Consider the following 534,250-nt stretch of genomic DNA (forward strand, 5'->3'; position numbering starts at 1 on the left):
CGGTGTCTCTGTATGACTATTTAAAAAAAATCTCTCTTCAACGTTGAGTATAAAACTAAGTGCACACAAAAACGATATTTCTGTGGAACATCGTGACGTATTGACAGTGCAAAATTGTAAAATCGTCGGCCGGATGCGAACGGGAGCACCGGGGCCGGAAATCAATTTTTCATCGAAACGTTTCGTTTGGCGGACCGGTTGCGCGTGAAGCAAGAAACGTTACATCGACGAGACACGGGAAACAATTGGAATAACAGCAGAAACGTGGCTCCTGGCCTGTTTGCATCGCGGCCATCGTCACCCGGATATGAATCGGCCGTGTGCTCATGTGATTTTGGCAAAGAACAATATTTATTCGCCGCTGTTCCCCGTGTTTGATCGCCTCGTGCCTTTGAAAATGCCGATCCTCGGCTATCCTACGCTTCGCTTGCGCATAATACCAGTTCGTGCCGTCGTTCGCAGATCGACAACTCTTTTCAACGATGTGCCATCATGAATTCGTGCAAATTTCAAACACAGCTTAATATTTATACGCTCAGCTCTTGCAGGGTACTGTCCTGCGAAAACCTATAAGTGCAGTTAAACTTGAGAAATTCTGAAAGTTCACGCATCGAGCTTAAAGTATAATCAGATATTCTCGGAAATTCAATTTGCAACCATGAAAGTTTACTGTCGCAGCGTCGTCGTATTATTACCCTTAATCATTGTCAAAGTGAATTTGCAGAAATTTGCAGAAAATTGAAAATACTTGGATAAAATTTCATAGTAAGCGTTAATGGTTACCAATAATAGCCTCTATCTACATAAAATGACACGCAACTGTCCTCATATGTCCAAGTGAAAGGGGTTGTTAATCCACTCTGTCTTTCACTGAGTAACGCGCAACTATTTCGTCCCGTATTTCCTGTTAACAAGTGTATATATTCAGATGGCTGCTGTGCGTATCATATTTTATTCAAAATCGTATCGCGGATGCCGATCTGAAATAGATGAAAGGGCCTCGAAGCAAAGAGATGCCTGACTTCTGCCGGACCGATCTCCTCGCAGTTTCCCATGGGTGTAGGTGAGCACGTGATGCACCCGCGCCACGTGACCTCTGTCAATACGATACATTCAGAGCCCACCCCATGACCCCCGTTGAATAGGAAGAACGATCGCCGTGAAATCGTCGTGGCCTGGCCTCGCGAGCGAAACGAGAGCAACTATTTGCAAAGTGACCAGCTTTCCGAAATTGCTCGAGCGTCGCGTTCAGAAAACAGGGGTCGGATCAGTTCTCAGACATGGGAACCGTTCTTCTGGCAAATAACCGGAGATCTTGCCAGATTCGGAAACGAGGAACGTGTGATCGCGCGAGCCACGTTGCTGGCATTCTATTGTTCCACTGCTTAAAACAGCAGATACTGGTCGATGTGGTTGGTTCTTGGATATTTTTATAGTCAGACGATTGCGTTAGAAGTATCTTATATATCTAAACAGGAACTTGGAAGACATCTATCTCTTCATCGTGACACACGTTCTTCTATCTATCGCATAGTACTAGTCTAGTGTTTAAAATCTTCGTCTACATCTCTTTATCACGACACACGTTCTTCTATCTATCGCACAGTACTTTTGTAGATTCGAAACCGTGTCGTTGGCTTCTAAGGGTGTACCAGAAAAGGCCAAAGTAGCCTTGTGCGCTGACCAGAGGACAAGAACGATTGGAAACGGTTCAACGAGTAATGTAAAATAGGAGATCACAGAAGAAAGACGTAGCATCGATTGTGGAACAGGAAATCAAAAGGATTTGAAGATACATAGCTCAGTTTATCTCACTCATAATTCATATAACAAATAACTCCAATCCCACCTACAGTTTGCCACTATTTCGCAAGACTCGCGATCCCAATGCAACATTTCTCTCGGTTCATCTGTTCAAATTAAAAAATACGAAGATCGCCTGCCACTCGAAAATTCTCATCCGCGTCCGTCGAACCTGACACGCTGGGACCACCCCAAAAGGCTACCCTCGAATCATTCGCACGATGCTTCACAGATGATCACGAACGATTAACTGGAAACAGCCCCAGCGCGATCTCGTCCACCTTATCCGTATCAGCGATCGGGGAATAAAACATGGTACGGGTCCACGGGTGTCCCGCGGACGGTGGGACAAGTTGTTCCTCCGCTCGCGGAGATCGTGTAAGCTCGCACGAGGACCGCACGCGCCGGCACGTGTCGTCTCGGGTCAAGCGCGCGGAAAATCGCCCTTTGAAGCTCTCCAACCGGGCCTGCCTTCCTGCGTTTTAATCGCGATCTCACCTTCCAACGTTTCTCACCGGAAGTCGCCGTGAATCCCAAACGCAACGCGGGATATCAAAAATCTCCTCTCCCGGGCGGCGATGCTCGCGAATCGGGACGCGGAAGAGGTGGAGGGAACGCAGGCAGGGGTTCGAGAGGGGTTGGAGCGAGGGTGGACGAGAGGGTGGTTGTTTGCAGAGTGGCTATATCGCAAACCCGTCTGCCGTCGACTCGATGTCCCTCGATTTTTGTTTACTTTTTTTTTTACCCTGTCTTTGTACGTGGCCGCGAGGACAGAGAGAGGTAATAGATCGTTGGGGAATTAGTTGTTTGGCGTATTAGATGAGAGGCGTGAACCGTTCAGTGTGGTATCGGTGGTTAATGCGAAGTTTAGAAGACGGTACGTGTGAATTATCCTGTTGACAATTCGTTTTTTAACTGGCGGTCTTCTGGTTCTGTTCTGCTGATTTTAATCGCAGGTTCAGTGGAGAGTATAAGTTCTATTAATGGTTAAAATGGTGAACGAATAGTTGCAGTTTTTTATAAGACGAAGACTGACGTAGAAAATGTTCATTTACAGCTGAGATATTACTTGCAACCTGGAGGAAGGGGAAGAAAGAAAAGATTTGATGAACAGTTGCATTTGAATGGCAAAGAGAGACGGAAATGTATTCATAAGGGAATATGAATATTTAAATAGTAGTTTTTTTTTCATTATTCAAGAGACGAAGGTGTCTTCCTTTCTCCTTTAGGCGTTGCATAAATTTGGTTGATTGTACCAAGCAAACTTCAATTACTTCTCATATTTCTATCGCTCAAACTGTTAATGCCTTTTACTCAAGCCTCTAATGTTCTTATTTCTACTGTTCAAATTAGCAAAATTCAAAGTTAAATCATCAAAGCCGTCAAACTACTCTCATCTCTATCGCTAAAAATATGATCACCCTACATAAAAGTCTCTACACTTCGGCCATACCGCAAGCACATCGACACTTCAAAATTCCCAAATTCGACTCGCTCGTATTCCAACCTTCGATACACAAACCACCTCGAAATATTCGAAATCTTATTCAACCCTTGAGCAATGTCCTCGCGCTTCCTCCAATAAAAAATGTCTTCGCGTCCCCTCAGCCACCTTTTCGACGCGCCTCGAGCTTCGAAAAGCATTCCGAGTGCGCGTCGAGTTTCCGCATGGGCGACGTTACCTAGCCGCGCGCGTTCCTCAAAAGAATCGCCCTGCCGGAGAACACTCGAAAGGGAAGAAGAGAGTATCGAGTGAGATTCAGTTGAATCGCCTCCAGCGTTTCCACGGCGTGTGTCCTTTTTATCGAGCGGCGAATCGGAAGGATGGCACCACGGGTAGCCCCTGGGACGCCTGCCATCGACGCAGGGTGATCTGTCCGACATAAAAATTGTGAAAAAGGCAAAACAGAACAGGGAACGCTGCTCGAAAAGTTCCCGAAAGCGTTCGTCAGAGCTCAAAGGGTCGAAGATTAATTGGACCTGGCTCGCGAGCACGGAAAATTACGAATCCACCGGAGTTTTGCATATCCTGGTTGTAATCAAAGTGGGATTTATCATTTTTACGCGACGCGATGCTTCGTGGTGGATTGTTCGAGGTGCTCTCTAGTATTCCTGTCTTTTAATTTCGACTGGGTTTTATTGAGATTCTATTCCGCGATTTTTCACTCCACCAACTATGAGATTGCAACATTTCTAGAGAATTAGCTTTCTAATTTATTTCTCGACTTCTCTTCTTTTTTAGTATCGCTGATCTATCCCTCGAAGGGTATTATTTTATAATCGTCAAACATCGTATAAAATTGTTTTCGAACACAATTATTACTATTTACAAGAACAGAAGAGATCTTCGATAACATCAGCGACAAGACACAAAAATTACTCAGACATCCATTTAAACCCTTCCCATGCTCAAGCTAATTCTTTCATCTTCACCTTTAAACAGATACATTGTCCACTGAGGCGATAAAAAGTCCAATAGAAATCAATCGTCGAGCAAGTCTCGAGGCTCAAAGGTGTCAATGGAATCACGAAACAATTGCCGAATAATTCACGTCGCCGGATGCGATCCGTTCCCGTTCGCCACCCTAAAAGAGCGGGATGAAAAAAAGGAGAAGCGGCGAAGGAAAGAGAAAGGGAGGATCGACGTCGATTCTTGGCCCTGGATCGTGGTTGTAGCGAGCACAGCTGCTCCCGTATTCGCGTGTGGGCGCCACGGCGCATTCCTGACAAAGTAGTCATCACGCATTCCTGGGACGCAATCGTGAGCCTCCACCCTCGTTAACGAAAGATGGATTCGTGCGCGCCAGCCTGAAGAGGACGCGTTATTACATTTTATCCGGCGGCCGACCAGCGTGGAATGCCGGGCTAAGACCGTGCAAGGGTGGAACAAGCCTGAGGACACGTGCCAGGTTGGAATAGGTCGTCTTCGACGATTAGACGGTGCCCCACTTGCCGCCAAATGGAATACTCTTGCGTATGGAATCTTCATTTCCGTTTTTCCAGTCGAAACTGTCGAGAGAGTTGGACTCGAAGGGTTGTTTCTCAAGGGCCAGCTAATTTAATTATCAACTTTCCACGATCGAACGCTGTCCTGCTTGTTTGCTACCCCCAACGCGTATCATCTTTGTATTTGGAATTTTCAATTAGCAAAAAGTGTTGGGGTAAAAGCTGTAAGGGTTGTTGCATAGCGATCGACAAGTGTAATTGCGAGTTTTCCATGGTCAGAAAAGATTCCATCCCTCTTCCTAGACAATTTTCATGATAATAAGATGAATTGAAGGAGGTAAAAGGTGCAGAGGGTGGGAGATTTTTAACGACCCCATATCGATGTTCCACTGATCGAGTTGTACAGCTCGCGCCGCCTAATTTATAATCAATGACGGTAATTTAAAATTCGTGCCACCCTTCCGTGAATCTCCATGCCGCAACTGGGCCCGGGAATCTTCGACGCGTATTATGATGCAGAGACACCCCTTTGTGCGTGGCCAAAGGGTGCACGGAGAGCCACGTGCGGAGAACTTGTAAAAAGTTCATCGGATGCGGTCCTCGACTGTCTCCTCCTTCGCCCCTCGCGCTCCTTTTCTGGTCTACTTTTTTAATTTTTCAATGTATATTCCAGCGGAATTTATCGTTCGGGTTATACCTTTGTATTATTAAAACGGAATGATAAGCGGCTGGGAAATATGCAGATAGAAATTTCCATTTTATTGAATTAATAAAGTCTACCTTCTTTCGTTCTTGGCTCATTAGCGTAGAATTGCTTCGAAAATTAACGTCATTCTATATAATAGTCGTGAATTTTGGGTGAGAACGATTTGCGGGTTTGACAGCAATCAAAATGAAACTTAATTAACGATTCTCTTTCTGATTTTGTCGATATTCTAATTCATGAAGCCACAGATTAATCTTCGGTGAAGTTAAAACCTCGAACCTTTTTTCACTTTTGCATCGAACATCGATGAGATCTCAATTTTCAATTTCATCGCCAGCAAACGTTTCTTTGTTTACAGTAATGGTCGGAAAAAAATCCGTGGCGCGTATCAGGATGCAAAAGCACCCCCAGGATGCGTGACCAAAGGGTGTTCAGGGGATGCCTTGCCACCCCCTGTCACGAAACTACGCTGGAACCGTATCGACATAATTACACGGATGGCGTTAGTGTCACATATCCCGCACAATGGCCCCATGGAACGGTGTGGAGAACGGGAGAACGGCAGAATTGGGGTGGATGCACCTGCAAGGAACCATATTTCATCCGGGCGCGGAGCAGCGACTTTTGTGCCTTTATGCGCCGTGAAATCGCGAGGGTCACTGGGTTTCCCTAATTTCTATTATGCCAGAGATAAGACCGTGCTAAATATCGACTGCCACGGTTGCGGGGGATGCTCGTGTTTCTGTATCGTTTCATCCCCCTTTCCTCCGCCAGGTGACACAGCTTTCATTTTTTTACTTCTCCTCGCTTTTGTGAAACTGTCTCTCATACATCGCGACGATTTCTTCCCTGTTTCACGCTGGTGACGCGTCTCTCGTTTGACGTCCTTTCTGTCTTTCACGTTTTCAGATTTTTCTGTACTGTTTCGTGCGTGTCACGCTCTTCTGTTTTATTTCTGTCACTTTACTTGTATTATATCTTTCATTGAGATTTGTATATTCTTCTGTTTCTATCTATGTATGCATTTCCAAGATTTGTTTTTTATTATTTCCTGCAGGTGGTTAAAACTGTGATATAACAAGAATATGGTTTCCTGTCTCGAGTGAAGTTTGCGTACGTCATAACCGGTTGCACGAAGCTAATCGAGCTCGAGAGAGTAGCTGGAAGACAGACGGACGCGGATCTCGAAGAATTGGCATATGGAGTGTTGAGTTGGAGTTTACCCGTTCATTGTCCGCATAGAAATCATATTTAGCAAATAAAAAGCCAAGGGTCTCCTTTGTCTCCGTTTGTGAATAACGGCTAATCCGTTATACGAAGCTCGTCGATGTCCGTAAAAAATCTGGCGCACGATTCACAAATTTCAGTCACACCTTATCACATCCGTCAATTCAACCAACATCTAACGACACGTCAATCTACAAATTAACGAAGAGCAGGAACGTAAGCAACGCATGGCATCAAATACATCTTTCATCCATCGAAAAAGAAGACGTCGCGACGACCCCCAATGAAGAAGAGAGGAACGCATCTCGTCTCGAACCGAAGAACCACCAGCAAAGGCTGTTCCCCAGGCAATATCGCTAGACGCGGCGGATGCCACGTCTATTTTGAAAGTACGACTCGGAGGCGCATCGAGTATTTGGCCGTTTGTCAGCCCGCGTAAATACGCGACAATGCCCGTCCTTTGTACGGGCCGTCTATCGGCGATGTTTGCCAAATAAAAGCCTATGTACGGGGCCCTCTTTGTCTCTGTTCGCATCGTGGCGCGCCCTGTGCGCCTCTACACCCCATCGTCACGAATGATACGCCTAGTTGGCTATGAAACTGCGCCACGGCCCCTTGCGTTGGCTCGCTGTTACGGCACAAAGGGGCGGCAAGTCGGAGAGACGGTAATGGTGATGCAAAGTATGGAACACGTGCGGACACATCGAGACACATCGACGGGGTGAACCGGGGGTAGAGACAGCCAGCATACGCTTATTTACGAGTGGGACGCTGGTTTGCGTTTGCGGGACGAATTTGTTGGACACATTCGCCTGTCTTGACCGGAAAGAGCAGCGACGCGGGAAGCTGGAGGAAAGCGAGTCCGGTGCTTCCTTGGGTTTCTCTTTTTCGCCTCTTTTGGTTGTTCATTCCTCTAAGAAGCTACCATTTGGATACACGATCGATTCAGCTTGGATCGTTTAAAATCTTCTGTTTATCCCCATCTCAAATGCTTTCGATGACTGTGGGATTATCGAGCTGTATCCTGAGAACTCTTAATTGTCGAATGTTCAACTTTGTCTATTTCGAGATAGTTGTCGAATCTCTAAATCCCATCCTGCAGATCAACAACCCCTTTACCAATTATTGTTACAGCTTCTCACTAGTGCAATTCTAAATTCATGAAGGGTTGACTCTTTAACATCTATCTGAATACTCCTTATCGCTATCGAACAATTGAATCGTTACCACAATAACTTTGTAACTCCAATTCAACGAGAATCATCGTCTTCGAAGAAATCCAGAACAGTTGAAAATTCAAGGTGGCGGCCCAAGTCCACCTTGGACAGCGTACGTCACTGTCGGCGAGATATTGATCTCCGGAAGAGTCGTGCAACCAGTTGAGCACCACAAACACCCTTCGCCCCCACCAGAGCGAGGCAGTTTAGAGGCGTACCCGTGACAGACCAATCGTCTACCTTCTCCAGTCCCCCTTAGCAAGCCTCGAACGTCCCGCCCTCGGCTCTCACCCTCTCTAGTCGATGGTGGTCCGCGCCAGGGACGGGGGAAAGGGGATGATTTTCACTGTCGATGCAGTGGCTGGCGTCAAAAAAGCCTGAGAGTCCGGGCCGCTGACACGTACGAGCGCTGTGTCACGGGTAGACGCGGCGCGCAGTCGAGACGGACAGGTCCCAGCGTAGAACGAGAGGCCACCACCACCGACGTGGCCCCCTCCTTCTCTCTACCACCTCGTCGCTCGAAGCACAAAGGAAAAGAAAAGTGGTCCAGGATGGTATCAGCCGGAAAATCGAGCCCGCGTCAGTGTTGGAAGTCCGTCAGGATGACCAGTAACGCTCACAGGATCTTTTCTTGAGACCTGTTACCACATCGAAGAACGGGGCAGGGTTGAAAGCGCGGACGGCAGGGGTAGTTCGCTCGCGAGGACGCTTCGCGCGGTTTTTCTGGACTCGACGGATCGTGACTCGACGGAGAGCAGACTTCGATCGTACTTGTTGGTTCTTCGAGTGACCGTTTAAGAGAGGGACAGCCCCTTATCGGTTGAATTCTGTGTTAGCTGGGATTCGCGGAGGATTTAGCCGTTGAACCGGGCGAGGAAGTGTTGTGGGCTCTTCGTCGAGGAGTAGATTGTAGTACAAGGAAAGTGATATTGCCAGTGCGGGGAATTGGTGGGGAAGTTGGAGGAATTAAGAAGCTGAGGGCACGGGGAACCATGTTGGAATTCTATCCTCCGCTACCTGGTAGCTTGAGCCGGCAGGGCGAGTCGGGACCGCCGACCATGGGATCCGCAGCACCGCCGATCCCATTTCGCCCTACGAACGACAATAACAATGCAGGTGAAACGAACGGAATGCATTCGTTTTTAAACTGTTCGCATCTACGTTGTCCTACACTGTTTCCGTGTAAATGCATCCTAATTAGAAAAGGAGAGTTTCATCGCTTTGGAAACTGAATATCAATTTATGATACAAACATTGGTTACGATCAGGATTCTCTTTTAATTTGGATTCTTTTTTTTTTGAATACATGATGATTTGAACTTGCAATATCATTTTGTATACACTTGAGTAATCGAAGTAGTAGAGTAAAAAAATATTGGGGAATTAACGATGGAAGATAAACAAATGCGCTGTAAAAGTAATCGTAATGCTTTCCAAAGGTAGAGTAGCTTTATCACTATCGACAATCGATAAGCGACGGAATAAATTTCATGGGACTCGCAATATCGCTGTGCTCTAGAACGCTATCACATTTCTCAGTCTGACAGCCATATCATTCCGAATAACTCCGCGCGCATTTATTTCCTTTGCGATGGAATGCTCCACCGGAAAAATTTCGCAATTCAATCTCGTCCCAAAGTACATCCGATCGGACACAAACACCTCTTCTATTCGAATTGCAAATTTAGGTATAAACATTTCAAACAGTATTTAAAAATATTAGGTAGCCAATGTAACTTTTATATCTCGCACACCTTGTCCTAATCAAACAGAAACGGCAATCTACAAAAGTTGGACCAACGTAAAGCGACTTTACAACTCCTCCTCCCTCAAAAGACTTCCTCTTGTATTGAAAACAAAAATGGAAGAAAGAATCACTCGAAATTGAAGAGGAGAGCAAGAGACACGGTTAAGATAATCGCTGTTGCTGGTTTCAGAGCCTCCTGGAGACGATCTAAATTTAAATATAAACATTTGAAACAGTATTTAAAAATATTAGGTAGCCAATGTAACTTTTCTATCTCGCACAGCTTGTCCTAATCAAAGAAAAACGGCAATCTACAAAAATTGGACCAACGCAAAGCGATTTTACAACTTCTCCTCCCTCAAAAGAGTCCCTCTTGTATCGAAAACAAAAATGGAAGGAACTATCATTCGAAATTGAAGAGGAGAGCAAGAGACACGGTGAAAATAATCGGTGTTGCTGGTTTCAGAGCCGTCGGTCTCGGTGAAGACCGAGTCAGGCCTCCTGGAGACGATCTGCGCCGGCTGTGGCCGCACCATAGCCGACAAGTACGTGATGCAGGTCGCTGGCCGGAACTACCACGAGGAATGCCTCTCCTGCGCGGCTTGTGCGGCGCCCCTCACCCATTCCTGCTTCATCCGCGAGCTCAAGTTCTACTGTCGGACCGACTACGAGCGGATCTTCGGCGTGAAGTGCGCTAGGTGCATGGAGAAGATCAGCTGCTCGGATTTCGTGTTGAGAGCGCCGGGGCTGGTGTTCCACGTCGAGTGTTTCGCGTGTTGCATGTGCGGCCAATCGTTGCCGCCAGGCGCGCAGTACTTCCTGCGCCAGGGGCAACCGATCTGCAGAAGGGATTACGAGCACGAGTTGTACCTGAACAGTCCTCAAGGTTGGTGCTCGCCACCTTCTTCCCTATTCCTCGATGTACCTTTTACGTCAATTTTCGAATATCTTCTCTTTCGTTTTGTTTACTAGCTATTATTGTTAAGTTTGTTAAGATTATGAGCACGAGGTGTACCTGGACAGTCCTCAAGGTTGGTGCTCGTCACCTTCTTCCTACTTCCTCGATGCCTTTTACGTCAATTTTCGAATTTCTTCTTTCAAGTTTCGTTTACAAGCTTTGAATTTGAGAATGTAACTTTTGCTGTTATTGTCATGTTAAGTTTGTTATAACTTGGAGATATTATATGCCTGTGGAACATTAATGTAATTGAGCTGGCATTGGAATTGGGTTTTTGCTTTGTTTCCTGAGATATATGATTTTCGACAAATACAATAGGTGTTACTTAAATGCTTATAATTGGTGAGGACTGAATAGAATGATCTTTTTATATTACACAAGAATTAATGACCAAACATGCTTTCAAGACAACACGTGACACCTTTTAATTTACTGCACGTTATCTTATTTACATTTGTTACACGTTTCCCCCTTTCTCGCATGTTACTGTCTACGCACCATCCTCTTTCTGTAACTAACCACGACAATATCTTTAGCTACCATTTCTCGATAAAAGAGAAAGAAAAAAAAAACCGAGGAATTTCCGAGTCCGTAGTTTCCCGCCGCAAATGACACGCGAATCTGCAGGCGTGAAAAACGATAGAATTCCCGTGAAATCGGAACGTTTGACAAGCAAACTGCTCGACTATCACGACTTCCGTTTATCGTCGATTTCGACGGGGGCCGATTTTGGCGGTCCGTTTAGGGCGACGTGTTGCGAGTGACGTTTTTCTTCTTTTCTCTTTTTTTCTTCTTTTCCAATCGAAACGAAAAATTGTCAAACCGACGATGGAAATGATGGTTTCACAAACTTTCGTTCGCACGATTTCTCGTTCGCTCGTGGCCACGCTCGTATCGATCGGATGTCGCTCGTCTTCGCACGGCCAGAGGCTGACCATTTGAGAAAGTAGAAAAAGAAAATAGACGAGAGGAGGATCGAGGGGAAATGAGAGAATCGGATCAGGCAGAGAAATTGAATGAAACTTTGACGAATGATTAAAATAATCGACGAAACGTGCGAGAACGTATTGTACATACCTTGTTGCATTGTTCGCAGGTTGTACTACTACAATCTAAAGACATCCAAAGTAAAAACCTGCAGGAATTTCGAATCGAGGCTGTCTCGCTTTTCAAGGTAAATACCAACTTAAACCAAGCGTAATTAGAAACGATTCTTCCATGAATTGAACGGGGCGGGCGGGGAGAGAGGGAGAAGGAAAGGGAAACGAGTCGATGATTCTGATAGATGATTCGAAAAGTTCGTTCGTAAATAGGCGGCATTTGTTTCATTCGCGGATGATAGACTTGATTGTTCGATGGAAACTTCTGGTGAAATCGATGGAAGAGCAGTTTGTTAGTCACGACTTCTTCAAATCATTCTTCTCTGAATGGTCCTTTCATTCGTGGAAAATTCTCAAGCTCCTCTAGTCTATATTTTATCGATCGTAGAGGATAATATATCACGCGCGATTTTCGTGACCAATTAGACAAGATTGAATAATTATTTTTCCCCTTCACACATTCGCATCTACATTTAATCCAAAAACTATAACCACACATCCTTATCTACAACTGTTATCCTTAATTTCCAATTAAATATTTATTTCAAATATACTTCTCTCTGTTCTTCTCTTTTCTTGTTCACGTTCGCACATCTTGTCACAATTCCTTCTTCTAAATTGCAAAATCACACACTCGCATCTGCGTTCAATCCAAAAGCTATAACGACACATCCTTCTCTACAACTATTATCCTTAATTCCCAATGAAATTTTTATTTCAAATATACATCGTTCTGTTCTTCTTTTTTCTTGTTCAAATTCGCACACCTTGTCACACATTCTTCTTTTAAATTGCAAAATCACGCATTCACATCAACATTTAATGCAAATCACACATTCCCATGAACATCTAATCCAAAAGCTACAACGACACATCCTTCTCTACAACTATTATCCTTAATTCCCAACTAAATTTTTATTTCAAATATTCTTCTTTTTTCCTGTCCAAATTCGCACACTCTGTCACGCATTCTTATCTAAAAAAATGGCAAAACAAAATTCGGTTTGCTCGCGTGGCACAAGTAAAGAGAAGCTTGAAGTTCGAAGTAGCCGTTCGCATTGAACGAAAGGTGAATTAATTTCGCAGACGATGATTTGCTGGACGAGAACCGACCCCGCGACGGTCGCCGGGGTCCCAAACGACCGAGGACGATCCTCACATCGGCGCAGAGACGTCAGTTCAAAGCGTCGTTCGAGGTGTCGCCGAAGCCCTGCCGGAAGGTTCGCGAGGCCCTCGCGAAGGACACAGGGCTGAGCGTGCGGGTGGTGCAGGTGTGGTTTCAAAATCAGCGGGCGAAGATGAAAAAGCTGCAGAGGAAAGCGAAAACGGAGCCTGGCTCGGACAAGGAGCCGAAAGAAGAACGTCGAGCGGAGAGTCCTCACAGCGATCACAGTAAGAGTCTCGACGATGCTTTTTCCAAAATATTGCTCTTTCAGCCAGTGTTATTCGCGTATCGATCATTTCTAGACCTTTTAGACCTTTCTGCTAATTTAGAATAACCACTCGATTATGTTAAATCTGATAGAAACGCAAGTAGAATGATTCTGGTTCCACTTTGGTTTTATTCCACTTGGCTGTATCTACTTACGCTAAGTTAAGTTCTCTATTGGTAGACAAGAAGCTACAGAATCATTGGTTAACAGCATTACTATAGTATAACGATCTTCTTGAATGGACCAAACTGCATTTGTTGCTTTCTCGATAATAATAAGGAATATTTGGAACTTCAGATGTTCTCCATTTTTGGGCAAAGTTACAATTTACCTCAGAGCATCGTTCTCTTTGTATTTTATACAAGAATGCGATATAACATAAGTACGTTACTATAGTATACTGATCTTCTTGAGTGGACCAAGTTTCATTTGTTGCTTTCTCAATAATAAAAAAAATATTTGAAACTTCAGATGTTCTCCATTTTTGAACAAAATTACAATTTACCTCAGAACATCGTTCTTCTTGTATTTTATACAAGAACGCGATATAACATAATTATGCAGTAAATCAGCTAATATGCATGCTTAATAAGAGTAACACTGGCTGAAATGACTTTCACGTCTTCCTTCCCCCGTTTCAAGAGAAATATTTGAAACAACGCGTGGAGAACTCGAAATAGCGGCTCTAGTTGGATAGTATCTCACGACGTCCCTTATCATTTGCTCTGAACTTAGACAAGTAGATTATCTGGCATCGAAACTTCCGTGCTACCCGAAATTTCTTCTGGTTCCTTAGAAGGGTTGTTGCGTGAATGCTCGCGAAGACTGGTTAATGGGGCCTCGATAAATGTCTGTTGGTACAATGCCAATCGTTTGATCTCGTTCGCAGGTCATTACTTGAACGCCATGAACATGCGCGACGGGGAATCTTCTAGCTTCCCCTCAGCCACCCAACCGCTCAACCCCAATAACCCGTACTCGCCCGACGGTAAGTCTCTTCTAGCCGTAGAAATTCACTAAACGATTTAGCGGGGGTGTAATTGCAGAGACACGAAACAATATCGAAATTTCACGATCTTTTAATCGAAAGTATCGTTCTCTTCCTCTGATCCTCGACTTACACGAAAACCATGAAACTCCCTCCAAACAGCTAACACTGCTACCTTTGAAACGTACCTTTAGGGTCGCTCGAAAAATTGCTGAAAACTTTCGAAAGAAGACATCAGGAACTCTTACAATTTTCTAAATAGTCTCGCACCTTTTTCAATTGAAACATGCTTGGATGATTCTCGAGAATTTCTTTAAGAAGACAAGAGATACGATAGAGAAGTACCCTAGAATGTATCAGAGACGATCCCTCGTTGAAATCACCAGAAAGAAATGACTCGAGGATATCTATAATTCTCTCTTAATTATAAACTCTACCTTGATCATTTGGAGGCGAACGATTTTCTCTAACGAACGCGATCCACGGCTTAATTTCAGACGCGTATCCAGGCCACTCGGGCGAGAGCTTTTGCAGCAGCGACCTGTCGTTGGACGGGACGGAGGCAGGCTTCGACATAGGCGAGAACGAGGGTGGCGGTGGCCAGGAGGGTGGCCACCAGGCTGGCGGCCACTCCCATCACGGGCCGTCGTCCCACGAGGCGCCCTCGTTGTCGCAGAGTTTGCACGCGGCGATTCACAACCCCATCGACAAACTGTTCATGATGCAGAGTAGTTACTTCAGTGGTGACCACGCGTAATCCGCGAGGAATGAGAAGAAGAGAGGCGAGAGGACGAGAATGTGGAGAAAGAGGACGGGTGGGTAGGAAGAGAGGCGGTGTTCCTTCTGTTTCTCTCGCAACGAGCGGTTCTCTCGAGTTACGACGGCGTAGCTGGCCCCTGCGCGCGGTCGATGTGCCATCATCGACGAACACTTCCTGTCTTCTGGCTCTCGCGGCTAGAACCACGCGGAGAACGCCGTACAGCGTCCTCTTCTCATCTCTTTTATTTTCTTTTATCTCTTTCAGTGCCAAAGAGCGCGCGTTGGCCTACGACTTTTGCAAGTTTCGACTTTTCTCTTCCTTGCTGAAGGAATTCATTTGTTTATCTATTTATTTTATATTACGCATGTTATTATTTATTAACAGAAATTTATTTTTATGGCGATGGAAGGTTTTGGTGTTTAGTAGAATTGTTTTAAATCGATTTCGTTTCTTTGCAATAGTTTTGCAATATTAAGACTAAGAAGTTTATCACAGATTCCGGTAGCGGAGATATTTATTTTTGTTATTAATTTCTATCTCTCATATTTTATTCTCGAAGGAAGAAACTTAGTATTAGATCTCCAAAGAATATTTCGAAGTTAACCAATACTGTTTCGTGTGTGTAAAATAACTTTATTGTTTCAATTACTTCTCTTCTTTTCGCATTTCGTTTGGCGATCGATACAAAATGCTGTACGGCAAATTCCCCATGACCAGTATTGCTGCACGATTATCGTTCTCAGTGCTCTACTCATTAATTAAGATGGTTTTCGTGGTACCAAAACAAGTGGCGAGGACACTGGAACGTGTGGAGTATCGCGGTTCGATTTAATATTAAACGATGATGTACCCCCTCGGTTTCCACGTATAAAAGCATATATTTAAACCGATCGACGTACCTTATTTCTGTCCCGACAGATTGTTGTTAAAGACGAACGTGTCGTTCGTGAATTACGAGTCGAGGCTCCTCTGTGTCGACGTCTTCTGCAATGTCCCCAAACAATCACGTTGACCCTCTCTGAATAAAGTCGAAGGAAAGGAAATGTGAATCTACCAAGCGAATTCGACGCGTCGAAGGCTTAAGTTCGTTTAAAAGTACGAGAACGTACGCTACAAAATACGAAAACGAGATGAAAATATATATTAGGGTAATGTAACAAATAATCAAGTCGAGAAATCTTCTGTAGATAATGATATTAGCGTTGTGTATAAAATTGTTTAAAAATAATTTCATATTTCACATTAAGCGTAATTTCGTACCTTCTGCGGACAATGAAATTAATTTAATTAAGAATCTAATTTTAATTATCCGGAAGACTCGTGTGACAAATTTCTACAGCCGATACTGCACCTCAAATGCGACAAAAAAGTTCGTATAAACCAATATCCGATTTGCAAAAATGCCAGAGAAAATTGGGATTTTTGTTTCTCTCAGAGGAGAAACAGTTTCACTGATATCATCGATCGCATCATCCAAATCGTAAGTCCCACAAGAAAATGACAAACAATATTGAAAAGAGCAATAAATTTGCTATTATAATAGTCCCTATTTTACCCAGAAATTCGAAAACAGCCGGAGTAATAAAAGTTTAAACCTATCTCAGCAGGCAAAATTTAAAATTACAAAAACTTTGATCTCCTATTTAATTAATTATTTCTGCAAGTGAAGGGCAGCAAATTTGACAAAAACTTCTTCATTCGTTTCTTTTTCCTTCTCTCTGTTGCTCTCTCTCAGCTTAATTACCGAATTTTAGAGTATTACTGATTAAATAAAGAAACTCCTTAATTTTCATTTAAAGGAAAGAGTCAGACAAATATCTCCCGCTTTAAAGGTAAGAGAGAGAAAGGTATACACGAAAGCTACAAGAAAGAGTGAGACAGATGCTACTGACTCTACTTTAGAACCCGTGGCGCCATCTCTGTGAAAAGTGCTCAAACTGGTCGCTCAGCATTATCAACAGCGAAGTGAACTACTCAAGAACTACTGGCGCCATCTCTGTGGAAAGTAGTGAAACTAATTATCGACTAGTTTCAGCGTTTGTCGAAGAGATGGCGCCAGTGTTTCAGTAGTTCACTTCGCTGTCGATAACGCTGAGCGACCAGTTTGAGCACTTTTCACAGAGATGGCGCCACGGGTTCTACAATAAGGTCTATTGTCTGTCTCACTCCTTCTTATAGCTTTCTTATATACCTTTCTCTCTCTTACCTCTAAAGCGGGAAATGTACAAGAAATTGCAATGAAACTGGTGAGATACAGAAGAAAACGCAATAAAATGATCAAACTACACGATAAATTATAATAAAACTACTGAAATACATACAAGATCTTACAATCTGTAAAAATTTGTCATACGAGTAATGAATCGCCTTGTATAAATTAAAATAACCATTGTAAATGTTTTTAAATGAACCTGATGGAAGTATTACTTAGAAACGAGTGTTATCAGGTAAATTATTCGTGTTTCGAAATTTGCAGAGAAAAGTTATCGAGTGAATGAATAAAGAACGATTCAGAAAGGGTCGACCCGCAAGATCGTAGCGTTGCAGTCTGAGTCGCAGGAAAAGTAATAGCGGAGCTACCAGGTTCGACAAGAAGCATTTATTAGGAACCGTACGAATTAGTGAAAATTACAGTACATTGTATAAAAAAGAAACCGCCCTAACAATCGTTCCTTTGCACCCTGTAATCATCTTTTATTTCATTCTTCGTATTCACACCCTAACAGTCTCTCTCTATCGACGAAATCCAGCTCCAATTGTCAGGTAACGAATTTATTTGTCCTTTGATTATCGAATCGACGGAGTCGTTAATTATGGTCGTTAAAATTAAGCAGAGCAATCGAAGAGCAGGAGAAATATAAAAAATAACGGTTTAACTATATTTTATATAACAAGCTATGCCACTGAATGTTCATGTTTAAATCTCGACGAATTCTTCGATTAATTATGAACTCGAAAATTACCAAAGGTTACTAATTTTTCATATTTTCTTTTTTATTCAGGTTGAGAAAGGATATTTTATGATACACGAGACTAGATGAAGAGTGCGATAATAGAAGAATCGTTATCGTTAAAGTGTAGATATACACGCGTAATGAAAAGTGGCAGGGAAAATGGTCGATATAAGTCAGACAAACGGGCTAAGAATAGAGAGTTTATTACATCAGAAATATAACGACCAAAAACGAAAAAAAAAAAATCTCGGATTTAAAACATACACGTAAAATGCAGATCTTTTTAAGAGGATCTTTAGAAACGTACAAAACTTGACGATCGTCTACTAAAATCGGCGCAGTCGGAAATTAAACGATGAACGCTCCGTGGACGCGAACCTACAGGATTACACCAATCGCTTCGTAATCGTAAACTCATAAGTACCACCTTCGATTTCCTTACCCTTGAAATTTTCTCAACCAGAACCACTAACGACAACGAACAATATCTCATCAACGATCCTTCTCGATAATTACCAATCTTCTTCCAACAGCAACCACAAAAATCGGCACGCCTTTCGATACTCGTCTAACACTCGTTCGCTACTCTCAAAATCCAATCGAAAATAACTACCACAAACAAATGGAATCCTTTTAAATGCGTACTGAACATTTTCAACAACAATCATAATTTCTATAATAATTTTAGGCTGAACTGTCCGCTAAAATCTGGCTGCTCGAGTGCTATCGTAACGTCGTTTAGAAAAGCTTCTCACGGTAACAACAACGATGGCCAATTAGTCGCTAATTAGAGATTTGCGGTGCGCAATATCCTCTGGATCGACTGTACGAGCTAACAGTTTCCTGGTCGACGATATTGCCCAGGAAAATCGAGGAGAAACCGGTAGAAAAACTGAGGAGAACGTTTTAGTTCGGCAAGCGTCCCGGAATGTGGCGAACGGAAGTTGTGCGATCGTCGTAGCCCCGTCGATAACGCGAACGCAGACGACTCGGAGGGATCCGTTTCCGCTTTGGGGCGAAATTCAGTCGTCTCGACGCGGAGATCGGGACCAATCCTAATAAAAAGGCGTATTTGCTTTGTACATGCTCTTGCGATTAATTCGCGCGACCTGTTCTTCGAAATGAAACCGTTTCAACCCTTCTTGCGAAATGGAACTGCTTCTGGAACTCTTCTGACGGAAATTATAGCTGGCGATTATTTCTCTTCGATAAAGAGACAGAGAAAAGTGTTCCATAGAAGAAGTATGCCTAATTTATAGACAAATAGGATCCCAAATTCAAAGATGAAATTCAAAGTTAAATTTCTTCTATCGAACGCGTTCTCCTTCGACTCTTCTGACGGATATTATAGCTGGCGATTATTTCTCTTCGATAAAGAGATAGAGAAAAGTGTTTCATAGAAGAAGTATGCCTAATTTATAGATAAATTTCTTCTATTGAACGCATTCTCCTCGTCGAAGGGAAATAATCGCAAAAAATGGAACTCCAAAGTGTATCGACATTAGTAGAGCTACTTGGCACCAACCAAGTGCCAAAGGGTTAAACAGCGCGTCACTTCCTTCCATTCGAAGAGACGCAGCGGAAAAACGTAGTTAAATAATTAAAGAATTTCGCGTAGAACCGATGGTCGCGTTGCATCAGTCGATAATGATCGTGACCTCGATCCTCCGCGTCGTGACCGCGCGCGATGACTCGAGCCAGTTCCAGGCAGTGACAGTAGAGAATAGTAGCGATCTGTGTCTCGTTTTCACGTGTCCCATGGTGAACTATGATCTCGTTCGCAGCTGCGAGCATCCGCGTCGTTACACAAGCTCCTCGAACGAATAGGAAATAAGACGTTTCTAGCGATGATTCGCGATTCTTATTGCTGTCCTCGATCGCGACGTGGCTTAGACCTTGTTCCTTGTTATTATTAATTCTCTTTTCCCTTCCGCTTTAGCTTCGTCTCGTTGCTTTCCTCCATCGTGGCGTACGAGTGATTCAGGCGCTGAGAGGGTTTACTTTAGATGCGACGATAGCTGGACGATAGTTACTCGTGCTCGTCTATTCCTGTGGCTAATTGATATTCGCTAGCAGTTCTTATTCGGAAGTATAGCTTCAGATAATCGAAGTTGGCTGTATCAATGGCTCGGATTCTATAGCAGCTGACTCTAAGTCTCATCTGCGGTTCGTAGTCACGACTAGTCGGCGAGCATACCTCTGAAGTAAATTGTAGCGCACAATCGTGATTGAACTCGTGACTAATTGATGTTTCTTCTATTTTAGAATCGCGAGTATGTGTACGTAGTACTTTCTTTGATGATGATAGTTCCTTTGTTTCGTCTAACATCGCTCGCGACTGTTCGATGCCTCTTCACAACGATCGTTACTCTTCTTCGACAATAATCGTTTCGTTGGGTCACGTAATAGAATTAATTACTGTGAAAAATCTCGTTTACTTTATAATTTATAATTATATATCTGACTCGTTTAACGTAATTAGCGACTGCAGTCTTTCTTTTTTTACCTCGTAGACACAGATATATTACAGTACTACTCACTTTAGCGCCATTCTGTTGGCTTCCGTGCGTTTAGTCGATAACCGTGCCCCATCTTTTTAGGCTTTTTTATAGTCACAAGTATTTTCCTCAACGATAATTGCTTGAATTTTTTTAAAGATAACCCGTTTTCTTTCGTTTTTCTCGACTCGATGTCCTTTTCTCTTTGGTTCTCAATTGCTCTCGACGAACGAATTCCTTGTCAACATCTGAACCACACCGGATGTCGTAGCGTCCGGACAGTGAACGTAAGTACTCGTATCACCTAGACGAAAGAAAGGCCCTCGAACGTACTATGAACATCTTAATAGTTGAAGAACAATTAACGTTCGTATATGCGTCTGTAAACGGTGCAACGACAATAATCAACAATTCGATAGAAATGCAACATTCGTTCCTGTATAAAATCATCGATCACAGGTTTCGTTTGCCGCGAGATAATTCGTCGACGGTTCTTTCTCGTTTTTCTTTTTCTGTTTTTTTCTTCTTTTTTTATATCGTTTTCTAGTTTTCTTTCGAAGAGTGCAGTGCGTAGATAAATCCAGTGTTGGGCATGAAAAAAAAATGACTTCGAACTATCTACTCGACGCCCTCGGTTCAACGATATTCTAGTTTCGAACTGCTTCTATCATTTGGTGAAATTAGGATTAAAGTTACAGTTAAAAAATTAGGATTCGCCATGGGAGAAATAGAAATTGAAAATGGTGTCGTTGACGGTCGAACAATTTGGTAATTTCGAAGGTAGTCCTTGGAATTTCTCAACGTCCACTCCCTTTCGAGTTAGTTGCTATTTTTTTTTTTCTTAATCTCGCGTTTTAATTTAACTAACTACGATGCTAATCTTACAGTTCGTCTACTTGACCCTTTACAAGTAATTAGTTAAGATACTTTCGGGTAAACAGTAATTTTTTTTTTTTTTTAGAAGTGCTTCCAGGCAGTGCGACTAAACTTAGCTAGATATTAATCTCTTGCGTAGGTAACAGTACTCGAGGACCACCCTCTTGCAGAGAAACGCGTGTGTTCCTAGATGGACGATATTTATTTAATCTATATTAACTCCTCCAACTCGGAAGGAAAGTATTATATCTTCGTGTCGTTTTCATCTCTTTTCAAGACCTTCGAGAAGCTTTTCAAGACCTCTCCAAGTCGATTTTTCCAGTCGTATCCTTTCATTTCAACCACAAAATGTTAAATTCGAAAATTCATGCATCTCGTGATTTCAATTTGAAACACAGTAATATAAAAATATGTTTCTCAGAGAGCTTCGAATATCAACGATCATTTATGTTTTCAACTTATATAAATACTTCTAGTTGAAGCAATCAGGATTAATCAAGTTTGGAAAATTTACATATACATAAAGGATACGACTGTACCTAAAGTACGATTCATTGGAATATTCCAAGAACTGTTATCGATGACCTCACCGAAGGAACAAATTCATCGAACAACAATTACCTAACAGTCTTCTGATGAATGAAATTTAACCCTGAATCGCGAGTTAGATCCTCAGGCTTCCCTCAGCGAGCACCCGTTCAAGTGAAACAAGAGCCCAAACGATTCAACGACCATCGACATCCGCGATTAATATCTCTGCCCAACACCGCACGATCGTCCATCCTAACAGAAAAACAATCTAAACTCGATCTAAATGCTCTAACAAATGGCGGCATCCACGCGGGACAAGAAGCATTTCCGGAATGCCTTCTGACTGCTGGCGACCGTCCCTAGGAGAGTCGCAGCAGTTGGTTTCTCATATTTTTTGTTTCTTTTTTTTTTAGGAGGTACCTGTCTACCTAAATTGGCGTCGCTCGTTAAGCTATTAAAACTGCGACGAAGCCGCGAGTCGCCTCCACTCTAAGCGCGAACAAGCGTGTTCGAGAACTGTTCGTCCCACTCTTCTTCGCCACCCTCTCTTCGCTTTCTTCGCCTCCTCTGCCTGCCTTCCTTCGATCGTTCCTGCCCAGAATCGCTCGCTCGCCTCACTTGAAGGACCGAATTATGTCGACGATGCTCACGTACGTGCCGATTACCAGGCCCAACAGGCCAAATATGATCAGACAGATGTTTTTCAGCAGCATGTACATGCATGGGCCGAAGTCTCTGTCAGGCCAGAGCACGCAGATCTCGATGATCGCTGGGAACGCGATGCCAAGGGCAGAGAGGCAGAGGGCGCCGAACAGGGATATGAAGAGGCCCAGTCTGGGCACGGTTATGGCCAGTGTAACTGAAAGAAAACCGTGTTCTTTTTCAAAAAGTGTAGAGACACGATCGCAAGTGTGATTTTTCAGAAGACTACTTAAAAATGGACGCGTATGTATTGATAAAGAAAAAGTCTGTCGACGAGCTTACAAGTGGCCAATGTGATGATAGTTCGACAAACGTATTCCCAGAAGATTTTTCTCTTGTGTATCTTCTGGTCCAGATACGTGTTCCAGATGATATCGACAGGAACGTATCCTTGGAGGGCGTGTGTGATGAAAATGGCGATCGCGAACATTATCTTGATGCTTTGAGCCATACTGTAAAGTGATCATCGTACGGTTTGTTAGGATTACACTTTTGATAGGTGAGATTTAATTAGGAAACGGTTGCTCACACTTCTTCCTTGGGTAAATTGAACGTGACGCTACCGCCAGCTTTGTCTCCGTATTTTATGTACCCGAAGAAGCCCATCAGAATGTACAGAGCGACTATCACCGTCATTCCTATGTTCAGGACACCGCAGTATCCCCCGAAATATTGTGGAGTCTTCATATTGTTCTCCAACGCGATAATCTGCGAAGAAAAATTACTTTTCTTACAACAAATTCTTGGAGAAATATTATTACATTTATACGTCTCCTTTAAAATTATCTAAAATTTAATTATTTAAAGTTCAAACAAATTTGAAGAGAATTTAAACTAAAATGTAAGTAATGTCCGCTAATAATTAAATCTTGGAGTGATCCAAAAAACGATAACTCTGCAAGCATAATCGATATTATGGAAATGAAAAAAAAAAAGAATAAAACTAAATTCGATAAAGAAGGGATATCAATGTTGGTCCGTGCAATTAAAAAGGATGCTGCGTTGCGAATTGATCGTTTGAGGAGCACTGGAATCTTCCGCGCGAGCTGAGAACAGTCATGTAGAAAGTAATAACAGGGATTGCATTGACGCACTGGCGACCTGATCACGGCAATCTCAAAGCTGCCCTGTAAGTGGCCAGTTATTTGTTTATTAACGATGCATCGGCGCCGTTGATCTATTCTAAGCGCAGGCTACTCGTTTCAGCCTAACAGCCATGGGGAATGATCGTCGAGGGCAAATGATAGATCGATCGAGGGTACGCAGGAGAGAGAGATTGGAAAACCAATCCAGTCGCCGCGATATTGTTCTAAATTGCGCCTCTCCATCTTTGCCGGAAATATTCCGCTCGCGTTCCTCTCGATCCTACGCACAATTCTATAGCTACAGCAACGAATTTCTCTACACATTTCCTACCTATTTAATTAATTTCAATTACACAAATTTGTCGATCTCTTTCAGAACGCAGATGAAGGGTTGGAAATTAATTTCAATAGTAGAGTAAAATTTCTAAGGCATATATAAAATGTAACGACTCAAGAGAAGAACATATAATTAATTACTCAATTACATAAAATCAATCTCTTTCAGAACGCAGATGAAGGATTGGAAATTAATTTCAATAGTAGAGTAAAATTTCTAAGGCATATATAAAATGTAACGACTCCAGAGAAGAACATATAATTAATTACTCAATTACATAAAATCAATCTCTTTCGAAACACAGATGAAGGGTTGGAAATTAATTTCAGTAGTAGAGTAAAATTTCTAAGGCGTACATAAAATGTAACGACTCGAGAGAAGAACACATAATTAATTACTCAATTACACAAAATCAATCCATTTCGAAACGCAGATGAAGGGTTGGCAATTAATTTCAGTGGAAGAGCAAAATTTCTAAGGCATAAAAAGCGTAATAAATCCAGAGAAGAACACGAATAAGGGAAGCTGAAGACCTAAATGACACTAAGACGAGTGGCACGAAGCGAAATGGAAAGTAACTAATTAAAAAAAAAGCAAAGGAACTCACCACACCGACAGCTTCCAGCGCGAATAGCGTCGTGCCAAAGTAGAGGGAGAAATTTCTCGCGGAACCAAACATCTCCCTCTCGCTGGGCGACGGTAGATCTTTAAACATGTACACCAGGATCATCGCTAGCCCGACGAACGTGATCAAGTTCGCCAGGGTGGAGAACGGCGCCAGTAACTTCAGGTTCCTAATGTAATTGATCAATATCAGCGGTAGCAACAAAATCAGCATGTGGATCTTAACATCCAACGGGTCCCAGTACTGATCCGCCACCTGCGTTTATCAACAGAAGAGCAGAGAACAAGAAACAACGATATCAATGGAACGTGTGTCTGTACTTTTATTATAAACGCATAAATTTCTTTTTTTTTTTTTATCATTTTCTCGACTTTGTAGGTTTTGTAGATTCGTTTCATTCGTTGATCGACTTGTTGGTCTTTTTTTCTTTCTTTCTTGTACGGTTTTCTTTTTTTTAATATTCGTGACAATGGTTTTTATTCGTTTGGAAGGGAAGATTCAAATTGGTTCCGTTTGTTAATTTTTTTGTTTTCGCGCTACGGAATGATCTATGGCGCCTGCTATTTACCTGCTTGATATTCGACGCTACAAATACGATATAAACGCAGCATATTCCCAATTGATACACAATCATGAACCCGTCTACGAGTCCTCTGCAAATATAATAGCAACTTTCATGTTACAGTTGAATTAGGTTGTCGAGCCGCTTGGTGACGTGATTTTTGTGCGTGCTTTGTGTGCTTGTGAGTTTGTCGAATCTTGCGAACGAGAGAAACAAACAGATTCATTTTTTTTTTAAATCAGAGACAGTGAATGATAATCGTTGTGGAATTGTTCAAAATTGTGTTTGGAATTTTTGTAAACAGTGATCGCGTTATATGGCAGATGAGATGAAGAGTTAGTTTCGCGTGCGAAGTGGAATCAATATCGAAAAATAATAGTCTTACAATTTTTTAAATTCCATTCGTCTCGAATTATCATCGCGATATTGCTTCTCAGAAAATTAACGAATGCAGAAACACGCTAAAATCATCATCGACACGTTTCGATTCCTCAATAATCGACATCAAACCTCAACCAATTTAAGTAGAATCAGTCAGCCATAGTCAGACAACAGTTGCTCCTATATATACCTGCCTTCTGCCAATTAGTTCAATTACCCAATTATTACTTTTCACACTCGAGTCGCTACTCTGAACACCGTCAAACCGCGTGCATTTGTTTATACTCATCGTTATTCATTTGTAAAACGAACGAACGAACACGTGGGCGAAACATCTCCCGGTTCTGAGTCTCGACAAAGTTTTTTTTAATGAAAACGCGAGAGTATTTCGAAGGTGAAGATATTCGTGCAGGTTCATGGAGTGTATGGATGGAGTGTATGTCTGTGCAGACGCGTGCAACGATTGGCGTACTTACGGTGCGTAGGGTGCGAACCATCGAACACAATCGGGCCCTTCCTCGAGAGCGTATTTCATGCTCAGCGGATAACTCAATATAGGAACTCTTAACCGTTTACACAGTCTGTACTGAGCCCTCACTAATACGTGCAAACAGTACGTGCACAACACCCCTATGATCACTGTGGCTATCACGCCAGTCACCAAACCGCTGTTGCAAAACGCGTTTGGCATCGCGAGGATCCCCGTCCCCAGACTTCCTTTCAGCAAGTGTATCAACGTTTCCGCGTTTCTGCAAAATTCAAATTCCCACAAATCGCAAGCATCTTCCTTGCATCGAACTTATTTTAATCGCGTTCACGCTATTTCATTGGATTTTTGTTCAATCAACGTGATATAATATATATTTTATTCTACTTTAGGATGAAATATCGTCTCGATCGTTAGTGTAATCTGTGGTAGGAATTTTTAGGAACACTTGCAAAGTAGGGTTCCTAATCTTCCTTGCATCGAACTTATTTTAATCGCGTTCACGCTATTTCATTGGATTTTTGTTCAATCAACGTGATATAATATATATTTTATTCTATTTTAGGATGAAATATCGTCCTAATCGTTAGTGTAATCGGTGGTAGGAATTTTTAGGAACACTTGCGAAGTAGGGTTCCTAATCTTCCTTGCATCGAACTTATTTTCATCACGTTTACGCTATTTCATTAGATTTTTCTTTAATCAACGTGATATAATATATATTTTATTCTACTTTAGGATGAAATATCGTCTCGATCGTTAGTGTAATCGGTGGTAGGAATTTTTAGGAACACTTGCGAAGTAAGATTCCTAATCTTCCTTGCATCGAACTTATTTTCATCACGTTTACGCTATTTCATTAGATTTTTCTTTAATCAACGTGATACAATATATATTTTCTTCTACTTTAGAATAAAATGTCGTTTCGATTTTTTGTGTGATCGGTGGTATGAATTTTGAGGAACACTTACGAAGTAGGGTTTGGCCTGTTTCGATGTTTGTGGGGGTCGTAGTCTTCTACATCTGCGGTCGGCGATATTGGGACATCCGATACGTTCAGACCACTTCCGGCGATTTCGTTATTAACTCTGCAACCGCATCAATTCGCAAATGTGATTCCCCTCCTCGATTTATCGATTTCCAACACGCTACCTCGGTTCTATCGTTATTGGATACGAACTCGAATGATCGTAAATAAGAAACTGTATCTACCCTTTGTACACCCAAATAATTTCTATGGATAGAGAATAGCAATAATCCAGAACCAGGAGGAAGCAATTAGAAACGAAATGAAAGCTCTTAACGATATGAAAAAAATGATAAATTCACGTAAAACCCTCTGATTTTTGATTGAACAAGTTCTCTTAAAGCAGAGAAACTGTTAAGTAGAATCAGACGTACTTGAACGGGCTGTCCGAACCGATCAGCTGCATGTTTATCGTCTCCTCCTTCGCGTTCTCCATTTTGTGCTTCTTGATTAGTCTTTGGTACCACTCTTCTGTATCCTCGACAAAAAGAACATTTATCAGATTGAATATATTCAGCGCCACGTTCAACTTCATCTACAGACATTCACGTACACGCTAATTACAAATTACAAATTTCCTCTGGTTAACACTTACTTTCATCCATCCAATCACGCTTCTCAATATCGACCAATACATTCGCACGCTTCTCAACATCGTGCGATACCCCGATCATTCTACATCCATCTCAACATCGTCTGATACATGCACAATTATTATTACAGCATTTACGCTAGCTTCTCGACCGCTGCGGTCGTCTGCCAGCGACCGCATATTTTTTTCTCCCATTTCGCAACGTGTCCTCCCCGCGTCAGCTGCTTGTCCACGATTCATCGGACGCGCAGAGTCGAGGAGGCATAGGAAAATCCCCAAGTAAACCGGTTCTCCACGCGAGACAACAACAGCGATGGAAACGGTGGAAACGCCGTGGAAACGTGCCGGTCCTTTGAACGGGGCGAGCACACACAATGGAAACGTATCAGGATCAAAGTCCTGACCCGGTGTCTGGCCCCTTTAAACCCACCGATCAATTGGCGGATGTGGAGCGAGCGAAGACGCGCGCGCGGATAAAAATGGCAATTCATCATCGCGAATCTGTTCGGTCCGCGGCGGCGCGCGTAGCTTTGCCACATTCTTTCGCGAACTGATTGCTCTTAATTATTGCATTGAGGTCAAACGTGCAGTTAACTTACTGAAGGTTAGATCGCGAACGCGTGTACCCGCTTGTACGTCTCCGCGCGACCGATTCATCCGCGTCGCAGCGTTTCGAAGGCGACGGAGGGCGAGCTTAAGGTAGCATGAGCGTCGAGGGGTGCACAGTCTTTTAGAGAGGTCTTACGAGAACTTTCAATGGTGAGCGAGGATGTTATATGGATTTCTTTTAAAAATTTGTTTTTTTTTTATTGCAATATTATGTTGAAATTTTTTTTTTATAATGAAAAGAGTTGTTTCGTGTAAGGTTTAGGAAGGTTTTTATATTGAAAGAGACCCGTTTTTGGGTTAATCAGAGGATGATTTTGTGGTTCTTCTGTCGTTGGTTATTAATTGTAGAGGTAGTAGGGTTTGGGTGAGAAATACGTGACCTACTTTACCTTCCGAGTAATTAATTTGTGATACGACACGTTTAACTACTTTCTTGAATTTTGTTCTAGGTTTGAGTGTGGTAATTTAAGAGAACTGTTAAACACGTGTCGACTGAATGCAATGAATGAGGCAAACTTGTGACTTAAATTGCAACTATTAGGCTCCTACTCTAGTGCGTTTCCTCTTTTATTTTTGTAATTCAGCACTGTGCTTTTTCAATGATAATAGTCTTTTTTATAAACTCTATTAGTATTTAGCGGAAAAGAAGCAAAGAGACAGAAAATGGAGCGAACCAGTTCGTCTGAGACATCAAAACTTGAATCGATTCTTCGAAACGCGAAAACATTCAGAAATAAGGAAATCATTATCTAATTAGAGCACAGAATGGAGGCTAAAATGCTTGGACTGATGCAGGACTTCCCTTTGATTGAATAATGATCATTCGTAGACAGATAATGGCACCGTTGAAAGCCATCACGAACGAGCGTCTGGACATCTCTCTAAGAAACAACGAAACACGTTTCCCAAATTTCTACCAACCACAGAGAAGCTACAAAAATCGTGCACCTCTAAACAAATTTATCACGCGTAACAACTTGAATAACTCGAATGTTTCATAGAAAATGTCGACAAAATTCTGCTCAATATTTTCATCTAGGAATAGTACAAAAATAAGAAAAAGAAATGCAACTAATTCTTTCGCAAAATTGCTAACGCACGACGATAGATTATTGCTTTGGTATACAGCAGAGGGTAATAATTAATTAGGTGGAAAAAAGTCGACGACGATAAGATGAATGGGAAGAGAAGCTCGTCAGACGATGGACAAGCCTCGTCTCTTCCACTGAACCTTGACACAGCCACCTCTAGCGTGGTAACTATAAATTTGGCACTGGTTAATATGTGTCAATGGTACTTATTATCGCGTACGATAGCCACGACCGGCTGGTTAACAATTTCATTTGGTCATTGCGTTGACATTATGCTCTGGTTGTTAACGTCCAGCCTGCGAACGTTCGCATCGAAAAAATTCGTATCTCGTATATATCATCTACTTTTAAATCTGCTATTAAATTCGAAGAATAAAAAAAAGCTAAGAGGAATAAACAGAGAGTTATTAATAAAAAGTATAAGATACTTTTGAAAAGTATAAGATAAAAGTGTCTTACGCTTTTGATTAAGGAAAGGAGAGGAGAGCAGAATGGAACCACGGTTATCGCATTCGAAGAGCAACTTTCCAGAGAAGCGTATCAATTTTCAATCCGCTGATTAGCGTCGATCGACGCTAATTGATTCCGTCCGCGTCCGGCCTCGACTCAGCTCGTTTTTATGCCTATGAAAGACTGTCGCGAGCGACGCGATCCCAGGATCCGAAAGCAGAGCCACACGAGAAAACAATTAGATTGAAATCGTGCCGGGCAATTAAGTTACGCAATCAGAAACGGGACGATTTAGCGTCGACTCGTGGAACGTCGCGACAAGTTCAAGCTTATCGACGTTACGATCGCACGCGTATACCCTCGATTTTCCCTCTCATCGATTCGAATCGATGGAACGATGGTAAACAAAAGAATATGCATCTACAATTAAACATATGTACATATATATAACGCTTTATATACTTTTATAACACGGTTTTCTTTATATAACGTAGAGCTAAACTCGCAACACCTATTTCTCTGAGGATATATCGTTGTAAAAACTTAGATTTAATTTCGAAAAAAAATGGCATTCTTCTCAATTTGAGTATAACAATGATTAATATCGAATATATAGATTGATTATGCTCACCTTCCGAGTTGCAAACAAGTTTGCTTCTTTCTTAAGAATCGTCGACGTTTACTGACTTCCGTTAGTGGTGGCTGATTTCTCCTGTAAAAAACGAAAATGATAATCAGTAGAGAGAAATAGCGTTTCGCATTCATCATCGATGCAATATTTTAACAATTCTCCTCTGTAACGTGGTATTCGTTCACGAGCTAAATTTAACGTTACTTTAATCGAATCGCGCGCATCTGCAGCTGACACTATCAGTTTATACTTAAATCCGCGCAGCCTCAAACGTACCAATCCCCAACTTTCCCTGGACACACGCAAATAAACAAATCATATCTCTAATCCAAATATTCTAGTTCATCCTCTAGAATCTTGGCCCACTGACTATTTCAAGCAGTGTAGTTTGGCCCGGATGACAACTTTAACTCGATAAACATCTCAAGCATTCCTCCACCATTCTAAAAACATGGCGTTCAACGAAATATCGGTAGTTATCGATCGATTATCGAGTAAAAGGAGTAAAAAAAAAATACCATACTTTGTATTCCTCCCTTTTTCAATGGAAACTTATAATCCTTTCTCTGTTTTAGATCGCAACTGAGGGGTTGAAGGGGGGAATTCGTGAAAAGAAAATGGCATCACCCTTTGGCTACTTGAGCTACGCCCTAAGCGTGGAACGCAGTGTGCAAAGCAGCTTAAGTATAGTAATCGATCTCCTAATTCTTAACTTCCTCAGAGCGCATTAGGGGAACGCGACGACCGGCTGGTGAACGTGCACAGCCCCGAAACAATGTCACTGAGGATATATATTTACGCATCTGCTAATTTTAGACAATTGTTCCGCCACCTGATGGGACCACCTGTCGTCCGAGCTTTTCCAAAAATTCATCGAACCTCCAAGGTTCCAAACTTCCTATCTTTATCGATTTTCAATAAAATGAAGAAAAGACGATTTGATTGCTAAATACCACATCATAGGAATCTTCTGGTTCTTTCAGTCTATTTACTGGCTTTTTCTGGATGCAAAGTAGCTACGAAAAATATTTGCCAATTATTGTTGGACTGTAGAAATTCGATTCGGTGAGAATGAAGTGCAGGAACTGGTTGACACGAGACTCGATGGACTATGCGAGTACGCGTCATCGTGGATACTTGTTAATGTCAAGTTCGAAATGTGTTCGCGAGCTTTCGAAAATTTGTGAATGGCTGTTCGAATCCAATATCAATTTTTATATATTGATGTATATAGAATAATTGAAAGAAGAGTTAGCAAACGTTTTCGCCAATAATAAGAACTGAATTTACAATTAATTTTTCAATATCTTCTAAAACATAAACTTGTATAAAAAAAAAAATTATGAAACACACGTGGTGGAACTTTTCGAATGCACACTATCTTGCAAACTCAGTAAAGTAAATAAGTGTTTATTAAGATCGATAAGGGTGCGCTTATGTAATAGTTGAACCGTTTGCCCATTCCAATTAACGAGACAGCGTATCATTTTAAAAATAATCGTATCCCAGCTAAATTAGTAACGTGATTAACAGAAGGATCTCTGTAAACCGTGGTTCGTCGATTATTTACAGAAAAATTTGATCACCAGTATCTATGGGGAGTTGAAACGAAAAGGGTACGAGGCATTCCACTTTACGTTCATCTGCGACGAATTGGCATAAATCTTAGAAGTTGTAATAGGCTGTACGAAACACAATTGCAACTTGAACTCGATGCAAATTCGTGCATTACCAATCAATTACGGTTTATAACGTTTTTATTGGGCAGCTAAGCCTGTGCTCCACCAGCTCCCTGTCATCGCGCGATGCTACTGGTACTCCATTCTATTTAAGATTCCATTTAATAACGACGAATCATCCGTCTGATTCTCTGCGCACTATTTTTATTTCTCTGCTCTCACTCGTTCCCGTTCGCATTCACGTACGATTCGTCGATTTCGCTCTCGCGCAAATCTTGCGAATCGCTATTTGGACCCGCGGGTAGAAGCGTCTTGGCTGTTGTCAGACAGCGTCGATCTCAGAAGTGCGAGATGGGCTACGAGGAAATCGATTCGAACGATTTCATCTATTCTTCAAAACAGAATAAATCTTCGACTGACTACCAAATTTTCAATTCTACACTAAAGAATCTCTCTGTGTTTCTTGAAAAGAAATTTCTTCTGCCTTGACTTATCGACCAAGAATTTCTCTTTCTGGAGAATCCGAAATCGAGAAATGTCTCGAAATAGAAAGAGGAATTACATGAAGCGTAACAAGATCGAATCCCTCGAGGGACAGCAGCAGATGTTCGCGATCTTCAATTCCCATCGACGTGAAACGTGTCGCAAATACCTCGAGGGACGACGATTGCTGTGGTCAACGCGACGAACCGTCTCGCACTTTGACACGGCAAAGAAAACGCAGCCACGAAATGGAAGAAAGCCGCGTGAAATTGAGGAACAGGGTCATTAGAGATTCCGTCGCGCGGAAGGGTGGACAATGACGGAGTCGTTCGTCTAGACTTACCAGATTAAACACATCCGCAAGGCCGAGGGAAACCGAAATTCGCTCGAACAAGCCAGACGCGGCGCGGTTCCTTCGACAGTGGGACCCTCGTAACGTAAATGCGGCCGACCCGGAGGATGTCTAGCGACTGGGCCTTGTTAAACCGCGGAACAATTTCAATTTCCAACGGGCAACCCGATCCGTGGACTCTGCGTCACGTGACGAACGTTAGAATCTACGCCTCCGACGCGGCCAACAGCGTCACGAGGGATCCAGAAAGCGGTCCGTGCGTGGATCATCGTGGTGGCAGTCCGTCGATCGTCACGGGACAGAGAGCTTTCGCATGGATCGCAAGGTGCTTCTCGAAATCTCTCGTTTCAGATGAGATGAAATCACAAACTTTCAGATGGTTGGAGTTTTGCGTGAGGTCAATCGCTTATGGTTTCAGCTTTGGATTTTAAAGTTTGCAATTTCAGCGATTTTGCTGTTTGAGCTTTGCTGCTTAAAGTTTGGAATTCGAGCAATTTTGGACCTTTGATATTTATATTGAGCTTTGCAGTTTAATTGCAAGGGCGACGCGGTGCTTTACGAAATGTTTCGTTTCAGATGAAATCACAAGCTTTCAGATGGTTGGGGTTTTGCGTGAGTTGTTAGAGCTTAGCCCTTTCGATCTCTTGTGGTTTGAGCTTTGGATTTTAAAGTTTGGAATCTTAGATTCTAAAGCTTCGAGAATTTGATGAATTGTGAATCCTTTGTAGGAGCTTGATCAGCTTTATCGTAAACTACAATCCTTTAAATGACCACGTATCCAACGTTTTTTGGCATCGTTTCCTCAAATTTTCAAGGATGCACAGAAAAGGAGAGCAGCTTATATGAATTTGGCGACGCAAGTAGTATAAATACCCATTAAAGTCAAGTTTGGGAAGGAACACATCGATTGACCCACAATGAGAACCGTGATCGTGCCATCAATAACCCAGAAATGCAAACGGTTGCCATTAACCAAGTATAACAAGCGCAGAGAACAAGCGTGCAGCCAATGCGTGCAGAATGTACATGAAATAGAAAAAGAGAGGACACTAAAAACATACAAACTAAATTGTGAAACGAATCTCTGTTCAAAGTCAGTCTTCCTTAATCGTTCCTCTAGGAGTATTCATATAGATTCGCATAAACGACCACGGTTCGATCGCAAACAGATAATCGAGGAACATTTTATGCATTGTATTATGAGACACGGTACGCGTAATCTCAGTTTGGCATAAACGTTATCGCTGAACTGATTGACAAATGAAGAAAACAGCGCGTTTTCACGGTTGATGATTATCTCTGAATGATAACGACGACGATAGGACGCGAGTCTGCTGTCGTTGCTTTTATTCGTGTACACGCGTGGATAGCTGATAAAGAAATCGAGCAGAACGTGGGGTGCACGAATCAGCACGCGGGTTTAAAAGGGAATATATCGATCGTTGAAGGTACCATGCACGTATACGTGTATGCTACGCGATACCAGGTATTACTCGGTTACTCGATAGGCTTATAGCGACCTTCTTTGGATTATTAATCCTCCTCTCGATTATGATTTTTGGCAATTAATTTATTGTAAACATTTTTCATTCGAATCTTCTACTTTTGAAATGACGACAAAAATACGAAGGAGTTATTGAACATTTTTTTAGAACTTGGACAGTATATCATTTTTGTAAATGTGTTTCTAATGGCATAGATGAAGGGTGGAAAGTGAAAGGGAGTATGGAATATTATATAAGATACGAGGTGAATACGACTTAACGCGATGTACCTTCAGACGAAGCTAATGAAACGCGAAGCTCTCATTCTTAATGGATCATCGCTCCAATTCGACACTTTATCCCTTTCATTGTTCCAAACTATTAGAGAACCACGCTTTCAGAAGTCTTTCAGAAGACACAATTACGTAAGTAGAACACAATGAATGCACAGTGTACACATTCGTAGAATTCAAGAACAACCAGAGTGCTCCAATTCGGAGTATCGACAACCCTCCTATAGCTCCGCGTTACATAACGAATTAACCGCCCCTGAAGATTACACTGACACCAAGAAACCAGCTTAAGGATTAAACGAAATCAGTGTGCGTCCATCAGAATATCCACTTCAAAAGAAATCACACCTGAACCACGTTGAACATCCACGATATCTTTCCAGTATCCTCATCCATCAGCCTCCCCCATCATTCCATATTATTTATCCTCATCATCCACCATTCGCAATGAGTTTAAAATTTTAAAATGACTCTGTCACGTTCCAATCCAGAGCTCGTGTCAAATTCCCCTCCTTCTCTCACGTTTTCGCGCACAACCCTTGTCACACTGCACCCCAAGCACATTGGGTGCAGTGTGACGCAACGCAGCCTACACTCACCAGCATAAAAACCCACAATTATACTTCTATTTCACTTGCCTCTTAACTTTCGACTTCGACATTCGAGTCTCTACCCTTAAATCGGTTCTCCAACTCTTCTTTACCTCGACGCAATGCACAACTGCTCCAACAAGGGGTTCACACTCGAGGATCCTCTGGTACAGACCATTGCATACGGTTCAGAGTGCTCACAGGCACAAGCAGAGATCACTTAAACGGTCAACCGCTTAGCTACCCCTCTGAACAGTACAAACACCAACGCTCACTCCAGGCAAACTGTCTCGAACAAGTTCCAAGGGGGTTGAGCTACTCACTTTGCTTCCGTTTTCGTGAAAGGGGTTGGCCTCGTGCTAAGCCTTCGAGCAGGAACACGAGGACACGTGCGCGGTCTGCACACGCACGGTTGAACCCCGTATCGACATGGGGTCCCCTGGACACGTGCGACGACGGACTGTCCTCGTCGGGGTTGCCTCGAGGTGTGCGAGGCCAGCCACCTCGCTGGCGATCCATACGTGGTGAGCACCGGGTCCAATGGCGTCTGCGTCGAAACCCACCACCGTGAACTTTCACCTACGCTCCCTGTGCTATAAGCTGCGAACGATTTTCGCTGTTCAAGGTCTGCTATAGCAACGATTCGCGAATTTCTTTCGTCGTGGGTGAAAAACAGTTTCTTTGAGAAATTGATATAGATTTAGAAGTGGGAATTTTGTTAAAAATTGCGATGAGATATTGAAACTTGCGATGGTCTTGGATCATGTAAATGATGGACTGTTAATTATGAGTTTTCTATCCGTTTCGTTAAATTCACTTAAAATTTTGTACTATTAATATGTTATACTCTCTGGTAGGAAAATTATTTTCTTTTTGTGAATACTGGTTTTGAAATAAGAGTTCTGTGTAGTTAGAGATGCAAAGGAGATTGAATTGAAGTTAAAGAATTATTTTAGAATAGTACAATGGGAATTGGTAGAATGATTAAATGAGGAAGAAGCTTTGAATGAAACTTACGCTTAACTGAGATTTAGGATTGAGAGTTTTCAAAGTGCAAAGACTTAAGAATTCCTTTTATCATAACAAATTTATCCGTAACTACAACTGATAATATCCCTCGTAATAAAGTAACGATAGATAACGAAAGGGATTTCCTGGTAATTTCCAGCAATACTCATTCTCCGCCATCATCAATTTATCCAAGCAAGGCGTACCAAGTACGCCCTACGTTATTATCACGTAAAAAAAGAAAAAAAACACGTGTTAGTTTTAGATTCATCTTACGCAAATAAATAATTTAGTAACGTAGTACTTAAAAAACCGAAGGATTTTGCTCTTCCTCGATTACTACATACAAAATTGCCTCACTACATACTACATCGTGTGTATGAAATTTTTCGCGGAAATATCATTCCATGCGTCCCCGAGGTGAACAATTTCCGTATCGCATGGTCTCTTTGCCGCAAACAAAGAGCCATGCCAGGATGATATTCCCCTAAAATGCATTTGCGAATCGCCATCGACAAAATGAGAGTCTTGAATAAAAAATGAAATGATGTTTCGGATTGGTCGCGCGCTCGCCGTGGAACACATTTCATTTTTCAGTCATCAATCTTAAGTATAAACGAGAGTTGCGACGGTTAGAACACATCGACTCGATCACAATCGCGTTAATCATTATAGATCAAGAACAATATCTCAGTCTGCGTACGCAAATAAACGGTTTACCCGCGATTTCTACACTCTAACCGATCTTAATCAATATATCACTCGCGTCTATCAGTGAAATTCCGTCCGCCATGCCTTCTGGGGCCGTGGCAACGGCAAACGATTAAAAAATAGTTCCTCGTCAGACGAGACAGTTCGATCATACATTAAAATGAAAAAAAAAAAAAAAAGAAAAAAGAAGGAAACACATCTTCAACATTGGTCCTTCTTCACCCCTTCGCCTCGAACGACTCGATCATTCAATCCTATTCACGCGATCAACGCATTATTTCGATATAAATAAAGGAGGGAAAAAGAAAAAACAAAAAAAATATGTCTGCAACAAAATGGAAGATCTCCTCGTCTGGACAGTCCCAATAGTCCCAGCCGCCTGTGTATCGATCGTTTGGTTTGCACGAAAGGCTTGAAACTTCGTTAACGTATCACATCTCAGGGCTTTTCCCCGCTGCTGAGAACAGATCTTCCTCCCCTTTCGCCCGTCACCTTCCTGCAGGGCGATTCGTGTTCTCCCCAGTTTAACGTCCCAGGTCGGACAGTTCACGAGAAGGTCTTGATGATGTCGCGAAGGCTCGTGTAGGTGCCAACTATCAGGCCAAGGAGGCCGAACAGGATCAAGGACATGTTCTTCGCCAACATGATGGACTTCTCCGTGGACCCGCACACGTTCCAGTACGTGCAGGTGTGAATGATGGCGGGGAAAGCCAGCCCCAACCCGGAGAGACACAGAGCACCGAACAGCGATATGAACAAGTCCAATTCGGGTATCGCCACTGCCAACAGAACTGAAAAATGGGAAAACAATAACAGTTAGAGCGTTTATAGACGTAAACTCCTTTATTATAGGACTTATTAAACATAAGGATTTAAACGAATTAAGAAGAAATATAGTAAAAGTATTGTAGCTATAAATTGTTAGTGGATTCGATTACTTTAAATGAAAAGAAGAAGAAACAGTGAACTATTAAATGCTAACTATTTTTGTTCAGAAATTTGTTAGAAGTATTTAATGACTGATAAATTTGAACAATTGCTTGAACTTCGATCAGAAAATATCGAGCGAAACAGAAGTACCAATTGCACTTGGAACTAGTCGCGATCGGATACGATGAAATTAAAGTGTTGACAGATTTACATCGATTCTGCCTTTCTCAAGCTTCGACAAAATATAAACAGCGAAACAAGCCTTCCAGCGCGTGCACTTAGATTCGATTAAGCCTCTATGATAATTAATTAGAGTCAGAGGAGATCGGGTTGCAGGTCAGGGAGAATCGAAAGCGGTTATACTCGTACTTTAGTCGGCTTTAACCAGTTCGAGACAGAGGCATATAGGTTTCTAACGACAATTTCAAGCGAACAACTATGCGACTCTTATCGATTTAATTATCCACTCCGATTATCTGCAAATAGAATTAATTGAACTGTAAAAACGACTGAAACCGTAAATAAGAATAAAACTTCCTGCGACTCGCTACTATTCTTCCTGAAGAATCGTATTAACTTTGAGGAAACAATGTGCCTATTTTTAAAACACAATCATGGACCATTTCACAATGTCAGATCGAGGAAACGATGTACCCAAAGTATCCATATTAACAAGGAAATCTTTTCCATTGCGTTACGAGGAAACTTTCCCAGCAAACCGCGTGAGTGTACAAAAAGTGGCTAAAGTATGGTATAAGGAAAAGTTATTTAAAAACTTTATCGATAAACTTTATAATAAATATAAGGAAATATTTCTACTGTGGTGGTGCTTCACGGAAGTGGAGTTACATCAACTGCTCGAAGCATAAAGTGACATACTTTCTTGAATCCTTTGAAATTTATCAAAAGATGTTAATGAACGAATCTAGCGAATTAACGAGAGATTTTTTATATGTCCACTTACATGTGAGAATTACAAGAGATGTCCTTACAACGTACTCCCACATCAGCTTGTGCGAGTTCTTCTCCAGATTCGGAGCGATGTACTCGTTCCAGGCAATGTCGATCGCCACGTAGAATTGGATCGCGTGAGTAAAGAAGATGCCTATAGCTAATAAGACCTGGACGCTCTTAGCCAGAATGGCAGGTTCGCCCAAATTGAACGTGATACTGCCCTCGATGTCTTTGCCATATCGGATGTAGCCGAAGAAACCTAGGGCCGTGTACAGGAAGACGATTATGCCCATCCCTACGTTCAGCACACCAAGGGGCCTCATGAACATCTTGGGTCTCTTCATTTCGTTCTCCAGCGGCAGTATCTGTAATTACAAATCGAGGGTGCGATGGTTAGCGAAACGTAAAAATTTGGAAACCTTCGTATTTTCAAATATGGAACTATCAACATTCGGATGTTCGATCTTATGAAATTTCAAAGTTACGAACGTTAAATATTCCTAAACTTTGAAATGTTAAACAATAAATTCCTAAGCTTTTGGGAATCTCTTCATTTCGTTCTCCAGCGGCATTAATCAAAGGTAGAAATTTTCCACCCTTCGTGTTTTCAAATATAGAATTCCTAACATTCGAATGTTCAATCTTACGAAATTCCAAAATTACGAACGTTAAATATTCCTGAACTTTGAAATTTTCAACAATAAATTCCCAAACTTTTGGGAATCTCTTCATTTCGTTCTCCAGCGGCGTTATTTGCAATTACAAATCGAGGATGCGGTGGTCAATCGAACGTAGAAATTTTCAAATATAGAATTCCCAACATTCGAATGTTCGATCTTACGAAATTTCAAAATTACGACCGTCAAATTTCCAACGAATTCTTAAACTTTGAAATTTCAGGCTCTCAAGAATTTCGAAACTTCTCGATATTAGAATACGCAAAATCTTTACTTCACTTTTAGTTTAAAGTAACGGTGTTCGCATGAAACGAATACTCACCACGCCTATTGCTTCGAGAGCGAAGAGCACAGTGCCGAAGTAAAGAGGGAAGTTCTCAACGTTTCCGATTGCTTCGCGACTACCCAGTGACATAGGCTCTCTGAAGACGTAGTACAATATTATACCGAAACTGATGAACGTGATACAGTTGGCGGCCGTTGAAAACGGTGCCAAGAACTTCAGATTCCTAATCCAGTTAACCAGGATCAAGGGCAGCAAGATTGCCAGCATGTACAACCTTAGATCGATATCTGGAAGAAACGACGCGAACGCCTGAAAACAGAAAAGAAAATACTCATTTTAAATAATTGCTTCCCTTAATTGTATTATACGAACATATTTTTGAATAAATGAACAATGATCATATAGTGGTGAATAGCCGATAGTTTCTCTTTAATAATCTGTTATTTCACCAAAATTGTCTGCTTTTCCAGAGTCGAAGAAGCAAAAATCGCCACCCCTTTCTGTTCCACCTCTGGAATGACTCGCTTTCGGATATCTTTGATTTCAACCACGTGTACTTACATCGAAGCAAAGATATGCAATGGCTGTAAATATTACTTACACACCATCATATTTATTATAAAATATATATATTGATTACTTAGGTTCAGGTATATCACACGTGACACCTCTTAGTCCCACAAGTGATTGCCACCCCTTTCTGTTCCACTTCTGGACAGACTCGCTTTCGGATATCTTTGATTTCAACCATGTGTACTTACATCGAAGCAAATTTAATATTTATTGTAAAATATATTATTAATAAATATTTATTATAAAATATACATATTGATTACTTAGGTTCAAGTATATCACACGTGACACCCCTTAGTCCCACAAGTGACCATAAAAATTAGCTACAATAGTAATGAAACAAAACTCGATTAAAAACTATCATCCACCGATATAAATTATAGATACGTGCTAATATGTTTTGATACTTATATCGTTCTGATTCAGATCCTGCTAGAATTCGAGGAGTACCTTATCTCAGAATTCCCATCAACAACAACCATCCTTCGCGCGCAATTATGTCTATCTAGTCGTTTTCTACCAACTGACACGTAAAATCCTAATTACAGTGATCAACAGAACATAAATCAGTCTGTCTGGTGTAGCTGAAACGGAACGCAACGAAAATGTAGTTCGCGCGAGGACGACAAATCGTTGTTAATGCCAAACCCGTTGTCAATATCGGGCGTTGTTGCGCTTCGAATTCAAGGGCGACCGGAAATGAGTCTCTTGACACGTATCGTTTACTATCGACTCAGCCTTCGCCTTACATAATGAAGGTGTTACGCAATCGCGCATTTTTTTTGCCGCGAATCAACGAGTTCCCAATTGACGAGCACGATTTCCACGATGGAAAGAGTTCCCTTCGAACGGTGCGTGGCGTTACGCAAACGCCATTAAACCGACGCTCGTTTTATGTAATTACTAAACCACACAGAGATAGCGCCGCGAACATTCCGATAATTTGAATATTTCGTACGGAATGCGAGGCATGAGTTCTTGTTTGTGTAATGTAACTGTAAGTACGGCAGAATCTTGGTTATTCCAATTAATCGTGAGATATCTCGAGTGATCGATTAATTTTCTTGTCACGTGTTCCATATTAAAGGTTATTCGTCTTTTTGAACACGACGAGCAACGACTCCGCAGTTGTTGCTTCTTCAACAAGTGCCCTTGCAATCTTCTGCTCTCTCGAACGTGTTCTTGTTTGTGTAATGTAACTGTAAGTACAGTAGAATCTTGGTTATTCCAATGAATCGCGAAATATCTCGAGTGATCGATTAATTTTTTTGTCACGTGTTTCATATTAAAGGTTATTCATCTTTTTGAACACGACGAGCAACGACTCCGCAGTTGTTGCTTCTTCAACGAGTGCCCTTGCAATCTTCTGCTCTCTCGAACGTGGCGAGAATTTGAATTTGAACCACGATGATCGCGGGTCATCGCACGTGAAATAGAAATACACGAAAAATAGAAAAACCCAAGGCAATCTGCACAATAAAAACGATACTTATAACGCGATAGATCTCCTTTCAGAGTGTCCTTAATTAGAAATCAAATGCGATGTTCAATTGATATATAAAAAATAATCTTTTGTCAATATCATTACATGCTATTTTATGGTACGATCAACCCTTTGACTCCACAACTCTCTTACAACAAGATTCTCCATCTAGAGAAACCAACTTCCGTTTCGATACAAGCGCAGAGCAAATAAACCGTACGAAGAGAGATTGCGATTCTTCCACATCTTACGCAGCTTCGTGTTGCACGTGCATCATTTACGTATTTTATGCTACCGTAGTTTATAATCAGATCTACATAGATCGCTAGGCGATACGTGAAACGTATAAACACATTCTTGAACAAGGTGCGACAGCCACGTATCTACTTCCGCCGTCTGTAACGCGACGTGTAATTATCGCGGTCTCAATGAAATCACGATCGCAAAAAGCGTTACGTGATTTCAGTTTTATAGTTCATCAACAGGAACGTAGTATTTACACCCGTGACAAGCCTCGTTCACCAGAACTCGTTTGCCTCCTGTGTGTATCTATGCAGATATTCAACGGACCGATGATAACAGCGATAACTGGTTCGAGCGCGGAACAATGCTCGATGGTCTGCCATTTGTTAGGTAAATTAGGTGAACAAATCATTCGTCGACAAGGCACGATCAGTGGCGTAATCGTTGTAGGCCAAGTCGATACCAGTCGTGCGGTTTTCCAAGCAAAACTGCATCTCGACGGCGACCCGTTTGGAAACTGGACGGGAGGAGACAGTGGCGTGTCGGTTTGGCCAAGTAATGGAACGCTTGTCGGTTGCGTACTACGCAGTGTAATGGATAGGTTGCGTTACGACACGTGTTATTACAGCAAGTGGCTAGAATGTGGATGCAACGAGCCTCGAGTTCGCGAAAAACCTGAATCCTGCGCGCGGCCGAGCGTGAAAGAACGGATCGATCCTCGTGGAGAACGCGGCTACCGTTCGATGGGAGGACCATGACCTATGCGCACCTCGAACAATGCTGTACATCTGTATTTGTACCCGTGGGATAGATGGAACTGATAGAGAATGTATTCCAATTGGTGGTAGCTATTTGGAACCCTACCAATCGGGCTGAGAGATTAGCTTAGACCTGAGACAGCGAGAATGGTAACGTAAAAACGATTGATTGCTACGTGATCGCTTTTCGCGTGGCGATAGTAAAAGTAGCAATATTCTCAGGTGAAAACGAACCTTAACGTAAATGTCTGTCTAAAGAGAAGTGATCGCTGTAAGTAGATACCACTTCCAGCTAGTCGACTGCGTGAGGCGTTTGATCAGCGAAACCAGTAGAGCCGTGAACATTGCTCGCGTTTGTAGTGTTCGCACAAACTCAAACGGTGATCACAGCTTCGAGAGGCTCGTTCGAATTAAGTTGTTCGAATCCACGTCGAACGTTGGACACGTATCATTCGAAACGGCAAAATGTAAACCTGTTATTCGCTAGACTTGAGGTATCGTTTCGAGCTCCTACGTGACCCGAATTCGAGACACTTAAAACCATTTTACCCGTGTGAGTCCGCTGCTTCGTTTAATTTAATACATTCTTTTCGAACTTTAAAAGGTAAGATTCATGAAACTTTTTCTACGTCCTGAAGTACACAATCGAACAGTGGGAACCTCTATGAGAACCAGTGCAGGCTGCACACTGTGCTATCCAACCATATAACGATGCCTGCTGTTTGCGAAAAGTAATCACGGTAATTATACAAACTGAACGATTTAATTATCGTCTCGCGTAAACACAACAAACTTGAAGTGAAATTGCTCAACTTGTGCAACCGGAATTCGTACAACGTGACTAATCTGTACGTGGCATTAGTGGCCTAACAGATACGAACGCGTGGCACGACTATTTACTCGGAAACGGTGGCAATAGATTCAGCCAGGTCTAGTTGGACAGTCGCACCACGCGCTTATATCGCAGAGATACTACTTACATAGAGTATAATGCGGAAGACAATTCGTAATGGCTCGCGAAAGTATTCAAACGTGCCCATTCGCGGTTTTTTTCATAACTAAAATATGTGTCTTGTACGCATGCGTGGAATTTCGAAATTATTTCAGAATAATTGGAAAATAATTCAATGGCACATACCTGTGTGCGTATAGCAATAACGGTATATTATAGAAGTATTGACATACCGATAACTAATTAGCAACGGTGAAGTAATTGTACGGGAGGAACGATGTTGAAACAGTGAAAGTAATGATACTCGAATACTCGTACTGGAATAGCAATGGTTAAGTAGCAAGATCGAAAGAATACTGTTTAACTAGTTCTAACCAGTGATACTTAAATATTGAATTAATTCTACATACCCATTTAAACAATAATAGTACACAAACATTGAAATAACAGATGATTATTTTAAAACCACACAGTGAAAGAAGATACTACAAGATATTGCAAGTCCATCTTTCACTTCAATCAATTTCGACTGAATAATTAAAATTAAAAATGACCAACATTGGTTGCCCTAACAAAAAAAAAAAATAAAAAAAAAAAACAGGAAACTGTAACAAACAATTATTTACATATGTACACGTAATACACTCGTGTCTCCATGACAATCAATTACATTATCCAGATCCTTCAACGGCTACTTAAAACCCAAAGCCTGCTCTAGCCCAGTCTACAATTGGCCAAGATAAAAGGAAACGCAAAATACGTCTAAGCAGGAACAACCTTCGCGGAAACGGCGTCACATACCAAACGAAAGCTGAAACAAACGGAACTCCTTGTTGAACGCCTTCTAAGTAGCTTCACGGTCATTATTAGCGTTCGTCATCGCGTCGAATAGAAGAAGCCTCGAGGCTTCTTCCTGATGTCCACGGCAACGACCGAAAGGGGTCTGTTGTCCTCGCGGACAAAAAGCCCGACCTCATCCTGTCCGTCCAGCGTAATGTCAACGAACCTGAATCGCGGTGTATTATCACCTTGGCTCGAGGCTCATTACGGACGTCTGTCCCGTCTAATCGTTTATTCCTCGCGGCGTGTTTCCCTGACCTACATGCTTCTTTTTCTCTGCCCACACGCGTTAACTGGCCAGCTCGAGAGCGGGATTCCTCGCGGTAAAAGCTGGATCAGCGCGAGTAACAAGAGTAGCGAAAATCTGTACGTGTGGTGGTAGTAAGTCACAGATCTGTGCACGCTGGAGAGGCGGAGGTGGAGAACAGTGGCGAACGGTGGAGAACGGTGGTAGCGGGACAGGTGATGTCACGGACTTCTCCGTTTCTAACAGTGGGATCAGATTGGCGGATTTTTGCGCGACGATCAGAACCACGAATCTCGCACGAAATTTGATCGCATCTAATTTGAAAATAACCATTAGTCATTTAGATATTTCCTCAGCATTGTTATTTAAGTAGCGGTGTAAAATCAGCATTTCGATGAAACTCGATAGAAGTTGTTTGCTCGTCTTTTTCTTTAGCGGTTCATACAGGATGGCCTCGAGAAAGTGGTTTTTATACATACGTACGTAGGAGGTGACTAACTATCTATTTAATTTCTTGTAATTATGTCAACTATCGCATGTGTGGTCTAAACTGCTGCACGTGTACTGTTAGGTGACAGGGGAACTGAACGGATATACTTGAACTCTGAGTAATGAATACGTAGGTGTTCAAATAAATGCGACGATGTGCCAATATAATTTTGGTAGCCTGCCACTGTGCGCATGTAGAGTACGTACGTGGGTTATTATTTTTTTGTCGTGATCCTCGAGTCATGCCTGTGTGTACGTATCGCAAATTATTGTATCTCTATGAAATTGATTGTTTATATAGTGACGATTTTACGATCAAATTATCGTTCATTAAACGATGATTCCGTTATTGTTTTAACTCGACGGATATTTACGAAATATTTTATAACGCTGCAACGCTATTATTGTAATATTGTTTTGCAAATTTCGATAATTATCACTGCTAACCTTAGTAACACGACCGCTAATATTTTGTATCAATTTGGACGTGTTTGCTGACCGATTATCACGGAAGACACTATAGAATTTCTACAGCACGTGTCATTCGTTTGAAACAAAAAATGTTGAGCTTGCATTGTCAATTTTCAGAAATATTCATTTAAGCGCAAAATAGATATTTAAAAATGTGGCCAGTACGCATGATGAATTATAACGAGTGATCTTAATATTATGACACAAACGGTGGACTGACAATTGTACTAACCAGCTTCAAATTCGTGGCGATGAACACGGTGTAAACGCAACAGCTCCCCAGTTGATATATCAGAAGGAATCCATTTATGATATGGCTGCAAACAAAGCATTTTTCACGGTTACAATTCCTGCAGAGTCAGCATTATGGTAATTTCGTAATTTTACTACACCTTGATGCAGTAAACAGATTGCAATTCGCGTGTCTTTGCTTTTCATTAGAATACGACTCCAGATAGAATTTTCAATTACACGATTATCTCGAGAATTGTAAAAATTAGAAGATAAAAGTTCGGTTAATTCGGATGCTCAATTGAAGTACTTACACTGACGATTTCGCAAGTGGCCTAAGCGACGCTGGGCCTACGGACAGTGCCGCTTCCGCTGTCGCTGGGTAAGTTAACGATGGCACTCGTTTCCTCTTGCAAAGCTCGTACTCTGAACTGACCAGTATCCGCATACAATAAGTACAGAACAAGCCTATGATCACAGTCGCGACTAAACCGATACCGTAACCCGAATGGTGGAAGGCCTTTGGCATCGCTAGAATCCCGGTCCCTAAACTGCCCTTCAGTAGATGCAGCAACGTTTCGAGACTCCTACAATATTTAACATTATTTCTGATTAACGTCAGAAAATTGATTACAACAATTATTGGGACAACAATAATTTTCAAGGGGCTTAGAATAAAGAGATTTGAAAAGTTATAGAATTTACAAATGAAGCTATTAATAATTTCATGAATGAATAGTTTTCATTCACGAAACGAGCCGAAAACAGCAGAGAATCCTAAAAAAAAAGACATTTGTCCAACTTCCAACGACTTGTTCAAGTCGAACAAACTCCTTCCTCCGCGTCTGAAACGGTTTCCTCGAGGGCAGCCGTGTTCTTCCGCTTCGCGACTAATCGGCGCAACAAATTGCTGTGTAATTCCTGTCTAGAGAAACGCGATCGGAATAAACGAAACATCACGGTTGTTCCGCATGCGTGCTGCGTTCGACAATATGCAGATCGTTCGCGATTGCGTTAACCGACCGAACCTATCGATTTACATTCCGCCTTCTACGTGTACGTCACGATGAACGATCATCAGTCGTTCCTCCGCGAGCGTGGCGCACGAGCTTCGGGGTATCAGCTGACCGTTGTAAACAAACGGATGAAAACGAGGTACGTTTTAATTGAAACTCACGTGGTCGGATGGGCGACCGTCCTGTGATCATACGGATTATAGTCTTCCTCGTACTCCTGCACGCCCCTCTTCTTGTCCTCCAACTCCAGCACGAAGACGTTTGACTTGCCTGCATCGTAACTGGAACAAGAATGATCTCGATTATTTAAGGATTAATTCAGGAGAATTTGTTAGAACGATGTTAGATCGCTAGTAATGAAGTGAACGTACCTATTTTTGCTGGCCTGCGAAGACGACCACCTTTTAGGGTCCAGATCATCCTGAAAAAAGACAAGGTTTCTATTAGCTATGAATTTTAGTGGAATTGAACGAAAGGGGAACCAAACTTGCGTGCAACTTAATTTTCTTTCTCACAAATAAATTCTAAACGAACCAAAAAATGTAACTCTCTATTCGTTGAGAATACAGAAGTATCTACTTGTTATTCGACAAGTTTGATTAACGCATTCCACGCGTAATAAGTTCGAATATCTCGTCGATTAAATCACTAATCTTCTACATAAATCCTGCAAATCACTTGTTTGTATGATCACATATGAATTATCCGGCCATAAAATTTGCCGTTGAGAAATGATCGCGCTGTCAGGAAGGATTACGTGTTTCGTCGATAACGATCTGCGATCGACGCTTTTTCCGGTGCCGGATTCGCGATCCGAACACGAGTCACGGTGGATTTCTGCCGGAATCCCCGGCGATTTGCAATCCATCGCGGTGAATAATGATCGTGCGAAACAACGATAACCACGAACCTGACATTTATACGTGACGAAACGAGCAATCTTAATATTCGAGGATCGCAACCGTGTCCGCATTACTTCGCCTCCAGTCTATTTCCTTACATTCTGCGAATCCTTTAACAATGTATTCCTCGAAAAAATATGGAATTTCAAGCATACGCGTCGAGTAAGCGCCGTTTCTGTTTAGAGACTGTAATTGATTTCTCGAAACGGTGTTGGAACAATGAATTATCGTCGAGACTCCTGCAAGAAAAGCGTTGCTCCTTGCCCTCGAGTCAACGGAATATTTTCAAAGTGATCAATACGATTATTCATACCGCAGATAAGCAATTTATATACATTTTAAATATATTCTATGTGGATGCATGTATTAAGCAAAAAGTAAAAAGTGCCATGATACGTAAGGACATGTAAAACAAAGTGTGAAAGAATACAAATTGAGCTAATATATTTGCATAAACAAGTATACTTAGATAATTAACATCTAGACATAACGTCAACTATGTCGTCGATTGTATTGTAAAATGCATGCTCAATTGATTCATTCTCGCGAACGTTCTCTTATCTGATCCGTCACGATTTATATCGCAAAAAGATCTGAACGATTTTTTCCGTGGAATCTTTTTACAACGTGCATGTATATACATACATACATACGTTAGGTCTACAGGAAAATTCTTCGATGTGTTTCGAAATTCTATTTACAAATTCGGAGGTATCGATTATCAAAATTATCGAAGAACAGATCAACCGTTCAAGATCCACGGGATCCAAAGTCTACCTTGTTGTCTAAGCGATTTTTAATTTGTCTGGATAATTAAATATTTCCATCCACTCTGTGACGAGTTATCCTTTGCGAGGAGGCAAACTTTTCAGACGATATTTCATGCCTCCATAACGCGATTCTATGCAAATTTCTAACGAATGGTTCAAGGTTATCACACACGGACGCGTTGTGAATTATGTTCCAAGTGTTCGCTGACGTATTTGAAAAAATGCGAGACATTACGAAAGAATGTTGCGTTTTACGTGAAACGTGGCGCTGCCACGCGGATGGCTGAGATCCATCATCCTTGGCGGATCGAGAGGATCGTAAAGTACGAGGCGGCGGATGACATTGCCGACCAATCAAGATTTTACTATCCGCCAACGATAGCGTTGCGACACACACGCTCGGATGCATAAATATATTGTGCAGTATAAACACGATCGTGGAGATAGAGAGACAGAAAGAGAGAGAGAGAGAGAGAGAGAGAGAGAGAGAGAGAGAGAGAGAGAGATGAAGGAAGAAACCGATTCGTCTTAACGACCAACACTTTCAATTGCGTACGCTGCAGATGGTCGTCTTTCGTGAACTTCCTAATGGGATTTTCCGTTTACGACGATCGATCGATAGAGACATCGTGTAAAGATCGAGATTTCGTGGCTCGTTATCGCTCGTCTGATAAAGAGAATCACGACGGGGCATCCCTGAGAAAAACACATGTCGTTCCTAATCTTTCATCCTGTTTTCTATTTTTTTTTACCATTCGAACGATAGACGCCGCGATCGCTATCCTCCTGTTCGATGCTTCAAAGTGCCAACTTGCTCGATGAGAATTGCCAAATTGACTGCGCGATGAACACTCTAAAGAATGGCACAGCAACCATAACGCAAGATCCTCTATTGATAAGTAGGAAAACAGCACAATCGCGGTGATTGGGACTTTGGGATCTACAAATTGAGAATTTCTTAATTAAATGGTCGCTTTTAAAGGGCTCGATGGCACTTTTAAACGTAGAAATTCAGAAGCGCCACTTTTCAACTAGATTTCTCCAAAAGTGGAGAAATGGCACTTAAACGGTTACCACCTTCGTCCACACCTTCTTTAGCATTTTTAATATTCATTTGGTCCGTTTCTGTGCAACGAAGAAATTACCTTCCATAATGCTACTTAATAAATATTGAGTGCTTTTATGGATTTTTTAGTTACGTACACAGCTGCAAAATTCCTTAACTCTTTTTCGAGTGGAAGATTTACAAAATAGATATACCTCTACAGACTATCTAGGTGTAACGTAGAACGAATTGGCCATGTTGTGGGAGGTTTGCCAATATTTTCTTCTTTATACTTATTAGATTTTTATACAGCTTCCCTTCTTTTATTCGTTGTGTTTTCTCCTTCACACTTCTTGTGTCTCGATATTTTCTGTTTCTTATTTCCCTTCCTAGTCATTTTTTGTATTTTCTTCGCTATCTTTTATTGCTATGCTTTTTTTCTGACTATTCTAAAATGTCTGCTCGCAGACCTTCGAGCAATTTGGTACGATGACTTTCTCTTCCTCTCTCTCCCTCTGTCTCTCTTGACAGAACAGATACTAACTGTTCTTTATCGATCTGTTAATTCGTAACGTTATGCACTAATTAATATAAGAAGCATTGACAACTCGTCATAATTAATGTTTTTCAATAAACAATCGATGATAAGTGAGTGATAATTGGTTGGAGTATTTTTAAGATAAACGCTCGATATAGTATGACAAGAAATTTCGTGCTCTCAGACCTTGGGATGAAAAAAGAACTTCTTGGCAACAATCCGTGAAGGTTATTGTTCAAAGTGCAAACTTAATTTTCCCGCTAATCTCACTGGATTAAAGTACGATGAATAATGTAGAATACTTATATCATACTGTGTGTGGAACTTTAACCGTTGATTCCGTCGACGATTAATTTTTTAGACGAAAAAAAACTCCTTTTATTAACATCAGCAAGACTTTTTGCTTTCTTGCAACCGTTATTTTTATAACCAGCTATACGTACGCGTATACGTATATAATTGGTTATGTTGCAATATTCGTAACGATTGCAATAAAATACGTAACACACACACACACACCACTGGCAATTTCTGATAAGAATTGTTATAATTTTACGATAAAGGGATTAGCGTATCTGAGAATTATTGTCTGTGAGAACGATAAGTATTATTACAATTTTACAATAAAAGAATTACCGTCTCATCAGTTCGACCCGATTTTTACTTCGATGACAACTGTATCTCAGAGGCAAAGTAACATTTAAACTCGTTAACAGTTTAGAGACTTCTCCACTTTACGGATACTCTTCAGTTGGCAGATAGAAGGTACTGTTGCATCACTGGTAACGCGTGTCTGGCCATGAATATCCGTATCTACTGATCTGCCAGGAAAACGCGTCAAACAGTGAATAAGACTTTTAAATATTTCTCGCTGTTTTTCTAGTTTTTCTCACCACTACTTTGTACTTCTTATCAATCTCTCTGGTGTTTTGTTAAAGAAAAAAAAAGTGGAATGTAAAAATTCGAAATGCTAAAAACACGATAAGATTGAATAACATTATGCATTGTAATATATACAGTGTGATAATGAAATACAAAGTAACCAAAAGGAATAATTTTTAAACAAGCCTTTCAATTTGATAATCGATCACGTGTGATGAATTTCGATGGTACCGAATTATCATATTAGGAATGGAACAAATATTTATGAATGATCGATCCTTCCACGTCGATTGAATTCTTCGAGTCAAATGGAACAAAGTGGCTCCACGGAAGTGTTATTCTGCAACAAATCCGGGACTGGATTCGATTAGCATAAATCTGCCGATTCCATCATCCACAATGGCGATACGAATGGCAGCAACATCGCCAAGGAATTCGAGACGGACGTTGGTTCTTCGCGCTGTTCCTCGTCCCGTCGAGTTAAAATTAACTGGGCAAAATCGAAGAACGAGCACGCATTGATCTTCAATCGTAACGAGAATGAACGAACCTAACAATAAACTTCGCATAATTGACCGATGCCACCACGTAACGCGTAATATAATTCACGTTACGCGTGGTCAATTAACGATTCATTGGGAACAATGACATTTCACTGTCATTGAGAGCTGTTAACCACGAGCCTGGCATGAATTAAGTTACCATTATTCGCGTGTTAACAATAAACGGCCTGGGTATTAATTGGTACCATTTCATCGCGCTGACCTGGTTCCAATCAAACGAGTAATTTGTAAAATAGTCCAAAAAATCTCGTTTCATTTCTCTTTCAGAGGATCATCGAGTGCATAATCGCCCGGATAAAATTTCCACTCGACTTGTTTTCGATAATAACGTTCGACTCTTGAGATTTTCACTCGACCACGGAAATTTGGAACCGCTCAATCGTCGATCGTAAATATCATATTTGTTTAAAGTGAACGCGAATTGCCTGGCAATTCGCACTTGCGCTTCCGAGGAATTTCGATATTATTGCTTGATCAAACATGGACCAAGCGTGGACCACATCGTCCAAACAAATTATCTCAGAGTTTCGCGATGAAATCGCTAATTTCGAGATCGTTCCGTGGACACGTTCTCGATCTTCAAGAGTATCTTACCGCGCGATCAATTTGCACATCTCCCTGTTTGCGTCGATAACATATCGTTACTTGATCGACCGTTACATTTTATTATCCGTGTAGTGGAAATTTTAATACCCGACGACAAATTCGAATGCGATCGATTTATCCCAGAAAAAAAGCTTGACGAACTTTATCGAATGTAAATGGCGCTACGAATATTAACATTACAGAATAAAATTTCTTATACGATAAAACAACATTTCTCTCCTTCCTCGCCGTCCGATAAATATAAAACTGACATTAAAAACGAAGTTCTGAATGGCAACAAAAATAAATGAAGACGACGAAGGAAGAAAAAGAGGATGAATTTCTAAATATACCCAAAACATCCTAGCATCTTCGATCGTTGATGCCTGATTAATTCTTTTTCTAGATAAAATAAAGTGGCGAACGAGATACAACAGTCAACGCGTATACACGCATAATCCTTGTGTATCGTAAGAAAAATTGAGTGGAAAACAAAGAAAAAAGCGACTGAAACTGGATCGTACAGTCACGTTATCACCATTATAATACCGTGCGTTAAACGCGAACATCATTAAAATCCGATCGATCTTTAGTCACGTTTCAGATGCAACAATTACGACTTAAAGTAAATGAACAAGTGGCTTAAGTTTTTCAACTCCTTTGTCTCATGCATAATCCCTTAATTATCATCGACTATTGATCACCTTCGTTCCTTCAATGTTCAATTCCTCTTCTTCCTCTCCAAAGTTCTCTAAATTTATTCGCACGAAAGTAAAAGTAAATTGTTGGAATAATTTTTCGCGAACAATTCGAAACAAAATCGTATCGGAAATCTTGTTATTCGTTTAAGGAAAAATTAAAGTATTGGTGATTTTAGAAGTTAATCCCTTAATTATCATCGACTATTGATCACCTTCGTTCCTTCAATGTTCAATTCCTCTTCTTCCTCTCCAAAGTTCTCTAAATTTATTCGCACGAAAGTAAAAGTAAATTGTTGGAATAATTTTTCGCGAACAATTCGAAACAAAATCGTATCGGAAATCTTGTTATTTGTTTAAGGAAAAATTCGAGTATTGGCGATTTTAGAAGTTAATCGTAACGCAGGAGCGAACTCGACCTCTTTCGTCGACCCCTTTCTTAAACGATCAATCTCTCGACCAGAAAAAGACAGACAGACTTGCGGCATGTCGTCGAGGCACGTAAAACGCCACGTTAAGACCGTGGACGCGTGCAATTATGCCAGCTTTAAGGGGATTAGTGAGAAACGCGAGAGGATGACATCCAGCAATTTAGAGACGGCTAAATAATCGGTGTGACACGAGTCCGCCGGAAGTCTCACAACATCAACCGCGATCCTCCGTATAATTCTAGGTTGAGGCGTCGAAAAACTTGCCTGTCTGAGAAAAAAACGACCAACTACTTTCGATCCTCGATAGAAAAATCGTGGAGGAATTTTAAACCCAAGGATTTATCAAATTTGTGTGGCTTTTCGTAATTAATTACAAATTTACCGCGTCGCCTTTCAAAAAATGAAACGAATGAAACGATTGCAATTAATTCTTTGAAATTGCTAGAAGGAAATCCAAGAATCATACGATTGAAATTATTTCTATATCTTCTATGATCTATGAAGCTTTTCCTCTGTTCTTGATTGACCTCGATATTGAGCTCCAAGTCCAATTTCGAGCACCAAGTCCATCGTCGGACGGTTTGCAACATGTTATTGCGAAGTGAATCACATTTTTCGGATTTTTACGTAACTTCAGCGACCTGTCGATGAATTTTCAAGATTGAAGTTCGTCGATGGTGTGTCGTACACGTGAAATTTATCATCGATCGTTCGTAAATCATGCCTGATACGACCATTGACCAGGTGACGTTTACGTTATCACGGAATTGATTACGTCCCAGTAATGACGAGAGAGAAGTGAAAAAAGTTTTCCACCGGGCAGAGGGATTTAGATGTGCTTGTTAGAGCATGATCGAGCGATAATAGCGCGATTGACGAGGGCATGTGAACCAACGCGTGCTTCACGGATACTTGGTTCGTTGTTCTAGGACGTTAAAGGAATTACATTGAACATTTCAAGTGTTATTACAATTTTTTAAAATTTTCTACTTAGATATTGGAGAATTTCGAAACTTTGTAAAATGCAAAATGAAAAGGAGGAAGTGACGTTAAAATTGTCTCATTATTCATACCACCAGAATCGAAGTCATACAATTTATATGAATACATTGAAGTTTTGCAAATTTCCTAGATTTATCACTAGCGTATACCATTAGCGATTAATTACGATATGTTGAAATGAAATGAATTATTAATTTTCACGGAGCCTCGCACACAAATGTATCTATTACAAACAACAAAGTGTACACGCATCGAGAGAACTGACGAACTTATTGGTTAACCAAATGGAAAGTTATTTCACAGTCGTTGAATTGTATTTTTCCCTTGTTATTTATTTCAGAAATGAAAACGATAGAGGTAGCTGGTTCTTATTAAATTTTTCCGACGATTTACATGTTATGAGGTAACATGAATATTTCATGGTGCTTCGAAATTAAAAGCGAGATTCTAATCGGCGTTAAGAAACACTATTATCATTCGTTGACTATCGTGTTGCGCGCGTTGTGCAATTGTTACTTTGCAATAAAAGAAAGTGATGTTAAATTATTCTGGCATATTGTACCTCGTTCACTGTTTACATGCTCTTTTATCGCGTGTTTTGTAGTATGGAGAATAATCAGAGCTCGGAACAATGTGTTTGAAAATTTTTAGTGATAGCGGTGTTTGTAGTATTCTGACGTACTCTATTCGATGTTTATACTAAGTTGTTTCAACGCGTTATCAGATTCTCAAACTCTCTAATTCTAAATTTCGAAAGTTTTCTCAAATTCTCAAATGTTTAACTGTTCAAAATCTCAAACTCTCTTTTAATGTTCTAATTCTCTAGTGTTCTAATCTTCTAATGTTTATAGTAAATTGTTTCGAAAGTCCTCGAGTTCTCTAATGTTCGATTTTTCAAACTTTCAAATCACTAACCTCTCAAATGTTTGAATTGTTCAAAATCTCAAATTCTCTTCTAATGTTCTAATCTTCTAACGTTCAAATTCTCGAACACACAATTGTAGGTGTTCCTCAGTTTTGAAATAAGGTTTAACAGAAGGTTAACATTTAACACAGTCTCTTAAATTTTTCAGGGACCTTTCTAATTCTCAAACTAGTGGTTTAATAATAATCTGTCAGTTATATATGCTACCACATTAAACACCCCACCTACAGATGCCATTGAATCTCCTACTTAGCACGCTATTTGATACGAGATTTAACACGCTAACACCCTCTTAGCATTCACTCGCCCTAATATATATGTACTGCCCACGCTAATAACTACGCATTTGCCTAATCACAGAACCAACAATTGCCATTGAAACAATTCTTCCTCTCCTCCGCCATCCCCTTCCTCGACTCTCAAATCTGTATTACCAGCTTTTATCAAAACAGCGTCGCTTCGCGAAAACTACGAGACACAAGTAGTTCGTATCGAAACTAATAAATCAAAGTTTTACGATGTACCAAAAGTAATTAACACGTTATTCTAATAAGATCGAAATCGCACGGTGGATAAACACACGTGCACAGATAAATCGATATCATAAATTTCATCGTTGTTATCAGAGACAGATAGTGATATTTTTTTTATTGACATAAAGTTGTCGAGGAATGTAAGGACACTTTTAATCGCGAAAGAGACAACACACCTCCTGATTACGCATTCCATTGTTAATGTATTATATAATTCAACGATCTCCCTATTTTCTCTTTTCATTTTCTCGATATCGTTTTATATCCGATAGATATCTTCAATGTTTTCTATAAAGCGAATCATTAAGAATCGCGTGCACATGACTTATCGGATGACAAGATGTTATATCGGCAGGAACATCGATTAGATGTCTGACGGTTTCCAAAAGTAATCCCTTAGATTTTTTTTTATTGTCACGGAAAACAATTCGCTCAGATAACATTGTCACGTTCTCTCTTCCACGAGGAGCATCACGTCTGGCACTCGCTCGATAACATCGATGATTAACACTTAATAAACGGCCCTCTAACTTATCTCGATTTGTAGCGCACGGCAAACACTTGTCTCCTTACGGCGCCAAAATTTTTCAAATTTTTCTACCGATTATCGAGCCGCTACTAAAAAATGTCCCACGCGAACGATGATCACGGCGCACAGATGATTATCAGGGAGCATGATCTACGAAAACAAGACGAAGCTGTAATGGGTACAGTAAACATTTGATAGGTATCACGGCTAACGATTGCTATTGAGGGCAATAATTTCTTTTTCCTTCTACGATCTGACATTAAATCGAAGGACAGGGTTTGTTCTTAACTTTCTATCGCAAAAAACAACATTATCGAGAAGAGAAATTGTTTTTAAGTCGCCAATTGCGAATTAAATATTATGTGAAATAGAATTTTGCGATACTAACAATGTATTTGCAATCGTAACAACTTTGCGATAGTAATGACTTTGGCACACGGAGTTCCAAGTATTTTATGGTAATAAATTGCATACTTAGCTATTCGAGTTTTGAAACATTTAAGCATCGATCGTTTTCATATTTTTCCGCAAGTGTTTACGGAGACATTCTTGAATTGAAACTTCGATCTCTCGATTCCTCCAGTTATCGAAACGCTCGACGAATCGATCTATCGCAGATGCGCGCGCATCTCTCTCTGTTTCTCTGCGTCAAACCATATTCTTGATATTCTTGAGCATGCAAACTCATATTCCAGAATTATGTACAATCGTCAACGACGTGATTATTTACATTTACGTTTACCAGACTGCTAAGCAACCCGACAAGAGCCCAACAAAGGAAATTTAAATACAGACGCGTCACCGTGTAATGATTTAATTACTTCGATTTATATTCACGTCTCGTATTCTCCTAATCTTATCTAAATCCATAACATCAACACAGGTATGTCGATTCTTAATACGAATCCCTGCTATTGATTCTGTGCAAGCATCAATTCAATGACCTCTGTTCAGATAACATTCCCTGATCTATTTACCGGATTGTCGAAATTTTCGCTTATCGTCGCCACTGTAAATCGATCAGCTACGATAACGTAAATTCTTCGACCACGAAAATTGGGTCTAGTCGAATAACTTTAAATGACAAGATAATATTACAGTTTATCCGCGTCCACATCGAGCAAAAGTCATCGAGTCCCGTCTAGCCGGAACACAAAGGAGGTGAAAGTAACTTAAACAAGAGTAACCTAAACAATGTGGTGCCCACTGTCGAAACCACGACGAAAAAGGTAGAAATTGCTTAATTTCTCTTGCGCTGGCGAACTTTAAATCTAACGAATCCGTCAGGAGGAGAAAAAAAGTAGAACCGACAAAAAAGGAACGAAACGAGAGCCGCGCGGTGGTAATCGCGAAGGACACGCGGTTTCACTGACCCGTTCAACAAAAGCGGTGTAGTACTTTTTCTATCAAATTTCACGTCCGTATGACGCAAATCTCGGCAGAAAAAGGAGGAAGATTGCGGGGGAATCGAACGCGATCTCGAATTGGAAAAAAGTTCACCCCGATTTAAATTACGAACACGGTCTTTGCGCCGCGAGCATTAACGTCACAAAGCCCACAGTTCCGGCTGATATTGTCCTTCGACGCGTAGAATTTTTCATTTCGATAGGGACTTTCCCTTCTCTGCTTTGTACGAAACGGGTTTACCCGCGATAAGTCACCACCCCAACAAAAATTGTGCGCTCTCGCGTCATGTATTACTTGAAAACATGAATACTACTTGAAATCACCAATTAACCGGCATTTTCGATCGAAATAGTGGCGTATCGATCGAGTAGGACATTGATGATCGACAGGTTATCCCTTTTCAAATTCAATTCTTTCGAGATATAGATTAAAGAACATTTGATTAATCCAGCTGACTTACAGACTGATACGGGACAAAGTCGTTCGTTCTGTTATTTTTATAAGTAAGCAAAAAACGTGAACATTTGTTCTTGAAGGAGACAGTCCTCTGTGATCTTGAAATTCGCTTATATTTAAATTTCTAATGAACGCATACAATAATAAAGATATCTTTGAACACAGGTTCATCGTCGAAAGGCAAAAAAACAGGCAAAGAACGATAAATAGACAGAAGGTGAAGTAAGCTACTTGTGGTAACAATAACATATCTCTCCGGCTCTCAAGGAGTTCAATCGATGGTACAAGAATCAAGTATGGAATTTTTATTTTATAACAAATCGAAGTAAATAAAATAGATTGAATATCTAGAATAAAATTCTTTAAATAAATAGAAATTACTTTCACTATCATCCAATGAATATATTCATCAGCTCTCGTTAGATTAAGCATTAACCGACGTATTATTAGAAACACGCAGAAGCGGAAAAGGATCGAATAGAAGTTAGCGTTAACTCGCCACATCGACCTTTAACGATTTCCTATCGATTCTACGGGCTCGAACGTACTCCACTGTATCAGGGGAAAAGAAGAATACAAAAATGAAAACATCGTGCGCAAGAAAGGTGAAGAAACGGAAAGAGGATAAATACGTGCATACTGTACAACGTCACTCACCGTGCTCGAGGTAAATCCCAAATTGTCGTGCGACATTCTGTCGGGTCACTTCTGTGTACACCGTCAAGCAAAAAGGTAAAAGAGGAAGGCAAAGGGAAAAGACCCGAAGAATTCGCCTGGAAGCGGCCTGTCGGATAAGTAAAATAATAAAAGTGTCGCGCGACGGAAGCACGGAACAAGGTTAACGTAAATGAGAACGGCGTAGCAGCGAAAGATGCGAAAAAGGACAACCGGTTTCAGTTTGTTATATGGTATGATACATTATTTTCTGTTGCGACAGGTACGGCTGCCGCAACTCGACTGATCGGGGTTCGCGCTAAGTATTATTTATATAGCATCCATGCCGCCACACACGGCACAACGTACCCATTGCCATTTCGTTCGCTGGTCACTCACGGCATGATTTGGACGAGCATCGGTGCACCTCGGCTACCTTACGCGAAGCCTTACGCGCGAACAAAGAGAATCGTATGTGAATGAGACTAGCCGGTTTACCTTAAAACCGTTTTACCCTCCGCAATTCCCGCGGCTGCACGGATCAGACGTTTTGGAACATCGATGTGGTCGCCGCCAATCCTCCGATCGGTAAGAAACGGTACGAACAGCAATCTGAAACGGAAAAGTTTGTTAGAAAAATATGCAAACTATGTGTAACGTTTACTTGAAGCGTGCAAGCATATAGTTCCGCAACGAATGTTGAACTTTTGAAAAGACCGGTCTTTGTTTGTGGTCATTGTTTTGGATTTAATTTGTGAATGAAATTTATTGCCATGAACATCAATCGCATTAGATATTCATATTTACAGTAATTAATTAAACTGATCATATGTTAACACGGGAATAAGAGTAATAGAAAACTGGTTTATGTTTGTTTCAATTTGTTCATACTAATGAAAAGTACGTAGCAAGCATAGTGAACATTAATATTAATTAGTTATACCTAAATTTTGCGGAAGTTTATACTTAACGACAAATTGGATAGAATATTTCCATCTAATTGAATTGATAAATAGATGATAGTGAATGGCAAGTAATCACGTTCTATGTAAATATGCTTACATATTAACGTATAGTTAATCGAGTTATCATATGCCTCGTGATATTAATTTATAAATCGGTAAAAAATGTTTAAATATAAATTTCGTATATTGGTAGGTCATCTAGATAAATGATATTGGTATCACATGATAAAATAGATATCGAGATTGTTATTCTGAGACATCCAAGATCATCGAAGTTTTAAAGAAAAAACACTCGATAAAAGTGCTAACAAGTGTTGAACTTGAAAAGCAACAAGTCCTTTATAATCGTGTTTACCGCCACTGAATCAATCTTTCTCTTTTCATTTTTATTTGTACGCAATCGTGCGATCAATAGATAAAATGCAATATACAAGAGAAAAAGCAGAGAAATTGATACAGCTGAATAACCATACCCTTTAATCTTGTTCTATTAACAATTTCTATAGATAGTACACGTGGTATACTCTTCTTTTCAAGTTAGTAAAATTTTGAATCTAAGTGGAATTTGAATCGTTTGCAATCATAAACAAGAAGATTATCGAGGTGATGTCATAGAAAATTTTAGAACTTATTAAACATTCTGAGTGCGTCACATTACTGCGTTCTGCAAATATTGGAACAGATATTGATGTTCTTTAATATCAGTATTAATATCGATATCATTATAACAATGAGTAACTATATCACCGACGAAATATGGGTATTTTATGGGACTTTGTGTCCCATATTCTGAATTACCGATCGAGCAAAAAAACCACTGGTTTTCTTCTATACTGAAAGCGGAAAGTTTAGAAATAACATTCAAATTCAACCATCCAACGATATAATGAAATTGCACCTACACTCCACTTTGTTGCCATGCCCAATGTTGCCGACGCAGCGTAATAAGAATAAGAAGCACAAACCTATTGATAAGAATTACCAACCAGCTTAAAAAATTTGAATTGAACTCATGTAATGCAACATGTAATATTGGAGCATATTAAGTATTATATGTCTAACATGTAAAAGATCCATAATCTTTTCCACTAATGTTTCCTAAAACATTCTTAGAAAATCTTAATGGATGCTCAATTTTCGCAGTCTATTTTATCTAATATTGCAATCTTATCCTATGCTATCGATAACGCAGAGGGTGACATTACAGTAGTTAAATGTTTCTCGTAAAATTTTAGGCCTTAAATTTTGTCATGTGATAAAATGAAATTATTTGCAGAATTTCAATTGAATCAATAGTAATCAATTATTTATGCAATTTAACACTTAACTACAAAATACATATTGAAAATTTGCAGTGTATTTCGAAATACATTACTTCCCATTATCGTTACTGATATTTGATTACAAATTTTTGCTTTGTTTAATTGTACAAATTAATCGAGTTAAATTTTTACATTAAATTTAATCAAGTATGAACGAACGTATTTCAAGATAATAAATAACTTCGATAAGAGGTATATAATATCTTTAATGGTTTTGTACAATGACCAAAGTATTCGTTCAGGAATGTGTGTACAATAACACCGAACAATCTTTTTTCAACACAAATTTCTATTTTGTCCATTTACCTTCCGAGTTGCTCAAGACTTTTAATCGATCAGTAAATATTGTGCAGTCTCAATAGTTTCCTTCAAATTTATGCAAAAAATATATCATTAAATATCATAACGTAGATACAAAACAAAAATCACAAATGAATCTAGATATACATCTATACAAATAGCAGAACGATACAATAAGCGATATACAAAATATAATAAAATAATCACAAATAAATGTGTGCACATATACGCCCATAAAGTTTTTCCACTTAAATGAGAATTAAATTAAATTTAAAATAGATAAAAATTAAAAAATAAAGGAGAAACATATACAAAATCTGATTTTCAAAACCACATCATTTCCCTCCTTTTCTTTGTGCAATCGCAACATTGTACTTTATCACAAAGTTGAAGAATATATATATATATAAAAATGAGATGTATAAAGTAAATAACTTTAGAATTCTATGTTACAGTTTCCGTCACTGCTTATTAATCCATTACTCGTTCTCGCATTCTTCGCTGGAGATAATGATAACGATCTGTTATGATCCAGTCCCAATGTTACTTTAAGTAACTTCAATACGCTTTTCTTGTCCGTGCTTTCATTCTCTGCGAATAAATTTCATCTATGATATTAAAACTAAAATTCTGAATCTGTACTTGACCACACACAAATTTTCTCTACGAATGACTGTACTTTTAGTATCATATTACAATATAAAGGAAATTGATATTCCTTACCCTCGTCGCCAGTAATCTGTTGTTCGAGATGTAATTTGTCCTGAGCTATTTCGTACATACCTTCTTCTATGGTACTTTCGCTTAACAATCTCATTATATTAACAGGTCTAAAAGTTTGTTAATATTTTTTATTCTTTTCATCTCAAGAGCAATTAAAAGCTTTCATACCACACCTTTTCTGGCCTACTCTATGACAACGATCCTCCGCTTGCTTATCATTATACGGATTGAAATCAATATCGTGAATAATAACGGTATCGGCAGTGGTTAAATTGATCCCCAGACCTCCAGCTTTTGTAGATAGTAAAAATATAAATATACTTTCGTCCTCTGTGTATTGATTTATCAAATCCTGCCTGTCCGTTACTGGCGTACTTCCATCTAATCTGTTTTCATATTTACGTAAAAAATTAATTGAACTTAATTAGGCTAAGTTGATAAGGTACACAAAACAAACCTTAAATACGTTTGCCCTCTGATTGCTAAATACTCTTCTAAAATATCTAATATCATCGTGAATTGACTAAAAATTAATACTCGATGCCCTTCCTCTTTTAACTTTGGCAATAATTCGTCCAGTATCTTTAACTTCCCAGCTTTAGGAATTAATTCTTGTGGCAAGCCCAGTCCAGCTAAGCTCTTATATGTTCTTGTTAATTGATTTATCTGATAGTCAGACATCCACTGCAAATCTTCAAATATGTAATCCGCATTCTTTTGCTTATATGAATGTTCTTTTGCTAGTCTATTTGATATTATCTGACACGAAATTAAAAACAATTAAAATACTATACTTTTAAGGGAGAAATGTTAGGAAATAGCTAACTTTGAACTTTGCTAGAAATTCTGAAAAGTGTATTCATACAACGTTCGGATATAAATGAGCATAAATGAAACGACACGTAGTCGCATAGGATTTCGTTACACATTACCACTAACTTACAGATTTTAACCATTAATAAACGCGTATTTGATGAATCTTCTTAAAAATGTCAAAAATAGGCCATTTCCCTTCATTCTCCTTACTTTATGAGAAACATAAAACGTTAAACTATGAATATACTTTTAATTTGGATTCACTGTAATAATCTCGAACTAGAAGAGGATGATTGGCCAACTTCCTCAACTGCATCATCATTCCAATACCATTAACCACGGCACTTTGATCCGCCTCGGCTGAAAACTCGGCAACCAAGTTAGTATACATTTCTTGCTGTTTCTCTATCATCGGACACTTAATAACACGATCGGTTTTCTGCGGTAGATCTCGAAGAACTTCTGATTTCAATCGTCGAAGTACAAACGGCCTCATAATTTGCTTCGCATTTTTTACTTGCTCTTGCTCAAACAGTGGCTGTTCGTTATTTTTTTTAACTGCCGGTAATTTCTAAAGTATAACGTAAAAAATAGTAATATACGTACATGATTTCCTCTATAATCATTATCACAATTTATATTACTTACAGGATTTTTTGAAAATAAGCTCTTCAGATCGGCTTGTTTGCCAGCAAACAGTGAAGGCATTACAAATATTAAAAGTGACATTAATTCCAACAAATTATTTTGTAAGGGAGTACCCGTTAACAGAATTCGATGTTTCGCCTAAGAGATAATAAAAATAGTTATATATAAGATTCATGTTTGCAGCAAGATAAATACATACATTGATTCTAACGAGATTTTCGTATCTGATAGTGCCCATATTTTTCAACATATGAGCTTCATCAAAAACAACGTAGTTGATAGGCATAACACGAAATAGTCTTCGTTCCTCTGGTGTACTACTGACTAGGTTATAGGTAGTCAGCAAGACATCAACATCGTCTAAATCACCGTTCCGCCAGCCTAGTCTCATTTCTTTTCGTTCTTCCTGAGAACCATAATATTGTACTACTTTCAAGCTGGGTGACCACCTCTCCAACTCATTGTCCCAATTTTCTATGGCAATAAAAAAGAAATAAAAGATTACATATAGTAAAGATAGAAGTTAGAAATTTGCAGTGCTTAATATGTTTGACAGTAATGGTTAAACCATGCTTTTGAGATTTATATTTACCCATCGTCGAACTGGGAACAACGATTAAATGTGGTCCATCTTTCTCATCTGTGAGGCCAGCTTCTTTCAAGTATGTGAGAAAAGCTATCACTTGAACCGTTTTCCCCAAACCCATCTCATCTGCGAGAATACCGTTAACATTTTGCGCGTGCATAACAGCTAACCAGTTTAATCCAACCATTTGGTATGGAGCTAACTTTAAATTTGGTGATAGTGCCTTTGGTTGACTCGTAATAGTTGATGCTCCTGCTGCTACCGCCTTTTCAATATTCGTAGACAGGCGGAGGCATTTCTTCATGAGAGCTCCGACTGCCTGTCTGGTAGCTAATAATTCCTATTTTAATGCAACAAAATATTAAAACCCATAAGAAGTACTGAACCAAATTTAAATTATGTATTCCTTATAACCACATACTGAATACCTCTTATGGTTTTTGAGAAAAAGATACACAGATTTGGAAAATTTAACATTAGTAAAATTAACTATTCCAATCCTCTTTAAATTATAATTAAACATCTTACAAGTCTTCTAGTTACTTACTTGAGCTGAATTTAAAAGTTCTGTATCCAAGTATTTATTGTTTTGAAATTTTTGAACCAAATCCCTCCAATCTTCAAAAGGTCTTGCCGCTGTGATAGCATTTGCTTTTTTTTGAGAACATTGAGACATTAATAATAACTCTGATGTAAGTGCATTTTGCATGAATTCTAAAACTGCTTTTTTATCAGCCGTGAGTTCATTAGATATTTCTATATCTGAATCTTCATCACTGTGCACATTAAATAAGAAGTATTAAATGTTGATCGAACATATTAAGTCCTTAAAAACATACCTATCAAACACTTTGCTCTCCTTATAATTTCCTTCATCCGAATCAATATCTACATCTTCCTCTCTGTTAAGTTTTCTTTTCTTTTTCTTATTAGCTTTAGAGGTATCCTTTAAGGTCCTCTTTCTATTATTCCTTGCATCTTCATCACCCTCATCACTGTTCGAATTTATATTATTTTGTACTTCCTGTATAACATTAAATGAATGTATGTAGATTAAAAAATCAATAATTATCATATAAAATTAAAAATACTGTACACATTAAGTTCTACTACCTAATCAGATAATCAGGTTATTATTCAATAAACGATCACAATCGAAATCAACGAATACCAATTGCCTGAGCCACGTCAAAGTCTGTTTCTGTATTGTCATCATTTTGATTGTAAATGTACCTTACCGATAAGTCTTAGCAGCGTAAGTTTACCTTGTCTTTATGATCCTCGGTGATGATTTTTTTAATAGAACTACTCGCATCACTGTCGCTGTCTTCAATTACATTCACTGGCTTACGTCGAAATTGTATCTCTGAACTCGTCAAATTACTGTCATCATCAGCTAGATGAAAATGAAACGATTTATTTCTACACTACATGCCAAAACAATGACAAAACGGTATCGTTATTAAAAATTATGTATAAAAAGAAAGGAGAACGTTCACTCCCAATTTCATTGATCTCATATTTAAGTGCGTACAAATGTGATTAATTAGAGATAATCGCGTTAACAAAGACGTAACTATCGTGTAACGTAAGAAGCTACCGTTGGATAATACAACAACAAAAGATGGACACCGGTTACATTGGTCGAGAAGTTGGTACGCGAAAATAAAGAGACTCTTACACATATTCGACGGTTTCAGTTGTTTCTTCTGGAATCGGAACTGCCGTAAATTCCCCGACAGACTTGGGCTGCTCGCATCTGTTTTCGGCGAATTCGAATTCGACATCTCGTTAAACGAATGAGAGACGCTGGCAAAAGCACATTTTTGTAAAGGCAGCTTTTAAACTTGTTTGACAGGTGCATTCGTAAAAGCTCCGAGTTAACAAGAGATAGATGTCCAACAGGTTAATATAGTTACCTAAATATTTACCTGCAATTCCGTGTATCCAGTTCCAAAATATTTAGTGATTTTACGTAACTCCCGTTTATCCTCGTTATCGCCTCTTATATCCTCATGAATTGGACGAAACGAAGCTGTTCGATTTCATCCCACTTGCGAGAATTCACGTTCGACTTCTAATTGCTTCATTAATTAATCCGATGAATGCAAAACATTTCAGTTAAAAATGAAACCATAAAAATTACGACAGATGAAAACGACGCTCTCGCTTAAAATATACAATCTGTTCTCGAAATAAACAATTGCACGAATACATTATCATCAAAATCGCATGGAAAAATTCTATTTTGCAGTTTTTAAAAGAACCGCGCAACCGAAATTGCACATTTTACATTACGCTTTTTCCAGGTTTCTTGAATGATAAAGTACCCAGACAACACACGGCAAGATGGTATCGACATCACAATACCGGCACTGAATTGCCACTTGCGACGAATTTCAGCAAATCCGTAGCCATCTGTTACCAGATTGGTTAGTTAAAATGCCGGCAAGCGTTACCAGCATATGAATCGCGCAATGCCAATACCAGCGTGTCGTATATATACATGAGGACGGGTGTATATAAGCAGTGCGAGGCTGTTCTTAGTTTTTTGGCCATTTGGACGCCGTAGCGAGAAGGTTAGGATGACGATCAGGTTAGTTGCTGCTGGTGGCTAGCTGTGGAATAGCCAAGGACAGTGGACACTGGTGGACGACTGTGGACGATTGTTGACGGCGATGGAATAGCCAAGGACAGTGGACACTGGTGGACGACTGTGGACGATTGTTGACGGCGGTGGAGTAGCCAAGGACAATGAACACTGATGGACGATTGTGGACGATGGTGGAGTAGCCAAAGGTAGTGGACACTGGTGGATGATTGTGGACCGTAGTGGATGACTGTGGACGATGGTGGACGGCGGTGGAGTGGCCAAGAACGTACTGGTGGATACTGGTGAAACTACTCGAAAACTACTGGCGCCATCTCTGTGGGAAGTAGCGAAACTAATTACCGACTAGTTTCAGCGCTTCTCCGAAAGATGGCGCTAGTGCTTCAGTAGTTCACTTCGCTGTCGATAACGCTGAGCGACCAGTTTGAGCACTTTTCACAGAGATGGCGCCACGGGTTCTAAAGTAGAGTCGGTAGCATCTGTCTCACTCTTTCTTGTAGCTTTCGTATATATCTTTCTCTCTCTCTCTTAACTCTAAAGCGGGAAATATACAAGAAATTACAATAAAACTAATAAAATGTACAGTAAATTACAAGAAAATTATGTAATAAAATGTACGAGAAATTACATTAAAACTAGTAAAATGTTTTATAAATTAAAATAAATCTTAAGTTTTATATAATACGAATAGTTATGACATAATATTTCTTCTATCTATCGATACAAATAAATAGTCTAAGGTATATTTATATAAAAAATATAACAATTCCCCTAAAAATAATGAATACAATCGTTGCAGAATTAATATACAGGGTGATTCCACTACTAGTGTGACAAATTTTGATAATATTTCGTAAAATGAAATGAGCTTCATGACAGGGGATGCAGTCGCGAAGATGGTCCGACGAGAAAGAAGATGTCGACGGAAATCTATCCGCGCATCGGAAATCAGCGTTCGTGATTGGTTAATTCTAGTTGCAACTATGCGGAGGGAAATTCAACAATCATATTTCTACTAATTATAATAAAATAATAATTACTCTGTCAAGAAATATTTATAAAATCTGAACAAGGAAGCCAGCATAGAATCTCAAATTGTCTGGGTATATCTTAAATTTTGCGAAACTACATACTAAGAAATTGTTGCTCTGTGTCAATTACTTGCACAGTTATAAATACGCAATAAAATATCCGAATTATATTTACTGTATTACGACCAGATTAAAAGTTGAAGCTAGTACAATATAATTAATTAAGAAATATCCTAGAAAAAGAACTATTATTATTAGTACATTTACCATTCAAACAATCTTCAATTATGAAATAGATATTAAGTTTCATTTATTATTAGGATCGATATGTATAATCAGAAAGCATCTTGCAAAATCTAATTAGAATTAGTGTTTTCGTTAAACATCGACGTTCCCCTTTAAGTTCTATGAAGAGTAAGATGACAAAGAAATTCGTAAACAATGCAGAGTAACGCGCGTAAAGCCTCACATTCATGGAACTATTTCATTTATTTCTACTCGAAGGTAGAATGAAGTTGAAGGAAATATCTGGTTACGGGCCTCGGGTGTCGCTATTACATACCTGGGAACGTTAATGCGACCTCTGTGCGCGATTGTCTGACATTTTGCGACGGCAACTGTACGACTGAGTGCATACTCCATCGTGTTTTGTATTTTCGACTATACTGTACCATCATTGTGGTGATACGACTTAATGATCAATGTGATTTAGAAGGGCTCGACAAAATGTAGACCCACGCCGTGCCCACTGCTGTTGAAGGCGTCGTCGGAGAGAAGCAACGATTTGGAACGGAAAATACGGACCGCAACATTTCTTAGAACGCGTATCGATCTTTCCGCAGGCAATGCATCTTCCTTGCCTGTCGTGCTATGTTTGTAAACTGTTGACCTTGCCTGTAGAAGATCGGTGAAAAATCGCCGGTTAATCACGATCAAGAATGGAAATCGTTGGTGACTACGAATACAACACAAAAGATCTGATAGGCCACGGCGCATTCGCTGTAGTCTTCAGAGGTAGACATCGTAAAGTGAGTTTTGTTTTTTTTTTTACCCCTTGATTATCGAAAGGTGATCATCGATGATATTGCAGAAAATGATTCGATTAGTCGTCGCCAGTGAGAATAACCGTCTGTTCTTCGTTCCTTTTTCTTTAGAAACCAAATTTCGTAGTGGCAATCAAAAGTATCACGAAAAAAAGTTTGGCCAAGTCACAGAATCTACTCGGGAAGGAAATCAAGATTCTGAAGGTGCGTTGCTGCCCTCTTCTCTTCTGCCTGTATTCGTATTTTAACAGAAAAACTGTCTGCGCTGCGTTCGATGTTTTCATTTGGTTCACATTACCAGACGATTGGCTTTGTTTGATTTGTATAGTAGTATGATCTTCCGGAGGTGTGATTCAACTAAAATAATGGATTGTACAAGTATAATACTTCACTTTATGTTTCATAAATTAATAATTTAGAGAGCATCGACATTTGCTATAAAGAAATGTGAATACTCGGAAGTAATACTTTTTTTTTTTTTTTAATAATAAAATCATTCATGTTTGATTTACACGGTTCAGAGTGTATTCATGCTCTTTAGTTTAATAACAACTGCATAATGAGTTTGATTGTTGACTAAAACATTATGTTTTAGGAATTAACAGAATTACATCATGAAAATGTTGTCGCGTTACTGGACTGTAAGGTTAGTATAAAAGTAGTATAAATATGAATGTTTAATGCTTATAGATACAAGCATTAAACACTTTTAACTTTCTTTATTAATATTACCTAGTAATTATGCTGAACAACAAATTTCTTTCATAGGAATCTAATCACAACGTCTTCCTGGTTATGGAGTATTGTAATGGTGGAGATTTAGCTGATTATTTAAGTGGTATGTATTTTAATAGAAGTATGTTTTATCAGAATATATTTATATATTTATAACAGTAAAAAGTAACTGTACTGATTCGAATGCTTTATTTTTTATTGTTTATATTAGCGAAAGGCACACTTTCCGAAGATACTATCAGAGTGTTTCTAAAGCAATTAGCAGGTGCAATGAAAGCATTACATGCCAAAGGAGTAGTCCATAGAGATCTTAAACCACAAAACATTTTACTCAGTCATAATTGTGGTAAAGCTTGCCCACAGCCACACCAAATAACTTTAAAAATTGGTAAGTATCTGTTAATAATACTTTACTTTCAATTTAGATATACCTATAACTTTGCCTGAATTGAAACTATAAGAAAAAATTGATGTTTTTAAATTGTACTTCTTTTATGTTTCAGCGGATTTTGGTTTCGCAAGGTTTTTACAGGACGGTGTAATGGCTGCAACATTGTGTGGTTCACCAATGTATATGGCACCTGAAGTTATAATGTCACTTCAATACGATGCAAAAGCTGATCTCTGGTCTTTAGGAACAATAGTCTTTCAGTGTCTTACTGGGAAAGCTCCATTTCAGGCTCACACACCTCAAGCTTTAAAATTATTTTATGAAAAAAATGCCAATCTTGGACCTAAGTATGTCATAATACGGATATATATTCTTTTAACAGAACCAAGAATTCATATTAATCCTTTTGATTCATTTCAGAATTCCACCCGGGACGTCACCTGAACTGTCAGATCTTCTGATGGGTCTGTTGAGACGCAACGCTAGAGATCGTATGCCTTTCGACGAATTCTTTGGGCACCCTTTTCTTCAAGGTTCAAGAGAAAGTCCAAGTCCGGTTCCCGCTGAACTTCCTGCTTCTCCAGGGACGTTGGTAATTCAAGAAGGAGCTACGACGGTTACAAGATCCGAACCAGAAACAACCAGCCCGTGCTCCAGTCCTGAAGATGACTTTGTTCTTGTGCCAAGTGATCTCAGCAGTGACACCGACAATAACCCCAACACACAACAAGTAAAGTGAGTAATTTAGTAATATTCTACGGAAATCTTTCTTTTTTTGTATTCACTTATCACAAGATATTATCGTTAACTGATTAGGTATATCAAACAAACGAGTAGAGAAGCAGTAAGTCCACCGCGACCATGTTTCCTTCCCATTTCTGAACCAATCCCTGTTCCAACACAAAGAAGTATTGCACAACCTTCATCCCCCTTTACCAATATAAGATCAGGAAGTAGCGTCGTTCCTCGCTCACAACCTATCAGTATGAAACGCAGCGTGGATACTCATAGAAGTCACGCTCCTGATATCGGCTCTCTTAGCCCGCCTAGCGTTCAGTTTGTTATTGGCACACCACCTAATAGAAGGTATGCAAATGTTATGTGTCACAAATTGTTATATTCGCTGTAGAGATAAATTATTGTAACGCATATACATATAATTTTCTTTAATTTAACTCAGACTGAGTGAAACACCACCGCCGCCAAATACATGGCAAGTTAGTCCTGTTGCGAGGCATTCGCATACTTCCAGTGGCACATCACCGTTACGACGTTCAACTGGAAACAATAGTGCCTCCTCGCCGTTACTAACAGGACCACTGGCAGTGTTAGGCTCTCCTACATCGAGAGCGTTTCAAGATAACAATAACACATTGAGGCACTCGCCTGTTATTCCTTTCGGCACTAGGGCTGTTACTCTTCCTGAGATATCTGGTGAGTAGAGCGTATTATTTTCAAAAAGTATATATATGTATGTATAATTTACAGCAACGTGTTATGTGGAACATTGTTAAGTGATTATTAGTTTACTTTACATTTGCAGAAGCGGGTAGTTTTCAGAATCTTCTACCAGAAGTAAATCCTATAATAACAGACGATCGACCGTTAACGTTCATTGCGCCCGAACTACCAGAGGAAACACTTTTGGAACGAGAACACAACGAAATATTAGCGAAGTTAAACTTTGTTGTTGCATTATGCGAATGCGTATGCGAAGTAGCGAGAACGAGAGCAGGACCTTTGGGCGCACCTTTGGGCGGTATCGAGCAAGCAAGCACTGCTGCGACCAGAAGAAGAGCGGAACAAGTAATCCTACTCGTTAGGGCACTTCAGTGGTTGAGTTCTGGATTAAGCCTTGCAACTCAACAACTCAGAGCTGGTCGTTTACAGCCAACTGCTAGCGTTAAAGAAGGTAATATTAAAATTGTAATTAATCATGAATTGAAACTTGATGTTACAAAAGTGTAATTATATTTCAGTTGTGAATACAATGAACGAAAAATTCAGAATGTGCCTCACCGAATGTAAACAGCTCAATAGTGCTGGACTCCTTCATCAAACAGGAGCTACTGCGGATAAAATTCTTTACAACCATGCCATTCAAATGGCAAGTATATATTTAATGTATTTTAATTTATATTTTTTCCACATGTTAAGTAAACGAACATGAAAGTGTTTATGTAAAGTTCTTTTTATTTTAATAGTGTCAGTCAGCAGCACTCGATGAATTGTTTGGCAATTCTGCAGAATGTTTTCAACGGTATCACACAGCACAGATATTATTGCATTCGCTATCACAACATGTCAGTCACAGTCAAGATAGAGCCCTTCTTATCAAATGTAATTAATTTTTGTATTTATTAGATTTTCTTATTCTGTTATTTAAATGAATCTATTAAAATATATTTCACTGTTTCAGACAAAGACGCTGTTGAAAAACGTTTGTATGTACTTCAGCAACAAGGTTACATTTATGCAACTGATCCTACATAGCGCTTGTGAAAATTGGCAGCAGAGTGCAGCGACCCGCCCAAACCCGTACCATGCTCGATACCTCTCTTCTGTAAAATATTCTGCCCTATTCTGTATAAAAGCTGTTAATTCATTGATCATTATGATCATTACGCTACAAAGATGACATTGTAGAAATAAATTAAAGATATCGTACATATATATACATATATATATAGTAAAGTTTGTTAGATCTTACGCAGAATAGGGTAGACTATTCCGTGAAAGAGTACGAAAGTGATTCTATATAAGTTTCTTTGTATGATTTATTAACAATACGAATAATGAATCATAATTATATATATAATATACGTATTATATATTATATATATAATATATGTATATTATAATGTACGTATGTGGTTGATTAACTAACCTTTATTTCATATCAAACAATAAACAATGTGTATACTAATATAACATTGTGCGTTTAATGCAAGGCACATTTCTTATTAAATAATGGTGATAACAGTAATTGTAAAAAGAAAAAAAAGTAAAGCATTGTTTTCATTAGGTGAGCCTCTATGTTAATCATCTGTAAGTCATCTGTAATAGAAGGATCATCAAGCATATCATTCCTTTTTTCTATCCGCAGTTGCCTCAATGCTTGATTTGTTATCCCGGTAAATAGTATAATTCAAGGCTGTAGCAAGAGTAGTCCAAGCTAAATATGGTACAACCAAACAGCCAGCAACTGTATTCACATTGTAAAAGGCCACACCCATTAATGCAGTACTTCCCCATAATAAAGCAATTTCATACAAAGCCTGGAAACCATAAAAGAGAATGATTAGAAAGATAATTGAAAAGAGGGTAGTATGTTTATTATTCTGTTGAAATACCCAATCTATTTTCCGTAATCCAAAGAACAATGGTGTCCAAGACCAATTTAGAATTAAATTAGTTCCATAAATAGAAAGTGGTACTATTGCTTCTTTGAAACCACCACCGTCTCTCCATACTAAATATGAAGAGTATCCCATTGTACAATAAATAGTTGTCCATATCGGAGCAAATGCCCAGTTTGGTGGTGTCCAAACAGGCCTTTTTAAAGACTGTCAAATACCATTCAAATATTTATTATCCTTTTAAAATTAACTTGTTAATTGATTAAGAATAATGTCAATACAATAAATTGATGACCAAAAGCAAGATCTATATTACAACTTTTTTCCATAGTATTGAACGATACTTTTTTTCTTCTGTATCAGTTATGATAACTGATATAAAGATACTAAGTTTCCATTAGTGTCTAGTTATTTTTCTAATTTAATATAACAAAAATGAAATGCCCAAAAATCTAGTTTACTTAAAAATAACATTTTATTCATTGATAACGACAATAATCTAAAATTCAATTAACAAATGCAGTTATACAGTTACAGGTAATATATTGTGTAAAATCGTTGTACCTAATAATATATACAAATTGTACGCTTTTTTCTACATTGTATCAACTTAACGTGTAAACAGAAAATTGACTGGCCAGAAAATTTTATGTTACTGTATTTACATAGTTCCAACGATTAATCGATTTAATTACCTCGTACCAAGGTTTAATACTTTTTTTAGTAAAGTAACTTCCAGCCCATCCTCCGATATTCGGATGAACAATACCTATCATGAGTGGCCAAGATATTTTTACAGGCATTCTTTTACTCACAAAGAAGTACTATTTAATTATCCGTAAAAATGAATGGTCGAATGTTTCTAACGGCGAGTAAACACGGGGATATACCACGCTACATAATGCGACTGACGTTCCTCCAGTAGTGTAACTACTTTGAAGGAGAAACACAGACACACTTATACATTTTCACATGACGTTTTCATTACCTACAGTGGTAATAACAATTAACAATTTGCAACATCATCAAGACTTATGTATACAACTTAACTTAAATTTCACTCATTTATTAGAAATAATACACTAACTAGACTGAATAAATGCATCAAATAATTGTACGAGAAATAAAAATATACTTTCTAACGATCGATCGCTTCTATTTTAAATAAAATTTAAAGTTTAAAAGATAATAATGAAATTGCCATGTAATTGTTTACCAATATAATCTTATACGTTAAACTAGTTTCCCATATGTATCTTTACACGCGCTAACGGAGGAACGAACATAAATGTGTGTATATATATTTATGTAATTACAAAATCTGTTATTTTATTTCATATTAGGCAAATGATGCTTTTATTTACACACACATAATTTAATAAATACATTTAAGAACAAATACGATTTATAATACACACATTTTAAGATGTCATGCACAACGAGTATAAGTGACTAATATCAGCAATGTGAATATGACGTGTGCGTGAATATATGTTATTATAATTAACTTATTATAACGGTACATGTATACATACACACACATGTATGTACGAAAATGCAAATAGAATTTTACGTATGAGAGTATCCCTCACTTTCTTGTCAATAGCTCTATTCGGAATATAATTAGAATTTAAAACAGCAAACCGCTAATATTTTGGAAGTACAAATTTGAATGTCAGCGGAAATTTTGTACGTCAGTAAACGTAAAATATAACGTTTTAAAGATCGCTTATTTGAAATGTTAAAAATGGATAAATTGTTTAATAGCTCTCAATACGAATGACTGATATTTCTAACTACATTAATAATTATTTTTATTTTACCTCTACTTTCAAAACAAAATTAACAATAAATACGTGGTACTTTTGTTACAGATTACAAGAATAAGCATTGAGTGACATAGATGAACAATGGAAAATGCTCGTCAAGTTATGAAAGGGCGTGAAAGAATTACTTTAGAAGAATTCAACCAAGGCAAGTTAATTAGTACACGTTAGATAGTCTTGTGCTCGATGATAGTGGTACACTAAGAAAAATGTTAATACATGGCAAATACACAAAGATATTAATGACATTTCATCTATACCACGCATAGACAAACGTGGCTCGTTTGCAAGTCTTCCTACCATACAGAAAAACTACATGTCTTGTAGAAATAGTAACACCGTTTATAAATAGGTGCAATGGGGTTCATACATAGAAATATCTTAACGGTAAATGCTTGGGGCCACAGATGTTCTCAATTAGGACCTCCTTAAGTGTTTAGATTCGTATCACGATATATGAGACATGCGATGTATCAAAATTAATTTCACCGTGAATGAAATGTTTTAGTAATAATATTAATATCTGTAAATGGATTAGACTCTTTAAACGGTTAAACTGTCAGAAAGAAGTAATCAAAGGAAAATTAAAATTTCTCTCGATACATGCCTCAAGTCTCATCTACTGCGAGGCAAATCACGTGTATAGGTTTTACTTTGTAGTTGAATGTAGTATACGAGCTTGCAATGCATGCTATTACAAACATGTTTACTAACATCCTGATTAAAAACTTTTGCCCGGATCTACATTATTTATTTATTTATTTTTTTTTTTGGTTTTATTTCTGGACCTAAAATTACTCGGCACACGTCTGTAACTGATAATTCGTTATCATTTTAATTCCCATCCCCTCCCCACTGAAGTCTTTCATTACCCTACTTGTTAAACGATTACTTTGTATCTTGTTCATTTTTGTTTTTTATTATACTTGCATCATTAAACAACTTTCACGAAATTTGATTTCATTCGTATTTTTGAGCTTTTACATTTTTTTCCCCATTCACCTCTTTTTTACGTTCATGTTTAGACGCAAATACTCCAGGAAAATGAGATCTTACACGCTCCCTCAATTTCTGACGAATTACCATGATAGTTGTTATTGTATTACCCAGAAATAGTACCAAGAACATGCAGCTAAGGACTAAAACGTGCCACGTAGCTTCTGGATGGCTCGTTAACGTGTACAATATGTATGCGTTATATAACTGAAATATGTATCCACCGAAAAGAAATGGCAATAAAAATGATAATCCGCGCCACATCCACGAATGGAAACCTTCAATGGTAATGTCCATATTATGTCTTTCACCTAACGCTTTCAGACGATACAAAACACCTCGCTGATAACAGAATTGCAGAGATTGTACTACACCTGCAAACAAAATATATGTTATTTCTTATGTTTGAAGGAAAAGAGTACTATGAATTAGTTTAAATAAATAACTTACTTATATAAACATTGAACCACATAAATTGTTGCCTAAATGCATACCAAGGTCCTGTATTTGGCCACACTAATAAAACACCAGACACTACAGTTGAAAGGAAATGATGAAATCTCCACCAACCTTTGATTCTTGAACCATTTACCTTTAATATACTTTCTCTTATTGTTAATGTGCAATAATACCAAACTAAAAGAAACATAAAGCTAAGTTCCAAGGTCCTGAAACATATATCGCCATGAAAGATTACTGCAAATAGTGTTACTTTTCCATGTTTTAATACGATATAAGCAATACACTACCTGATGTTAGTTACTATGTTTAATACAGATAAAATGAAACCAATTACAGAAAGAATTAGTTTAAACTTTTCATATTCATCTTTATACTTGAACCTAAAACATAAACAGATTGTTCATGAATGAAATTTATGATATAAATTTCTTTTGGACAAAGCTCTAGTTACATTTATACTTACTTATCACTTTTGTTTAATATGGATACATTAACATTGCCTAAAATAATCTGAAGGTATGTGCCATTTGATTTTGGTAAAGTTTGCTCTATTTCATGGATCTGTTGTGACCTTTTTGCCATCTGCTCGCTTAAACCTTTTTGTGCCTCGCTTGCGTGTAGCCTTAACAAATATTAACCAAAACATACTTAATTGTTTGGATGAAATTGAAGTAGAATTTGTGCGATAGACTTAATTACTTACTGTTTGAGTGATTTTGATATTACACCCATTCTGTACTTTTGATGAGAAATTCCTTTCAAACATTTTGCTTGGAGTTCGGACACTTGTTCTAATTTTGCAAGATATTCTTTGTTCAGTGCCTGTGCAAAACAATTGAAATATCACCGTCGTTAAAACATTACAATATGGCAAGATTATTTGTACAACATAAATTGATTAACCAATAAACAGTAACAAAAAAAAAAAAAAAATGAAGAATGTTCCATGATAAAACATTTAATACGTTCGTAAAGGTGTACGACGGAGAAAAGAACATTTGAATTTTGTAATGTATTTTACAGAAAAGTTTTCATTCATCGGTTTCGGGTATGGATAAATAAAAAATGCACTTAACCTCACAGAAAATGGTCCAACGTGTTAATCACCAACATCAGTACCCAGGATTAACAAAAAATTATCTTACTTCTAATTCCTTGTACTCTTCTGCTAGGTCGTTCCAGTCTTTTAAACAGGACTCAACATCGATGTCCATCGTAGCCAAAAAAAAAGAAACGAACGGAAACCAACAACTCACTGTGGCCTGTCGTATTTCTAACAGCCAAGTGCTTACTCGTGCATTTGGCTATAGAGTGCTCTAGAAGTCGATCATCGGTTATCGCGATCTTTAGGCTCGACGTATGATAAAAATATCTTCTGAATATTCAAAGAAGATTTACAATTCACGCTATCATTGAATTTAAACAATAGAATATTTCAGTTCGAATGCATTGTTTGTCCTACTTGCTTGTTCTTTTGTGTTATTCCTTTCGTTCCCAATTATTCCGGATTCGCTTAAAGCTCGGCGACTACTTTTTTAGTTCAATACGTCAGAATGTCTAATATATGTCTAAATATAATAAGGAAATTATCTTTTACGTATGACAATAATCTTAAATAGAATGATTAAATGTGATGAAATGTATTTGAATAGTTTCTCAATGGCGCTAGATTGAATAGAAATATTCAAATTACATAATTCAAAAGATAACTTCTTGCACTATTTCCATAACTTGCGTCATATTTGAATTTCTCATTTGGACATTCTCAATAAATCATTTTCATTTTTAACTTACTTCAATACATTCGCAAATTGCTAATTTTGTAATACCTTGCTTATTTACACTACTATCCAACGTTGGAAATATCGTAACTTGTAGTTAATAGAAATTTGTTTTCAATTTATCGATTATTAGGCTAATATATAGTCTGCTTCAGAATCGTTACATTGGAAAATATTTAAAATACATGTGAATACTTTTTATGGCTACGGTAAACCATCGGTAAGATTGTTTTCGGACTGAAGAATACAAACGGCCAATTTGACCCGTGTCCTGTCGTATCGTTGAACACGCGAATTTTTTCTCGGTCGTTGACCAGACAGCACCACCGATCTGCGAAGACAAAAGTGCTTTGCATTCTCTGGTAAACATGTTGCTTTATATTCAAACGTCGCACTCAATTTCGCGATCCATTGGGCATCGATTTTTCGTCTCAGTGCGTGGAAAACGTGTCATCTGCCACGGTCAAGTTTTCATCTTCACCATGTTCAGTACAGAACTCTCGATCATTTCTTCAGAAATATTAATCAGTTTCGAAAATGTATAGAAACCCAAGTTTTCGTACCATGATGCGATAAGATTATTATTACACTCCTTATCTGTTGTGTACAGAAAGCATTCAGTTTTTTATGTCTTTAATAATCTGATAATGATTATTGGACTGTAAATGTTTATACGCTTGCAGGAAATTTACGTACACTCAAAAGTATAGAACGTTTTAAAAATACAATACATATATGTAGTTGTAATATGTACAGAATGAAACTTTCTATTCAGATTTCACTTCTTTAGTAATGATTATAAAATAATAAATTGGCACAGACATCCGCTGTTTAGTGACTGTAATAAACATTTAGTAGGGAAGTACTACTGTGTTAATAATACTAAGGGGACACGTACCGAGTTCTCATCCTAGGGCATTAATGGATGCTCTACAATAAACGTAGTCCAATTTTATTCGTACTTCAGCTGTAAATGCTTTCCTCTTCACGTGTAGTTATTTTAATCGATGAAACTTTACATGCAATACCATTTGCGAGTGAAGACAACTTTCGATTTATATCTAACATATCAAATGCACAAGTATCGTTTCTTTCCTTCCGGAATACCAAGTAAGATAGGCTGGTAGTAGCGAGTGTGCATCACTTAAAATAAGATTAAGGTATTCGTGATTTCTATCAATGGTATTTTTTTTTTTTCACAGCGTGACGATCTCACTGTGTTATTCAAAAGTAGATATTCCGTTCAAATGGGAGGTATCGGCTGCATTATTTATAAACGCTATCGTCTTGTTCAAAGTCTTCTGACTTCATTCAACTTTGCAACCAGAATATCTTCCCTTCTTATCTCTGCAACTTAAATTTGTCTATGCCTTTGGCTACAACGTAGCTTAGTACCACTGATATAGGGAAGACTTTTAAAAATATTAAATGCTGGAAAGACACTGCGAAAGATATTGTTAAGAGAAAAATTTTCAAGCGTTCGAAACGATTAAGTTCCTAAAAGAACATCGAATTTTAGGAATCGGAGTTACATGGAAATGCTAATGCAATATCTTATCGAATGAATTAATAATTAACAGTAGGATTACGATACACGTAGAATGTGCTTAAATTAATATTTCATAAACAGTATTTAGTTTGCATTCGATGCAACACAATTTTTTACATGTTCTGTTCTATTGTATTTAGATTTGTGATCATCTTTCGACTGTTGTCGTACTTGTTTAAAAAAAATAGAAGAAACACACGTAACATGTATCGTAATAGTACCAAAGTTATTTCTCCGCTTGAACGAAATTTTATACAGCTCATAATCCTTTATTCCTGGAATCTCGCACGTGGTCCCCACTCCATGTAAGAAGTTTCAGCAGGAGATTTAAATATCTTCGAAACTGTTAAACAGTGTGCAGTAGTAGGGCGTCATGGACTCGGGATAACCACGATCAGACCGTGAGAAAGTATCAGTGCTTGACGACAATCAAGAAGCTGAGCAATGCTCAGTTTGGAGCTATTCGAAAGGCTCTTGTAACCAAACAAATTTTCTCGAATAATTCCATCAAGTCAATTCCTGCGAAAAAGAATCAAGAGATAATCAGTATAACAGTCGCAGAAACGATTTTATGATAATCACAAGACAGATTACACAACAGCTCGATCACAATTGAAAATTAGTTTTGGTGAATGTAAAATTAGTGGATTTGCAAACAGTGAAACGGATATCCAGTGTTGCACATTGAAAAATGATCGTATAATAAGCACAAGGCTACTTTTATCCATTTATCCTTGCAATGCAATACATCATCATATAATAAAACATCCGCTTTTCTTAATTGCCTGTCACCACAATTATTGCTTCAATTATTGGAGTGATTGATCTGTACAAGACTTGCAAGTACTCTTTAAGGGAGACACGTCGACCTAGAATGAGAATATATCGAAGAAATATTATATCGGAAAATCGTGAGACTGAAATCGGTTTCACGCATAGGCAACGTGTATCGCACGAGATAATGGAGTATTAATTGTTGGAATAATAAAAAGGCAGTTGGCGAAATATTATTGACGGTGATTTACGTTAATCACTCGTAATTATGTTAATCTCGGCGCCACTGGTAATCGGTTGAAAATAAGAACGCAGTGAATCAACGAAGCTAAGGAATTCTCGTGGAAGAAAGTGGAAACCTGTAGCGGAGGGGTAAACGGCTTCTAGATAACGGCATAGTAAACGGTATTCGATCTTCTTCTTCACGTGTATATACCAGTGTTCTGCAATCGGTGCGCAACTCGAACATTTTTCGTGAATTCCAGTCATTTTACAATCCAATACTTCCTGCTACCGTGCCTACTTCCGGTTTAGACCGGAAGCCACATAATTACCGAGGTATATACAAATGCTTCCAAGCATTTCTCGGAGTTTTCCGTCCGGCTAGCGTTTGAGAGAACCGCACCGATGATTGCTATGAGAAATTACGATCGGGTCTCGTTATCATGAAAAACACGTTAACTGCTATTAATACAACGATAATCGGGGGAGAATAAATTCAGCTACCACTTTGAATTGTCATCGCCGGCAGCGTAGTCGTAGAGTCGGGCACGAGTTTATCAAGCATGACACCAGAGAAATAAAACAGGATCCTCTTCTAGAACCGTCAGACGGCTTCATTTTCAATGAAGTCACGTTCGTCAATTTGAAGAGAACGATCCCGGCTGCAAAAAAAAAAATAAACGTTTCGAATTGGACACCCGCTCTGTGACGTGTATTCGATGTAAAATAACACCGAATCGTGTCACGGGGTGCTCACGTTAGTACTCACGTAGAACTCCGCAGATAAGTCGAAAACCGAACTAGTCTGCCAAACGATGAAGCTGAACGTCGCGCGTAATACGCTGAGAGGCGGCAAATCGTTAAGCGTTTGCAACGGTGTCATCGTGTTACAGTACCATGTACCCGGTTGCAATTACGCAGGCGCGTCACGAGCCTCGAGAATCGATGATCCGACCGATATCTCGAAACCGGCGGACGGTGCGTGTCGTTCGAAGATAGAGATCGCGGAGAAATCGCGCGACAGAAATTACGGGACCGCTGCGGCGACAGTCGCGGCTGAAGCTATTTCGCAGGAAGCGCCAGAACCGCGTGGTCTTCCTATATTCGGGACGCTCTTCTCGTTCATTCTCGCGGGAGGGCCGAAAAGGCAGCACGAGTACGTCGACAGGAGGCACAAGGAGCTGGGCCCCGTTTACAGGGAACGTTTGGGCCCGGTCACCGCCGTTTTTGTAAACTCACCGCACGAATTCCGCAGAATCTTCCGGCTAGAAGGATCGGCGCCTAAACACTTCCTACCGGAAGCTTGGACGCTTTACAACGAGATACGGAAATGCCGTCGTGGTCTGCTGTTCATGTACAGTAGCTTTAAGCTCTTGCTTTCATTCACATTGTTAAACGAAGGAATCTCGCGTTTTCCGACATTTCAATTTCTGTACATGTCCCTTTATGTTCTGGTAGGAATGGAGAGGAATGGATACATTTCCGTAAGATTTTGAACAAAGTGATGTTAATACCGGATCCGACGAGCTTAATGGCCGGTCCGTGTCAGGAGGTGGCCGAGGGACTTAGTGCGAAATGGAGGGAGCAAATAAAGAACAACGCTGTCATAGAGAACTTGCAGATTCAACTGTATCAATGGTCTATCGAGGGTAAAGAGTAGTTATTTCGTTTTTTCCAGAACAGGAGGATAGTAAATGTGCATAAATGTTCGCTTTTGATATTGTAGCGATGGTGGCTACGTTAATGGGATCTTGGCATTTTTGTAACGGACAGCTGACCCGAGATTTCGAAATATTGGCAAAAATGTTGCACAAAATATTCGAGCACTCAGCTACGTTGTCCATAATACCAGCTAAATTGGCGATGAATTTACGCTTACCCGTGTGGAGGAAATTTGTTACGTCTGTTGACACAGCGTTCGAAATTGTCCGAGTTTTGGTACCGGAAATGATTAAATTGGGCGGAGACGGTTTATTGAAAAGAATGAAACAGGAAGGGATTCGGGACGAAGATGTTATCTGCATTGTTACCGATTTTATTTTAGCAGCTGGCGACACGGTGCGATTTAAAATTAAACAATTTAGATGAAAGCTCACATTCAGAATAAAGTTTGGAAAATTAGATTGTACAGTTGTTTATGTTCTATATCTGTTAATACTTAGAAAGTAACTCTATACTTTATGCTCAGACAGCGACCACCTTGCAATGGATATTGTTACTCTTGTGTAATCATCCTGAAAGGCAACAGGAATTGTTCGAACACGTAAAAGTTCTTAGTCAAAAAGAATTGCTACGTTCGTCATTATTAAGGGGCATAATTAAAGAATCGCTTCGATTGTATCCTATAGCTCCGTTTATATCTCGTTATTTACCAGAAGACAGCGTAATTGGTAATTACTTTGTGCCAAAAGGGGTAAATTAATTTACTATTATGTCATTTGAAAGAAAATGCATTGGTGAATGATAAAAAATATATTTAAAAACCATGTGATACTTGTTACAGGAATTGCTTGTGTTGTCACTTTATTCAAGCGGTCGCAACACGGCAAACTTTTCGCAGCCAAATGAATTCCTTCCGGAAAGATGGATTAGGACGGAAAAGGGCACTTATCAAGGTGTGGTGCACCCACACGCTAGTTTACCATTCGCTTTAGGCGCGAGAAGCTGCATTGGTCGAAAACTTGCTGAAATCCAAGTATCGCTTGCGTTAGCAGAAGTACGTAAGCAATTAAATTAACGATAATAATCCAGCAATTAATTTATCTTGTGTTGAAAATTGCAGCTCGTTAAGTCATTCAAAATAGAATGTATAAATAAGGATCAGGTGAAATTAATATTGCACCTGATTTCTGTTCCATCGGATTCGATGAAGTTAAAGTTGACAAGAAGAAACTAGTAATTAATGTGTAATCCTGCCTTCCCCCTTCAATTTTGCTCGCAAGAAAACGGATTCTTACCCAGGAACAAGAAAATACATTTTTTATTGTTCGCGTTTTCTATTTGTCTCTTCGAAGCAATAATACTTTATCCGTATACATTTATATCGAATAAACTAAATCCAAATACTATCGGCGTTATACATATATATACATTTATATATACATACACAATTATTAGCACTTAAATGTATATCGTTAATCAAGTGACACTTACAGATTATATAATTATTAATATACATCAATTCCATGTCTTAAGCTATATTCACAACAAACATGACCGGGATACGCAATGAATAAAATATTTTATCATATAAAAGATTCATTAAGTGCTGCCTTCTTAGGAGCTGCCTCTTAAACGATCGAATGGTCGTTATTACTTTGAGCTGTTCCTATTAGATACCATGTTCATATAAAATTGTTTAATTGTTAACGTTGGCACAAAACATTGTTTATGATTTCCCTCACTTCATCCAAAAATTGGTGAAGATATCCGCTGATACAAAAATCTCGAAACGCTTGCATTCTTTCGGACTTGGTCATCGAGGTTGTAAGGAAAGTCTTCACACAATAGGATTTCAATTCGTGGCACGAATTTACTCTCGCCCAATTCCAAGCTTTACCGAAATTTTTATAATTCAACTTGGAAATAAAACTCTCCGTCAGGGTATCCGAAATATCAGCCATAAGAAATTTGTCAGCTAACAGGACAGCATCCAACAAAGATTCGATTGTTCCATTCTTTAAAGTTGCTCCATTTGCAGCCAGTAATAACGTAATGAGACCTTCTTTTGACGTATTTCGTAATTTTACCAATTTCTTTCCCGATTCAGAAAAATTTCCTTCAAGCATCGCGGAGAAGGCATCCGATTTTTGACATAACGTTTGCCTGCAGGCATCGACAGTCGTACCATCATCCAATTCGAACGTAACTGTCGCAGGTTTCGGATGATTGTCGTATACTCTTGGAAAATCAGTTGCAGCGACGTCTGCAACTTGACATTTTTCCATTACCTCGGGCTGAATTTCCAACGTATTTGCTAGTTGGCAAATAGCCCAAATGGCGTTTTCGTGAAGACTATGTTGTTGATCAGACAAGACATCAAATATTAATCGAAGACCACCGTAATTGTTTAGCAGCAATTTCAGAGTATCTCGAGACTTGATTAAGAATGGTATTGAGACTGCAGTAATTGACTTATCAGCTTCCTCGCCACGAACCAGTATAGATGTAAGTTCGCCTATTGTTGCGCCGATTTCTGCTAAGGCGCACAATTGTCTCGTATATTGTTCGGAACCATACAATGTTTGGGCTTCAAAAACAAAGCCTTGTTTTAGCAATGGTATCAAATACGCTCTGTTTCTGTGTATGTACAGAAAATATTTCTGTTCAATATTATAAGTTTTTGCTACAAGTAACATTTTTACATAATAAAGTAGTTGATTTACCTTGTGATTCTAATTAAAATTCTAGACGCCCTTGGACTCCTACTTTCTCTAATGTAGGCTGATAAAGCTTTAATAGTCGCGGGGTCGGCCAATCGATCAATCGGATCATCTGAACAACTTAATCGGCTTAAAAATATGAAAGTCCATATATCTGCAACTTCCCAGGAGAAGACTTGGTACTCTTTTACGTCTATAGATACCGATTTGCAGCTTTTCAATGATTCTACTTCTGCTTGAGGCTCTAAGATAGTACAAGTAAAGCATTCATTAATCTCTAAAAGTTTTCTTCGCTACATAATATTTTTTATAAAATATGTAAAAATTAATGTACCATCCTCAATGTCCATCATTTCTGTATCACTACAAACTGGACTGTAATTATCCTCGGTATTTTCGTCGCATTCAACAGGATCATAGAAAGGTAATGGTGGTGTACTAGGAGGTGAAGAGGAAACGCTAGCCGCACTGCCCGGGCTCCAATCGTCTCGATAATAATCTGAACTAAATCTATAAATGAAAGATTCATGAATTTGGATTTCTCGCAACAATGAATAGAAAATGAAATTACAAACATACCGTCCTAAGTTCATTCGATTGTACTTTAACCCTGTTTGTTTATTAGGAGGAGAATCATTTCCTCTTTTTTTTGAAACTTTAGTCTCTTCATGAAATATCATTTCTGTCACTATTTTCTGTAACCTTGTAATTATCAAATCTAGCAATCCATTTTTTACCATTACCATAATGCTTGGATCATCATAAATGAATTGTGCTAGAGCATCCCATAACATCGGATGATATTTTTCATTCTCTAGATCTTTTAATAAGGATAACATTAATTCTAAACCAGATCCCATTCTAACTCTTGCACGATTTACAGCTTCTCTACAAAATAGAGATAAACAGACTAATGTCTCCTTGGACAATTCCAAACGGTCCTTGATTAAAGCAATAAGAGTTTCAACAGCACCAGCATTGCCCAATATAGGGCGATGTTCAGCAATATAGCAAAGATTATATAAACATTTAATCGCCATTTTATTATTCATATCACAGCATTGCACAATACACTTATAGCCTTGTATGTCCTTTTCTCCTTGCATTTGCTCACCTACATTGGGATCTAGTGCAGCTGAAAATGCACACATGGCTTTTAAACAGGTTTCTACTAGTTCTAAATATTTTGTGTTCGTCTCTGATTGTTTTTTTGCTGTCACTAATAAACCTGTAATTCTAATTATTATTTTAGTTCCTAAGATTTCTTCTCTGTTACCTTCCTGCATACTCCAAATATTTCTATGGCAAAGGAATATGTAAATTAATAAGCAATACTTATTAATACAAGGATGTTAATTATCTTTTTAAATACCTTATAGCTCTGATACCCATTAAATAAGTTTGTATATTCGTTTCTAATTGTAAAAGATCAACTAGAGCTTGAATTGCTCCAGCTTCACATAATGATTTTGCATGCCATTCACACTCGGACAGATTTCCAATCAATCTGCAAGCACGGCAGTGTATAGTATTTCCTAAATTGATATGCTTTATTATAGAAACTACTCGACTCGCTATTTTGGATCCTTTAACCTGCAATATAACATATTTGATACAACTGTCATCGCATTATTATGAACAAACAGACTATACAGAAAGTGTATCCTGTTTGACAGATGACATCTACATTGATGGATCTTGCAAAAATGTACAAAAATTAATATACTTGTACCTTTTCCCTTGCATCGGAACTTATGCAAGCATTCGCTAAAATACTCAAAGTTATGTTTAATATTTTCGCATTATCATAACGAAGTAAATTTACTAAAATGCTTAATCCTCCATCTTTGGTGAATTGCTTATAGCATTTCGTATCGTTTTTAAGTCGTATTAAACACGACAAAATTCCATTTTTTGATTCCGATTTTATATATGTTAATAAGTCTCGAAGTACTGGGCCTTCTTGTTTTTCGTCCACGGCCGACATTCTTTCCGAGAAACGGTCAAATTAACGATAATTCGTTAATTTTGTTAAAGAAACATAACCTCTAAATTATGCTGCCAACCATGAACATAGGAATATCGGGTACGGAGCATAAACCTTTACCATGGACGAGGGGATGAGTCAATTTCCGCGGAGCGGGGAGTACAGTCACGTGGTATTTTGATGCCCCATTGATGGTTGGTTCCAGCATAAATATGCGATATTTCAAAGTGCGAAAAAAGAAAGGTGTTTTATTAACAAGTCAACATACTGAAATGCTGATACTATTATGCAAATGCGTAATATCGACACGTCAGATTTAAATGGTTCTAATTTTTTAACCAATTGTACAACTATCAGTATCCATCGCATAAAAAAGGTTAGAATGTGCTATCAAAAATTTTCATAACAAAAATTGTTACGTTAATCTTACCATCTCTGTCAGGTATACGTACATTTATGTTCAGCTTTAAATAAAATCAACTCATTAAAGCGTCAACTCATTAAAGTATCGTGCTAGTGACACGAGACGCCAGCATTTCCGTTTACGAGTGTAGCGACAGATTACTATGAACTTGTTACCGACGAGTTCACGAGACTGTAACAGCACGTCGCCGACACCATGCTACCTCCGTGTTGTTCGAGATCTCACTTTCAAATCAGTCTGCACTTTGCATTTTCTAATACGATCGTATAAAAAAATGTAACTACTTCTATACATTATAAACATCTCAATCTATTTTACTAACAATTATTTTCAACTGAATTGCAATTTAATTCATTATGTACGCATTATTTTTCAGCAGTATTATTTCTGTAGAGGCCTTATAGAATAGAATCATCGTGACAACAGCTCTAAACAATTGTGGTAAACTTTCATCGTATTCTTCTGAAAAATGTGTTTCATATTAAAATTTACGATCGTCTAATGCTCGAACCGGACACAACTTCTATATATAACTTCTACTTCCCCAGGGTTAAACAAAAACGCTGTATTTTAGCCGCGTTTCGTAAGAAACACGAATTTCTATTTTGCGTAAGCGCACCGTGAAAAGTATCATCGTCCGTGACGCGCACCTGCTGGGTGTAGGGGCAGTGTCCGCGAATCGAGTATAGCGCGAGGCGTCAAAATACTAGGAGTGGGCATGGGGATCGGATCGTGAGCTACGCAGGAGATGTCGACAAGATGACAGCGCCTGTATGACGCTCAGTTTTCTCGATTCTTGGATAGAGGCTTGAACGTGCATCCAAGAAGTGGAATCGTTCTCGCGCACGAAACAAACGACTTATGCCTCGTTACGGTTACACGTCCGTCTTAGTGGATTCTCTGCCTCGAAACGAGATTATAATCAGGCGAATTCGGGTGAGAGCAGCGACTGCCGCGCCCGTGCAATGTACACAGCGGCCTGAATCCTGCACGAGACCGTCGTCGTCCCCGAGGAGTCTTCTCTTTAAACAGCCTGGAGTGAAGTGATGAGCGTTTTCGGGGATTTCCAGCGTGTCTGGGTACAAAGATTCCCGGACAGCGCCTTGCCGGCGGCCTGGGAAGAGGACGTCAGGGCCAACCTAGTCAAGCATAAACAGAAGGTGAGAGCCCAATCAGAAATCGTATTCTTATCTTCTAATTACCATGACAAAGGATGTGTTTTGACGAAGCTCCCGAGGATTCGCGTGAATTTCATCTTTTTCTCATCCAGATTTAAATTCTGATATAACATCGCACGTGGTTTTCTGTGGTTTTTCCGGTCCTTTTATAATTAAGTAATATTTTACACAACAAGAAAAAAGAGAGGGAATTTTCACTTTGCAAATGGTAGTATTTTATTTATAATCGTAGAGGCGGACCTGTATTATTTTTAATAGCAATGGCAATAAGGTGATCAAGGGAAGTTGTTATATAATTTATAATATTTTTATCAGAAAGATTTTCATTTTCTAATAGCTAATTATGTCATTATCAGTTTATTTGAAATGTTTCATTTTGCTGAGGCATTGAGAACTATTCTATGAGTCATCATATTAATTCTTTACTTAGCCAGAAAATTGACTCAAGTTATACTTGCTTAATGATTATAATTTTTATACAGTTTATATTATTTTATGCTATTTATGCTGTTGTATTATTTTGATACTAAATTGTTCTAATTTCACAAAAAATGTCAAGAATTATTTGATATCCATACATTTTATACTTGCAAAGGAAATTAAGTCACCAAATATGTTTAGCTAACTCTGCTTTAGTAAGAGTATCAGTTCATATTACTAAACTTCCTCGTTTGGTCTACTGACACTGAATCATCTTGCTTATCTAAGTTTTGTTATCATTATGCTCTAAAAAGATGTATTTATATTATTTATTAATACAGCCTGTACAAGAAATAATAAATAAATTATTTTTATAGGTAACTGCTTTGAAGGAAGAACTTGAAAAAGAAGAATTTTATGTGGAATATTTAGAAAGACTATTGGCTGATGTTGAGCGCCATAAGCAACTGGCTAATAGTAGCACTGCTACTACTCCTGAGAAACAACAGGCAACTGAATCTCAAAATCAACACATCTGTCAAGCGGCAGAGAATAATTTATCAGATTCTACAAGCTCGACTCGTGTTCAACGCGTGGAATCATCAGCTCCACCTCTTCCCGCAAGAGAAGACATAAGTAAATTTCAGGACAAATGTGTTTCCGAATTGAGTTCTACATTAAGTACAAGTAAAAGACCCAAAAGTGAAATACCGAAAAGTCCTGATAAAGTGCCTGAACTTAGAAGAAACAGTGACCCAGATGTGCCAAGTAATTATGTCACTGTGATCGAAGTGACTGGAAGCTCAAAGAAAGACAAAAATGAAGAATCTCTTAAAGAGGAAGATGAGAAAGGTGTTTCACTTGTTTTACATTTTCCTTTTTGTAATTATATTCGTTTATTTAGTTTATTTATACTTGGGAAATAGATTTGGAAAATGCAGTTAATGAAGATGGAGAGGATGGCGATGCAGAGGTATCCGAGGAAGAGCCTTACTATGATTCTGTAGCATTAGATCAAACAGGAGAATATGTATATATCGATGCTCGTGTTGCACCTGTGGGAAACAATAATGGAAGTAGAGCCCCACCAAGAAGACCACCTTCCTTACCAGACTCACCAGGAAATCAAAGCAACTATGTCAATATTGATTACTTTATACAGTAAGTAGTTATATCCTCCCTAGTTTAACTGTTTTAATGACTACCTTTACAGATTTGGGAAACATGACATTAGTTTGTAATGAGAACAAGTATTGAATTTTTTCATTTTTTATAAACATTTCTAGACACAGGGCAGCAATGGATAGCGAAGATGAAGAAGGTGCAAGTCCCGCACCACCCATTTTATTACGTGCCCTTAGTACTGACAATGAAACTGGTAGTAGTGACGCGGAGCCTTTAAGTCTAAGCGAGGGTAGCTTAGAATCACCGACGCCAACAACGCCTCGTCGACAAGATAAAAGTAAAGATCGCGAAGATGACAGGACGTGTATAATGAAATGTATCGTAAACTCGGTAGTAGAGAGTGAAACTACTTATGTCGAGTGTCTAAATGTAATGCTACAAGTACGTAATTTATCTAGTAGTTTACATAACACATATCAATTTTATTATTGTCGCTAACAATGTATGTTTTTAGTATATGAAAGCTATTAGGGCTACACTGACAACATCTCAGCCTGTTATCTCGGAAGATGAATTTGGCACGATGTTTTATAAGATTCCCGAATTACACGCACTGCATCAAACATTCTTGGACGGTCTTAGAAATAAACTAGAGAAATGGGATAGCAAAACTACTATAGGCGAACAATTTAAAGTAAGAATTAAATGAGTAGCTTTATAGAATAAATTCAAATGTCGTTAATAGTGATTAGAATGTAATATTTATTTATCCTATTGTTTTATTAATATTCTATCGTGATACATGAATATTAAGGTAATGGCCAGCAATATAGGATTATATGGAGCTTTTTTACATAATTATGCTCGTGCTACTGATACCGTGCGAAGGTGTTCTGCGCATTCTACTCAATTTGGCGAAATCACAAGGGATATAAGACTCAGAGGATTCCCGAAAGGACCAGGTCTATCTCTTGAAGATCTTTTGCATAAGCCAGTAGCTCGAGTACAAAAGAATGCCCTCGTATTGCACGTAAGTATCACATCGTTCGTGTGTGCATTGTGTTAAACCAACTGCATATAGATACAGAAATATATCGTTGATAAAGCGTTTATTGGCTAGGTTAATCAAATTGTGTGGAAATATACTTCGTACATTTTATCTTATCGCGATTCACATTTGATAATTTTACTTCAATTGATTGTAGGATCTCCTTAAGCACACACCAATGAATCATGCAGATCATACGCCACTTTCAGAAGCTCTTGCTATGACTAGAAATTTTCTGGACGAATTTAACATTATTCAGACAAAATCGATGTTTCCGGTAAAGAAAGTGCAGTGATAGTTAATTATTATTGCTAATTTCTTTAAAGATGTTATAAATTTATCTATATTAATTGCAGAGTCATGATAGGGCACAACGAAGATTAGTGAAAAATTCATTTGTAGTAGAACTGTCTGACGGCCACAGAAAATTGAGACATCTCTTCCTTTTTAATGACGTAATCGCCTGTGCGAAGTATAAAGCTTCGGGAAGAGACAAATTTACATTCGAGTTAAAGTGGTATGTACCAGTGGCAGAAGCAGTAGTGACGGAAGATGGTGTTGAACCACGCGAGACTAGTCCAGCTAATGTTGTAGCCTTAAGGTAAAAATGAAATTTGCTGTTTATTGTTAATAAAATCTTTAGCGTAAGAATTATACCTTGATCATTTATATATTTAGGTCACAAGCATGTACAGTACGTGACCAGATTTTATGGGAAGAACGAAACGATGAAAAAAGAATTCGACTTGGTGGTAGAGGTTCGGAAAAAAATCGGAAGAAGCTTGCTGAGCTCGAGGCTCAATTAGTATTAGCATCCCCGAACTTAGTATTACGCGTTGCACATAAAAGTCAACAACGAGTACAAAATTCATACACGTTCTTTCTGTCCAGTGAATTTGAACGTTCTCAATGGGTTGAAGCGGTGGAGGCATTGCAACAGGTAATGCGTTCCCATATGTACCTAGATAAGCCAAAGGTGCGTAATTTACAGATCTCGAATAAATAAATAACATAAAAATATTTTAACAATATATTTTATTTAAATTCAACACGAGGATGCAAGTAATGATATTTTAAAGAGAATTATTAAAATATCTTCAATTTTTAATTTTATTATTTTTTCTAATTTCAGTGAATCGCAAAAAAATATTAAACTATAATTTTTCAGGGTGGACAACCTCCAGGACCGTTACCTTTATCAATGTACGAATTACAGGCTTGGGTTACAGCTTGTCGCACGTATCTGCAAACAGATATGGGCAGCTATTTACTGAGATCAGGACGAGATGAAAGTTTATTATTGGGCGACCTTCATTTGACATTACTTGGCCTGACACCGCCAGGTTTAGATAGAGTAGGAGATCTTTACATTATAGTAGAGGTTGATAGTTATGGTCACTACTTTAAACGTGCTAGGAGTCGAGTTGCAAGAGGTCAAGCTCCCACTTGGGGTAAAGTTCTATTTTAACGAAAAACAATTAAAAAATTCCTTTAAGTAAATTATTTTTAATTTTACTGTATTATTCGTCAAAGGTGAAACATTCGTTGTGGAGTTGGAGGGGAGTCAAAATGTTAGAATCTTATTGTATGAAGAATGTGGAACACGGTCTGTGTTGCGAGGCAAATGTATACAAAGATTGAGTAGGTCTTGGCTTCAGTCGGATCAAGTAGAGAGATCATTAAATTTAGGCCCAGCTACGTTAGACGTAGCTCTACGTTTCGTTCCAAGCGAAGTAACATTAAGACGGGTACCGTCAGCTAAACCTCAAGGTCTATTTGGAGCTAAAATTCAACAAGTGTGCAAGTATGTTTTATGATTTATTTTAATTCTTTTATTTAAGGTTTTCTTTAATATATAATGTATATATTTATGTTTACAATTATATTTCCTTTCTAGACGTGAGAAACGCGATGTTCCTTTTATTATAACAGCATGCGTCAGAGAAGTGGAAAGGAGAGGAGTCGGTGAAGTGGGATTGTATCGCGTTTCTGGCTCAGCTTCTGACTTAACGAAATTACGTAAATCATTTGAAAGTAATTCGTACGAAGCAGAACAATTGCTTAAAGAGGTATTTATTATATTGTACAGTACGATGGCATTCGTTGTGAAGTGTCATTACTGCATTCGCATGGACTGAGGTGAAGGTTTGCCACACATATCGTGTTGTAACGAACGTGTTAATTATTCTAAACATTGTCTGGCTGAGAACACGTGATATAATGCAAATGAAATACAAATGAAAATTCAATATTGTCAATGATACGTATATGGCAACAAAAGCTTTGTTAACTCACCATTTATAGAATCTCATCGATTACCTTTACATTTTTAGGTTGATGTCCACTCTGTGACGGGTGTGCTAAAATTATATCTACGCGAAATGCCGGAAGCCCTCTTTACCGATGCCCTTTATCCAGCATTTTTAGAAGCTTTCCAAACGGGCGAATTATCGAAAGGTGCTGCTCTCAGAAGAGTATACGAACGCCTGCCGATCGTAAATAAGGCGGTCATTGATTTTCTGCTTGCTCACTTGATACGAGTTAATAAACATGAGGCTCAAAATAAAATGTCCTTGCACAATTTAGCGACAGTGTTCGGACCGACACTTTTGCGTCCCGGTACGAACTCACGATCCGATGCGAAGAGTCGAGATCCGTTAGCCGCCGGCACCGTAGATGTGATGGCGCAGGCTGGTATACTTTACTGTTTCTTGCAAATGCACATGCAACAGAACAATCAGTCACTCTAGTCGAGAGGTTCTTGTTGATATACATCGTAGCGTTAGCTGCCCGATCGCGAGTCTCGCTACAAAGTTTAGGCTCGCAGCAACTCACGCTGTAATGTAAAAAAATTAATGACTTTTTAATAATATATATATATATATATACATATATATATTTTATTAATTTTGTGACGTATCGTTTATACAACTCTGAATTAGACACGATAAATAGACAGGCTTTGACGAGAACCTTGATCGATGAAATTTCCTTGTGTATTGGTACGCATAATGAATAATGTAGCAAAAGTGGAGTTAAGGTACACGTACACTGTACTTCGAACCCCTTAATATATATTTTATACTTATATATTCGCGAAGTTCAAGCTTCTGATCTCTTGTTACATGATGATCATACGTAAAACATTTCCAGCAAAAGAAAGGAGAAGCTATGTTAAAGGAAAAATTTCCCATGAGAAAAAGAGAGGGACATAATTACAGAAGTCTGGTCGTTAACACATCCATGCTTTAGAAAATAAGTACTTTTTCCAATGGGGCGTGTTCCTAGCAGAGAATCTAAATTTTTTTACGCATGTGTCCACAAAAATGTCCACGTATTCGAAAGAATCACGTTCCTAAGAATTTCAGGAAGCACGTTCCTCAGATGTGCGAATCAAAGCTTTTAATAGTATACACAAAATATACTGGCTCTATTCCACTTTTGCCATTCTATATTTATGTTTCTTATTGAAATCACGTTTTCCTGCTAATTCTGTGTTCAATTCTGCTCTTCATTTGCTTTGAACAAATTCTGCGCTCTTGAATTTTTATAAAGAATATCACTGGATAACTCAAGATCAAATTTTCGATATTTAAGCTGTGATTAGACTCGTGTTGGTTTTTTCTTCGAGTTGCTTAGCACAATTAATTTATGACAGAAACTTCAATATATTAGAAAAAAGAACTATTTTGAAAGAAAACATGATCTTCCAAGTCTTCAATAAGCTAAGCATAAATATTTTATATGCGCAAAGCATTATATTTTATTACACACGTACCTACTACATTCCTCTACCAAGTTGTGAGTAAGATACAGAAACCACTTTATATATATGTAACCAAATTTTTTCAGCAGCTATTTTTTAAATTTCTTCTTTTATTAATCAATATTTTTCGTGTCTAAGTACAGCTTAATTAAGCACCAAAGAGAAAAATTCTCTCTCCTATCTTCAATAGAGAATCACGATTAACCCTTTGAAGTATTGCAAATTAAACAAGTAATCACTTGACAAATTTAACAGAAACAACACTTAATGGTATCGTTTCATGATTATATTTAATTAATTATTAACTATATCCTAGCTTTATAATATGTTTACACAAATTGCTCTTTAAGAACAAAAAGATAAAACCAAATGATGCTTCTTTTCTCTATGCGTATACTTCAGAGGATTACAATAACCATTTGGCAGTACAAATTTAATACTCGGTAGAATCCCGTAATTACATGCTAGGACGTTTGTGAAGCACTTTGTAATCAAGGTCAAAAGCCAAGTCTGATAAGTGTTCGTTAAAAAGTGGAGTCGTGCATAAACATTTAAATGAGGAAAACGAAAGAAAAGGAAAGAAAAAACCATATTAAGCTACATTTTCGGAAGTGTTCTTTACGCTTGATGAGCGAACAAGGCATCTATCGTGTACGTGATTTCAGCGTATGCGTGCGTGCATGTGTCTGTGTACGTATGTACTTGTATGAATGTATGTATGCGTGTATGTATGTATGTATGTATGTATGTATGTATAACCCGCCCATGTGTATTATATCGTAAATAATTGGATATCTTTAATTTTTATATCGCATTTAGCGTTAAGACGCGTCCTTCTTTTGTACATTCGTAAAACGTGTAAAAACAAAGTTTCCGCTATTGCGATTTATTATTAATATTATTATGAATTTATTATTATTATTATTATTATTATTATTATTATTATTATTAATTATTATTATTATTATAACTTTCATTACTTTTATTATTTTACAGTATACAGGTACCAATTTTTTCCATAGAACAAATATTTGTAAACGAACATTCGAGTAAGCGTAGTTTATCCGCAGCAAAACAATGTACTGCCAAAAAGAAACCCTTAAAGTGCATAAATATAATGGAGGTTTGTAAACTTTTACATCGATAATGTATTATCGTTACTCACGTAAGGTATGTTTTCTCTATCTCTGATTCCCTTGCAGTAGAATATTTTTCACTTTCAAACACATTGTATTGTAACATGAACTGTTATTTTATTTTGGAGACTTAGGATGTAAGTAAATGAAATGGATCTTAAAAGGATGTAGTCAGATAAATCCAACTAGTATTGTTATATAATATGTTACGAATTATGTCATGCAAACCATTGGAAATCTACGTACATGAATTATACTTCGTTTGTTTCATTAATTTTTAGATTCACGTGTAATCCACAAACCTAAATTTCAATTTCGTCATGTTTTCGAAAATAGATAGCACTATGTAACAGAATATTATCTTTACATGGAATTTATTATTTCTTGTTTCACTGACGAATCTCTGGACAACTTCGAGCTGGCGGAGGTAAGGGTAGTTTCACTGGTGTGGGGGCTATGTTGTCCCATAATCCAGGAAGTCGAGATCCATCCGAACCGTTGCATTGCATTCCTAACAAAATATAATTTAAAATAGTTTATAATTAAGATTCATAGTCAACGTTCACAGTTGAAATGTTAATTTCATCAAGGTAAGAGTTCATGAATTTTTAAATATACAACCTAGCGGGGCAGCTTCATATAAATCGTGGAGGGCTTGTACGCGAACTTTAGTCCACTCAATGCTTTGATAGTTTGAAGAAATGCCCTTATCGATGCTAGTTGGTTGATTTTCCCATTCCCTCATGTACCGGAAGTAAGTTCTAAGAGCATCATCGCTGATAGCGCTTTTGCAAACCTGAAAAATGATAATTATTTGGTTGATTACAATCTTTTATAATAAATTTTTAGTATTACGTACCTCTAAACGAGCATTAGGATAATAATGGATATAATTCACACACATCTCATCGGAAATTGCGAATCCGCCAAGAGTAATATTCTCCCTATCCATTGTATGGTATGTGCAAGTTGTTATCAACGAATCCCCCTGTAATTAATTTTTTGACAGCGATTACTATTTCATAATATAATAGAGTACGTATCAAATTAAATTTCTTACAGGTAAAATGGTAACAGGTTTTGGTAGAAGTCGAATTTCTTGAAAGTGAGTAGAATAATGGTTGTCGTAATTTAACGGAGGTAATTCTTCGCCGTCTCTAATGTGACGAGTGATGACTTTTATGCCTGTTAAATGCGTGTGAAGTTGGGAACCGAAAATATGAATACCGTGCTGTGGTAGACCAACACCTGTACACTCTTGTATACAATGACCTGATAAAGTAAAGGCTTCCTGCAAACGGTTTCAATCGTATTATAATAATTGGTTTTCTTATAATAACTAGTATCTAATCTTTTAGTTATGTATTTCAAAGATTCGCTACCTGTTGTGGTGGAATCGCCATTTTATCAGTGTATTCTAAGCCCAATTCAATTACACCGGCGTCGTACCTCCGAAGATTGTTGGTAATGATGAAACGAATTCCTGAGGAATCGATGTTACCATCCAGAAGTTCAGGATTGTTGTAGTGAACTTCCAACATGACGTAGGAATTAAAGTTTGGACCACCGATAGAGAGACCAGCTTCCTCTGGATAAACAAAAGCGTCCGCTCCCATTGCCCATGCAGCCAACACTTTTTTACATATCTAACAATTAGAATACATTTTAAATAAGTTTCGTTAACAATGTATAAATGGTTTTGATGACTAAAAAATTATTTAAAATATTTGTTTAATGTTAAACAAATTCTCTGTTTATATTAAGTTACATTAAGTTATCGATTTTACTATCTGCACCTGGAATGTGACTTCTACTTATAAGACAAGGACTTAATAAACTACTAGGTATTAAGTACAAACGTACTTGAGTTTTCTCTGGCCTATTATCTCCGTCGCAAGGACCATCGTACAAGGGAATTTCAAGCCCTACTGGCCCAGCACAATGGAAAACTTCCATATGATGAACCAAATGTTCGTTACCCGTTTGTATAACCGGACCAAACTGAAGGATATGATGTCTGGAAACAATAATTCGATAAAGAAATGGCAAGTTATAACAAATTTTATTGAAATCGAAATGACTTACTTCTGAGATAAAACAGGTGGTAATTTTTGTACACGACACCAGTAAGTTGTTTCCTTATTTGGCACTTTTACATGGTTAGCCAATATTTCCAACTCCCAAGCAGTTGAGGGGAACACTGGTTTCTTATGAAGCACTCGGATCAATTCCGTTCGGAACATACCGGAAGCTTCCGCGTCCGAAACTTGTAAACCAGCTAAGGATGACAGTGGTCCCAAACCTTTGAGCCACACTAAATGCGTGGTACCTCTCTACAAATTTTTACATATCTTTTTAATCGTTAAAAATGATGGTCGAACGGTTGATCGAAAAAATGAATTCAACAGACCTCCATGATGTAGTCGTTTTCGTCGCAAGTATCAAACTTCCTGGAGAACGTGAACTTCGTTACGTTTCCTTTTCTTCTCCATGCAAAATGTTCGCAATCCTGTTGTAGGTCTAGATTCACCTTGCCTTCTTCATCCGCCCATGCATCCTGATATTTGTAATTAAATACCATTATTATTGCTATACTAATTTGTATGTTAAAAATATATACTGGAAATACTTGTAATTGAATTTGACGGTGCCAATCAGTCCATAAAACGCAATAATCGGCGGGTTTCAGATCCCCGTAATTCGAAAAACCGATGGCGAACCAACTATTCTCGACACCTGTGTAATGAACTTCCGCAATTATCATTTCGCTCATGAAGTCGACCCTGGAGATGATTAACATTTTAGCTCAAATCTTGTACAATTTGTCGAACAGATTACACATTAACACCATTTCAAAAATGCCTACCTCCAATGAAAAGTGGCTTCCGAACCAAGTGGAACTGTATGGACATCTCTTCTCGCTGTATTATCGTCTCTATTTTGATGATGATTATGCCAAGATAAGCACAATCCATTTTTTAAAATTAAAAGCAAGATAAACAAATGAATCTTGTAAAGCATTTTAGATCCAAAAACTGCTGTCTTTAAGGTTACTTATTTTGGATCTACAAGTTTAGTAAACGTTACAGAAGTTATCCTCGGTCTCGAATTAATTTCACAGGGATTCTCCTGATCCTTCGCTGCCTAGTAGTTGTTTTCTACTGACAGGATCAAGATGATCCAAATAGACGAGAACTTCGTATGCTGTTCCTTTGCCGCCGATTCTGTGCGGTGCGCATGCGCACAAGTGTCACGGTAAAGAATTATTTTTCACATTAAAAAAACATAAATATTTAGCGATGTAATAGCTTTTAACTAATGATCAGATGTAGTAATAACAAAAAATAAAACTCCAAATATCATTCTTCTATCTCAGTGTTATACATTTCACGCAATAGATGCGCATGCGCAGGAACAAATAGTGCTTGAAAATTATATCCGTTAAATCAGGTAAGACGAAAGGTGTGTACGAAGATACTTGTAGTTATTTGTTGATCATAATTTTGCAAATTATATAAATTTAAAGTTTAAAATATGAGTTATAAATAATAAGAATACTTGATTCCTGCTTTGACAATGATTGAACACGTTTTTAGGTGACAGAACATTTAAATTTAAGTGACAGAACTATAGCTTGGTCCATACGTAAGTATCTATTATACCTCTCCAATCTATGTCGTTATATTAATTTTCTCATAACTTCGTTTCTTCCGAAATAGATTATCGACGTTATCGATTTCTAGTAAACGAGAAATTACGCCAATCCAAATCAAAAACAGTTTAAAAGCTCGAATTATTGCTTTATCGTTTATTATAGACGATTCTGAGTGTGCGTACACTTTTCACTTAAAATGAACAGGTAGGTTAATATTGGACTATATTTTTATTTTCATATGTAATTATAGTTATTCCCTGCGTGTGGCCTTGAAAAATGCATGCATTCGAAATGCATTGTTAAACGAATTCCATTGATAGGAGAAAAAAATGCCAAAACTCCGTAGAAATATCTTGATAATCGAATGCCTAGAAGCGAATATTGCATTCCAGTCGCGGAGCGTGCTTCTCCTCCCAACGCAATCAAGAAATTCCGCGGTTCTTATTATGAGGACAATTTTTACGAAAGGCTTTATTTAATGCGAACGAATGGCATGGATCACGTGACACGAAAGTAGAAATTAATTTTTGATATTATTACTTTTTTAAAATACTACTTTGCGTTCTCCTGTTTTTTCCCTTTATGGAATTTGAATAGTATTATTTTGTATTATTCTTAGATTCTGTATAATTCTACTTTTATATCGAATCGTAGTTTCATATAACATGAGTTTAAATAACATGGTAATTTTTAGGTACCTACCAACCGTTTTATCCTTATACTTTTTCTTGGAACCAAGAATTCTTGCCACCTGCCGAGGAGCTAGCAAGTCATTGTGCAGCATTTCTTTCTGTAAAGAAAAAGAAGAGTTAGACAACTTTCATCCCTTTAAACCAATGAATGGATTGATCCCTACCTTAGCCGGCCGGCCGATCGTGTGAAACTCGACGGTCCAGTTGCTCTCACGGATTTACGAAAGTACATACAGATACGACAAACCTTGTCTTTCGGATAGTTTCTGCGCCAGTACAGACTGTACTTTGTGAACTACAGAATGAGTTGCAATTCTTCGTGATGTTTGGCAATTGCTGACTTTTTTACAGTTACATTTATAGCCATATTAATCAAATTATATTTAATTATATATAAATGTATTATTTTTGTAGCATTTTGTAATTTAACTGCAATGAAAAAAAGCTTCCGCTTTATATTTTCAGATACGGAAGCAGTATCCATGATTGAAAAAGAGCTAGTAACTTCTGGAAGATAATTAGACGGGATTGAACTTAATTGAAAATTTTAATCGCTTTGGTCAGCTAGAGGCGTCTAGATATTCCCATTAAGCAATTACTTCGTTAAATTGAGAATGAACATTTTCTCAAAAGTTACGAACCTCTATAATCTAGATGTCGTCGAATATTGTGTATCTTATCTTATCATTAGACACAAAATCTTGTATCTTTCAGGGAACAGCAATTTTGGACTTAGAAATTTTAATTACGAAGAACGAGCAGAAAAAGAGTCACCTGATAGGATGATGTTGAGAAATTGAGTTTACAGTAAATTAGTACGATAACACAGATGAAAAGCTAATTATAAGTAAATTTACAATGACGATAAAAGTTCGAATGAAAGAGTTTTTTTTAAGTCGAAGGTCGATTACGATGGTTAACCAATGAAAGGTTGACGACTTTTCGTGGATGTTGTAACAGGCGTATCTAAGTTAGGGTACATCTATCTCTTCGTGACCAAAACGTTATTCGCTTATGAGAAGAAAAGGTTTAAATAATTATAGCTTTTATCTTTAATCTGAAATATAGGTATTAACAATTTCTACGAATAAATCGTTTAACACCAGGATAATTTACAAGAATAATAAGATAGGAGAGCACAGTTTTAACAAAGTAACGAAACATAGTTGAATGAATGTATAATATCTAAATTAGTCTTAATATTTTAAAAATATTCTTGGTAATATTTCTCGATAATATTTTATTGAGATTTTTTATTATACCACATGTCGTTCCGTAATATGAAGGAAAGAATCTACGAGAAACTACGTTTAACATATAAAGGACGAACCGATATGAATAAAAGCAGAGAAATTGGTAAACAACGACTTGGAAATAACAAATGCATAACAATGGAGATACAGGAGTCTTACGTCACCGGAATACGTCAATCTTGATTCATACATGTAAGTATGTAGAATTCATTGTATGAACGTTTGTTGTCCACTATTGTTTCCATAAATAATTTCTGATATACTTTTTTACATTTAACAATATATACATATTCACCTAGTAACAACAAACATGTTCTGTTCTGGATTTTATTCTTGCAAAGGATTAACATCATACTTTGCGTAATTTGATTAGAAAGAATGCATCGATGCTTTTATTCAGTCAGTCAGAGTTGCTGAGTGACTAAAATTTTCAATTAGATCCGATTAAAACTCATTAAGTTTCAACGACGAAGATTCTCTTTCTAAAGAACTGTAACTATCCGTTCTCAGTACAGTACAAAATCAATTTACTTTATATCTATTCATACAAATATCCTTGAGAATTTAACTTCATTTACATACAAATAAAAACAATTTTCATTTTTCAGATCAAATAGTTTTGTAATGATATAAGAATTCAAATATACACGTTAGGAATGATTGGAAACTTTATTCAAAGTAATTGTAAGTGATCGTTCATATTGGTGAATTATCCAGTAAATTAACGTTTCTTACTTTCTTTAAAACAGATACTATATTACACATTTGACGAAAGTCTAATCATTTTATTTGGATTATTTCAGTTGTAAGCGACGCCTACGTTCGCAAACACGGAAGAAACTTGAAATGTCAAAGTAAAGTACCGTGTGCGAAAAGAAGACAAGACTAATTGATAACGTGACACATCAGAGCGTGTACAGGGCGCCGCGGCAACATGACCCAGCAGTGGTGACGACACACGAGAGGCCGTCGACGCCGCCTGTCGGCGTGCGGAAGGTGGAAAGGGGAATCATGCAACTACTCGAACCCGTCGGTCCGCTGTCGCGGCAGTCGAGAAGCAGCGAGTGTTCGCGCCTGGACTTCAGTGTCGGAGCAACTGGTCCACGTCGTAAAGTCGCGGCAAAACAGCACGCCAAAGGAATGTAATCTCCGTACGAATGACCGATTTTCTACCCGTCTACGACGCGCTTCAATTCAGACTCTTATCTATTGCCCACGGTGAGTGACGACTGATCGAATAAAGGCTTGAAGCCGTCGAGAAAATGAGACACACGCGGCGAAAAGCGAATCGTGCACGGCCTACACGCGTATGCCGGACAAAAGTATTCAGGAGATCGTTCGCAACTCATTGGAAAAGCCTGTGGTTCGATTATTACCTTTTCTCACGCGTTGTGTCTAAAATAATTCTATTGGTTTTTATTTTTGTCCTCAGTCTTTTATTTAGCTTTAGCCTTTTTTAGAGCGAGACACTTACGTATGTACTTAATAGATGTTGCCACGCGTTTGTTCACGTGGTTGTTAATCGTTTGCCGCGTTTTTGTTCCATGCAGAATTGACTATCAACTTTCTACTTTCCAAATTTTTTAGAAAGAAAATTAGATTTCATTTTTAGTTCGATAGGGTGTATAATTTAAATCGTTATACATTTACTGACAATGATTCCCTTAGCTTTGTTAGTGAAAGTACGATTCATTTATTGATATAATACATGATATTTCGTAAAAATTAATATATGAGAAAGTTTGCCAATTGTCCGTATAGGTGTCTTTTGTACAGTTATTTGATAACATAACTTTTATTGACCCTGGATTTTTAATTGTTTTTGTTGCGTTGCTTCCTGTTTGTGGTTTTCGTGACCAGGTGCACAATAAAATTTTGTCATAAACCTCTGCATACCATTGCAACACGCATGCCGCGGTTTCTTGTTGTAGGTTTTATACTTGCTGTTGCAAATCCAGATTAAAGTTTGTATTATATAATTTCTTTTTGCAAACTAGTACTTTTTACTTTATTGTGGAACTATATATTGCAGTATAATTCTGTAAATATACCGCAATATATTTAATGTATGGCGTGCTTATTCAGGTCGGTTAATAACTGCAAGTTAGTATCCATGTTTGATGTACATCATGATGACTCATATTGTTAATTGACGAATGATAAGGAGGTCGAAGAAATCGTAACACTGTATTGATTTGATTCGAAGCGACTGCGACCACGTGGTGCATTTCTTGCTGTTGTACCTAAAGTTACAAACTGATACAAAAGTCACAAAAATTTGTAAACCATTGAAAACGTCACAATTTCACGTAATTATGAGATAAAGAGAGCTTATAACACAACTTGTGCGCAAACAGTGTTATTGAAGCGATTAAAAATAAAAACTTGCAAACATGTTATAACACATGTGCTAATAGGGTTTGTTAAGTATGATATATCACGTGATCTACCTCATAATTCGAATCTTCAATAGACAGAAAAAAAAATAGATTATTATAGATTATACATTCTGCTCGATATCGTACGCATTTGAAATAGCAGACTTTTTTCCCGCGAGGCACACCTATATTCGCAGAAAAATAACTCGTTTTCAGTTTTATAAATGCATGTATTCTAGATTCGATCACAATATAAGGTTTATGACTCATGCAGGAGACATTTGCATAATATCATGAAGCAACCGCCCATGTCGGAAGTATATGTGTAAAGTTTATTGTTATTTTTATGTTACTACTATGTAGTCACATCTTGCAGTGTCATTCACTACACATATCGGGATACTATTAATCATACATTAAATCGGGATTGGCAGGTGTAGATTTACATATTTAGTCATGACAAAGTGTCTTTCGATAATGCGAGTAGATAAGGAATTAGCTTCGTGTAATTCTCCATTAGATAGTTGCTAGAAATATGTATAATTATTCTTTTCCATTTCTAAGGTCAGATTCTGTGCACTATATTTTTCTTTTCGTCATCTAATCTTCTAATCATCTTTTAGACATTGTAAGCAGGAAGCAATGAAGTCAAAGCGATAAATTGATATATTTACATTTGAGGCGTCTTATAGATGCTGATTGAAGTATATACGTTTTAGTGTAAACGCGTTACAAGCGTCAGTAGCAAATATAATGTTCTCTGCAAAATGAGAGAAACTTGTCGACATATAGTTATCGAACTGCAAGTGAATTCTAGCGGCAATGAAAAAGCTTAAATTGGCTCAGTTTCTGCGGTCTGTTCTCGAACGATGAAGTCATTGTCGATCAGTACAACTTATCAAAAGAACAAAAGAGAAATCGATCGCAGTGAAACTGTTGTTAGTTTTTAGAATGAAAAAGTGTAACTCCATTCGAGCAACAGTTGTGAAGTTTTATAATTGAATAACTACAAGAACGATTTTCCCCGTTATGCACGCCAACATTTCCGGCAACATTATTGAATCATGCTACAAATTTATTCGAATTACAAATTACTTCCTTAGAAATAATCGTAAATTTAGCTGCATGAATTTCTTTAACTTTATGTCTTTGTGAAATGTTCAAGATGAAAGAATTTTTTCACATAATGTAGTAAATATTAATAACTCTTACGTATTTGTGGAGGTTTTTTATCTTAGAATAACTTACTCCAATTTTAATATTAATTTACAATATCTTTTTCTTATCTTGTATATGAAGAGATACGATAAAAGATACGTTTTTAAAAATTCCATCTATGGAAATTAAGTAACGAGCATTATAATTTCATTTGCAACTGTAAAACGAATTATAGATTTTGTTAGAGTATCATGATGCAATGCCTAGAAATTCTAACGTTATATTTAATGGCAACTTTGCTCATTAACACTTAGAAATAAATGTTTCACAGTTGCGCAACGAGTCGTTATCGATAAGTATAGTTCGCCGAAAGAACGATAATTAAAAGAACTAAGTGCAACTAATAGCAAATATCAATGCGAGAGCCACGAGTAAGCTTTGGCCTTAGTCTTCGTCCATGATTCGCATGTTCTTAATATCATTCGCTATAGACTTCCTCAATGAAAAAAAATAGACATTCTGTTTTATTCCAAAGGTATCGTATAATGCTAATAAGTTATCTAAATTGATAGCTACATTTTTAAATTGAAATAAAACATAAATTGTTTTAGATATTTCAAATGAGTCTTTTTTTATATTAATAATCAATTCATATTTCTTCCAAAATTCAGATTTTTCAAATATGTAGATTCACGAGTTACAGTACTTTGGATATTAATAGCAATGCTTTGTTTTTCATAGGTTTTCTGATTTGATCACAAGTAATCACGAGTGCCAAATACTGCACTCGAAGAGAATTCGGCCTTGACCCTCGTGTTGCTCTTCGTTTGTACCAGTAGACGATAGAAAAGGATGATTAAAAGCAAGTTGTGCTAAGAAATGCACGAATAATGAAACATGGAATAACTAAATACTTGTATAAAACGAACAATATCCAGTTCTTGCATGAACGAATTCGATTTTTCATCGATATAATTTATTCTGTCCTTGGTTTCTTTGACAATTCACCGCAAATAAATCGCAACTCTTTTGTAATAATATACGAACAACGAAGGTTGCAAAGTAGCTGACCTAGAACCTTCGAATACCAGTAAAAAAGTATGCTTTGTGATAAAATTGAAGCATATTATTTCAGAGGAATACAACGAATAATATTATATATAAAAATTCTCCTAATTGTTGCGTTTTGCTTGAAATATTGAAACGTATGATTTACTATAATAACGTATTATAAAAGTGTCTGTTGTACATTTTAAATTACTGTACAATGATTAATTTGTTGATTGATAATTTTGATGAAATTATTTGTTTCAGTGATCACGGGACAAGCGCGTATCGGCAGCTATTAAGTGCCTGGACAGACCGAAGAACAGGCTTTCTGTAATCGATGGGTTGAGAACGCGAAATTCGTGCTTTTCAGCTTCTTCTTTTTCTCGTAACCAAGGTGTATAGCTTACCGATGAGCCATGCTGAAGGTAGTAGGAGCTTCCTGGCTGCAGACACGCATCTCCACTTACATCCTAATCGCCGTAGCTTTGCTGGGAATTGGTGCTATAATTCTCGGTGAATTCGGACAGTAAGTTTACTACTAATCGGCACATTGGTTTAAAATTAATAAATGTTATCCTAATAAAAAAGGAGATATAAATAATCTAAAATAGAAACATATACATGTATATTCAAGGTACAAAAAGTACAACAAAACTACCAAAAAATAAAATTATATTGTATTACATTTAATACCGCTATCATATATGTATGTATATTAATACGAAATGCGAACATCATGCTGCATTTCCGAGGTGCGATTTCTTCTGCGTACGACACGTGATTTATCTTGTTTAATGTATGTACAGAACACAGCTAGACAGGGCTTCATGGAATAGATAATGAAATTTGTTTCGCTTCGAAACGTGCCCACCGTCATTGTTTGTACTGGCATTATTAAATCGTACGTTATCCACGAAAATAGTTGATCCAGATTGGAACTTTTTTTCAACTTTGCGATACATGATTTATATACGAATTAAATTTTTTTAATTACTATTACGATGTATTTACAGTATCGAACAAGATGGAACCTATTCAGCTACCGTATCGTGGAACCGTAAAGGAGGATATCGCATTGACTTTTGGGGCCAAGGGAATGATCTAACTGTCGTGCCATTGCACGCAGCTCGAGCGTATTATAAAACTGGAATTTTCGAGTATGGGTAGGTCATTGTTTTTGTATCTATTACGTTAAGTTCCGTGCATGAAGTTAACAGATTAAGTTCATATTACTCGTATATCAAACAAAATATGTAGTAAAAAAAATAATGAACGATTCATTTTATAGGTGGTCCTTTATTGAAATAGAAACATCTTCAAAATATCCAGATACTGTACAAGCTTATGCTGCCGGATTGTTGGAAGGCAGCCTCACTTGGCAATTAATTCACCATCATTGGTACAATACTATAAGACCAGAATGCGAAGCGAAACCCACAGAATGCCAAAAGTTGACGCGATATCTTCGTGACAACACTGCCATTATTCGTGAACGCGCTGAATTAAAGGCACCCAATGACTCTTTTTGGCATATGGTATCTAATTTGTATTGATTAATCATTTTTATTAACTGCAAAGTAATATAATAGTTAAATAATGACAATAATTCATTAATTACATCGATTACTTTTATTTAAATCATAGCTGAATACAAATAGGATGTTGTCTTTTGTTTATTTAGGTACGATTATTTTACATGCAACTGGACGGTTTGGAAGCTGGTTGGAAATTTGCTGTACGTCGGAGTCGCGTGTCGGTGTCATTGGAATCGGAAGATTTCCTTTGGCTCGCTCTTGCTTCTGATATACCTGGTTTCCAACAATTATTCAACATTTCTGAACCTCTAATGAGCTCCATGATTTATCTCAAATCGCTACCAAGAGATAAATTAGAACCGTTAGTCACAATCGGCCATAACACCGTAGCACCGTAAGTGAATAGTTATTCAATCTTAATATTATTCGTATTATAAAAAATGTTCAATACAAATTGACGTAACTTTTTAATTTCTAAGCAGCAAGGATAACTATACTAAACGTGGGTATAAGTGTATAATTAAATTACCCTGCACTACAAATATAATAAACGCATTTTGTTGACTAATAAAAATTAATATAAAAAGGTGATTAATATTTATTTTATTTTGCAGATATACCCAAATGCTAAGACTCGTAAAGAAGTACACTTTCGGCTATCATGTGTTACCTATAATAAAAACTGCCGCATTAACTCCCAGTCGATCGATCGTGATGTCGTCCTATCCCGGTGCATTGTCATCTCGAGATGAGCTCTACTTAATGCGTGGAGAAGATCGTGAACTAGTTGTTACCGGGACACCTTTACTAACGACGAATCAGAGTGAATGGAGTTTCTTAAATCCAAAAGATCATGTATGTATTGATTATTGTCTTAATACGTACGTACTTAATATCAACTACTACCAATACCCTACACACATATTCCTATTTTAAATACAAAAAGTAATTAAACGATAATAACATTGTAGGTGATGCTGACTGTAAGATTAATGGCGGCAAATCGATTAGCAACGAACAGTCAATCTTGGTTCGACATTATATCCCGTCAAAATGGCGGTGCTTCTGCTTTACAATGGATCAGCTTTGAGCCACGTTCCGCATCTGTTTTATTAGTGGAACAATTACCAAGCATCACCTTCGCTAGAAATTATAGTGAAGAGTTCAAGAAAACCGGTTTGGTATCCTACGTTGGTATATCAAACTTTCAAAATATCAACGACATTATACGACCTGCCAAGAAGAACCTTTGGAGAACCCATTTAGCGTCTTTACAAGAGAACACCACCACGTTCGAGCAATTTCGAGACACGATGCGTGGCTGCAGCCAGGAAGATTGCACTGCCGAAAATCAAAATTCAAAAACAGATCTGTTGCAGGAATTGGCCTATCGCGGAGATCTGGCGAATGTGCCTATACCATATGGTGTCATAGACACGAAGATATTGGTGATCGATATGGATGGTTTCGAATGTTTCGATATCACTTCCGGTCCGCCAACATCACAATTGCGAGAACCATTCAAATGGTCGAAAAGTTTTCCCAATACTTCGCATATAGGGCACCCAGACACTTTCGATTTCGAAAGCGTTACTCCAAGATGGGTATGGATCTAATTAATCTCGTTAATCTTGTATTTAAAACTAATATCCTTCCAAACTTTTTAAAGCTTTTTTTATAAACGTAAAAACGATTCCCTATCAATTCCTCACAGTTACATTTTACACTTTTTAGACAGATTTTTTAATAATAATATTTATATATTTTGTAGCTGGCTCATATGTTAGCCACCTATGGTGACATTTTATGAAATGAAATAAAGAAAACGTAATAAGGATTTGTTTTATTTCACTTGCATTATTTCAAAAGCTAGGATTGGTTTAACATTACTACAGAAGGTACATCTATACCTACAGACACAAAGGACTTCAAGCTTGTGGAGGTCTGAATTTGATGCTACAAAATCCGCATAATGTTGACATTAAATCTTAGCATTAAAAATTGTTATGATTAAAGTACATATCAAATTTTTTTAAGTTTTTATTTATTAACTGTATAAATGATACCAGAAAATGTTGGAATTTGCATGTTCATTATTTTTTATATCTATATACTTTAATAATTTAAATGAACTTTAGTTTTTACTTAAAGAACAATTAATTCCAATACAGAATTAGGGATTATTTTATATTCCTTTTTAATGTACATGGTAATATTACAATTTAAATAAAAACCAAGTTTTAGTGCTACCATCTGACAATAGCTTAGTGAAATAAGATTTAACATGCCGTCGAAGCTAAATGTAAGCGCGACAAAGGATCCATGCGTTTTAATTGTGTCATATTTTGCAATTTGAATGACAACGTTTGACTGTTACATATTAACTAATATCAAACATCGTACAAACAAAATTATTCATTTAAATTATGTAATTTCAAAGTTTATGCATCTTCCTACTTATTCAACTTTACCGGTAATCGTTCATCAATAAATATTATTGTTACGCGTGAAGATACATATACATAATTATCGTAATCATGGAAAATGATGGACAAGGACAAGATTCTGATGATGAAAAATTAAATAACACTCATATGGATGACATTATCGATGAAAATTTAACGGAGAAGGTTAGATTGCAAAATCTTATTCAATATTTGTCTGTTTTTATATTTTTATTAGCAAAGATAGTGTTTTTAAGGTTCTTTCTCCCCTTTTCTTTCCAATCTGTGATACACTTTATATCGAACATAATAATGAAATAGAAAAAGAAATATTTTTTCCGTATAATAATTTAATGTGACTCTTGATACCATTATTAATAAGAAACATTGTTAGATTGTGTCCATTAGAAATGAGGAAAGCATCATTTCTCAAGCATCAAAAGAAATTGAGGATCTTGTGAATACAAGCGTAGAAAAAACCAGGAACTCAAATAAATTGAATACTGGTATTGAAAATGATTCCACAGATTATTCAAAACAAAAGGAAATAGAAAAGCAAGTTTCAACTGGAGAGATTACACCATTTCAGGCAATTGAAAAACAGTCTGATCCGTTGAAAACTAAAGGGTATATAGTATTAATGAAATTACATAGTATTATAAAAAATTGTAAAATTAAATTTATGATTTCTTTGTTTTGTAGAACATTCAATAAATCTTCTCATTTACTTGATCTTGAGAAGTATTTACAACAGCAAGCTGAACTTGCTAAACAAAGGAAGCAGTTGAAAGAAAATTCAAAGGCACTTAAACAGAATGACAGTCAAACAGTCCCAGTTAAAAAATCAAAATTTTCCAATATTAAAGAGTTCAAAACAGTGGAAAAGGCAAAAGTTAAAAGTAATAAAAGAAAGTTAATCTCAGGGCAAGAATCGGTCAAACATTTAAGTAAAAGCAATGATATTTATTGTGAGACTGAAGATACAGCATCTAGTCAAATTGATAACTCAGGAAAAATAAATCATTCTGATAATGCTTTAACTTTTTCTAATGCTTCTAAAGATAATACTAAAGATGTGTCAATTGAAGATGCAACACATGCTAAGTCTATAGATATTGTAAGCGACTCTGGAAGTGAATACATACCAAGTGATGAGCAAATCGATTCAGGTAAATATTATAGCTAAACTATAAGTATATTATAATTAAACCATAAACTATTAATTTTATAGAGGAAGAAGGACCATCACCTAAAAAAAAGAAATCTCTTATAAAATCTGCTTGCACAAAAAGAGGTAGTTCCTCTAATTTCTTAAAATTAATTATACAACAGAATATGTCAATTAATAAGAAATTATTAATTATAGTTTTGGATGATGGAGATGAATTGATGTATAGACAGAGAGTAGAAGAAAGTGGTTTTCCAAAGAATGAACCATTGCATAAAGTAGATAATTTATTTAAAGTTCCACAGTCTATATGGAAAAAATTATATAAGTATGAATAAAATAAAGCTAAGGAAAACTCTAAGAGAAAATAATACTAAAAAAATTTCACTATTATTCATGGAGTTATTTACTTTTTCATTTTTTTTAGATATCAGAGAGTCTCTGTTCAATGGCTGTGGGAATTACATTGTCGTGGATTAGGGGGACTATTAGGTGATGAAATGGGATTGGGAAAAACTGTTCAAGTAATTGCATTCCTTGCCGGTTTAGATTCTAGTGAATTATTATCTGATGGTGGAAGGTAAATATTTTTCTTAAAGAAACTCGTATCATGTTTAATGAGCAACAAGATTTTTTGAATAGATTTAGGGGATTAGGACCAACTATAGTCGTTTGTCCAGCTACATTGATGGAACAATGGGTGAAACATTTTCACGAATGGTGGCCCATCCTAAGGGTGGTTATTTTACACCAATCTGGAACTTACAACGGTACAAATAAAAATCATACATTTTGAAAAATGATCATGCTATTTTGATAATATTACTATTAAAAAATTATCTTACAGGTGATTTGGAATATTTAATGCATTCTTTAAAGCCAGGTGGTATATTAATTACTTCTTATTCGGGTATGCTTAGACATAAAGATTTACTTGTAGCCAGTCAATGGCACTATGTAATACTCGACGAGGGTCATAAAATAAGAAATCCACAGGCAAAGGTATTTTATTGTTTTTAGTTTATGACGCTTTTATATGTTATGTACGAAAATAATACTAATCGCACCTTGCAGATTAGTAAAGCCGCGAAGGAATTCTCGACACCGCATCGACTTCTGCTAACTGGTAGCCCGATGCAAAATTCATTAAAAGAACTGTGGTCCCTCTTTGATTTCATTCTGCCTGGAAAACTAGGTACTTTACCCGCATTTTTAGAGCATTGTGCGACTCCTATAACGCGTGGAGGATATGCGAATGCTACTCCTCTACAGGAAGCTACCGCACTTCAGGTTGCCACGATGCTCAGAGATGCTATCACACCATACATGCTTAGAAGAACAAAAAATGATGTCCAACATCACCTTAGTTTACCAAAAAAGAACGAACAGGTTTGTTATACTTTACATTAATTTTGTATATTAATTTATAATTTTAAAATACTTAAATTTTAAATCTCCTAGGTACTGTTTTGCAGTTTAACGGAAGAACAGAAAAAGCTGTATAAAAAATACTTACGTTCCTCAGATGTTAGTTTCGTATTGCATGAAAAAAACAATACAGAGAGCGGAAGATATAGAGCTCGCCTCTTAATAGCATTAACAGCGCTTAGAAAAATATGTAATCATCCTGACTTGTTTCTTTATACGAGCCCAATAGTAAGATTTTTTATTTATATTTTTACAATATCATGTAACATTCGTTGTATCTGATTAGATCTGTACTTAGGATTCTGACGAAGACATTGATGTATCGGAAGAAGCACTGGAAAAATTCGGCTACTGGAAACGTTCAGGGAAGATGACAGTGGTTCGATCTCTTCTTAAAATTTGGAAGAAACAGGGACATAAAGTATTACTTTTCACTCAAGGAAGACAAGTAAATAAGTAACATATGATTATTTCTAAAAATGTTATATAAAATGTAACGAAGTTCGATTTACAGATGATGCACGTTTTGGAATCTCTTGTGCAAAGCGAAGAATATACTTATTTAAGAATGGATGGAACTACTCCGATGTCAAAGCGACAAGAAACAATCCAGTTGTTTAATAAAGTATGCATATCGATGAAAAGAAAATGTTACTGAATTCATAAATTATTTGAAGTGTTTTTATAATATCATTCTTATCTACGCAGGATCCATCATATTTCATTTTTCTATTAACTACACGTGTCGGCGGATTAGGAGTAAATTTAACCGGAGCGAACCGTGTAGTTATTTATGATCCAGATTGGAATCCAGCAACTGATGCTCAAGCAAGGGAACGCGCGTGGAGAATTGGACAAAATAAGAGGGTAACGATTTACAGGCTTATTACTGCGGGCACTATTGAAGAAAAGGTATAATTTTTAAATATTTCTATAAATAATAACAACTTTAATTTGTATGAAATAAATTTTTTTGTTTAGATGTATCACAGACAAATATTCAAACTACTTCTTTCGAATAAAGTGTTGGAAGATCCGCGTCAACGTAGATTATTCAAAACTTCCGATTTAGTTGAACTTTTTAATTTAAATGAGTCCATCGATGGACACTCTAGTGAATCTGATCAACTGTTCCGAGAGTCTAAATTAATCCCATTAACTGCAAAATTTTCATCCAATAAAATTGAAAAAATGCGAAAATTGGCAGCAACGCTTAGTAAACACATAAGTCAAAATACCTCGAACTCCATCCCCGCAAAAGAAACAGACGTTTCAAAGAATAGTAGCACCACAAGTTGCCATCAAGATAATATCAATGAAGATATTTTGGAAAACAATAATCAAATACCCGTTAACAACTTAACGAAACAAAATATTGCTAATGAAAATGATTTTCACGAGAAAGATGACACTATACTTCCCTCTGAAAATCAAGAGAGTACCAGCAAAGGAAACACGAAAAATATCGAACTTACTACTGAACATAATGTAAACATAAATAATGAAATAGAAAATCATACATTAGTAGACAATTCAAATTATGATATTAAAACAGACGAAATGTCAAATGAAATCTGTATACAAAATTTAGCTAATGATTCTGATGCAATAAAATCGTTGGATGCAAATGTTGCAATAATTTCAAGTAACGCAAATAGCGATACTGTATTAAAGTCAGATAGAACACATCATAAACATAGACGAAATAGGAAAACTTCACGATCAGAAAAGCATACTGCTTCAGCCCTGTTCGAAGGGCAACGTATTTCTCATTTAATTGGACGGCGACTTGGGAGTTCTCAAACAGAAGAATCCAAGTCGATCGAAGACGATCAATATGTATTGGAGAAGTTATTCGCTAAAGCAAGTAATTATTCTTTTTATGACATAAAAGTTCTTTCATACTAAGACAAGTGTTGCTATTAAATAACAATAAAATGTGTAAAATATTCTTATTTAAAATATTTTATTTTAGACGTAACTTCGGCCTTCCAACATGAAACAGTATTATCAAATTTAGGATATAATTCGGATGATAAAAATCCGATGCAGAGATTAGCGCGGGAAACAGCGCAAGAGAATATGGATAATATACGCAAGTCTCGTAAATGGTGTTGGAAACCTACGTGGGATTCTACATCTTTGAAAAACGACTAATTTCTTGATGCATAATATACTGTAAGTAATTAAAATTAAAATTTAGTACGTTCAGTTATTTTATTTAGCGCTTTTCAACTTTCCAGTTAAACAAATCAGCCTCCAAAGAATCATATTGATCTAGTTTTATATATACATTCAAGTGAAAAGATGTAATTTACTATTGTACATCATTACAACCAGTAAACATTTAGAAATGTAATATTTTTCCAAGAAATAGTATTACAACAAATTTTTTTGTATTCTGTTTACTGTTATATATATTAGTGATTTTGTTAATTTTTATTTCTTTTTTTAGTTTTATAAAAAATATAGAGTAACATATAATTATTTATTATTTAAATGTTACACTATTTTGTATATTAAATATAAACGTTTCAATTACTTAGAAACAAAGCATTTTTATTTCACTTCATTGTACGCACAAAAATGCGATAATATAACCCGTCGTATTACCAGTATGAGAAATTTTCAGGCACTTATGTATAAAAGGAAAAGTAGAAAGTACTTTAAAGACTTAATAAACACATATTTTTATAAATAAAAAATGCTATTTTCGTCCCTTATTTAAGTGAATCAAATATTTTATATATATTACCAAACTACAACACTTTGGTAAAAAATAAATACAAAAACTGTTGTACTATAATATTGACAAAATAATCGCTGTATAATTAATGATTATATGAAATTTGTGTAAAAAACACTTTGTCAGAAATGTTTTATATACTCATGTAAATAATAAACATATAGCGAAATACATGTTTGTGTATTTAACATAATTATAAAATAAATTATAGAAACCTACCTATGCAAGTTAAATTAATATTTACATTCTTTGTTTGTTACACTTTTTTTACATTTAATAACGCAGAAATTGTTGTAGTTTCGGACCGTTTCTGCCCAACGGATCTTCAGGAAACATAACGTAATTTCCTACGAACGTTGGAGCTAATATTCGATTTTTTATTGTATCGCGCCACTCCGGTTTTTCTTCGTACAAGTCTCTGTAATTATCTAAAGAAACAACAATACCTCCACACATCGTTGCATATTCTAATATAAACCTGAAAATAATAAAGGTGTTATCTTAAAAAAAAAAACGATCAGGTAATTTATAGAACAATTAGACTGCATAAAACGGCTTATAATTGTTAGTTGTACAACAGCTTAATTTCTTGATTGACCAACAACAGAAACTTAATAGTCATTCAGATAGATAAACTGTTGCTCCATTTAAAATTTTATGTCAGGTGCGCCCAATTTAAGAAGAAAAGAATAATTTACCGATCATCATACGGAGTTATCCGTTTGCCACCAACAATACGACTTGGCGTGAAAACTACTGTTCCCTCTCTGTACAATCTTTCAAGCATTGGGTGACATGTTGCTCTCCTGTACTGAGGTACAAATGCTTTCACAGAGTGACCCCTATGTTTAAAGTAATCTATAACTAATTTCAATCCTTCTTCCGAGAACATTTTACCGTTAGTGTGCCTGAAAAGTGTTAAATTCATACTATAGATATGTAAATACAAGATGCACAACTTAAATATGCAATCACTGAAAAACGAAAATCATCGTACGCCATAGCCACATTGTTGCCGTCGATAACTATCTCCCTTAATTTGTTTGGCGTTTGAGGTATAGACGATCCAGCTGCAAACAAATCAGGATTAAATGATTGAACACCAGATAATCCAGTGTTGAATGGGTTGCATGATTCAGATTCTTCAGGTAAGTCTTCAGAATCTGAATCTGAATCACTCGATTCTTCTTCTGGCGATGTAGGTGTGGGTGATTCAGGCCTATATGGCTTAGATCCAGTTTCAAATCTGCATATGGCTGGGAATTTAGTGCATACAGCAAATTTAGTAGGGACAGTAGGCATACGAGATGTACTAGGTTTAGGAGGCACAGCAGATGTGTTGGATAATGAAAACTGCGATAGTAATCGCTTAATTCTAAGATATCTTGGCCTATTAACCCGTGTGCTTGGTTTTTTCATGGTAATATATTTACTTATATTATGAGGCCTAGGAAGTTTCAACCCACATTTACTAAGAGGCAGACCAGAATCAGCCATTTCTTTTTCCTCTTCTCTTTCTGCATCATTTTTTCCAGTTTTTTTCTTAGATTGTTCATTTGTGTCTTCTTCGTTACATTCCAAGACACTAAGGTTATTCAGGTTTGGATTACAATCTATCATAAAAATTTTATCGTTTTTTTCTTTCTCTGTTACTTCTTTCGATTCATTTTGGGTTGAAGGAAGAGATTTTGTGGATGACCATACCACAACAATATCATCTGATTTCTGGTTTACAGAACTTGATGCAGGGGCTAAAGAAATTTGATTGGCAATAAAGTGCAAGATCAATGATCAAACTATTTGGTACCAAACTCATTCTTTTACCTTTCTTTTCACCATCCAAATTAATAGTTGCAACTTCTATATCGTCCTCTGTATCGGATATCAAGAGGCAAGATGAATTATTTTCTGATAATGCTGCAATGCCCTTAAATCTTTTCCTTGGAGGTGATTCAGTTTCATCTTTTGATCCATTTAAGGTTTTCCTTGAAGTTAACAAGTATTGAATGCTTTTTTTCTCATCTAGTGTTATCTCCGTAGGCTTCTTCCTTGGTGTTTCTTCTTCTTTGGGTTTATTTTCATCCTTTTCATTTGATTCATCTTCATTATCACTTAAAACAATTACACTATCTTGGATCAAATCATTTTTTTCAAGGGAGAAAAGGTTATTTCTCTTATTCTTAGACACATTTCTAGCACTACGAACTAGTCTTTCTTGTGCTCGTGCTTGTTCCCATCTTTTGCTACTATAATTTCAAAGGAAATAATTCTTTACACATTTTGCTCGTAAATGAGACTCAAAATTTTTAACATTTCTATTACCTTTGTTGAATATATTTCAATGGACATTCATAGTATGTCGTTTTTGTTTGTCTTTGCTTTGGTTTTAGAGGCGGTTTCTTTTTCTTCTTTGGAGTTGGTCCACATATTATGACAGAATCATTTAAGCTACTCATTTTTCAATTATTTTCTTAACGTGTCACTGTGATATACATGAACATTTGTAATATTTAAACATCTTTTTAAATATACGTAAAATACGCATTTTGTTGCTTTTCAAATAGATTTAATATTGTAAAAGTATTGTTGAAAAAACAAATCCGTTGATTAAAATTGATATATTGTACACTGATTACAAAATAAATTAACACTTCTAAACAAGTATCTCAAAAACAAATGTACTCCAACAATTCTGTACATTTTTAATAATTTTTCGCTAGATTTCTTACTTATATATTTGTAAGAAAACAATGGTACCTTTCAGTCATTAAATATTATTTAATGTCTATTACAACATAACCAACAAATATTAAACACAATAGTGAAATCTAAACAGTTTGAAATTAACTTGCAAAGTAGACAACTCGTAATCGCACTTATACAATAAAAATCATTTTATCTCTCTCATTACTTTAGTAATTAAAACAGACATGTTTCATCGCAGCATGTTATTATGTTAATATTATTACCATGTCCGAAGTGAACACTCTCGTAGAACATAAATGCATTCCTTGGCACGTATTATGATTTTGTCCAAGTTTCTCTGGAAAGAGTCACTGTGCTTTTGTTAAATATTATTATATATTTTCCCATGAAGTGATACATTAAACAGGAAAGAAATCAGCGAATGGAAACAAAATTATTGCGCATTGTTCGTGGCAAAACGCGGACGATATAATTTCACGTGTTGCCGATCGATCGTCAATCGCAAAGTATTGTGACATATCAATTTATTAATAACACATTTTTCCATGACGAAATCAAAATGAATTTTAGTTGTCGCATCGAAACAGTCGTAAAAATAAGAAAGAACGCGTGGATCGGTGAAACCTGCAGAAAAATCGAAAATTTCCAATCAATTTGTCAATCTAGAGATGATCTGTATACAATGCTCGAGTGGAAGCGTGTCAGCGGCGACCAATCGCGGGCACGGTGCGGCTGTAATACGAAAAAGAAGTCATCGATTGGTCGAAATTCGTATACCGGCGAGGGGGAAGTGAATGTGTGCTGGTCTGGCCCGAACGCGACTGCATCCCCGTGCCAGACCAGCGAGCAAGTAGTAACGCTAACGTTAGAATTTTGTCTTTTGTTTAATTCCTTTATGTTTATTTCGTCGGGAAGGGGCCGAGTCCGAGGAACGTGGTATCGTCGAAACGGCCGGCTGGTGTTCGGGGATCGGCCAGGAAGTACATCAGCACCGGTTCCATGCTAGATTTTCGGTGTGATCAAGTAGTCGAAAGCGTATTCAGGCAGCCTTCAACGTAAACAAAAATGGAGATAGGGGAGGGAGAGGCGCAGATTTGTCGACTATGCGGCCAGTACGAGAGTATATACATCGATGTGTTCGGCGAGGAGGGTACCAAACGATTTTTGGGCTTAAAGATCCACACGAAAATCAACATTTTGGTGAGTACAACGTGCGAAGTGTGCCATGGGCCCCGGGCCCTAATTGTATCCTAGAGGAGGGGGTTAGAAAAATGGCCGGTGGGGAGAAGAACGTGAAAAGAAATTTTCTCTGTCCTTTTTTTTTCTTCTTCTTTTTCTTCTTTTCTTTCATCACGTTTATCGTATTTTGCATTTGTTTTCTTGCATTTATTCACGGTCTTATATCGTGTAACCTATATCGTAATAGGTTAATCTCGAAGAAAATGATCTGTTTTGTAGTTAGAATTTTAGCGCGTTGATAGCGTACCTTAGACAGCCAATAAATGCGTTTATTTGTATGCAAGTTAATTAAATATGATTTAACAACACGTGTAATTGTAAGTAGTTTGTAAGTTGTATCGCATACTTGATTGGAATGATTCTTTTCGCACTTTTAAACAGAAATACACACAGCGATAGTTTCATGTGAAATGCCGTGCGAAGCGCAAGTTCTTTTCGCAGTTAGTATCAAAATTGCATCTTGCACATTACGCGGCTGTTCATATAGGACTATCGCCACGCGCTAATGTGTTTGTAAGAAACGCATAATTGCGAACTAGTGCACACAAATGGTTATTACAAGGTATTTAATTTATATCTGAACATTTTTTATCAAATATTTATATTTATTATGTAACTATACTTTATCCTTAATCTTCTTTTAAAAATCTAATATTAAAGTATTTTTCTACAAATTTTTATAATTTAATTAATAGTATAGAATTTCTATTTCTGTAGTGTACATTTAAAAATCTATATATATATATTATGTATAAGAGAATAATGGTTAATTCTGTATCAAATATTTATACAAAAGTGATGTATTTTTACATAATTATAGTTTACTGTAAACATTATTATAGTTACCCAATTATAAGAATTAAGTATTAAAGTTAACAGTGTATAATATTAGAGCGGGTACCAGATAATATGAATTTTCTAAGAATGGTGTATCTACAGAGCGGTAGGGTTTAAATTAAATTGTTTGCATTTTTATTTGTAATTGTGCTTCGATGAGAACCTATATGAATTTTCGGTTCAATTACAAAGTTGTACACAGAATCAGACTTTCAATTAAGATCCATAAAATTACATACATTTAGTATTTAGGTATTTTGTTTGAATCGCAGATAGATGAGAGGGATCCTCTGCCCAAGGCGATCTGTGTTCAATGTCTGGGCAAGCTCGAATTCGTTTGCGACTTCCAAGAGGAGTGTCTTCGCACCCAACAAGTGTTACGCGATCGATACAATCTACCACCCTTAACAGAGATTGTAAGTCCGTATTTCAAATTTAATGCACAGCTCTACCGCTCATCTATGATGCTACCAGAGCATGCAGCTCACATTTTTCTTTGTTATATTTAAAATACAAATTACATAAGAAGGTATCACATCTGGTATTTTGGTTCGTAAAAAATTTCAATAAAAATGCAACAACTGATATTACAACTGCTATAGAAAATGAATTATATTTTTAGTATACTTGTATTTACCATGAATAATACACAAGTACCACCAATACCAGATTAAATTACTTTAATAACGTTAGTAAATTTCTGGTACCCACTTCTACTTTTATTTCAATCTATCCCTAGGCTGAAGTAAAGACTGAAGACACGACACCAAGTACATCCACAACAAACAATAACAACAATGACATCAACAAAAATCTTAATTCTCCTAGTGATGAGAGAACGAAGAATGCTTTAAGAACAGCTACAAAGACTCAAAGAAACTTAAGGAGTCAACATCAAGGGAAGGGAAATGAAGAATCTGCAAAAGATCAGAGTAATATTCAGAGTACGAGCGAAGACAATACAAACACTGTAGATACTATTCAAAATTCTGAAACGACTCCCACAAGATGGCTTAGAAGTAGACAAAGTACAGAAGCAACTGCTACAAATGAAACAACAAGTGATCCACCAATTGCAAATAGACTTAGAAGTCATGACAATACTGCCACAGAGATAATAGTTAGTCCTCGTAATAACCCTAGTGAAAATGGTGAAAAACCATCTGGAAAACAGCAAGATCCGCACACTATTCAAATTCCAACGTCTGCATTGAACAAACTTCTTAGTATTGTGTCTAACTCTCCAAATATCGAAGTTTCTGTGAAAGAATCACGAAATCAAAGTGACATTGAGGACATCAGTTTCACTGTAGAATTATGTAAAAAGGAAAGCGATGATGTCGCCACTGCTCGAGCGCGGGTATTTCCTGATCAGGGCTCCTGTTTAGTGGATAAGGCTATCGTTGGCCTTTTACAAAATCAAAGTTGCGTAGAAGTGAACAGTATAATAAACACCATTATTAACAGTAGTCTTAAGAATGGTAATTCAACCAAGTTAAAGGATTCCGCCGAGTTCGAGCAAAAATGGCAGGCATCTCAAAATCCGGAAGAACTGTTCAAGATTGACGGAGAAGAGATTCGTGTTGACGACAACGTTGAGCACGTCGTCACGGATAATCAAAATGGTTACTCTTGTAAGCTATGCTGCAAATTCTACGAACGCAAGGACAAGTGTATGGTTCACGTGAAAACACATTTAGGCATCAAACAGTACACTTGCATTCTATGTAATGCCAAATTTGTGTGTAAGTCTGACGTGATGAAGCATATTCGATGCTCCCATACCAACCCTAGGCCAATACAATGCCCGAAATGTCCAAAGCGGTTCAAGTCAAAGTTTTACTTAATGGAACACGACAATGTGCACAAAGGTGTGAGACCTTACTCTTGTACAGATTGTGGTCAGAGTTATCATCACAAAGTATCGTTGCAAATCCATATGAAATCGCATTTGCCACCGCAGAACTTGGCTTGCGAATATTGTGGAAAGGTATTTCCATATCGTACGAGATTGTTGAGTCACATAGCTAGCGTGCATTTGAAAAATCGTCGCAACTTCAGGTGCCGATTCTGCTATAATCTCTACTCGAGCCTGTCGGTCTTGAACGAGCATATCAAAACTCGTCACGCGACTACCTACACATGCGAGGTTTGCACCAAAACTTTCAAAGTCGCGTCTAAATATAAGGCCCATGTGCTACAGCACTCGAATCCCAAGCCATTTGTGTGCAACGTGTGTAACAATAGATACGCATCCAAAGCATTCCTGAACGAGCATCTGTTGAAGCACGAAGGGCTAAGAAAACATATTTGCCAAAAGTGTGGTGCAAGGTTCGCTCAAGCTAGTCATCTGGCTGCACACCGGCACGTACATGGCGAAAAAAAGCATGCCTGTCCGGAGTGTGGACGGAAGTTCAATAGGCGCGATAATATGAAGGTACATAGAAAAAGACACTTTGAAGACAAAAAGACTGGTAATAGTAAACAAGAACGCTTTTAGCGGCGACGTGGCTTCCACTGCGTCCAACGAAAAGTAATGATACTAGATGCGTAGCTCTGATATTTTTCTAAAACTAAACTTAACTCCTCTGTGAGCTAAAACTTTCCGAATGAGACGCTTCTTAATTCTTAACAACAGCTGTTAGGACATTAATTATTCATATAAATCAATGCGTTTGTTAAGTGATTGTAAAATATCGTTGCCAGAATTAAGGGTAAAATTTATCGAAAATAATTCAGCGATATTAATCATTAACTGTTGATAACTTTTACTTTTAATTCCTTATGCAATGTATATTATCAAGTAAACCGTATATAGTAACAGCGATCAATTTACTTCCTTTTTTTGTTCGTATTTTTTTCTTGATACGTTAGCCTCCTCCTTGTAAATAATGTAGTAGGTGTGCATTTAAGAATTTCTTTCCATTTACATATACTACATTAGACGATATTTTTGCACGTGAAACGTTATCGGTTAGGATTTACCAAAGCTGTAATAAAGACAAGCCACGAAACATGACAGAAGATACTGGGGTAAGACTCGATAGAAAAAAGTAACAAAAATCACAATCGAAATCTGCGATTGCAAGGAAGCCAAAGAATGATATTGAATTTTTGCGGAAATTTACATGTTTATTGCACAGTTAGCTTCCTTAGAATGTTTAATTTACGAAAAGATGTGAATACAGTACAGTCAGAGCTTCCAAAGTCAAAAACCCCGACTAAAAAGGGTACAGAAGGAAACGAATATTTTCTACATATTTTTACATGGCTGTTTTTAAAAGAACTGCAACACTCTTTTAAACGATAAACGTGTGCAAGATGTATTTTACTCTATTTTCGATTCTATTTTATATACGAAACTGTATATGTATATACATGAAGGTTCAGCGTAAACAATGCTTCATATAAAAAGAAAATTGAAAACTTTTGGACTCAACTGAGCCTGTTGTTTGTATTATTAAAAAACAATTGAGATTTATCTACGAAATGCGTAGCAAACATATTACGTGACTTATAGAAAATAACACGTAGAATTATATCCTAAGTGCCTTGATCGACTCATTATACAATTTTTTTTTACGTGAAAGCGTAATTTTTACGTTGACGAATGAAAAAATGTTAATGATACATTAAGTACGTATCATATGCGACAATCTTCCTTGAGAAGGAAGTCAGCTGCAACTCTTTGTGCTCAAATGGATATGTTATAGTTTGATTGTAAATATTTTATGAAACAATATTTAAATAACCAAAAATAGAAATTTATTCACGACTTTTACTTGAAATATAATTTTTTTTACTTTAATTACTTTCATAGTTGAAGAACTCTTCGATTAGGGTACGCAATATATATGTGTATGATAATTTAAACATTCTTTCTTACGAACTTAAATCGTCTATACTTACTACGTCCAGGACTAGAGCACAAAGAATTATGCATAAACTACGATTATTGCTTTTCGTCAAAACAAATCGTTCACACAAGAATTGTTAATAAAATTGTGCGAAGGATATTACGTCTAACATTTACACTTTTTCCTCAGATAGTATAAGTGATAAGCAATAATTCTTATTTTATACGAGGCGTTTGTTAAATCGATCTATTTTTCCATTTAGGAGATAAAATAAGTACTTGTCGAAAAGAGTATATAGAGAATGTTGCCAAAACGATAATACAAGAGGGTGGAATGTGATTCTTTACATGAAGATAAATCGAAAGTGCAGAATTAAATTGTTCCTAGATCATCAAATGATTTTGTGATAACTTTTCATAGAAAATCATATTCTGTTGAACGGACACTCTCGGCTACATAAATTATTGGACTGAGTTCTCATTACTGCCTTAAACGAGAGATAAATCTTCAAAAACTTAAAGCATGACGAGTTTATCTTGTAATTGTAACATATAAAGTTTTTTTTTAATTCTAAACTTAATAACTAATCGGTGAATTATAGAATTATATATGAATTATAATTATTTTTGCATAAAGAATCACTTTCTGTTCGTTTTTATCATAACTTCGGTTGCACCCTACATAGGTGATATACGTGTACACTTCTTGATAAGAATAGACATTAATATGTCATTAATGTGCAGTATCAATTAGCGCATATATCGATTTCTCGACAATAAATGAAAAAAAAACATACATTTGTTTAACGATTCCACAACTTTTCTCAATAAAGGTACGATATTTTTGGGACCCCGATTAGTATCTGTCATTCTTCTCCATATGGCTTTTTATTCATCTTGCATGTAATTATGTTGTACCTCGCACGTAGTATATGAACAGTACACGATTTTTTAACAATTTTTACTCTAACAACTAATAATACCTCTACAGAATTCGCAAATAATATAATTATAGATATTTCATTGGCGGTGATTTTAAATCATTTTAATTTTTTGTAAAATAGATTATTCGCAACTAATATCATTGTTATACACAATTTGGATATCCTGGTATCTTCAGCGTTCATTTTGTAGTTTTTATACTGTCTGTAGCCCGTATAGCAGAATAACACGATTCGTCTTTTGAACATGGAAGTTTCCTCTTATTGTTTCAGATAAAAGAGAACGATGGATTGTCGCAGGTCATTTGCATGCGATGCTTAGGCACGCTGGAATTCTTGTGTGACTTTTACGACCGCTGTCATCTTACTCAAAAGGAACTCTTGGAAACTGTAAGCAACAATAACGTTGTCTGATTAAAAACGCGATCGTGCTGTTTCTACTTGGAGGAAAAACGCAGCGTGACTATAACTTATGTTTTAAAAAATTGAAAAAAGCCTAAAGCTTGTTGAAATATTCTCTAAGATATTCTTATATGCTCATGTATATTACAAAAGGTTGTGTGTAGTGTCACTAAATTAATAATTACATGAAATTATATCAAAGAAAAAATTTTAAATGATTTGGGAGAATCATTTTAATTTGTGTAAAGAGAATCTAATGATTATGCGATTGTGATAATGTTGAAAATCACATTTTGAAATACTTGTTTTTTGTTCGATAGAGTCAAAATGGTGTGGGGGGGAATAGCCAGGAGGAAAATGAAGCGGAATTTGATAAGGAGAACGCTGCTCCACCGGTGAACGAGGCGAAACGGAAGGCGAGACGTTCATCACCTGGCGGTGCAAAATGTATAAAAAAGTATTTAGTACAAAGTAAGTCACGTTATGAAAACGAGGAGAAAGAAGAAATGGATTGCATCGATAAGAATGAATACGCTAAGGATATTCGACCAAGCGTGCAAACTGCAGTACAATTAAACAATGATATTAGCTGCTTAAATTTTAGAAGAAATTTGATGACAGTAAAGGAAGATATTGTGGCAACTACTATAGTTCGCGTGGCAAAGCCAATGAATGACTTGGACTCGTCACAAAATAGCGAAAGGAATGTCGATATCAATTCAGAACTGACTATACGTCGCAAGAGAGGTCGGAAGAGCAAATCGAATAAAACAAGACAAACCGCACTTGCGGCAAGCTTGAAGAAGAATAGTGATTTAGATGATAGTATGGGTAATAATTTAAAAAGTGAATTTAAGTCGCATTACCAGCGTACAATTTATAGAAACAGCGAACCTAATTGCGTGATAAATAATGCTGTGATCTCATCTAAACCGAAAATCGAGCAAGTGATAGCGACAGAGCAGGTGGCAGTTGTAGACACAACGTCGAATGGGGTTTATGCCAAAGGCAACGAAATTGATATTATGTACAATAACTTTGCAGTAGTTGATAAATCGACAGAGATAGCATCGGATTACAAAGACGCGGAAGACCGTGGCAACCGTTTGAGAGACACGGAAGACAGGTCTGCAAAAAGCAAAGCGATATCGGTTATTGTAAAGCAAGAGAGAGGAGAGACGGAGAATGCTCCTCTTAAGCAAAATGATGAATCCAATCAGCCGGATTTGATTCCTAGTGGGATGCTGGCGCAGACGGTTGAGAATTTCGCAAACAGTCAAAATCAATTGGGCCAAGAAAATGTAGCTTTAACGCGGTTCACTCCTCTATTGCTGGAGGGAACCGGGAACAGTGAGAGTAATGAGACTGATTTGATAGTAGGACAAACAATGTTTAAGGATTCTGATAGAGAAATGCTCTCTACAAAACTACTTACGGGACAAAATCGCGTAACTGTTATAAAATCGTCCCAACTTGTCAATGAAAATCCAAAGATAACGCAGGAGGGTTCTGAAGAGTCATGTGTTGCCCTAAATGCAGCAGGCCAAAGTAGTAAGAGCGAGATAGAGCGCAACATTAGTGAGCCTTCGTTACCTCGACAATTTACTCGAGATAGTTTTAATCAAAATAAAAGTAAAGACAGAACTTTTGGTAAAATCTCCGAATTAATAAGCGACGAACAGAAACAAACTATTGAAACTTATTACACGGTGAACATGTCGATGGTAAACTCGGAGGAAGTGCAGAAAAACATAACGATAGTTGATAAGAAAAATATACGTTGCAACATTTGTGGTACGCTTTATCTAAGAATGGATAAATGTCAGGCAAGTTTAAGAAATGTATACTTATGAAAATTGTTGAAGACTTTCTTATAAAACGCATAACCGTCATACTGTTGCAGGTACATATTTGGGGACATTTACAGATGAAACCGTATCAATGCAAAGCTTGTGATTTTTCCACGGTTACCATTAGTAATGTCCGTTGCCATATTCGGAAGAGTCATTTAAAGATCAAACCGTTCGCGTGCCATCTTTGTGAAAAGCGATACGTAACTGCTATTCTATTAGAAGAGCATATTAATACTCATACAGGTGCTCGTCCATACAAGTGCAAACTTTGTGACTTTGCAAGCTCCAGTAGACAAATATTAAGTTATCACAATGCAATCCATAAACCACTGAAGGTATCATCATAAATATATTATATTGTTCAATCTTTTGAATAACAGATATTTCTGAAACTTTTTTTTACTTTTTAAAATCTTTTTAGGATATTAATTGCAAATTTTGCGGTAAAGAATTTTACTCGAAAAGCAGATTGCGTGCGCATATGATCGTACACAACAAAGATAAAGCTATTATGTGTAAATTGTGCTCTGCTTATCTATCTAACGAAGAAGCACTAGAAACTCACCATAGAAACATTCATATGCAAGATTATGTATGTAACATATGTGGCAAACACGTAAAATCAAGGAAAGCTCTGCACAATCATCAGAATGTAAAATATACTTATACTACGATTTATTTAGAATGTATGCAAATTACATAGGTCGAGAAAATGAATGATTAAAAGAGAATTCCCTTCGCAGGTTCACGCTGTTGCAAAATACAAATGTAATTTATGTCCAAACGTATATAAAAGTAGCCAAATACTAAAAGAGCATCTTTTAAAGCATGAGGGTATTAGAAAATACAAGTGCAATGTCTGTGAAAAAGCATTTGCTCAACAATCTCATTTGGCTGCTCACATGGCAGTACATAGCAAAATTAGGTAAATTTCAATACCTATTCAATACATTCAACAATTTTATTATTTATTTTGCATTGTTTAATCGCATCTCTGTTTCTCCTCTGTAGATTTCATTGTCCTGGATGCGACAAAGGTTTCAATCGACACGACAATATGAAAATACATACAAAACGATGCAAGCCGTTTTTGGCAAATCCGGATTTAAAAAATCTTTTAACTAAGAAGGAAAGAACTATATCATTCAATAATATAACAGAATTAACTGCTGAATTGAAGCATGAAAATGTATCAAATTCCATCTCACCAGTTTCTTTTAACAATGAAAATAATGACATATTAGTAAAAACTATAGAAGATACACAAGAGACTGCAATAAATCTTTGTAAATTAGGGTTGAATATTTCTTGTATAGATTCATCTGATAAAATATGGAATCACGATAATATGTATGATGAGAAAGAAGAAACGAGATCAACTGAAATTAAGATTACAAATTTTAATGACAGATTGCTACCAAAAAATGAAAATCTATCAGTTCTTGAAAACATTTTAAGGCCTGAAAGCTATTGACTGAAATTGAAGTTGGAACAATTTTAGCTACTAAGTGTTTTATAATGAGGCATTCCACGAACCAATGATAGAAGAATTCACGAGTCAATGTCTTCTTAAATTATTATGATATCAGTGAGATTCAATTATATGCAAGTACTTAGAGTTCAGCGAACTCAAGGATATTTTTACACTTGATGATTAAGAAACCATTCCTATATTTTATTAGATTACGATTAGAGTTTAAGACCTAACAATAGGCGTTGTATTAACGTTACTTTTACAACAGAAAATGTTATTTTTTCTAATTATAAATTGGATAAGCTGTCGTATAAAAATCAATTTGCACAAACGATAATTTACTTGTGACGACTTATACTAAAAAAAATATTTAATTTTATTGTTTGTGCACCCAGATTTTTACTCTATAAGAATTAATTATCTCGTCCTTGATGAAAATCAGTTTCGCGACCAAAGAGAGAACCTTATTATACAAAACAAATTACTTTTTTTAGCTAACGAAATGATTTTTCATCAAGATAGACGAGGTGCTTCTATGTTAACTTCACTCGTAAGAAAAAAGGTAAGACTGATAATAGATATGTAAATTCTAAACAACAAGTTCCTACATAATGTATGGGTGATTTCCTATGATATTATTGAATTTCAAGCAAGAAGATTCGAACAAAACGTTACAACTAAGGTAATTTTTAGTAAAAGTAACGACGCGGTAAAACTGTCCACAACTTTTAGTACAGTTGTATTTCAAAATATAAAAGAACTTTTTTTTACTTTTTTCATGTACCTTCTTTATGCAAAGTTGTTAAGTCCAATTTCTACAGTCTCAGCGTTTAGTGAAGTAATTATGCAGTAAATATATACAAATTAAGTATGTACCTGCGGCAACACGATTAATCAAATATTTGTTAAGCTGTGTTGCATATAAATACTAAGGTTGTGGAGGACGATCTCAATAGCTTTGCAGAAGGCAGACACAAAAATAAAAGGGTTTCTTTATATTTCGAAATATAAAAAATAAAAATACTTAGTAATACATAATGATACATACTACTTATATTACTCGTTCCATTTGGAAACAAACTTCGATTTGAGAGCAGCATTGTTCATTTTCACTGTGATTTTTTACAGTGACAATTTTTCATTACATTAAATTGAAATTAAAAAAAAAAATAAATAAATTGAATTTAAAACGAAAAAGTGAAATGAAATGCTTGTCACTTAAACCAAATAAAATGTTGGGAAGAGAAGATATAAAGTTTTCTACTTCATTCGGACATTTGATTTCAGTATCCATATCCCGAATATAAGAATTATTTCAACAATATTACAATAGTTGATCATAGCTAATAAGATATTTAAAAATTAAGTAGAATTAATTACAAAATGAACGGTTAGTAGGAAGAAATTAGTCCATTGGAGTAAAGTCCATCAGCCCCTCCTCAGTTAGATTTTACCATTCGTTCTAGGAGTTTACTGTAGAGTGCCGTGTGGTCTCATACAAGCATTACTGTTCGTTCTAAAAACTTTTCCACTTTTCCGTAAGTACTTCCTATCGATTAAAAATAAACGTTATTTTCTTAAATAAGCTACTTTGCGCAATTTTGATCACTGTGATCGCGATTTTCAGTCTTAATTAAATCGTTTTGTATGAAAAAATATCTTATATAAAGATAGTCTCATATAGAGCATCTGTATAAAAATTATGCAAAATAATTTAAGTATACTTAAGATTACGTTGTTTCTGCATGTAACATAAATTTACTTTATTTTTCTCAAATTAAAAATGTTAGTTTCGAGTTATTAATAGTAGTCCGAAATCGAAGGCAAAAAAAAACTCGATATAATGCATAGCCAGTGTTTAGACGGACTAGAATACTATACTACTGGTTGACGGTTTGATGGTAGTGGTAGTAATAGTAGCCAGTTCGGTATCTATAGGTGTCCTTCGTAAAATTAGTTACATATTATCATTTATTAAAGCACAACGCTTTCAATGTACAAGTTGATTTCTTAAGCGATTTTAAATAAGAGTTACTGCATGCTTTACAGCGATCGAAAATACATATATACCCAGTATTGATAATATTTGTACACAAATGGTATCAATATATTGATAGTAGAAACTATATCATTGCTGAGTCATTCGACATCAACAAATGATTTAGATAACTATATAAAACGTTCTACGGTAAACTGTCGTACAATACCGAGAGACTGGTTAATAGCTCGGAAACTGTTAAAAACCCGAAGCCAACATTCTTTCCGTTCGCTCTTCCCTTAGTCTGAGTCTCGTTCGAGAGGAAGTGTTGGATAGCCTACTTTCTCCTTTAGACGTTCTTTAACGTTAATCTGACATTAATATTTAGAGATTTTCCACTTTCTCTTTTAACCAAAATTTGTTTAAGGGCCTGCCTTCCCCGAAGCCACTGAACCACCTCTCCAGTAGAGATTGGAACAGAATTGGAGCTAAAGAGTCATTCCGGTTCTGTACCTCGTAGGGAACGCACCTCAGAATTCGAATACCGGTATTCAAATATCAATTATTTCATGATCACAAGAAAAAATATTCCGTAGAATTATACCTCTTAATTTTTTATTTAATCTTGTATCTTCTTCACTCGTAAAGATATCATGTAAAAAAAAGTGTGTGCGCGTAACTGTGTTTGAAACAAAAAAGTTGTAACAATATTTTGTTTCGAATTTTAATCATTAAGTTGTGGCCATAGTAATTGCCCAGCGAACGGAAGATCCATATATTGAATCCCGGTCGAGGCAATTCTGAAGACCCCGATTCTTTTTCTCCTAGAAAACTTAAAATAATAAATTAATTATTTATATAGGATACACGCAATAATGGCACGACAACCACCGAAATATGAATTATTGAATGAAGAGGAAACGAAAAAGATGTTGAAGCTGTTTAGGGGTGAGAGAACAGGATGGGTGCTCGTAGGTCCAAAAAAGTGGTTGTTCCCGTATAAATATGTAAAAGAGGGTGAAGGATTTTATAATTTCAAGGCAAAACCCGATGATACGTGGGTGATTAGCTATCCCAGATCAGGCAAGAAATGTTTGAATTAATAATAATTAAATACACTTTCGTTTTCAGCAAATATGTAGATAAAAACTTACGTCCTATTTTGAAAAATCTGTCGAACTAGATAATTCCAACTATTGAAATTTGTGCATAAGAATACTAAAATTATTAGGAAATAAAATTAATTGTATCTTGTCGTAATAATTTAAACCGTTTCTTCGTTTCCTCTTTTTTAGGTACAACCTGCACTCAAGAGTTAGTGTGGTTATTGTCTAATAATTTAGACTTCGAAAGAGCGAAGACGGAATTCTTGATGAAACGATTCTCGTTTCTTGAGTTAGTAAATACTTATATTTATTTATATTCAATTATGTTAAAGACGGAATTCTCATATTGGCAGGTTTAACGATTTTTTTTAACCCGCTCGAAGTAGTACAAAAATCTACATTTCTTATAACGTGTATACTTCGAGGCTAAAAAAGGAATTGTGAAGTAATAGATAATGTCGCTGGTTCGACAATGATACGCGGAATTTTACGCACAAATTCTTGACTATGAGTCAGACTCGTGGATTTCGCTTATGGCATAAATTGTTTACCACGAGTTAGACTCGTGGTTATAAGCTAAGGGGTTAAATAAACACTTACTATATAACTTTAACAATCTGCAATTACGTAAATACAAATATTAATAAATGATATATCGATACTCAATACTATATAATTAGCGGTACATGCAATTGAACGTTACGACTGCATCGAAATGACATATAATTAAACCATTAAATGAAGAAACAGAACGTAAAAAGGTCGCTTTCCCTGTCTCTTACGTTTTTCGATAAAATTATCTGAATAAGAAAGAAAATTATGAAACCTATGGAATGTATGGGAACAGCTCGTATTCCTATAATAAAAAGATTAAATTACGCAAATATTATAAAATAACAGTATCACAAAGAAGAACTTATTAATGTCGCGAAATCTATTTTCAGATTCAGTATGTTTTATCATCCAGAGGTAATGGAAGAATTTTTAAAAGTAAATGAAGGTGACAAAAAGAAAGAGGAATTTTGTAAACGTATTGCCGAGCCAGGATACGAAGTTGTAGCAAATATTACTGGTAAAAGATTCATTAAGTCGCATTTTCCATTTAGTTTGCTACCTAATGTTCTGGAGAGTGGTTGCAAGGTAAATGTATATAAATAAGGTATTTAATGCACTATTTCTGTTCCTATAATTACATACAATAATCGTTTCATAAAAGGTTATTTATATCGCGAGAAATCCAAAAGATGTTGCTGTTTCTTGGTATTATTTAAACAAGGCAATTAAAACTCAAGGATATATAGGTGACTTTGCAACGTTTTGGCACTATTTTAAAAATGATCTTAGTAAGTACTATGTAAATTACAAAGTACATCTGTGTTAAACATGGATAATAAATTGAATTGTAGAATACAATGATAACTTTTTAGCCCCTTGGAGTCCATATTGGGAACACCTGAAAGAAGCATGGGCACAGAGAAACAATCCAAATTTTTTATTTATATTTTATGAAGACATGCTACGTGTAAGTTAAAATTAAGCTGTTTTCAAAATAATTCTTATTCGCGAATAATATGTTTTACAGGATTTGCCGAAAACAATTAAAAATGTTGCTAAATTTCTCGGTAAAACTTACACGGAAGAACAAATAAAAGAAGTAGCAGATTATTTAGATATAAAAAACTTTAAAAATAATCCAATGGTAAATGCATCTGAATTGGTAGAATGTAATATAATAGCACCAAATATATTTGTGAGAAAAGGTAAATCCGATAAATCGGACAGTATGTTCACTCCAGAACTTGATGCCGAAGCCAATGAATGGATAGAAGAAAATCTAAAAGGAACTGATCTTAGATTTCCCAGTTAAAGACATTGATATATATTGCAGATAGACTGCATATATTTTATATTTTAAGATAGTATTTTCAGTTGTAGCAACAACTTAGTTAGTTAAATTTGTTGCATGTAAAATAAAATAAATATCACTTGTAAAATTATGGTTTTATTTGGATTGATTTTTTTTTGTACACTGTACATTTATGCGAACAATAACAGCTGTTCTAAATGCGTGTCTTAATTCCTTCTCTACATGAAATGCTAAGCATTTAATTTTAAAAGCTTTATGTTTTAATAAAATTGTTACATATCTTACTGCAGGGCAATCTAACAATACAGTAGAACTAATGGTACCATCATGTCCAAAATTAATATCTTCTAATTGTACTTTCACTTTATAGGGCATTTCAGATGGGAGTATATCCAATAATCTAGCTCTAACTGTTTGCACTATTAATTGTTCACTTGATTGATCAGTATAACATTCATCTTCATACTTCCAATCTTTGGCTTTAGCCGAGTCAACCAAATAATTCTATAACATATATTTGAATGTAAATATGTATGTACATAACCATTGTAATTATTATTGTTATAATATTAATCTTGCGTTACCCTCAAATCGTCTACACCATCTCCACTTAGGGCAGACACCATGAAAATATCATCAAACTTTGGATACTTTTCGTTCTCTGTTAATATCCTTACGATCTCTAACAAAGCTGCTTTTTTCTTCAATTTATCAACTTTATTCAAAATCAACAATAACTGTGCATCTTTCCTTTTACTATTTAAGTAATCAAGAAAGTAATTATCAAACTTATGCCTAAAATGTACATTAGTTACATCCTGCAGTATTCCAATAACATCTGCTTCATTAACTGATATCTCTGGGTCTGTTTTAAATGTTTCTAACAGATTATAAGTTTTTATTTCTTTAGAAGTTGTTATTCCAGGGGTATCCATGAATACAATTTGCGTATCCCCTTCAGTATATATTGCCTCTGCTTTATGCTGTGTCGTGTGAACCTTTGAAGATGCAGGGCATACCTGTTTTTTAAAATGATTTCAATTAAGAAATTCTCTTATCTCATACTGTGAATGTATGATAAACCGAGGAGATGTACATATATTTCAAAGCTCAGAAAAAACCTCTTAAGTATACATTCAAACAAGTATTTGTAATCCAATAATAGAAATAGATTATATCAAAGTAAATAAGAATACATACCGTTCTACGTGCAAGCTTATTCACCAATGTGCTCTTTCCAGCATTTGGTAAACCTAATATAGCAAATTTCAGTAATTTTCTATTTCCTTGTTGTAATTTTGAATTGTTACTGTATTCTGATTCAACCTCTTCCTGATTATCATTAATATTCCGTGTAGCAGAATAAAAGAAAGACCTTCTCAAAAGACTTAACTCAAGCCGATATACGCACTTTTCAATTGTGAATAACATCGTTCTAAATGCTGTTATTGTTCACCATATTTACAATCAATACATTATTTATTTACTTGTTGCTTAAAATATTTAAACTATTAAAATAAATTTTACGATTGTAAAGATATATTCGTTCTCGACTGTGGCGCTATCTCTGTGGAAAACGCCCAAACTACTCGCACATTGTTATCGACAGCATATTAAACTACCGAAAGACTGGTGGCGCCATCTCTGTGGAAAGAGCTCAAACCAGTCGCACATCATTATCGACAGTGAAGTAAACTACCGAAAGACTGGTGGCGCCATCTCTGTACAAAGTGTCGAACTATCAAGGCAATATAGTTCAGCACTTTTTACACAGATGGCGCCACAGTATGCCTGATCTTAAATTGGCAATGCATGCGTGTGGGCAAAATTCAATCTGCAGTTCAGTGTCGTGTATTGACGTGCATCGAGTGGACGCAGTTAGTCGCTTGCACGTAATGTTTAAGTTCACAGTAACGTTCGTCGAACACGATTAAAGTTAGTTTTATTCGTCGAATGAAACGGAAACGTATCTTCTCTATCGTTGTTTAAAAATGTTTCGCTTTTAAGGTATGAGTACGAGAAATGCGCTGATGCGATGCATCGATTCAAAGTGCAATGGAACTTAAACTAGCGGATGCGTAAACTCGCCGAGAATACATTCTATGAAAAGTGGCCAAGGGACCGTTGAATTGATCGTGATCGTTTAATTCACAAGGAATTCCGTAGATATGGGTATTTGAAACGGTCGGGACGGAGCATGCATTTCTGGATTAACAAACCGGCGGGCAGGTATTACGGTTTCACTGGCCGCCGATACCCTGCCGCACCTTTACCAAAGACACGTTTCAGTAAGACACTTCTTTCCTGTACAAGTTTCACTGAAATTTCTTCGCAATAGTTTTCGTAAAATAAATCATAGAATAGTTCTACCTAACTGAATGGCACGATGGAATTTGAAGCGATGTTGTATTTAAATGTATTGGCTTCACAGATCGGTGCAGGTACAATGCAGATTTAAGACAAATGGTCACTCCGCTTCATCAATTCCAAAATCTAAACGGTATGAGAAACACAGCTGGTCCTAGTAATGTGAATAATTGCAGAGTGATAAGAACAATGATAAGAGCGAGCGATCAAAGTGAGAACGATTACCCAGTTGGCTCTACTCAACGTTCCCAGCTGAACAACATCTCCAAGTAATTAAAGAAAAAGGTCTACTAAGAGGATTCTGAGGAACATGTTCTTCTTATACACAGGGTGACTCACTTATACATGTCTACCATCGGAAAGTACTTATAAATGATTCGCCCTCGATGATAAATTATTGCAAACTAGAATATAAACGTTTAAATTGTTTTGGCGAAAGGGAACATTCGGTATATAAGAGATTTGTATGTTCACAGTAATGTGACAACTGCTGGAAATAATCAATTAATATTGTCGAATGGTACACCAAACGGAACAAATAGGAATCTTTTAGACTTTTCGGAATTCAATGACGCAGAACTTACAGCGAACTACAGATTTCGATGTGGTCTTTGGATAATATTTGTACTCGCAACAGTATTTGTTGCTGCTACAAAATTTTACCTTAGCGACAGAGTAAGATAAGACTTAAATGTTTCATATAAAATAAGTCTTTTGTCAATTAGTCTATACTAATATTATTTAACTTCTTTTCTGGACAGGGTCAAGTAGAGATATTTATATTTTGGGGTTTATTAACATCATCGTTATTTGCGTGTTTGTATTTTATATTATATTGCCGGAATCAACATAATAGTCATCAAGAACATCAGATTCAAGAGGAGCACATTGCATCTGTAACTGGTACAACTACAATGCCCAATGAAAATGTTAGACCTATTTCTATAGTAAGACAAAATCCACCACCACCTTATCATATTGCTATTTTAATTCCACCGCATAATTCGTCGGATGAAGCTCCACCACCGTCTTATGACAAAGTCATGCGATAAATTAATATATAAAATGGTATAGAGTCCTATCACTATTTTTTCATATACTACATTTTCTAATAAAATGAAACTAATACGATATCGTGAACTAAATATAAGTACTTCATTATCGAGCTTTTAATTTGTGCTGAGAGATACGGAAAAAAATATTAGCAAAAGCATCAACAATATTTCTAGGGTAGATAAACTTTACATCTGTGATACAATATAGTGATGCATCATCAGTATCGTTCTCAATAACATCCGCAACATAAAGAAAACATAGGAACCCTATTATGGGCATTATGCAATGTTTAAGCCAAAAACTAAATGCGATGTCTACAATACTTTACATTCAATGTATCATAAATATGTACTTTCCTTTTTTATAATCAAATAAATGCTTACAGTTTATTTAAATCAATGATAAACGTACAAAGTTTGCTAAGGATAAAAAGGGAATGATGCCAAACACAAAAGTTATATTGTCCCCTTTGTACTAGAACCATTATTATGCAAATTCATTTTTTCAATGAGAAAAAGCGATGGATGCCCCTTTCTGTCCCTAATTTTATGTTACAGCACTTTATAATATTTTATAAAAACTTTTTATAGTTAAACTGAATTTCAGTCCATGCAAGATTAATATATTTACTTATTTACAAAATGAGAATGGCTACTAGTGCGATAAAATAAAATTAAACTTAAATGAAATTACAAATTGTAGGGCTCTGCAAAAAGATCATATTTAATAAGGAGAAAGTTACTCTTTCCATAATCTATAAAATAAATCAGAATCATTTAACGTGGATCAAAATATATCAATTCTTTGATATAAGTATTGTACGTATTTTATAATATTTAATTATACACTTGTACATAATATAGGTAAGTGTGTACACACATTTGTGTACATACACAAACACACGAAATTTTCCATCATCCAGATTTCTGGCTAAAACATAAATTTAACTAATAAATACAACTTTATATAATTTTTGTCTCCTCGACAATATCGATACCGTTTACACGTGTAAATAATAGTTTACAGTTTAGATGGTAACTTTGCTTTGCATTCGAAATAAATTTATATAATTATCACCATATAGAATATTATTATTTAATACGTATAAATTTCGTATTATTCGATTTTTCGTCCTTCCTTCCCAATTTGATGTATCAAACTGTTTCGACATTCCTAAACTATATTACATTTGTAATATTTCTATCGTGTAATGTTTAAGTGCAGGTGTTACTTTGTATGCATAACAAATATGATTAAATATCATTTTTTTATTATGAAACTTATATCACACATTAAAGGAAACACATTTTCATCTCAACACAATTCGAGATTCTGTAATTGCACCCTTATGTAGGTGATGTATAGAAAAGTGCAAGCATGAAAAAGCATAAAAATCTCTAAACTCTAAATGACATATTTTTCTTTACACTTATTTCTTTATTTATTTTGTTTATATTCAGATTAAAATATTTTCTTTTATCAACTTGTTAAATATTGCATACAAGTAAAAATAAAATTATACATATACTTAATAAAAGGAAGCTGTTAATATTCTCTAAGCATAAATGCAACGAAATGCATAATTATTAGAATTTAGATACTACAAAAATTTTAAAAATTCATATTACATTAAGATATTAGAGAAATTCAATAATTAAATATCAAATATAAATTATTTAAAGATATGAATAAATAGAAGAAAAACAATTAAAAATATCATTTATAAGTGTGAAATAAAATTTCTTTGTTCTTATTACCAAATATATATATATATATAAAATTATATGATATATTTGACAAATAATTGATAAGTTTATTATCAAATTTGCAAAAGATAATTTTATGTGTAGTTTTGTAGCAGTATGAAGTAAAAATTGTATTTAGAATAGATGTTTTTGTAAGTTTGAATGACCTAATATGCTTTCAGAAAGAAGTATGAATAAACAAGTTGTCTTTCAGAAATCTGACTACTACTACACAGATATACAAAACCAATATTTACAAGTTCATTCATTCTTTTAGTGAATATATTAATTTAGTATTATATTCGACAGTGAATAATATTTCTTTATTAAAAGTGTTGAAATTAATAACGAAAAAAATAATTCAAGAAAAATAAGTGACTAATACTAATTATTCGTTTTCGATTCGGTTTAATGATTTGTCATTATATCTGTGAAGGCACTTGCACAATCGCAAATATTTACACATTTATCAATGAAAGTTAAGAATTATAATTCTGCATTACGATAGTTACTCGTAAAGAATATCTGTAAAATCAGTTCTGTAATTCTGTGTAATAGATTGTAAGAAAGACTACACTTGTAAAAATGTCACTTGCTACTTGAGAAAGTAACGAAGTTCTTTATCACTTAGTGCAACTTATTATAAATATAGATTTCACTGAAATTTCTTTCTTGATATTAAGGGTATGATATTTCGTCACGATAGTATAGAAATTTCAGTGCTAAAGCTAATAATAAATCATTCAATAATTTGCACAGCATTTAAACTCTTTGGATCTCAAATAACTTTACATCAGTATCATACCAAATCGGTGGTTCAACATTCCTTAAGTATATAACTCCCCACATATACGTTCTGAACCAAGCAGTTGTACCTGCATTTGCTTGATATCTTCTGATAAGAATAGGATGTGGTACTGGTAACAGGCCAACTAATGTACCGTGTTGTAAAAATTTTAATATTTCACTCTCATCTGTGAGACCCCTGATATATTAAAAATAATGAATATATATTTCTTGTTTTAATAAATTGTAAGGAAAATGAGATGATAAATTGCACTTACTTATCGATGCATATTTTTTCAACTTGTGGTACAAGAACTTGTAATAATCGCATAATAGTTTGCAGTGGAAGTTTACTCTTCCATTGATATACCCATTCACTAGAAGGGACCCACTGATTTATATTATTAGAAGAATTTGTATGCTCTGCTACTCTGATACCACCTTTCTATTTAATCAATAAGACAATATATAAAACAATTGATTTATGATTGGTGAAGATATTCATTGGTTATTTATATTGCATTCATCTTACTGGTATAACAGAATTTTTGGTAGAATTCATTAAATCCTCTGTACCACCCACATTGTTTTGATGATTAGGCTTTCCTACGTCAACATTTACTGAAGGACTTAATGGATGCGCAGATTCTTTTTCAGTCATTTTTTCAATTCCTATAAAAAAATGAATTAAGAAGTAGTTTCGTAACATCAATTTCTATATGACATATAATAAGGCAATTACCCGGGGTTTCTAATAAAGTTGCTTTCAAAGTTCCAGGCTCTGCAGGTTGTGCAGGGTGTGAACCTTCCATTGCTGCTTCATTTACATTTTCATTCGACGTACTAGCAGGCACATGCCGACGTTGTCTCTTACTGAGAGATTTTGCGATTGTATTGCAATCACTTGGTAAATTTGCTAACGCATGAAATACTTGCCGTTTACGTATTATAGTATAGACCAGGTTACTGTTTCCATCAAATTGATACTGAGAAGACACATGAACTTCATGAATTTCATTAAAATAAAATTTTTCCTTTAATTTTCATTTGTCACAAAAAATTAAGAAACAAATTAATATTAATACAAGCATGAGAACGGTATGACTCGAGATATTAAAACGGTTAATAAAAATTATTTCAAATATGTTATATACAATACATATAAATGATACAAAAATATACATTATGTACAAAATTACCTGAATGATATTGTTAAAGATTTCCAACAGAAAGAATACTAAATGATGATTTGTAGGAGCCGAGAATAGGAACCACGGAGTGCTAAATGCTTCGAGTAAATGTAGCAGTTTAGTACTAGCTACCATTGATAAGGTTTTAAGGTATGGAGATACATTGACTAGAATTGTTAACAGACAGTCAAATAATGGCTGCAGTCTTTGGTGTCCGGTTGTGATTATTTTATGAAAGACAGTGACTAATAAATCGGCGTGCGTACCTACAAGTATTTATAAATCAAACATTTCCTTTAAAATAGAGTTAATTAATATTACAGTACCTGTGAAAACAGGAATATCCATAGGTACTGTGGCCGTATATGGTTTATTCAATCTAACGCCAAAATTGCGTTCTCCGCTCAATAAAAGTAAAATAAATACACCAATATGCATTAATCCTACACGAGCTGTAAAATAATGTATTATCATAGATAATAAAAAGGAAAGTCAGGGGCAAACGATGATAATCTATTCGTTGTTATTTTGCAAAAAATGAGGGACAGGATTATATGTTTTCTTGTATCTCTTAGACTTAACTTTAGGAAACTAATCTTATCTAATATTTTTCTTCTTTCAATTAATGATAATAGATTCTAAGAGCCATAAAAAGATACCATTAATAAAATCTATCAGAAATAGACTCTTATCGCTTTTTCCCCTGGTTCTTTAAATATTTTCTTCAATGTACTAAACTTTGAAATGCTGAAAACTTACATTGATCTGCGCGCGAATCATTCAAGTGATACAATATTGGTACTAATACTTCGAGTACATCCGAACTTTTGAGTACGTAGTATAAAAATTTTTTATTATAATCGCACATTTTCCAAAAAAATACCAGTAATTCTTGGTGAAAGTGTACCTTTTTAGTCGAGTTTGGTAAATACGTTTGCATTAATGGATTATTCAATAAGCGTGTGATACCTTTCAGCACAAACTGGAAATCTAAAAATGCGTTTTTGAAGTATTATGTTTTTAGTTTAGAGTTTGCATTGAAACATAATGATAAATTTTACCTTCGTCCCGATGAATACGACTTAGATAATTAATGAATAAATTATCTCCTACACTCCCTTCTTCCAACTGTGTACCACCACTAGTATCGTGATCTAAAGTTACTATAAGGATTTGTAATGCGACATCAACTAGTGGTTCTAATGAATCAGTAAATAATAAGTGGTTATATGGCACTCCAAGTCCAACAGGATCATATGCGCATACAGTATTTAACAGTGATGTGAACATAGGCAAAGCATGTCTGTGTGTAAAACCATATAAGTATTTTTAAATTATTTAATTCTATCTAATGGTATATGCAACAAATTTAGATTAAAATCAATTCTAATTCACCTATTTTCAGAACTGGTTAAATGTTGGATCCATCTGTTTGGGGTAATTGAAAGATCCATAGGTGGATTGTACATGGTCTCACTGAAGCATGTAAGTAACAACTTCAGTAGTTCTGTCCTATTAGAATCTAAAATTGGATACCTAGGAGGTGAATGTGCAAATCCTACACCAGCTTCCCAGATATATTCACAACTATCTATGGATTGCAATTCTTCTGCTTTATCCTAAATAATTGCATTTTATTAATGCTCCTCCTTGCTTTCAAATCTTTCAAAATGCAGAGATACTTACAGGGCCAGATTTTCTGTTTGCAGCTACAGTAAAGTCAGGACAAAACAGCAGATCCTATAATACAAGTAGGAATCGTGAGGATATAATATTCTTTTTTACTTATTATTAAAAATTCATAAACTTACACAAAGTGCATTGAGTAGAGAATGAGCCAATGGTACACTTTCTTCTTCTTCGTTACCAGGCAAACCAGACCAAAAGAATCCTTTCCAATCAGGATCCTCAAAAATGTAAGGTAACAATCTTGTTAACAAGCGGCAGCAATTTAAAACAGTTTGCTGTTCTCTTTGTGTTCTACAACTATTGTCAACTGCTTTTACTAATTTTTCCACTGCTTTGTAACATAGTGTGGCTAAGTTGGAAGGTGCTTCTTCCCTTAATATACGAATTTCGGGTGCAGGGATTAAGGTAAATATATCTTGTACATTAGTTACATTTTCGGACCAAAATTGATCCCAGAAATTATCGTCTGAAGCATCGATCACCTATAGGTAAAAAAAAAAATAGAAAAACCAAATAAATTATAATTTGATAATAGGTTTTCATAAAACTCGTTCTATACAAAAAAATATACATCTACTAATTTACACAAAAAATTAATATAAACTGTAAAAAAATTGTATACGTTTCGCTGTATTGAAATGTCAAATATATCATATGCTGCCGAAGGAAATAATAAACAAGAATTATTACCTGTGTCTTCGATGTCAATTGAATGACCGCTTTTCGAAAGTTTAATTTTGTGTCAGCATTTCCCATGTTGTTTTATTTTTTCGATGATCCTCGTCGAAAAGTTTAATGGTAAAGTACAAAAATCACCTGCTTCTCTTTAAATCAGAATGATGATGGTCACCACCATGTTTACGTGCTAATAATATAGCAGTGCTGCCAATAGGATCTTTTTGTTTTAACGATAATTTCATTGTTGCGATTATTTAACATTAATAGTGCAAGTGTATTATAAATATAAATGATTACAAAAAACTAGAACATTTTTTTCAGTAGAAATCCTATTTTTTTTTATAGTTGCAAATTACAGTGTTAATTTAAATAATTTTAATCAGTAACCCTACAGAATTTCGATATTTTATTATTCAGATAAAAAAATATTTATTTGAACATTAAATCTTTGTGTTTATTTATTTTTTAAAGTAGTTGAAATGTTTTTTTAACTCATTAAGAATTGTCATAAATATACAATGTATGGTATAATGAAAAATATGGTATAGTTATGATATAAATTTTTATTTATTTTCTGTATTTTCCTTGAATCCATACTCTGTACATTTTAAGTTGCTTCCCTCTATTAACTTGTAATCTCCTATCTACAAGATTTTGTTCTTCTGTAAAACCACAGGTTTTAAACAATGTCCTAACTTCTTCTACAAAAATAAACATTTCGTACTATTACTTTTGGCAAAGTAAATTCAATAATATAATTATAAATACATAAGTTATTAAACGAAATACCTTGTGTAAAAAAATATACTCTGGTACCATCTCCACGAGCATAAAAATTTTCTGCTAGACAACTACCCTTTTTAAATCTTAATTGGGCTAAATCATATCTTCCATAGTCGCGAAATAATACTAATCCACCTTTTTTTAGATATTTATAAACTTGTTGCATAACATGCTGCATTCTACAAAAATAAATTGTAGTTTTCAGTTATTTTCACCTTCAGTTGTAATTATGTATATGTAATGAGACAGAGTAATAGAAATATTTACTTGTCAGGATGAACAGCTGAAAGAACAAATATTAACACTATAATATCCAAACTCCCAGGTTCAAATGGTGTTTCCCATCTTTCTTGGGTTACATCGAGAATAAATGCTTTACACCTTTACAATGAATATAAATTATGTTTTGTCTAATATCGTTGTGATAAATTATCTCAATATGTAATTTGTACCTGGATGTATCATAAGCAGAGTTTTGTTTCAATATGTCTATTGCTTTAGCAGAAAAGTCGCAACAATATACAAACAAATTTGGATCTGTATTATATAAAAGTATTGGAAACACTGTATTCCCTACTCCACAACCGATTTCAAGAATTTTACTCCCATTGTTACTGGGTAAATCAAGGATTTTTATGTGAGCTCTCTGGTCATCCTGGTCTGTGCTTTCAGATACAGTTCTTAGCGGCTGTGTAATATTTTGTTTTACTGTAACAGCTGCTAACTCTGGGAATTCTGTAAATAACCAATGTCTATCTTTGAAAAATCTGCAACATTAAAAGCAAAACTTTTTTATACATATTACTTGAAATAATTACAATATTGATTGTTCATTTATCTATGTACTTATTTTCGTGTATTCCATAAAATTTGTCCCAATATTTATCAGCTTCGCATTCATATTCCTGAATTTTCTGTTCTGATAAGATTATAGTTGAATTTTCATTTACTTTTTGCTGTGCTAAGTTTTGTTGCTCTTCATTCCATGTGACATTGTCCCTTAAAAGAGAAAAAGGAAGAAAAAATAAAATAAAATATATCTAACTTCATTGCGAAAAATTGATCTTTCCCAAAATTAAATATTGTTTCCGGTGCACAGTATAAATTCATTCGAAACTTGTACTTTATAGGTTAAAATTTTATATATATAACCTTGCGTTATCACAGTTTTTCTTATTAAATATTAAAAAAATAATATGAAACTACCATGCGTTATGCTGAAATACATTGTCACTGTTGGAAAGAGTTCTGTTACCAAATTGTGGTCTTCTGTCATTTGATTCAATTTGCTGTAGATTCGATGTATTTCCTTCCATCTTTTTGTACTTCTTTACTTGCGCGCGCGTGGGTAAGATACGCAAGGTTGTTGAAAAGGCAGCGAAAGAAATAACATGTCAAACATATATGCAAGAAGTAAAATGTTAGGCATAAAAGATAATTTGATGAGAATATGTAATCCTTTCTTCTATATGGTGTTCAAAACTTGCATAAGACCATACATATACATATATACATTGCAAAATATTCGAATTCAGAGTGAGCGATATTACATAATATAAATACCAATTTTATAATTCTAACTTTATTTAAATGTATTTTTATCAAATTAAGATTTTGTACTTGGCATTGAAATACTCTAAGAGAGGACTAAATTTATTGTAGATCGTTGCATGCACAATAGGACTCCTGCAGATCAACGACCTAGGAGACAGATATAGGTTGAGGGCACGTGGTATGCGGAAACAGGATGGGTGTGACGCAGAGGGTGCAGGTTGAGGGTGGTATCTTGCGTCATTGGATGATTGGTATCACAGGGACGAATTGTATAATTACGCGTTTGTCTTTTCCTATTTTAAAATTAATATCATTTAAAAAAAGTATAAAAACTATGTGCATCATTTCAGATTTTGCTTGAACATGAAAATGTCACATTTACAGGACACTTGAGGCAATTCTTAAAATGTACCAAACTTAATCTATCAAGTATATTTTTAACTTTGTATAAAAAACTAAAATCAGTAGTTCTAAGTATACCTCATGTAAGTACATCTATTTTCTACTGAAGTATTAATAATTGCAATAATACATGCTACAAATAATCTCGTTGCGTGTTAAAAAGAATATGAATTGAAATATTTGAAGTTACTCGCAGATATCTCAATGTAGATACTTTAATTCTAAGAGATAATAAGGTGCGAGTAGGTTTTCTACGCAACACGTTGCTAAGGGCTATACGCTTCTTCCTCCGTTACTGCATGGTGCTTCATGGCTCGTCGTGGGTGGCTACCGTGATGTCCTAATCCCACCAAGTCCCTAGGGGTGAGATCGATACATCCATTTCTCTTTCCCTTATGTTTTCACGGGGGTTAGTATTTATCGATTTCAGCCGACTTGAAAAAAACTTCCTGAGCAGGATGAAATCAAAATCTTTTGCCACATTTTTTTATAACACGCATTAAAAAAGGAAAAGAACCAAAAAAAAAATGCAGAACAGTTCTGGACATATATAAATTAGTATATGTAGCCAGTGTTCTATGAATTAAACAAAAATGAAAATTAATTAAAGATAATGTGTATACATAACACAACATAGATTATGAGTTCGAATATTGTACAATTTTTGGCGTAAAATTTGTAGAAAGCGAAAGGATTTACATGGACAAAGCAAGATTGAAAAACACACATAGAAAAATGAGAAATACATTGAAATGATATTTTATATATGTGCGATTTAAAAAATTGATATCTATAAAAAGAAGTAAAACTGTTACTATATACATTATCAAAAGAGCAAATATTAACTTTCTGTCTTGCATATTTTAATTTAGACTCCAGTTTTATGTCACTGCTATGCTATATATATTCATGATGATCAAAAGAAACACGGAAAGGAAAGAAAGTAACAGAGAGGACGTGGATTTCGCGGCTTTTTCCTAGCCTCTTCCTTGGTAGAACCGCGAGCATCGCGTTCGATAAATTTAACGCGCGCGCTAAACTCGAAAGCACCTATTGGCGTTGAGAAATTTGCAGGAACAGAGGGTTTCTGCGTTGACAGGACAAGAATGAGGAAAATATATGTATATATCTACGTACGCGTAGTGTATGTACGTACATACACATCTACCGAAGTGGAAAGGAATACAAGCAAAGGATGAGAGGAAGCTACGAGAAAGAGGGAAGCAGAAAAAGAGGGCGACAGAAGAAGACAAAAATGGGGGATGTGAACAGGGAGTTGCAGAGATCTGACAGAGATCGAGTGATCAGTGAAACAAGGGTGAAACAGGGAGAGAAAAGAAGGATAGAGAACGTGAGAGGAAGGGAAGGAAGAGTGAGTGGAGAACTCTGCGCGCCGTAGCGCTACGGGGTGGTTGCCCTCGTCTGCGCTTTGTGGGAAATGCTCGCTCAATAACGCGTAGGTCCTCGTCTACCCCTTCTCACCCTCGGAGGTATCGCAGCAAGGGCCACTGCCCCAAAAGGCACTACCACCCGTCGAACAACCCTTATCCTATCCCTTCTTCTTGCCTATAAGACACTCCTTGAATCTTCCTCCTCCTACTGTTCCTTTTCATCATTTTCCTTTGACCGTCTCATATGTCGAATCTTTGTCCTTATATGTAGTTGTCTCACCGTAGTCGAAGGAACATAAGAAACTGATTTTAATTGAAAATCAAGTTACTATGATATGCTTGTTGGTTTTAATTTTAGCAGTTTTTAGTATTACATTTAAATACAAGCAAGCAAGCAACCTAAAATAAATAAGATAATAAAATTTTAATTAAACTTTAATGTACAGAGATTTAGATATTAATTATAACGTAACCAGAGATTCATTTAATTGTATTAAGGGGCAATTTTTTATTAATCAATCAATCAAGTATCGTGTATTTTCTAAGCAACCTGTATACGAGGATGTTTAATTGCATCCTTGCATTTTAGCTTTTGGGGGAAAGTGGTCGATATCTGCCCAGTATTCCGAATTACCTCACCCTTCCAGGCATGGTGGAACCCCCAAAGATCGTTCGGGCAATGACCTCGAGATTATATATTCTCCCGGTATAGGGTGGCACAGGGTTATTCCCCTTGAATTTGTTCGCGGAGCTGTACCTTTTATCAAATCGTATTTATGCTGTAACGTAACATACAAAATTTACGTAGTTATTAATAAAAACTTTTAAAAACTCAAAGCAGACGGTTTATAAAGTGTAAAAGAATTCACAAAGCTCACATGGAAGAAGAAGGCTGGAAAATCAATAACTATCTAACAATAAGATATTTTATTAATTAAATTTTATTCTATATTTAAGAGTTTTAAATGTAAGAATATATATTCAGTTTTAATAACTCGTCGCGGTATTGATTTTTATATTTTTCGCCACTAAAGAATATAAAATGCTTTATGCACTTAATGGATTTGTTTCATCGGACCACAGTCGATAACCCTCTTTGCAAGGAGTCGACCTGCATAGGCTTTGCATAATAAATCCATGTCAAAGAGAGAAAATTGGCATTGGTTATAATTTTCGTGGCGGATAGCATTTACAAGCCCGGCTCGCTACATCCACCACCTATCGGATCAATAAGTACTCTTCTTGTTTCATAGGAATCGTGTCTTTCTGTACGATTTTTTCGTACTGTTATAGTACTGTTATAGTACTTATACAATATGTGGATGTTTAACAATGTGTAGTTTTATATTGATACGTTCTGATGGAATTAAACGCGTCTGTCTAAACATTGGAAAATCAGCATTTAGTGACCCTTTCCTGAAACAGTACTGTTGACAAATCAGGGAGTTAATTATGCGATGAGTTTCTTGCAAACATAGAATTAGGGTGAAAACATCAGAGATGTAAATCAGAAAAGCATTAAATGGACAAATTGACTAAATTACTGTGTAAGAAATGCGATAAACTTCCAATATTTTCACAAAATTTGTAGTACTTTTGCATCTCTCTTCCTCGCTCCCCCTCTTTTTCTCTGATTGAAGATTGATATCTTGGGCAGATATCCACCACTTCCCCCATAAGCTAAATTGCTGGACTCATTAGTTTATAAGAAAAGGTACTGAATTTACAATTTTTTTTTATATCTTCTATTCAGAATAGCGTGACTGTCTTCGCAGAAGAATATTTGAAAGAAATTCACTCCTTTCATGAAAAAGGTATTAATGGGAATAAATAGTTAGGGGATTCAAACGATCGATACCTTCATTACGTGGCACTTTATCAATGAGATGATTCTCGAGCTCGTTGAAAAAAGGTTTGTGGAAAGCAAGAACCGTCTATACTCCGGTCGAAATAACTGCGATTCGGATTTTACAGCATGCGTGCAAATAGATGCGTAGATACCGACCACTCGTATCTATTTATAACGGCGACGGATCGCGGGGCAATTGACCGCGTGGCCTTGACTTCCTGTTGACCCGAGTGCCCCTAGGGAATTTTGGCGTACCTCGTGGAATTTCTTGTCATGATATTCGAGCATCTTTCCTCTAACAATTTTATTCCACAACGTTTCATACGTTATCTCCGAAAAGGGCATGAGTAGATTTAGCTGGCGAAGAAATGTACATTAACCAGCTGTACAATTATCACTTACATATGAATAATTATAAGTAATAACTTATATGTGAATAGATTTTTAAATAATTTACATAATTTAAAACAGTACCAATAATGCTCGATTCATCATACCTGCTTGATCGTAATCTCCGTGAATTGATACACTGGACGAGCACGCCATATCCTCGAAATCAAGGATATTTTAACAATGTCGATACGTCGTTTAAGAAATGTAACTTTCGACCTTTCCATATCATACGATCGACTAGTTCGTGGGTGGTGCGGCGCGTTTACAGCGGCCATTTATAACAGGAAACAAAAAAAATTAATATTGCGATTCGAAAGCACGTCAGTTTCTCAGAGGACGAATCTATGTCCGACATTTCCTCTAAAAATAGCATAGACACTTTTATCTAGAAAGCTAATAGTTATCAATTTATTAAAAAAAAATGTAAAAGAACGCAAATTTGTGTCCTTTCATATCGAAATCAACGGTATCAATTTTTTCTTCGTGAATAACTTTGTTTAGCTTACTCGGGTCTAAGTGCTTTTTTTCTGCGATCGGTAGGAAACCTGTTCGTACAAGCAACGGAATGTCTGAGTGGCTGCCGTCCTCTCATCTCCGTGCAATTCCGCGCGTAGTAGAACGACTCGACCAGGTGAGATCGTTCATTCTGCAAGGGACATTTTTGCTTCAGTCACCACCTCCTTCGCTGTAGGAGGCGCGCCATAGCACGTTCAGTGAAATCGAATAGGGAAAACGTCCGGACGGAATAGCATAGATGAAAGCATAGTTGTACTGAAAATTCAAAAATCAACTGAACATGAATATAACACTACTCTGAAAATGGGTTAAACCAAGAAATGTATGAGAAGAGTCATATCAGATGCACTGATGTAATTATTTCAACGTGGAAACGATGGTACCACTAAATATTCATTAGATGTTACGTATCAATGTAAAATGTATAAGATTAGAAAGAACATAGGAGAGAATGCAAGAGAAAGACAGATGAAGATAGAGAAAGAAAGAGAGACAACTCGTAGGAGGTTGTAGAGGATGTCGAGAAATGAAGGCCAACGGCCTTGACCTTGTCCGTGACTTCGTCGTGAATGAGAGAGAATGAGAGGGAGAGATACAAGAAAAGACATCGGTCAAAACAAAGTGGCCTGCTTTCTTGTTCGTCGAAGAAACGGTGCGTGGTTCGCAGGCAAGCAAATTCAGGTAAACGGCCAGTCGATATTAATGGCTAAGCCGTCGCATCCCCCTGGCCTCTTCCAAATGCTCTATAGAACAACGGGACGATATAATCGTCGATTTATCAGTTCTGAATTTATTTACACAATGACGAAAGTTATTAACTAGGATGCTTATCATTGGATCAATAAATTATCCAAGTCATCTGTAAAAATGGTGAAAATAATATAGATATGATGATATTCTTATCTAGAGATTATCATACAAAATTGTATTTGTAAAATTTATTGATTGATAAAGGATAGTTCGATGTAAATAATTTATGTAAATATGTATTGTTTATTTATTGTAAATAATGTTTTCTGCTATGGTTTCTACTTGTTAGGCAGAACACAAGGTTTAGTTAAGGGCTCTGGTTAAAAACAAGCTTTGGTTGAAAACTACTGACAAGAAGTAAGAACGAGTAGTAATTATATTTATTTTTACGGTTCCTTTCAAAGCATTCATGAAGTAAAAGCATGTGTCCGGACATCTGTCTGACGTACAGTCAATATTGTCGTTACCGAAAGTACTGTTTTGATAATACGTACCTATGTGTGATTGTAGATGTGCTCAATAAGCTCAGCAAGTGTATAATTGTAATGTAGATTGAGTTTTCTTATGCGTGTGTGTATCTTCTCCCTTGCACCCGATTGTACAACCTTTTATTTAAATTATGATACATTTAGTAAAATTTATCCAGTGAAATTATAGATAGTAGAAATTGTTTATATGATTGCGATGTTGACGAACTACAATTAAATACATAGAATACGTAGGAACAAATGAATCAAATTTTTTAATCCCTACGCCATTGGTCAAGAATCTCTACGATTGCACATGTAGGAAGGCCATTTTTTTTGTAGGCAGTATGCAGTTAATACCAATATAGACAAGAATCAGAAAGAAAATTTGGCTTGCAGAATCTGATAGAAGTTGATACGCGAATAGCGTGAGTCAAAGATCGATTGAAAATTGTATACAGTACAACATAAATATATATCTTACTAGTGCAAATACGATCGATTTAAATTGAAGATTATGCATTCGTCTAGCAAGATCCCTGTGAATGGTAAATGTCGATGACCGCAAAAGAAATTACCGAAATTGACTATCGAGAAGAAAAGAAAAAAGCGACGAGAAAATCTCGTCTCCTGATCTCAAGGGAGTAGGAGCAGTGAGTGAGGTTGTTCCACGATCGATAACGCGAGTCTCTCGCGAGAAGGTGCGAAAGAAGCTGGTCAGGCACCAACGAAAGGGCCGAAAGAATCGATCTGGTCCTATGAAAAGAAAGACGGAGATCTTAATACCTACCGATATATTTTGTTTAAATAAATGCTCGGCGAAGAAGAAGGGAAGAGCCGGGTGTACTATCTCAGGTAGATTTCTGCATAAGAGGGCAAATGGCACACACGTTTATTGCCGTATCACGAAGGGTCGCGTTTACGGGGGTGAGTGTACCACCCGCCACTGTCTGTCGTCCGTTTTCTCTCTCGTCTTTTTTCATTCTCTTCCCTCGTATCGTCCTTCATTTTTGGTCTTCGTCTTTCGCGGGGCGCTGTTGCTAGCGGTCTCCGTTGTGCACGCCGCTCGTTCATTCGCATGGCTGCCAACTGCGCGACGGCAAAACTCGCCGAGAAAACCGCGGTGATCATAGCCCTCCTCTCCTCTACGTCATTCGTTCAGGCAGTAGGTTCCATCTTTGTTAAACGAGTTATGGGAACGTTAGTTATCTCTTTGTCGTGCTCGACGAACTCGTAAGATATCGCTCGTGTACCCGTGATATGTGAGTGTGTGTTGAGTGGCGGTCGTGCAGACAGGTGCGGCCGCCGGAGCCCCACCGTTGGTGGTGGCGCGCGCAGCGCCTCCAAGCGGCGACTCTCCTTAGTTTCGGGCAAGATGGGCGAACCTCGCCGGGCAGTAGCTTAGACTCTACCTACAAGACAACACATACACTAAATGTTTCCTAACAACAAGTAACAATTAATTGTACATTTATTTTATTTAAGGGAACACAAACTCTATTTTTGTAACATGCTGTATTAGTAGTGCTCCGTGGAATTTGTACAATAGTAAAAGGTGCGAGGCCACGCGCGATATAACGGACGAGAAGACGACGACGGAAAGTACGAAAAAGATAGGAAAGGTTTCGCGATAGCTGAGAGACCTAAGTGCGGAAGGAGATAAACGAAGAAGAAGGATAAGTAAACGGTGATAGAAAGGACGAGCAGGACGAAGACAAGGACTAGGAAGACAGCGACCGAAACGACGAGGACAACGACAAAGGGGACAATCCCGACGAAGACGGCAACGAGGTGGATAAGGACGATCGTACCGCAACAGTGGCCGCCACTGAGGCTAAAAACGACAGCGAAGTAGGTGATAATCTCGCGTAGTCTCTCCGCTCGTTGACTCAGCTCGGTGTAGCTAGCTGATTCTTACTCGATGTGGTGCGTGTTTTAATAACGAGTTAGAACGTGGAAAAAAGTGTTCGACTGATAGTAGTAGTGAAGTGTATAGCCGACACACCCTCTTGACACTCGACATCCGTCTCATATCGCCATCGGTTCAGCTCTCTACCCCCTTCTTTTCCTCATCTTTCTCGCTCTTTCTCACTCCCTCCTTTGCTACATTTACGTAGTACCGCGTGTACATTCGGTCACTGCACAGAAAGCCGCACACACCACGTCCCTCTTCCTCTCTCTTTTTCTCTTCTGCTCTTCCTCCCGTCTCAACCCCTCATCTCGTTTTCTCTTTCTCCTTCCCTCGCTCTTGCCCTCTCGGTCTATCCAGATTGTCCTGCCGTCTTCTTCTCTTTCTTTCGTGCAAAGTGATTTATCGTTGCGCTTGTCGCATCGGGTTTCGTCGGTGTTAAAACCATACTGACCGACCGGCTATCGTGTCCCTTTGCGTCCATAACCATACATACTGTACTTCATCCTAGCTCTATCCCCTCCCGTCATCCTCCCTCGTTTTACCAAGCGTTTCACCCATACCTATTTATCCTCTCTTTTTTCTACCTCCGCTCCACCCCGGTTTATCGGCCGATCGGAGTGCAAATTCGTTCGTGATCGTGTTGTGTGGGTTCTACGTCTACCAGTGTTGAGAGGTACAAAAACGCGGGTGACGCCGCTCTGTTGGCAACACCAGGTCAAAAACCAGCAACGACATACAAGTACGAATAAGAGAAGAGAGAGAGACGCATTACTGTAGTAATAGGACCGGCGGCACGGTATCGTTTCGAGCAGGCGCCACGAGCGATAATACCGCTAACATGTCCGTGAGAATGGAAAACGTAGCCGCGCCGAGGAAGCTTAACTATAAAATGATGGTGAGTAAAGAAACTATTATCTTATTTCTCGTTTCTTTCATATTTCATTCTCTGATTAATCTCTGCCGGCCGTTTCTCGCATTGAACCCTCTATTGCTCGTTCACGAGGATGCGTATGTACTTGTATATACACGCTCTTGGAAAACGTAGCATTACCATGGGGACGGCCGATGGCCACGAACCTTGCGGAACCGGCGTAGTTTGACAGTTTGCCGCGGGGCGTCTGCTGCCCCACCCAGTCTCCTCTTTCTCTCCCCCTCCTTAACCTCTCTCGACCGTCTTCACGTATGTATTCTTTCCTTCATTCTTTTCTTTCTTTTTTTTCTCTCTTTCTGGTATCTATCGTGTGTATCCAGGGTAGATTTATCTGGAATCGTTCATAATACGTGCTTTTATTTTCTCGGCCTCCATTGTTTTTAGTTATCAGTCATGATTTTGTCAATAGATTTAAACATTCAAATCAATGATGAACTTGATAGGTCACAGTTCATTAAGAGGCATGTACTACTTGTCGGTAACATGTTAATAGCGTTTATTGAATTAAGATGTATTCCGATTAAGTATTCGGTGCTGTAATTTTCATGCCCATATTATTCTTAAATTCTATGTGTGTTTCCTACTTTTAATAATGTACAAAATGTTTGAATTGGTTGATAAATGGGATAGGAAAAGTATCGAGAACCACATAATTGGTGGTCTGCTTAGATTATTACGTACATGGTGTTATTGTTGACTATTTGAAAATTGTGGAAAAATCATAGAGAATTTAATTAAATAAATATGTATGTGTAAAATAAAGTACTACTTTTTGTCAATTGAAAATAGGTGAAAGTATGTAGATTTTCACATTTTAAATGGAATGACATATTTGTTATTTCCATGATGTTTTTCCTCAAATATTTCGAAACGCATTCATATTTCAATTATACTTTGTGGCAGGCTCTTATTTTTATGTATACGGTCCTGACATTCTGCGCAGACTCCTGCTGTCTCTTCCTGTTCTTTACCTACTTTCAAGCGCTACGCTTTTCGCGGAATAATTTTATATTTTTCATTACGTTCAATTGATCTTATTTTTTCTCTTTGAAAATTAAATAATTTTCATGTAACAAATAAGGACGATACTAAATTCTAATTGAGCCAAAAAGTGATACATATCAATCTTTCTCAATCAATTAGTTGATTGTAGAAAGTTGTATAAATGAATACAAATAAATTATCCTTACATACTGAAAGAAATTTTCACTGCTTAATTTCTTCTCGGCTGCTTTGTTCTTTTTTCGTATCGAAACTTCTTATATTCACTAAATGAAAGTAATTTGGTTCGAACATTTATTCTTCATATATAATTTTTTGTTAATCTTGTTACTTATTAGTACGATACATAGTTGCTTGTGAAAGCGATGTGGAGCCACTATCTGGAAGCATTCTTTAATCTGCACATTGAAATTCGACCTAATGCTTATCAGTGTAGCCAACTTTGCTGCACAGTTTTAGTGACATTTATGATATTTTTGTACAACTTTTTGGCGTTGCGTAAGTTTTTCCGAAACCATTTTTCTGTTTTCTTCATAATATGAAACAAATTATGTATAAGAAATATAAAATCGTTCTTAACATTTGTAGCTTCATTATTTACAATTTGTAATAACCAAAGTGTTGAGTATACTGGCTGGATATTATCTTATCATCAATAATATTGATAATTCAATGATTCGTGCTCTTCTGAAATCTGCTCATAACAAACGTAGTCATTAGAAAGGTTATCGCACGGTAAATGTGTTCAACTGATTGACGTGCAAACAGCTGTTCTTTTCAGTGTTGCCAACGGCAAGTTGATACTTGAATATCACACTTACAAATCAATTGTCGTATATTATACTTTATAGTTTCGTTGTCGAGTTTTTACTGGAAAATCTTAGTAAGATCTTAAAACCTACAAAAATATAAAAATATGGATGTATTTATATCAAATTCTATAAATACTGAATTAACATTATATATGTAGCTAAAACCGAGAAATACTAATGTTAATTGAAAGGAAACATTTTTTAATTATTTGCGCACTTTGAATTTCGCAATTCGAAGTGTATAATTATCAAATCAAATATTTAGTTAAGATTGTATATATGTTCGCTAATTCCTGCATCGTTTAATGCATCTTTATGTTCGTTTTCTTATCTATGCTTATCTTGATTAATATCATTCAACATTTTGGCGATAACAAAAATTTCATGTGTATTTATAAAATAATGTTAGATTAAAGATGGCAATCAGATATCGGCTAAATTAAATTTCTGAAAATCAATACTTTGTATCAAATTGAATTTCTAAAAATATTTATATCTAAAAGTAAGCCACTGGTAAATTATTAATTAGTTAATAACGTCTGCATTTTCAAATTCCTATCAAAGAATAATATGTGTGCTCGGTTAGATTTGCAAATACCATTCGACACTACACAAAGTGCATTCGGTCGATTGATGTTAAGAATTCATAACAATAATTGGACCGATTTGTTTCAATCGCGATTGCATATGCAAGTCGTTCTACTGTTGAACCACGACCACTTCAAATGATCACGATGATTGTTTACATCGATTCGCATGACTTTAGCGATTTCCAAAATTTCTTTTAAAAGTTATTTTTTATCGAGCGATAAGTATTTGAAAAATTGTATAAAATATATTTTCTATTCGCCCAATATAGAGAGCATATGAAGAAGAGAGATCCAAATCATAATATGTACATTAACAGTTTGAAATAAAAAGGAAAAGAAGGTAAAACGATCAAGATATTGCAGCTTTTAAAATGTTGTGCTACATTTATCACAAACGAACCGCGTGTCCACCTACATTTCTCCAACAAAAATAAAGACGTTATTCCAGTAGCGTTAAAAAAAAAGTCCGGAAGCTTTTCAGACGATAGACAAGGTGAACAAGTGATGACAGAAATTCGTGTGTCGGTTTCATCTAACGCTTGAAAAGGAAATGCACGACAAAACGAAACTTTTCACTGTTGGAAAAGTCTCGCACGAAAGCAGCGCCCGCAGCTCTTGTGGGTGGATAAAACGGTGGGCGCGGACGCGCGACAAGGATAGAAAAACGAGCCAGCGAGGGAGAGGGAATATGGATAAAGGGAGAAAGAGGAATGAGGGTGGGGGAAGGGCGAGGTGGTGAAAGGTGGAAGGGCCAGATAGGGTGAACAGAATAGACGCAAGGATATCGATTATTTGCGGTTGCAGCGGCTGCAGGACTCTCTCTATCTCGCCCTTCGTTCGCGAGGAGGAACACCCGGAAATCTCGATGATACACCGTTTAGGATAACGCCATTAATCTTATTTTTGCCTTCCGGTTTTGAAATACTTCTCAATCGAGTTACGTGAACGAGGGTCTCATTGGCCGGAGATGAGAGGAAGACAGCTAGGGAGATGGTATCAGTCAACTGTCGTTGGAAGTATCTTTTTGTTTAAAGATCTATCATTTATCTATCAAATATGGAAACCGGCTACTTTATTTAATCTATGTCCCAATTAGTTGTCAGTAATCAAATTTCTTAGCTGTTAACGGAGAAAGGGCTGGAAAGAATTCGCATGAAAGTAGAGGCGTATCTTCTAGATCGGTATCTTCTTTGGCGGCGTTGCGGCCATGATTCTTTTGCCATTTGTCTCAATTTGCCTTGTGTTCCTTAGTGGCAAACTAATTTTGTGATTACGTAATTACGGTGATTCCTGCGGCGGTCATAACTGACCAAGCAATAACGGATTTAATCGTCTCGGGAAAACGTGTTACACAACAAGAAGCACGCGGAATAGAGATACGAAGAAGTGGCGCGAGCGTAAAATCGAACAAGAGCCTTGATTCCGCGATAGTGAAAGAGAAGACCGTTCTTTTTCCTTGGTCGAATCGTAGAAGAATTCTTCTCGTCACAGCGCGGCGTAGAGATTGTATCTTCATTGAAAGACGCCCCCTCAGGCAAATTGAACGATTGGGAAACTCGCAGCCGGCCGTTTTTATGCTAAATAATTTGATTGGCTTTATTGCTCGTGCCTCTTAATGCCACTGATACCGCGCGTACATCTGACATTTTCTCGAGGATCTAAGGAATATACGATTCAACGGGAATGTTTTTCCATCCTTCGTCAAGATTTTAAACTTACTAAGAAGAATTTATTTGAGATCTGAGGCAAGCGAGTTCTAATTAAAATTAAAATATTTTTCAACAAGTTTTGGACAAACAAATGTCTAAAAGCATTTCAGATTTATTCTCATATATTCTTCAGCGACTATCCTTTTCATCTAAAAATCTACCAGTTATTATTTTTCACGGATTAAAAATGTACTTGCCAGTCGGATCAGAGACAATGAATCGCTATCCGACAAAATCTCGTAACTTTAGTAACATACACATTTATTTTGCCAAGTCAGCATTCTTTGGTCTCGTAAATTTAATGAAACAATAATAATTGCCAAGAAATTTGGCGGTATTCCAATAAAAAAATCCTCTACCTACTCTCAATATTAGTTCCTTCACGATATTCCTCTGTTTTACACAAAAATCATTTTACTTCTCTTTAGAAATGTAAAGCAGAAGGTACATCGTATACATAATTGAAAGATAATTCTGAGAAGCTATTCTATGGAAAAACGTACAAAGGAAGAAGAAAAGCGAGCATAGACACGCTCGTATTGTTGGAAATGAGTCACTTTAAAATGATCTGTGCGCTGTTTACAGTAATGATGTGTCATTCCTATCTACTCCTATGCTTCACTTTGCTCCCAACCAAGTAACTTATCACGCTGCCCGTTTATTGTTAGCTTACATTCATGCAAATACCCGCGGTCTTGGGATTTACAAAACGTCAGAAAGTTCCCTCCTAGTCGCGTCCACTAATTCTAAAGCAACAGAATGATATATACTGTACCTTAGCAGTGGAGTAAAGACATACATTTAGTCCAACTAAATATGCGAGCGTGCGTATGCTGGTCGTAACTTAGGTAGTTAGTACTCTGAAAATCCATCTGTAATATAACTTCCCGTGAAACCATCGAAATCTTCATGCAGAAAATACACAAATTTTCGGGACTGAGGAAAGATGGAAATTTAAACGTGGAAGATAGTAAAAATTCATAATAGAAGTCGTTTGTATCAGAATAGATACGGCAATCAATGTGGAAACGAAGAGGACAAAGTTAGACGATAAAAATGGTTGGGCTTGGGAAATATTTTTGTCGTTTCCTTTTGTCGATAAGGAGGGTCGTGATAACGAAAGGGAAAGTCAGAAACGATATGCTTAGCTATCAAGGAATAAATCACCGAGACAGGACAGCGGATGCGTGCAAAAGTTCATTTGTTGACATACCATACGCATTTAATGGCTATGCAGACCGTTAGACAAAAGTGGCCGTCACTGAACGGAAGGTACACCCACACGTACACGGTTTGTGCGTGTAATAATCTTTGTCATTGTCTACTTACGCGCGGCTTTCTCGTCGTCGTCAGCGCGCGGCCACCGGGAAAAAATTTACTAGACAGACAACGGTACTCGATGTCTGAGCGGAGTCAAGGTCGTACGATGTCCAGTGCTTCTTGCAAAATTCTTCAGCGAACGACCCTCGGTTCATTTTACGCGATCATCGTAGAAGAAAATATTTCCTTTTATGTGGTGGAATTTGCTAAAAATAAAGAAACACACGTAAAATGTAAAAAAACAGTGGAGTCGTTAAGATGAGTAATTTCAAGAAAAGTATTGTGCAGTGAGAGATTTCATAGAAAGTAGTAGTTCGTGATCATTAATCAATCAAATTCTAAGTTTCATGTGACTTAGCTTGAAGTTCAAGGTCATTGGCCTAGATTTAATGCCAAGGCTCTTCGTGTACTGAATACATTTATCAACTATCATATTGAATTCTCCGTATAAGAGAAGTGAATATTTTTTCCATCTTGCTTACATCGTACTTACGTGCGCATTACTACTATTATCCTTTATTGTAATTTATAACTCGATGTATTTATTCGACAAGTAGACGTATTTTTCTTTTACGAGTGACATAAAGTAGTTGTCTAGTTGATAACGTAGTAGCTTGCTTTGATGATTTTAAGTGTAGTTTATAATAAATACTCGAGTAACTAGTTGAAATCTATTCACATTGAACTCGTCAATTCGTCAATTGCTTTGTTTAACAATTTTGTAACGCGTCGAAAATTTTAGCTAAATCTCAGGTTACGAAATCATTCACAGGCATTATAGAGTATCACCGCATCAATATATCTCCAGAGATAGAAATTACCAAACGTAACTTAACCTATCCTAATCCTTATAATCCACAGTCCAGTTTGTTCAGATCTTAACGCCCCTAAAATTGTCTTCTGACCGGTCCTCAAGAGCTCGACTAAGCTCTGCTCTCGTTTAACATAGAGATAATACATCAGCCAGCCGGAGAACAAGTTCAAGGAGATTCGTAACGGGTTAGCCTAGCTCTGGACAAAGATAGAAGACAAAAGGAATGAAAAAGAAATGGAGGGAAAAAAAATATTCAGATGATTGGATTTCAGAGGGAGAAGAGAGAGTCTCGCGTGAGCATGATATATCGCGAGCACAGTATGGTTTAGCGCATATCTTTCTCGGACGATCTCATTGTTTCATGAGGTAAGGACACGGAAGCACGCAAACCCCGGCTAATAATACTTACCGCCGGCCTAAACTCGGCTAAAGGGTGTCAGAGACTCGAAGCAACCAGGCAGTCGGCCAGCCAGCCATCTCTCTATTTTCTTCTCCCTCTCTTTGATCTTTTTAAGAGAGAAAGAAAGATCACCCTCTCTCTCTCCCTCTGATAGGTAGGCAGTGATCGCTTTTCTGTTGTTTTTATTGTTAAGCTTCTTTATTCTGTTTTACTTTAAGTTAGATTAGGTTGCAAGAAAGAGTATTTACTTACTTAATGAATCTTTTACTTATAGCAACTATTGTAAACCAGCCACATAGTGAGAAATATATCAAGTATTACCTCGAAAATTATCTTCATAAATGAAGTGCTCGCAAAATTTGGCAATCTATAGTCATTGTCAAACTCTGTCGCTATATAGTAAATCCATCATGATGATATAATGACACTGTCCGACACCAAACCATGAAATTGCGATCGCGATGCCTGTCACTCAAGTGCTTCAGGTATCATGCCTCTCACGTCTATTATACATGTCGTACGTGCGCTAGATAGAGATGGGAATAGAAGCTTCGCAAAATGTCTTCTCTCTGATGCGTGCACCTGCGAGATCAGTTGATAGCTAGACTCGAGCCATAGATTGTATGTACAAAAAGCGATGCGAGAATCGTTCTTCCTTTTGAAGTCCTGAAAGAACAGGTTCGCCAGATAGAATTATCGATCGGTTTGTCTTACAGAAAGATAGGTTCTTACAGACTTCAATATAGATCTTTCTGGGCTTCACGTGACATCAACTGGGTTTGGTTGTCGATAAGACTGTCTTGTTTTAAAAACTTTTCTGTACTTTCTTGATGAAATATTCTTCTTAGCGGCTGAAAAGGAAAACCAGAGTCAGTGTAAATCTGTTGTTTGTGTTGCTGAAATATTAATACATAATAATAATGTAATACTTTCCATTTGAAGGCATTGCTGAATATTCCTCGCTCTATACAACAGTATTCTTAAGACTATTCAATATTTTATGCTCAAAATTATCGTATAAAACACAAGAATAGAACATGTTTCATGCTCGAAAGTGCGAAAGGTCACCAATTACTCACGCCCGGAGGTAAATCGTGGAAATTGACGGCCGGTGAATGTCAAAGTAAGAAATTCCAGCGAAAGGTGAATCCCAAAGCGAGAAATTTGCGAGCTTTAGGCAAATAACGCGGTTGCATGTTTCTCAGCGAGATTCGCCAATCAAACGCAAGGAGAGATCCATGTCCTGCAATCGTGTATGTAGGTCAGCTTGACGATATTGATGAGGAGTCATTAACTGGCCATCTGCTTCGAAAGATGTTGAATGAAACCGGATTTTGTCGCGGTTTCTACGTTGATAAATCATTTCCCGCAATCTATGCGCTCCTGGAACTGAAAAATTACATCGTTCAATTTCCAGAAGTTACTTACTTCACTCTTTATTTACACTACTAATCTGCGATGTTTTATTTTCGTAAAATCACAAATGGAAACGAAGAAATGATAACAGAAAAATTTAGCAGACTAAAATTTTGTTAACCCTGGAATCCTGACACTAGTGAAATTTCACCCATGACATTTAAGGCGGTGATATTTATTAGAAGCAAACTTTCCATCAAACAAATGCGCGCAACGTACAGTTTCTTACGGCATAAGAGATCCCCACGTTATTCTGCAATTACACCAAAGGAATATACGAAAATTCAGCATTATATTATACCAAGACTGTGCTAAGACGACTGCGCAATCGATAATGAATCAACCATGGATGTCTGAAACGTAGATGGAAATTCCCTGCTAATTTCATCCAGAGTTCCGTGTTGTACCAGAATTTCTAGGAATCTTTCAGAATTGATTGATCGCCCGTAATTTTCAAAACTCGCAAATGGTTATTAACGCGAAATCGATCTTTTGAAGAAGAAGTAAATCAACTTGAAGAATCACATACGACACGAGAAGGGTTGATTTACAGAACGATAATACGTTGTACTATACATTCCACTTAATTGTCATCAGTGCGTGCAGAAAACACCGGCAGCGTGTCTGTGTTACGTATTTGTGGTATGCGAGCAATCATTCTATTCTGACTGGGCCGAGTTCTGCGTCGGGTCTTGAATTATTACGTTAATGCGAGCGTAGTCGGGGGCTAAATGTCGGTAATAACTAATGACACGTGCATGAATCGGAACGTTTCTGTCTTGGAATTTCAGCTTCGACCGTTGTAATTAGATTTTAGAGTAATAGTGGTTGGGTGGAACGGGGCTGGCTGCCAATGTATTCGAAAAGCCCGCCGTTACGACGTTCTCGAGATATACGGTTCGAAGTGAATGAACTGCTAACATATACGTTATTGGGAGATAAAACGATTCTCTCTCTTTCTCTCCTTAATTTTAGTCTGTTTTCCGTTTTGTCGTTTAATTATATATTATTTACTTGACAAACGTTTCAGTATTCATTGGAGGGCTTTTCCTCCATCTTGGAATGTGCAGATAAATCGAGTAGCACACTAAAAACTAAGTGTTTCGTTTCTCTTCCTTGATTTTTAAATAATTATGATGGAACACACGATAAAGTAACATTATAAGGATTGAAAATCTTTATAAACTGCGATTGAGACTTTTCTATTGCTTAACGTTGCATTTGACTTTAAAATGCTACCAGTGTAACTGGTGAGCGATTGTAATATTAATGTCATGTTTAAGACTTGGACGCTCGACTGTAATTTAGATAGCGATAATTAAAATCAACTATTATATTCCTTTGGTATAATTGCAGAATCGTTTACTCGAATAACTGTACCTGGTACACCGTAAAATTTCCAACAGCTATGCGAAGATATGAAGCTCCAATTATACATTCTCAATTATTTAGAACCTGCCACATTTAACTATTTGAAGTGATAGATGAATATTCATTTAACTAACTTTATTATTGGAACAAAATATTCTTAATTCAAATAATTGAGAATGTTCTTAATTAAAAATTATTTTGTTATACAAGAAAACTTATTCTACACAAGAAATTGTTTTTTTAGCATATTCAGAAATACTATGCATAATCTTAATAATGTGTCTTGCAAACACTTGCGAGGTATTGAAATGAAAACGCTATGCGTTAAAAATATCAGAGTAAAATGAATACAAACAGTCGAGGTTATTCAATTTATACTTTTCAATAATATTACTGCATATTTTGATCATGCAAAATCAACACTAGTTTCTGACACAGATCTGTTATTTTCATAATAGAGATTAACGAGTAATAAATAACCTTGTTGCGTTTCCATCGCATACACGAGTCGATTTTAATGCAAGAAAGAGCTACGCCGTAGCCGAATTTCGTGCCACGAAACCTGTTGCTCTGGGAATTCATCCAAAAAGTCGAAGGACGTGGGGTGATGACATGCATCTACCAGTTTTTTCTCTTGGTTCAGAATTTGCAGCGAAAAAACTTTAGAGAGGCCTTTGTCTAGAAATACCTCTCTCGATAGTAACAGAAATTAATTGCCCATCTTTGCATGAAAGTGCTGTAAGTCATACATATATAATTAGTGCATTTCGATCAACCTACAAATGTATCATAGTAATTACAGAATAAGTATAGTATGATAAAAATTTGTTATCAATTATGAGCCCACATTCTTTTTGCTTTCTCAAAATCTGTTTCTCATTTGATGATGCTAACTTTGATAAAGAAATATTTTTATATCCCTCTTTCAGCATCTGATTCGTTTCAAAGAGGAATACGTTATTTTTTATACAAAATTGCGGTTTTCTGTTCCATGTTGTGTCACATCGTGCCCACAAATTTTATCACACAAAAAACACGAATAACTGGCCAATTATTCCATTTAAGATGATGAAACTTATTTGTCAGGAATAGAAGTCGATTATATTTTACTGTTTAATCAACTTTTAATTACGAATTAATATAACGCAGAGTCAGAAAGGAAGTGAGTACGTATTTCTAAATTTTTTCTGCTAAATTTAGATTTACCTCTATAGTTTTTGAAAGACATATATAACGTGATTTTTCCACGAAGAATAACGATATACGATCGACGGCCGTAGAAACGAACGGTAGTTATCAATTTCCACGATTTGCCGGTTCTACCCTGGTAAATTTCGCATAGTTTCCACGTAGCAGGAACGCCATTAATGCGTCTGCAAGGAAACGTTAACGGTCGAGTAATTAATTTCGTATTAGTCATCGTGCAAAGTCAGTGAACTTGGTATCTTGCTGGCCGACAACGACTGCTTTTTCGTTTCGAACAAACGGTTGCCTCCGCTTTGGACATTTTCTTCTCTATATCTTAATAAATTGCCAACCTCGAACAAGTTCTATTGTAGATTTTTACAGTACATATCTCTAAACTGATCTATAACAAAGATAGCGAAAATTATGCAAACTAAAATTATGCATTGGAAGCATTCATTAGTGTGCGCTTGCAACCTCTCAGTACATTACAAATCTCTTATATTATTGTTTTCTGCCTATTAATTCTGTCCTCAAAAATAAACCGCGATAAGAAATGAAAAATTTTCTTTTCTATCCAATTCGTTCGTTATTTCGTGGAAAATCGAAAGTTGATTTACATAAGACTGACTACTTATAGATTCCATCAATTCGATTAGCCAAGAGTTTTAATTATGATGTTAATATTTTTTTAATTAAAGGCGATAAAAATCGATCGGCATAAATCGTGCGTGAGTGATTTCTTGGTAGACAGAAAAATAACCAAACGGGGACCACGATCGGTGTTTACCAGCTTTTGCCAGTTACCGGCTGTGCAATTTCAAATAAACCACCACGTCTTTTGTAACTTTCACTACGTATACCTGTGGTTCATAACACTCTTATCAGATTGACTTTCTGTTCCACGGATCGGCGAAACGATAAGAAAAATGTAGAGGAAAATATTCGTAAATAACCAATCGTTAGATTGTCTGTAATTATTCGATGTATTTTATTTTTAGTATATATTTTTGTGTGTGTATATTTTTTTTAATTGAAAAAACCCTTTATATTACTATACTTTTTGTATTGAAATATAAGAGCAAGTGATAGATCTTTATATATATATATATTTTAAAACTAATTAATTTATCATATTTAATCAGTTTATTTGTGTCTAAGAAGCAATAAGACAAAATTATACCTAAATCGTGATTATACTTATATTTTGTACAACTTGTAAATTACTCAATAGTAATTGTTTAGTATGTACATTGCTTGATGAAAAATAGTTTCTTGAAATATATTATGAGTAACTAGAATAAATGTAATAGTGCATTTAACGTATTAATATTTATGGTGAGTGTTGAACTTATACAATATGTTCAAACTCCACTCTCATTTTTTAATATTTTAGTAGATGGTACTTTTTATTTAAAGGTATTAACAATTTATACTTAATCTTGATAATACTTACCAATTACTCTTATTAATCTACTTTTCTTCTTTCTGTTTCAGGTAAGTTTTTGACCCTATTCGACGAAGGCAGCAAGTAGTTAATAATCCGTCCTGATTAAACTAGGTACGCCCGTATACTGTAAAACATTTAGTGTATTAACACCTCTGAACCAAGTTTCAAATTTGAAGAATGTTACAAGAAAACAAGTGGCTTAAAAATTTCTAAAAAGTTTATACAGAGAATTCCACATAATAATGTTGTTCTCGAGTATCAAAATATTCATATAATGTTGACCAGTTCAGGATATATAACTTCATTAGTGAATGTCGAGAAAATATCTTCAATGGAGAGTCTTATTAAAAGTACGTTCTCTTTATGCATGCAAACCATCAGCATAGCACGCATACCTTTTCTTTGATGCGCAAAATGCGAACAACTTATCTCTCAGTATCCACCGCATCTGCAATATAATTATTTTTACATATTTCTTTCAAGACAGAGGTTCACAATTTGCGAAATCGATCAAGCAGCCATATCGAATTCTAATCACGATTTCATTACACGTCAGATCTTTACGACCTTACCATAAATTACCCCCGTGCATTTGTACTTGAAACACAGAGAGAATGGTCAATCGGAAGGTAAACGTGTCGGCATTGTGCACTCGCTTGCCTCGAGGTCGACCTTGCTGGTACAACGATCTGAAAGTAATTAATTGTTCTTCTTGGTGTGAAGTTCTACTTTATATTCCATGACTCGCTTGGTATCGTCGAAATTGTCCTCGATTAGCTGCGTTTCGAAAAACATATGGTCACCTGAATATGCCCGCACCTGATTGATCCGCTCTCTATTCCCTCCTAAGATCAATAGCGATTCAATTCATTGTCAGTTTTTCCTTTGTTTGATCGATTTACAAATATTCAATCATCGATAATCGATAGTCGATAATCGGTTAGTACGAGTAGCGCGTTACTCGAGTGTGAACTAACCTAAAGTATAGACTCGCGTGTGCGCGAGCAACGGTTGTCTCTGTGAAATACGAAAGGAACAGCAGAGCGTGTCACAGTGCGTTGCGTGAGTGCGTAGCGTACGTATCTTCTCAAGGTGAAGAAACGGAATGTCCGGTATGCGCTGGCAAAGAGGAACTCTTTTGCGGAGGGATGAGCAAGTCTGACGACGACTGGTTCCCTACCTGACCCCTCCTTCCTCCGCCACTTTTCTTTTCCGTCCCCTCCGCCATTAGCGGTGCATGCGCATGCGTATCCGCGCGCATTCGTCGATGCTTAGCGATGGGATTGATTTGGTTTGCTTTTCTTGGAAATCGTAAATAACGGAAGTTCGATTCAATATTTTATGTAATACTTCTGTGATCTCTGCATTTCGATTATCCAAATGTGGACTAAAATAGGTTGCAGAAAGTTATATTCTTCGTTACAATATCGTACTACGTGTGTTGTTATTAGAAATTTCTATACGTCAAATAGTAGTAGTGCCGTTCACAAAATAACGCAAAGTGACAAGTTCGTTTGTAAACATGCTTGAAGTAATGTATCGTGTGGCATTCGCGTGAAAAAAGTCACGACTTTCCTCTGGCAACGCACATGAGGGTATTGGTCCCATCACTAGGCACATGCACGCCAGCGCCGCGTGAAGCAGCCAATGGCGTATCAGACGAGACAACAGTTCCAGATATCGAGCAGTATTCGAAGTTTTGTTCCATCCTGTCTTAAATGGTAACAATACGTTTAATCTCTTCAGTAAATTATGTACAATTATTTCTTTTTACGTGATATCTACTAATAATATGCACCGGAAAAAAGTATGTAGAATATATTTCAAATATTGCAGTGTAACAAGCTTTGGAATTTCCATCTTAAAGTGTGGAGTATCAATTTGAAACTGTCACTTGTAAACGAGTTGATAGTGCAAAGTTGATAGTGGAAAAATGAATTTCTAAATGAAATTAACCAGCACGTCTAACTGAGAAGCGAAAACTGCGCCACTGCGTGAGAGTAGTTCGAGTACCTGTACGGTCTATATCTGTTACCATGTTCACTGACTGCATGTATCTTGGCCGTGAAGCAGTAAACGGGATTAAAGCGAGTCGCAGTCCTAACGCACGGTAAACTTTATCGGCTCGCTTCATCTACTCGCATATCTCTCCATAGTAGTACTCTTTTATGACAAATTTGTCGCTATACGCCACGCGATCCAATTAAACAGCTGCGGTTGTTACATATTATTTCAGTATACTTAAAAATGTTTCACGAAAACTGCCGTTGCGAACTAACAACTTTGTGATAATGTTCAGTTAGAAACTTCAATTTTTTCACGCTACAATTTTACGCTAGAAAGTCGGTGTTTTCTCTAAGAAAATTGGAAGAAATCTCCAAGAATTTACTTTATCTTATTTATAATGGTACATAAGTTTTTTTCGGGATCTTTTGTCTAGAGAAATTGAGGAGAACACGAGTCATGGAAAGTGACGAAAGTATGTACTAATTGATCTTTACAGTCACGAACATGTTGCAGGAAAAAGTTAAACGATAATGATAGAACGATTATTTTTGCTGTACATGGATACTTCCCAGACAAAATATTACAATGTATGTACTGTCCACGATCTACGGCAATGAATCTTTGGTAGCCCCACTGGGGTCAGCAAGAAAAAGAAACTTTATCGCATTACATTTGTAACACAAGTCCGCTTGCTAATAGAGCGTAACATACAACAGGCGCTATTTGCTCTGGCATGGTATGTGGGACATCCTGATTCTTCGCAGGACCTGCTTTGGGGATATATTAACATAAAGGAAAGTTTACTCCATGCTGTATCCTACGAGGTCGTTCGGTCTTTAATTTGCCTTGTGCTGTGGCGTCTTAACGAAAGTGCAGTCTAGTCGGTTCATTTCGTAAATTTGAAAGTAAACTTTGGTGGAGTTAAACAACTAATGGTGGACGAGTCAATATTACAAGTTAAGAACTCTATGTTCAAAAATTTAAATATTAAATAACTATATCTGTTTTAACTATATTCTTATTTGAAACAAACAGAGAAGTCCGTTTGAAAACCTTGACAAAATTGGCATTAAAACAAAAAAAATTGGAATATGCGATATTGCAACTTCTAATCTTGTGTTGGGCATACATGCTGAGTGAAACAACAAATGAAATGATGAAAAATTAGTGTGAAACTTTCTACTAGAATAAATATAGTCTAAATCGATTTATTGTCGTCAAATAGTCCAATTAGTTATCAGTTCATTGACTTGGAAGTTACTCCATAAATCCTCGGATGTTAATTAGCTCCAACTGTTCTAATAGGAAGTAGATACTCGAACTTTTTAAGAACGACTAGCTCTTACGCGGTTGTACACTCTTACTGGTTTTCAAACGTGATGGATACATGTTCATTGTATGTAATATGAAAATCTATGTTCTTTCATGAATTCATTATTCGATTACGCTAACTTAGGTTGTATTTCAAAACACGGTTGACAATTTGATGAAAAGATGAGAAACGTGCTACAAAAAAGATTTCCAAAGATACAAAAAGTTAAATATCTTAAGTTTGGTCAATCCACGCAAATTATTTCCAACTTTCCAATCCCTATCTAAAATTCTATTTTTGTTTTAGAAATTTCAGTAAATAGTATAAAGCAGTAATAGTAGAGCAGTAAATTGGATTTTAGAATTATGCCAGTATAGTTTACGATAACTGTTAGTCTCTATTGCAGATATTTTTATTGATTATATATTGTTTTTGTTTAACGTTCTTATAATTTAAATAATTAGAATCTTTGGAAATAAATCATGTAATAAGCTGAATAAGAAAGTCAAACTTATTAGAAAGTAATTATGACTGTTTCACTATAACTAGTATTCTGAATAATTCGATAAGGAAACCCCACCATTATCATTTATCAGTGACCTCGTGCAGTCACGCCTCTCTGATAAGAAAAAAGGAATCACCAGTCCCTGTATTCCTTAACCCTTTATTTCTATTCTAGTCATCAACTGTTGCGTATACTAATAATAATTTTACAAATATCTCATTTTCTGTCAAATGAAACTTTTCATTTTACTTTCCAGTTAGTAGCGAATGTAGCTTTACATAAGTGTTTTCGAATGATGATGAGTGTGTAGAGTGAGGAACAACGAAAAGTAGTTGGCTGGAAAACCATTAATTTCAAGAAGTCGAAGAAAGTCCAAGCGTTTGAAGTGTTCTCAAAGCACGCAAAGTTTACAATAATGTCCTCGTAACCGGTCATTTCTCTTGACTAATTCAAATCACCATCTCTGTAAATAAAAATTGTGTTAACTAAAGTGATGGTAAGTTTTCAATAAATTAGATAAAAGTTATGGAAAGAAGACTATTCAGATTTTGAATGTAATTATCCGAATGAGTACCCAGTGAATTCGTTCAGGTTTGCGGTAAATGAAACATTTTTCTTGATGCTGCTAATCACGGAGCGTTTACGAACTTACGTCAATAATAATGCCATTGAGAACCATCGAGGAAGAAAATGTAGTCACCTCGTAATGCGTTGAACCCTTACCTCGCTCCTCGTTAACTGGCTAGAATCCTTAACAGGTTTTAGTAACTATAGGCTAGAGTAAATTATACGAAGAAGCACCAATGGGGCTGACTCTAAATAACATTATGTTTCTAAGAACTTATTAATATAACGACAAATCTTGAGCAACGTTTGCTTCCAAACTCCTCATAGAATATGTATAATCTATTTTTCTTAACTGTTCGTGTTAGCTATTAGTATCAATAAAGATCCGTAACGATGAATGGAAAATAGGCAGCTGGATGCGTGCGATGTTCCAAAGATGGGGGCGCCGTGGTCATGACGATGGAGAATCGGCGCTATGCTGCTTTAACGGAACGATAACGAGGCGGACGATTTGTTCGTAGATGCCGCCGGTTCAATTGAACGGCATGCAGACAACGTGGCCGTTGGTCACTGCGAAATAGAGAACGACGTGTGAAATGGGTATCGTGATGTACCGACCGGATGCCACTTCCTGCTTACCACGTCTGCGCATCATTGTAACGTGCATCGCACCTAGCGATGGGAATAAGACGATTCAAAGCTTCTCGGAGTTCACCCTTCGAGCCTTCAAATGGTTTGCGACAAGACCTCGATTTTCACAATACTAAGCTGAACATTCCCTAGATATACCTGAGTGTAACGTTGAAATAAGTTCGATTACTCTTAAGATGGTAGGTGGGAAGAGCTATTTATTGAATGATAGCATTTGATGAATATATGAAATACGATTAAAAACTTCTCTTTTGGAAGCAATGAATGTTTATTGTTTAAAGTATCCATTGGAGTAGAACTTGAAGAATCTTACAAGATTAATGTGAAGAAAGGAATTTAACTTTAACATACCATAGAATATGCAACTGTTTGTCATTGCAACTAGTCTTCCGTTTTATTCCATATCCCGTGAATAAAAGGACATGCAAGCAGTAGTTGATGCAGGAAGTAAAACAGAGTCGACACGCCAACATATCTATAAGTATATAGTTCCTGGTAGATTTTTGGTCCATTAGCGCTTTTTTTTCTGTCGGATTGCGTTGTGTACATGTATCCTAGGAAATATGTAAATAAAATGATGTTTTAAAAACAAAACGCCCACACAGAGCCACGAAACGGGATTTACCCGTGTTCACTTAATAAGGTGGAAAGGAAGAAAGAGGGGAAAGAGGCTGGTAAGTAGTACAGGAAGCGACAAGGCTTGAGTTTCGTGATAAGTGATTTACAACCGTGACTTTCAGTGGTGCCTGTTCCTAAACGTGTGTTACTCTCTTTCTCTTTTTTCACCCTTGTCGGTCGACTTTCGTCTCGCTCTCCAACAAACGGTAAACTGTGTTATCACAACTATGCCAAAAATGCAAATCAACGAGAGGGGCCTTTCTAAAGAGGCTGGAATGCAATACGCTCGAAAGTCCTAGAAAGGCCTGTCCTGCGATTGCGACAGATGCAATGGCGGCCGCCCCACGAGGAGAGTCCTTCGTAATTGCAACAGCAACTGTACTCTTTGATGCAAGAACAGTCAAAATTCACTCAAACGTTGTTTCATCTAAAACATGTAATAAATTTTATGAATTTGTATTAGCTGCTCTGTGTAATGATATCATTGGAATAAATTTGTAATAATTACCATTAGAAAAAAATCATGTCGCTACAAAGGAAGTATTTTTCTATGCAATCTAATGATATTTTCTGTACTTTGTTTACAATTATATTACTAGCTAACATCACGATAAAGGATCATAAAGTTTTCATTAACTGCGATCGAGACATGTTATGTACAAGCAAAATATAGCTATCTTATCATTACATAAGTAATAACCTAATACCATTTCGGATTTACGTCAATAAGAAATGAAAAGTATCGAGAGTATACGAGAAACGTGTTTATGATCATTTATAGTGAGATTACTGTACTATTAATATTTGAGAGTACCATTATGTGGAGGTCAAGCATGACAGATAAAGATTATACATATGAACGTATTTTTTTGTATCTGCCTGATGTAATTTTTTTCTCTGTGTGAATGTACTTTAAAGATAAATGTTAATAAAACAGAAAAATAATTTGACAAGCGTCAAATATCCAGCAATATTGCTTGGAGAAATATTTTAACATATGTACGTACGTAAACTAATCTATAGCTGAGTATCAAATATTTAAAAGATATGGACTACTTAATTAAAAGATGTGCACTGTTTGTCACACGCTCGCCATTACAATATCAAGAGAGCAATAAAGATTTTTTAAAGACAGGTCGGTAGAGGCAGATTTTAAGTAGATTCGAGAACAACCTTCAAGTTTCTGTCGCTCTCTGTATTATACGTTTTGAACCCGTACGTTGCAATTAAGGCCTATTTGTGAACAAATTTATCTGGCAACAGACCAACCGATTGTGCTTACTGCTGGTACGCGGACTTACAAGAGTCGCTGTGATGTGTTTGCTAAAGGCATTAACTGACACGAATTTGCTGTGCAAATGACTCTAATTAGGATGGCGTAGTAGAGCAGCCGAGTTTGTTGTCCGTTACCACTGAGTCTTCTGTTTGTCTGTACGTACGTATGTTGGCCATGCAGAATCATTTACGAGCATAATGCAATGATCTCCACTCTGAAACAGTCATGGAAATCAACATAAAAATGATGATAAAAAAATGTTACCAGAAACTCTAATGTCTGACACATGAATTTTAAATGGAAGCACTTTGAAGCAGTTTTCTTCATTTCCCTTTCTCTTTATAACGAACAGCTGATTATTCCCATCCTGTCTACTAGAGATATCCAAAATGATCCTTTTGCCGCCAATCGTTTTTTTAACGTTCCTCTCATATCAGGACATAAACTCGTTGCAAAAGTGTTGTATCGCACAAGAGACTTCCTCGCTTGTCTGTTGCCATGTTGAAAACAGAACGTGTGTTACACGGGCGTTAATTTTGAATCGCTGAACAGAATCTTTCTGCAAACACAAAAACAAATCAAATGAATCTTCTTTTGTGTTTTAGGGTACGAATGGTCCGAGACCGGCGTACGTGGGTGCTAACAATGGTAACGCCGGTGGCGCTGGCGGCGGCGGCGGCGGTGGTGGAGGCGGTGGCGGTGGCGGCGCTACGGGTGGTGGCGTCGGTGTTGGCCCGACGAGCGGCGGCGGCGGCGGCGGAGGTGGTGGTGGAGGCGGCGGCGGTGGTGGAGGCGGGCATGGATTGAAGGGGAACACCGGCGGCGGACCACGAGGCGGGAACCCGGTGCAGTATCGTGCGAGCAGTGCCGCGGCTTGGGGCGCAGCGCCGCCCTCTCATGCGGTTGCGGCTGCGGCTGCGGCGGCGGCTGGCTATCAGCCGTACACGCGGTATCCAAGCGCAGCGGCTGCAGCTGCGGCCGGCCAGATGCCCGTTGGAGCACAGCAACTACCGCCTACGGCGAATCCTTACGCCACCGCCACCTACGCACAGCACGCGTCGGTAAGTTCTTTTCTCATCCCGTGCCCGATTAACTCCTACTTTTATCCACGTTTGCGGGCTTATATACCGTTTCCTTGTCTCTCAATTACATGCGAATCGTTCCCCTTTTCAACGTGCTACGATTGCCGGAATGTTTCGTAGACACACGAGCTAATAATAGTTTTTATCTCAAGTATTCTATGTTGTTTACGTGAGTTCACATTGCATAGAAAATTTTACATGCACAGCAGATATCAGCTTTTTTATACAATAGACAATGTTTGATATAACACTTGGAACTATATTTTGATCAGTAAATGGATATTTGTGTTATCTGTTGGTAAAGGATGGTTAACAGAAGGGGTGGCATTTCTTGTCAGTTTACGTATAGATTGATAAAGGTTGATCCAGTAGTGCAAATGCCTTATACGTTTTGTGTCAACAAGGTAACCTATAAAGTGTAATTGAAACGTAACGGTGTTTCCTTTAATATAGGTTTAATCATGTTTCTATTCTTGTACGTACTGAATTCAGTCTAGATATTTATGATTCTGTCAGAAAAGCACGCGCACGGACGGCAAAAAAGTAGTTAGGCTTTGCGCATCAAAAGGGTTAGCCCTTTCTTAAACCGGGTGGGGCCATGACAACGCGGCATACAGTTCTCACAGAAACGATGTGCGATTCCTTCCACCGTTCGTTTCCTTGTTCTTTCTTGGAGGATCCTCTCTTTTCTTGACTCGTAGTGAGTCTCCTCGATTGATTCTCTAAAATATGTATGTACTTCGCACGAAATGACGTATAAATGTCTTATTTCTTTTTTACTACGCAATTGGTGTTTTACCGGTACAATTATGTAATGTAAATTGAAAAAGGAAGGCTTTTCTCTGACAATATAAAATAATAAATTAGTGCATGTTGTGTTGCGATTTTTGTAATCCGTTCTCATACCGGGTGGGGCTACGATACGTTTATCATTTTTTATTATTACGTTCAATGTATGTTTTTATACAATTAAGTCTTACAAGTGCTATCTTTAATTGTTAAAAATTTAACGCTCGATCTAATTGTACTTGAATATTTTTGTTATATTTATAAAATTTAATTTCGTATATTGAAATCGGATTTTATTACACTCCGATACGCGAAAAATGGTAATTTAATATATTAAAATTTTTTAGTTATCAAATAGTCGTAACAAATTTTTGTATAAGGTTTCTTTTATTACATCACAATTATAGTTGTCAAATTATAATGCAGTATGAAAAAATAAATATATTTATATGTAATTATAGTAATAATAAATGTTTTTAAATATATTACAGTATGGTGGACAACGGGTGCCTACAGCCTCCTCTCCAGATAACACTAATAGTAGTTCTAGTAGTGCTACCGGCAGTCGAAGCGGGACAATGAGCACAAGTCTTAGCAATAATGCTATACAAGGACAACAAACAGAACAACTCTCGAAAACAAATTTGTATATCCGTGGCCTCACCCAAAATACAACAGACAAGGACCTCGTTAACATGTGTTCTCAGTAAGTTATTCGTGTTATCGTACAAAGTCTCCTGTGTTATAAAACTGTTACTTAAAATAATTATTAGTGTAATTTTAATCTCCGATGTAACTTAGTAAGCAATGAAATTTTCTTTACCGAGGGGGAGTGTATCATTTCTAATACACTGTGTTTTTGCAGATATGGAACTATTACTTCTACAAAGGCAATTTTGGATAAAAATACGAATAAGTGTAAAGGTAGTTAAATTTAATATAATCCTTTCATTATTTGTAAATCATGTTTTTTAACAGAGTTTCATGTTGTTTCTAATTGCTTTTATTCATCTGTACCGTGATTATTCTGTTGCAGGTTATGGATTTGTAGACTTTGAGTCACCAGTGGCGGCAGAGGGTGCTGTGAAAGCACTGGTCGCCAAGGGCATCCAAGCGCAGATGGCGAAAGTGGGTATCTGGTTGCTCCCTAGACTGCCCAGTGTACGTTGGTTGTGCATGCAAGTACAGTAATACCAGAGTAACAGTAAACCCCTCTACTTTCTTTTCATTCTTTATCTTTTTCCCTACTGTTCCTCTTTTTTTCCATTTTCTCTCGTTTCTTATATTCTGTTCTCTGTCTTATTTTCAATCTATCGTTATCTTTTAAATTCATCTATAGTCTCCTTGCGTTTGATTATTATTACTATCCTTTCACCCTCCCATTGATATATAACTATTAAATGCCATTATTTTGAAGAAAATTCTTTATACCTGTACTACTGTGATAAATACATATATAGTACGGTACTTTCATGCATTATTTATCTTATAATGTTCGTTAAGAAAGTACTGAAGTTTTAATCACAGTAATTACCATGGTTGTCTTTCAGTGACCACTCGTAGGTGGATTTGGTGAAAATTATTTTCAAAATTAATTACCAAAATAATTTATTCGAGATAACAGTGGTATTTAACTATAGTTATATGTTTTAAGTTATTAAAAAGTTATTTTTATATAAATATTTAAATATATATATATAGTTGGCAAAATCGTTAATAAATAATACATTTTGATCTGTTTCACATATGCTGTATATATATATATAACCTTTTTTTTTTTACTGTATCTTTTTATTTCAGAGAACTAGCTTCTAATAAACAGTACTCAATGAGTTCACTAATTTATCTAATTTTGCTACAATAACTGAAAGACAAGCATGGCATCGTCGTCTCGGCATCATTGCTCTGCTCTCAGCCCCTCTAGAAATGCATAGAATTTGTATCTTAACAAGACTGTTTAGTATTTTATAATGGTTATGTAGAAAAAGTATGTTTAGAGTATAGTAATATGTCAGATTAAAAGAAAATTACAGGTTTTATATGAAGAATATTTGAAACAAAAAGATTAAAAATATTTTCTTAAATCTACTGACAAGTGAGAAGGAATTCTGGAAATAAATTTACTAATTTACACGTGTAGTTTCTTTCATTTTTTACGGTCGAAAAAGTATTGCTACTAGAGGGGTGGTATTATGTATAAATTATATCTTCATTGATAAGAGAAATTTATGAAAATAAAATAATTAAGGCTTAAAATAAATTTGACATAAATGTTTGTAATAATGATGTGCCTTTCATATTGCAAACATTTGTAATGTTGTATTATCAGTGAAAATATAATAGCAGGCAATCATGCATAGTTTGAGGTAAAAGGAAACAATAGAAATGCTGTTCCTATTAGAACCTATCTCACTTGTCTGAAAAAACTCTAGTTTTCACCAGTTCTATCTTTCATTCTATCTTACGTACCTACCAAACTATCGATGCTTGTCGCTGTACCTCGGCCACAAATCGCTGATATCGCTATGTAAACACAATTATAATTCGTGTTTGAAAAATTGCATTCATTTCAGCACTAATTCAAGCCTTTAGCAAATTATTCTAATGTATACAATTGTTTGTGTCTATGTCCTATGTAAAAGAATCGTTAGCACATTGTTTTACAAAAAATTAAAACTATAATTCTTTAGAATACTCAATTAAAGTTGCTTTAAAGTGTGGCAGTATATACCATACTACACAAATAAAATATAATATATTTTATTCTGTTCTCTGTGCAATTTGTCAAATGTTATGTGTTCGTCTTCTATTCTAACGATGTATGTAAATATCAAGGAAAATCGCTTATGTTCATTTGATTTAAAAATTTGTTCATTTTTAAATTTTCTATTTTTTTTTTTGTCTTTTTTTTCTAACATACGTGTGCATATTGTCAGAAAAAGTATTGGATCCTGTGTATATTTATTGCTAAAGAATAACTAACTTGGAATGATTCTTCTAATCTGGCCGCGGTAAAAGCACGGGGTGCAATCAGCAGCTGTGATGATGTCAGTCGCATGTGATATGATATAACTAAACAAAGTACCTATTTATTAACAGTAATCAGGGTACATGGTACTTACTTATCAGTTAGTGGTGCTATGCGAAGATCAGGTGTTATCTTATTCCCGGGGTGTTGGTTGCCTCTGATTGACACACTTAGCTTGATTAAATAAAGTTTAACCAGCACACCAAAACAAGTTTAGGATGTGTATTTAGGAATTTTTGAAGTATTTTAGTTTCTTCAGTGTTTAGTACAGTCTAGGTATAGAAAGATTCGTCATGATTATTTCATAATTTTCGGACGATTTACCGGTATACACATAATATTCAGAACATTATCGATCAGAATCCTTTATACACATTCGCACTTGATCAAATGAATCACTTTATTGAGATACAAATTCATTAAAGTATGTTATGGTTTTATCATAAATATATGTACATGTAATTATTACGTGTACATATATATATGTGTGTATATGTATATTATATTTTTGGAAAATAAAAATATGTATACATGTAATAATGCCATAAGCTTAGCTTATATCATAATGTTTTCATTATTTATTTTTTTGTTTTAATGCATTCGCAAGATTGAAGTAAATTGTCGTAAAGTATAAGTATATTCAAGTAACTGTAGAGTTGATTGATTTTTGAGAAAAATGGTGGATCTCAAAATATGCTTGAGGGTGCATAAATATCAAATTCGAATTCGAGTTAAGTTTAGTGTACATATATCTTTTTCCTTTTTACTCTCTACATATGAGAATCGTAAGCAAGAAAAACTTGAGCATGAACACATGTATATGTATGCGCATAAACATTTTTTCTATGAAACATATTTTATTCATAATATTATGAGAATAATTTGGCTCATTTTCATTTTTATCTCATGATATATAACTGTATATATGTGAACATGCCTGTGCTTTTTTGTCATGCTTGTCTCCAATAATGTGTCATATGTGATTGAAATTCTATTACTGCTTTGAATGGTTATCCTCAGTATTGTTTATTACAAAACAGTTAGTTTAGCTTGCATTACTTGCAGTATTGATTATTTATAATGTAAGCATATATGATTGCTAAAACAAACCAATTTTATATAAGCCAGTAGAAGGACAGGATACTTTACAAAAGAATTCTATATGGTATAAAGAAATAGTTAAGTCATATTAAAAATATATTTAATAATACACTTTTAGTATAAGAAGAAATTTTTTTAACAAAGACCATACTCAAAATATTATTTATACAAAATTTTATTGAAAAAATAAATTAACGATAAATATGTTTCAGATAATAAAAGATTTATTAGTTGTATTAAGTAAACAATGGTTGCACAGGCGATATTCACTACTTTGATTTTTGTATCAATTCATTACTTGATTTATAATTCTTAGGTCATTAACATGCATTAACGAAGTTTGAATGCTAGACACAAATGTATAGATCTTAATTTTATATAATCGTATATAGTGGGCAAAGGAAAACGTTTTGTTATGAAAAACTGAATGCGTGTGAGCATGCTTTACATATAAATACAAAATATATTTAATGTCAGATGTTAGTTGTAAGCATCCATAAAGCAAATTTGGAGAGCCACCACAATGTGGTAATATAATGTCATGAAGCATGATGATCTTTCGATATTAAAGACGATTATTTTAATTCGTAATAAACCGTTTCAAGTATTCGTTCATTCATACATTTATATTAGATTAAAATAATTGTTATAGTTTAATAGTCTCTTTTTAGTAGTATCTCGTTGTAGATTTATGTAATTTTTTTATTATTGTTAAAAGAATATTGTTAGGAGTTATGGAATTTGAGTTTATCATATAAATTTTAATTTTTCGAGTTTCTTGCATCATTGCATTGATATGTTTAATTTTGAATTATCATTTTAACATTCCATGCGAATGTGTATATACATAATGGAAATGTGTTGTTCTTATATATATTAACATTTTAAATTGACATCTATATTAAACAATTATAAAAAGTGTGCAAAACATAAAAACTTTGCAATATGTTGATTGGACAAAGTTTACAAAGTTGATATCTATTATGATTCTTCATTTATCATTGTAGTGACCTCGTCTGTGCATTCATTTACAAACAATTACACTGAAATATACAAATACATATTTATTGGTCGTGAATGTTAAAATGATAGACATGAAGCTTTTTTGAAATTTATATACATATACATATATACATGTCCAGGAGTGTATTACAATAAGTTGCATAGTATTTTTACTCTCTTCTCAGCAACAGGAGCAAGACCCCACCAATTTGTATATTGCAAACCTGCCACTAAGCTTCAAAGAAAATGATGTTGAGGGGTTACTCGCTCAGTATGGGCAAGTTATTTCAACGCGTATATTACGTGATACTGCTGGACAGAGCAAAGGCGTTGGATTTGCAAGGTATGTGTTTCTTCATTATTTGCTGCTATTTAAAAAATTATTCATCAATTATTATTAGTTTTCGTGATATTTGAAAGCTGTTTATATGTTGTAAAACCTGTGTTTTAGAATGGAGTCCAAAGAAAAATGCGAACAGATAATTCAGATGTTTAATGGAAAAGCACTACAAGGGGCTAAAGATCCCTTATTAGTGAAGTTTGCTGATGGCGGTAATAAGAAAAAATCATTATATAAAAGTACAATATGGAGAGAAACTGGAGAGGTAATTATTTGTTGACTTAAAAGATGATGAAAATGATAATTAATGTATAATCGTATCGATTGCGATGTGTTCTTTTACAGAACATGACTTTGAATTACGATGCAAGCGGCGTTGGTCAAAATGGGGTAGCAACCACTCATATGCTACCTGCAGCTACTTTAACACAATATAGTCGTCACTATGGCCAAGCTCTACCTGGTTACAGTGTGCCAGGAACGCCTTGGATGACTCCTTACTTGGTGCAGACTGCCCCTCCACACATGCAACAGGTCGACGTGAGTTTTTGTACAGATTTTTTGTTGGTTTTGCTTTAATATGTGTTGTATCATTTACATCTTGTTTTAAGTAATGTTATCTTTAATAATGTGATGTTACTGAATATTTATACATAGTATGAATATTTCTATACATGCAAAATAATTTTTAATTATATCTTCATATTTAAATTATAACTACAGTTTCATCTTAATGTTAATGAAAGAATAAAAGTAAGCTTAAAAATTCATAGTGAACTTCATATTATAGATGATGCCATCAGCTGATCCTAGTAACCCACAGTATAGTATGATTCCTCAGCTTACTACACAAATGTCCACACTACATCTTGGCACTGGTTCCGTAAGTATTTCGTATTTATGCATATTCTGTTATTTTATTTTAATTACTTTTATTTTTAATTGAAACATTCTTCCCTTTTTAGTACATTGCAAGTCCGCATCCCTATCCTTATACTACTTACCCTCCTAGCATTATTCATACTATGCCATTGGGTGATTCTGAACAAACAAGTAACGCGGCATCTCCTGATGACTCCTATCAACAATATCAAGCTCAGCAGCCCAAGTAGGCTACGATTTTTAGGTAAGTTTGCAGTACCTTTTACAGTAATTTTGTTACTTAATCAAAACAACCTTTTGCATTTTAATATTTCAGATACGAACACCGAAGGTTATGTAAGTTAGGAGAGCCACCTGTTGATACGAAGGATTATATTAATGAAGAATAGATGAGACTAAATACATTACATAAAGTCAGATAAGATTCTTCCTCATGATAATTGACTTGCCAGCCATCTTTTATACATTTTATCCATCAGATAAATAGGTGAAAGTAGTTAATATTTTCCAACGATTAGAGAATGAATGTTGTCATAAGAACGGGGGTACGAGTGCTCGTGTCATCTAAATTGTTCGGCACCAGCACGGCTCCATACGCTGTAAACGCCAACACATCATTTACGACAGTGACAAAACTGATATTCTGCGACGGACAGTTTAGTGTCAAGCTGATAGGCTTCCAGGATTAACTTTAGGTATTACATTTACTAAGGAAGACGATAAGTCGAAGCTGAACGCTTGAGAGTGTGAATAAAATATTTTAACAAAAAAAAAAAAAAAAACTGTAAACTATAAAAGAAACGCTGCTCAGAAATATACAAAGAAGAATTCTTCCCAAGAAATAATAATAATAATAATATACAGAGAAAAAAAGCACTTCCAAATGCTAGAGTTGATAAAAAGATAAAAAAAATAACATTCAGATTCAGTTGTGTGTAATCGGTACCTACCGGACTTTTTGTGCCAGCTGGCTGGCCGGTGGCTGGGCTGCAAAGAGAAGAGGCCGTGGATCAATATTTCTTTATTCACGAAGATGGTGAAAACAGAGAAAAAAACTCTTCCTTAACAGCGCACACCACCCCATCCGCTAATTGCACTCTCACCACATTATTTTCTTTTTGTTTTCTTCTGTTTCGTTCAGACATTCCAAGCCAGGCACACACATATATTGTATGTATGTATTGCCACGCGGAGATTTTTATCTACTTTTTACAAGTACAGTTCGCGTTCTCTTTTTAATCACGGACGAATATATTTTATGGACGAAAAAGAAGTGGAGATTTTAAGATAGGGAGAGAGAGAGAGTGAGAAAGAGAGAAAGAGAGAGAGAGAGAGAGAAAAGATGAAGCTTTATTTCTAAAAGAAAAAAAATCTTCAGGATATATGTAATTATTGTAACAAGATGGAAAGGAACATAGTACTTTTTAGAGGATTTATATTTATGAGTACAGTTACTACGAATCGATATCAGTTTTAATTGTACAGTGAATACAGATATTTTTTTTAGAATTGTGCCTTTTCAGACAAATCCGCTTAGACAGGGATATGCTGAAAAATATTATAATATATTTTTACGTCGGTATGTAAATGCGAAACTTGAGCCAAATTTTGATCTTCTAGTTAAGAGAATATAATTGTTTTTGCGTTGTAGCCAGTTAAATATCACTGCGTTTGTTTTTTGGTTACGAATTTGAATAGATTTTGTATGTGTATAGTTGCCACTAACGGGATTGACCGGCCGGAAAACAAACATCTGTACGGTCCGTGCGGAGTCTAGGAACAAAAATAATAATAAAAAAGAAATCAAACGGCGGATCCATTGTAAACCGAGAGTAATTCACACCGCCCGAAAAAAAGAGAAAGAGAGACAGAGGTAGGCTTGTTACAACGGGATACGATAGATAGAGTGTAAATTAATTTATTATATCGAACAAACGAATAAAATCGCGTTGCAAATGAAAACGGAAAAAATAATAATGGGACTGGAGGAGAACGTCAAGCGAGAGGATCGAACGCGAGGAAACAAAAAGAAATGTAATAAACTTATAAACCAAGGATTTTCTACCTACGCGCGATATCTCGAGTAAACAAAAAAGGGAAAAGAAGAGAAACGAAAGATTTAAAACTAGAACAAATAAAACAAAATTAACACCCTCCTCTCCTGCGTTCCTCTAAGCCCGTTTGTTTACATCCGGTACAGTTTTCACGTTGTCTGACTTAGATGGAGTCGAGGAACGATTAGCAGAAAGCTTTCTACCAAATATTGCGAGCTCCGGGCTCGAAGTGGCGGGCAGGTAGTTAGATAGAGTTAGAGGCGATCGTAGCTATTATTATAATATTACAATAATATGCTGTATTATTATAATTAACGATTACTATTATTGACATCATCTAAAGTATGAAAGATTTTTACACTGTTGAGACTTGAAGTAAATAATATATTTAGTTTATTTTGGTACATCACGATTTGATGACAAGAGATAAAAGATGAAAAAAAAAGAAGTGGTATGAGCTATTTTTTAAGAGACCGATTATTACTCGATTTGAGTCCATGCATATTAAGGGAGAGAAAAAAAAAGAGTAAGAAAGCGAGAGAACGAAAGAAAGAGGCAAACGGGAGAACTTATTTGCGAGTGTGTAAATTGTTTGCACAAGCGATTGTCACCACGACTGACAACAAAAATCACATGTGATTAAATAGTGAATTTTGAAGAATTTTACTAATAGACTTGTACTAAATAACTAATTATTATTGTGACGACCAAAACAAAAAAATGAGAGCAGCATTTTTATAGTGCTGACCAAGCGGAAGAACGATGGTTCGGCCGATATAAACGCCAGCTCCCACAGATACGGAGCCGCACTGGAGAGCGGGCAGAGAGGAGAGAAAGAGAGTGAGGAAGAACAGAATGTAATGGACAACGAGCGTAGGAAACGTGAAAAACCAAGAAGGCGAATGAACGTGTGAGAGCAAAACAAAGAAGAGAACGTGTGTGAAGAAAGTGAAATAAAGTAAAACCGAAAAAAATTAAATGATGGAAGTAAGGTAGAATATAGAACGGCAGGGAAAGAGAGAAAGAGAAGAGAATGAAAGTGAGAGAAACTAAGTGCGAATGCGTCATAACCTACTGTATAGAACATACGAAGAAAATGGATACTGCGCGAGATGTTGTGTAGTTAGTGTTGACTATGAATATATAGGCTAGGCACCATTTTGGATAGGAAGTAATCGGTTAAGTGATTAATTAAGTTTAGGTAGATAGTTAGCTGATAGTTAGGATATATACATATATATATATACAACTGCCTCTCCTTGTAAAAAAAAGAAAAAAAAGAAAATGCATCAGGCGAGGCACCGTTCAGCCTATGCACCTCGCACCCGTCAAGACTGACTGGCTATTCATATTAATAATAAATATATATTATTCTACAACATATTATCTACTGTAATATAAATAGTAAGGACTGCTTGCTGCGCACCGCGGGTCGGGTGCTTGGGCTGGCCGGGCGTGGTTTACGAAAAAAAAGGAAACCAATCTCTTTTTTGGAACGTACATGTTTCCAAGCAATGCTGCTTTCCGTAAAAGCTTTCTCTAGAATTTCTAGCGTAGCCTCTTTTTAGATTAGATCACAACTAGTAGTCGTAGGCTGATGATGTAGAAAGATGAAGAATAAAAAGGAAAAAAACGTAGGGTGTTTTTAAGTAACGAAACAAAAAAAAAAAAAGTAACGTAATGTTAGTCGAACGTCGGCTTAAGCGAAAAAAAAAAAATTAATAAGAAAAGCGAGTCAGAGTTGACATTTGATGATGCCCCGATAAATGACGCGCATCATCGTACTTCGACTTGTACAGTCCTTAGGTTCACCGAGGTGTTTTAAGTCATTGTTTTACATTTGTTAAGCGAGATAGGTTTTTAGCTATAATGAGAGAGAGAGAGAGAGCGAAAGAGAGAGAGAGAGAGAGAGAGAGAGACGAACATGTTTTTTTTTCTATTTGCCCCGTGCTCCTTTTTCTATCTTCAACTCTCCTCGTTTCTGTTCCAATCTATTCTTCCCCGAACCTTCTTCTCCTACTCCAGCTTCTGGTTTTCATTTTTACACCTGTCATCGGACTCTTCATCGCGTTCGTATCCACTTTGTGTCATAAAGACATAAAACGAAGGAACAAAACACGTGTAATTCTCTTCTGAACAATTACTACTACCGTCTGCTTATAATTTTGTTTGTTTCTTCTCTCCACGATATGATTAATTAATTGTTACGCAGTGTTTGAGTATTGAGAACACATGAAAATCAGAGTTTCATACATCTGAAAGGAAGAAGTAGTGTGAAAGAAAGAAAGAGAAGATATAGAGAAAAAAAAGAAGAAAACGAAATGACGTTGAGGCATTAAGTTAGGCAGTGTTCATAACCGTAAACGAGGATTTAGATTGGTGGGAGATAAAAAAAGAAGAAATGAAAATGAATACATTAGGTTCTCCGGATAATTTTAAGATGGCGAGGCATAGCACGTAATGAAGTTTTTAGATTAAGGCAAGTGTGTCATAGCTAGTTAAGAATAGGGACTCATAGAAGTCGATAGGTGCTGTAATAAAAATGATGAAAAAAAGTAACAACAACAACAAAGTTTAACAACGGTCAGAATTAGATTTTTCATGAAACTCGAATAAGAACACAGGGCATACGCCACTAAAAGTGCCCTTAGTTTATTTTGGATCGTTTAAAAACGCTAGTCTTTGTGTGAGATAATGTGGGGGTTATAGATAGGGTCTTCTAAAAAAGAAAAAATACGAAAAAAAGGAGAGAAAAACGAAAAAACGCAAACAGAAAACAAAAAGAGAGAAAGCACGGACGCGCGAGAGAGAGAGAGAGAGAGAAAGAGAGAGAACGTGAGATATAGTAGTAAATACAAGAAAAAAAGCAAACATGTGAGATGAGCGAAAGAGAGAAAGTGCGAGACCAGCATGTGGTGTGTAGGTTGTATGCATATAATTTATAATATGCGTACTTTAAAAAACCATCTGCCTATTACACGACACAGACTGCAGAGACACTGTTACTGTAAACTGCACACTACGTGTGCACGCTCTGAACGTCACACACTTCTTACACTTTGTATGGGGAGCGTGCACCGAACAGTTTTTAGAGTTACTTACAAGTATGGTTTGGTATATTCAAAGTGAAAGAATCAAATTCTTAACTATTATCATCCCTTATTTTTGATCAATAAACGATCTGTTTTGGGGATTTATTCGAATCATTTTTTTCCTTTCCTAAGTTTTCAATTTTTTGCGGTAGGCCAGTTGTGAGAAGTCTTCTATAAAGAAAGAGAGAGAGAGAATCCCCAAGTTGTAATTATTTCTGATTCTTAGATAAGGCTTTTAATTCTACTTGCCTTTCATCATAGTGGATTTTGTTGGATTTCGTAAAGTTATAGACATTCGTTTACTCTCTTTTGTTTCTTTTTCTTTGTTGGGTCGAACAGAGTGTGAACGAACATCTTTGCGAGGAACGAACATACGAAATGTAAAGTCTGTAAAATAAACTTACTCTCGTACAAAATCAATGACTGTATTTACACGTTTTCCAACACTAAAAGAAGATATGCCTTCTGTCGAATCGGATAGTAACTATTTATACATATACGTCTTTTTTAAAATTTGAAATAATGAAACATTAAGACTATCTTTTGGTATTATCTAGAACTAAAAGAGAGAGCTTAACAGATTAAAGCAAAAAGGAAAGATACCAGAGAAATTGAAAGAGAATCAAGAAATATCATTCTTCTCTATTAAACATCAGTCAACGAAATTACACTACATAGTAACGTGTAAGAAACTGAACAACATTTGTCCTTTGTAAGTAGCATTAAAGCGATATGCCCCCCACATTATCCTAACTAATTGTGTAATAACACATCCAGCGTCTGTTTCTATATTAATCGACGGTAGAATTGTTTTTGCGAGGTAATACAAAACTAAAAAGAATTAACATACGACACACATTCGACTTTTAGCAGTGTGGTAAAATGTAACCAGTCTCTTTTCTAGTACTTTTAATACCTTACACGCTCATGTGATTTGTACTATTTTGAGTAAAAAATGCTTTTGATTTATGCGCAATAAAAATGATTAGAAATTCTTGTAAAAAAGAAAACGCGGAAGAAAAGTCTTGAATCAAGGTGCTAGCAATGTATAAACACAATTATTAGATCTCCTCTTTTGTCAATTAAGTGGTTTTATAATGATGTAAAATACGAGGATAAGATTAAAATGAGAAAAAAGAAAAGCAACACGTTGCAAAAAGTTTCATTGAAATAAAGAGAGAGTGCGAATTTTGATTTGATGCTGAGAACTTTTTTGGAAATAATGTATTACTTTTTCGTTAAGATCATATATTGTTTACTTTGATTTCATAAATACGTTTATTCTTGTGCCAAAATATTTACGCAATTGATTTAAGTATATCTCAATTTCCAGTAACTGGAAATTAATTGTTCATTTTGGCTTTTTCATTGCGTTGTAAGTAAGAATTCGTTTCCTTCAATTATTTTCCAATGAAGAAATGATTTCGTGATTTAGTGTTTCACAATAGTAATACATTGAATTCTCTCTATTTCATTTAGATAATTACATTTTTTGATTTAAAATATATAATAAATATTAAAATGATAAAAATCTTATTAATTTGCACCATACATGAGCTTTTGTTTTTCTGTTATTACTAAAACTTGTTAAATATTGGATCAATTATTAACAAGTAACATGTTTGGATTTAAATATTCTTACGGTGTTATCTGCGCCTCCTGACACCATGAATTTCGGATTCGACCAGTTGCAACATAATACTTTATCTTCATGTCCAGAAAGGTCAAACAATGGTGCTTTAGGACTGTGAAAAAAAAAGAAACAAATTTTATTTTAAATAACGTACAGATCACTACACAATTTTGTAAAGGAACATTTGGTAATCAGAAATAATCGAACCTTCTGGTATCCCAAAGCTTTACGTCATTGTCATATGCTCCTGAGATAAATAGATTTTCGTCTACAGGTGACCATCTTACAGATTGTACCCATTGTGTATGAGAAGTGAATATTGCTTTCACTAATGCCCCCTCTATAAAAAAGAATATAATTTTAGTGCATCTTTTTCAATGATTAGAAACTCTTGATACAAAAATCTAATCAAAACCTGTAGATCTTGGATCGTATAGCCTAATGTGTTTATCAGCTGAGGCTGTTAAAACAGTACGGCTTAATGGGGAATAATCGAGGTCGAAGAAACTTTTATTTCCAGCCAGTTCGTGTTTAACTCCGCCTAATTCTGAATCCCACACTTTGATCGTGTGGTCCCAAGAGGACGTTATGATCTCTGTTTTATCTGACCATACCACACCACTAATCGCTTCTTTGTGACCCTTCATCGTTCTCTTAGGTACCTTTGCAACACGATCATACATATTATGACAAGTTATCTTGAAATGAAAAAATATTTAATAATTTTATTTACCCTTGTTTTACCATGTTCCGATTTTAACCTTTTGGAAGTGGTTTCACCATCTTCGTTTTCATCTTGATTAGCTAGAGATACAAATGAAAATGAAACATTTTTCCTTAACAAATCTTTTCTTACATAATATAAATTATTTACCAGTTGACCAAATTTTTAGCATTGTATCCCATGCCCCAGTTGCCATCATTGTCTTGTCGTAATTAATACTAATAGCTTCTAGTCCACGTTCGTGACCTCTGCATACATGAATACAATCTACAGAATTTTCTATGATATTCCAGTCCCATATTATTGCTGTTTGGTCCTGAGATGCACTGTAAATTGTACAACATTATGAAGATCAATTAAATATTAGTATTTTTATATTTGTAATTCTGGTTTTAAATCATACCTAACAAAACTAGCTGTATCGCTAGTCAAGGATATCCATGCTACTGCTTTAATTGGTGAAGTATGCCCAGGAATTACTAGATGATGTTTCCCTTTACATGTCCATATATGTAATGTATTATCGTAACAGCCAGTTAATATCCTATCAAAATATCTTTTAATACAAAATAATAATTTTCAAGTATTTTAATACTTGAAGAAAAATACCATTTCTCGCAAACAGCAACAGCAGACACCCAATCGTCATGTATAAGACAGTCTTGAGGCTCTGGCGGTGGATACTTTTCAACATATTCTACGATTATCACCTCTTCCGTAGAGACATGTTTCTCCGCTATGTGCTCGGCTAACGAAGTACGTAAAAATTCCGAACACACTAAGAAATCAAATTCTATATCGTTGATTATATCAGTTGACTCTGAAATTAAAAGATGAAGATTATATTTTAACTGAACATAATCTCCCAAAATTCATTTACTTGCAAGTGAATTATACAATACCCTTTAGAAGTTCATTTAGTAGAGTATTCAATTCATTTGGTACAATGGATGTATGTACCGATAATGGAAAGTCTGGAACAGCATATCTAAAATTTGAAAAATTTATTTACCCTATCTACATTACAGTTATTTGTATGATAATATTGTTACTCGATATACACAAAACATACATAATGTTACATGCATAGAGTAAAGTGGGATAACCTCCTCTTTGAAACAGCTCACACAAAATATACTAAACAATTACTTACTGTTCCTGCTTGGTAAGAAATTTAATTTGTACTTGAGGAGAACTATTGTTCACGCTTGTACCAGCCATCGTAATTGTTGTACTATTTGTGCACAAGATTTATGTGTTTACAAAAATTGTATAAGTAAATTACACGTGCTACATTTTAAATTAGCTTCTTTATCGACATTGCGTATAATCGACTAAGCTAAACATTTGTGAATCGATTTATCGTGCAATCGATATTCTCTTATCGATTATCGTTTCACACGGTTTAAGGAAAAATTCGTGATCATAACAATAGTTTCAATTACTGCTGTGCCTCCCCGTGGATTCATTAGTTGTTCAATTTTTGATGCCTGTAAATTATTATTAAAGAATATATCAACGTTTAAATGTAAACATTATTACAATGGTGTTTTGGTAATTTTTCTGTATTTTCTTGTATATCTCACTAGTTTCGTTGCAATTTTTGGTATATTTCTCGCTTCAGAGGTAAGAGAGAGAAAGATATATACGAGAGCTATAAGAAAGAGTGAGACAGATGACGGGGACCTTACTGAAGAACCCGTGGCGCCATCTCTGTGAAAAGTGTTCAAACTGGTCGCTCAGCATTATCGACAGCGAAGTGAACTACTGAAGCACTAGCGCCATCTCTTGGACAAACGCTGAAACTAGTCGGTAATTAGTTTCACTACTTTCCCCAGAGATGGCGCTAGTAGTTCTTGAGTAGTTCACTTCGCTGTCGATAATGCTGAGCGACCAGTTTGAGCACTTTTCACAGAGATGGCGCCAGGGGTTCCTCAGCAGGGTAGGTATCAACTGTCTCACTCTTTCTTATAGTTTTCTTATATATCCTTCTCTCTCTTACCTCTAAAGCGGGTAATGTATAAGAAATTACAATGCAACAACTAAAATAAAAAGCTGGTGCTTTTTGCAGTGTTATGTGATTTGCTGTGTTGTCTGTGATCATCATGTAATCCTCAATGGTGGACGAAATAGAAAAATTAACAATAGCATTAGACGATCGATAATTATTTTACACTCTTACTATAAAATTTAAAGGTATATTTAATATTTCGTATTTTCTTTTAATTAATTTTCCTCAATCTTGTTTCAGTACAGAGTTAGCTATATTCGTGGAAGAAACCAAATGTCCAGACAATTCAGGGAAGAAACGTAATTCATGAACAACAGGTGCTCTACGTTTGAAAGAAATGGAGCAAATTTGCGCAGGCGTTCACTTCGAAGAATACTCCACGTACATCGACTTTATAGGCAGAGAAAAATCTCTTTAAATCGGAATCGTGGTGGAAGTTCTTGAGTCATTTAAGATAGATTATGCAGTAATATCAGCCTGTTGATGCCAGGGAGCTCGGAAGGCTTAAACTATCCCTTCATTATTGTAGGTGGTATTTTTTCCCACTCAGTTTCATTTGTTCGGTCTCTTCTAGCGACGGGAATGATCTTATGTTCGCCAATTTCGCAAAAACGAATTTTATTTTCCTAAATCTGATATGACTCTGCAAACACATACTTAAGCCATTTAATTAGTAGATAAATAGACACACGATCAATTTATAATAAATTTTCGAAAGTATAAGTTCGTAATCGAGTTATTTTTAAAACTCGTTACACCGGTAGGCACGATTGTCATGTAAATAACGTAATATTTCAAGAAGACTACTATCTTTGGATAAATCTTACTTGACCTTTATCTTTTATTAAAAGAGATATTTCGAATTATTGTTATATTCTATCGAATGACATTTTATTAGATTTCAATACAGTTTGTTCCATTAATCGCAGTCAAGTGTAAATTTATTTTCAGTTAAATTGCAAACAGAATATCGATACGATTGCTTGTGCCATGTATTAACCACAATCTTTATCGATCGTACGTTGGTTTTTGGATATCATGTAGAATTTTTATATGCATCTTTGGTTGCATAAACTGTCGTATTTTCAGGGGCAGAGTATCACGAGGGTATTGGTCCCATCACTATTCGCATCCTTGGTCGCCTGGCAGCCGGCATGTGCGCGGTATAATCGATTCTGTTTGCCAACGCATGCCCTGCTGCCTCGTTCTTCGTGGAAGAGTACTCAGTCGTTGGCACTGCTGTGGCACAACAGGACGTCTACAAGAGGAAATGGTCTAAGGGACGACGTAATCTCCATCCATCAGGCGGCTAATCGTATCACGTTTTCTTCTTCTACATACGCGCGGTACACAAAACCACGAAGGGTCCACGGACCGTGGCAACGATGCATTAAAATCGACAAGAAGAAGCAATTAGGTGTCACGCCCAGGTAAGCTAACGATGAGACACGTTTCTTGCCGTTGTGTAGCGCCACGCAGGTTCTCAGGGGTGAAAGAGGAAGAGGGTGAGAGGGAAAAAGAGGGAGAGAGAGAGTGAGAGAAGAGGTGACGTGACTACAACCTGATGCTTCGACTATATATTTGGACGTGCGCTCGATGGTTTACAGGGTCTTACGATTTGTATGGGAGATTAAAGGCGCAATGATAATTATAATTCTTCATACACGGTAGTCTTCTCTCGCTAAGCTTGATGATCAAATAGATACGGGATTACGTATTGCGTTAACTGACCTTTTTTTAACTTAATAAACTTTTAGGTGATCGAAGAAATTACCGGGGTAGTAAAGGAGGGATCATTAAAGGGGAACTGCGAACAGTTGTTTTTATTTTTGTAAAATTGCCGAGCACGGCGATTGTGATGTAGAGTAATTACCAAGAGTTACGATACGTTAAAACAATAGAATATCGATTGGGATTTAATCCCGAATCATTGCGCCTTGGTAAGCCGTTTTCTAAAAAGCGATTTGTTTTGCTGTCTCGGTCACTTGCGTTGTTCAATTATTGGAATAATACAGTGATTACGTAAACGTGGGGACTCGTGTCATTACGCAAAGGTGTACCGCGCCCTTTGTGAACCGTGTCGTACCTGTCGCGATATCCGAACGCGTTCATTAAGATCGACGCAGTGATCATTCATTAGGGAAATTTCAATGAACAGATTAACTGGCTTACTTCGATACAAGTTCACCACTATACGAAAATATTTGCCGGTAAAAAAGCGATTTAATTGTTGCACGAAATTGTCCGGTGTGTGGAATTATATTTCAAACAGCTTGTACACTTTTTTAGCAAGTAATATGCATTGTAAATTGTTTTCAATTGGAAGGTCGAGATCGTGGAAGTGAACAGTCCGTAATTGTGTTTCAGAACTATTTAAAACCGTAATAATTTTCCATCGATAACGTTGTTTATAATTATTGTTCAAGGAACGAAGGTTTTGCTAGAAAGAATAGAAGAAATATGTTATAAAGCTCTTTCAGAACCTTTCATATTTTAAAATTTCATTTTAATTGCAAATTCTTTAACACAATTAAGGAGGCTTTAATTCCATATGTCTGCAAAACGAATTCAATATAAGGAACAAAAGAATAGTAAACAATTATAAAAATCGTGTCTACTACTCGACAGATAATTAGAAAAAGAACGTAATTATATTTTATTTCTCTATGCAATCTTTCAGGTGCACTCTATCTCCCCTAGCCCTGCTTTCGTTTAATCATTCACTAGAAATGAAGTTCCACGCTATCTCACTAACCGAGTGAAGCACCGGCATTTAATAAAAACAACTAGAGAATCGGATACGGGCTTTGAATTGCGAAGAAACGGTTCTTCACGATTGTAGCTTGTACTACGTTAAACTAATTTATCTCTGTCCGCCTCGAAGCCACCCTCGCCTATTTCTTTCCATTAAAAGGTGTTGTATTATTAAGTTGATGGCACTGAAGGAAAAAATAGATGTATTATGTAATAATATGTTACATATCTTATGCATTATTATATGTCGATCAATTGGCAAATGTCTGTGAAGTGTACAATCAACAAAAAGGCAAAAATAGTAATACGTGCTAAGTTCTGCGTACGTGATGTTTAAAAAAGCCAACGAAATTTCCAGAGATATATTTATATAGAATATTTAACTGCTTGTGAAGGAGATGAAAGTGTTGAACAAATTTTGTAGAATAAAATAAGACTAAAATCAAGGACAACAAAATTGCGTTTGGGGTTTTGGTTCTCTTTACATGTGTACAAGTGGTACAAGTCTCCAAACCAGTGCAGCGTAGATGTCTGCGCGTTGCCAAATAAGATTTCATGTGTCGCACTGCCTTATGGACTTTGCCATCAGTACACGCGTACGTGACAGACATTCAAAGACGTGTCTCTTGAAAACAAAGGTTCAAATACAACTTTGTTTCTCCTGATTTCGGTTTTATTTTGGCATAGAATCGCTCCTTGATACAGCCACAAACATCCTGCATAATATATATATTTAATCAAAGTAATAACTAATAAGAAATAATGATGTATATGCTATAAAGACTTGTATGTTTCTATTGTTTCAAATGTAAAAATTAAATTATGTATATAATTATAGGAACATCTATGGGCCGTAAACGGTGGTGGCGAGGAAGCGAGGAGCTGCTGGTGCTCTTCATCCTCTATCACGTTATCCTAGGTGATGGTGATGTTGGTGAGTATTATAAATTCATAATTACTTTGTTAATCGAGATAGGATTACTTTAAAGATATTGTTACAGCTATGATAAATGTTTGTTTAATATTTTCTAACAATAAGCTTTTTTCTTTATTTGAAGGAGAGAATGCATTTCTTTTTTGTTAAATTAAAAAGGACTTATCTCGTTTGTACAGATCGTAATAGACAACAGATGATGTATGGTAACTCATTGTGAAGTAATATTGTACGTCAGTTATTTCTCTTCCATCATACTACAAAATTAATAAGAGCATTAACAGAGCGCGAACGCCCTATATTAGAGAGCTGCAGCGAAGGTTGAAAGAGGGTAAATGAAATTCTTGATTTCATACCTCTCGGAGGAGATCGCTTTAGGAAAACTCGAGTACCATGGAAATGCGTGCTTTTATTTCCCCGTGATCGATAGTTCTGTGAATATTTCATTTTTCCGGTCAGCGTGTAGCTTCTTCCCTTGGCGAAGAAAAACATTCGCGTTGATGGATATTTCTCAGATGCTTATTTAAAGCCGCAACGGAAATGTTTTAATATTCTGCAAGAGGAACATCTCTATGCGGGTTAAACTATAATCTGTTATTTTCGTTGGAAGTAATATAAGTTGTCAACTTGTAAGTAGTTCATTGTAAATGGAAAACCAATTATGCCGTTACTTTTACGCGCACGAATCGCCACACGAATTTTGTTCTCTTTTACCCTTTTTAGGTAGGAATAGGATTTTCCCTAAGATCAATCGTGACTATCGAGATAAGACTTTCGCAGGTGCGTGTCGAATATATAACTATTGATAAGAAATACTTGGAAGAAATCGAATACAGCTAATTTCTTGTTTTAAATATTGATTCGAAGTCTTGAAATTGGGACATTCGACGCACAAATAATGCCATACGAGTACTTTATAAATGCCCAAATGTTAGAAATTAGTTTTGGATATTCTGTTATAATTTGGATCATTCAATTTTTTCAGAATTCCATGTTGAAGAATTTTATATACCTGAAAAATTCAGAAGCAAACCGTTTTCACCTAATCAAACAAATAACGAAGTTACTTGATCTTGGATAACATTGAAAATTCAGTTCCTCCTTTTATCGCCCGTAAAAGAAGCTATTATCACAGGAGAGCTCGTAGAAGTTTTCGCATCCGCTTAATTTCTTTCACGATGGAACCCGCGGAATTGGATTTATCTACGAAATTTATTTAAACATTAAAATTTTACTTGCAGCTTATCGTGCCTTTCTTCCAGATAAAAATTGTAAAATAGCGAAATTATCATAAATGAAGGAAGTAAATAGCGCTGGTAAAGAAGATGAGATTTTTAAAGGACCAACTTTGATTGGAACGAAAAAGAAATTATTGGTTTCTTTAATATCTTCTTCGTCCATATTTTAAAAATTAGAAGGTTGCATACAAATTGGATGTACAGTGAAATTAAAAAAAAATGTATCCAATCCGAATCTACATCCTCTGTTAACATAAACCAGAAAATGTATTATTTTCCTCCTGGAATTGTGTATACATCCCGATTATGCAGAGCTGAATTTTAATTAAAAGGTCATTTTGTGAATATTTTAAAGGTCTATGGTAATTACGTTATTTTACAACTGTTGCCTGGGAGAACAAATTACAAGCACTGTTATTCATTTCTGACCCTGGAAATTCATGTTGTTTCTTTAGGAGTGGAATGACGAACAAAAAAAAAAGAGGAGGCAGTAGAGAACGCGTTCGATTTTCGCCCACGAACTCTCGACGATTATCGAGCTGTACATCCCACGCGACCACCGCCTTTGCAAGCTTGCTTCCTCTCTTTTACCCAGGATCTGTTCCCACCTACAGACGCGCGACCCCCCAGCTGTCTCTACAACTCCTTCCTCCCTCCATCTGCTTTTCTTTGCGAAGCTACTCGAAGTGTAACAATTCTTGGGTCTTATTTTATCCTTGTAATTTATTCTTGTTAGTACTCGTTTCTTCTAACATTTCTTTTTTTTCCTTTTTAGTAAGAAAAGATTTAACATAAAGAGGACTGTAACCGCCGGATCGACTTTTCCATTTTCAAGCCTACTTGTTGAAATGATACACATGTTGCCTCATTTCTATTAACGTAATTAAACTTGATTTAAACATTCGTTTCAATTAATCACGTTATTGTATCCTTTGATGTCGTGAAATCTTTCTACGTCACTAAAAATAGTCGATTTGCATTGTATAGTCTGTTAAATGACAAGATTCCATTGGCACAGTTGAAAGGGTGACATTTTCAAGGCCATGGGAAATGAAAAGCCGTCTGCCTATTTCAACGGTTCAAAAATAATGAGATCTTAGAAGAGGAAATTTAATTAATTTTTTATTTTTTTTATTACTTTTGCATAAGATCCATTATTTTTATTATTATATTTAAATGTTTCCGAAAAATCATATACGTTATCAAATATTTATCGTAACACGTATAATCCTGCGTTTAAAGTCCTGTAAAATGAATGTTTCATTATCTATTGATGAGTATCAAACTGCTGATTGGTAACGTGTATATATTTTCATCCCAGCGAGATAAATACATAGATATGAACATTTGATGTGGCATGTCGGCAAACAGAGCCTCCGTTTGATTACTTAACCCTTATCGAGGATTAAGCGAGGGCGCAGATGCGAAATGAAACTGGCAAGTGCTCGGTATTCTAATTAGTAAGCACACCGCGATAGAACCGGAGAATATGCACCAGAAAATCGGGCCAAGCGATTGTTACGTATACCGTTTACGTCAATCAATTGTAAGCAGAAATAATACCAAATTTTCTGTTCTATTTCGTACCAGTCACCACCATCAAACGCTAACAGGTTCTGTAATTAATTTACTGCTAATTAATGATCCGTCAGAAACGGAAATTTTAAAACTTTGCAATCGTTTTTCATCATAATCATCAGGAACATGAATCAACATGAATTGAAACGTTAATATTTATTGCTGAGAAAATATTTTATATTTTTCTTAAATTTCACGAAGAATTTAATTTAACAGGTGGATCGTTATATAAAACGACAGCGAAACAATTATTAAACTGCTATTGTTATCCGCTATTGTTTATAGACAAAAAGTAGCGTGTTTTTAATTAAAGCTTCATTAGTTCTTTATTGATGCGACTAAATCGTTTCAGGGTGCCTGTTCAGCAAGAGCCTCTGTGATCCTCAAACCGAAACATGTTATAATGGTAATTATAAATTTAACGATAGCATGTTCGTTTTGCAACCAATATCCCCTGATACCAAACAATAAAGTTCAAATTTACCGATATTTCAGACCTGGCGTTTGGCAGATGTGTACCATTATATACTGATCCATATGGAGAAGATAACTCTCAATATTATCAGTAAGTGTAAATGTGTGAATTTTTTTTTTTTAACAATTCGTATTAATATTGCGATACAGTTTCTTGGTAATCAGATTTGTAGTATTTTTAATAGCCAGAAAAGTGAAATTATTAATTATGCTTAATGCAGAAAATTAAACTGACATATAAAGAGAGAATTTTGGAAAAAGTTAATCATTATAATGATATTTAGCAGTACTTCCTTGGTGATGGATAATTTAGAATGATTCGCTTTAAGTTTAAGAGGCAAAGTAATTGATTCTTGCTATTCTTTACGATCCAAGAGCAAACTTCCTTCCACTGTCTGACCATAAATTGGCTATACTACTTCATAGCTCTACTGTATAGAGATAAAATATGAAGCGTTGTTTCCCAAAGTGAAGTAATTAACGTTGCGTTCGCAAATATCACTCACAAAGTTGTTTAATTAAATTTAGCTGATATTCCACAATTCTGCTATAGGTACAACTTTAACATCGACGAATTGGAGCTACTAAGACTGCAATTAGAGAAGCTGCAAATCGACGGATACAAATGGTCTCATCCCTACACACAATGTATCATGCAAACGTCCTTGTATAATTTACGTCACGAGTACGATTAACACTTTAATACGTAAAATTTATAGCAGATTATATTTTATTAACTATTTCCTTTAAATAATAGTATACACTACGTAGATAACTTTCGTGTAAATTGTGATACATTATTAAATATTAAACAGTTGTGTTTTTTATATTTTCTCTAGAGAAAACTACGATCTTCGACTTTGTCAGCATTTAAAGGAACGTACGCATTTTGAGACCAAGAATGAAATGGACCAGGCCAAAGTAAGTTCACTGTATTATCATCCAAGTTTAACACTAACGCTAAACTCTGCTTTTCAAGGCACCTACAATAGCCATAGTGAAATTCACGCCCAACAATGCAAAATTCAACACTCAGTTTGCCAACGAGCTTTACTATCCTCCAAACACGCAGAATCAATATTTTCGCGACTCTTTCTACAATGACGAAGTCTCTCGATCACCGTACAAGGAACAGCTCAGAGAAACAGACTCCCAGTTCTACAGGCCGAGATACAATCCAAATTCTTACAACGAATATGACTCTTTAACTAATGAAGAAAATACTGAGGATAGGGAGATGCGGAAGAAACCATCGATCCTCGACGAAGTTAACGAAAGACTGTATCGAACCAGAAGACAACCGTACAATCCGAGGGATTACGATAACGAAGCGATAGAATCGATAAAAAATGCCTTTAAAGAGAGAGAGTCGTCGAAACAACTTCCTGGAAGCAGAGACGCAAATCCTGTAGACAGCCTAAACTTTGAACCTATCGAATTCGATATAATTAACGACAAGTTTGCTGGTTATTCTGATAAAAGGAATGAAGGAGGAGAGGAAAATCGTGACGTCGAATATGAGAAGACGTTTTCAAGAAAGTACAAACCCAGAAAATTTGACGACATCGCAGATAAAGATGAGATGTTTTTGGAAAATATGAAACGTAACTCGAACGACAATTATAATGATGATTATGATGATATGAACGACGGGGAATCATCTCAGAGGGATTTCCCATTGATAGAAAATGGAATTTATACTGAAGGTGGACCTGTCCAGACTGCTGATGATAAACTTAACGTTAATGATCATGGTAAATTATTTATAGTTGCTATACAAAATATATATGTTATTTAAACCGTTTTTTAGTGTTTACTCAATTTTTTGTTAATGCAAAATTGATAAAATAAATAGGACGTATCTTCCACTTTGTGCACAGAAAATGCCTACGACAATTTATTCGACAACGATGTGAACGAGCTCCTTTGGAGGCATGAGTTGCCGGGATTCAAACGACGAGAACGTTTGGATGTTAAGAAACCAGGTCCTCCATTTTCAACGAACAACTATGCGTTTAAAACACCATCCCCACCTGGTAAATATCTTTCTTGTGCTTCTTACTATTTCTATATATAAACTCTCGTATTAATTTACATCAAATATTTTTGCAGTTTTGGAGAATGAACATCGTTCTGATTCTGTCGAAGCTGATCAAGACGTAAGTAATCAATCGCACACGAGAATAAACTAAAACGTAATTATTATAATCATTTATTTTTAGAATGATGAGTTACTTCCACCACTTGCAAAGAAAGAAATAGGAACTGTCCAACAAGCAGATGGTCCAAATTCGTATGATAACGTTGATTTAGATCATGTTTACGTGGAATTTCTCCAACCATTTCACACATGGCCAGAAGGGGAGCACGTTGTCAAAGAGGTACAATTGTCGGTGCTTGTGTATCTGTGCACTTTCCTCTGAAGGCAGAAAATTTTGTTTCTAGATCGGTAAATTATTGGAACTAACCCCGGGATCGTTACAAGATATTCGAGTTGGACGAGCAGAGGTGACGTTCAAGGTGGTCGAAAACAACAAAAATTATAACGCTACCGACGTAGTCAACAAAATAGGTAATTACTTTAATCAACCAGTTATTAGCTTAGTAAATTACTAAATTAATCGATTATACTATATTTCTTTAGACTATATACGTGGCAAGTTAGAAGAGATTTTGGGCGTCCAGGTGATTCGTGCAGGCATAGGTGACAAGGTTCATCTTGAAACATGTTTAAAATCTAATTATCTCTAGTTAAATTGTTCGATATAATTATGGGACCACTTAGTTCTAAAGATATCGCTATATTCATGATTATCATTCATTCTGAATGTGATCCCTCGATTATTTTAAACAATACCTTCAAGTGCCTCGACATAAAACTTCTTTACTGAATAAAAAAATTAATGTGATTCCTCATTTACAGATCAAATTGCCCGCAACGCTAGAGATTGTTAGAAAATCTGAAATCAGTTCAGGTTTGTTTAGTATTATTGTGGCTGCTGGAGTAGCAATTGTATGTGCGGCAGGAGTGATCACGTTGATAATAGCTCGTCGATATGCTAAGTCTCGAGCCAAATTGGCAGGGTTGTCCACACCTGATCCGGAAGCTTCCAAGAACTATCAGGATTTGTGCAGAGCGAGAATGCACGCTAAACAACCCACAGACAAACCGGAATCACCACGAATCACTAGCTTGAGTAGGGAAAGTGATTCTAATAACGCGCCCTCGAATCGATCCAGTACATCTTCATGGGGAGAAGAACCAGCACTTTCGAACATGGACATTCAGACGGGAAAAATGGTTTTGGTGGGTTGTTATCTCAAAGAGTAATTCAATTTTGATCATAGAAGTAGCTGCTTTCCTTTCTTTCACTAATTTATCCGATTAAATTATTCGATTAAATTATATCATAAATTAGTTATATATATTTTCCAGAGTTACATGGAGGACCACCTGAAAAACAAAGACCGTTTGGACCAAGAATGGGCAGCGTTATGCGCGTACGAGGTAGATCCATGCTCAACGGAAATAGCGCAAAGCGAGGCGAATGTGAAGTGCAATCGTCCCGGCGCCGCAATTCCTTATGATCATTCTAGGGTGATTCTAAACGATCTCGCTAATGCAAAGAACTCCGATTATATTAACGCCTCCACGATCGTAAGTACTCTTAAACTTATGCTTGCTATCTGCGGCTTAAATATACATGCAGATTAAAATAACACATGCGTGTGGTTTTCATTTTTAAAATCGTTGAAAATGGAACTGAAAATAGAAATCGGTAAGTCACACGACGAGCATGGAGAAAATCTGCTGTTATATTCACAGTTTGTCTACAAAGCAATGCTTCACTTAAGGATGCTTCTCGCGTATGCATCATCATAGTAGTGTAATGTTTGATTGCGAATCCAGGCATGATTTCAAATATCGTAAATACAAGGTGATTCACTACTCGTGTCACAAATTTTTACAGCTGTAAATTTGTGACACGAGTAGTGAATCACCCTGTATAGACATAATTTCCAAGTGGAATTCAAGATATAAAAAATCAGCTCAATAGTTCATATAAACGTTCTAGTCTAATCTTTATCTAAACTACAAATAATATTAATCCAACTATTATTAAACATTTTTGAAATATAATTGAAATACAATTAAAGAATAGTCATAATCATATGTGTAGTAAAAATGTTTATATGAATGTTTTCATCATTTTTGCATACCAAATCTGTTTCTAAATTTACATATACACTTTATGACGAATTTTTATTTAAGCATAAACGCTGGGGATGCTCAACATAGTTTAGATACTTTAGATAGTCGTTTCAATCTTACAAAATAGCTTCGATCACATAAAACTTGGTGAAAGGAAAGGAAAAAATAAGCAGTTCTGTTTCTTTTGCTAGATAGTAACTCCGGCATAAGAAAGAACTTTAAAAAATGCACAACAATTTATAAAATAGCAAATTTGCTTTTTACTTATTAAAAAGAGCCGTGTGACTTGCTTCTTAACTTGAGATATATGTCTAGAAGATGGTATTCGAAGGGAACTTTTCCTTTTAGACGGATCACGATCCTCGAAATCCGGCTTATATCGCCACGCAAGGTCCGCTGCCGGACACAACAGCTGACTTCTGGCAATTAATTTGGGAACAAGGAAGCGTGGTAATCGTGATGCTAACTAGACTTACCGAGGATGGTGTCGCAATGTGTCATCGTTACTGGCCCGAAGAGGGATCAGAATTGTATCACATTTACGAAGTGCACTTGGTATCAGAGCATTTATGGTGCGACGACTATCTAGTGCGTTCCTTCTATCTGAAAAATCTGCGTACCGGCGAGACAAGGACTGTGACGCAATTCCACTTTATGTCATGGCTTGAAAACAGCGTGCCGCAGTCCACCAAAGCTCTATTGGAATTTCGCCGGTAAAATGCCCTATAAATACAAAAGCACTTACATCTTTGCACTTATACCTATAAAATATCATATTATTCTGATACTTATTATGTGATTTCAGAAAAATTAACAAATCCTATAAAGGCAGATCGTGTCCTATAATTGTACACTGCAGGTAAAGTACTCTTTAGCAATATAATATAAGTTTAATAATTGTTAATTCATAAAATTAATCAATCATATTATTTGATGCATCATTCGTTTAACTCTTTGAGCACTGAAGAAGAAGAAAAACAAATGTCACTATAACTATGGCATTAGCTCTCAAAATAAAATAGTCAGATAGAGCATGTTTAAAGCTTCAACATGCTTCTTGCGAGAAAAATTTCATAATTGCGCACCAGGTTGATCCGCAACTGTGGTCTAGTGGTTTATTAAATATACTCTCTTTTTGTTTACAGCGATGGTGCTGGTCGCACTGGTACTTACTGCTTAATTGACATGGTCTTGAACCGTATGATGAAAGGAGCCAAAGAAATTGACATCGCGGCTACACTAGAACATATAAGAGATCAGAGACCTGATATGGTCGCAACAAAACAGCAATTTAAGTTCGTGTTAATGGCCGTGGCAGAAGAAGTGCACGCAATCCTCAAGGCTTTACCTGTACCTCCAGCGGAAAAATCCCCTCTTCCAGAAAGTAGCTCTTCGATGAAAGAAGGCCAGTAAGGTTTAAGTATCGAGTTTCGCAATTACAGTTACGGCGAGCGAAGAGGCAAAAGTATTAATTGCAGTCTATCCAAAGTAAAAATGGCCAAATATTTCTAGTCGACCGTAATCGTGTCAGAAATATATAATTATCTAGTAAGTCTTTTGTGTTGCCTATAACTTTCTTCTTCTAGATAGTTTCGGACGAGTTCTGTAATCTCGTGAACCTATTACGAACTTTTAACAAGGTCTGCTTTGACTGAGTATATTTCATCGTAGAAAACATGGCACTTTGGTATCTAGAAATTTAAAAAATTTTGTTTTAAAACAAATGGTTTATGTTTTTGTTTATTTGCCGAATGATTAGTTTCTAGTATAGTTTATTATGATAACGTGCAATATTTACTTATGCATCTCATTTATCTACGGCCTACTTAAATGATCAGACACACGTATTCGAAAGACTGAGCTGGTGGAATTCTAAATATCGACTAAGTAACGAAACCGTCTTTTTAGCATGTATTTTTCCAAAATTATCTTTTTAAGTAACCTTTGTGCAATATCTTTTGCCCATTAAGAATTATATTAAAGCAAAACATGTACACTTGTATCTAATTATGCAGCTCAGTCTTTATATATTTGATTCTATCATTATACATATATATCATGTAAAACGTTTATTGTTTGAATTAAAAATACTACGTTGCTCCCTCTCATGGATAACTCCACTAACGTGCTTTACAATAGCTTTAAATAAAATATCAAAGTATATATTTCGCGATAAATAACAAAGTTCTATCTGCTCAGTCAATTCTATCACATAACGTTGATGCTCTCACATCGATTACCATCACAAATGAATTCTTGTATCTATTTTGTTAAATTAATTTCATCAGAGAAGGTTTGATTATATACTTGTATTTGAAAAATTTGATACGTAAAACTCGAATGAAATTTTTTATGTTAGAAAAGCGAGAATTGAGATTACCACTTTAGAGATTGAAATCAGAATTTTTATACTATTGTTACGTGTTTTAATGAGCGTGGATTTTAATGGACGGCTATGACTGATGCTTCTGTGAAATGAAATTTTATTAGGTGTTAAATGTAAAACCCTATACGTGAATAGGGTCGCAGAACAGTCTAATTATCAATCTTTTTTCTACATGTATAAAAAAAGAGAAGATCGAGCTGCACAATATTCACGTTATAATTAAGTATCGACATTATCAAAAAAATTATAAGAATAACATTTTATCTGTGTGGAAACATGAATTAGAATATGACCACGTAATATAAATTTAATGTTCTAAATATCACGCGATGGTATTATTATGAATACTATGAACGACATATGTTTAATCATCAATATCGTGACGATGATGTTAGGTGATATAAATATAAAAAAATTATATATATATATGAACGTACATATTTGCACAAATTATCATCGTGTCAATATGACGAGGTGCAGATTGAAATGTCTTGTTTTCGCTTTAAAACTATAACACCATTTGTTCTGTAGATCCAACCTCCTACAGAATGAACAGGTTTCACTTGTTATTTCTTCCTTTTCATTGTGCAGTAAGATTACTGACGGGATTAATATTTTACATCTCCACGTTACTTGCGCTTACTATTAAATCACAGCATTATGAAATAGCCATGCGTTCGCATTGGCTACTGAAAACATAAATTAAATTGTAAAAACACAGGCATGGTACTTACACAATTTAGTTTTCTAAAACTGCTTCCATTTCCGAACATCCTGTAATCTACATATCTACGTGTACTCGAAAAGTTAGAAATATCAGTTACAATAACTTATATTTTATATTGAGTCGACTTGGATAACACACTTTCTCTGTGACATAAAAGTTTGCTTGACCAAAACATTAGTTTTATTAAACTTTTTTTAGCACAGATTCATAAAGAAGAGATTCTATATTTTTATGCAAAGGGATGAGTCTATATAAAATGAAATAATATATAAATCTATACTATGTTATTCGAAATGTAATACTATATGTGTTATAATATAATAAATCACTCTATGTTCAAATCACATGTACAGTGTGCTATTATCCTTCATGTTTATTCTTTTATTTTCTTATACATTGTAAGCATTAAATGCACTTAGAAATATTTGTACTTTTACTTATGTACATACATTTTGCAGTGCTAAAATTATAAAATAACAGTATAAAAATACTTAACTTAATTTTTATATTTACGTCATACGCGTGTCAAGACATTTCGTTTTAATCTTGGTAAGTAGATGTATAAGTTTCGGGAAAAAGAGGATCCCAAAAGCCTGAAACACGTTAACATTTTCGTAAAACCAAAACACAATTTTGTTCCTGTAAGATTTAAAAATTTCCTAAAGTTTTAGAAATGGGTATGAGTTATAAAAAAAGATAGTCAGTGGTATTATGTAAGATTTACAAAAAATTAACACTGCTTCACCCACAAGTTATTTCACTATGTAAATCTTACTCTTTAAAAAAATGGTGCTTCTCTAATTTACTTTTTCTTAGCTCTTTACTCTCTAAGAATCATTTGAGTAAGCAATAGTTTGGGAAGACTGCTTTAAAAATATGAAACGATGCATATAAAATTACCTTCTGGTGTACTCTCTCTTACGTTACGCGTAGCAGTTCTATGCCGAGAACATTGATTTTGCCTTGCTTCTATTTCCTCCTCGCAAAGCCCAAGATTATCATAGTACTAGAAAGAAGGTTCCATAAATTTATGAATGCAAAAATACAAGTTATACATTAATAAATAGTACATAGCACTAGCTTACAATTTACTTCCTGTATGCAGCATTAGTAGAAAACAAATTTTATTTTTAACATTATCTGAAATCTTGGTTTATAATACCCATAATAAAATATATAACCACTGTACCTTCTTACATTCCCAACAGGAAACACCAGCCATTTTTGCTCTTTCTGACTGCTTTTTTGACGGTTTATCATAACATTTGTTCTTCTTCTGAGGTACTCTGAAACAAATGCATTGCATTTAATATAAATACTGCTTTTACATTTGTATAGTCTATCCATCATAATTATACTTGCATGTCAAAGCTATTTGTAAGGCTTCTTTTTACAGATTCTGATAACACATTATACTTAATTATATTTTTTTTACTGGTTTTTAATGTGTCTGTGTCATAAATAGACTCCTTCTTAAATTGCTCCCCTAAATCATAGAATGTTTCATCATTACAAATTGAAGAATTAGTATGCAACATACTATGACTGATTGACTGTGAACATTTTATGTTTCCTACTTTAGAATCATCTTCTTTCATTTTTAACTGTTTAGTTTTTTTTACAGGATTTGAAAAGCCATCAGAGTTTTTGAAAGGTGAGTGTTCCAACTCTGCTACTTTTGACAAAATAGAGGAATTCAAAACATTACAATTATTTTTAATATCTTCATCATCAGAATTCAATGCTTTTGACTTTCTACTTAAAAATGACTGACCTTTCTGTGTAGATACATATACAGGATTGAAAGATTGACTAAGGCTAGACTCATTCATATTTTTTTCAGCTAATTTGATATCATTACTTTTATGATTGAGTCTATTTATTGTATCAGTTTTAGTTCCATCATTCTGTTTTATAATGAGTTTTGTAGAAGTTTTTTTTTTTAGTCTTAAACTCTTTTTGTTCAATTTTGACTTTGTATGTTTACTCGGGCTATCTTGGATTATATCATCTATTACTTCTGCAGACATATCCAGTTTTCTTAAATCTTTCTTTATATTTTTGTCAGGTGTAGTTACGTTTTTGTATTTTCTATTATTGCGAGCCATATTTTGATAAAATTGTTCATCTTGGCACAGTACAAGCTTCGATTGCCTCAATGTCTTACCATTTTGTAACAATGTAGTATCTATATTATGCAATGTGCTAATTCCTAATCTTTTTGGTATTTTGGTGACAGGTGTACATTCTATTTCGTTTTTATTATTCCCAATAATCGAACATTCATTTTCTTTCATATTATCCACATAATTTTGAGATGTTTCCAAAATAATAGGACTATTTGAAATGTTGATCTTTTTGCGCTTAAAATATGTTTTCTTCAGTATTGGACTTTTCAATAATTTTTCATCCACTGTTTGTTCCTTAACAGCTGCACTGTCAGTTAATATGCTATCATCTAAATCTGAAGTGGTATCAGAATTGGAACTAGTGGGAATAATTTTATCCGATGAAGACATTGTATAAATTTCAGATGATAATTGGCTTCTGTCAGGACTACTACTGAAATACAAAAAATAGAATGATAAGTGATACATTTTTAATGATCCGTAAATACATTAAATGTTAATATTCATAACTTTATAAAATATAATTTAAAAATACTAAATCAGTAATGAAGGTAAAACTCACACAACTTTATTGTTATAGTTATCTGATTTAAGTTTACAATCAGCATTTTCACAATGTTTTTGCAGTTTCAAGTTCTCGACCCATAATTCTGCAAAACATTAAACCCTATTGAATGTTTGAACGAAGTAAGGAATGTAAAAAGAAATTACATTCTAAACGTATAAAATTTTGGTTGAAAATTTTGGGAAATCGCATTAAAATATGCGGTTTCCCTAACTCAAAATAGCAACAAAAAATGTGCCATTCGTGTCGTTATTGCAAAGGAAAACAAAAGCGAGCAGCAATCTTTCATTTGCAAACATATTTTATCACAACTACGAAAGAAGAAATATGTTCATTAAAGCACATACATGTTGACACAAAAACGTGTAATATGTACTTACTTTTATATTTTTCGAATATTTCTCCACACAGCTCGGCGAAATCCTCCAAAGTATTTCGCGCGAGCCCATTCTCTACGTAACAATCGAATTGTAAAATATCTGACAAAGCCATCGATGAAACAAACAAGGTTAGGTATTTGTTTCTGTCGAGCAATTTAATACCCTGTCTCTTTCTTTCATTTGTTAATTAATTCCTTGTATGTATGTTTCTTTTTTTTTTCTTTTATTGCATAAGTTGTCACTCCACGGACATAGAACGGATGAACAAATTCAAGAAAACAAATAATTTATTATTAACTCCCACAACGTTATACTCTGTTGATCACTTCACTGAATAATCTATAGTGTGTCGCCAGTTTCTTTTTTAAACCGCAACACAAATCGCCATGATATTCGTCTCACATTGTATACAGCTTGCCGGTATAGAAGCACACGTCCTAACCTTACTTTCACTGTGTTTCGTGTTTCTCTTGCTATCGGTTCAATCTGAAACGTTTAAAATTGTGTTAATTTTTTGGCTACACTATTTTTATTACGTTCGAAAATGATTATTTGGAAAGATCTCATTTCAGTATCCTGCGTCAGATAAAAAGCATTTGACATAACTTTGTAAGTATTTAACCAAATAGAAATGATTTATTTATGATGACGTAAATTTATACGAACACGAATGTGTATCAAAACATGATTAAACTAATTTTTTCTTCCTCCTAAAAAAATCCTACTATATCGTGTACTTTTATCCCTTTATTATACGTCGATATATTGTTATGTACATTACATCCCGTAAATATTTCCATAATAAATAAGTATTTAACATCGTATATAAAAAAAAAAAACCTTATGCAACAAATAAATGTTTAAAATATATCCGATTCTAGTACTCTCTCAAATACCTTTGTTCTACCCCTTTTTTGCTTCTTAATCATTTTGATATCATTGAAAAAAAATGTATTGCCTAAAACACCGAATTGTACATAATAAATGCTAAATATTTTAAAAAAGAAATTACTTCCTTCAGAAAAAGATAAAAGTGTCTATATAGATCAAACTTTTTTTTTGTGTAAACTTTTCCAAAGTACATATAACGTACGTGTGTCTTTACGTATGCACTTTTTCAATACTAATAAAAATCTACGTTTGAAGTAATTAAAAAAGAAAGTCATTAGAACTTTAAAGCTCTTGTTTGTGTATGTCGCATAAGATGTGCACTATAAAGCGCATGTTGATATTATTAAAGATACAAGTATTTATATTAAGTAACTGGTCACGTATTAATAATACATCAATTATATACAAGTATACACCGAATGTGCACTTACAGTTATGAACAGATAGTAGAGTCTATAAACAACTTGGATGCAGTTGTACCTCCGTGCCTAGTTAATTTAAAAAATAGCAATTTAGACCTTTTCCAACTTTATACAGAGAACATAGCTTAGAACGCTGTAAAGAGTTATATATACAAATCATTATGAGCTGAATGCCGACTGAGAGGAAGTCGAGGGCAGGAAAAGGTTCTGTGTCAGGTTGGATGTTGGTTTACCTGGGGGTCGGGTGATAACAGGGGAAGGATTGCATGTTTCCAAACCGTAGCGCGACATGAGCGCTAATAATGCACTGCGAACACCAGCTGTAGCCACTTGTGACCATCTTCCGGAGCTCATTGCATCGTCACCAGCATAAACTGCATGGGCGTCAAAATTTCCAGACTGAGCTGCATTTGTATCTGGAAGAAGAACAATAATAAGTCATGAATACAAGGGAGAAATGGACACAATAGAACTCACCTAAGGGTAGTGGATTTAGTGCAGAAAGATTAGATTCTACTAGTCCACTTGATCTTGAATTTGCAGCAAGTCGAAGTTCAGCATGCAGCTCTTCTAACAACTGTGCTACCTTTGAGTCACTCTGTAATTTAAATTATAATTTTATTCAATTATAATAATATTAACGGTATTATAATATTATAAAGTACGTGCATGATCATAATAGAGATAGATCATAAATTAGAAAAAAATAACTGGAAATATGCACCTCATTATCTGATCGTAGCGACATAAGATCTTCAACACGAATTGGTTTTCCTTGATTTAATGCATTCGTCAGAACATTTAATTTTCGAGCAAGACTATCATCTGCACATAACTCTGATACATGAGAGCCAATATCCCCTTTGGACCGTGGTGTAACAGATGGTGGACTAACATAAAAGTATGATGGTGATGAGACCATATAAGGTCTGTTGGGATCTCCCTTGGGCCGTGGTGTCACAGGTGGAGGACTAGTGTAATAATATGACGGCGATGAGACCATGTAAGCTCTACTTTGGTTGAACAAATTATCTCCCCCATAGTAGGATTCCGTGCTAAGACGATTTGGATGAGAATTGTAACCTGCTTCCATTTTTAAACGTTTGGAAGACCTGAAATCAAGTCACATAATGACATTTTATAAAGTACAGAAGATTAAAATACTTAAAGTAAATATAGCAATTTATCAAAATATTATATTAAAACAAATTTAATTAACGCAAGGCACATATATTTTAATATTAAAAAAACACAGATAATATATATTAGTTTATATATTTAATAACAGTTGTGAATATATCAATAACAAGTAGAGAAAAAGGATTACACATTTTGGTAGAAATTTCGAAACTTATAAAAAAAGATAACTTCTACTATGATTAGTACTATGTTAAAATGGAATATATGCTTTTTAAAGTTTAAAGAATATATTAATAATAAATTAATCTATTTAAGACAAAGAAAATCATACGAATAAGACAGTATTTAAAAAAGTTTTCTATAAATATTATGAAAATAAATGAAAGAGATAGCAATACATGAATACCCAATGGTAACATTTAGTTTGACAATTAATAGAAATCATGCAAAAGATAATACGTTTTATAAACGTGCATATCAAAAAAGCAAAACTAACAAATCAGTACTTCGTATGGATAATATACATGCAATTTAATAGGCACAGCGTATCAAACTTTATTTGTATCTGTAAATTTTATTATTCACAATTTATTGCATACTTATCACTTATATACTTTTATAAGTGAACAGATACGATAAAACAATTTCATAAAGGATCACAAATATTAAGACCGTAATATGATTTGTTGGAACTCATTGCATCCTCAACCTTTTGGCACAAAACGAACAAGCTTGATTTTTTAAATTTTTAGTCATTAAAGCCCAAGCGCATATGAATTTGTTATATGATACACAAAACCATGTTTTGTGTGAATTATTAAACTGGACACCCTGGGTATAAACATACATTATGCAGATTTAGAATATTTATTACCTATTTATATTGTTATAAGTGCTATAAAATTTGCCCTTTATCATTCAGCCACAATAACATTACTTCCTGAAACATAATTGATTTTTCTCATTAGACAAATTGCCAATTTTTATTCAACTTATAATTACTTGTTACTGTATATTTCAAGTATTATGTTGTTTTCTACAAATTCCACAATACAATTTACCACAATATATCAGCATTAATTTTGCATATCTATTTTATATACATATAGCAATATCATGATATGTATAGTAGACATAATATATACACAACCAAATATATGTTATCTATATATAATTATGTAGTATAAGATAAATGGTTATGTATTAAAATACTGATATGCCTCTAAGACATGACATATCATATATACAATCATTATTTATTATATATATATGCTATACTTGCATTTTGCTATTATTTACATAGTAATTATATGTATATACATATAAGAATGTAAAAACAATAAATATTTAAAAATTTGAATTTGTACAATTGATTATATAATTAATAAACTTTTTAATATGTGCTACATAATTTGCAACATATTATAAATTATATTTATGAATAAAATATAAAAATTTTAGATCTCATCAAGATCTGTATTATATATTTTCAATATAATTTTGTCATCACATACATATATCTCTTAAATATTTAGTAAGAGTAAAATTAATATTAGAAATGTATTAGCAGCAAAGAATTGAATCTTTACATTACAATGATGTTACATCTTTTATTTTAGTCAAGTTACTTATCTAATTCTTTGCACAATTTTATATATTTATTTTTAGAGAAACATATTTTTCTTATTGATTTATATTATATTTAAAATAACATACCCAAGATGAAAAATATGCTTAATTTATAGTTATTAATGCAAAAAAGTTATAGTGTATATGACAAAATTGTTTTATTTATTCAAACTATTTGTATAAGATTCTCATCTAACTGTATTAAAATTGTTTATCACACACTTTGAAGTAGCACATATATGCAAGTTTAACAAGTTTCTCCAAATTATATAGAAACGTAACCATACAACAATTATATTCTTCAATATGTTTTAAATGTCTTTTGAAAATGGAACATAGAACGATAAAAGACATATAATTCATAACAAAATATTCTTTATTTGAAAATAAACTGCATGAACTTTCCGATTATTGTTATCATTTTTATACTATTCAATGTCCACGAAGAAGTGAAACGCTTATACTTATTTTATTTCACTACTCGTGAAATAATATCTTTATAAAATCAATGTGCCATTTATTTTTATACATTCTACATAAAAGTATGTATGTATATATATATGTATATATATAACAAATGTATTAAATATTCGTTGAAACTTATTGTGGAATAAGTAGAAAAATAACATACTTTGCATGTAATTTTCACAAAGGGTACATTATGTCATGTACACTGGTATTTTAATTCATTCCCAAGGTCCCAGTGTTCATCGTCAGACACGATTCTTTCAAACAATTGCGATTTACTTAGTTTGTAAATTAAAATATAGAAACATTGAAAGGAGCTAAACAAATTAAACGATAAAATATTTTAATAACATTGGAAATTCATCGTCCATAAAAATGTTAGGCATGTGCCTGTGGATACTTAGTAAATATTTTTATGTTACAGTAATTCGATATTATTTTACATTGTGACGACAGTACATTAGATTCGCCTAATGTCCCGGATTTCATTATAAGAATGGCATCGATACAAAATACATGCAAAAAAGATGAAAATATTCAACAAATATCAAAAGCTTCTGCCATTCGTATATTGAAACTTATGATAACTATCTACAATAAAGAATAACAAACTATAACACGGTTGTGGAAATATGACCAATTAAAATATGCCTAATCTATTAATGTGAATGTTTAAATAAACTGAATTAACGTAAGTAAAACGAAATATCGATAAGTATATGTTCGTGATGTTAATATTTCGCGTAACAACATTCACATTTTAATCTTGGCTCCTCGTATGTTCCATTGTCTTCAATCTTCCAACAGCTTCTTCTTAGTATCCGTTTGCCCTATTTACACTCTAAGACTTTAAATATTATAAAGATCATCTATTTATTCACATCATTTCCTCATTCATTTTATGTATCGTTTTATGCGCTTGTAGATATCTCAACCAAATAGTTTAATATGAAAATTAACACATTTAATTTTAATATAACTTCCATCCCTCTTTTATTTACAATCGTACACCTACTATTTTTTACCTTTCATTTTTTTATATAGTTCATTCTTTCAAGATGAATATTTCTTTCCTAAATATATTTCATAGATACAATCGTAAATTATTAACAGTTATATGCATATACATGTAAAATATGTAAATGCATATATTAAATTTCAACGTAAAATTGTACATATGTGCATTTTTTTTACATACACAAATACGTTATAAAGTATGTGTACGTTTATTCACACATACGTGAATTAGCAAATATGTACATGTTTGTCTATTCATTGGTCGTAATATTATCAGACATAAAAGATATCTCATAATTTTCAAGCTTATTATAATTCATTTTCAAGGCAACCAATTGTTCGATTTTGAAACATGATATCATTTCGAAAATAAAGTAAAATACTAAGGTAGTATTATTATGATAATTAATACTATATATTCCAAGTATATATTGAACTAGACGTATTATTCTGATACTTGAAGATGCAATCACATGAAAATGTTATAACATATTTTGGTCGTAATAAAACGTATCGCCGTAAATTTTCTATTCCTTTTCAGTAATTACATGCGTTCGAACTGTTTTCGTATATTTATCGTATATTTAAAAAGCGAAGGGGTATCAAAACGGAATCTCTGTAGTAAACCCATGAAAAGAGAGAATGTCGGTTGTACGTTTTCGTGTGTCTATATTCCATTGTTCTGCACTATAGCCATCGTCGTGTTTGAACGACTGTGAATCAAACTAAAATTAACTTATTTTTTATCCATTATTGATAGTCGCATGCAAACGGACGATGAAAAATAAGGTATACTACAACAGTTATGTTTGTGTGTTCATTCCTTTAAATAATATATCTAACACAACGCAATGTTTGCTAAGAAAATAAATGCCAAGCACAACTGCAATACACAGCCATCTACGTGTGTAAGCAATTAGTATCTGGTCAGTACTGGATATTGAGTCCCAGTTTGTGCGAAAATGTCTCTCTACAGCTACTCACCCCCCGACATCGGACAATTCTTCGATAGCCTTATGGGGACCTCCTTTATTTGGTAGAGGAAGAAGGGGCACTTTCCCAGCAGAGCTTTCTTGCTGTTCTTGCAACTGACGTTTCCGTTTTTTACTCCACAGCTCATGACAGTCTTGCCAAGTAGGAAGCTGAGGTGCTGGCATCCTAATTTTTTACGTAAGAGACACAGTTTTTATGAGGAGACAATAGTTAAAGCAACTTTTAATAAAAAAAACTATGCTAAAAAAGATAATTCCTGTAGTTTTGCTATTTCTACGAGTCATTTTAACTTTATCGTGTTCTTACGCCAAATAATTAACCTGAATAATATTATTTTCACAAGTATATTTAAATGCAAGAAGATAAACATACTGCTCTGGTTGAACATTTTTCAGCCAAGCACTTTTAAGCGCGTCAGCAGCCGTTATTCGTTTTTTTGGATCTAATACCAGCATTTTGTCTAAAAGATCCAAAGCCGGTGTTGGCATAAACGAAAAATCTTCTCGTAAGCGTCTTCTATATGATTTTTTTTGTTTCATTATACGCCATAAGGGTAGGTCTACCACAGACGGCCAGACGGCAGGAGTCGGTGTACCACATACTTTGGAAATCATCTCCAGCTGCTTCCACTCTGCATTTGCCTGACAAAAAAACATAATTATTGATTTTCAATTATTTTCCTTTGGTCCCGTGTACACAACTTTAGTATCATTTTCTTACTTGAAATAGCGGTTTTTTAGAAAATAATTCTCCTAGAATACAACCACAACTCCACACATCTATTGCAGGGCCGTAACATTCTGTGCCCAACAATAATTCTGGTGGCCTATACCACAAAGTAATTACTTTGTTCGTATAAGGACGCTCTGTATCTTCAGCATTATAAAGTCGTGCAAGACCAAAATCAGCTAGTTTGACTTCACCTCTATAGAAATTATATAATTAAACTGTAGAAATATATATTCTCCTTTTTTTTTTTATAACTTTTTTCCCTCGATTAAATAGCACACGTTTTACATACTTGTTATTCATCAGTATGTTAGAACACTTGATGTCTCTATGAAGAAAATTTTTACTGTGGCAGTAATTTAATCCATCTAACAGCTGCTTCATAATGCTTGCATTATTCATTTCATTGAAGTCAACCATTCCAGATTCTAAAAGACCCATCAAATCGTGATCCATGTATTCGAATACGAGATAAAACGAACCCTTGTCCTAAGTATGAACATAGTATACAATGATATCGTCCTTGGGTAATAATTTAATTTTGTCTCGCTACACTATACTTTCTAATATCGTACCTTTCTGAAGTCTAACGCGTCTTGTTTGTCGGTGACTATTTCTCTTAAATTGACGATATTTTTATGGTTCAGTTGACGTAAAATTTTTATCTCACGCACCGCCGTAATAGGGAATCCCTCCTTTTCATTTTCCAGACGAACTTTTTTCAGTGCGACAAGCACACCAGCACGTTTGTCTTGCGCTTTGTATACTTGTCCATAAGTACCCTCTCCTATTTGAGCTATAACTTTGAACACGTCAACAGAGCGTTCTCCCCAGTCTTTGCCACTCGAAGCCGACATAGGTGTATGACAGTTTCTAGAACCTCTGCGTTTTAAAATTTTTGGTCTCTTCAATTTCGGTTTTGGTGGAACACGTTCGACTTTCGTACGCGGAGGTGTTGCATTTGGATCATCTTCTCCGCTTAAATCTTCTGATCCAGGAACAACTAGAGATATCATACATTGAATTGCTACTTTAGTACTACAGATGTAGACAAAGATCATAAAAGATCGTATAGTCGGTATAACGTAAGATTGTACTACGAACGGTAATGTTAAATGTTGACTTGCAATGATCAGTTGCACAACAGTTTAGTTTCCTAAGTGATTGCTAAAGACTCATATACTAGTAACATATATGATTTAAGAAATTGAAAAATTCTATTGATAATGATTAAACTGTGATACAACGGATAGTTACAAATCAGCACTTAGCCTAGTTGGAGAGTGCTATTGAGTAGAGCTTTACTTTACTGGTATACCATACACTTACCAGGTGGCATAGGTAAGTCTTTAATACTCTTCTTTTGGAGTGGTTTTGTTGCTGAGGCTGGAAATTTCATTTGTGCCTTACTAGGTGGACTTGGTGATCGACTTGGCGGCGAGTCTATACTTTCCAAATCATTTTGGTTAATTCCAGGTGGTAGCGGCAATCTTGATAAACTCTTAGTTTTAAATGCCACAATAGGAGGCTTAGGTGGATCTACCGACTTAAGAGGAACTAAATTGTTAGGAGGATTGAATTTAGACATAGCTGTATTTGGCGCTGGAACTGGTATAGGTATAGGTGGCGGTGGAACTGATAAATTAGGGAGAACAGGTACTGGTACAGGAATAGGCACTGACATAGATGTTTGTGATAAACCTGTCGCATTTACAGGCTCAGATTGTGGCAATGGTGGTGGCGCTTGTACATTTGTAACAGTTGGAAAATTCGGACTACTCGTGACAGCCACTGGACAATTACTAGACGTAGTTGTTATAGGCGAGGTATGTACAATCGTTGGAGGATGTTGATTAGCTCCAGGCATCACGTTCGGTGCACTAACGGTTTGCGTCATTGGTAATGGCGGCGTTTTCCCTGCGATTCCACTGTCGTCCGATATTGGGACAGGAATATCCACTAGATCAACAGGTTTTACATTTTCGTTTGTTGTTTTCAACTGCTCTTTATGATTCATATATTTGTCCTTATTGTCAGCAGAAGTTTTATTTTCAGAAGACGCGTTACTAGCATCTTTCTCGTCAGTACCTTCTATGATTTGAACTTCGTCTTGATTAACAGCCTTTTCCTTCGCCGCTTGTAACTTCTTGTACGCCAACTCTCTCATGTTTCTATCTTTTACGAGTTCAGCAAACAAACTAGTTTCACTAATCTTTGCTTGTACTCGAAGATTTCTAGCCGTGATACTTGAGGGGCTTCTTGCTCTGGACCTATGCGGTGAAGGAGAAGGAATTCTCGAAGGGCGAGGACTCTTCGATTTGTGTTTCCTTGCCGATTTGTGTGATTTGCTAGGAGAACGAGATTTTTTAGGTGTACGACTTCTTCTTCGCGAACGTGATCTTGAGCGTGATTGTAACTTCCGCCACCTTCCAGGACTTCGGGATCGTGAACGCGAAAGAGGTAAATGCAATCTAAAAGGTAATGAAACAATCTTATTTTATTTGTGAGTGAAAAATAAATTAATTTCAATCATTTAATATATACAATACCTGCTTCCCGTAGGACTTCTAGTTGACCTTGACTTTCTCTTATCTCTTCTATCTTTCTCGTGGTGTCTATGTCGTCGTTCGGATTCCTCTCGTCTTCTACGTTTACTCGATGATGGGGAACTAACAGGATCTCTACGTCGGTGACTCACGGAACTCGGACTAAACTCTCTTCGTCTTGTAGGACTAGGACTGTGTCTAAGTCTATGCACCATTGGACTTGGACTGAAGTCTCTTCTTCTTGTCGGGCTATGGTCCCTTCGTCTTGACGGTGGACTTGGACTATGAGGTCTCCTACGACTTGAACTAATAGCGGGCCCTGGACTAACGCTAGTACGTCGAGTATGAATGCTAGGACTATGTTTCTGTCTTTCAGGGGTATGTTTCATTATAGATAAACTTGCTTTATTACTTTCTGGCGTTGTAGTTCTCGGAGGTAACAAAGGTGTATGGGGAGATTCTGTTGGCCTTGGAGGAAGTGGAGGGGGAGTTACGTTTCGTGACTGCCTTGTCATTTCAAGTTCCACATCACTCAAACACCTCTGTTCTTGAGGCGTTGCAGGCGATATTGGTGAGGTACTATCTTTTAAAGGCAAGGGTGGAGACTCTGACCAATTTCTGACTGCTTTTTCATGTTCTGGACTTATGATAATTTCATCTGGGATGTGATGTGGACTCAGACTATGAGAATGTCTCTTAGACTTTCGTTTCTTTTTCTTCCCAGTACTAGATGAAGGGCTAATACTCCTTTTTTTCTTTTTTTCACGTTTATGTTTCTTTTCTTTTCTTCTTGCGTATCGTCTAGACTCTTCTTCATAATCAGGTGTTCCACCATGCAATGTGGAGGGTTGCTGTTCATTTGGTGAATAATGTCTATTAGAATGCCTATGCTGAACGGGTGGAGATGGTGAAAGACTAATAGGAGATGCTCCAAGAGCTCGCACTGGAGTCTCTCCATAATAACGTCTTTGTAAAACTGTTTCAGGTACTTCTCCATCTGTATAGCTATTACCTCTACTATCTTCAGACTGAATTTCTCCAGCTTCCGGCTCAGATAAATCTTCACTACTCACATCTGAGTATTCAACCAAAGGTTTAATAATAGAAGAAGCTACGGTTGGAACATTCTCTATCGATTTATCTCTTGATCTCTTTTTTTTCTTCTTTCCAGAACTTTTGTTCTTGCCATGCCTTCTGTGTTTCTTATCAGGTGCTTCGAAACTATGTCGATTCGTATCACTGCTAGTGCTACCTCTTCTACGCGATCGAAATCTTCCGTTACGTTCAGCTCGCTCAATATCACGGCTGCTAGGCATGTCACCTACTGAAATATAAGAAAATGTTAGTATATGGAATTAAATATATTAAGATAATCTGTTATCTATATTATCTATGTTATTAACTGTAAGATATAATAAAGATATCTAAAGTGATATTTGTGCATAAGATTACGTGTCTTTTTCATGTATTAGATGTCATTTACAATAATATTAAAGTAATGATAAAATCAGTGCTTTATATCTAATTTTGTTCAGTAAAAAACTTAATTTTTGCATAGAAATAATTAAGCAGTTTTTACACTTACTCAAACATTAATCAGTATAAAAAACGTTGCAGAATAATTATATCACTTCTTTTTTCATCGGACTTTCGTACAAACCATCATAGATATCACACACGCATACACACATACATAATAATAGGCGCATGTAGAAAGGCACACGATCATGCACATGTATAGATTAATCGACGTAACAGTATTTTTGAACAAAACACAATACTTTGATAAATTTAAGGAAAAACTATGATTTCTAGTAAATTGTTCAAATTTTGGCACAAAAACGAAAATCTGTCACTTATAAACTCAGAACTCATCGACTCGGAGAATATTTTAAAGAAAAGAATTTTTCGGTCGACCTAGCGTAGCCGCCATTGTTAACGACTAGGTGGCAAGGGAGTTGCCCAGTTTTCGAAAAAGAAAGTTAGTTACTGATTTTTAATGAGATTATAAGTTGATAACGAATATCAGTACTCACGTGCAATATAAATCTTGTGATATCACGCTGAAAGTTGGGTTTCTTTGCATCGAGCTGGTCCAACGTAGCGATGAATGTAATGGTTACGTTCGTTGCTCCGTAAACAGTTTCAGCACATATTTCGTAGGCCACGAATGAGATTTGATAAAAATTAATAGCTATTGTATCGATTAAATATTCAGGCAATCATATTTTTATAATTTTACTAGCCGATGCATCATATCTCATGAATTTTCTTTGGATTGTATTTGGCTTTCTCATAAAGGTAGCTCAAGTAAGTAGAAGCCATTAACCATTAGCACGTCATTATTGTCTGACGTAACAAGCGGTAAGTGCTGCACTCTTGCGGCAGACAAGATTGTAGAATAATCTTGAATATTATTATAGTCGATGCAATTGGTTGAACTAAAATTTATATATTATTCTTATGTATAAATATAACGATATCTCGTATTGAACATTCAACAACAAATACAAAAATTTGTACATATACTCGATGCTTATACACATTTATATAATCCATATGTAGTCAACTTAGAATTTAGTATTTTACTACCAATTTATTCTTTGTAATCTTATAAATAATTTAAATTTCAATAAATGTAAGATAAAAACCAGTTTCTACTGATGAACATATAACAAAAGAATATAGTTTTTATCATATTTATGAGAACTGCCTGTATCTATGTGTATGTGAATGGGAAACATCAAATATTTAAAGTTTTCACAGTACATACTTTTTTGTACAGCATTATTTCATTAAATTATATTTCTATATTAATTTATATCGAAATTTATATTACACACAATTAAATAAATGAAAATTCTCCATTATGTTCTAAGGCTGACCAAAGCGCCCCCTAAGACACAATACATACATTTGAGACGAATATTTCTGTTTTATGGTTAATAGTAAGTCGGAGAGAAGCGAAATAGAATTAAACGTTCGAAAACAGTATAAAACTTAAAAATAAGGTTTGTACCGAGTTTTACTAACTTCTAAAAGTGCAGAATATGGGGGAACGTTATAATATTCATAGTCAATTGGAGCATTTACAGTCAAAGTACATCGGTACAGGCCATGCCGATACGACAAAATTTGAATGGCTTGTGAACCAGCATCGTGATTCTTGTAGTTCTTACATGGGACATTATGATCTGCTAAATTTTTTCGCTATTGCGGAAAACGAAGCGAAAGCACGTGTTCGGTTCAATCTTATGGAGAAAATGCTACAACCTTGTGGTCCACCGCCAGAGAAGCCAGAAGATTAATTACATAGAAAATATGTTACAAACATACCGTTAAATCTATACGTCTAATAAGATCTTTTATTTTTTTATATAAATTGGCAAATTCCGTTCTTTTTTACATTGTGCAAATAACAGATTTTGCCTCTGTTAAAACATAACATTAATTTTACAACATAACCTTTATACGAATAATATAATAATATAACTATTAAACCACTAAATATGTAAGTTTATTTGTAATATATTTAATTAATATACGTGTTTTTTAAACTGGTTTATTAAAGAAAGAAAGAAAAATTTTAAATAATAAAATGAAGAATTAAAATATTGTATCGAACATTCAGTGATATATAACAAAAGGCAGTACAAAATGCCTACTCCGTGTTCAAGACAGTGTGGGAAAAATGCTATTCTGAAAGTAAGTCAATTGATGACCATTTTAATCTGTTAATTTTTAACATCAAGTAAACTTAAAAAATGCACGCTATCAGAATAATGCATTTAATTTTAGAGACCTAAAACTGGACATGTCTTGTGTAAGGAATGTTTCTTTTATGCTTTTGAAACTGAAATTCACTATACGATTGTGAAAAGTAATTTATTTAATCATGGTGATAAAGTTGCTATTGGTGCATCAGGAGGAAAAGATTCAACAGTACTTGCATATGTCTTAAAGACTTTAAATGAGAGATATCAATATGGAATTGACCTTTTCCTTCTATCTATTGATGAAGGAATTACTGGTACTGTCATAAACAAAAATTAAACTATCAGTGTTGCAATATTTAGTATCTTATTTCTAATAAACCTATGTTAATTTAGGATATAGAGATGATAGTTTAAAAACTGTTCAACAGAACAAAGATGACTATGGACTACCATTAAAAATATTATCTTATAAAGACTTATATGGATGGACAATGGATGAAATTGTGGCAGCAGTATATATACATATATACATATACATAATTTTGGATTCAAATCTATTGTATTTGTAATTAAATGATTCATTCATTGTAGATTGGTAGAAAGAATAATTGCACATTTTGTGGTGTATTTAGAAGACAAGCATTAGATAGAGGTGCTGCTCTTTTAGGAGTAGATTGTATTGCAACAGGTCATAATGCTGATGACATTGCAGAGACAGTTTTAATGAATATTTTAAGGGGTGATATTGCAAGATTACAAAGATGCACTTCGATCGTTACTGTAAGTTTGTACATATACTGCATTCATAGTAAAAATTGCAAATTATATATGTTAGGTATAAGTGTTTTCTTCATGATACAGGCAGGAGCAGATTGCATAAGGCGATGTAAACCACTTAAATACGCATATGAAAAAGAAATAGTCATGTATGCATACTTCAAACAGTTGGTATACTTTTCAACAGAGTGCATATTTGCACCAAACGCATACAGGGGACATGCAAGAACGTTTCTTAAAGATTTGGAAAGAATTAGGCCTTCATCCATATTAGACATAATTCATTCGGGTAAGGTTCTAATTAAACTGTTAGAATTGCATGTGACTAATATATAAATTAATTTTTCAGGAGAAACATTACAAATTAAGGAAAGTATCAAACTGCCAGAACGGAGAAATTGTTCTCGTTGTGGATTTGTTTCTAGCCAAGAAATATGTAAAGCTTGTATTATGTTAGAAGGTTTAAATAGAGGACTTCCAAAACTCGGTATTGGAAAGACCACCAAAATTAAACGAGTGATGGATTCCATTAAGAGTTGTAAATGCAAAAATGAAAATTGTGAAGACAAAGAGAAAGATAAGCAGAAAAATATAGAATTTTGACCATTTCTTACATCTTTATATATAATTGCGTAAAAAATTCTGTTATATATTATTACAATATACAGGTTTACCAATTTACCAGTGAACTGATAATTTCAATTGAAATCGTATCACTTTCAATCAATTCCAACAATTATTTTATTTGGAATGCTTCATTATAATACCTACTCACACTATATTTATTTACTTTCCCAATCTCAAAAAAAACTCATTTTTATTAAGTAATAAAAAGTAATTGAAAATGTGTTACAAGAAATCCGTATTTAACTGAAATTAGATAATATACGCTGCGGCTTTTTGTGAAATGGGTGCTCTACAAATTGGGCAATCGCTAGTAATACCAACAGAACAATCTTCGCATAAACACACATGCCCACATGGAAGAAGAATAATCTCACGAGGATTTGTGCGACAAACAACGCATAACTGATCTTCCCTAAGTTCAATATCCCTCACTCTTTGCCGCCTTTCTTTTCGGGATGCTGCTAGAGATTGTCTTAGTTCTTCGGCTAATCTTTGTTCTGTTCTGTCTTTCCAGTAACGTCGAAAAATTACACCACCGATCACTATTCCAATTATACCAAACATTATGCATAATAATCTGAAACATAAAATAATTCAAGAATGGTATTTTTAAATTTCATAAAATTTATAGAACTCACCTATATGTTCTCTTACGATCGTCCAATTTCCGAAATAAAGAACCAATCGACATGCTTGTTAAGTAGAATGGTGTACCGTTTAATGGAGGTTGCAATGTAAGCACTTTAGTTTTTGCCCTTGATAATTCACCTATACCTGTAATAACTGCACCCTCACGAAGTAATTCTTCTGTTGACTGTAGACCACGTTGGCGTACACCTAAAATTAATAATGAATGGTAGCTTTAATATACAAAGCATAATGTAATTATTCATTTACCTGTAAAAAAGCCCCATAGATGATCTGCAAAGGATGGTACAGTTGGTTCAAAAGTATTAGATACCATATCTAAATCTAAAATATCTGCTGACAGTGGTTCTAATATTTCTACAGAATAACCTTGCCCATGTAGAGCAAACGGTATAGTATTGTATACTTTATGAACAGTGCGCTCCTGATCTGACCTATGCATAAATAGAAACTTGTTAGTTTCGAAAAATAATTTTTAGTTATTTGTGCATATAAATGATTTATGCATATTAAACAAAAATATTACCAAAAGCCAGCAGTAGTTCTAGCTATTACATGTTCTTTAATTTTAAGCTTCTGTACCACACCAGTTAATTTTTTGTTATTGATGCTAGTTAACGGTTTTCCTAAAGGTTTTACAATTCCTCTAATAGCTATGTAGCTTAGTTTATTGTCTGGGCTCTTATCAACGAGATCTTCCAACTGTGGGCCAATCTCGTGAAACTCTGCACCCTGAAGAGAAACTGAACGTTTTCAGATATTTTTAAACATTACACACGTTACCATAGCTAATATCAAATAACATTGAAGTAATCGAAAAATATAATGAGCAATATTCCACATGCAAGTAGGTTAAGTGTAATATGCTAATATTACTTAAACAAATAAATTTTACGATAACGAATAAATTATTTTACCTTGACAGCTTGAATAGCATTTTTGCAATGAAGGTACTGTTTTAAACAGATACCAAAAATCACACTGTCAATTCCAAAAGCTATTACTTCACCTAAATAATCCATGATTAGGTTATGTTTTTAAAGCTCTGAGTTACTGTACTGTCCATGTTTAGTGTTCCTCTTGATTCTTGTTTAACCCGTGCGGCTCCATTTCAATGGTATATTTGAAAATTTCAGACGTGATTTTTACTAAAAATTTGAAAATAAAATTACATATGCAATCAAAGTCTGACGTAAGAAGCAATTGCATGCACTATGTTGCCAGGACTGTTAGTCACATGATGCAGGCGCAATTAAATTTGCATTTCAAGATTGGTTCACTTGCACGCGCGCCCTAAACTATAATTTTTATTGTTCGCTTACCGAACTTTATATTTTTTATTCATTTATGTCGTTAACTTTATTTTTCGGTGCTTTGTTTTAGTATCAGTTACTTGCGATGCTTCAATATTCGAAATGGATTACAGATGACATTCGATTACAGGAGGTACGATTTCTAACAATTAATTTAAATGTCATTACCATATATTCTAATCTGTATACTCTGTTTTTTAATTAACACAGAATATTATTGCGTAAAACGACATATTGGGAGGCTATGGCACTTTAGAAGAAATCAATTTTAAAAATCATCGCCAACTATGTATCGTATGATATTACGTATAATATTGGAGAGAAAAATCGAAGCGCGTATAACGAGAATTCGACAAAAGAAATTTTATTGGTAACATAGAGATGTTCGAATACGTATAAACGGTATGTATAAAAGTATAAAAAATAAATAGCGACGGCGCCTGTGAATCTGAATGTTTTCATGAGAGTGAATTCATTGTAACGTGCTCTGATCGCCATTTAGAACACGATTACAAATCCAATGGTGATAACATTACTAGTGATAATAACGATAATAATAATTGACATTGTACTTGATCGATACGATACATTTCTTTAACGCGCTATCACACATTCGTACATAAATTTTCTCCGTTTCCCACATTTATTCAAACGATAATCGATCGATTTCGAACAAAATTGGGGACATTAATGCGACAACACTCTCATAAATATAATTAGATTCCATAATATGTAATTTTCTCACAGTTGCTTATAGCACCCTAATTTTCCCTTAGAGTATTGTCCACATCTTCCGTTCACTGTTTTTCTTAAGCAGAAAAAGGATTTGACATTTCAAAAGTACTAATTTTATAACAAAATCGGTACTCAATATCAAAATGGAAAAGTAAAAATATTTTTCCGTAAGATGAATATATTCCTTCCATCGTTTAATTAAATTTGTATTAAATCATGTTCACGTGTAAAAAGTTGAACTCCAATTCATTTACAAAATTACAAAAGCGGATATCGAACTCTACGATTTTCTCTACGGTTCATAAATTCCAATAACAATTGGTATGCGATGTTAACAGAAGAATGTTCGAATATCTGTTGGGGAATACTTAAATTTGATCGTCTATACAGGATGAAATTATTTATAGAAGGAAAAAGTAACGTCCTATAAGGACGTTAGCGTCGTACAAAGATCGTCCTTCTTTCGAGACATCGCTATACTTAGCGGACCACGAACTCTTTCCGTGGCTTCTATCGGTTTAATTCTTTTTATGGCAGTCAATTCATAATCTATGCATAATCGTCTGCACTCGCCGGACTCGGAACAATCACGATCGAGGTCAATCGTGTGTAACAATATTAGAGATTATTCGTATTTCTCGCACACGTGTCCCGTCTATAAATCGTGTTCAGGCTGTGAAGCGAATTATGCCGCTGTTACGCAATATCCCCGTCGTGTACATGTGTGTATCGAACCCGGAAAAAGTGTGAATTACCGTTTGAGAAAAGAGAATCGGGCCTGTAATTGGTTTTGATTAGAGATACGGGGTAATTAACGCCGTGGAGCTCTTGTAAGCGAACAAGTTCGCGCTTTAAAAGAAGTATTCATCTTACTGAATTATTGTTAATTTAAGTTGGAACCTTTTGTGTTGAAATGTTTTATGGACAATGATTTTATAAAACGGTTAAGAAAAATTGAATGTATCTTATGAGTTTAATGTGAACTTACGCATGTAATATTCCTTTAAGCGTGGTTAATATAATTAGCAAAACTCAATTGCAAGCATTTGTGATTTTCGTGATACGCAATGGACAGTACACTATACGAGTGATCGACGAAATTATATCTTGGCGTGTAGATTATTTAAAAATAAAATGCGTATTGTTAATTACATTTGCTGGAAAATAATTGAAAGATCATATCATATGTATTCCAATGAATAAAAGAAACAATTCCCAATTTAATTTCCAAATTATATCAGAATACTAAAGAAATTTTAAGCTATGATCTTCCAATTATCTCGAACATCTATGTTAAATGCCTATTTAACTGCACTTCGATAACTTCACTTATTGTAAGTAGTTTTCGATCGATCTTACAAATAGATTGTACAAGAAGCGACAGCGAACTGGCGATGTGTTGCTATCATAAAATTGCTTAAAATCAGCGTCGTAGGAGAATAATTTCGAAGGATAACGACACGGTATTTACGAAAATATGGCAGTTTCATTGTTTCCTCGAACTGGCTACGACGAACTGAACGCGAAACCAGTATGCAGACGTTAAGCTGAAAGGATTGGAATGATTGCGTATCAATCATTCAACTGATCAGGCAGTGATCGGACAAATAATTCGTTAAAACGCTCGCGATTTATCTGGACTTTTTTTTCTTTTATCAATCGAAATCTTTATATAGTTTGCGCTCTTAACGTTCGCATTTCACGACGTAATCTTTCACCCAACGCTTTTGTTCCTTTTTTTCCTCGGTTATTCTCGATTCTCAATTAATATCAGTGCAACGTATTCGCATTAAAAGCGCATCTAAATTTCTTTCATTAAATTCCGTTCGTTTGACGAACATCATCACAGAAAACATTGCTTCGGTTCGATCTAGTCGTAGTACACAAGTATAATAAAGGCTTGTTGTTTATCCCGCTGGTATATACTTTGTAATCTTCAGAAATTACAGGTTCGTTCTTCGACTCACTTCTCCGTTCGCACTCACTTAGAAAGGCAGACAGTTTCCCTTTAAATACCCGTTAAGATACACGTCCTAAACGTGTTAAAAGTGTTTCTGGCTCTTTATTGAAGCCCTAAGCCTTCGCTTCTGTCCGTTCGATATTAGAGATTCGAAGTTTCTCGCGTTTCCTCGCTCCACGTATCCGCTCCAGCGTATCCACAACTCGGCACTTCCTTCGACTACGATTGCTACCCTCCGATCGCAAAAGATTGTTCATCTCTTTGCGCTATCGAGAATCTTCATCTTTCCTACTAGCTACTGGGCGATACTCACAGTATCTTCAAAATTCAAACATATCATTGAGCTCGTCTTACATCCCCCCATTGATCCACAGCTCGTTTTCAACGTGCCTCGCATGCGGACCGACAGACGATTGTCAAAATGCTTCCGATCGAGGGAAATACCAACGAGAAAGTCTCAGGAAATCCGTCAAAAGCGGCACGACGTATCGTTTCCCTCGATTCCGTGGCATTGTCAACTGGAGTGTCAACGAACAATCGTTGATCGATTTCGACGATGTCGAAACGACGATTTCCGGTGTCGTTTCCGTCTCGATTCGACCGCGTCCCCCGTACGAGGACTTCCTCGATGTAAGTCTAGGCTGGTACCTGTACCACAGGCCTGTGGATTGGCACAGATATCACGTATATGTCCACTTTTTCACCAGAGGTTTTGTCCATGATCTCATAATTCACAGAATCGTACGGCGGAGGCGCGAACAGATGATACGGAGGAGGAGGCGTTTCGGTCATCATCTGTCCATTGTTCATGACCTCTGTTCGTTGGGCGTATGGGGTTGTCAGGGGTCTTCCACCACGACGGCAACACCATTCCGAGCAACTAACGATAAGGAAGAAGGCAACCAATCCACCAAACGAACCGATGTACCAGACGATCGACCATGGGTCCAAAGGATTTTGATCGTCTTCATCATCTGAAACAAATAGAAATCCGTCTGTGAAAGAAAGGGGACAGTAGTAACAGAATGCTGAGGTACTCCAATTTATCATTCCATTACAGTTTGAATACGTATGAAAATTATGAATATTTCTGGGACATCGAGACGAATTGATTCCAGGGAAATCACGAAACACGTAATAACGTGATCGCTAAGATATGGGATGACCCGAAACCTACATACGAGAATTAAAAGCAATAGAGCACGATATACATATGTATGCCCGTATGTAGAACTGAGAAACAGTTATTGGTTTACTCTGTTGACGTCTTTCGTTATGACCGTCTGCAAAGTTAGTTCATAACTATAAACTCTTTGATAATTTACGTTAAACCAATAGTGGGATTGATTTAGTTCAATTATCAACTGTTCACGCGTACTTCTTGTGCAAATGATGAATGGCTAGATACTCGGTGTATATTGATAAGTTCAACCGGAGTAATTTTTTATAAAAATTGAAATTTTCACTTACATGAAGCTAAATATAAATGAAAATTCTTTTGATATGTTTTAGAAACGATTGAAAATGAATCAGGATTGCCAACTCAACGAGTTATTTCAGAACGAGTCTTTTGTAAGCGAAAGAAGGCACCGAATATGGTCACGAGCAACTGGAGAGTATTCGCGCGAGATCCCGCTACGATGATTGAATAAAGATCATCTGGAAAGTTTTCGAGGTATCAGCAACGCGCCTAAAATCGGCGAACGGAACGTCGTACGTGACATTAGTAATTCCGATAACGGAATGATCGCGATTGCTGTTAAATACGTGACACATATACTTTTCTCTCGAGCACCGTTTCGAGACGACACCAGAGATTTATATGCGAAACGAGTGGTTCGTTGTCTGACGGTGTTATTAATTCGATAATACGCACTGTTGGATTAGGCGAGACGCTAATAAAGCATTCTTTATGAAATCAGAATTTCGTTCAACATTACATAGTTGAATGCAACAAACAATTAAAAAATTTTTAATAATGCAGGAGTATCGAAGGGTTAAGAATACAAATTTCTTTTCTTCTGTTTGTTACAGATACTTAAATCATTCCAAAGAGTCGAAGTTCAGTCATGTATGGTTGCACGAAAGTACCCAGTCTCAATAAACGGTGATTAAATCCGATGTCATCCGTTACAATAACCATCGCGCTTTAACAATGTAATGGAACCAGTACGTATACGCTTGACTCCTTTTAACGTAGAGCATAACTATTAATTGATCTATCAAGATAAATGGTTGCTTACCATCAGAGTCGTCCTTCCCTTTGCTCTGCAGGCTTTCTTCTTTCTCATTCGATTCAGACTCGAACTCGATTACGTACACTGTCTGCCCGTCCTCATGATCATCGATCGTCGAATCGTCAGGGTGCTGATGGTTGCTATTAACTTTATGAATCACCTCATTGCTCTCCAATCGTCGTTGCGCGCCAGTGACATCGTAACTCGACACTCCGTGAACTGCAATAAGACACACGTACATGTGGTTAACAAACAAGCTCGTGTAGAAACGGGACCAGAGGTTAATAATTAGAAAACTAAAAGTAATTGCTGGGAGTTGTCGCGAACGTTTTCGTGATGTTCAATCGCGTGAAAACGTGAAATCAACCACGAAGCCATTGAGAGATCATATAAGGTCTAGATAGATAGAGCATGATAATCAGAAGTAATTCCGTCGAAGCTTTAGACAATTTTCTGCAAATTTTGAAAGGTAACAGTACTCATAGAAGTATAATTATTTCTATACTATTTACTTTTTTAATTTCCAACTCTGATATTTTAATATTTGATCTCGTTTGAAAATCTCCAAGTTTTACAGAGTAATTATTCCTCGGAGTAATTGCAGATTTTCCAGCTGGCTGGTCTCTAATGCGCCTGCTCTAATACGACTTGAAGTGCTCAAACTCCTTCGATAATGATAATCCGCACGTACAAAGTTCGCTGTATTACCATAAATGAAAAATTACACAACATCACGGGAACGGATGTACTTCAGATAAAGTCACTTAAGAAGAGTCACGAAACTTGAATGATAGCGGGGGATTTGGTCACCGATCTGGCCGATATCACGTCGCAGAAAACGTTTCACGTGTTACTCGTCTCCAGTGGGGGCAATATATCGCTCAAGATTTGAGTGTTACCTCGACGGCGCCAGATTTGCCCCAATTCGCTAACAAACACGTTACCTTTATCTTGTCATCGGCAAATATTCTCTAAGATCGTGGGATCAAGTATGATTCAAGATCATGGATTCACGTGACCGAAACTGTCGAGCATCCTAGACACTCTCGGAACGTTTTACTATTCTTCTATTATTTAGCACATTTTAAGCGGCTTGAAGAACGAGTGGGTCCTACGTTCGATCTGTGAGTCTGTTAAATTGTTTAATTTTAGTATTTAGAAGTGAAGATTAGCGTCGCAGGTTTCATTTTCTTTAATTTGCGATAAAGATATAACAGTGCTTGTACACAGTATAATATGTAATTACTGGCCATTCGTATCGATAACTTTTATCGCGTCTGCTATCCATGCATACGTGTACGCGCGAAAAGAATCGGAAATCATGTTTAGAATACTCTCGATGCAGGTTTCTTTCGATATTATTAGCTGCAAATATTTATTCTAAAATTCATTTCATTACCAGGTTACATAAGTTCCTTGTCTAATTTCCAACAGTGAATGCATTCATTCATCGCGTTGAAAATATTTGCCAATATTTACGAATTTTGGCTATTTGCAAATTTATTTTTTGTTTGAGCATTATCATTTGGTTTTTGGATTTTCATCAGATAATTCTAGACTGTAGTGTAAAAAGGTAGGACCTCGATTTTAACAGCGAAGAGATTAATAAGATTATCGATCATGTGACCCTCAAATTACAACGAGGCATTTATTTATCTTGTCATTAGAATTGAAAGCGATCCTAATCATTATTGACAAACCACTCTGAAAGTAAAAAAAAGTGTTGTCGTGTCAATATTTCAAAGTGTTCGGTCTTGTAGATAACATTGTTACAAAAAAAAAAGAAAGAAGTTTGCTGTCTTAAAAAAAAAGAGAAGTAATGAAGAACAAGAAAAAGAAATATTTGAGACTACCACATTACCGTGCTTCTCTACAAATTACGTTCTCTAACGTGAAACAGTCACGATATGGTTACGAAATTTTAAATCATTCAAAATGATACTTTGAAATCATCCAGAGACGTTCGCGATCCGTTACTAGTTTTCTTTCTCAAGTGCACGTTCGAGAAAATCTGCAGCAGAGGAGAAAAAGAATGCCTCGTGTCACAAGCTTGATCAGAAATTCGCGTCCACCCTGACACGATTACCTACTATTAATTCCTAGGTCGTTGTTTCGTTAAATCACGCGTCGCTTCATAGCATCGAAAGATGCTGTTAGATGATTCAATCTTGTATATAGTCATCGTTCACCTTATGGAACAGCGAACGGTATTGATTCAGAGAGCCACTTTAAAACGAGTTACCAAGAATTCTGTGTATCGTTGTCTCGTGATTGATTCTGATTTAATCCCACAGGTATGCAATTAAAACGCAAAATGATGGAACCATTAGCTTTAGATGACTCATTGATCAATTTTCGATGGATTACCCTAAGAAGTAACTATTTATAATATTTGCTGGAATACAGTTAATTCAAAGTAATTGGACATGCGAGTAAAGGTAGTCAATAATTGGGTCAAGACAACAACAAAAAGAGGATTAACAAACAGGTAATAAAGGTTGATTAAAAAGAAAAGGAAATGTCAGATTGTATAAGGAAAGACAAGATCTTATTCAAGATCTTCAATTTGCCTCGGCGTATATTGGGGACGATGCAAGTCCTCGCCAATTTCTCGTCAGGTCATCTCCTGTAATCGTATTCCAGAAGGTCGACAGTGATTAAGACAGCATCGTGGTAAACTGTGCATACGTGAAACCGTGGTAAAATCGTTTCGCGTTAAGCGGAGAAAAATACTGTATAAGCGATTCCCCGTAAAACGCGTACGTTTCGTGGATCACGTACACCTTTTTCCCCTCGTAGGGAATGAAGCAGCCTGAATATGGAAAATCCTGGACCGGCCTTTTTCTCTGCTGGTATCGACGTTGGCACAATGAAAGTTACATAAGCCCCACCTTTGTCCGTCACAAAAAAAAGAGGAAGAAATCGAATGAACTCTATTTTTATTGGCCGGCCCGTGCTTGCCCTCGGACGCTTTCACTTAAAGGTAGCTCCATTAAGTTCACGGCGCAAATATGTACACGAAGAGGCAATCAAGGTAAAAATATTTTCGAACCAATGTTATTGCCGTAACATTTGCTGCGTACTTTTGAAAAGTAATTTGTATCTAATATTATTACGATCCTAGAAAATATTTAACATTGCAACATCCTTTTTTAACTTATTTCTTAATTTATCAAGATGAGAAATATTAATTTGTTGCACAATTACCGTACTTTTCTACACTGATATAGTAATTATTGCATAGTGTATTCTGTGTGTTGGATCACTCCGGAAACTTCACTATCGCATTATATACATGTACCAATGGTTCCCAGCCTTTGCATTTACTAAGGTTACACTTCCGATTTACGACTAAACCCGCGGATTCTTTGGGAACCACTGGTGTACATCCACTGCTAGGCATAAACAGTTAAACATGAATCATTTGTTGTGAGAAAGGTGGAATTTTTTGGACAGCTTTACAATCAAGAGATTTCCGAAATGAGATATAACGGGTTAGAGAAGTTGGTACCAAAGGTTTACTCTGCGTATACAATTTAGATAATTGACCTTTGCTTGCCAGTTCTTATCCTAGCCGTATAATTGGAAACGTAATTAATGTAATAATGGTGTCGAACCATCGAACGTCCTGTTACGCGCTAATTTGCTCCTCATTAGTATCGCATTAGCCGTAAACGAGATTTAAATTAAAAATAGAAGAAACCGAGTTGATCGTAAAACTTCTTATTTCAAGTACGAATGTTACGCGAACGTTTAACGATTTTAATAAGAATATTTCTATTTATTTTAGCGAAATGATATGGAATATTTTAATTGGACAAAGGACAGTTGCTGCGTTTTGGGTACCTTAAAAGGGAATATATTGTTCGTAAATATTTCTCCGTTTCTCTTATCTGGTGCTTACGAAAGGCTGCACATCACGACGAATGAATTCGAGGAAGAACAAAGTAGGAACACAAGAGGCTTATTGTAAAATATAATTCATAATTTAAAAAGGAGCCGCTTGGAATACTTCTTCCAATTATTTACGTCACGTAACAATGCCATTTTCTTATCACTCTAAAACGAGCACCGACCTACTTTGTAATGCGTTTGTTTCATAATTGTTAAGAAATACTGCGGCGCTTGCCCTGTATTACCCTGTTCTATCCCGTTGATAAACTTTTCGCTGAAAAGCTCGCGGTGAACTTCGAAACGGAAGTGTCCTTAAAAGTCTCCTCGTTCCAACGTGCTCCTAAAATACCACATACCTGTTGTGTTACCAGAAACTTTTTCTCAGTCATCGGAAATGTTAAATACGTTTTATCATTCACGGGCTGCGTCTCGTATTGTCGATTAGTTCGCTATTTTTTCTCGACGCAGATGAATCGGTCTGTGATCGTCCATTCGTGGCGATATGTAGTGTGGTACAAAAATTACGCAACAGATTTGTTGACTGCTCGCGGAGTCCTTGTTGGCTCTCGGTGTAAAATTGTTTTCCATTGTACTATTTCTGGATGGCTCGAGGAATCGGACATACATTTCCGCGGATGTACGCGCGGTTAATTATCCCGGCTTTGGTTTATTACATGCAACCGCGTCTTCCGATAAAGTTTCATTCGTCGGTGGCAAATATTAGTCACGTTTACGATCCACGAGACTTTCATGGTACGTGCTCTCGTATAGGTTCTCTGACATTCACGTTTTATATAATTTTTATGTTATTAGTAAATTTTCTAATATCTATTCTCTAATTACAGCCATAAGCTTGTCCATTAAATATATGCTACATCGCATCCTTGGATTTTCTGCAGGACGTATTCACAATTTTTTATCTAATCTTAAACGAAGTAGTACAAAATTGTCAAGTACTTAAAAGAGAGAAGCTAACGAGATAGAAAGAAAAAGAAAAATATGGCACAGCTATTCATTAAGAAGCAATTAAATCAGTCGAGAAGATGAGGTAAACAAGTGACGCAATCTTTCAACTTGTACAACCTTATTGGAATTTCTCGATCTTCCAGAAGCCTAGCCTTTTGTCGAAATTTCGGATGGTATTCGTCAACCGAGAAATGACTAATTAGCGGCCACATTAAAGAAAGGTAAAAATCATGAAACAATGATGATATGTCGGATATATTATCATGCAAGTGTTTATCGGGGCTAATTAAAAGTTATATGTTTTCGGCAGATAAAATGTAGGGCTAAAATCGTACGATTATAATCGTAACACGAGATCTTCGATCAGATTGTTTAACAAAATTATTGTTGGTTACTGATAGAACGTAAAATTTCCTAAAATCTAACTAAGATAAACCATACATAAAAAGAAGTAATTTCTGAACTCGACATGCATAGTTACTCAAATGAGTAATTACTGATAATTGTAATACTAATACAATTACGATGCTAGTGTATAGTGTAGAATAGAAAACCTTAGTCACGCATTAGACATTACATAATCCTCTATGCAATATGCATTTGATAATCACCGAATTTAAGGACGATGTATAACGTTTTCTCAAGGATTATTACGCGCTAAGTCTCTTGTTGTTTATAAAATTCATCGATCTGTGCGTTCCATTTTATCTGCTGATGATCTTAATAACCCAAGCTTCATATCGATATGGTAATTAAAATAAAAATATGGGAAATTTGAAGGATTAACTGTCATTCAGATTGGATATATTTAGTCTGTTTTAATCTTCCATCTGATCTCATGAAAGATAAATTTATTCAACTGTCGCCTGAAATTTTTGTTCAAAAGAAACGTATTTCGTATTCAAGTTTTTCGATATGCAACGAGTTTAATACTGCTTTTTCTTTATATCGTCCGTTTATTAATTTAACTAACTGATCTAATCTAAATATTAACCAAAAGTTGATCGAAATGCTGACCATTTAATTTGTTGCCTTATAAGATATATTATATTTATCTATAGATCTTTCTCGATGGAGTATCGTTCGATAGATGTCCCCTTTGAAAGCTATACAATTATCTCGCATCTTTGTTCGAGTAAGAGACCTTCGAACAAACTCTTTTGTTTTTAGGCTGCGTCCAGCCGGTGGAACTTGGCCAGCGACCAACTTTCACGTTCCTCGTGTATTATTATCGGAAGTATTGTTACCGGATCTGAAGTGTGCGGCCATTGTTCGCGTACACGTGAACGAATACAAGAGTCTCTCGCTGGGCTATCGCCGGATGCTGGGCCTCGTAAGGACAACCCTTCGCCGTTTGTTTTCGAAGTAGAGCCCGTGCACGAGATTGAGATAGTTCGCGTTACACTGATCCATATTTCCCAAATATTCGCGGTAAATCTTCCGAATAAATCGAAGCACTATACGATTGACCAAGAAACGAGGAAATACTTCTGAAAATTGTGAGTAGTTGAAATTCTTGACACTTCAATTCCTTTTACTATCTGTCTCACTTAAACGATTGTACCAACAAAAATAACACATCGTTTAATAATGCTTGTAGCTCAGATGACTCATTGATCATCGTCTCATCAATGAGACACATAACGAAAACCTGTTAACCAATCCGCATTTGTCCCTCGTTACCCTATTGCGCAATATGTACATCAGGAGATATTCTACTCTTTGTGCAAGTAGTTCCGGAATTTCAGGGTCAGACGTACCGCTCAGACGACTCTACTTGCTCCTCTCCATATAAAGCGCCGATTCTTACGTTAAGTGATCTTATTTTGTACCAGTTTCTCTTAAGATGCACGCGGCGATCCTCATTCAGCGGCGTCCGAACTTATGAATGTAAAACGCCACGACGTTTATTTATTCAGCGGGCGAACGACTTTGTATTCGGACGGTAATTTTTGCGTAAACGGGGACAGTTGTGTGATGTCGCGGATATAACGTCAATCCACCAGTTATAACGGTTTGCACACGTATGGAATAGGCACGTTAACATTCGCGGATATGCTATAGAAAGTACAGTTTGGTTAGCAAACCGGTCGACCAAAAATTTGGGGAACCAAGATTAAGATAATTCATGGTGATCCTATCTCGGATTGCGGAACGCCAATTAAATCTTGTGATTTAAAGGTGGATTCCGTGCCTCCTATAAAGGTGTCACATTAATACGAGTATCTACTTTATGATTATTACCTATCGATATATTATTGTATTCGACTTCGTTTTTTCCTCCTCTTTCGTAAGGAGAACGGAAAGAAATCTATATAAAGAACTTGGGCAATGTATATGTAAATTAGTTCATAAATAATGCAAGCATTTTTCTTTGAATTCGTGAAAGATTTCTTTGTAATCTTTGATCATCGGTAGTTGCTCCCACAGTTTCATTTGAAATTAAAAATCTCCTCCGTCGTATATATACCTACATCAGGATACACGAGAAACCTGGAAACCCTATTGCTTCGTGTGCGTTAATGGACGAGAAACGAAACCGGGCTAAGAATAGAGGCGAACTAGAAATCGAACGGCGCATTGTGCTGATTAAGGGCGTTCATTACTTCTGTTGTTCCTGCTGGTCTAAAATCGAGACACTTCCAGTAAATCGTGGCTCATTGTCGTTATGAGGGATCAGCGGGTTTTTCCAAGGTAGCCCGTTAGAAGCTTTCAGTGCCAGTTAGGATCGTAATAGGCGAGTTCGTTATCGGATTTCGGTTTTATGCCACAAGGCTGTTTGGTTCCTACTAACATTAAGTACCTTCAAAGTGAACTTGTATATTCTTAATTTGAAAGTGATTTTTCTGTTAGTTTGTATTTGTAGTTGTTGTTCTTACATTCAACAGCGAATTTATTCAAAATTCTATATGAGACTGCAAAACGAATGTACCCTGTCGTCTCAAATGTCTGTTACAGCCGTCATTACTTCGATGACGAACAAAGTATCGTTTATTCCACGCGTTACTTCGAGATTGTCTCTCGAAGACAAAGAAATGAGCTTGCGAGTTGCGCAAAACTCTTTACGCGGAAAACTGGTCATACGAGGACCGAATTAGTGATTAGCGTGAATTCCCTTCGAAGCGTAAATATCTGGTATCTTCGTTGAATATGCAAGAAAAGAAACCAGTCACGATCGCGACGATTACTCATTTTCGTAGATCCGCGTCAAAATCCAGGTAAACACCTCCCGGCAGCATCTCGCGTGATTTACTCTTCGATTAATATTACCGGTGGCGTCGTCGGCGTTAATAATACTCTTGATCAAACAGAAATGATGTTTGAAGAATAATAGTACTGAAACGAGGGAATAGTAAAAAAATTTGCAGCGTGGACGTTGAAGTTTAAAAAAGCTTCGTTCAGTCTGTTAATTAAGCGGAGTTACCTTTGGAAAACTGAACGAATTCCCTTCGCTCGCTCACCGTTCGAGTCTTAACTAATATCGAAAAGATCAAAAGGGCCGAGAGCATCCCTCTCAGCTTCTACTTTTTCCGCCACGCCCCGACAGCTTCGATATTTATTGTTTCTGGCCTGGTTATAGGGGCACACCGGACTCGCCTTAGGCATGCAAGCGCCACATGCAAGCTTTTCTGCAGCTGCAGCAGTTCACCACAATATCCAATCGACACAGCCTGCTGGTGGGTTTAAAAGGGCCACTGGCAGTCTGCCAATAGGGCTGACAGAAAACGACAGGCTCGTTAACGGATAACCGGCGACAATTAAGGTAAACGAATCGATCCAGCCGGGGTATTTAACTACCATCCTGGTCTGCGAACTGGTGCACGTGTAATTAACGTGTAAAATCAAATTCATGTGCTCTCATCGTTTTGTTCCTCCTTTCCTTTTCACTTTTACCTCCTTCTTTTACGCGGGGAACGGGATGATTCACTCGTTCGACTGTTTGCCTTTTTCATAAAGAGTAAATGGAGTGAAACATTGAACTCGTTACCCAGTTATATTTAGCCATACGATTTTTTAAGCAGGCGATAACATTCCTTTTCACTTTCAGCTATGAATTTCGATGGAATGCATTCCGATTGTGTCTTGTGTTTGCGCAATAGAATTGTTCTAGTCGCGTGGAGTGTTTTATCAAGTGGCATGACGCGCGTTTGTGTATTGCGTGTTGATAAAACGTGACATTAGCTTCTTCATGATTTTTCTACGAAGGTAAGAACCTGCGAACTTGTCAAGGTAAAAACTTGCGACAGTTAATAACTGCAAAAATAAATTAGCAGAAGAAACGAATATTTCCATTATTCATAAGAAGTGTAATCTCGCGAGTAAAAGTTGACGAGGTACGTTATAACATGAAAAATGTTTCCAGAAACAGTCAGTCTTTATACTAGAAACTCGAGACGTCCAAAACTACGTATCTAATACGTAATTCCGATGGTTTCACAGCGTAAGATAATATTTTTCTTTAAAGCGGTAACATGCTGAAACAACATTAAGAAAAAAAGCGTCAAGTTTAGAAGTGGAAACTCGTGACATCTCGATTACGCGGCCGTGATTTGCAAGTTTCATATTTTCTCCAAATCTAGCCGAAGTCGGAGCATACCTTTTTCAAACCTTTGCATTTTCTAGCGCCAAGTTCAAAGGAATGCGGTGATACTTCTTACTAAATGCGGAGATACGCAATTCCATTTTTACGTTACCGATAATTTGAATGGTGCTCGATTATTGAGTAATAAAAGTAAGTAACAGTAAATTTTACTCGTTTTACATTTAATTAACCTTTTCTCTCGCGTCTCTCTCAGATTTATTAACGCAAGCAGCTCGGATATGCATTTTCCCGACTTAAAGAACAATTTAAATTTTAAATATACTTCCGTCAGACACGTGTCTTAACAAAAACCATAATTCGCTGCATAATAACATATTATATCAAGGGTTCAATCTAATTTGGTCTTTAATCTTCGTTTTTTCTCCGTTTCATAATTCATATGTATGCCATAATTACACCCAGTATCGATTTATTTTAAACCATCACCTTATCGCACTAAGTAAAGCCAAATATGATTGATGTGGCTGGTCTTTACAAACGTGTCTTTGAGAATAGGAAAAAGCGTTCGTAAGAAATCGAATCGTGCGCTTTTCGCGAAAGTTCATCGATCAAAAGCAAGGTCGGGTACTCACGGGGGAGAATATTGTTTCAGCGAATTAATTCTGTCGTAGCAACTGTAGCTTGGAAAATTTTTAATCACTTTTAATCAATCCCCTTTAATTTCTATGCTTCACACTTCTATCTTGAAACAACTAAAAAGGACACGATTTTCTGTTTTTAACGAACACTGATTGATCGTACTTATCGAGATTGAATGTTGCGCAAAATTAAATTAAAAGATACGACAAGAACGTGTATCAATTGAAGTGGAAATGTTGTCGTTTGGAAAAGAAATTATAACATAAAGTTTCTTTGGAATCCAATTCAACTTCGATAAAGACTGAATTTATGTATGACTTTTAAATCGTACTAGAAAAATTTGTCAAGGCAAATGCGTTCATTAAACATTCAACGATTATTGCACTAGCAGTAGTGGAAGACTGACATTTTCGTAACGATATTCATGAGCTCGTAAGATTGAATAATATCATTGACTGATGAGGATCTCTTACATTGAATAGACCTCTCTAGAAATAGCGATCAAACGTCACTGTGTAGTTGTCTAACTGACATTGTGAAGAACCTCCGTAATTCGACTCTCCGGTTAATTAGTTTTTGATTATACCAAATCAAGCTATCAGCTATTAATATTCCGTGCACGTGTATCTTCAAAACACGAAAATTTTGAAAATGTACAAAGCAACGAAAATATCTCTAAATTTTTACTGAACGTATAATAAAATTGTCTCCTACATAGCATACGTGCAGCAAAATATGACAAAAATATTGGGATGGTGGCAACTGTTCAAACTAAATTCACATCGAGCTGTTTCCATCTGGCTGGTGGTCCGCGAAAGTTAAATCTATCCGTCGAACGAGCTGCGCGTGTGATACCTTTTCAGAATGAAACAGCCCGTTTGTTGATCAGCTTCTCGGCGCGAGCACAGTCTATTTTTAACGGGACTTTTATGAAAGAGAAATCCAATGGTACGTCTGTGTAAAGTTACAACTGTACACTTAGAAAATTCTTACACTTAAAATAGCTTAGAATAATTACTTGATAAATCAAAGAAAACTACGGTGACGAATGACTTATTGGAGGTGAAAATTTAAGTTATTAGCGAACGAAGCGAACATACTAGAAATTCTAACGTAATCGCTATTTTTTTTAAATATGAGCCTAATAAAGCAATATTTCGTCTACCTTTCTAAGTTTCCAATTGTATTCTAAACTACATTTCTGCTAAACGTCTATATACTCCACATAAGTATTAAAGTGTCGAGAAGATTGCCGTTCTAATTGCTTTTTCGTGATCCACCAGCGTTAATAACAATATATGAGAGCACGGACGGCGTAACCGCGCGTCACGAAACTTCGGCCACGTATTCATTCACGAAACCAAATGTTTCCATGTAATTCCGCCGCATTTGAACTCGAGCAGCAACCAAAGCTATTCGTTCACTGTTTACACTTATTTGTCTTATCAAACCACGCGAGAAAGTCACGCCGTTTGCCAGAAGCTTCGACGGAATGAGTTCTTCGTTCCACGCGATCAAATGGAAAACGCGCGCGTCGCCAATAGCGGAAGCTCAACCGCAGGCGGTAGGTGAAAATGCCGGCAATCAACTCGTTGCCGTCGATCATCTATCCAGCATCGCAAATCCCAAGTTATTAGCGAACGTCTGTGCAAAGTTTCTTAAGCACATCGATGAGATTTGTGACACCGTGGTTTTCCATCGTTTGCACTTCGTCGCTCGCGGAACTCACGCACAACAGGTTTAAAATAAAACGGAAAGAAATAAAAAAAAAGAGAAAGAAAAAAGGGGAAAGAGAAATGATCACTTGCCAGTACCTGGAGCAGCGAGGAAAGCCTGATTGGTAGCGATGAGTAACGAGAACACCACGAATAGAGACCAAGCGAGAACGATCATCCTGGATCTTGGTAATCACTGAGAAGTACCGATAGCGGCTCGATCAGCTTGCCAAACTCCGACCCGTCCCGGGTTTCCACTACCGCTAAGATTTCGCGCACCTGACAGTATACACCCAGCTTATATATCCGTAATTGTTCGATAGGTAGGTCAACGCTTGGTGGTCCTCTATTTCTCTCTCTCTCTCTTCTTTTCTATGTATATATATGTATGTATACACGTATGTGTATGTCTATAATATACACGTGAGTCCGCAGGTGTCAGCGTGTACGCGCGTCGAAGGTTTTAATTCGGCGTTGCTAACTCTCGAACACGTTCCTCTCGATGAACCGGGCTACCGAGCACAGTCTCGGCTTCGCCGACTTCTCCGACCAGTTAGCCAGCAGTGAACTGCTCGTGTTCCTGCCTTGGGCATCGTAATATACATAAAGTCGCTAGATAAGCCGCGGCTGACACCCCACCACGAGCCGCCCCGTCGTGGGACGGCCCGTTTCCTCGCTCGCTCGCTCTCGATTCAAATCCTCTTCTCCTCGAAGCCCCCCCGCCATCCGCTTGCCGTCACCTTTCCTCTCCCTCTCTCTCTCTCTCCATCCGTCTCCTTCTCTCCTTCTCTCATTCCCGGTTTCTGTGCCAGCTTATACGAGTACCACGTCTCCGTACACGTGTTCCCGCGGTGCGGATTGCAGTTCGTAGACACCAGCCAGCCAGTGCAAAAACTACCGTTGCGAACGGGTTCCCTGACTGCGCGGGTTTCAACTCTGCTAGAAGTTTTTGAAATACGTATTCAGACATACTTCGAGCCGTTGTTCACGCGTTGACGATGATAACGATGTTACAATGGTCGATTCAGGTGGAGGTTCCGAGAATGTTTGAACTTGGAACTGTAGCCGTGGTTTTGTGGTTGTTGTCTTACTTGATATCGGGCGATGATGCCAAATGGATAATGGTTGTTATATAGGTCAGTACTGTTTTTTTGGTTCTGTTTACTTTTGACACTTTGGCAGAGGATTTCGAGCTCTTGGACTTCAAACTTTATTCGTGGTTTTGGTTCCTTTGATGTTTAGAGATGACGATGATGAAGTAATAGCGTTAGGTCAGTATCGTTGCATTGACTCTATTTATTCGTGATATCAGACTTAAATGGTCGCCTTCGGTATTATTTTAGCTTTGAACTATAATCGTGATTTAGGAGTTTTGGTATTTTCGATGTTAAGTGATGATGTTGGTGATATAATGTGTGCTAGGTCATTATCGTTGTACTTGGTTTTTTCACTTTCCTGACATTCGATTCACGTACAGGTTTTTCGGACTCCTGCACCTTGGACTGTAATCATGATTTTACGGTTTTGGTTCCTTTGGTGTTCAGTTATGAGAATAATAACGACAGGTTTAAAATTTTTTTTCTGATGCACTGGGTATCTTGATTGCCAAAGTATGACTCATGATCGGAGAGAAAATTCTCGGAGTTTCGGAGGATATAGGTGTGGTTTATAGACTGCCATATAATGATTGTTAAAAGCTCACATTCTCTGAAAGAAAATAAAAAGTTTATTAGAACATTATAACAGCAAACGTGTGCACAGCCACGTTGGTTTTCTAATACCAACGTGGTACGAGAAGATTATACCAAGGAAACGTGTACCTGGCACGTAGCGTAAATTTTTTGCGGAAAAACCATGTGACACGTAGTACTATAATTGAATACTATGAAGCGTCTGTAACTACGTTTCTATTCCTCGTCGTAGAATGAACATCGATGAGCAATCTCGTTCCCAAGAAATGACAAACTTATTCGCGAAAGCAATAGGAAATCCTAGAAAATGAGTCAAGTTAAGGAAAAAAGAACGGAAGAGAAAAACAGAATGTTTCAAAGTTGTCACGAGATGCATTCGATTTAAAGAACATGCCTATATAGTAAGTTGAACGATGATGAAATGCAATTTTGTTGAAATGCCATGAAAAATCACTTTTTTTTTAATATCGCATACTTACATAGGCGAAAAAATGGCCTGATTCAGAAACAAATAGATACAAGTTTCCGTACATAAATTGTATCATCTTGAAACTTTGCATTACATAAAGTGCACGATTCTTGATATCTAACCGTGTGGCAATTGATAAAGATCGTGTTCGTCCTCCTAGACTCTAATGTACTACTAAAAAAAGTGGATACATACTTTCAATTAACTTGCAGTCTGAGAGGTAAACCCAATTTTTAAATCACAAGGAACTGTTGTCGATCGACTGATTTATCAGTTCTCTCTTAGTTTGTCTAGTCTATTACGATAGAAGCATATAACCATTAACAGATAATGTATATATGTATATCGTATAATTACTTATCTATATACATCTTGCACAATAATGGACAATGGGTACCTTGAAGATGCTTCGCAGATACTTAGGTGACCGCGCAGTCCACGTTGCCGACCTCTGCTCTGGACACTAACATGCGGCCGCAGGCTACCAAGTGATTATCATAATACCCTCAGCACGCACCCGCAACATCTTCAAGACTTCCTTCTTCCGACGGAATGATAATAACGAATGCTTCAACCAATCCTCACCCCACTCGCCTGGATGATGTAAATCCACTTTCCTTTAAATCACATTAAACGTCTAGTTACCGTCTTTTTCGTGCAATTATACGAATTACGCCATGCTCCTCTACAGAGTCGTCACTATTATACTGTGTATTTTTATGCAACTTCATATTTTTATAAATACAGTTAAAGAAATGGAACCTAAGTGGGGGATTACACCTTTTAGATCGATTATTAAGAAGTATATATTTCTCTGAATGAAAATATGTTCGGTATGTTTCCGTATGTACGCGATTCATATAATATTTCTGAAGTGAACTTATAAATAATTCATATTACCTATGCACTGTGAACTCCTATAAAGTAAAGTGCTATGGATCATTAGAAGTAATTATTCAAACACTTTTAACATTGAATAACAGTAGATTCGTTGCGTGCCGTGTGCCAGCCGATTATTGCCAGACTTATATCGTGCCAAATCTGCTGAATAAATAGGAATCGTAAGATTCATGTTACGTGTCGAAAAAGGAGAAATATTCTGAATTTTGTGAAATACCGTTCCTCAAGGTGTCCATCCATTTTTGCCACTTGCAGCAATGTCGCTAAAAGACGGCTAAATCTAAATGTCGCCGCACGTCGAGCAGCAAACGAGTTGTATTACCATAATCTCATCGCCAGGGCGCAGATTATAGCCGCGTTCCTATCACGTTAATTCCACGTTAAATATTTTCTCCGAGAGTACGGCTTTCCTGAACTTAATCCTTCCTGTACAACGTGTTACCTCGAGTTAATTTGTCCTTGTCGTTTCCTCGATGACGTGTAACAAATATAATCTGTAATTTACGCAATGTGACAATCCAACATTATCAGAGGAGTAAGATGACTACTAACCAATTTCTAAACTTCTAAGAATAATACTAAGAGAATTCATCGTATCTTTTCATCAAGTATTTCATAATGAATTGTTAAGAATTGCTTCATGTTTGATTGCAAAAAAGATGAAGTATAAATTTGTTCAAACTCAACCGTAACTATTATCGCAGTTAATATTAAATCATTATCTATACGATATTATAAGTAATTATTATCCGCAATATTTATTTAACATATTCGTTCAATGTAAACTTAGTATACATGTATAGCAAATAAGTTTTATCGTTGCATCGTTCCAGGTGCATTCAATTTTATTTACAATGTTTGAAGAAACAGACCGTTTCAATAGATCTTTCACAGTCGAACCGCCCGTCATCGGATGAATTCTTTTCTCGCTACCTTTTTATTCTTTCTCCCCACGGTTTTTTTCACTGAACGACAAGCGTCTACCATAATTCTCCCTTTACTAGGCATTACACAAGTGTCACGCGTTGAGGCTAACTTATGTGATACTTGACACACTGCTACTGGTGATAACGAGCCACCTGGAACGAGACTAACGAGCATCTCACGTTTCGTATGATGTACTCTGCCGTTACTAACATAGTACGCGATACGTCCATGTTAGATGAGTCACTGCACACCTCATATTGTCCGGCCACGGCACAGAGGACTTCTTTTTCGCGGAGAGGTCGTCGAATCGCCGCCAATTATTGTGTCTCGATCAGATCCCGATCGTTTGCCGCTGATACGGAGAAATAACGTAACAAATCATGGTATTAAGTCGGCAAAACTGCGTCACAGATCGTAATCCGTTTCCGTAGTCGGCGTCATTGTTGCGAATAGTATTTCTATGTTAATTTTCTTATGCCTACATAATTGAGAAAAATTTGTGAGTTAAGCGCTACCATAATTGCTATTGCACCTAATGTACAGCGATCGATTAAGCGAACGCAGAAGCCACTAATCAAGGTTTACATGTTTAATATAACTGATTATATAGAAGCTGTCGTCACCTGTATATACAATAGAACAGCAACAAAACGTATGTAAAAATTAAAAGTGACTTTGACTTGAAGCCAACGTAAAAAATGCGTAGTCTATAACAAAGGAATGGAGCATCCAGTTCCTCATGTTTGTATATCTTTTTTTAACCTGCGCTAGGAATAAAAGGATACGGAATTATTTAAATGTAACAGAAGTCAGTTATATGCGAAGTTCGTACTATGACGTGAGCTGAACATTTCCATTTAAAGTTTACCAGAAATTTCACGTCTACCATTAATCCTCGTCGTTCCTGGTTGTTCTGCAGAATAATACATTAAATTACTTTTTTCTTTTGCTTTTTAAACACGCCACACATCCTGCAACCGTCAACCAGTATCTTCGAATGGGGTGTATCAATCCAGAAGGAAGATTGTTTTCGTGGCATTTCGCCTCCTGGCAGAGTCAGACCCTCCTTGTCACATTGACTTACGCTCGTTGGACCGTACATTTCAATCCCGCTTCAGAACGTTTTCTCATGTTAATTTCGACGCGGCCCGGTTTTCATCTCGCACAATGCTCACGTATACCATCTAAATCAGTTGTTTGTGGCGTGGCGCGCGAAACACTCTACGTCCTGTATCCCACTCTACACGTCCGATCATTAACAATAACTTATACACCTGTCAAATAAGTTGTTGCGCGTTAACAGTGTACTTTCTGCAAGTGTTACAGGAGAGCGTTTCTTCGTCCCTGTCTCCCATCTCGGTTTTATGTGTTCTTCTTTGGATGTTACGAATGTTCCCATGAGATACCAACGATCCTTTATAGCAATAATTTAGGGACGTTAATTCCGCAATAAATCAGTCCATACGTGTGTGTATTTCACAGAATGAATTCTTTTGAAATTTATTAAGATATGCAAAGCAAAAAGGAAACAGTCTTCGATCGTTCTTAAACAATTCAACTCCATTTCATGGACGGATGTTGATGTTTGCGAACCATTCCACGGGCTCCATTGTACTTCTTTAATTTTATTATTAGATTTCATAGCACGTATGAACGCATAGCAGATGCGAAATGAAAATAGATTCATTGCGTCTCTGTTACCACGGCCTTCGATGCATATTTGCTTACAAGATGTGTTAAACGCATTGTAAACACCGAGTAGTATACGAATAGCTAGTCAAATGGATACCACAATCGGAAAAGAATCAGAATCCGCTTTAGTAGAACTTTACTTGACTGACTGCTCCATTTATCGCAACAAAATTCTCCCGATATTCGATTTGCAGACCTTTCGTTGACCTCCTGCCCTTTGAACAGTTATTAAAGGTTAACGCAATTATAGAAAATTACAAAGATCAAATGAACACGTAAAAAATGGATAAGCAAGTTGAAGTTAATTGTCCGTAGTACCATATTCTATAGTTACCAATTCTCTATTTCCCTCGAAAACTTTTAACGGTTGCCATAAGTACGATCAAAGAACTTCTGTTATATGAATGACTCAATTATGCAAACTGTTTCATTCCTCGATATGCGCGTCCAAATAAAATCTTGCCCAGCTTCGTGTTTATCCAAAAAAGTTAGCCTCTGTTCTGTGCAATCGGCATCGTATCTGGAACGATGATTGAATTAATAATACGTGTCGATCCAACAATAAACGCCGCAACACGAATGAGTCCTATTGACCCCGTTCGAGTTCAGGCAAAAAGTAAGATGAATAACAAAAAATCTTTGATTTTTAATAATATATCCTTAATCTCTCACGAAGAGATTATTGCGTTTTACACTAACTTCTAAACTAACTAAAATTCTAAATTTGATTAAAGAAAGAAGTTGAAAATTTGGTTAGAGAACATTCTTAACACACGGATCTGTTCTGTATTACAAACACGTATAAACGCGTATAAATGTATTGTATATACGCGCGCAACAAATTAATGAACCCGGCCTATTGGAACTTCTCAACAAAAGTCCATATTTTACACAGTGTTATATTTAACACACGTGGATGTTTTGAAACCTACAAAGAATCCATGCGGCGATAGGTATTGAATTTAATGCAACAGCGGCTCACGTTGTGGGAACTCGTTTGCAAATTAATGCGTCGACGTAGGCGAAGACGACATTCTGATCATCCGACGATTCACTTCCTCCGGTAAAATAAGAAGTGCCTAATTAACGCCATACGTGGAACAGAGATAATATTACCCGCACAGAAACTTTCTGATGCAATGGTTAGTCGCTTAATTTTCTTTACAACACAATGTTTGCCATTTGCATCACTGTTATTGTAATTTATTGCACTTTGCATTGGCTTCTACTGTTCGAACGTTGATTATATGGATATATACTCCGATATCCCAAAGATCTATTACATGTACACGAACATTCTGTTATCCAAATAGTATCCCCTGGCATCTTCTCCAAATATGAAGTGATTGCATACAATGTACAGACAATATCTCCCATATTCGTGGAAGAAGTTAAAGTGACGTCCTTCTCGAAAATGTAAGCTACAAACGTAATTCATTTATTCCGTATTCTTTGTCTTATTTCAAGATGCATTGCAACATGAGCGCTCTGCAAGCTTTACTATATGATGTTTGTTTTACATATAAAAAAACTAAGTAATTATTTTTCTTTTGTTACATCATTTGATCATCGAATGTGAAAGTTCGCTATACCTTTTTTCTCTTTTGTGATTTCATAATGTTAGAATCCTGTTGGAAGCTGTGAAACTAGATCCAGAAATTTCCCACGGCGTATGCGATGTTACAAGAAGATCGTTTCATCATCCACTTCACTCTTAACTTGCATGCTTAATGTTCTTCAACTTTACAGTGTAAAACCACAAACTGGGCAAACTGCAGGCAATAGCAGCAAATTTGTAACAGAAATTGCTATAATTCGAAATTATCGCAGCTTATTTATCTGTAACGCAACTACTTATAGCATCAAGATCTGTTTCCCCAATTATTTATATCTTCTGTATCTAAATCCAGCGACGGCTAAAGCAATAGCAAATTGAAAAATATTGATTTATATATAATAATCTATTTTTGATTTGTTAAGAGGCCGTTTCAAACACGCCAATTGATAATACTTGTAATCAGAGATTAATAAAAAAAACAACAATTTTTTAATGTTATCAATGTTACTTGCAGCTGAGATATCAATCGACGCATAAACTGCAAGATGTACATAATTTCACTTGGTCGATACTAATTGTTATTGTCACTTCTGTTGCGTCATTTCTGTCGCTGACCTGAATGTGCGCATTTTCTAGGTACGCTATCGAATTAATGACGCAGAAAGTATATATTCTAAAAATAATAAGTCGCTCGAAATAAGTTTCGCAATCCATCAAAATTCACACTATGTTACGAATCGCTTCATTTTTATCACAACGTGTAGTACAAAAAACTCCTGATACCGTTGTCCACTTCAGCTGTTTAGATAAAAATGAAAATGCTCCACGAATGAGAGCGGGAAATTTCCCCATTGATTTCACGATAACTTTGTCAGAATTTGGTGAAGTAAAGTTTTCAATGATAATAAAAATTATCGTTACAAACGTACAAATATGGAAGCGTTAATTCGTAACATAACGATATCATATGTAAGTACAAACACGTACATGTAACTCTACATAAAGTACGCAATTAATATTGTTTTCGAATGGCAATAAACGCGCAAATTTAGCAAGAATTTTTTATTCCATCAAACAGAACGGAAAAGAATTATATATCAATATGGATAAATTTATCGAAATTCTATTTTTTGAGAACGGTCAACATGGTATTATGCAATATTAATCGATACCTTTGATATCATTTTCAGAACCGTTTTATCTAAGACTATTATTAGACATCGTTCTGCTTAAACAATGATACGATCTGTTAATCACTTTATTCGTTTCTTAATGTCATCGAATATATATAATAACGTATAGAATAAATAGTATACATAAGATCAAAAATACATAATGTATAATAAAAGAGATATATCAATGAGATGAGTAATTAAATTTTCGAACAATAGAAAATTTCAAATACTGACCTTGAAATACGGATAAAAGAATTGGAAACTTGTGTACATATTCATATATCTCTCTCCTTCTGACTTCACAATTACCAATAATTCATTATTTGACATAAACAACTGTGTTTGTTCAGAATTAGCTTCGATCGGAAAGGAAATAGTATATTGTACCTAAATATTAAATAATATTTCCAGGAAATAGTACGAATTGGACCTGTTCGGATAGCAGAATTTTCAGATGATAGAATATTCGTATAATGGCCGCCTGACTAGTTATCGTACTGTATGGTTAACCGTGGCAATAATTAGTAAATAATATACCGTGATCCAACATCCATATACGCGACACAGTTTTATTTTCATCGCAAGAAGGCAAAGTGTAACACGATTGCAGTATTATGACTTTCCAATATCTGCCGATGATCTCGGGCATCAAAGATAGATAATATCGATGGCACGTACTCAGGTCATATACCGTATGTATTGTGACAAACGTGCTTTCTATATTTAGCTTCATTTCATGTTCCGCTGATAAGCCGCTCCCACGAAAGTGGACAGTCGATAACGGCTCGCTGTTTAATGCTTTCCTTTTGTTTGGCGTACAAGGCAAGGCACGCTTGTAAATTCTTTACCCTTAACGAACGATGATCACGCGAAACCTTAAGACGAACGTACCCGGTTCACTTTGCTCGAGCAATCCGGTTGATTCACAACAAATACCGCGTGCGATGGGAACGATGCAAATCACGATCTAAATCGAACACCTTTATCAAATAAGAATCGATATTGTTTTGATTTTGACTTTGCTTTGATTTTGATGGATCGAAAGAGTGAACTGTTGATTCTTACCTTAAGGTAGAACATCATTATCGTATTAATATTACACCGTGGTAATCACTGTGAAATGTTTTTCTCATAGAAACAAGAATTTCAAGAATTCATTAAATATTCTTCGAAACGATAAGACGAAGAAGCAGAAAAACGTATTTCAGCTAAAACAACGACATCATCTTTCGCCGAACCGTATAAAAAAAAAACCCGCTGGAGTTTTTCGAAGTTAACTGACGTATTGTTTACGGTTAGCATTGGCAATTTATGTAGTCCATTTGCATTCTAATTATCTCGTGCAGTAAAATAAGTGGTAAAAGTATTTTTTCATTATTATGTTAATTTAAACTATACATATCGTAATCCATTTATGATTTCTTCTAATAAATTGTTTCTGACCCCCGAGCGATACAACTGCTATGAAATATTCTAAATATATTTTAAAAGAAAGATATATAAAATACAGATCAGACGATGAAAAATAACCAACAATAAGAATATTCCTGATAAGCGATAATTATCTTGATTGCACACTACACCTGCGGAAAAGGATCACGGTTTCTTCTTCTATCACCACTTGAGGCAAGGAAATGATTTTGCACTACCGTACCTCTGATTAGATATAATATATAAATTGCAATCTGACTGATATAGAGTAAATTGAAAAGATTCGACAGATCGCTTTCAATTTTTCACGAATAACGTAAACAAAGACAAAGATAGGAGTCACGTGTTCGCTTTATAAAGTATGAAATCAAGAATTCTGGTAATATGTTCAAGAATGAGGTACATTTCATACAAATATTACTTTATGTACTTACAAGAGCGGTTGCAGAGTGAATAAAAGAGTCTTTCAGCCTGAGAGTCTCACGGATACGATCAGCTATATCAGAGCCTGGAGGCAAGAATAATTATCATGATTAATATGATTCCTAATAACTATTCTAGATATGTTAGAACTTTCACGTAGCCTCTCGTTTCTTGGACATTACATATCCGAGAAACTGATGTAAAAGCTAGTATGTCATTCGCGAAATAAGTTTGCAAGAAAAAGGTAACAAACACTTATTGATAATATACCAGACTAAATAGTCGAGCGTGAATCACGGCAGCAAAAGTGTAATTAAATTTCCAAAGATAATGCAATAAAAATCTTCATCAATAGTTTGCAAAGCATGTGAGTTAAGCTTTAATAAATTATTAGATTATATTATTAATAAATGATATCAAAACAATGTTCAAACGCATTAAAGATATATATATGTATGGGATACTGAGCGTGTTTAAATATTGGGAGAATATCAATTTCGCAAATAATATGGTGGTAATAAATTTTACTTTATCAGCAAACATTTGTTGCCTGCGTTCGTGTGCATTGTTTACCTTTTATTATCTTTCCATGCCGTAAATCTAGCGTATTCAAAATATTTGCTTCGTTCTAGATGCATTTCAGTAAGTAAAAAATCCTCCTATAATAAATTGTATTATCATCATTAAAACCTTCCCTTAATGTAATAATTATAACTGTTATTTAAAATTGTCTATCATTCTAGTGCCTATATAATTATCTCTAAAGATTACTATTTTAGATCAATTTAAACCAAACAAACCTATGGCATCCATTTGACTATTTGTTATACAATTTGCTGCTATAGCAAGAAAATTGATTTTGTTATTTCGATACCTTCTGTGCCAAAGACACATGGACATAGGGATGGATCCTTGCGTAGTCACCTCCTCGTCGGTGGATTTGGGTATTTGATAATGTTTTCGAGAGATTAATTCATTTCTCGAAGACGATATGCTAAGGACTACGTACTACACTTAAGTTATTTGCCATTCTCTTAATATTTTCTGAACTCTTTGCAAGACTCTGCAACTTTACATAGGGCAGAAATAATAATTACTGTCATTTCACTAGTTTTATTGTAACTTATTATATATTTCATTCATTTTATTGTAATTGATTGTATATTTTATTGTAATAAGTTGTATATTCTATTAGTTTTATTTCAATTTCTTGTATATTTCGCGCTTTAGAGGTAAGAGAGAGAAAGATATATAATAAAGCTACAAGAAGGAGTGAGACAACTGTTACCGACCCTACTCTAGAACCCGTGGCGCCATCTCTGTGAAAAGTGCTCAAACTGGTCGCACAGCGTTATCGACAGCGAAGTGAACTACTCAAGAACTACTAGCGCCATCTCTGGGTAAAGTAGTGAAACTAATTACCGACTAGTTTCAGCACTTCTCCGAGAGATGGCGCTAGTGCTTCAGTAGTTCACTTCGCTGTCGATAATGCTGAGCGACCAGTTTGAGCACTTTTCACAGAGATGGCGCCACGGGTTCTAAAGTATAGTCAGTAGCATCTGTCTCACTCTTTCTTATAGCTTTCTCATATATCTTTCTCTCTCTCTTACCTCTAAAGCGGGAAATATACAAGAAATTGAAATACAATTACTAAAGTATGCAATTTATTACAATGGAATTAATGAAATATACAATAAATTGTAGTAAAACTATTGGAATATAAAAGAAATTACGATAAAACTTAAGTTTTATATAACACAAATAGTTATAATATAATATTTCTTCTATCTGTCGGTGCAATTAAATAATTTAAGGTATGTTTACATAAAAAATATGACAATTCACCTAAAAATAATGAATACCGATACAAAATTAATATAATTGAAAATCCACTACAAAAGAGAACTTATTGTTGTACGTCTGTTTTGGCAAAGTCAAAAGGTAAATAAAAATGATTAATCGACTATTATTATATCCTAAATTTTGTCTGAAAAATAAAATTTATGTTTAAATTATTTCTTATCTATTCGCAACATTTACAAAATTAGATTAAATGTATGCTAGCGTCATCTATGAACTCTATCTAGAATTAGTACTGCATGCGTAAGTAATTCTAGCATTCTGGCCATTGTATGAAGCGGAAATTTTGTTGTGTACCTCCTTAAATTAGAAGCTCAGTATTTTCCATGTAAACGTCCTTTTATGATTCAGCAAAATAATTGGTAGTGTATGCCATCTTATAATGTCGTTAACGTTGAGATTGGTAAAGAAACGAAATTTGGTCCTCTGCTGAATATTTTACACGTTGCGTCGAATGTGCTGTGAAGTGTGCGAACAATTCTTGTGTGATATCCCAAGAATAATTCTTATCCGTAGATACGTGAAATAAAATCAAGGCAAACTCTGGCGAAGTTTTCGCGGACAACTTGCTGTCAGATTTCGACGCTGCACGATGGATTCCATTCCCAGAACACACGAAGGTTTGTTTGTTGTGTTTGAATTTTCCATTTTAATCATTTCGACCTTATTATGCGCTCCTTTAATTAAACTAGCTAAATAAACATTTTTAATTATTTGTTAAATTACTTTGGTGTATATATCAAACACTGAATTACATTTATCCCAATATAGTTAAGATTAAACTGACTGAAAATAAGCTGACAAAAAATACACTAATAAGTTTAATATCTTATACTTTGTATTTTACTTGCATATCAGGAATTATATTATTAGCTAAAAATTCAAATTACTCTTATACAAATGTATATAGTACATATAAAAGAAGTTTTGTGTAGTAAACATGTAAAAGAAGTTTTCTTGATTTATCGTGCGATACAAGTTATTCACTTCTAGATATTGAAGCACAAATAAGGGAGATACAGTCAAAGAAAAAGGAGATTCAGAATGCGTCAGCTGAGAAAGATCAAGTTGGGTTAGGAAAGACTGGTTTTTACGATCAAGATATTTACGATGGAAGTAATAATAAATACGAAGGATACGTTACGTCAATAGCAGCCAACGATGAAATTGAGGTAATTTCATGTTTATTGGGCTAATAAATAGATGTTAAATATATCACTTTTTGTTTAAGGATGAAGATTATGAACCAACAACTTTTAGCACCAACAAGAGACCAGGATATACTGCACCAGCAGCATTACTCAATGATGTTGCACAGGTACACTATTTCATGAATTATTATTTGTAACATCTTGGTATCGATAATTTAAGTTTTATAATACTTAATTTTCTTACTGTTTAGAGTGAAAAAGATTATGATCCATTTGCGGATAGACGTCGACCCACCATAGCTGACAGGGAAGATGAATATAGGCAAAAAAGGCGAAGAATGATTATATCACCTGAGCGTGTAGATCCTTTTGCAGAAGGTTGGTATTTCTTTCTTTATAAATTAAAAAATTTGAAAACGAATCAGGTAATTAGATATTAAGTGTTTTTATGCATTATTATTCTTGTTAATATTTTGACGCAATGTAATAGATTAAAAAAACTTTGCTATTTGTTTTCCTTATATATTATATAAATACAATAAATTTTGTCTTACTCTTATCTTAATTTACATTATGGCATATTGTTTTCAACTATTTCTACAGTTTTCGTGTTAAATGTATGTAATTATATTGCAACAAAATATACACACAATAAAGCTTCTATCACTACAATTTATAATAAAATGAAATCACCTTAAATATGCTTTAGCATATAATTAAAAGTCAACTTGATATTTTTATCTGATGAAGATTAAATTTTATTTAATATATATTATACATATTATGTCTAATGAGATGGGAAAATAAGTCAAGTTGACTTCTTTTGCATCAGTTCATGATATTCTATACTTGATTGCAAATTCAGATTGTACAAAATTTCAATAATTCAATACCAATACCATTATAGTTTCTATTCTTTATTTTATTACATTTCTACCTTTATTAAAAATAAATATACAAAATATAAACGAGTAACTATTACATCAAATTTACCTAAAATAGTTATGTTCTTTAATTCTCCAAATAATTAGTAAAATAACTTGAATTTTTTTAAAAATGTAAATTATGTTAAAAATTATACATAACACAATTTAACTCATTTATCATACATCTTAGATATAAATTAACTAAATGTTTCATAAAATAAAGTGTCTCCATCAAATCACATTAAATTTTATATTCCTTAGATAAACCTATATGTACATATTCAAAGAAAACACTAAGTATGAAAATACTACAGCAAGCAAAATCTATGTTTAATGTCACAAAACTTTAGTGTAATCAATCTGTATAGTCAATGTTTAATTGTTAGTGAATACTCATTAAGTGAATACATTTTTTTTGCTGTGGTATTACCAGCTATAATAATTGAGGCGAACATAATTAGTTTTCAAAAAATAAAATTATTGAAATTGAACTTAGAGTTTCTCAAACTAAATAATTGAATATCATTAGTTCATTAATGAGATATTGTTATTCTTAAATAAGTTAAGGTATAAATTATACGATGCCTATATAATTTTTATTAAACATAAGTGAAAAATATGATTTAAATAATCACCTCAGTTGTTCATAGTTAATAGATTTAAGATTTCTTTGTGCCTAGATATTTGAAGCGTTAAGAAATAAATAATACTGGCTTGAATGAAGAGAGTGAATGTGATTCTTTCAAATACATACTAATGTATACATTTTTTTCCAATCTTAGTGACGGTCTGCACATTTGGAATCATCTGCTTACCGAGGATACTATGTCGAAGGTTAAGCGAGATTGAATTGTCACAGAGCATTACAGTCACGTCGTATAAGTGATACAATGAGACTTTTCTTTTTTTATTGAATTATTGTTTCATAAATTTTAACGCGGCATTCTTTCTTCTTAGATTATTTTTGTTTACCATTTTAATTTCTCTTCTTTTACACGCCTAGTATGTGTGGACTGCTTAATTCTCATTGTATCAGACATTTCTCGAGAGAACGTAAATATTGAAAAAATAGTATGAGTGGTCGGTGTGCAAATATTATTAATAACAAGAATGAGTTGATTTTTAGATGGCTAAAGTATTTTTCGATGTGGAAGACATGAGCAGGACAGTGCTCCCTATGGCACCAAATTTTCACGTACGTATGCTATATGCCACCTACTGCTGCAGCTCTCTCAAACCCGTTGATCAATTAACGCGATCTTTTACTTACAATTTATTCTTATATTTCATCTTTGTAAAAACCTGTTTGTTAATTCGATGGTATATGCAACGTGGAAACGAGAGTGAATTCAGTAGTTTACTTAGAATATACCTAAATATTCTAAGGGCATTTTAACAATAAATATCATTATAAAATGGCTAGGTATGTTCAGAAGTTTTTGAAAGTTTAAGCATACGTTGAACAAATGTCTAATAGTTACGCTTTGCGTGACTTTTGGTTCCTGATTACAGGTGGTAAGACGCCAGACATCGGTTCTAGGACGTATACCGAGATTATGCGCGAACAGTTACTCAAAGGAGAAGAAACCGAGGTACGCGACCAGTTACTCTTGATATAAATAATTTTGTAGTATATACAAATATTTCTACAATATTTATCTTTACAGTTAAGAAAGAAACTGGCAGAGAAAGCCAAAGAGGGAACATTAAAAGCAAACGGTGAACCTAAACCTGCACCTAAAAAAAGAGGTCGTTGGGATCAAACGGATGATGCTCCAACACCTAAAAAACCAAGCGGTACTACTGCAACGCCAACATCTTGGGATAACGCAGATGTAAATACATAAGTATTTGATAAATGAAATTAGTTTTGAAATAAGAAAGACACCAAATAAAAATTTTCATTTCTAAAATGTTATCAGGTAACACCAGCTGCAATTAGGTGGGACGAAACACCTGGGCATGGTAAAGGTGGAGAAACCCCTGGTGCTACACCAGGTGTAAGTACAAGAATGTGGGATGCCACTCCCGGACATGCAACACCAGGCGCAGCTACTCCTGGCAGAGAAACTCCATCTCATGAAAAAACTGTTTCCAGTCGTAGAAATCGTTGGGATGAAACACCGAAAACTGAACGCGGTATAAATGTATATTATAATTCTATTAACCAATTGAAATGCTTGGAAACAAGGTATACTTTGATAGTAGATGAACTTTCACAATGTTCCACTCTTTACAAAAAACATAGTGTGATATAGATATCAAAATGCATATTAATATATAATATTATACATTCCTTATTTTAATTAATAAATACCTTCTTAATTGATAGAAACGCCTGGTCATAGTAGTGGGTGGGCAGAGACTCCAAGGACGGATCGGGTTGCGGGAGATTTAATACAAGAAACACCAACACCGTCAGCCAGCAAACGTCGAAGTCGATGGGATGAAACGCCTTCGAATCAGACGCCTGGATCCATGACACCGCAAACACCAGCAACTCCTCTCACAACGCCCCATCAAACATCAATTTTAACACCCAGCGGTGTAACGCCAACTGGGCCCAAAGCTATGGGACTAGCTACTCCGACACCAGGGCATTTAATGTCAATGACACCGGAACAGCTTCAAGCATATCGCTGGGAACGAGAAATCGACGAGAGGAATAGGCCACTTTCAGACGATGAATTGGATGCTTTGTTCCCACCCGGATACAAAGTTTTGCAACCTCCTGCAGGTAAAATCTGGAAATATTGTATATTTTGAATTTTTTACCCACTCTGCTACAGAATTATAAACAGAATTGCAAATGTACAATGTTCTCTGATATTCTTTTACCATTACTTTTATCTTTGTTTAATATAGGATACATTCCAATTCGAACACCTGCGAGGAAACTTACTGCAACACCAACACCGATTGCGGGCACGCCGCAGGGATTCTTCATTCAAACCGAGGATAAGACCGCAAAATTTGTAGACAATCAACCGAAAGGGAACTTGCCTTTCATGAAACCGGAAGACGCACAATATTTTGATAAATTGTTGGTCGATGTTGATGAAGAGACACTTAGTCCAGAAGAGCAAAAAGAGAGGAAAATCATGAAGTTATTATTGAAAATAAAAAATGGCACACCGCCAATGAGGAAAGCTGCTTTGCGACAAATTACAGATAAAGCAAGAGAATTTGGTGCGGGCCCATTGTTCAATCAGATACTCCCCCTTCTCATGTCTCCAACGTTGGAAGATCAAGAGCGTCATCTTCTTGTAAAAGTTATCGATCGTATTCTTTACAAACTTGATGATTTGGTCAGACCTTATGTACATAAGGTAAATTTATAAATATTTGAAAAATACTTTTCTGTAGAATATTGTTTTTTACTGATCTTAACATACAATATATTTTTAGATTTTGGTCGTAATTGAACCTTTGCTCATTGATGAAGACTACTATGCTCGTGTAGAAGGAAGAGAAATTATCTCTAATCTGGCAAAAGCTGCTGGTTTAGCAACGATGATTTCTACAATGAGACCAGATATTGATAATATCGATGAATACGTTCGTAACACTACAGCCAGAGCGTTCGCAGTAGTTGCATCGGCGTTAGGAATCCCTTCTTTACTTCCGTTTCTTAAAGCTGTGTGTCGCAGTAAAAAATCATGGCAGGCTCGTCATACGGGTATTAAAATTGTACAACAAATCGCTATCCTTATGGGATGCGCTATATTACCACATCTGAAGAGTTTAGTCGAAATCATAGAACACGGTAATTAGTATTCTGCAACTTGATAACTCGAAAATAGTCATATGAAGTATTTTTACACAAATATTTCGAGAAATTCGAATTAATTTAGAAATTAATCTAACGAATTATCAATTGATTTTCAGGTCTGGTTGATGAACAACAAAAAGTTCGTACTATTACTGCTTTAGCTATTGCTGCTTTGGCTGAGGCAGCCACACCTTATGGTATCGAAAGTTTCGATTCTGTATTGAAACCACTTTGGAAGGGTATCCGTACGCATAGAGGAAAAGGTCTTGCTGCGTTCTTAAAAGCTATTGGTTATTTGATTCCACTTATGGACGCTGAATACGCTAATTACTATACTCGTGAAGTAATGTTAATCCTCATTCGTGAATTCCAGTCGCCTGATGAAGAGATGAAGAAAATCGTTTTAAAAGTAAACCATCCTTCAACAATAATTAAGCTAATAAAATGAAACTTTATAAATCTTTGTGCACCTTTAAATAAGTATTAATAAGTAAATAATTGTTTTTAATAGGTGGTGAAACAATGTTGTGGAACGGATGGTGTAGAAGCGCAATACATTAAGGATGAAATTTTGCCTCATTTTTTCAAACATTTCTGGAATCATCGAATGGCTTTAGATCGTAGAAATTATAGACAAGTATGTATCGCATATAGTATTAATCGTAGTAAACGATGATCACGATGATAGATTTTATTAATTTTGCTGAAATTTGTGATTATACAGCTCGTGGATACAACAGTAGAAATTGCAAATAAAGTTGGTGCGTCAGAAATTATTAACCGCGTGGTAGATGATTTAAAGGATGAAAATGAACAATACAGAAAAATGGTTATGGAAACTATTGAAAAAATAATGGGTAATCTGGGAGCCGCGGATGTCGATTCTCGTTTGGAAGAGCAGCTTATCGATGGTATTTTATATGCCTTTCAAGAACAAACAACAGAGGTTTGTAATCTTTATAAAATTGTGTTAATTAAAATTATACCTCTTTAACTATGAATATTTTGTTATGCAGGATGTTGTAATGTTAAATGGTTTCGGCACTATCGTGAATACATTGGGAAAAAGGGTGAAAGCGTATCTTCCACAAATATGTGGAACAATATTATGGAGATTGAATAATAAATCTGCAAAAGTGAGACAACAAGCTGCAGATTTAATATCTCGAATTGCGGTTGTTATGAAAACTTGCCAAGAGGTGAATATACGACTTTTATTGATGTAAAGTTATTAAAAAATTAATTTCTATTTCGTCTATAGGAAAAACTAATGGGCCATTTAGGTGTTGTTCTGTATGAATATTTGGGTGAAGAATATCCTGAAGTATTGGGTAGCATTTTAGGCGCATTGAAAGCCATTGTTAATGTTATAGGAATGACAAAAATGACACCACCCATTAAAGATTTATTGCCGCGACTTACTCCAATTCTAAAGAATAGACATGAAAAGGTAAGTATCATTTAGAAATAATGAATGAACTCAATACTTATTTTCACCATATAAGAATAAAAACACAGATGAAGGTACGTCATTTCTAATAAAATTATTACTTTTTTAGGTGCAAGAAAATTGCATTGATCTCGTAGGCAGAATTGCAGACAGAGGACCTGAGTACGTATCTGCTAGGGAATGGATGAGAATATGTTTCGAACTTTTGGAATTACTCAAAGCTCACAAAAAGGCGATCAGAAGAGCAACAGTAAACACATTCGGTTATATTGCTAAAGCCATAGGGTAATTATAAACTAAACTACAAATACAATTTTTTTACCTATTACAGCAAAGTTGTATCTAGACTTTTATCTTCTATTATACAGGCCTCATGATGTATTAGCAACTCTGTTGAACAACTTAAAAGTACAAGAACGTCAAAATCGTGTATGCACTACAGTAGCTATAGCTATCGTAGCTGAAACCTGCAGTCCTTTCACAGTACTACCTGCTTTAATGAACGAATATAGAGTACCGGAATTGAATGTACAAAATGGTGTACTAAAATCTTTATCATTTTTATTCGAATATATCGGTGAAATGGGAAAAGATTACATTTACGCTGTTAGTCCTCTACTAGAAGATGCGCTTATGGACAGGTAAGAAAATAATTTGAACAGAAACTAGTTCCCTCTGTGAAAAATAATAATATAATAACTCAGTACACTAATAAAGCAATTTAATTAGACATTCTTATTGCGTTACAGAGACTTAGTGCATAGGCAAACCGCATGTGCTGCCATTAAACACATGGCATTAGGTGTTTATGGATTTGGATGCGAAGATGCATTGATACATTTATTAAATCACGTATGGCCCAACGTTTTCGAAACTTCTCCACATTTAGTACAAGCATTCATGGACGCTGTGGATGGTTTACGTGTCGCTCTTGGACCAATTAAAATATTGCAGTACACCTTACAGGTATGTAATTTCATACATTGTACATGTTGGTATTGTAGGAATTTTTGTATTTGAGTTCATATAATTCAGTGCTATGTAGACTAACTATGGAGTTTAGAAAGTAGGGCTGTTACTTTTACATTTTCCTTGTTCTTTTATTACGATGTATGCACTACTTATCTTCTTTGAAACTATTTCAGTCTTAGTATGTGACAACATATGAAAAAGGGCTCAGTGTAATAGAACTCGTGAATAGTAGGGACGCTGATTTCTTTTGTAAATATCAGTTTTGTTGATATTTTTAAAAATCGATTTAACATTAGTCTTCCTGGTATACCAACGTAATATTATTATATTAGTTTATAATTTACAGTTTAATACAATTTTTTAAACCGCAGGGATTATTCCACCCAGCACGGAAGGTACGAGATGTATATTGGAAAATTTACAACTCTCTTTATATAGGTGGACAAGATGCTCTTGTAGCAGGTTATCCGCGAATCATGAATGATCCAAAGAATCAATATATTAGGTACGAATTGGACTATGTTTTGTAATGACTCTAGGTATATATAAAAGATGTGTACCATACGTTTATATAATCTTCGCAAAGGTTAGACATCATTCGTTTATTATTGTTTATAAATCAGCTGAAATAGTTCTATGTTACATGACGCAATAAGATATAGGTACTACAGCCAACTCTTTTGCTATTTATTTCTTGGACTTCTTTAAACGAATTATACATAAATTCTCTAAAATTGAAGATACTGATTCTAAATACAGACTCATTTAAAAACAAAATATGTCAGTTACCTTATACAAATAAAGTGTTTCGTATTCTAAGCGGTATCGAGTTTATTTTTCAAAGACATCGTTTAGTCATTTCCTTAAATTTAAAGTATATTTTCTTTTGTTGTTTGCAATATTAGGAAAGTCGGTATTTGTATATTTACATAAAAATAAAGCAAACCTAGCTATATCGTTCGTAAAAACGATATCATAACAAAAAAGAAAGCATTAATTTCTTAAAATTTTATTTTTGAAACTTAATTTCTTAACAACTAAATAAAACTAGTGGCAATGTATGTATGTTTAAATATTTATTTGTAATTTCCAAGATAGTTTAATATTTTATAGCGTGTATCGTGTAAAACGTCCACATACTGAACTTATTTATACACATTACAATTTTCAAATATCATTGGAGAGTACAATCGTGTTTGTTTTATATACTATTTGTATTTCTTTTTTTGCTTTTTTTATTAAACATTTATTGTAATATTTTTTGTATAAAAATTGCGTGTGAAATGTCTGTATCTCCAAATAGACTTTTCCCTTTTAGAGTAGCATAAAGTATATGTGTATTAATGTATACAGGCATACATAACATTGTATTTATGATATACCTTGATTATTTATGAATTCAATGCAATTCCTTTAGTTCCGGTATTAACAAAGGTGTGATACGTATTACTATTGTACTTATACTTTCAAGTTGGAAATCAAGCGAAATTTAAAAATTAAGCTCTTATATTCGTTAACATATCTGAATTACAATATAAAAGCCATTTATCCCTAATAGCACTTCGATAACGTATACGTACATATCCGTAAATTGTTACAACAGTATATAACAAATACATATCGTCTACAAATATAATAGAATAAGTAAACTAAACTAAATTTCTCCCTTATGCTTACTTCATAGAGAAAATAATTGAGAAAGAAGTAAAACACTAAAGATTCGAACTGTTTATATAATTGTAACAAAAAGCATATTAGTTAAAGTATTTCACAATTGGTATAATATCAAGGATATAATTAAAACATTATAATTGAATGTAACAAACAAATGTGTTAACTAATTTCTGACACGCTCCAACGATATCATTTTAATGAATTCCGAACATCTGTTCTTAGCGAATAAAGTATTTAGGAGCACAATTTTTACGAAGCGTATAATATTTTACATTCAGTAAAATAATCAATTCACTTATACAGTTAGAAATAAAAAGTCTATGTATAAAAAAAAAGAGTAGCAACGCAAATCAACACAGATTTTTGTTACACCTCAATTATTTCGTAATATTATTTTATATGAATCATTTGTTAAACAAAACTTTGGTATACGAAATGTGTAGTATTAATAGATGTGGTAGAAACTTCTTGGTGTACATTGATAACATAAAGAGCAGCTGATTATAGAATCACATTGACACAGTATATACAATTGAAAATCATTTATCAATATCGTAAAAATCATTTCCAAGCTAAGTACTTATTATTAACGTCTATGAATTTGCAAGAGCAATGTGTATAATATAACGAGTTAAAAACTTATTAATTTTTTCAAACATACTTATCATTTACTTGCATGTTTCATATAATTTCAAGATTTATTTTTAGAATTTTAAAAACGATCTCCACATACAAATTTTGTGACATATAAAAGGAATGCATCTCGACTTTTAATTCCAATGCAGCACCACACAGGCACATATTTAAAACGTAAACTCAACTGCAATAATAAAACATCAAACTACCATAAATGTTATTACCAAAAAAGAAAAAAAGTATATATATAATGGTTTCTTAAGCTACAAATATTACATGTGACTGTATAAAACGTGACCTCACAATTTATAAGATTACACGATTATAAAAAAATTAATTAAAGCGATAATATCAGTAAATATTAAGTATTTGTTATTTCTTATATCAGCAAAAATGGATAAGTAACGTACATTACGTACGCGATTCTTGATGAGAACTAAATATATATCCCACTTTTGTTGTTTTTACACTATGGAGATTTCGTTCCACGCATACTACATGCAAATATGTTTTCCATTTATCTCTCGTTGTAGTGTAATAAAATTTACAATAGAATATCATATTTTGTATTCTCGATATAACTTTGGTAAATGACTATAGAGAATGTGAAGGCTTTCAGTCACTTCTATAACTAACAAAATTTTCTTGTTTACGCTAATAATTATTTAAAATATATGGAAGTCAGTTTCAGCTACTTTCATTAGTAAATGCATGTAATAAACCCTTTTTTGGAAATCAGTGTACGTGAATTTAGTATATATATCGAGGGTACAGAAAATAGCACTGTACTGTTATGGAACATTTCTCTTTTTTTCTCAAATCCTGTTGCATCTTATGTTCGTTAAAAAACCAAAAAAAAATGTTGTCAATGATACTGTTAAAATTGTGATTTATAAAAAAATACATTTTAGATTAATATACGCTTGATCATGTTTCGTATATACGGCGCAAAAGAAGATAGTCAATGAACATATGTTTCTCGTTTGATATCATGTTTACGTTTAAGAAATCTTAAATAGATGCTGCAAATATTGTTATGAAATTTATAGGGGAACGCGTGTGATTAAAGTGATATAAAATATGCTCAACATATCATGTAAAACTTGTCATTTTCAAAAGGGAAATTTCGATCAAAAAGGTGCAACGATTGCCGCTGCTTCACCTCTACTTCTCGGCAACGAAGCACATTCATGCCACTTGTTTAAATGGGGATCATAACATTCAACGGTAGAAATAGTAATCTGTGTACGATAAAAATTAATTTCCTGAGACTGATCACCTCCTATTACATAAAGTCGGCTATCAGCCGCAGCGACAGCCGGATATGATCTGCCCATATTCATAGATGCAACAGTACTCCATTTGTTCTGAAATGCAACAATATTATAAGACATAACAATTCAAACGGAATTATAACAAATTAAAAAATGACCCACCTTTTCGAATGAATATCGTTCGACGGATGTCAACACTTCTTGATGTTTATTAGTACCGCCAACAACGTAAATATATCCGTCCAGAATAGTGATCCCCATTTGTGAGCGCGGTGTAAGCATTTCAGCTAAACGAGTCCACTCTCTTGTTACTGGATTATAACTCATCACATCTTTGCGATGCCTGCTATTACGCGTACAACCACCGACTACGTATATTAATCCTAAACAACACACAATTACAATGGTAATAAGAAGCATTAATATGCCATTGCACATACTTATTCTATTATTAGTATCACTCAGGTAGCACATTCTTATGTAACTATATAAAATTGAATGTAAAACCTAATAGAAAGTGTTCCACTAGTTGCCACTGAAAACTTGAAAATCTTATTATCCAAATTAAATTAATTTACCTTCATAAGCAACCACTCCCATGCTAAAACGGGGTTCAAGAAGTTGTCCATCAAGTGTCCAAGTATTAGTTATTGGATCATATATTTCTATTGATCCGCCAATATCTTCACCCACCCAACCGCCAAATGCATACAAGTTATTATCCAAGGCACAAAGTCCGAATTCACATCTGGGTACTTCCATACAAGCAATCGGAGTCCATACGTCGTCACATGGATCATAACATTCACAATTGGCAATAATACATGACTCAAGTTCTCCACCAACGACGTAAACTTTACCATCTAGCAATGCGACTCCCGGTAGTATTCGTCCTATACTTATCGGTGCTACTTCGCTCCACTGGCTGAAATAACGATTGCAATTTAATCATTTCTAATCTGCAAAAAATTAATATTAACGTGTACTCCAACTGATAAACAAATGTACCCTGTAAATATGTCATATTTTTCGATCGTTTCATAAGTACTTTCAGCAGCTCTACCCCAACTGTCTGCTGAATGTTCACGACGTGATCCACCGATCACTAAAATGTTTTTCTTAGCGCAGAGTCTCGGTTGTGCGTGAAGAGGCACAAGACATCCTTTATTTGATACTAAGTCCTTTTGTATAGATCTTAATGCAACAATAAGACTCGCGTCTTTACATTCCAAAATAACGCGTTCCAATCTCGCTAATGAACACAGCCGTAAACGTATATGACTTAATATTTCGAATACATAACATCTTCTTGTTGGTATATCATGAACGATCCAATTATACGCCGCTTGGAAGACCTAATAATATGTATCGAAAAATATCAAAAATATATATAAACAGCACATATAAAATTACCAACCTGGAATTCAGTATCAATATGAATATAATCGCTACTGAGAAACTGAATAAGATGTTCTTTCGGCAGATCCAAAAATTCTTCTTCTTGGGACACTTGAGGAAAATTGACTTGTATAAAGCGTAGGGCAGTCTCCAAAAGATCTGATCTGTTATGTGCTTCTGCAAATCTATTTAATGCAATTATTCAGGAAAACTGTTCTATACGAGTCTTGTTATATTTAGTAAACATATAATTTGAAGAACTTCTGCTTCAGTCTTATTGGGCTCACCTATAAATCCCAAGGGCATTAGAGTAGTGAAGTTGCTGTTTCAAATAGTTAATGCAACCAAACACTACTTCATCCAACTCTAGCATATCAGCAGCTGCAAATAATTCTTGCACATTGTCCTGGGTAATATTAACATTCCCAGTATAAATGAAATCCACCAAGAGAGAAAGAATGTTAGCCGATACCGAATGAATCTCTACTAATTCCTGTTGTTCTTCGACCAAACCACCGGTGAACATAGCATTAAAATACACGCTCCCAGCCGCCAGGACTGATCTGTGTGCTCTAATGATACTACCGCCGGCAACCAGGCCCACATCGCTAAACTGATTTTTTAATCTCTGGGCGTTTAAATTCTTCAAGACCTTTGGGGCGTATTGCCCCACGGCATAGACAGTGTTAGATACATCAGAAGTTTGCTTTACTGGTTGTGTTGCGAAACCCATATTATTACAGTTATGGCCATTCTTTATTGGCGGCACTGCACCATCCGCCATGAAACCATCAAGTTGTCCTTTATCTGCCGTTCCTAGAAGGACGCATTATGTTTATTTAAATGTTTCATAAACAGAACATCTTACAACTTTATGTGATTGTGTACTTCAGAGTTTTTAAGTGTATTTATCATAAATATTTCACAAACATTTCAACCAGCATCACATCGACTACTCAGACGACTCATTAATATTGTCTCATATTAGTCCAATTATGTAGTAAAACTAATAAAACGCTATAAAACTAATTACATAATCACAAAAAAGTGGAAAATTCTTCCAAGAGGATACAATATATATATATATATATCTAAAAGCTTTAGAAGTGACAGAGTACGATACTAGATCATTATAGTTTCTGGTATTTAGTAGAAAAATTCCAATGTCGTTAGATATTCCAAACGCGTGAAATATTTAACTTGAAAAACGCAAAAAGCAATTGAAAGTACATTTGAATCGAACTGATTCGATTTATCAAACTTCATACGATATAATTACATTACCTCGTAAAAGCCATGGCTCGGATCATACAATTAAAAAGTTAGGTATAGAATACTTACGACATATACGCGAGAGCACCTTATAGACGCTTTGGAACGATTTTGTATTATTTTTCCCCTTTAAACGCATCACTACCACCACATTTTCACGTAATTTATTATTGCTTGATATTACTTTCCGTTCGGTTCATACCTTTCTTGATTCTATCAATTAGTCACTAATTCGGTAATAAGAAATCTGACATATGTCAAATAACCTATTTAGTGTATGAAAGTAGCTACAAAAGAATCACTAATAATGAGTATACGTGTGTACTAATACCACACCTACGGTACACAATTTACGAGTATATCATCGATAGGCTCAAGGCGAAATAGTTGATTTCCATCGAACGTAAAACTTTTTACTCCACGCAAATGAAACGTTGTACCAAATGCAGTTGAAATTGTATATTAACTTGAACCCTGTTTTTGTGTGTTGAAATTAAAACTTTCTACTCGCTCACACACACTCTACTCGTTCGATTTTGGTAACTCAATTACAAGTTCATTGCCTCGCAGTTATGCCAACAGCGTAACAACGTAGAATCATCATATAAATGGTCGAAGATAATATATAAAACGCTGTTTAGTTTGGTCAATCTTTTCGATGCACGGGTACAGTTTTGCGCGTACCCGTTTTAAGGAATAAATTGCATTAACGCTCCCCGCGTCAGCTGATCGACTATTTATGGTGGTACGAGTGATATTCTACTTTTAGCCCTGTTCATTACGGATGGGGAATATAAATCGTCTCGTGCTCGTCGAAATTAACATTTGAATTTTATTCGCTTTAAATTTGTATCGTTAAATCGAAAAATATCGACCGCGTGTTTTTATTCCCTCTCCGCGTGAAAAGGTCGCTTTATCCTCGTTTACGTTCTAACATGACGAATATTTCAAGAAGAAGAAGAACCCCGTCAAAACTTAAGGTAATGTAGGTCCTCACCATATTTTTCTAAAAAGCACGATAAACTGTTATTCTTATGTCTTTTTACAGAGCATGGGTAATCATGACCAATTTTTAAATCGCATATCAAAGTCATTGTATTATTCGAAATTGCCAGTGACCGATTGTCTCAGTTTACCTGTTACTGGTTGGTATGCTACAATTACTGATTTTTATTAATCTATCTCTACAAGAAAGAATAGCATATCTCTTCTCCATACAATTACTTAAATTATATGAAAATATTGTAACGATTATATAACTCATACTTTTGATGAGAGCAATATCGTAGTCTTAGAAAGTTACTTGTATAAAAAATGGTTTTTTTCAACACGTATGTTATTCTGTTTTAAGTGGTTAATATAAGTATATAAAAGTATATATATTACTTAATGTTACACTTTAATAACGTTACACAAGTACTTGGTTACCTTATATCATTAAAAATTATGTAATTAAAACTTATTCTTAGAACTGGCAGCAGAACTGTTCACCGAAGTGAAGAGTGGTCATACACTTGAAAGATTAGATGTAGAGGAGGCCAGCAGGATTTCTAGAAATGCGTGCGTTTCACCATGTTCTCTGGTCTTGGCATTACTATATTTGGAGAGGTTGAAAGATTGTAATCCGGAATATCTTCAACGGGTAGCACCTTCAGAGCTCTTCCTTGTTTCTTTGGTATTAAAATCTTTTCTATCATCGTATAAAATTAATTTACCTTTGGAAAAATATTGTTGCTCAAAGCATAATTGTCTCCACTTTATAGATGGTGGCTAGCAAATTTCTGAATGATGAAGGGGAGGATGATGAAGTTTTTAATACTGAATGGGCTGAATCAGGTGATCTGACTATATCGCAAATAAATCAATTAGAAAAAGACTTTCTCAAAGCTATTGTGAGTAAATTAATCATGTTGTTATACATTTCATGACTGACTTTATCAATATCTTATAAATCTTCTATATTATTTAGGATTGGACTGTTTTTGTTCATAATCAAGATTTTTGGGAGAGACTGCAAAAATTGGAAAAAGATATAGCTTATAAAGAAGCACAAAAACGGGGATGGTTCTCATACACAGAACTAAGTTGCCTAATGAATTCAATGCAACTACTAGCAGTGGCTCATGCTGTAGTAAACATATCATCCATTTGTTTGGCGACGTATACCGCAGGAATAGTTACTCTTTTAGGTTCTGCTTTAGTTGCAAGCTACTTTCCAGGGACAATACTTAGTCCAAGGCAAACAACAAATTCTACAGAAATTATGAAAACAGATTTAAATCCAATAATGGATGTAACATCATCGCCTATTGAAGCTTTGACGGAGAATATTCTAACAACTGACTTCATGTCCTCCTCTTTAAGTTGCAATCAATCCCAGCAGAATTGTGAAAATATTGGAACCAACGAAATTACAGATACGAATTGGAGATGGTGGTTGAATTCTATGATGATATGGTTACCTGAACATTCAGGTACAGAGTCAACAAAGATATTGTATACGACAGATGATGAGACAGGACATACACAAACATCAGCAACAACCAAGTTTTTCCTCTATACTACTCTGTCGGACGAATTTTTAATAAATATGAATTGGAAACAAATTTTAGGCATAGATTTGAAGATTCTTTTGCATGACTGGGGTTACTACGCAAATTACTTTGCAAAAATAACACTCGATCACCAGCATTAAACTTAAAGATTTAATAAAATATATTGTGGTTTATTAGTAAAGTTTTCAAAAATAAGAAAAAAATATATTTTTTCTACTAACTTGTGAGCTCATAAAAAGAGAAAATTCTTACTAACAAAATAATTTTTTCAATAAAGAAGATGAGATATCTATAAATGTATTAGTTTTTCATAGTTACGTATGTGGTAAACCCTTAGAATAAAAATTTGACAAACATATGAGAAATAATAATGTCAAAATGTAAGGTATAGAGTGGTACATCTGTTACTACGACTATTTTTATACAGTTTTGATGATACATTTACAGTTACTTTATATATACATGTATACATTAAATACCTTACAGTGATTATACAATATTATATAAATACTATGATTGTCATAAATTAGTGTTGAAAATGATTGCGAAATTTCTGGTCATGTGATTATTCTAAGTAGGTGGTTTTTTTTTTCTATTATTACACATCCATTCACTGTGAGAAGCAAATCTTGCGATACTGATATAGTTTTGCATATGAGCGTTTAATATTTATAAATCTCAACCACCGTTATGAAAGTAAGAAAAGATAGGAATAGGTGTCATCCCGATAACACAGCCAATTGTAACTCCGATGACTCGTCCCTGAATTATTACAAATTATTTTCTATATTCATTGTAAATTATTGGAGAAACAGTGGAATGAAATTAAACTATTCGGCTCCATGAAAGTTAGTTATATAGTTCCTGTGAAATTATATAAAAGAAAAAAGAGCGGGAGGGAGAGAGAGAGTTAATTATATATCTTCTAGTATACTAAAATTGAAAAATTAAAAAAAACTGGAGTCGATCAGTTTAATTTCTAAATGATTGAAATATGTCATACCAAGTTAGCTGCTGCTTTTGTTCTACGCAGATTTAATTGTACAGGAGAAAGTTTTGGTGCTTTAAAGCCAACTTTTTGAGCAAAACGTTCTACATAATGTACAGATCCAATTCCTATTATATCGGATATTGTATTCCCTAAAGCGGCAGCTGTCATAGTCGATATTGGAAATTTTTTGTTTAATATAATCTCAATTTGATCACCCTGAAATGAGCACGTTACAGATATGAACGTAAATCGTGTAAATTTATAATACGTACAGCAATGATCATGATGAAGTTGTCAAGAAAACCGAACCCGATGAACGGAATTGCGTTTGAAATCGCAACTGTAAGAATATTATTTGTTATTATATCTTGAACACAACGTTTACAGTTTAAACTGGGAAGAGTATAAAGTATTTAGTTTAAATTGTTTGCTGCATAAATATTAAATTTGGATTTTTATATATATATATATTTATATATAGTCTAAAATTCATACCTAAGATTAGATCTTTCGTTGTCGGTTCTGGAACAGTTTCAACTGTAATAGGAAAAAAAAATGTGAATATGTATTCTTTTACATAACACAGGGTATTATTTTCTAATCAATTATAGAAACATAAACTAATGAAAATTCATGCATTTCTTTTTTATATATACAAAGTTATAGAAACAATAGTTTTGTAAATAAGATTTTTAATGTTATATTTAATGTAATAACACTGTTAACATAAATAATAATTATAACAATCGTTCATATAATGACAAATGAAAGAAAATCTATAGGATAATTAATTGATTGATCAGATACACCAAATTTTAAAAACAAAACTTTATTGAAATAAAAATACATTTTTTTTCAATTTAAAATGTACTTACACATCCAAATCTAGTACTTTACTAGACAATATTTATATATGCTAAACATACAGCTATTCCATTCAATATTTTCAAAAATACATTCTACAATGTCACAAAAAGAGAGCATTTATGAGGCCATGCAGAGATGTAAGATGCATACAGAAATTAAATGAAATAAAAATTAAAATTAAATTGCAACTATATTTGAATAATTTTTGTACAATGAAAATCTCTAAAGTTAGTTACCTAAAATTTCAACTTATTTTTATATCAGTATCTTGCTGCATTCATTGTGTTCATTGATGAATTAATGGATGAAACTCATAAAGTTCTTGTAAAAAATATTTGCATTTTTTCAAAATGCTCAACATCTTAAATCATAAATGTATTCATGTTACTTAATGAAATTATTATTTAATAGGACAATATATATTTGTTAAACGGCACACAATTTTACTGAAAAAAAGTTTCTTCTTGCATTTCATAAATATTTATCATTATATATTATGTTCTCATTTAGAATGAATACACAATTTCTGGTATTTAAAACAAGTGTAATGATAATCTAAAAGCATAACTTATAATAAAACGTTTTAATTGCTTTTAAGCCACCATATCATATAGCTGTGTGTATGTTGTGTTAAAGAAAACGATAATAAGCATGTACATGTAATGTAATATATTACCTAAGTGTGGCTCTGTGGTTGTCTTTTTTAAAATATCCAGAAAGTTCAGTCAGAGTAGAGGAAGTATGTAAAAGAATTAAAACACACACTTGCAATGAAATAGTTTAGTCCTACATACATTAAAATAAACTTACAGATTGATGTCCATGTAGAGTGCGATGGAAGAAAATTTTTTATACTGTTAAAGAACAATGAAAATTATACTGAATCACAATATGATAATAATAAATATTTTCACCTTTAAAATACAAATCATTAGTAGCGGTGATACTATATTAATTGACTGAGAATATTTAATATCAATACTTATGCAATTTAGTAGGATGAAGAAGTTAATATGGTTCGTATCTTAGTATTATGATGTTGTTAGAAACATTAAATAATACTTTCAAGTCCATACCATACTTGCGCATAAGCCAATCCTCTGGTACAGGACAATAAGTGCCTGTAGGATCCACGTCCCCTAATGATGATATTTTGCTAGGCCTTCCAAGTTTATTACACCATCGAAAAGCAGCTAATTGACCTTGAAGACACGAACGAATATTACTCTATTATAAATATACATTAGTTAAATGTAACACATGAAGATAGTTATGTTTTAAAGATAAACTTGATAAAAAGTAATTACGTTGATAACCAGCTCTATCTTCTTCTGATTTACATTCTTCGAGAGCTCTAATAAAATGATCTCTTTCTTCTGGCGTAAGTTTCGAGGCCACTTCTTTCGCTGTTTCCTTCGTTAACGTCTCGGAAAAACGGACTTTACTTTCATTGCTATAACATGTCCTCGGTATAGTCCACGTATCAACGTTAAACGAAATTAAGGAATGTTTTCCTGACAGAAAATTATTCACGCAACATAATTTTCGCTGACCATGATAAAACCGCGATATATTCCTACCAAAGTACATAATTTCTCGTGGAATAAATATTGTTTGACTAGATAAAGCTGAAAACGTCATACACATTTTCGCAACAATAGAAGGTCCCTTTCGTCATCGATATTAAGAGAGAATTTATACGACTACGAGGACATATATAGCACTAATGCCTAAAATCGATAATTCAACCTATTTAAGAATGTTGAAATATCAAGGATGTAGATTATATCATTAAACACTTAAAGATACGTACGCATATCTTGATCTTAAATCAACTGACAATGAGTCAACCCTGCGCCATTGCCAGTAGTCTCGTAGCGTAGTGTCTCTTTCGAATACTAAGAATAAAAGAAAAAAAATGTAAGAATGGAAATAGTATCATTCATTATACGTAGACGATTTAAACTGTTTCAATTGAGTAAAGTATTATCTTTTTAAAATATTTAAACCTTCTTGAATATTTCACTGCGTAAGAAAGACTGTAAAGAGAAGAAATAGTATGTAGAATTACATTTATATATCGATATATAATATATATCGATCGATGAAAAAATATAGTATAATAATGTCAGATATATAAGCGCAAAGCTATTATAGGTAACAAAATCGTAATTAGTATTTTAACTTACTCACCTTTGGCTTAATAAAAATTCAAGTGTGTGTTAGAAGAAAAAAAATGTTCAAAGAGCGCTCAAGTATTTTTTATTTATAAATTGTACAGTTATTAATATAATTATTTAATGATTTTAATGTATCATTTTACATCATCTTTCTAGTCGTACTGTTTTTATACATGGTTTTCCGTATCTACGCTTAGCTTCCGCGAGGAAGGCATTTTCCATTTGCCTTACAATTTCATTGAAAAACAAATTTGACAAATGCGAATGTATAATCGATTTGAACTCGAACGATAAAGAGAAGTCAATGACGCATGTTTGTGCGTTATTTTTTAGTCCTGAACTGAAAAGCCATAAGGTATTTAAATGATTAAATAGCCTACCATCTGAACATTCAGCTTTTACTAAACGCGGCCGCACCATCGTTACTTTCGATGTATAACTTTCGTTTATAGGCGGAAATCCTATCACCAAGTTAGCTTTGAGCATTTCGTCACTTTTAAAAACAACGTCGGACTTTTTACAAAATGGTATAAAATGTTTATAATTTTGCACGTCGGCTACCACATCGTATATTTGTTCCATTGAGAACCTACATAGAAAAGTTTTTCTTTCGTAATGCTATCTCCTTTCTGCAGGGTTATTTAAATATTCAATTTTAAGAGAACTCACCCTACTAATTTGCGGCCTTCATATTCTCTTGATCTTGTACTTTCAATCATATACATTCGTTCTATACATTGTTTATTAAAATTACTCTTATTTTGAAGTATCACATTTTCGAGCAATGGAATACATCTGAAAATATTGTTTCTATTGATTTAATAATTAGTGTTATCAAAATTGGTCTGAATTAATACGATTATATAAAATAAATCCATATTTCAGTAATTTCAATTTGAATGTCACCATTTATCGTGAGAATGTACCTTTAGAATTCATTGATTGGTCAAATCGTTCACCTATTACGTACTACAAACATAAACGCGTATTGTCACTCTAAAAGGCAGTACAAATTTCAAGTTACGAAAAATGATAATAAAAATGTATCGCATATGAGACAACGGTTATTGTTTATAAATTTAGGAAGATAATAAAGTTTGTTAGAATACTAGAAAGCGTTTAAAAATGAAGTGTCTATTATTTAGGTTATGTATGTTATATTTTGTTAATTTCTTATAGTATTCCATTTTCTATTATTATAAGTATAGCATTTAATATATATCACACAATATTAGTTAAAATTGAAAGATATTTTAAAGAATTAATTTTTCTAGGAATAAATACTAAGAATAAAAGAACTTAACCTATGAGAAGAAATAAAATCGAATATTTATGCTACAAGAAAAATTGAAATATACATGAAAGAATATATTACCTATACATGATGATACAATTTAACAATTTCACCTTTGTGCAACGTTAGTAGAATTTATATGCATGCATATATATGTAATTTGTCTTCGCACGTGTATTTGCAAACTGAACATTATCAATTTTAACAGGTACACTTCATCGTCTTTTATCTAAATTTATGTATTTCATAAAATTCACATAAGTTTTCACTTAAAGTTTATTTTATATCGGTCATGTTTAAAAATATTAATTAACTTCTTTTAAACGTAACAAAAGTGAAAGTTACGATTACCACGAATATATATCTATAACTGCTATACAAGTACATGTGTTTAAAAATAATAGGATATATTTATAACTAAACGTCAAAAAATAACATATATACTGTATTATTACAATACTTATTTGCGTATATTAAAATGCATATATATATATGTATATATGCCAACCATTATATTAATATAATTATACCGTTGAAACTATATTTGTCTTACAGTAATACAAATTTTATTTAATAAATCAATTTTACAGGTTTGCAAGCAGTTGTTTTTATAATAGCTTTTGCACGTTATCTACGCTGACACAAGATTTAACAATGACTTGATACACATTTCTACTCGAATAAAGTTCGCGGTAAAGTTGGTACACCCTCACGTGCAAAGCTTACATAACACAGAACCACAAACGTCTCGACTTCTATTAATTTATCAAAAATGGCTGGCATCGCACCGCAGGTTTGCAGAAATGTCTTTCGACAAGTAAGTATTGATAACAATGCATAACCGTGACAATTAAATCATTATTTTCACTTGATCATACTTTTTTCTATTGCTGCAAAGTATTGTGCAAAACCTATAGCGATATCTATAACTTCGATTTATTCTATCGCTAATACCAATTCTATTGTTTTTTGTTTTGATCAATTTGAATACCGGTAGTTTTTGAACAATTATTGACATTGCTCAATAAATTTATCTGCAACATTAATTTTTTTATTTTTAATTGTATAGAAAGTAATCGTAAAATTATAGCTTTCCATATTATTGATTTGTTCCGGATCCAAATATTTTGTTTGATGTATTATCGTTAAATTTGTTTGATTTATATTGATATTAATTTGTATTATTTCAGGTTAGAGGATTTCATGTATCTGCGAATCAAAATGCTGAAGCCAGATTAAAAACTTTTGCTGTGTATCGTTGGAATCCAGATAACCCTGATGAAAAACCACGTATGCAAGAGTATAAAGTAGACTTGAACACGTAGGTTTAATAGAAAAGTTCCATTAATGATTTTATTTTATTTACAATCTGTTTGATATGAAAAATATTATAGTTGCGGTCCTATGGTTCTGGATGCATTGATCAAAATTAAAAATGAGATGGACCCAACTTTAACTTTCCGTCGTTCCTGTCGTGAAGGCATTTGTGGTTCTTGTGCTATGAATATTGGTGGTACGAACACGTTAGCATGTATAAGGTACTTCATAGTTATATTTAATCAATATACCTCAGTTACAGTAGAAAAAAATTAGAGTTAAAATGTAAATTATCATTGATGTTCATTTCAGTAAAATTGATACCAATTTAAGTTCAACTAGTAAAATTTATCCACTACCACATATGTACATAGTGAAAGATTTAGTCCCAGATTTGAGTAACTTTTATAATCAATACAAAAGTATACAGCCATGGTTGCAACGTGTTGACGGAAATGAAGCTGGTTCAAAGCAATATTTACAAACTGTTGAAGACCGTAAAAAATTGGTAAGTATATGTTTAAATTGTTAAAAAAAAAAATGTAATCTCTGTAATAACATGTAATCTTCCTACAATTTAGGATGGTCTCTATGAGTGTATCTTGTGTGCTTGCTGTAGTACCTCTTGTCCATCATATTGGTGGAATGGTGATAAGTACTTAGGACCTGCTGTACTTATGCAGGCTTATAGATGGATTATTGATTCCCGCGATACCAAAACTAAGGACCGTCTTGAAAAATTACGCGACCCCTATTCAGTGTATCGTTGTCATACTATCATGAATTGTACTCGCACTTGTCCGAAGGTACGTTTCAATAATATAAAAGAAGTATGATTTTAGTTTGAAAGTAATGCCTTTTTTTTAAATAGGGTTTGAATCCTGGAAGAGCAATAGCGGAAATAAAGAAACTGCTAGCTAATATTAGTGAGAAAGAAAAGCCTGGTTTGGGTGCTGTGTAAGCAAAAACTAACAAAAGGTATAATTAGTATATCATGTGTACGCTTACTATGAATGAATATAAGCTCATGATTAAATGAAAATAAATAATTTATTTAAACCATTTGGTAAAACAGCATATAGCTGAAGCCAAATTTTTTGTAATAAATTAAATATATTTTAATTATTTGGGATATTATTTATTGTAAATAAAAAATAATCCCTTTTTCTAATAGAAATATTTGTATTTATACTTGAACAATTTATTTCACATATACTCGTATATGAAAGTAAAACATTAATACGTTAAATCCCATGTAACGAATGCAATGGAACATATTCAGTATTTTATGTTACATGTTTCTTATATCTTTGCGATAATGCATTATTGCTAATACGAAACTGTTTGAAATGTTGATTAATTTTGTAGTGAGCAAAACGTTATTTGGATATGTACCTTTACTCTTATATTAAAGAGACACACTAATCCTGCTAATTATTAAATTCAAGTAATTCATAATATCTAACATTAGCATAAAAACTTGTGCATTGTAATCGACCATAAAATTATAGTAAATCATGCAGTCGTACGATATGTTGGAGAACAAGAGCGTTACAGTATTTTCTTATTCAATATTTGCACCAGGAATGCATGATATGCATAATTGAACATTATCTACAAATTCGTTTAAAATTTGTTCAGATTACATGTACATCACAATGATTTAAGGTTCCGCAGCCATTCTACTTCTCGCCGTTTCCCTCGATCGATTATGTACTTCTGCCGTTCTTAAAGTAATGCCAAATATGTCTTCGTGATAACGATTTTCATCCTAATAAACAGACCGTATATAAGTAACTTGAATTTAATACATATTTAGTAATAGGTAGTTACGACATGACTTACACGCAGTGATAGCATGTACGCTTCAACTTGTTTATCGGTCATTTCTCCATGCGTTTGTATGATATGTTTCAACGTTTGGTAGACATCTTCCGCCATCGTACAATCACCACATACGTAAAAATGACCTCCCTCGTACATTAACATATCGTAAATTTGTCGGGCTTCTGCTTGAATCAAATCTTGTACGTATGTCTATCAAAAATAATGTAAACAATAATATCTTAAAAAGTAATCTTGTAAATTACTTTTAAAAAACATCTCTATAATTACAACCTTTTTCAATCCAGGTTCTCGAGAAAGAGCTAAGAAAACCTTATCTAGAACGGCAATCTTTACCATTTCTTCTTTTTCTTGTCGATATAGATCTAAGTTTCTTACTCGACAACCAAAGAATAACCAGACTTTTCCGTACTCGAGATCTATAAATTATTTGTTATGTATAGTTTTTTCAGTTAGAATTATAATATCAAACAACTTGTAGTACCTGGTTCACGCTTTATTTGTGCGAGGCGATGGTGCCAAAAACCACGAAAGGGTGCGATTCCGGTCCCAGGACCAACAAGTATCATTGGTGGTTTAGATTCGATTGGCATATAAAAGTTAGGTGCACTAGATGAAAAAAATATATCATATTTTGTGAATAATGAAATAGTAATTGCAAGTCTTGATGAAAGACCGAGTGATGTTAGATGATGAGAAATTATGCTGCAATTCATGTTAATACTCATAAAGAAGAAGTTATTGTTAAAAATAGACTTACCTACGTACAAATACATACAGAGGTTCTCCATCTGATATCTCACGTAGGTAGTTGGAACAGACTCCATAATGAACTGGTCCTGATCCTCCTGATATTCGTTTTTTTACAAATTATTTCATTTGTAAAAAATAATTTAAAAGGTCGTAAAAATGCGCGTGTAAAATGGAATACCTTGTGTTTTATATTGTACAATAGCAACAGTAAGATGTATTTCTCCTTGATGTACATCAGGAGAAGAGGAGATACTATAAAATCTCGGTTGCAAAGGAGTTAAATGGAGCACTAATAACGGTGCGAAAGGTTTTACAGATGGAAACTCATTTAGTACTTCCAGCAAATTTGGAAATTTCCAGTGTCTCCAATCCTCGTACGCTGCTGGATCCTTATAACAAAGGAAGTAATTATTTTTTACATATTAAATAATAACATTTTTGAATAAAAGATCAAATGTTGTGAACAATTACAGAAGCCAAAAGGTTGAGTTGGGTTTGTTCGTTTGGATTTGTAGCAATTGACGCAAAGTATCTGAGAAGATTCGGTGAGGGTGGTGTCGTAATATCCAGAAATCTTGTTAATAACATTCTCAAAGAATTAGGCAAATATCTATCATGTGCCATCCATGTTTTGACAATACCTATACAATGCAATAGTAAAAAAATTTTTGTTGTCTTTGAATAATAATCATTTAACATTTCTAATACATTAATACCAATGCCGACCGTTTGGAGTATGAGATTGCTTCTGCATTTGTAATTCGATTGGTACATCTGGGTCAAAAGGAGTTTGTACTCGTTGCAAAATTCCTTCTACCAGTTCCGGTCTGTTACAAGCGAAAACTCCCAAATGATCACCTGGTTTGTACGATATTTCCATACCTGCTATATCATCGAGTTCCAAAAGTAATGTAGTTCCACTGTAAAAAGGAAGGGTACAAAGTCGAGCATATTTATTACAGAATTATAAAATTACTATTTGGGTTTTTAATATATACTCACCTTAATAAATCGCCACTTAAATTCGTTTTTCGAAACATGTTACAAGTAGTCACGTTTCTGTTGTGACATTTGCTTAACGCTGAAATATTACGATTACAAAAGTATAAAATGAAATAATAGCGTAAAAAATTATCGACTGATGTACCTTTTCCGATTGGTTGAGGTTCAGCTTCTACGAAACGAACAGTTGCTACTGATAATGCTTCTGAACCTAAAGATAAAGCTACTTCAAGTAAAGTATCATCATCATCTAAGCAAAAGGTCTCACATGCGACCTGGAACAATAATAAGAAATATCTACTTAAAATACAATTGACTTATACTTGAATTCTTTTACACGAGGTAAATACATATAAATGAAACTCGTACAGCAAAGGTATCAGCTGCCCACTTCCGAAAAGCCTGTTCCTGTCCACACATTTCATCTCCTTGTGCCAATTTTAACAATCTTTCTCCACCTAGTTCGCCTAACAAGTTATCTACATAGCGACCAAATGCACAAAAGTTTGGATACGCAGATGATCCCAATGCGAAAACAGCAAATCTAAAAAAGAATCGTAGATTTCGTTTCAAATTTCTGGCATGCCATTAAGTGGTGCCTACCTGACGTTACTCAGGGGGCCAAAAGTGTCTTCCGTTTGAGAATCCGTAGTAGAACCACGAAGAGAATCCAGTCTATCCAATTTCTTTGATTTACTTACTTCTGTTTGACTGTTTGCTTTAATGAACGATTTCGAAGTTGCTAAACTATGATTGCGACATAAATAACAATTTAATTTATAAATTTTGTCATATTATAATTCATCATAACAGCGTTTAAAAGAATACCTAATCTTATTGCCGCTATTAATATACGTCTCGTTCATTTTCATCGCATATAAATTTTGTGCGAAAGCCTGGAGAGTAAAATATATATAAAATCATTACACTTCTTAATTAGTAGGAGCATAAAGATAAATTTACTTCGCCATTTTCTGGAGGATCACCGTTCCCGAAAGTAGATGTTATGACCAACAATAAAGCTTCATGTTCTATATTGCTGATGTCATAGTCCGACATGGAGAGCACCTAAAATCAAGTATCTTAGAAACTCCCGTCTTCAAAATAAATTAAAGAATTAAAACTAAATCTTGTGTGATATTTCAGTTAAAAAGTGAATACCTGGGAATGGAAAGCGTGTCCTAGTAATTCGCCAAGTTTCTCAGCGTACATTTGCGATGTGCCAGTCTCTGTAGCGAATAAGACTGTAGCTTTTATTCTTCGGGACAAAGCTCTTCCGAATAACTTGGATGTGAATTTTACTGCTCTGAAGTGTATTCGTAAAACTGATTGATTTACAAATTTAATTCCTTCGTTTCATACTTTGATGATGATTTACCTTGCGATTTGCTTGAAATGGAATTTTCTTCTAGGTTTCTTGGATGTTGCTCTCTTATCCCGACCTTTCTTCCACACATGTGTTTTCCAAGCAGGATCCTACAATTATATAAAAAGGAAAAGATGGGAAATATGTAGCAGATATGTAATAAATGATAACTGTTTGACTTAATGAAAACCTGTGCATCATACGATGGCTTCAAATGATATAGAGCCATTTCCTGATGGAACACGGGTGTAGCTGATCCTGATATCGGTGGAACGATCCACAGCCAATCGGCCGGACAGCCATTTCTCAATCGCATTTCATTTTCGTAATGCTTCATGAAAGATTCTGAAGCGGTATGGTGATCCACGATTGTCACGTTTTTCATCTAAAGAAATATAAATTAATTTTTTTCTAAACTTTGATGGTAAATTTTATAGTCAAATATACTATGTGTGCCATATATACTTGGAAGCTATGCAGCACAGCAAGATTAGTTTCTATCATAGCTTTGTCTTTCCATAATGAAGTAGAAGTTCTCGTATCTAGTCCCATATGTGTTGCAACTGTCTGTAAATAAAATTCGTATGTTTGTCACGTCTTAGTTAGAAAATTTGAAACATTGAAATTGTATGAGAGTGAACCTCTAGTAAATTGTATCGTTGGACGTCGCACAGATCTCTCGCTCCAATTTCGGTGCTCATATACCAACCATTAAACGGTGCGGCCGTAAACTCTAAACCTCCGCAATCGAAAACCATTCCAGACACGGCAGGAACCGCGAACCATTTTAATTCTAACTTTTCAAACCAATCGTATCTGTGACAAACAAGTCGGAGTAAATAAAAAAGAATACTTTCATGCAACTTCATCGATACACTCGTTGCAAAAATACATACGTTGGGTGTGTAAGGGGTACTTCGAGTACCAGTTCGCATGGAATGTCGAAATAATCAGGATCGTGGCCATTCGCTGATAGTACCAGTGGCAATATATCGAAACGAGTACGTGCGCCCTTCCATCCTAGTTTTATGCATAGCTGTGAAAAAGAACAGGTCATGTAATCATCTTTAACTGAAGTTACAAAGATACAAACGTTTACTAATAATCGTTTCACCTCTGTGAACTCAACGTTCGCAGGATCACCAATTATAGTACCATCCGGATTCTTGTAACCTGCATAACTTATCAGTTGCTGATTCCATACTCTATAATCGTGTTTTCCGTCTGTACGCTGTGGAAATATTGTGATTGCAGACCTAAAAATGCAGCAAATAATTAACAATAATATCGAATAGAATATTTTCAATTTAATTACCTGATGTTTCCTTTATTCGTGCTGTACTTAATATGATTGCACAAAGCTTCGAACATGCCACTGGTTGTCGTGACATAACGGCAATCAAATACCTACAATAGATTACTGTAAATGTATAGTAAATTTATGACTACTTTTTTAATTATTTATTGTTATACATATGTTCTTTAAGTGATTAAATTGTATAAATTTTTGCTGACTATAATATTGCTTATTTTTCAGATGTTCAAGAAAATTTGTTGAGTTCGTATGTATTTGTGCGTACTTGTAATTTAGACCACTGAATACGGCCGATACACCTCGCGGCATTGCGCCATGCTAACTTTGCTCCGAAAACTAACTCCGTTTCAGTCAGCTGATAAGTACCAGTAACAATGACTTCTCTTTGTACGCATTCCCAACGAGATCGATGTGCCTCGCTATTTAATCTATTTTTTTTTTTTTACAGACATTATCAGTTAATAATTTTTACCTTACATGTATGTGTATACATATATGCATACATTAAACGCATTATACCTTCTTATAGAAGAAAAGTATTGCTCAAGGAAATCTTTCGCGTGCACCAAGATCTCTTCTTTTGAACGGGGCTCTGTTCCATGGTTCGGTAGCTGCATGACGCTACCGAGGCACACTTGACCAGAGCACAATGTTTTCTAAAAATGCAACAAGATAAAAAATAAATACAAGTTAGCTATTTCTATAAAATTATTTAGTTAAATTGTCGTTAAATCCGTGTGGGTGTATTTGCTATAAGTAACAGAAAAAAAGAGCATTTTGATCGATACGTAAGTAGCTACGTGAGATTTGAATCGTACCATCGCTATTACTATTTTGATCAAAACATTTGGACGATCGTCCACACAAATCAATTAAAAAATCTATTACAACGTTCTTTTCATTCTCCGCGATTAATTCTAAAGATAGTTTTCTATTGTCGAAGCAACGTATTATCCCTGGTCCAGAGCAACTAGTGGGTCACCGAATCCTCGTATTTCGGTATTATTGACTCGTTCCGTTGCAAAACTCGCCCACACTCGCTGTTCCATTCAAACTCTTGTATTACTCGCTGTCGTGCAATCTGAACGTACAAAGCGTACTAACGAACGATAAAAATAAATGAGCAAATAGGACAGAAATTGGAAAGGAAAAAAAGGGAAACGTATCCATTTTTCGAATCCTTTCCCGTGATACATACCTCGGCATTTCTGGCGTGCAGGGAATCAAACGCTTCGGTCTTGTAGATGAGATTTCTCAGTTTCGTCGGTTTCCTCTGGCAGGCACCTGTCGTTTCGTGTTCCTTCATCTTAAACGACGTGTGGCTCTTCTTCTGCTTAACGGGACGTGCTCTCGGGTCCTACCAGCCACCGCTATGTATGTTGGGCTACCGCGGCACGTACACTGGCTAATTTTCTTTCGCGAGCATCCCTGCGATAAGGGAGGGATATCTGACCCCTTCCAGTGCCCCAGACTCCGTGAACGAGATGTCACATGCGCCATGGAGACGCGCCATTGATTTACCGCGCCGATACACATTTTACGCTGCATTTCTCGCGCATCGTAACTTTTTCTCTCGACGTATGCAGGCATCGCACGTTCCTCTGTAATCAATGCAAAGTTGATGGACAATATTGATGAAACATTTTCGTGATTCGCAGGGATCTTGGCGATAGGGATACGTATGGGGATGTTTCGAGCCGTAGAAACATCGTTAACGAGACGCTGCAAGAACCATAAAGATGCGCGATCGGTTTAGCGCGCCATCGAGAATGGTTTGCCGATCAGCATCTTGGCCTCCTAAACATTTTATCGACGGTAACGCTGTTCGTTTGACGACTAAATGATTGAAGTACGGCAATTATGAAAATAGAAATAGGAGGAACGAATTTTGTTGGAGATTTAATCTAGGTTTCCGCGTATTTTTCTCGCGGTTGTTATACGGACGGTTGTACTTTGCATATTTATCTATGAGATTTGTAAAGCTTGTGTTTACTTACGTAGTAGAGTTTGAAGTTAGTCGGCTCATGCAAGGTCACCTTAAGTGTCACGTTTCTTTGTGTTAATCTTCTATTAAATATAGGTACAATTCTAGTTTATGTATAATTATGATGAATAATACATTAAATACATCTTACATTATTATTGAACGCGATATTTGTTCTGATCTAGTTGTAGCTGAAATAAAGAAGAAAGATGCAACAAGAGGACGATTACAGATCTCAATTTACGTCTTGCAACGTAACTCCGCAAAAAGTGCAAAGAACGCCTCGAATTGGTGGTAAGCTTGAACATGATTTCCATTTGAATTCAGAAACAGTGTTAAATAATCTTGTAATTGTTCTATAGGATCATCCAGTAAGAAAGATGTAATGCCGCAGGATATGAAATGTAAACTTCACTCCACTCCGTGCAATAGTCCGAATAAATGCATTAAAAATCCTCAGAGTAGCGGTAATATAAAGAAATTGCATAAATCGCAAGTAATTTAGACATCGATAATTAAAACAAGCATTGAAATGTTTCACCGTAGAATCTAAAAGAGACCCGAAACCGCAGTCAGAAAGTAATAAACGCAGGAATGAATCGTCGCACGCTGAGAGCTTCGAAAAAATGCGAAAGATTTCTTCGAGTGGAAACTTCATCAATACTTTAATAGGGCAATGGTCCAAGCGTATGGGAACCCAGGCAGCAACACTGTCCCAATCAACAGGGGTATTACTTCCCATAATTTTTATTTTGTAAATAAAAATATCAAGTGAAATATCTTCGTTGATTAAATATTGAACATTGAGAGCGATCAATTTTTTCGAATAAAGTCTGATTGTTGAATAAGTATTAAATACATAGGCGCAAGAAAGTCCAATGGTGGAAGAAATAAAACAGATACGTCTTCAAGAGGAACAGAAAGTACGAATGTTGCAAAAGAAATTACAGGTTGCCGAGGAAACCATTTCGTCACTCTCTTCATCTTATGAAGCCGAAGTGCGAACTAAGGAAGAGATTTTGCAACAGTAAAATTTTCGCTATGAATCATACTTAAGATAATCCTTTATTAAATAGTTGTAGGCGATATATTTTAATGGACTTTTTGTTGTACGATATTGTAGTTTCATTTTTAACTGTAGAACAGAATTGAATAATACGTATAGAAATCATTAACGTATCCTGCATGAGTTGATTTTATTTAGGTTGAACGGTGACTGGGAATCGATTACCAAGTATTATTATGAAATATCAGAGAGTTTAAAAGGGTTTCAGCAGCATAAAGATAATCTAACGAAAATGTTTAATGACATTATTACTATGCAAGAGGTAACAGTGAAGAAGCTGCAAGAAGAATTAAACATTGTCAAGTTAAAAGGTATGTATTTTACTACCTAAATCTCGCATAAATAAAAAATGCATACATATGTCTTCTTTTTGTAAAATAATGTATTTTTAATATAGACGAGGAACACAAATCTATTGTTAGAGCAATGGAAAACCAGGCAATAAATCAAGAAAAAAGGTACTTAAGAAATTATTTATATAATGATAAGTGATAAGAAAAAAGTGTACATTTAATTTTCGTGATAGAATACAAGAAATAGTGGCTGCTGAGGCTGAATTGAAGAAAGAATTGGAAGATGTGAAAAATAAAATTTTTCTAGAGAAGAATGATATACATAATGCTTATGCAGAAGAAAAGTTAGAATTAATGAAGGTTTAAAAACGCAGTTTTGAATATCTTAGTTATTTTTTTCCTTAATCTGTCTTCCTTACATAAAAAGACGTGTACAATCTTACTTTTTCTGAAACGAGGCAAATATTTTGCTTACGTTATCGCTACATGATATCATCCTTAAGTACAATAAACTTGTTAAACATTGCAAGCGATGATTTCAGAAACAAGAAAACCTCGCGTCAACGAATCAAAAATTACAAGAACAGTTACAAAATATTATGGAAGAGAAACAAAAAATCACCACTACATTGGCTAATAAAAATGATACAATCGAAAACCTACAAACGGAGATTGTTTCATGCAAGTGAGCATTTGTAAAAATAAATTTATTTCAGTATTTGAAATTAATTTATTAACTTATTGATCTCATAACAGAAATAAAATGGAAACTCTATTATGCCAGAATGCTGAAATAAGTGCAAAATACGAGAAATTGGTCGATAAACAAAAGGAAATACTAAAAGAATCACAATCGAAAGGGGAAGAAGTAAATCTATACAATAAATTTTATTTCCTTCATTTATCTCTTCTATATAATAAATTAATTTTATATTTTAATAGATTGATAGATTGCGAGAAAATTTAAATGCAAGATTAATAGTAGAATCTGGTTTAGCGAGCGATGTTAATACGATTCAGAACAAATACAATAACTTGCACACTAATTTGGCGAAGGCAAACAATAAATTAAAGGAAGTTGAAATTCTTAATTTAAATCTTGAGAAATCTCTAAAAACTGAGAAATTTAACAGCGAACAAAAAGTAATGGAATTAAATACAAAAATTACATTATTAGAACAAGAGAAAGAACGAGTGTTTGCAGAAAAAAATTCAAAAATACAGGTACAATTTTATAAAGTAATTGCTATGAATAGTAACTTATATAAATTTATTTATGTCACGTAGGATCTCGAAAATTATTGTAAATTATTAGAGGAGAAACATAAAACAGAGATAAGCTCGTTAAAAAAAAAGTTCAATGATAAAAAAGCAGAATTAAAAACAAATTTATCTCCGGAAAACTTTGCATTCGTAAAATTGAACGAAACAGTATTAAGCAAAGTGAATAAGGAAAATCAAAATAGAGAAACGAATTATTACAATGATGGTGAAAAAGATTTTGCTAGACTAAAAAAGAATTTAAAAGAATTTAATGCAATATCATCATTTGTGGATTCTAATTTAATACAAACAACTAAGAAAATAGGAAGTCAAACGCAAACGAATCAAATTCACAAAGCGACAGAGCAACAACAATTTCAAAACCAAGAGGAATTAAAGAAAAATTTATCTACGGATTCGTCACTAAATATATTTGACTTTACTACTACAGAGATTAATGATGAACTGCAAAATGTAATTTGTACATATAACACGTTAATTTTCCCACGTAAATAGAAAATTAACGATTCTTTTAAATTGCAGATATCAAGGCAGCAGGATAAAGATATTCAGTACAATTTCAGTTCATCGGCAAAGGTTACAAAGTTCATCACACAACAGTACTAACTTTAACAATACAAAATGATAAATTAATATTATCTTTGCAGGATTTATGTGACGTGAACAATTATTCTCAACCTGCTCAAGATAAAAATATTACAGAATCTATTGTACAAACAGAACAAAACAAAAACAAAAAAAAAGAGGTATAATTAAAATAAATAATTTTTTTTTCATGTATTTTACACATTATTAAGAAAATTAAAATTGTTATTGCACACAGAGCAAAAAGGAATCAACACCAAAGAAAAAAATATTTAAAACTCGCAACTCTGGAGTACAGAAATGTACACTTGCAAAAAGTACTCCATACGGATTTTCTGGTAAGCTTTCAAAGAAATAAAGTGTTACGAAAATATTATCGTTATATAAAATGATTAAAAAACGTATGATTTCAAATTTCAAAAATATTTTTATATTTATTTAATATATATCTTCTTAATATTATAATTTTTCATTGATTTAGTTAATTTGCGTTATTTATTACTAATTAATTTATGAATAATTAATTATCTTATTGTGGAAATTACATATTTAGTTTTGAATACCTGCGTGACACGCAGCAACAAATTATAATGAATAAGACCTTCTGACAAGAATTAATAGACACCTATAACATTACATAGTTAACACATTCACCGATAAAACGTAACTTGCACAATATAGAGGAATATACATTATTCCTATATCATGCATACTTATATATATGGAAAAATGTATATATAATATTAGGCCTTCTGTTTCTACAGTTTCGAAATAGTTACTTTGAAATATTGTGGAACAAACAATTTGAAAACTTTACATATGGTGCTATATGCACACATTCCTATTTAAAGATAAACTTGATATGGATTTACTTTTTAATATACATTTTTTCAATGAAAATATACTTGGATTTGTAACTGTTCTCCTTTTTATTTGTAATCCAAGGTGTACACTTTACTTTTAATTTAATTATCCATTAAAGCAGAGGCACAATCCCATTTCATAGACCTTTCAACAGCCATCTTCCATTTAGAATACCTTAAATCTCTTTCTAAAATGTAAACATACAAGATTGTTACTACATTAATTTTGTTATTCTTTGTACATTATTATATAATTCAGAAAAATCGTACCGTCTTCTCCAATAGTCGGTGAAAACTTCGTAGCTTCCAATGCATTTACATCAGTCACGTCAATAATACCCGCTCCAACACCTGCTAATATAGCCGCTCCTAATGCTGTTGTCTCTACCATATTGAGTCTCACTATTTATTTGAATCATTAAAGGAACATTATTGAAGATTGATGAAAAAAAGTATATGTTATAAAAAAGGAAATGTAAATAAGAATTTATCATACCAACACTGATTCCTGTTAAATCAGCTTGTAATTGCATGAGTAAATCATTTACAGTCATTCCACCGTCAACTTGTAAGGTTGTTAATTTCGTTCCAGAATCTTTAACCATTGCTTCCAAAATATCTCTTGTTTGAAAGCAAACAGCCTCTAATGCTGCTCGAACGATATGATCTTGTTGGGTGTCCTCGGTGATACCACAAATTACTCTAAAAAAGTATACTCAATATGTACTATACTTATATTATCAAAAAACTGCTGTTTCAATCTTTGAAACATTGTCACTACAATTTATTCACCCTCGCGCATCTTGTTGCCAGTATGGTGCATATAAACCAGAGAATGCAGGTACAAAATACACATCTCCAGAACTTCGTACTCGTTCAGCCATTTCTTGGCATTGTGTAATATTATTAAACAGTTCCATATTATCACGTAACCATGTAAGAGCTGCACCAGCTACAGCTACTGAACCCTCTAACGCGTAAACTGCAGGAGCTTTACCCATCTTATATGCAACAGTTGTTATAAGACCTTGAGTTGAATCTACTTTCTAAAATAATTAAACTGTGTTTTGTAAGTGTGTATTCTGTAAGTTTTTATAATATGCTATGGTGGACAGAAGAGAAAACGCACAACACTTCCAGTATTGCAGAGTAAGAAGCAACCAGTTCCATAAGTAGCCTTTGCCTCTCCAGGTTTCAAGCACAATTGACCAAGAAGTGCTCCTTGTTGATCACCAACGCACTTACATACAACAAACGATATGTTAATTAAAAATTAATCATTTTTTAAAGATCGTACATATAAATTTTTGAGTGTAATGTATATTTAAACATTTACCCCTGATATAGGTACTCCAGCAAGAACCTGGGGATTTAAAACCGTCCCATACATCTCAGCACTAGAACGTATTTCAGGTAGTATATGTTGTGGAACTCCAAAGAATCGACACAACAAAGGATCCCATTTTAGTGTTTCAATATTCATTAACATAGTACGAGATGCATTTGAAACATCAGTTACATGTAACTGTCCTTTAGTTAGGTTCTGTATAAAACAAATACAACAATAAATTGCAATTACAGTAACGAGTAATAAATATATGGAGACACAAAAAAAAAAAGAACAAACTGATGTACCCAAATAAGCCAAGTGTCAATTGTTCCAAAAGCACAGGTCTTTTCCTCTACAGCATGCTTAACTCGTGGTATATTGTCAATTAGCCAACGTATTTTGAGAGCACTAAAATATGGTGACATTGGAAGACCACAAAGTGGCTTCAAATAATTTTTATTTCTTGTCTTGTTGGGTACGCTATCTAGTATGTCTTCCAAAGTTGTAGTTGTTCGCATGTCTAGCCATACTATAAACATCAGTATTAATTTCATTCCGATCATCTTATGCTTCTAAGCACTCTATGTATAAGCGAATACCAATAATGCAATAGTATTTAAATAATAAGCTATATACATTACCAATTGCATTATGCAATGGTTCTCCTGTATTTTTATCCCACATCAAAGTAGTTTCTCGTTGATTGGTGATTCCAATTGCTTTTATGTCTGATGTACTGATGCCAATGGCTTTCAGTTTCTCCATTGTCTTTTTGATGCATTCTATAACTGCCTGCAAAATTTCTTTTGGATCCTGTTCCACCCATCCTTCTTGCGGATACTTCTGTTTAATTTCAATTTGATGCGATGCTATTACTTTACTGTGTAATACATCAAATACCTAAAACAAACAAACCACATCATATTTCTACTTTACACATAATTATTTCCACTACAATTTTATATATAAATACCTTGTTACATTGAACTTAGTGGAACAAAATTGCATATTCATTTGTTAAAATCATGAATGAAAATTTAATGAGATAGTAGTTTAAGTATTGCGTGAAGTTAATTTACAAATTCACTAAAAAAAAGTGCAAGATATTTTACATAACATATTGTTTTAAAGTTTTACATTTTATTCTATTCTGTGTGTAGCTACGGTATGTACGAGGTACCGTAAACATAACAATCAAGAAATGGCCAAACGATGGTCTATGTTGGGGGTTCAAGTTTCATTCAGTAATCTCGGTCAGTCGTTCGATATTTTCGTTGTTCAAATTAAAACATGAACGGACGAAGTTTACTTACTAAGAATCTAGCGCTACTTGTCCCCTCATCAATTGCTCCTATGAATGGTCCCGAGCGATTGATACTTTCAGGCATGCTTTTTTGTTTCACTCAGGCCACAGTATATATTCAGAAAAACATTTAACTGTATTCTATAGATGACCTATACTTAACCTTTGCCTTATCTTGTTATATAATGATGCACATCGAATATAAAATTTGATTACAAAAAAGTACATACAGTGACCTGTATACCTTTTTTTAAGTATTCATTATCGGATATTGAATTTTCCATGAAATGCTTGATTCCAATTGTTCGTACGTAACATTGAAGTACTGTATATAAATAATCAATAAAAAATCAATTAGTTTATTATTTTAATGATTTTTTTGCATATGTATACGCGACCTATAGGTCTGATTTAAGAATATGTCTACTGAACGCGAAAAGGAATAAGTAAAACAATATTAGTTCCACGTGGCATATTTATTTTTATTTATTCCTGTGTCAATGTAATATATAATTTACATATAAATATCAGTAAATGTTACATCTAATTTAACTAAACTATTTATGAAAAATTACGAGCATCCATACAATTCTTTCTCGTAAAATTGAAATAACGAACAACATTAGTAAAACGACATTGACCTAATATTCGTACTTCTCAGAAGGAAGTTTGTGTGTGCGTTTTATTTTTAATTTTATAACAGAAAATAATTGGAATGAAAACGGTACAATTTTATTTTCGATTAATATAAATATTATGCATATGCACGAAGATATGTTGCTTTTTGTAAAATCTGAGGGACCAACGATCTGATGCATTTGGAATATTCGTGGTATTTACGGGAAAAAATTTGGGTATAGATTTTTTTTATTAGTACATATGCATACAGTTGATGCAATCTCGCTAGTGTTCTTTGCATTCGAAGGTTTGCAACGAAAATGCTGTTTGAACATCTCTGTATTATAGTGACTTTCTGCGATCGAGCCAGTAGTTATCTCATTTCACTTTGCGTTACCGGTAAGGAAAGACGTACGTTTGTGAGAGAGTAGTGGATAAATTATTCGATGATAATTGAATTAGATTAGTGCCGATCAGTGTCTAATATTTGTGAATTTCCGAATGTTTCAGGCAAATCACTATTAAACTGGCTTCGTAATACACGTTTATTACTTGGCCGGATTTCTTTATTACGGTAGAGTAAGTATTATTTCGTGATATGTCGTGACTGTCCATACGAATCTCTCTTTCCGTCTTTCTCTGTCTTTCTCTCTCTCTCTTTCTCTCCCTCTCTCTCTCTCTCTCTCTCTCTCTTTCTCTCTCAATCTCTCTCTCTCTCAATCTCTTTCCGTACACTTATGTCTTCCTCACTCTGGATATAACGGCACCAGCCTTCGATCACCAGTTTCTTATTTCGATACAGAAATATGTGAGCACAATTTTTGATCTGTACAACGTGCATGCATTCATTTTGGAAGAGGTTAGCGATCTTGTGACGTGTCAAGTGAATACTTCATTCCATATGGTGGTCACTAGCTCAACCACTTCGTGGTCATTGACATGTTGGCATTTAACTTGAATCTGTTTTACTGTTTCCCGTTCGATCGTAATAATCGTAACGAATTCGCATCGTTGCCTGACGCTTACAATTGCATGCGCCAGGTAGAAGATTATTGATCAGGAATTTATGTAAAAAGGGCATACATTAAAGAGAATTTTACAGATATCCATAACGTGCCCCGAATTCCCATGAAAATTTCTTGCCTTTCGGGTTTATCACTTACAATCAATTTCGTTCGCGTTCGCGTTTTTTACCATCTTTCCACATCGTCGAACGATTAATCTCGATTGGTAAAATAATAATTATGAAATGGAACGTATTGCATATGTACGATGATTTTGTTTAAAATATAGCAATTAAAATATAATATAGCTATAAATAATTATTAAGTTCCATAATAAATGCGACAATAAAGTAAATTATGTAATTTTTTTCTTGAACTATGAAGTACTGTGTATATTTCAGACTAAAGGATTAGAATGCTATTTAATGAATTATTTGCGCTGTCTTGAAGTTTCCACGTAATGTTTTGTTATAGTGCTACTGTAAGGACTTGGCACGAAACAGGACAACCCCATCATGCAGCAGCAGTCAGTAATGGAAGAGGGAACGGCCTATGAGCCACCTACCTATGATGAGACATTCCCAGTTCTTCCCGAGTCAGCCAGTTCAAGTTCTGGAAAATTAAATATTTTCTCTATAAATAATAATTTACAACTTGGACGTATAACTATAACACAGGTATACATCATTAAATTTCAGACATCATTAAATTCTTTTCCATATTTCATTTCTGTGGTTTCATTGCACTTAGATGTTTCGTGTACCTGGAGAAGAGCGCAAATTTGATCACAGCGACAAATTTGGAGAACGCGAATCCATACGTACATGTAAAACAATAATGAAAGAGACTAATACTATCATTGAAATAGCAACATCGAAAGATCAATCTCTAACATTCCTAATAACTGGTAAACAAAATCAAGTGTTGGAAGCCAAGCGTCGAATTTTAACAACATTTCAGACTCAGGTTCGGTGTTAGAATTAAATTAAGATTGTGTTCTATGAATACTATAAAATTTTCACTTTGTTATTGTAGGCAAGTAAACAAATTAGCATTCCTAAGGACCATCATCGTTGGATACTTGGAAAACAGGGACAGCGTCTAAAGGATCTAGAAAAGACAACTGCAACAAAAATAAATGTTCCATCTGTGCAAGATCAGTCAGATACAATAACGATTACAGGAACTAAAGAAGGAATAGAAAAAGCTGAGCATGAAATCAGAGTAATTTCAGATGAACAGGTTAGTATATAGATAAATAAGTAGATGTAACATATTTTAATAAAATTAGGCTGTATTGGAAAAGTAATACTGCCTCCTTTGTTCTTGTTAGTCAAGAAAAGCATTTGAAAGAATATCTGTGCCAAAAATATATCATCCCTTCATACATGGTGCACACAATGAAAATCTTAATGCCATGATGGCAGAAACTGGTGCTCGCATTAATATTCCACCTGCTTCTGTCCAAGAAGATGAAATTACCATAGCTGGTGAAAAAGAAGGTGTTCTAGCAGCCAAGCAAAAGATTGAAGCCATTTACAGAGACATGGTATGAGAGATTGAAAAAGTTGTTGCAGCATAAGTATTATAATAACACATATCGACGTAGGTCGTTTAATGTTGAACTCAAGATCAACTGAATCGTTTCATATCTATGTTCGAATCCTTTTGAAGCTTCCAACATCGATTTAGTGCGATTTAATCTGTCTTGAATTCATCATTAATGTGAATCATCAATTAAACTGAAATTTTTGGTTCAGGAGAAAAGATGTACCACAGTGTCAGTTGAAGTTCCGAAATCTCAGCACAAATATGTCATTGGGCCGCGTGGTAGTACAATAGCAGAAATATTGCAAGTAACTGGAGTGAGTGTGGAAATGCCTGCACTAGATTCTCCAACAGGTACTATTACTCTTCGCGGGCCTCAAGAAAAGCTTGGTCAAGGTAATTTTTATTCTCTAATAATTCTTGAAACAACTCACGATATTGTATCTACAGACTACAATAATGTTCGTCAATTTAATATTACAGCATTAAATAAAGTGTATGAAAAAGCGAATAGTGTTCGCACAGCCGTGGTAAAAGCACCTGTTTGGATTCACAAGTATATAATAGGAAGAAAAGGGGTTAATATTAAACGCATCACTCAAGAAATGCCAAAAGTAAATGTGGAGTTTACTGGTAAAGAAGATAAAATCAAGATCGAAGGTCCTCCCGAGGAAGTAGAGAAAGCACAAAATGAACTTCAATTAATGGCTAGTGATCTTATATCTAAGCTCACCTTTACAGAATTAAATGTTGATCCTAGATTTTACAAGCATATAATAGGGAAGAATGGTTGTAATGGTAAGATTTATAATAACAGAACATAACTATTACATTAATCATTTGATTATGTTGCCACATATTAAAATATTTATCATTTTGTTTGTTCTTTTTTTTTTTTTATTAACACACATACAGTAAATCGCGTAAAAGAAGGTACAGGTGTTGTAATTAATATTTCTGAGAATGATGGTAGCAACGTAATACGTATCGAAGGAAACCTCGCTGGAGTGCTCAAAGCTCAAACGGTTTGTAATATTAATCCTTCTACGTGTTACCAGTAGTGTGCAATTAAAACTTTACGTGTTTTAACGTTTTAACTTATATTATAGGAATTAGTAGAAATGGTGAGAAAATTGGAAAATGAAAAAGAAAAAGATGTGATAATAGATCATCGTTATTATCCTAGTATTATCGGAAATAAAGGGGATAATATTAAAGAGATTAGAGATAAGTTTAATCAAGTACAGATTACTATTCCTGGTCCAGGTATGTAACGTGATATATGCATCTAATAACTAGAACTCGGATTTATGCCAGATATAAAGATTCGAAAGACCTCGTCCCTTGTTGGCACTTAGCCAATAAGAGCTCAGTGTGCATTTTTAGAGTACAGGTCATATTGTTACTTTGCATTGTACTATTTTCTTATTTCTGAAACTACATATGAAAAATATATATAAAAATCTATAATTTCGAAAATTAATTTAAAAATTATGATATAATACTAAATTATAATTATGACGAAAGTGATATAGATAAAAATGTAGGAAAGTTAACAAAAAATATTTAAAAAATTGTTTTTATATTTACAGGAGAAAAGGGAGATATAGTGAAAATTAGAGGGCCCAAAGAGGATGTAGATAAGTGCCATAAGTATTTAATGAAACTAGTAAAAGAACTAAATGAGAATAATTATGTCTTAGAAGTACCAATTTTCAAACAGTTCCATAAGTTTGTCATTGGTAAAGGTGGAGTCAACATTCGTAAGGTTTGTATCAAATTAAATACCAGATAATTCAATTATTTTAAAGCAAACCATAAATATAATAATAAAAATGTGCAACTTAGATTAGAGAAGACACACAGACTAAAATAGATTTACCAGCTGAAGGCGAAAAAAGTGATGTTATAACTATCACGGGTAAAAAAGAAAATGTAGAGAAAGCTAAAGAAATGATTCAAAAGATACAAAATGAATTGGTAATATTTATATTATTATGAAAATATAAAATCATTCGTTCATTATGGTTTCTATTAATCGAATCTTTTGTATTAGGCGAATATTGTTACGGATGAAATAGTAATTCCATCAAAGTTCTACAATTCTCTTATTGGTATTGGTGGAAAATTAATTCATTCTATTATGGAAGATTGTGGTGGCGTTACGATTAAATTCCCCACGGCAGAAAGTGGAAGCGATAAGGTAAATATGTTAATTTAAAAGTGTTACAGTTAAAAAACTTGTGGCGGCCTTTCGACACTCGCCACTAGAGGGACAGCACCGTTTACACTTTCCTGAAAGTACCCGATGACCCATCCTTTCCAGTATATAGAAGTTCTGACCTGTCCCTAATATCCCAGCGTCTAAGGCAGGGCCTGCTAGGTACCCTTACTCTTCTATTCGATAGCAAACCGAAGCAACGCCGCTTCAAACTAATATAAACATTGTTGTATGTATATAGGTGACTATTAGAGGGCCAAAGGAAGATGTTGAAAAGGCGAAACAGCAGTTGTGTGATCTTACAAACGAGAAGCAGTTGTCCAGTTATTCAGCTGAAGTACGTGCCAAAGTACAACATCACAAATTCCTTATTGGAAAGAATGGTGCCAACATTAAGAAGGTCTGTACATAAATCGTCTAATGATACATATTATACTGTATAATTGTAATTTAATTATGCATTAATTATCACTACTTTTCATTTGTCTTAGATAAGAGAATCCACAGGTGCACGTATCATATTCCCAACGGAAATAGATCAAGATAAAGAAGTAATTACTATTATAGGCAAGAAAGAGGCTGTTGAAAAAGCTAAAGCTGAACTAGAAGCTACAATCAGCGAAATTGTGAGATTCTTTTACTGTTTTCAATTATATTAACACCAAGTTTGTTCTCTTATACTATTATATTTGTTTTTTTTATGCTACATTTGATATATAGGATAATATTTGCGAAGGTGAAATTCGCATTGACCCGAAACATCACAGACATTTTGTGGCACGAAGGGGTGGCGTATTGCATCGTATTGCTGATGAGTGTGGTGGTGTACAAATTTCATTCCCCAGAGCAGGCGTCGATAGCGATCGAGTGATTTTGAAGGGATCGCATGAATGTATAGAAACGGCGAAACAGAGAATGCGAGAAATTGTACAAGAATTGGTAAATTTTTATTTTTATTCCCCATTCGTTTATCGTTGTGATCATCTTTCGTACAAATCATATGTACGCGTTATTTCTTAGGAATCAATGGTAACGGAAGAGTGCATCATACCTCAGAAGCATCATCGTACAGTAATGGGAGCAAAGGGGCGTAAAGTACAGATGATTACGTCCGAGTATGATGTACAAATTAAATTTCCCGATCGAGACACTTATGGTCAGTATATTATTGATTGTACTTATACTTTTTTCGTAAAAAATAAATAATAACTGTTAAATTTTTCTTTCGTATGCTTTCATTTTAGATGAACAGCGTGTAACGGAACAGATGAACGGCGAGAACGGAGAAGTTGCTGAAACCGTTCCAGCCTGTGATATTATTCGTATTACGGGACAACCAGAGAATGTAGCAGCTGCCAAGCAAGCGCTGCTTGATCTTGTTCCAATTACGATAGAGGTTAGTACTCCTACCAAAGACTTTAATACTTGACAATCATATACTTATGTGACTTATAAAATCGTTTTTAGGTTGAAGTGCCGTTTGATCTACATCGTTCTATAATAGGTCAAAAAGGCCGTGATGTGCGAGAGTTAATGAATACATATGATGTTCATATCATGTTATCTCCAGCTGAAGAAAAACTTGATTACATTAAGGTATATAACATTTAACATTGACGAATACTTAAAAATATGTTATGTATTTGTAATAGAATTAAAATTGCCCCTACATTTATTAAGTAAATTAATATATTTCACTTTTTCTTTGTCTCTTTCTTTTAAGATTTCTGGAACACCATCGTGTGTTGAAAATGCAAAACAAGCTATACTCGATAAATGTAAAGCTTTGGAAGCTGAACGACAAGACAGGGCTTTGAAATCGTACGAGTTGAAGGTTAGTTTGCGTGTTTGTAAATCGAGGCTATACTCAAATTTAGAAACATAACTTATTGTGTTTTATTTTAGATTGAGGTTGATCCAGAGTATCATCCAAAGATAATTGGGCGAAAGGGAGCCGTGATTAATAAAATACGTAGCGACCATGATGTTCAAATTAACTTTCCTCGTAAAGGTGATCCTGAAGAACATATCATTACAATCACTGGTTATGAGAAGAATGCCTGTAGCGCACGAGATGATATTATGAAAATTGTTAACGAATTAGTAAGTTTATTATCTTTTTATGTTATTATTAATATGTTTCGCTTTATTTATTTTTTTCTTAACTTTCTTTGTGTAATCTAGAATGGTTTGACGAAAGAAGAAGTACATATAAACGCTGCTGTACATTCACGATTAATTGGTACGAAAGGTAGAAATATACGTAAAATAATGGACGAATTTCAAGTGGATATTAAATTTCCAAGAAAAACCGATCCTGATCCCAATATCGTAACAATTGTGGGTACAGAAGAAAATGTAGCAGATGCGAAGGATCGTCTATTGAATTTAGAAGAAGAATATGTACGTGTATCGTAATATAAACTGTTTACAAATGTTAAGATACAACATTTCTTTAATTCACTTCTTTTTTAAATGTCTCTTTTTAATTTCAGATTCAAGATGTCTTAGAAAACGAGTATCGCGAAAATTTACGTTCACCTCAACGCGACGAAAGAAATTCTGGCAATTCTGGCTTCGTAGTGAAAGGAGGACCTTGGGAACAGCAACAACAAAGTGCTCCAAATACCGCCAGCGTTGAAGAGTTTCCTCAATTCGCTGGATATTCTCACGTGCCAGTGACCAATCCCGATGGTCCTTGGGGCGTGAAACGTTAATACTTAAATAGAATAAAAATCGATGAAAAAGTATAAGGTAACAATATTATGATAACTTTCCTCTGACAAACGATACAAAAGGGTACACACATTAGTGCTAGGTGGTTCCCTGTTCCATTACTGATGTTGCTGCATACGACCTGGCCACTCTATTGGACTCTGATACTGGTTTACTATACAAACGTTTGACGATGGTGTTTATATTTACAGTTCATATACTAATTACCTATGTATCTGTAACTGTAACGCATGATTTTACGTTGATTGCCATGTTAGTAATATTCACACATACAGTCAGACGCAAATTACGCGTAATTTCATTCGTAAAAAAGGGAGAATTTGATTTTCTCGATAACTTTTATTTCTGCTGATATGCCTTTCAGGTACAGATATGTTGTACTTAAGACTGTGGCTTCGTAGGAACTAATTTTTTTTTTGTGTATATTATATATTTCACAGATTTGTCTCTATCCGTTTAGATTATGTGGCTGAACGTGTTGCTGCGTTCGATCACTCATAATGTTTTGTTAATTTATTTATATTTTTTGTACATATAAATTGCATTTTTTTGTTGTGTTGGACTTAAGTGGAATTGTTTTTGAACCACACTATGATGATATTAGAGTCTATAACAAATCTTTTGTGCGAAACGTGAAGCTTTAAGGTCTTTCTAAAGGGAAACGTTCCTAGATATAATTTCCTGCTTTTTCATGTAGCTAGTTTAATTAAATAAGATCGCTTTATACTATTGAAATTACAGTGAGCTATAAAGCGAACAAATCTGCCAACAAAAAACCTAAATGATCACTGTATATTGTTAAATGCTGGGTTTAAGAAAAGCAGAAGTGTTAGTAATTATTAAATGTACATTGGGGAACATAATCTTTAGAAGGCCTTGCGATTTTTCTACTGCTTTTCTGCAGTCATCAAAGACGAGACACGAGATCATTGGCACCCGTTAAAAAAAAAATTAAACGAATCATGGTTATTTATAATGTAAAGCGATACGAACGTATTGTTTGAATAACCGATTTTATTTATTCTTTCTATTTTACTGTTTGCTGTATGATGTGCAAATTTTTGCATTCTACTATTTATGAGGCCAACTAGCTAAGAAAAAGATATTCGGTTCAAGTGCCTTGTCTATTTTCTTCAAGACAGCTCATTTCAATTGTTGGAGGAATGTGAATATTAGATTATATATATATATATAATTATATATAAATGTATACACACTATATAAATATTGATAATAATTATATTATTATATATATATAAATATAACCGATATATGATAGGTATTGTACTGCAGGTACAATAATATACTACTATCACAAATAAAACAAAAAAATAATAGATACTATCAATGTATACAGAAATTCACCTATATTTTTTTTAGATTTACAGTAATTTTTATAAAACTACTTGATACGACGACTTATGTCATCTCCAATGCATGGTTTATACAAAATGCCAGAATTAGCAAATTTTAATATGCTTAGTTTTGGCTAAAAATTTGATAGATGCTGTGCATGAATGTACCTTTTCTAATGAATTATAAATACAAAATAATTGTAATTATAAAGTAATATTCTCTGTACGCATAATATGATGTCATAATACGATGAATTCTATTGTAGTAATATATATGTATGTATATATACGCATATACATACATACTTAATCTATTGTTAAACAGTGTTGTCTTTCCCTCTTAATATTTACAGCAGTAAATAAATTCTAAGACGATATTTTATCGTTTGATATTTACTTATTACAACATAGATGAGAGTTTTAACGTTTTTAATTGCCGCACAAATCCTTCGTTGGGTTTAATGCAGTTTCTTATGCTTTTCACCTTATTGTAAGCTACATCGTAAGATACATTTTCGAAAGCCATTAAATAAGATATGACAATCGCTGGTGCACGAGATACACCAGCGTTGCAATGTACAAGAATATTTTCATTGCGATTTTCGTGTATGATTTTAACGCATTTTTTTATTGCTGCAAATAGATCCGATTCTGGCAGATCCAGCAAATTACAATAGTAGTATTTGATGTCATCGAATTTTATTGACACATAGATACCAATACTCAAAACGTGTCGAATTTCGTATTCTTGTAAAATGTCTTTGTTTACGACAGGATCTTGCGAACTTAGAAATAATCCTGGTATTACATGTGCAATCTGTAAATCAGGCTTATAATCTATTACGAATGGTGTACCAGGAGTTAGTTCTTTCTTTTCTCCATTAATCTCTTCGTATCTTCGGCCAAGCGTATCAGTTACTATAGTTTTACAACTTTTTAAATGGAGCTTTCTATTTTTTACTAAACTGGTTAGGTCCATTGCTGATACAGAGAAATATTTTTTGAAAAAAAAGGATAGTATAGATTTGATTAAAAGAAATTTATTTTATGGTGTTCGTATTGTCTCCTCAACACGTATTATGTTTAATTTGAATCTATCGGTGTAACTACTAAATCCTCGGGAGATGCATTGTATTTTATAATATGTTTGTCTATCTCTTCTTGACAATATTCTACATTTGCTAGATATAAACCAAGTGCTGGAACTGTAACTACTTGGGGATACCAATTCTTATGATTAGGAACTTGTAACATTACGTTTATATCTTTTTCTGTTATTGTATTATTACTTAAGGCAAATAGAGCGCCTACCATTCGCCGAACCTAGAAAACAAATTGGTGGAAGATAGAAAACAATGTATAATGCAATATAGATAACCCTTCTATAACACTGTACTTTGAGAGCATATTTTCAACGCAACATAGCGGAAAAATTGTAAAATACAAAATAACAGTCTATTTTCAAAATATTATTTCAATCTAATATGATGTAATAAACATAGAAAATCCAAGTCGATTCTTCAGTAGTGTGCAATGCACTGTTTTAAAGAGAACGGTAAAGTTGTTTATTTCCTTATAGGAATCTTTGGTGATAATAAAAGTACAGATTATCTTCTATGATGCAGTTTTGATGTTACACAGTGCACATTATTCGTATTGTAGAAGGGGTACCTGTACATATTACTATTATTATGTATCATAATCTTTAACACATTTGTTTAAAAATAATAACAATGATATTCATGTTGTTATGTACAATATTATGTATACTGTTGTCTGTGCGGAAAAGTCTCTTTGAACATACCTGTTTATATAGGAAAGATCTCCCAGTACATACTATATTCCAATAGTCAAAATTTTGAGACAAAGCATCATACGGCATAAGTGGACAACCTTTTTCTAATTCAAAACTGTACAAAGTCTTTACATATCTAATTGGTTTGTCTGATATAGATTTTTCTGAAAATGTTGTAAAGTTTTTTGTTCCTACAAAAAGTTTTGTTCCTTGTCTCAATTTCTCAAGGTCAAAACTTTTTGACCTAAGGTAAATACATATTAAAATGAGAGGAAAGTAATAAAACAGTTAATATACTTCCAGTAGAAAGTGTAAATGATACCTGAAATGAAAACATTGAGTTAATTCTGCTACGGGGACTCTATGTTCGTCAATATTTTTTGCTTTCAGAAATCTATAAATATAAGTTCTAAATTTTACAAACTGTCTTGTATGGAAAGTATTCTTTACAGGAATAAATTCCAGTAGCCTGAAAGTAATTGATCACATTAATAGAAATGAAATTACAGAAATTAAACAACTGTTAAAAAATAAAAAATCACAAAATATTTAATCACCTAATATTGTGATTACTTTGCATCAAATATCGATTCACAAATGCAATTGCAACAGGGGGATTGTATATACTGTCATCTTTATTTTCTATATCAACATGTGCTGTGTTACATAAAGCGTGTACACCAACATCTGTTCTATAAAGTTCATTTTTTACGATTGTTAGATAAACGTAGTTATTTGATTAGTTCGCAATATTTTCATGATCACTGTCTATCGCACATGAAAATACTCACCTGCTGGAAGTAGTTATCTTTGGCCATTTTGTATACCTTGGATTTAAGGTAGAAAAAGCACATTCTAGAGCTCCTTGAACAGTATCCGTATCGTGCATTAGGAGATTTTCATTGGAAATTACATTCTTTTGCAATCCCCTGCACACACGTACAGAAATTAACTTTAGGTTTGGTATTATATCTTAAAACTTGATATTAAAGAAAATTTCAGGTTTGAGTTGTAAATCTTATTCTGTGCACAATATATCACTAAAGAATGTAATATCTACAAGCACAGAAGGAGAGTAATAAGTGTAAAAATAAATAGTAAATATAGATTAAATGAAAGCATGTACAGCTAGCTATACCTGTATTGCGTACCAAGATATGAAAATTTAATAAAATATCGCCTCATTCTTGTTTCTTCTAACTATTAATGATATAATGATATATACGCGTGTGTATGTATGTACGTGTAATGTATTATTAACTATTTCAGTAGAAATCAGTGATGATTAATAAAGTTTAACAAATTAAGAACCCGAATTTGAACTCTTCAAATTCTTAACCTCAAAATGTTCATAAAGGTACAATCTGCCGGTGTGCGACATGCGCAAGTACAGGGTGATCTTTACAGCTGATCATGGTATCAACTGTAAAAATTTGTCACACGAGTAGCGAATCACCCTATATATTACACATCTATTGCCTTCCCGACTTCGTTTCCGTTTCTCTTTCCTTCTCTTTGCTGCTCTCTCCTATCTTAATTACAGAATTTTAGAGTATTGCTAATTAAATAAAAGAATTCCTTAATTTTCATTGAATAGAAGGAGTCAGATAAATTATATCTCCCGCTTTCGAGGTGAGAGAGAGAAAGATATATAAGAAAGCTATAAGAAAGAGTGAGACAGATGCTACGACCTTTTTTCTAGAACCCGTGGCGCCATCTCTGTGAAAAGTGCTCAAACTGCTCGCTCAGCATTATCGACAGCGAAGTGAACTACTGAAGCACTAACGCCATCTATCGGGAAAGCGCTGAAACTAGTTGAGCATTAGTTTCGTTACTTTCCGCAGAGATGGCGCTAGTAGTACTTGAGAAGTTCACTTCGCTGTCGATAATGCTGAGCGACCAGTTTGAGCACTTTTCACAGAGATGGCGCCACGGGTTCTAAAGTAGAGCCGGTATCATCTGTCTCACTCTTTCTTGTAACATTCTTATATACCTTTCTCTCTCTTACCTCGAAAGCGGGTAAAATAAATATGATTTGCAACTTATTATAATAATGAGATTGATATATTAATTCCTCTTATGAGATACTCTTTTTTGCTGCCTTAATAGTGTTCAACTTTAATGTTGCAATAAATATTAATGAAGAATACTGAAAAATGTAATTTGCAACACTTGTACTATATATAATGAGTGTAAATATTCAGAGGAAGGTTTATTGCAAAACTTCATGTTTCGATTAAAATACCAAAAGCAGTTGGACAGAAAGAATTGCCATATGCAATGTAAGCATTAAATAAAAAGATCTTTTAAAAAAGCATACTATAGAGAACAATACATAAGAAAAAAAACGACTCTCTATTAGGTAATAATAACAGCTCTATTTACTCTAATTTGCAAAAGATTGAAATCACATTGGCGTTTGATGGACTATTGGATTCAGTTCCATATTTAACTAAATACAAGTACATGGATTATAAAAATACATAAATGTTTTACATGAACAATAATGGATACATAACTGAAACAATGAATTCATTGAATTTCTACAATATATTAATTATAAAATTCAATTATAACATTGTATGTGCGTAACAAAATAAAATACTTCAATTTATTGTACTGTACGTTTTAATATTAGTTTTCCTCCTATAATATTATTTCAGAAACAAATCTCATTCGAAACTGACTATAATCCTTCCAGCGACCGCTAAATTACAAGCCTTTCCTAAAATTAATAAATATGCGTTTGCGATATATTAGAAACATGTAAATCATATGCGTTAAAGGAAACAAATGAATGATATATACAGTCGGTTCCAAAAATATTCAAATACCAGTATAATTGAAAAGTCGGGAAGAAAAACGAATAGTGTCCACATTCTATTATATTACCAAGTTCAATTTTTTCGAATGGATTCGTATCATCTTTTTCCCGATACTCTAATTTTTATATTTATTCTAAACAAATATACAATATATATTCACACCCTGTATTTGTACCGTACTTTTATCATATATTAGAGTACAGTATATAGATACCAAAAATTAAAAACAAAAAGAATTCATTTGTTATGTATCATTGTTTAAAGATTATAAGAAAAGCCAAAAGACTACTTTACAAATCCGTCACATAATTAAAATAAGTTATTTTCTTCGAATGTGGTGGATAAACAGCAACAATAAATAGTTAAATCATCGAACAGAATAATGATGTTTAAACATCGACTATTTACAAAAAATATGCATTCAAATATTAAATGTTTGTAAAAAAATATCGATATATTAACTTTATAGCTAAAATTTATACTGTTTTAGTACTTCCGTAATACACACCGAAATTATTACTTTTCGGTTTTTCCTTTCCTATTTAAAGAACGGTAAGTAACTAATCGCCAAGATCTTTTTTTAATTTTAATATTTATATACTATACGTGTAATGTGTAACGCATATATTTTTGAAACGTAAGTAAAAATTATATGGAGCTCTGAATATTTTAGTAACAGATTGCATATAAACTTTTATGTAAATATACTAACCCATCCATAACATTATAAAAAATTAAATACATCTTGAGTGAACACATTAAAATGGTAACAAAACGTTGTGACGGCATAAGAGGTCACTCCCCACCTTTCCTAATTATGTCTTTAATTCCATCCCTAATTTCAATTATTCATCATACAAAACATATATAGATATGTTCATTTGATTAAATTAATAATAAACAGCTTCAATAAAGTGCAATAACATAGCTTAAAGAAAAACAAACATGTCTTTTCTATGTACACGATCAACATCTGCAATTTTCCACACACTAAATTTACCTAAGCTGATTAGAACACTATTGTTTGTTAAGTACAAGGCATTCATGTGCAAAAAAATTTTACTGCCTATAATTTACATAGGCAAAATAGTAAAGGAATAAAAGCTCCAAGAGCTACAAAAACTGGTAACATTACTGATGAATCATCAATCGAATAAGGATCTGGTGTTCTAGGACCACTTGTGTGTCGACTACGAACTGTCGATTCCTCCTCGTCTTCCTGTATATTATGATATTCCTCTGGTTCTTGAGGAATTGGGCCCAACTGCGGTATATCTGAAATTGACCGAAAAATAGTTAAAATGTACACATTGTACAATTTTTTATATAGTAAATAAATTTAAATGATACCTTCCACATTTCCTTTTATCACAGCAATGGCATTTATCTTTGGGTTGTCTCTGTAACCCTGCAATTAATTATAGTTAGTAAAAATAATTCAGTTTAATTAAATTACATGCCTCTCACTTGCTGCAACAGTGATAAATTAAAATATGTAACGAAAATAATAATAATACTTTTATAAATTCAACTCTAATTTTTCCAGCTAATATATCAGATTCCTCGTCATTGTATATCAATTTCCCAGCGTGAACTTTAAATGGAACGTATTCGTCATGTGCTGTACCACGTCCAACTCTTTCAAAGATATCTAAATCAGTAACAACAGTATGATCTCCGTTTAACACCACGTCGAAAACCTATAAAAGTTAAATGATACAGTAATTATTAATCTAGACCATGTGTAAGAAGAAAAGAATAAATTTAATCTTACCTTCATATTCGGAGAATTAAAGTAAACTTCGCAGAACTTCAATATCATAACATAATCCCCGTCTTCGCTAATGGGAATATCGTACCCAAAAGTACTATGATGATAGCGCTCCGTCTGATATAAGATTTGATCGATAGCATTTATTCTTCCTATGATTAATTGTTTGCCGTAATCCGACGCTGTTCCTACTTTATTCATCAAGGGATCTCTAGCATAACGAATTCCATAACTATCGGTGTGCGCTTCTCCACCAGCATTTATTGCATATATTACTTCCAGACTTTGTAAACTTTGAGCACATAAGACAACTAATAACGTCGATATTGTCAGAAAGTGTACTTCCCATCCCGAAATCATGTTTTTCTTTATTATATGATAATGCTCAGCTTTTTCCAAGTGACAATATACTCATAACTTGAGATTTTTGTGACCGGCAAGTGAGGTTATGTTTAAAATAAAGAAACATTTAAGACTAGCAATATACTGATATTGAACGCAAAAATTTCTATGGTATTCGTTTAAAGTCATATGAAAATCAGATGAAAATATTACACTCTATCTACTTTTTTAACAAACATCATTAATATTCAATCACGAGTTACGTGATTTTAACCATACATTGACACAGTCACGTTTAGTATTACGTGGCTGGTGGACGTGTTAGGTTAGATAGACGTACGATATTATCTTTCGAGTGCAAGGTGTGTCACAATGTAATACTAATTGTTAATAAAATCTCTACATGGAATAAAATATGTATAAATTAAATTTTTATTTATTTTAGCGAACCACTTGGTACTAATAATTTGTATCATAATTTATATCGACAATATATACATGCGATATCTTTAATGTTCTGCAAGTTGTTATCGACTGAGGAAAACTGCAAATTTTTTACATACAATAAAATACTAATCAATTATGGAAACGAATATTTATCTTATATAAGAAAATATAATTATTTAATTTAATGTTAGTTATTACTTTAATAGAAAAGGAAACAAATTATCTTCACTTGTCTTTTTTTCTAAAATTTACTCTTCGTATTTATACTTAATCGCTCATTTTAAACAGTTACATCAGTGTGTGTGTGCACGAATACAGACGAAAATGCACTTTGAAAATGTTCAGAAGACCGTTAACGTTGCACACCTGCCAGTACCGTCTGCTTTTCTTTGATACAGGGAAGCCTCACAATAACTACAAGATAAACGGTATCCTTTGAAAACGCTAAGGGACAGATGAGATTTTACATTTATAAATGCTGCAATGCATCTATTATATTCTGCAAGGACACATATTTTAACTCTTTATTCAAGGATAGCTTTATTCAAGAATATAACTGGGTTTGTCACGTTCTTTGGCTGAATTTGAATAAAGGTCATAAAACGAACATTTACCGGTATAGGAATATATAATTTGAGATTAGAAAACTGTTACTCTTTTAGAAGAATATTACAAATCTTCGTTATTACTAGCGGTTTTATCTTGCACAATCCCGAGACGCCTAGAAACTTCCGTGTTCGATTTTCTAGAATCTCAGACGTCTTTAAACATATACAAGGAGCAAACGTATGCTATAAAATTTTTTGAAATAAATATCCTGCAATAAAGAAAGTGGCACCTCTGGTTAGAAACGCGGCTACTTTACGTAAGACTTATATTGATCACATTTGTACGGCCGTACACGTGTATACTTCTATACATAAAATATGTATAGAGCAAGAAACACACGTTTGCGATGCTGACTATAATAACTGATAAAGAACGTGTAGATATGACTCAAACAGTGGGTATACACGCGCAATAACAGCGCACAAGCGGATGTACCATAATCAGGAACGTTTCAATGCACAGCAGAGCCCGATTTTTGCCATTGAGCCGAGGGCTTTAAGGTTGCCTCGAAATAACATTTTTAAATGTCAAACAGTTCCTCTATGGAAGGTTAGAGGTTAATTTAATAAAGGAAAGAGTGTTCAAATGATGTATTTTATAGCTCCAGGAGTAATAGCTGACGAGGGAGACTAGCCAGTTCTCGATTCGTCTCTGGTATGACTACGCGAGAATTAGCTGGAAGTTTCTGCGGAGTTCCCAACTCTACTGCAATGCTCATCGTCATCGATTTCATACATTGGGCTTTGTCGCATAGGCTGCACGTACTTCTAGAGGAAGCGTAACAAATATACATGACAGATAATGAAATTGCTATGCTACATAAAGAATGAAATTTTTATTACGCGAGGCTGTACTTTATTATACCAATTTTTAGCAAAAATAAATGGTTTGAGTATGTAAAAATGATAGAATACAAATACTCCAAACATTTATCTTATTTTATCGACAATTATCTTACTTCAGCAAAATTTCTAGTTGTAATTAAACTTGCGATATTTTTACGGTTATTTGAAGAGCGTGGATTCTAAGTGTAGATATACACGTTTCATGCGTCATAGTGATGCAAAATGTACGCATCTATATATCGAATGTATATGTCTGCTATATATCAGTAAATTTCAAAGAACATGTATAAACGAAGATTGGAAATTTTTTTTACATCGAAGCTTTGTGATCTGACGTTTTGAATACAATTTTATAACGTTTATAACATTTCTTGCATTTCATTTTGGCAAATAATAATCCAGAAGATGGGCAACGACTGCAAACGTTGTATTTAATTTTGTGTATTTAACCTCTGCTACGTGTAGCATGATATTTACTTTCAGGCAATGAATCAAATTCAATATGACCAATTAATATCGAATTCTTAATATTCGTTTTATCTAAGAAGTATTATATTAATCTTCGGCATTAAAAAATAAAGGAGCCTCTCGTAAAAATATATTTTTATGTTAGAAAGTTTTACTCATTTCATCTATTTGTTTAAATGAAATCTAAGATATATATATATATATCAGTTTGAATATTTCATACGATATTAAGCAAATTAAGAGTAGAATTCACATAAATATTTATCTAATTACGTTAATTTATATTACACCTATTGCGTACGATGACACAGCATTATAATTAACCGATATCTTTACAAGAAATGGTTATGAACCTAATCAATGAATCATTATTTTGATGAATGATTTATAATTCTGATTGAAGTACTATTTTTTCTAGAAAACAACTATATTTTATCAATATAAGTATATTGTAAGAAAATTACTCGATATGAAACTGAACACAAACACTTGTAAAGGTTATAAATGTAAGTGGAATTTAGGAACCTTGAATACATGCGATCCATAACCATGCATGAATATGAACTTCATGTAGGGAACTTGTACGTGTAGTATCTGTACGCCTTCTAGAATTGACTACATACTGGATTTTTCTGTAACTTTCTTCGCGTTCTACTTCCGTATGAGACGCCGTTTCAACTGGAAATGAATTTAAAAATTATTTCATTCACGTGCAGATCGCTTCGATGTTAGTTCGACAAATTTTCAGCGACTTTTATTGAAACAAGCAAACGCCTAAATTTGTTAATATTTATTGCATACAAAGTACTTTTGGATCGGTCGATAATCATGCAAAATGCTATCATTGACGCACGTAGTTCGTGGCGCTCAGCCAATGATCCTGCAGGTCCGTAAGAAAGTGGCACTTGATTGGCTGGCGGGGAGTGCATGAGCGGGAAGAACATTCCAGAAGCGTCCTCTGAGAAAGTAATATATATTGAGCCGCTCGCACGGGCTCTTCACTCACGTTGCGAATCGTCGAAAGGAGAACTTCTTCACTGTCCTACGCAAAGCGAACTTTTTACGAGCTAACAAAGAAAAAAGGTGTGTGCCTCTACCGTCTACGTTTTATCTCGGATACATCGTGCGTTACGGAAGTGATTTTGATATCATTTTCAGAAACTCAAAAATTTTCATTTCGCTCTTTTTACAGACTAGCAAAAATGGCCAAAGCACCTGCAGTTGGTATTGATCTGGGCACCACTTATTCCTGCGTCGGTGTATTCCAGCATGGAAAAGTGGAAATCATCGCCAACGATCAAGGAAATCGTACAACACCCAGTTATGTTGCATTTACGGAAACCGAACGGTTAATTGGTGATGCTGCCAAGAACCAAGTTGCTATGAATCCTAACAACACAATCTTCGGTAAGTACGTCGTTTATTCCCTAAGTATTTTCCAAAGGGAAGAACTCTGCCGTATTTCTTCCGCGAAGAGGCTGTACTTTTAAAGATTTCTTACATTTTGCCTTCAAGTAATTTTTATATTTTTTCCTTTCTTTTTTTTGTTAACGGAACACTTCAAAATTTCAACGATTTCCTCGAAATACATCGAAGAATACAGACAAATTTATTTTAGAGATTTAATTTCGATATTTTATGATCGAGTAATATTTCGAATTAAACAATGCAAAATTGCTGAAACAAAATTTTCGTGAAATTATCAGTAAAGAAATTATTTGTTAAATACGTAACTTATTAAACATGATTTCGCACGAATTAAAAAATAAAATTCGTTGTAATCATTTCAAATTAATCATAGCATAGATTAGTAATTAAAAGTTTAATTACTAATCAATTGATTTCCTCGAAATGTTTTTGAAATAATTGGAATATGGAAACTGTTAAGTAATTAATTAATTCAAGCGTTCCGTGTTAATCGTCATCGATGATCAGTTAAATCTTTCTAAATGTGCTGAGATAATGCTGTTTCATTGCTTCGTAAGTGGGCGTGGAGAATTTTCAAACATGGTAGTCGACAGGAAGGTCAATACGTCGGCAACGTATAATCAAGCACGCACGCGCGTGCAAGTTAGGGGTCACGATTCCTAGAGGTCGCATTTTTATAATCTTTCCTGAATTATCGTTTTTAATAGAACTGTTTCCTTATCAACTGGAAATCAAAAGTATCATTTAAGACTGCTAAATATATTAAAAATAAATTAAAATAAAAAATTATACTGTATAAGAATTATCCTATTAGATGTTTTTGGAGTTACATATATGATTTAAATAATCTAATGAAAGATTAAGTGTATTAAAATGTAGATAGAAATTGATAAAATTATTTTTAGTCTGCTTGTACTTGAGCTTTATCTCTGCATAAGTTTATTCAGCATCTTGATATCTAAGGATCCACTTGTATTTGATGCATTTCTGATCACCTGAAATGAAAAATAAATTTGTTAAACTTTTATATATAATTATTTAGAATTTAAATATTTAAATCAATTTATATTGTTAAAATAAAACAGTAAAATTGCTTTGATCATAAAGTCATATCTTTGGCCAATCTTATTCACAGTACTTGTTGTATCTTGTACTTTATACTTAAGATTATGCAATTAGCAAAAAAATAAATTATTCTTAGATTTTTGCACATAATGTAAATTAGTTTGATGCAAATAAATGACAAAATGTTTATGTAATCGTATCTGTTTTCAGATGCCAAGCGCCTCATTGGACGTCGTTTCGAAGATCCCACTGTACAGGCTGACATGAAACATTGGCCTTTCACTGTAGTTAACGATGGTGGCAAGCCTAAAATTCAAGTAAATTACAAAGGAGAGACGAAGACTTTCTTCCCAGAAGAAGTGAGTTCAATGGTCCTGGTAAAGATGAAGGAAACTGCTGAGGCATACCTCGGCAAGACCGTCAGCAATGCTGTGATCACTGTGCCTGCTTACTTCAACGACTCGCAGCGTCAGGCAACCAAGGACGCTGGTACCATCTCGGGCTTGAACGTTTTACGTATTATTAACGAGCCCACCGCTGCCGCCATTGCTTATGGCTTGGATAAAAAGACCACCAGCGAGCGCAACGTCCTTATCTTTGACCTCGGTGGTGGTACCTTCGATGTATCAATCCTGACTATCGAAGATGGCATTTTCGAGGTCAAGTCTACAGCAGGAGACACTCATCTTGGCGGCGAAGACTTCGATAATCGTATGGTCAATCACTTTGTTCAGGAATTCAAACGTAAATACAAGAAAGAACTCACATCAAACAAACGTGCCCTTCGTCGTCTGAGAACAGCTTGTGAACGTGCGAAACGCACGCTGTCGTCGTCTACTCAAGCCAGCATAGAGATCGATTCGCTCTATGAGGGAATCGACTTTTACACTTCGATCACCAGGGCTCGTTTCGAAGAGCTTTGCGCTGATCTATTCAGAGGAACACTCGAACCGGTAGAGAAATCGCTGCGCGATGCTAAGATGGACAAGGCTCAGATTCACGATATCGTACTGGTTGGTGGATCTACGCGTATTCCTAAGATCCAGAAATTGCTGCAGGACTTCTTCAACGGGAAAGAGTTGAACAAGTCTATTAATCCTGATGAGGCTGTTGCTTATGGTGCTGCTGTGCAAGCTGCGATCCTGCATGGTGACAAGTCTGAGGAAGTACAAGATCTGTTGCTTCTCGATGTAACACCTCTTTCTCTTGGTATTGAAACTGCTGGCGGTGTGATGACCGCCCTTATCAAGAGGAACACTACCATCCCAACGAAGCAAACCCAGACCTTCACTACATACGCTGATAACCAACCGGGTGTATTAATTCAAGTATATGAAGGAGAGCGTGCTATGACGAGGGATAATAATCTGTTGGGTAAATTCGAACTCAGTGGTATTCCACCAGCCCCACGAGGAGTTCCTCAGATCGAAGTCACCTTTGACATCGATGCCAACGGCATTCTGAACGTCTCTGCAGTCGATAAATCTACTGGCAAAGAGAATAAGATCACGATCACCAACGACAAGGGCCGCCTCAGCAAAGAGGATATTGAAAGGATGGTCAACGAAGCCGAGAAATATCGTAGCGAAGATGAGAAACAAAAGGAAACTATCGCTGCTAAGAATGGTCTCGAGTCTTACTGCTTCAATATGAAGAGCACAGTGGAAGATGAGAAACTGAAGGACAAGATCAGTGCCAGTGACAAACAGGTTATACTGGATAAATGCAACGACATTATCAAATGGCTGGATGCCAATCAGTTGGCTGATAAAGAAGAATACGAGCATAAACAAAAAGAGTTGGAAGCAATTTGCAACCCCATTGTTACCAAGTTATATCAGGGTACCGGCGGTATGCCTGGCGGAATGCCTGGTGGTTTCCCAGGAGCTGGTGGTGCCGCACCAGGAGGTGGCGCTCCTGGCGGTGGTGCCTCTGGACCAACCATCGAAGAAGTCGACTAAATTGTTACTCGCTTGCCACTGCCCTCTCCATGATTTAATCTTGAGCAGAGGAACTACACTTGAAGAACATAGAATTATTATACAGCTGCGGTCTTTCGTTCCTCAGTATAATTTATCTAGGTTTTAGATTCTTCCTATGTCACTGTAAAAGTACAGATTTATTTCTTTCGTCCCACCCTGCGTAAAACTTGAAAAATAATTTATTCCTATTGATAATCCTTTTTCTACTCAGATTATTTTACAATGCGTAAAGAATAACTTTATTGTACTTATATTCCAATTATATGGATAAAAGATCAGTTGTTGATTTTCTATGTTCGAAAAAAAAAAAAACAAAATATAAAACAATCCCCTCAATCTTACAACTGTTGTTTTTAACTTACCACCTTACCCAAGCAAGTTAAACGATAAGATAACTAATGTTACATAAAATCAAATTGATTCATTTCAAAATGCGTTGCAATTAGCTTGTTATTAGTTTTCGATTAATTTAAATTATTTTATAAATTAATTGAAAAAGAATATTTAGTATTACAAAGTATCCTAACATCTACTTCACATCACAATGAAATAGCCTGTAAGTGTTATTAAAGAAATATAACAAATACGTCTTCTGTAAGGATGAAACAGCATGTTGAATCTTGTGAACCGTAGATTGCAAGTTGAAACGTCTGTGAGATGCAGAGGATGAAGGATTGTCTTGAACTACGATTAGAGAAGGATCAAAAAGTTTATAACATATACTTATAACACAAGAATGTTTGGAAGATAAGTTCGCATTTGTACTGTATATAAATTCCATTTACATATTTGTGTTTAACATTTTATCAGCGATATGTATATATACATATTGTATCGTGTATCCTTTATGTTATAAAATAAGAAATAACTTTTTTGGATAATTTGGCAATAGAGAATAATGTGCAACGCTTAGTGAAGTTAGTAATAAATGGAATACTTGTCATGAAATTAAATTTTATTTGTGCAAGCACAACAGATTCGAATGCTACAGAAAACAATTATTTGGCAATAGATAGTCTAATGACGAAAGTTTGATGTATGAACAATATATTATTATACGATATCCTGTTTCCAACTAGGATAAATTTTCTAACGCATACCTGAAGTAATCTGAAACATAATACGTGACAAAACAATTGAACTGCAAAATTCAAAAATAAGAACGTGAAGTGCAAGCGTTATCATGAAAGAAATTAAGATGTATGTGCCATAGTAGTTGCAAACAATACAGTTGATTTTCCTTTTTTCTTTTTCTTTCCACCACCATTTTTCTTCGTTTCTAAAACAACAAAAAGTAATTTTAATACAACAATCATCAGTATTACTTTAGTATTACTCTGATTAGAGCTATGAACGGAGACTTTTAATGGTTATTTTCTTGTGCTATGTTCAGGAGCTGTTAAATTTTATACAGGGTGACTCACTATTCGCGTAACAAATTTTTACAGCTGATACTACACCTCAAAAGCAACAAAAAAGTTCATATAAACCCCAATCCTGTATAAATTATATAACTATAAAAGACATTTTATTTATACCAACCAAATATCTCAGAAGCTCCAGCACAATACAAATACAATTAATTTCAAACTTACCCAATTTCGTTTGCTCTAATGCGACTGCTAAAGCATCGCCAAAACTCCGACTGTACGATGGTACCGCAACATAGTCCTCATCTTCTTCGGTGTTTTGTGAGGACGACTTCATTGTCATATTAGAACCTAGTTTCCCTTGAGTGGAGTTAATTGATGGCCACGCCGATTGCGATTTTATACGTCTGCCCGTATTTCGCAACATTTCCGCGAATGATGGTCCCGCTTCCTGAACGACATTGTCAGTTTGTTTGGATGCAATAATTTCGTCAAATGTGCTTATGGATGGGCTACTAGCTATACTTGAAGCCGTTGTAGATTCTGGTGGCGATGGAACATTATCCCTATAAATATTTATTTATTCGTCATACAGAAAATTCATCATTGAATTTAAAAAATAAACTTATAATGATAGATTATATATCAGAAATGTATGCATAAGTGTTATATTAACAATATATACGCACTCTGCAAATAACAATTCCGGCTGCCATTGAGGAAAATGTTGTTGAGAATCAATATGCACGATAGGTGTTGGATACTTTCCCATTCGTTTATTTTCTTCTTCAGTAATCTTCTTTTCTCTCTTCCGCTCTTCTCGTTCTCGTTGTTGTCTACGTTTGTGTCTCAATGTCAATTGATCTATAAAATTGTTCATAATATAAATGAAAATATTAATTAAAGCGAAGTATACTTATATTTCGGATAACGAATATAAGAATTACCCTGGAACGAAGATAGAACTTCTTGCGATATAATTGGCGGTTTCAACTCAATCTCAGCTACCTCAAATTGGCAAGTTAAAGGCAAATGGCATAAATATCTTAATCGACGTCTCAGATCGTCCGTAACACTTCCCCCCTCTTTTTCTAAAAGTTTTCCCGTTATAATACAAGGAGAATTTTCAAGGCTTCCGTACTGCATTTCCAACATCTTTACATTCATTGCATGAAGATATAAATGTTGTCCATCTTCCGCTAAAATCCAATATTTTCAACAATTATGTTAAATGTAATTTTCAAACTAACTACATTAAAAATATTATAAAGAGAGAAGTGTAAAAAAATTGAAAACCTTGGTAAAAATAAAAGAATTTTTGCGTGCTCGAGGTGGATTGAGCATTTAGGTTTAGCGAGTTTTCCGTTGATTTTAATAATTCTTCATCTAAATTTTTTGTATTCATTTTTGATGAAGTTTCTTCACAGACGTGTAATTCAGGTTGTTTTTCAATATCATCATTTTCTGCTTGCGTTGTAGTTTCATTCACGGAAACGACTTCTACTTCTGACTTTGCCTGCAAAATATTTGCTTCAATGAAGAAGTATAAAATTCTACGAATTCAGTAAAAATGTAGCAGCGAATTAATCTTACCTTTTGTAATAACTCTTCTTCCCTCCATGAAAGTTCTTCGAGCGCTTGTTCAATGTAACAGTTTTCCGGAGAATCGGGATTATCCGAGAGTTCAAATTTTAATTGAATACGTTCACACTCAATGATATTCATGACCTGAATTACAATCCACGACACGAATCACAATTAAGGCTGATGTTCTTTGAATCTTTAGATTTTTAGTTTTCAGAAGCTTTAACAACTTACATCTTCGGTACTTGCAATGAGAAGTTTCGAATATACTTGGCTACTAACAGTTTCTGAAACTGGGAAAAAGTTTACTGGATTTTGAGAAACAGTTCCAACGGGCACCGCGAGAAGCGATCCTTTTTCGCGCCGCATCAAACGTAAAGTAACAGCATCCCCTGAACTTAATGTGCTTTGTGTGATCTCTGTAACGCTGAAATAGAGAGAAAACATTTTATTTTCCAATGAAGAAATTTCATTGAGAAGTACAGTAGAAGCTTGATTATACGAATTGATCATGATATGTATTTTTTGGATAATTCCTGAGAAAATTTAAGTAAACAAAACTATCATCTAAATACGAGCGATGCGGCATTCTTAGTGTTACTTAATGTTGTGATAATTGGTGTTCCGATAATAGAGATTCTACTGTATTATTTAAATACATTCAATGAAATTACCTTTTCAAATCAGATTTTTGAATAGACTCATAACAAATAGGACATTTACGCCAAGTCTTATCAGAAAGTGACAAATAATGAAGGATACAAGGCCAACAATAAACATGACCACAACGTGTCATTTTTCCAGCAACCGGTGAGCATAAACATATTGGGCATGATAAGTTTTCAGAACTATAAAGTTTCTAAACCACAAAATTTCATTATTATAAAAAATACTTTAGATTCGTAGAACTTTTCACAAACATATTTATAGCTTACAATTTGTTCTACTAATTTCCAATCAACCAGTACATCAGGATCACTTAGATATAACGCATAATTTCCATTAGAAGTTACAACAAACTGGCAGCTAAACGACAGAGTAAGATTTATGTTAGATACTACTGATATTACCTATGTAATGTTTATGGTAGTTTCACTGCATGGAGTACCTAGCTTGCAAGAATTGTTCTTTATTGTACTTATGCCGTTGTATTGGTGGAAGCCATCTGTTACTGTTGCGAGAGAAACCCTTCAATGATTTTCCATGACTCCATGCACCTGAACCACCTTGCATTTCACGTGGTTCATAATGAAAATTCAGCAGATGATTCAAGTTCTGCTTTTTACTTCCTTGGACCACCACTGAGCCAGGCTCAGCTAATTCTGCTTGGACTACCTATTGATTGATACATTATATTTATAGAGAGGCATCGTCAAACTCGTTATTTAATTTTATACGAAACTTATATCATTACTTGTAAGTCCTTACTTTAAGCAAACACAAGTTCTTAATTAAATCTTTTATTAAATCTAAACTAAGCAGTGAATTTTGATATATCAACATAATTCGATATAGAAATTAACCTTGGTATCCTCCTTTGGACCGCCATGATATTGTCCTTTAGGTTTTGGTCTCTTATCAAAATTTTTTGTTTTCTGTACATTGCACTTCCTTGATTGATCAAATTTTGAGAAACTGCTAGTGCCTGCTGGTTCACGTCGGCGTGAGGTCTTTGGGAAAAGTTTGTTTGTAGCATCTGTGCAAATGATGATTCATAATCATCCATATGTTCTTAACGAGCAATTGATATATACATATATATTTTATGAAACAAGAACATAATGCTGCCGTTTCAAAATACAAAATTTCTACAACACTGTTGCATTTATTTACTCTTTAACTTAAATACTTTTGTCTTTTGCAAGAAGAAAAAAGAAAATTTTCCACTTTAAATATTAAAGTAAAATATTCTGTGCACACTTAAGAGTATATGATATACGATCTTGGACTTAAGAGATTATATAATTCAAGGATTTTCCTTGAAAAATACTGCGAATCATTGGACAACGCAATTACAAGCCGAAACAAAAACATTTACGAAAATAGGAACGCACGAACTTGAAATTGTTTTTTTTTTTGCACGAAGTTCGCAAGGTATGACGTCAGCTAAAAGATGACGTCCTTATCGATAGCAAACGATATTTGGACGACGCACCTTGAGTCTTTTTAGCATCAGCAGGAACCCCCTTTACGGAGGATTGCGGAAATTTTGTGTTTTTTTCCATTTTCGGCACGAATGCGTTCGTGCTGTATTCCAGAGCGGTCGAGGCTACGGTCTCCTCCGTATGGAGAAACAGTGTATTTCTGCAGGCCCTTCATCTTCTTCAATAAGCCATGTTTCTTTATCGTCAAAGGTGAAGAAAAAATCCTTCAAGTCGCCGATAATCCACGGCCGATGTAACGGTATAAGGTGAACACAAATACGTCTGTAACAGAGCGGGTGCTCTGTCTCGCCCTTCTCGTCGCAAACGACGATCTTCCGAATCCCCTGGCACTACGGCCAAAATCGGTCGCGATCTCGTCGCTATGATGGCGACGAAACTAATGACTTGCGCAAGCGGAAGTAAGACGCGGCGCACAACGACTACTCGAATAATGTAAACACTACGTTCGAACGATAAGTCGCAGGTTTTGCCAGGGATTCGGAGTTCCGTTCGCTTCTATAGACGCTTGACAAAAATAATACAAGTGTATATTAATACGAGTATATTTGAACTCTAACGCTATACTCTGTCACATGATGTAACCGTATCTAGCTTCCGCCGTTTGAAAATCTACCTGTGCGATGACAATTCCGCGAATTGCCTCGTATTGCACGCTACGCTAAATATTGCGCAGTTAATAAGTGTTGTTACGCATTGTTATGTTATTAAGCTATTTCCGACTGATAATGAGACTATTCTTAATGTAATAGGGCGTTATGGGACAGAGGGAGTTCTAATTTCGTTTGTATAAATTATTCAATGTATTATTCGCGCAAAGTAACATCCCAATTTTGTCACAGTAAGAGCACTGTGATGTTACTTGTGCCGTGTGACATCACTTCCGTACCCATCTACGTCCGACTCACCGATGTTTGTGATGGCACGCGGTAACAGCATGTTCTGGGACTACCTTAGTGATAAAAGAGAGAAAGATATATAAGAAAGCTATAAGAAAGAGTGAGATAGTTGCTACCGACACTTTTCTCGAACTCCTTGCCCCATCGCTGTAAAAAGTGCTCAAACTGGTCGCACATCGTTATCGACAGCGAAATAAACTACTGAAGAACTAGCGCCATCTCTGAGGAAAGTACTGAAACTAATTCCCGACTAGTTCAGCGCTTCTCAAGCAGATGGCGCTAGTTCTTCAGTAGTTCACTTCGCTATCGATAACGATGTGCGACCAGTTTGAGCACTTTTTACAGAGATGGCGCCATGGGTTCTAGAGGAGGGTCCGTTTCATCTGTCTCACTCTTTCCTATAGCTTTCATATATATCTTTCTCTCTCTCTTACCTCTAAAGCGGCAAATATAAAATAAATTAGAATAAAACAGTTGAAATATACATCCTGACAACACAATTTTGTCAGAGTAAGATCACTGTGATGTCCCTTGCGCCGTGTGACATTATATATTTATATTATTTATAAATAATATGTATTAAAAAAAAAGTAGAAGAAATGATTGATGAAAGAAAGCAATGATTGAAAAGAAAAAATACTATGGTTATGTGGTCAAATTACATATATGTTTAAATGTAATGCACACAGAATAAATGTAATGTTATCTTCATAAAAAATTGGCAATAAATAAGATAACTTCCTTCGGCTTCAATTCTGTTGTTAAACACGTATAATCAGTTTTGCGAAGTTACCCTAGGGAGTGTGAATTTCAGCGCCAAACTAAACGTTTGTTTTAGCCTAGGTATCTGTGAAAATGTTTTCATCGTATATTTTTCAAAAAAAGGCGAACATTTATCTTCATTGTCGATTATTGTGTGCGAAATGAAAATAAAATACAGTTTTATTAAGCACAAAGTACAAAAATCTCTCTGTTAAAAAGTGCCAACATATAATATATAACCTGTTGTATACATATATTTCTACTTTAAACTATCCACTTTTGTCGGTCAAATGTTTACCTCGTTAATTACAATTAATCGTACATTAACAACCGCTGCAAGATGCAAACGGCGAGTTGTAGTAACAGGAATGGGAGTTGTTTGTCCCCTTGGAGTTGGGACACAAAATGCCTGGCAATCCCTTATTGATTCTAAGTCAGGTATTACCAAGTTAACTGATCAGGAATACGACAAATTACCTTGCAAAGTAGGTAAGTATTTCAGTGAACTTTAACTTCCCTTTATTTCTCTGTCTTTCAAAATAAAGTAAATCGTATGTTCTTTTGTTAATAAAATGTAATAGAATATTTAATTAATTTTTGTCAGCTGCATTTGTACCTAAAAAGGAAACCGATCCCGATGGATTGGATATGAATTCATATTTTACCAAAAGTGAATTGCGGACAATGTGTCCAGCCACTGTTTATGCCTTGATAGCCACTGAGGAGGCTTTAGAAGATGCAAAGTGGAAACCAACAGATGAAACGCATAAACGAGATACCGGTGTAGCAGTGGGAATTGGGATGATAGATTTGGTCGATGTATGCACAACATATGAAGCCATGAAAAAAGGATATAACAAAGTTAGCCCATACTTTGTGCCAAGAATATTGCCAAATATGGCTGCAGGGAACATTAGTATTAAGTATGGTTTTCGTGGTCCAAATCATTCTGTATCAACAGCATGTGCAACTGGGGCACATGCAATTGGTATTATATAAGTTTTAATGAAAACATTTTATATTTCCCTACAGTATAGTTAAATAATGCATGTAACTTCTAGGTGATGCATTTCGCTTTATCCGTGGTGGGGAGACAAGCGTAATGGTTTGCGGTGGAGCAGAAGCGTGCATTAGTCCCCTTGCTATAGCTGCTTTTTGTAGACTACGGGCATTAAGCACTAGCAAAAATGATTTTCCGTATGAAGCATCACGACCGTTCGATAAAGACAGGGATGGATTTGTCATGGGAGAAGGTGCCGCCATACTAGTACTGGAGGAATTAAATCATGCACTCGAAAGAAAAGCCAATATTTATGCAGAAGTATTAGGATACGGATTGTCCGGCGATGCGGCACATTTAACTGCACCTAGCGAGGATGGTACCGGTGCTATATTAGCTATGGATAGAGCAGTAAAAGATGCTGGTATAGAAACCGTGGATATCACTTTTATTAATGCACACGCCACGTCAACTCCGTTGGGCGATGCCATTGAATTGAAAGCTATAGAATCGTTTATGGGACAACACAGTAAAAACGTAACTGTCTCCAGTACGAAAGGTGCCCACGGTCATTTGCTAGGAGCAGCAGGGAATTTGGAAGCCGTGTTTACTATTCTTGCAATAAAAAACGGCATAATCCCGCCAACGTTAAATTTACATAATTTAGATACGGAAACGTTGCTAAATTTTGCTCCTAATACAAAGAAAATTTGGTCCGCTTCGGAACGTATAGCTTTGAAAAATGCTTTTGGTTTTGGAGGAACAAATGCATGCTTATGCTTTGGACAATACAACGAATGAGATGACTATTAAGCTAAAACTATTTTAAGAGCAAGCATAATAGCACACAACATTACTTAAACTAGTCATTCCTTAATGTACATTAATTAATACATACATCGCATCTGGAAAAAAACATGTGCATAATTCAACTTATTTTTTATAACATAAAGTGTAGCTACATTGAGCAGTTTTTTAAACAATTATACTCTAATGATTTAAAGACTTTAATTTTTTATTGTAATGTATAAAGTATGAAACTCGTGTAATATACCGTGTAAAAAAAAAAAGAGTAAAATGTTTTATATTCTATTATTGTATAAAACTGTACAGAAAAATACAGAAAAAAATGTAACTTTTGGAATAATATAATACATAATGGAATGCAATAGTTATTTTGTTATTAATTTTTAATACTTTCCTATTATATCATTATTACAACATTTACATTCATTTTACAGAAAAACAAATCATAATTTTTGCCTTCAAAAAAATAAAATCCTCTTAAAGGTATGTAGTAATTAATGAATTTAATTTTGTATACAATTGTTTGCTACGTGCAATTGATCGTGATTTGTCATGTTCTTTTATGGCTTATACATACATGCTCATAAAAATTGTTATTTCATTATACAAGCATATAGAAATCAGTCTCATTTAACTCTGAACACTGACAATATACTCTTTGTATGCAGGTGTGCATCAATCCGACAATTTATATCATTTTTTAATCCAGTTTTCAAAGTTAACGTTCGACTATATGATGTATTTTAATTTAATTAATTTACTATTACAATTTTTCATCTACAAATGTCTTTTATTTTTTATGAATTCAGCTGCATAAAATTCAACTTATAATTGTTTCTTGGTACCTCTAGTTTATTAGATGCATTTCTTTGCTTACAGATAAACCATACCATATGATGTTTTTATGATGTACATCTTCAACGATATTTTATTCACAATAGGAAGGTTGACATCCAATGACAGTTATCCGAAACACGTCTATTGCACTCCTGTTTTCTTTTCTACTGGCAGTAAATCAATGTAAAAAAAGAAAGATCGTATCCTATTAAGTAACTGTACCTAGTAGGAATTCTTAATTAGGAATGGTAAAGGGTTTGTGATGGCTGCATAAAATAGCAAAACGTTTTCTAAGCGTTTGACGAAGTTCTTGTCGTTTCTCAAGAACTTGGCACATTCGAGATTTAAATTCCTGTACTTCCTCTGCTGGGATATAACTGTCTTTTTCTTCATCGCCTGATAAATAGGAATCCTAAAAGTAACCAAATCGTTTCGGAAATGGAGCAACGTCTCTGCGTCTAATAACTGGACAACAACAAACTATTTCTTTAAACTTACTTCTAACATTTGTGTAAGGGTTAAACCACCACCCCTTTCCTTTAACAAAGAGATACTAGAACTGGAATGAACAAGTTTATCAGATGGTCGTATATCGTGACAATCTCTTTCGTGATTGCAACATCCGTCACTGCAAGCTACTTCCGATCCTTCCGGAGTACTGGGAAGGGAAGAACTGCTAATATTATGTTCCGAAGAGTAACCACAATCTTGTGACGATTGTTCACTCGAGGAACGACTCTTCCTTTCCGAGATTGAGAATTCAAAACGTTTTTTCATTTCTATCCACATGTTGCATCGTTTACTTGGTTTTCCTATCCAAGCATCCACTATTTCTTTAGCCATTGGATCTTTACAGTGTTCTAAATTGTGCCAGTGGTCACTTTCAATCTTCTCCGAAAGATCCTGCACGTATTGAACGATATATTTACATTTTATAACATGCATTGAACGATACTTGGAATATGCATCGAGTTATTAAGCTATTACCTTACACGATTCACACGCGTCAAATAATTCTTCTTCGGAAAGATTCTTGACGTGTGTATTACTCTTTTTCGTTTGATTTGTAGCAATTTTGGTCTTCGGTTCCGAAGAACCCTTTTTAATTGTATTTTTTTGCGTGTTTGACGATTTTTTAGGGAATGCTAATTGTGTTTGACTTTGTGATCGCGATATACTAGATTTTGATTTTTTTACACAATCTGGACATTTACATGTTGGTGGTCCCTTATTTTTTGGATCTAATACTTGTAACTGAAATGGACAGAAAACAATTGTCATATACATTTACACACGCATAGCCATTAAACACAAAGATTTATATAATAATTCATTTACCTTATGTTGATCTATATTTTGTGTTGTGGGTTTTGAATCCGCACAAATACAAGGAGCGTCACTATTACCATTTTGCCTTTTGTTTGAACACTGATAATAATTAAATTATATAATATTAAATAGACCTATCAGTTTGGAAAATTCAAATTTACGAATAATGACATACATCACATGTATTTTCTTTTTCTTCTGTCTCATATCGACGTTCTTTCTTCTTTTTGCGTTTCAAACGTAACTTTTCTCGTCGTTGTTGTTTCGCTATTTCTTCTCTCGTTAATTCTTCGTAAAGAAGTTCTAATTGAGATATACCTTGCTTAACCTCTACGGCCATCTATAAAGAAATATATAACCATTTACGAAAAGAGTTTATTAATTTAATAACATTTTATAAATTCTATCGATTTGTTTATGTACTTGAAAATTCCTAGACAATGCGTCGACTGCAACAGCAGCTAACACCTTGCATACAGTTTCTTCTTCCCTTAATCGTCTATGAACTTTATGCAAACGTTCAGCTACACACATTCCTAAACATGTAAGTACCTCTTCCTGAGCAATTTCCAACGTTTTCGCGTGTCGTTCTCTATAATTTGAAGCTTACTTTATGATTGACTTTCAAAATAACATTATAAAAAAAATCTTACGAATATCATTTATACCTTCCCATGAGTTCTGGTTGCGTACGTCCAATAAGATCACCCATATAACGCGGATTTGTAGGTATATGCACGTGTCTGTCTCGTATACAACGTCTGATTCCAGAATATAAAGAGGCAACATAGCCTTTTTCTTTTTCTGGTTCAGGTTCAGTTGTTAACAATGAAAATGCTAACAATACCTTTGTACGACATTCGCCACAAAATCTGTTATAACAGATATTATAAATAAAACTTTTATACGCAATATTACAAGAATTTAAAAAATTTATTTAAATCAAACCTACCGATGTTTACGTAAGTATGTATCCAAAGTAGCTTCAAGGGTATCACTCTCGATCAGGGCAAGTTCAAGGCGACATGAATGATCCATACAATCCCACACTTCTTTCCATGCACTTGGAGGAGGTCTCATACGTTGTATTTCTAACGAGTGTAATACACATCTCCGTGACTTTTTATTTCTGGGTTGACCTTCAACTAAACTGTTTAATCTAGTACTATAAAAGAGTATTAAAATAATTATATTTATATATGAAAGCGATGCATCAAATGCATTTGCTACAGCAATGAAATTATTCTAAATTTATCATTTTTATTCATTCGAGTAGTTTAATGGTTCCTGAGAATTTGTGAATGATTGAGAATGACAATACTATAACAATTACAATAACAATTAGATGTATTTATAAAAATATGATTTGAACCTTTCAAATGATTTTAAAAAAATTACAATTTTTAAAATATATTATTGTTGCAGCAAATAAACAATGTCTTTATTTTATTACCTATGACCTTGTAAGATTGTACAAAGTAATTGTGGCGATTCCAAAACCTCATCCTTTATTGATAATAAACCTTCGGGAGTAATTACTAAAGGATCTAATGCCGGATGTCCGGATTTCATGAGGTCATAGAATAATCTTTCGACACTATTTATATGAAATACCAATTAATATAAATAATTGATAAATTAACTGCATATGTACACTTATTTAAATCTTTTATTATACCTTCTTCTGCAACCAACGCATGGTACAGCTTGGCCCAAAATTGCAAGCATGTCCTTGCATGTTACTTCAAATGAAGCCTTTATCTCTTCCTTCGTAAGCATACTAAGTTTTCTAGTGAATTCGTCAAGTTCTTTACCACAAACTAATGGACTATCACAGATTGCTCCCAAACCGTTTATATCCATGATCATCTATGAAAAAATGAATTATATACATTTCTGTTATAGTAATTAATTGTTTTGTAAGTATTTGGAAAGAAAGAAAACACTGTATAAACTGTACGTAATTCTGATAACTCAAATAAAAGATATACAACAGTTATTTTAAATGTACAAAAATTGTACATTTTCCATTCATTTCAAATTTTTCTACACACAAAATTAAAGTACATCGCACCATGTTTATCACTAAATTTATCGTTCAAGTTTTCGTATCACTTACTTAATTGTATCTAATCAAAGTACGAAAAAAAAACAAATCATTTTGACGTTCTTTTTTCCAAGAAAACAAGCGACTTCGAAATGGGTTAATAACAGGAGAAACGCGATAGAAAATCGAGAACGATTCGAAAAATTCCAGTTCGATTCGGTGCGGGAAATCAAAGCGTGATATTAAACGAGACAGACGTATCAAACACAATACACCTAATTAATTATGGCATAAGCATGTATCCCGTTGCCACGTTTAGGTTAAGTCGGAAATATCGTAGGATGGCATTACGTAAGTCCCGTTGAGCTTTCGGGTTTCGGCAGGTAAAAACCGTGCTCGAGGCGAGTAACAGGAGAAGATTGTGCTCACCGTAAGATTTTCATCGATAATCAACGGCATTTGTCTTCGCGTCAAATCGACCGGGTCATCGTCCCGCCAAACGTCCACCAGTTTCGCCATCGTTATTGAATTCCTCTACGAGCGACGACCAGAGACGCGACAACGTTCAATCGTTCGAGGCGTTCACGGTACACGTTCACGGATAATTGTAATCCACTGCCACGGCTACACCAAAAAAATAAGTAGATGGTATCATACGTCTGCCATTTGCAACGAGTGGTTTCTCACTTCCGCCCTGCGTGCATTGTCCCGCTTCCCTCTCTGCGCGTCATCTTATCCTTATTCTAAGAAGATCGTATGTACCTACAGTGGGGATCATATGTATTGGTTGTTCAAGGACACTTCACCGCCGGTGCTTTTAAATAATCACTATTCTTTCTTAACGGTTCTCGTAGGTGTGCTGCTCTTTCGAGTGAACGCGTAGAGAACCTTGCCAATGAGGCTTCTCAATTTTCAAGCGCATCTGTCACCACCAAATTACTTTTCTCTCTTTCTCTCATAGTAACGAGCTTTATTCGTCTTTTCTCTAACGATCGAACATCTTTGCCTGCTGCTTACAAGTATAGTTGAGTTCATCCCTCAGTGACCTTGAGCGGTCAATGCATGTGATCTCTGCTTTAATTGTACGTGTGCACCTGTTCCTAATCTTACTATCTCTAGTCAAATCGTTTCTGGTCCAAAGTCCTATTGCAAGTTATTTATACGTATTGTTGAGTACAAATTTTTTATACGATCAACGATCACTCTACAACAATGTTACGAGTAACCATAATATCCTCTTTAAATATTTGCTGTGTTATCTACTACTCTTATCTACCTTGTAAATTCGATTCGATTCATTGTTCGAAATATAAGAAACGTAATGTTTAATATTCCTGTGATAAAGTGCGTATGTCGATATGTATATACGTAGTTTTATGAAACTGCTCTATTTTTGTTACAGTGCTAAGTTATTGCGTTAAAATAACAGTAGTTTAACGCATGAACAAATTTTTGTACAGTCCGCCGATTCACTTAACGACATCTATCGCTGTGATGTATCATTTAAAACAGTAGCAAGAAGTCGCTTCGAAAATACAGTTATATGTTTTCTTACGTACCTTGTTTTTCTATGTTTTCCCGTGAGAAAAAAATTATACAAAAAGCGAACGCGTACTTCGCTTGAACATGATTACAAAAATTTCTATAGTTAGATTGCTATCATTATTTCAAACGCAATTAAATGACTCGTTATTATCGTTTGAAAAATAAATACAAATACTTGTTGATTTTGTAGTTTCTCGTTCTTTTCAGTATTGAATGCTTTTTCATTTACAGCCATATTTCCATTCTAAATAATTATTTACAAACTTTCATGAAATATGTTTTCTAAATATGTTTGGTTATTACCACTGTACGTTTCCATTTATTTATTATACTCGAACGATTATTTGAGCGACATTCGATTCAGTTTTGTGGACGAATGGATCGATACTATTAAAAATGTTTACTCTAATCTAAGTAGAAAATCAAATTTAGACTCAAACACGGACGCGAATGAAAAAGTCTTTACATCAAATGAACTTAAGAGATATACAAATTTGAAAGACGGTTTATATATCTCGATATTGGGTCAAGTTTTTGATGTTACAAAAGGTGCAAAACATTATGGTCCTGGTGAGACTTATCATGCATTCACTGGTATGTTCTACGATAAGACTGCACCTCCATAAGTGTGTAACATGCACAGATATTTATGTATTTATAGGTCGTGATGCATCTCTAGCATTTATTACGGGAGAATTTGATAATAAGGGTTTGACGGACGATATCTCTTCGTTATCAGGCCAGCAAGTTAAAGCACTGAACGAATGGGTCCAATTTTATAATAAAAATTATATCTATAAAGGTGTTTAAAATATTTTAGATGCAAATATATTTTCAGATGAATTTACATAATTTTCTTTTATGTTCATAGGAAAACTAAATGGTAGGTATTATAATGAACATGGTTTTCCAACTGAAGAATTTTACAATATACAAAGAATATTAATAAATGCTAAAGAGGAGCAAATCGAAGAAGAACATAAAAAACGAATGTTTCCACCTTGTAATGTAGAATGGAAACCAGATTCTGGAACTGTAGTATGGTGTACTAAAAGAAGGTGCATATAATATGTATCAAAATATTACATTTATTTAGAAATACTGATCTTTCTGTTCTTTAGTGGAGGAATAGAAAGGGATTGGGTTGGTGTACCAAGAATGCTATTCGAATCTCCAAATTCTAAAGAATACAGATGTGCCTGTGTTAAACTTAATAGCAAAGAATATGAAGAGACCAAGGGCATGCTCAGAGAATATTCTCAATGTCCAAAAACTTCAGTAAGATGTGCTTTGAAAAACGAAAGTTAATATTGCATTTAGCTAGTTTTACTATGTTTGATATTTATAAAAGTTTTTCTACAAAGGAAATGGTATTTTTGTACATCTTGATACAACAATTTAAAATATAATCGTATATAGTTTATGACACGAAAGATATATTATAGTTATTTTTATTTTTAAAAAATGTACACAATATATATTAAATAAATTTGAAACCATTTTTTCTTATACCTCTCTCTTCAGACTTAGCATTTTAGTTCAATAATTCATAAAATTGTTCATTATTGTTCAGAGTGCTTGATATGTTAATGATTAATGTTTTTACATTTATGCATAAAAAAGATAAATGTTAAATACATACATTCTATGTATATAAATACATAAAAATGATGTTACAAATGTGTTAATGAACTGTACACTTATGTAGTACCACAAATATTTTGAAAAATTACATTGACCTTCCTTAGTTCATTTATTACAACCCACAGTTACACAAGTGTTACAAAATATATAAATATCAAAACTTTTATCAACTGGTATGCAACCTTTCGATGATTTTGCTTTGTTATTCAAGTGCACTATTTAGCATATGAAATACAAAATAGTTGTTCCTGTATCTTCTTAGAATTCTTTTATTCTATAGTATGTATAGTATATATGTTGTATAAGTATCCTTTTTTATTATAGTAAATTAAATAGAAAACATTTCTATAAATAGAGCAAAAGGGAAATAAGTTTATTTCTTTAAAGGATATTCTACTTTAATTATAGAAGAAATTATGTTATACATCTTAACATTTATACACTTCCTCACTTAGCTTCGTTATCAACTTTTGTAGACGTTTCTGCCCTAATGCCATTCAATTTATCGAGTAATACCTGCATAGATATATATTTTCTTTTGAAATGAATCTTTGACCCAAAAACTCTTTTAATCTTTGCCCTCCTTTTTCTTAATTTAGAATCAGTTGGTTGCTCTTGAAATTGTATCATACGTTTATATCTTTTAACACTCATGTATATAATACCCTCGTTTGTATCATCTTTCTCTTCATAAATTGTTTCTAATGAATTCAATTTTCTCTTTATACTCCCTTTTACACTAAGTTTTGTACTATCACATTTTTTCTCTTCTTGTAGTCCTTTATTGCTATTATTATTCTCTATCTCTGAAAATGGTCTTTTCCTCGGCCTTAAGCTACATCTAAAAATATTGTGTAATATACTTATAGGAAGATATAATAACGCAGTATAATTGACATTTACTTATTAGAAGTTTGATAAAACATTATAAATATTATAATACCTTCTATTACGATTCTCAGTAGATGCATCTTTCACCGTAAGCATTTCTAAACCAGCCACTACTGCGGGTAGATTAGTATCGGCTGTATTAACGGCTTCTATTCTAAAAAAAGTATCATCCATATTGAAAAGAAATTTTTTTAGTCAATTGTTTTTATGAAAAGAAGGTGTATAGAATCACCTTGGTCTAATTAATTGTATTTAATTATTTTTATTAATTTAATTATAAAGCATTGCAACTTACGACGTTTCACATTGTTTCTTGTCCATTGCAAAATTTAAATGTGTATACACTTATTTGTAAATTACCTAAGATCTCAGTTACTTGTATTCATCATTCACAACTTTCACTAATACTATCGGTTACCAGAAGCCTTAAAGCTAACAATTATTTAGCATATCCGTGTATGCTTCAATGTTTCAGCATTTAAGAACTTTATGAAAAAATTGTCAGTGTGCAACCAGAGACACAACACCATTCACTGTAGTTTCGAAATTTGAAATTAGTTATTTGTTTACGGAACTATAAGTTGAAGCAGAAACTATATATCCCTGTATAGAAGTTGCCTATTACGATAGAGCAATCAGCTGAATGTATGCTACACTGTAATGCTTTATTCATAAAAATAACTATAAACAAATTTTAAAAGCTTCACAAAGTCATTGGTCTCGTTCAACTGTACACACATAAATCTGTTCTTTCCCGATTAAACTTTAGCTCCAAGACTAACAGCGCTCTCTTCAGTTTAACTATCAATTCAACCTAACCAATAACAAAACAGAAAAATGAAACGTCCCACCTTTATCCTAACATGCATCTAATGGCACATAGTTACATGAAAAGAAAGCTTTTACACATTAAAATGTCAAACATATATTCGTGCAAAATTAAATTTAATAAGTTATATGAATAAATATAAGTGTTGTCGAAGGAAAATAGTGATACCATATAAATGGAAAGATGAAGAAAGAAAGAACGGCCGATAATAGTCGACCATATAAATTATAAGTATCTCCAAATGTTTTGTACTGCAATTAAAAGTTGATTACAATTTGCCATTCTAGCAAATAAATGTCTCACGTAGCTTTTACTAACTGGTTCCGAGAACTAGTTGTAAAATGTCTTTAAAAAATACGCTAAGAATATCGTTTAACTTTAGTTTCATACATTATTGTGTTGAGGTTATGTTTACAAAATCTTGCATCTATAATTTTCATTATTTTATGACATTGTAACTACTCTGTGACAATAAAAGAAAGTTGTTTAATGTTTTATCTGATTTTAATTATTACTTGAAGTTTTCTTTGTATTATACAGCTCATCAAATATTGAGCCTCACAGGTATAAGTTTCCAAAGGAAGAGCATTATTGTAAGTGTAATAATTGCTGTTAAAATGAAACTTTATTTTAACTTAATATTTTACAAACGCCTGTTTCTTGCACAGGGATTTGTAGAATTAACAATTGTCCCGCTCAGGGATACATTGAGACTTGTGAATTTAAACGCTAAACAATGTAGAATTTATAGAGTATGTTTGAATGATACTTATGAAGCGCCATTTCAATACTTTGATCCATTTTTAGATATTTGCCAAGGAGATGGCAAACAGTAAGTGTTTAAACGATATTCAATATATTTGTATAGTAATATTTAATGTATATAAATGAATTTATTCACTATTTATTTCAGGAGATCATTGGAATTTTTTTCAACTATGCATTTGGCAGCTGCACAAAAGGTTGATCCAGATAATAATGCAGGAGAATTGGTTGTACAAATCCCACCAGATGCTGCGCATTTAGTTGCCGAGGGTAGAAGCCTACGGATTAGCATAGAATTCTCTTTAGAGCAACCTCAAGGCGGAGTACACTTTGTTGTACCAAATTGTGAAGGAACGTTGGCTGAGGTATATTTGTTGCATGTAAAAATTAGTTTTAATTTTAGTTTATGTCAGTATCAAATTATTCCTTTTGTCCTTAGAGAGGTGCACATATGTATACATATAGTTATGAAAATTCATCAAGATTATGGTTCCCATGTGTTGATAGCTTCGCGGAGCCATGTACTTGGAAATTAGAGTTCACTGTTGACGATTCTATGACAGCAGTGTCATGTGGTGATCTTGTAGAAGTTGTATATACTCCAGATATGCGTAGGAAAACTTTTCATTATGTTCTCAATACACCAGCATGTGCACCAAACATTGCACTTGCAGTGGGGTAAATGACATAGGTTTTATTTAGAGTAAATGGACTTCGTATTTATACAGAATATAATAATTATTGTCATTTGGTTTCAGACCATTTGAAATATTTGTTGACCCATACATGCATGAGGTAACACATTTTTGTTTGCCGCAATTGTTACCCTCATTGAAAGTCTCCGCGAAATACATGCACGAAGCATTTGAATTTTATGAAGAAACGTTATCAAACAGATATCCTTATTCTTGTTATAAGCAAGTTTTTGTAGACGAATTAGACGAAGACATAAATGCATACGCGACTATGAGTATTTTAAAGTAAGGAATTGTAATAAATAATTTCTATTAAATATTTTATAAAATAGCTGTACGATAATTAAAAAGAAACTTGCCTACTTACAGCACAAATTTATTACATTCAACTGCAATTATTGACCAAGTCTATATTACAAAGAAAGCTATGGCTCAAGCTGTTGCTGAACAATTTTTTGGTTGTTTTATATCCATGCAAAATTGGTCTGACACTTGGCTACCTAAAGGTATTTCAACATACTTAACAGGTTTATATGCCAAGAAATGCTTTGGGAATAATGAGTACAGAGAATGGATACAATCGGTAAATGAATCTTTTTACTCCTATGTATTCATTCTGAAACACCACACTGAGTGTCAAAGCGCATCGAAAAACACTTCAAATTTGATGGACTAAATCCCAAGATGTAAACAAATTCTGGGTATCTATATGTGGTGAAATCGATTAGCTGGCATAGTGTGGTGTTTGGAAGTAAATATAATATTGCATCATTGATATTTTTAGGAATTGCAAGAAGTTGTAAAATATGAAGAACAATTTGGGGGCATAATATTAGATTCCTCTCAACCACCAGCTCCATTACCTATCGCAGCTAATACGCCGGCACCGACACCTAGGGCACCAGATCCTGGATTTTATTTTCCCATAAGAAATTTACATACAATGTCCCCAAAGTATATTGAAGTACTTCGCAAAAAGGCGCATCTAGTTATTAGAATGTTAGAACACAGAATTGGGCAAGAGTTACTCCTACAGGTACATACTTTTACAAGTGCCCCAACATGTTTCAATCTTGATATTAAATAAAGCACAATTTATGTTATTACCTTTCAGGTTTTTAATAAACAGTTATCTCTTGCCGCTAATGCTGCACAACAAAAAATTGATTCTGGTTTATGGTCCCATATGTTAATTAGTACAAATGTGTTCACAAAAGCAATCTTTACTGTAACTGGTAAAGATATGGCAGTATTTATAGACCAGTGGGTTAGGACTGGTGGACATGCAAAATTTAGTTTAAGTTTTGTATTTAATAGGAAAAGGTATTTACATAGAAAATTTAACTTATAGTTTATTAAACTTCAATTACTATAAAACTTGTATTATATAGGAATACTGTAGAATTAGAAATTCGACAAGACACTACAAATCAGAGAGGAATTAGGAAATACGTTGGACCGCTTCTAGTTAATATTCAAGAATTAGACGGTACTTTTAAACACACGTTACAAATAGAAGGTACTATGGCAAAAGCGGACATAACGTGTCACAGTAAAAGTCGGAGAAATAAAAAGAAAAAAATTCCTTTATGTACCGGAGAAGAAGTAGACATGGATCTTTCTGCTATGGAGTAAGTATTATTTTAATACAATTCATGATAATTATTTCTATAATAAATCTTTACATGTATCCATTTTTCTTTCGTTTGTAGTGATTCTCCTGTATTGTGGATAAGATTAGACCCAGAAATGACACTACTACGTGCAGTCCAAATTGAACAACCTGATTATCAATGGCAATATCAGTTAAGGCACGAAAGAGATGTTACTGCACAATTAGAAGCTATTGAGGCTTTACAGAATCATGCAACACCTGCTACACGATTAGCATTGACTGATACCATAGAAAATGAACATTGTTATTACAAAGTTAGATTACGAGCAGCGCATTGTTTAACGAAGGTTATCTGAATTTTGAATATTTATATTTCAAAGTTGTTTATAAATACATATAATCTACTTATATCAGATATAATTGTGTAGGTAGCTAATGCAATGGTTGCAACATGGGCGGGCCCACCAGCAATGTTAGCCATATTTCGAAAATTGTTTGGCTCGGCTTCGTGTAGACGGATAATTAAACAGAACAACTTCTCAAATTTTCAACATTATTTTTTGCAAAAGGTTCAATTAATATACTCTTTGAGACAAATACAATTTGTTATCTTTTATCGTATATTTTAAATTTGTCTCTCTTATGCTTTTGCAGACTATACCTGTAGCAATGGCAGGTTTGCGTAATGCTCATGGTATTTGTCCACCAGAAGTCTTGAACTTTTTAATGGATTTATTTAAATATAATGACAACAGTAAAAATAGATATTCGGATAATTATTACAGAGCAGCATTGATCGAAGCCCTTGGAGCTACCGTTACCCCTGTAATAAGTGTGCAGCAAGGGTACAATGAACATTCAACAGAAAATTTCTATTATACTCTTATGATTTTTTAATAATGTATTTTTTTAGGACAGCTATCACTGCCGAATCTTTATCAATCGATACTAAAGCTATATTAGAAGAAGTTACAAGAAATTTAAATCTAGAAAAATTATTACCATGTTATAAGTACACGGTCAGTGTTGCTTGTTTGAAGGTCATACGAACTTTGCAAAAGTTTGGTCATCTTCCAAGTAATCCCCACCTTTTCAGAGCATATGCCGCGTATGGACAATTTATAGGTATATCAACATATTTTATATACATCACATTAATGTACACATTTTGATTGGTTTATAATTGTTCTTACAATCGTTGTAGATGTTAGAATCGCAGCGTTAGAGGCATTAGTTGATTTTACAAGAGTGGATGGCAAATGGGAAGATTTAGAATTTTTATTAGATATGATAGAAATGGATCCTCATCCTGGAGTACGGCACAGATTAGTAAGGCTTATGGTCGAAAACCCACCATTTGAAAAGGCACATAAACATCGTTTAGATCGTCCTGAATTTGTTGATCGTATATGGAATTTAATCAAGTGTGTTCAACTTCCGTTACTCTTTACTTGTATTTTCTTTCTAAGAATGCGTAACGTGAATTTATTGTTGCAGCGGTATGCTTTCTCACGATCCTAAAATCCGGTGCGATCTAGTCGATTTGTACTACACTTTGTATGGATCGAAGCGACCGCTTTGCCTTCCTATTCCTGAACTTGCTGCTATTACTAAACCAAAAAAAGCGGGACCACCAAGCCCAGAACAAGAAGTGAGTTAAAAGCTACAGGAATTCTCTTCCGAATAGTTATACTGACTCTATTTATTTCAGGTGAAACCAAACGTCACGCATATAAAACATGAGCCGATAGAAGTTGAAAGTACAAATGGACCAGGTAAAAGAAAACCATCGCCTATTAAAGATATTCCAGGCCCGTCTAATTTAGTAGATTATGGTCCAGAAACAAAGAGGCAGAAACAGGTAACTAACATAAGACGTGTTAATGGAACATAAAAATCGACAATCTTTCACAATTGACATGGTAAAATTATAATATATTTATATTGAGTTTGTATATTTATATTGAGAAGGATGATCGAACGCCTCCCGTAACTGCTGACGGAAAGGTAAAATCAGAATACTATAGTGATAACTCCGTATCACTGCCTGGTATTATGGGTACGTCAGGACCGGTTGGTTTCGAACCAGGAATGTTCAAGAAAGAAACGGAAGACCATAAACAGAAGAGTGACTCCGTTAATAAGGTAAATCGTGTTAAAACTTTTATTTATCGATGTCTAATTTATCAGATCTTTCATACGTGCGTATGATTTATTTCATAGAATAAGAAAAAGAAGAAGGACAAAAAGAAGCATAAGCACAAGCATAAGCATAAACACGATCACAAGCACGGTAAAGATAAAGATAAAAAGGACAAAGAAAAGGATAAAGTTAAGGAAAAAGACAAAGAGAAAGATAAAAGTAAAGACTCTTCCGCTTTAAAAATCAAAGAGGAGACTCTAAGCTCGGCAAGTTCGAGTCTCAGTCCGGACACAACGACTGTCACTAATGAATTTATTTTCCCATAGTAAAATATTAAACTACTTATCATATCACGCTAGTTGATTAAGACTAGCATTGTTTGTATCTTATATAATTTTTATATAATTTAAGACACGCATTCTAATACATCATGGAACCAGAACGTTGATCATCAACTACTGTAAATATACATTTTTAAATATATTATATAAAGGATATTTTCATTTATTTTGTTAAATAAAATGTCTAAAATCAACGTTGTTTTCATTCTGCTTTGTTCTCACCACGAATCGAATGACAGAATCGATTTTGTTAAGTATAAAAAATAAACCATGGGGCAGCGGAAAATATTAAGGAATTAAATAAAATTGATTAAATATAGTTCGCAAACACGTTAAAGAATATCTATAAGTAAAAAGTTGTAGTTCAGGTTTTTTCCCGTGAAACAGTATTTTAAATTAAAATGTAATCTGATAAGGAAACGTGAGTAATCATTTACAAATACAGAGAACTTTTTAACGTTTTCCCGACACTAGAGACGCGCTCATATTTAAATACTTCCTGCGCATTAACTAGGATGGCGTCCGTGGTGTTGCGGCAATTTCGAAGGGAATAGTGAGTTTTGAAAATTTTGACAACGACCTCGAGAATGGCAGATAATCAACAAAGTAGATTTGAAAAGTCCCTCGGCCTGTTAACAACACGTTTCGTCACTCTATTACAGAAAGCAAAGGACGGTGTCCTCGATTTAAAAGTAGTAAGTGCTTTCACAAACGGTTGGATATAAAAAGTTAACCTACTTGCTAGGTTAAGTTATCGCGGGCGTTCACGCCATTGCTAGCTTGCGGGAATTTTGAAATAAGTATCGTTCATTCAAATATTTCTAATTCTCTCGTAATTGTTTCCTAAAGGATATCGCCCCTGCTCCGCGAAATTATTCCAATCTAACGATAGACAATGGATACGCCGCGAGTTTTTATATCTCAACGTGTTATCCTACATAACCTATAAAATAGAACGATAGCTATTGTGTACGTTCGATAACACACGATAGTGAATTTATGATATTCTAGGCTGCCGATATCTTGGAAGTTCGGCAAAAAAGGCGTATTTACGATATTACTAATGTTCTTGAAGGTATTGGACTTATTGAAAAGAAAAGCAAAAACAGTATCCAATGGAAGTATGTTCCTCTTCTGTTCATCATTTACAAGATATCTTTTCCATACTTTTTAAAAATACATAGTTGCATTTTCCAAAAAATGTAATATTTTTAATATACCATCAGGGGAGCTGGCCCTGGTTGTAACACTCAAGAAGTTGGTGAAAAATTAACTGACTTAAAGGATGAAATAAGAAAATTAGAGGACCATGAACAATTATTAGATATGCATACTCAATGGATTCAACAAAGTATAAAGAATATAGAAAATGATATAATTAATAGGAAATATGCATATATTACTTATGAGGATGTTAAAGAAAATTTTCCAGATGATTTTGTATTAGGAATTCAAGCCCCTGATGATACAGAATTAAGCGTACCAAATATAACACAAGTATTAATTTCTCTTAAACAAATAGATATTTCAAATAATTTTAAATATCTTGACATAAGTATATTTTATTAATTTCGTTTTTTAACTAATAGAACTCTGAGGAGGAAGACAAAGAAATAAATTATGAAATGTTTCTGAAAAGTAGTTCAGGAGAAATTAAGGTATATATGATTCAACCGGAACTTGCGAAGACTTATGATAATAAAATATTGGAGTTGAGATTACAAGAAGAGGCAAAAGGTATAAAAAGAGTAAAAGAGGAAGAGGAGAAAAAAGATGAAACACCTGTCAAACCAAAGAGGAGAGTTGGAAGGTAAAAACAATGTTGTAGATGTGAAAAAAAAAAAGAAGCTTGCTCTATTCGCATCAAAAATAGTAAAGTAATATTTTTGACCTGCAAAGAGCATAGAGTAATTTGATCTGTATAGGGGTAAATAGATATTAAGAAAACATCTATTCTATTGGTACAGATCGTACAGTGTTTTCATCATGAACAAATTCATTGTTATAATTTAAAATTCATTGTTATAACTCTGAAAGTAATTTTTAATTTTAGGCCTCCAAAAGGAGCTGTTAAACCTGACCCTGTTATATCCGATGAGGATGAAGAAGATGACGCGGAGTTAATAGAAGCGAAAATAGTACTTCGAGATGTTAACACATCAGGTAAATAATGCTAAATTCTGAAACGTAAGTATAGTATTTAATATTGTATTTCAATAAATATTATAGTTTCAGATATTCCTCAAAAAGACTTAGAGTTATTTGATGAAATTTATTCTGACAGTAAGTAAAAAACTGTTCGATACTCTCTGCTAAAAGCTACAATAAATATTAAGTATTAACATGATTTCGTAAATTTCATTTTTTTCAGTTTATGGACCATTAGTAAGATTAAGTCCACCGCCCAGTGAAAAAGATTACCACTTTAATCTTAGCGAAAATGAAGGAATTTGTGATTTATTTGATATCACAGCAAAATGAGTTACAAGTTACATAGTTTAAATAATCGGATGGTTTACATAATTCAGACTGTGCCAATAATGTGCAAGATTGCAGAAAAAATTTGTTGACAATTTCTGAAGGCTGTTCTGTGTATATAATTTTAAAGAATGGATATGGATAATGATCATTGAATACATGCAGTATTTTTTTATTAGTAGAAATAAAAGAAAAAAATAATACAAGTTATAGAAAGAAAGTGTTTATATGTAATGGTCGATTTTTGGTTTGTTGAATTTTTATTTAACAAAATAGTAGGGATTCTATATATAAATTTTGACAGATTTCTTATAATCTATAACATGTGATTTATTTCTATGGCTTTGCTTGCAAACTGTACCTTTATATGCATAAAGAACGCGAAAGTGTTTTTACTTGATTGCATATAAAGGAAATATTAAGGAAATTAATATTTTTACTACTGTTATAATCAAATATGTAGGCATTGTTTTTATAAACTTTGTATACGTTTGATGAAGCTACGTAACCTTTTTTTACGTATCTGTTTAGATAAAAGAAAGTTGTTCAAGACAATGTAAAATGTACATTTTGTACATTATTATGATAGACAAACATAGAGGTATCTGTAATTTCTTTCTTTTATAATGTACTTTACCCGTTATAGGTTCTATGATTGTTACTCTGCATTCAACGAGACTAATCGAATCTGTGAATATAGTTATTTAAGCGAAATAAATTGAGATGGAAATATGGTACAAGTGAAGAGACCAAGAAATTATAAGTTTACTTTATAATAAAGTCGTGTCCTCACGCTGTTACACGTGCTTATGTAATTATAAAAGAGGAAAATGTATTTTAACCTACGAGTACTTTATTTGAAACATTTGCTCGCGTACCTTTTTAAAACACACCGGTACAAAAACCTTGTCTAAAACTTATTTTGACTTGGTGGGACTCGGTTCCTCAAGTCTCGACGTTATCTTGATCTTGTAATGCATCGTCCATGAATATTGTCCGCTCGTACGTAATCTAAAGGCGAAGAAGCGTAGTCACTTGTACGATATAATAGACTATCGGGAAAATTACATTGGAAAGACACGAAATTATCAAGGACAGATAAGAATGGATCGACCAGTTTCGTCATCGACTCGGTACATTTTGCGCGTGCCGAATATAAGTCTCCCCTGATATTAGCCATTGCCAGTATGCGCGTTTTCCCGCGGTAGTGAATCATCTCCAAATGTGTGAACCCTACGTGATTGTTGCTCAACACAAATCCGCGGTGCAGCGAGTTTCCTCGCGTCACGTTCAAACAGACCGCGGTAACAATATCAACGTCTCCTCTATTTATCAAAGAAAGGTACGAAACGTACGACAGAAAGCGTACAAAATGATTTGTTACGATTTAAAGAAACGCACTAGCGGTACTCGAAGTCGGAACATTTGATGTTTCGCTAGTGTTATCAGTTTCGTTAATTTAATATGGTGTTATACGGTGTAATTGAGTAATTATGCTGAACGATATGGTCAATGACAATTCAGCTGATATAGTATCTAAATGATTTCGTCGACCGTAGCACGCGTCTACGTGGAAGAAAACTTCTCTATTTCTGAAACACTGATTGCATGCGCCTCTCCTGTTTGGCGCGCAGCATCGTTCCCTCCGAACCGATTTGTTGTCACGTGTCACGAACAAAGAAAATCCGTGAAATTTACAAAATCCACTTGAAAGAAATTGATAAGAATTGTAAATTACATAATAATGTATTCGGTGCGCCAGTACAGACACACTCTACAAAATAACAGCTAGATTTTTTCATTTGATTATTCAGGTTCAAATTTTATACGATTCGTACGTATCGTCGCTAAATACGATAATATTATACTCCGCTAATAATTGAAATTCTTTTTATTTTAGTGACAACCATAAAAATGCGTATCATTTTCGTAAAATTCCGCGAGGTCTCGAAAAAGTACCCCGTTGTAAGAGGGATGATCTCTTATACCATTATATGGCCAGCTGGATGTTTAATGCAACAAAAATTAATAGGAAAAGATGAATTAAATTACGGTCAAGCATTGAGATTTAGTTTGTATGGTGGGTTTTTTGTAGCCCCAACATTATATTGTTGGTTAAGATGCTCTTCATACTTTTGGCCAAAGTCAGATTTGAAATCTGCAATTACTAAAGTATATTCAAATAAATAAGAATGACTTGACGTGTGCAAAATATAATGTTAATATCTCATATTTATTTTCAGGCTCTAGTAGAACAAGTCACGTATAGCCCTGCTGCGATGTGTTGCTTTTTCTTTGGAATAAACTTACTTGAACTGAAACCAGTATCCGAATGCATTGATGAAGTTAAACAAAAATTCTGGCCTACTTATAAAGTAGAGAATGCTTTATCGTATCTATAATATGAGTGATAAATATTTATTGTGTCAGAAATAAGGAAAGAATTAAAGATAATTAATCTTTTTTTAGGTCGGTGTCTGCGTTTGGCCAATTCTACAAACAGTCAACTTCTTCTTTGTTCCAGAACACAATCGCGTAGTTTATGTAAGCTTTTGTAGTTTAATGTGGACATCTTTTCTCGCGTATATGAAAACTAGGGAAGCTAAGAAACAAAAGAAGGAAGCAGTGAATGACAATAATCCTAAACAAAAAGATCATCTTGAAAATAGTATTAATATCCAATCTGCTAATCAAGCAGAAGGTAAAAGTAAAAAGGTATCTTTTACACGATGAAGTTTATATAAAGAATTTTATTTAGCTCAATTGATTAATTTATATATATGAAAAACAATATTTATTGTTTATAGTACGCAAAGTAAACTAAAAAATCCAAGTATACATATGTAAATGTATAGGTGTGGTTTGTATATTTGTATTATAATAGGTGAAATTATTTAAATGGACGATTGTTGGAGGTCATGAAATTATAGAAAAAAATTATTTTATTGTTAAAATTTTCGAGTGATATTTATTGTGACTTTATTGTTGATAATAACATATATTTATTGCCTGTCGGATTAAATAAATTATTGTTAAATAACCTCTTTATTTTCCCATTGTTTTTAATTATCCGTTTTAGTGGATCTTAAATTCATTTAAACTAAAAATCAAATTGCTTACTCAAATTAAATATTAAAATACTTTATCGATTAGTTCTTCTATCGATTTTATTTCGTAAATTCAATATGGCTACGTTGACGATCGGAGGTTCAAATTATCCTAAGTTATCAAATACAAAGAGAAATATCTACTAAAAATTATTTAAGCAAAAAATATGCGAGTTTTCGTGTATATTTTGGGAAATATATGGTATTAAAAGTGAAAAATCCAATAATACACAAATATACAAATATACGATATACAACGAGATGAGGTTACGACAAAAGTTTTGTATATAGTGACGACTAAAAATTAAAAAAAAAAAACTATTTTTTTTTTAAATATCTTTCGTTCTGTCTTTTTCTTTCTCTCTTCTAAATGTTAAGAAATGGCTCGTTCCTCAGTATCAGCGCAATGTGACTTAATTGCATCGTATATGGATGGCGTTCATGTTAAAATTGCAGAGGCCTATAAACCACCGAGAAAAGTATGTTTACCAGCCGCATATAACAATAAACTACCAGACGTAACGAAATTAACCTATGACTTCAGCTTGGAACGATCAGTACTTGAAAAGGTTTGGTACTAAGTTGCATTAGTTGAGTACACCCTTGGGTCATTATTAGTTGAAATAAATAATCAGCTGATTTGTAGATGACAGAGTGGCGTAATGTTAGACAAGCAAATATGAAAGCGCGGTATGCAAGATTAGAAGAGAAGAAAAAGAAAGAGAAAAAAGAATTTTCACCACCACCGCCACCGCCATTGCCAGATATAGTAAAGCCTATAAACGCACCTGTGCCTGAAACAACAATTCTTACCCCGCAGCCTTTATCTCCACCTGCCAATGATCTTCAAGATCATATAAAAGTAAATGGTCTTAACTTTGCCGACTTTGATAACGATACAAGCAGTCCATTTGACAATATGGAATTAAAAACAATTAATGACATGGAAGAACTTGCTCAGGTTATTAAATTACCATATTATTACAATAATTGTTTAATAAATGATAAATGTAACATAAATTGAACATATTTATTACTCATATTTTAGGTATTACAGCCTACATCTCAATGGGTGCAACCAGTAAAACTGCAAGGTATTCTGAATGACTTAACTGTTAATGATCAGTCGGAAACTCATGTACAGGAAAAGAATGATAACGTCAAAAATGAAGCAAATGATCAAGAGGAAATTAATGAGCAAGAAAACACAAAGCATCGTAGTGTATCTACGATTGTACAAGAACTTCAGCGAGATTTAAAAAGGCCTTTCATGGAGGTATAATAGTATTTTTTATAAACATGCTATGTATCCCTAAAAATTAAAATCTACCTTTAAACTATTTATTTAATATATTTATATGTAGCAGGATAGAAAGTCTTGGCCAAATTTAGAATGTCCTGATACTAGTTCTCATGTGATACTAAAGCAAGAAGAGACAATGATGACGAATCACGTTACTCTTATGAACTTGTTGTTGGATTTAACCGAAGGAGAGAAAAAGTTAGCTCGTCACTTGCACGATATGGGATTTTCTTTATCAAGAGCTTCTCGCGCTATACGCGATTTAGGTGGTCAAGATAATAAGAAAATTGTAGAATATTTATTAGCTGTACAATCTCTTGAGGAAACGGGTATTTCTGGAGAGGATGCAGAGAAAGCTCTTGCTGTTACAGAGTATAATCAAGAGAAAGCTAAAATTTACTATAAAAATCTGTGTACCTTACGAGATTTAGGTTTCCCTGAAGAAGAAGCATCTGCTGCACTTTTAAAATGTAACATGGATCGCGATAGAGCCTTAGATCTTCTTATAGCTTGAACTTAAAACAATGTAAAAAAAATAATCCTTAAAAGTGGTCTAAACAAATTTTTTTACTGCACAAAGAGTTTAAATTTACTTAACAAGTGAAATAATTAGAGATTATAAAAAAAGATGTTATTTTTAACAGTAATTTATGTGCGATAAATAAAATAGCTGTAATTCTTTCATGTGATGGAAGTACAAGGTACTAGCCATTGTAAGATAAAATGAAATGTAAATGTTTCGATATTTTTTAATATACATAAAGTGATGCCGAGAAGTGTTTAAAGTATTATAAATGATAAAAATTTTTTTTTTTTAGTTTAATTTGAAAACATTAAATTCTTTTATTTTTTTACAGAATTATTTTATATACAAAATACCATTAATTTATACAATGCCAGTCATATTTGACTGTCATATTGGAATGTTTAGAAAACTCAGATGCGCATCTGTAAAGTTAAAGTGAATTTGATATTAAATCTATGTCTACAGATGATATTTGTCTTACCTTTTACAACAACATAATGCAGTTGTTATTATAGACTCTATATGACGAATAACACCAACTAAAATCCAAGCTTCTGTAAAGATTGGTTGTTGGCATTGAGAGTTTACACAAATACTAGTTGGACCATTTGTTAACAAATTACACAAAGCATAGTTCATAGAATACATTGTGAAATCAATTTTCTGAAAGTTCTTTATTGGTATTGGCTCGTATTGAATGCTTATGTTTATAGGTGGTGCAGAGATATTAAGTGTATGTTTATACCTGAAATTCAGTATCAAACGATTTATGGTTTAAGTGTCAAAGGTAACTGAGCATTTGTTAGAGATAACAGGAATCAGAGAAAAGTTTGTAATTACCTTTCAGTATAAACTTTTCTTAAAGCTAACTCCCACAAGGGAATAACTGTATTTTCATGTACATTATGAACTTTCAAGAGCTGACGTGGTAACTCAATTATGATATCAATATCCTTCCCATGTAATGCATTTATTTTTACCATTAATTTTATATTTGTATGTAATGTTGTGTTCTCACAATGCATTGTAAAACATCTGTGATTATATGTATGTATTTTATAGATTCGATACAACAAATATTTATATAGATCTATTATTGAAAAATTAAATAAAATACAAGATCGTGTTCTAAACAAATTTATTTAAGAAATTTCTTAAATATACCTAAAGGTATATATATCTAATATATATTTCATGTGTAATGCACTTTGTTAAATTATTTAAAAGTTATGGATATATCATGCACATCAAAACATGCTTACCCATAGCCTAAAATATTTCTATGATTTTCAATAAGCGTATCTTGAACTTGAGAAATTAATTGATAAAGAAGTGGATAAGACAAATAATTCAAATACATATTTGCATCGAATCTAATGCAGGGGGATGATACAAATCCATTCAAAGGCAAATATCTTAGCCTATATACGAAATTCTGTATTAAATAATATCACTTAAAATGTTCGCAAACACCTACCGATTATAAATTAACACATTTTGTAAAAAATACTTAAAGCTAGGTCTTTTTCTTCCTCATATAATGTAATATATTCGTATGTAACTGGAGCAAAGTGTGTTAATTTAACATGATGATTGTTTAATATAACAACCTGTTAGAGCACACTGAAATTATTGCTAATTGTGGTGATAAGGTCAACCTATTTGGCAGTTCTTTTAAACGATTATTATCTGCATTTAATTCCTTTAATTTAGGTAGGGAACCAATCCATTCCGGTAGTGCAACAAATTTGTTCCAGGAAATGGATAAGATCTCTAAATTATGCATTTTACTCATTTCTATAACAGTCGTATTATCAAGAATAACATTAGAATTATAAATTTGAAACTTGTATCAGCTAAGATCGACTCACCAACTGGTAATTTGTCTATAAAGTTCTGGTTTAATAACAAAGACTTTAGGTTGATTAAATTTCCTGTACAAGAAGGTAATTGCTCCAATTTATTAGCACTCAAATCAAGAACTACTAATTGAGTCATCTGACAAAGTTGTGGAGGCACTTCTTTGATCAGATTTCCATAGACATATAAATTAGTAACATTGAACAGTTCTTTAATCCAAGGTGGTAACGTAGTGAGCTTATTCCATTTCAAATATATCTCTTGTATATGACTCCCATAATCTCTTATCACTTCAGGGAATTCCGTGAGACCTCGACAATTCCAGTGTAATATTACCTTGTTTTTGATTTCATTCACCATTTCTGTGGAATCTGAGTCCATTTTTAAACAAATTTAATCAAAATTGGTTTTACATAGAAAATTGAAGGAGTAGATTCTGAATTTCTGAGGTTGGCAACCAACCTTCAATGTAGGCTCAAAATAACTTGGCCTGCTTAAAAGATTTATATTAATAACCTTTTGTACAGTGCAACAATGGTTTTGTGCTGTATTTTTTAATTGCCTTCTATTTATGATAGAATGTGTTCATAATATACAAATTTACATAAGCAAATACAAAAAAAGAGTAAGCATACACATGATCTTTTAAAAGCACATACCCCGACAACAAAACTTTGTAACAGTAAGAGCACTGTGACGTTTCTTGCGCCGCGTGACATCACTTCCATAATTATTTACGTCTGCACTCGCCGATGGTTGTGATGCCACGCGGTAACACCATATTCAAATATCCCTCAATGGGGGAAAAGCTCGCGTGTCATAAAATAATAATTACTTTCTTGAGAAATGTTTATAAAATCTGAACAAGAAAGCCAGCACAGACTGTCAAATGGAATATACAATGTTTAATTATGTTGATGTAACAAAATATTTATATTTAGAAATATCGAAGCTCTTAAACTTAATTCAACTTATAATTAATATATTTTTATTTCTGTCTGTATATTTAATATAATATAATTTAATATAATATATTATTGCAGCAGATTTCCGTTTACTTCTGCCACGCTATATTATCTTGTACGAATAATCTTTTCTTTCTACGTGGTATTAAATCGAATGTCGTGAAATCCAAATGCTAAAACAGAAATACAAGTATGTAAAAAAAGTGATTTTATCATTTTCAACGTAAATTATTCAGGATAGGTTCGTGCATTCAAAATATTCATATAGCGTTATTGTTGTTTCTTCCAACCTGTTCTATCATTTTGCGTTGAAAAAATAAGCCAAAATTTATAGAAGAAATTGACTGCCTTTATATACTAAGTGTAAGTGCAAGCGCTGACGTTCCTCCCTCTAGCAAGCCAAGTTTGATATTAAAGTTTGTATAAACAAAATTGCCCTTCATATAAAAAACGTGAGTAGCAGCCGTTAACCAATCAGATCGCTCGCAGCATCGACACGGGGTGGCTATTGTTCGTTTCAACTCTAATTGGTTAACGCTTTTCAAGCGAAAGATCTGATTGGTTAACGGTTGGGCCTACGTTTGGGTATATAAGGACATGGATTTTTTACACAATCGGTAGTGTTAATCTTGACTTGACGCGGGAAGGACATAGCAACGAAACATCTCCAATTCAATAAACTCTTAAGAATTCTACAAATAATCAACTGGGGTTCACTAAACATATAAACTGTACTTATCAGTACAATAGAAAACGTAGATATAAAATAACTCTCCTTCAAGAAATTTACAAATAAATCGAGATTCGCTGATCATACAAGCTATACGAAGAACTATTAGCTACGCAACAACGATCATCTCGATAGATTAGTGAGTACAATTGTATATTTGTTCTTGCTAAGATGCATTTGAGTTTGAAATAGCGATTGTGTTAATGTTCGAATGCGCACGCGTCGAGATTCAAATCCCGTGTTGAATAATTCAAGCTGTCATGGCGGTAGCGTCTTTTCTCATCTTTGCTTTAAATTTTCATTTTCAAGTTTTGATATTGATTGAGTTGCGTATATATGGTATTCTAGAAACATAATTTCAATTTGGTGCTCTTCTTACAGCGTGAGCGGAGTGGCATTTGTCATAGTTTCGACAACTTCACTGAGTCAGCAGCAGCAGCAGCAACAGTTCCTCCAGGCATCAGCAGTACCACAGATGACTTCCTCCAGACGTCAGCAGCATCCCCGATGACTTCCTCCAGATATCAGCAGAATCTCCGATGACTTCTTCCAGATCAGCTGCATCATCGATCTACGATCGGTGAGTCGCATGCTTTCAAGTTCCTCTGGTCATTCATCATGTCGTAGGGCGAAAGGTTCGAATCGACACGAGTGACTAGTTGTATTTATACGGAATTTGTTTAACGAGCATAGTGACAACAGGTATATAATTATACCTGTAAGCACTAAACTTTATCTTATGTGTGTTATTTATTAGATCAGGTTACGTTTTCTTGCACTTCGCGTTTTTGTAATTACAATATAACGTTAATAATATAATAATAGTACTATTTATAATTATGAAATAAATAAATATGAATAATGTAATATTACACTTATTAAGAATATTAAATGTTCCAGGCATTTAATATTCCTGTTAATATCGTATAATAGAAATTATCTGTTTAATGTAAAATCTGTTTATTTAATTATCGAGACTATGTTAAATGACATGTGCAAGAAAACATTTAATTTTATTTCAATGAGTTGATTTCGGAATCTAAGCATTAAACTTGAATGATATTTTCATATCTTAGAACATTTGCTTCGATGATGAAATCGCTCGAATATTATTGTGTGTCTATATATTACTCTACCCTTCCTATATCCTACCTATCCAATAATAAAAATAAAATAAAATATAAACCGAAGAACGGTTGATGTGTGTTGTTTTTTTACTAATCTTTATATTTAGATCAGGATTTTCAGCTTCCTTTTCCGTATTCGTTGCCAGGACCCCATTCACGTGCCCATGTGCTACTTGGATGGGGGAAAGGTGATGGACACGATGATCCCCCACTAGTTTATAAGATTATTTCGCAATCTGATGTGCTAGTGTATTGTACGACGTATTTACCACACATGTGATTAGACTATGGAAATACGTTGGTCCTTATTAGACATTAACTATTGCATTTACTCCATTAAATATATTATTACTTACAATGATAGTAATGTACAACGATCAATAACATCCCTCAGATTGCAATAGATGATATGCAAGTAAGTAAAATTTATAAAGTGTGAGATTGTATGCAAGTCGCGATAATTCCGTGTGTTGTATGTATGTGTTGGTACGAGTCTGTTGCCATTTCTTAAATATAGCGTTAGGTAGGTAGGTAGTTTACTCTGGTATGATTGTGTGCTAGATTTAAGCAGGTAGGGCCGGGCAGGTTGACCACAGTCACCGATCGGGCAGGCGCGTCTTTTCTCGCGTGGTTCAACCTGTTTCAGGAAATCTGATTTGAATTATCGACGGTAAAGCTAGCGTGAATGGAGAATGCCGTTCGCCACTGGTTCTACCCTATCGATTTTTCGAATCCTTCGCAGTCGCGAATTATTACTGCTCGAGATTTGGCACGTTTTGCACGAACAACGATTTCTTAAGTCGTTGCTCGTCTTGCGTGCCGTTAGCTGTCTCGCTTAACGTCTTTGATTTTTGTTGCATCACTTTTTGGGTTGTGCTTAGGGAATCTCGAGCATAGATTTAAGTTTAAGAAGATTCTGGGCATTGCGCCCGAAGAAAGAAGAGGCTGTGAGCCGAAGAGGCCCAGAGAAGAGGGCTGCAACGAATGACTCTTGCATTCGGAAATTCTGGATTCTGGATGTAAAGCCATTCCTTTATACTATATCGTTACTATGCTCGTTACTTTATCCGGCAGAATGCCTGGCTACATTATTTTGGGCAAATCGCGGATTCTCTTTTTAGCGTTGTGAATGATTATTCACGGTTTGCATTAGAGATGAGTACAAATGTTAATCGCGATTGTTGCTTTTGTATTGCGACATATAAGATCGCGTTTTTAAAGTAGCATTGCAAGCATTAATAAATAAAATACCCAAGATAATGTGAAAATAAAATAAATCTTCCCCTAAAAGTCCCTTAATTAGTGTTCCGAATTATAAAGAAGGCCCTGTCAATTTTGGCAGGTAATTTTCGCGATATTTTTGCTCATTTTTTTCTTGATTGATTCATACATGGAAGTATGATCTTGCACTTAGAGTCACCTACGTAGCTGAAAAAGCTACATTGCACTATGGTGACATTGCACCTAAGTAGATCATTTCTTCTAAAATCTAGTTTACTAGTGTTGCGCATTTAAATTTTGGGTGCATAAATTTGCATAGCGATTAAAGGCTAACCGGGCTGCAAATGTACATTGAAAGGAGGTGGTATTTAATAATAACTTATACAAAAGGAGGATGGATGGGACGTGGTTAGGGTGGGCCTCCATTCGCAGCAACCTCCACGTGGCGAGACCCGGGTACCGTGTATTTGGGGTACCGGGTACCGTTAAATATAATTGAAAATTATGTAGCAAATAATTCGAGCAAAATTTCTATTTAAATTAATACAAAAAATTTCTATTTAAAATTAATTTAAATACAGTCCAATTTTAATGTCAAATCAATGTCTATCAATCATGCCGTTATGAAAGTTAAGTGCGAGCACTGTCTTACCATGATTTTGCCAAGGAATTCGTTCCACCCGCTGCCACTGGCGTGCCAATCGCTGTACTGTCTGGGTTACTTATCGTTATTGGTCGATGACCCGATCATTAATGTGCGATACATAATAACGATTGCATGTAAAAATTATTGACTGAGGTTGTATGAAAAATACATGTAGCATAAAGAAAATTGGAACTTTAACCCTGAATAGATTATCCAATGTTGCTCATAAACGCTTTGTTCCACTTACAGTGCAACAAGTATTACCTCTTAAACATTACGAATCTCTTATTACACGCACATATTCGTTTTCATTATTATTTAAATTCGAAGTTATTTATAAATAGTGATATAGGCCTGGATGTCGTACAACGTCTTTGTACGATGGTGGAGGTGTATCTCGATAAGATTCTATTAAACTTTCATCGGTATCTATTTGAACGCCGATGTATGAATTTAACGAACGTCTACGCCTTTGCTTACAGCAAAACTTTCCGGACAACCAAATGTAAGAAATCATTAATCCACTTGAAATACCCGATATAAAACCGATGCAAAGGAACCAATACTGTAGATTCCGATTTACCGAATGAAAGACAGTAGGTTGAATTATCGACTGTTCGGTGATCGACAGATTTTTGTTACTCGATGTACTTAAAACGTCGTACTGTACCGAGTCAGTCTTCTCAGTGGTTGTATTCGCAATTACCGAACGATGATAATTTTGCCGTTTGAATGTAGGAAGAATGATCATCTTCTCAAATTTCTGAGGTTTTGCTTTTTTACCACAAATTCCATTGAACTTGATGCGTTTGTATTGAAGGTACAGTTGAAAATTATGAATAACTGAGTTGCAAGACCATGGATTTCTGGAAAATAATGACGTAAGTTTAGTTTTCGTGCTCTGCTGATCAGTCTTAGTGTATCTACGCATGGTAACGTGTGTGAATTAATTTTATAGTTTCGTTATTATACCCTGCTAACGATAATGTCTTCAAAGCCGGCAACGTTTGTACGACAGTGTAGTCCATTTGAATCATCAAATTATAAGAAAGATCGAGATGACGAACGTGTGGTATTCCACTGAACGTGTCTGCAGTTAAATGACTAATCTGACACGAATCCAAGTTTAGTACCTATTTCATATTATTGGAATTGAAACAGTTATTAAACGACATTTATTACTTCTATCATTACCTGTAGCCAATGGTTCTTCAATTTTGGCACGTGTGCGTTGAAATTATTTCTCGACAGCTTTAAAATTTGTAGATTTTTACTTCTTACGAAGACATCGTCCAAAATAGAATGAAGTCGATTTCTCGACAAATCCACGATCTTTAAATCGGTAAGCCGATCGAAGGCATTTAGGCCGATCTCACTAATTGCATTCCCGGAAAGGTTGATGTATTTAAGCTTTGTTAAACCTTCGTCCTAAATTAATATTCACGATTAATTTATTTAAAAATTCTTATGAAAATAGAAGCATTAAAATTCAAATCAATCACGTATATCATATTATAAATCGAAATATACCGCTAGATCGAAATCGTTCAAAATTGAGATCACATTATCCGATAAGTCCAGGGCCTGCACGTTGCCTGGCGCACCTGTATGTATACCGTAAAGATGGCGGCCTGTGCAAGAAACGCGCACCAAATCGTACCAAGTGTCACACACGCAAAACGAAGGGCATTGTTCTGACAATTGCGTCGGAACTGCATCCCCGACGAGCACCGAAATAAGTAAAATAGTCAAGCAAACGATGGTATTATCGGTCATGGTGTCACTCGACGATGAACTTTGTAAGGATTCGTAAATTAGCACACAACTTACACTTTACTAATGTGTAACAAATTCACTTCCGAGAGGAATTGCTGGGTTCTCCATGCGGCTCTCACGATTGCCCAGCTAACGTAATCTTATCGTATGACATGACAGTGTGGATATCGCGTAAATGTGTTAACGATCGGAATACGTCATCTCCGATGATGTTCCTTACCGTTTTTATCCGTTTTCTATAGAAATACGTGTTTGCTACGGAAAGTTTATAAGACAATCCAAAATAAAAGCTGACGAAAGTATGATTATTTACCGGTCGGTGATTATTTCTCCCTTTTAAACACTTCGTTGTGTGCATGACAACATCTTAAGGACTGCCAGAGAATAAACTGGGATTTTATTCCGTAAACAAAGCATAAACGAGGGTACAGTTAGGAATTAGATGTTATTTGTCAGGACTTCCGTACCGATTCCTCAAAAGTAACTGACACGCTTCTCGAGCAGGAACAATGGCGTAACATAAACAGGGGGTAACTCTTGGAAAAACATCTTTACCGCAGACCAAAACCAATGATCGTGATAAATTTCGCCACAAGAACCGACATCGACAGGAAACAGGAGCGTGTTTTATTTTTAGACCAGAGCTCCTTTTCGAACGCGGCGAACCTTCAAATTTAATTCCCAACGCGGGGCTTTTTCCAGGAAATTGAAACGGACAATCGCATTTTGCATTTTGCAATTGGTCTCCTACGTTTTTATCATTAACGATGATGTCATTTTGCTATATTCCTCAAGTACACGATAAAGAAACAAGATTATAGTCGATAGAGCGAAAGCGCCCTCTAGCTACCTGTTATGCCTTTCGATCGTCGATTAACGATCCTCGAAAAACCGATAAAAGCCTCCCGTAGAAATTCCATGCGCTGCGTCGGTACATTCAATGTTGTCCGTAATAGAAAGTGTTTTCACGGGAACGACGGAACGTGTTTAGCGTTAAACAGTCACGTTAGTGTAACACTAAGAGATGACTAATTCTTCTTTACATCGACAGCGAGAAAATAAATAATGCGTGTGCACAGCAGGCGTAATCACGCTCCTTTATACACAACGAATGGAATAACAGACGGACAATTAAATGTTACTCACACTAGCCCTTGGCACTTCTTCGAATCCAAACGAGGGGTAGCATTCGGTGAACTAACAGCGCAGCGTGTATTGCGCAACATCCACGGAAATAAATCTAGGATAGGCTACTGAGAACGCGTGGACCGCTCGCTTCTATTCGGCCTTACCATTACTCCCCGCTGACCCCTTGGATCTTCCGGCCATTTTCGATGTTCGTCCTCCGCGCCGCCATGATAAGCATACGGTATGCCGCTACAACCGCTTCACCTTCGTCGACAACGCTGCATTCGATCGGTTTATCGCTACAACTACGATCCTGACCCGAGTCAGCTTTTCCTCATTTTATTTACCGACTTCGTAGCATTAAAAATCGTATTGTACATGCGTTCGATCACAGTCATTCGCCGGCTTTTCGAAGCTGCTACTTACCGAGCTATGAGAATGTATCTTTACTATCGCAGACTATCCACTCTGTCGTGTTTCGTCACTGGCGCCCTCAGCTGACACGATGCGCTTACTACAATTTGACGTTGTTAGAATTGAATTTCGAATTGATCGCAATTTCACCGGTGCATAAATCATAATTGCAGAAAAAGAATAACTAGTTTTAGTGAAATATTAAAATTTTACCTGTATCTAGTGTGATCTGATCCGATCCTTTTTAACTATATCTATTTGTCATATTTGTTTTTTTAAATAAGCAGTATACGTATATACTGTTTTCTGTGCATCGATAAAGTCTTGGAAAAATACCTTCTACGGTGATATTTGTCGCAAAACGTTCTTCGAAGCGAACACCATGCGAAGATATTTCACTCGGTCTGTGTCGTCATCGACCTTCTCAGCTGACGTAAAATGGCCGCCTTCTACTGACAGCTGAACCATAAACACGGTTTTTCTCTGCTAAAACGAGTTTCATTGCCGCGGAACTTGCACTCCCTCGTTTCGTACAAATATCCCTCCGGTTAGGAGTCGAGATTCGAAGGAAATTCAAAGTATTTCATTAAAAAGATGTTACAGTATGGTATTGGAGCGGCAGTAGGATCGTCTCGCGAAGCTAGTCCTCTTTGACTCGAGCCTCTTACATATCGGCAGACCGATCGCTCGCACGGATTTCGTCACGAGCGTACTCAGCTGATGACAAAATAACCGCTGCGTGTATTTAACTACCAGCTGATTGCAAAAGATTCGTTTATAAAAATTGCTCGCGATCGGTGTTCTCGTCGAGTCTTCGAGGTTAACGGAGCGAAATATGGCGAACGTGCACAGGATCCGATACGGGTTCGTTCATAATCGGCGCAGTTTACGCTCGTCGAGAAAGAGGAACGTCGCGAGAAGGGACGCCGAGTACAGGCGTACGAGAAAAAAAAGAGGAGAGGGCTGAGAAAGTGGAGGGTCTCGGAGAGCGAAGCGCTTTGGCTAGGGTTCTAGTCTGCGATTTTTTCCCGTTCCTCTCGTTGTCCGGGCGGACGGCCAATGGGAGTAAGTAGGTCAGCGCGGTCGTCCAATCGGTGCTCGAGGCCGGGTCACGTGGGTTTGTTGTTATCTATCAGCTGTTTTTCCCGGGCGGGCGGGTGGCCGGCCGGCGCAGTGAAAGCCGCTTGGTAGTCTGTCCTCAGTCCCTCCCGGTCGCTCAGCTGTGCGTCACATGTCGGGTACCGCGAGTCTTACTCCTGCCCATATACCATCGAATCGTGTATCGCTTGCTCGTTCAGGTTACCGTCGTATACCGCCGGATTTCTACACACCGGCAAGCATCAGTCATATATTATGCTATCTACCGTGTGCACGCCAACGCATCGTCACAAATCAATCACGAAGTGCCTCGAACATGCGGACGGCGTGACAAACGCAGGCAACGGTGCACGCCGTTTTGTTGATACATTGAGTTCTGTGTTCAGGCCGCGAAGGCCACCGCGTCCCTTCTTGGTCTAGGATCGCTGTTGCTACCGAGCTGTCGCGATCCAAACGCAAAACTGCCCGATCTGTCCCCGGTGTGTGTTACACGAGTTACCGTGAAACGATGACCTAAAGTGTGTCGCAGTTTGGAGCTGGAGGTAGGAAGAAAAGAGATAAGTACGTCGGTGCTTTCGGGAGTGTTTTTTCCAAATATCCACTCGATTCATAGATACAATACCGTTCGCGTCGTTTCGCGACCATCTCCCACGAGTGTGTCGAACTGTTGAATCGCGCGTGACATTGTTATTCATTCTTTTAAAGCGCCTCTAACTTGCACGTTCGCGATACGCGTATACGCGAGAGTTGTAGGAGCGTGAATAAATCGTGATGCAAACGAGCTTCACCAGAGACGAATTGACGCGGAATACTTTTGAGTACGACTCGATGAACAGTGTTCTGTGAAGAATCGAAAGTGCATCTTGGTCGAACGTTCCGATTCAACGAAAGTGATCGCGAAACGAGCAGAGATTGTTTACCCAGAGATAAACACGAATAATGTCGACGGGCAAGAGGCTGGCGAAACGCAGCATAATCGGCACCAGAGTATGTGCTCCCGGCGAGGACGGGAAGTACTACAGTGGCGTCATTCACGCCGTAAAAACGCCGGCGTCAGCTGCGTCCGAGTCAGGCCTCAGCATTACACCGAAGACTCGTTACTCCGTGCGCTTCGACTCCGTTCCCGGCGGTCGGCCGCCTAGTCCAAGCACTGAATACTCCGATCGTGATCTGATCGGACCTGGCTTCGGCTCCGTTACCACCGCGCGCCTTGTGCCCGGCCAGAAGGTCTATCTGACGTACAACGGACGGGAAATTCACGCGGAGGTCACGCAACATCGCGAGCATCTCGACGAAGTGGACGTGATAATTGCACCGAACGGTCAAGATGTAAGTCTTTTTTTCTTTTTCTCCCCTCTTCCCTCCTTCCGTTTCGTTTCGTTTCGCGTGTTTCAAGGAAGTGACGGGCCTTCCCGGAACATTTCGAGTAGAGTAGCCAGATAGCCGTCGGGCGGCGGATCCGCGAACAGTGACGCGGCTATTTTTACGTACCATTCTTGTACTGTTCAATGACAATGTTAACTTTCGAGGGTAGACGGAGAGCTCTGATAGTTCAATTTTCCATCGATTTAAGCCGATAATAGGAAAATGTGCGATTTGAAATTTTAGCAGTCCGACGCATTCCAACTTTTCTCGTACAACGAGTTTCATTTTTCCAATTTCGAGTTGCGTCTTTGAAATAGAAACGTAATGCCGGGGGGGGGGGGCAGACTGAAGGATACGCATTTATTAACGTTCAAGTACGTTAAGCGGATCTCCGTGATTGTTGAAACTGTTTTTCCTCGCGGATCCCGATGATGGGTTTCGAAGGAAAAACCAAGGAAGGTTCCGCGAACGGGGCACGTTAAGCATAACGAGGTTTGATACGTCATCTGTACGGTCGCCGGGTCTCGTTGCATCGGAGCACAGGTTAGCCGCGCATCAAGCGCAACGTACGCGCATGCGTGTCGGTCACAGGCTGCTCCGTCGGTCGTGCGGCGTGCCATGGGCATTTCCACGGAGCGGCGAAAACGCGTTCTTGCGCGCGCGATAACACGCCATCGCGCCGGTATCGATGATATGCTCGATGAATTGCAGTGAGAGCGTGTGTTTACTTAGGCCGGAGGCGACGGCTCGTTGATGGGTTGGCAAAATCAGCCGAAAGGTAAAAGAGGAAAGAGAGAGAGAGAAACAGAGAGAGAGATAGGGGAATGGCTTCTGTCTGTTGCCGGGTGGGTGTGTGCGTTCGTGCCGTTAATCAGAAAATTTAATTTTCGTGACCTCGTTTCGCGAGCGCGCTGTACAGTAGCTGTCCTATTTACGCGGCGCGCATGAGCGGCGATTCCGCTTCCCCTGTCCACGAACGGGATTGAGAGGGATGGAGGGAGCAAACGCATTAACTTTGCGCCGTTCTATCTGTATACGAAGAGGCACTCAGCGCACGCACGATTCAGTTCGTTTCTCCGACTGTCGGCGATCCAGCGGACCGGCTGTTGAATGTAATAGAAAGTAAAAAGAAGTTCGTTAAGAGGGGTGGGGCGGGTATAATTTTCCACGGATGAACGACAGGTTAACTATCGAGTTAACAGAAGGAAATGCGTTTGCCTGCGCATATCCGCTGTCCGATATTAGAGTCATACGATACACGAACGCGATGCCAGTCCGTCGATTTTCGACACGCCTTTCTCGAGTTACGGACGGATAGAAATCCGCGACTACGAGCGCGCGCGCGCGCTTGCACAGACACAAGCATCGCGCGTGTACACGCGTACACGTCGGCCGGCTAGAGCCGCAAGAGCTTTTTTGTAGATTCGTAGAAAAGCGTAGCGAGCGCAACGCAATAAGTACTCCATAAAACGAGGGATAGCGCTTATTACGGTCGGTCAGGCGTGGCAGAGAAATAAACGCAGCCTCGATACCGCTACGTGGGCGCGGTTAGATTCGTAATGAGAGGCACTGGCGTGCGCTGAGCTGGTTGTCCGTAAAGCAATGGCTCTTTTTCGCGCGTGTGTAGACGCGGGAGAGGTCGGTTTTATGCGCGAGGCGAGTACGGTAGTATACTTTGCCGGCGCACCGGCTACCGGTGACCCCACGTGGAACGTATTAGCGCAATATCTCTCTACCTCCGTTAGCTAGCTCAGGCGTGACCACAGTTCCATTTCGTGGAAATTTTGCCGTGCAAGCGTGCGCGCGCGCGCGCGTTCGCGATCGCTACTCGGGGGAAAAATGAACCGGATCTGGTTGGACCGAAGTGTCCGGTTCCGATATGTTTGGACCCGGCATACGTTGTGTCTGTTTTGCACCAATTCGCCAAGAAATCGACGTGCGGGGAATATTAACTTTATTGCGGTGGTAAACACGCGTTCTTATCTAACACCGGTGACACGTCAATTATGGACGCGTTCATAGTGGATGTTACTTGAGACGGAAGGTCTATTTTGGAATTATTGTCGTAGAGAAAATTTGCTTTTATTTCAAAGTGCAACTGATACGAGTTTGAAAAAAATTCTTTATTGCAGTTGAAAATGTGTGACTTTACGTATCATATTTTACCGGAGGAAAGGAACTTCTTTTGTATATAACTTTTCTATGGACGAAAGTTGGTAATAAAACGAATTATGAAGGAAAATTATGCCGACCTTTTTGCTCGCGACCAACACGTTAATTCCGGCACGTGACCTTAGTTACCGGCTTCGTGTCAGATTCATCTTGATCATCTCGATCGTAGTTACGATTTAATTTACAAAACGGCGTATCCATAACGAGATACGTAACTGGGCGTATCTTTTCGCGTTTTGCCTTCGTTAATTCACCACGATTGTCCGTAATCTTTAATCGACATAATTAATGCTCCGATAGAGTACTCTGACGCAAGTGCCTCTGCGCGTCGTTACCTGTTTACACATGCAACACATTCGCAGACGTACACAGTTGACTTTTAGTGACGTCGAAGGTTACCGAAGCGTGAATCGGTAAATACTGGACTGCGTTTATCTGTTAGCGCAAGTACGCGTAAGTGGTAATTTTAAAGCTTCCGCACGTTCTGCCGGCTATCGTGCACCTCAGGGCCCCTGGCAAACATCTTGCATAGGCAGTTTCGCAACGTCCACTTCACGAATCAACACCTTACCGGCTATCCAGCCTTCTGTTAGCCCTGACAATATATTAATAGCCAAAGTGATTACCATCGATACTTCTCTCTTTTAATCGTTAACGTTCGAAGAGCCGACCACTTATTTTCTATTTTAAAATTGAAATTTTTTGTCGAACCTGGCATATTAAGTAGACATTCTTTAATGGACTATTTCATTGTGTATCAAGTTTTACCACTGTTTCGAAATTATATGAGAGAAATAATCAAGACTGTAATAGCGTAGTGTGTAACGATCGCATTTACCGGCATATTCATGAGTCCTCTATTACACAGAGTAATTAATTATACATCTAATATATCACATTAAATGCTTCCTGAAATTAGAATGCGGCACCTATTATACTGAATTGTTTGGAAGCAGCAATATCGAAAATAATTCAACATAAATTTCAAAAATAGGATCTGTTCTTGGAATCTTATTCAAGTTTATGTCTCGTTTGCCTAAATTCTGACAATTCCAACAATATTTTGCTTTGTAAACATTACATAATCACTACCGTCTTATTATTTGAATCACAACTGTTTTTATCCACTCTATCGTTACATCTCTATCGCTTCAATTATCAAGCACCATCACCCTACCACTTAACAGTTTAGTCTACTGATTTCCGAACCCTACCATTATTCGTCTACGTTCAATAATCATCTCTGTCACATTCCAATCTTAATAAAAAACGAAATACTCGGTGCCTCTTTAATTTATCTCGCGGGGCTCGAATGTTTCTGATCGTTGAACCCACTTTTCGGGGGAACTCTGGTCAAGAACTCCGTTCAATCGCTCCCCGGAATCGACGCGACCGATACAGATCAGACGCGTCCGGCCAGCTAAAGTTGAGAGTTACTGACGCGCGCGCTGTTTCACTGGGACGAAAAGGTAGGCACAACATTGTACGCGGTTAATGCGTTCCACGGGTGGGAGTGCGTTTCGCCGTTAACGGCGCGATCCATCGGCTCTATCTACGGTCACCACGGAAATATCCGACCCGCGGGGCGCATTCGAAATAATGGCCGCGTTTAACGGTGTCACTGGTCATCGGCACGGGCGTGAGACGATTGAGTAAGAGGACGCGCTCGCGTGCTTCGTGCGTGGATCCAAAGATAGATATCCCGGCACCGGCTGACCGAGCCTAACTGGCCCGTACTCTCTACATACGCCTGTGCATACGTATGTACGTACGCGGAGGCGCATCCGTAACAATCGTTCGCGATGTAAACAAGTGTCTGTATGCGTGCTGGCCTGTCCAGCACCACTGACGTAGTCACGTGGATGTTCCCGTCGTACCACGCGATCGTTTCGCCGCTATCTCGTTGCCGCTGACGCTTCCGGTAAATACGCATTTTATCATCGATTCGCTTTCTCGTTTTTTTCCTCCCTTGTTGCTAGCCAACGTTGCTTGGGCCGCGCGATCAGGCGTGTTTTAATTCCTCTGCCACCGGGAAGAAACGTCCATCCAACAACTGGTGACAACACGACGATATCCGCGGGTGTAATTCATTGCTCTAGTTGCTCGAAACCGCGCGCGCCTCAGCAGCAGGTGGCCAATCTCTCTCTCGATCTCCTCTGCCCCGTTCGCCTTTTTTCGTCGCACGCTCGTTTCGATTCGAGGTTACGAACTCGACCGAGGGAAAACTGATCGTAAAGGGACTTTGATTTATCGCGCCCAGTACCTTTTACCCGTCGTGTATCGGATATCGTAGACGTTCACAGTTTTGTTGCGAGGTACGCGAGCTGCGTCCCGCGAAGCCAGGTCACAAATTATAAATAAGTCTTAGACTATTATTAATTACTTATTTCCATTATTAATAGAATTCTGGTGGTCTTCTCGTATCTGAACGCGAGATTCGTAGAATATAAGCCATTCTTTGCGTATTGTCGGAAGTCTATTGGTAAAACAAACAAGATGGGCGTGGTAAAAATTATCATTGAACGTAACAAGGTATAAAAGTGTATATGCTGATATTCTTCGCGTATTTTTAATTTGCGTGACGCCGCGCATGGCATGCCGGCTCGGCATGTTTGCGCACGCGCACGAGCATGGTATGGGCTATTTAAAATAGTATTCGAACAGGCCGGAATCTACAGTGCGTGCTCTGTTGCACGGGATTATGTCATACGTGCTTGTACCACTTTGCCGGTAAATAGGTTACGCAAGATGGATCATGGATGGCTGGTCTGCGTTAGTATTAACCTATGGTTGCCGGTCGCCCGACGTCTCTATAGTAGTTCCAGTTAGTATAGTAGTTCTGTTACTTGGGAATTAGAAACGATGTGTATTTCGGACATGACTTTTCAGTTACAACGAATTGCACGTGTTTTAAGTTAATCTCGTAGTACTTTATGCCCTGTGAAATGAAAGGGCTTCGCTCTGCAATTGTGCTGGAAATGCAACTTGAAGCAGAATGTAATTAGTTGGAGAATAGAAGGTTTAGATTGTAAGGTCAAAGAATGTTCCTAACTAACGTTCTTCGAGTTACATCATTTATCGTAATTTATGTAATTATTTCGGAGCACGGTAGTTTATTTTCACTCTCATTTGCAATTATAAAATAACAGATGAACTAGTCTTGTACATTACAAAGGTCGGCATGAAAATCGTGCATTCGTTTAGCATTGTTCCATCGGTAAAAATCGATTATGCATGAGGAAGAGAGAAATGCAGATTAGTGCTGAAACCTTCTACAATTAAAATCGATTGGATTACAAGATCTAAGCGTACAGTAAAAAGAAAAAAAAAGAATCCCATTCTCTCTTTACGGACATCGGATTCCTTTTACAAGTAAAACAGAGAAACCGAAGTTATATCATAATTTCGAGCATGGTAGCGATCGGGGTTCACCTTTCTCTTCGTAAAGAGTGTGCTGCGAGCTTGATTTCGGGTTTGGAAACAACATGGCGGTTAGTTGCTCCGGCCGACCGTTGGAGGCACTGCATCCTAGCCGATCGCTCGTAAAGTCGGTCATAGAGTTTACAATGCGACGCGTTCTCTCTATCCGGCTTGTACTCCACCAACCTTTCTCTCTTTCTCTCTTCGCTCCCTCGTCTCTCGCTACTGATTTGGTTTACCGCGATTGCCCCCGAGCCGCAATCATTAACACGGCTGAGTACAATTACCTTGGATATTGGAACAGCTCTATGCCGCGCGGTGCGATACATATGCATCATGTATGATCGCGCGCAAGGTTCCGTCGAAATAGGCGCGTAGTACGCGAGAGACGTGTGGACTTTTAATAAGTTGCACACCACGACGTGATGGCATGGAATTACAAAATGGAACGCGCGTGCCGGTATGATTACCCGGAATCGCCGTCCCTCAAGACGATCGGCCGAAGTTTAATCACTGTTGCCATCGCCCACGCTTGCACTATCCGCCGGTTGGACACGGAGTGTCCGTATTGTTATTTAAACACTGTATTGGCCGTGAACGAAATTTCATTGTCCGCGTGAAAGTAAATCAGAATGCCCCTCGAAATTCGTGCCAAATCGGCGTCCTTGATTCTCGAATGCAACATTCCGAGTATTCGGACCGGTAATTTTTCACTGCTTTGGTATAAATTAAACGTTCAAGAGACATTGGAACTCTTCTTTTTCTCAATTTTCGTTACAAGAGAGTCAATCGCGTTACGAAACTGGCACGGAGTGCGAAATCAGCTGATCGTGGGCACAATATGCATAACTTTATGCATCTTCGCTCCTACCCAACGATATTGGATGTAAACCAGCTGCACTGACGTAACAATGCAGCACGCCTCGTAAATTATGATCGATAACGTAACCTTGCACGCAGAGGAAACATATGGCGAAATGTGTATCATTTAAGTCCTCCGAGACTTTCTAACAATTTCTGTCAATAGTACCAAATGGAGAGGATGATACGCGTTCCACGACAATGCAACGTATTCCGTAATGCGCTGTTTATCTTTATTATCTAATCCATTCTTTCAAGCTGAACTTCCTCTTAGCAATTAATTACTTAGATAATGAAATACACTTTTATTCACTTGGCGAAATGAATAAAGTGTATCGATCGTAATATCGTGTGTTCGTGTTGGTCGGTCGAAATTCAAAAACAGCGTAGTCAATCATGAAATATAGGAACCGTATGGCGCGTTTTTGTTAGCCGGCGAATGAGCTGAAGTTGCACAGTTCGACGGTGCTGCCCCGTAGCGGACGAGTGGCCAGTCCCGCGAAAAGTTAGTACGCGTGCCGTATTGCATAGGACGCGCGCGAGGACGCGAGGAAAAGTGGCGCGTATCTGGCCGCACTGGGAGAAAAGCGAGGTCGGGCCTTTCTCAGAAAAGTAGGTCGAGAAGGTACCGATCGCGCGCACGGACGCGTGCTACGTTCCACGCGCGCGAGATTCACAGGAAAGGTATCGCGTCCCGTCCGTCACCGTAGGAGACGCGCGTGCAACGCATCCCGCCGACTCTCACGGATTCGTTCTCGAGTATTGGGAAAACGGGAGAGAGTTCCGGCGCGCGGAATCCTCGATCGAAACTTGCTACGCCGCTTGCGATGCCGCGTTTTATTTCCCGTTGCCACCATGACTTTCCAACGTCTCGTACAGAAGATGGGTGGGCTTTTATACCGTCGATCGGACACGATTTCGCAGTGTACGCCGGCGAAAAGAATGGGCTGCGAGAGTAGGTGGTCGCAAGGGTTGCGTACGAAGTATCTTATTGGATGTCGAGGCACGGATGAGTTAACCGGACGGATGAATAAATTACTCCTACGAACGAGGCTTGAGAGGTAGGGTGTGTTCAGTTATTTACATATTGGAGATAAAAAAAACAATTATTGGCTAGATGATCTGATCAATCGTTGAATAATCGATACGAATACCGTCATTACTTCTTTTCCACGGCCATTACGAGACTAGCCGCGCGCATGTGGATATTCTATATCTATTGAGATTTCGAAACACGTGGGACGTCGTGATCTACCTTCAGATATCGTTTTTCTTCGGATGGAAAAGATATATCCATGAGAATGTTTTACCAGCTCGCAGCTGAAAACCGAAAACCAACCGCTAAATATCATCCTATCAACCTAGAGCATAAATTGTTCTCGATCAATCGTTTTTTTATAAATCATCGATCTAATCTATCTATCCACCACCTATCCGTCCCGACCGCGTACACGTATACATACGGTTCGTTGTTTCCCGGTTTCGTCCCGGCGATTCGCGTATCGATGCGCGTATCGATGCGCGCGCATCGAAGAATCAGATGAAGAGTCGAATGGCGGCAGTGGGTCGCCCGATCGAGCTTCGGGGGAGTAGGGGGGCTTAGAATGAAAACAAACTTTCGCTGCGTAGAACAAGGAGCTCGAAACGATGTTCCCGTTCACGCGGCGTTCGTCGAGGCGCGTGTAAAGCGACGGAGTCGTGGGACGGGAGAACGCGTCTCGCGGGGCAGAGCGACGGGCATAAAAGCGGGACAGGGTAGAGAGGAGCAAAAAGGCGGCCACGCATACTCTCCGTGTACCAGAGAGGAGAGGAGGCGCGCGCGTTAGCGTACATACATTTTACGCAACGCCGCCTGTGATATAACGAGCGCGTACCAAAGCGTACACGGGAAGCCCTGCTGGCTGAGAGAGGGCGATACGACGCGCAGCGGTTTGCGGCGTAGGGAAGAGGTGTTCATTAGACGCGAGATGGGGCAGGTTCGTTGCGTGGCGGTTCACGCGCCCACCATTTGGACAGCGTTCACCCGGTTTCGCTGGACCCAGCCGAACACAACGACCTAAATGATATCGCGAACCGGGTCACAGCCTAGATACCGCCGCGGGTCGGCCTTTTCCCGCCTGCCGCGGCTGCGATCGGCAAACGTATCCCGCCCCGGTGCCCGCGTACCGGTAGCCCCAGATTTTCACTTTCGCGCGGGTGAACGTTGACACTCTCGCCTTTCGATAACACGCCGCCGAACTGGATCGAGTACTCTCTTAATGCGCGTACGAGTTTACGTGTGTATGCATACCTACGCGCGGATACACATGCGTGTATCCGCGCGTAGGTATAGGTCTCGTGATCGTTCCGATGAGCAACGGCATGCGAGAGCATCGTCAAGGAATGAGTAAGCTCGGCTTAGTTGGACGATAAACTTTCTTTGTTTGATGTTTTTAGATTGTTCGCCGAGCGGGGCAATGCTGGGTTTTTAAGTAGCCGAGTGGTTATACGCTATAGCACTCGCGTGAATTGTTTCCTTGGTATTTTCGTTGTGCTCGCTCGATGCGAACCGAGCGTTTGGGAAATTCACTTCAGCATTTTTATCGTTTAATCGATTTTCAATTCGACAGTTAGGTATTTTAAATTTCCTACTCTAAAAATCTGTTGAACAGCAATTACAGATAAATTATTGCAACTTCTATTTCTCTCAATAGTTGGAAAACAATGTAATCTTAATTTGCAGTGTCCTTTCCTTGAAACTACCTATACTTTCACTTAAAATACGCGAAACGCCTTGAAGTTCCAGCTTAATTATCCAAACATCTCTAAAGCACCGTTAAATATTATACAAGGGAAATTAAAGTACCGTTAAATACGATGTACAAAGATATCACAGGCTTGTAACTCATTTTAGACATGTCAACGGACGGTTAATTTAACACGAATCTAGCAAACTACAGCTAGACGGTACAATTTAGCGCGGACTTTCCAAATTACTGTCCTCGGTGGTGATTCCGGGGGAAAGCCCGGTGAGATCATTAATCCCTCCTCTCAGTCATTATAAATCGTGTGCTGCTGGGATCCAACGCCGTGCGAAACACTTTTCTTCGTTTGCTTTTCCACGTGGACGCCATTGCACCATGGCTGCACGGATTACCGTTATCGCCGTTGCGTGACCTGCTTTTTGTGGTACATAAGTACCACTCGTTACAACGCGGAGAATACCGAACGAAAAAATCAACCGAACATGTAAACCATCCTACACTATAATCGCTCGGTTCCCCTTAAATTCCTAGATTTATGGTAATATTGAAACTTGCCGTTCCGATGTGTACTCGTTCTTCGGGGATTAACGATGCTTTAGAGTTGTTCGCCATTTTGTTTGAACAAGGCTTATATCCTCGTCGAAATGATACTTTATCCAAGAGATTCTTAATTGGTTCATTTGTTGAAGTATCAGAACCGGTTCCGCGGAATTCTTTTTGACGAGCGTTCAGATTGGGTAACACTGGTAGCTTTCAATGTAACGCTCGCGCGTACTTATATTAAATTAATCAGACGTGTTGGTGGCCGAATAAATTACAAATGTCGAAATTGGAGCGTTTATTTTTCGCTAAACAATTGAAAAAGAAAGGAGAAGAATTAGTATCTCCGACTACACCTGAAAAAAACTTTAATGGTCGAAACCAGGGCCGTTCGTTCGCACCCGCTCGAAACCGTGAAGCGAAAAATAACGCGTCCTCTTCGGCCGCGACACCGTAGGTATTTATGCAACTCTGCCCGTTTCACAAATCTACGCGCGCTGATCGTGACATAGTTGATAAATTTGAGGCCGACCGGCAGTCCTTCGTCTCTAGGCTCGTGGAGCGCAAACAATAGCCGCGGCGCGTCGATTTCCACGGACGGCCGTGACGTTGCGCCCGCAGAGTGACGCACAAAGAGTAGGAAGAGCCGATGACAAGAGCGTTAAGGCCGCGGAACGGGTGAGAAATTACTGGCCGGGCGTCACCCGCGACTGGCAGCGTTTTAACGCGTCACGTATCGTTTGAAATAGACCGCGCTTAAATGGAGCGAGGAAACACGTCCGATCCTTTAACTCTCCCAGCTTTCGAGAGTGATTTACGTATTCGAATAGCGACACTATTCATTGTTACACGTTACAAGTTTGTAGATACTTGTTCAATTCCTGGTGCCGAGCCGAGAGAGTTTCAATTCTCGGCTCACACCGAATTCCCAATTATAAATCTACCAATACACTTGCAAGTGCCTCTCCGAACTGTACGTTTACTCAAAGTTTCTCTTTTAAATCGGAATTGTATGCGATAAACGCCTAAATTGAAGTCCACCGTAGTCCGAAGTCTGAAATCGCTTCACGAAACGATTCTATATCGTATAATTAATTACACGCGTCCCTCGCCAGCCGAGCAACCGATTCCTCGGCCCGGTTTACGGCCGTGCTGCCTCCTCCCCTTCCCCCTTTTTTTCTCCCACGTTGAACTTCGCCTAGGGACAATGAAACGGCTGGCTCGTTATCCGGCCGCGAAAGAGCCGGTTTTCGCGCGCACACGCTCGCCACATTATCTGCCGGCTGCTAATCGCTCGCGCTCGTTCCTTATTCAGTGTCGTAAGTAAGCGTCGCGAACAGCCTTACGGGGACGTAGGTGGGGCGGTCGAGGGGGGAGATGTTGACGGTGTTGAGCAGTGACGTCACCGGTAGCAGCTCGACACAGTGACACCGATTGCCGGTTCTACCGGGAGGAACAATCAGGCCGGCCAGCAGCTGAACGATTCCTGCTGGTGCTGCTACCACGGCTCTCGCAGATGCTGGCTATCTTACTTGTCACGATTGCCGTCACTCGTGCTTAACGGCCTGGCCACGATATCGTCGAGCAGGTCGAGGAAAAATGCTCTCCCGCTGATAACTATTACAAGTTTCACTATGTGGCACGGCTCTCTTTGTTTCAATCGAGGATAGTTCGCTTTCCACGAGGTTTCCAACGACCTTCTCCTAACGATTCGCACCACGAAATCTTTTACCGTAGAAAATGATAGAGATTTTTAGTTTAGTAGATAACGATTCAGATTTTTAGTTTTGGAAAGTAGAGATCTCATCTTGGAAGAAGTTTTAAAGGATTATCGTGGATGATTTTGGTGGATCGGGTGCTCGAAACTTTTAGCAATTTCGTACCGAAAATGTGATAAGGATCTTTTAACGCAACTTTATTTGTTCATGAAAAGATTTCGTTCATTAGAGAAGCTACTCTGTTAGATTAGGTACTTCCTGGTTTTGTCCGATCTTCCTTGCAGACATCGAGTCTCCCAAAAAATAGTTCTGTTTATTTCCGCAAGCATTCTATTATCGGAGGGGTCCTGGCTGAACTTTTTCGCACTGGCCTATTGGGTTACGTAATTTTTGTTTGATTAGCTTGGAGTCGGTGTATATTGAAATTGCTCTATTTAAGAACGAACGTAACGATAACATCCAAGTAAAATAGCGTTCTAAGACAGTTTAAACGAATCCCTTCTAACTTTACGTAACGCGTTATTCAATTTAATTCGATGGATCGCTATAAATCCCAGTTGAATCGAACGAACCTTCCATCCAAGAATTTATTCCCCGAAAACAGACAAAGGTTTTAATTTCTACGTAAATTCGCGGACTCGTTTCAACTGACGCGTGATTCACCAATTCCACGCGAAGCACGTTTCCGATTAAACTCTCTGAAATCGCCATAAATGTGCACGAAATTAAAGGACGGTGAAAGTATACCTGGAAGCATCGCTGGGTACAACTTCCCAGGGAAAAAGTGCGAACGGCGGGACGATCGGTTACACAAATTCCATTTTACGTCGAATACCAAGCGCCTCGGCTCCTCCATCGTTTTAGTATTCATCGCCGTTTCCCGAACTACCGTTTGCGTTTCGTGAAACGTACGTCGTACGCCAAGTTGAATCCTGCCGAGATAATTCTGCATTCCGTAGCCGAAACGTGAGCTTCGGTTTATTGTATTGTTCCTCGTTTCTCGAACCGATTTTTTTCTATCGAATCTCTCCGTAAAAGTGAATGCACGTGGCTTGTCTTGAACTTTGAACGTCAAACAAATACGGTTCTTACAAGAAGATTGAGAACAGACATCAAAAATGGGAAATAGAAAATGGAAAAGTCTATGTATTTAGTTAGAAAATGTTACTCTCCATAGAAATAGTGATAGAAATTATTGCAACCCTATCGCGTCACAATCGACTCTACTTGGACACGATAATCTCGATACGATTTCATAGATCGTTTTCGTTATTCCCGCGATTAAATTCATCCACCAAGGCTGTCTTTTGTACAGATCTTATCTATGCTTATCTTTTCCCTTCTTTCTTTTCGCAACGTCTTATCGACTGATATTCGTGAATTTTTGTTTATAACGGAATTTTTCTACTCTTCTGTGGCAGAACTAACATCGAATCAACCCTCGAATGCTACAGTTCCCTTGAACGATATAATTTATTGGTTCGAACAATTCTCCTTAGCAATCGGTATTTGAGTGTGCAGTGTGATCTTCGATCCGAATTTTCGAGTACTTTAATCCTCCTATATCTATGGACGGGACATACTTTTGATAAACAGTCTGGGATCATTCCCAAAGTTCTACTCGTATCAGCGGTACACATATACATATATCTTCGAATTGAAACTTTGGGTTTGATAGAGTATTTCTGGTTTAATTTCCATCCTACTCGAACTTCCTCGCGAGACATCCGTCCCACAGTTCGATGTCGTTAATGTAAATCTTCAAACGAGTTACTTCTTTCATTTTTCAGCCACGTTTCGTTCCAAGTGTTGCACGTTCGTAAATAATATTAAGACGGAAGAGATGTTGCTTAGAGAGTAGAACGGATACTCTAACCGAGATATCTTGTTGGCGAACGCGAAGGGGTTAAACAGAACCAGCTCGAAGATAACCTAAATTATTCATTGGAATAGAAGTGGATTGAACGCAGGCAAACCACACAAACATCCAACCAGTATCCGAATAGATCGAGTTCCCCTCCGCGAGCTTCCTCCAAAAATCCTGTTATTTGAGGCATTGGTTATATAATCGAGCGGTTCGAGTGGGTTCGCGATGCCCGTTCGGTTGTATCGCGTCGATCTGCGGGAATGCATCCGGTGGAAAAGAGGTATTCGTGCCTGGCCGTAATAAAATTTCCACTTTCCTCCCGTTGTTCCGCCCTTTTGCTCGCCAGCCACTTTTTACCGGAACGTTCGCCCGTTTCCGTCAAATAGGCGCGCCGCTCTTGCAGTAGTCGTAACACAGAAGCCCGCCATTTCCTTGTCCCATGCGTCGGGGTCTCCGGATTTTGCCCGCCAATTGCTCCAACGGACGCGTTATCGATTAATTCGATGGAAATCTCGTTCGTCATTGGAGTTCGTTTTAAACAGTAGCGACAGTTGACATGTCGCTTCATGTCGATTGCCGGTTTGCCGACGATAACAAGTTTTTATCGATGGATTTGCGTATGGGAAACGAACGTGACGCACTGCTCGCTCGCGACGTAATGTTTTTTTTTACGAAACTTTCTCTCTCTCTCTCTCTCTCTCTCTCTTTCTCTGTGTGCGACTCGAAGCTTTCGAGAATGAAATCACTTCTGTTTGTTTCTGGCCAGTTGTTTGTTAATGGTGATAGTATAATGATATTCGAAACGCTTGTTGGTTCGTCGACTGACGTCGAGAATTATCGCAAACGCACAGTGTATTACACAGATAAATTGCCGATCGGTTATGCCTGTTGAAACATGGAGGAAAGGATGGAAGAATTGGGAAGAATTCAGACGGTCGTAATTGTCGCAATCTCCCTTTTAGATATCAAATAAATTGGTCTCTTCGTACAGGAAATCTTTGGTGCAATAATAGCGATAAGCGTCTTCTGCATCTTTCGATTGGAAAAATAAGATATCGGTCTGGTGTTTACGAAATTCCCCATTATCGTACCGGGAACCACCCTTATCTGTCTTTGTCGCGGAGGTGAAGCGACAAGAAAACGCGTGAACGAATAACGTTTTAGATAAACGTTTCCATGCGTTCACCGTTTATTTGCAGTTTAAGTATTTATGGGAACAAAGAAACAATTATATCGTACACGTGTACGATAATTGTCAGACAGAGGTACGAATGACTGTTCATCAATATTCTTTGTCGTGAATAAAAAAGAAGGGAGCTTATCCCAGAGTGGAAACAGATTCATGCCACGATTAAATCATAATTAGCTTTCATTTATTAATCGAGCTGAAATGTATGTGCGAATTTTAGCAACGAATGCTAATTCTGTCCAATATACATTAATTTTGTTATTCCAGGAACAGTATGAATGCAACTATCTAGATTTTATCGTCGATCGGTGAGATACATATTTCTCTGTTGAACGTCAGAAATTTTCTTTACAGCACGACCAAACATACAAACTCCGTAACTTTCCTCCGGGTTTCTGTTTGTACCTTGAATTTGTCTTCACGTGTAAAGAAAAAAAAACAGCTCGTTTCCGCGAGCTCGTTGCCATTATTATTGAACCGTTTCATCAATGCATTCGGTGTTAACACTTTCTGGCGTTAACACCCGCGCTCTAACATGTCTCGACGGTGTGCTCGCTTGTTTTCGACATTAACTCTAATCGAAAGAGACCGCGATCGAAAAATTTCCATTTTCACAGGAATCTTTCTGAATATTTCAACGGTCAAGTAGTTCCGTCCGGATCTTAAGACTTTGAATAAATGAAACGCTTATTTCGTTAGTTAGAAGAGGGAAGAGATGATGCGTCTAATTTTTCATGGCTGAAACATGGAGCGTTTCCTTTTACGAATAAGCCAAACGGTTGTACTATGTACCAACGTACAATTTTTTCTGCGCGATCGGCAAAAAGCTTCCGGTGTGGTCTATTTGACTAGCCGCGGACAGAGGGGTGAGCGGGCGGGTGAGTGGCGGTCGTAAAACTGTCAGAAGAGACGCCGTAGACCGAGCAGAGTCAGAGTCGCTGACTAAGATTTCGACAAGACTAAATTTGACCGGGGGCATAGTCCCGAATTCCCGTGGTGTCAGAACACGGACGCTTCGTTTGCACTCGTCAATGAGCAGGCGCGTTTCGGCTAATCGCGAAGGCAAAGTCTGGGACGCGGTGTCTACATTCCCCCGTGAATTTCTGCCTGTGGCGTGGCAGTTTGTTTTCGAGCGACCGCCTAGCGGTACAACGGGGCCCGATATAATTATCTGAACAGTATTTCCTTGATCTCCGTACAAACAGGAATTATCTACGTGAACTTTGCATCATCGCGATGTCTCTCTCCGTTCCTTCTTCTTCTTTCCCCCCGTATTTTTCCCCCCGTTTCATTTTCGTCCGCGCACACGCTTGGCAAGTGCGTCGTTCGCTTTGGTGGCTCTTTATGTAATTGATTTCGAGGGGGTCGCTTCTTTCCGCCTGCGCTCTTTCAATGCAGTTTAGGTCTTCATTTATTTTCGAGGGACATAAAATGACCTAAAATCAATTCGATCGAATAACATATCGATCCTCTAACTAAATTTTCCACATTTCCATTTCCTCGCTTCGATTCAACCCTCCATATAGCGATACCATTCCGTCCAAACAAATAAACGGAATTGCGCACTCCCCGTTACTAAAGCTTCTGACTCACGGTCGCTTTCGAATATCCAAAAACCAGCTGAACCACCGATCCGATCGAATCGAAACGAGACTTTGTCCGTTCGTGCCTCCAGATTCCTGTGCGAGCGACTTCCCTCGTTACTCACGTTCAGGTGCAGGCTGCACGTGGAAAACGCGATCGCGCGGTTGTGCCATTTAACCGATGACGAGGCCAGCGGATAAAACTCATCGCGGAACAAAGAACGGCGATTCCATGCCCTCTCTCAGACGAATCCACAAGGTGTTGCTCGCTTTACTGAAATTGCACTTGTTCGACGTCACTTGTTGGAAACGGTTTATGATCGACGGTGTCGACGGTTGATTTTAGGTCGAGTGCGTTTATTTTCGAGATCGAGCGAGGTTATCGTTTTGCAATCGGCGAGTGTCGCTTGTCAGATGTTCATTCGGAGAGACAACTTGAAATGTTGACTGCACGCTGAGCTGAAGTCTCTCGCGAACGAGAACAACACCGATCATAAGTAATTACTAACAGTTTACAAGCTGAATCTTTGACCTACCGCTTTCTTAATGAACTCCGTTTGGAAAAATGTTCACGCTACCGGTGAACATGGTTACGGCAACTATTCGCGAATAAAATGGAAATTGAGTTTCCTAGAAATCGTCTTAACCTGTTCACGTAACGTGCAGTTAGGCATCGACTAATAATTATAGAAAGTTTGCGATTTGCTTAAGGATATTGATAATGATGCCTTTTGCAGTTTATAGTCTGAATAACTATACCTCGAGGAAATTTACTGTCTGTTATTGTTTATGGTGTCTATCATCGCAGTTGAAGAAACTTACTGTTTTACAGCAGATCATCGTAACATATTATGCGTCCAATAGCAATGAATTTTAATGTGTTATGATTCAAAACGTTCTTGTTTGGTTCATAAATTGAGCGTGTATCATAGTTACGGTTCCGTGATTCTTAATTATAAGTATCGTACATTTGCCAAACTATTACTCACGGTAACACGTAATGTATTCACGGTATTTGCATTTATTTCAACGGTTATTTAAATCAGCGTATGTTCGCGGCTGTATTTAATTAAACACCATGTTCCTCTAATAGAGAGCAGAAGGAAAAATTGATAGACACATGATGCGTTGGTAAGCCTTTTTACGAGCTACAGTCAGGAGCTTACGTGTTCCATTATCTGCCTTATCTTGAAAGAGATAAAGCACAAGACAAAAGATATTTCATGTACTAATGTCCTTGATTCAATAATTAATGTTCTCTTTCTTCGTATCAGTGGCAAATCGAAATGATTGCAATTGCTTTTTTTATACGTTACATTATTACTCAAGTGTTGACGCAACGAGTAATTGATACATGTGTATAACATTTCTTCGCTTAATCATTTTAAACTTACGTCGAATTGTGTAGAAGGTTATATCAACCCTGTACGATCAGAATCGTTCTCACATTAAATTATCAATCATAATTCGCGGGAGTCTGTATATGAAGTTGAAGATGATCATAACGCGTATCCCAAAAATTTCCCCTTCTTTCTCTCTCAATGAATCACTCGATTCGACCTGGTTCGCGGCAATTTTAAACGTGGACATCGTTGACGATTGCCTCGAGTCAGCATTGAGCGACGACGCGCGAATAAATCGTGATCGCAATTAAATCGTTCTCGAAAACGTACACGTGCCGCACAGTTTTACCCAGGCCGCGTCGCGGCGCGTTAGCATAAAACAGCGATTGGAATGCGATGCAAAGTGGTCGTACAGTTCCAAAACGGCGCGCGAGTTATCTCGCGGAAAAAGGAGCTGTCATTGGAGGCAAGGTGTGCGCGCGTGCCGAAGGATGAACTGAATCATCGTACCAAAGGTCGTTCTCGACTTTCCTTTTTTTTTTCTTCTCTCAATCACGCGGTTCGATTAATTCGTCCCAATTCGAAGCGCAGTTTTACAACGTACCTTTACGTATCTCGTAGTTATAAGGGTTAACATTGAAAACCAGTTTCCAATGGAATAAAGTCGTACCACGTCATCCTATGAAAACAGACACAACGCCTTCCTCGTGTGACGTAACCGGTGTTTTCCTGATGCCTGCCAGGTATAATTCATCGTAACTATCGCTTCTGTGATGTAAATGCTTATCGACAGATCTAAGGTTAAACTTATTTCCATCGTTTTCGCCCGTATATAGGAACATATTCCGCTTCCAAACATATTTTTGGATTCAAACCGATGCCGTTTATGTATCCGGGGCTGTTTCGTATTGTTGGATGCAGGAAGCCGTCTTAAGATCCATTATTCAGTAAGAGGAAAATAACCGTGTTGGAATATTTTTTTATGCCATTGTGACGGTAATAGAATCATCTTAAATACAGCAATCATAAGTCCAAGGAACAAATTCTTGCTACGCGAGTTAGAAATTGTCAAATTGTAAGGAAAATCAAGTATTATCAAGTATTATATGTAAAAGGTGTGTAACAAACAATTGTCCGAAGATCGTAGCCTTGCATCGAATGAGACGATTTCCGAAATCGAAGCCATCATGCCTGACGTCAGACCGCGTACGAACCTTTCTCAACCTTCCCTCGGCACTTCCTCGTGGTCGCACGGAGCAGCGGAACGCTTTCGAGCACTGACGTCATGGATAAATTATCAGCTGTAACGTTCCCGGATCTTGCGAAACGTCCACAGCCACAGGGATAACTCGTTGTTCCAATTTTTCACTGAGTCACACGATTGGCCAACCCTCGTGCACCGTTTAGCGAGGAACGTAGCTTTCAGTCGCGCCGTTATCCACTTTTCGGATAGGTTTTAATGTCTTCCATTAATCCTACCCGTTGCTCGCGGATTCCAATTCTAATTGAAATCAAACGAACCTGATCCACGCTCGAAAGTACTTAACAAACCCTTCCGTTGAATGGTTTTCACGCTTTTCAGCACACTCGACGAGGTTCGATCGTTATGCTAAATCCTATTGGTCGAAAAAGAAAAAAAAGTCGAAGGTTAGCATTGGAGGGATAAGCTCGACATTGAATGACACATAACTAACGAGATTACAGGGAGCCTCGTCGAGCTTCTGCCGTTGTCCCACCCGTTTCGTCGAGGACACCAAACCTCGTTTCCCTCCTCGAACTCGCGTATTTCCCCCTTTCGTCTTTCGTCAAGATTTTCCTGGCTCGCGAGACCATCTCGCAAAGCGTCGCTTCCAATTTCGTTGATCGCCGTCCACCACCAGATAATCCGTTGATTCATCCGTTCGAAAAGTTCCAAAAGAAATTACAACCGGCTGCAATCTTTTTCATTTGTTTCGTGAGAAAGTAAACTCAAAATAATTTGAAAATTATTATTTACTTTCAGACTATCTGAAGGGTTGAAAGTTCGAATAATTCATTTCGAAGTGGATAAGATTAAGTTCCACGGAACGTAGGTCCGCGCAGACTCGACATATAGAAACACAGGACGCGTAACTTAGAGGTGTATCGTAGATAGTTTTACGTATGGAGGGTTAACGGAACTCGTGAGAAACGGCCTCGGGGAATCCGCGTAACTTTTTCGTTTTCTTTATTTCTTTTTTTTTTCTTTTCTCGAGCCAGTCGCCGTTGAGATACTGGTAAGTAGCTTGGTGCTAAGCCAGGCCCTCGAGTGAATTTTACGTGTCCCGTTACACGGACCGAATCTGTGCGCATTCTTCGATCGAGGTCACGGCTCCGCGAACGTGCCCAGTTCCTCGACTCTGCTCTCCAACTCCAACTGTCCCGCGACTACGATCGCCGAAAAACCGGTGAATGGGACAGCTGCGAACGTCTAGACGACGGGCCCTGCCGACCGTAACGACACTGTTCTCCGTCGCCTGCCATTGCTGGCGAGAACAGTGCCTCTTCGCGATTGATTCTTACGGTAACATGTCGATGACACAGTAGAGTTTCCTCAAAGTTTGATTAGCCGAACAGAATCAGATTAGGTATGTAAAATGTTTCAGAGATACGTGTCAATAGTTGGTACGATAAAGTTGCACACGGTAAGATAAGAGAAGATAAGCAAAGCTGTGCAACAGAATTTTATAGTACTCGCATAATTAAGTACACGTATGTTCGCAGTTACATATAAATGTTGAGAAATTCTCTGAATTTTCAACAGAAATTTATTTCGCAAAAATGAAGTATCTACAAATAATAAAATAACAAAACAGAGCTACGCTAATTACATTAGCGTGGTAACCTCGACAAGAAATGAAAAAATCACCGCCATCGAAGAGCGTTTTTTCCATATTCATAACTGAAAGAGTCGATCGGAGAGATAAGAAGCATCCTTCGACTCATCGATGTTTGTCCGTCGAGAGTCTCCCTAGGAGCGTACGCTCAGGGTTATCCAGAACAGGTGTACACCAGTTTCACGTTGACCTTTCGTGATTGCAGTCGCGGCGGTGTCCGTGCAGGTGTTCGAACCGCGCGCACGAATTACGAACGAACAGCCGGGGCGACGTAACAATGCGCGTTTCTCGATTTAAACTGACTCGCGTCGCCGCGAATTCCCCGCGATCGATAATTAGTTCCACGTATCGGTGGGGCCTGAGGCCGCGTCACGACGCTACGGAAAAATATCGTCGCGATCGGCCCACGCTTGTGGTAACGCGTGGGATCGTTGATGGATCGCGCGCTGAATAAACCGCGTCGTGGCGACACACACGGCGTTGCCGAGCAAGCTTCTCCGTGAATCATCCGCGCCGCTGGGATAAATCCAGAATATTGTACCATCTGCAGGCTTTCCTGTTTCTTTCCTCCAGCTAATTGGTCTCCGATATTGTCAGCGTTTAATTGGTGATTTATCGAGGCCTAACGTGGTATCGACAGCTCGGCTCCGCTAAGGAACGTTGTGTTTCTGGTTGCCACGAGAACGTTTAATTTATAGGTTCGATACGGAGCGATGTATAGTTGATTTGTGTTGCTGCGGTGTGTGTCGTAAATTATTAGAGCGCAGCTCCCTTGTGACGGTTTTTCCTTTGGTTTCAGCCGTCTCTCAATGAGACGAATTAATTTCAGGTTTAGCGTACGCGTGTTACGATCGTATTTGCGATCTTGTTTGTCGTTTGTTGTGTGAGGACGTTTAATTTATCGGGTCAGATGCTGGTGGCTGTATAGTGGTTCGAGTCATTATGGGTTATACCATTATGAGTATGCAATTATAGTTTTCGCCTCGGTCCCCGATGTTCCTGTTTTCGAATCAGCTTCAGTTCTAATAAATCTGTACCACTCGTTGGTATTTAGGCGCCTGTTTACAGTTTAATTTTAATATAGGTATTTTCTGATATTTCTTGGCACTTTATGCGTATTCAGCATTCTACTTTTGCTCGACCTACATTAGAAATTGAAGCGAAGGTTCAGTATAAATATGTTTCCTTTCAACGGCGGTATTAATAGTCATAAGCAGCATATTCTTCGTCATTCGGACACCTCTATTACCTATGCGTTTAAGTTTCCACTCTTTTTATTTCACTCGTTTCGTTCGGTCTCGTTTCCACTTTACTATCACGTTTACTTTGCATTACCGTCACAGACAACGGCCAAATCATCAACATTTCCGAGGAAAGAAACGGGTGAAATTAAGCCATCGATGGTCTCTGCGCTCTTTAAATAGCACGGAGGTGAGGCGATGTCTTGAGACATCCCCCATTGCAACACGGAACCTGTCTCATGAAATTGCGGGTAGAGGAGAGCTCGGCGCCCGAATGGTCCTGCAAGGGATACCGTTTCATTCGTTGTAGAGACGTTTACAGTTATCATTGTTTGATGGAATGCGGCCTGTCCTTTCCTGTTTTCGCAGCGAGGCTGGCTATTCCAAAGCTTAGCCGAATCCGGAAAGGCCTTAGCCGCCACTTCGGACACTTTGTCGATCCGGCACGGTTGACCTCATCATTATTACATACACGAAACCCACCGAAATAATGCGCAAGGGTAACATATTCAAGATAGCGATCCGTGAAAAATTCAGCGAACCTCGATGCAATTTTGTCGGAAATATAAATTTTATCAATTAATTGGAAACTCGAGTGCCGCGGTTCGAGAGATAATTTTATAAGATAAGATTTCCTTAGTTACGATAAGAAATCGTATAGAAATTTGTATAATTAACAAAATTGAAAATCATATACTGTACGCAAAATGTCGGTCGTTAAATAAATTCAAGGTTGGTGAGTCTCCAAAGATAGGGTTAATCTTGAACGTAACATATATATATTATCCTTGAATCGATTAATTTATATTAAAGACAAACTCTTTTAAATTACATAAACTACGGAGATCATTCGACTGAACTTTCTCCAGTTTCGCAAATTCGTATCGGAGTATATAAAATTCCTGTTTGTATTTACATTTGTACGTGCGGAACCAAAGGATTAACTTTTATCGGACCGATCGATCGACGTATCCGCACAATTACTCAGGTTTTTTGCAGAATAAATCGATCGTTCTCGTTCCACGCCACAGTTGTGTGTACGTATGTACGTACATACGGGGACGGTCGCGTGCACAGCTGCGTTTTTTCATTCGAGACGTTTCGCCGGCCGATTGCGAATTCCTTGGCTCGATAAAGCGGCCTGGTATGCGGCGGTCGTGCGCAACCTTGCGGATTTTGAAATATTCGACCATCGACAAGGCCCTCCGCGTCTCCAGCGGTACGCGTGCAATAGCTACGCTCTTAGGTGTTGCTGTACGCACTTTCCTTTGCGGTTAACTCGGTTTCGGGATCGTGCGAGGCCGCGTCTAACCATTGTTCACGAGGATAATGGAAAGTTAAGCCATCTTTAAGGGTTTCGAACCGTATCTTTTAGTTTTTTTTTGTCACTGAATAATTTAATTGCTTTAACTATTATGCAAATTATTCGTTAGACGGAAATAATTTTCAGATGGACGAAAATTTTAGTTTAACGTAATCAATGTTAATTTAAATCAAATAATGTAGAGTGGTATAGTAAATGGAATCTTCTACATGATGGGGTGGTTTATAATCAGGAAATTAATATCTACGTGATTTCGTAATGTCAATTTGCCGTGGATGTACGTTGCATAAAGGTCATCAAGCATTTGGTGAAAATGTCATCATGTAAAATAAAATATCTATAATAACGCGACGTAGCGAATTGAACTTGAATGATTTGTGTCTTTCGTATAAATCCATCGTTGATGTAACAGATTGCGCTACGATCGTTTGATACTGGCAATTTTTATTAACGTAACAACTCTGTTTTTATTATAGCTATTCATAAAGTTTCCTTGAATTTTCCTTGATACGCGAAACGCTTCTATACAGTGTAATCGTTTCGCGGTAGACAAATCAATTTAGAACAATTATGTGCTGAAACGGGAAGTACGCAGTAATAAATACCCGCCAGTTTTATTGTAAGCTGTGGAACTTTAGGAATTTTCAAACTTCCTGGTTCGAGTGAAAACATTTCATCTCTCTTCCTTGAATTACCTTACAAGGTAAAGAAAAGCAATCATCACGCCGCTAAACTCACTCGAGTTGGCGCATTTCTCCTCGATTAAGATCTTAGACAGTTGCCCCGCAGTCCCCTCCGTCGTTCATTTTTCCATTCATCGGATACTTCACTTTCCACCCGCAGCGTCGACGTTTCCCACCCGATACGCCCCCCACGAGGTGCCGATTCATGAATTACGATACTCGAAATTGCAGATTTCGCGGCAGCGACGGCCAACGCTCGTCCGATCTCGATTCCGTTGCACAAGTGAATTTCGTTGCCCAACAAAAAGCTAGCTCGGCCCGGTTGCGACACGCCGGCTGTGTTGCCTCGCGAAACTCCTCCGCGGCTAGCAATTCGGCGGCACGCGGCGCGGGTGTAGCAGCTCGCCGAAGGTGCCTTGTGAAATGAAGCGAATGCACTTTCACCGGGCGCTCGTTGCGTTTCACAATCCGCCACCGCGATGGAACGAGCGTGCAGCCAAGCCACCGTGTCCTGCTCGCGTCGCTCGACGAAAGTAATTCCCCCGAAAGCCGGAGAGAGAGAGAAAGAGAACGTTCGACATTTTCGATAGTCGTCCGCCATGGTGTGTATCCGGGACTGGTCGCCGTTGGTAAAAAGAAGGGAATGACACAGAAAACCGAGAATAGAATTCTGAAAAAGTTTCTTCTCGCTAGCTGCGCCTAATTTCATTAATTTCAGCTGGGGATAAAAAGCCCGCCGATTTCTCTTTCCGATTGCCACGTAGCCGGCCAGCGGTGCGGTTTTACAGTGACGATAACTGCGGGGCTCTTGATTCGATTTATTCATTGGGAATATTTATTGCCGACTATTTTGACCGCACTCGAACGAGAAATACTAAATGCACAGACAGAGACGCGAACGCATCTTTTCCGATTAAAACCGAGTGGTAAAACCTAAGTCTCCTAATCCCTGAAACGTAGAAAGAGAAAATACTAGCGTTCCTCCTCGCCATTCACCGCGAGCATTTAATTCAAAGCTCCTCCTCCATCGAGACTTTCGCTCCGTTCCGCGTTCGATTAATTCCGCTCGCCGAATCGCGTGGTCTCGCGACGTCATCGGGCACGAGTTTCGTTCATCGGTTATCTAACAACCGTTACGCAACATTGTTTTCAAAAGCCCCGCGTACGAGAGCCGGGCGAGAAATGCGTGCGCGGCCGCGTTCCGTCGCGCACACCAGACAGGAAGGAGCGCGGCCCGGGTCCTTCGTCGAAAGAATTTCAGGCTCGGAGCCTTCAAAGGTCGTTAACCTTGCCGCGTCGTAATCGCGTCGAACCCGCTCGTCGCCTAACAGCGTGTCGAGGGACAGTCGAATCGGACGGACAGACAGACTGTCTCCTGTCGTTTTAGATAAACCAACCGCGGGAGAGTGGTTGAACCCGAACGGAGAGGAGAAAAATGCCCGCCGCAGGGTGGGGGAGAGATTTGAAAGCGGACGGTGAAAGTGCGCACGACTGCAGCGCACGTGGCTCACGGCCAGAGAGCATGGCGACCTCGAGCGTACTTCCTCCTGCAACCGTCCCGGTTTCCACCTTTTTTCCACGCCGAATTTCACATTTTCCTTTTTCTCCTCGGTCTTCCCCTCAACTTTTACAGAGGGCACAGAGGAGGAGCTCTTTGATAATCCTATATGCGGAGACACCGGTTACGTGACCTTTGAACGGTCTTCCGTCCTCCTGCTGGCCTTTAAGCCGCGTTACGAAGGTGAGAGAGTTCGAGTGGAAGAAAGGCCGCTCCTGCTCTACTCCTTTTATCGATTTCTGATTGTGAAGCTGCCCGCGAGATCGTCGAGACCCGGCTGGCACCCTGTACAGGAATACGGGGTTACGTTAGGTGTTTAGTCGTTCGTGAATTCCGAGGTAATTTGAGTACACGTGTTGTATCTTCGTGGAAGTACTCGAATTATCGAGTTGCCAGACATATATTAGCAAGTTCTTGAAAATAATGGGTTTGTTGCATTTTTTGAGATTGCGGAGCGTGCAATGCGAGAAAAATGTAAGCAGGAACTGTTGAATCGATTCGGTACGAAGACGGGGGTTTTTCATCGTTTCTGGCAGCGTCGCGTTCCGCTTTCCTAACGTTTAATCGGTGTCAGCCTCGGCGGCCTTGGACGGCTCTCTGGTGCGAGCGCAGACGTTCCACGCCGCGTGAACGTGTTTCTCGTCGCACCGCGGAGAAGGGGCTCGCGGGCGTGTTATCTCGCGCTGAGCTCTTTCGCAATTAAAACGCGGAATCGTAAATCGGCCTAGGGAACGCGGTAGTCGCGGTCCCAGGAGCGTGTCGCGATGCTCGATCGAAACGCGTGCGCCGACCAATCGACGATTTACGGGCCCCGGGCCTTCGCGAGATACAACTACGGGGTTGTCCACCGACAAGTTTCGACTATCGAGCGTTTCTCTCGTTTGGGGACTTGTTGTGTCGTTCCTCATTGTTAACGGCGTTTCATCGTTACGAATGTGACTATCGATTAGACGAGAGAGATCGAAGAAGATGTTCGCTTGGTACCATCCTTTTTATCTACTTTAAAACTAACGGATGTGTAGTGGTGTTTTTCTTCTTTTCTTCTGGTTGGGATGGATTCTTCTTTGGATTTCAACTGTGCGAGGCTTTCGATCGTTTATGGATGTTCCATTGCACTTAAATGCATCACTAATTAGAATCGTTTCGTGCTTTTAGTTGCTCGTGAATACTTTACTGTATATGTAACCGCTGATGAGGCGAGAATGTGAAAAATGTTCGATTGATATGGATTTTTATCTATTTTCCGAGATTACTTCTCGCAATAGTTGTGGTATCGTGCGTTGAGATGGTTACGCAATTAACTGCGCGGTTAGAAACGACTAGATCATACTTAGCTATGTTATTAAGTAATGAAAGCGTAATTTAGAGATCCTTTGAAATGGATTTTACAAATAATTCTAATTGGAAAGCTAATAATTTTATTAAAATTTTTTTCCTCGCAAGAGTATCCCAGTGTTACGTGAATACAAGATGCAGCTAACTATCCTTGGTCAACCCTCGACTCACGAGGAACGCGTGTCTTCCGCACAGGAGATCGTTCGGATCGGCCAAAACCCCGAATCCCTACCCGTTTCCCATTACGCGTGCACAGAAAGGGGGTTCCATTCACGAGGAGGCTCGTAAAACGGCGGTGCGGTTAATGAACAGCGTCTGGCCGATAAAGAGAAGAAAAAAAAAAGCGGAGCGGTTTTCGGCTAGCACGCGTAGACGAGCCACGAAAACGGGTCTGCCAGCTGCGTTATATACGTGTTTTAACAGCTGAAAGTAGGTGGGACACCGACGAACGGCCCCTGACGCAGACTTTCCTCTTTTTTGTTTCATTTTTTTTTTCAATCAGGGTTGGATCGCGACATTTTTAGGCCCCTTGCGACGTCAGATTTTCGAACCCTCCGTTTGCGTTCATATTCTTATAAATGCAGTTAGAGAAGTGGGATTTGAATAGAGATTTGACACGTAACCCACGTAAAGTTTGTTCTGCATATTTTTGCATATTACACGTGTTCTATGCGTATTTCTCAGTCCGTTTCAATTACTCGTATATAACAGTTAAACGAGTCTGATATAAGTAGAATTAGTGAAATTATCCAGACATCAGTCGTGAAAGATACACGCAAAAAATTCAACGTCGCAAAGATGGCAACGATAAAAAGAAGAAGGGTGCTCGGTATGAAACACAAAGTGGGTAACGAGCACAGTGTAGGAAGCCAGGGTTCCTCCCATCCCTGTGTCTCGATCGGTCAGCGGTCGTTCGTCAACGAGCGAACCGAGCCCCCACCTGGACGGCTCGCAATTCATACGCTGTTATCGTGCAGGTCATAATTGAAGGCTCGGCGATCGGAATGGAACGGTAGCCGGTCCCCGCGTGAGAGGGAAACCTCGAGTGGACGTGGACGCGCGGCCTGCCGTTCGTTACCGGCGTATTTACATGCCGAATTCAGTGGCGCGTGATTCCTATCTTGTCCCGTTGCCGGTCGGATTAAAATTATATAACAGGCCGGTGGACCCCGGCCCATTTCGGGCGGGCAGCACCGATATAGCCGCCGCCGGCGTGCCACCGTCACGATTCCACGGACCGGAATAAAAGTGTCCGTGTCGTTCCACCGGCTACCGTTTTCAGGTCAGGCCCCGCTAACTGCTTAATTGTTCTACGTGAAATTTCAATTTTGCGACGATTCTATTGCCTTCGAACCTATTATATTGACCAAAACAGTATCCGGAGATTTGATCGGAAAGGTTTGTTCTGGGCGTGATCTACTTACATCGTTTGCTCTTATGCAATCATTATAGAGACAGGAAATTGTCTCCATCTATATCTGCATACTTATCTATAAGCATTCCATGCATATATATGTATAATACATAGACATAGCACTTAGAGCCCTTACAATCTGCTCTTGCATCTCTCTCAACCCACCCTCTAGAATCGCTTAGGTACTCGGATTAGGTATTCGTTAGATGAATGAACATTGAAATCACTGTAGATACTTGGTACTTTCTATATTTGAACCTCTGCCACGCTTCAGAACTCGAAGAACGCGAACACGGCCGCCCACCAGTCATCACGAACGGATAACCTCGACGTCGAAAACACTCGCGTTTCGATTTCACTTGGATACCTCTTCTCCAGTGGATCTCGTGGATGTCGTCCCGCTGAAAGTCACCAGAAGGATCCGAGAACTGGGCGCATTATCACTGAAACCGGCTGTTCGTAATGGGGATTCCCCAAAGAGATCACCACGGATCGATGCAACCAGCGGATCCTGTTTCCCGTACCCGTTCGCGTGGACTCGCGCGTTGCGTTACACCGTTCCGCGCAATTATGAGCGCGTGCAACCGGACGGAGGCGAATAAATTCGAAGTAATACGTGGCGTACGCTTTTTCCGCGAGTTCAAATCGCACGGCGGATGCACTTGTGCAGCCGCGAGTCGTCGGTCAGAGCCCACGATAATGCGAATATAATGACGACCCGTTGCCACGGGTAAACAGTCCGCCGGGGTTGGGTCGTCTCCGATCGTTTTCTGCATACCGGGTGTACCAACCAGTATTAGAATTTCTCTACAGCGGTTTTCGTCGCTCGCTCGCCGCTGTTATTACTATTATTATTCATTCTATTAGTTTTGTTTGAATAGAAATATTTAGCCTGTTGCATCCTTGTGTTAATGGAAGTTGTCATCGATGGAATTCCACTCTGAAATGCTTCGCTATTATCCGATGTTGAAGAGGCTTCAGAGATTATCGTTGTGGATATTGAATTGTATACAATAAAATTGGTAGGATGTAGCTTCACCCTTCTGCGTGTACGCGGACGTTGGTTAGGGTTCAACGTTTCCGGATGCGCCAGTCCTTCGTTCCTTTTGCTCGACGGATGGAATCGGTGTTTGATCTTGAGATCGAAAATTGGGATATTTATAAATATTTTTTTTAACTCTTATTTTTAGGGGCAGTATCATTTTTTATACTGAAACTACCGGAACTATGATTAAAGTAGGCACCGTGAACGCTTTTTCTTTCAATCGCAGCTTCTTACGTATCTGGCTTTCATCCATTAGCGATCGGACTTTTTGTAATCTCATTACAATATCTTCACTCTAATAAATTAATCTTCGTTACAACTTTTATATAATGCACTAAAAAAAAGCGACTGTCACTAGATTAATTATAAAATTAATGATAGTGATATTTCATGATCAAGGAAAAATCAGCATAAAAACGCGTGGTTCTTGCCGTGGAAAAAAAGCAATTTACTTTTATAATAGAACAAAAACTTTGTTCGATGTTTAAAAAGAAGAACAGAGACAAATCTAATAAAATGAATCGGGAGATACGAAGGTGAGAAGGGACCCTTGCTTTGAAACGATATCGGTCCCGTCTCGACCGATTCAGTCGCTGATAAACGCCACTCGGGCCAGGCTCGATAACCGGCTAATCGTAGGATTTCCTGGATATTAATGCGACGTTTGCGACCGGGAAAGGTGTACCCGCGAAAATTCGTCTGAGAGGTTAACTCCCTGAAATAGCCCCGTTTATTCGGATCACGGCCTCATTCAAATCGCCTTACCGCCGCGTCGACGAGACTCTGTTTCATTTCGTATCGTTTAAAGGGTCCGCGTTCTCTTATTATTATCGTTGAAACGTTTCAGGTCTATTTCCTTGAATAAAAAAATAAAAGTAAAAATGTAGAATGTAACGGTACCAACGGAAACACGAAAGTGGAAAGTCGAAGGTATTAAGCACGCGGTTAAACAGCAGCATATGTATACGAGGAGAATCCATGAATAAAATGTAACGCTATTAAACGCGGCGCGTTCATACGTACGAATCGTAGACGTAGGCGAATGAACAGGACGCGGAGTGAAACTATACCCCAATAAACAGAGCTCCGTGCGTTTCGCATTTATGAATCCCTCTGGCGTTCGAACCGGAGCAACGAAATACCCTATCGAGTAACCGAAGCCTCGTTTAAACGAGTATCCATCTAGTCTAACAGTATCCGCGAGTATTTTTTCTCAACTAACGCTTCCTCAGGGCAGTGAGCAGGGGCAACCCGTGACGATCGCGCGCGCTCGCCTATTATTACGATGCTTAATGGTAATCAATTAGCTCGTTTCCCAACCGTTTTAACGCGTCGATTAGAATTCGCGCGCTGTTTGCACGCTCCAGTTCACCGAGATCTTTCCCCGTGGAAAACCTAAAAGGACACCGAGTGAGCCCCAGCCTCGGTTCCACTCTTTACAGCCTCCCCTCTTTCTCTTACCTCGCGAGGAACACCCCTCTCTAATTATTCCCAGCCTAACTGGATTAGATTCGTGCCGGTGGCTACTTTTATATTCGATATTCATTGACAGGATAATTATTCCCTCGACTCGTATCAAACGGCTAGCCGCGCTTTCAGAGAATTTTAATTAATCTTCGACCGCTTTCCCAACATTAGCAGAGTTAATAAAATATCTGTAATTTTTGCAATAAAACAAGTTTAGATGGAGAAGATGTGTTTAATAGTCTAGGAACAAACGGGACCGAGTCCACGTTCAACAACGTTCGTTTCCCACCGTGAACGCCTTGGCGAGGAATTCGTAACCGACAACACGTTCACGCATTTTCTCGCGGTTTCTCATTATCAGCGATAACCAGGTTCCCAGGTTTTTCTGCACCGCGTGTAATCGAGCCTGGCAATTATTCAAATGATATCCGACCTCCGATCTATTTGTTTTATTGCGATTAGAGAGGCAATATGGCGTAGTTTGCGTAACACGGTTCGGTTCGTTGATTCTTCGATCTACGTACGTTTGGAAGAATTAAAAGAAGACTTTGAAGATTAGGATGTTACTCTGAAATTACGTGGTATTCTAAAGGGTTAATTATAGTTTCACAATTGTGAAAATGCAATTTTTCACTGCTTCAATTTTTCAACTCTCCTCTGAAGCACTACTCCGGGATGAAACTTCCTCGAGTTTTCTTCTCGTACCGCTTAATTATTCATCTGCAGAGAGAACAATGTTACCCGAGCGGTAAAAATTGAATGAAATCCGAAAGTACTTTTTCCAACTCTCGCCTCGAATTCTGTGAGTACGTGGGACAGATGGTTTACGAAGTCAGCTTATGCTAATCGACGGAGTATCGGTATTCCGTTCTGTAGCAGCGAGTAGACGGTTCTGCTGGACGGAGACGAGTCGAGCACCAGGGAAACGTAAATAAAATTGCAAATAACGCGAACGCGAGATGACGCAACGAGCGTGTGATTAACGCGCGTGTCTCTCTATCACGGGCCGCTCGTTCCTTGGACGGGGAACGGTGCTCGGGTAATTACGAGGAAGTAATCACGGTGGCAGCGAAAGTGTCGAACTTTCACCTGCCCCGATGTCCTTTTTCACGAATCATTGCGAAACGAGACAATGGAATCGATGGGAGACGACAGTCGGCTCGATCAGCTTCTACGTTTCTTGCGCGTCCCGGACATTGCCGTCCATACTTCATCGTTACTTCATTACCATAACGTGTCTTCGAGATTACGTATCTGCGTGTGTATCCAAATTTCTTCAGATTCGATGCTTTTTTTTTCTTTTTTTTCTTTGCCACTGTACCTTGCGCGTTGCATTTTATTATTGTATCTAACCTGACCGAGAGACGGTACTCGCGAAGTATTCTCGAAGGTTTGATCGATCCAGGACTCGAGAATGTTAACGCTACGCATGATACCGTAGTCTTATAATATGAGAAACTGAAATTTCGGGTGTGACATTCCATCTGACGGGGGTACGTTCATCCTGTTGCAGACGATGAGGCTGACCAAACGTATAGACGAGGTCAGGTTGCTCGAGTCACGTAAGAGCGCCCGACTGGCCGATCAGGATACAGATTTCGCTAGACTCGCCGATATGGCTGGTGATCGCAAACGGGCCTCATCTCACTCCATCGATGTGCCACACGTGATTGGGTAAGTCCCCCAGTTTCCATCACCGATCTCTACCTCGCGGCTCGAGAAACCGGCCGTCCCGACATGCAAATTCGTCACGTAAATCAAATCGGGCACCGCCGCGTCCTTCGGTGCCGAACGCCACTTACTTTGCCGGATACATTTCATATCTCTCTCCGCCGGTCAAACGTTTTCACTTTCATTTTATCTGCCAGGCGATTCTTATTAATTTATAGCTATCACTATTATATTTATTCGGTTACTTTTTTTTTTTCTTCTTTTTTTTTTACCTTTTCTTTAAGCGTGATTTATTTCTGCTGTATCTACGCATAGATCGAGTACCGCTGTATCGGGATACGATACGTATTATTTTTATCGATGGAGATGCACAAAAGGCTACGAATATATTTGCTAAAATGCAAAGATATAATTATCCCTGTGGCAAGTTTTCACCGATCAACTAACACGAGACCGTTAATAGGTTTCATTACGCCCCGAAGAATCCCAAAAAGACGCACTCCAAACTCCTGCACGCGTGTCTCGATTATTCCTATGATCAGCTCCCAGAACAAATCCTGGAAGACCCCACGAACTAACCCGTCGAATCGCCAGACGAATCGCCAGAAATAATCGTGAGTACAATTCAATTCCTGCAAGCTGTCAACTCCAAGCTGGGTGACAAGAGCTCATCGAAACGAACCCAGCCGCATAATAACCTCTCACCCGTAAGCACCGTTGTATTTCAAAGGAATTTGTTTTTAAATCGAAGCCAGAGCTCGCGAGTTGATCGTAAAAGTGATGTACGGCCGGGTGTCGTAACCCAGCGCCATCTCAGCCTCCCTTCGAGAAGTCCCCGGGATCCTTCCACGCTAGATTTAGCGCGGGGACACGTGTGAACGCTGTCTCCGTGCACACCTACCCCCATACACTGTCGACAGAAAGTTTAGAAGCCCCATCATTTTCAGCGGCGCGACTTAGGGCTAGTAAATTGGACGTTTACGGCTCGTTTTTTTTAGATTAATTTTTTTCCCCTTGGATTCAAACGAAGAAATGTGACTATTCGAGTACTTGCTCGATTTATCTGCTATTAATAATAAAATTCGCGGTGATAGGTAGGGACGTTTGTCATTGGCCGTGGAACTTTAATACGCGCGCCATCGTTGCAAGTGAACAGCGTGTCACCGATGATCTAAGAATGATTAATGCGATCGTAGATATGTAATTAGGAAATAAATAGAGGATGAACGCGATTCTGATCAAGTTTTTGCGTATTGTTCTTTCGTTAGCGATAACACGTGGGACAGTTATGTATTTGAGCGATAAGTTGTGGGTAACAGGGGAAATTAATGTACCGCTATTAGAGTAATATGAACGCGTTAGTGATTCAATCTGTTGTGTCCCCTACGTGACAAATAGAGGTCTATTATGGAAGGGTGGAGAAGAGATGTTTAGACGTGGCATATATCATTGGGGTATTCGGTGAATGCGAAGAATTTATGACACCAATGGAAGCGTCTAAAAATTAAAGAGAGCATAAATACATTTCGAAATTTACACCACAAGGATTAACTAGCAAGAATCTACGGTAATTGTAATCTCAGCTACACCTATCCATTATTATACATAATAGCACTTGGTTACGTAGCCATCGTTAGACTACACGTGTTATGTATTCACGAGAAACTGAAATGTGTAAAAAAGTAAGCACAGTATGCAAACGCGTAACGCGCAAGAAAAATGTCCGAATCAAAGTTTATTTCACGTTATTCAGATTCGACGGGTGTGTAGCTCTGTAGAACTGCAAATATCAACTAGTTGAGAAAAGAGCCTCGAATTGCCTTGAAACTTTCTGTCGACAGTGTACACGCACACGCGCACCCCTTCGATCTGTTCGTCCGTGTCCCGCCTAAAAATCGAAGGTATCTCTCCGGTCGAAAAAGGCCGCGCTCACCCGTACGTCGCACATCGGGGTGGGAGCGTTAAAAGGCGTCTGGTTCCCGATCGTTAGACCGTGAACGCACCCTCGCCGGACACCTGTCCCTCGCCTCTTTCCACCGCACGCACTCGTCCAAGCGCTTTCTCCTCTCTCACCCCCGTGAAACGTCCCGGAATCCGATCCAACCGTCGCGATTCGACGACGTCCAAGGGGGACACGTTTCGTGGGAGCGTCGCGCGTCCCTAGGGGTGACAATTTTGGCTAATACCGTGCGTCGATTTCATTTTTTCACTTTTTCCTTTCTCCACCTTTTGGTTTGATAAGATAGGGACATCCACTGTGGATGTGTGGGACGTGGTTGTAGTTTTTTAATCTATTTGGGACAAGTTATGGTAATCTAGACTGCGCCACGAGCAAAACAGGAAGCACCTAAATTCGCGCATATGTTATTACGAGCAAATTAAATGATGCAATCGTAGTTTCCTGGAATGTTAGATAAATAAATACGTTCTTCTATTATTTGATAGGATCGAAGGCTAGTGGGTTAATTAGACGTTTCACGGTGTATTTATATTCGAGTCGTTTCTATTTTCATTTTCCTCGAACAGACACTTTCCGAGAAATTACGAACGAATTAACGTTCGAGGGTTGCCGTATTTAATTATACGAGATTAACCATCGTGCTAAATTTTCGGCAATTTTATCGACCCTTGCGCCCACTTAGCCGAAGCAATGAATCAAACGGTATTTATATTCGCCGAACGAAAATTTTATCTCCGCTAACCGTCGCCAGTCACCGTTGACCCTAAATTCAACATTTTACGCCCCATAAAGATGAAAATAAAATAAATATATGACTCCATTAAAAAGTCCGCCGTGAAATAGTCATTTCGCGCTGAACTGCTCCACCTCGACGATACTCCCGAATTCGTGGGTGCAGGTATTTAGTCGGGTGCCCTTTTTACCCCTGAAAGTCCCGTACGCGGTGTGACGAAACAGCGGAGTGGATTTGATGATTTAGAACTGTGAGACAACAGGTCGTCGCGCGGTAGCGTTACAAGCGGCAGTTTCATTTTTATGGCGTTGTACGAGCGCCATGGGACGACTCTCCTCTTCCACCCCTCTTCGAGGACGCTTACCCGGGAACGTACGTGTCTTAAAGGTTGTAATAATAAACGTTGAATTGTTCTCCTGCCACAAATCTTGCCGTTGCTCGAGGAAGGGTGGGGAGCTTGTTCGCAACGATGTAAAGGGTTGAATATTAATGCGGCCGTGTTTACTGTGGACGAATAGTAGCTTGGATGAGCGTGGGGGAACGTTTCTTCTCTTTGCTAACATCGAACACACTCTCGTTGTCTCTTCATTTTATCGTCCATGCGTACTTATATTCATAGTAGATATAAAAATAGATAGATAGGAGATATGCATCGAGGTTTCTACAGATAATTTTTTTAATCGACATTCGGCAGAGGTCTGTTTCACGCTTCGCTCAAAAGTTTCCCCATAATAGCTTCCATTTTAAATTCAAATTAGCTCAACGACGCCATTAACATCTCTTTACGACGAAAAAATCGCAACGACACGGTAGCAAGAAAATTAACTTTGAGATCGGGAAATATAAATATCCGTTCGGAGTCGGGTCATCTCGAATGAATAATAACGTCCTCCCAAAGACTGGTCGTCTAGCCAGCCCAAAGCGCAGCGGCAAAAAAACTCTCGGCTCCTCGACTTCTATCGTGGAGAGGGCCCCGAAACCCGCATTTCCACCCACCTGCGCCAGGAGATCCCCGTCTTTTCGTCCAAAAAGCCCTCTCCCCGTGCCTCCCCCTCGGTCTCTCCGCCATAATCGCCTACCATCGAAGAGAAGGGTGGAACGGCTGTTTCACGAAGCCAACGACCCCGTCGTCGTCGTCGTCGTCGTCGACTTTTCCCTTTTTTTTTCTTTCCCTCTCTTCCCTCTCTTTTTTTTCCCTTCTCTGGACGAAGTCGTGCACGACCAAGGCCTCGAAGATCCTCCTCACAAAGGACGACTGCCACCGGCGACGGGTAGCAACGGGGAGGGAGGGGTTAGCGATGGAGGGGGCGGAGGTGCAACGTCCGGGGCGAAGCCACGCAGGTAGACGGCCCGCGTCGCTGTTTTTGGTCGGCGACTGCTTACCTGCCTCGCCTCGCCTTGCCTTGCCTTGTCTTGTCCTGCCTTGGCTTGCCTTGCTTTGCCTTGCCTTGCCTTGCCTTGCCTTGCCTTGCCTTGCCTTGCCTTGCCTTGCCTTGCCTTGCCTTGCCTGCACCTGGCCATGGCACGACCTGCCCCACGCGAAAGGAAAGGTCACCGCGGCTCACCAGAGAAATCGAATGCCCCGCGATGGCGCGTATCGATGACGAAAGAGCGCGCGTCGGGCCCAACGGGCGGGACCTTGCGCCGCGGCCAAGGATACCGCGCGAAAATTCGTCACCGGTGACTGCCCTGTCGAGGCTGGCCCCTACTAGAGTCAACCCTCTTCGTTGGTGCGAATCGGATCAACTCGTGATATATTCTTTATCTTGTATGAAACTCTCAGAATTATATGATACGTAGAGTAGTTAAGCAGCGTTAAGTGAAACTCGGAAGTATTATATGTATATACGAGTGCTGCATCGCGTCTGCTTTCACTGAGAAATTCTTGAACAATTGGTATTGAGCAGTGGTGATGTACGAGCTTTTGGTAGATGGTTGGGCATGATACTTGTGATAATTTTTTACGGAATTAACTCATGATCGCAGATAGAGACAGTTGTTTTATTTATATTCCACTTTGCGATTTATAACACGTGCTTAAGTAATTATGGAAGAGACTGTAATAAGGGAAGTTTTAACGTTGTAAATCTTGAGATAGCAGATCTGCACTTAATCGACAATACTTTCTCAGTTGTGATTATGGGTTATTACCTTATCTCGGTCTTCATTCGTCCCAAGGAATTATCTCTTCTCGTCGACGAAAAGAATTTTTCAGAACTAGACACTTTGGAAGTAATTACTAGAGGTTGCAGTTCGTTAAGGATAATTAAAATAGCTCGTAGTTAAAGGTGTACTATTAGGCAAACATATTTACGGATGGTGAAATTAAATTGCATATTCTTGCTATTTCCGGTTGTCATTAATGACCGAGTGCTTCATCTCTCTTCAAGCGTCTATACTCGGCGGATGATAATAGAAGGATTAGTTTATTGTAACTAGTTTAGTTCCCTAGCTGGATAGCGCTTTTATAATGTATACCGCTTGCACAATGGACGGTCGATTTTAGTTGAGATAGTTCCAAAGCAATTAGACCGCCGTTTGCCGAAGGTTATTAGAACCTCAGGCTTCCGATATTTTGTGATTAAATAGCCAACTTGCTGCTTTTGTCAGATATTGAATATCAGTATATGTAGTTACTTACGTACTATGTGTACGAGGCTAATATTCCATTGCTTCATTCAATTTAATGCATTTTTAAAAAATTTATAAAGAAAATGAAAAGAATATCATCCGATTGGAGAGAAATTCCCTACAAAGCTAAATCACCCCCTTTTCGCGTTCCACTCGAACAGTTCCCAACAAGAAGCAGGTTCGCGATGCATAGCGTGTCATCGATAAAAATTCGGATTACAACAACGCAGGTTGCCTAGGACCCGTGGCTGGTTCGTTTCACCGTCGAAGAAACGAACCCCCGTTTCGTTGGGCGCGGCCGTTCACACGCAACCGAGTTGGGGCCTCTCTTCAGCTAGGCTCGCGGTAACCGCGATTCCCAACTGCGACTTCACCTTCGTCAATCGAGCAACTCTCTGTACAATAAAACTGCAAACGATCCTCTCTGAATCGTGACTCGTTATTACACGCTTTCTTTGACGCAGCTGGGTGACCCACGATCGTTAACAATCTCCGTTTTAGCCTCCTCGAGTGTTTTATTTCGGTTTTATATCAGCTTCGAGCGGTTTCTTCATTTTCTGCTCGAGCAATTATATAGTCGGTGTAAAGAAGAGAGTTAAACGCTGTGAGAAATTGGGTTCGTAATTGGGACTTGAAATTGTACTTAAGTGGACTTTGTATTTTTTATTTTTGGTTATTCCAAAGAGACGTTCTTTGATGTGTTTGCGAATGGAAATTCGTTTCTGTACAAGTTTTTATAAGAAGAAAATGAGAATTGTTATATATATTTTCCACGTTAGTAGTTTAATGTTATAGTATTCTCTAAGTTAAAATACGATCGATGCGCGTTAATGTTCCTCTGCTTTCGATGATAATAGCATATTCCATTGCACGTCTGCTTTGTACAGCGCGGTGGTATGTTTGAGATATTGGATGCCACGGCTAATGCCGATCGTCTAATTATACCGAGCGGTGTATCTATTTTCTTTGCACCCACGTGGCTGAATTTATAGCTCCTGACAATGAAAGCGGCTGAAATCGCTGCCAACCATTTCAGTCTCGAACTCTGACGGATGTTTTATCGCGGAGCATTTCTGCATCTTATTTTAATCACGTTATTCGTACACGTGTTCTCTATCGAACGCTTTATCGACACTTTATCGAAAATTGTCCGATGTTCAATTTTTGATAGCCAAGTATTTCCGTTCGATTTCAGCGGAGGATAGATGAAATAGAGTAGCTGCGGTGGATATTAGGAACCTTTGAAAGAGAAACCGCTTTAGTCGCGGCCAAAACAAATAATATCAAAATGTCAGGGATGAATGAGGCGAAAACATACGATTCAAAGAAGGCAGTAATTCGTTGATTAATTTCAAACAGAGGTTTCGAGTCCCTCTGCCAAGACTATATTCAGCCTTTCTTAAAATAAAATGGAAGTTTGAACTCGCTGTTTATAATAACAAACTCGACTCGTTTTTCATTGCAACGCAATGCACTGTAGAAAATGGAGATAAGATCGTTCGAAAAATAGTTAATAGAGAGTAATCGCGAACGCGTTATAGGACCACCGTGATGGTCTCTGGTGACCAACCAACGAGACGAATGCAGCGTTGGTAACGACATAGATAGTTTCGTTTAATCGCATCACGCAAGGCTAGTTTTAAAAACGCGAGCAGAGAAGCAAATCATGGGAAGATAGGTGGTAAAACGGGCCTGCGCGTTCCTATCGAGCGATTAATCGAAAACGGGATTGAACGCGCGTCGGAAGCACCGGGCGTGTGTAACAACAGAAAGTTTCTGCTGCGGCAACGGGCGCAGTGAGTCAGTAGGTTAGGTTACGTAATTTCGGGCGGGCGATCTCTGCGGGCGAGGTGGCGGCCGGCTTCGCGGAATTGGGTCGATCAATACCGCGGACGGCTATATAGGTCAGGTGCACTGCCACCGCATGTACGCGTACACCCTGTCCTGTCCCTGTACCCGGTACCTAGCAACCGTGCCATCCCCCAGGACGCGATCGAATCCACGGTGAATATATCTACCAGCCCCTCGCCGCTTTGCCCGCGTGTTAACGCGTTAATTCAGCTCAATCAGCGTCGATCTTGATCCGTCTTGGAACGCCGTCGGGCCGTCGAACTGGGTGGTCTTTAGAGATAAACCCGTGTTACACGGAGTGTACACTTGTAGCGTGCAGAAATATACGAAACGTCCTCTAGTATCGCCTAGCAAGCTGGCATTAAATGGAAGATGTATATCGTATATCCGAACGATGTAAATGCGAGAACCTCGTGATAAAAGCGGAGGCTCGGTTTAAGACGGTGCTAATTGAAATGAAATTGCGTTTCACTTGAATCGCGGATTCTTGTAAATTGTTCAGCTTCCGTCGCTTCGATCCGCTTTGGTTGAAAGTAGCGGAGGAGCTTCTGGGAACAGCGTACCACCACGTGCTAGATCTAGATGTTATTTGTATTGCGCAACCAGTGGACGAATTAAGGTCATTTCTCTGCTCCAAATTGTTTTAAGCCGCACGATATATACGATTTTCACGCGCGTGACAGTAATTGGCAATTGTCAGATATTACACGTGGGGAGTGAAGTTCATCATTCTTATATAGGGAAATTAGGGTAGAGATTTGCCGTTTAACGTTAGCAAATAAAACTGAAATATTGGTTGCATCAAACCATATTGGTCGATTAGCACTTCAGGGACGATACGGTGAAATCGAAAAGGCCCGAAAGGATCCGACTGACCTGCGCAACGCACCGGAAGTCTACGCCGCGCCTTAAAGGCGTTCAGCCAAGGCTGGAGAACAGCAGACAAAACGTTAGACCGCGAAACTACGTTCTATTCTATGCCACACAGCGTGCGATATTCGCGAGCTAAGCAGACGCGCGTGCAGAGAGAAAGAGAGACCGGCCAAGGTCTCGAGCGACAAAATATGCCAACAGGCGTGATCTTGACCTACAGAGCCAGCCGAGCAAGCTGCCGGATGATTTTTGTTCGCCAGAACAGACTCACAGCCCCCAGGCGGAATTTTCGATACGCGCGCTCGGAATCGTTCCACCTTTTATCGCGTGCCAGGCGTTAAAACGCGAGCAGGCTACCGCGCGGCGGCCCCACCGCGTTCAATGTCTTCCCAGTTTGCTCAGACAACACTGGCCGCAATTGGAATGATGTACGACCGGTTGATGTAACGTGCGTGGCAGCTTGACTCTACAGCCGCTTGCAAATTACAGCTACGATTCTGTGTACGCCGGGTAAACACGCGGCGACACGCGGAATCCCCGCCGACCGAGCGGTACTTTGGAATTTTTCTTTTTTTTCCTTTCCTTTTTTTCTTTTGCCTTCAACCTCCTTCACTTTTGCTCGCTTTAGGTTGCGTTAGGTTAGGTTCCAACAGCGGTATTCGTCCGTATCCACTTTTTTCTTTTCCTCATTTAACATCGATGAATGGTTAAAGCCAGCAAATTTATATCCAATTTTAATTTAATTCTCGAATCATTTTTTCTTTCTTCGCGAACTTCTAGTCGAAGTTAACCCGAGGTAGAAATTCTAATCTTGATTCATTTCAAGAGTAGTATAATTCCGTGACTCTTTTCGAGGCGATTTAAAGCCGAGGCGTACGGCCGAGAATTGGTCCCGCGACCTTCGTACGCTAGCCAAGGCGAGGTTGTGCAAGGGCTGCGAGCGAGACGGCGCAGGATCGTCTAAAGTTAATACCCCGATCTAGGAACAATCGTGGTCGTAATGCCACGCGAGGAGAACGGGACGGGGCATGTTTACAGCCGGTGCTAGACGAGGGTGGTTAACCCTTTACTACGCAGACCTAATTCCACATCACGAGTACACACGCTGAAATAAACTCGGTTCGCTAATAATAGCGCTTTTCTTTCCCCTTCTTTGAATAACTTTACTCGAATTTTTTGAAATTCAATTACTTTGGTAATTCTTGCTATTACTTAGGTTATGTACTTCCTGTAGATAATCCACGTTTACTTTCGACTAGCAGACACTTTAAATCGTGGCGAACGCCTGGTTAAAAGCAGTGGGCGATAAAAAAAAAAAAAGAATGAAAACCGGTGGTGGCGTTTTGCAAGATGGTAGAGAGCGCGGCGGGAGGCGCGCGCAGTTAAGGGTTAAGGTGGCCCGAGAAATAGTAGGTCGTGCCAGGCTGGGGCCGCGGATCTAGGCCGATCGATGGAGCTACGTACCTAGCGGTGCGGAGTCGCGTCGACTAAATGGGTCAGGTACACGTGGAGCCACGCGTCGTTCTCATCCTTCCTGTCCCACCCTCCCGATGCACCGGAGTCGTCCCTCCTTTCTCTCGCTCTCTCGAGCTTTTCCCCTTTCTTGGCCCGACTCTCCGCTGCACGTGCCGTCGCATACACCCGCGGCCGTACCTGTTGTAGTACATACTTGGCAACCGCTGCTACTTGTTGAGGTAGAAGAGAGAGAGGGGGAGTCGGAGACAGGTGGAGAAGAAGGGGCGAGGAAAAAGAGGGAAAGAATGAAAAGAACGATACGTACGAGAAAGCGTCGTCTTGGATAAGCTCTCTCTCTCTCTCTGGCAAGGAAGAAAAGAAGAGGAACTGCAGGGGATAAAGAATAAGAGGGTTCCGCGATGATGCTCTTGGCCCTCCCCCACTTGGACTGGTCAAGGGGTGGGTCACCACTCTCCGTCCGCCGGAGAGAATCTGGGACAATGAAACGGGAACGGTACACGTGCACCAACACATACGAGTTGGTGCATCGTACAGAGGCGCAACACGAGACCCGTGGGTGTCCGTGGGCGTCCGTGGGTGCCTGGGTGGGTGCAGCCGCGCGACACACCACCACGAAATCCGGAGACCTTGCTAGGTTCACAACTTTTTTTCCGCCGAGGGACGCCGCTTGCACTTGGATGAAGCTTCTGTTCGATCGAACGGGCCCACCCTTCAGGGACAACGCCACATCGCTCCGATATTAACCCGGCTAATTATCGGGATTCGACTGCTTCTTTTTTTTTCTCTTTTTTTCGCAATTTTCCCTGCGTTCGCTATGTACCTGACGTTTAAATAGTCACCCCTGTGCGGCTCGATCAAACGTACGGTTCTTCTGCTTGATTTTTATTTACGACGACGCGCGTATACGTAGGCTTTTACGAGAACAAAGTTGGCAGCGCGCCTTCCTCTTATATTAGATTATTACTATAACATAGCGATGATTCGTGACTTATTCAGCTTCGAGACAAACTGCGTTCTTTTATTTACGCGTGTTCCCGAATTTATTGGTTAGCTGCGAAAGAAGAAAATTATTGGGGGTGTATTTTCTCGTTTTTTAAATCGATAGCTGAAGTACACGCAGAGCAAATTACGCTGGCAGAGGTGAAATGCTAATACGAGTTCCCCTATTTATCTGTGGGACGTAGGGAAACTAGAAGGCGAAGGAAATACTTTCGAGATCTGATAAAGCGACCCATATGATTAATGGTCGTTTCCAGATGTTAATCGAATGATTAACGCATACCTATCTGGCAACGATACGCATAATACTTTCGATACCGTTCGCGATACGGGAAAAATTAGCATGGAAGTCTTAATTCGTGCATTTTGAAAAATGGCTCGCCAGATGGAAGAAAGGTGTTCCTCTTATCTGAACAAGCTTGCTTGTATGTTAATTATTGAGAGACAAATTGACTCGGAAGAATCGGCCGCGAGGCTTGACAAAATGACACGTTTGATTAACGATCGCAGCGGGGCATTAATCACGAGATAAGTTTATCGCATCAACACTTTTCAGTTTTTATTTTTTTATTTTTTTTAAACAATATAATCCTTTTCAACGAGCATCGCGTTACGTATATCTATATTTAACAAACAGGTTCCTCCGTATTTTACGTTCTTATTGTGGCTCCTTTTATGAATTTGGGAGCCAATAAAAGTCTCCTTTGGTACCTCGCGTGATCGCAAATATGGAATATATATTTTTCGAAAGTAAACCACGCGTAAATATGAGCGAAAGAGCTCGAAGCGAAACAAATCCCATTTCCCCATCGAAACGGTCGATCGAAAGGTCTTCGGATAAACCAATAGAGAGAGAGGGGTGGATTCGTCGAAAGGCCAACGGGCGCGATACAAGCGATCGTAAATTCCGTGGGCGAAACCCTCCCCCTAGCGATCGGGGGAATCGAGGGAAACGGGTCAGCGAATGGGGTCGTCGTAGACGAAATCAGGTTGTCCGGGTTGTGTCCTGCCGCGGAATCAGGTCGCTCGATAGAGGCCAACCGGCCACCGCGTTCCTGTGTATCCGGCGGAGTGACCCCGCTGTTCGACTCCGTAACCCGGATATCGTTCGGAACCGGATCGATGCACTTGCCACGCGTTCCTTATGGGGTGTGCGCGGCGTTCTCCATTCATTTCCGTCCTCCTCGTTTATCTCTGCGCACACTCGACGTTCGGCACGCGAGTCTTGTTGTTCGCGCACGGATCTCAATTGGGTCGTTCCATGCCCCATATATTCAGGGGTGGTATGTAGCTCTCGTAGCTCTCTTTGGATGGAATATGGTATGCAAGCGATTGGTAACGATTCGATCGTGGCGCGAATAAAAAATGTTTGATTCTACGGATGCGTGGTTAAGTAAACGGTGAGAACCACCCTCGCGATACCCTCGGAGCTCGTACACGCGACGGTAAGAAGAACCCCCGTTCGATACGCCGCCCCATACTCGGCAGCCGGCTAGCAACACGCACGGTTCCGCGTGGCCCGCCTCTGACCCAGTTCACCCGTCCACGGGGGTGACGCCGTCCCGAATACGGATAAACGCGGCCGATTCCCGACCCATATTACCGTAGACGGGTGCAACGCCGGGTTTCTGGGCCGACCGCGAACCGTGCACTCTCCGCTCTGCCATCCGCCTTACCCAGTCTGGGTCCGATCGGCGCGCTCGCCCCCCAACAACAATTAGATCCAGGATGGACTATACCTGCGCAATCGCCAGTGACAACAACGCCAGTGCGATTTGGTAAGGCTGCTCTAACGCGATCGATTCCTATCGACGAGTAAGTAAAAAAACCGTTAGTGGAACCGTGCGTGCGCGTCGTAGCAGGCGCGAGAAGGGTTAATAATCGCCACCGGCAGTACTCTCGAGTAAATCAACGGTTGGTTTACCGCAATACGTCGACCGCAGCTCGTAATCACTGATAACAGCCTCGAATGGCGATAGAATCGCGTCACCTCTGAAACGCGATACGCGAGAAAGGGAAAGGCTGTGGACGCGATGTACAAGGGATCGGAGAAAGGGGGTGGAGGAACGGATCGAAGCTCGCGTTTCTCACGGTTCGATTTCGACTCTGTTTGAAAACGCCGCCGACGTCGAGCGTAATTAGCACGCGACGCGAACCGAGAGGGTAAAAAACGCGGGATCGTGGCGAAATCGGGAGATTATACCACCACCACCCCGGATCCACTCACCGTCCGCCCAAGTACGAGTTATTCAGGCGAGTTATTCGGAGCACTGTCATCGGGGCAATTTACTTTCTCTTTCGTTTTTGTCCAGCCGTCTTTACCGGCTAACACGACGAGCAGCGTCTCTTTAATTAAACCGACGTATCGACTCGAGATAAACGGTTCGAGTCGCCCGTGGGAGATGCCTGGCGATTTTTACAGGGTTTCGAGAGGGCCTTGTCGCGCTCGATGCTTCCGGGAGTAAATTGTGCGCGCGTTCTCTTTAGGCCAGTGAATATTTTTACAGTTTGATTGCTCGTGCGGTGATAAATTGTGGTGTATTAATTAATGGTGTATTCGTTGAACGTTATCAGTTCCAGAAATTTAACGACTTCTTTCAATACGGAAACTTTGTAAATACATTATATTTATATATTTGCGTAAGATATTATTTCGTTTGCATAGATTATGCGTGTCTATTTAAAGACTAGTTTCGAATACCCGACTTTGCCCGTGCTTTTATATACATATGTCTAGCGTATTAGCTTCGCGAAAATATGAAAATCAAACAATGACACGTTCGAATCAGAATTCAAAGCTATATGTGATTTACTAATTTATATATATTATACAATGCTTGGTTGCGCGTTATAATCGGCTACGTTTAGAATAGATGTGATATAATACGAAGGGCAATCTGAAATTTGACTGAAACATTTATTCTCTATAACGCGACACGCGAAACTATAATCATACGGTAGATATCATATAAAATCGTACCTCCTTCCCCACAATCGAGAAATACCAAAGATAATCTCAGCTGGAAAGCCTTCGCTCGGAACGTAGAACCTTCTCTCGAATTGCAATCCGGGCAATTCCAACAACCAACAACTCCCAGCCCGCGTTCGAAACCCTTCAATCAAACCGGTCGTTAGAAAAATGGAAGAAACTAGCGGTCGCAATTACGGTGTCCCGGCGATTACCATGGAACGAATCCCCTGGTTCTGCACGACAGCGACTCTAACGGTACCCATGGTCTCTCGCGCGTACGACCTCCTTGGCGCGTTTCCACGCCGGCGAAACTCGCTCGCTCTCGCCCCCTCCCCAACCCAACTCCATCGCCTTCGTTTACCTTCCACTTACCTGTTGCAATTGCACGGTAATTATCGACCGATTGCCGGCTCTTATTCCGGCTTGACTTTCATGCGTTCAACCTTCGACGTCGCAAGCCTGCGCGCGAGCGGACGCGAAAACGGGACGCAGCGCTGCGCTCTGCTGTGCTGTGTTCAGCCGCGCGCCTATGCGGGAGAGGGAAGGTGTTACTTTCGAAACACCGTCTCTCTAGTACGCGCGTCATTCCGCCGGCTAACCGGCGACGTTTCACTTTCGACTCTCGATGTACCGCTCCGAGCGGAACGGCTAAGCTGTGCCGGCCTTGACTAACACGCCTCGCTCGTCGAGATATCGTGTCCTTCGCGTACGCGATCAACAGGCCCGCTTCTCTGTCCCTTCGCGGCGCAACCCCTTCGACCGGGTTGTACAAGGTGCGCTCTACCGATGCCTCGTCGCTCGGTTACATTCTAACATATTTTTTATGCAAACTTGTAGGGAAATTTAATTCCATATATTTACGGTTTTCAAGTAGTAGTATCGAGTATATTTTAAGCAATTCATTTTTATTCAACAAGTTTCCCATTGATCGAAGGCTCGAGTAGATCCTCTTAATTAACCTTCTACCGGTGCAACGTGGAGAGGTCGTTACGTAATTGATGGAGCGCAGTCAATTTGACGTCAATTAAAAAGATAGTTAGTGGCTACTTTGTAACCAATGTTACATAATATTGTTGCAAAGGTACGAGTTCAACGATCAAGGTACGAGAGCTACTTTTAACAAGTTAATGGTAGATGATTAACGATCAAAATTGTTCCAGCAGTGGCATTATCTAATTATTACAAGTGGGATTTTATAAGAGACGTGTAAAATTTTTCACCGACGATTTGCTCCACGGACGATAGCCTCTCGTAGTCGAGGCAAACGAGTCCTGTATTTCCTTTTCCTGGAAATGGATAAACGAAACTGCCTCCATCGATAAATCTGCACGTTCATCCGCTAATTTCGTTGCCTTAACGTTACGTGAACAGAGTTTGAGGACGTTCCGCTAGTTCCTACTTGGTCATCAAATTGACCGCTTCCTCGTATTTCCCGCGTTTCATGGGGAAATGACGTAGGAAATATGTTTTCGCCAAACTGGCTTTCCGCTCGCGGTGCCTGGTGTAGTTCGAAACCGCTCAAGTGCAGGGTTAAGGATGAAAAAAATTGTAATCTTTCGAATACCGTGCGAATGGTACAACTAACGCTTGAACGTGAATTTTTGCGTTCCAGGTCCAGGAAACGGCGACCCAGCTCGAGCAATGACTCCGAACGGTCGTACACCGGGTGGAGCGAGAGAATACCCCACGTATGCGGTCGCGAGGGATGCCGTACCAACGAACGCGGCGACTGCATGGACGAGTGCACAGCCGCGCTGGTCCTCATGTCGCTCTCGTGCTCGCCGCACAGTCCTCACAATCCCCTGCCACTGCACTGCCAACATAATTACGGTCAGTATCACGTGACGGACGCTTTGGCCCCTTGCCCCGCACCACCGATTCCTGTCATATAATTCACGGCTGAAACTATGGCCCAATTGGGAAGACCGTGTCGAGTTCTAATCGAGAAGACCAACCGCGACTTTAATTCACGGTGGAATATCGTGGTCGGTTGTCCAAATGAACGATCGTTGAGCAGTTATTGGTAATTTTTTTTTTTTTTTTTTTTTGTAGAAGAAGAAGAAAAGAAGTAGATATTAATTACAGTCAGCCGTGTGACGCGTTACTACTAGCGTAGCAAGTAGAATCGAGCGATCTTAGAAAAAGGTTACCGAATAAGTAACCGTAACACAACGAGAGGACAAACTATAGAAAGAATCGGGTGACGAGCAAATTGGTTAATTAAAGAACGCTCTGTTTTCCATCGATAAGGTTCCTGGGGAGGTCGAGGAGGAGGCGGCGGCAGCGTGGTCGTTGGCTCGCCAGGAGTCGGTGGCACGTCGAACAGCAGCAGCAGCAGCGGGGCTTCATGGCGGAGCGGCACCCCTAGTCCTCCTCTCAGCGACGAGGGAGCACCCACCACTGGCTCCCTGTGGCAGACGTCCGCTCATCCTTCGCACAATCAGCAGCACTACCCTTACAACGCGTCCGGCTCGTCGTCGAGTAGCACCCCTGGCTCGACCACCACTCTGGACGAGGGTATCGTGCCCGATTACCTCGAGGAGCAGCACCCACGCAAGAAGAAGGTGAGTTTCATTTGTTTTAAATGCTTTTCTGTTTTTTTTTTTTTATTGGAAGATTTAAATTACGTTTGGAAGATAATATAAATTCTAATTAGAATAGCCAACGAAACAGAAGCGAGCGTTTATCAGGAGATCCATCGATCGATGACTGGACAAGCCTCTGCTTATCTGATAAATTCGAATGCATTCGCTCGTGCGCTTCCGTTGCAACTTACTAAACCGTCTGCCTGTGAACTAGGCCTTCGGGTAACCCAGGGAATTATCAGTCTTGTCATTATCGAGATATTATATACCGGACGGGTTTTGTCTTTTTTTTTTAAGCTTTCCTATTTTATTGCCACGATATTAGTCATCGACCGTCACAACTATAATTAGCCGATCATGTAGATGACGCAAGCTACTCCGAGGGTAGGTCTATCGTCTTATACGGTGAATTAACCACTTGAGAGATAACAAGGTTGAAATTGTCATCGAAAAACATAATTGCAACGAGAAACTATCCGATACTAATAGTTTTTCAATGATCACTTTGTTTCACTCGTTACTATTATTTTCCCTTTCGAGACAAGATGAACGCCAGAGCGTCGCGTTTAAATCCGTAATCGACTTTCTCGGGAACGTTCAGCGGATTTATAAAATATCCCATATCTCTATCTAGATTTAAAAATAACAGATTCGCCTCGATATCTCGAAAGTGTACTTTTACCTGTTACTTTCCTCCGCTCCTTTTACTTTCAGACGCATTTTTCTTATCAAGCCCACTGTTTTATACGTATGCCGACAGTGGCGGTTTACAACTTTGCAAGAAATTTCACTGAACTTTTTAGACGAGGCTGTAAAAAGTGCCTTCCGGTTCTCGTAAAACTGTTCCACGTTTTCGGGGTCTGGAAACTTCAGTTTAGTCTTCAAAGCGTTTAGTCCGCGGTCACGCCACGTTTTGTACGTACACGGGCTCTGATTTAAAGATTAATTGAGGTCTAGAGCCCCACTCTACTTCTTCCTTTGCGCGGTAAATCGTTTCCTCGAAACGAGTTCAATATTTGACATTTCATCGCTTTTAATTGATAAAGATAAGAGTAAATCAAAGGAGTAATTATTCGAATGTAATCGACAAAGGAACTCCGTTTACGCGAATCTCGAACGCGCACGTGTGTGAAAGAGAGAAACGAGCACGCGAAACTAGTACTACGCGTAAGTCGCGGGACGAGCGTGTACATTTCCAGGAGATACCGGTTTTATCGTCTCCGTAGGACACGGTGAATCTGTTGAAACACCGCACCGGGTTATCGCCGCTCCCGCTCCTGCTCCCGGGACGTGCAATTAAATCGCTCGCGAGGCGTGGCGGACTTATCTGCCCGAACTTAGCTCCTTCCGCATACGAGAGAGCGTACATTTAATTAACATCAGCGAGGCCGATAAAGTCCGCTCGGTTGCGTAACGCGTGCTGCCTGTTCGCTTGCGTGCGATTCGCGACCTCGCGATTTAAACGACCGCCCTTTAAAGGGGTGTCGTTCCGTTGCCGCTCGAACTCGCTGGGTGAGATCGAGGGATCGGTAAGAAAATGTACACCGCGTGTTTCTGGGGCAGGTGTATCGTTCGATATTTCTTTTGTACATATATAGGGTGTTGTACGATGTGTAGCTATCAGTAATAGAAAAGTTTAGGAAGACGTGTATTTCTGAAAAAGTTGCGGCGGAATAAGTTTAATTTCGGTAATAGCTAATCAATGCTGATGTCTCCTCAGAGGGGACAGAGTGCTAATAGTTAAGAGTAGAATTCGTTCTATGTTGCAGCGAAAAATTCTTTTAAGGGAAACTTGTAAATGACGCCCTCGCGTGACACAGTTCATTTGTTATGTAACGAATTTTTAGATAAACAACGAGTTCACGGCATACATTAATTTTATAGTTTTAATACCGTAGTACAGTTCGTGATATTGGTATAATTGGTGCACGTAGACAGACCTTCCGTAATTCTTTGATACAGAACAACACGTTGTATAACGTGTTTGCGAAAATTAACATTTCACGATAGGACTTCGCGTTACTTTGTAACACCGTGTACGATTTGTTTGCTCGCGAAGCTTTGCATCGTGTCTCGTATGACGTTCTCCATATCGAGTTAGAGGTGCAGAATGTTGATCGTGGCTGTAGGGAATTTCGTTTGCTCGGATTTGTTCGATGCGAGCCTTTTGTCCCCCGACTGGATTGAACATTCGATACGCCCAATTGAATCGAATGAAAACGTAAAGAGAAATATAGTTACGCGATGCATGACGAACAATAAAATTCTATCCGTAAATTGGCAAGTATAAAATTTCGCAGCTTCTGTTCGCAACTTGTTTTCACTTTCGAGAGACGCTAGAATGAACGGAACTAAAAGAGAAGCGTCATTTCTAAGAGCGCGATATTAAAAAAGAAAAAATGCCGGATAACGAAATTCATGGCTCTCGAAATGGTTTGAAGAATCGTAGACGCAGCGGTGTCCCGAAATTCCGGTGCGCCCATTCACACGTGAGGAACGCGGGCCACATATTATATAGGCCATTAACCCTACCGTCTCCCAGCGAATACTGCCGTCGGTCCGAAAAGGAATGGCGGCGCGGTGTATCTGGTGGGTGACGAGGACGCGGTCGCTCGGCGCATCCGTGACGACGGGGGCTCGGGACTCGTGCCAAGTCCGCTCGAGGATGACATAAGCCCGAGCCGCGCCAACGATGTAAACACGCGCGGCAGATTTTCGGTATTTCGTAAGGCGGCTAACAAGTTGAACCTTGAGGTATTATCGCCGCGCTCTAAACTTAGGCGAGCGTCGTCGCGGGAAAATCGGTGCCGACCGGCGAGCGAAAATAGCTGGGACGCGGCTCACGGGGTTCTCCATACCGCGGGAATTTAATACCAGCTCTTCTCCTGATTATTCCAGATACGAGCGAAAGTGACCCGCGACCCGATCGAGAATGGCCCAGGGAACAGCGCCATCTACGAGAGCGAACAGGTGAGAAACGTATTTCGTGTTCAGACGATACAGCTTTTTCAAGCTGAAAAGGTTTCTCGAGGATCCCCAGCCCCTCGCAGGATCGATAAAATTAAGAACTTGGATTTAACGCGCGTATTAGATGGCTGGTGGATTTTACAGCGGAGGAAGCAATAGAACTGACTTTAAGATTATTTAAATAGTATTGGTCGATGTGCATGCGTCATTTATGCACGTGACAGTCACGAGTTCGCACATCTAAGGGATTTAAATGACGTCCTCGGCTCGTCGTGTGCTTTTCTTTACTTAATATATAGAACGACGAGCTTCTTGCCTAATGACGTTCGAAGCATTATCGTTTTTAGACAGCAATTGCTTTATTTGCATTTCTAATGATTTCAAACAGGATTAGCTATTGACTATTCGTATAAAAAGTACACCTCTGTAGACGTAAAGATTTCAAGCAAACGTAAATTCATTTCCGTGTGTGGGTTCCTCTCATTTTTCAATAATTAAGCAAATTTAACCACCGTCGGTTCGAATAGCCAGTCTCACTTCAGGGCAAAAATACATTTCTAACTTTAACGGACCGCCATTTTGTCAACCTTTAACTTTTCGCGGTGGATTATTTTCGTTCAAGCTTTCGACAGACTTCGAAATCCCTTCTTTCTTTAACAATGATCTTTAAAATTCATCGGGACGCGGAGTGGTTCCTTTTAAAAAGGCCTGTGCAGGGTTAATTTGAAATCGTAATGCGATTTATCAGCCTTCCTTTGTAGACGGGGTCGCCTTTGACCCGACGGTTCCGCCTACGCGCGACCGCTCCGCTCGAAAACCACCTCCGCGTCCACATCGTTGACATACCCGAACGAGCGCGTTCGTTCAGGTTTCGATCACGCCCCGTCCTTTTGCGCGGCGGCCTCGAGAAATGCCACCGCGGGCTGCTGACATATCGAGCCGATCGGCCGCGGGACCCCTCTCGTAACCCAGTTAGCCGAAGGTTCCTGCTACTTTCACCGCCGGCCGCGTCCACTTCTCTCCACCGTTCATCTTTGCCCTCCGCGTTCTCCGCGTTCGTGCGCATAATTTTCGACCACTTTCACTGGCTACCGGCAGCCCGGCGAGCGCCCCTCGCGCGCACCTGACCCAGTTGACCGACTCCGGAGGAGACATCCGCGCGGTCCAACTCCACGGATCAAGGTCGCTGCCTTCTCACAATTTTCTTCCTCTCGAATTCAGAATTGAAATGCTCTTAATCGCATAATCGTGGAAGTGGACTTCGTTCGCACGGTGAACGTAACAGAATCGGCAAACTAGCTTAAACCTTTAACAGCGGCTGTCTAAAACGAAATGACTCTAGCTATTATTAACACTAGGATGGACTCTCGATCCTCGCTAGATCGTTCGTTGCTTCCACGTGTTTCGCCTCGCGTATTGTCGCGTTGGCCAATTGGCACCATCGATTCAGGGGAGAGAGCAGGAAAGAAAAAAATCGGCGCACGCGAAGTGCATCGATTCTCGGTAATCGCAGTCTCCTCCGATAACACCAACGTGTCCCGACTGATAACCGATTGCACGGCATTATCGCCGAGGAATCGACAGGCAATCTGCCGGCTCGATCGAAGATTCGCCGTCACGCGTGACCAGAAATGGAAGAGGTCCAAGGTCCGCTGCAACGATACTGACGGTCTGCTGATAATTGCCCGTCACTCTGATCCGTATGGCGAAATTAGACGTCGATCGGCTATTCCACGAGGATAACAGCCGATTGATATCGTCGTCCGAGTTGTTCGACCGGTTGGTTCTTAGAAAAAGGGGCGACTCGTTGATCTTTAACAGAATAACATCTGCGGACGACTACGTTCGTCAGCAGTTTCGATGTTTTCTAGTAATTGACGTCTTGTTTGGGATTGGTTATTATTTTCAAATCAGTCTTATCAAATATGGAGTCTTTAACACTCTATCAGGCTTCGCGGTTGGAAAAAGAATTTCAAAGAGAGCACTGTTAAGTCTAGGAAACGAGTATTTTTTTGTTACTAATCAATTGGAAGTGGTCATAGTATCATCTCGGGAGAGACGCGCGAAACATTTCCTGAGATAAATCACGGCTCGTGCCGGAATTCAAAGCATCCCACCGCAATTATATCGTTACTACGTAACTGTCGTAGAGTTTCGAAAAGCACCGTCGACCGTTACATTTTCCCTGTCCTTAACCGAACGTCCCAGCGCCCAAGAATTTATAAAGCACCAAGAATTTCTCAACACCGCCAGCGTCATCGCATGCAACGTCTCCACGATCTCTGTATCCGAAGGCCTCCAAGCTATTCCAGTCGCCATACTCCACGAATAACTTTCATTCACCTAGATCAGCCTCGCAGCTCCTCTACCCTCCAATCCGATCCATCAACCATAAACCAGTCCCGGCTCGTCATTTCTCGAACAATAACAGAGACGAAATTCTATGCAAACAACGCTTTCAGCGTCCTTACTTTAACGGAAGACACTGTACGGGATAAGATTAACTGTTAAGCTCGATTATATTACAAATAAAGACCTTGACGCAAAAAGAGTATGTAAATCGAGGCTTCGAAAGTTGCCTGCTTCTTGCACCGATCGACGATGCATATGTAATACTCGATAAAACTCGAGGGAGTAGAATTTCACTAAAAACTGAACTTGGTTTTTGCCTCAAGGTCTTCGATTCGTTGGAGTCTACCATCGATCGCCACAAGTTTTCGCCACAGTGAACCGGGAAATAGCAAACTCCCCAACCCTATATTCCCCGATCGTAAAGAAAGCCCGCGACATCTGTTCGCAACGCGCAAAGATCGTCGCGACGGCTATCGGCTCGTCGGGGGTCTGGGAGTCGCAGGGTTATCCCCAGGGTTATCCCCCCGGTAGTCCCTCGCGTGTTAATTTCCATTTTCCCTGGGTCGTCTCGGAGCTCTCCGGTCCGGGGGTTAGCGCGCAAGCGCGCGAGTAGTGCGCGCACGATAAACGAGCCACCGCGGCGCACGCCTCCGCATGGACCTAGATCTCTCTCTCTCTCTCTCACACACTCTCTGTGTGTAGAGCGGCGAGAAACGACGCGACGACAGAGTTGCACCGCGTCGCAGTGCACACCGCGTGACGTCACCGGTGGCACGTGCCTCTCCCCTTGCCGCGCTCACCGTCGGCTGCAGCGTTGCGGGAGGGCGAAACGACCGTCCGGGAGGGGAAGGAGGGGGCAGGGGTAGGCGGTAGTTAAGGTCACCGTGGCCCTGACTGCACGCGCGCGAAACAATGTCCGTGTGCAGCTCGACGCGTCCGTGTGCGCGGCTTACTCTCCGCCGCGCGCATAGAACGCACCGCCGGAAGATTTATTTCTAATTCCGTTCTAGCCGGCGTTCTTTCGCCACTGCTCTTTCCGAACGCACACGAAGGTCCACCGATGAATTCGAGGCGATGGTCAAGGCCCCTGGCTCCCAACGTTCCTTCCGCGGCCAACCCCACCGTTTCTGGGGGTGGCGGGCCATCGAATGACCTAGAACGTTCCACGTGCAGTTCGCGGGAGCTCGGGCTCGCGCGTGCCACTTCCTGCAACGATCTCGAATCGTATCCTGTGCGACCGTGGCCGTTCTGCATCGGGAGCCTCGAATCCCGGCTTTGCTATTATTCTTTGTGACCACCGGTGGATACGATTCGATGCGGAGACGCTTGTTTCGAATATCGTGATATATATTGAAATATATTGAAGAGAAATAAGGTTTTTATTGATTCGTTGAATAAATATTCGAATCGAACCATCGAGCACACATTTTTTCCAGGCGAGCAATCGTCTCCACCCTGTTTCAATCGCGCGGTAGAGTCCAGGTTTCCATTTAACCTCTCGAACGTTTTCCACGGCGTTATTTGAACGGTAATTCACGCGGGCGTAGCGAATTCACGTCGAATCGGTCTGGTAAACGACGTTTCCGGCGAAAATAGCTACGCACGCGACACAACGGCCCTCGCAGCGAACGTTAATTTCGGTGTTTCCCAACGAGCGCATCGCGAGACAGAACGAGTTTCCTCTAAAATTCTTCAACGGGCGATTGAATTCGACAATTGCACCGACCAGCACCGGATTCAAGGTCGGGGATGCAATTCTTCTTCTAGAGCGGTCCAAAAATATATCACAACGCGGCGAAATTACGTTGCCGCGCTTAGCCCGCCGCACGCTTCACTGGCCGACTACACAGATCTGCCCGTGGACACCGTGCACACCTGTCAATCAGTTACCTAACACCGCTCGACGTTTGCATAATTCGAGCAAAAAGAACATTACGTAAACGACCCTCGCCAATTCCATACGAACGTCCAGCGATTCGTAACTAAAGTTTTCTCGCGATACCAAGTTCGTTGAGGTCACTGGAATCCCAAACCGACTAGCTACCCTTTAGAACGCTTGCATCGGTTCCTGACTCGTTCATTCGTCGTAAATGTAGTCGGTATGTTTTATACATCGCTGTATATTCTACGAACAGAGATGAAATTTCTCATCGATTTACGACAAACATTTTAGCAACAATTGGCTGACACGCTCGATGGCTGTTCACTGACAAACACGAACACGGATGTCCCGATTCATTGCCAACGGCATGTACATGTGCCGTTGAAGCTTTCTGGCCCGTATTGTGACACTATCGCCTCTCTTACGTAATAACATTGCGTAAACTTGACGTTCACCGTAATGTCTGTCGTACATATTTCCGTGCGCCCAGCAACAACGCGACGAGCCGACTAGAATCGGGTCCGTGGTGTAATTATACATTCTAATTCTCTTCCGCCCTATGTTCCGTTCTTAAGCGTCGTGCCACCATATCGCGCGCGTGATATCGCACGGTAATCTGTCGCTGGAATTGCGCTTCAGGATCGTTTCCTGGAGAAACAGATCGAGCGTACGCATTCAAATATTCCCAGAGGTATTTTATGGTGCTATAGTAATCTGGAATTGTACTAATTCTCTTCACTCCTACGTTGTTCGTCGCGCTGGCTAAAAATTACTGACATCCAGTTGAAATACGAACTTTGCAGTCATAACTGAAAGCAGTGTCGCATACAGATTTATCGCATTCGATTAGAAAAGGAGAGCGATTCGATTGTATCTAACGGTACGATATATCGATGCACGAGTTACGTATGAAATGATTCCATTGCTAATTGAAATGCGCGTATCGCTGACGTCGCGTGACACGAGTGACGGCGACCGTGACACTGACATTACTAACGACTAGGAAACGCGCACGCTCGATTCCCTTTGTTTTAACGCGTTCAGAACTCCCCGACAGCCATTCGATTCCTCCTATTGCATATTCGATCGTACGTATCTGAATACGCGCCACGTATTATCAAGCGGTGCGCGTCGCATCGTTAAAACGCTCTAACGACTTCTGGGCCTTGCCACGTGATACCAGTCCGACTCACGAAACGGACCGTTCAACCTTCTTAAATGCCATTACCTACATTTGAAATGATCCTAACGAACGATCGCTCCTTAAATTCTGATCGAATTAATCCAGATCCAACCGCGATCGGCGAACGAACGGCCGTCAAAGACGACAGGAACGCGAACGGCGGCGAGGCGTGCGTGCAACTTCCACGGAAGACCGAGATGTATATTCATTAGAGGCATCTCCTTGGAAACTATAGCATCGACGACCTTGTAAGGCTTTGACGCGGCGGGTAATGAGCGAGGGAGAAGTAGGGAGGGCTTGTGGTTGCGCGTGCACGCTGTAACATCGAGCATTAGAAAACTGGTAGCCCAAGCTTCGGACGTGACGTTATTTTCCACCGTGCGGAGTCTCATTTTAATTTCGCCGGTCGTGTGTGCCCGCGCGAAACGCCTAGCCTCGCCTTCTTCCTGCTTCGCCCGCTTGCTACGTTCTTCTCCTATTCTAGAACTGCGCCGCGTGTCCGATCGGACACGGTCTCGTACTACTTGAACGCGTCCCGCTTATCGTTGACAGTTACACTGCCGCTGCACGCGCGCCACTCCGTTCTCAGAACGTTCCGGGGAGGATCAAACGAATGGAGAGAGAGAGATCACGTCGTTGAATTAATTAACTAAATGAATTCATGCTTTATAATGGGATTTTTTCAGCGTTCGTCGATGGATATATCTATCCTAGCGGACGGACGAGAGAGTAACCGAGATAGGTAATAGAGGAGCGAGTGCATAAGGGAACTGAAATTTGTTTCTACCGGAATCATAAAGAAGGGACTGTTAGGCGTAACGGTAAATAATTGTCATCAACGAGTTTAATCGGATCTATCTCGCTTTGCAGGTCGCAATCTTTTGTCAACATCAAAATTGCCTGTTGCGCAATTGATTGTGTAAGAATTACAGTCCGCAATGAACGCTACAGTCGACATAACTCGTATTTCATAACAGATTCGTACGAAGAAAAATTGGCCAGCTTCGTTTTTCGATAGATTCTTCGAATTGGAATTAAAAACTGACGGAAGTAATATTTACGCCTAAACGTTACACGTGTCCAGCTACAGTAGAGGAATGCAATCCAAGAAAGTGGAATTTCGATCCTCCTTTTTGTCGGTTGAGGCAATTTACTCTGACAGATTAGTATGTAACACCGTTTGTCGCTGCGCGAGAGCCGATGATTACAGTCTCGTTACTAGAAGATTATGTTGGACAGCGCTGCCATTAAAGCTACACACCTCAGCGACCGCGCACCAAAAGAGCGAAAGCGCAACCGTGAGATTAGCATGCAGCTCGCGAGCGCGTCTAACCGGTCCCCTTCCCAGCGGAGTATGATTTCTCTCGTATGACGAACGATGCCACGTGTGCGCAGGTTACGTACGCTACAGACTGAAAGTTCACGAACGATCTCTTCCACGATGCTCTTTCATTTTCTAAAGAATATCGTTCTCTTGAAAACAATTACGTAAACAGTGACGTATCGGTTCGCGCAGGCCTGAAAGGAAGGGCCCTCCCCAGATTTCGCAGGGGACCTCGTTAGACGTTTTCTGCTCGGCGAGAGGCGGTGGCAAGTCAAGGCCACCGTCGCGAATTTCAGCTGGTTACGGCGAACAGCTGGGCCCCATCTCGACCGAGTGGGGATCAGACGCGTTGTCCTAGGTTCTGGCCGGGTGCTTTTTTTTATTTTACGCGCGTCAAATGTACGCGCCGGCCCCCGACGCGGGCTTCCTTAACGAGCGATCGCGATGCCCGGGACCGATAGGCCATCCCGTGTCCCTTGCTCTTCTCGTCCGAACGAGCATCCACTTGTTTTCGTTTCCTGCCGCATTTCAATACGAAAGAACCGTCGCTACCGCTTTGCTTCGCATCGAGGTTTTTTTTTTCTTTTTTCAAACAATTCACCTTTTTTCCGCCTTTTGTTAGCTCGTTGTTGTCCGATGGGAAGAAAGAATGATGTGGCAGTTGACTGTTGCGAGGCAACGCGCATCATCGTAGCTATCGAGAACGCCCTAATGTCGGCATAGCTTCGATGGTTACAAGATTTTTATTTGTTATTCTTAGAAGAATAAGACAATCGTCCCTTTGTATTTAAACAATTAAAATTGAGTAGACTATGCCTGTTTTAAAAGTTCCCTTTGAGAATCCAAAGAAACCGTTTCGTCACCGTTGCACGCGAAACACCTTTAATTACCGTAATTAGTTTACACCTGCTAACAGTAGTCACCTCGTACCGGAAACTGATAAGGACGTCCTGTTTTCTGCACACGTATTCACCGTTTCGAGTGTGAAAAAAAAAGTGGTTGCATCTTATCGCATCTCTCAGCGATAAGCAGGAAAGAAGCGAGGAGGAAACACCGAGAGGAATCGGCTGTTCTCATCGGTATTTCTGCTTCTTTTTCGTTCGCCCATGTGAGCCGTCGGATGGTCGCGCGCATGCACGTTATCGACCGCTACCGCGGACCCTACCTTGACCTCCAACGGCGAAGGCAACGGCGAACAATTAAAACTCTTAAGGGCCGTGGCTGGACGAATCGATCCGTCTCATTAACGCTTGCAGCGATCGATCCTCGTTGACTGATATTTACACGCGCTCTGATTCGATTACAGCGTTCCTCGCTGTTGATTCGATGTTGAGCGGACTGTTTTTATAGCAGTTAGAGATATCTTCTGGGGAATTTCTAACTTTGGACGAATTCAAAGATCTGTGAACGCAAAGGATTTAAACAATTTTTTTAACGATTGACCGATTTTTGGGTAATTGAAATTTTCCCAGGGTTTTTCTAATAAATATTGCAGTAGATGGCAGAATAGATTTTTGAAAAAGAGTCTGTCAGGGCAGGTGGTATTTTATGAAGGATCTTGTACGTGATAAGAATCTTTTCTCATGGTAGAATTGGTTCTTGGATCGGTCAAGTTTTTATGAGATTTCTGGAAGATCGTATAGGGATTTGCGGATGAAAGTTTGTAGATACAGGCTCTGTTCTGTATAACTCTTGAATTTATCGCCAAGTTTCGATCCTCTCCCCATCGTAGATCGAACGAGAGGTAAGCTGATTAATAGCCATGGAATAAATGCACTCCATAAAAATGAATATTCCCGCAGAAGCGTCAATGCGTTAACGTCATTGGTATGCGTTTCCGTGAGACAGCGACCACGTGTATGATGTGTGATAACGTTAGCGTGGCATGCTATGCAATATTACTGTGCGCATAACATTTACAATATTCAGTTGAATCGCACACCTGTGGCAACAATCACGCGAGCCATAAATTCGAAGCAACTCCTACAGTATTTTTAATAACATTTTCAAACGAAGAATTTGTAATTTAAAAGCAGACAAGCGTGTAACAAGTAAATAACGGTTGGTATCTGTCTTCATTTTCCAACTTCCGTTTCGAGCGAGAGCGTAAATCAAGCCTGAAATTGATTTCCTAATTTTGATTCGAAACGCAACCTCGACACCGAAAAGCGCGAACGATCCATTCACTGTGCTCAGACCGCAGCGCCCCGCTCGATTCTCGTCAGGAACAGCCATCGAGAGCCGCGCCGCGCAGCGAACTTTCAAACAACCAACAATCGCTTTCTCGAGCGAAAAGATGCGCGACTGGTCAACGCGGAAAATCGCTCACGGTCCACGATCGTCATCCCGGTTTTACGTAAGCGCTGTTTCGACACCGATCGAATCGCAATTGTGGAACTTTCTCTCTCTCGCATCGATCCCGGGTCAGAGGAGGGGGGGGGGGGGGGGGCCTGTTCGTCCGTGAAACGAGCTTATGAAAGAGGAATGCTCGCGCGAAAGGGGAAAGTACGACAGTTCTCTGTCGTGGCTGGCGCAGAAATGCGTTTTCCCTTTTACTCGCCGCGCGGCCATCGGCTGCTAACTTGCGTGAAATTTACCCGTCGTGCTGCCCCCTCTCGACTCGTTTTGCATTTCCTGCTCGGCACGTGCGTTAACGCGCGACGCTTAAATTCGCGCGTAACGCCTCATTAAATTCCTCGTCGCTCGGCTGTCCGTAGCGTAGAACGGACCTCGTTTCTCTTGGGATACTTTTCCTTTTTCTTCCGCCAATCGCGTCTGATTGACGCGCGAGAAATTTTTCTTACTCGAAGAGTAATAGTAGTACCAAGTATATTTACTACTTCACGGTTTATTATTCCCTACTGACTTTACGAATCAATCTTTTGTAGCCAGTAGCGCGCTACTCCTCGTTTCGCCCTTTACGAAGAAACAGAAGAAGAATGGATACGTGCCTCCGCATTACGAACAAACCGTATTTAAAACACTTATCGTAGGAAAGTAACATCCCAATTAAGAACCCTTAAGGATTGAGTTACTTGAAGGAGCCGCCAATTAAGTGGTAGAAAACGATGGAAATTACAGGCGTTTCGCGCGGTCGACTGGCCCCTGTTTTAAAACTAGAGGCTCGGCTAGGTTGCCGTGCAACAGAATTCCACCGTGCATGGCAATTTTCATCCAGCTCGGCGATGGAGGCGCTCGTGCGTCTAACTGTAAACTGGTCCTAAGGCTGGCCGCGCCCACCATGTTGCTTAACTTCGGTAAACCGAGACGGAACCGGTGGCTGTTCCACCGAGACGGGGCAAGGCCGTTGACTGGGGCCGGGGATGTTCGATCATTGTCACGCTCGACCAGCTGATCTGTCGAGAAACAAATCCGCTAGTTTAATCGACGGCTTTCGATACGGTACGAGTCTATCGATCGACATCTCGAGAAAATCAGCCACCTTTCTATACGTTTTAACGTTCACTTCCTTATCAGTTTCGTTGATACCTATCGCGACAACTGACTACACATTCTCTGTTCGGTTGAAATGTTTTGCTATACAGGTCCGAGTGAGTTGAAGAGAGATACGTTAGTGGCATCGTATAAAGCTGGTTCGTGCTGTTTCGGAATACGCGCTCGTTAGAGTATTCTCGAGCATGCAGATATCGAAAGCGAGATTGGCAGTGGCGATGCACTTTTACTCGGACACGTGGAAAGAGAGTTGGCCGAGAGGAAGTTTATTATCGACGATTTAAAGTTGCTGGGTACATGGTCGAGGATTAAATTATTCGTAAGGCGATTGCTAGTTTGTGAAATTATGTTTCCGAGGGAAGAGCAATTCTGTTTCGTTGATTACGTTCAGCTAGAAAACATGCCTGCTTTTTTTAAAACTTACTCGAACAAATGTACCGTGTGTCTATTTAGAACTAGCAGTTGGATGGAAGTGACGAGGTAATTCCATTTAGAAGTAACAACGAATCGATCGGTTTAAAACTGGACGGGATGAATGAAAATTCAGTAGAGCCGGATAACAGAGCCCGCAAATAAATCTAGCGAAATATAATGGGTAGTAGAATTTCCATTCGGCCAATTATTGCGATATCATCATACTTTAGAATTAGTGTTTCACCGTTGGTCAAGTTTGAAAGTAACCCTGCCCTTGCGTAATGTTAGCCGCGAACCACGTTCACGTATCCTTTCGCTCCGTTTTATTTAACCATTCTACGCGAGTCATTAATCAGCTGACATCCAGTTCGTGCCACCTGCACAGACGTTCGCAAAAGTGACCTTGGCGTCTTTATCGCTACGCTACCATACCGCGTTCACTTCTCTCGCGCGATTAAAATGTCCAAAAATCTGACTCCAGCTCGCCAAGAAAATATTCGTTAATATTTATTACGATTGCGATGCTCGAAATACACCGTACGTGGTGTATTAATAATAGCTATTGAAACTAGCAAAAGCGAGGAAAAATTCCTGCTGAAATTTATGGCCATTCTATCGCACTAATCTTCTTACTTTCTCTTCCTCTTCTATTTCCACATGTCATTGACCTTAAAATACAGTGACATGAATTCTTTTTATTGCGTTCGTAATTAGACGTAGAAAGCAGGTGATTCTTAACCGGAACATTAACATATGAAAGTGTGATTTAGATTGTGCGATACTTGAAAATAATACGGAAACCCGGTGAAAATGATTGCTTCGATTAAAATCTAATTAAAAAAAAGTCATCGCATTAATTCCATTTATTCTGTTCTATATTAAAACACGTCGGATGTAATATATCGCACTTTCGTTATTTACGCTTGTTCGCACAATCGGTATACAGCTTTGTCTACAAATTAGCTACAACAGAATTCCATCAATTAATCAATATTTCCAACGGTAAAAAAAAGTGACGATCGAGTCCTCGTTTCGCGTCAATACGTGACAAAATACGGAGCAAATAGCAATTCCTCTAACACGATCGAAAACATGTTTGTTTGTAGAGAACTCTTGCATCATATGCGTTTTGAATAATCAGTCGCAGTCGTCGGTACTATTATGAATAACATTTCTGCATTCTGACGTTCGCGTTCCCGGGGTAGAAATTTGCAAAATTTTCTTGCTCCTCTTCGGTCAAGCTTTTCAACGATATCGCTTCCCAGTTCGCGATGATGCATCAACGACAACGTTGCTCGCTGATAATGAGCAGTCATGTTGTTGGTCTTATCGTTCGTCCCCAGCGCGGACCTGAAATTCGAGCAGCCAGCAATCATCGTTCTCTTCTTCCTTCGACCTCGGTTTATTTGCTAGGCGACTCGGAGCAACGCGAACATTCGCGCGAATAATACGCAGAGACAAGTTCCCGTCACGCGGCGCAACAAACAGACGCCTAAACCGAATTTTATTTTTAAAGACCGCCACGCGGTTCGCGCGGTTTATCGGGCTTGTTTTTCGCGCGAGTTCTGGGAATCGTGTGGCAGTCTCGTTGCAATTATAGATACGTCCACGTGAATAATAGATCCACGTGTCCGCCGCTACTAAATATGAGACAATCAAAATACACCAGGCGGCGCGTCCAAGTGGGGCGGATTCGACTAACAAATTGAAATCCCGCTGTTATTATGAAAATCCGAGGCAAACAATTTCGTTGCCCCGTGTATCGGAATATTTTTACATTTAAGAGTGTCGAGCTCAGGGGAAACTTTAAAAATTCCAAGACCTTGATACCGATTCGTCAAATTTCAAAGCTACGAGGACGACGGTTCTCGGACCTGGACCAGAAAACAGACGAGAACTTACGAATAAGTTGTACAAACATCCGCAGGCATCGTCTGATGTCTGCGCGTCGTGAAATTGGGCACATGGATACCGATGCGCGAATATGAATCATCGAATGGAGCAACGATGTACAATATTTCTCTCTCGAAAATCTTTCAATTGAAAAACAAAACGATCTGTCTACGCGAAACGCTAGTGCAACCATACATAAACCGCCTGAACGCCGCGAACGAGGCCTCCAGCCCCGATCGAATTCCCTGGTGCATTTCCGTTGGATCAGCCGCGAGTCTCGCGACCTCAGCCTGGATATTGAACCTTCCCTGCGTCCGATAATGGCCACGCGTACAGCCCGTCCAATTCAGCAGTAACGAGCGAACCTATCGCGATAACAGCCGCGAAATAAACATCTCTCGCGAAGCTGCGGGCCCGTTGGCCTTGAAAGAGCGTCCTCATTCGAACAATCGGCCCGTCAGCGACGAGCGGTAACGGCGCAGCGGGCCCTTGTCAGCATGGCTGACAGCGCGCCACGATTCAATCCGCGTGCGTACGACGGATCGACGGGCCCAGAAGAATACGTTGGGTACCGACCACTCGTACGCGCGCCATGGTTCACGTTGGCAATTAAGAATGAGTTACACCTCGACGAAAACTATGCCCCTCGCCCGTAACGGTATCTACCAGTTTCGGGATGCCCAAAAAACGTAATTGTTCGGAATGTGGACACGAGAACGAGGTAGAAAGGAACAGTCGAACCGGCGAACAGATTTCAGCGAGTCCACTCTGGCCGCCACTTGCCACGGGGATTCTCGAAAGTTCGCGGTTTATACCGGGAACGGTGTTTGTTTGGTACGGAGAAAAATAATGGTTTCGGGAGAATTTCTTAAAATAAGAGTAGAAAGTCTGGTTGGAATATACTTAATTCCTTGCGCACGTCTGGTTTTGTCCAGGTATTGTCATATGCTAGTCTCTTGTAAAAACGTGAAGGTTTCACTTTTTGGTGACTTTAGCACCAATCTACTAAAGCCAGGGAAAGAAGAATTAAATGTAAATGTAAATGCAACTGATTTACATTGCGATAATTAATTGCGAACGTCTGAAAAGGCAATAAATAAAATACATTTATGAAACGATACATTCGACATTGGAGAACCGTGGAGCGCGCAGTAGCCGCTTGGTTCAATGTACTTTCCACAGTATTCTTCCTGCTGCATTTTTATTTGTACCGTGATTACAATTTTACGTATAATTTTTTGGTTCATCGTATAAATACGTAATTAGAATTTCAGTCGCTTCATCGGTAACAATCGGGACCCCCCGCTTTCTTTCGATCGAGTGAACCAATAAAATCGGAGTGTGTGGCATGCGAAAGTACAACTGAATTCGAGATAATTAAAATGATCAACGCGTTAATTAATCCCCGTTGGAAAGTAGAATCGCAAGTTATTATGGTAATTTCCACAGCCGCTTCCCATACAAGCGATCCGGCGAGGAAAACAAACGCCGCTACCGGTATACCGCTAGCCCGAGGTAGCGTCCGCCATGATTAATCGGTCCTGTCTCGTTTCAATCTCGAATTCAGCGGTTTCGCGCGCGCCAGCCAACTACACCGTATGCGCGCGCGTATATATACAGTGCTGGACAAAAGTATTGGCACAGCATGATTGTTATGATAAAAATGCTTATAACTATGAAACAAATTGTTAAAAAGGAAAAATTTGTTTACACGTTTATTTATTTATTATTCTAGATTATTATTTAACAGAAACAGTAATATAAATAAAGTGATATGCGAAATAATAACAAAAACATATTTATTGAGCGTTTTAAGCATGGACAAAAGTATTGGCACATTATACAAAATTTAGTGTAGTTGTATCTCTCCGAAAAAAATCCGATTGTCACTTGATGGTATAGGTAGGGGATTCCCTGATAGTCATTTTTTCTAACAGTCATCCTTAAGTTCAGTCGATTAGCAACATAGGAAATATAACAAGCAACAATGTCAAGAAGAGGGAAAGAAACTACAAGTGAAGAGAGAAAAATAATATTAAATTTGCACAAAATGCGAAAATCTTATAGTGAAATAGCAAAAAGTGTTAATAGAAGTCGATTCACTATTAGAAGTGTCGTAAAACGATTTGAGAATCAATCAGATTTCAAAAGTAGGAATCGAAGTGGACGTCCCTCAAAGTTAACAGTTAGAGAAAAACGGAAAATTGTAAAGGAAGTGAAAATAAATTGTAAATTAAACTCATCACAACTTAGAGCAAAGTTAAATGAAGAAAATAAAAAAGAAGTAAGTTCGAAAACTATACGGAGAGTGTTAAAAGATGCGGGATATTCTGCGTGTGTCGCAAGAAGGAAACCATACATATCCAAGAAGAATCGGAAGATGAGAAAAGAATTTGCAAAAGAATTTATAAAAAAGGATCCCACATTCTGGAATAACGTATTATTTTCAGATGAAACTAAATTTAATATATTTAAATCAGATGGCAGAGTATTAGTTTGGAGAAAGCCAAATACGGAAATGGATCCACAACATTTACAAGCCACTGTGAAACATGGAGGAGGTGGAGTCATGGTATGGGGTTCCATTGCAGCGTCTGGGGTTGGCGAATTAGTATTCATAGATGAGATTATGGACAAATATGTATATTTAAATATATTAAAGGAAAATTTATTTAAAAGTGCTAATAAATTAAATCTCCCGCGTGATTTTTATTTTCAACAAGACCATGATCCAAAACATACTGCCTATATTGTACGACAATGGATCGTTTACAATACCGCACATACATTAAATACCCCACCCCAGAGTCCAGACATGAATCCCATCGAACATGTTTGGAATGAATTAGAAAAAAAAATTAGAAAATATAATATAACAAACAAAAACCAATTAAAAGCTATTATTTTACAAGAATGGAACAATATAGAGCCGGATTTTACAAAAAAATTGGTAACTTCAATGCCAAAACGATTGAAGGAAGTTATCATGAGGAATGGAGGGCCAACCAAATATTAATTTTTAATTTCTAAGTACTTTCAATCATTTGTGCCAATACTTTTGTCCATGCTTAAAACGCTCAATAAATATGTTTTTGTTATTATTTCGCATATCACTTTATTTATATTACTGTTTCTGTTAAATAATAATCTAGAATAATAAATAAATAAACGTGTAAACAAATTTTTCCTTTTTAACAATTTGTTTCATAGTTATAAGCATTTTTATCATAACAATCATGCTGTGCCAATACTTTTGTCCAGCACTGTATATATATTTTTTTTTTTATCGCGGAAGCACGAACAAGGTAGCCGGCTGGTTTTTACACCGTGGCTGGAATGTACCCCGTGTCAAAGTCAAAGTCAACGATAAGACGATAAGCGAGAAGGAGGGAATGACCGACAATTCGCGCGTCATGTCGCGCGCGTTTATCCTATCTCGTTATCGTCCTCGTTCGGTCTTTATCACGGGCGGCTGTCGTTGGCCCGCGTTCGAGACATTCGGCGTAGAAAGAACGCGCTCGATTTGCCGATGGCCCGGGGTACTGGCGTCCTCTGTCGTTCCGTGCAGACGCTGCAAAAGACGCACGCCGCGCTTGGAGACGTAAACAACCTGATCGCGCATGCGCCACGCGCTTCTGCGCTCTTGCTCTCGAGTCTTCCGCTCCGCGTTCTCTTGTTCTCGCTCGCTCGCACGGGCCAAGCAACCGCCGTTTCGCAACGTTCTCGATGGTGGCGCTGACCTTCATTATGGTGGCGACCACGCCGGTAAATCGAGATTTATCGCGTATATTTTTCGAACGAGCTGCGATTAACAGGAGAAAGTTGATTTTGGTAACGGAACGAGGCGAACGCTTCGAGAACGCACCCGGCGTATCTGGGTCGGTTCTTTAAATATGTTGTTTTACAATAACAAGCCCCAGATCGTAAACAGTCTGAATATCCTGATGCAGTTCCATCGTGACTCACGGATGTTCAGCGCGCTCTCCTCCCTCCCTCTCGCGTGCTCCAAACGATTCTCTTTCTCTGTTCCCTGTGTCGTCGACCTCTGTTCTTGCTCGGAAATTGCGCCGAATCTACCGTTCCACCGCGTTTCTCCGTGCTCCGTTGCATTTTTCACCGCTCGTATTTCTACGCATTAACGACGCCGAACAATAACAGACTTCAGACTAACTTCTTGCTCTTTGTGCGCATCTATTATCGCCGATACTCCTTCTAAACGCGCTTTTGTAAACAATAGTAAGCCTTGACGCGTGCGTACACACGCTGTTCCCCGTAAACGCTAAGAAGTGTTCAAGTACAAAGGCATACGCGGGACGTGTCAAGGCTTTACCACTAACTCCTGGCTAGATCCGTTTCGTTCTCGAAAATGGAACAGAAAGCACGATAAAAAAATTGTACGAGCCGTTGCTTTCGATGCGTCATTTGGTCGTTTTCAGTGTTGCCAAGCGATAACGCGGCTTTATCGTTGCTCTGCACTTACTCTAAAAACTTTCTAATCGCGGCGTGCTCGTATGCGGCGTAACTCGCGCGCCTACCTCCGTCCACGAGATACACCCATAACAAACCCATGGATTTTTCTCCCGTCACCCTGTATACCCCATATTCGTGCGTAAAGCATTCGTGTGTTAAGAAGGGTCAACGTCCGACCCTCACCACACGCCACGGATCGACGCGCCAACACACAGAAGCCTGGTTTGTTTTGGTTTCCCGGGCATTACCCTCGCCTCCCCACTTCTTTACGACTGACTCCTCTCTCCATTTCTGTCTCTCTTTCTCCTCCACCCCATCCGTATAACCCTCTCGTTCTGCCTCTTCCCGCGCGCGCGATACAACCGACGCCGGTGCAAGCTACCGTCCTCCACGGAGATGATGCGATCCCAAAATGGGAATTGACGTCGAATTAGCGTGACGTCAGGCAACGTGTACCATGCTAGGTGACGCTAACGGAGTGGCAAAATGCGAAAAACCGGATAGGAAATACGAATGTATGGTATATGTTGATATACTCAAGATATTGTGACGCGTATGGCCCATAGAAAATTGTGGCTCGATTCGAAAATACGTACAAGCTTTTAGAAACGAAAGAAATAGATTAAAAAGAGAGAAAAAGAGAATTGGAGACAAGCTATCGCGCAATGCAGAGCGCAATGCATCGAAAGAAGGCGCGTTGTTTCCAAGGTAGCGAGCGTGGCGAGTGTGACGCGGGGAGAAAGCGAGAGCCGCGTGGAAAGCAAGTTGTTGCGATGCCAGTGTAGTTTCGGATCGATTTTCGTGTCCCGCGTTCTCCCGTCTCCGCTCGTTCCGTTCACCTCGAACGGTGAATACCACACTCGATCCGCCGCCATCCCGCGGCGCGGAGCCTCCGCGTGCGTGACGCTCTACGATACACGCACACGAACACGCGACTGCACCGCGGGGAGAGAGACCTTGCTTGGAATTTTCATTCGCGGAGTACACGATCGGCCTGTATGATCCCATGCATGGTCTAATTAGAAGCAATTCGTGGCGGCGGCGGCCCATCGTGCGCGATGAGACGAGCGCTGTGCGGACACGCGTGCGTGACATTATCTGATGGATCGTAGAGGGCGTGCTCGGTGCTCGTCGCGCACGTAACGCGTGTGCTCTGATAGCACGATCCACGAAAGAAAGGGCAGGAAAGGGGATTAGTCGCGTAAACGAGCCTACAGTGACAGCTATATGGTGGATGGCCCTGCCGCGGTACGATCGCAGCCCAGCACGCGTGCATCCCCGTCTAACCTATCTATACTACCGGCAACATCGTATCGCGCGCGCGATGATGCGCCCACGGACGACTCCTAGCGCACTCCGGCAACCCTGTCGACTCTCGCTTACTCATCCCTGTCGACTGAAAAGACCGCGAAACGATACACACCGAACTATACACCGAAGAAGATCGTCCTCTCTCCGCCGTGGAAGATTTACATCTCTCTTTCTGCGGCTCGCGTTGCTCCCTTTGGAGGATCTCGCCAATGGGACGGACCGTGACCAATTACATCGGTCGTATTGTGCATCGCGTCGCGCTCGATACAACCTGTTAACACAGCCTACGTACCACGTATACGTGCACAGCGTCCCACTACCGTGTATCACCGTACACATCGCCAGCGCGAACGTTTCTTTTTGCTCGAACGAAACTGGACGAGCTGTTATGCGGTATAACGATCGGAACATATTTTAGAAAGTTTGTTTTCATCCTATCCACCTGCACGTAAGCCATCACCCAGACGTTTAAATACGTCGTGTACGTTAGGCTCGACGGTTACGTTCATCGATAGGAGCTGGCTTTATTCACGATTATTAACGAACGTAACTGAAAGTCGACGGACGTGAGAGGGGAAAGGATCGACGCTGACTTCTTCGGTACAAGGCAAGGCAAAGCAAAGGGAGAGCATTGCCTGCCAACCGGCATAGAAGGTCTGTGACCTCGGCAATGCCTATGCTACGCCGTGTATACGCGCGGCTGGTCGCGTGTACCGTTTCAGAGGTGATGTCACGATCGGAAAGGTCCTTGAAAAGTCGAGAGCAGCTTTTGGCGTACCTTCCCCCCCTCGCCCCCTCGTTCAAAATTCCCTGAAAGATCTCAAACGCACTGGTACAGGTATTTCCCTAATTGACTCATTCCGTGTAAAGACGAACGGGATAGAGTGGGGAGATTTGCGTCAGTCAAATCGACTGCCGTCCGCGATATTTACAATGGTGACAATTTTTCCACGGTGACGGAAAAGTTTCTCCTTCTTGTAATGGGATATTAATGTTGTTTCGAGAACTCGTCTGTTGGTCATTTGCAGTTAACGGTATCGACTTTGAATGCTCGCATCACGGTGACGTTTCGCAGCTTGTTCAAAATTGCTTTTCAAATTCATTTCTCATACAATAATGGATGGCAGTAAGCGTTCTCATCGTTTTTCCTCGTGGACAATATTTTACGTGATTAATTCTTGTGATATGTAAAAGATACTTTTCATTTTTAATTTCAGCTGTGCACAAAAAATGTATTTCTTTGTTCGACTAGTGAAGGGAAAGGGATCTCGAAGAGATAAACATGGTTATTTTATCAGCTAAAGTTCGCCGGGTCGCAGTTGACCTACGCGCAGCGTGAAACGAGCGCGTTCCTCGCTCTTCAAAGTGTCGCCTCTCGCGGCGTCCTTCGCTTTTAACCTTTCGCGGTCCGAGTGTGCCTTCGGGCGCAGCCAATGTCAGACCTCGGATCGTGTCGAAATTTCCAGCTGACATCGCGCACGTCTCGTTCCCTTTAAAATAACCAACGAAACACTCCCGTGTTTCTTTCTTATTGTAAAAGTCAAGCACTTCGTTAACTTCTCAAGGTGTAATTACGCAAGATAAATCAAGGTGCTCGCGCTCAAATCCCTCTCCCTCTCTCTCTCTCTCTCCCTCTCTTTCGCTCCAGTCGCTGCCTAACCGTGTATAATCTTGCTGACGAACAATAAGTCCGTTAATTGTAGATTCCAAATGCTGTTTACTTTTTTCGATTTCTAGGAATGCGTGCTATCGACGTTGTTCGTTTAATGGGGGCTTATAGTGTAATTATTAGTACCTTGGAAGATTTATAGCTGAAGTAGCAAGTTTCGATAAGTTTGCCAGACAATGAAACCGGTATGATAGAACAGGAATACGTAAACGTAGCAGGGATCGATAGATTGAACGAACGTCCCTTTAGAGTGCCTTCTATCATTATCGTCTTTATTATTTATCGGACCAGTTGGTGTTCCTGTATTCTGCTGGGTTTAAATAAAAGAGTGTAAGGTGTATGAAACGGAATATCTAATTGTCACTTGTTTTTTTTTTAATCTGGTTTCTTGACCCATATTTAACTCAACAAATCTTGTAAACGGTTAATAATTTCTTTCGGAACAAAATTTGTTAAATTAATCCATTGCAGCGTTGATAACAGTATACACACAAGAATCGATAGTTAAGAATACAAAATTGTACTATTACAAATCAAATTAAATACATTAGTTGACAGAAAAATTAAATACAAAGCCTAATAGCTTTTTAAGATGTAGCTCGTATTACAGTTCATACTGCTGTCCCCCTTTTCTTCTTAATACGCTCACATTCAACCCTCTTTTCTTAATACGTTTAGCATTATATGGGTCACCGACGACCCATAATGGTAACCAAAGATAGAACTTTCATTGACCAGACAACATTGACCATGGACACTTTTCACTCTCCTCATAAATACAATAGAGATGAAAGAACAGCAAAGAATAAAAAAAAGAACGTCAACGCTATTGGAATGTCTCTATTATTACACTGTTCTGTACGCAACTTTCTTGTTTCATTTCAGATATATTATTATAACTTTCTAAGATAAAAACGATGAAATAAGAAGATCAGCGTATAAGATTCACGGTCCTGTAGCGATCAGTTCCGAGTCGCGTGTTTCCGTTTGCTGTCCTGGAAGAGGAGCGAGGCAGCGAGCGTTTCAGGGCGTTCTTCGTGGTGTGGCGCGCGAAAGGGTTGCGGACGGACGATCGCGTCGGGGCCGCATGGCTCTATCGTTCCTGGATCAATAGCACGTGATCGCGCGCCGGTACATAATCCGATATAAACAAAGAAACGTGGCGCACGGCGTACGCGCCGGCTGCCGCGCATCGATTTTCCCTTCTACACGGAGCTGCGCGCGATACCTGCGATTCACGCTCCACCGCGTACATCGACCGGCCGTGCCACGCTGTCGAAGGACGTCTGAAATCCTCGACCAGGCATTTCGACACTTCCAAACAGAGAAAGACTCGAGTTCCCCCCTCGAACTTTTCTGTTCCTCGACGTACAGACACTTTCGTGTTTTCTATCCCAAAAGCAAATACATGAGATCCCAAAGGCAAATACATTCATCGTGCAGCGATGAAACTCTTTAAAAGTACGGTAATTCACACCTCGAACACTTTCTCCGCAACGTCTCTAGAATAACACGCCCGCTACAGAACTCTGGTAGCTGTTAAATTTCACACTTTCGCTACGAACATTATCGTTATAACTACTATCCTAACGTTGTCAGTTTCCGGGACGCAGCATTCTTTTCAAGGTCACCTCCTGTATGTTCAACGACTCGAATCGTTAGATGAGAAAGAACGAGGGGGGCGGTGGGTCCTTCGAACGGCTTGAATCGATAAACCGGATAATAAATAAAATCAGATTCCACTAGAATCGATGACTGAAGTTATCACCAAGCAATTGCCTTTAATTAAATCTGCTTATTAATGCATACAACCGACGCAACTAATTAGCTATTCAGGTTCAATTTGGGGAAAGAATCAGACAAAGCTCGTTTTGATTTCAGGCGAACGCAGCGGTGGTGTTTAAATGTACTTGGCCAGGTTGCTTGGAGATCAAAGCGACCGTGGCGCTTATCGAGGAGCACGTGCGCCAATCACACTTGGGGTAAGTCTAAACGGACCGTAAGACGCAACAAGTCTCGTGAAAACGCGACGAGCTTTCACCGCGCTCAGCTATATTTTATCGTGGCTGTTGCACGAAACCGTGTACGCGGGGCGATTAACCCTCGGTCTGGCAGATATCGAGCCATTTTGATCCGCTTGATACCGTGTACAATCGGCTATAAGGATTTATTTTATATTTACTATTCCAATTATTATTCATTCCTCATTCGTTGTATTTTTAGATAAATCAAACTCGTCCTTTCAGAAAAAGAAATAACAGAAAGAAAATGCTTCGTAACAAACGTTTCAATTAGAACTTAGCCCAATATCCAGCGAACGTATAATTCCTGGCGGCCTTCGCCGTTAACCTTGAACCGTTCGATAAGATAAGTTCCCTTTAAGCGCGTCGAACACCGCGAGCAACGAATCGGGAGACGTCGCGCACGTTTCGCACGCGTTTAACGTGGGTGACGCGCGTTTTCCAGGCCGAAGAAGTCGAACTACGATAACGAGGAGGACAACGACATCTCTGACCACGAGGAGGAGTTTTACTACCAGGAGGTGGCCGTCGACCACATGAGCTCACCTCCGACGATGTCCCACAGAGACATGGCCAGGCCTCCGCACGAGGACCCCGAGTACCAGAAGCAACTGCGCCTGGAGGCCACATCCGCCACTAACAACACGGAGAACGTGATGGTGGGCATCAGAGAACGGAACACAGCATTCACCATTTCGCAATCACCGGTACGTACGTTGGTTGGAATTGCAGATTACGATACGTGTACGTGTATTCGAAAGACACGTGCACGTACGTACGTGTACACGTGCGTTTGAATACACGTGAATATAGGAATCTCCAGTTGCAATGCTGAAAAGTATGCAACAGTTGTCATTCTAAACTAGAGGCATCGTTTAAAAAACGAGAAAAGAAGAACACGTTGTACAATCTAGTCTTTGTTTCTCCGAAACAGGGGACACCGATCAAGCACATAAAGCTGTCTCCACGGCCGTTCCAGGCGTACCAGCAGAACATGGGTCTATTGACGGTGTCCACGGGGAAGATGCCGTCGTCGCCGCGGCGGATCCGTGGCGAAACGAAGAAGTGCCGCAAGGTCTACGGGATGGAGCACCGGGACCTGTGGTGCACACAGTGCAAATGGAAGAAGGCCTGCAGCCGTTTCGGCGACTAGGCCAAACGGCCGCCCCGTTCGTACGTCCGCGGGCGGAGAGCATCGCCTAGCCGACCCCAGAGTTTGCCAATGCTACGTTAAAACTTCTCGCCAACTGCCAGCAAAACAATTGCCAATTTCACACACAAGTCAACTCACGTCAAGTTAAATCGAGTCGGTCGAGTCAGTCGTGCGACATACGATGTTGCATCCAACTGTACACGTGTGGTCGTCGTCGTCGTCGTCATTGTCGTTGTCGTTGTCGTCGCCGCCGACATCAACGTTCTGACGCATCCACCGTTGTTGTCACCACGGCGATGGCGATTGCCAGCTCGATGCACGCACGTACGTTCGCGTTGTATCACGGGACGAAGACGCGAAGAGGGTAACACATTATAGCGTCCCCCCCTGCCATCTTCCGAAACGGTTCGACAGGAGCCACCAGAAAGGGGCCACGAACGCGGAGACATTATGGACGCTGACGGCCGCGATACGATATTTGGTGTACATTGGTGTTCAGGACCACCGATTGATGTCGAGCAGCAAAACACCTCTTCTTACTCTAGTTTCATCTTCTTATTCTTCTTGTACCCCATCAGTCGTATCACCTCGATACGTAACTCCGGCTTTCTTCTATTCTGGTGGGAAAGCTCGGGTACCGAGGGACGCAGGGTCTAAGATAAAAAGACGTCAATCTCATGACGGATGGCGGACAGTTAGAAGGATCGATATCGGACGTGTGTTTCGTGGTGCAACACAGTTAAAGGATACCGAATATACGACAGCAAGATCGCCTTGGGCCTCGTCTAACCGTACGCGTGTACAGGTTGTGTCGTGTCTAGCCGCATGGTAGAGCGGAGAAGAATAGATTCGAGTACGTACATGGAACAAAACGGAAGGAACGGAAGATCGTTGAACGATCGCCGAACGACTTCTCATCGTTCTCGTCTGGCACTTGGCAAACTCCGTCAGGGTCTCTTTTTTTAGCCGTAATAAGGGGTTTTGATTAGTAGATAGCGAATAATTGGCGCGCGGAACGAGGCGTCCTTAGAGACTGTCGCGCCCTCTACGTCTCTCTTTCATTCTTTCTCTTTGCTATCTCTCTCTCTCTGTCTAACTTTGCCCTTAACCTGTCCCCTACGAAGTGGAAGAGGGCGCGGGATAAGACCTCGTTTCCGGTTCGCCAACAACACGAGAAGAATTTAAGAAAAAAAACAAAAGAAAAGAAAAGAAAGGACGTGTCTTTCTTTTTTTTGGGGGTTCGATAGGGTGGAAAATAAGAGGCGCGCGACTCGATAAGTCGTAACAGCGAGTGAGCGTGCCTTTTGGAGACACATGCTGGTTTCCGAACCGACTCTTAGGTCATTGCAATAGGTCTTCCTTCATCCGACGAGAGCATCGAGGCTCGATTTCCTTGCTGCTGGGCCCCTCTCGCCTTGCCTTTTCGAGGGACTTCGATGGTCGATTATGCGATCCCTGCGGAAAATGAGAGAACCCGTCTCACGTGTAGCAATGGGCACTGAATTACTTCGAATCGATTCCAATCTGTACTAAGAATCTTAAGTCCCAAGACTTGAGACTGAATCGTTTCGAAGTTGAGATTTCCCAAATTGCGCCCAACGCTACATACTCTCGTGTGCGTGTCCCACGTCATTCTGCCCCATACTGACTCCACGCATACGGTCGTTTACAGATATTCTCTAATTACTATACAATAATGTTACGAATTTCATAAACATTATCTTGTAATATTTGGGTGTAGTTATTATTGAATACGGTATCTCCTATTCTTATTTATATAATGTGGGATAAGTGAATATTTAAAATCAACATATTTTTTTACCATTTGAACAGTAGATATATCGAGGAATACATATATCTAAATACTTTCGTTGACTATATCACGAGCCATCGCCATTCAAATTTTAATCAATCGACAGATCGTTAATCTGAGAGTTTTAAATTGTCGACAAACGAGTACTCAGAAGCTTTTCATTGTTCGGTTCGACTTATAATATTTTTTGTATATATTTCGTATTTATTTTCCCTGTTCATAATTATTTATACACGATGTACCGTATTTGTAGAGTCGATCTAATATAATTCGTCTGTCCCCTGTAATATAGCGTGGGAGACGCATGCGACACGCGTTCCGGACGAACGGAAGACCGTGAAACGAATCTATTACATTCGGTTTGACCGATTGTTCTTCCTAGAAGGACGCAGGCGGGCAAGTCGTGAACGAAAACGAAAAAAAAAAGAAAAAAAGAACAAAAAAAATTCGTCGCGAACCTAAAGACAATTGTGATATTTTATCTCGAAATTTTATCGGATCAATTAGACGAATCGCCGCGGGTTAATTGATTAGACGCGAATTTTATGGGGGATGACGATGGGCCGAATGAAAGGCGACGAATGAACGACGCGTGGACAAAGAGACAAAAGCAAAGAGAAGAAGGAGAAATGCGCGGAAGCAAAATTTTATACACCAATTATTATATATATACTGCCAGATTAAAAATTAATTGAGTGAAACGAAAAAAAAAAAAATAACAAAAGTCTATATATAAGTATATATAAGACGCAAAGGAAAACGATCGATATCGTTCCGACGTTTTTCCTTCGCGCGCGAAAGGAATACACACACATATATACCACGAAGCCAGCCACCCTCGTGTGCGTCAGGGTCTGGCTGCTTGCTAGCCTCCTCTCGACGACCTAAGACCGTGTTCGCCGACTAAACTGGAAATTAAATACGGATGGAGTTGCGTGCAGAAAATTTCCGTTAGAGATAGACAGGCTTCGCAGTTGAATCGATCGATCGATTGTACCCTATAGCAATATCCACTCTTCGGGATCTTGCTTTCTGGATAAATATATATATATATATGTATAATATAAACGATGCGTATATAGGTGTATGTAGAGAAAGAATAACAGAGAAACGAAACATAAACTCGTCGGGCAGATTTCTAACGTCGAGTGACGAAACAAGTGTCTGTCTATTACGGGGCGATTCTACTTTCCACGGACACCGTTGAACGAGCCCCCTTCTCGCTTTCGATCGTCCGCACGACACGTGTACGAGTTAGACTTTTCGATGGATAAAAACGGTTAAAACGAATCAAAAATAATAGAAGGGAACTGTACGTACACGCGTATCATCGCTGCTATGGTATCACGGTCTTCTTCGCGGCATCCACGTGCATAGAACCAAAGACATCGACGTATCTTCAATCGTGTTTATCGAATTTCAATCGATCTATGGCAGTCCAAAGTTCCCTTCGCAAAGAACAGATCGCTCGAACAATTCACCATCGTCATCGCAAGGACTGTCTACGAAGCTTGCAGAATATTTTTTTCTTTTTTTTTGTTTAACGAAAGAAAAGAAATATTTTGTTCACGTACTTAGCAGAAAGTCCGTTTCCCTTTGTTTCCTCGGTTTAGCTAGGCACCGGTATATACCAAATAGGATAAAAATTAAGGAAGATAGTATTATTCGATGTCACTGTGCTCGATCGAACGCAAGAACTTGGCTAAGTCCGCTGATTACAATGATAAAGTGATGATTAACCCTTTCAGAGCAGCGGTGTTTCTTGTACAGAAATTTGAATTCAGGAATTATTTTTCATAACGATCGGAATGATACAAGTTATTTATACAAACGCCTGTCGAAGTAAGTTGATACAGACGTTGGGCACAATAACGATTTTATCAACAGCTTGGAAAGGGTTAAAACTGGGTGTTTATAGGGAAATTGAATGAAGAACGTAAAAGATCGACACAGATATTTTTTTCTTCGTTGAATGTGAAAAAAAGCAACGTGATAAGGGGAAAGGAGATAGAAAAATGGAGGTCGTGAATCGGAAGCATTCGTTCACGCGCCCTGTGCGCGCGAGCGCGCGTAGGATAGAAAGTAATTGCCGTCCAAATAGGTTCCTTCTTTTAGGTCAAAATTATCAGATCAGAAATGGTTTCTTGCCTGTACAGTTACAACCGGAAATCTTCCGAAGAACCATAGCGTAGAACGCCGAATAATGCTACCAGTGAAAGGAACATGGCGGCTAAAGAATGCCTGCGCATCGTTACATACACAGCGTTTTATTTATCTATGTATTTCTGCGAGGTGGTCCTAGAAAAATGGAATGCTTGATTTAAAAAGTATTCAAAGTTGCGTACTAACAAATTTTGCAAATTTTTCGTTTCTTTTTCTTAGTATGTTTCGTAACATTTTTTCTTTAATCTAAGTGTAACATTTTTTCGTGTACCACCCTCTGCGTGATATTGGAATTCTTATTCGAATTTAAATCAGTGATACATAGCGATGTTTTTAGCGCGTTACAAGAGTAATTATTATCCGTAATATGTATCCAAGATACGAGTGACATTTTTAGACAAATTTTTTGTAGATCGATATTCTAGGTAAAACTGGCTAAGTAGCATTATTCGACACGTATCAACGTCTTAGTTTTTCTCGTATCCGTAGTCAGATAAAAAAAAACAACAGAAACATTGTCCGAAATAATAAGTACTATTTAAAAGAAGAAAAAAAAATGATTTGACCGTTATGCCTTTGAATAGAGAAACGAGATGGAATAAATTGACACAGAGAATCCTTTCACGCGAGTAGTGTCGAAAGTGAAGAGAATTTTGGCGGGAATTGAAATACAGGCACTACGTGGATGATCACAGTACAAGGTTAACGATTGTGCCATCTGAAATGCCAAATATTCTCTGGTATTTTATCTTAAAAATAAAAATTTGAAGGAAAAAGAAAGACAAAAAAAGAAAAAAGAAAAAATAACAAAGAATAACGACGGAAAGATTTTAGATAAAAAAAAAGAAGAGACAGACATTTAACGCGGAAGAACGGAAAGAGAACGAGAACTTAAATGATTCGTAACGGAAGCTTTACAGACTTAAAGATACCTCAGGTTTATTTCATACAGAAACGATGGCTGGTCATTTCAGTCGAGGCAAAACGCGTTTCGAATTAAACTGCGGCAGCCGCATCCGATCCATGATCGCCTGAACACTTACGGTCGTCGGTTTTCACGGTTGTGTCTGTCTCGCTCCGATCGAAATGACCAACTCGACATAGGCACTGAAAACTATATTTCATACGTATCTTCGTGCGAAGTGAACGTCAATATTACTTAGTCGAATTCGTTGCATCGAATCGAGAACTCGCTCGTTGTTAATTGTAAAGTATATGTAATCGCATTTAATAGATCGCCTGAAAACGTTCAAATGCCGAGGACAAATCTAGGCCCGATAATTTTCTGCCGACTATCCTCCAACAACGACAATATAGATAATTACCGAAAGTCGTTCTCGCGTCTGCAATGTTGCCGGAAACTGGTGGTGCGCGCGTTAGATCCGCTTCATCGATCGAGTCCGCGAAAGATGGCCTCGCGGTTTAGTTGGTATCTGATGCGAGATATGGCGACCGCTGAAATTGGGCACGTAAAATCCTGTCCGCAGTTGGCAACAGTGTACGGCCGGGATAGCTGAGCATAGTCCGCGCGTGTATTAACCGAAACATTATTCGATCGATTCGACAGGCGAGCCAATTAGGGGCGATCAAAATCCTATATCGAACGACAGAGCGTAGACAGCGATCGTCCCGGATGATCGATCCGTGGGCTCCGTGTCCTAGCGCGATCGCCGAGATTCGGTAGGCAAATACGACACGTCGCGGAGAAATTAAATGGCCGGGATTATCATACCAAAACGATCTCATATCGATTTAATGAAATGCAATTTTTGATCGTGCGGTCGACCGGGGGGCACCGTTCGCGTACACAGAGAGGCGTAAGCACGCAGAGACACATTTAAAAAGCAATCCACGTTACACACGCGGACACGATGAATACACGCACGCCGGGTCAAGCGGCGACATCTTCGTAAGGGCGACGAGATTCATTGCATGTACCTGTTTATAAGATCGTCACCAGTCGATGCGACACGACACGGACAGAACGCGAGGCGTATTTTCAAACTGATGTCGATTCGATTCAAGCGAAATCCTTTTGCCGCCTTTGGATCGCCTTTTAGGCCGTGTTTGCACTTGGTCGATCGCACAAAGCAAAGACATATTAATAGTATATATATATATATATATACATATATATTATATTATATATTATTATATTATATTATTACCATTATTAATTATTAATTTCTATTGATTACTATTATTACCATCGTCATCGTCATTATCATCATTTTTAGATGGAGAAGCTATTAACCAACGTCGCACTAACAGTAACGTTTAAACGATTGTTTAAGAATGGAAATGAAATAATGACAAACGAGAGAAAAGGATGCGCGAGATCCTTGTCAATGCATTGTAGGACTTTAGTATTATGCAATATTCCGTGCATCGGTATGCGTATCGAGCTATCGAACACGTACCGAGCTGACCAGAAGATCCAAAAAGAGGGCTGGCACGGTGTGCAATCAGCGACTCTTGTTAAATCTTTATATATCCGTATATCGCTGCAGACGCTTCTATTTATCGCGAATGAAAAAAAAAAAAAATACACAAGCGCGTCATAGATCGATAGTAAATTCTGCTGTGGTTATGTCGCATTATACTCAACGCTCGAATCATTCGAACGTGTACAGGTACATCGACAGAGATACGAATCATGGACGGGACGACAACGTTGTAATGACAATTGATTGTAAATTTTAGCGTCTGACTCCTTATGGTAATAAACCTGTCTGATAAAAGCTGTATCATCATTGCTTCTTTGTTCGTGCAACATTCTAAGTTTTTGAGAGCTTTCATTCGTTTATAGAAAAACATTTGCGTTCCACCACGTATGTAATCTGAAGGCGAGAACAAAGTTATCGCGTTCATTAAAATAAATCGCGTTGCGTGTAAATTTATGCATTGGTTCCATAAATAAAGAATACATGCGTACACATACATACATACATGATATCAACGGTTAATTACGTTATAATGATTATCGTTAAAAATGATTAACTTCTGCTTTAATCTTTTCTTCTTTTTTTTATTTTATTTTTAAAAATGTCCTCTCTCTTTTAAAATAAATAATTTAATCAATCTAGTACTGAATTAAGAGAATATTATAGAAGACGTATTGTCTTCTGGATTGTATTATTTATTAGATGCTTTCGTTTTCTATATCGGCAATAATTGGGATGGTGTAATTAAAGGTATAAATATGTATTATTACATTTAATTGTAATTATATTGTGATAATAATGTAGATAATTTAGTGGTAAGAGTATCGTTGAACTTTACTTCGACTGACGAAGGTCTTTCATCTGTATACCGCATAATATTTATTTCGTTGCTCAAAAACATATACGTGTATATAATTATAATTTATCGAAGCGATAAAAGAACGTGTTCCCATGTAGAACGGATTTTTGTCGTCGTGCGCGCAACCGCTTTAATACTCGTGCCATAATGAGACATAATCGCAGCTTTGAACATTCGCCCGCCCAACTGAACATTTTTAAGCCACCATTAGCGAAATTCGCAAAAATAACGTCGAACCCTGATTGATCGATTTTCTAAAACGACTTTGTCCGACGACCATTCTATATCCTAAGCACAATCGATATCTATGATGTTAGATTACTATATATTAACGTATATACTAGAACGAATAAAATGTTAAGTCCTATATAGTGCTGCACGAAACATTCATTTACTTCTACCAGTTTTTCATTTCGACTACCGATCGAACTTGTAATATACAATATACATACGTGTATATATTTTATTCGAATGGAATTTGAAGTTATTTTACCGTACGTTAGGCGTTGCACGCAAACAAACGATAGAGCGGAAAGAAAATGAAGTGCAACGGGAAGTGTTTAACGATGGATTTTCTACGAGCACAAACTATACGGATTCGAACAGGTCAATATTATTAGAGATTACAGTGCCCCTAATCGATCAATGACAGTCCATTGGAGGTTCCATCGGTTTGTGCTTGCTGAAAACGGTGCTCTTAATTACTTGCCGCTAGTGTTTTAATATTCCGTCGAACATGCCGCGACATCAACGTTTAACACACAAATACACACGACTGTACACACGCTGGTAAACAAACTCGTTGAACACCATCTTCCTATTAACAGTAAAAAGTTTTTAATGCGTAGCGCATTATCGATAAAGTAGCTGCAGTAATCGTTAGCAATATCGCGCGTTATACGTATATCTAAAAGGATAAATTTTAGAAAATGCAACGAAATATCCGGATATTATTAATCGTATTGTAAGTACGAATCTGCAGTGTGATATGAATCTGAGGGATGATATATTAGAATGGAGAAACATAAGCACTGAGGTAGCTTCAATTATGCGTATCGAATGATCACAGTGGTGAAAAGAATACGATTATGTCGCTGATAGCACCGGTAATGTATACAAGGGTGATCCGTCAGAAATCGCACACCAAAATTATTTCCTTTTCTATGCAAAATACGAGAGAAATTCCTTTAAGCAAATATTTCTTCTACAAACTAACTGAATTCTTTATTCTTCGTAATATTTTCTATTCCATAAGTGATGATATCATTTATTTACATGTATATATATTTATAATTTTGTCTCTGCATCTCTTCATACCATTAATAGTAAAGAAAGTACCTTCACGTCGTTTTTGATGCGCTACGCTATGTACGTGCGTACCATTACAAAAAATGGATGTAATGATGTTCCGAACGATTTTATTTGAGAATGTTTTGTCCACGTCCATCGTGCACGGATGACCAAAAAGGCTTGATTCGTTCCAACGAGCGAGTATTCGAACGCAAGTTGCCAGTGCGTCGCTAATTAGATAATGGATAGCGGCGAATTTCATTTGTTTCATTAAGTAATAAATAAGTTCGTTTAAAGTAGATAATAAAAGATCGACGAGCGCCACGCATACGAAGACTCCTTTACGCAAAGACTGTTTTATCTTCGCGTTGTGTCCACGGGATTGTTTTTGTCCGAATGGCACACACGCGGAATTACGTAATAATAAAGCATATCAAGATCGGATCATCGGTTATCGAAGAATTGGGCGTAACCCACGAAACGATCGAGGCGAAGCGTTGTCGCAATGCATTATACTCGTTCGACACGACTGCGACACGTTCCCATGCTGGATTTTACAACATTCATTCGCGACGGTACCGAAAAACATCGATCCGATACTGAATGCTCGCAACTCGATTCGATCCGACGCATTCATTACGACCAGCTGACCGGATCATAGTTAACAACGTAGAAAGTACGTTTTCAAAATGTCTTCTGCGCTCACATACTCCTTTTGAGGGTCACTGCTGGCTGATATTACCGGCACCGATGGTTTTTGTCGCAAAATGTTCGACACAACTGTACATATACGGTACATATATACATATATGTATGTACATAGAATAACACGCTCGTCGTACGACGTTTTTTTTAATACCGCTACCGATAATACTATTGTACAAATATTTAGCGCGAGGCCATTTTTAAGAAATTTTCTCTACACACGGTCGTCCAATTGGAAAGGAAAAGATTATGTACAGTAACACGCGAACTGTTTGAACGGCAAAATATCGATGCAAACATCAAATATTACGATAAATTACGATAACGGATTATCAACGCTATTAGTAGACCAATCGAAAACGAACACGAAGGGTCGAAACCCGTATTTGCAATACACTAGTAGCAATAGATGTCCTGTGTGGTTTTTATATGCGTTCTCCTTTCAATGTCGACGAAATCTAGCACAAACAACGGCGGGGGGAGAAAAACCAGGCAACGTGCAAAACATTAAAGGTGTCGTTAAATCGCATAGTGCGACGTTAGCTGGCTCGTGCACGCTGGAACCATTCTCGGTCGTGCATCGTCCGACGAATTGGTTTTGTCATCCGGGCTAAAGTACAGATCGCACCCAGTGTCTCCATCGGTGATACGTTCTATCGACGAATTGTAAGACACGCGGAAGCACGAGAACGCGATCGTTTTGATAATGCAATTTGTTTTTGCGGCAACACGGGCCTAACCCCCTAAATCACGAAGCCAATTGAGACCGTCTTTTTCGATTAATTTTCCAATTACCACGGAACGTATGGTCATCGTGGCAGTCGTCGAAAGCGAGTTACATTTTCATTTCATTTGCCGACTCGATCGTTAATGTCATCGTTACCTGGGATCCAATAACTCGATTTATCCGTGACTCTGCGTATAATGGTCAGCGTTGGTCGTTGTTTACCGGACTTGCATATGTATATTCATTAAGAACATACGACGCACACACATACACACACACACACAGACATGTACAATTATGCAATAACGATAAAATTCCACTACACGGATATCGTAAACTGTCAACACTGACTAAACGTATTTCGATGTACAGTGTGTAATACTTTTTATTACCGATATTCGTTCCGCAATAGCTCTACATCTTGCGATTTTGGGTTCAATTGAACGATCGACAGAGAAATCACCGTCGCGTCTATCTTTCTCATTCGCTCGCTCCTCCTTTCCGCGATCTTCGGTTCTCAGTGAAATTTCGAACGTAATTTTGTGACAGGGTATAATCGTACTTCTAATTAAAAGTTAACGACACGCGTTATACTGTGAATACGCAGCGACCGCGAGTTTCGATTTTTCTCTCGGCTCGTGTATTTGATACGCTGGTTCGCGTTTCTTAACATTTCTTGTTTCTTTTATGCTCCGCGACAAAATAAATGAATTACATATTCAAGTATTCCGATACTAAAGAAAATCATGCATAATCGATTACGTAGACTGCTGATGCTTTTATGCATAGATAGATCGGTAAACGACTGGAACACTCTAGTTGTCTTTGGAAACTGAAACATTCGCGTAGATACGTTAAAAGCGCGCCTCGTTGTAAACGCGAAAGCTGGATTTAAAATTGTATTTATATTGCATCAAACATAATACAGTGGCGACAGTGAAAAATATATATTTGCAACGTAGATGATAAGTATGGATAACAGAAAACGTGAGTAAGACGCTACAGGATCTAACAGATGAATTTATCGTGTAATATAAGGAGAACGTAAATATTTAACGACAAATAAGAAATCTCAAGCTATCCATACGCTAGCCGAATATTAATATAAGCCTTTTGAGATCATTGTTATTATATATAAAAAAGAAATCAATATGAATGGTAGAAAGTAGTTGATCAATCGGCGACGACGACGATGGCGATGATGAAGAACGAGATAATAATATATTGCAGTCATACACGATTAACATTATTAAACATTATATTTTATTAATTATTACGTATATATTATATATATAATAATAATAGCACGATCGATTATTATATATATACATATATATAATAATTCAAAAATATAGACATACCTATGTAAGTATTGTGTTACATAGAATATATGTTATTATGAATTCTTCTGCGTTATTGTTTTTTCACCATTTACACCTTATGCTCGTCGAACAAATCGACATAAGTAATAATCTCTAAGGTGATATACGAACACATTCGTGGTCATTAAGTTATCTTAGCATTACTGAGAATGTTGTAACATGGACAAAATGGCATAATTAATAAGGTATGCAAAGTCGAAAAACGGCATGCTTTACGTAAATATATTTTTACGTGACCGATTAAAATAACTCTAAAATATTAACAAATCACATTTAAAGAAACATGTTCCTTCATAATAAATGTGCTCGTAAGAAATCAATGATTAAATATGTTTCATGATAATTATAACGTATATTGTATACTTCTATATGATAATTGTATTTTAAAAGTATAAAAGAAGAGTTAGAAAGGTATCTTTTAAAATAAAGGCTACATTCTTGATTTGAAGACAAGTAGTTTCTCCTGTTATTTGTTACTCACGTGTAATGCTCTTATTTTACATTATATAATACCTTGAATGAATCCGTTGCGTTCAATTAATACAAATGCTGTTTAATATTATTCCTTACTTCTCGAATGTGCAAGTGGTCTCACGTTACATACAATACATATGTATGTACATATCTTATTTAAATATATGCCTATAAATAGCGTATTTTAATTAGACGTACTACTTGAAAAACACATGGCTTCAATGAAGTACAGAAAAAGAAAATACTCTACGCGAATACGTATAAAAAGTTGCAGGTTATTAAATTTATTTCGCATTAATTTTCCCGAACGAAACAAATATAAAACTATATGAATAAAAGCAACAGCATGGGTAAAAATAATTTCGATATTATCCACCACAACTTCCGGGCAAATGCTTCGAAATATTCCCCATACTTTTTCCCTACCGAAAGGTAAACTCTGTTTTCGTGCGAATTGCCTAATAAAAAAAAAAAAAAATATACAGACCGACCGTTGTTATTTTAACTTCGGACATTTGTGAAGGTCGTACATATTAAGTACGTAATATATTCATAAATCGTGCGATGTTGTGACGTTGACGTGAGGCGATATCAGTTGCAGCATACTCGTTGGGCGCGTGCATGCATGCACACTTGACGAATTGCCGTGGTTAATTTTATAGATGAAATACAGAAATGCATCGGCACACTGGTGATGTCAGTGCAGTGGGTGAAACTATATTGCGCTATACACTGGTGTCCGTTTGAGGTTATGTTGCAGTGCAAGAAGGGTCAAGTATTTTTCTAATCAGAACGAATTCCCGTCGATGTAAATAAATGTAAATAACGATCATCACCGTCTGTGAGTCCCTCGAATCATGGTAGATGAAGAAGTCGTCCCAAATGTTTCCACGTACGAGTACCGTATAGTGAACGCGGAGAATGCTCAAAACACCGCTCGAGAAAGAAGGATAAAAAGCATAATGCCGTCGGATTTGAGAATACTTACTAGAAACGACTGGATCACAGTCAGTGTGTTGTGTTTCGTCAATCTTATAAACTACATGGACCGCTTCACAGTCGCCGGTTTGTATCTTATTAAATGCAGTGCAATTGTAAACATGTTTATCATGATTCAATGTTGTGCATCTGATGTACAGTTATGAGCAATCTGCAGTATATCGAAATTGTTTATGTCAATTTTTATCAGCCGCAACGTAAAATTTTGAACACGATGCATGATTGTATAAAGCAATTTTCAAAATAATCATATAGTTTGTGTACAGATTATGCGATAAAAATAATGGTACGAACACCATTGAATTAGAAAAAGTTTACTCATCATCGTTAATGAAACACAGTTAAAGTGAGATTGTAAAATTTTTATGCAATTCTTGCAGGAGTGTTACCAGATATAAAAAAAGAATTTAAGACCACTAATGATAAATCCGGGTTACTTCAAACTGCATTTATTTTAAGTTATATGATATTTGCACCATTGTTTGGCTATCTAGGAGATCGTTACAATAGAAAAATTATAATGAGCGGTGGTGTATTTTTATGGTGTTTAACAACATTTGTTGGTTCATACATGAAGGTAACAAATGGAATTTTTTGTTAGCAATCGAATGATAATTAATTGTAGAAAAAGGTCCTTTTACAATGAAATGAAATTTTTTCAGTCATTTGGTTGGTTTCTGACATTCAGGGCTCTTGTTGGAATAGGAGAAGCTAGTTATTCCACGATTGCTCCAACAATAATCAGTGATTTATTTGTTAAAGACGTACGTTCTAAAATGCTTGCATTATTTTATTTTGCAATACCAGTCGGAAGGTAAATCCCAATTTTATCAGAGTTACAGTGTATTAAGTTTTTAGCTCTGATTTGATAAATCATGACAATTTCAACATATTCAATTTTCAGTGGCTTGGGATATATAATAGGTGGTGAAACAGCAAGAGCAACTGGCTCGTGGCAATGGGGTTTACGCATTACTCCGATGCTAGGTGTAATAGCAATTATTTTATTACTTACGGTAGTAAGAGATCCCATTAGAGGGGAGAGAGAGGGTGGAGTTCATTTGACAAATACAGCATGGTCAAGTGATATTAAAGCATTGCTAAAAAAGTAAATAGTAAAAGCATAAAGAAGTAGAAAAATATGTTATTGTGATAGTTATTTATACTGGACATTTCATTTGTTCCAGTCGAAGTTTTATGCTTTCTACCGCTGGATTCACATGCGTAGCATTTGTTACGGGTGCGTTAGCTTGGTGGGCTCCAACATTTTTACAACTAGGATTTGCATTACATCCTGACAAACATAATGTTGATCCAGACGAGTATGCGTCTTTACATTTATCTCGAAATTACATATTTACAGAAATTTCAACTTTTGTTACTTCTTTCTAATATTTTAGCGTAGCATACAAATTTGGATTAATAGGAATGGCAGCTGGCTTAATAGGAGTACCACTGGGTTCATTCTTAGCTCAGAGATTAAGAGTGCGATGGCAGCAGGCTGATCCTTTAATTTGTGCTGTAGGACTTTTAATTAGTGTACCTTTATTGTTCTTTGCAACCTTAACTGCCAATACAAATACTGTATTATGTTATACACTAATTTTCTTTGGACAATTATCATTAAACTTAAATTGGTCCATCGTAGCAGACATATTATTGGTATGTTCTTAGTGGCATTCCAACTCTATTTGATTATGAATTAAATTAATGTAAGTTTCTAATGTCATAGTACGTGGTGATACCAACAAGAAGATCTACAGCCGAGGCTTTCCAAATACTTATTGCACATGCTTTTGGCGATGCAGGAAGTCCCTTTCTTATTGGTTTAGTAAGTATAAGTTTGTATTTATTTGAAAGAGTTTTTTGTGTCACTGAACATCTTTAGAAATAATTATGTTACATACTTATATGTTTTAATTATTTTATAAACATATTAGTATATGTATTAATAATTTGTATGATTGCTAATTTTTGGTAAATCAATTAAATGATTTCAGTTATCAGAAGCCTTGAAAACGGTTATTCTTCCAGACTTGGGTATGGACATTGGGATAAAATCTCAACCTGACGATACGCTCCTCGAGTTTCGTAGTTTGCAATACGCGATGTTTCTTGCGATGTTCGTGGAGGTCATTGGAAGTTTGTTTTTCTTTCTTACAGCATTGTATATTCAAATGGACAAAACATTAGTTGATCTCGTGATCACAGGTAAGTGACACAGTATGAAAAAAAAAAAGAGAGAAGAAATTTTGTCTTGGCATCTCATTTGCATGTTCGTATGAAAGTTGCTACTAATCAGCTTAACGTTTGATACACATATATTTATGTTTGGTACAAGTTTTATCATTTTTTTTTGAAAAATGTTCTACTTCCTTGTATTGGGAACACTCTTTGCGAGTATAATGTGAATATTTTCGATCAACAAAATGGCATATTATCGCTTGTAGTTAATTAGTCGCAAGATACTAATTGTGCTAATGTAATTTTTATCCCGATTGGTAAGATTAAAGATCAATTTTTGTTATTTTTTTTATTATTTATATTCTATAGAGGAAAACGTTGCATAAAAAATAAATTTTGTTTTTAACAGCTGTCACTGATACTTGTGTTTGTCCTTCAGACTGTGAACAAATATAAAGAATAAAATAACAATTGAAATGTGATTAAAATGTGATTGTTTTTGCACAGTGCATGAATTGTTCTCAAGCTTGAAGTTAAATCACCAGATTTCGAAATGAAAAGTAAGAAAATGTTACAACTTAATTTTTTTAATACGTTAAGCGCCTGAAATTATTTAATAAACACGATATAATTATAAAACTTGTATGTTTTATCATGAAAGTTATTCACGTAATGATGACAATTTTTCCAGCAGTAAAAATATACAAGATTAATAAGTAAAAGAGAATAATACAAAGTTGTCCCTTTCCTTTACAGCTTTAATTATTTAAGTAATCAGAGAGGCGCTTAACTTGTTAAAGTGTTTAGATAATTTGACGAAATAATGGACTTTGGTGAAAACAAAGTTTCATATGAAATTTCAAGTATGGTGTAATTTATGTTTACATGAAATCATACTAGTTTTAAAGTAATTTTTCAAAAGGTGACAGCTTTGTTACATTATTGATAAAAAGAGCACATTTTCCTCTTTAGTTTATTTTTCTATTCGATTATTAATATCATGGCACTTAATGTGTTAAAAAATATCACTTGTAGAGTATCTGTATATAGTTAAATTTCTCAAAGAATTTTTTTTATTTATACAAATATTTTTGGAAACTATTAGATGGAAAGACCATAGGTAGGATAGAATGTGACAAATGAAGATTAAATCACATACACAAATAGTAAATCCTGTATTAGAGAAATTCAATTTTCTACGTGGTATGCCATTCAACCAGAGTTTGATATGGCTTAACGTGGCATCTGAATGAAGTTAACACGTTAAACGCGGAGCTAATATTGTTTATCTTTCCATTTAGGCAAGCAAAAATTGCCTTCAAACAAAGACACTGTCGATCTTCAGGAATCGAAGCTGCCAAAATGGAAAGTTTAGTATCAGTCCCTAGGGGCTAACATAGCGTTTAACGTGTTAATTTTATATAATATCCATACATCTTTCTTGCAGGCAAGTATATAGTTTCTAAGAATAATGGGCAAGCCGAATCAACGCGTTTATAAAACACAACACTGGGCCTTCCTTGATAGTGTGCTGTAAACCTGGTACATAATTTATTTTCCTGATTTCATATTTTTTTCATACGATAATCAGTTTAAAATATTTTTCAAATTACCATACAATATACAGAATAAAATTTGTGTTCATGAAGAATTGAATAATATAGTCATTTAAATTAAAGCAATTTTGTGAATTTTATATCAAGATTTAGTATGGAAAATAACTATTTTTGTATACCTTAGGTAATCATTTTTATCCCAATTTAGATCATTGATAAGAACAGAAAATATTTAAAATGACAGTAATTAAATTGATTATCGAATATTGTTTTATATTTTCCTTATTTATATTGATTTCTATACATTATATTGATCCCTTATATTTTTAATTTATTCTGTATATTCCGACTAGAACATTCATAACTACCCATTTTAACTTTGGTTCTATTATTGGTTTTTTTTTAAATTTCATTTTAATGGTGCAGAAGCATTATCAATTATTAGCATATGGGTGAATTTAATAAAGTCTGAGAGTTAACTGATGAAGCTTGCCTACTAACAAAATAATTGTTCTATGTATACATATATCCTTTTACTTTTGCATGACAAAACAGTTGCATGTAAGGTGCTATAGGCAGTAACACCCCATTTGTATACAATAGTGCAACACTAAATAAGGAACATCAATCTCTAGTACATTTATAATCTAACTATATGTCTAGTATTATTGAACTGTTATTTCCTTTGAATGTACCTTTCCTTTTATACATCTACATATCTATGTTATGTCATATGTTATAATAATTACAGATAAATGTATTAGAATAGAGATCAGGGGAATCATTGACCAATTGAACCAGATGTCAAATATATTTCAGGTTCAAAGCTACAAGTAGATATTTAAAAATAACAGCACAAACCTTACATTAGAAAGTGTTCGAAACATGTTTGACATTTAGTTGCATTTGTTGGTCACCTGTCAAATATGATTAAAAGAAAAGATACATAGAATTTTCAAAGATATGTGCGACGTATGTGTAATGTAATAATGTATTTTCATAAACTTGTTTTGTTCTAGTTGCGAATACCTCTGATTCTATGTACATATGTAACGATAACGATGAAAACGAAGTACCGGACGAAATGCATAAACCATGATGAGAAACGTCCTAGATACTTTCCGATAAGTTATACTCCAATAGCTAAAGAGCAGCTAACGCAGCAACGAATACTAATTCTAACTAAGAACGTTTTGATTGCTTCGGAGAGAGCGTTGATTGTGTCATAACGCGAATGACATGATAATACAATTAATGTTCTGAATGCAGAACGCTAATTAAATATATAACGCAAAAAAGTTTTAAGAATTTCGTCAATTGATTATCCTCAGAGAGGGAGTTCTGTTAATAATGTACAGAAGTATTAAACTTGATGGGGGATATATTTAAATAGAGCTGAAAAGTTATTTATCGCGCGTATGTATTATAGTAATCTTGCATATTATATTTTTATAGCGAGTTACTTCTATAATAGGAGATAATACCGTCATTCTCTTGTGTGTATGTAAAATAAATATTTGTCGAGAGCGTCGTATAAAAATTTTGAGCATATTCTTAGTAACCGTTTTCGTACTTAGAGAAATTGACAACTTTGCCTTTGTTAACGATTATAATTTTACGATCCGCGTGCCTTACGTACGTTTGTCAAGCGAAATAGTACGTAACTGATTTTAGTTCGAACGGTTATGAGATTATTAGGTAAAATCATATTCGAAACTTCTAGTATTTTGAATGGTATTTTAACGTAGTTCACCTACACGTTAGTTTGAAAATAAAGGAAAATGTGGAATTATATACTACAAAATAATAATGGTATTACTTTTGTATTTAAACGGATTTTATATATAAATAAAAAATCAGAGTGTTATGATTAAAAAGAGAACGAAATAAAGTTACAATTCTTTTTTGTATTAACGATTATTACCCAGACAACACGGCGATTAGCACGCTAGTGACAACGGGTGGAACAGGTCACTTTAGTCTACTTTTTATTGTCATTAAAAATGATAGGTGAAATATTTTATCTTTTTCATTGGAAAGTAAATGAGGGAAAGTATACTTTAAAACGAGATCTTATGTATTGTAATACTAAAGGAAAAATCGCGATTAACATTTGCATGCAACTCTAATGCAAACCGTGATTAATCATTCGCAACGCTAAAAAGAGAATCCGCGATTTGTCCAAAATAATGTGGGCAGGCATTCTACCGGATAAAGTAACGAGCATAGTGACGATATAGTATAAAGGAATGGCTTTGCATCCAGAATCCAGTATTTCCGAATGCAAGAGTCATTCGTTGCAGCCCTCTTCTCTGGGCCTCTTCGGCTCACAGCCTCTTCTTTCTTCGGGCGCAATGCCCAGAATCTTCTAAACTTAAATCTATGCTCGAGATTCCCTAAGCACAACCCAAAAAGTGATGCAACAAAAATCAAAGACGTTAAGCGAGACAGCTAACGGCACGCAAGACGAACAACGACTTAAGAAATCGTTGTTCGTGCAAAACGTGCCAAATCTCGAGCAGTAATAATTCGCGACTGCGAAGGATTCGAAAAATCGATAGGGTAGAACCAGTGGCGAACGGCATTCTCCATTCACGCTAGCTTTACCGTCGATAATTCAAATCAGATTTCCTGAAACAGGTTGAACCACGCGAGAAAAGACGCGCCTGCCCGATCGGTGACTGTGGTCAACCTGCCCGGCCCTACCTGCTTAAATCTAGCACACAATCATACCAGAGTAAACTACCTACCTACCTAACGCTATATTTAAGAAATGGCAACAGACTCGTACCAACACATACATACAACACACGGAATTATCGCGACTTGCATACAATCTCACACTTTATAAATTTTACTTACTTGCATATCATCTATTGCAATCTGAGGGATGTTATTGATCGTTGTACATTACTATCATTGTAAGTAATAATATATTTAATGGAGTAAATGCAATAGTTAATGTCTAATAAGGACCAACGTATTTCCATAGTCTAATCACATGTGTGGTAAATACGTCGTACAATACACTAGCACATCAGATTGCGAAATAATCTTATAAACTAGTGGGGGATCATCGTGTCCATCACCTTTCCCCCATCCAAGTAGCACATGGGCACGTGAATGGGGTCCTGGTAACGAATACGGAAAAGGAAGCTGAAAATCCTGATCTAAATATAAAGATTAGTAAAAAAACAACACACATCAACCGTTCTTCGGTTTATATTTTATTTTATTTTTATTATTGGATAGGTAGGATATAGGGAGGGTAGAGTAATATATAGACACACAATAATATTCGAGCGATTTCATCATCGAAGCAAATGTTCTAAGATATGAAAATATCATTCAAGTTTAATGCTTAGATTCCGAAATCAACTCATTGAAATAAAATGAAATGTCTTCTTGCACATGTCATTTAACATAGTTTCGATAATTAGATAAACAGATTTTACTATTTTTAAATCTCTAATTGTACCAAACATAAACTCATTAGATAATTTCTATTATACGATATTAACAGGAATATTAAATGCCTGGAACATTTAATATTCTTAATAAGTGTAAACAGTAAAATTAGTAATGATACACGTCACAATATTAAGTGTTTATATAATAATTATAATTATCACAGATACGAAGTCGGAGGACATCCGACTTCACCACTAAATACTGCTGAATTAAGACAGTATATGATATTATTTATTTCTTTATTTATAATTCATTAATTCTATATCTTATAATTAATTCTATCAAAATATTTCGTTTGTGTAAATGTTTATTACGTTTATATTTACTAGACATTCATACTGGACGTGTATAGATCATGAATATTACATTATTCATATTTATTTATTTCATAATTATAAATAGTACTATTATTATATTATTAACGTTATATTGTAATATTTAAAAACGCGAAGTGCAAGAAAACGTAACCTGATCTAATAAATAACACACATAAGATAAAGTTCAGTGCTTACAGGTATAATTATATACCTGTTGTCACTATGCTCGTTAAACAAATTCTGTATAAATACAACTAGTCACTCGTGTCGATTCGAACCTTTCGCCCTACGACATGATGAATGACCAGAGGAACTTGAAAGCATGCGACTCACCGACCGTAGATCGATGATGCAGCTGATCTGGAAGAAGTCATCGGAGATGCTGCTGATATCTGGAGGAAGTCATCGGGGATGCTGCTGACGTCTGGAGGAAGTCATCTGTGATACTGCTGATGCCTGGAGGAACTGTTGCTGCTGCTGCTGCTGACTCAGTAAAGTTGTCGAAACTATGACAAATGCCACTCCGCTCACGCTGTAAGTAGAGCACCAAATTGAAATTATGTTTCTAGAATACCATATATACGCAACTCAATCAATATCAAAACTTGAAAATGAAAATTTAAAGCAAAGATGAGAAAAGACGCTACCGCCATGACAGCTTGAATTATTCAACACGGGATTTGAATCTCGACGCGTGCGCATTCGAACATTAACACAATCGCTATTTCAAACTCAAATGCATCTTAGCAAGAACAAATATACAATTGTACTCACTAATCTATCGAGATGATCGTTGTTGCGTAGCTAATGGTTCTTCGTATAGCTTGTATGATCAGCGAATCTCGATTTATTTGTAAATTTCTTGAAGGAGAGTTATTTTATATCTACGTTTTCTATTGTACTGATAAGTACAGTTTATATGTTTAGTGAACCCCAGTTGATTATTTGTAGAATTCTTAAGAGTCTACTGAACTGGAGTTGTTCGTCCCTATGTCCTTCCCGTGTCAAGTCAAGATTAACACTACCGATTGTGTAGAAAATCCATGTCCTTATATACCCAAACGTAGGCCCAGCCGTTAACCAATCAGATCTTTCGCTTGAAAAGCGTTAACCAATTAGAGTTGAAATGAACAATAGCCACCCCGTGTCGATGCTGCGAGCGATCTGATTGGTTAACGGCTACTACTCATGTTTGGTATATAAAGGGCAATTTTGTTTACACAAACTTTAATATCAAACTTAGCTTGCTGGAGGGAGGAACGTCGGCGCTTGCACTTACATTTAGTTTATAAAAACAGTCAATTTCTTCTATAAGGTTAGGTTTATTTTTTCAGCGTAAGATAATAGAACTGGTTGGAAGAAACAACAATAACGCTAATGAATATTTTAAATGAACCTATACTGAATAATTGACATTGAAAATGATAAAATCATATTTCTTACATACTTGTGTTTCTATTTTAGCATTTGGATGTCACGACATTCGATTTAATAAATTCAGTAAGTTGGTGATAAACAATTATTACTTAATATATACGTGTATATATTTAGTAAAAGTGTTTATTAACAGCAACAAGTTATAAAACATATACATACATGGTCGTAATGTAAAGATATAAAATCACTACATACATAATCAGAAGTGGATATTCGTTATTTATGTTACACGCAAACAGAAGCGATTAATCTTTGAACAACACTAGATAGGATATGAGCTACTTTCGTGATTTATTATACAACAACTCGATTTGAATTCCGAACATAACAAAAATTTAACTACAATCATTGTGATTGTTTGATGGGTTTAATCATTGCGTAGCAATCATATTATTCTTATTTACGTTTTCGCTGGTACTTAGCGTAACCGTTTTACAGCCTATGGCGGCTATTATATTTTCCATTACTTCGTGATCGTATCTCGTGCCACGTAAATTAGTGATCACGCTCGCGTCCTGGCTAAAATCGTTGGTCACCAAACCGACGGGCAGTCTCATTTTGATTTCTTCAATGATACCATTTTGGATTTCCAGCGTCAAATTGAATCTATGAACTTTGTTATCTTGGCCGGGTACATCTAGAACGCGTGTCACCGTGAATTTCGGCGTTTTACCGTAATTCCACTCCCAGGAACTAAACTCGCTTATCAGTTTGTTCAGACCTGAGAAATGTTCAAAATTAAATCTGTGTCAGTTAACAATTATATAATTTCCGTTCAATATCCGTTTACCTGGGAACCATTCCTCGGTAGGATTAATGTATTGAAATCCTTTTTGACGTTGAATGAGGTCCTGCCCGCCATCTTCCAGAACGAGAGCTTTCGTACGGAGATATTCCCAGCCTACCGCGGTAATTAGTTTGTCCATTCGAATGTGACGGTTCACGTCGATCAAATTTTTAATCGGTGAACGCATGGATGTCGTAGCATTTGTTTCTATATTATTCTGCAAGGTAATATCGGAAATATTATTATATAATAGTGGTGAATAATATATTGAGATATCATCCGAACAGAATGTTCTTAGATGCGATGGACTTTGTACAGAAAATTGTGATAATGATCGGATAAAAAGATTACCTGCGTTCTCTCGAGGGCTAAACTCAAAGCCGTTTTGTTTACGTCGACCAACAGCGTGCAGTGATGATATGCGTTAGGCCGTCCTAATTTTGCTGCGGTACCAGATATCTGCGTTTTGAAATAGTTAAGGAAACATTGGTAACAATCTCCGCAAAGCGTAATGTTTCGCTTTTAACTAACTAGGTTGTTCCAATTTATTTCTCAGGGAGGGAAAGAGAGAGGGTGAGAGGGAGTATATAATTTTGTAAAAAAGAAATTTTTTAAATATTTGTTATTACGTTCCCGTCTCCTCCACCCCCTCTTTACCTCTCCGTTTGTATGACTTTCAGTAATGATAGTTTGTTTTCATACAATCCTTGTATCACAAAATTCCAAGCATACATAAATGCGATAATTTCCGCTGCAACATTCTATTTACGCTATCAAAAGCGGAGATAAGACCAAGAATAAATAACTCTGTTTTATATCGTTTCCTTTTAAATTTAGCAGTCATGCACGTGATCATTGAGCATGTAATTTTGGAACACCCTATATTTAATAGACGTACAGGTGCTATTTTGATACATTACATGAAAGGATACTTTGTACTTCTCTTCGACAACGATGTCCTCGCGCTTGTTAATGTCCGCCTTTAAACCCCATTCACGGTACAGGGCTCTAGTAATGATCTCCAGATTGTATTTTCGATTATACCGTTCCCGCGGCGTGAAGAAGGATAAATTTAAATTACCGTTGTCATGGTAGACGGTGCCGCCGCCGCTGTTCCGACGGGCGAGCACTATACCACGTTTCTCAGCTACTTGAGTATTGTGCTCGATCCACGGGTTTTGATGCCGTCCAATCACTATACACGGATCGTTACGCCATAGAAGTAGTAAATGGTGATCCGTGAAATCGTAGTTCTTATAGAGCCAATCCTCTAACGCTAGATTTGTGAACACATCTGTGGATTGCGATATGAATACTGACTTCCTAATCGAATTGTTAGGATCGTTTTGCCTTTCGTTGCAACTCGTCGAGTATTTAGACACATAATTCAAATTGTTGCACGGAACTCCTCGTTTGGTAACATTCAAAAATCGATTGATCAGGGACATTTTATCGTGATGCACGTACAACTTGAATTCTCTCCCTCCCTCTCTCTCTCTCTCTCTCTCCCTTTTCTTCTCTTCTTTTATTTACATGCACGCACTCTTCCTCTCTTTTGTATGGCAGTGAATCAAACAACAGATCCGCGTGTCGATATCGTTATTGAAACCGTTACTCCCTGGAAACGACCTGATGCTCGCTCGTGAAATCAGTCTTTGACTACTATAATTATACAGGTTCGACTATCGAATTCTCGATGCTTTTTAATACCTGTGTATGTGCACAGAAATTGCTCAGCCTTGACAGTAGTTAATGGTTTTATCTGCAGATAGCACTCTTAATGACAAGAATGTTTCGAGAAGTCAGACTGGCTGGCTGTTATCGAGATCAGGTAATTGTGAAGGGCGATCGTTTGATGCAACCACTTCCACGTCTGACCCAGGGAGTTGATACGGTATCGGAGACCTAAACAGTCTCGACAGTCTTTTTGCATTCCTCCGTGTGCTGACAGATTGGAAATAAACATTCAAATTACCCGCGGCAAACGATATCGCACGTAGTTGTGAACGACCTCTTTCCGTCGATGGATAGATCAGGTTCCCAAGGATCGTTGAAGTTTTCGTTAGTCAACGTTCGAGACACTCGAGATTCCACTGTTCGCAGCTACGAGCCTGAGTCAAAATTCACCGATGCACTCTCCGGTTCACAATGAATAGTTCACTGGTCGATTTTGATGTTATATGAGCTCGGTGTGGTCGGAGAAAGTAGGAGGGGGTCTGTCGACACCACGCAAGAGGTTATCAAAGTTCGCAGCATAAAGTACAACTGACCCACGTGATATCAGCGCACGCAACTTTGTGCCTACTCTTCGTGATCTGTCTGCCCTCCCGCGATCTATCGGTCTCGTAAATATATATTGCTGTGCGTGTCCTTTGATTATTATTTTCTCGCAACTTTTTAACTTAACTGAATGCTGTTAAAATAGCATTCTCTGTATTCCAAAATAAAATCTTCCCATTGCATTATTTATTTTTAGATATGTACATTATTCTTTTAAGTTTATGCAAAGTAGCTGCCGTTTATAAATGAATACTTAAAATAGAATTAATTAATAAGTATTAAGAAAGCGGAAAACGTAGATTAGAATTAAACTTTCACATTATCGACATTTAATGCGCCATGTTTAGGAAAATAATGACTAAACTTGTATACAAGGATTATATGAAGCTAGTATTACGGTTTTTTCACAATTTAGTATAAATAGCACAAATTGTGCGACGTAGCGTGATAAACTAAATTTATGCAAATAAAAATTAACAGTTCTTTCCGATTCCTTAAACATGTTTTTAATAATAACGCGATACTGCATTTTCACAATATCGATGACATACCGATTACATGTGGCTTAACATATTATATGCTACAAGAGGGGGTAATTAAGGCCAGTTGATAAGAATACAAATATACCCTTTACTCTTCCGTGTCATGCGTGCTGATATTGATATTGATTTTACAACTATGGTATTGATAAATCATTTTCTAATTACACAAATAACGATATAAATGTCTGGACTTCTCGGTACAACCATCTACGCAGAACTTCAAAATCTTGTTTATGTCAACTCACATATAATTTTTATCCAATTTCACGAAATACTTAGATTTTGCAATTAAATAAAAATTGATTACGATTTAGTTTTTACTGGTCAAGATGGATGACGCTCATAAAAAAGTCGTATCGATATTTTTATTTTATGACTCCGCGAAGAACGAAATAAGATTTGAAATTTTTAAAGAAAATGAATATCATAAACGTTATCACGCGTAATTATCATTTGTAACATTTAAGTATACCAATTTACCACAAAGCTAAACGAACTGATGCGGCTCATAAGACAATTATACGTCCATTGTTAACATTTAACGCTTTCTGCGCAGTTTACTAATCATAGACATAAAAAAATAGATACATGTAATCTTGTTTATAATGTGAACAATATACAATGATACATCAACTCATATGTAAAAATGAAACTTTCTTTAAAAAACAGCTGGGAAAGCTATTGAAGCTTATTTACAAATCACTATTTTTCACTGATGAACTGTTGACGTACATACATGCAAATTACAAGTATTCTGATTCCATAACATAAAATTAGGTATACATAATGTAAGTAAAAGGATACAATAATAAATAATACATGATTGTATGTTGACTCTTTTACACATTCTTATTGTGATTGAGTACAATCTAATGCATTCGTAGTCTGTTTTCACATTATTAAAAGAGCACAAGTTTCCAATTGCGGGAAATGGCTAATTATCGTCACACCGTGGAAGATTGTATCAACAGTTTAGAAAATAATTATATAAAGTAACAAATTTACTATCGAAACGAAACAATTAAATAAAGAACGAATTATTTCGCGTTTTCCTGTATTTTTTTTAGCAATATTTGAATCGCTGACATGCATCATTATTTATTAACGAATCTGCTGCGTTTTTTACTGCAGATCTGCCGACACATCTGTTTGCAGATTGATTTTTGTATTTCTGCCACTGATCTGTTGATGCAAACCCTGGTATGTAATAAATTCAGCACAAAATTTGCCGCTATTTTACTTTGTACAATCTATGGAGAATATTATTAAAAATCTACTATGAACAAGTCTTGCTAAGGAAGGCGCTTTATTCCTATGTATAGCATGCGATATCAGTGAAATATAAACTTTATCATATCGAATTGTAAAGAAAGGATTTGCTCCGTATCGTACATAACAAAAAAATATGTGTATTATGGTTATGTCTTTAATTGCAAATACGATAACGAAAGTGTACACGGGTAAAATTCGAACAAGCGCTTGCAAGAATTTGCTCGGTTTCGCAGTTAGCAAGCATAAGCAATTTATTCGCACATTGCCTTTTTCGACCGTGAAAGTGAGCTCTTTTTTTCAGTAAAACGATTGTTTATTAATATAAGACTGTCGTAAATTTAATCACACCGTTTTGGGGGAAATCCAGGTGCAACACCCTAAGATACAAGAGCGAACGGAGAATCAAAAAATAATGGAAAAGTTACAATATCCCGAAGCGTATCGAGATGAAACCGTTGTCGATAATTACCATGGTGTTGAGGTTAGAATTAGAAAATAGATTTAAACGAGATTGATAACCGTATAAATGTATCCATAAGTGACAGTAATTCTTTTTTCCGACAATGATAAAAATATTTCATTTCAATAAATCGATGCATCGATATGAACATACATTTTTATTCATTAGTCAAATGTACAAAGTGCAGTTCACAATATGAATTGGAAACGGTATGAAGCACAGAGTTTTATTAGATATTTTTGTTAGGTAAAAGATCCGTATAGATGGTTAGAGGATCCTGATTCTGAAAAGACTAAGGCATTCGTTGAAGCGCAAAATGCTATCACCAAACCATATTTATCATCGTGCAAGACACGCCAAGATATTCATGATCGATTAAAGCAACTGTGGGATTTTCCAAAATATTCGTGTCCCGCTAGATATGGGAATAAGTATTATTTCTACAAGAATACCGGCTTACAAAATCAAAGGTAACAATGTCTGAAACATTAATTTGTACTTGTTATTGTCACGCATAAATGTTTTTAGCGTCCTATATGTACAAGATACATTGGACAGCGAGCCGAAAGTATTTTTAGACCCGAACACTTTATCCGAAGATGGTACCATCGCAATTAGTAGCAGTAAATTTAGCGAAGATGGTAGTATATATGCGTATGGTTTGTCCAGTAGTGGATCTGATTGGTGTACAATTCATTTCATGAATACGGAAACAGGTACAATGCGCAATATTTGCTTATGGACAAATTTTTTATATCCAATCATTAATTCTATGCTTCAAAGGTGAAAAGTATCCAGAAATCTTGGAAAAAGTTAAGTTCTCACCAATAACGTGGACTCACGACAATCGTGGAATCTTTTACGGTTGCTATCCTGAACAGAAGGGTAAAACCGATGGTTCAGAAACGGAAGGTAATAGAGATCAAAAACTCTGCTATCATGTTGTCGGTACACCCCAGTCGGAAGATGTTGTTGTAGTTGAATTTCCTGAAGAACCTTTATGGAGGATGTGAGTGACATAATTATGTATGTGTTTTAGTGAAGTTGAACGATCTTATTGGATTGTAACACATAAAATGACTATCGCTTGATGGAAAGCGATTTATTTTTTAATTTTTATTGGAAAAATTGAAGCAAGTGAAATATGTTTCTAAGTGATTTAAGCAATACGCTGAATATTTACATTTTGTATGTTGCAACCTAATATAGATGTTTGCGATTATGTGTCAAATATTTTATACATTTTTATGTGACCGAGTACGATCTAATTCATTTATTGTCTGTTTTCATGTTATTAGAGGAGCACAAGTTTCTGATTGCGGGAAATGGCTAATTGTCACACCTGTGAAAGATTGTAGAGATAACTTAGTTTACTTTACGGAATTAAAACCAGAGATGAAAATAGTTGAAAAGTTACAGTTAACTCAAGTAGTTGATAAACTTGAAGCTGATTATGAAGTTAGTGGCACATAGTATAAATAGTTCTTGTTTTAATTCCAATATTCTCCTTTAGTACTTATCATTGTTTCTTTTTTAATTAGTATGTAACAAATGATGGCACCAAAGCTATTTTTCGAACAAACAAAAATGCGCCGAACTACAAATTAATTGCCATAGATTTATTGGACTATAAAGAGGATAAGTGGGTTGATCTTTTACCAGAACATTCTGATAACGTCTTAGATTGGGCATGTGCGGTCGATGGTGATAAATTCGTAGCTTGCTATATTGAAGATGTTAAGGTAAACACGAGATAAGTTATTCTCAGTATACCCGAAAGTAAAAGCAGAAGTGGGCATTAATAATCCAACAAATTTTTTCAGAATATTTTACAATTACATAGTCTAACAACTGGTGAGAAACTTCGAACATTTCCACTAGATGTTGGTACGATAGTTAATTTTGCGGGACAAAAGAAGTATTCTGAAATATTCTATCAATTTAAATCATTTTTGATTCCGGGTATTATATACAGAGTTGATCTAAAGAATGACGAAGAACCCCAGGCTAGTATTATCTCTGTCGTGAGTAGCAATGCAAACGATGTTTTACGTGTGCTAAATATGCAATTGTATTTATAGGTGTTACGAGAGATTAAAGTGAAAAACTTTGATCCGAGTTTGTATAAGACTAGTCAAATATTTTATACAAGCAAAGATGGTACAAAGATTCCAATGTTTATAGTAATGAAACACGTAGGTATTTATGTAGGATTTATTACGTTCGCATTGAACGATGTACAATGATAATCGTTTGATTCAGGATGCAGTTTTGGACGGCTCTATGCCGGCTTTATTGTACGGTTACGGAGGCTTTAATGTAAGCATTCAACCAACATTTGGCGTGACAAAGCTGGTTTTTGTTCAGCATTTAAATGGGGTACTAGCTGTGGCGAATATTCGTGGTGGCGGGTAAGTTAAGAGGACATAGACGTACACGGTTCAACATGTCTCCTGCATAACAGTTTTCCCAATTTGTTTTAGCGAGTATGGAGAAAAGTGGCATAACGGTGGACGATTCTTTAACAAACAGAATGTATTCGATGATTTTCAAGGTGCTGCCGAGTATTTGATTGAAAAGGGTTATACAACATCTTCGAAGCTTAGTATTTTAGGTGCCAGTAATGGAGGTTTGTTAGTTGCCGCGTGTCTAAATCAAAGACCCGATCTTTTTGGTGCTGCAATTGCTCAAGTTGGGTAAGTTAAAGCGATATGTACACATTTTTTAAAATAGTTCCACTTTAGAAAATGAAGGAGAGGATTTAGTCGGCGATGCAAAAAGGCATCTATACCACTTAATTATATAACACGATTTACTTGTTCTATAAATGTTCACTGTATTCTTTTTTTTTTAAACACCAGTGATAATCGTATGCAACTTCGAATGAGTTCGATTATCGTATGAATTGATCCTCTTTCACAGGAAAAGAATTGCGTTTAGTGCTTCACTCGTTTAGTAGGTATTATGAGGTAAGCATATGCTCTACGGTTGCTCTCAACGGACTGATTTAAAACTTCTCTCGCACACAAGATGCGGCTCGCAATCGTTTAAAAAATGATAGGAATAAAAAAGCGATGATACGTCATGCAATTAAATCCCTTGATCGTTCGTAGCTTCTAATGATAATGACTGCATTATAAAAACATGATATTTTGTTTCGTTCGTTTTACAATTTTGCACTGTACGTATCTTGTTATTCGGATTGCGAATTAAATGTGTGCATTATACGTTTGTACGCATTGTACATTTTTACTCAAGTTTTGGACAATTGTTCTGATACAGTATTTTGAAATTTCATGACGTAATATCCATGTGTATGTCTTTTGTTATACAGAGTAATGGATATGTTACGATTCCATAAGTTTACTATCGGCGTTGCTTGGGTATCTGATTACGGTAGTTCGGATGATCCGAAACATTTTGAAAATCTCATGAAATACTCTCCGTTACATAACGTAAGAGTTCCGGAAAATGGACAGTACCCAGCAACATTATTGCTAACTGCTGATCACGACGATCGAGTAGTACCATTACACAGTCTGAAGCTAATCGCGACTTTGCAGCACACGCTTGGAAAATTGCCGCAGCAAACAAATCCCCTACTAATTAAAATAGAAACTAAAGCTGGACATGGCGGCGGGAAACCGACTATGAAAGTGGTTAGTATCGAATGTATGTCGAGTTATTCGACATAAAACAAGTGGAAGAAAATCGATCGACAAGGCAAAAATAGTCGTATTGCTTATGGGATGATTTTACAGTTACCATTATTACGATAAGAATGTTTTTCTTTTTGATTTCAGATCGAAGAGAGTACAGATATTTTAGCATTTATTGTCAAATCATTGAACTTGGAATTCAAATTATAACATATATCGAGGATATTAACATTTTATATATTTTATACTACGCGTAAATATTTTAACACAATTCTGTCCACGAGTCAAGTCCTTCGCATTTTATCCTCCTTTGATCGCTGTTATGTTCATATTGAACACACGTACGCGCGTCTAATGCGCGTATGATTAGCATGCGTGTAGTACATTAGAATGAAAAAAAAAGATTCTGGAAAAGTTGCATCTCTCCTACCAGTAATATTGGACAGGATTGTTTTGATACATTCAACAAAAATTATGCTATAATGTGAGAAAAATTTTTACACTATTGTTGTACGTATTGCAAAAATACAGTTACGGAATAATCTAGAATGCTTTTTAGCAAGTTATTTTATAACAACAATTTTTATCGTGTCAAATAAAAAGTTCATGCAATCTATTAACGTTTGAATCTTAAGCGACAAATCTTCCTACACGAGATCGTTTTCTTCGGTTGAGAGATAATTGCAATTAACATAATAATTGATAATAACAATTATACAATTAATATATGTATTTTTATTAAATACTAAATAACAAGAATACATTTTATTATTAAGGTATATTATTGGAATTTTGCCACATACATACCTTTAACAGTAGAAAAGAATTGGAAAACTATTATGAGATAATTCTCTTTACAATTCTTGCTCGCGTTGTCTCTAACACAGAAACTATATATAAAATTTAACAACATGCTTAATTCTGCTTCCGATTTTCTAATAATGTGTAATTATAGAGGGAATCGCCGACTTTTCTATATCTATTTCATTAAATTTTAACATTAATTTTATGAAATAGTACCTATTAGAACGTAACGAATGTTTGTACTATTTCGATACTGTTCATTATTGGAGGAACTTTTCTTTATCACAATTTTGCGCTAATCGTGATTAATTAATAATAGATTTGCGTTCCACGGAACTATTATCATTTTACACGTTTTAAATTGCTTACTAATTAGAAGCAAAGTTCGAGCGAATACAAGCAAAAAATAGAAAACTAAACGTTTTCTTATCTCGTATTTTGATATAAAATGTGTATTACAAAAATTGTGATAAAACACTTAAAGTATAATGTAGTAAATAATATAATAAAAATAAATACAACGTTGCTATCATTATAAACATAAAAACCAATGTGGTGCATTTAATATGCCTAAATAGTTTACGCGTGCGGGCGTAAAAAAATTCCAGCTACGTTATTACGTCAGCAGCAAATACTTCGTGTGTCGCCGATGAAATTTTCTTTACTTGATACAAAAAAAAAGCAGTGTTAATGGAATAATCCTTAACATTATTAACATCACATGTGCAATACCCTGAATATGATTGAATCATGGCACGTAATAGATATTTACGGACAATGACCGAACATAGGCGAAATATATTTTTTTTGGTATCGATATTTGTGAATGTTTCCGACATGTTTAGCCCGCTAACTTTGTCATAACATTTGGTAATCTAAGCCAGTAGTGAACAACGCGGCAAAAAATTGTGAGAACAGTTTACCCATGTACTGTTCCTCTTTTACCGGCCACATTCCTTCTAAGAAACCAATATGACCACCGCGCGATGTTACCACAACCGCCACGTTTTTAGTTTCCGATATTTCCTTCAGTGGTATAGCTAAACGTTCGATAAAAAGTACAAAATTGCATTAGCATAATTGTTATTATATATGAATTGCAGTAAATGACGATTAATATTAAAAACGCTAAGTTTTCTATGTACACAATTATATGTATAGGAAGTAAAGAGACAGTCTCGGTTTTTCTTACTGTTACGGTTTAGGGCATTGCTTGTAGAATTAACGTGATTATGAATGGGTTAAGATAATAATAAGTTACCTTGAACTGGTTGAAATGGATCGTCTGCAGCGCTGAGACACAATAATGGCACGTCAATCAAGTGCAATTTGTCATGTATAGTTGCATTCGAATAGTATTCCTCCACGTCTTTATAACCAAAATTTTTCACCGTGAAATGCGAATCGAATTCTCTCACCGTTTGACTCTAATGAAATGAAAAAAAACACAGTTAACAGTTAAGCAGACAAGTGTATCCGTTTTTCTTAATAGATATAGATTATTCTTCGATTTATGTCGTACTTTTTATGTGCAATAAATCGACTTGTATATTTCTAAAAATAGAAGATTAAATGAATTTAACGAAAATATATATTTATCATCGTGAACTTGTTCAATTGCTATCTTTATGCACATATGCGAGTCAAATATGATATATCCGAGAATGAATATATGTTACTCAGATATATTTGCTTCTTTTAAACTGACAATTTTTGGTAATCGTTTATGCAATTTTTAATCGCTTAATGGCAAAGAAAAACAAAAAGCGCGTACGCTTACTTTAAGAAGAGTATCAATGTCGACGTCAAACATTCCTGTTTCCGAAGAATAGTGTAGGCGTTGAACGTTGCTGCGAAGATTGGAGGCCAAATATTTATTCATCATCAAATTAAAATAATTCTCTTCCGTGTTCTTCGTCGCGGCGAACACGTTCCACGGCACGGAGATCAAGAAGCATCCTTTCAGCTTACCTCTTGCCATTACTCCTTGTTGCGCTAAATAATTACCCAGAATTAATCTGCAACGAACGATAGGAACAATAAGAAATATTATTTTATAACAATGTCGTACATTGTTGCATTTTTCTATCATGTTTTACTATTGTTAAAATCGTTTTCATACAAATGTAAATTAGTTCCAGCCGAAGGAGCTATCTCTTTATTCTCTGTGTATTGACTGTATAATGTTATTAGTAACGATATGATACTGCCAATATGCAAATTTATGCACAGATATCTTAATTTTTATTTAATTCTACCAGATTATATTGAACCTCGAATCACGGATAAGCAAACGACTTATGTGATTTAGGTTGTTTTTATTAACAAAAAAAACAAAAAAATAAAGAAAAAAAAACCTCGTTACCCTCCCATCGAGATTCCTGTTGCCCCAAGCGGCACGTGGGGATGAAGTTTTTTTACGTGCTCGATAACCTCCGATAAATCATCGCTGTTTGCAGCGCAGTACATTCGTGGAGTCTGCAATCACACAATTACTCGAATTAGTTTCTACTTATACTTGTACGATAAATCCCTGGAAATTATTAAACTGTGCAAGTACATTAAACAATTTTCAAGACGAATGCACAATCATAATCTGAATTAATTCATAAACGGACAAATGCGCTTTACAATTATACGAGACAATAAAAAAAGAACAAAAAATTGATACGTGAATGTTACAACAGATAAGAACATGAATCAATACGAGCGAAGGTGATAAAAATGTTCTGGAATCTTTCTGGCTTTATTCTCATTCATAAATATTTTATTGACAAAAATTTGAAGAACATTTAATGCTGCGCGCATGTTCAATGGAATGTCATAGTGGTATGGGTACTTATGTATTTATGAAAAGCTTTAAATTACCTCAAATGCCACATGACGTTTGTACTAGCATAACAATTATGTATATATTAATGATGTATTTAAAAAATTTCGGTTTTGCGAAAGCATCCGTGACAGAATAAGCATTATATAAGCGTTACAGATAATCATTATCTAGTCTACCCAATTTACATCAATAAATATGATAATTATCAGAGATCAATACTGTTAATAGGGTCTTCAAGTTCAGATTGCTTAGCACTCAAAGGGTTAAAGATCTTGGAAACTTTCCATTAACATTTAGTACCTATTGCTGCATACGTATGCGTCGATTTGTCAAAAGGTATTAACAAATGAGCGTCTCGCACATTGTAATCGAACCTTGATACCAAAAATTGAAGGAAAACAAGAGTGAGTCAGCTTTAAATTAGCGTTGTCGCGATACCTTCAGTTCCACGCCTCCCAATCCTCTGTTGTTGAAGATCACGCATCGTATCCCAACTTTTTTCGCGGCTGAGACAAGGCACTTGATGTATTCCGCTTGGCTGGCACCGGTGAGCCCGGGTAAAATAATTACAATGGGCGAGGTAACGGAACATCCTTCCTCCGCCCAATCCAGAGCCACTTCACCCCCGTCCGACAACGCCAGGATCTCTCTGCGTGACGATTGATTAATTAGATCGCCAAGTAAACGGGGATGGTAATTAGCTTGTAATCGCGCAACCCGAGACGAGTTGCTCGTTAATCTTTGCTTCCGTCGTGTTGCAGAAAATTTCGTAACGAGAAAAAGATAACGTTTCAAAGATACGAATCGTTAAAAGGCTCCGTAATTCCCGGGGTAATTACCGTGTTTAAGTAAATGACAGAGCAGCTACGTAAAAAACAGAACAGGTGTACAGATTTTTAAGGCAAATTACTCGATACCGGGTGAATTAAAATAGCCTGAGACCGTCGCAAGCTTAATTCAAGTAAATTAAATAAGTACCGCGCCAGGTCGTTAAACGTGTAATAAGTAAAACGCGAAAAGGGTCGAGGAATCGTACGCTGAATGATTTTATTTCAGACTGTTGTTACTGTAATAAATACGTATTTGTGTAAGTAAAAATGTAACGATAGTATAGAAAACAAACTTACCAACCTGCGATAGTGAATTGGTGGCAATATTCGCGACCTGAGGATACTCGCTATAATGGTCTGCGCCCTCGATTCGAAGCACCATAGCGTTGGCCAGAATTTATTCCTCACCAAGGGCACGTGCTCTTCTAGAAACAGTCGGAATGGTCCGTTCGCGCAAACCAGCATCGGCGTCTGGAAGTTATTTAGAAGGGTTGTCACAGTTTTTTTTCATCGATTCATTTGTAGCAATGAACGACGGGCATTAGAGTCGAACAGCTGTAGGAGATTGAAGATGATTTATGGTCACTGGAGGAATTGAAAGTGTCCACGATTAGCCTGCACGGGAAAGTATCGACCATATTTTTTCTTGATGATTTTTAACGATTGTGGGAAACTCGACGTTTAGAGAAAGAATTGTGGACATTCGTGAAACTGAATATTCTTTGAATAGATTATTTGATACTAATTGTAGGACACTAGGATACTTTAGCTAGGAACTCAATAAACATGTTCGAGCATGAAATATCATCTTTACGATGCGCTAAGTAATTGGATTAATTGTCAAGAGCGTCTAACGTATAGATCTATCGCAATAGCAACAGAGATATTAGTACGCGATCTTATTGTCTGAGAAATATACTATTCTCATCTGTTAATGTGATAGATCCATCATACGTATGTACACATATTTGTTTAGTTTCTTGTTGGAAATGGTTAATGCAAAATTGATTAAGAATCATTGCACGTCGAAGTTCAGAAAAAAATTATATCTCATATAATCCGAAATACGTTCATAAAACACTTTTTGTGAGAATGCTTATGTAGTATCCTTTAATACTCATATTTTGTAACCGAATACTGTAACCAAATAGTCTGCATACTTCATCCGAGATACTGACGCAGCGTATACCTTGATTTTTTATAGCGAAAAGAACAAAGCACTCCACGTGAATAAGTTTTTGGATCATAGCAAAAGCATATTTCATACAGGTTTTTTTTTCAAATAAAAATCGTCAATATATATAACAGTAAAATATCCTATAGCAATACCTGCAATTTATTGTTACTATAGTCACGAACAATTTTATATCCTATCTGAATTTCATGTCGTTTGCTTTACATTATTTATTAGATATTACGCGACGAGAAGTTACATCACACTATACTTAACTGCTGCTATAACCTTTCAGTGCGACGTATTTGACACCTCTTAACTACTCGTTGCAAAATGTTATTTAAATAAAAAGCATAAAAATCCAAGTTTATTATTATCAATCTCAGGGAAAAAATGACAGACGTTTGTTATAGATGTTTGCAAAGAGCTCAATATACACAATCGCCACGCAGTGGCTCTGTAATTGGTTTTAAACCGTTCTATTCTATGCCGCTCAACGAAGGCAATAGGAAAAAAAAATGTCATTGCTTAGTTTTAAGGTTTGTTTCAGAAGTAAAACATTTCTACCGATCCTACATTGCCATTTATGCGTACACATATAAATATATATGTATATATTTGTTTTCTCGCTGCTTTGATGAAAGTAGACATTTCTTTTTATGCATTTGTGTCATTTCTTCGCATCGATAAACATTAACCGCATCGTTTGTACAAAATTTACTAAGATCGTTTACTTAACGCTGCATTATTTTATATTGATACGGTTATTTAGCGAATGCGATGTCACCTGTGCCGGTATTTGTGTGCTGTGCACGCGCACACTAACGCGCGGACAATTCGTCCGGGGCAAGTGCCTCGGAGTTTTAAGGTCAAATTAATAAATCGTACATCTCCTCATGGCTCTCTCGTACGAACTACGAAGGGTCGTGCGAGAGTTCGAACTATTCGTATCGCGGAAATCCTGATAATACATCAGGCGAACACGTACGCGATTATAAAAATGCTAAGACGAATAGTATCTCGAGTTCCGAAACTTAAGCTCAAGATCGACAGTTATCAGACACGGTCAGGTATCCTCGACAAGGTTTAGTGTTATTACTTTAATACGTGATCCTATTTTTTTTTCAATTGTCATTATTGTCTTAACTTTTGTCAGTACATTTAAGATATGCTTTAACGATATTGCAATTTTTTAAATTATTTTATTTCATCTGTAATTGTCTTTTTGATAGATTGTCTACGCGAGAAATTGAACAGGTTGAAACGTGAAAGACGGATTGATAATCAGGTAATGATCGTCAGATAAAATCGATGCTGACGCACGTTGGGGCTATCGATATAGACATTAGTCAGGTATGATTCTGGGGTTGAACCATTCTGCCGAATCACGAGTCACGGATACGTTTCGAGTATATGATTCACTTCTGCGTGGAAGTGTCAATAGCCTCCGTTCATCTAATGACGAATTTAACGTTTCAGGTCGGCGCAGGCGAAGCTTATTATCTTCCCGAACGGCATCTTTAATAGAATGAAGGCAGGCGACGTACACGCGTGACTCTGAACTAAATGCACCGCTGATTGAACTTAATGAAGGTTAAAAGTCTGCAGATAAACGGTAACTACCGTCACGCGTAGCGCAATATCAAATTTGAAATCAATTCAAAGGATACCGCCTCGTGGGAACTTGTTCAACGATTTTCGTTCACCTATCTCGGAAACAACGCGCGAACGTGATATCAACCGCGGCTTTAGAAAGGTATCTACATCGTCCATCAAACTAAGGCCAACGTGCGATGTATCTTCTCATCATTTTATCATTTTTCCACGAAGTCCACTGCCGGTGGTTCGCAATAAAATTGTCAAGATAGAGAGCACGGCGCAGTACCAATCAATCAATCAATTCCTCAATGATTCATCGCTCTTATTTCTCCGTTGGATCGTTTCTCTGAGTAATTCACAATTTGTAACTGCCAATAAGTAATCGTAAATCTTCATAGTTAATCGTTAATTATTAATCTGTAATCAGTCCTCGAACGTGAGAGGAACGAGATCGCCGACTATCGGGACTTAACTCACTTTTACAACTTCCAAAAGGTAGTAGACGCAGAACCCAACGCACAGCAGCGCCCCGTAGTAAGCCGTTGGGATGTCGAGGAGCGGCTCGAACAAATTCAACATCGTTGCACTCTGCTGGTCTATCGACAGGCTCGACGGAATTACGGCACTGGTGCGATGCTACACGGGCGTCGTGAACCGTTGACAAACCTCGCTCGTCGAACGTCGGTAGCGAACAACCGATCGCAGCGCGTTAGAGCTGTAGTCGCACGGGAGCGTGCACGGCGTTCAAATAATTGGACGGGCAGCAGCTCTATACGTATAGCTCGCTAGACAACTAACCGGTACCGATAACCGTGCACCGACTACGTACAGACGTAGAAGCGCACTTGAGGCTCGATCACGTGTATTCCAATGAATCCGCTCCCACACTCATAAGACCGTTCTCGTCCATACCCACGAATGCATCTACGACTGTACGTCCAGAAATACGCGAGCGTGTGCACGCCCCGTAACGAGATATTACGTAACACGCCATCCGAACTTCTATACCGACGCTTGCCAGTGGAATTCGTTCCCGACCGTTTCGTACACGTTCGAACGGTTCAACGCGGTGAAAAATGTCGTCAGACATCGTCGTGATTCTCGATTACGAATTACGAATGAAAATACACTGGCGAGAATGGCTTGAAGTATGCATCTCGTTGACTCGCGCGCGCAATCGCGTAAAGTACTACTTTTCGCAGAATAAGAGTATTTTAAGCTTGTCTCGTAAGATTGACTTTTTTTCTTAGCGAAATCAGTCTGTTTTAAGAAATATCGAGCTCGTGGCATGATTTTGCGCGATAGTTCCGGTCGGTTCTCGCGCAACCGTGATAAAGCTTCGTATACACGTAACGATCGGAACTGCGAGCCTAGGACGATTCACTTATTCACTTCGTTGTTCGTGTATACGATCTGTCTATCGTCCAATGTGTGTCACACCGTTTATTTTCAATAACTGCCGCCTATTTTGTGGAGTGTCATAACTCGATGAAATTCTTTCCTGGTTAAGATTCCACAATTGTTTGAAATCAACCGCTCCTCGTTATTTCTCGCTATATTCCTGTATCTCGTAAATGGTGTCTTTTCAAGTATTTGACATGAGTTTGTATGTTAAAGTTAACGTTTTAAATTTTATTAATTAATTTTATTATTATCGATCGATAACCATGTCCTGCCACTAATTATAAATAACATAATTTCACGTCTCGTGTTTCCTTGCTGAACGCGCGTAAACATCTGTATAAATACCTTTGCGGTTTGGAAATGGTGTGGCAAATATCGATCGATCGAATGGATAAGGCGCGATGCAATGAAATTAATTTAGTAACATCGTAGACGCATCTGGAAGCTAACGTGAAATCTTGCACTTCCTCTTTGAAATTTATTATCTACGCGTTAACTATTTTTAGATTACCTAATTATCGCTTGTTCCCAGGAAAGTCTACAAATAGGTGCAATTACAGATGCGTATAATCGACGGAACTCGCTGACGCTGACCTGGAGCTATCAATTCATTACTGGCTGCAGTTTCTTACTATTAGAACATGTAATTATTTAACCATCGATCAACTATAAAATGCCTTTGAACGCCGAGAATCAGGACTATTTAATACAATTTATTTTTCAAAATCGATAATAAAATTGTATCAAGGAAAGCTGGTGAAACCGAATGGATTTATCAAAACGGTACTTTATAATATTGTTCCATGAATTAAATTATGAATTAGAAAAACTAACAACCCTAATATACCAAGAAAAATGACTCTTTTATTAAATACAGTCTTATACATTTCGTGAACATAGTGAAATCGTATCAACAACTGATTTTACTCGTGTCTGCTTTAAGCGACAGCGGACACTGGAAATCCGGTTCACATACCCGTCCTGCTATGGACCAAATACACGCATAGACTTTTTACGAAAATCGTATTAGATACGTTTCACAAAACCTTTGGTATAGAAACGAAAATCAAATTATCACTGTCCGACCTTAAGGTTGGGATAGCTCGAGAGTGAAAACTAATGTACCATAAGGGTACCTCTTATTTGTACATGGACATCGCCAGATACCACTTACTGTTTAAAAATGGAAGAGGTAAAGTTCGTTTCGTTATGATGACATGCTGCAGAGAAAAAGGCGACAAACATTTTTTGGCATGTATCTATAAACGGAAACTAACAACAGGTGCAAAAGTATATTACTCGCAAAATTATGGCATGAACTTAATAATTGTATAGAGTTATTTTTAGGAGAATTAATCTTCAATTGAAACAGTGGAACGAAATGGAAGTAATGAAATTATTTAACACACGAAATGGCTGGAAACGATAAAGTAAATTAAACCAAGAACGACATATTCCAAAATTATTGTAAGTAGAATTAATGTTTCGTGGGGTTGATTGCTTGAATCAATCTGGTATCAAGTATGATCTACATCTGCCCCACTCTGAACCTGTTGTGCGTCAATAATATGAATAATTAAGTGTTTCTCTTTTTAATTATATACCTGGCGATATCCATAAACATGTATATAATACAGGCTCGTACATAATAACCCGAAAATAACAGATATAAGTGAATATATATATACGAGCATGCAAGAGCTTCATAACTGGTAATCACGACGGGCTTATGCGAGGCTAGTGCGATTCAATTTCTTCCGAGAATTTCGTGAATTTGTCGTGGATTCGGAAAATTTCTATTATTGGTAGAGAGTTCATCGTGTAACCATCTATTTCTCTGTTTGTTCAATTGGTTATTTTAGTCTGCAGTCATCGGTTCAGTTGAATTGTTGTTATTCACGAGTTCTCGCCAGAAAAGGAAAATAAGAGTTGATTTAGTCGTCGACGGGAGATTAATTAAAAACACGGCGCCATTGTCGTCGGAACAACGGAGGGGCTTAAACTAGTTTTCGACCATTAATTCCCGCATCAGCGCGAAGAAAACGTCGACGAAACACAAAGGAAACCCAAAGAGGAGTGATTGATAACTCCTGGACCTTCCGTTGTTCCGACGATCGATGAACATTTTTTTTTCCTAGCACCCTACGTTACATTAATCATTCGAATCGACGCTAGACAGATTGCACCATCCTCCAGCCAGATTCGTGATGGCCCGTGGTCTCCGCGTATAAAGATGTGTTACTCTTGAGCGGAGGAGGGTAGTTTGTCGAAAACGATCACCGCTCCACGCATAAGAATGATCGATCACCGCGTCCCCGTCGCGATGCCGCAAAGATGATGCCCGTACGAAGTAGAGTTACAGATTTCGTTTGAATAACGAGGGGATTTGCGTAAAAAATATTTCAACATCCTGACGTCTGGCACACGCGTACAACACATCTTAACTCTACTTATACAACACCTACAAAAATAATGTTATTATACCATAGAAGGGGACATTTCTTGGTTTACTTACGGGGTAGAATCTTGATAAATTACCGCTGAGCACATTGTCATTCGGATAATTATACGGTATGTGTGCTTATGTCTGTGTATGCATGTGTCTCTGTAAGTGTCTGTTTTGTGTGTGCGGGCTTAGACGTTACAAAACACGTTACAGTTCGGTCCTCTGTTTGCGTGTTTTGTCGTAATAGACGTTCAGTATCGGATGTTGAAACTTGCTCCCCATGTATCATGAACTACGACCGCAATTCGACTCGCGGACGTATTTCGCCCATGTACGGGTGGGGCTCATGTCACCCTTTCTAAGGCGACGCTGGTCGCCAGTGCCCTGCTCCAAGATCTTGCGGAACGTGTCTTCGTCATACGTACAGGACAGACTCTTCCTAAGTTTCGCCGCGCCCGTTTCGAAATTCGCCGGCTGACTGCCGACCAACACGTGCGGGTCATTTTTCACCCGCACGGCCCAGTCCCACATATCGGCGATGGAGCAGTTGCACAAGAATGGATTACCAAGCAAATTGACCGACAACAGACGCGGATTCGTTCTAAATACGCGCGGGTTGATCGTGTTCAGATAGTTGTTGCTCAGGTCCAGATGCTCCAGCAGTTGCAGCTTCTTCAGGCCAGCCAGATTATGCGTGCCAGAGATTCTGTTCTTGGACAGATTTAATTGGGTCAAGTTCTTAACCGTAGAGAAGAGGTTTTCGTTAAGGTGCATCAGATTGCAGTTAACCAGGTCAAGCATCTCAAGATTGGACAATTGCGTTGGAAGTAAGGGACCATCCTCCGGTACTTTCAGAGGGTTTTCACTGAGCTTGAGCTCGACGATGTTGGTGCTGTCGTGGTCACCGAATACCTTTGGATCGAGAGGCGTCTTCAAGTCACAGTTTTTCAATTCCAGACTCTCGAGACGCGTCAGATTGGCGAACAATCCTTCTTCCAGTGTGTGCAACTTGTTTCCAGACAGGATTAATCTTTGCAGAGACGTCATGCGAGCAAATGTCATGTTTCCAACGTAGCCAAGGTCGCAGTATGACATATCTAGATACTTTAACAACTTCAATGGCTCCAATAAACTAACGAATGCATCTGTTAAAGGATTGTGCGAAATGTCCAGCTCCTCCAGGTGCTCGAACACGTGGAACGTATTTGGCAGTCGCCGCAAGCTACAATTACTCAACGATAGCTTGTGAAGCTTTGGTAAGTGGCGCAACACGACCGACAGATCGCTGGCGAACATCGGGTTACCGCTCAAGTTCAATACGCGCAGTTTGCTGGAGTTTTTAAAGGCTTCTTCCGACAGGCGATCTTGCAGATTACAATTAGACAAGTCCAACGACTGAAGGCTGTGCAGATTGTGGCCCAACGTGTTTGCAACATCCAAATGCCACAACTCGTTATCAGCGAGGACCAACTGTCTGAGATATAAATTCTTTGCGAAAGCATCACCGGGCAAATTAGTGATGCCAGTATTTCGGATGTTCAGGTATTCCAAGCGAGTCAGAGGCGCTAATACGCTCGTCCAGCTCAGTGTACGTAGATCGTTTCCAGCCATCTCTAGTTCTCGTAGATTCTCCAGATGGGCGAACGCCTCCGGGGACACGTGGGTCAGGTTGCAATCGTTCAACTTGAGGTACTCGAGATTGGTAAGGTGATCGAAGGGGCCTGGCTCGATGCGTTCCAGTGGATTGTGAGACAGGTCGAGCTTGTTCAGATTCGTGGTGTTGTGGAAGAATTGCGTGTTCAGACGGCGGATACCGCACGAGTTCAGGTCGAGGTAGAGCAGGGTGCGACAATTTAGAAAGTGACCCTTCATTTCCTCCAATGGGTTGTGCTGAAGCTCCAGCGTAATCAGACCTGGACTGTCCCTGTTGAAGAATTATTTTTTTAATATTTTATAAATATCATTCATACGATTAATTAGGAAATTAGTTCAAAGTTATGCAGAGTATTATTACTACAGATTATTTATTATCGTTTTTTAGAGGATCTTCTAACCTGAACGCCTCGGGATCCACATGCGTGATCTCGTTCGACGAAAAATCCGCCTCCAGTAGGTAAGTTAATCCGGCGAAGGATTCGCGCTTGAGCTCGGTCAATCGATTATGCGCCATTTGAAGCCGTCTCAGCTTGATCGCATGTGGAAACGGACCGATCTGCTGGACGTTGTTACCATTCATATCCAGAACGTAGACGTTGTGGCTAAGCTCGTCATATGGGATGCTGGTTAAATTGCTTTCAGAACAGTCGATCACCCAGTTGACACGGAAATAATGACAGTGGCAGTCTACAGGACATTCTTGCTCCACCAACTCGCCGTTGTAGGCGAACGTTGATGAGCTAAGAATGGCTACTAGTAAAAGTAGCCCTAGCATCTTGACAAACGCGCGATATCTGCAATAAAAGAGAATAATGAGAATTAGGTGCTCGGAACACAAGTTTGATATGCATAAAATTGAGAGGGGGACAGAGAGTGTTATATATAATAGAGAAATATTTAGAATTATGTAACAGAAAATAGTAAGCTTAAATAGTATGTTTGTAATATATTCGGTTCTATTTTGATGGTGTTGTTTACTAAAATTGCATATATAATTACATATATGGTATTATGCAACAAATTGCACCGAGCATATTGCTTTTGTGGCCAAGTTCCATTTTACTCGTGCAATTGTACATATGTTACCACATTGCTCTGTCTCAACTCGAATCTTTATTATTACAGACGCATCACGATAACATTCGTAGTGAGAGGATTAAAGTCACTATTCTAATCAATAGCACGTCTATCTTAGAAATAGTCGCTCATGATGACCATGGCCTTGCGATGCACTTGGTCGCTATTGACGTCTCGTTTGCCAAGGAATATCGCACAAGCATAAAATTGTGCAAAGTTGCATTAAAAGTGAAACAACATGCGCATCATAGAATCCGTAATAATCAACACCATTTGCGTCTGAAATGTTCATTCAAATGTTGTTTCATATTGTTGAACCATCATGTTTAATCTATGAAATGTTACCATTTTTTAGTCGATGCCACGTCACTTTAATCGTATCAAAAAATGTAATAATGTTAGCCATGGACGATCATACGGAATATTGTGTGCAAGCCCATAGCTCGGATTCTAATTCAAGCGGTCTGGCCGATCGATACTTGTATTCTCTCCATTTCACATACAGTTCATATATGAAAGTAAGTTTGCCTTCGCGAGTGTTCTTGAAACACGTCACCGCCAAAGGAACACGCCTTAATTCGGAAAAGAAACTTCTCTATATCTGCAAATACGAGATTTCCCTGTCTTCGAACGGAACGTTCGACGTTTAAATTCGAATAAAGTTTGATAACTTGCGAGTTCGGTAACCTACTTCAGAGTCATCTTGCATTCGTGCCAGAGAGGCTGTATGCACGGGATATACGTATCCGTATCGTAAAGTCGCACAACATTTCCTTGTTCGATTAAACGGTGAATTGTAAACATTGAATGGTATGTACTGTACATTCAACGATTAAATGAGTCACAGGGTAATCGTCTTAGTTGCCGCATGGCGTTCAATGTGTATAAATTGCGAATGAATACTACAGAGAAAAGGAGGGAAAATGCTGTCGCTGCCGAGATTTACATCGGCCAGTTACGACGTCGGCGTTCATTGTAGTGTATTGCCAACAAGATAACTGGCGAACACTAATGGTTTAAAGCAAATGGAACAATTGTCAGTTAGGAATGGACTTTCCAATTGGCGGTCGGTAATTTCGAGCAACAATGCACGGCGCCACAGGTCGTTGAGCCAGAATCGTTAATCGTTTCTGTGAAGCGCTCTTCAACGGTCTTTCTGTTTCCAGGTACCTTCGTTTTTTTTTTAGTAGCGAAAAAAACGCAGCATTGAAAAAGTCCTCGTTCATCGGACTATTATTATCGTTAAAATTCGTTGCAACTGTCCGTTACTCGAGATACAGAGCTTAATTGGCGCGCCATTCTTCTATCGGTAAGTAACGATTATCTCGAAAAAAAAGGGAGCGAAATTCGAAACAATGGTTCGCAAACAGGTACAGCGTTTCGCGATCAATTTTATCCTAATAAAGTGTAACAATATCTAAATAAAAAGTAGCAGAGAGTGCTCGCGATAGTAACAATAAGAAACGTACGTTCTGCCCACTACCCTCGGTCCGTTGATCAAACATGCACGTCTAATAGATGTAATTTCTACGCATTAAATTCCAAGCACAATCGCCTTCATTATAGCGATGAATAACATTCGAGGGAGTTTTCAAGTTAGCCAACGAGAAGATAGATTTATCCCTGTGCGGTGGGGATCAGAATACACCCACAGTATCCTCTGCTTGTCGTAAGAGGCGACTAATAGGGGGAAGAAAGGATTAATGAAGATGCAGAGAAGAGTAACGAGTTTTAGTTAAGAAGAAGAACAATGTATGCAAAGATATTAAATGCGAAAAGTATGTATGTAGGGATGCGTAGAAAAGAAAAAAAGATAGCAACGTTTTCGTTAGGTAAAATAAGAGCGTAGCGCTCTTCACAAACGCCATCTACTGTAAAAGATTAATTTATAAAATCAGTGGAGAATAATAAATCGAGAACCGAAAATATAGATTGCATACAAAGAACGGTGGCGACGCCTCCGGCCAGTACTCAACTTCACAGACGGAGCCAAGAAGAAGGGCTTTCCGCCAGAATGCTACACATCGTACGCTCCACTGACCCTTCAGCCCTTCGCGTATAGTTCTCCTTCGCCCTGGACCATTACTATCCCCCAAAGGGTAAAGAGATGTGAGGGAATAACAAGGAAGTGTATTTTCCCCTTTCGATTCCTCCTTGTATTTCTCGTTGTTACCTCGCCTTTGGCGCTGTGAATCCTTCGTTTTTGAATTCCATCCGAGCCAGGAACCTCCCTATTTCGACACGACGCGACGACGGAAACGGCGCGCGAGGGGATTGACTCATTTGCATTCAGACTCCGGGCGAGACGTTCATACTTTTTGCAAATATCGCTTTCCCTGCATGCACCACTTTTCTCACCGTGGACTTTCTCAAGCAACTTTGCCACGAAATTTACGATAAATCTGACTGCTTTTGTTAGCTGGACCGATTCGATTTCTCTTAGTTTATCGTGGGCTTTTCAACAGTTTTCGCAACAGGTTTTTGTCCGTCAGAATTCTGAATTCGACCATTCGAGTCGGTAACATAGTGACGCTGCGACACGTGGCTACAATGTTAAAAATGAAAACACGGCGATTCCTGTAGCCCGCTTACATTTGCTAATTTCCATACGAGACCCCGATTATATAAATCACGATACAGTACGCTTCCTGTAGCTGATGACTGCGATTATTTCTGTCTGTGCATTGAATATTCGATCGAATATAGTTCACTTCTTTTTTCCTTTCAATTCATTATTCAAATAGGTTCAATATGTTAAACAATAGAATATCGAATGTTTACTATATATGTGTAGAAGTTTGGCAGCATTTAACTGTTGTCACTATGCAATATTCGTGATGTTAATATATGTAAAAAAATTTAATTAATATAGCATACTTCGATCATAAAATGAAAAAGAACTTTTTAACATATGCTGATACAGTCATTTCTTTAAGAATATTAGCCAATCATACTTTTGCTGTGCGTATTGTATGTGAGTCACGTTTTTAATATATTGCTTCGCATTTCAAGCAAAAATAGTATTCAAATGAGAGATAAGGAATGTTATTCCCGCAAAAAAAATAAACTTCCGATTATCTTGTTAAACTAACGCGTATTGAATATATCATTCATTAGCTGTTGTAGCAAATAAAAATGAAACTCTTTTGGTACCATCGTTTCAGAAAATACATGCGGTGTATCTCTTTTCTCAAACTAATAACTTGCAAACGCAAATGTCATATGTACAAAAAATTTCTTTAAAAAAAAACCGCATCGCTGACGTGTTCCAACCTCGGTGCTTTTTCAATGCCAACGTCATTGAATCGAATTAAATAATTGCTCCTCGTCAATTCATAATGGCACAGTAGCGGTAATTAAATCCGCACGCATAGATATATACGTGCACATATTGGTTTTCAAAAACAGCCTATACCGAATGAACATTCATGGGCGCACGATGACTGATTTCAATAGCAAAGAATTCTAAACATTCGACGAAAACGTGTGTCACCTTGCGTGCAAACCGATGGTAACCGAAAATTCCATTATCGATGATGCAGTATTTAGAATGCGACCCACTAGTGAAATATGCACTTGTACGTACCCGAAAAGCGACGTGTTCTTCCGTCCTTCCACGGAAGAGTGAGGTTAAATCGCGAGCGTAGCGAAGATTTGAACGTCGACGTGCCACTGGACAAAGATAGATTGAACTGTGAGTTTGCACGGGACTCGGTTAAATTAAACCATGTTTGCCTGACCGAGGTCAGGGTAAAATCTACTGACGCGCACTCTCGTTCTTTCTACGCCGTATTAGTCTTCCGATGCACGTCTTCTCGGGGTGTTATATTTCCCTCCCCCCTTGTCTCTTTCGCACACGATTACATATATAAACAGGCGCGATATACCATCCCTTTTGGTTACATATTCACGTACTCAGTGGAGCTTCATTATTCTGTAACGATATATGGTATACACGAAAGGACTGATCCGTTCAGATTCGAGGTTTTCTAACCTCCTACCTGACCGGGATTTGTATCTCACTTATTCTCAAGAAGTTCGTTTCCCTCTACACCAGCGAACACGTAACTCGTTCACCGGTCTCGCGATTCACTGTCATTCTGCGCAATCGAGTTGTTAAGTCACAGTCGGGACACCATTTTTTTTTAGATGAAAAGCGCTCGGGACACGGATCATACGTGAAATGTGTACAGAACGAACGCATGCGCGTATTAAGTAAACCCTGTTTTAAAACTCCTACCGAATTAATCCGGTTCTTAATGATTGATTCGCGTGAAGCGTGCTATTTCACATTCTAGAAAGATGTTTGCCAGAAAAATCGCTCAATTTTTTGCCAAGTTTCGCAAGAATTCGATAACGTATAAATACATTTGATGCGTGACTACTGATCGCATGTACCTATTGAGTAATCACATCCGACACGTGTTTATTGATTATCTGTTATCTGTGTAAATCGTATTTGTACGTAGTTCTTTATGAATTTCAGTAAATACTTCAGAATGATGCACGATATCCGGCAGTTCGATTCGTGTGTCGATAAGCGTAGCAGAAATGTAATAAGAAAGGTGTAACACAATTGGTGATACGATTATTCTGATTTAGTTCGCAGTTATATATCTACTTGTGTCATGTAAACAAGCATGCATGCAGGACGTAAAGGAGAAGCTATTATTTATTGAACTCGTACCTCTCGTCGCGTAAATTCCAGCTTCTTTTTGGTATTCGTCGTTACTTTATGTTCCTTAAATGTACGATAAACACTTTAAACATCGAAAACTCGAGGAACAACGATTAACACCGTAGTAGTCACCGGTGGCACAACACGCGCATGCGTTCTGCCACTTTCGATCGTCTTTGGCAGCTGTATTTAAAGTAGAGGGACGCGTCTTGGCTTTGGTAATTATTTTAAATTAATAGTTCGGCTAGTATTTTTAATCCGCACGACTTTTCTCGTCCATAGGAGTTATCGTAGCGAATATTCCTTCTTAGCAGATAAGAGACGTAACACCCGAACGATAATGAACGCTATGGACTTATTTCTACACGGTTATACGACTTATATACACGCGTTTATGTATTCAACGTATACAGAGCTAGGTTAGAATCAAATTAAAAGTTGGGACAACCAATTGGGCAATTCCAGAACCGGCTAATCAGTATTCAAGAAACAAATAATCTCCAAATATTCCGGAAACAAGTTTTTTTCCTGACGGCAAAATTATACAAGGTTGACTTCTATATTAAATGATATTTCTTTAAATCATTCTCTCTCTTAACAATTATGAATTGTATTCAATGTATTCGTCAACAATATTACTAAAGAATTTCTCTTTTTATGCAAAGATTGGCAGATATAACGCTAATCGCGTTAGAGCAATATTTTTGTATCAATTGTCATAATACGACAAAGGTGCCACGCATATTGGATGGCTATAGAGGACAATGGGAAATCGATATGGCTTGGATATGGTACGTGTCACTCGTACGTCTGAAAGCGTTTGTTCACGTAGTCAATGCGTGATTGAGTGATGAGTGCGGTACGTCGAATTCTGAAGAATTGCATTCGGGAGAATTGAAAGCGGAGGTCAGGCATTACGCCAGCATTGCGAAATGTCGGGAATAGGGATCTCATGATCTTGACTAGGAACAACGACCTGCCAACCCCACTCGTATCTCCGCGGCGAATGAGAGAGAGAGCATCGATTAACTTTGCAATTGACATTAGGTTTCTCGATAGCCATAGCTTTGAATTATCGCCAGGGATTAATTCCATCCTCGATGCAGGTACGTCGCCGCTGCGGCTTCTCTTTTTCGAACGTGGAACGAAAGGATTAGGGGAACATCAAGGGCGTCGATTTAATGACAGTTAGCGTGTCCGTTTCTTCCACAGTTAATCAACCGGAAGTGTTACGCGCACTGTTCAACGAGTCTAGATTTCCTGTTGAAACGCCGGAAACATTTTAATGCAAAGCTGTAGGATTTCAACGAAATATTATGGAAAACGATGCGCTCCTGTGTATATACAAAATATTCAATTGTGATATAAGGTATTACGACTGTGTAAACATTTGTATAAAATTAATTTATCCGACAGAGAACGTTGAAACGAAGTAACGAGCTATCGTTTCGAAAAAGTTAAATATAACTTAAGACGGATATATCTGACGTAACACACGCATACTAATGAGTTGAAATGTTTAAGTAATGTTACAAATGAGTTCTATCTGGTAATATCAGCTACATCGTACTGTATATTTTTTTTATATATGTTGTATATAGTCTTTATGTACGTTCGACATCGTTTTGCATTATCATGTTGTTTATTCGTGGTCCGCTAATGTAATTATAAGACTTTAAGGTCATTTAATCGACTTTTGCCGTCATTGACGCGTATTCGATTCAATTAAAAGCTAACGTAGACTTCCTTTTGCGACGAGACATTCGTATTATATTTATCGTATTCCAATTTTTCATTTTATATTTTCTGCTTTGTTATGAAATTCGTTTTCTGTTTCAGAAAATGCTGCTATCTATGCATTTGGCGAGTCTAAAGTAATTAATTGCTCTTTTAATATTTTTGATTGTGATAGATTTGAAATATTTCAATTTTATACAAATACGTCTCGCAATTTATTTAAATCGAATCAAAGCTAAAAAGCATACGTGCGTGGTCACGGGAAAGAGAGAAATGGTAACTTTATCGACGTGCAATCAAATTATTCGACTGGTATATGGGACACCAGATGGCGTTGACGTACCATCTCTATCGGAGATAGCGCGCGTATAAACCAAATTTCTCCAATAACGAAAAATATAATTTCTTTTTAATCATTTTGATTGCATAGGGAGAGGAAAAGAGAGAGAGAGAGAGAATATGAAATTACCAATTTAACGTTGAAAGTACGTGTCAGAATGAAACCATAATCATCACTTATCATTTTCTTTTATAACGTACGCATTCGATATTTATCACAGAAGGTAATTAACAAAACGTATGATTTCACATTTATCGTTTGATCTACGTTGAAACAGAGGCAAATGAATACACGGCAACTTTTCGACGTACGCCTGGGTGATCTCGGTGAATTAAAACGATAACCGCGTATCGCATCGACGTATCAAATTTAATTAAGTCGAGTCACGTTAACGCTTTACTACTACAAGAACCTCCGGCGATTATTCTTCTGCTTATAGATTTATAGCGAAATTATAGCTCACGAGAACTCGTGTATTTTTTGGCGCTTATATTCCCCTGAAATTATGTGAGAATGACTTTGGCAAACGTCCAACGTTCCGCGGACTGTGCGGAGACAACATGTACGGAGCAACGAACTTTAGGAAGCGTCATTTCGGGCAAGATTCTTTCTCCTTGTCGCCAGATTTTTAGCCGTAAAACTCATTTACAATATCATTCTTTCTTCCTCGTTACTTAACGTTACCTTGAACCATTTTAAGGATATTAAGCAGGTACCTCTTTCACTTTCGTATATCGCGCGTGAAAAATGGAAAACGTGCAAAATTAACATATTTATAAATTCCATAGGAAACACGTAAATATTACCAAGTCGCAAGAAAATTCTTCTCAATTGGTAATCTTCGACAAGGGACTAAACATTCTGTTCAACTACCCGGTTTATTCCTTCAGCGAGGGAACTGTCTTCGACCGCGATACTTCCAGCGAACACGATACGACTGTGTAAGTGATAACGTATTTTCGTCAGTAGGTTCGAAACATTCTTAGCATAGCACGCGAGCAACCGTGCTCGCGAATCTTCAACTAATTCCATGAGCAAGTGGTTTGCTTTTGCGCCATTAGCAGAGCGATGGCATTATCACGGGCGGAATTAAATTACGCGCGTGCATGAATCGTTGAGTGGAATAACCGTGGAAGCTCTTCGACAGGACCGCTGTCCCTCTTTGCGTGCATCGGCTCCTTCGAGCACGACCGATTGCATCGATTCCCGGCGACGCAACGCTCGATTTTGAATCGTAATTACCGCATTCATCTCGCGTACACCGGGTGCACGCCTAAGCATGCCGCAACAGCAACACGCATACCGCACGGGAGAGGAGAAGGGGGTGGCGAGAGGGAGAGACCAGTTGTGGAACTGCATTAGATTTAATCCGCGGGCCAGGTAACTTTATTGGAAGTAATCTTCGTTCGAGTAAGAATAATCTCGCGTTCACGCGTCGCTCCGAGCTTTCGTTAACCGTAATTAGGGCGCTGCCTAGGCTAGGTTCGAGGTTAGGGTTGTCTCGGTAGTCGAGAGAGGAGCCATAGAGGTTTGGGGTTAACGGAATGGTGGTACTGGCAGCGATGGTGGTGGTGGCGGCGGCGGGTGGTGGTGGAAATAGTGGTGGCGAGCGAGCAACTGCGCAGATCCCGAACTCTCGCAGCCGCGAGTACGTAGGCAAACTCCGATTCAGTGAGGACTGACTGTTCCCGTTTGCAGTGCAGCTCGAAATCTCAGGGAGAAACCGCGGTCTTTCGTCCTCTCTTTTCTCTTCTCTCTCTCTCTTCTGTCTCTGTCTCTTCATCTTTCTCTCTGTTTCTGTCTTCGTCGCCTGTCCGCCCGTCTCACTCTCTGGCCCATCCGCTCTGCCTTCTCCCGGTGTCTTTTGTTGTTAGTTTCTCTCACCGCGGCAAAGAGTACGTGCTTAACGCTTTCCGTTCGAACGACCGTCCCTGTCCGCCTCTGTCAGCGAGGCTGTCTGTCCGCGGCACGGGAGTCTGCACCTTGATCCCTTTCGAAAGCAGTCCCGCACCGGTGGCTGGTCCTCTCGCGGGCCATCGATGCGGAGGAGCGAGCGGGGCTCGTGTCTCGCGCAAATTCCGTGTGTTCCCCATGGCTAGTCACGTGGCTGGCTAGTGATTCGAGGAGATCTTGACTGGCTTCGTTACGGGACACCGGAGTACGCGCGTTCCGGATGAGAGGTGCGTGTGCCAGTTGATCGACGCTCGCTCGACGACCACCGGACGACTCGCACGGGCCTGTTCCGGAGCCTCGAGGATCGGTGTGCGCGCGAAATCTACGGTGGACCGCAGGTCGATGTGCACAACTCCGAGCAGACGTACTGAAACTCCACGTCTGTCAGTGTAAGTATCTACATACGTACAACTCGCCACCCTTATCGCACGCTGACAATGAGTCACGAACGTGTCCGCCTCTGGCGGCGAGTCAGCTGGACGCGGAACGAAAGAATCGCTTTTTCCTATTCGAACAACTTGTACAACTTTTGACTTCGCGTGTCAATTCGAACGAAATTGGAATTGTTAATCCTCGAAATAACGCGTTTAACCAAGTATAATTGTCTATTAGTCTGTTAAGTGATTATTATAATTACGCTAGGTATATTTTATTTTCCGCGCGGAGCAAGATCCGCGAATAGAACGCTTCGATCCCCAAAACTGCAATAAGCGAGGGAATCGCTGCATCAGCGTGCCGCTATTGGGATTAATATTTTATCTGGTAACAAAGTTGTTGAATTAAGATCGTGTTAATTTCGATTAAAATCTCCTTAACTACCGGCGATTTCCGATAAGCTGTATCTATATGCACGGCCAGGGACGGGTATTATTGCGAGCGGAGCTTGTATGATTTCGCAAAAATCGCTGCCCACAAAAGGCAGCACGGTTCAATGGTTTATCGTTAAACGCGGCTATATAACGGCGGGCAACGAGCGAATCGAGCGAACCAGTCGCAATTCCGTGAACCGTTAAATATATTAAATTACATCCGTCATCGGTAAACGTATTATAAATTAAATACACAAGGTGTTCATAATATTATAACGCTCATTGCTTGAAAGGCTGAAAATTGCTGGAAAATGAAGCAACAAATATAATAAATTCTTAAGCAGGTCTCTTAACAGAACGTTGAACGCAGCTAAAGAAATATCTCGTCGTGGAAAGGATATTTGGAACGAGTAATAACGTTTTGTTGCAAATGATTATCACTAATAGCAACGTGGAGGGGATCATAGCAAAGCGCAAAAGCCTTTTAAAACAGTCATTTAACGTTTCCCTCTTGCGTTTCAATTATACACCCGTGGATTGTAAATCGTTGCACATTTTCAAGTATTCCTCTATTCGTCCTATATTATTCCGCATTTCGCATTTCCCGTTCATTGCTGTAATTTTGCCCCATTATTGCCGGACGAAGTAGCACGAGCGAGTACATTAAACCTTTCAAGTGTCCCTACCACGAGGAAATATAAAATTACATTTTACACCGAAAGTATTGATTTTAGGACCCACGTAATTAAGCATCTTTTGCTCCTCTAAATAGATCCTATATAGGTACCCTTAAAAGTACGCTTTCAGAGTCTTAGATCTCTCCTTAAAAACACGTAACATATAATTCCCACTATATACAGATATATATCTACAATACAAATATGTTATATGAATGAAAAGAGAACTTTGCATTACGGGTCCAAGCCACGGACTCTCGCTTCATAATTAATTTCTTGATATCAAGGGGGTAGTAGGAGAACAGTCTTAGATCTCTCCTTAAAAACACGTAACATATAATTCCCACCATATACAGATATATATCTACAATACAAATATGTTATATGAATGAAAAGAGAACTTTGTACTACGGACCCAAGCCACGGACTCTCGCTTCATAATTAATTTCTGGATATCGAGGGGGTAGTAGGAGAACAGTCGGCGATGCAGTCGAGGTTGTAAGGGCGACAGAGGCATACTTCTAATCCCGATAACTCCCGTTCGCAGGGGGGACTGGTTAATGAAATGCACCCTTACCCCGTTCAGCAACGGGATATTACTATTTTTCCACCAGCCGGAAAGCTGGCCAAAAATATTCCCAGCGATTATTAACATCGGCTTATATCGGGCAGGGTATTAAGTACGCGGCGGAATGCACGTTTCGATCTTCTTCCCCTTACCTAGCCGCCGTCATTCATCCGGCCATCATCCTTCATCCCTCGTTACGGAATTAAATTCCCCCGTGCGTAGAGTAGCGGCGGTTAATGGGAAAATCGGTGAAACTGAACGACTTGGGCGGCGGGGCAACACGGCACGACAACGGTCTAAGTAGTATTCGGGGAAGTTCATAAATCATGGCCACGTCCACTTGCTTTCGCGTCGACAAACACTTGCCCCACGCCGTGGTTCAGATGTCCGATTCATAATGCACGATGTGTGCGCTTCGCGGGCCGGATTGCCCCGGCGGAGCCTCGCGAATCACGTTTAATATCGCGTCGCGAGCGTTCGCGTCCGTTTCCAACCCCGCGATCTTCATCCTCGAGCGGGGTTCGCCCTCTTCTCCTCTCAGAACGCGATGGAACGTGCCGTTTAATCGAATGATAATTTCGACCAATAGGAATTTTAATTCGTTTCTATGGCCAACTTGAGAGTCGTTAATTAGGTCGCTGTTAATACTTAACGACCATCGATATATATTTTTTAGAGAAAACCGCTGCTATACGTCGAAGTGTAATTGACGCGGAGATCAAGCTGAGTGTTAATATTGGAAACTAATAAAGACACGTGGCGCGTGAGTTGTTCGTGAAAGTTTTATAAGTTCGAGAGATATTGGAATGTCAGTAATCTAGGCGATGCAGTTTCAGTTCGTACTTTCTGGTTTTCCACTTTCTAATTTTACCTTTTTGATATTCCGTCGTGTTCGTTTGTATATTGGCCGGACGAAATGAAATCATCTATATAAATATTTGATGGCTTTCGTATGATTGAAATATTTTTTCCCGATACGAACAAATAACTCGACAATTTCGTCGTGTTTCGGAACATCTCCATTTGGATTCGATACGCATACAATCAACCGTGCAGCCGTTTCTGTGTTTGTTGCATTTCATAATTGGGGACGTACAGAATGGTCCAATTTTGCGATTTATTTTACTAGGTCAAAACTGTAATCGTTTTCCGGGGATTTTGTTCGAATATCTGGTATCGCTCGTGTTTCATTCATGGTATCGCGTTAAATCTATCATGCACGGGCAGTAATGAGTATTGACCAATTGGAATGGAAAAAATGATTTTAATGCTTGAAATATTCGAAACGATAGGTGCAGAAGGTATTCGTATAAAACAGCTTCATCGAAATACGTGGACGTTCCCCTGAAATTATTTTTCGTATCACCAATAACTTGATATTCGACACTCGATACCCTCTCTGACAGAAACATAAGAATAAAAAAGAGGAATTTATGATAACGCATCGCGAACGAACCACGAGGATGCCCCGCATTTCATCTCTTCGCTTGATATTTGATAAATACGAGGCGCAGCCGGACAGTTCTATTTTTCGGTTAGCAAACAAATTTCTATGACCAGTTAAAATATTTGGCAAATAAATTCTTCGCAGAGCATCGTTTAAATCGCAAATATATATATATACATATACATTCAATCGCAATTCTATCTCCGATAGAATAAAATGGAGGGAAGAAAAATACGGCCGCCTTTAAATACGGTACAAATATTCAATGCGAACCAACGAGATCAAGTAATTCCACCAATCCCGCAAATCTACCCCAAATCCGCCGTCTCCAATTAAAAAACAGTACGCTCCCGCGGCGAACAAAGCCAGCAGACTTCACACAATTAAAGTCGAGGCCTGAATGCGCCATCCGATACGATTGCTTTCGAATCGATCTCTGGGCTCCGGAAGAGCCGCACTCCAGCTCGACAGAGGACCAAAGAAACGGGGCAAAAGTATGATTATCGCGAATCTCCCGTTTGTTCTTCGTATATACCGTTTTCTCCTCGACGGGGCGAGAATAAGGGAGACGAAACAAAAAGAGGAAAGAAAGAAAGAAGAAGAAAAAAAAAAAAACAGCGAAACAGAGGGCGAAGACTCGTGAGAAATTTTAATAAAACCGAGGGGACCGGTCCCCGGCTACTTTTCTCTACGGAATGGACGATCGACTTCTCTGCTACTCGCTCGTGGTAAATCACGAAACGCACCTGGCCGGTCCGTTCCACGGGTGAACGCATTCGCCCCGTGCGGTGCTGCACCTCCGATCAGTTTCCTCCTGGATGGAGAAAAGGTATTCCCGCGGTGCGATCGCATTTAAAAACCGTGGCCCGTGAAAATGGGCCACAAATGCCCGCCACGGCGTGGAAGGCCCGAAGGGGGCGAGATGAAAGTGCAGCGGGACAGTTTATGTCCGCGTTGGAATTTTCGCAGCTTCCAACCGAGCGGCAGGGACAGGGACGAAAGGAACGTGAACGTTCTACGCTGGCCGTCTATAAACGTGGCACGGAATATGTTGTGGCTTAGTCACCTGCGGTGCTAATAATTAAGTATTTTTACGTGGATCGGTCGGGAATCGAGGCCTTCTTTATTAAAAGGTTCCCTGGCTTTTTTAAGGGGACCGTGACGTGAATGGTATATATTAGCTTTTTATCGAAGGTATAAATCTCCTTTTTGTACGATGCCGCGGGACGAGGAAGGGGATGATGGATGTTTTTAAATGTTGTCGAGTATTACGTGGATGGAAAATAACGGAAACGCCGGAGATACCGTTCCGCGGAGTTGCGTCCGAGAGATTTGTTTTCGGAAGGTATCGCGTATTTATCTTACTTTGTTCAAGCCCTTTGTTTTTATCTAGTCGCGCAAATTTATGGATAAATACAGTAATATACACTGTCGAGAGTGTTATTTACAAGCGTCGTGGAAGTTACAAATTGATCGCACCTCGATCCGTATCGAAGACACGAGTTCATTCGTGAAACACGACGTTATTCGCACGCGAATACGCGATGCAAAATTATCGAGATTTCGAAAGAGAACGATTTTATAGCGTCGGTTGACCGAGCCGTTAGAAGAAAAACGGACGGCGGGGAACAGGAAATGCCGGTCGTGGAACTATTTTTAAAAATCGACTGACTTACACGAACGACTTGGGACAAAAAAGTACACGGATCCGCGAGACACGGACGGGAACAAAGGGGGAACAATAAGGAGAAAATGGTCCCGGCAGAAAAACCCCTGATTGCGTGCCTTTTTTGCACGCGTTCATTCGGAGGCTCAATTATTCGTTCCTTTGTCGAGCTGGTCGAAGAACAAGAGGCGAGAGGACGAGAGAAAAGGTGGAAGAGGAAAGGGAAGACCGGTGACGAAGGGACGTAAGTAGCCAAGGGAGTCCACCTGGTGTCCCTTGTTGCATCCTCGTTTGGCAGGCGTTTGCTCGTGGCTATTGACGCAAGCTTTCGCCTCTGCCATCCCCTCGTACCTTCGCCCCGGCCGTGGAGAGATTGTATTCTCGCGGGCGGTCGAATTAAGCGGTCGTAGGGCGCGAAGCACGGTGGAAAAGCCGGAGGGCTATAAATACAAGGATACAGGGGAGAGGGCAGGGTGAAACGGAGGCGGAGGAGACAGTGTCCTCGGCACAATGCGTGCCGCACCAATCCTATTTTCAGAGATACACATCTCCCTCCATTCGAACCGGGAGAAAAAGCAAGAGACAGAAATGAGACCGATGGAGAGCGGCGAGAAAAGGGGACGGTGGGAGGCGGGAGGGCGCACGAAGAAATGGAGGATGGATAGGGGCCTAACCGCTTTATCCCCGCGTCGAATCGTTTCTTCGAGGTGGCTGCAGCTGTCTCCTCGCTTCTTCAAAGTCCGTCCTCCTCTGACTTCACCGTCTGATCCCCGGGAACATTAGAAATGTAGAGTAAGTGCCTGCGCGATCATGGACGCCAAAATCGAACCCCTTCCTCGCTGCTACACCGACGGAGGCGCCCTCGATACCTACTTATTCCGTGTAGGTGTCCCCTACGTGACTCGTTTCCTCTTTCCGCGAACGTGTATATTTCTGTCCGCGCGTACGAATACCTGCGACTCGAAATAAGCCGCGTGGAGGACCGCGCCATCGAACAAGCATGCGTGCACCACTCGTTCGCCAGAATTCGCCGTTCTCACGCTGTACGTTCACGATCGAACGATCTAAGCGATCTCCGATAAGTTCGACCATTACCGCCGCAAATAGAATCGCCTGTGAAAAAGAGAAACGGGCTCGCGCCACCTAAATACCCGCGTTGGTTAACGCGTCGCGGCGCTACCTGTTGTTCGCGGAGGTCCCTCTTGCAATGGCTGCCACTGGAGGCTCCTCTTTATCAAGAGGGACAAAATGAACGACTTCATAAGTGAAATTATTTCCACGTCGGTGTTGCCGGGTGAGATCTCGCGGGGTGTATAACAGATTTCACTGTTCTCGCCCGTGCAGAGGGGCGCGTTGCAACCCCGTGGACGCTCAGACGCGCGCACACACGCGCGAGGACCGACGAGAAGCTCGATAAGGGAGGATTTATCGGCGAACTTGCCGTATGAGGCGTTTACACGGACACACGCGTACGGTTAACTGTTACGGCAGTTCGCAAGCGACTTTTCGCGGCCAGGTGTTCAGCGATTTTAAGTTCGCGGACGCGTTTGTGCCCCGGGTGAACTTGCACCTTGCACCTCAACTTCACGCGCGACACTTTGAAGGGCGGATATCGTGTTTGCCTTTGTTACCAACTTTGTTTGCCGACTGGCTTTTGTTTACAGCCCCCTAGGTGGTAGGTCACGGCTCAGGAAATCCACTTGAGAAAGATTTCTTTTGTCTACGGGAACCGCGCCATTAATTGACTTGGGGGGGAGGGGCCACCGCAACAAAACGAGCCTCGACGTATTCTACCCCCGTGGAACAATGCGATTACTTACCACGCGAACAACAACATTGTGGAATCGAACAAAGGAGTCGGAAAGAGTCCCATGGGAACATACGCGGCGATGGCTAATAAAACGAACGCCCGCCAGCAACGTCCGCTTCGCGGGCTTATAAATTAATCTGTTGGCAATTTTTTCGTTGGACGATGGAAGCTCCTTGAACCGGCTCTTGTTCTTCCTGGGGTTCTTCGATCATTTCTGGCCCATTGTGGGGTCGTACGAGCTTCTTGTTATTACAGCTGGTCAGGTATTTTCACGTTTAATCTTCGTGAATAAATGACGAAGACATTTTGGCATTGAATCGCGGCTTTGTAAAATAGAACGCGATGCGAGGGATCGATTATTCAAAGGTTGATAAACGTAACCGTCTATATCGCAAACATTCATTATTCAAAACAAATATATGCGCGTTCGAACATTAACTACGCTGTCTTTCAGCGAGTTAGGATAAATTATTTAGTGGGTTTAATGATGTTTACGAAATTGAAATTAATGCTGTCTAGCCGATAGGCGCTATTAATCGCTTTAAAGTTACAAAGCTAATGACAGTCTACACGCGTACATGTATAAAACATTTTTCGAATTCGTAACAGCAGAGAATGCAGGTATGCAGATAAATATCAAATAGCAGCTATTTACAGATTAAAAAGAATGGCCTGTCTCTTCAACTCGTTACAAACAATTTACCGGAATTCAAAACGTGGTAGATTTTTTCTCCCGCGAAAAAAAGAAGTTTGAAACGCAACGTTCGCTGGGAGCCTCATTAAAATCCAGCAATTTTATTTTTACAACCGAGCGTACATTGTATTCGCTGGGTCATAAATTCGCATTTAACGCGATGGTGAAAACGGGACAGGCGAGAAGCAGTATTCCAGCTTTGGGCCGCCAGGAAAAACGACTGAAAATGAAGAAAAAAAGAAAAGAAATAGAAATTAAGACGCATCACTGCTGACGGCTAAGGGTGAAACAGAGGTTGCCCGTTTCGCTCGAAACTCCCTGGCGCGCTGAGCGCAACAACGCGGCCCATTAGCGTTGAAAGCCCGTATAACGCGTGAAAGATACTAATTATTTGATAACGATCGACGATATCCAACAACCTGCCCGTTTAACAATGACTCGTTGCGCGGCCGCGTCAAAAGAGGAAGAAACGACGCGTTTAATCTCCGGTTTCCCGTACACCGCGAACTAATCGAACTGGGCCCGCAAAATGCACGTGTAATTGGATCCAGCGCATCCTGACCGACGGATGGGTCTGGTCCCCTGTTTCGTATGGAAACAGGTAGCCAAGAAGAAAGAAGTAGCGAAAGGAAAAGGTAGGAGGGCGAAGGTGCTGAAAGGAAGAGACAGGAAGTTCTCGAAAGACAGGAAACAAAGTGGTGGCCACAGTGGGGGAGTCCAACCGAGGGAGAAAGTTTGTTGTTACACTTCTCTGTGACGAAGGCTCGGAGATTTTCTGCTGTTTCGACTCTGGAACTTCTCTTATTAGGTGCTGAAAACTGTCTGGCGTGCGTGTGGGGATAGGAGAGGATTAATGTTATCATTTTTAACTTCATTATTTCATCATCGTTACACTTCTCTTTTTACGTATATCTATGTAACGCAATCTGAACGAGTGTAATAGAAAAATCAGCAACGAACGCAAACGTATCTCGAGCTCTTACGCAGCAGCTAATTTGTCGGTGAAAAATTCCGGGCAGAAATTTATTACCGTAATATTTCACGAGAATAATACATCATATAAATTCACAGGAAGTGCGAGCAGAAAAAAAAGCTGTTCGGTGGAAAGAGGCGGAGCCATAAAATCCTAGCCCCGACCCAACTATGTATTAAAGCCTCGCGTTCGCGGGCATTGATTAACATCGATCCTCGAAAATAACGACATCGTAATACTTACCAAATTAAACCAGTCCTCCATCAGCCAAATCGTTTCTCGTCATCATTTTTTCGTCACGCATACACGCTACTGGCCCGCCATAAATCGTGGGCTTCGTGCGCGCGAGCGTCCCTATATTTCACGACCGGTAAAAACTCGACTTATCGACCGTGAAGTGAAAAAATCACCGAGCAATTAACATTCGAGTCGTAACGATAAATCATAAAGCGTAAAATTAGGGTCCGTTGGAACTGCGCTCCCCACTTCGCCCGCCGTTCGTCGATGAAGAAAAATGCCGGACGTGGAGACGAACGGTGGTGAACTTGATGAATTCGTGGGTTCTAGGCCAACAGGGCTGTCCGTGAAGAGCGAGTGAAAAAATCGGCTGGATACATAGCTATTATGTTGGCGCTGGTCGTTAATGCAATGTTAATTAGCCCCGCGTCGCGTCGCGGAGTGTGCCACGCTAATTATATCGCGGTTCCCGCGGCCGTCGTTTTTCGTTTTCGTTCGCCCTTCCGCGGGTGCTGTCGCGATCGAAACGCCGGCTAAATAATTCAACAACATCATTCCCTCGCCGCTCGCGTCGTTGATAAAGGGTTGAAAATCACGAAACCGGGCGAGAAAAGGTGGTTTCTCCTCGCTTTCCTCTCCTCTGTTTTTTTCCTCCTCGACGAGAAGCCGACCGCGAGACTATCGATTGCGTTTTGAACGCGCGTGCAACGACACGCGGCGCGGATTACGGCGCAAAGACGCGCCGCGATCGCGTTACCATGCAAATGAGCTTAACGCGCGGCTACTTTTTTCGGTTCCCTCAAAGCAACAGGACGTCGTAAATATTCGTGGTTTCGATGGGAGAAGGAAAACGCGCCGGCTCCTTGGACGAAGGTCCCCGTGGTTAATATTCATTAGGGTAAGGGAAGTACCGACGAGGGGTTCGGGAGAAACGTAAGAACGAGGCTGAGAAGACAAAGAAAAGGACGGACGCGGCGTGGACGAGGAGGAGAAAAGGGGTTTTCTAGGCCTCCGGCTGAAAGAGGCACTCGCGCGTCGACGATAAAAATGATAGCGCGCACAGTGAATATGAAAGGCAAAGGGTGTGACTGGCCGTGACGACAGCGGGGGTGGCGTCGGTTGTCGTACGAGCTGGCAGCCAGCTCGAAAGAGGACGACGGCGAGCGAGCCGGGGGAGCTCTGCCACGGAGCTCTCTCGGACGGGTATCTTTAATATCTTTAATCCACACCCCTGCGCGGGAACGCGGAACGGTGGAGGTATGCGTGTGCACAGGGAGCAACCCGCCGCTAGCTTCGCTCGCACGAGAGAGCCCCGTAGCCGTCTCTTACGGGGGTGAGCCTCCTCTCTGTTTGAGCTACGCAGGCGCGGTTTATCGACTGCCACATATATATACACGGTGGAGAGAGCAGGAGAGGAGAGGAGAGCGAGAAAACCGTATCGTTTCGTTTCGTTTCGTTTCGTTCCGTTCCGTTCCGTTCCGTTTCGTTTCGTTTCGTTTCGTTTCGTTTCGTTTCGTTTCGCCAGTAACCCGAACAATTTCTCCGGCTGCGCCCTGTCCTCCTCTCTTCTCTCTTTGTTCGTCCGCCGTTCGTCTCGGCTCCGGATATTTGTCCGGATTGCAATTGCACGGGGCTTTTTCCCACTCGTATCCACCCTCTAGCGCGGTTCTCCAGAGTGCACGGCCCTCCGCCGCCGCTTTCTTCGCCCGTCCGTTTCTTGGCGGCCCGCCGTCTCCTTTCCGCCCCTGGTCCCTCTAGTCTGTCCCTTCGCTTCGTACCCACCCTCGATTTACGCGACGGTTTTCCTTCCTACCAAGCATCGCCACGATCCCCACGACGCGAGGCAATATTTTACCGGGACGGACGCGGGGTCCAACCCCGGCGTCTAAGATACCGCGGTAAAATCGTTTCGAGATGCTCGATGACCGATCGAGTGCCCTGCACACCCCACTGGAAATACGAACCGGACAGAAGTAGCTATCTATCCGTTTCGCGTCCCTCTACGTACACGCGTACGTTGGTTAGATAAGTCGTCGACACGAGGGGCCACCCCTTTTTTTCCCTCCGAGATCGCTCCGCAACCCCTGTCCCCGTTACGCTTCCAATTCCATCCGCCGCTACCGCGTTCAGCCCGCTATATCGAGTCTCTTCACGTGATTTGCATAATTTTCTGGCAGCTACCGGTTGGCTGTCTTCTCGACGAGACATGGCGGACGACTTTTAGACGACGGGGTCGAACAACGTTTTCAGGCTCGTCGTTCCGCGTCGTTCCTCCTCTACCCCAGCCTGTTGATCGTTTTATGAAAATTTCATGACACCGCCGTCTTCCACGGATGGTTCATTCGAGGCGATACCTCTTCGGTCACGCACGCCTGTATAATGACCCATTGGCAGGGGCTATTATCGAATGGCTGGGGGCGATGCCCGCGATCCCGCGCGTTTTCGATTATATCGATAGCGTAGGGCCGTGTAAGGGATAAATCGCGCGAGGAATCATCTGTCCTCGGGCGTAGAAATTCCGGGGCGGTTCCCTCGAAAATATTGCCCGTCTCACGTAACAGCCTCGTGGGAATGGTAAATTAATAGCCGTTCGGTTCGTTAAACGGCGTTAAATCCGAAGGCGTTCGATGTCTAGCCCCATATTCCTGCCTCGTAACGAGCTGTCGGGCCCTGTTTCGAGTCGGGCAGCTGCCTCTCGAAAATGTAAATGCGCCTCGTATTTTTGTTTCCGTTCCATCTTCTCTTTTTTTCTCTTCTTCTCCTTCTTCTTCTTCTTCTTCTTCTTCTTCTGGGCCGCTTACCATCTTTTCCCCCTTTTTTCTCTTCTTCTCCTTCTCCTTCCTCTGGGCCGCTTTCCATCTTTTCTCCAGCTGTCGTATGGGAGGAGGAAGATCCCTTTCGAACAGGTGGTAGACCAGCCAGGGACCAACAGGTAGGAATCCGGGTCCGTCGGTGCGGGTCAAGAAATGCATAAATTAAAGTAGGGGCGCGCGTTAAAGGGTCCACTTCCCTGGCTACGAACCTGTAATTTATTCTCGACGACTACGCCGTCGTTCAACGAGGGCTACAAGGACTATTCATTAAGACGAGCCCAGCGTCCGCTTAAAGCGAGAACCGCACTCGACTCGAATTTCCCGATTTCGCGCGTCTCGATCGAGCCCCCCGTTCGTCTATACGAAAGTTCAAACGAATTTCGCACGACCTTGCCAATTTCCTATTTCTAATTACTCGAATGTATTTATTCGTACAGTTGTTCGAAGGAATTAACAACCTTAATACCGTTTGTAGGAACGATTACTGTTCTTATCTGCCGCGGTGGAGTAAAACACACTAATTACAGATGTACGTATAACTTTTTCCCACTTACGGGGTGGTAAAAATCCGATTATGGAGCGTTAACGGAACGCAGGGACGAGATAATTGAACGAACACTTTAATTAGACGAAACGTGGGATCTGTTTAGCCAGGAGTCGCCGGTACCGCAGGGCCTGGTGGAGGTTTTATCGCGAACAGGCAGACAATCCCGGTCTCGCGCGATGTGTCCGCCGATATTAACGTTTGATCTGTTAGCGTGTGCACGGTATCTGGGGCAATTGCCGTGCCACGGCATTTATAATATCGCGTCCTCTCGGTTTCGTGTGCAGAACCAACCGGCTCATGCATATTCGCGCGCCTTCAGCGATAAGCAATGACGAGCGCCTTTAATTCCGTACGGATTCGAATAAAACCAGACGAGCCGGCTATTTTCAATTCATAACGGCCGTGTTTTCATTTGCATCGTCTCTGTTGCACCCCGTGTGGTATAGTAATTAGCTTCTAAATCGTAATTACGTTACGGATAGAGCGCGACCCAACCCCTAGCGATGGCTCTACGCGTCGATTATAAAGAAAATTTCCCATCCAGCCACTTTAACGCTTTGTTTTCGAAGCGCACCGTTCGTCGCGCGAATGATTCGATCCGCAGACCGCGTATCGTATCAATTTGCGTCGCGTTATCGTTTTCGAAGGTAACGATCGCGAGTTCCGGACGAGCGCCGTTACAAGTTCGCGGGCCATTAACCCGCGCAAATGAATTTTACGTACGAACCGGCGTCGCGCGTCGCGTATCGCGTAAATACACCACAGTTTTTACCACCATCCGGACCAACCCAGTTCGAAGTTAGCCACCACCGCCGCTTAATGACTTTTCTTTTGACGCGGCAAGAAAATGGATCGTGTTGAGGATTATCACCCTCGTTTCAGCCAAAAATTCCGCTTAACGACTTTCGCCGCCGCCGGAGATGCGCGAACCAGCCAGCCAGGGTGGGACCAGCGCGTGTCAGCTCGTTTAAATCGCGCGTCGGATGGCGTTTGAAGCGGGCTCGAACGGGGATGCTGGCGCAAATTGAGATTGCCACGCGGAAAAATTAACGCGACTGACGTAGCCACGTAGACGCGGATGGTTATTTGTCAAGAGTGGAGGCGTGGAAACACGGTCGCGGGGCCTAAGGATTGATCTAATTCCGTGGATCGAGACCGCCACGATTTTCTTCTATTCGTGGAACTGTAATGGGGCCAGGAGAACGCGGAGGAAGGGGAAGAAATTAGGGGGAGTTTGAATAGAGTAAATGCGAAATAGTGGAACGACAGAGTTTCGAGCACGTGGTTGATTGCTTTCTTGAATATTTCGAGGGCACATATTTCTAATGATTACTTTAGACCGAGAGACGGTGCACGTATTAGCAGAGTTAACAGATCCGGTCGATTTGTCAGTTTTGCACTGGCGCGGTTGTCAAAATTTAGGATTAATGTACCGTGAAAAATGCTTTATACTCCTTCCGCCATCATCTCTGACCCAATTCTCCGATTTATGAGGATATATTCTGCTTACGTCGGGGGCTTTATCGATGCAATGCTTTCGCTCTAACAAAATATGACAGACATCGATTTCTTTCGATTGACATAGCTCCGATAGGAAAACGATACAATAACTGGAGCAGGCGATAATGGGACAAAAATAGCGTATTAGAATATGTTGAAAATTCACTGGAACTAGAGGAAACGTCAGCAGCGTCTAAAACGATCGATAAAACCACCCCATCTCGGTTTTAATAAAACGCTGAACCAGACAACGAGAACGAATTTATTATTCCAAAAACTATATACCTGAACAGGATCGTTTCGCGTCGACCGCTATTAAAAAAAAAAAAAAAAACCACCTCGCCTGACGGAGCCGCGGAATTTCGCTGCGAAACCACTTTGGGAGAAGCTAATCTACGCTGCGCATCGCACCCTGCGACCATCCCATCGGGGAACCCGACAAACTGCTTTCTTATCGATCGAACGAGAATCGAGTCGATCTCTATTCATCGAGCATCAAGATCCGCGCTCCTCGAGGAAGAAAGTTCGATGCACCGTCAGGAGAGCGCGTGCACGCGTAGCTCGTAGCCATTGCTGGAGGGGTGTAGCCTGGTCGGACCATCCCGCGGTTAGCCAAGGGCTGGTACGAGCTTGGCTCATCTTCAGTTCAGTTTCGGAGCCGCGGAGGCTGGAACGAGATGAGTTGGAAACGGCGAGGGGGAGCCAGCCAGGGAGTGGTGGATCCTGTAAATTGAATGACTCGCCCCGTTATATGTTGCCCGCCGGTTTTCTTTGCTTTATACCACCCTCAGAAATTGGCCAGGGCCCGCCGCGCAGATTCCATTATAGACAAGAAGTCAGCACACGGCCTAGCCAGCTCGTTCGATGCTGTTTCCGCATGTATTATGCATGCCAGGACAAATTTCGTCATCCGTGGCCAGATAAGAAAACGTTGCTATATATTATTTATTTACCCCGCATCGGTAAACGAGGCTCCGTTCTCGACTCTGTTCCTGGAGGTCCGACGCCGACTGAATAATTCGAGGACGCCTCGTTCACGGTTAATCGTGCTGCTCGCAGTTCGAGTCCACACGTGTGGAATTCTCTGGGGGGGGGGGTGAACAGAGTGACGAGAGAATAATTAGGGATCGCTGGGATATTGTAAAGCCTTGTACTCATTAGTCGAGTCGTTTGAAAGCTTTCACCGACGCGGACTCTTGGTATTTCGGTTAATTCGAAACATCTCCTCGAGCTTCCGTGCTTTTCCTCGTTTGTTGGATTCGAATAACTTAATGCCTCTTACCTCTCTCGCTTTTTCTCTTGTTTCGATGTACCACTTGTAGTCGAGTAATTTTAACAAGCAACAGGGTCATCCTGTGTGCTTCAACTTCGTTTGCACGAGACGATACGCTCTGTTCGCCCATTTGTTCTTAACGCATCGATTGAAAATGAAAATGGGGCCCTCTCTACTGGCAGCTTATTGCGCGTTCAACGTTCTTACTCGACGCGAAACTGGGGAATCGGAATTGATCGCTTTAAAGCGTGATTTAGATGAACGGTAAATTTTATTTGGGACTTTAATACCGGCAGTTGAAAGGGATCCGGCCGGGGTTTAATCCGAAAAATGGCTAATTTCGTTGCGCTCGTAAATTGAATTACGTTGGATTTAAAAGCGGCATCTTTTTATCGGAGCAAGTTATCAGAGCTTCGACAGTTTTTCTTCTCCGCGGCTTCGCCGGGACAGTAACACAATGGGATTAGCTCCAGTGACCTAGCTGCACGCGTTATTTCTCAAAGATAAGTCCTTTCTCGAGTAACTTCCGGAAAAAGAGGAGACTGATGCTATTTCGTGGCCCGAGCGGCGAAACTTGGCTATTATACTTGACGAGTTCGCATGGTATAACTCGGTCTAACTTCGAGCAAACATCAGATTGCTTAGAATAGCTTATAAAACTTGGTCCTTACAAGGATGAAAATTTTGGCGGTCCGACAACATTTCGAGACGAAAGTGCATCACTGCAGGCCTCCCGTATTCCCTCGCGTGCCATCCTCTACGAGAATATCTTTTCTCCTTATTAATTAAAATTTCCTCGTACTTATACTTCATCTTCTTACTGATTAAATTCACTTTATCATCGCAGCGTACCCTACCCTCATTAAAAAGAGGAGACTTAACCGCGTTCCGACGTAAACCTTCGAACAGAAAGGGAAGTTCCACTTTTTCAAGGAAACTCGAAGTAGCCTCGTATCTCCAAACTAGAGACTCGTTACCATTCCATAAAAAAAATACGTAGACGAACACGCGAACGTCGAAATCATCCCTCGCACTCGAGAGCCACAGCGTCAGGGATCAACAGCCGTGGTGAACTGATCGAAGGGAGCAATAAAGCGCAATAAGAAAGCACCCCCGCCAACCTGGCGAGAGCCATGTAATACGGACCTAATTTCACGGAAGCATCCAACACAAATATTTTCCCCCGTCCGGGGGATCCTTTCGGCTAATACAGCGGCCCCGTCGCCCTTATCGTTCTCTGCTCGTAGACAAGTGTTGTTTATCAGGCTGATGTCACTTATAGCGATGGCCAGAAAGCCCGAATTTCGAGGTAATCACGCTCCCCTTGATCCGGGTCTTCGCGGGGACCCGCCGTTTCACCCTCGTCTTCACGACTTTCGTCGTCCTCGTCCACCCCTTCGGTAGCCCAGCGCTACGACGCGAGAGATCCGCCTGTCTGGTCCAGCCTCTGGCCTGTATCGCTGGTGGTTGAGCAGTGAAAAAAGGGACGCTGAGAGAGAGAGAGAGAGAGAGAGAGAGGGAGAGAGAGGGAGAGAGAAGAAAAAAAAACATAGCTGCGACCGATTTCCCGGAGAAAATAACGCTCGACCTGCCATACGGGATATTACATGCCGCGAATGTTAACGTCGGTCCATGTTTTTTTTTTTTCCCTCCGTTTTTTTGTCGCCGCGAGGTCGCGGGTCCCCGAGCGAGGGCAGGGAGACGGAACAGAGGGAACGAGGGACATATAGCTCTGTCAGATAGCGGAATGCTGTAAATCTGTGCATTATACATGACAGCGAGATCACCGCCATTTGTTATACTAGCAGGGCGAGGAGAGAAGGAATAGAGAGAGAGAAGGGCAGCGTGCAGAAAGGGGGACGTGAAAAATGACTGGCACGGCCAGCACTTACCGAAACGAGCCTTTTCGACGGGCATCCGGTCGTCGGAACACTTGCCAGGAGACTAGTTACGGGATTGAAATTATCCGCGGTGGCGGGCGTTAATGCTGCGCTCGAGCGCCGCGACGCCCGATCCTGCGACCGAGTTGGTCACCCGGATGGTACTTTTGTGAAACGCGACTCCTTTTGTCCGCTCGATCTCTCTCTCCTTTTGCCTGGTTTGCGGTTGGATTTTCGCGGGTGCTCTCTCTCTCTCTCTCTCTCTCTCTCTCTCTCTCTTTCTCGTATTTATTGAATGGGTCGGTCCGAGGAGGCTGATCGTTCCGATGTAAACGGTGAATCCCAGTTCCGAGTGAATAGATTTCTTTGGACCGTTTTCAGATCTCGGTTCGCGTCAGGTTTTTCCCCGAATTGTTTGAACGCCGATAACGGTGGGATAGTTTTGTAATCCGTGTAATACTGGCATTGAATTAAGCATTGTTTGATCGATTTCGAACGATTGATTTAACGTGGGTAGGAATAACTATAATTCTTTACTTCTTAGAGACTTAATAAGAAGACTGACGGGAGAACGTTAGGAGAATCAATGAAACGGTTCTAACGATTTTACACCGGCGTTACTTGGGAAGTTAGAGACCTTTGCTGGAGTTCTAGTGTGTGTGTGTATATATAAAATCTGCAGTACTTTCCTGCCCATTCGAGTTTTCTAGCTACTTCCGTTCTATTCGACAAAAACCATAAAAGTAAAGGGAACAATAAAAATGGAGAAGTGCCAACGTTAATGGAATTTTGCTCGATTCAAAAAATAAAAGCTTCTTAATTTCAGTAAATAAAAGACAATGCACACGAGTTAAGGAAATAATTATTTTAATAAAGTAAATTCGTCTTAGAATACGCATTCGCACGATTGATTACACTGTTCAGCGTGCGAGCGTGTATTCATTAACTGAACGGAGAGTCCATTAATATTACTTTCAATTTATCATTTTCCGATATTAAATATTTTCGAACAACCTATGAAACTGAGTAATCTCCACAATTACCGTGCTTAACGATTAGATATTTATTATTTCCACGATTCCCCGTTGCTTTCAACTCTGAACTTACATCGACAACTTTACCGAGTTCAAACTCGGACTACATTGCCAGCAAGCGTCCACTTTCAATTTCCTCCTCTGAATTCAACCTCTTAAGCACCATCCGTCCTCGACGAAACCAAAAGCGTTCGATTGCTAAAAAAAAAGGCTACCTTAAAACAAAACATAAAAAAACACTCATCGACTCTACCAAGCGATCCGAAGCGGTTTCAAGTATACGCGTGCATATAGGCGCGGTTATTTCCCAATGATATTTCCACAGCGATGTACTCGAACGTGCAACTTTCCAGCTTACGCCCGGCGTATGCACGCGTGCATATACGCGCGTCCGTTACGGCGAGATAATAAAAACAGCCGTTCGAATAAAGTTTTTATCGGCTTGTTAATTTTCGAGCCGCTGCAACCAGGCGCACGCGATTCGCTTTTCAAACTATTCCCCCGCTTATCATTGTTCCTTTCGCGCCGTTCCCCCACGGGGAACTAATGTTATTTATCCTGGCATGCTTGAGGGTAGGTGGGGGACAAAAAAAAAAAAATGAAAAAAAGTTGATACACAAACAAATGCCGTTATACAAACGTAGACAGTAGATATGGACGGACATATCTGCTTCTCTTTTTGATGGAGTTCAGGTATCCGCGTATCTTCTTTATCAACTTCTTCTTCTTCCATCGCTTATCCTCCTATCCTCCTCCTTCCGTTTGTCACCCTCTTCTCCTCCCCTTTATCACCCACTCCTCCTACCACCCTTTATAACCTTCTCTTCCTCCAACCTGGGGGATGGGGAGATTATCACTCTCTCGTTCTCCTCTCGTTTATCACAGACGCGCGCGAGCGCCATGTCCGTGGAATAGCCGGATGCGCAACGGGTGGATGCGGCGGACGGGCAAAATCTGAACACGAATTGAACGTGCAGGTGTCCGTAAATAAACTCGCTGCATCGAGTTTGTTGCGGCGAACCGTTGGAACGTGAAGGGTGGTTACGCTTTCGCGGTTTGCCCGCCTGCTACAAAGCTCCGTCCCGTCGACCCAGGGATTTTTATTCCGCGAGACTGTTTAACCCGGTCCCGCCGCCTCGCTCGGAGAATATCGTTTACATAATTACAACGGCCCAGCCAGCGGCCGCAAGGAACAACCCTCTGCGACGGGTCTGTTATCCACTGACAAGGGGCTCGTCTGCGTACAGGTTTTTAATCGAGGAAAGTTTTGCTCATAGACGCGAGCGCGCTGAAGAAATCTACTTGTGAGTAACCGTTCGAAAATGTTCAAAGTATCTCGCTGCAAAGGTTGTTCTACGCGAAGGGGTGTGATTACGTCGTGCAGATTGTTTTATGCGATTAACAAGCTTTTTCTAACGAGCCAAGAGGTACGGTGAAACGGTGTAGCGGTAGGGGAGATTAAAGCGTAAGAATGGAGATATATAGAGTTGATTAAAATAGATAACATAAGGTAATATAGGATAATATTTCGGATAAGTATAGGGTACCGTATTAAAGCAGTAGGTACGTTGAATTATAGGTGACTGATGTATAATGAAGTGGTTATATGGTATACGTTGTTAGTTAAATAATAGTTTTTACGCAGCCGGGGTGTATAGAAAGGTTTTTCAAGATCAAGTTCGCTTTCCCTCAAATGGAACGCTACGTTCTATATTCATAATATGATAATGTCCGTCGAGATGAATTTAACGTAACGTCGCGTTAAACCGTTTTATCGCGTTAATCTAAAATTGTAGTGTCTCGAGAACTCGGATCACCTGCCTTCGACCCAGCTGAACCCTAATCGACCGTGGCTTCTAATCCAAACTGAGATCTAAAGGGTCTCCCAATTCTACAATCTCCCATGAGACGAAATTACTTACGATTAATGTGACACCTCCTTGAATTCCTCTCAACAAACTCTATCGCATTACGGAAAAAACATGAAAGTAAAAAGGACTTCTAGCCGAAACGCGATCACGCGAGGAAGTATTCCACGATATTATTAAAACAGATACAACAAATTCAACCCTGAAACGTACCGCGCTGCTCCACCCATGGAGAAACTAAAAATACAACCGTGGAACGTCTCCCTCGATATCGAGGAATATTTGCAACAACGTTTCTTTGATCCCTTCGGCTCCTTGCGAGAGATATCCCGTCGTGTCCAACTAAAATAGACACCCCGTACAGCGGCCCGTACGCAATAGCGAAAGGAGAAAAGGTTATTTTAAGTCCGCGAGTTATGCGTGGCCATTAAAGGTTATAGGTTTCTATTCAATATTAAAGCCGCGCTGGGACCAGTGTCGCGGCGGGGGTGGGAACGGAAGTTAACAGACTGTGGGCTCTGAAACACAAGCAATCGCGGGGAAATGTCTTTATCTGCCGCGGCTCGAGGGTATTGGTAAGTAAGTATATAGGAAGAACGTTGCGGCTGGCTATAGAAAAGTTGAGTGGTCGCGTAACTCGAAACTTTCGCGGGCTTAGGGTTCAGTTCCTCTTCGTCGCTCTTCTTGCTCGCGCGTAGACCGGGTATACGCGCGCGACGGGCTGGCCTTCTGGCATTGGACCAATGACATGTTGTTCGATTCATTTTACGAAGGGAGACAGCCCAGCCAGTTTCTACGTGGACCGTTTCCAATAGGCGCGATTCGATCGTCACTGGAGGGAAAAAAATGATTCGATGTTTAGCATATCGAGGATGCTTGACGTGCCTCGAATTGGTAAAATGGCGGGCGTGTTCTGCCAGCTTCACGCATGGCAGTTACCTTTCCTGTTTAGTTGATTGGGTTTTCGACTATTTGTAATAGAATTGCTCTGTTCTTATGGACATCTATATTGGAAACATATTTAATGACTCTATACTATAAACGTGCATACCATGGTATTGATTCGCTGATGGTAATCAATATTATGGTACTGTTCTGCCTATCCCATTTTCCTTCGTTACTTTACGGTACTATTTTATTACAAGTATCGTAACTACGTTTATGCCCCTATATATGTATAGAGGCAGGATTTATATTACTTTTCTGGGAATATGCTTCTGGAGTTCATGAATCATACTCCTGGATAATGTGTCAGTGCTGGAACGAAGTACGATTTTCTCGCCTCGCAAGGAGCGTAATTCCTTTGTATCAAAGTTAACGTAATCCATGTCCACGACCGTGTTGCGTGTAGAAAACTCAAAGTAGAGCGTGAAAGGACATTATTATACTAGGATTATTTTCTTTATTAGAGTATACATCTAAACGGAATTGAATTTAATCTCATTTGCGAGAGAAAATGGTAAAAGACATAAAACTGGTGTACGCGTTATTTTATAAACCGCAAACATTTAATTCTACATTAATAATCACGCCACGTTTTTCCACATTTTTTCTGAACGTCCATTTAGAAAAAGGTGGCCGCGCAACGGTACAAGCCGCGGTATATAACACGGGAAATTCATTTCGGAATATATCTAGCGAACTTAAAAAAGCATCATTTTTAGTTTTCTTTGCTTTTCATATAACAAGTTGCGTTGGCTTATCTCAGCAGCAGGTGCTCGAAATGGGCATCATGTATTTTAACAAGCCTTATCCTTTTGACATATCCAGCTGTTGCTAGGATTTGCTGGGAAACCTTAATTCGTTGCTGGAATGTCTTCTTATTATTAATAGATCTGCTCGAGATAACGCGTTTAAAATTAACCAACAAGTAAAAAGCCTAACGAGTCATTTATCACCGTGGAATTACTGAAACGCAGGATCCACGGGCGCTCTTCTTTCCTCGCGCCGGTCTTAAAAAGATTTTATGGATACGTATTAAGTTTTACTTTATCCCGTGTACCAGTTCGAAATATGGCCCTCGTAATAACTATCCAACGAAATTAGATGGAAATTGTCGAATGAAAAATCCAACGAACAGGGTTTGTTCCTTTCCCATAAAAGGAAAGTAATGACTCGTTTCGAATTTACGATGTCCACCGTGATTACAAGTTCAGACGAGTTTTACGAGCCTCTGTACTTGCCAACAAACAATAGCAGGCTCGGCAAATACTCGTTCCAACCGCACACAAACGTGTCGGGGCTCGATTGAACCGGGGAACGTTTCAAAGCGAATTTTCTTCTCTTATTAGACCTCGCGTTGCCACCAATTCGCAGGGGCTCTTGTTAAATGGTACAAAGGGAGCTTTGTGTATTTTCCAAAAAAATTAAGCTTATTCTTAACGTAGCTTCTGCGAAACGAATTCCCCAATAAACTAAATACTCAACGAAACGAGTATTTAATTTGCAACGAGCTAAATAAAAGACATCGATGAAAACCGTCTGAAAATTTGTAGTAAATTCGTAGAAAATGACGATCGTCGTTCTGTTGCAGGGCAGTTCCAGTCGAGGAGGAGTTCATATGGAATGGCATCGCGTGGACCCTCGACGACGACGCTGGCAATCGCGATAGCGATGGTCGTCGCGATGTCAGTGGTTGCGAACGGTTTTTGTCCGGCCCAGTGCCGGTGCGACAACGAGAATTTGCGCGCGTACTGTGCTTACGCGGGCCTCGAGGTCGTCCCGATCCAATTGAACCCGGAGATCAGACACTTGGACCTGTCGAACAACCGCGTCGACAATATTCATCTCTCGTTCGAGTTCTACGGTAACCTGGAGAGCCTCGATCTCACGTCGAACGCGATCCACACGTTGGGCTCGAACAATTTCGTCTTCCAAAAGAGCCTGGTCGTTTTGAACGCGAGCAGCAACAGCATCCGCGCGGTGGCCAAGAACTCGTTGCAGGGTCTGGACTCGCTGAGGGAATTGAACCTGGCGAGCAACAACATCTCCGAGATGGACGAGCAAGCGTTCAAGAGCACCAGCGAGCTAGAGGTGTTGAACCTGAGCAACAACTCGATCACAAGTTTGCCAACGGGTCTGTTGAAGAACCTGCACAACATCCGCTCGTTGATCCTGAACAGGAACTCGCTGCTGGAGATACCCACGGAGAACTTGGCGCTGGCACCCAGCTTGAAGCACGTGGATTTGTCGGACAATCTGATCAAGGAGCTGGTCAGGGACTCGTTGCCGTCGTTGCCCTCGTTAGTCTCGTTAAACCTGGCGTACAACGTGATCAGGGATATCGCTGACGACGCGTTCGACCGTGTGCCGGACTTGCTTCACCTGGACCTGTCCGGGAACAACCTGACGTCCGTGCCCACGTTCGCCTTGGCCAGGCTAAACATCCTGTCGACGTTGATCCTCAGCAGGAACCCGTTGGACGTCCTTGCTGCCGGTGGATTTCGCAATCTGTTCGAGCTGAGGAGCCTCGAGTTGAACGACTGCACCATAACCAGCGTGCACTCGCGCGCGTTCGCGGACAACGTGAACCTGGAGCGGATCTCGATGGATGGTAATCGGGGTCTGAAGGAACTACCGGCTAGAGTCCTTTACAGCGCGAGATATCTGAAATGGGTCTCGCTGAGGCGGTGCAGCCTGTCGACGCTGCAGCCCACGCAATTCCCAGTGGACGGGCTATCGTCCCTTCGCGTCGGCGGAAATCCCCTGGTCTGCAACTGCTCCGTGCACTGGCTGTGGAACGTTATCAGGACGGAAGAGCGGCGGAACGAGTCGCGGCTCGAACTGGATACCCACGATATTATCTGCGAGGACGAGGAGTTCTCTGGTAAAGCCCTAATCGCTCTCTCAGAGGGTTCTCTGCGTTGTCGTCTGAGCCCACTCTATCTGTCGTTGTCCGCTGCCGGTTGTCTAACCGCAACGGCTACCATTCTGCTGGTGATTGCGCGGCTCACGCGTTCCAAGAGAAAGAAACGGGTGCCGTACGCGACGCCAAATCGACCCGAGTTCCTCGTCTACGTGGGCAGGAACAACGACGAGCTGGACAAGAACGGAGAGTCGTACAGCAAAAGGTTGCTGGCCAGGAGCGAGGACACCCCGTACGACACGCCACGCGGGAAGACACCCGCCAGGAGTCCGCAGCCGCAGGATTCGAACATCTACGAGACGCCCAAGTTCGCGAACCCGTCGAGCAATCGGCGGGAAACCTGCACTGAGCCGTCGTACGTCGCCAGACAGACGGAAGAGGGTGTCTACGCGGTGGCAGACGTGACCAATCTGCGCGACGAGCCACCGGAAGTGCTGTCGCTCTATCGGATGCAGAGCCCCGCGGCACCCAGATCGACGGTTCATCGGCTGGACTACGGTTACGACTACGACTACGATTACGATTACGAACCCCCTGTTCCGCAGAAGTCGCACGTGGTGTTCGTTTGAGCGTGACGCTCCCGCCAGCGGATCCCAAGAAGAGATTCGTCGGGGCTAGGATCACCCTCGATGACGCGTGGTAGCTTCTCGAGCTCGTGCGGGGATTACGAAGGCACCCTGCCACCGTTACGGATCTATTCGTAACCGATTGGCCGTGATCATGCCGCGATACGGTAATCCTACCTTCGTCGAAAGTATCGATTCTCCGTCGCCCTAAGGGAAAGGGACTGCGCCAGCTCGGGACTCCCCTTTTTCGCCACCGGACGAAGTCGAACGCGTTGCTTGTCCCGCTGCTTGGGAACGGTGAATCCTGAAGTCGAGTCGAGTCGAGTCGCGTTCAGCAACGAGTGCGAGGTTCGCCGCCCTCCATCCCCCGTAGGTTCGAACGGGGACGGATGCTGTGCCAGGCTCGTCGTCGAATGGACGAGCTGAAAATGAAATGTCTTCCGAGAGATAGTCGCGGCGCTGGTGAACGGGGCGGGATGCATTCTCGGTGGGGTGGACGCAATCCGACGTGGAATGTAAATTGTACGGGGCATAAACGTGGCCGCCGTTGTAGCGCGACGGCGCCGCCACGGGCCGGGCCGTATTTATTTTCACGGATTGCGTCGGATTCCGTTGGTTCAGCGCAAATGCCGCGCGCCCTGTTCCGAGGCGGGCGTTCATTTCGCGTTTAAACGTAGTGACAAATCAAATCAAAGCAGCGTCTCGTTAGTCCGTTTAAACCCTCCTAGACTCTGCTACTGTACGCGTAGCGTCCCAAGATTACTCTGCCTCCCTCGCTCGCGTTCTCACCCTCCCTCCCTGTCTCTCACCCTTTTCTCCCTATCCCTCTCCGTTTCCTCTTCGACGACTCCCGCGTTACCCTCACCCCCACGTTCGACCCGTTCCTTCGACTATCCCATCTGCATATATCTCTCTGCGTCGTGTTCCCTTTTTCGATTCTCATTCAGGAGTAGTTCGTGCTAGGCTGAGGAACCTCGACAGGATTTTTCGCGAAACAGTCGGCTACCTCAAGCACAAGGATTTACATAAGCGAAGGGAAACGAGTCTCGAGAAAAACGGAAGGAGTCAGAGGGGGGTAAACTCGCGTTAACTCCCTCGTCCTCTGCCGTGTACCCGTTTCTCGATCATTCTTTCTCTCCATCTTTATCTATTTCTATCACTTTATACCATTTTATATAAGGCGTACACACAAGATTACTGGTATATATACGAGTATATACATATATATATATACATACATACATACATACGTATAAGCGTATCGTACGAGCATAATTCAAAAACAGACGTACACGCATACACACACGCATACACCGAAGGGAGCAAAAGACACAATTCGTAACCGGACGGTACCCTTTTCGTTAGTTTTGCTTGAGCCAGCTGAAGCGATGAGGGCCGTTTTCTGGTGAAACATTGTAAATTGAAGCAATAATCGACGCGACCTTTACCGTTAGGGGCACACTACGACATCCGTGGTATATTTAGAGACGTGGAACACGCGTTTACACAGACTTAAGGGTATTATACATAATGATATATATATATATATACATAAATAATATATATATATATTATATATACATATATTTATTTATTAATTTATGATGTTAAGTTTGGAAAGATGTTACGTTTTGAATACGAGAAGATGAGAAATATACTTGATGCATCAGCAAGAACATGTTCGTATCCATCGCGAAGCATTAGTACCGGTACGTGTACACTTCCGTCCATAAATTATTGAACGCTTGATAATTCTGACCGAAACGAGTACAGTGGTGCACCTTTGGCGTTGTACAGTAACAGTTTAAGCAGACGTTCTTCGCAAAGACATGCTAGGAACGCGTGGAACTTGAAATTCTGCTAAATCTAAACAGCACTTTCCAATAGGAAATCTTTCCAAATTAAATTTCTCGACTGTTACAAATACAGTAGCCAGCTTTGCTTCGCGACTCGCGTCTCTCAAGAAAGCTCTCTCTTTTTTTCCGTATCGAAACGCGACGAGATGGAATTTAAAGCGGATCTCTAAAAAGTCCACTGTCTCGGTGCGAACGAAGCGAGAGATAGCAGGCAACTATTTAATTTCGAAATGGGGTCGAACGATTACGTTCGAGCAGCGTGAAATCGCTCGAGCGATCGAAATAGTCCCGGATTTATCGAATATTCGATGGCTTATGAACGGAAATGTACAGGCACACGCGGGTCCCGCGTGTGTGGGTGGAGCGCGATGACACGTCAAGTGTCAGGAAAACGCGAACAAGCTGGTACTACGCCCCGGATAAGCTCGGCTCGTGCGCGTTTCGCCGTTGCGAGCGCGCGTCCTCGAAACGCAACGCGTCTAGAAATTTAATGGAATATCGAATTCCCGCTGATTAAAGCCTGCAGCCGCGATCCCTCCTCCGGGGGAAGTTCGAAAGTTAAATATTCAATCCGCCACGGTAAACCTCTGCCCGCTCGCTCGAAAAACCTTGGATCGCCGTACGATTTAGGGAATAATAATTGCATCGCGAAATAATAGCCCCAGATCGGTGGAAACGGCCTCGAAATGAATGTTACCGTTCTTTCGACGTCGTTACGCGCGATTCTTCATCCGCCTTCGAACGATTTCTTGGTGGCGTAACTAATCAAACGAAGACTACGAGTTATTTAGGACGACGAAACTGAATAACCGTGAAGGATTATGTCCTGGCTGAATCAGCTCGAGGGGAACAAGCAAGCATGATTAGAATATAATTGTGACTGTAAGAAGATATAGTATCCTCGTACGAGTTTAAACTGGGTACTCAAATAATTCGCGAAAGGTACGATGCAGGACAATATTTCCTACTCTCTATTTCCCAATACTAAATTCATTGTATTCGCGAGTAGAACAAGTTTAGTCCACGTCGCGTGAATATCATCGACGGAACAAAAGTTCGACCAGTCAGCAAAGCGAAATTCGAGAGCGAAGGATTCAGCAACGATAAATAATAACCGCGGTCCATTGAAGTTCCCCTGAAAGCTCTGCGCTTAATGCAACCAGGGTGCAATTTCAAGGATGGTCGAAACGCGGCCCGGAAGAGGGGTTCGAATAGAATTTGCACGCGTAGCCAGCCCGTGGCCGCTCGAAATTTGAACGGTCGCACCCTCCGATCGAAACGATCCGCCGCGCGAAAGAATCGAGCCGACTAAACGGTCGAATGAAATATTCGTGCCACCTGTAAGAACGCGCGGTCCGTACGCGGTGAAATCGATCAGAACGCCGGCTCTGCTCGCGTATTTCTTCCCCTGCTGCCCTGAAATCACCGGCGAACGTTTCCTCGCCGCCGTTTCGCCGACGCCGTGGATTTATCGGGACGTCGACCGCGCCGACAAATGTTTCTTAACGTTGTTTTCATCGATACCGCGTTCCACGGGCATTGATTTTCGGCCACGGTTATTGATGGCCCTTGAAACGCTCCTCGAGTCGCCTCGAGCAGGATTTTTCCGGGCCCAGAGACAAATGGAAGACGCTCGAAAGGAGGCGGATGAATCTGAACGCCCTTCGAAGGCAGCGGAAGATTTTCCAGAGCTTTCGAGGCTAGTGAATATTTCAAGACCAGTTATCAACGGACTCGCTATACTTTCCAAATGAATTTTCAAGACGAATGGAAGACTTTGGAGGATTTCTGCAGCGACGAGTGCTGAGAGTTTCGACGCTTTCGAGGCGAGAGAACTTCGGATATTCGAGGTCAACGCTAGGAAACAAATCACGAGATTTACCTACATTTCTGAATACCCAATTTTCCCGATGGTAGAGGGAGAATCGAAATTGAAATCGTTTGCAGTCATTTGTGGTCGAGGACTCGAGCGGAAGTCGATGAAACGGTCTTGATAAAAGGATTAAGGTCGACGTGTTTATCGGTGATTTCACAGCGATCCATTTCCCTTGGCGATTCTGAGGGAAAAAATTAATGTTTCCCCTGGAAATGCGATTCCAAGCAGGGATTCGAGGGCGAGGATAGAAACGCTGAACCGTGGGATGATCCTACTGACCCAGAGCCAGGAACTCTCATCCGCGAACGAACGTCCGACCGTCCATCACGTCGAACTTTCGAACTTTCGATAGGGAAGTCCGCGATCTGGTTGTCACGGGCAGAAACTTCCCCGGATGCGATAGATCTTCGTCCGCGGCGGAAGGATCCGGTTACGCGGCGATTTTTCAATTCGCGTTTCATTTTCCGTCGATCGACGTCGTTCCAAGCAATTCTGAGCCCTCGGGAGTTTTCTAATCCGAATACGAAATGTAGTTCGCGACGATGGCAGGTGGCGAAGTTCGAAGAGCACGCGAGTAGACCGCGCGAAAGTGGAGGTTTCGCTGTTAAATGGAATTTCTAGTTCTCTTTTAACACGGTCAGAATTTTCTATAAATTTCAATAACAATCACCAACCATCGCGCATGAAAATATCTAAATCGATCTACAAAATAAAAACTGGTTACGTCTCGAAATACCAAGTACCTCGAGCAAGACTTCGCGAAAAGTTTTAATCGAACGCTTTATCGTCCCCCGTATCAAACGACATTTCCATATCTCATTACTTGGAAAGCACGTTAGACGTGCAGATCTAATCTACGCGTGAGACCAGCGACTTAGGCCCCCCTCGAGGGCAGTAGCTGGCAGATTGATTCAGCTGGGATTAAGCGAGCGTTCGTTGGCAGAGGGGAAACAGGCCGCGCAATGTATCTCCGCGAGACCCAGAACCAGAAGGGGGGGGCTCGAAATAAAGAAAGCTAGATTAAAGAGCAATTAAAAAAGAAAAAACAAGAAAAGAAACTTGGGAACGAGAGGAAGCTCTGGGAGCAAGGAAAGGAAGAACGAATCGGGAGGAGGAAAAAAAAAAGCGAGCAGGCGAGCCACCCTCCCTTTGACAGGCGAAAATATTAGAGTTGGAACCGTTTCATTGGACCCACCTTCCCGGTCGGTTAGCCAAGATTCCACGGTGGCACTTCGCCCGACTCGTTAGTCATGGTAGTTAGTCATGCTACATGGATCTCCGTCCGTGGCGACGAGGAAGATGAGAAAGGGGGGAGAGGGATGGCCGTTCGAGAGTCTGAGGATCGCGCGTCAAGAAAGAAGACGAGAGCGGCTTCCCTTGGTGTACCCCCGACTTCCTCTTCCGTTCCTCGCGGCGTCCCTTACCTATCCACCACCCTCGTCCACCCGCCACTTTTTTACTCTCGCCCCGTCGTCTCTCCTTCTCTCTATTTTTTCTCCTTTTCTCTATTTTTTTTTTTTTTCTCCTTTTCTCTTTTTTTTTTCTCCCCCTCTTTCCGGTGTTGGTGTCACGGGGATTTCGATGCGTTCGAGGCCGCGCCCCATCGACGGCTATTTTTGTATGTACATAGAGACAGAAGAGCCGCGCAACGTGTCGAATGCACATCACGTTCCTCAGGCGTGTAAACGTCCGTCTTCGGTGTCCGTTGTTTTTTGCCGTTCCTCTTATTCCCGGCTAGCACACTTTTTCTCACCCTCTGTCTGTCTGTCTGTTCGTCTGTCTACGATAGTATCACCCGCCGGTTTCATAACAACGATGCGAGAAAATACACTTAACACGAACGATTTCTGAGCTCCATCCCGGATTCGCAGGCTCGCTCGAGTCCTCGTCGATGCTAATGCGGTTAATGAACGGCGCCGTTCGAGAACCGGGTCCTCTCGTTTGGGAAAACCACCTCGGATACGATGGGAATCGACGCGCGACGAGCACTCGAACGGCACTTGGCGATTCGTCTGATTCTCTTTGATCTCGACGCGTAACAACTGTGAAACGAAACAGCGTGTCTGAACTTTTACGACGAGGCATTTTTCGAATCGCGCGCGAATGATCGTAACTTGGTTATTCGGTAGATTTAATTCAGTTTTCCGGGTAAATCGGAAGTTCGAATGAAATTTTTGTGTTTCTCTTGAGAACAAGTGTAAATTCCGAATAGATACAGCTGGTAATCCGCTGTTAGTTCGTAATTCGCCAGATACCTGCCGGATCGTGACAAGTTAACGGTGATTTATTACGTTGATCCTCGGATAACAACGCGAAAGCAATTTACCGCGATTATAACAATTCCCTATTTGTAGAACCGCGAAATTCCTGCAGTATCCGAGGAATTCCGCCTGGAACGGGCGGGGTACCTGCCAGCTCAGCGGCGCGCACGTGTATCCGACGTTTTAATGGAGCTACAGTTACCCGTAGACTAATTAAGACTAGAATTAAGACAATAGAAATATGCGAACGTTTCTTCAGTTCTCCTTCTCGAGCGTGCGAAACGAAGGAACGACGCCGTACGTATCGTTCGTCGCTCCGTTCGAGCATGGATTTTTGCGTATGTATTTTGCGTGCGCGTTTATGAAACCGGCTTACGAATGCGTCTCCACTGTTTGTGCCGTTCTCGATACCTTTACTTCGCCTCCACCAAACCCCTCTCGCAGTCCTATCTGTTTCCAGCATCGTTTGTGTACCATCGATCGTACCACGAGAAATCAAGCAGATGAGAAAAAAGATAAAGCACGCACACGCATAGAAACCAGCGTGGCTTGTTTCGTCGTGAACGTACCACCTGTGTATCTATGTGAATTCTTCCTGTAAATATTAGTACGATAGTTTTCGTCTGTTCATAGCTGTTCTGTATGTACAGTCGCTGCTACGTAGCTTCTCACCTTTTCTTCTAGCTTCCGTTCTTCTCTTTCTTTCTTGTTCTTGTCCTTTTACGATACTTGTATGCTCTCTCTTCATTTGTTTTTTCGGTTTTTTGGATAAATATAGTGATAAAAGTTACGAATATATATATATATATCGACGCGGAGTCGGTGATTTTTGTATCTCGCTGATTCGCAAAATTTCCCGTAGACACTGATAAATATGGAATCGGTCGTATCCGCGAGAATATCGCGGCGAGCTGTTCCTTCTTAAGACGATAAATCAGGAGTCGGCAACCTTTGCACCAAAAAGAACGCTGCGAATGCTTGATTTATGACAAAGAACGCTTTACCTTAATTTCACGAGATGAATAACGGTGAGTTTAATACGTTTTGCCGGTGGTAATTCACTATGAACGCCGTATATCGTTTCTCGAGCAAATTCCTCGATTATTAAACTTGTTACGTGTCTTATATTTTTACGATTGCAGTTAATTTTAGTTTCAACTTGTAATTTCGTTTATGGCAATTAATGTGTATTTAAGCGAGTAAAATTGCCGTTATTGTACAACTCTATTGCAACTTTCGTAGATTGGTTCTCGTTTCTGCGAGACGCGGCTCGTTTGCTTTCGATCGATCCATCGATTCGTTTGAATTTCTGTTGCCGCCGCGTCGGTGAAGAACGGCGGGAATTTTGAAAATGCTTCGATGGTAGCGAAGCGTGAACGAGCGCGACGTTGCCGACGCCTGCGATAGATTTTCGAGTCTCGTAAAAAATTTCTCGATACCTCTGCCTTTTCTTGCGAGCGTGTACAGCGGAGGATGATCAAGCTCGACGCAACGCGTAATTATTCCAGGCGTTTGATATTACTTAGACGCATCCGCGTCGCGTAAGTACACATTCGTATTTTCTATAAGCATATCGTGATCGCGCGTAGAATTTTTTCAATTTATTCGAATCGACGACCAGAGGTGTTCGATTCGAGCCGTTTGCCACGAAGCTAACATTAACAGAACGAACTCCTCGTCTTACGTACCGTTTCAACACTCCCCTCGAGGTTTCCATTGAATCTCGCGGCGGAACTACGAATTTATACTTAACAATTATATAGTATATATATATATGAATACAAATATATGCATACTACCAATACAGTATGTATATACGCATACGCATACTCACGGGTACATACGTATGTACGATTTACTTACATACACGAAATATTTTAAGTAACCGTATAGGAATTTCATACATTGCTAATAAAAATGTTCAAGATATCTAATAAAGTTATATTGTATATTCAGTAACACAGTGTGCTGTCTGCCCGACACGTAGATAGAATGCCTGCCAAGTCCCTTTTGTGTTATACTATTTCGTTCTGAATGTAGATAGGATACTATGTTTAGCCATCCTGATCCGTATGTTTTACACGTGAAAATATGTCCTCTTGTGCTTTCCACCTATGTACGTGACGTTCGTCTCGATACCTTTGGCAAGTTTCAACACGAGTACTCGCTTGTTATGATTTTGCGACGCTGAATACGAGGCGAGGAAGTGGTTGAATCGACTTTTCCAATTTATTTTTTCAAACGTCTAGCGGCACGGAACGTAAATGACATCGAGTTGCACTCGGTTAGATAAACAAGGGTAGTCACGAAGTTTTTATGCGCGGTACAAATAGATTTACTTTAGGGATAAAATCCCATTTAAAAATACCGTACCAAGGCGGGCCATAAATTCAGACACCCGCGTCTCCCTATTGGGTATGCAACAGGAAGTTCCTAAAGTGTAAACTTGCTTTTTTTCTCTCGTTTTAAGTACTATACCGGATGGTCTTTAGCCAGACGGCAAAAAAGACATCCAAAGTACGTTATTAGAAGTAAATATCCCTGGGGTTTAAGTCTTGGGGCGGGAGGCGGATTTGAAGAAAAAATTGACTCAAATTATGCATAAGAGAACCAGTGAGAAATACAACATTAAAGTTGAATAATTCTTAATTAGAAGAGATTTCTTGGAAAAAGATGTAAATGCATTTCGCGAATATTTTTATTCGTGCGATATGTATCAAGAATGGACACTTGTTATTTTATACATATACATTACATGGAATGAGCCGTTACTCGGTATTATTCTTATTATTGACAGTAGTCTTACTTAAATATAGATAAGGGTAGCTATTAGCATTGATAATCGTTATATTGTTATTTCAAAATGCCAGAATAACCGTTCAATGAAGTTTGTAACAGTACTGTACACGTTGACACGTTATTAGTCTATACTCTGTTGAATTATACATTGTTTTTGATTGCGTGGAAATCAAAACGTTAGTTTGATAATCCATTATCAAAATAATTGCAATACTAGTTGTCGAATTACTATATCAGAACAATACATCACAGATAAAGTTCGAAATCTACTCTCGCGGCATTGTAGAATTGATTATTTTGACCTGTTCTTCGTACCCAGGCTCCGCTCTTAAAATACCCTTCCATTGCCCATTCGTGCATTTGTTCGCTCGTATGTGGACCGTGAACCTCTGCATTCTCGTCCTGTGACCACTTTAATTCCCACATTATTTCTTCTTTTTTAGTCTCATCGTTTGCAAAATTATTAGCTTCGTTGACATTGCCTAAAAACGTAGTAAATATTATATACGATATAACACAAGATATGTAAATTATAATTTTGCAAAAATTACAATTACTTTCACTTCCATCCAATTTTGCTTTTTCTTTCGCATCAAAATCATCAGAATACATATCTAATTCTGCTTCCTGTTTCGATGGATGAGCATGTTTCTCACCTTGCTCTACCTATATAAATTCACAACGGATTCAAGTTTTATTTTATACCAACAGAAAATTTGTATATTTACTGCTTTCCGTTCTCGATTAAAACTAAGGACCTTTCTTTTTATTTGTTCATAACTTTCTTGATATATATCCATATTTCCAGTACGGGTTAACAATTCATTTGCCAATTCAGTTAATTTCGTTATACTAATAGAATTTTGGTCTTCCTCTACTGGTTTCTTTTCCTGTTTCCTCTTCCACCTGTCTGCAGTAGACAATCTCTTTTTTCCCTTCCCTGCAAATAATTTCTATGAGCAGCATATTCTTTAAACTACAATTTTTTATTTATTAAATTACCTACCAAGCCTGCACAAGGCCTTAGAAACAGTTTCTCCGGGTTGTAAGTATTCCAATATCTGTTTATAAAACTGTGTTGGATTGAACATAATATCCAGACCTTCATCATCGCTATCGCTATCTGCCAGTCCATGTTTTTTGCTGCTTTCGCTTTTCTTCTTTACACTTGCTGTAGAACTCGGTTTGATCTATCAAGATTACGCCTTAGTAATGTTGTGCATCACTGAGTAAACAAGGCAGGCTTACAGATAATTCTATTTGTCTGCTGTATGAAAACATATTCCGATATTTCAATATGCAAGTGTCCAAGAGCGTGAAAAGATTAGGAATACAGAAACACATCTATGTTTCGTTTAACGAAATCTGAGAGAATTACTACCAATTATAATTGTAAAAATCTGCTATATCAATTTTAGTGGTGTATTAACGCCACAGTTGCTGCGGTACAAAACTTTCATGCTGGATTGCACAGTCTACGAGATACACATATCAAATAACTTGGATTTAAAAGAAAATACAAAGATTATTGTCAGAATTCATTAATCATCGGTAACATTCTTTTCAAATACCTTTTACATGTACTATAAAGAGAAAAAAACAAATATTTGCAGCGTGTACTCACAGATACATTGACCCATCTAGGGTTGAAATGAAAAAATTATTCGATTAATATATTTTACAAACCTGCATCCAATCGATGTTGTCTAGCCAATTATCTCTGATTTCTTTCTCTTTGTTCCAAAGATAATGGCCCTGTTTATCAAAGTGCCCCTCCTCTAATTCTTCTTTCATATTAAAAGCAGTAAAACCTACGTTCGTTTCTGGAGCACTCGGCCCTTCTTCTGCCCCTAATAATTAAATAGAGAGATTTAATACCATATCGATCAACATTCGGTGCACTCCTACATACCTTCAATTTCATCGTCGCTCATTATATTATAATTATCCTCGTTAGCGTCATCGTCTTCCTCGTCAGAGTCTAACGAATTTTTTACTGGAGGTTTATTACTACCACCGTCTTCCATCTCGTCGAATTTACGTTTATACATTATCGTATATTATAAATCACGAGGTCGATGACAAAAAATATCCGTTTTCTTGTCGTAACAATTTGTTGTCCACTAATTCTTGCGATACTCTATTTTCGACGAATTTTCTCTTCTAGGCAGTGCTTCGCTTGCTTTTGGTAATCTATTGTTTCCCTTTAAATATCTACGATTGCATCATACTTCTACTATGCGTGACAAATAAATTGTTCAGGAACATGTTTAAGGCGATACAATTATTTATAAAACGTTTCGCTGCGTTTAAGGTAGGTTAGATTTTCTATGGGGTGGTGTAAACGGCACTGGCTCCAACAAGCGACACCTGCTCCACTGAAATAGAATTAAAATCGTAAAACGCGCATGCCAGCTTGCAAATCGTCTCATCGCTATCGATAGTGTTGTTTTAAATTCCAGGTTACCTTTTGTGCGAATACTCATCGATTTCTTTGTTAAATATTAAACGATAAGTTGTCGCCCAACAATCATAGTCACTCAAAGTCATATACGTATCCATCTCTTTCTAAATCATCATCAAAATGGTACACGTTTTATTCTAATTTATTTTATATCTGCCGCTATGGAGGTAAGAGAGAGAAAGATATATAAGAAAGCTGTAGGAAAGAGTGAGACAGACGAAACGAACCCTCTTCTAGAACCCGTGGCGCCATCTCTGCGAAAAGTGCTCAAACTGGTCGCTCAGCGTTATCGATAGCGAAGTGAACTACTGAAACACTAGCGCCATCTGTCGGAGAAACGCTGAAGCTTTAGTTCAGGACTTCCCACAGAGATGGCGCCACGGATCCTACAGTGGAGTCAATATCATCTGTCTCACTCTTTCTTACAGCATCTTTCTGTCTCTTACCTCTAAAGTGTGAAATGTCAAATAAATAACAATTCGTTTCTGGTTCTACGTGGTAAGTTCTAATAAATAATACTTTTATTGCTTTCCCGATTAAAATAATTGCTCACTATTTTATTGATTATATCTGATTGTTGGATAATGCGATCCAATTAGGGTTATTTGAAGAGCAACCGTGTCAGAGTTCCTTAGAACGATCCTATCTCGAAAGGAAAACGGTAGTTGTTGACGATGTTAATATTTGGAAAAGATAAGCCGTGCGCTGTTCCAGGCAATGCAAAATACCCGTGAATAGTGCACATTGCATCGTCAACGGTGTATCGTCTACGTGTTCGAAGCTTCTCAAAGAAGAGTAGACGTTAAATTGAATCGAGAGAAATCGCAAGTATCTTAACCTTTTAAATGAAGCAAAGACCAATAGCGTAACAAATTGTAGAAATTAGTGGCGGGAAATAAATTGGCCGTGAACTTCTCAAAGAAGAGTAGACGTTAAATCGAATCGAGAGAAATCGCAAGTATATCTTAACCTTCTAAATAAAGCAAAGACTAATAGTATAACAAATTGTAGAAATTAATGGCGGGAAGTAAATAGTCCGTGGTGGCGCAGTAGGCGGCGTTTAAAAACCTGTTGCACCGTCCGATGCATGATAAATCGATGTCGACGTCGATATTGAATTCGAGCGTGCATCGTCCCTGGCGCGGCTGTTCTTTTTAAGTGCACGAGTGTTCCCTGAAATCGTTTCGCAGGTGGAACGTGTCCGGAAATTTGTGCAACGAACGCTTGGAGGCACTAAAAGTTCTAAATAAAGCTTTAAAGGCCGCGGAGGCTCCTGGAAATGCATACGGCGCTCGGCATTACTTGCGGATAACGCGTGTTAGCATTGGCGGAAGGGAGAGGGACGCGGTTGGAAGCTGATTGGCAGATTGCGTTTCATAACCGTCGCGAATAGTCGGTCAATCAAGATCGGCAATTTTCAAATTTTGTTGGCGGCCCGCAGTTTCAGTGGAAATTGCTTACCAGCATTGGAAGGGACCGTGGCGGTTGCATCGTTTCATCGATTTCGCAGGAGTCGAGCAACGACTCATTGGTGTTAAACGTTCGTCGTGATAGATCTGTCGAAAAGTTATCGTCGAGGAACACTTGAAACTCGCTCAGGAGGGAGGATCAAGAGGATCGTACACGTATCTCGTTTCGAAGGTACGACGAGCTTGTTCCGTTTAACTGTTCTAGCTACTCAGAAACCAACGCGATTTGTTTGATTTTTGTTAGATTAAATTATTATGTACTATGATATTAAATTTTTATAACGAAAAGATTCGTAAGGATTATCTAGAAAAGGAGGGGCGGGGTAATGGTTAATATATTACATTTTTAATAATAATGAAAAAGAATCAAATTTAATAAGTGATTTTGGTTTCTGAATGGTTCATACTTCTCTAGAAATCGATTTTTTCGCCAATTTAATTTATAGTATATATGTATAATGCTTTTTAATGGTCGCTGTAGAAGAATAATGGCGGATAATTTAATGATGAGTTTTCAGATTTTCTCTGCGTTACTGTTCGATCATATTCGCCATCTTGTTAATAATTACGGAGTACTATGTAAAAATAGTTAACTGGATAGTGTCTACCCAGAAGGGAATATTAGTTTGATCGATACAGAAAATATTGTTCAAATGGTTAGTTCGAAAGAGAACGATGACCGTGAAGATATGTCAACAAGTCGAAGGTTGAAACAAGTATCTGCTGTTAAGAATGATGACACGTAATGTACATATGCTTTCAAGCTTACTTTGTCATGTGATCGTAATCTTGGAAACGATATTTCAAGGATCTCAGTTACAATTGCACACTCTTCGCAAGAGCAATAACTTTCGTACGCTAGAATTTCATTTATTCCATCAAAAGAAGGACGAAACTCGGTTGAGGTCTGCGTTTAACGAATGATAATAACAGTAATAATATTATAGTAAAAATGATTTGCACACATTTGCATGCATACATATTCTTAGGAATAGTCTCGAATATCGACCATTCGAGAATATTCCTAGTTTCACAATTACATCTTAAACTTTCACGCATACCATTTCCAACTGCGATATTACAATATTCATATTAAATATTGAAGCATGTTATCACATTTACTATAATTCGACTGTGTGACGTAAATGCAAATGGTGAGCAACTTGAATGTAAAACTTGTACGATTTGCATTGAAATGGTAATGCTCCACGGAAAAGGTCGATCGGTCGTCCTTCGTTTAAACTTTCAGCCAAACGTTCTATATCGCGACGTCTTTAAGATCCTAGCTCGTATCTCGTAAATCGAAAATCCCTGAGCAAAAACTCATATTACGTCGTTTATCTCGTTTCGAAAGGCAAAAGATGCGGAAAGAAAAGCGTGGAACTTGGTTGGTCACAGTGAGTCACGAGGAAGGGGATCAGGCGAGGGGATATATCCTATAGAAGGGGAACCATCGCTCGAAAAACTGAAGAGCCACTGGTCTACATTAACTTCGAGTAGCCAGGGAATACAGCTCGAACGTGATACTGGGCAGCCACTCTAAGGTTGGTGATAGAAGAAGAAAAAAAGAAATAGATCGACTTGACCCCACTCCGTTCGCGGAAAGCAATCAGTGTTATTTTAGAATTAAGGGCAACCGCTGCGGTTGCACTCGTACACGCTGGTTGGTGCGCAAACGGAAAAACAACGTTGGTAATCGTGGCTTCCGGGCGAAATTATTATTTCCTGCCTACGTTTTGGTAACGATTATTCAGGACTCAGAAAGAATTTCGTGAGTATAGCAGCAGGTGTAAAAGCTATTAACGATCATTCATTCGTAACTGTTTGTTAAGAGTGGAACGTTCGTGTTAGGGTGGTATTGGAATAATAGAATTCTGCGAGAAAGCAAGAATTTGGACGACGAATAAATTTCATGAAAGGGTACCGTTTAAATTAGTCAATTTCAAATTCATTGCTCGAACCAGGCTAAATACGAGATTATTCAACAGGGCCATGGAATAAACGCGGTGTAATAGAAGAGTTAGGAATCAGAATACGTCCACAGTATCCCCTGTTTGTCGTAAGAGGCGACTAAACGAATGGAAGACGTAGAAAAGGAGCACCGAGTTTCAGTTAAGAGAAATGCAAGATCCACTAATTTTTTGATAAGACAACGCCGTTTCCATTCGCAGTTGTTTTGCGATTCGAGGCTCGCAGCCATTCTATTCGCGAGGAGGTTAAGAACCACTGATGTAGGCAGTAAAGCCATTTCTATATAGGTCGAGCGTCTTTTCGCGCGCAATATCAGCTGGTCCCCTTGCTCGCTCTTGCCATCATTTACGTTGCGAAACTTTAACGACGCGCGTCGAGCCGCAGCGTGCTCTTTTCTTGCCGACCTTCTTTTTTTCTCTTCGCGTTTCCACCCGTCGAGTCGTGGCTGCAACTCGCCGCGCCATAACGATGCCTGTATCACTGAAATTCCGACTGCTGCGCGCTGGAATGCTCCCTTAATGATGCGAGGGATGATCACTGCTGGCTTGGGAGGGAATATCTGTTTGGTAGTCGAGGCGTTAGTTTTAATCAGCGCTTCTTTCTCTTTCTTAAAGTCATCAAAGCTGAGGGTTCGTTGGACGTAGCTGTCGTCAAAAGAGAATTATCGTTGAGTGAAGTCGTAAATTGTTCAGGAGGAAAGTGGAGAAAATGATTAGAATCATTTATTAGAAATTTTCCAACAATTAATTCCATACCAAACGATCTACAACTAGAGTTGGCACGAAGGAGGTATAATGTAATGCCATTAACTTCAATCTAACTTTATCCAATTACACGTAATCTAGATCTGATTCATCTTACACATATTCAAATGTAATTTACCTCTAATTTAACCCTATCTAATCTTGAATACGTTAATTAAACGTAGTTACAGTTATGCAAAGAACATCGCGCTCAATCTCTAAAATATTTTAAGTTTGTTTGTTCTAAGATGATTTCTATTCAGTTGCAATTCTCTTCGCTCGTCGAGGAAAGGAATACATAATTCGGAATTTATTCATAGCCTTTTAAAGTTCATTTTACATGTTACACGCAAGGGAGTAACTTTGCAAATTATTGTACTCTATTTGAAATTTCGTTTGCATAATTTCAAAGCTGTTTACACGAAGCGCGTGAATAAACTTGAACCAGAGAGAATAAGTTTCTTAAAATATCAAAAGATACGTATTCGAGATGTAATTTTATTTAATTTCACACGGTCCGACGCGTGCCTGGAAAAACTCCAGTTTCATTCAATTTAATGGCTCATTACTCCCGAATCCAACAAATATCAGGAGTACCCGAAGCGTATCTATTCGATTACACTCTTAATTTTATTTCCACTGGAAATTTCACTGCAAAGTTTCAGACTTTCTCCGATGCTTCTCAGCTTAAACAGCTCGCAACGAAAATTCAGTTACCAACGTTTCGTCAAAGACCTCACTGGCGATCGATCGAGTTACTCACTTTTCCAAACAACTCTCGATCAGGTTTGCATCCTTCGAAATAGATCCTCGAGAATACTGCAGTCGAGTGTATTTTAAGTTGTACCCTTTTTTTCAGAAGCTTACGCGTCCCAAAATCCATTCCTCCGCATTCGAAGACGACTTCCATCGATCTAGCTCTGCTTTGAATGTTTTTCATGCACGCCAATGCTTCGCCAAAAGAATAACTTCTCTGCTCCATCGAAAGTTCGTTTCGAAACGGCTGCAAAACTTTTCTGAAAAAGGGAACATTTACAAACTGTTAGAAGCGTCAGTTCAATTTTCCATTTCGATGCTCGCAGAACCCTGTTCAATGAATACTTTGTTGTAAAAGGAGATTTAATTCCACAGAAAAATTGAAGATTAGAAATTGCAATTTTTTTGGTCGAAGGTTAATAACAAATAGTTTGAGAGAAAGAATAGGAGAAAGATATCACTGTTCGCCGTTCGAACGACACGAGTCGTCGCGCTTCGCGTGGTTCTTACAACCACGCCAGCTTATAATAAAAGGGGACCGATGGTTGGTCGTAAACTTCAGGTCTATCGTTCGAGTTACGATTCCCTCCCTCGATCGTCTCTGCCAGTGGAGAATCGTCAGGCCCTTGTTGAAACAATAAGATCGAACTGTTCCACGGCGGATAGAAATCTCGAGTTACCCCCATCTTGTTAAGGGATACGAGCCTTCCGCGGGCGTAGGGTAATCTCGAAACGCGATGGAAGTTATCGTTCTCGAATTGCCGCGATTCTAACTCGAAAATTCTGATTCGAAACTATGCGCATCGTCGACGTAAAATCTCGAATGCCTCCTGTTAATTTTTATCCTGCTGGAGTATCGCTATTGAAACGTGCGAATTAAGTCCAATTTGCTTAAAGTCGTAAACTCTGTTCGTCCACGAATTTATTGCTTGTCTCGCTTCAATTCTGCCTTTGAATTTTTGTACTCGTCTTCGTTCAAAGGATTCGCATTCGATTGTTTTCTCGATCCAATTTCAAACATTTTGTTCGGTTAAGTTATTCGACTTGATATTACAGGAATCGAGGCGCTCGAATTCGCATAGAACGTGGTTTAAATAATCTCGAGTATTGTTCTTCTCACCCGCGACGATCAGAAATTATTGGCCTCGATTGGCGCGAACAAAAGTTGGCCCACTCGATGTGGTATTTAATGTCCCCTGTCGATTTTTAGCCTCATGTACGAAACTGATATTCAAATGTACGAATTATTATCGTACGAGCTGCGTTGTATTCACTTTACTGCTCTTGGCGTTTGGTTTTATCGTCGCGTAACTAATGTAGAACATTAAATATCGCGAGTCTCGCCATTATGCGATATCGACTCGTTTCTCAGTATTATTTATGCCTATCGCGCGATTCCAGACGTTCATTTTTCTGAAGCCCTCGATAACGATGCTTTTTTAAATACCACTCGAAATAATACCAGTCAGATCCCTATTAGTTTCATCACTTTTACCAAGCACAGTAACAGTAACCATGTTGCTTAACAAATTTAGCATAATTATTTCAAAACCACTTTCAAATATTTTTATTAATATTTGTAGCGCGCTTTAAAACGCGCAGCAAGTAACTTCCGCTCACGTTTTCAAGAATAAACGGTGGAACGTTGGTATTTTTCGCAATAAAACGCGGGACCAAAATGGACGGGCCACAAAAAGGGGTTGAAACTCGAGAGCGAGGTTAATAAACGCTCAAAATATCGAGCAATTTAAATATTTTTCGCCCAGCAAATTTACTCGCGAACTTGCATTACCATTTTACGGTGCATTCCACGCGGGCAAGATTAGCAATTGAATCTGGTTTAATTAGGAATTACGCGTGTAACGAAGCCCTACGGTACCGACACGTTTCCGTGGAGAGAGGAATAACGCGCAGGGGATAAATCTTTCGTGTGTCGCTGAAGTACGGTCTAATAGTACACTGTAATTCGGCTGGTAAATTGCGTCAATTAGCTTAATTATTCTCGACTAGTGTCGAACGAACGGAGAACGTTAGTGTCCGGTAATTACGTTGTTTGCTATTTAGACAAAGTGTATCAGTCGTAATTTATTGCTATATTCTGTTATAGTCGTGATTTGTACTAAGTTAAAGGAATATTAATATCGGTTATTTAACTTCTTTAACAACAATACCAGAGTCGAAAGCAATAAATGTAACACATTAAGCAGACAATTGCAATTTAATTTTGTTTGGAAACGCTGACGCACCAGTCTCTCATTTGAATGTACACGATTTTGGTACTTCAGTGTACCTCGTGAATATTAAATGGTTGGGTTGAAAGGTCCTTATCTGGACCAGTTTCAATCGATACTTTGTCATTTTATCACGCTTGTGCATCTATCCAATGGCACCTTACCTCTGAGACGATAAATCAACGAATGTTTCAATATATCAAAGACGATATTATTTGGACGATATCTTTGATCAAAAAGCTATCTTTTCTCAATATTTTTCTGCCACATTTTCTGTCATGAAGCTACTAAAATTTTAGAAAAGAAAACGCCCCAAAATATTCGTATCTCACGTATATTTTAAACCACAATTTGACTTAATATTAGATCTACTTATTATAAGTCCAGTTTCCTTTATAGTCCAACTTTTGCTCGAAATACTCGCGCAGACGTTTATTCGAGCGATAAAGTACGAATCTTCATGGAGTTATAAAAAATAAGATTCAGGCATTTCTACAGAGAAATACTGACCCATTCGTATCAGCCTGCCTACCCTGTGTGCTCGCGTAACAAACTGTTGCCCACGTTTTATACGACGACTTTTTCAAATGAAATATCGCTATACTTACGCGCGATTCATTTTTAAGACGGCGTGGATGGGTGATTAAACTTTTAAATAGCGTGCTGAAACGGCTACGAAAAAAGATTGCGGTCATTACGAAGTACTTTTAGCGATAAAGACTCGTTCACGATTCCGGTTTCAATAACTTCCTTCACGATTTTTAAAAAATCACATCCTACCTCGCCGTATTTTTCTTAATAGTGTTTTGCAGAATCGTATCAGGTTTAGATAACAGCCTTCTTCTAAATAGTGCAAATTGTTTTTTAGGGGTAGTTGGATCTTAAACGCTCGACGTTGGTTCTTCTGGGGAGCAGCAGAGGGGAAGGTGTAAATGTGGACTGGCATTTTTATTTCAAGATTTACTGTCAAACCTGTTGAAGATCGAGATCTTTACAATACACCACGTGAAAAGAGCAAACGCTAGGCCTTCCGTACTCTCCACTTCAATATCGCTTCGTACACTGCGCTGGAAATTAAAAATAAAAGAAATAATACGAACGAACTGTCGCGAATGAGTGCAACAAGGCATGGAACGAAAGAAAAGGGGTTAATAGTTGGGGGCAAAAAAGGAGCATGGAGCGACGTGGATTAATGAATTCAATTATGCAGAGCCTGGGGGGTCGCGTCCACCCCTAGGAGTTAAGGCGTGTTCAGTAATTCGACCAGAAATTAATTAGCCCGTGTAACTCGATAATTAGGAGAAACGGACATTCCTCCGTGGGAAATTGAAACGGGATTGTACGTTTACTCGATAAACACTTGCCCTTTGTATCTCGAGCGTAACCGTTCGATCGATTCGTTAACTCTTCGTTTGATTAAGAAAACTGACGAAGTGGAAAGTCGAATATGTTCATCGTTAAGCGATAATAGTAGATTTTCTATGCACTGTTCGCATTTAAATATCGCATGTGTTGTTATTCCGTTTAATTCGACGCGATTGAAACACTTGAGGGAGAGGAAGAACGCTCGATGCATCTGAAAAGAGGCTCTCGGTTATTGGAGCAACAATTTCGTCGAGAGTAGATGGTAAACAAGGCTCTCGTTGCTTAGCCTGCGCGGAGTACGATCAATCAGGACTCTTTGTGCGCGCTGGGTCAATTTTGCGTTTAAATAGACTTGCAAATTGAGAAAGGAATAATTAAAGAAGCCGATTCTGTCGTTAAAAGCACGTTTTCGGTTAATACACGGTTAAAGAAATGTGCTCGCGTTGAAAGAGCAGTAATTATTGAAAATTATTGGGTCGTTTAATTAGTTGAACTACGCGAAGGTAAACGAGGAGCCGTTTCTCGTAACGAGGTGTAGTTTTTAAAACATAAAACGCTTCGAATACCTCGAACACGCTGAAGGTGGCAAATAAAATTGTTGTATATCGCGTGAAATAGAAAATAAAGCGAGCAAAGCTTGCTTTTTATTTCCTGAACGCAAGACGCGAATCATTGGAACAACCTAATACAATGCAACACCGTGTACAACGATTCTTCCAATTTCTCCTTTGTTCGCGTAGCGCAACTATATTTGTCGCAATTTTCACCAGCAGGCTTCCGGTGTACGCGGCGGGAATAGTTTTCGCCGTTTTATTGCCACCTTTATGTCGATCCACCGCTTTATTATGACGCGAGCAAACACGATCATATTGGATTTAATGGATTCTAGATTTATTCGTATTCAGCGCACCATCCATTGTCAATGCAAATATTGGAAATCGGTGAACGAAGCTCGAGCGGTAGTTCCACTGCGACGATATTAAATCATTAAGCGAAACGCCAAAGTTGCCCAAGTAACCAACAGTTTCCGACAGGAGTTTCTATCGAAAAAGAATTTTCTGATCGAAAATTTATTGCTATTTCATTCATATTACTTTATAAGGTAAACATTGCAGATTCTATGGATTTTTTTCACGGCGATATCTCAATTTTCCAGAAAATACGCGGTCCGCGACACAAAAAAACTCGATAACATCTCTTTACGGTGTTCCCGATAACTATAAATCTTTGGATCGATCGAGCAGCTTCAGGCGGCGGGGGATCATAAATTTTCCAGAGGATACGGGCTACCTTCCGCATGTATACTTGAAAGGTTTTATTTCAGGAATTTTCGTGGACGAGCTCTGGCCTCGAATTGACCCTCGATAATGCAAACCGTGGCTGCCTCGATGTTATCAACGATCTTCATCCGTATCATCTTAAACATTCACTGTTTGGCACGCAACCATCCTCGAGATACGACGCTTTAACCATCGTCCATCCTCTCCGCTTTCTACGACGCTCCTAGAACCAACCTATCATCTGCTCTAATGCGTCACGATCCACTTACGCAGTATATAAATACAAGTACGTTTCTTAGTACGCATCTAAGAGCCTCTTTTCAAAGACATTATTTCATTTGGAACGCTTCAGGTCAGTACTTTTTTAAATCTCCACGATCTGATTTTTATTCGATCGTTAAAAACAGCAGGATCGTCGTCACAGGTATCAACTGACTTTTTACTAGTGATCGCGACAATAATTGACTGCAGCGGAAAACAAAGGGGTCGGTTGGGAGCGCGACAGAATTGCTCCATAAATTTTTCAGTCCGTTTACATCAATTGACGTGATGCGACAATGGCAAAGGGAAAGTTTCGGCTGTCTGCTCGCGCAAAATGGCTGATATCGGCAGTTAAAAAATTGGTTTCACGCTGTGGAACCGTCGCGTACGCGTTTGATGTCGACGATCGCCTTGCGCTGCGCACCTTCGGCCATTCGGTACGGTTTATCGTACCTTTGACTGTGTTTATTATTCGTTATGGTTCTGTTGCCCCTTTTATTTTCCGGATTTCGAGTCTGCCCTTTTGCCAATGGCGGAAGTCGGGTTCGTGCGATGCGTCTCTTTGACACTTCTTCCTTTCGACTATACGTATACATTTAGCAGTGTAATATGCGCAATATCCCACAGAGAAGACAAATAATTCCTTCTATTCAGCTTTGATAGTGTCTACAGTGAAAGCGTACGTAAGTATTAAAACGGTATATTTTTCATAATAGTTTGTAGTAATTTACAAATTTACTTTTCGTAATTATTATATAACATTTCACAGGAAATTACTTGGTGCAAAGCATCAAGAGTACTCTGTCTAAAGTGCAAGAAGAAGCGCAAGTCTTCACGTAGTATATCACCAACGTTGAACGTCTCTAATACAGATCTATCATAATTGTTTTCAGATATCGACATCAGACTCGTCTAGACATCTCCCACGAGGAAACGGCACGAGGAAGTAGAAAACTGTAATAGACGAATCGAATTGCGTCGCGAGTTTCAGTGCAGACAATTGCCACAGCCTTTATCGAGACGTCATAAGGGATATTGTTCGCGTCCAACGGACAGCAGCGTCGGACAAACAGGATGCGGGTTTATTTCTCGGAAATTTGAAAAGCATTGCGGCCCAGTAACGGAACGGACAGTGTCGATGGTTCGAACGACACAGTTCTTCGATGTTTCTTTAACTGGAACATCGTGTTAGCGCGAATAAAAGTGAGCCAGCCGAGCGTGCACGCGCAGGCCAGCGAAAGGAAAGGTGGCGAGGAACGAAACGCGGAGAAGGAACGAGTGCAAAGGGAATATAAAGGAGGTTTATAAATAGAGGAGTGTAAAGTAGCATGATGGCTGGTGAAAGATGTATGGAAACGCGAAGGGGTGCAGACAAAGAGAACACGAAAAGGCGGGTGTAATGGGTGTATAGACGAACCGGCGAAAGAAGAGTGTAAAATTGTACGAGGATATAAAACGAGAGCGTAAAAAGAGAGGAGAGAAAACGAATCTTTATAGATTGTTGTTGTTCAGCTTGATTTTTTTTCTTCCCCATTTTGCAGTCTTTGTCCAGACGGATTATATTTTTGTTTCGTATACTTCGACTTCAGAAATAGCGACAACTGGATGGAACGAATAAAGTTTTGTTTAACGTTTCTTGATCAACCGCGTCTATAGATCCACGTTTTACCATTCTG

The 534,250-nt window shown here is 37.9% G+C and overlaps 67 protein-coding genes and 8 long non-coding RNA genes across 130 annotated transcripts; 33 read left to right on the forward strand and 42 right to left on the reverse strand.

Annotated features, from left to right (window-relative positions):
* The first annotated feature begins 8,833 nt into the window (after positions 1 to 8,833).
* On the forward strand, positions 8,834 to 14,886 carry Lmx1a (LIM homeobox transcription factor 1 alpha). Of its 2 annotated transcripts, XM_076898817.1 has the most exons (5): positions 8,834 to 9,015; positions 10,113 to 10,532; positions 12,791 to 13,096; positions 14,027 to 14,125; positions 14,623 to 14,886. In XM_076898817.1, exons 1-5 carry the CDS (start codon positions 8,892 to 8,894, stop codon positions 14,880 to 14,882), a joined length of 1,209 nt encoding a protein of 402 aa, XP_076754932.1. In that variant the 5' UTR covers positions 8,834 to 8,891; the 3' UTR covers positions 14,883 to 14,886. The 2 variants fall into 2 exon arrangements, with proteins under 2 accessions (XP_076754932.1, XP_076754933.1); XM_076898818.1 differs by lacking the exon at positions 14,027 to 14,125.
* Positions 14,887 to 21,971: 7,085 nt separating this feature from the next.
* On the reverse strand, positions 21,972 to 27,421 carry LOC143426088 (proton-coupled amino acid transporter-like protein acs). Its single transcript, XM_076899225.1, has 8 exons — positions 27,325 to 27,421; positions 26,895 to 27,011; positions 25,913 to 26,185; positions 25,062 to 25,146; positions 24,476 to 24,748; positions 22,976 to 23,154; positions 22,729 to 22,898; positions 21,972 to 22,603 (listed from the first exon to the last, which is right to left on the reverse strand). The coding sequence occupies exons 1-8, from the start codon at positions 27,384 to 27,386 to the stop codon at positions 22,359 to 22,361; spliced, it is 1,404 nt and encodes a 467-aa protein (XP_076755340.1). The 5' UTR covers positions 27,387 to 27,421; the 3' UTR covers positions 21,972 to 22,358.
* Positions 27,422 to 37,318: 9,897 nt separating this feature from the next.
* Positions 37,319 to 59,310, reverse strand: LOC143426004 (proton-coupled amino acid transporter-like protein acs). The gene is made up of 8 exons (XM_076899109.1): positions 58,997 to 59,310; positions 47,445 to 47,494; positions 47,235 to 47,354; positions 46,372 to 46,644; positions 46,059 to 46,143; positions 39,807 to 40,079; positions 38,818 to 39,172; positions 37,319 to 37,714 (listed from the first exon to the last, which is right to left on the reverse strand). Exons 1-8 carry the CDS (start codon positions 59,030 to 59,032, stop codon positions 37,470 to 37,472), a joined length of 1,437 nt encoding a protein of 478 aa, XP_076755224.1. The 5' UTR covers positions 59,033 to 59,310; the 3' UTR covers positions 37,319 to 37,469.
* Positions 59,311 to 61,325: 2,015 nt separating this feature from the next.
* Etl1 (SWI/SNF-related, matrix-associated actin-dependent regulator of chromatin, subfamily a, containing DEAD/H box 1) lies at positions 61,326 to 66,424 on the reverse strand. Of its 4 annotated transcripts, none has more exons than XM_076899119.1 (13): positions 66,285 to 66,424; positions 66,035 to 66,162; positions 65,619 to 65,749; positions 65,193 to 65,377; positions 64,901 to 65,129; positions 64,360 to 64,693; positions 63,967 to 64,241; positions 63,768 to 63,905; positions 63,367 to 63,690; positions 62,761 to 63,062; positions 62,477 to 62,689; positions 62,304 to 62,410; positions 61,326 to 62,171 (listed from the first exon to the last, which is right to left on the reverse strand). In XM_076899119.1, the coding sequence occupies exons 2-13, from the start codon at positions 66,138 to 66,140 to the stop codon at positions 62,017 to 62,019; spliced, it is 2,499 nt and encodes an 832-aa protein (XP_076755234.1). In that variant the 5' UTR covers positions 66,141 to 66,162; positions 66,285 to 66,424; the 3' UTR covers positions 61,326 to 62,016. The 4 variants fall into 4 exon arrangements, 3 of the variants coding, with proteins under 3 accessions (XP_076755234.1, XP_076755233.1, XP_076755232.1); XM_076899118.1 differs by having other exon boundaries at positions 66,273 to 66,415; XM_076899117.1 differs by lacking the exon at positions 66,285 to 66,424 and having other exon boundaries at positions 66,035 to 66,262.
* A 2,156-nt stretch (positions 66,425 to 68,580) lies between these two features.
* Atg1 (serine/threonine-protein kinase unc-51-like protein Atg1) lies at positions 68,581 to 72,794 on the forward strand. 3 transcript variants are annotated; one of them, XM_076899104.1, is made up of 13 exons: positions 68,582 to 69,023; positions 69,150 to 69,242; positions 69,634 to 69,684; positions 69,807 to 69,876; positions 69,985 to 70,161; positions 70,277 to 70,511; positions 70,585 to 70,899; positions 70,981 to 71,250; positions 71,345 to 71,598; positions 71,690 to 72,076; positions 72,144 to 72,271; positions 72,369 to 72,504; positions 72,584 to 72,794. In XM_076899104.1, exons 1-13 carry the CDS (start codon positions 68,934 to 68,936, stop codon positions 72,655 to 72,657), a joined length of 2,280 nt encoding a protein of 759 aa, XP_076755219.1. In that variant the 5' UTR covers positions 68,582 to 68,933; the 3' UTR covers positions 72,658 to 72,794. The 3 variants fall into 3 exon arrangements, with proteins under 3 accessions (XP_076755222.1, XP_076755219.1, XP_076755221.1); XM_076899106.1 differs by having other exon boundaries at positions 71,708 to 72,076; XM_076899107.1 differs by lacking the exon at positions 69,634 to 69,684 and having other exon boundaries at positions 68,581 to 69,023.
* Positions 72,795 to 73,035: 241 nt separating this feature from the next.
* Tspo (Translocator protein) lies at positions 73,036 to 74,570 on the reverse strand. Its single transcript, XM_076899112.1, has 3 exons — positions 74,219 to 74,570; positions 73,518 to 73,730; positions 73,036 to 73,442 (listed from the first exon to the last, which is right to left on the reverse strand). The coding sequence occupies exons 1-3, from the start codon at positions 74,324 to 74,326 to the stop codon at positions 73,248 to 73,250; spliced, it is 516 nt and encodes a 171-aa protein (XP_076755227.1). The 5' UTR covers positions 74,327 to 74,570; the 3' UTR covers positions 73,036 to 73,247.
* A 539-nt stretch (positions 74,571 to 75,109) lies between these two features.
* LOC143426005 (transmembrane protein 120 homolog) lies at positions 75,110 to 78,260 on the reverse strand. Of its 2 annotated transcripts, none has more exons than XM_076899110.1 (6): positions 77,953 to 78,260; positions 77,511 to 77,629; positions 77,271 to 77,429; positions 77,095 to 77,187; positions 76,796 to 77,013; positions 75,110 to 76,719 (listed from the first exon to the last, which is right to left on the reverse strand). In XM_076899110.1, exons 1-6 carry the CDS (start codon positions 78,019 to 78,021, stop codon positions 76,310 to 76,312), a joined length of 1,068 nt encoding a protein of 355 aa, XP_076755225.1. In that variant the 5' UTR covers positions 78,022 to 78,260; the 3' UTR covers positions 75,110 to 76,309. The 2 variants fall into 2 exon arrangements, with proteins under 2 accessions (XP_076755225.1, XP_076755226.1); XM_076899111.1 differs by having other exon boundaries at positions 77,884 to 78,022.
* Positions 78,261 to 78,734: 474 nt separating this feature from the next.
* LOC143426007 (uncharacterized) lies at positions 78,735 to 81,527 on the reverse strand. Of its 2 annotated transcripts, XR_013102105.1 has the most exons (3): positions 80,337 to 81,527; positions 79,481 to 80,030; positions 78,735 to 79,229 (listed from the first exon to the last, which is right to left on the reverse strand). It is a non-coding gene; the product is annotated as an uncharacterized LOC143426007 (long non-coding RNA). The 2 variants fall into 2 exon arrangements; XR_013102104.1 differs by lacking the exon at positions 78,735 to 79,229 and having other exon boundaries at positions 79,525 to 80,030.
* Positions 81,528 to 81,836: 309 nt separating this feature from the next.
* On the forward strand, positions 81,837 to 84,039 carry Sad (Cytochrome P450 family protein sad). Its single transcript, XM_076899108.1, has 6 exons — positions 81,837 to 82,487; positions 82,592 to 82,782; positions 82,860 to 83,191; positions 83,322 to 83,546; positions 83,637 to 83,849; positions 83,916 to 84,039. Exons 1-6 carry the CDS (start codon positions 81,949 to 81,951, stop codon positions 84,027 to 84,029), a joined length of 1,614 nt encoding a protein of 537 aa, XP_076755223.1. The 5' UTR covers positions 81,837 to 81,948; the 3' UTR covers positions 84,030 to 84,039.
* On the reverse strand, positions 83,593 to 88,061 carry Rnb (BTB/POZ domain-containing protein Rnb). Of its 2 annotated transcripts, XM_076899103.1 has the most exons (7): positions 87,955 to 88,061; positions 87,248 to 87,616; positions 86,888 to 87,108; positions 86,095 to 86,814; positions 85,850 to 86,025; positions 85,519 to 85,759; positions 83,593 to 85,432 (listed from the first exon to the last, which is right to left on the reverse strand). In XM_076899103.1, the coding sequence occupies exons 2-7, from the start codon at positions 87,500 to 87,502 to the stop codon at positions 84,499 to 84,501; spliced, it is 2,547 nt and encodes an 848-aa protein (XP_076755218.1). In that variant the 5' UTR covers positions 87,503 to 87,616; positions 87,955 to 88,061; the 3' UTR covers positions 83,593 to 84,498. The 2 variants fall into 2 exon arrangements, with proteins under 2 accessions (XP_076755218.1, XP_076755217.1); XM_076899102.1 differs by lacking the exon at positions 87,955 to 88,061 and having other exon boundaries at positions 87,248 to 87,715.
* A 454-nt stretch (positions 88,062 to 88,515) lies between these two features.
* Positions 88,516 to 95,715, forward strand: Rhogap1a (Rho GTPase activating protein at 1A). 2 transcript variants are annotated; one of them, XM_076899100.1, is made up of 13 exons: positions 88,516 to 89,086; positions 89,902 to 90,376; positions 90,451 to 90,685; positions 90,811 to 91,090; positions 91,164 to 91,343; positions 91,464 to 91,679; positions 91,855 to 91,974; positions 92,054 to 92,298; positions 92,376 to 92,673; positions 92,866 to 93,148; positions 93,231 to 93,501; positions 93,595 to 93,766; positions 94,031 to 95,715. In XM_076899100.1, the coding sequence occupies exons 1-13, from the start codon at positions 88,973 to 88,975 to the stop codon at positions 94,445 to 94,447; spliced, it is 3,306 nt and encodes a 1,101-aa protein (XP_076755215.1). In that variant the 5' UTR covers positions 88,516 to 88,972; the 3' UTR covers positions 94,448 to 95,715. The 2 variants fall into 2 exon arrangements, with proteins under 2 accessions (XP_076755215.1, XP_076755216.1); XM_076899101.1 differs by having other exon boundaries at positions 88,518 to 89,086; positions 92,376 to 92,637.
* A 974-nt stretch (positions 95,716 to 96,689) lies between these two features.
* On the reverse strand, positions 96,690 to 99,620 carry Tbh (tyramine beta hydroxylase). The gene is made up of 10 exons (XM_076900062.1): positions 99,466 to 99,620; positions 99,229 to 99,382; positions 99,010 to 99,156; positions 98,685 to 98,932; positions 98,463 to 98,616; positions 97,982 to 98,245; positions 97,660 to 97,890; positions 97,459 to 97,587; positions 97,221 to 97,395; positions 96,690 to 97,110 (listed from the first exon to the last, which is right to left on the reverse strand). The coding sequence occupies exons 1-10, from the start codon at positions 99,618 to 99,620 to the stop codon at positions 96,989 to 96,991; spliced, it is 1,779 nt and encodes a 592-aa protein (XP_076756177.1). The 3' UTR covers positions 96,690 to 96,988.
* Positions 99,621 to 103,432: 3,812 nt separating this feature from the next.
* On the forward strand, positions 103,433 to 103,974 carry LOC143426528 (uncharacterized). Its single transcript, XR_013102161.1, has 2 exons — positions 103,433 to 103,590; positions 103,662 to 103,974. It is a non-coding gene; the product is annotated as an uncharacterized LOC143426528 (long non-coding RNA).
* A 3,082-nt stretch (positions 103,975 to 107,056) lies between these two features.
* Positions 107,057 to 110,146, forward strand: Lama (phospholipase B domain containing lamina ancestor). The gene is made up of 6 exons (XM_076900063.1): positions 107,057 to 107,311; positions 107,799 to 107,948; positions 108,074 to 108,320; positions 108,467 to 108,714; positions 108,935 to 109,175; positions 109,292 to 110,146. The coding sequence occupies exons 1-6, from the start codon at positions 107,202 to 107,204 to the stop codon at positions 109,934 to 109,936; spliced, it is 1,641 nt and encodes a 546-aa protein (XP_076756178.1). The 5' UTR covers positions 107,057 to 107,201; the 3' UTR covers positions 109,937 to 110,146.
* A 435-nt stretch (positions 110,147 to 110,581) lies between these two features.
* On the forward strand, positions 110,582 to 116,182 carry LOC143425774 (uncharacterized). 2 transcript variants are annotated; one of them, XM_076898767.1, is made up of 16 exons: positions 110,582 to 110,950; positions 111,159 to 111,391; positions 111,467 to 111,933; positions 111,996 to 112,058; positions 112,131 to 112,260; positions 112,360 to 112,512; positions 112,575 to 112,702; positions 112,780 to 112,934; positions 113,007 to 113,321; positions 113,394 to 113,588; positions 113,659 to 113,808; positions 113,875 to 113,985; positions 114,069 to 114,272; positions 114,342 to 115,227; positions 115,336 to 115,538; positions 115,586 to 116,182. In XM_076898767.1, exons 1-15 carry the CDS (start codon positions 110,858 to 110,860, stop codon positions 115,515 to 115,517), a joined length of 3,465 nt encoding a protein of 1,154 aa, XP_076754882.1. In that variant the 5' UTR covers positions 110,582 to 110,857; the 3' UTR covers positions 115,518 to 115,538; positions 115,586 to 116,182. The 2 variants fall into 2 exon arrangements, with proteins under 2 accessions (XP_076754882.1, XP_076754880.1); XM_076898765.1 differs by having other exon boundaries at positions 110,583 to 110,950; positions 115,604 to 116,181.
* A 140-nt stretch (positions 116,183 to 116,322) lies between these two features.
* LOC143425775 (uncharacterized) lies at positions 116,323 to 118,346 on the reverse strand. The gene is given in 5 exon segments (XM_076898768.1): positions 116,323 to 116,584; positions 116,805 to 117,014; positions 117,104 to 117,857; positions 117,931 to 118,161; positions 118,164 to 118,346. Coding segments are annotated over 5 exon segments (1,449 nt in total). The 5' UTR covers positions 118,213 to 118,346; the 3' UTR covers positions 116,323 to 116,379.
* A 1,252-nt stretch (positions 118,347 to 119,598) lies between these two features.
* LOC143426388 (uncharacterized) lies at positions 119,599 to 130,064 on the forward strand. The gene is made up of 9 exons (XM_076899826.1): positions 119,599 to 120,012; positions 121,161 to 121,304; positions 121,628 to 123,325; positions 125,959 to 126,075; positions 126,408 to 127,913; positions 127,991 to 128,275; positions 128,362 to 128,592; positions 128,684 to 128,865; positions 128,952 to 130,064. The coding sequence occupies exons 1-9, from the start codon at positions 119,878 to 119,880 to the stop codon at positions 129,412 to 129,414; spliced, it is 4,761 nt and encodes a 1,586-aa protein (XP_076755941.1). The 5' UTR covers positions 119,599 to 119,877; the 3' UTR covers positions 129,415 to 130,064.
* Positions 130,065 to 131,884: 1,820 nt separating this feature from the next.
* On the forward strand, positions 131,885 to 134,469 carry LOC143426043 (sulfotransferase 1E1). Its single transcript, XM_076899151.1, has 7 exons — positions 131,885 to 131,939; positions 132,255 to 132,475; positions 132,688 to 132,787; positions 133,443 to 133,638; positions 133,715 to 133,841; positions 133,926 to 134,020; positions 134,081 to 134,469. Exons 2-7 carry the CDS (start codon positions 132,268 to 132,270, stop codon positions 134,363 to 134,365), a joined length of 1,011 nt encoding a protein of 336 aa, XP_076755266.1. The 5' UTR covers positions 131,885 to 131,939; positions 132,255 to 132,267; the 3' UTR covers positions 134,366 to 134,469.
* Positions 134,470 to 134,494: 25 nt separating this feature from the next.
* Positions 134,495 to 135,919, reverse strand: LOC143426042 (GTPase Era, mitochondrial). The gene is made up of 3 exons (XM_076899150.1): positions 135,566 to 135,919; positions 134,950 to 135,384; positions 134,495 to 134,869 (listed from the first exon to the last, which is right to left on the reverse strand). Exons 1-3 carry the CDS (start codon positions 135,794 to 135,796, stop codon positions 134,501 to 134,503), a joined length of 1,035 nt encoding a protein of 344 aa, XP_076755265.1. The 5' UTR covers positions 135,797 to 135,919; the 3' UTR covers positions 134,495 to 134,500.
* A 455-nt stretch (positions 135,920 to 136,374) lies between these two features.
* Positions 136,375 to 138,215, forward strand: LOC143425880 (uncharacterized). Its single transcript, XM_076898935.1, has 4 exons — positions 136,375 to 136,653; positions 136,797 to 137,001; positions 137,209 to 137,407; positions 137,494 to 138,215. The coding sequence occupies exons 1-4, from the start codon at positions 136,563 to 136,565 to the stop codon at positions 137,782 to 137,784; spliced, it is 786 nt and encodes a 261-aa protein (XP_076755050.1). The 5' UTR covers positions 136,375 to 136,562; the 3' UTR covers positions 137,785 to 138,215.
* Positions 138,216 to 139,641: 1,426 nt separating this feature from the next.
* On the reverse strand, positions 139,642 to 144,063 carry LOC143426021 (protein HID1). The gene is made up of 12 exons (XM_076899127.1): positions 143,889 to 144,063; positions 143,321 to 143,680; positions 143,196 to 143,249; positions 142,905 to 143,128; positions 142,571 to 142,812; positions 142,269 to 142,499; positions 141,836 to 141,961; positions 141,519 to 141,775; positions 141,062 to 141,305; positions 140,852 to 140,991; positions 140,598 to 140,764; positions 139,642 to 140,518 (listed from the first exon to the last, which is right to left on the reverse strand). The coding sequence occupies exons 1-12, from the start codon at positions 143,952 to 143,954 to the stop codon at positions 140,296 to 140,298; spliced, it is 2,334 nt and encodes a 777-aa protein (XP_076755242.1). The 5' UTR covers positions 143,955 to 144,063; the 3' UTR covers positions 139,642 to 140,295.
* Positions 144,064 to 144,419: 356 nt separating this feature from the next.
* Positions 144,420 to 146,063, reverse strand: Mettl2 (methyltransferase-like protein). Its single transcript, XM_076899179.1, has 6 exons — positions 145,866 to 146,063; positions 145,506 to 145,658; positions 145,112 to 145,426; positions 144,927 to 145,040; positions 144,666 to 144,838; positions 144,420 to 144,577 (listed from the first exon to the last, which is right to left on the reverse strand). Exons 1-6 carry the CDS (start codon positions 145,973 to 145,975, stop codon positions 144,444 to 144,446), a joined length of 999 nt encoding a protein of 332 aa, XP_076755294.1. The 5' UTR covers positions 145,976 to 146,063; the 3' UTR covers positions 144,420 to 144,443.
* On the forward strand, positions 145,929 to 147,105 carry LOC143426061 (uncharacterized). Of its 3 annotated transcripts, none has more exons than XR_013102108.1 (3): positions 145,929 to 146,195; positions 146,322 to 146,440; positions 146,812 to 147,105. It is a non-coding gene; the product is annotated as an uncharacterized LOC143426061 (long non-coding RNA). The 3 variants fall into 3 exon arrangements; XR_013102110.1 differs by having other exon boundaries at positions 145,929 to 146,131; XR_013102109.1 differs by lacking the exon at positions 146,812 to 147,105 and having other exon boundaries at positions 146,322 to 146,499.
* Positions 147,106 to 148,540: 1,435 nt separating this feature from the next.
* On the reverse strand, positions 148,541 to 150,200 carry LOC143426389 (uncharacterized). Its single transcript, XM_076899827.1, has 3 exons — positions 150,111 to 150,200; positions 149,874 to 150,020; positions 148,541 to 148,785 (listed from the first exon to the last, which is right to left on the reverse strand). The coding sequence occupies exons 1-3, from the start codon at positions 150,198 to 150,200 to the stop codon at positions 148,642 to 148,644; spliced, it is 381 nt and encodes a 126-aa protein (XP_076755942.1). The 3' UTR covers positions 148,541 to 148,641.
* A 3,648-nt stretch (positions 150,201 to 153,848) lies between these two features.
* Positions 153,849 to 183,562, forward strand: Shep (RNA binding motif single stranded interacting protein alan shepard). 7 transcript variants are annotated; one of them, XM_076898998.1, is made up of 11 exons: positions 153,849 to 154,788; positions 174,435 to 174,890; positions 176,192 to 176,406; positions 176,566 to 176,624; positions 176,737 to 176,882; positions 181,017 to 181,174; positions 181,283 to 181,436; positions 181,517 to 181,711; positions 181,962 to 182,054; positions 182,137 to 182,297; positions 182,370 to 183,562. In XM_076898998.1, exons 1-10 carry the CDS (start codon positions 154,732 to 154,734, stop codon positions 182,281 to 182,283), a joined length of 1,680 nt encoding a protein of 559 aa, XP_076755113.1. In that variant the 5' UTR covers positions 153,849 to 154,731; the 3' UTR covers positions 182,284 to 182,297; positions 182,370 to 183,562. The 7 variants fall into 7 exon arrangements, with proteins under 7 accessions (XP_076755113.1, XP_076755115.1, XP_076755114.1 ...); XM_076899000.1 differs by having other exon boundaries at positions 181,517 to 181,705; XM_076898999.1 differs by having other exon boundaries at positions 181,023 to 181,174.
* LOC143425995 (uncharacterized) lies at positions 167,176 to 168,138 on the reverse strand. The gene is made up of 3 exons (XR_013102102.1): positions 168,135 to 168,138; positions 167,466 to 168,100; positions 167,176 to 167,341 (listed from the first exon to the last, which is right to left on the reverse strand). It is a non-coding gene; the product is annotated as an uncharacterized LOC143425995 (long non-coding RNA).
* A 5,055-nt stretch (positions 183,563 to 188,617) lies between the features above and the next one.
* LOC143425924 (ribosome biogenesis protein WDR12 homolog) lies at positions 188,618 to 190,960 on the reverse strand. Its single transcript, XM_076899005.1, has 9 exons — positions 190,710 to 190,960; positions 190,459 to 190,544; positions 190,166 to 190,376; positions 189,960 to 190,100; positions 189,707 to 189,882; positions 189,566 to 189,636; positions 189,248 to 189,494; positions 189,040 to 189,172; positions 188,618 to 188,944 (listed from the first exon to the last, which is right to left on the reverse strand). Exons 1-9 carry the CDS (start codon positions 190,775 to 190,777, stop codon positions 188,806 to 188,808), a joined length of 1,272 nt encoding a protein of 423 aa, XP_076755120.1. The 5' UTR covers positions 190,778 to 190,960; the 3' UTR covers positions 188,618 to 188,805.
* Positions 190,961 to 192,858: 1,898 nt separating this feature from the next.
* Positions 192,859 to 206,217, forward strand: Ia-2 (tyrosine phosphatase IA-2). Of its 2 annotated transcripts, none has more exons than XM_076898995.1 (17): positions 192,859 to 192,997; positions 195,160 to 195,255; positions 198,424 to 198,477; positions 198,567 to 198,636; positions 199,099 to 199,230; positions 199,385 to 199,466; positions 199,525 to 200,299; positions 200,426 to 200,581; positions 200,658 to 200,704; positions 200,768 to 200,926; positions 200,991 to 201,117; positions 201,190 to 201,257; positions 201,469 to 201,852; positions 201,982 to 202,218; positions 203,116 to 203,471; positions 203,564 to 203,617; positions 203,904 to 206,217. In XM_076898995.1, the coding sequence occupies exons 2-17, from the start codon at positions 195,168 to 195,170 to the stop codon at positions 204,169 to 204,171; spliced, it is 3,057 nt and encodes a 1,018-aa protein (XP_076755110.1). In that variant the 5' UTR covers positions 192,859 to 192,997; positions 195,160 to 195,167; the 3' UTR covers positions 204,172 to 206,217. The 2 variants fall into 2 exon arrangements, with proteins under 2 accessions (XP_076755110.1, XP_076755112.1); XM_076898997.1 differs by having other exon boundaries at positions 201,982 to 202,203; positions 203,107 to 203,471.
* On the forward strand, positions 196,764 to 197,322 carry LOC143425926 (uncharacterized). Its single transcript, XM_076899009.1, has 2 exons — positions 196,764 to 196,855; positions 196,949 to 197,322. The coding sequence occupies exon 2, from the start codon at positions 196,956 to 196,958 to the stop codon at positions 197,286 to 197,288; it is 333 nt and encodes a 110-aa protein (XP_076755124.1). The 5' UTR covers positions 196,764 to 196,855; positions 196,949 to 196,955; the 3' UTR covers positions 197,289 to 197,322.
* A 110-nt stretch (positions 206,218 to 206,327) lies between the features above and the next one.
* On the reverse strand, positions 206,328 to 207,207 carry LOC143425927 (DNA endonuclease RBBP8). The gene is made up of 3 exons (XM_076899010.1): positions 207,061 to 207,207; positions 206,772 to 206,877; positions 206,328 to 206,464 (listed from the first exon to the last, which is right to left on the reverse strand). The coding sequence occupies exons 1-3, from the start codon at positions 207,175 to 207,177 to the stop codon at positions 206,412 to 206,414; spliced, it is 276 nt and encodes a 91-aa protein (XP_076755125.1). The 5' UTR covers positions 207,178 to 207,207; the 3' UTR covers positions 206,328 to 206,411.
* Positions 207,208 to 207,223: 16 nt separating this feature from the next.
* Positions 207,224 to 231,312, reverse strand: LOC143425928 (uncharacterized). The gene is made up of 2 exons (XR_013102093.1): positions 231,306 to 231,312; positions 207,224 to 207,475 (listed from the first exon to the last, which is right to left on the reverse strand). It is a non-coding gene; the product is annotated as an uncharacterized LOC143425928 (long non-coding RNA).
* Positions 209,215 to 221,131, reverse strand: Cdk12 (Cyclin-dependent kinase 12). Of its 9 annotated transcripts, none has more exons than XR_013102091.1 (12): positions 220,817 to 221,131; positions 218,784 to 220,104; positions 217,564 to 218,705; positions 216,810 to 217,237; positions 216,527 to 216,723; positions 216,226 to 216,430; positions 215,878 to 216,146; positions 215,497 to 215,670; positions 210,983 to 211,370; positions 210,736 to 210,856; positions 210,268 to 210,674; positions 209,215 to 209,431 (listed from the first exon to the last, which is right to left on the reverse strand). XR_013102091.1 is itself a non-coding variant. In XM_076898993.1 (12 exons), exons 2-12 carry the CDS (start codon positions 220,094 to 220,096, stop codon positions 209,427 to 209,429), a joined length of 4,425 nt encoding a protein of 1,474 aa, XP_076755108.1. In that variant the 5' UTR covers positions 220,097 to 220,104; positions 220,817 to 221,131; the 3' UTR covers positions 209,215 to 209,426. The 9 variants fall into 9 exon arrangements, 7 of the variants coding, with proteins under 7 accessions (XP_076755108.1, XP_076755107.1, XP_076755105.1 ...); XM_076898993.1 differs by having other exon boundaries at positions 210,492 to 210,674; XM_076898992.1 differs by lacking the exon at positions 209,215 to 209,431 and having other exon boundaries at positions 209,675 to 210,391; positions 210,492 to 210,674.
* Sf3b5 (splicing factor 3B subunit 5) lies at positions 221,689 to 222,212 on the forward strand. The gene has a single exon (XM_076898909.1). The coding sequence runs from the start codon at positions 221,831 to 221,833 to the stop codon at positions 222,086 to 222,088; it is 258 nt and encodes an 85-aa protein (XP_076755024.1). The 5' UTR covers positions 221,689 to 221,830; the 3' UTR covers positions 222,089 to 222,212.
* Positions 222,329 to 223,975, forward strand: Ctu1 (Cytosolic thiouridylase subunit 1). Its single transcript, XM_076898907.1, has 6 exons — positions 222,329 to 222,485; positions 222,579 to 222,810; positions 222,890 to 223,008; positions 223,088 to 223,276; positions 223,358 to 223,562; positions 223,623 to 223,975. Exons 1-6 carry the CDS (start codon positions 222,438 to 222,440, stop codon positions 223,874 to 223,876), a joined length of 1,047 nt encoding a protein of 348 aa, XP_076755022.1. The 5' UTR covers positions 222,329 to 222,437; the 3' UTR covers positions 223,877 to 223,975.
* Mul1 (mitochondrial E3 ubiquitin protein ligase 1) lies at positions 223,998 to 225,585 on the reverse strand. The gene is made up of 5 exons (XM_076898908.1): positions 225,466 to 225,585; positions 225,075 to 225,280; positions 224,798 to 224,982; positions 224,539 to 224,737; positions 223,998 to 224,477 (listed from the first exon to the last, which is right to left on the reverse strand). Exons 1-5 carry the CDS (start codon positions 225,568 to 225,570, stop codon positions 224,150 to 224,152), a joined length of 1,023 nt encoding a protein of 340 aa, XP_076755023.1. The 5' UTR covers positions 225,571 to 225,585; the 3' UTR covers positions 223,998 to 224,149.
* Positions 228,964 to 243,526, reverse strand: LOC143425925 (uncharacterized). 2 transcript variants are annotated; one of them, XM_076899008.1, is made up of 3 exons: positions 242,650 to 243,521; positions 230,800 to 231,012; positions 228,964 to 229,530 (listed from the first exon to the last, which is right to left on the reverse strand). In XM_076899008.1, exons 1-3 carry the CDS (start codon positions 242,726 to 242,728, stop codon positions 229,193 to 229,195), a joined length of 630 nt encoding a protein of 209 aa, XP_076755123.1. In that variant the 5' UTR covers positions 242,729 to 243,521; the 3' UTR covers positions 228,964 to 229,192. The 2 variants fall into 2 exon arrangements, with proteins under 2 accessions (XP_076755123.1, XP_076755122.1); XM_076899007.1 differs by having other exon boundaries at positions 229,191 to 229,530; positions 242,644 to 243,526.
* A 2,829-nt stretch (positions 243,527 to 246,355) lies between these two features.
* On the reverse strand, positions 246,356 to 246,955 carry LOC143426080 (uncharacterized). The gene is made up of 2 exons (XR_013102111.1): positions 246,789 to 246,955; positions 246,356 to 246,700 (listed from the first exon to the last, which is right to left on the reverse strand). It is a non-coding gene; the product is annotated as an uncharacterized LOC143426080 (long non-coding RNA).
* Positions 246,956 to 247,167: 212 nt separating this feature from the next.
* Positions 247,168 to 247,525, reverse strand: LOC143425884 (uncharacterized). Its single transcript, XR_013102087.1, has 2 exons — positions 247,406 to 247,525; positions 247,168 to 247,304 (listed from the first exon to the last, which is right to left on the reverse strand). It is a non-coding gene; the product is annotated as an uncharacterized LOC143425884 (long non-coding RNA).
* Positions 247,526 to 247,667: 142 nt separating this feature from the next.
* LOC143425883 (uncharacterized) lies at positions 247,668 to 249,669 on the reverse strand. 2 transcript variants are annotated; one of them, XR_013102085.1, is made up of 2 exons: positions 249,525 to 249,669; positions 247,668 to 247,951 (listed from the first exon to the last, which is right to left on the reverse strand). It is a non-coding gene; the product is annotated as an uncharacterized LOC143425883 (long non-coding RNA). The 2 variants fall into 2 exon arrangements; XR_013102086.1 differs by lacking the exon at positions 249,525 to 249,669 and adding an exon at positions 248,379 to 248,463.
* Positions 249,670 to 255,042: 5,373 nt separating this feature from the next.
* On the forward strand, positions 255,043 to 263,766 carry Sf3b1 (splicing factor 3B subunit 1). 3 transcript variants are annotated; one of them, XM_076899200.1, is made up of 19 exons: positions 255,043 to 255,296; positions 255,670 to 255,848; positions 255,908 to 255,994; positions 256,079 to 256,205; positions 258,266 to 258,345; positions 258,421 to 258,588; positions 258,676 to 258,892; positions 259,086 to 259,490; positions 259,619 to 260,082; positions 260,162 to 260,519; positions 260,642 to 260,934; positions 261,037 to 261,162; positions 261,250 to 261,471; positions 261,542 to 261,724; positions 261,787 to 261,975; positions 262,085 to 262,260; positions 262,344 to 262,616; positions 262,725 to 262,941; positions 263,319 to 263,766. In XM_076899200.1, exons 1-19 carry the CDS (start codon positions 255,269 to 255,271, stop codon positions 263,475 to 263,477), a joined length of 3,951 nt encoding a protein of 1,316 aa, XP_076755315.1. In that variant the 5' UTR covers positions 255,043 to 255,268; the 3' UTR covers positions 263,478 to 263,766. The 3 variants fall into 3 exon arrangements, with proteins under 3 accessions (XP_076755315.1, XP_076755317.1, XP_076755316.1); XM_076899202.1 differs by lacking the exons at positions 255,043 to 255,296; positions 255,670 to 255,848; positions 255,908 to 255,994; positions 256,079 to 256,205 and adding exons at positions 257,542 to 257,587; positions 257,880 to 257,948; XM_076899201.1 differs by lacking the exons at positions 255,043 to 255,296; positions 255,670 to 255,848; positions 255,908 to 255,994; positions 256,079 to 256,205 and adding an exon at positions 257,809 to 257,948.
* A 244-nt stretch (positions 263,767 to 264,010) lies between these two features.
* On the reverse strand, positions 264,011 to 269,562 carry LOC143426076 (actin-binding protein IPP). The gene is made up of 7 exons (XM_076899203.1): positions 269,271 to 269,562; positions 268,217 to 268,745; positions 267,949 to 268,114; positions 267,540 to 267,886; positions 267,110 to 267,456; positions 266,694 to 266,914; positions 264,011 to 266,624 (listed from the first exon to the last, which is right to left on the reverse strand). Exons 1-7 carry the CDS (start codon positions 269,338 to 269,340, stop codon positions 266,388 to 266,390), a joined length of 1,917 nt encoding a protein of 638 aa, XP_076755318.1. The 5' UTR covers positions 269,341 to 269,562; the 3' UTR covers positions 264,011 to 266,387.
* A 308-nt stretch (positions 269,563 to 269,870) lies between these two features.
* On the forward strand, positions 269,871 to 272,052 carry LOC143426077 (protein CNPPD1). The gene is made up of 5 exons (XM_076899204.1): positions 269,871 to 270,181; positions 270,250 to 270,346; positions 270,671 to 270,876; positions 270,965 to 271,093; positions 271,171 to 272,052. The coding sequence occupies exons 1-5, from the start codon at positions 270,137 to 270,139 to the stop codon at positions 271,894 to 271,896; spliced, it is 1,203 nt and encodes a 400-aa protein (XP_076755319.1). The 5' UTR covers positions 269,871 to 270,136; the 3' UTR covers positions 271,897 to 272,052.
* LOC143426078 (uncharacterized) lies at positions 270,964 to 275,649 on the reverse strand. Of its 2 annotated transcripts, none has more exons than XM_076899207.1 (7): positions 275,428 to 275,649; positions 274,922 to 275,363; positions 274,691 to 274,816; positions 273,243 to 273,284; positions 273,020 to 273,087; positions 272,760 to 272,963; positions 270,964 to 272,518 (listed from the first exon to the last, which is right to left on the reverse strand). In XM_076899207.1, the coding sequence occupies exons 2-7, from the start codon at positions 275,259 to 275,261 to the stop codon at positions 272,435 to 272,437; spliced, it is 864 nt and encodes a 287-aa protein (XP_076755322.1). In that variant the 5' UTR covers positions 275,262 to 275,363; positions 275,428 to 275,649; the 3' UTR covers positions 270,964 to 272,434. The 2 variants fall into 2 exon arrangements, with proteins under 2 accessions (XP_076755322.1, XP_076755321.1); XM_076899206.1 differs by having other exon boundaries at positions 274,922 to 275,344; positions 275,428 to 275,648.
* A 213-nt stretch (positions 275,650 to 275,862) lies between these two features.
* LOC143426079 (coenzyme Q-binding protein COQ10 homolog B, mitochondrial) lies at positions 275,863 to 277,455 on the reverse strand. The gene is made up of 3 exons (XM_076899208.1): positions 277,170 to 277,455; positions 276,464 to 276,589; positions 275,863 to 276,383 (listed from the first exon to the last, which is right to left on the reverse strand). The coding sequence occupies exons 1-3, from the start codon at positions 277,175 to 277,177 to the stop codon at positions 275,939 to 275,941; spliced, it is 579 nt and encodes a 192-aa protein (XP_076755323.1). The 5' UTR covers positions 277,178 to 277,455; the 3' UTR covers positions 275,863 to 275,938.
* A 295-nt stretch (positions 277,456 to 277,750) lies between these two features.
* Positions 277,751 to 279,535, forward strand: Sdhb (Succinate dehydrogenase, subunit B (iron-sulfur)). Its single transcript, XM_076898759.1, has 6 exons — positions 277,751 to 277,905; positions 278,279 to 278,409; positions 278,483 to 278,626; positions 278,718 to 278,913; positions 278,987 to 279,211; positions 279,277 to 279,535. Exons 1-6 carry the CDS (start codon positions 277,861 to 277,863, stop codon positions 279,364 to 279,366), a joined length of 831 nt encoding a protein of 276 aa, XP_076754874.1. The 5' UTR covers positions 277,751 to 277,860; the 3' UTR covers positions 279,367 to 279,535.
* A 333-nt stretch (positions 279,536 to 279,868) lies between these two features.
* Positions 279,869 to 286,100, reverse strand: Nos (Nitric oxide synthase). The gene is made up of 25 exons (XM_076898758.1): positions 285,885 to 286,100; positions 285,206 to 285,342; positions 284,952 to 285,114; positions 284,687 to 284,778; positions 284,486 to 284,627; positions 284,268 to 284,407; positions 284,013 to 284,187; positions 283,837 to 283,938; positions 283,562 to 283,756; positions 283,384 to 283,481; positions 283,167 to 283,311; positions 282,969 to 283,073; positions 282,834 to 282,901; positions 282,609 to 282,752; positions 282,375 to 282,549; positions 282,151 to 282,280; positions 282,006 to 282,084; positions 281,730 to 281,923; positions 281,475 to 281,644; positions 281,182 to 281,392; positions 281,011 to 281,098; positions 280,735 to 280,859; positions 280,524 to 280,669; positions 280,251 to 280,442; positions 279,869 to 280,176 (listed from the first exon to the last, which is right to left on the reverse strand). Exons 1-25 carry the CDS (start codon positions 285,990 to 285,992, stop codon positions 280,069 to 280,071), a joined length of 3,432 nt encoding a protein of 1,143 aa, XP_076754873.1. The 5' UTR covers positions 285,993 to 286,100; the 3' UTR covers positions 279,869 to 280,068.
* Positions 286,101 to 286,425: 325 nt separating this feature from the next.
* LOC143426390 (uncharacterized) lies at positions 286,426 to 290,256 on the forward strand. Its single transcript, XM_076899828.1, has 17 exons — positions 286,426 to 286,501; positions 286,595 to 286,717; positions 286,767 to 286,783; positions 286,880 to 286,961; positions 287,033 to 287,166; positions 287,243 to 287,398; positions 287,534 to 287,697; positions 287,875 to 288,047; positions 288,134 to 288,194; positions 288,263 to 288,389; positions 288,572 to 288,714; positions 288,786 to 288,897; positions 288,972 to 289,253; positions 289,317 to 289,766; positions 289,836 to 289,889; positions 289,961 to 290,059; positions 290,137 to 290,256. Exons 1-17 carry the CDS (start codon positions 286,426 to 286,428, stop codon positions 290,254 to 290,256), a joined length of 2,373 nt encoding a protein of 790 aa, XP_076755943.1.
* Positions 290,257 to 290,309: 53 nt separating this feature from the next.
* Gk1 (Glycerol kinase 1) lies at positions 290,310 to 293,602 on the reverse strand. Of its 3 annotated transcripts, none has more exons than XM_076899024.1 (10): positions 293,405 to 293,602; positions 292,733 to 292,991; positions 292,397 to 292,620; positions 292,098 to 292,304; positions 291,891 to 292,001; positions 291,554 to 291,807; positions 291,258 to 291,463; positions 291,032 to 291,163; positions 290,857 to 290,949; positions 290,310 to 290,523 (listed from the first exon to the last, which is right to left on the reverse strand). In XM_076899024.1, exons 1-9 carry the CDS (start codon positions 293,477 to 293,479, stop codon positions 290,864 to 290,866), a joined length of 1,554 nt encoding a protein of 517 aa, XP_076755139.1. In that variant the 5' UTR covers positions 293,480 to 293,602; the 3' UTR covers positions 290,310 to 290,523; positions 290,857 to 290,863. The 3 variants fall into 3 exon arrangements, with proteins under 3 accessions (XP_076755139.1, XP_076755141.1, XP_076755138.1); XM_076899026.1 differs by lacking the exon at positions 290,310 to 290,523 and adding an exon at positions 290,721 to 290,739; XM_076899023.1 differs by lacking the exon at positions 290,310 to 290,523 and having other exon boundaries at positions 290,809 to 290,949.
* Positions 293,603 to 294,363: 761 nt separating this feature from the next.
* Dp1 (satellite-binding protein 1 Dp1) lies at positions 294,364 to 301,502 on the forward strand. Of its 4 annotated transcripts, none has more exons than XM_076899526.1 (23): positions 294,364 to 294,411; positions 294,523 to 294,591; positions 295,491 to 295,693; positions 295,767 to 295,982; positions 296,052 to 296,258; positions 296,350 to 296,565; positions 296,777 to 296,960; positions 297,048 to 297,362; positions 297,480 to 297,589; positions 297,674 to 297,830; positions 298,157 to 298,332; positions 298,413 to 298,544; positions 298,621 to 298,767; positions 299,027 to 299,185; positions 299,277 to 299,411; positions 299,506 to 299,724; positions 299,806 to 299,941; positions 300,030 to 300,181; positions 300,253 to 300,381; positions 300,509 to 300,619; positions 300,691 to 300,888; positions 300,970 to 301,188; positions 301,281 to 301,502. In XM_076899526.1, the coding sequence occupies exons 3-23, from the start codon at positions 295,532 to 295,534 to the stop codon at positions 301,500 to 301,502; spliced, it is 3,702 nt and encodes a 1,233-aa protein (XP_076755641.1). In that variant the 5' UTR covers positions 294,364 to 294,411; positions 294,523 to 294,591; positions 295,491 to 295,531. The 4 variants fall into 4 exon arrangements, with proteins under 4 accessions (XP_076755641.1, XP_076755639.1, XP_076755643.1 ...); XM_076899524.1 differs by having other exon boundaries at positions 294,398 to 294,423; XM_076899528.1 differs by lacking the exons at positions 294,364 to 294,411; positions 294,523 to 294,591 and adding an exon at positions 294,803 to 294,820.
* Positions 301,503 to 302,869: 1,367 nt separating this feature from the next.
* On the reverse strand, positions 302,870 to 303,994 carry LOC143426251 (dual specificity protein phosphatase 19). Its single transcript, XM_076899530.1, has one exon. It carries the CDS (start codon positions 303,853 to 303,855, stop codon positions 303,277 to 303,279), a length of 579 nt encoding a protein of 192 aa, XP_076755645.1. The 5' UTR covers positions 303,856 to 303,994; the 3' UTR covers positions 302,870 to 303,276.
* Positions 303,885 to 306,056, reverse strand: LOC143426250 (tRNA pseudouridine synthase-like 1). The gene is made up of 6 exons (XM_076899529.1): positions 305,810 to 306,056; positions 305,463 to 305,600; positions 305,229 to 305,363; positions 304,994 to 305,140; positions 304,681 to 304,915; positions 303,885 to 304,199 (listed from the first exon to the last, which is right to left on the reverse strand). Exons 1-6 carry the CDS (start codon positions 305,854 to 305,856, stop codon positions 303,960 to 303,962), a joined length of 942 nt encoding a protein of 313 aa, XP_076755644.1. The 5' UTR covers positions 305,857 to 306,056; the 3' UTR covers positions 303,885 to 303,959.
* A 2,067-nt stretch (positions 306,057 to 308,123) lies between these two features.
* Positions 308,124 to 310,000, reverse strand: LOC143426040 (malectin-A). Its single transcript, XM_076899148.1, has 4 exons — positions 309,271 to 310,000; positions 309,014 to 309,196; positions 308,847 to 308,904; positions 308,124 to 308,771 (listed from the first exon to the last, which is right to left on the reverse strand). Exons 1-4 carry the CDS (start codon positions 309,625 to 309,627, stop codon positions 308,563 to 308,565), a joined length of 807 nt encoding a protein of 268 aa, XP_076755263.1. The 5' UTR covers positions 309,628 to 310,000; the 3' UTR covers positions 308,124 to 308,562.
* A 360-nt stretch (positions 310,001 to 310,360) lies between these two features.
* On the reverse strand, positions 310,361 to 313,053 carry LOC143426198 (uncharacterized). 3 transcript variants are annotated; one of them, XM_076899441.1, is made up of 3 exons: positions 312,787 to 313,053; positions 312,504 to 312,656; positions 310,361 to 310,470 (listed from the first exon to the last, which is right to left on the reverse strand). In XM_076899441.1, the coding sequence occupies exons 1-3, from the start codon at positions 312,920 to 312,922 to the stop codon at positions 310,409 to 310,411; spliced, it is 351 nt and encodes a 116-aa protein (XP_076755556.1). In that variant the 5' UTR covers positions 312,923 to 313,053; the 3' UTR covers positions 310,361 to 310,408. The 3 variants fall into 3 exon arrangements, with proteins under 3 accessions (XP_076755556.1, XP_076755555.1, XP_076755558.1); XM_076899440.1 differs by lacking the exon at positions 310,361 to 310,470 and adding an exon at positions 311,070 to 311,429 and having other exon boundaries at positions 312,602 to 312,656; XM_076899443.1 differs by lacking the exon at positions 310,361 to 310,470 and adding an exon at positions 311,319 to 311,429.
* LOC143426197 (3-oxoacyl-[acyl-carrier-protein] synthase, mitochondrial) lies at positions 312,813 to 325,207 on the forward strand. Of its 2 annotated transcripts, XM_076899439.1 has the most exons (4): positions 312,813 to 312,818; positions 323,641 to 323,719; positions 323,835 to 324,218; positions 324,292 to 325,207. In XM_076899439.1, exons 3-4 carry the CDS (start codon positions 323,879 to 323,881, stop codon positions 325,029 to 325,031), a joined length of 1,080 nt encoding a protein of 359 aa, XP_076755554.1. In that variant the 5' UTR covers positions 312,813 to 312,818; positions 323,641 to 323,719; positions 323,835 to 323,878; the 3' UTR covers positions 325,032 to 325,207. The 2 variants fall into 2 exon arrangements, with proteins under 2 accessions (XP_076755554.1, XP_076755553.1); XM_076899438.1 differs by lacking the exon at positions 312,813 to 312,818 and having other exon boundaries at positions 323,313 to 323,719.
* Positions 312,908 to 316,797, forward strand: Hsc70-4 (heat shock protein cognate 4). The gene is made up of 3 exons (XM_076899437.1): positions 312,908 to 313,065; positions 313,176 to 313,385; positions 314,682 to 316,797. Exons 2-3 carry the CDS (start codon positions 313,181 to 313,183, stop codon positions 316,430 to 316,432), a joined length of 1,956 nt encoding a protein of 651 aa, XP_076755552.1. The 5' UTR covers positions 312,908 to 313,065; positions 313,176 to 313,180; the 3' UTR covers positions 316,433 to 316,797.
* On the reverse strand, positions 317,391 to 321,696 carry LOC143425779 (E3 ubiquitin-protein ligase RNF10). Of its 2 annotated transcripts, XM_076898772.1 has the most exons (12): positions 321,563 to 321,696; positions 320,931 to 321,103; positions 320,516 to 320,742; positions 320,343 to 320,433; positions 320,082 to 320,266; positions 319,642 to 319,834; positions 319,417 to 319,551; positions 319,120 to 319,339; positions 318,771 to 319,022; positions 318,513 to 318,687; positions 318,049 to 318,389; positions 317,391 to 317,732 (listed from the first exon to the last, which is right to left on the reverse strand). In XM_076898772.1, the coding sequence occupies exons 1-12, from the start codon at positions 321,630 to 321,632 to the stop codon at positions 317,647 to 317,649; spliced, it is 2,148 nt and encodes a 715-aa protein (XP_076754887.1). In that variant the 5' UTR covers positions 321,633 to 321,696; the 3' UTR covers positions 317,391 to 317,646. The 2 variants fall into 2 exon arrangements, with proteins under 2 accessions (XP_076754887.1, XP_076754888.1); XM_076898773.1 differs by lacking the exon at positions 317,391 to 317,732 and having other exon boundaries at positions 318,389 to 318,409; positions 318,473 to 318,687.
* Positions 325,208 to 325,868: 661 nt separating the features above from the next.
* On the reverse strand, positions 325,869 to 329,966 carry LOC143426195 (gametogenetin-binding protein 2-like). Its single transcript, XM_076899436.1, has 11 exons — positions 329,680 to 329,966; positions 328,882 to 329,072; positions 328,657 to 328,800; positions 328,156 to 328,368; positions 327,872 to 328,075; positions 327,627 to 327,795; positions 327,379 to 327,543; positions 327,213 to 327,302; positions 326,862 to 327,128; positions 326,373 to 326,777; positions 325,869 to 326,286 (listed from the first exon to the last, which is right to left on the reverse strand). Exons 1-11 carry the CDS (start codon positions 329,767 to 329,769, stop codon positions 326,110 to 326,112), a joined length of 2,115 nt encoding a protein of 704 aa, XP_076755551.1. The 5' UTR covers positions 329,770 to 329,966; the 3' UTR covers positions 325,869 to 326,109.
* A 1,104-nt stretch (positions 329,967 to 331,070) lies between these two features.
* On the forward strand, positions 331,071 to 332,106 carry LOC143425885 (neuferricin). The gene is made up of 4 exons (XM_076898939.1): positions 331,071 to 331,389; positions 331,457 to 331,597; positions 331,667 to 331,853; positions 331,917 to 332,106. Exons 1-4 carry the CDS (start codon positions 331,071 to 331,073, stop codon positions 332,101 to 332,103), a joined length of 834 nt encoding a protein of 277 aa, XP_076755054.1. The 3' UTR covers positions 332,104 to 332,106.
* A 405-nt stretch (positions 332,107 to 332,511) lies between these two features.
* LOC143425917 (uncharacterized) lies at positions 332,512 to 334,097 on the reverse strand. Of its 2 annotated transcripts, none has more exons than XM_076898985.1 (4): positions 333,987 to 334,097; positions 333,626 to 333,923; positions 333,383 to 333,484; positions 332,512 to 333,280 (listed from the first exon to the last, which is right to left on the reverse strand). In XM_076898985.1, the coding sequence occupies exons 2-4, from the start codon at positions 333,649 to 333,651 to the stop codon at positions 332,887 to 332,889; spliced, it is 522 nt and encodes a 173-aa protein (XP_076755100.1). In that variant the 5' UTR covers positions 333,652 to 333,923; positions 333,987 to 334,097; the 3' UTR covers positions 332,512 to 332,886. The 2 variants fall into 2 exon arrangements, with proteins under 2 accessions (XP_076755100.1, XP_076755101.1); XM_076898986.1 differs by having other exon boundaries at positions 333,626 to 333,863; positions 333,956 to 334,028.
* Positions 334,098 to 334,208: 111 nt separating this feature from the next.
* On the forward strand, positions 334,209 to 339,837 carry Taf2 (TATA-box binding protein associated factor 2). Of its 2 annotated transcripts, none has more exons than XM_076899163.1 (19): positions 334,209 to 334,386; positions 334,698 to 334,752; positions 334,828 to 334,991; positions 335,073 to 335,289; positions 335,364 to 335,602; positions 335,683 to 335,904; positions 335,989 to 336,202; positions 336,404 to 336,655; positions 336,734 to 336,942; positions 337,011 to 337,250; positions 337,332 to 337,581; positions 337,663 to 337,803; positions 337,889 to 338,079; positions 338,148 to 338,359; positions 338,439 to 338,658; positions 338,732 to 338,885; positions 338,946 to 339,095; positions 339,203 to 339,379; positions 339,458 to 339,837. In XM_076899163.1, the coding sequence occupies exons 1-19, from the start codon at positions 334,343 to 334,345 to the stop codon at positions 339,701 to 339,703; spliced, it is 3,597 nt and encodes a 1,198-aa protein (XP_076755278.1). In that variant the 5' UTR covers positions 334,209 to 334,342; the 3' UTR covers positions 339,704 to 339,837. The 2 variants fall into 2 exon arrangements, with proteins under 2 accessions (XP_076755278.1, XP_076755279.1); XM_076899164.1 differs by having other exon boundaries at positions 339,206 to 339,379.
* LOC143426053 (transcription factor E2F5) lies at positions 339,821 to 342,354 on the forward strand. 4 transcript variants are annotated; one of them, XM_076899171.1, is made up of 8 exons: positions 339,821 to 339,837; positions 340,233 to 340,413; positions 340,730 to 340,839; positions 340,945 to 341,215; positions 341,308 to 341,528; positions 341,772 to 341,881; positions 341,948 to 342,001; positions 342,090 to 342,354. In XM_076899171.1, exons 2-8 carry the CDS (start codon positions 340,306 to 340,308, stop codon positions 342,197 to 342,199), a joined length of 984 nt encoding a protein of 327 aa, XP_076755286.1. In that variant the 5' UTR covers positions 339,821 to 339,837; positions 340,233 to 340,305; the 3' UTR covers positions 342,200 to 342,354. The 4 variants fall into 4 exon arrangements, with proteins under 4 accessions (XP_076755286.1, XP_076755288.1, XP_076755287.1 ...); XM_076899173.1 differs by lacking the exon at positions 339,821 to 339,837 and having other exon boundaries at positions 340,168 to 340,413; positions 341,954 to 342,001; XM_076899172.1 differs by lacking the exon at positions 339,821 to 339,837 and having other exon boundaries at positions 340,168 to 340,410.
* A 1,042-nt stretch (positions 342,355 to 343,396) lies between these two features.
* LOC143426145 (mpv17-like protein) lies at positions 343,397 to 345,216 on the forward strand. 2 transcript variants are annotated; one of them, XM_076899353.1, is made up of 4 exons: positions 343,397 to 343,538; positions 344,097 to 344,368; positions 344,440 to 344,571; positions 344,666 to 345,212. In XM_076899353.1, exons 2-4 carry the CDS (start codon positions 344,111 to 344,113, stop codon positions 344,927 to 344,929), a joined length of 654 nt encoding a protein of 217 aa, XP_076755468.1. In that variant the 5' UTR covers positions 343,397 to 343,538; positions 344,097 to 344,110; the 3' UTR covers positions 344,930 to 345,212. The 2 variants fall into 2 exon arrangements, with proteins under 2 accessions (XP_076755468.1, XP_076755469.1); XM_076899354.1 differs by lacking the exon at positions 343,397 to 343,538 and having other exon boundaries at positions 344,098 to 344,368; positions 344,666 to 345,216.
* Positions 343,419 to 343,943, forward strand: LOC143426146 (uncharacterized). The gene is made up of 2 exons (XM_076899356.1): positions 343,419 to 343,602; positions 343,756 to 343,943. Exons 1-2 carry the CDS (start codon positions 343,419 to 343,421, stop codon positions 343,905 to 343,907), a joined length of 336 nt encoding a protein of 111 aa, XP_076755471.1. The 3' UTR covers positions 343,908 to 343,943.
* A 129-nt stretch (positions 345,217 to 345,345) lies between the features above and the next one.
* On the forward strand, positions 345,346 to 347,410 carry LOC143425866 (uncharacterized). 2 transcript variants are annotated; one of them, XM_076898916.1, is made up of 4 exons: positions 345,346 to 345,872; positions 345,950 to 346,264; positions 346,352 to 346,579; positions 346,671 to 347,410. In XM_076898916.1, the coding sequence occupies exons 1-4, from the start codon at positions 345,684 to 345,686 to the stop codon at positions 347,118 to 347,120; spliced, it is 1,182 nt and encodes a 393-aa protein (XP_076755031.1). In that variant the 5' UTR covers positions 345,346 to 345,683; the 3' UTR covers positions 347,121 to 347,410. The 2 variants fall into 2 exon arrangements, with proteins under 2 accessions (XP_076755031.1, XP_076755030.1); XM_076898915.1 differs by having other exon boundaries at positions 345,347 to 345,872; positions 346,668 to 347,410.
* Positions 347,411 to 349,608, reverse strand: LOC143425865 (uncharacterized). Of its 2 annotated transcripts, XM_076898914.1 has the most exons (7): positions 349,455 to 349,608; positions 349,004 to 349,363; positions 348,743 to 348,929; positions 348,395 to 348,553; positions 347,973 to 348,167; positions 347,614 to 347,877; positions 347,411 to 347,554 (listed from the first exon to the last, which is right to left on the reverse strand). In XM_076898914.1, the coding sequence occupies exons 2-7, from the start codon at positions 349,350 to 349,352 to the stop codon at positions 347,488 to 347,490; spliced, it is 1,221 nt and encodes a 406-aa protein (XP_076755029.1). In that variant the 5' UTR covers positions 349,353 to 349,363; positions 349,455 to 349,608; the 3' UTR covers positions 347,411 to 347,487. The 2 variants fall into 2 exon arrangements, with proteins under 2 accessions (XP_076755029.1, XP_076755027.1); XM_076898912.1 differs by lacking the exon at positions 349,455 to 349,608 and having other exon boundaries at positions 349,004 to 349,448.
* Positions 349,609 to 353,956: 4,348 nt separating this feature from the next.
* LOC143426192 (uncharacterized) lies at positions 353,957 to 356,907 on the reverse strand. 2 transcript variants are annotated; one of them, XM_076899432.1, is made up of 5 exons: positions 356,750 to 356,907; positions 355,212 to 355,393; positions 354,876 to 355,109; positions 354,654 to 354,814; positions 353,957 to 354,547 (listed from the first exon to the last, which is right to left on the reverse strand). In XM_076899432.1, exons 1-5 carry the CDS (start codon positions 356,784 to 356,786, stop codon positions 354,016 to 354,018), a joined length of 1,146 nt encoding a protein of 381 aa, XP_076755547.1. In that variant the 5' UTR covers positions 356,787 to 356,907; the 3' UTR covers positions 353,957 to 354,015. The 2 variants fall into 2 exon arrangements, with proteins under 2 accessions (XP_076755547.1, XP_076755546.1); XM_076899431.1 differs by lacking the exon at positions 356,750 to 356,907 and having other exon boundaries at positions 355,212 to 355,722.
* A 2,129-nt stretch (positions 356,908 to 359,036) lies between these two features.
* On the forward strand, positions 359,037 to 436,276 carry Glut4ef (Glucose transporter 4 enhancer factor). Its single transcript, XM_076899165.1, has 8 exons — positions 359,037 to 359,426; positions 391,335 to 391,495; positions 406,599 to 406,816; positions 407,237 to 407,550; positions 410,470 to 410,541; positions 432,371 to 432,471; positions 432,956 to 433,217; positions 433,445 to 436,276. Exons 1-8 carry the CDS (start codon positions 359,037 to 359,039, stop codon positions 433,661 to 433,663), a joined length of 1,737 nt encoding a protein of 578 aa, XP_076755280.1. The 3' UTR covers positions 433,664 to 436,276.
* Positions 436,277 to 446,034: 9,758 nt separating this feature from the next.
* Spin (lysolipid transporter protein spinster) lies at positions 446,035 to 452,093 on the forward strand. Of its 3 annotated transcripts, none has more exons than XM_076899167.1 (10): positions 446,035 to 446,585; positions 446,900 to 447,096; positions 447,182 to 447,333; positions 447,424 to 447,627; positions 447,707 to 447,841; positions 447,920 to 448,181; positions 448,252 to 448,350; positions 448,520 to 448,730; positions 450,151 to 450,245; positions 451,279 to 452,093. In XM_076899167.1, exons 1-9 carry the CDS (start codon positions 446,378 to 446,380, stop codon positions 450,201 to 450,203), a joined length of 1,521 nt encoding a protein of 506 aa, XP_076755282.1. In that variant the 5' UTR covers positions 446,035 to 446,377; the 3' UTR covers positions 450,204 to 450,245; positions 451,279 to 452,093. The 3 variants fall into 3 exon arrangements, with proteins under 3 accessions (XP_076755282.1, XP_076755283.1, XP_076755281.1); XM_076899168.1 differs by lacking the exon at positions 450,151 to 450,245 and having other exon boundaries at positions 446,036 to 446,295; positions 446,391 to 446,585; XM_076899166.1 differs by lacking the exon at positions 450,151 to 450,245 and having other exon boundaries at positions 446,036 to 446,585.
* Positions 452,094 to 455,589: 3,496 nt separating this feature from the next.
* Positions 455,590 to 457,963, reverse strand: Lipt1 (Lipoyltransferase 1). Of its 2 annotated transcripts, none has more exons than XM_076899695.1 (4): positions 457,192 to 457,963; positions 456,623 to 456,730; positions 456,275 to 456,488; positions 455,590 to 456,205 (listed from the first exon to the last, which is right to left on the reverse strand). In XM_076899695.1, exons 1-4 carry the CDS (start codon positions 457,717 to 457,719, stop codon positions 455,856 to 455,858), a joined length of 1,200 nt encoding a protein of 399 aa, XP_076755810.1. In that variant the 5' UTR covers positions 457,720 to 457,963; the 3' UTR covers positions 455,590 to 455,855. The 2 variants fall into 2 exon arrangements, with proteins under 2 accessions (XP_076755810.1, XP_076755812.1); XM_076899697.1 differs by having other exon boundaries at positions 457,204 to 457,955.
* An 85-nt stretch (positions 457,964 to 458,048) lies between these two features.
* On the reverse strand, positions 458,049 to 458,357 carry LOC143426322 (uncharacterized). The gene has a single exon (XM_076899699.1). The coding sequence runs from the start codon at positions 458,235 to 458,237 to the stop codon at positions 458,049 to 458,051; it is 189 nt and encodes a 62-aa protein (XP_076755814.1). The 5' UTR covers positions 458,238 to 458,357.
* A 57-nt stretch (positions 458,358 to 458,414) lies between these two features.
* On the forward strand, positions 458,415 to 465,100 carry LOC143426319 (prolyl endopeptidase). 2 transcript variants are annotated; one of them, XM_076899694.1, is made up of 13 exons: positions 458,415 to 458,616; positions 460,733 to 460,846; positions 461,072 to 461,295; positions 461,354 to 461,541; positions 461,609 to 461,834; positions 462,124 to 462,283; positions 462,367 to 462,567; positions 462,649 to 462,831; positions 462,907 to 463,020; positions 463,088 to 463,236; positions 463,309 to 463,521; positions 464,160 to 464,484; positions 464,629 to 465,100. In XM_076899694.1, the coding sequence occupies exons 2-13, from the start codon at positions 460,778 to 460,780 to the stop codon at positions 464,692 to 464,694; spliced, it is 2,118 nt and encodes a 705-aa protein (XP_076755809.1). In that variant the 5' UTR covers positions 458,415 to 458,616; positions 460,733 to 460,777; the 3' UTR covers positions 464,695 to 465,100. The 2 variants fall into 2 exon arrangements, with proteins under 2 accessions (XP_076755809.1, XP_076755808.1); XM_076899693.1 differs by lacking the exon at positions 458,415 to 458,616 and adding an exon at positions 460,386 to 460,648.
* Positions 465,101 to 465,890: 790 nt separating this feature from the next.
* Positions 465,891 to 472,362, reverse strand: Hydr1 (abhydrolase domain containing Hydr1). The gene is made up of 7 exons (XM_076899698.1): positions 472,202 to 472,362; positions 469,253 to 469,422; positions 468,560 to 468,770; positions 467,654 to 467,766; positions 467,069 to 467,306; positions 466,550 to 466,715; positions 465,891 to 466,328 (listed from the first exon to the last, which is right to left on the reverse strand). The coding sequence occupies exons 1-7, from the start codon at positions 472,301 to 472,303 to the stop codon at positions 466,147 to 466,149; spliced, it is 1,182 nt and encodes a 393-aa protein (XP_076755813.1). The 5' UTR covers positions 472,304 to 472,362; the 3' UTR covers positions 465,891 to 466,146.
* Positions 472,363 to 473,972: 1,610 nt separating this feature from the next.
* LOC143426460 (uncharacterized) lies at positions 473,973 to 482,159 on the reverse strand. Its single transcript, XM_076899935.1, has 3 exons — positions 481,894 to 482,159; positions 477,629 to 478,024; positions 473,973 to 477,498 (listed from the first exon to the last, which is right to left on the reverse strand). Exons 2-3 carry the CDS (start codon positions 478,003 to 478,005, stop codon positions 475,860 to 475,862), a joined length of 2,016 nt encoding a protein of 671 aa, XP_076756050.1. The 5' UTR covers positions 478,006 to 478,024; positions 481,894 to 482,159; the 3' UTR covers positions 473,973 to 475,859.
* Positions 482,160 to 487,091: 4,932 nt separating this feature from the next.
* Positions 487,092 to 511,245, forward strand: LOC143426235 (uncharacterized). Its single transcript, XM_076899506.1, has 2 exons — positions 487,092 to 487,404; positions 509,345 to 511,245. The coding sequence occupies exon 2, from the start codon at positions 509,377 to 509,379 to the stop codon at positions 511,243 to 511,245; it is 1,869 nt and encodes a 622-aa protein (XP_076755621.1). The 5' UTR covers positions 487,092 to 487,404; positions 509,345 to 509,376.
* Positions 511,246 to 519,918: 8,673 nt separating this feature from the next.
* On the reverse strand, positions 519,919 to 522,174 carry Holn1 (CD2 antigen cytoplasmic tail-binding protein 2 homolog holn1). Its single transcript, XM_076899365.1, has 6 exons — positions 521,947 to 522,174; positions 521,721 to 521,884; positions 521,041 to 521,224; positions 520,793 to 520,974; positions 520,592 to 520,700; positions 519,919 to 520,516 (listed from the first exon to the last, which is right to left on the reverse strand). Exons 1-6 carry the CDS (start codon positions 522,083 to 522,085, stop codon positions 520,281 to 520,283), a joined length of 1,014 nt encoding a protein of 337 aa, XP_076755480.1. The 5' UTR covers positions 522,086 to 522,174; the 3' UTR covers positions 519,919 to 520,280.
* Between the last annotated feature and the right edge of the window lie 12,076 nt (positions 522,175 to 534,250).

This window comes from Xylocopa sonorina, chromosome 8 (genome assembly GCF_050948175.1).
Source record: "Xylocopa sonorina isolate GNS202 chromosome 8, iyXylSono1_principal, whole genome shotgun sequence".
Lineage (NCBI taxonomy): Eukaryota > Metazoa > Arthropoda > Insecta > Hymenoptera > Apidae > Xylocopa > Xylocopa sonorina.

What these genes read in the sequence shown, in the direction of transcription:
- Taf2 (XM_076899163.1), top strand. Translation starts at nt 334,343, where the DNA reads ATGAAGAAAGAAAGAACGGCCGATAATAGTCGACCATATAAATT. An exon ending in GTGAAGGAACGTTGGCTGAG is followed by an intron (nt 335,290 to 335,363) that starts GTATATTTGTTG and finishes TTTTGTCCTTAG; the next exon opens with AGAGGTGCACATATGTATAC. An exon ending in AAACAAAGAGGCAGAAACAG is followed by an intron (nt 339,096 to 339,202) that starts GTAACTAACATA and finishes ATTTATATTGAG; the next exon opens with AAGGATGATCGAACGCCTCC.
- Sdhb (XM_076898759.1), top strand. Translation starts at nt 277,861, where the DNA reads ATGGCTGGCATCGCACCGCAGGTTTGCAGAAATGTCTTTCGACAA. An exon ending in TATAAAGTAGACTTGAACAC is followed by an intron (nt 278,410 to 278,482) that starts GTAGGTTTAATA and finishes AAAATATTATAG; the next exon opens with TTGCGGTCCTATGGTTCTGG. An exon ending in TTGAAGACCGTAAAAAATTG is followed by an intron (nt 278,914 to 278,986) that starts GTAAGTATATGT and finishes CCTACAATTTAG; the next exon opens with GATGGTCTCTATGAGTGTAT.
- Shep (XM_076898998.1), top strand. Translation starts at nt 154,732, where the DNA reads ATGTCCGTGAGAATGGAAAACGTAGCCGCGCCGAGGAAGCTTAACTAT. An exon ending in AGCTTAACTATAAAATGATG is followed by an intron (nt 154,789 to 174,434) that starts GTGAGTAAAGAA and finishes TTTGTGTTTTAG; the next exon opens with GGTACGAATGGTCCGAGACC. An exon ending in CTCGTTAACATGTGTTCTCA is followed by an intron (nt 176,407 to 176,565) that starts GTAAGTTATTCG and finishes GTGTTTTTGCAG; the next exon opens with ATATGGAACTATTACTTCTA.
- Etl1 (XM_076899119.1), bottom strand. Translation starts at nt 66,140, where the DNA reads ATGTCGAATTCGAATTCGCCGAAAACAGATGCGAGCAGCCCAAGTCTG. An exon ending in AAAATCTCGTTAGAATCAAT is followed by an intron (nt 63,906 to 63,966) that starts GTATGTATTTAT and finishes ATTATCTCTTAG; the next exon opens with GCGAAACATCGAATTCTGTT. An exon ending in CATAGAGTAGGCCAGAAAAG is followed by an intron (nt 62,411 to 62,476) that starts GTGTGGTATGAA and finishes ACAAACTTTTAG; the next exon opens with ACCTGTTAATATAATGAGAT.
- LOC143425926 (XM_076899009.1), top strand. Translation starts at nt 196,956, where the DNA reads ATGACGAACAAAAAAAAAAGAGGAGGCAGTAGAGAACGCGTTCGATTT.
- LOC143426235 (XM_076899506.1), top strand. Translation starts at nt 509,377, where the DNA reads ATGGCATCGCGTGGACCCTCGACGACGACGCTGGCAATCGCGATAGCG.
- LOC143425885 (XM_076898939.1), top strand. Translation starts at nt 331,071, where the DNA reads ATGTTTTCTAAATATGTTTGGTTATTACCACTGTACGTTTCCATTTAT. An exon ending in GACTTATCATGCATTCACTG is followed by an intron (nt 331,390 to 331,456) that starts GTATGTTCTACG and finishes ATGTATTTATAG; the next exon opens with GTCGTGATGCATCTCTAGCA. An exon ending in TAAAAATTATATCTATAAAG is followed by an intron (nt 331,598 to 331,666) that starts GTGTTTAAAATA and finishes TTATGTTCATAG; the next exon opens with GAAAACTAAATGGTAGGTAT.
- LOC143425927 (XM_076899010.1), bottom strand. Translation starts at nt 207,177, where the DNA reads ATGCAATGCATTTGTTTCAGAGTACCTCAGAAGAAGAACAAATGTTAT. An exon ending in CCTGTTGGGAATGTAAGAAG is followed by an intron (nt 206,878 to 207,060) that starts GTACAGTGGTTA and finishes CCTTCTTTCTAG; the next exon opens with TACTATGATAATCTTGGGCT. An exon ending in AAGAGAGAGTACACCAGAAG is followed by an intron (nt 206,465 to 206,771) that starts GTAATTTTATAT and finishes AACGTGTTTCAG; the next exon opens with GCTTTTGGGATCCTCTTTTT.
- Nos (XM_076898758.1), bottom strand. Translation starts at nt 285,992, where the DNA reads ATGAAGGAACACGAAACGACAGGTGCCTGCCAGAGGAAACCGACGAAA. An exon ending in AATAGCGGCAATAAGATTAG is followed by an intron (nt 282,753 to 282,833) that starts GTATTCTTTTAA and finishes TCGCAATCATAG; the next exon opens with TTTAGCAACTTCGAAATCGT. An exon ending in CTGTATGTATTTGTACGTAG is followed by an intron (nt 280,860 to 281,010) that starts GTAAGTCTATTT and finishes TTTTTCATCTAG; the next exon opens with TGCACCTAACTTTTATATGC.
- Hsc70-4 (XM_076899437.1), top strand. Translation starts at nt 313,181, where the DNA reads ATGGCCAAAGCACCTGCAGTTGGTATTGATCTGGGCACCACTTATTCC. An exon ending in TCCTAACAACACAATCTTCG is followed by an intron (nt 313,386 to 314,681) that starts GTAAGTACGTCG and finishes ATCTGTTTTCAG; the next exon opens with ATGCCAAGCGCCTCATTGGA.
- LOC143425924 (XM_076899005.1), bottom strand. Translation starts at nt 190,777, where the DNA reads ATGGCTGGTACAAGCGTGAACAATAGTTCTCCTCAAGTACAAATTAAA. An exon ending in ACTAAATGAACTTCTAAAGG is followed by an intron (nt 190,377 to 190,458) that starts GTATTGTATAAT and finishes TTTTAATTTCAG; the next exon opens with AGTCAACTGATATAATCAAC. An exon ending in GCTAAAAATTTGGTCAACTG is followed by an intron (nt 189,637 to 189,706) that starts GTAAATAATTTA and finishes TTGTATCTCTAG; the next exon opens with CTAATCAAGATGAAAACGAA.
- Mul1 (XM_076898908.1), bottom strand. Translation starts at nt 225,570, where the DNA reads ATGGATTATTTAGGTGAAGTAATAGCTTTTGGAATTGACAGTGTGATT. An exon ending in ATGCTATTCAAGCTGTCAAG is followed by an intron (nt 225,281 to 225,465) that starts GTAAAATAATTT and finishes GTTTCTCTTCAG; the next exon opens with GGTGCAGAGTTTCACGAGAT. An exon ending in TCTATGGGGCTTTTTTACAG is followed by an intron (nt 224,738 to 224,797) that starts GTAAATGAATAA and finishes TATTAATTTTAG; the next exon opens with GTGTACGCCAACGTGGTCTA.
- Holn1 (XM_076899365.1), bottom strand. Translation starts at nt 522,085, where the DNA reads ATGTATAAACGTAAATTCGACGAGATGGAAGACGGTGGTAGTAATAAA. An exon ending in ACAACATCGATTGGATGCAG is followed by an intron (nt 521,225 to 521,720) that starts GTTTGTAAAATA and finishes TAATCTTGATAG; the next exon opens with ATCAAACCGAGTTCTACAGC. An exon ending in AAAATTGGATGGAAGTGAAA is followed by an intron (nt 520,517 to 520,591) that starts GTAATTGTAATT and finishes CTACGTTTTTAG; the next exon opens with GCAATGTCAACGAAGCTAAT.
- LOC143426319 (XM_076899693.1), top strand. Translation starts at nt 460,499, where the DNA reads ATGTGTATTATGGTTATGTCTTTAATTGCAAATACGATAACGAAAGTG. An exon ending in GAAGAACCTTTATGGAGGAT is followed by an intron (nt 461,835 to 462,123) that starts GTGAGTGACATA and finishes TCATGTTATTAG; the next exon opens with AGGAGCACAAGTTTCTGATT. An exon ending in GCTGCAATTGCTCAAGTTGG is followed by an intron (nt 463,522 to 464,159) that starts GTAAGTTAAAGC and finishes TTTGTTATACAG; the next exon opens with AGTAATGGATATGTTACGAT.
- LOC143426077 (XM_076899204.1), top strand. Translation starts at nt 270,137, where the DNA reads ATGACGAATATTTCAAGAAGAAGAAGAACCCCGTCAAAACTTAAG. An exon ending in TCTCAGTTTACCTGTTACTG is followed by an intron (nt 270,347 to 270,670) that starts GTTGGTATGCTA and finishes ACTTATTCTTAG; the next exon opens with AACTGGCAGCAGAACTGTTC. An exon ending in AAGACTTTCTCAAAGCTATT is followed by an intron (nt 271,094 to 271,170) that starts GTGAGTAAATTA and finishes TATATTATTTAG; the next exon opens with GATTGGACTGTTTTTGTTCA.
- LOC143425774 (XM_076898767.1), top strand. Translation starts at nt 110,858, where the DNA reads ATGGAAAATGATGGACAAGGACAAGATTCTGATGATGAAAAATTAAAT. An exon ending in ATGAAAATTTAACGGAGAAG is followed by an intron (nt 110,951 to 111,158) that starts GTTAGATTGCAA and finishes AAACATTGTTAG; the next exon opens with ATTGTGTCCATTAGAAATGA. An exon ending in TTTTCACTCAAGGAAGACAA is followed by an intron (nt 113,809 to 113,874) that starts GTAAATAAGTAA and finishes TTCGATTTACAG; the next exon opens with ATGATGCACGTTTTGGAATC.
- Sf3b1 (XM_076899200.1), top strand. Translation starts at nt 255,269, where the DNA reads ATGGATTCCATTCCCAGAACACACGAAG. An exon ending in ATCGTAGAAATTATAGACAA is followed by an intron (nt 261,163 to 261,249) that starts GTATGTATCGCA and finishes GTGATTATACAG; the next exon opens with CTCGTGGATACAACAGTAGA. An exon ending in TTCAAGAACAAACAACAGAG is followed by an intron (nt 261,472 to 261,541) that starts GTTTGTAATCTT and finishes TTTGTTATGCAG; the next exon opens with GATGTTGTAATGTTAAATGG.
- LOC143426146 (XM_076899356.1), top strand. Translation starts at nt 343,419, where the DNA reads ATGTGTGAACCCTACGTGATTGTTGCTCAACACAAATCCGCGGTGCAG. An exon ending in TTTAAAGAAACGCACTAGCG is followed by an intron (nt 343,603 to 343,755) that starts GTACTCGAAGTC and finishes CGTCGACCGTAG; the next exon opens with CACGCGTCTACGTGGAAGAA.
- LOC143425925 (XM_076899007.1), bottom strand. Translation starts at nt 242,728, where the DNA reads ATGATCGTTCTCGCTTGGTCTCTATTCGTGGTGTTCTCGTTACTCATC. An exon ending in CCTCGCTGCTCCAGGTACTG is followed by an intron (nt 231,013 to 242,643) that starts GCAAGTGATCAT and finishes GTCTTATTGCAG; the next exon opens with TTCACGGAGTGTCGAGTTAC. An exon ending in AGGGAAGGACGACTCTGATG is followed by an intron (nt 229,531 to 230,799) that starts GTAAGCAACCAT and finishes TATTTGTTTCAG; the next exon opens with ATGATGAAGACGATCAAAAT.
- LOC143426250 (XM_076899529.1), bottom strand. Translation starts at nt 305,856, where the DNA reads ATGAGGCGATATTTTATTAAATTTTCATATCTTGGTACGCAATACAG. An exon ending in TATCTTGGTACGCAATACAG is followed by an intron (nt 305,601 to 305,809) that starts GTATAGCTAGCT and finishes ACGTGTGTGCAG; the next exon opens with GGGATTGCAAAAGAATGTAA. An exon ending in CAAAGTAATCACAATATTAG is followed by an intron (nt 305,141 to 305,228) that starts GTGATTAAATAT and finishes AATTACTTTCAG; the next exon opens with GCTACTGGAATTTATTCCTG.
- LOC143426004 (XM_076899109.1), bottom strand. Translation starts at nt 59,032, where the DNA reads ATGTCGCACGACAATTTGGGATTTACCTCGAGCACG. An exon ending in TGGGATTTACCTCGAGCACG is followed by an intron (nt 47,495 to 58,996) that starts GTGAGTGACGTT and finishes GTCTTTTTTCAG; the next exon opens with GATGATCTGGACCCTAAAAG. An exon ending in ACGGTCGCCCATCCGACCAC is followed by an intron (nt 46,645 to 47,234) that starts GTGAGTTTCAAT and finishes TAAATATTGTAG; the next exon opens with GAGTCTCGAAACGTTGCTGC.
- LOC143426460 (XM_076899935.1), bottom strand. Translation starts at nt 478,005, where the DNA reads ATGCTAGGGCTACTTTTACTAGTAGCCATTCTTAGCTCATCAACGTTC. An exon ending in GTGGATCCCGAGGCGTTCAG is followed by an intron (nt 477,499 to 477,628) that starts GTTAGAAGATCC and finishes ATTCTTCAACAG; the next exon opens with GGACAGTCCAGGTCTGATTA.
- Lipt1 (XM_076899695.1), bottom strand. Translation starts at nt 457,719, where the DNA reads ATGTCCCTGATCAATCGATTTTTGAATGTTACCAAACGAGGAGTTCCG. An exon ending in TAGCCCTCGAGAGAACGCAG is followed by an intron (nt 456,489 to 456,622) that starts GTAATCTTTTTA and finishes ATTACCTTGCAG; the next exon opens with AATAATATAGAAACAAATGC. An exon ending in TACCGAGGAATGGTTCCCAG is followed by an intron (nt 456,206 to 456,274) that starts GTAAACGGATAT and finishes AACATTTCTCAG; the next exon opens with GTCTGAACAAACTGATAAGC.
- LOC143425917 (XM_076898985.1), bottom strand. Translation starts at nt 333,651, where the DNA reads ATGGACAAGAAACAATGTGAAACGTC. An exon ending in AAGAAACAATGTGAAACGTC is followed by an intron (nt 333,485 to 333,625) that starts GTAAGTTGCAAT and finishes TACTTTTTTTAG; the next exon opens with AATAGAAGCCGTTAATACAG. An exon ending in ACTGAGAATCGTAATAGAAG is followed by an intron (nt 333,281 to 333,382) that starts GTATTATAATAT and finishes CAATATTTTTAG; the next exon opens with ATGTAGCTTAAGGCCGAGGA.
- LOC143425865 (XM_076898912.1), bottom strand. Translation starts at nt 349,373, where the DNA reads ATGGACTCAGATTCCACAGAAATGGTGAATGAAATCAAAAACAAGGTA. An exon ending in ATTTCAGTGTGCTCTAACAG is followed by an intron (nt 348,554 to 348,742) that starts GTTGTTATATTA and finishes TTTCGTATATAG; the next exon opens with GCTAAGATATTTGCCTTTGA. An exon ending in AGAAATATTTTAGGCTATGG is followed by an intron (nt 348,168 to 348,394) that starts GTAAGCATGTTT and finishes ATATAATCACAG; the next exon opens with ATGTTTTACAATGCATTGTG.
- LOC143426005 (XM_076899110.1), bottom strand. Translation starts at nt 78,021, where the DNA reads ATGGACATCGATGTTGAGTCCTGTTTAAAAGACTGGAACGACCTAGCA. An exon ending in ATATCAAAATCACTCAAACA is followed by an intron (nt 77,430 to 77,510) that starts GTAAGTAATTAA and finishes ATATTTGTTAAG; the next exon opens with GCTACACGCAAGCGAGGCAC. An exon ending in GTGGTTCAATGTTTATATAA is followed by an intron (nt 76,720 to 76,795) that starts GTAAGTTATTTA and finishes TTTTGTTTGCAG; the next exon opens with GTGTAGTACAATCTCTGCAA.
- Spin (XM_076899166.1), top strand. Translation starts at nt 446,378, where the DNA reads ATGGTAGATGAAGAAGTCGTCCCAAATGTTTCCACGTACGAGTACCGT. An exon ending in CATAATGTTGATCCAGACGA is followed by an intron (nt 447,842 to 447,919) that starts GTATGCGTCTTT and finishes CTAATATTTTAG; the next exon opens with CGTAGCATACAAATTTGGAT. An exon ending in TCGTAGCAGACATATTATTG is followed by an intron (nt 448,182 to 448,251) that starts GTATGTTCTTAG and finishes CTAATGTCATAG; the next exon opens with TACGTGGTGATACCAACAAG.
- Ctu1 (XM_076898907.1), top strand. Translation starts at nt 222,438, where the DNA reads ATGCCTACTCCGTGTTCAAGACAGTGTGGGAAAAATGCTATTCTGAAA. An exon ending in GGAAAAATGCTATTCTGAAA is followed by an intron (nt 222,486 to 222,578) that starts GTAAGTCAATTG and finishes ATTTAATTTTAG; the next exon opens with AGACCTAAAACTGGACATGT. An exon ending in ATTAGACATAATTCATTCGG is followed by an intron (nt 223,563 to 223,622) that starts GTAAGGTTCTAA and finishes TTAATTTTTCAG; the next exon opens with GAGAAACATTACAAATTAAG.
- LOC143426197 (XM_076899438.1), top strand. Translation starts at nt 323,521, where the DNA reads ATGTTTACCTCGTTAATTACAATTAATCGTACATTAACAACCGCTGCA. An exon ending in CAAATTACCTTGCAAAGTAG is followed by an intron (nt 323,720 to 323,834) that starts GTAAGTATTTCA and finishes AATTTTTGTCAG; the next exon opens with CTGCATTTGTACCTAAAAAG. An exon ending in AACTGGGGCACATGCAATTG is followed by an intron (nt 324,219 to 324,291) that starts GTATTATATAAG and finishes TGTAACTTCTAG; the next exon opens with GTGATGCATTTCGCTTTATC.
- Sad (XM_076899108.1), top strand. Translation starts at nt 81,949, where the DNA reads ATGAAGCTGAACGTCGCGCGTAATACGCTGAGAGGCGGCAAATCGTTA. An exon ending in TTTTAGCAGCTGGCGACACG is followed by an intron (nt 83,192 to 83,321) that starts GTGCGATTTAAA and finishes CTTTATGCTCAG; the next exon opens with ACAGCGACCACCTTGCAATG. An exon ending in TATCGCTTGCGTTAGCAGAA is followed by an intron (nt 83,850 to 83,915) that starts GTACGTAAGCAA and finishes TGAAAATTGCAG; the next exon opens with CTCGTTAAGTCATTCAAAAT.
- Hydr1 (XM_076899698.1), bottom strand. Translation starts at nt 472,303, where the DNA reads ATGTTGAATTTGTTCGAGCCGCTCCTCGACATCCCAACGGCTTACTAC. An exon ending in ACCTTTTGGAAGTTGTAAAA is followed by an intron (nt 469,423 to 472,201) that starts GTGAGTTAAGTC and finishes AATAACTTCCAG; the next exon opens with ACGCCGATGCTGGTTTGCGC. An exon ending in ACATTGATACTCTTCTTAAA is followed by an intron (nt 466,716 to 467,068) that starts GTAAGCGTACGC and finishes TCATTTCATTAG; the next exon opens with AGTCAAACGGTGAGAGAATT.
- LOC143426076 (XM_076899203.1), bottom strand. Translation starts at nt 269,340, where the DNA reads ATGCGTTTAAAGGGGAAAAATAATACAAAATCGTTCCAAAGCGTCTAT. An exon ending in ATATTGATACTGAATTCCAG is followed by an intron (nt 267,887 to 267,948) that starts GTTGGTAATTTT and finishes ACATATTATTAG; the next exon opens with GTCTTCCAAGCGGCGTATAA. An exon ending in AAATATGACATATTTACAGG is followed by an intron (nt 267,457 to 267,539) that starts GTACATTTGTTT and finishes TCGTTATTTCAG; the next exon opens with CCAGTGGAGCGAAGTAGCAC.
- LOC143426021 (XM_076899127.1), bottom strand. Translation starts at nt 143,954, where the DNA reads ATGGGAAATGCTGACACAAAATTAAACTTTCGAAAAGCGGTCATTCAA. An exon ending in TTAACCAGTTCTGAAAATAG is followed by an intron (nt 142,813 to 142,904) that starts GTGAATTAGAAT and finishes TTTTACACACAG; the next exon opens with ACATGCTTTGCCTATGTTCA. An exon ending in TGATTCGCGCGCAGATCAAT is followed by an intron (nt 141,962 to 142,268) that starts GTAAGTTTTCAG and finishes ATTATTTTACAG; the next exon opens with CTCGTGTAGGATTAATGCAT.
- LOC143425880 (XM_076898935.1), top strand. Translation starts at nt 136,563, where the DNA reads ATGCATTTCTGGATTAACAAACCGGCGGGCAGGTATTACGGTTTCACT. An exon ending in TTTACCAAAGACACGTTTCA is followed by an intron (nt 136,654 to 136,796) that starts GTAAGACACTTC and finishes TTGGCTTCACAG; the next exon opens with ATCGGTGCAGGTACAATGCA. An exon ending in CAGCTGAACAACATCTCCAA is followed by an intron (nt 137,002 to 137,208) that starts GTAATTAAAGAA and finishes GTATGTTCACAG; the next exon opens with TAATGTGACAACTGCTGGAA.
- Atg1 (XM_076899104.1), top strand. Translation starts at nt 68,934, where the DNA reads ATGGAAATCGTTGGTGACTACGAATACAACACAAAAGATCTGATAGGC. An exon ending in AGGAAATCAAGATTCTGAAG is followed by an intron (nt 69,243 to 69,633) that starts GTGCGTTGCTGC and finishes ATTATGTTTTAG; the next exon opens with GAATTAACAGAATTACATCA. An exon ending in GGCACACCACCTAATAGAAG is followed by an intron (nt 71,251 to 71,344) that starts GTATGCAAATGT and finishes AATTTAACTCAG; the next exon opens with ACTGAGTGAAACACCACCGC.
- Tbh (XM_076900062.1), bottom strand. Translation starts at nt 99,620, where the DNA reads ATGCTTTACAAGATTCATTTGTTTATCTTGCTTTTAATTTTAAAAAAT. An exon ending in GAAGCCACTTTTCATTGGAG is followed by an intron (nt 99,383 to 99,465) that starts GTAGGCATTTTT and finishes AATCATCTCCAG; the next exon opens with GGTCGACTTCATGAGCGAAA. An exon ending in AAAACGACTACATCATGGAG is followed by an intron (nt 98,933 to 99,009) that starts GTCTGTTGAATT and finishes AAAAATTTGTAG; the next exon opens with AGAGGTACCACGCATTTAGT.
- Rnb (XM_076899103.1), bottom strand. Translation starts at nt 87,502, where the DNA reads ATGTCGGCCGTGGACGAAAAACAAGAAGGCCCAGTACTTCGAGACTTA. An exon ending in AATGATGGACATTGAGGATG is followed by an intron (nt 85,760 to 85,849) that starts GTACATTAATTT and finishes GTACTATCTTAG; the next exon opens with AGCCTCAAGCAGAAGTAGAA. An exon ending in ATTTTAATTAGAATCACAAG is followed by an intron (nt 85,433 to 85,518) that starts GTAAATCAACTA and finishes GTACATACACAG; the next exon opens with AAACAGAGCGTATTTGATAC.
- Tspo (XM_076899112.1), bottom strand. Translation starts at nt 74,326, where the DNA reads ATGCCTGTAAAAATATCTTGGCCACTCATGATAGGTATTGTTCATCCG. An exon ending in GTATTAAACCTTGGTACGAG is followed by an intron (nt 73,731 to 74,218) that starts GTAATTAAATCG and finishes GGTATTTGACAG; the next exon opens with TCTTTAAAAAGGCCTGTTTG. An exon ending in GATTACGGAAAATAGATTGG is followed by an intron (nt 73,443 to 73,517) that starts GTATTTCAACAG and finishes TATGGTTTCCAG; the next exon opens with GCTTTGTATGAAATTGCTTT.
- Glut4ef (XM_076899165.1), top strand. Translation starts at nt 359,037, where the DNA reads ATGTCGACGGGCAAGAGGCTGGCGAAACGCAGCATAATCGGCACCAGA. An exon ending in TTGCACCGAACGGTCAAGAT is followed by an intron (nt 359,427 to 391,334) that starts GTAAGTCTTTTT and finishes ATCCTGTTGCAG; the next exon opens with ACGATGAGGCTGACCAAACG. An exon ending in TCACCATTTCGCAATCACCG is followed by an intron (nt 433,218 to 433,444) that starts GTACGTACGTTG and finishes TCTCCGAAACAG; the next exon opens with GGGACACCGATCAAGCACAT.
- LOC143426053 (XM_076899171.1), top strand. Translation starts at nt 340,306, where the DNA reads ATGGCAGATAATCAACAAAGTAGATTTGAAAAGTCCCTCGGCCTGTTA. An exon ending in AAAAACAGTATCCAATGGAA is followed by an intron (nt 340,840 to 340,944) that starts GTATGTTCCTCT and finishes ATATACCATCAG; the next exon opens with GGGAGCTGGCCCTGGTTGTA. An exon ending in CCAAAGAGGAGAGTTGGAAG is followed by an intron (nt 341,529 to 341,771) that starts GTAAAAACAATG and finishes TTTTAATTTTAG; the next exon opens with GCCTCCAAAAGGAGCTGTTA.
- LOC143426198 (XM_076899440.1), bottom strand. Translation starts at nt 312,922, where the DNA reads ATGTTCTTCCCGCTCATGCACTCCCCGCCAGCCAATCAAGTGCCACTT. An exon ending in GATTATCGACCGATCCAAAA is followed by an intron (nt 312,657 to 312,786) that starts GTACTTTGTATG and finishes ATTCATTTCCAG; the next exon opens with TTGAAACGGCGTCTCATACG. An exon ending in GAAAGTTACAGAAAAATCCA is followed by an intron (nt 311,430 to 312,601) that starts GTATGTAGTCAA and finishes TTCCTCTAGAAG; the next exon opens with TACGTGCAGCCTATGCGACA.
- LOC143426192 (XM_076899431.1), bottom strand. Translation starts at nt 355,457, where the DNA reads ATGACCGATAATACCATCGTTTGCTTGACTATTTTACTTATTTCGGTG. An exon ending in TGAAGAACCATTGGCTACAG is followed by an intron (nt 354,815 to 354,875) that starts GTAATGATAGAA and finishes AATATGAAATAG; the next exon opens with GTACTAAACTTGGATTCGTG. An exon ending in AAGACATTATCGTTAGCAGG is followed by an intron (nt 354,548 to 354,653) that starts GTATAATAACGA and finishes ATTATTTTCCAG; the next exon opens with AAATCCATGGTCTTGCAACT.
- LOC143426145 (XM_076899353.1), top strand. Translation starts at nt 344,111, where the DNA reads ATGCGTATCATTTTCGTAAAATTCCGCGAGGTCTCGAAAAAGTACCCC. An exon ending in TGAAATCTGCAATTACTAAA is followed by an intron (nt 344,369 to 344,439) that starts GTATATTCAAAT and finishes ATTTATTTTCAG; the next exon opens with GCTCTAGTAGAACAAGTCAC. An exon ending in AATTCTGGCCTACTTATAAA is followed by an intron (nt 344,572 to 344,665) that starts GTAGAGAATGCT and finishes ATCTTTTTTTAG; the next exon opens with GTCGGTGTCTGCGTTTGGCC.
- LOC143426195 (XM_076899436.1), bottom strand. Translation starts at nt 329,769, where the DNA reads ATGGCGAAACTGGTGGACGTTTGGCGGGACGATGACCCGGTCGATTTG. An exon ending in ACGCGTGTGAATCGTGTAAG is followed by an intron (nt 326,778 to 326,861) that starts GTAATAGCTTAA and finishes CAATACGTGCAG; the next exon opens with GATCTTTCGGAGAAGATTGA. An exon ending in CCCTTACACAAATGTTAGAA is followed by an intron (nt 326,287 to 326,372) that starts GTAAGTTTAAAG and finishes GGTTACTTTTAG; the next exon opens with GATTCCTATTTATCAGGCGA.
- Rhogap1a (XM_076899100.1), top strand. Translation starts at nt 88,973, where the DNA reads ATGAGCGTTTTCGGGGATTTCCAGCGTGTCTGGGTACAAAGATTCCCG. An exon ending in GCTAATGTTGTAGCCTTAAG is followed by an intron (nt 92,299 to 92,375) that starts GTAAAAATGAAA and finishes TTATATATTTAG; the next exon opens with GTCACAAGCATGTACAGTAC. An exon ending in TGTACCTAGATAAGCCAAAG is followed by an intron (nt 92,674 to 92,865) that starts GTGCGTAATTTA and finishes ATAATTTTTCAG; the next exon opens with GGTGGACAACCTCCAGGACC.
- LOC143426040 (XM_076899148.1), bottom strand. Translation starts at nt 309,627, where the DNA reads ATGATTTCGGGATGGGAAGTACACTTTCTGACAATATCGACGTTATTA. An exon ending in TTAATTCTCCGAATATGAAG is followed by an intron (nt 309,197 to 309,270) that starts GTAAGATTAAAT and finishes TAACTTTTATAG; the next exon opens with GTTTTCGACGTGGTGTTAAA. An exon ending in TTAGAGTTGAATTTATAAAA is followed by an intron (nt 308,905 to 309,013) that starts GTATTATTATTA and finishes AATTAATTGCAG; the next exon opens with GGTTACAGAGACAACCCAAA.
- LOC143425779 (XM_076898772.1), bottom strand. Translation starts at nt 321,632, where the DNA reads ATGGAAAAAAACACAAAATTTCCGCAATCCTCCGTAAAGGGGGTTCCT. An exon ending in GAACAATTCTTGCAAGCTAG is followed by an intron (nt 320,434 to 320,515) that starts GTACTCCATGCA and finishes TCTGTCGTTTAG; the next exon opens with CTGCCAGTTTGTTGTAACTT. An exon ending in ATTAGAGCAAACGAAATTGG is followed by an intron (nt 317,733 to 318,048) that starts GTAAGTTTGAAA and finishes TTGTTGTTTTAG; the next exon opens with AAACGAAGAAAAATGGTGGT.
- Lama (XM_076900063.1), top strand. Translation starts at nt 107,202, where the DNA reads ATGCTGAAGGTAGTAGGAGCTTCCTGGCTGCAGACACGCATCTCCACT. An exon ending in ATTCTCGGTGAATTCGGACA is followed by an intron (nt 107,312 to 107,798) that starts GTAAGTTTACTA and finishes ATGTATTTACAG; the next exon opens with TATCGAACAAGATGGAACCT. An exon ending in ATGACTCTTTTTGGCATATG is followed by an intron (nt 108,321 to 108,466) that starts GTATCTAATTTG and finishes TTGTTTATTTAG; the next exon opens with GTACGATTATTTTACATGCA.
- LOC143426088 (XM_076899225.1), bottom strand. Translation starts at nt 27,386, where the DNA reads ATGGAGAACGCGAAGGAGGAGACGATAAACATGCAGCTGATCGGTTCG. An exon ending in AACAGGCCAAACCCTACTTC is followed by an intron (nt 26,186 to 26,894) that starts GTAAGTGTTCCT and finishes TGAATTTTGCAG; the next exon opens with AAACGCGGAAACGTTGATAC. An exon ending in TAGCGTCGAATATCAAGCAG is followed by an intron (nt 24,749 to 25,061) that starts GTAAATAGCAGG and finishes TGATAAACGCAG; the next exon opens with GTGGCGGATCAGTACTGGGA.
- Ia-2 (XM_076898995.1), top strand. Translation starts at nt 195,168, where the DNA reads ATGGGCCGTAAACGGTGGTGGCGAGGAAGCGAGGAGCTGCTGGTGCTC. An exon ending in ATGAAATGGACCAGGCCAAA is followed by an intron (nt 199,467 to 199,524) that starts GTAAGTTCACTG and finishes CTGCTTTTCAAG; the next exon opens with GCACCTACAATAGCCATAGT. An exon ending in GTGCAGGCATAGGTGACAAG is followed by an intron (nt 201,258 to 201,468) that starts GTTCATCTTGAA and finishes CCTCATTTACAG; the next exon opens with ATCAAATTGCCCGCAACGCT.
- Mettl2 (XM_076899179.1), bottom strand. Translation starts at nt 145,975, where the DNA reads ATGGAAGGAAATACATCGAATCTACAGCAAATTGAATCAAATGACAGA. An exon ending in TATGGAATACACGAAAATAA is followed by an intron (nt 145,427 to 145,505) that starts GTACATAGATAA and finishes TTAATGTTGCAG; the next exon opens with ATTTTTCAAAGATAGACATT. An exon ending in TCAGCTGTTCATCCTGACAA is followed by an intron (nt 144,839 to 144,926) that starts GTAAATATTTCT and finishes TTATTTTTGTAG; the next exon opens with AATGCAGCATGTTATGCAAC.
- LOC143426389 (XM_076899827.1), bottom strand. Translation starts at nt 150,200, where the DNA reads ATGCCCTTTTCGGAGATAACGTATGAAACGTTGTGGAATAAAATTGTT. An exon ending in ATGACAAGAAATTCCACGAG is followed by an intron (nt 150,021 to 150,110) that starts GTACGCCAAAAT and finishes CGTTATAAATAG; the next exon opens with ATACGAGTGGTCGGTATCTA. An exon ending in TCTCATTGATAAAGTGCCAC is followed by an intron (nt 148,786 to 149,873) that starts GTAATGAAGGTA and finishes GTTACGTTACAG; the next exon opens with CATAAATACGATTTGATAAA.
- LOC143426043 (XM_076899151.1), top strand. Translation starts at nt 132,268, where the DNA reads ATGGCACGACAACCACCGAAATATGAATTATTGAATGAAGAGGAAACG. An exon ending in GATTAGCTATCCCAGATCAG is followed by an intron (nt 132,476 to 132,687) that starts GCAAGAAATGTT and finishes CCTCTTTTTTAG; the next exon opens with GTACAACCTGCACTCAAGAG. An exon ending in CTATTTTAAAAATGATCTTA is followed by an intron (nt 133,842 to 133,925) that starts GTAAGTACTATG and finishes ATAACTTTTTAG; the next exon opens with CCCCTTGGAGTCCATATTGG.
- LOC143426078 (XM_076899207.1), bottom strand. Translation starts at nt 275,261, where the DNA reads ATGTGTATGACGTTTTCAGCTTTATCTAGTCAAACAATATTTATTCCA. An exon ending in AACGAAAGATCTAATCTTAG is followed by an intron (nt 273,088 to 273,242) that starts GTATGAATTTTA and finishes ATATTCTTACAG; the next exon opens with TTGCGATTTCAAACGCAATT. An exon ending in ACTTCATCATGATCATTGCT is followed by an intron (nt 272,964 to 273,019) that starts GTACGTATTATA and finishes TGCTCATTTCAG; the next exon opens with GGTGATCAAATTGAGATTAT.
- Cdk12 (XM_076898990.1), bottom strand. Translation starts at nt 220,096, where the DNA reads ATGCCTAGCAGCCGTGATATTGAGCGAGCTGAACGTAACGGAAGATTT. An exon ending in AAAAATGTTCAACCAGAGCA is followed by an intron (nt 215,671 to 215,877) that starts GTATGTTTATCT and finishes GTAAAAAATTAG; the next exon opens with GATGCCAGCACCTCAGCTTC. An exon ending in GAATTGTCCGATGTCGGGGG is followed by an intron (nt 211,371 to 215,496) that starts GTGAGTAGCTGT and finishes ACTTGATTTCAG; the next exon opens with GTCTTCCAAACGTTTAAAAA.
- LOC143426251 (XM_076899530.1), bottom strand. Translation starts at nt 303,855, where the DNA reads ATGGACCTAACCAGTTTAGTAAAAAATAGAAAGCTCCATTTAAAAAGT.
- LOC143426388 (XM_076899826.1), top strand. Translation starts at nt 119,878, where the DNA reads ATGGAGATAGGGGAGGGAGAGGCGCAGATTTGTCGACTATGCGGCCAG. An exon ending in CAATCCATAAACCACTGAAG is followed by an intron (nt 128,276 to 128,361) that starts GTATCATCATAA and finishes AAATCTTTTTAG; the next exon opens with GATATTAATTGCAAATTTTG. An exon ending in CTCTGCACAATCATCAGAAT is followed by an intron (nt 128,593 to 128,683) that starts GTAAAATATACT and finishes TTCCCTTCGCAG; the next exon opens with GTTCACGCTGTTGCAAAATA.
- Gk1 (XM_076899024.1), bottom strand. Translation starts at nt 293,479, where the DNA reads ATGCCTGAAAGTATCAATCGCTCGGGACCATTCATAGGAGCAATTGAT. An exon ending in CAAGTAGCGCTAGATTCTTA is followed by an intron (nt 292,992 to 293,404) that starts GTAAGTAAACTT and finishes TGTTTGTTTTAG; the next exon opens with GTATTTGATGTATTACACAG. An exon ending in CTGGAGTACCTATATCAGGG is followed by an intron (nt 292,002 to 292,097) that starts GTAAATGTTTAA and finishes GTTGTATGTAAG; the next exon opens with TGCGTTGGTGATCAACAAGG.
- LOC143425866 (XM_076898915.1), top strand. Translation starts at nt 345,684, where the DNA reads ATGGCTCGTTCCTCAGTATCAGCGCAATGTGACTTAATTGCATCGTAT. An exon ending in AACGATCAGTACTTGAAAAG is followed by an intron (nt 345,873 to 345,949) that starts GTTTGGTACTAA and finishes GCTGATTTGTAG; the next exon opens with ATGACAGAGTGGCGTAATGT. An exon ending in TAAAAAGGCCTTTCATGGAG is followed by an intron (nt 346,580 to 346,667) that starts GTATAATAGTAT and finishes ATTTATATGTAG; the next exon opens with CAGGATAGAAAGTCTTGGCC.
- Sf3b5 (XM_076898909.1), top strand. Translation starts at nt 221,831, where the DNA reads ATGGGGGAACGTTATAATATTCATAGTCAATTGGAGCATTTACAGTCA.
- Dp1 (XM_076899526.1), top strand. Translation starts at nt 295,532, where the DNA reads ATGCAGCAGCAGTCAGTAATGGAAGAGGGAACGGCCTATGAGCCACCT. An exon ending in GAGTAATTTCAGATGAACAG is followed by an intron (nt 296,259 to 296,349) that starts GTTAGTATATAG and finishes TGTTCTTGTTAG; the next exon opens with TCAAGAAAAGCATTTGAAAG. An exon ending in TGAAATCGTACGAGTTGAAG is followed by an intron (nt 300,620 to 300,690) that starts GTTAGTTTGCGT and finishes GTTTTATTTTAG; the next exon opens with ATTGAGGTTGATCCAGAGTA.
- LOC143426079 (XM_076899208.1), bottom strand. An exon ending in GAAGGCCGCAAATTAGTAGG is followed by an intron (nt 276,384 to 276,463) that starts GTGAGTTCTCTT and finishes TTTTCTATGTAG; the next exon opens with GTTCTCAATGGAACAAATAT.
- LOC143426042 (XM_076899150.1), bottom strand. Translation starts at nt 135,796, where the DNA reads ATGTTATTCACAATTGAAAAGTGCGTATATCGGCTTGAGTTAAGTCTT. An exon ending in ATAAGCTTGCACGTAGAACG is followed by an intron (nt 135,385 to 135,565) that starts GTATGTATTCTT and finishes TTTAAAAAACAG; the next exon opens with GTATGCCCTGCATCTTCAAA. An exon ending in ATGGTGTAGACGATTTGAGG is followed by an intron (nt 134,870 to 134,949) that starts GTAACGCAAGAT and finishes TATATGTTATAG; the next exon opens with AATTATTTGGTTGACTCGGC.
- LOC143426390 (XM_076899828.1), top strand. Translation starts at nt 286,426, where the DNA reads ATGCGCGATCGGTTTAGCGCGCCATCGAGAATGGTTTGCCGATCAGCA. An exon ending in GCAAAGAACGCCTCGAATTG is followed by an intron (nt 286,962 to 287,032) that starts GTGGTAAGCTTG and finishes ATTGTTCTATAG; the next exon opens with GATCATCCAGTAAGAAAGAT. An exon ending in AAGGAAGAGATTTTGCAACA is followed by an intron (nt 287,698 to 287,874) that starts GTAAAATTTTCG and finishes GATTTTATTTAG; the next exon opens with GTTGAACGGTGACTGGGAAT.
- Lmx1a (XM_076898817.1), top strand. Translation starts at nt 8,892, where the DNA reads ATGTTGGAATTCTATCCTCCGCTACCTGGTAGCTTGAGCCGGCAGGGC. An exon ending in GAACGACAATAACAATGCAG is followed by an intron (nt 9,016 to 10,112) that starts GTGAAACGAACG and finishes TGCTGGTTTCAG; the next exon opens with AGCCGTCGGTCTCGGTGAAG. An exon ending in GAGTCCTCACAGCGATCACA is followed by an intron (nt 13,097 to 14,026) that starts GTAAGAGTCTCG and finishes TCTCGTTCGCAG; the next exon opens with GTCATTACTTGAACGCCATG.
- LOC143426322 (XM_076899699.1), bottom strand. Translation starts at nt 458,237, where the DNA reads ATGTTTATTTCCAATCTGTCAGCACACGGAGGAATGCAAAAAGACTGT.